We start from the raw sequence: 576,716 nt of genomic DNA, 5'->3' as shown, positions 1-576,716 counted from the left end.
GTCACAATATTTTTCTAGCCTTGTTTCTGTGGCAATTTCTCTAAAACATAAAATGTAAATCAATATTACCAGAATTATTGAAATTCTGGTATCATACCAGTAAATTATATATATATTAATTTGTTTGGAATTGTGCTGTGCTTGTCTATTCTATTCAGTTTTATTTATACAGCGCCAAATCACAGCAACAGTCTCAAGGCGCTTTATACTGATATAGAACCTAGTGCAGGGGTCAGCAACCTTTAGCACCCAAAGAGCCATTTGGACGCGATTTCCACGCAAAAGAAAACACTGGGAGCCGCAAATACTTTTTGACATCTAAAATGAAGATAACACTGTATATATTGTTTTTTTTTGGGGGGTTTGTTTGTTTTTTTACCTTTATGCTTTGTGTGAACAACTAAGGTGCGTTGCTTAAAACCATGAAGTGCTACAGAGAAAATTACATTTTATTTATGTAATTAATACATTTTGAACTCTTAAAGAAATATAACAAAAGCAAAGACACCCAGCGGAACTAAAATGACCCAGCAAACAAAAACTTTTGGAGCCTTGATCTGACTTTTAAAAAAATAATTGGAAAAAAAGCACTGTGCTGCTGAAAAATGAAAAATAGATATTTGCAAAATTCTGCCTAAATATGTATTTTACCTGGTTAATGTGTGTGGCGGGGCCTGGTCTGCAGCGCCGCTGCAGGGAAGGAGGACGCCGCCTTAACGTCTGTGCTATCTATGCTGTTGTGTTGGCGTGTGTCGGGCTGTGAGCTGAAAAGCTACAACAGGTGTTGTGCCAAAAAGTGATTGTCTGCCAGAAAGTGATTGCCGTCCGCGGGAGCGGTTAAAGGTGCAGCGCCCGGATTACTTGCGTTGACAGCTACTTCCGTGCAACTGATATAACGTGGGAAAAACCCAAACACATTTATGCCTTTGTTATGTCATCTATAGAACTTTAACGTGTCTTGTAACCGAACTATGACGCTTATCAGAAGGTTGCTTTCAGTGTGTAGCGCAGTCACGAATGACTACACGCATCACGATGGAATAATTAATGCCTACAGGCTTAGTATGTCTACTCTCGTTGTTCATATTTGTTATAAGACTGTCGAATAGTAGTTAAAACAATAAAGACCTATTGTGCCAGTATCACCATGACTCTTTCTTGTTTGTTCAGAATAACGGCTGAGAACATGGCATTTTAGCGCTACCAAAAAATGATTGTGACCTAACTCGTGACAGAAACAATATTTCGGCTTCAAACTTGTTGGGTATCATACAGAAGGGCTATATGTGACATATTATATCCCAAACAGTCCATTAGAACTGCTGAATAACTTTTAAAATAACATTAATACCGATAATATGCCGTTTTCAAGCTGCCAAAAAGTGATTGTGGCCTATAACTTGTCACTGAAACAGTATTTCTGCTTCAAACTTGTTGGGTATCATCAAAAAGGGTTAAACGTGACACACAGGAGCCCAAACATTCCCTCAGAACTGCTGAATAACTTTTAAAAGAACATTATTACCGATAACATGTCATTTTCAACCTGCCAGAAAGTGAATGCCGCCTATATCTTATCACTGAAACAATGTTTCTGCTTCAAAATTGTTGGATATCATCCAGGAGGGTTACATGTGACATATTATATCCCAAACACTCTCCAAGAACTGCTGAATATCAGAATCAGAATCAGAATACTTTATTAATCCCGAAGGAAATTGGGGTTACAGCAGGCAGCACGCTAATGGCGCATGCGCACTTACAAAGGAACCTTCTGACCAACTTTACACAAACATCACATTTGGGAGACATGTCAGAAAGGTAGGCTGATAGGAAAAAAACAACGAAAATACATAACATGAGATAAGAGGAGGAGAAAAAAAAACTCCACTCAGACTGAGCTCCTAGTGGGAGAACAGTTTGATAACAGAAAAAACACCTCAGCACAAAAAGCACATGACTATCAATACACCATAGAAACACAAGACAAGCAACAGGGGCGGGTAAAGGGTAAGAGAGAGCCGGTGTAGACAGTGCATCCGGTCCTGCAGCATGTCTGCGCTGGTCCAGTCGACTGCCATCTTCCCCGGTAGGGCACAAGTATCGAAGGCGTTTGGAAAGGGAGGGGGGATGAGTGTGTGCATATCAGTGCGTGTGTGTGTGTGTGTGTGTGTGTGTGTGTGTGTGTGTGTGTGTGTGTGTGTCCAGAGTTCAGCTGAGACAGTGTCGCCCCGCCAGGCTAAGTAAACAGTCTTCCAGCCAACCCAGGTGGCCTTGCATGGAATGGGGGGAACAGTCTAAACACAGTCGTCATCAGGGTGTTTTGTTCAGCTCCAGCCTTGAGGCGGCAGCTGGCGTCTGGGTGTCAGCAGTGGCGGTCCTAGCCAGTTTGGCGCCCTGGGCGAACACCCCCTCTGGCGCCCCCCCCCCCCCTCCACACACACACACACACACACACACACACACACACACACACACACACACACACACACACAAAACATATTAAGGATTGTACATTAACATAAAATTGTTGTACACACACACATATGAAGAGAGAGAGAGTATGCATAGTATGCAAACGGCTACCAAACAGCTATCATAATTCGTCATACAATGAGAACAGTACGAATCAACAACTGACAATGACTAATTATTAATATTAAAATCTGTAACATAATGTACTGTTTGGAGTTTAGTCTGTTACTGTTGCTATTTTTACCATTTCTTCTGTAACTCACATAATTTCCTTAGGGATTAATAAAGTATTCTGATTCTGATTGTTTCAGGATGACCTGCCAGTATCCAATGACACATCTGCTTACCTGCATCTTTTGCTCGTTTCTCCTCCTCTTCTTTTCTCTTTTTCTAAACTGAGGCTTTGAACTTTTCTTGTCCGTCTTCCATTGGTTTTAATTTTGCACTCCAGTATGAACACCCATCTCAACCCAAGGATCACCACAACATGATCTAACACACCTACACCTTAGTTCACAGATTCACTTTGTCTAGGGTGCATTTCTGAGATTTCACACAACCCAGGATTCAAATCATGAATACATAATGGATTTGGATTTACAACATTATAAATGAAATGTGCTCTATTTGGAAGCAGCAAGCCCCCCTTTGATGGCTTGTGTGTGAGACTTTAAATCATCAAACTGTAAATTTTAAATTGTTATTGATCCCTTTACCCCTGGTCCTAAAGTGTATATTTATTTTCTTACTCTTCTTACATATATTTTTTGTTTGCTTGCACTGCTGTAACTGGAGCCTTGTCGTCCGTCTCTCTATATCAGGGTCCCCAATCCCAGTCCACGAGGGCCGGTGTCCCTGCAGGTTTTAGATCTCACCCTGGGTCAACACACCTGAATCACATGATTAGTTCATTACCAGGCCTCTGGAGAACTGAAGACACGTTGAGAAGGTAATTTATCCATTTAAATCAGCTGTGATGGATCAAGGACACATCTAAACCATGCAGGGACACCGGCCCTCGTGGACTGGGATTGGGGACCCCTGCTCTATATACTGGACTGTATGTAGCGGAGATGACAATAAAGTTTACTTTGACTTCAGCAGCAGGCACCGAGGGCTCTCGCGCTCACTTTTCGTGTATAGAATTTCGAAAAAACATCGGTGCAAATTATAAGTCTGTATCATGATGTCTGGTGTTTTCGTGTTTGTTGGTTTCTTTTTATTTTGTGTTACTTTGCGAGTTGGTTATTAGATGCTGCTCCAGCCGGTCAGAGAATCCCCCGCCGCCCCGCCCTCTCCTCTCTGCGCCGCAAGCAGCAGGCGCACCTGGCAAACGAAGGGCGCCCTTACTCCCAGCAAATGGGCGATAGAAAACCGATCGGTGCCTATGCCATTCCCAATACGCGCTGGCTGACGTCGGGGCAGCATGAGTACAAGCATTTTTAAATTTTTTTTTTTTTTTTTGCCGATGTCCGTGATGCCGCCCCCCACCACGATGCCGCCCCGGGCAACCGCCCGTGTCGCCCGTATCTAAAACCGCTACTGGGTCTCCGCATGAAGTGATGATGGTTTTTACTTTAGTGCGAACAACTCATATGAATTTCAAAGCTGTTCTAACAGTCCAACACTGGTCTCTCAATCTCCCGTTGGAGAGCCGCGAGCTTTCTATGATGTTATCCAAACTTACGTTCCGTGATGTTGTCATTCTTTTTGCTCAAAGAGCAGGTTCTGAGAACTCACGACCGCAGTGCACTTCCCCAAGATGTGATCGAATTTGCGCTCAAAGGTGTTATTCGAGCTAGCCCCTCCAGATGTAATCCGGTTTTTCACTCAGAGGTCTTGTTCTGAATAACTTTTAAAAGAACATTAATACCGATAATATGTCATTTTCAAGCTGCCAAAAAGTGATTGCCGCCTATAACTTATCACTGAAACAATATTTCTGCTTCAAACTTATTGGGTGTAATGAACCGCTGATCTGTACCATAAGTCATCCTTGCGAGGGTTGTCGGAACTGTATGCGCAGTCGCACTAAGGACAGATGTGCTCAGAGGCATGCCCCGTAACGCGTATAGAGCAGTCTGTCGCGGCAGGAATAAGCAGTGTTGGGGAGTAACGGAATACATGTACCGCCGTTACGTATTTAAAATACAAAATATGAGTAACTGTATTCCGTTACAGTTACCGTTTAAAAAGGTGGTATTCAGAATACAGTTACTTTGTTGAAATAAATGGATTACACTGCGGTACTTTCCTGTTTCATTTTGTTGCGGGTCAGGACTGTTTGGGTTTGTTTGACAGCTACGTTCTGTTGTTCCAGGCGGCAGCGTTACGGTTGCCATGGTTACAGGGCGACGCTCTCTCTCTCTCTCTGCGACTGTGTGCTTCCTGGGTGAGAGAGCGCCTTTTCGTTGTTGTTGTTGTGCTAAGCTAACAGGCAGAATGCTACAAGCATAGCTCTAAAGAATGTAGCATCATGGGCAGTGTAGTCCGTGTTGCAGGGAGAATGCACTGCCATACACGTTATGGGTCTGTGAGCGCGAGGAGGGAGAAAAAGGGGAGTGGAAAGGTACGAGTTGTCATCGAGGAAAAACGGGAGCTGGAAGCATGTAAATATAATAATAACCACTTCAGCCAAGAGTGCCTGACGAGCCCAGTTGTAAGTAAGCTATTAAGACTCGACTGTACACCGTGTTCGTGTTTTCCTCCGAAAACAATAAGTTCCGTTGGAGCAGTCTTTCAACGCCTCTCTCTGTCTCTCGCAAGAAAAGTTGACCCACACAACAAAGTAAAGCTATTTTTCAGCTACGAGCCGACAGGGACCCAGTATTAGTCAGAGGTCCCTTTACTACAGTTCGGAGTCGCGGACCTTCAGTAACAGTAATAAACCACACAGCAATAGTACATTCACGTTGTTGTAAAAAGCATGATAATATATTAAGTAATCCAAAGTATTCAGAATACGTTACTGTCATTGAGTAACGTAACGGAATACGTTACAGAATACATTCTGGGGCATGTATTCTGTATTCTGTAATAGAATACATTTTAAAAGTAACCTTCCCAACACTGGGAATAAGTTGTACAAAGTCCATGTAAGTTACGATAATACTTTGATAAGTATGATAAGTGTGTTTCTAATGTAAGGTATGTTGCTGCGTTTGTATTGTGAGCTATCTGAAAACCTTTTTATTCTGTATTTACGTTACTTACATCCATGTGCTATTTTTTAGCTAGACATGTGTGTCATGCAAGCTAGCAGCACCCCATGAGAAACGGGCCAAAGTGTTTAAGTGTTTACCGGAGTTTTGCACCCTTGGCAAGCGGACTGAGGTATGTGATGAGAGATGATCTGTTGTTATATTTTATTTAACTGAACTGTGTAATCCCTTGATGCTGTTTGAAGTAACCCCTTTTGTTTTATTTAATCTGTGACTGTATATCTCAGAATTACTTGTTTGAACTTGCCTGAATTAACTTAAGCTCATTGTTGTTATTGCTCATTGTTATAGTTCAAAAAGTACTGTACGGGTATCAATTTTTTCTTATTTTATAGTTTTCACGGTGCTCAACGTCCAGAGAATGAGCCGTGTGTGGTGAGGAAATAAATGGCTGCACCCGTTAGAGACTCTTCTGTCGTTCTTGATGCCAAGGGCTGCTACAGTGAAAACTCATCGCTGCCTTGCAGCCATCTACACTCATCTTATTCTTTCGTCGAACTGTGAGTAAAGGAGTGTATCGCATCATCCAGAGACTGCTGGATCAGTAAAGGACTCAAAATAAGGACATTATAAATACAATGTCATGCACACCTTCATCTTGTAAGCTGTGTGAGCAAATGATCTTCAACATGGCAGTCTAAAGTAATGCAAGAAAGAAAGACCTCTTCTGTATTTAACACAGTAGCATGTAAAGTTGTGATGCTGAATATCCCACATTTCTTACATCAGAATGTCTAAGACTGAATCTGGGCTTTATGCTATCAGTTGTACTTCTGTAAAAACTTAAGTGGCAAATTGTCTGATTTGAGGGCATCATCAGTATTATTTGGGTTTTGTTGCCAGTCTGTGAGGTTAAAGGTGTAAATATCTAAGTTGAGTGTTAATAAGTTTGAAACCACCACTCAACCCATTTGAGTTCAGATATATACACTTAAAAGGGCAGGTGCAACAAGCCAAAAATAAAATTAATAATAATGTTGTCCCCTGTTGAAGAAATAGACAAATCTACAGAGGCACAAGAGGCCAGGTCCAGCTCCAGAGAGCGAAGACTAACAGAAAAGGGGCAGGAGATGCATGAACAGGAAGCCAAGAAAAATGAAAGGTCATTTAGCAAGGCATATGAGTCCTGGAAGGAGTTAGCAAGAGGAGTTAGAACAAAGCTGAAAGGTTTCTGCTCAAACGAAGACCTTGTTAGAACACAAACGGACATTAAGGCTAAAGAAGCATTAATGCATGAACTGTATGAGCCTATCCGACGTAATCATACTTCTACTCCAGATGTTGTCAAGAAAATGGATGCGTGTGTTGCCCTAACAACAGAAATTTGTGATCTCATTAGTAAATGACTAGAAGATATAGATAAGACTTTTAATGACAGGCTCGAGAAGGAGCGTGTAAGGATGATATTAAGTAAGGAGGAGTATGGATCTGTTTTTGGGAAAACTGAAACAGAAACAGTTATTTCAGAGCATTCAAAGGGCTCAGATTCATACTCTGGAGCCACATCTACGACTTCTAGCAAACGTGTGGATGCCGAAGCTGACCTTGCAGCTAAACTAGAACAGGCGAAGGCAATGCAACGAATACATGAACAGCAAGCCAAGTTGAGTAGCTTAGAACATGAGTGGAAAATCAAGGAAGCACAAATGATTGCAGAAATGACAGCAAAGCTAGAGGAAGAGAGAACTAAACTGCAACAGCTACAGGCAGAAAATGAGGTAAAAGTAGCAGCAGCCAGAGTGAGAGCTTACAACAACTACGATGGATTGGAAAGCCTTAAGTATGAAGCCGATGACAAATCACAACTTGATAGCCAAATCATTGAATCTCAGAATCCATTGAATCCACAGGCTGAATCATTTCGACCTCAGTGTGCACCACCTGAGATTTTGCAAAAGCAACAGGAGGTCAGCTTAACACAGGAGCTTGTAAGCTTGTTCGTCTCCAACCGTCTGCCTGCACCTGAACCCACAGTGTTCACTGGTAGCCCTTTAAAGTTTATAGACTGGAAGATATCCTTTATGGCATTGATTGGCCACAAACCCCTCCCCGCAGGCGAAAAAATGTTGTACTTGAAAAGTTATCTTGCAGGTGAGGCACGGAAGGCGGTCGAAGGATTCTTCTATCGAAACTCAGAAGATGCATATCAGGGTGCCTGGGAGATTCTTCAGGAGAGGTATGGAAGTTCATTTGTCGTCCAAAAGGCTTTCAGGGATAAACTGATGAAATGGCCAAAAATAGCTCCCAATGACCCAGTAGCCCTCAGAGAGTTTTCAGATTTCCTTCAAAGTTGTGCCGAGGCCATCCCTCATGTTAAAGGGCTGGCAATTCTAAATGATTGTGAAGAAAATCATAAACTTCTCAAAAAACTACCCGAATGGCTGGTACGCAGATGGGGTTGTGTTGTTGTGGATGAACTAGACAGATGTCAAGAGTATCCACCATTTGCTCATTTCACCAAATTTCTACAAAGGGAAGCTAGAATAGCCTGCAACCCCATTGCTTCTCCCTTCTTATTAACCACTAAAGTAACAGATGAAAGGCTTCCTAAGAGAACCAAGGCACTCAGCACCAATGCTCAAGCTAAGCACTCTGCAGGTAAACCAGGGACCTTAATTTCAAAGCCAAGACCACCATGCTTCGTCTGCAACGATGAAACACACGGTGTCGCCAAGTGCCCAACCTTTGCCACAAGGCTTCCTGATGAAAAGAGAGCTTTCATTCGTGAAAACCATCTTTGCTTCGGCTGTTTAAGAAAGGGTCACACTAGTAAAGAATGCAAAAGAAGGCACACATGCACTATATGTGGTCGAAATCATCCAACTTGCTTGCACATAGAGAGAATTGAGGGAGCCAGTGAAATGTTAAACAGTGATTCACCATCTGCAGGAAATGAGACAAAGGAAGTCCGCAATGTCATGTCACACACATTGACAAGATACTCCTCAGCTACGTCTAGCATTGTTCCAGTTTTTGTGTCATTGGCAGAAGACCCCCACAGTGAGATTCTCACATATGCTCTGCTCGACACACAGAGCGATTCAACTTTCATCTTGGGAGATCTGGTCTCTGCACTAAATGTGAAGACTCAGCCAGTGCAATTAAGGCTCAGTACAATGACAGCAGTAGACACAGTCATAGCTAGCAAAGTGGCTTGTGGATTGCAAGTTCGTGGGCTCCATAGTGAGTCGCATGTTCAGCTACGCCAGGCATACACAAGGGATTTCATCCCAGTCGATAAGTCTCACATTCCTACAAAGGACACCGCACTTCAGTGGCCACATCTGAGGCAACTGGCAAACAAGCTGCAGCCACTTCAAGACTGTGAAGTGGGATTGCTGATTGGCTATGATTGCCCATCAGCACTGGCCCCATTGGGTATCATACAGAAGGGCTACATGTTACATATTATATCCCAAACAGTCCATTAGAACTGCTGAATAACTTTTAAAAGAACATTAATACCGATAATAGTCATTTTCAAGCTGACAAAAAGTGATTGGCGCCTATATCCTGTCACTGAAATAATATTTCTGCTTCAAATTTTATGGACATCATTCCCAAGGGTTATATGCAACACATTTTGCTGCAAATTTAAATCAAGCCTTTATTGCACAGTGTATAAAACCTCAAATTTCAAAAATGTTGTAATTCAAAAATAATACAAAACAAGGATAATGGCCAAATGGAAACAGGTGGGAGGAGATCTGCTTAAACAAATTAGGAACACTGAGTAATAGGAAAGAGAAAACAAGCGGTAATAAAAATGTCGATCCAATACAGCACTTATTAATTGAAACGAAAACCAAAAACGAATAACAATTACATCCAATTAAAGAAGAAACCACCAGTTAAAATAAACTAACAAATAGACCAGAAACAGGGGGTATAAGCGGAAGCTCAACACCAGTAAACCATGGAACAACATATATATTAATTCTTTGCATACAGTAACTATGCTAACATGTTAGGAAACACAAAATAATTGAATAATCCTACAAACAAATTGCAATCAAAGCTGAACTCTAATGTTGTGAACAACACAGAAACGCACACAGCAACACGAACATAAATTAATGAATAAATAAACAAATAAACAACCAATAAATATTATAGGAGACAACGATACAAAACAAGAAACATTTCAAATCCCTAGAAAAATTGACAGCGTCCCTAACTTTCTGACCAGCATGCTTCACAAACAAATGGGGTTTTTTTTGCTCTTGTGGGGCTTTTTTTTTGGGGGGGGGAACAATGTTTAAAGCAATAACAATAATAATATTTATATTTATGACAAGGTGCAATAATAATTAATGTGCAATAATAACAGTGTGCAATACACATACACTTCTTTTTTTTATTACTAAGTTAATATACTGTGTTGTGTTGTTTGTGTTGCGTTGTGATGTGTCATATCGTGTCGTGTTGTATTATATGTATTGCCGACATAGGACAGTTTTCCAATCTCATTGTACTATTGTACTATGTATGACTGTGCAATGAAGAGTTATCTTATCTCTTCTTGGCACAGCTCCTGTGGTACCACCGTGGGTAAATGTTGCAGCCAGTATGAATTAGACAAAACAAGGTAACACGAGTATTTTGTTAAAAGTGTTATACAAATAAGTATGTAAATAACAATCTTGCAAAATACTCAGATCATAAAGCAGTCCACCATTCATTACAACTACAATAAGTCATATGATGTGTGGTCTGTGATATTTTTAAAATTAAATTTTGTTTCATGATTTTTTTTATCATCTTTTTAAGCTGAATAGGCTGAGGACATGTAAAACAAAAGCATTTATCCATTGAGTGTCACCATCGTGGTTCCCACAATAGTGGCATAGGTCAGTCAGGTCATCTTCAAATACAAGAAGCAAATACTTTACTTTTAACAATAATGAACTCTGTTTGCAAGACTACATAATAAGATTATAGCAAAAAAAGAACAATATTAAAAACACATTCAAGATAACAGTCTGTATTTTACCATTTAATTTATATTTGTAATGATACCTGTATTCTCAAGAAGACATATTGCAATCTGTTGTCTCTGACTTGCAATACTTGAAGCAGAGTTCTCAAACTCTACTGGAACATCTTTTAAGATGCACTCTGCAAACTGTGAATAAAATATATAACAATGCAGTCATTATTTGAAGTAACATTTGCTATTCAAAAAATTTGAATCATATTTATTTTTAGAAAAATCACAGTAAGTGCTTGTGTTGAACAAGAACGAGGACACAAATGGATACAATGGAGGAGACAGAGCAGAGACTAGAACCAAAAGCAAGTGGTTTTATTAAGGCAGGTAAACATGAACAAAACGCCAGCAAAGATGGAACAGGAGTAACAACTAAAGTGGGAAAATAATTATGAAAACTGTTATGAAACTATGATAAATATGAACCAATTTCGACAACTATCACAGCTCCTTCCTGAAACATCCTTGCTGCAGGAAGGAGCGCTTTCCCAGATAATTCATCCCAACAGCAGTTAGACTCTATAACTCAATCACGATGTCATAATTCACTGGACTTTGTGGACATCCATGGTTACAATTCATGCACATTGCACCTTCTATGTTTATGGACGTGCAGGTATACAGTATATGTATGTATATGTATACATATGTATATTTAGTGTGTACATATGTGTGTTCATGTATATCTATACGTATAGATATCTATTACTTTATGTGAACAGTAGTGGTAGAATGGTTATGTTAAGTTATGTTTTTGAAATGGTTTTCTAGGGATTTGAAATGTTTCTTGTTTTGTATCGTTGTCTCCTATAATATTTATTGGTTGTTTATTTGTTTATTAATTCATTAATTTATGTTCGTGTTGCTGTGTGCGTTTCTGTGTTGTTCACAACATTAGAGTTCAGCTTTGATTGCAATTTGTTTGTAGGATTATTCAATTATTTTGTGTTTCCTAACATGTTAGCATAGTTACTGTATGCAAAGAATTAATATATATGTTGTTCCATGGTTTACTGGTGTTGAGCTTCCGCTATACCCCCTGTTTCTGGTCTATTTGTTAGTTTATTTTAACTGGTGGTTTCTTCTTTAATTGGATGTAATTGTTATTCGTTTTTGGTTTTCGTTTCAATTAATAAGTGCTGTATTGGATCGACATTTTTATTACCGCTTGTTTTCTCTTTCCTATTACTCAGTGTTCCTAATTTGTTTAAGCAGATCTCCTCCCACCTGTTTCCATTTGGCCATTATCCTTGTTTTGTATTATTTTTGAATTACAACATTTTTGACGTTTTATGCACAGGTTGAAAATGACATGTTATCGGTATTAATGTTCTTTTAAAAGTTATTCAGCAGTTCTGAGGGAATGTTTGGGCTCCTGTGTGTCACATTTAACCCTTCTTGATGATACCCAACAAGTTTGAAGCCGAAATATTGTTTCTGTCACGAGTTAGGACACACACACACACACACACACACACACACACACACACACACACACACACACACACACACACACACACACACACACACACACGTTATATCAGTTGCACGGAAGTATCTGGCAACGCAAGTAATCCGGGCGCTGCAGCTTTAAGCAGCTGCGCGCGCTCCCGCGGACGGCAATCACTTTCTGGCACATCACCTGCTGCGGTGAGATAAGGAAGACAGGATAAACGCTTGCGTCGTTGTTTCACAGAACAGCATTATCAAAATGTGGCGATGGTCACATTATCCAGCAGACGTCACCGTGGAGATGGGCTCGAATGTTTCAGTGTTTCACGGAGCCTCGCCCTGTCCAACACTAGTTAAAAGTACAAACCGTGGATATATAAGTAAATAATATTCTGCGCTTGACAAACACGTAAATTCCCACACTTGCTCAATGAGCAAGACCTACCACACCTGGTGCACAGGTGTGCACCTCCCACTACACCCGCTATTGTCAGTGCTGCCAATTCTCCTGGGGATCTCGGAATTCCCAGACAATACACAATCGTCATTTGAAAAAAAAACAGGAAAGTGGGTGGAGAAGAAGCAACAGTTTCACGAAAATCCCACAAATGTGTTCATCCGCCCACACTTTTCGATCAGACAGAGGGCGGAGATTGGTTTTCACCAGCATGACTACGTCACTGGAGGTATGCGACTGCCCAATGTTGACCCCAACTCTGCCCGTGGAAACTTTTATTTCCTGTGTAGATTTAGAAAAAAAAAAAGGCAAACTTCAGTCAGTAGTTGCATATCTTTGGTACAGAGTCCCTACCCAAGTCAAAGTTGTTGCTGCAGAGGCAACACTGAGAGATGATACTTCTTCCAAGGTGATACTTGAATGTGCCATAGTTACAAGTAATGTTATTATTTTGGAGGATACTTAAAGTAAATACAGTTAAGCATATACAGTGGATATTATTCTGGTCTCGGACAGAAAAAACAATGTCAATCGGTTTATTTTTCTAAGCGCTAAATTAACTCAGGTTTGAGGGGGTATTCAAGCCTTTCCCAGCTGTGTTCAGTTAACTGTCGGGTTCACGCTCAAATCCACACCACTGATCAGTTTAAAATCACTAACCTGGTGTGAGGAAACCGAAGAACCCGGAGAAAGCATGCAAACTCAAAGCAATGACCTCATTCTGAAATGTGTGAATGTGAGCTTGAATTGTTGTCTGTGACTCTGCAGCCCACCACATCTCTTAAGTGGCATGCTTTAGCTAATCGACACCCTTGAATTGGGGAGGGGGGTGATTTATGGATATTTCACAGTCATTAATTACCCACATGGGAAGCACAGTTGTGCATCAAGAACATCCTGAGCTCTCATTTGGTGGGTCCTCTCGGGGTTCCTCCCACAGCCCATAGACATGCAGTTAGTGGGGTCAGGGTTTGCTGGTGATTCTAAATTGGTTGTCGGTTTCTCTGTGTTAGCGCTACATAAGCAGAGTGAATCAAAGACCATCTATACTGAGAGGTGACAAGTTTTAGATTTAATAGAATATATTTACCATTTGTATACTTCAGGTAATGTAATGCTATAGACTTTTCCCCCCCAAGTGTCTATAAATGATTCTTTCCCAATTAACTGGCTGTAGCTCAGGTGGCAGAGCAGGTCAGCCACTAATCAGAAGGCCGGTGGTTCGATCCCAGGCTGCACGCCAAATATCCTTGGGCAAGATACTAACCCCGTGTTTGCCTACTGGTGGTGGTCAGAGGGCCTGGTGGCGCCTGTGTCCGGCAGCCTCGCCTCTGTCAGTGCGCCCCAGGGCAGCTGTGGCTACAATGTAGCTTGCTATCGCCAGTGTGTGAATGTGTATGTGAATGGGTGGATGACTGAATGTAGTGTAAAGCGCTTTGGGGTCCTATGGACTAGAAAAGCGCTATACAAATGCAGGCCATAACTGTGCAGATTAATTTATTCCATTAAAGGGAACAACATGAACATTTTAAAAACACAAATTAACACCAAAGCACAGGTTTAAAAACGTTCGCTTCATATGTCAACAGTACTGTAATCAGAGTGGCGTTTGGCTTTATTTTCTCTAAAAGCATACAGTTCTGTGAGATATAAGTCATGCATGAACTAGTTTTCAGCACTACTGAGACAGGATGTTTCCAATTATAGAGATCTTGTGCAAATGCAAGTCCTACATATTTGTTTAATAGTCACACGGAAGGAAAAGGAAATCCAGGTTAGATTAGAAGTCATCCAGGTCTTTGTGTCTTTGAAACGTTCCATCATTTGTCTTTTCCCCATCATATAGCTCCAGTCTGGTTTACACTTTTGGTTTCCAGCAAGTTCATAACATTAAGTGAAGAAGAGACAAAGATTTCAGCGCACTTCTGCATCCAACACAGATAACAGTAAATACTTTATTTTATTTTCAAATTACATTATCAAAACTTTTTGTACAAAATGGATACTTAATACAACGAGGTAACAATCTCATCCTATCACATGTACTTTTAGGTTGCAAACTTCTTCTGGCGGACAGGTGCTGGCAGCTGAGACATGATGTCCAGGAGGGGGCGCTCCACTACCACCAGAGAGAGATCCTCCAATAGACTGACACACATGAGGTGCTGTGGGACAAAAGATCAGTAGAAGAGATGTCAGCAGAAAAGTGGTAACTAAGTGGCTTGGTGAAAGAAGCATCAAAATTCTGGATCCATGGCCAGGAAACGGCACAGAACCCACTGAGAACTTGCAGTGAATCCTCAAGAAGCTGGTGGACAAACAAAACCCACAAATTCTGACGAACTCCAAGCACTGGTTATGCAAGAACGTATAACCAGTATAATATCCACAGAGGCAGGTGTCTGCCACAGCCAACGAACCCAAGTGCTACAATCTACAACACACATTAGCAGAATGTGAGATACAAGTTGGAACGGCATAAACTGAGACACACAACCAAGTGGTTGTGATAGTGTACAGGAATATTTGTGCCGCCGTCTCCCTCTGGAAGATATCATCAGCTGTGGTTGTGAACAACAGTGCCAAGGTCCTGTGGGACTTGAAATTCCAGACAAACAAGGAACTGCTAGTTCTAAACTTCCAGGATCTTCTCTCCCTTGCACGAATCTAAAAATAAAGTGCTCTGCTATTGGACTGAGCTACAAACAATGAACTGAAAACCGTTGCTGTACATCCACCCTTACCTGACATAGTGCACCTTACAACACAAAAACATATTTTATTTTCCAGCATGTTTATAACTTTAGCCAATAGCAGGACTTTCTCTTTTCATTTGCTCTGGTTAACTTTGTGTCTTCCTCACTCACAGTGAAGAACAGTCACACTTTAGTGACACGTGGCTACAAGTGTGCGAGCTAGTATAACAGCTTCATGTGAAGGATTAATGGAAGCTGAAAGTTATTTTTTATTATTTGTAGTTTATTGTTTATTTGTTGCAACAACAATGACATTGCTCAAATGTCTCATTTGAAACAAGGTGGTTTCTTTGCTTTTTGACCACCGTGCAGCTCTGAATTATTTGTCTGACTGTGATGATGTGTATTTCACAAGGTGGGATTTCATCCTTGAAAATTACTACATGTGCGCTTATAAACATAGATGAGTGTGAAGCGGACGCTACTGTTTGAAGGAGTAAAATGAAAGATTGTAGTCACCATAAATATCCTACCTGGAAACTCTTACAGATCTTAAAGGCATGGCTTTGTCCAATCCTCTGTGACACAGGAAGGCTCTTTAATGTCATTTGATTCCAGAGCACTGCATTCAATTCTGGGAAGGGCTGCATGTAGATACAAAGACACAGAAATACACAGTGACAGAAAGAGATTAGTAAAGCCTCAAGATTCTCAAAAAATCTTTCTAAAAATATAGCCAGCTCTTGACAGAGGCGGTCGCACTTTCTCCCTCTCCCTTATCTTTCCTGCTTGGCTTCTCATGTCTTTTGTATAGTCTCGCTTATTCTAACCCTAAGAGAGTCTCCCAGACTTGTTCTCTAAAAACCTAAAGAAGAATTATGGATTTGATCAACTGGTCCCTTAACAGAATTGACACCCTCCTGGGCTTGGGAGAGCCTGATTGTCCTGCGGAGACGTTTGTTGCCAGATACTCGATGGTTGGTTGCGTCGTGTGTCTGGCGACACTCTCGATGGAGGACATTGAACAGCTGATTGGAGCTGGCTCGGACCTGGCTTATCGAAGAACATGAAGCGGCTATAGCTGTTCAAAATCCCACAAGGCTGGCCGACATGATAGACGATGGGCAGGGCTGTGAGTACTCAGACTGTGTTTGTTTTTAAACGCAATATGGATAAGATCTTGAAGAAGAACAATGGGAATTGAGAGACCTGTTGACCAGTGACTGACATTAGACCAACTGTAAAATTGGAAGCAGTTTGTTCGCACTAACCAAAACAACTACCATCTTCCTCTCATGCGACCCCCCCTGGCGCCAGCTGGATGCTCAAGGCAAAAGCTGGCGGGAATAACAAAAATTCTCCCAAGGACTTCTCGATTAATTGTCCTAATGGATACATACAAACTAATCCAAAGATATTAGTTAATCAGTCATACAAGGGAACATCAGTGAAGAGGAGTATAAATGCAGACCACAGAATGTTCAACAAGGTCTGAAATAACTGCTGAACTGTCCATAAATCCTTGGAGAGGGTTAAAATGTTTGCTCATGACTCGACACAGATGTTTAAACTGCAGTGGTGTCCATAGTAGGAAACCACAGAAACAGCTGCTGCTCTCCACAGAAGTCTGCAGTGCTTTGTAGTTTTGTGTGCTCAAAAACAACACTGCTGAATTAGTTATGATGTAGCATGAAGAGAGAGGCAAGCACAGTGGTGTTAGTCACATGATCAGGGCTGCCACTGGTTCTGGACTTCCTGTTATTAAAGCTTATCGAGACCATTGAATCATATTCAGCTTTCTCCTCCATCTCTATCACACTGACGCCTGGGCCAACTATTTTAACACAGCTATGGACATGCACACACATACCAGACTCTGATCAATGATGCAGAACATGTATGTGTCGTGCAGAATGATGTGATCCGGGTTTTTCGGGTTGAAGGTAATGTGGGTGATGGGCGTGTCCCGCTCCAGCCACAGGGAAAGCAGTCCTTGTGCCTGCAGTCTTCGACTCCACTGTGTGTACTCCTTCTGCACCAAGGAGAATTCAAAGATCTGCACACGACAGAGAACACATGCAGTTACAGGATCTGTTGGTTACTATGAGATCTGAGCAAAACTAAATCTTAAGCTGTTTCTGACCTGCTGGTCAGCATGCACAGAGATGAGATTGTTGGTCACTGGGTGGATGGCGATTGTAGTCGGACAGGAGTTGTACACAGGAACCATACAGTGGAGCTACAACAAAACAAAAATTACAATTTTACAAACTCCAATCTATCAAAAATGATTCAAGTTTGACACATCAATAAATCAGAACTCACCTTCATCTTGTGGAGGTTGTAGATGTGGATCTCACAGTCAGTGTTTGCTGTAGCCAGCCATTTACCATCATCACTGGCACAAAGGAGGTGCACTGGCTGTCTGGAACCTTGATATCCAACACACATACATACACACACCAGTTATGCAAGATGTTATCAAACAGTTACAACTGCACAGTATAGCTGCATGTAGCATTGGCAGGGAATGGCCTTCGTGCATTAGGATTTGTTTACATGTGACCACACTGGCAATTTGCATCATGGAGCAGAAGCAGTGAGGATCTCTGGCAAGAAGCCTGAGGAGAGTTAAGCAAGAGTTGAGTCTACTGCTACAATCTACAAAGAGGAAACAATAACTTGACAGAAAGAGCTGCATCAGGTCGGGAATGCCTACTGGTTACCATTTAAGTCCGGCTTTGATCTGTCCCTGTAAATATCGGGCTTTACAGAACCGTCCCTAGACATTTGAGGGAGAACGTTTAGTGCAATCATTTCTTTATATTTTCCTTCCAAGGGGCCAGACCTTCTTGTACCGTAATCTTATTACAAGAAGCTATGATGAATCCAAATTTGATATTTTTGATGCGTCATAAATATGTATAAAGGAGGTCAGAACAGCGAGTTTACAGGCATCTGTAAAACATGGTGGAACGTCTTGCTTGGCTTAGGATTATTTTTGAACCAGAAGTATTGTTAAAATTATTGCAATTGTAATTAAATGAACACACAATCACTGTCAGCTTTTTGATCACCATGCAATATCATCTGGACAGTGGTTTCATTTATCAGCATGACAAAGATCCCAAACAGTCTCCCAGCGCAGTAAAACTATACCTGGATAGAAAAGTGGAAAAAAAATGCACACAATGGTGTGTGTGTGTGTGTGTTGGACTCTGGACTCACTAACAGGCTCCGAGGAGCATGGAGTCTAGGAGCCAGCTTCAAGTTCCAAAAACGCATTCACTCGAATGCATTTTTGGAACTTTAGCCTTGGTGAGATCACTCAGGCCTGGGCATTAATTTGCTTCAAAATATGATGCATGTACACAATATATTGTGTTTAAGGTACTGTCTTGTCTTTCCGTTTGGTTTGGCTTCTGTGGGTTGTGCTCCTGGCTTTCCACTCACCGGTCTTATGTTTAAGGGTATGAAGATATCTGCACTCCTGTTGACTGACAGCAACAACAATAACTGAAGATTGGCAGGAGGAAGCAAAGAGTTTGGAGGAGTCAGAGGAGAAGCAGAGCTGGTGGACCGAGCGAAGCTCTTTAGGCAGCTTGGACACCTGGAGAGATGAAGACACAGAGACCATCATACTTTGTTATATTTAGTCAAAGGCATCATTTTACTCTTGTGATTATTTGAGCAGCTTTACATGTAAAAACTTTTGTTGGATGGTAAATTGACACATCCAGTGAACCTGCGGTCTACACCCCGGTAGCTTGTCAAGGGGGGTAAATGTTAGTTTTAGCCACTCTGTGGTGCATTGAGAGAAGAGCTGTGCACTGTTTGCACTCACAGTTCTTGACAAGAGGGACATCCCACACAGTACTTAAGACACATACATTGCTGAAGTTACTTTACACCTTTAGAAAAACAAAAGAAAACAAAAACTCCTGCTATGATTTAAAGTTGTGTTATTTAAGTGCAATGTCACAGGCATGCTCGTGCTAAGGTACCCACCTTGTTAATGCTGATGGTGTTGTTATACTGTATTCTGTAGAGACGAACACTGGAGACAGTGGAATATGCCAACCAGCCTCCACATGCAGACAAAGCACTACAGCAGATGTGATCCTCTCCCTGCAGGAAGCGACACACAAAGTATGGATACATCAAGCACACTAGCGCCTAAAGCTAATTCTTCAAGGGTCATTGTTAAGTGTCTTGTTCAATCTGACTGAAAGGAAACAGAAAGGCCACACTAACACACTAGGGACATCATTTCCCTGCAATTAAATTAAATGTATTTTATTAGAAGACAATGTAATTATATTTAAAGCTGGTCACATTAGAATTAGAAGGTCAAAGTCTGTTTTTTTAATTTTATTTATTTATGTATTTATTTAACACACTATAAAGACATAATACAATTTCAGTGCACCCCCAATTTTGTTGCACATGTACAATTACAATAAAGGACGTTTCTATTATTAGGATGTTTTGCTGGACTCTTACCATGTGTGCAATCATGCTGCTGTAGTTTTAGCAAATGTCCTATAAAGTTATTTTGTGAATCACAGGACGTACACAAGAAAACTTCACTGTAAAAACACTTTTCGCACATATAAGGGCGTTAAACACACAAACAAGACAGATTATATATTTTAGTGTTTATGTCAACTAAACACTGATAAGTTACCAGATTTCATGATTGTAGAGAATTGTTTTTTCCTGTACACTTTCTAAAAATGTGACATTCCTTGTGAACAGAAAGGCCTTGACGCCACAGCTCGAAAGGAAGCAGCCAACTTTTAGAGCGTTGCAGCAAACCAAATGTTGCTCTGAAAGAAACTACGGATACATCGAAAATATTAACACATACCTTCCTCTTCAGCTCGATCAGCTTCTCTGGTTTCCTCTTCACAGGTAGACGGTCACCAGGTTTTCCTGTGTGTACATAACAGAATTATTACACTTTAGCTTTTCCACCAGTACCTACTCGGCACAACTCAATTAAACTCCACTCGGTTTCTGCCACATCTATTACAACTGAGCACCACCTAATGCATGTGGGATTGTTACAGCAGTGCAGCCAAAAGTCCTGTGACGCAGTATGTGACACAAACACAGTACAGTGATGGAGGTCGTCAAGGCGATGGTACACCTGCTGTCATTATTATTATTATTATTATTATTATTATTATTATTTACTCATCAAGGATTCTCATTACTGGACTGTAATTCATGCAAAGCTGCTGTAGTATTCAAGAATAAACTGTGGAACTGGAAATAATCATTTGTTTTATTTGTCCCTTCAAGGGCAATTTTCATTGTTAGCAAATCAGTGAAGGTGCCGAGTGCACAATTAGCACGACGAACAAAGCTGAAGCAGACACAATAAGGGGATTATTCTCAATAGCAGTAGAATTTTTTTGTTTCATTGTTGATTAACTACGTAGATCAAAGAGCTCCTTACATTTTCTTATAGTTAAATGTTTCTCTATTCAAGTGTGTTGCTCACCATGTCCTTCACTTTCTCCAAGTTTCCACAGCTCTAAGCGATCAGGGAACTGGAAGAGAAGGAGTCCAGCTTTCTTTGCACAGCCAACCAGGCTCCTCTACAAGAAGACAGAAAAAAAGGTCACTGCACATTGTAACAGGAACAGTCATGGACAACATTGTTTTAATAAATGGTATTAAACATTATTAAAGTGCTTCAGAATAATTTGTTAACAGGCTAATCCATGAAATACAGATAGAATAACAGGTTAGTTCAATTTTAAAGACGCCACTTTAGCTGAATTGACTTGTTCGACGTTTTCTTCTACTCACATGTGGAAAAGCTATTTTGCGCAGTGCTGACTCTTGAGTGTTCTTCTCCACCTTATCCAGCAATGGGCGCACCACCAACTGGGTGTCCATACCTGAAGGAAAATATCGAAACTTTACATCTAAACTTTAAATCCCTGGGTTGCTTCTTTAGCCACTTTGATTTAATGCGCTGATTTGCATGATCCCAAATGTTTTTTCCTTTTGTCACCTTAACTTTTTACAAACACACATCATGAGACCAGCATGACTGAATTTGAATGTAAAACTAACGGCAGCAACAGCAACTTGACTTTTAAAAGACAGGCCCTCTCTATACCCAGCTCTATTATCCATCTGGACACTACCATAACCACAAACAGACCACTAATAGGGACATGACATTGTGTTCAATAAGACTTCTATACAAGCCACCTTCTTTGTGCAACCAGGGTTGTTGCCTGTACTGGCCATTAGAATGAGCACAGATTTGAAGCACAGAAGCGAGCCATCCTTTATTTTCCACATTTTCCAGCCTTCGTTTCTCACATGTACCAAACAGCAGAAAATAGTCTGCTCCAGATGCTTCTGGACAAGTGGAAATACTCCGTGTTATTTAGGTGAGGTTGCTGCCTTGAGAGGATGCACTGGAGGCAACACTGGTGATGCCCTCTTTGTAGAGGTAAATGCAGTTACCTACACTTTGCACATCAGGCAATCTGACATCACAGACTTTGTCCTGGGGAGGTGGCAGGTTAACAGTGTTGAATACTTGCATTCCTACATTCATCTCTAGATCAGTGATTTTCAGAGTGAGCCGGGGCCCCCTGGTGGCCACAAAGATACTACTGCAGAAGGGCCGCAGAAATAACAGAAATTCAGCTTGAAATTACTCTGTGTACAGCTACATATTCATATAAATGTATTTTTTTTTATATAAAAAGCAAATTAAAACATATAATTTGAGATGGTTAGTTTGTGATATTATTCATTACGTTGACCTGAATTTACTGCTTTTGTATTTAGGTTTGTGTCTAAGTGGCAGGTGAGTCTCACTTTGTCTTTAACACTTTGCGTATGACTGGGTAACATTCACAAGGACATAACTCTCCCTCATCTTTTGATTAGAGTGAAGATTTAAGCTTGGGTGGGCTCTATGGGAGTTTCTTGTTTTTAAGTAGGCCACAGCACTCTTGAATTTGGGAATGGGTGCTCTAGAGAGCAGGTCACAGGAAACTTCAAGGCTGCAAATACTAACTTCTATGTTTGCTTGAGGTGAGGAGGATGACATTTTATTAAGACGCTTTGTCCCTTTCCTTCTCATTCATTTATTGGGGAGCCCGTCTCCAATGATTAAACAGCATGAACCTTCATGCTGGCACACATTTAAATGTCTCTACGGCACACGAACACCTCTGACGTCTGTCCCTGTGCCTTTGGTGTACTACATATGAGCTCACGTGATTACTCCTATGTATTTTTAAAAGATAAATTTATGTGAATGCATCACTTTGTTTGAAATTACACATTAATCTCTAAATTTGAGCATAATATCATTTTTTCCTATTAAATGACCTAAAAATTACTGACTGTACCTTTAATCTAATAAGGCAGCTCTACTCCTTTGGAAGATCAAAAAAACTAGTTCAGTTACAGCTTCACCTACAAAGCTCATCTTTCGCTACCAGCCATCATGTCAATAGCAACATTAAAAGAACACTTAGAAAACATCTTTACTGACAGAATCGTGGACTCATCGCCTGTATAAACTTTGAAACATCAACAATAACCGATTACATATAGAAACTTCCAAAAGCAGATTTAACACTTACCTCCAGAAACCACTGCGGTGTCTGTGTGAGCAAGTGCACTCACATCATGGGAGTGGTTTCGAAACGTCCTGGTCCGGACCCACTCTTTATCATGCTGGTCCACGGTTGAGGAGATGAACTGGAACTGGATGACAGTGCCCTCGGATGTTCCAGCTATGACACTGCTCTCATCCTGTGAAGCATTTATAACCAGTGACTTTACAGGTGTGTGCACCCATAGCTAGCTGCAGCAGTGAGTGTATCATCTCACCTTTGAAACGGACAGAACCAGAACATCCCACTTGGTGACCAGGTAAGTTCTAACCAGAGTTCCTGTGAGTCCGTTCCAGATCTGGACCTTTCCTGCAGAATCACCACTGATGATGGTGTGGTCGGACAGATAACCAACACTCCAAACAACCACTTCTTTATTCTTTGATGCTCCCATAGCCCTGTCCACCAGCAGTCTGCGTGTAGCATGCCCTGCAGTCACAAACACAATCACATCAGTAAAGAACACACATCTCTTCTCATGCTCCATTTCAGTTTTAACTGATTGTATTTCTGCTAATTGTGCAAAGCAGCTCAAGGAGAAAATACCCGTCTCTGCATCAAAGATTGTGATCATGTCAGTCATTCCAGCAGCAATCTGTGCACTCGATGGATGCCAGCACAAAGATATGATGCGTCCTAAAGAGGTCAAATACAACTGAATCAGGCGGGTTCACAAACACAAATATTTGTTTAAGACAGTTTTGTCATCCAGTGGTTAATAACACAAATGATCTCATCTTCTCATTAGTATAGGTGCTGTCTCTGTCTCTCCAGAGCGCAGACTCCAAGTTGGAGTCAGAAAAAACTCAATACAAATTTGTACCACAAATGGTGCATCATGCAAAAGCACAGCCTGACACCATTTTAAGTTCAGTTGATCTGTTTTCAATACAACACACAGACGACAATCGCAGCTGCAGTAATATTAGCTGTTCTACTGTTCACTGTCTAACGTTTGTAGCCATTTTAAAGACAGAAATGTAGACTCTTTAAAGAAAAGACCTGTGAACTAGTTTGTCGTCTTACCTTTATGTCTGTTGAGGTTTCTTTGAAACTGGATCCTCTCCTCCAATATTGCAAATATCTTTACAGTCCCGTCCTCACAACCAACCTGACCCAGAAAACATTTCTTGTGATTAATGTATCAACAAGACTTCCTGATGAGTCTGACACAGGAAATATCTGAAGTGTAAAATAACATCCAGAAGGTTTACACTCACTGCCAGCTGTGTTCCCTGGCTGTTGCTACTGATGGTCCAGATTGGTCCTCCATATGCATCTACAGTATACTGGGGCCTCAGGTTCTCCAGGTCATACTCTATGATCTCTCCATTCAAACCAGCACTGAAAAGTCGATGGCCCACCCAACACAGAGCCTCAGTAGCTCGGCCATCCTGTCCTGGGATCACCTGAGAAAATTAAAACCAGTGTGGAGGTTAGGTTCATTTGGTCTGCAGCCGTGAATCATCTACCTTCCTTCTGCCATTACAGAAACAACAGACACAACACAAAAGCAAAGTACAAAATACACAAACCAAAAATTTATAATAATTTTAGCATCATATTATTACCCTCAAGACCACTTTTACAAAACTCCATTATGCGATTGAGGGGTTTGGAAAAATGTAGAAAAATGCAAACCCTGAGCTTTGGCACCTGACACATCTCGCACTCACAGCAGTGATCATCATGCCTGTGGCTACATTTAACCACTTTCATTGGCTTTTAGCAATAAAAAAAAAGAAAGAAATTTGGACAGTAACCAGAAGCCTTGGTCTTGAACATCCACCCATCATCCACACTTCAAACGGTGAGGTGGATGTGTCTCTTTGTGCAGTTCGAGTGTCTGGCTAGGCTCTTTAACATGGTTACTGGAGGTGAGGGGGTTCCCATGCCTGCCACTCTCCACTTGTCGTGGGAGCTTCCTGACATCTTCTCTCTCACACACTAACACACAGCAGAATTGTATTTTTGTTTATCTCCTTTTATTTTTAAGGTGCTATGTGCATTTTTAGATCTATTTGGTACAGATGCAGGAGTTGGAGACCCAGTGTCTCTGTTGGCTTCATCCTTGACTCCTTCAATAATGAGGGAAATTACTGCACAAAAAAACAACACTATGGTTTAAGAGTGTGACAAAAAGTGATACAGAGCAGTGAAGGGTTCCCTACAATTAATCTTCCAGCCATTATCAAAACTACACTATACTGCTGAAGTAATCACTTATCTGCCTTCACGCGCATTTGAATTTGATGGACGTCTCATTCTTAATCCATAGGGTTCGATATGATGCCAGCCCACCCTTTGCAGCTGTGACAGCATCATCCTCCCTGGGAAGGCTTTCCACAGGTTAGGAGTGTGTTTATGGAAATGTTTCATCATTCTTCCATAAACACATTTATGCGTCCAGACACTAATGTTGGATGAGGAGGTCTGGCTCAGTCTCCGCTCCAATTCAAATTCAAATTCAAATTTTATTTGTCACGTACACAGTCATACACAGTACGATATGTAGTGAAATGCTTGGACAACTGCTCGTGACCTAAAGAGAACAAAAAGGAAAAGGCTATGAATAAGATAGGAAATAAATATGAAAAATTAAAAAGGGTAAATTTAACTAGGAAGGAATAAAATATAAATTAAGGTTAAAAATGAAATAACTGTACAACACAAATTAGAATGAAGGGTAAATTTAACTGGGAAGAATAAGATAAATATATAAATTAAAGTTGAAAATAAAATAACTGTACAACAAAATACACAATATAGAACTATATAAGAATGTATGAAGAAATCTAAATCTAAATAAATATATACACAATAACAGCAGCTGTACAAGTATTAACCGGAAATGAAGAATATAGTGACCAGTGTTGTGCAAAACCAAAGTCCAGAAAGTCCAGTGTGTGTGTAAGAACCATATGTGTGGGTCAGTACTGTGTGGTGGTGTGATTGAGAGACCGTATCGCCTGCGGGAAGAAGCTCCTCCTCAGTCTCTCTGTGTTGGTCTTCAGGGAGCGGAATCGCTTTCCTGACCTCAACAGAGAGAACAGTCTGTTGTTGGGATGGCTGAGGTCCTTCACGATCTTCCTGGCCTTGGTCCGGCACCGCCTGCTGTAGATTGAGTGCAGGTCAGGGAGCTCGGAGCGGATGGTGCGCTCAGCTGACCGCACAACCCTCTGTAGAGCTCGTCTGTCCTGCATGGTGCTGTTCCCGAACCAGGTTAAGATGTTTCCCGCCAGGATGCTCTCTATGGTGCACGAGTAAAAGTTCCTGAGCACCTTGGAGGGCAGTTGGAAGTCTCTCAAGCGTCTGAGGTGGTAGAGACGCTGTCGGGCCTTTTTCACCCCCATCCCAAAGATGTTCTGTTGGGTTGAGATTAGGACTCTGTGCAGGTCAGTCAAGTTCTTCCACGCCAAACTGTTCATGTCTATATGGACTTTGTTTTGTGCACTGGTGTGCAGTCATGTTGGAACAGGAAGGGACCATCCCCAAACTGTTCCCACAAAGTTGGGAGCATGAAATTGCCAAAAATGTGTGAGCATGCTGAAGGGTTTAGGGTTTCTTTCACTGGAACTATGGGACCAAGCCCAACCCCTGAAAAACAACCCCACACCACCAAACGTAACACTTGGCACAACACAATCATACAAGTACTCTTCTCCTAGCAACCTCCAAACCCAGACTCATCCATTGGATTGCCAGATGGAAAAACGCTCCATTACTCAAGAAAACATGTTTCCACTACTCTAGGAACCAGTGGTGGCGTGCTTACACCACCTGTATGTGACGCTTGGTGATGTAAGGGTTGGATGCAGTTGCTTGGTCGTGGAAACACATTCTATGAATCTCTCTATGCATTGTTCTGGAGGCCATATGAAGTTTAGAGGTCTGTAACAAATGAACCTGCAGAAAGTTGGAGACTTCTGCAGACTATGCACCTCAGCACCTGATCTCACTCTGTGATTTTACACATCGTACCATTTTATGGCTGAGTTCCTGTTTACAGTACTACTAACAGTGGACTGTGGAATGGTTAGTAGAGAGGTAATTTCACAACTGAGCTTGTTGCACTGGTGGCATCTTCTCACAGTACAATGCTGGAGTTCACTGAGCTTTTTAAATTGATCCATTCTTTCACAAATGATTGTAGAAGCAGTCTGCATACCTAGCTGCTTGATTTTATATACTTGTAGCCAACTCGGGTGTTCCAATGGATGATTTGGATGTGTGAATGAATACTTAGTGCATTTAAACCATGCAGTAATGTCATCTATCTGATGGCATTACCTTTTCTTGGAAGAAATTGTCATTGAAGTTGAAGATTTCTACTGCGCCATCAGCCCGGGCCACAGCCAGCCGCTCAGTTTGACTGTTGAACGCCATGGTCCGGATAGCACTCGGCATGTAGTCGAAGAAGCGGACTCGGTGTACTTTAAACTCGCCCATTATTGACTAGAAAACAGGAAAAAAGGTAGTCTCATTTCAGTGACAGCTGGGCAAAAGAAGCAAAACAATACTCATAAAACAACCTTTAATGGCATTTTGAAGTTCATTGAAGGTTTTTCTTAGTAAGAAATTGACAATTCCAAAAAGCCCAAATTATTTTTTGAAAACACTTACTGCCGATCTGAAAATGTACCTAGAATACATAAAGACGTTTCTTACAATTTGCAGTTTTATCATATAAAACGCTTCGTCCTTTTCCACGAGCAGTCACCTCTGCCTGCCAGTATATCACAAAGTTTGACAAGATTAAGACCTTGTATCAAAGCAATAAAATGAAAAGTTCGCCATCTCCAGTTCATAAAATATACAGAAATGAGCAGTCTTTTCACTGTAATGGAGATTAAAAAAAAAATCATCCAAAAGTTCAGGAAAAAAACCCAGATAGATACAAATGATAAAATTTTTTGTACATGATTAAGTGAAATAACTATTTGATGCCTTGAAGCCCAGTCAAAATTCTGGCTCCCACAGACTGGCTATGCCCCCTTGTGGCACATCTCAACATGAGTTTTGTCTCATCTATGGTGATGGCACACCATAGATGAGACAAAACAGCTGTCAGATGAGCTCTGATGAGATACAAGAGCATCAGAAAGGAGCTTTGTGAGAGGGTGACAACTTCCGGTGAATCGGGATCCTGCTATGTGGAGTTGTTTACAATACATCTGCTCCCTACACCATCTTGCTGCGGACCCTAACTCGGGGAATGTTGAATGCCCAGTCCAGATACCTCGAACTCCGGAGTTAGCGCGTTCAAGAAAAAGCGAGGGAGGAAAAACAGGCTTTTGCATCAACACCACATATGAGTGGACGGAGTGAGGCCTAGGGTCTTTTCCGGAGCACTTCAGAGTTTGTATGGGCAGTGTGTGTGTGTGTGTGTGTGTGTGTACGGCGTCCATTTCTGTGTCTCCATGTTGGGTGAGTGTTTATATATGCGTGCATGAGGGTGGGAATGTATGTTTGTGTCTGTGTGTGCTTGTTTGTCTGTGTGTCAAAACGCGTCTTAGACTCCCTCTTTCTCTTATAACATCTCAGCCCCCCAGGTGTGGGGGAGCCTGAGGTGTTCTACTTTGTTCGTTACAACGGGCTGACATGTGGATAAACATAACCAGTTAATGTGAACTGTAACACCGGTCTGCCACCTGAGGTACATAATGAGTAAACGAGTTAAAAATCTCTCACACGCTGCGCTGAATATATTAATCAAACAAATATCACAAAATTCACACATCTAGGTTAAAAAAAAAGTGCTCGCTCTGTGTGCTAATATAACTGCGACAACCTACTCGTTAGCAAAGTGTAACACCTTACAGCTCATTACAAACACGTCGTGTAATTCAGTTGCATTAATTATTAATGTAAAACATAAGTTACCAACTGCGCCTCTTCGCTGTCGCCAGACTATCTTGAACACCAACTGAGACACGCCAGGACCCACGTTGTTACCCTTTGAACCGGTAGTGGATTCATGGACATACGTCATCACGTCGACAGTACGGACAACGGCTTGGATAAAATGTAGTGGATAGTAGTTGCATATGGATTTATTGGAATGGTTCATTCAACTGCTCCAAGTATCAGGGAGTTGGTAATTGGTGCATGGATTCTTTGTGGAATGGGAATCTCCCATCGTGTGCTGTAGATTACATCCCGGAGTCTTGTTACTTCAGTTCAGTAGGTGGCGGTAATACACCTGGTTGTTGATGTCAAGCGCCGAAGAAGACGACGAAGAAGAAACGCTCCCAGTGGGCGGGAAATACTGTCGGAATACGAACTGAGTGAAGAGTGCTGGTTTGTTACTGCAGCTGAAGCGCTACATCGGTAGCAAATTAGTTAGTGTTATTGCCAATCGTTATTGACGGGAGGATGGTTCAAATAATGATCAGGTAAAACTGATGAGCGAACTTTATCTTTCCATTACTTAGTGCCAAATATATGTTTATGGGGGAAATACTCAAGGCAAGTTCACGCTAATGATCGGAACAACTATAGTGTCATTAGCCACATTTTAAGAGGAGAGTAGAATTGATACTTAAATTTAAAGCGGGATTTATGGTCCAGCAACACTTCTGACAAAGACTAGACCATTGAAAGGCTTAATGTTTGGTTTGTTAAAAGTAAGAAAAGGCTCATTTCATATTTATATCCTGTTCATAGCCTGTACATAGCTTGTACTCACTACAGCCTGTACATACTTATAGTTATAGAATATTCACAACATACTTCATACCGTGTACATTATAACATACCATAATATACCCATTTCTGTAATATACTTACATATCTATACTATTGCTAATATATATTGTAATATATCTATATCACTAAAGCACTTCTGGATGGATGCAAACTGCATTTCGTTGCCCTGTACCTGTCACATGTGCAATGACAATAAAGTTGAATTCTATTCTATTCTATTCTATTCTTAAAAACTCAGGACCTGGGTATTCAAGCTCTAGTAAATCCTCCTGTGGTTTTGCCATGATGCTGACAGAGAGGGAGAGAAATGTTAGACATCCCTGTGTAGGCTTGGACAGGTGCATTCATCAGAGGATGAGATGGGTTTTTTTTTTCATTTTAACAAATTTAGGTTTTTTGAAATTTATATCATTATACAGTATTGCTATCACATTATACATGCGGAGATAAAATACTTGTTTTAGCTCAATAAGTTTGTAGGAGAATGAGGGAAGTCAAGGTTTAAGTCTAAAGTTGAATCTGTTTCGTACATGTGAGTGGTGTGTGCCTGAGCTAACAGTGTGAATATTTATATTTTTTCTTTTTAGAATATATTGACACTTGAATGTTTGTTTTTTTACAATTAAGTTTTTAGGGGTACCTTTTTATTATAGAAAATTATAACTGTAAAATGTATTGAAATCTTTCACCACAAGGTGGCAGGATTTTATCAGAAAGTTTTGCTTAATTGTCCAGCATTGCCATTATTAAACGCAACTTTGAAAGGATGTTGTATTGCTCTTGAAATATAACTTTTAATCTGATGTTTTTTTATGTTAATTAAAAACATATGCTCTTTTATCTACCGAATTAAACAGGCTGAGTATGACTGCTTTATAGGCTGTTGATATGCATCTGCTCTTGTAGAGGCAGCCCGGATGGCAGCAGTCCCCCCGAGTGGCTGGTGGTGGAATTACAGGGGGAGATGGTGTCTAGACACAACTCTGGTCTGGCAGGAAATGTGATGGGAGATCTACTGTATACCAAAGAGGTACACAACATGCTGAAAAACACAGTATAGCCCCCCAAAAAAGATCATTTATGTATTTACTAAAATCCAGCATCATTTCCCTCAAAAATAATAGCAGTGTTTATAAATCAATTAAAATTAAGTTTATACGAGAATAGCACAATCTCACACAGAAGAAAGTACTTTAGGTAGTAATAAAGCAAGTTTATTTATGAAATGGGACAGTATTGGTACAAAATACAGACTGACATGAAAAGCTCTGTTTTCTGAATTTTTTCATTTTCAGTTTTGTTTTGAGTTGTCATTGTGTCACCCAAATGCAAGTTTTGGATAATACAAAGATTAATTAAAGAAATGCAAATAGTTTACAGGCTTCCAAACTTAGCTAACAATGTTAACAGAATGTGAAGAAACAGCTGCTATGTTATGTCGAAAACATCTGTGTACTTTGATTAATTTAATTCAGTTTCAAAATGCAGTCACATCAGTGCAAAAATGGCTGGTGAGAGAAAATGAGATGCTTAGGAATTTTCCATTCCCAGCATAAACACCATGGTCATACCAGCCACACAGACTCGTGAAGTCAGCATACTTGATGATAATATCAACATGTACAACTGAAGTAACAACAATGTTCGCTTCCACTTGTCTCAGTTGGGCTGTGCCTGTGGCTGCACAAGACTGCCATCAACTTGGCACTTAAGCGTCTGTTTGATACCCCTTTTTAGGGCTAAGACAGCAGACTTCCAAAAATGAACCCATGAGTCATATTGTGTCAATAAATAACCAAATCATCAGATCAAAGAAAAAGTGGTACTTAAGTTGTTCTTGTAAATGGTCATCGTGTTGGGGGAAAGCTGAGAATCCACTGCCACTGTATTATTATTTTGTTTCCCATCCACCAGGGGGTGCCAGTGCTGATTGTAGGACATCACATTATCTACGGGAAGCAGGTCAAACTGGAGAAACCCTTTGCTGTTCTCACCAAGCACTCGGGCCATTCACAGGGCAGTCACAGCAGTAACAACGATGAAATAACACAGGAAGCAATGGAAACAGACCAACAAGGCTCTGCTTCCACATCTTATTCTGTGTCCGCACTCATTAAAACAAAACTGATTTTTAAGATCCGCCCCAAACCTATCATCACTAATGTACCCAAGAAGGTGTAGCAGGACTACATTTCATTGCTGGGACAGAGTCCCTGTCTGACTTGTCTTATTCTAAGAAGTATTTATACTGTGATGGTTTCTGATCTGAATGTTGTTGAAGGCAGCTTTTGGAAAGCAAAATAAGACATCAATGGGTTTGTCACTACCTGACTTTCTGTCCAAATTTAAAGAAAAACTGCAAATGAAAATTGTCATTTCCTTTTAATCATAGGAAAGACTGTATATGCTGGGCGGACTGATGGACAGGTGAAGCGTGTCTGAAGGCAAAAATTATATTTGTCATATATAATAACTGATGCACTCAACCTCAACCTTCGTGCCTCGCAGCAAGAAGGTTTTCTCTTCCTCCCACAGGATGAAGGCCTGCAGTTAGTGGGTCTTATCCTGTCTGTATTTCCTTTCCTGGGTGTCCCGTGCCTGTTGCGCCTGTGGTAGCTGGGATAGGCTCTAAACCTGTGACCCTGATAAGGACAAGTGAAAGAGATGTTTGTAACAGCAGTTTTTGTGTGCAGTCATGAATATATATTATAAAGAAATACTGGTGCAGACAAAGTTTTTTAGGGGCTTTGAACCAGAAATTAGACATACTTTCACTTACACTTTCTGTTTTACTTTTATTTTTGGTAAAATAGATTTAATTAAAATGGATTCATCGAGATAAAAATCAGATGATGCTAATTGTTTTGTAGTTTTAGTTCACCTTAACACTCTGGAGGGGAAGGGCACTGCAAATCAATACACATTTATTCGGAGTAACACATTTTGATCATTCCAGAGATTTGGGAACTCTGCCAGTGCACACTGAATTTGTTCTAGCATCACATAGTAGCCCAGAGTCTGAGAGCATTTTGAATTGGACTTTAAAAAAATAAAAAAATAAGCACTCACACACTCTCTCACAGATGCAGTGGATTTGGGTTCAGTATCTTCCCCAAAGATACATGCACACTGTGAGTCACTGAGCTATCTTCTCATCCCTTCTGTGTTTCTTTACTGTCTTTGGATTGATGCAGCAGTTGTATTATAATAAACTGAAGTGTAGATGATGAAATTGAATGATGTTAAAACTGAATAAATGTGATGTTTGAAACAAATACAGTTAAAAATAAAGGTTTATGGGCAGTTTAAGAATATGTACATGAATAAATTCAATATGTAATACTGTAATTGTCTAATGTGTTTTTGTTTTATCTGAATATTCCGTTCAGTTTGATTTATATAGCATCACAACAACAGTTGCCTCAAGGTGCTTTACATTATAAGGTAAAGGCCCTACAATAATAGAGAGAAATCCCATCAAACAACCCTCTTGGAGCAAGCATTTGGTGACAGTGTGAAGGAAAAACTCCCTTTTAACAGGAAGAAAGCTCTGGCAGAACAGATTTTAAGGAGGGTTCGCCATCTCCCACAGTCAGTTGGAGGTGATGGGAGAAAGACAGGATAAAAGACACTGTGGAAGACATGCATAGCTTGAAATGAATCGCAGGTTATGATGGAGGAGGCCTTCAGACAGGTGGGAACCCTGGCATGAGTCAGGGAGAGGTTGAACAGCCTGATGAGGATCCTTGCCAGCTGGCAAGCCTTTGACCACAGCCCTGGGGTGACAGGGCTAATATAAGAGAGGCTATAGTGGCATTGCTTTGGATTGTAGGCAGACTAGAGGTAAGTCAGCAGGGGGCTGAGCATTAACTGCAGTGTTGAATCTGTTAAAGACTGGCTCTCCTCACCACCCTCAGCTCTTCTGCTGTTGGATGGCAGGAATCCAGTGATTGTCTTCTTGCCACTCCACATCTCTCATGTTGTTCTGCTGGAGTATCCACTCCAGCTTTCTCTTGTAATTAGTAAATTGTACTTCCACTGTATATATCAGAAATTTTTAAAGCTTTTATTTTACAAGAAGTGCAGAGAGCAGTGGGAAAAGCAGGGCTGCAACTTTGAAATCATTTGCGTGGAATCCAAGACTGTCCTTCACGTGACTCCTTCAGAAAGCTTCACGAGGAGGAACAGGACATAGACGTTATTTCACTTTGGGAAATTCACATTATAGCAGCAAGGAAAAGCGAATTAAAGATATAGCAGAAAAAATAAATGAATAAGAAAAAATTCTGTACAAAAAAGCAAAAAAATAAAACCTATAAAATGTATAATATTTACAAATATTTATAAAGAGTCAATGCACTCAAATTGAGAATTTTTTGTTTCATATGCATATAAAGTGCAGTAGGATTGATGCTATAAAGAACTGTATAATGTTTTGATCCAGCCTAGGAAGGATGAACTTAATTAAAATTTGTGTAGAATCGCTTATCAGAATTTCCACTTTATGTAATTTGTCTGGTTACATTTTCACTATTTTTGCTTTATCTAGTTGGCAAGGGATTTTGCAGATTTAATGCCATGTTTAGAGTTCTCCAAACACAGTCTTGGCACCAGAAATTATGTCTTCCTATCAATTCTTTAATTCAATTCCAGTTTTAGTTTTCTCAGGTGGGAAGGCTGTAGTAGAGCAGGTCATGTACTAATGGGGAGGTGGCTCTGTCCCTGGCTGCTCCAAGCTATCTTTGGGCAACATGCTGTGTTCACTTAGTCTGTCTGTCTTGTATGTCTCTGTATATCTTTGTTTAATGTGTTTTTTTGCTTTTTCTGTGTCTGTACTGTATGTTAATGAACCAAATAGCAGCGTGAAAGGCAAAAATATTGCTGATTGCAGAAAAAGATAAGAAAAGACACAAAAAAGACTGAAGAGTGACGACACTAAAGAACGATTCCAAAGTGACTTATTAAAAATGAATTTTATGTTTTCAAGTGAACAAAAAATACAGTAAAAAAAACAGTCAGAAAATGATTTTAAACAGGGGGGAAATCCATGTAGTCCTTTAAATGAGACATTTTCTGTATCATATGAATAGGATTTTTGTGTTCTAAATAGAAAGCAGTTTAATGACTTTCAGCATCCTGTTGATGCCCAGAGATGGAAACAGCAGAAGATCAAGAAACAAGAGCTACAAAATGTCAGAGTTGTAATGTTCCTTTAAATGTATGTGACCTTTTCACCTTTCAAGTTGAAGCTTTTACATCTCAAAATAAAGCAATATGAATATAACTTAAATATTTTAAAGTGTCCATTATGCAGATGTTTCTCACACGAAACATACAGATACAGGTTTTTGGAACATATCCTAGAAAAAAACTTTGGTGTTTAGTCTTTTTGTTGGTGTGAACAGACAAAATCAAAATCTAGTGTAAAATGTGTAAATGACCCACATCAACATAACTGTATCCAGCAGAAAAACACACAGATATAATATATAATTCATTATATAAAAAAGACTTCTGAATTAAACTACAACACACCGAGAACTGTAAAATAACGATTCTAACAATGACACTGCTCAGCCACAACAAAATGCAGCCCTACCTTCAGAGATGTTTGGATTCTCTTTTCTGGTAAATCATAGTGGATGATAATGCTGTTCATGATTCATGAGAAACACGCAAAGTCTAGAAAACTTCCACACCTATCCTGTATACTTCCAAATGCAATCAGTGTCTCAGTAGGAACAGATTTCAGGTCTGGTTTTGATACAGTACACACTTTAGCATGTATGCAGAAGGGAGGTTCATAGTACTGTCTGAAATCACTATATAACTTCCAAACATCATTAAACTTTAATACAGTTGTGTCAACATACTGTTGTCTGATAAGATGGTCACTGTTTTTAGATTTTGACAAGAAGACTTTGATACCCCAGTAGAACAAATGACAATTGCACCTCGACCACATACTTTGAATCATTAAAGGTATTAATATGGATTTTTTTCTCCTCATAGTTGCTGCAAAATCAGTTGTTTCAAAAATTTATCACAACAATGTTTAAGACAGTTGTTTATATTGGCATGCCTACGCATTACTAGAAAAACGCCCATTTTAGGGTTATCCCCAGGAATTTCAGAATTGTAGTGCCATGCTGTAGTGGCAGTTTGCGGCAGTGTAAAATCTGTAGGCCTATTGCTTTAGTCAATTTGCCAGCTTGCTAACTAGCACAAAAGATATTAATGTCTTGAATGCCCCCTTCCCGATTTCCTATGTTTTTGTCTGTTTGTCACACTCAAATGTTTCAGATAATTAAACAAATCTAAATATTAGACAAAGATAACACACGTAAACACAAAATGTAGTTTCTAAATGATGGCATTTATTATTAAGGGGGGGGGGAATCCAAAAATAATCCAAACATAAATCGACCTGTGTGAAAAAGGGATTGGACCCCCCTGTTATAACATAAATTAACCGTGGCATATCACATCTTTGGATGTGATATCCATGTTGAATTTCTGTGGCCACATCCAGGCCTGATTGCTGCCACATCTGTTCTCAATTAAGAAATCACTTAAATAGGACCTGCCTGACAAAGTGGAGTAGACCAAAAGATCCTCAAAAGCCAGAGTTGATGCCACGGTCCAAGGAAATTCAGGAGCAAATCAGACACATCTCTCAGTCTCGAAAAGGTTATAAAGCATTTCTAAAGCTGTGGGACTCCAGCCAACAATAAGAGCCATTATCCACAAATGGCGAAAGGACGGAACAGTTTTGAACCTTCCAAGGAGTGACCGGCCGACCTAAATTACCCTAAGAGCACATTGATGACTCATCCAGGAGGTCACAAAAGACCCCAGAACAACACCTAAAGAACTGCAGGCCTCACTTGCCTCAGTTAAGGTCAGTGTCACAACTCCACCATAAGAAAGACGGAAAAAAATGGCCTGCATGGCAGAGTTTTAATATGAAAAGCACCGCGGAGCAAAAGGAACATCAAGTCTCAATTTTACCAGAAAACATCTTGATGATCCTCAAGATTTTTGGGAAAATACTCTGTGGACTGATGAGACAAAAGTTAAACTTTTTGGAAGGTGTGTGTCCCGTTACATCTGACATAAAAGTAACACAGCATTTCAGAAAAGGAACATCATACCAAGAGTAAAATTTGGTGGTGGTAGTGTGATGGTCTGGGGCTGTTTTGCTGCCTCAGGACCTGAAGACTTGCTGTGGTACACAGAGAATTCTGCGGTCTATCAAAACATCCTGAAGGAGAATGTCCGGCCACCTGTTCATGACCTCAAAGTAAAGTGCACTTGGGTTCTGCAGCAGGACGATGACCCAAAACGCACCAGCCAGTCCACTTATGAACGGCTGAATTTAAGAAACTACATTTTGTGTTTACTTGTGTTATGTTTGTCTAATATTTAAATTTGTTTGATAATCCTAAATATTTAAGTGTGACAAACATGCAAAAAAACAGGAAATCTGGAACGGGAAAATACTTTTTCATATCACTGTATGTATGCATCTTAACTAAATACATTTAGGGTCTTCACATGGGGAGATATGCTAGCTGGCCTAATAACAGTATAACAGTTTTAATAATGTAACAGCTTTCCATGACTGTTTGAAGCTATATTAGTAATGTTTCTTGCAATTCCTCATTTGTCTAAATCTCTTCTTGCTGTTACTCAAGTTCAAAGCAAATATTAATTTGAGAATAATTTTTCCCTGCACTGATAAACTAAATCTTGTGGTTCACCCACCTGCCAAATCTCAAGAGCCCTACAGGTACCGGTCAAAGCTAAGAGTGAACCATACTTTTTGAATCTACTCTTGGCTACATACAGTAACTGAAAGAGAGTTAAACAAATCAGTGTGAAAAAGCATCTTTAGTGGAATGCTATGTGGCAATGCTAATCAACGAGGTAAACACAGCAGATCTTTTTCAAGCACTAACACAACACATTATGGTGGTGTTTGGTGATGAATTTAGCAATATGTATCATCTTAGGATCAACATGTTTCAAATTATTACAAAAGGTGGCAGCTGGTGCACAATCATGGTAAAACCTTACAAACATTATTTTTGTGACCTTTACAATTTACTGTTTGTAATCTGAGACAATGATCTAAATGGCTTGGAAAGAAAGTGACTGGACTTCTTAATTACTTGAAGACGTTTCACATCTTATCTGAGAAGCTTCTTCAGTTCTAAAACTAACTTGATCTCGTGCCTCACAACACGCCGCAAGGTGCGAAAAAAGGTCACTATCAGCAGAGGCTTCGGTTGAAACCATTGTGAGGCCTTGCCTTTCCCTATTATCTGACCCACTGAGATCACCTGATGCAAGAGCTAAGTGGAGGGTGAGGCGCCTGGGAAGGGAACACAGAACTGCATAGTAAGTGGCAGACAGTTGGTGTCGTAAGCCATCCCCTCTTTACAAAGATGGTCATTCATCTATGCCCACTGTGAATGACCAGTGGACCTGAAGAAGCTTCTCAGATCAGAGGTTAAAAGTCTTAAAGAAACTTAAAGAAGTCCAGATGATTTCTTTCCAAGCTCCTCACCTGGATCACCTGGATGACTGAGAACCTACACAGACAATTTGAGACAATGTTACTTTACTGAAATTCACACACTACACTAGTAGATACATAGTATAATGTATATACTATTAAAGTATAAATAGTAAAAATGGAAGTAGCGAAATTAAGACACAGAATATTTATGTAATTTTTTTTCATGCACCAACTGTACAGATCTTAGGATGTTACAGAGTATGGATGTATTTTTATGTATAACTCACACACTAGTGTATTTTCTGTTTATTTCTTAAAGACTCTCTTCCTACTTCCTACCTCTCTATATTTTTAAATTCATGCTGACTGGCCAGGACAAATTCATCTCTTCCTCTCTTCCATGTTAAACACATCTTCAGTTGAATTTGTTGGCAGTTTCATATTTTTTAAAATTTGCTTTGTCTCTGTCTGGACTCTACACCTACTGAGCCTCCCTAATCTTTTCCAAAGCAGGTGCTCTGACTAATCTAAGTAAACATCTTAAATATAAAAGTTTCACATGTATTTTTTTAAAAAAAAGTAAAACACTGTATGACACTTTTCATTACAAAAAGCAACCTGTACCCATCAATTACCTGATGTTTTTCGTAGCAAGTATATGGATATTTTAAAACATTATGACCTATTCTGCTTGGTTAAGGTTTTCACTGTGAAGCACCATAAAAATGGGATAAATGGAAGAACTGTATGGATCTATAAGTCCCCACAACTAGAGTCATGCTTCTCAAATTTAAGAATCACAGTGTTGTAGCACCAGCAATGAAGATGTGTTTTCCTTGTTCAATGTTTTTGTTCCAGCAAGGTGAGTAGAGACCTTGCTTGAATCAAACTGCAGTGAAACTCAGACGAGCAATATTTCCAGTTTAGGCCTCTTCATATGGCAGATGATACTGTTCTTCCCTCTTATTACACCGTTTGGCTACAATTGCCAAATACAGTACCACAAGAATAAGCCAGTAGCAGGCGTAGAGTATCGTCCCTGCTATCAATAAGGCTTTCTCAGTCTCACTGAATGGCTCCTGTGTTTCACAGTAAACTGTATATGCCACACCTCCAAGCAGCACCATAGCCCAAACTGTAACTGGCACCGCTCCAATGAAGTTGACCACAATCTTCCTGCGGCCTGATGTGCCCCATCCAGCCTTGTTTATGGTAAGCAAGGCAAATATTTTGGCAGGAAGAAGGCTGGACATGTAGAGAAGTGAGTAAAGTGACATGAAGATCATGACCAGACTGCCACGCAAAAAACAGGCGTAGGTCGCCTTCACCATCCCAACCAACTGGACTGTCAATAAGAAGAGCAGGATATTCCACAGCCGTCCACGATAGAAGAGATGGATGACTGTAGCAACCAAGAAGAACGGGAAGAAGCCAGTGACCATGGATTCATAAGTCATCCAGAGGCTGTGTTTATGGAACCACAAGGCATTGTAGAGCCATTCACGAAAGTAAGACTTGCTCCATCGAGTCTGCTGGTTGAGCCAACGCAGATACTGGGTTGGTGTCTCAGTCTGACACTGTGATCGAGCTGTGAATTTTGTCTTGTACCCAAAGCTAAGCACCCGATTGGTGAGGTGGCGGTCATCTCCAAAGCTGCACTTGGAGCCTAAAAAGGTCTGATGGTACCATGGCTCCAAGAAGTGCTGTAGCAAGGAGTTCCTGTACATCCCGAGAGGGCCACTGATACACTGGACACAGCCAAAGTAGGACTGGCACGCACGCTCAATGTTGAAGGCCATCCAGTAGCGCACACTGCTTAAGAAGGAGATCCATGAGTCGTACTTGTTGAGTATCTGGAAGATAGGAAAGTGCATAAGAATATATTAAGATTGAAAGAAAGGAAAATCACAGTCAGGTTTCATTGTATCTTAACAGTTACTGAAAGCTGAGATTTTTCCATCAACTTTTCCTTTTTTTTTCAGGTTTAGAGAATATTGTCTTGAAACTCTCCAAGGAGCCTTCACCTTTTTTTTGTCCCAGATATAAATAGAATAAAATAGACACATTTTCAGGACCTAGATGACATTTCAAATGTAGTTTTATACATTTTTGCATTGTAGTTTTTTTCTGTGAGGATTTTACATTTGAGTATTTCAAATGTGCAAAAATATGCATGGTTAGCCCACTTTTCTGAGTTAGATACAGCTCATTTCTGTATCTAACTCATTAAATTGCTAATTAATCTATCTACCTCATTAAACTCCTTTACTTTAATTAATGTAAAACTTTATGTTATTCAAGGTTGTGGCTGTAGCTGGGCTGGTTATGCTCCCTGCTCTGTTTCTCATGTCTCTCTTTGGCTGTCAGCAATATATGAGGTTAACCCGCTATAGGTAGGCTGCATGTCTGTTCACTTGATTCTGTCAGCTTAAATAATTAGCGTTATGACAGCTGATAATTCACCTAAATGTAGCTCACTGAACTGTCTACTTGTAAAATTGCCTGATTTGAGCAGCAGCTAGTGTGGGACTTTTGTTCAGAGTTGTCCTATGGACTTGGGCTGCCATAGGAGGTGCAGACCTGCCATTGCCTTTACGGAGAGATTGTTGAGCAATGGATTGTGGGTGGAACTGGCATTACAGTGTCCTTAGTGTCCTTATTTGAGGCCTGACTGAGCACTTGGTTTTTGGGCTGAGTGTCCATAGCTGTCAAGTTCAGCTTTGTGAATACTAATTATCTTGTTCAATCCTCTTCGTTGCTGGAATTGGCTACAGGAAGATGAGCTAGTAACAGTGTGGATTCCCCTTTGGCATTTCCTTTATTGTACAGCACTTTGGATGTGAAGCTGATGTTACGTGCTTTTCTTTTTATCTCCTTTCGTTATGTCCCCCAGCTCTGGTAAGTCTATTCCAGCCTCTCTTGCTTTTTATTTATTGATTGATTGACTGATTTTTGAGCACACCATGAGACCAATTTGCATTTCAAGTAGAGCCTTCAAGCTTCACAATATAGCCATGGTCTTCCGACAACAAGGGAAAGCATCGTCTCATGATGCAAATGTTGTTATAACTTCAGTCTGGATACGACCACTTGCTAGGCTAGCTATAATTTCAGTTTTTCGTTGAAGTGCCCAGAACGGTTCTTTGTGAATGACGGCCACTGTTGTGTTAATAGCCATGCCAAGGACAAAGAAAATGGATTGTCTGTCTTTGAATGATTTAACAAGGCCTTGTCTTGCAGTGAAAGCCATCCGGCAGTTAGTTGTAGGGCTGCTTGCCAAATCACAATATCTCCTATTTTTACACGTGTTCAATGTAAAAGGATAACTGTATGACTGAGAAGGATTTAGAGCTGTCTATGACATTTCCAATTGTTGTGATATTTTAAAGTACACTAGAAGGCAAAGTGACAATCGGTGACAAAGGGAAGCCCTGTCCAACAACACCCACCGCTATGGAGCCGCTACTCCTCCACATTGAAAGGAGCCAGTTGAGGTGGTTTGGGCATAAGCGAGCATATTAGCAATCTGAAGTTTGCCCTGTACTTTGATGCAAAAATGAACTGCATACTCACAGACACAGCGTAATAAAGAAGATAAAAGCCATTTTGATGCATAAAGGGTTCAGTATTCTGTGACTCTGATATTTAGATATTGAGTTTAATCAATAACAAGAGAGGAAATTCAAGTTGACTTTCTCATTACACTTTTCCTCTGCAGTGCTGTTTTACCTGCACGTCTCCACCAACCCCTCCCACCATTGGATCTTCCTCAAGGATCTTGAGCATTTCTATGGTACATGCTGGGTCTAAAACTGTGTCTGAATCACACACCTGGAGAAATAAAAGACGACATAAAAAACAAAAGGTGAGGCCTAGTGGGGGTTAAACACGGGCTCAGACAATTACAACCAGCAGTCTAAGACCCCAGGTGTTGCCAAACACAGGCTGGTATTGATTGTAAAATCCAAGAGAAAAATGAGAGGCTGCTGACAAACATCCCAGCTGGTTCTCTGTAATTTCAATGCACCTGGGTCAGCTGTGGACTCGACCTTTACCCTCAGCAAGGACAAAGGCGTGCAACAGTTGGCCATGAAGAAGGAACTCAATATCCAGCATTAACCCACAGGTCTGGATGCAGACCCGGAAAGTCTTTCCATAAGCAGTTAAATAACAACAACAACAGTTTCAACAGTCTTGCTTGACTATTACTTGTGTAAAGTAGTTAGGATTTCATTCTTGTTTTACATTACATTGCAAGTCCTTCACGGATGGTGAAGATTTTCATTCTTCTAATAAACAGATGGTTTATTTTTACTATGAAAAAAATCACAAGTAATGTTACTGTCATGTTAAATACAAAAGAGGTCATTTTTGGGTGTGCAGGATTTTATACTGCTGACAACGCATTTCACAGTGTTGATGTAAGAAAAGTCATGCGTTATAATTGGTGGGGGAATCCGGCTGTGGGTAAACAGGAAAGAAGGGGGCTATAAAACATAGTTTGTAACCTGGTCTGGTCCTATTTTTAAAATAACGTAGTTTTATTTGACAGAAGGATCAATTTAAATCAGGGTTTGTGAAGTTTTTAAAAAAGCACTGGACCGAATCTGCTGTCGGGCTCTGAGCAAAAGCCTACTGTGCAATTAGGAGGTGGCCAACGTGCTGAAATCACAGAGGACCCAAAGAAAAAGAGAGTTCTATTCCAAGGATCTGGTATGGAAACTCGTGTTCCACTAACACAAGGCCTATTAAGGTAGATGAAAACTCTCTTAGGAAGATGCAAGAGTCCGATTATTAAAATATGTGATTGACATCTTGTTCCTCTGAGCGACCACCTTTTCCTGTATGAAACCAGGCTGAAATTCTGACTGTGGTATCCTTGGGTTCTGGACTGCAGGTCAGAATTACACTGTCAGCACTAGTAGGCTTTGAAATAAAAAGAAATCTTGTGTACTCTATTTCACTGTGAGTGTGGTTTTTCTAATGGCCACATAGAACTTATGTACTTCTTGCTCTAAGGCAGTATTTTGCCCAGTTTTTAACATTAGTGTGTTAGCATTAGCATGTAGTTCAGAAGAAACAGCTAGCACAGGTAGACATAAGTGCAGGTTTTAAATGGCATCTGTTATCAAACATGGTTCTCTGGCATTCAAAAATGGATGTATTGGAGAGCAACTTGGGTTTAGTATCTGGCATACAGGCTGGACAGCCAGGGATTGAACTGCCAGTCTTCTGATTAGTAGATGGCCTGCTCTAACTCCTGAGCTACAGCCATCCCGTTTTACATTACCGTGGTTAGTAGCTAAGTGGTCAGAATGACTATACAAACTATGCAGATCATAACAAGTGGTCAGGATGAATATTCAGATTATACATCAGGTCAGCCTAAATTGTTCAAATGAATTCTTTGCCATTGCAAATGTACATATATGTGATGGTGTCTGTGTAGCCCTTACCTGCACGTAGTCCACACTGTCCCCCAGCGCTTTGAAGGCAGTGTACATCACCTCCCTTTTACCTCCCCACTCCTGCATAATGCAAGAATAGCGGCAACGTCTGACCATCCTTGACACCTGTGCCATCTCTTCCATGTGCGCTGTGCTTTCCCCCCCACCTCCACTACCGTCCCTGTGATAGTTCCCCTTCCACACCATGCTGCCAGCCTGGTCCGCTCCTCCCATCACTTCATGGAAAATGTCCATCATGTAGCGATCCTCGGGTCTATTTCCATCCACAACCAGCACCACCTTCAAGCCTGGAAAAGAGATTCGGCAGATGCTGTGGAGACACTTCCTTAGGTAGTCTGGGTCCTCTTGGTAAGCTGCGATGCAGAGGGCCACGGTACGCCGGAGGTGTTGAGGTCGGGCAGGACTCCTCATCCGCCGATGCTCCAAGAATGCAAAGAGGCTCTGGAGAAAGAGGTGGAGGGAGAGGAAGGCACCATATAGGCCAAAGGACAGGTGGTGCTGCTCAGTGTGGATAAACTGGTAGCCTTCACAATGAAGAAGGGAAAAAAAATCAGTAAATACGATCATACATTTTAATTATCATATACTTTTTGTGTTTGTGATTGAAATGAACCTGTAACATAGGCCAACAGAATGGTGAAGAGGACCACCGCAGCAAAAAGGGTGGTGACCACAATGTTCAGCGCATTCCTGTAGCAAGAGGGCATCTGAAGATGGAGCAGGAAGTGAGGCAGAGGGGTCCACAACAGATGTCAACATGAGAACAAGGGAGTGAGTGGAGATGGGTTTAGGAAAAGAGGGAACAATTTGTGGAGGGAAGAAGAGGTCAAGAAGAGAGAAAAAAAACTCACGTGTGTAATCTTAATTTGTTGTCATATGGAAGTAATGAAACAAGACATGCTTTGAAAAAGCACAAACTTTATTCTGAGAGTCACTTAGACTCAACATGAATTTATACAATTGCCATTTTCTTTGTGTGTTTTTCAAAATAGTTGAGCACCTTGAGGCAACTGCTGTTGTGATTTGGCGCCATATAAATAAAATGCAACTGAACTGAGCTACAAACATCTCAGAAACAGCAAAAGCTACTAAAACAACTAAATCCCCCATTCTGCCATTAGAACCTCTGGTGCTCCTTTCTTCCACATCTCCAGGTTAGGGCTAGGGTTAACTTACTGCACAGGAGAGACTGGTTTATTCTTTACATTATTACATTCAGCTCTGTTGGACAAGCAGATTTATACACTTTTTTGAATGGATTCACAGATTTACATCATGGCATCATGCATTCTGCCCGCAGACTACATCAGGAGAATCTGTTTTATCGGCGCTCCTGACCGAAAGGAAAATTTTGCAAATAGAGGTGTTGGATCACATGACATCACAAAACATTTATATTCTTAATCACTGTTTTCATGAGTCATTTAGTCATTTACACAACAATTTAGTGTTTCTAGTAGCTCTAATTTGTCTGAAATATCTCCTCTCTCCTTTTCACTTTGGCATTTCTTTCCCCTTGTGCTCAGTGTGCTTACAGCAGTCTGAATCGTGAAATAAATCAACATATGAAAAATATACAAAAAAGACTAAACAGATTCAAACTACAAATTAAATCAATTGAAGTCAATTAGATAGAAATGATATAAACCATTGCAGCACAGTACCTTTAATACCTATGACATGCTCTAATTGCTGTAATAAAATATCGTCAACAGTGTCGAATGCTACACTGAAGTCTAATAGGACAAGCACAGAGATGAGTCCACTGTCAGAGGGCTTAAGAAGATCATTTGTAACCTTCACTAAAGCTGTTTCTGTGCTGTGATGAGCTCTGAAACCTGACTGAAACTCTTCAAATAAATGATCCCTCTGCAGATGATAAGCTGGAAGTTTTAAAACTACTCTTTCAATAATTAAATGAAGGTTGGAGATTAGCTAAGACGGCTGGGTCAGGTGATGCTTTTATATTGAATCCTTAAACTTAATTACAGCACTTTTAGAAAGACATTTACTCTGATAAAATGTTTCCCCATTGCTGTATAATCCATTATTGTAAATGTAAAGTTATTAGTAAATGGTCAGATGAAAGATGGTTTTTGGGGAATACTGTTAAATGTTCAGTTTCTATGTCATATGTCAGAACAAGATCTAAGTGGGATTAAAGTGGTGTGTGGACGCGTTCACATTTTGTGAGAAGCCAACTGAGTCGAGTCTAGTTGAATCTATCATTTTCAGTATTTACACAAATGTTGAAATCACCCGCAACAATTATTTTATCTGAACTAAGCACTAAATGTGATAAAAAGCCCAAGAAACCAGATAGAAACTCTTAATAAGGATCAGGCAAACGATATATAACAACAAATAAAACAGCTTTTTGAGTTTTCCAATTAGAGTGGACAAGGTTAAGAGTCAGGCTATCAAATGAGTTAAAACTCTGTGTCTATGGTTAATAAGCTGGAATGGGACATTGTTGTTATTCTGCACCCTCAGACTGTGCTTCAAGGATTCTGACAGTTAGTTTATCATGAGGACGTTGATTTATTTCAACATATTCAGCCTGCTGTAACCAGGTTTCTGTAAGGCAGAGTAAATCAATATGTTAGCCAATTATTAAATGGTTTACTAACAGGGACTCAGGGGAGAGAGACTAATTGTTTAATAATCCACATTTAACAGTTTTACTCTTTGATGTAGTTGTGGATATTATATTGTTCTTTCTGTTTATTTTTTAATATTTAAATACTACTGTTACTGCCCATCACCCCTCCCAGGATATGGGCTGCCAAAGGTAGCCCTCCAGAGATTTCTGTCCTGCTTTTCTGTTCGGAGGGGGAGGTGTCAGGCATGATGGAAAGAGAGAAACTGCAGAGAGCCATGTAAGACCGCAGCTCTGCTTCCTCGTCCCAACTCTGGATAGTCACGTTTTAGAGGGGGTTAATAAATTTGTCCAGATTTCTAGAAATGACAGCTGCTCCATCCAAAGTGGGATGGATGCCGTCTCTTCTAATAAGACCAGATTTTCCCCAGAAAGTTTCCTAATTATCTATAAAGCCCATTTCATTTTTTGGACACTGCTCAGACAACCAGGAATTTAAGGAGAACATGCGGCTAAACATGTCACTCTTGGTTTGGTTTAACCACAAAGATGTCTGAAAGACTTCTCAAAGCTAGCTACTTAGAAGCTGAATCCAAAAAGCAATACACCATCGCAGACACATTAATATGACCTGCCTGCAAAGTCATTGCAAATGAGATGCTCAGCCCTGACCCAGTTAAAGAAACAGCCAAAGTTCTTCTATCAGATATGAGAGAGGGACTTTCAACTGATGAGGTGATGAGTCCGCTTTTGAATGAACTGAAAACATGCTAACCATAACTTTCTTTTAAATAGCAGTTTAATTATTTACATTTAGCTATGTGCTGCTTTCAGCTAACCATTAAATCGATTTATCACTGACGTATTAGTAATCAGTGTTGGGTGTTAAAAAGTAATATCACATATTGCATTAGTTCTTAATTCTAGTAATTTGTTGTTTGATGTAGTTACTTTTCAAATAAAGAAAAACAACAAAAGAAATATCTTACGTGCATTTGCAATTTCTTTGTCTTCCTATGACTCCTTGGCATGAAGCTTGGCAGCATGACATCCTCAATACCACATCACAGCCACAACAATTTATCATAGCAACACTAACAAAGCTATATAGAGAAATCCCCAGAATGTCAGTCACACACACTCTCTCTCACACTCACACACACCTTTTGACTAGTTGTTTCTGTACACATTAGCACATCCTTTTTTCTTTTTTTTACAAAAACCAAATATGCAAGAATGATGATGGCTGAATGATTCAAATGCTAAATGCAATGCTTAAAAAAATGCAAATGCTAAAATGACAGAAAATCTATTCAAGTTCTGGTGATGCAGATGCACAACAAAATGTGTTTCAACTGTAAAAACTGCCAATAGACTACAATTGCAATATTACGAGTATTTTACAACCTACTGACTCAACCAATGTCTACAATAAAAGCAGGTGGTATCCACAGCACTGGTCTTTAACGCTTTCACACATAGTGGTCACTACAGTGGACAGCTATTCAAAGGCTGTTTTCTTGTATTTGTGTCAGTGTTGATGGTATACTTGCACATAAACCACTACATTGGACACTGATGTGTCACTCAATACCAAATTCATAAGTCAAAACATATGTTGTCCACCTAAGTGGACTTGTGCCTCAGACAAATGAATGACTGTCAAAGTAATCGCTTACTAAAGTAATCCAAGCCAGTCATGGTTATGGTAGCTGACAGTAACACAGAACTGCTATTGTGTTGTACTTATGAGAAGTCGTGCTCATTGTAAAAAATAATCATGTGATCATTAAATGCCTCAGAGACTTCATCAATAACCAACGCCTCGTGGTGGCGCTGTGTGGCAGACAGGATGAGGACCAAAACACAGGACTCAAAAAAAAGGAGTGAACTAAAGGAGGCAGCTTTGTTGCTGAAATAACGATATTTAAACATAGAAGCTCTGATAACCAAAAACTCAAAAACAAGGAACCAGAAGTAAACAACTAGGGGGAACAACGAGGAATAAACTGGGGTACCAAGGATCACACAGGAAAACACACAGCACATGGGACGACACGACAATAAGCAAAGGAACACAGAGGACTTAAATACACAGAGGATAACAGGAGGGAACACAGCCGGACGTAAACAGACACAATGTGTCAGGGAGGAAGCAAAGCTGAATACACTGAACACGCAACAAGGGACTATCAAAATAAAGCAGGAAACACACACAACTCAGATTCAAGACACCCAAGCTTAACACAGTGTCTAGGGAGACACGAGTAAACACAGGAGAAGATAAACACTGAGTGAGGGAGAACTAAGAACATTATGAACCTAAGAATCACAATAATTATTAAAAAACAAACAGCATCATGACTACAAAACACTGGGTGTGAATTTGTTGTGCCTAAAATACTCTGAAATGTTCGTCTTAGACATCTGTCTCAAGTCAATTAAAGCTTGCTAATGTGCTACTGTTACAGCTACCATCATATAACATAGCACACCAAATAAGGTTGTAGCAAAGAACGATTTATTTCCTATTTGTAATAGGAAGAACATTTTCATTCTTGCATGAACGTTCCACAGTCTTAGGCATTTTAGATTTACTTAAGTTCTTACTGTATGCACTGAGACTCTCTAATAATGGCAGGCATTGTGCAAAAAGGACCAACACATTAGGGAGGTCCAACACAGCAGTGATGCTGTGGAAAATCAAACAGTACAAGGTTTTTCATTGGAGACACCAGAAGCTTCAAATGGGTACTCTTTGGCTATTTTTTCAGATAGTTGCTGTCTTCTTCCACACAGGGAAAATGTTGCATATGCTAGGAGCTAACACAAGGACACAATAACAATGTTATGTTCAGACTGATTCACATTGATTTTTTTAGTTTTCAGTGTAATTTTAAAGCAGAGTAAGCTGAGCAATTCAAGCTAAGTGCCGGGCAGAAATCTCTACCATACACTGTAAACATTCAACACACATGCCTGAACACTATCCTACAATGTAACTATTGATTAATACGGTTTTTCTAACTTTTCATTCCGTTTTTGTCTCTATTCAACCTTCATTTAGTTAATCTTTAGAACTGCATACCAAATCTGAAGAGGTATCCAAAACTGAAGCCTAAGCATAGTCTATTTAATGAGCTTTTGTAAGATAAACCCACATTTTAATGTAGTTATGTTACAGAAATAAGAAATGACTGATTTTGCTATCCTGAGGGCAAGTGAAAAACATTTTAAAGACCTTACCTTCCTGAACCAGTGCCCCCTCTGTATTTTCCAGTTTTCAGTCCGTCAAGCCAGGACATCCAGCCCTCTCCTCTCCTTTGCACACAACTTTCCTTGTTCTCTCCCCCTCCTTCCTCCAGCTCACACTACATCTTTATTCCAGCTTGCTTGCTTAATTCACATCCAAAAATACACCAGGCTGCTTTGACCACCACACTCCAACCAGCGTGCCTGTAAGTCACCCTCCTCCTTCTCCTTCGATCTTCCAGGAGTTTCCCAGGGGATGAGGTCCCCAACCTGAGATGTGATCAGAGGTGCTCAGCCAGCAGCTGACGTTGGTGCAGTCTCTGTCGGTGTTAAGCAGCAGTTATTCTGCCGCCTGTGTGTTGCTCTCCATCCTATGGACATGGTCAGAGCAAAGTGAAGATGCCTGAGATTCAAAGCAAAAGGTTCCGTCTCTGCCTTAGTTTTGACGTCTTCTTTGTCGGGGGATTTCTCTAGCTTCTCTTCTCTCTTCTGCAGTCTCTGCTCAATTTTGCACCTACTGTTTTCAGCAGAGCTGAAAGCGTCCTCCTTTATCACTCTGTCCAAGCTGGTCGACTGAGAGCCCAACACTGCTGAGCGGCTCCTTCACCACCTGCTCCCCTCCCCTCCCTGGGCATCCTAACCAGCACCCGATCTCTCTGCAATGCAGCCAGCAGTCTTTAACAAGTCTGGGTGCTCCTTTCACTTCTCTACCTTACTCAAGGCAGCCCTTATGGGCTTATTCATCTTCCCTCCCTCTCTTTTCCTCTCCTCTTTGAGGCTGAGTTGCTGACACGCTTATACCTGGACAAACTGCAGCATGCACTGGAGAATCGATAGATGGCTGGCAAAGCACAGCGATCTAAACACAGCCATGTAAACACATTTCACTATCCATGCCAGGTAACATAATATACTAAACTTGTACACTTTATCTTTCTCTATGACACATAGTGAGATGTAGTAGTTATTGTAATAGAAGTCGCATGACTTTAGCCAGGGGCGCGTAAGGGGAGAAAAGTGATGACGAGGGGCCCTAGAAAACAGTAAAATAGTCAATTAGTCTTTTCTTTTAAAAGAAAATTATTAACCTATCACCATAAAATAATGTCTGACTCACAAGGATACTTGTGAACTTGATTATTTTATAGCATTAGTTTTGTTTTGCTATTGGCAACAAAAAATAAAATCCAATCAGCCTCTGACCCCGCCTCCCCCTCCTTCTTACACGATTTGGTTTGGTCCAGGTGCACGCGCTCCGGACTGACGCTGAGCGGTAAGATTGGAGGATAGCTCTGTGCAAAGTTACAAGTTAGATTCAAAGAACAAAAGAGAGACAGGTGGAGATTAAACTCATAGAGAAGTCCACATGAAGGAAACTGCTTTACTTTCCATACACTAAATCATAGGTGTCAAACTCTGGCCCGTGGGCCAAATTTGGCCCGCAGCCTAATTACATTTGGCCCGCGAAGCCATACCAAATTACTATTAGAGCTGGCCTACTGGTGTTATACAGCTAATATATATATTGTTTAGTATTAAGCTTTGCTTGTTCCATATTCAGTTTTTCAGCAAAACGTGTTTGAGTCTATAAGAAAAGATTCATTCTTATATCTGGAGGAATAAATATATTTCAATAAATATTAACCTTAGCCTGCGACTTTGTTTCAGTTTTGAATTTTGGCCCACTGTGTATTTGAGTTTGACACCCCTGCACTAAATCATTTATGTGACAACGTGGTGCGGGGCCAAACAGACAAACACAGGCTCAGGCTTAGCTGTCCCACTCCCGTCTCCCCATACCCACACTCCTGACACTGAACCAGCCCCACTGTGTCTAATTGTGTCTAATTTGAGGAGGTTCATTGGGAAATTAATTCTATTCCACAAACTATTCATTGTGTAATAACAATCCATTATTACAAAAGTATAATCCACATAAACAGAGAAGTGTGTATTTTGCTCTACATATATTTTGCACACTGCCTGTGACTGTTGCAGGTGATGAGATCTTTCAGGAAGCAAAATCAGATTAAAACCTGTTTGAGTTCCACAAGGTCTCAGGACAGAGATATGTTTTATTGTCACCTAGCGTAAAATATTACACCTCGGGAGTGAGAATGTGTTGTTTTAGTTGGCTATACTAACATATAACATAACCCCGCACACTGTCTCGCCCATCCCACTGCTGTCAAAGCGTTTGCTCATAGGGGGTCATATGATTGTTGGGGTTTTCTGTTTTCTTTCTATCATTGTAGAGTCTTTACCTTACAATATAAAGCACCTTGAGACAACTGTTGTTGTGATTTGGCGCCATTTTAAAAAATTGATTTGAATTATTTTATTACCATGTAATTGTAGCATATTTCAATCAGAATTTGGATTCTTCCTCTCTTGCAAATTTCTTCTTTGACAATCTCAATGTAATTTTTTTTGTTTAGGATAATTGCCTCCCATACTTTAGAAAGGCCCGTGGTAGTGAAGTGGAGAGAAGTGCAAATGTGTGATGTGTGATAATGTGCAGAAGTTCAGGGCAGTACTGTGGCATGAGGTTTTCTTTGGGCTTAAAGTTTTATAGTTTTTGTGGTATACAATATGAATATTATTTAACATCTTCATGCGTGCTCAATCATAAGGAAATCCCAAAAAGTAGATTCTGTTCATCTGGTTGTAGCGTTTGTAGTGGGTGGTGGTGTTTAGAGCTGCCTACCAAGGGGTTGAGGATCGAAGCCAAAAACTTTGAGCTGTTATAGGTGACCGAGTTGATCATACAGACAAAGGGTCTTTTCACGTTCTTACAATACCAACTCTGTGTAAATTGTACTCATGGCCATTGATCAATGGTTGTTAATCAGTGGTCATGACAATTTGCATATTAATGATCAATGAACTGACCTCACAGTCCATTGTTCATTAAAGGGTGCTAGTTTCACTCACTGTGCAAATGTACTGTTTATAAGGTTGGGGAAACCTGCAGTCAGCGGAGACTGAAGAAGTCACTTGGACGAGTGACGAAACATTTCTCCCACTGAAAACGCTACATACAGATGAACCGAATCAACCTTTTTGGGATTATTATTCAACATTAATATATATTAAAGTCAGTATTATTACAGTATTTAATTCACATAAATCTAAAGTTAAAATATTTTTCATATTTCAAATCACAAATCACAGAAAATATGCTTAAAAATTTATTGTGGAATAGGGTGGTACACTAGGTCACAGTCCTTGGTATGCATGGATGTAGGATTTTCTGCTCTTTGTGGTCAACCACATTTCTGAAGACTTAATCCACATTACACGGAGGCATAAATTGTAGTGCAAAGAGCCCACGGAAATTAGTTCTATGGTAGGACGACAATCTTCTTCTCCAGCTTCTGCTCAGGGAAGATGAACCTCCTCATTATGTCGTCAAGCTCCTCCAGAGCCAGGTGGGCATGAAGCACGGATACCTCATCCAGGTCAGAGTTAACCACCCATTTGAGAGCTCGGTACAGGTCCAACAAAACATCACTGAGAACCTGGAGGAGACAGACACTAATGAAACTTTGGAAAAGGTGACACTAAAGTGACACAAATGTGGGGGTGCTGAGTTTGCTACCAAGTACATTTCATACAATATGACTCAAAACACTCCTTATCCTCCCATACACTTAAAAAAAAAAAAAAAAAAAAAAGCATAATAGTAATTGGTTACTTAATAAAAAGTCTGCTTAACTGAACTACATTCATTTTTTATTTGTACTTCAACTATTGTTCATTCATATTTACCGAGCTTTAGCATGTTTATTTTAGTTGCCTTTTTTGCTTTTTTCTATTAGACATTATTTAAAGTATCGTCAAATTCAAAGCCAAGGAAAACTTTATTTGTTGGTCTCAACATTGACCAAAATATATTGTTTCCAGTTATATTACCAATTGATAATTGCCCTGAATCCAGACCCTTATACTGTAAGGCAACTGCTGCCTTGGAAAGTTGCTTAAAGTAGTTTAATCAGCACAACCCATTTTTACATAAAGTGGGAACCAGTTTACATAAAATCTGGAATTTTAGATAGATATAGTTATTGTTATAATTTGGTTTAGGGTCTGATTAAATAAAGTAGGAACACAGCATTTAGTATTTCTAATTTACCTTGAAAACTATGATTAAAAAAAAATAATGTTCCAGATTTCAAATGGATTCTGTCGTTGGGGGAGGTGAGGGGGGTTAAACAGTCCTTCTGGTTTCTTCCCAGTCTTGTCTTCCAATAATGTCACTGTGTGTCATTAGTGCTGTGCAGCTGGTGTCACCATTCTCCAGCTGTTCCAGTAATTATACAACCTGGACTAAGTCAAACAGCTAGCCACTTCACTGGGGTCATGACAGGTGATTAAAAGCTATATAACACCTGAGCCAGCTTTTTACATACAATTAGCAGCAGCTACTACAGCTTTAAAACCACCAGCCTATTATTATTAGCTCTATTTCATGGCTTTGATCAGTTTGGCCATAGACAGAGGAACTGTAAGGATGTACTGTGCTGATTGGGTCTTATGGGTTGCTAGGTGGGGGTGGGGGGTTCTGTGTAAGAAACAGACCCCAGGACTCTTTGGTGTGCTTTTGTTGTTTCATCCTGAGATATTTCTAGTTAGTTCTCTGACTGTTTCCCTGCTTTCACGGTTTTCCCTGGACTTAGTTGCTAACCAGCTTGCTGGTCTAGTGAATCACCTGTGTAGCTGACTCAGTCTATTCTCCACATAGTTCTCATTCACCATGCATACACCTACAAAACCTAACATTAAGGCTAATAGACGGATTTTTCCATTTCAGTTCAGGTAGACAACAATGAAGAACCACTTACAGCTAAAAAGACAGAGCGAAAGTGGCTAAAGAAATAAGTTTTACGTCATGGTCCCTCAGTCCTCTCTGTGCGACTTCACTGGATTTTATTTTTATCTCTCCTCTGCCTGGTGCACTCCAAATGTACCTCCTCCTCTTCCCCACCTCTTTTCCTTGACCTCGATAAAAACGTCATTGATGAAAACGGCATCGAGGTCAAGCAAAAGTGGGTAGGAAATTTGAAAAGGACTTAGGAAACGAAAAGAGCGTGCCGAGAATAAAAACGACCTTACATTAGTCTCTCATTAACAACATGATGTCCGGATGTTGAAATGACAATATGCAGGATGTGGAGAAAATGGACTACAAAACATGGAAAAGTGTTTGCCCCCTTCCTGATCTCCTATTTTTTGGCATGTTTGTCACACTTAAATGTAAATATTAGAAAAAGCTAACAGCCTGACCTCAAACTGAAGCGTATTTGCACATTTGCAAGTGTTTCACTTTTAGGAGAAAAATATTTAAATGAGTCACGTAAATGTTAATTAAAAAGTTTAAGGCACACAATTTACTGCAAATTGCACGCAGTCAAACATGGAAAAAACAAAAGAAAACAAAAAAACGTGTCTTGTGCCTGTTGTCTGTAAAAACAGCCCAGCACTGTCAGAAACACCCCTTATGGAACTGTGTTAATGTCACAATAATAGAACATTCAATAAAACATTTATTCACAATAGCACCTTACGCGGGTCCCCAGTAATACACCTACCAAATATGAAGTAACATCTCATCTTAAGGTCTTCTGGCATTAGGTTTAGAAAACTGAATCCAGTGCTTCCGAAGACATTTTTAAAAATACCCAGTGAGCTGTGAGAGTGTACCTGTGTGCTTTTGTCCCCAAGACCACGGAGCAGCGACGCAATAACGTGGACAGCAGCTCTCCTCACCTCTGCCTCCTTCTCCGTCTTTATCAGTGACGTCAGACAGGAGCTAATCTGCACAAAAACAGCATGCAAGATGTTCTTTTTAGCACTTTTCCAGCGTTTTGCTGCACCTGTCCCAACTTTTTTTTAGTCATGCTGTTGTCATCAAATATGAATTGAGTTATTTTTCATGAAAGAGTCAAATGTAAAATATTGCATTCCTTGTCCAATGTATCTGTTCCTATTTTACACAAGTGTCCCAATTTATGGGGAATTATATTTGTACAAAGTGTATCCACGACAGATAATAACAGTTAATAATGCTTTAAACTAACAAGCACAGATAACACAACTGTAGATAACTGTGGAAGCATGGAGTCTCACATTTCAGAAACACAGAAAATTATTTTCCCAATTGGACTTAGTGCAGTTTGATTTATTTTAAATACCTACCATCTTTATCTTGCACAGAGCTGCTGTAACTTTTGATTTGATTTTTGATTTTATTGATTAGCATTCAAATTCAAATCTCAGTGAAAACAGTGAAAAAACAAACAAACAGTGAAAACAGAACAAAAATCTACCATAAAGAAAGAAAGCATGAGACAAGGCTAATCAAAAGGTATTGGCTGAAGCATTTGCTTATTACGCCAACCCTTTTCACAAAATATCTTTTTGTATGCAGCTCCTGTACACAGGGCTTGAAGAAAATAATAAAACAAAGCAAAAACCAAACAAACAAACAAACAAACCAACAAACAAACAAACAAACAAACAAAAAAAAACAAAGAAAAAAAAACTTTCCACCTTAGATAAGTAACTACATCAAAGCAAAAGAATCAAGAGGTTATTTTTTTTCTCCTTTTTGCTCTTTTCATTCTTGATTTATATATTTTTCTATTACTCTATTTTTAAACATGTTTTTAAACAAGGAAAATGAACTACACCTTTTTAAATCACTGTCATAACTATTCCACAGGTTAACTACTCTAACAGAAACACATCTCTGCTTTATATTTGTCCTTATCTTGTTTTTTTTAAAGAAATCTGTTCCCCTTAAGTCATATTGACTCTTTCTGACTTTGAACAGCTTCTGGGGCAAAGCAAGTTATTTTGTGCTTTATACATTATCTGTGCCATTTTATATTCAACTAAATCATAAAATTTCAGGGTATTCAGATTAATAAACAAAATGTTAGTTGGTTCTATATAGTTTGATTGGTTTATAATTCTTATAGCTCTTTTTTGTAACTTGAAAATATGAAGAGTGTTCATTTTATATGCATTACCCCATATCTCCAGACAGTAAGTCATATATGGAAGCAACAGAGTACAATAAAGTGTGTATAATGATTTTTTGTTCAGGACATGCTTTGTTTTATAGAGAATAGCAATGGTTTTTGACATTTTTGTTTTCACGTGGTTTACTCTCAAACTACTCTCAAAATATTACCTACCAAACCAAAATAATCACGAATACATCTGGTTGGTTATTGCAGCCTTGCAGCCTGGTTGAAAGAACTGGTGTATTTTCAGTATTTTTGTGAGTTTTGCAGTTTTCATTTCAGTATCTATGTAATATTACAGACATGAAGTCTGTTAATTTAACAACATTGAAAAATTACAAAGAGTTAGTCACTATAGAGCTGAGCTGTGCATCTCAGGACAAACATTCAGTATATTTAGAGTGAGATCTGTTTGTGTGCTGCAGACATATACAGAGGTGGCTCATTCATGCCAGCTGGCTGCAGCATGGAACCAACATGTCAGCCAGTTTACAGAGTGAAGTTAAACCAAAGTTCTTGAAAACCCACTTGTTCAACTCAATTATTTTACTAATTATCTTTTCACTGTTTCTATTGTAAATTATTGTCCTGTGTTTACATTGTTCCATCGGTTGTCCTGTATGAGGCATGAGTTATATAATGCTGTAAAATGTTTATTTGTAAAATCTTGTTGGTTTTATTTTTGTCAGTTGAAGCTGTACAGCTGTTTGTTTGATTTGGTGACTGGACTGAGAGTTCTCTCTCTTTTCTACTCTCCAGGAGCACTCAAAGCACCCATTCATACAAGAATCATGCTTTTCTATCTAACATTCACAGACGTTCATACTCGATGGATGCAGCAGAGAGCAACATGGGGTTTAGCCCAAGAATATCTGGCACGCACACTGGAGCAGCCTGGGATCGATCCACCAAACTTCTGATCAGTAGACAACCCGCTCTACCTCCTGAGCAACAGGAGTCAGATGAAGCCTCTAGAATTTCATGCCATTTAATTTATACTCTAACAATAACCTGTTTTTTGCTTAATGGGTTCTTAGAAATGTTAATGTGTTTATTTTCTATTGTCTATTGGTTAACCCTACCTCTTGAGCTAGTGACCCCAGGGAATAGTCCAGTCTCTGACAGATTTCCCCCAAGTTGGACAGACTGCTAGCCCGGATGCTTTGGTCAGGGTCTCTGGATTCTCGCAGGAAGATGCCCACCAGAGGACGGCCAAGGTGGGGAGCTAGTTCTCCTAAAGGAGAAACATCAAGCAGACAGGTTAGATCTAAGGCTCCATAAAACTGACCATTTATCAGAGGATGTCATGTCTGTGGTTCTCTAGGTGATTGTAGTCATCTTCTGTGGAAAATACAATATATGGACAAAAGTACTGGGATGACCTCTTAATATTTGATTCCAGGTATTTCCAGATGTATAAAAATTAAGCACTTAGTCATGCGGTCTGCCTTTAAAAACATTTGTTAAAGAGTGGGCTAATTGTAAAGGAATTCAGGCATGGTACTGTAATAGGATGCCACCACTGAAACAGTCAATTTGTACATTTTTTTCCTTCTAGATATTCCACGATTTACTGTAATCAGTATTACAGCAAAGTGAAAGCATTTCAGAACCACTCAATCACAAAGTGGGAGCCCAAGTAAAGTAACTGAACAGGGTCAAAGGGGTTTCTGGTTACGTCACAAGTTATGATGTAGAGTTCAGAGCCAGTTAGATTTGTCTTATCCAGAAACAGACACCTTGCACCTTAATGATGTTAGCTTGTTCTACAATAGCCTTTTTTCAGCTCAGCTGCTCTCACTTTATTTCCATCTTTCACTAGCCGGTCACAACTTGCTTTAACAGACTCCATGAAAGAGAAATGCTGTTTTAGAGTCCATACTTGTATCAGTGTGTGTCTCAACTACACACATTAATATTCAACATTGGTAAAGCTGGCAAAACTGATGCACTCCAACAAATACATCTGCACGTCCTCTTCCTGTACATCCTGATAAACATCATGTTTTGAGAACAGCAGCTGGTTCAGAGCTCTTCCCTTTCAGTACATGTCCTATCACTGGTTACTATGAGAGTTCACAGGACTGTGCAAGGCCATTAAGCCAGTCACAGTTAGCAAACCAAACATTCATTTATTAAACATTTGCTCAACCAGGCGAGTCAATTAAGAGAACTTTCTTACTTAAAAACGATGGCCTGGCAAAAGCCAAATCTTGGCCAGTCTTGTGGGAGCATTTTAGCCAAACAGAGGAGCTCTCTGGGTGCCTGTGCAACAAACTGAATCTCGATCCAATCTCTCAGCAAGGATATAAACCATCTAATTGTCCCAGAGAAGTGGTACGATGGCAATCTGGCACAGTAAAACAGAGTGGGGTGGGGGGGGTTCTGTCAGGAAAGATTTTTATACACAGGGTTCCTTCTGATGGGGATCTGCAAAGAAAACAAGCGTGCACTGTGGTTTTTGTGTGGCTGTGATGACTACAACAAAGTAGTCACTTTTTTACCCGTTTCTTAAGGTCATGATATTCAGATATTGTTTATCTGCTGTGGATGGCTTTTAGACGTGACACTTCTTTTACCCTTCACTTGTCAAGTTTCCTCCGTTTTTTAAGGACACACAGCACACCATGCAGACGTGCCATGTTTTACCAACGTGTCAGGTGGCTAGCTCTTTGGTCAGCACTTTTTGGTGTGAAAATGTCATTTCCTGTTTTGTACAGCTTTTTGAGTATGTTGATTATGACTAAATCGAATATTACATCTAGGGCTGCAACGATTCATCGAGAAATTCTATTATAAAAAATTCTTGTCAGAAATTATTTTCTTCGATGTTTCATTTAAGGCAGGGGTGGGCAACTCCAGGTCTCAAGGGCCGGTGTCCTGCAGGTTTTAGATATCACCCTGGGTCAACACACCTGATCGTTGTGTTAAACGATGTAAATGCAAGAGTGTCACCCACATTTGCAACTAAAAACAGACCTGTGATACAAAAATATTCAGAAGCAATTATTAGAAACCTGATAACACAACAGCAGCAGTGATAATGATGCTGGTGTAGTTTAACGTGGAGCCAGAGTCTGTTTACACACTGTGAAGAGCAAAGAGGCAGAGCCGTTACCGACACACTGAGCTCAGGCAGCAGCGCTGCTCCCGTAACCACCTTTCAAACCTTTACTGGGAAAAAGCTAGCACGAGCTCCATCCACACCGTTTGTTTTACACAGTGAAAAATCTGCAGTAAGCCTCCAGATGTTTTAAAATATGCTGATGAACTGTTAACTTAATCTGAGAGCATGTTTAAATTATACAGCTTATTGAAGGCTGATGGCAGCTGTCCTATTCTGCATAACAGGGGCGAGTCTAAAGGGGGGCATGGGTGTACTAGACCATGTTTCAAGGATTTCACAAGATTATTAAGATTAAAAGTGAAATAATATAAAATATTGTATTCATTAAATTGCATTAAAAATGTGAACTAAAATAAAATAAAAGCTACTTTTACAAGCCAATAAAGACGTACATGACAAGTGAATTATTGTTAATATTAATTACCATCGGTCTTCAGCAACACAAAAACTTGCCTATTATTAATGTCAAAGAGGTCGAGTACAGGTACATTTTATGCCTTAAGATATATACACCATATAAACCATTTCATTCTAATTTTAAATAAGATTTTTCATAGTCTGGAGGCTGCAGATGGCTCAGGTCTCCTGGGTCTCTGTCTGCCTCTGGCTCCTAGACACAGTTAGTGTGGCTTCTTCTTCCATCATTACCAAGTATAATTGGTGTGACACACACACACACACACACACACACACACACACACACACACACACACACACACACAAGATTGTGGTCAGCTGCTGCGTTCTTGTATGCGTTTTCTTATAGGTGCAGCAGTTAGAGACTAGAGATGGCACAATACCACTTTTTTATGTCCGATACCGATATCATAAATTTGGATATCTGCTGATACCGATATGAATCCAATATAGTGTATTTTTAATCAATAAAGCAGTTTTTCTAATATCTTGCTGCATTGTGTATAAGTTCATAGTGAAGTTTTAAAAAACAAAACACTAAAGCTATTCTGTTATACCTGTATTCAAAAAATACACTGCACCCAAAATGTTTCATAGTTCAGCAACACTGATCAAGCTAATAAACTTAAACCTGCACCATCCTCCCTATTCTGGTATTTTAAAGAGTACTTAGCAGAAATATTAAACAACCTAACTAAACTGGGTGTAAGATTCAGATAATTTATTAAAAGCTAGACATTTTAAATGAGAATAAGAAAGAAAAGTATGTCTTTGTGCCCCCTTTTCCCTGTTTATGCCCTATCGGCCCCCCTGGCTAAACTTTGCTAGATCCGCCCCTGCACAGTGACCGGCGTCAGCTACGTAGAAAAAGATCCTCGAGTAGAAAGTAATAATAAATAAATTCTAACAACAGATTATCAAGTTTAAACGTGCTGCTGTTGTTCAGCCGCTGGTTTCCTCTTTCTGGCGCAAACTGGGCCAAAAAACAAACAAGAGACACGGACTCGCGACAGAAAAGCCAATCAGCTGATCATTGATCGGTTTCATGATTGAAGTAGCAACAGGAGAGGGAGGGTGAGAGAAGAGGCAGTCGCTCCATATATCGGTTGTTAAGCTTAACGCAGGAATGCTTTACAAACATTCAGAGATGAACTGACACACTTGCTTTACTTCTCTTTGGGATCACTTCCTCGGAGATGAAATGCCGGGCTGGTAGCGAGGCTACAAATGCTCAACCAGACCGCCGAGAGATCTGGCAAGCCACAGCCGCTCTATCACGTGATGCACACTGCTCCGACGTGCTACGGTTATGAGCCGAGTTACGCCATGTCGCAAGTCTTCTGAGGTGCTTTTGTGATATTTAATGGATCGGATTACATTTTTTATTTCTCTCCGATATCCGATCCAGTAATTTAGGTCAGTATCAGACCGGTACCGATACGTAATATCCGATCGGTCCATCTCTATTAGAGACACATTGTGTTTTTCCACTTGTGCTCTGTCTTGCTATTCTTGTCTTTTGACCTATTTTCTTTTTTATATATACAGAAATAAGATGAGTTTATAGAGAGTCTATAGAGCTCATCAGAGAAAAAAGCAATGTTGTCACAACAGTGCGTTCAGATCCTGATTCAACACACAAGAGCACACAGCACTGACAGACATGAAACAGAAGCAACAACAACAAAGTAACATCACAGCATAACTGTTAAGTTGAATCTGATGATGCTCACCCATGGCCCTGCTTGTCCTCATCAGGACCTCTCCCACTTTAAGGCGGGTTTCCACGGAGCGCTCTTTGTTGGAGGAAAGGAGGGAGGGTCCATGTTGGAAGTCTTTTAGGAGCCGTTCCAGTATTTTGTCAGGGTAGGAATCAGCCAATGCAGCCAGACCTAAAGACGGTTTATAACAAGTCCATCAATCATCAGCAGCATCTGAATACTTCATCAACATTGGGATGAATCACTAGATTACCTTGAATGGCTGACAGGTAGACAAATGAGTCTACATGCTCCAGGCTTTCTAAGAAGAGCTGGAGAAAAATAGACCATCAGCATGATTTATAACCACATGGTCTACTGTGTAAAAAACACACACAACATCAAAACACATACAAACAGCAGAGCCAAGAAGAATACACACCACTCCATACATCAATCAAACAAACAACTTTTTTTTTTTTTTAAACTGTAGTTTCAGTTAAAATAAGGAGAAAGGACAGTACACATGAAAAGTGACCTCTAGAAAACTCAACTGTGTGACAAGGCAGAAAAATCAATAAAGGGGGGTTTTGCTGAAGGATGGTTGAAGGGGATGGGCTTCTGATCAAATAGAATAATACATTAGTTGGTATCTTCTCTTACCATCTTAACAAGCCCCAAGAGCTCAAAGCTCTTTTGAGCTGTCTCAAAGAGCTTCAGCTCCCTCATTTATTATAGAAGTCTCAAGAGACAAAGATATTGCCAGTGCTCACATTTTTTTTTTTGAAACAATAACACACTGTGACAGATTTTATTGTATGTGTGCCAAAAAAAAAATACACCAGATGAACATGGAAAAGAAAAAAAATCCATCTAAAACTTGACACAGACTTGAGCGCTGTTCACAAAAGCCTAAACAGAAATGGGCTCAATGGAAGAGTAGATGTCAAGAAGCCATTATTAACCATAGAGAGGGAAACTGGGAGGAAAAGCTATGGTACGCTAAATTACTCAAGAACTGGGCTGAGAATCAGTGACAACTGGTTTTTTGGAGTAAAAGCTACGTTAGCTGCTCCCCTGCATGATTTGGCAAAGCTTCAAGCTGGATGCCCTTCCTGACATCAAAGCAGTGACCTTTCACTTGCCAAGTGAAAGTGTTAACTAGTACACCATGGGGGGCATAACAGGTCTTATGGAGTGATATAATCTCTCCAGTGTGTCCTGGGTCTGCCCCAGGGCCTCCTCCTGGTGGGACATGCCCAGAACACCTCACCCAGGAGGCATCCTTGTCAGATGCCAGAACCACCTCAACTGGCTTCTTTCAATGTGGAGGAGCAGCGGCTCTACTCTGAGCCCCTCCCGGATGGCTGAACTTCTCACCCTCTCTCTAAAAGAGAGACCAGCCACCCTTCAGAAGAAGCTCATTTCTGCCGATTGTATCCACAATCTCGTACTTTCGGTCACTACCCACAGCTCGTGACCAGTTTAAACAACTTTTAATAAATTGCTGGACGCAGTTTGTGGGGATGAACAAAAGTATTTTACCAGCATAATATAATCTGCAGTATGATCATTGCTTTAACAATGTAACAGATAGCTTTAAGATGGCCTTAAGATCCTCCTAGCAAAATATATACAGAAATGAGGGGTAGCTGAAGACCTTTGTACAGTGCTGCAAATGGTAATGATACTGGTTCTTATATAATGATTTTCTATTTAATGTCTAAATGTTTTTTCTATTTAACACTGACATACTGTCACACTAAGATGAACACACTGGGAGCAACTAACGCTTCAGTATCTCACCCGCTCTACACAGGCCACACCAACTCCTGTATATTATATGTGTGGATAATCATTTAATTTATTTTGAAATAAAGTACTTGAATCAAATTTCTCTACCTAAAAATTTAATTTATAATTTTAATTTATACAGGACTTGCAAATGTGAAGAACATAACATCTACTCAACTTGACAAACAAAAAGAAAAGAAAAGCCTAAGTTAAAAAAAAAAGAAAAAGAACAGAACAAAAAAAATGAAAACACCAAAAAAGCCAAAACATATTTAAAACAAAAAAACAAACAAACAGAGCAGCTACCAGGTAACTTACCGTCAGGATTTTCTCCTGCGCCTGGATGGCCTCTGGCTTTCTATGTTGCACCATTTGTGTCAGTACCCTCAGGGCGTACGCTCTTGTTGGCACGTCTGGGTCACATGCCTCTATCAGCCAGTCAGAGATGGGCTTGGAAGGAGGGCAAGAGTCACTGGAGCCAGAGATCTGTCCTTCACATCCTGGACTTATTCCTGACCCTCCAGAAGATGCTGTAAGTCTTTCATGGCTTTGGGCAGGTTTATGTGAGTCGTTTGCTTCACCTTTCACTACATTTTTTACAGCTGTTTTATGGTTTCTGGGGGGCGGTGCGTCAGTGACAGAGATAGCCTCACTGCTGCTGTCAGGGCGGTACGCCCCGTGAGTGGCAATGACCGCTCTCAGGTTGGACGCTAGCTCCTGAATAATCACGTCAGGATGCTGCTGAGAGAGTATCTCCAGAGGTGGCAGCAGCTTTGACATCGACAAGTAGTCCTCCACACTGAACTGTAAAGTCAAATGTAAGGGTTTCTTGAGAGTTTCTGTTATGCATTTACTGTTATAAAGTGTGTTAAAGTTCTAAAACTTTGTTTTTAATGTTGCTTTAATGTTCTTCAAAAAACAGATTTCAAATTGTTTGCACATGTACACAGAAGTACATAATAGCTAAAGCTGGAATTATACTACCTGATTAGATCTCCATATAACAGGCATATGTACATCCTCAGAGTCTCAAAACGTTCCTTAAATAAAAATTCTAAATGTTTTTTTTAAAAAGCTATCTAGTGTTATGTGAGGCATGATAGCAGATAAGCAGCAAGAAATAGAGGGATGCATTTTGTAAAACAAAGTCAACATATGAACATCACAGGTTTAGAATGACTTAAAATTACTGGCGACCACCGGTGCTACCTCTCAGCCTCTTAGAAGACACACCTATGGTATCAATTCAAAATTCTTTATCTCCTTTTTCTCAAGTTATTGCATTCATTAGATTTTCAGGAAAAAGTGACCTCTGAGAGGTTGAGGTCACTGAGATTTAGACTCATCTGAGATATTTAGTAGATATGCCCAGATTAACAATTTGAAGCTCCTACATCACCTTTTATGGTTGGAGGTAATTAAAAACCTTTCTTAAAACCCCCCAAAATAACAAACAACTACCAACTGTAGCCGTCTATAAAAACACATAGAAAATGACCTTTGAAATTTAACTGAAGCTGCTGTCTTGAGCAAAATTAATGCTCAAGACCTGCAGATACTCTGTTATTGTACAAATATAATGTATAATCAAAGCTACAAAAAATGAAACTACAGAACATTATGAACTGAACGTGAAAGAGCCACATGCAGCAGAATGGAGTTATCAGTCACTTGTGCATACCTGAGGCTCAGACAACAGCGCAGACACCAGACCCATCCCCATTCTCAGTGTCTGGCTCTCTGCTGCACTGCCAGCATTCAGCCCAGCGGTCAGATCCAGGCCCGCACAGGCCCTCTGGAGCAGAGACATCATAAAGTCCACAACCTATAACAAACCCAGACAGGGGTCAGTTGCTCAGTGATGAAACATCAGGGAGGCAAATGTAGAAAGACTAAAAACAACAAAAGCAATTTGAAAAACTGAAGTGACAAAATTCATTTGAAAAGGGTGAAGTGCTAAGATATTAGCAAGCATAGGTGTATATGATTGTAACAAATACTATCATAAATAGCATACTAATGAAGTACTAGAATTTATACCCAAAGCTGAAAAATTTAGATGGATTATTTTTAAATTTTTTCCTTTTCTTTGAAACTTCTAAGAAGTTTATGCTTCACTGTTGGGAAATAAAGTTATAGTATTTTTTAGCCTTTCACTTAGTACAAATGAGCAGAAATGAGTGTCTGTGTGTTGCACCTGTGCAGTGTGTGGATGCATCTTGATAACCAAGCTTCTCAGCATTGACCAGTAATTTAGCCCTCTATCTTCTCATCCAAGCACGGCCTCCAAAAACTAACATGGTAAGTGTGGTGAGGTCCAAAAATGTGAACTCCAGAAACTGATGGGTAATAAATGTGTCCTTTCATCTGATTTCAGGTTTTGTGTCTACAACTTTGAGGACTGCACATATTAATATTGCTTTCGGTTCGATTGCACGAAGAACGATGCATTAAAGTCCCAACTGCTCCAAAACCAGTAACAGCCCTCCACTTGTGCCGTCAACTGACAGTGACAGTGCAAAACTGAAGTCATCTGCTTTAGGAAAAATGACACTGAAGACATCCATTCTGTTCCTTCTGTCTAGGAGAAACTAAATTACATATATCGAATCAATTCAAATCCAATCTGGTAATGGCTTGCTGTATAAATGTTGTGTTTGGTCCAGAAGGTCCAGACCAGAAGCTTTATTTGAGAATTCAAGGTGACATTTAACCAGCATGGCTACCACAACATGCTGCAGCACAGCTTTGATCTTACTGGGAAAATCATTAATTTTTCAGCAGGAAAACGACCCCAAGGTGAGTAAGGTCTGTCTGAGCAAGAAGCAAAGTGATGGAGTGCTGCATAAGATCTCATTATCTCCACTCACAAATCTTGTATAGAGCGAAATTAGTAAAAACAAAGGTTTACACGTGTAAAAAAAGATTCACAAGGATAAACTAAGATTTTAAAATGTGTACGGTGATTAGTGTTTACATTTTGAGTACTCACACACGCATGCTTGGATTGATACACTAATACTGAGCAATAAAAAAAAAAGTTAATAGTGACAGATTATACAGGTGACAGAGATGGAGTAAAATATTGGTAGTGGTAAATGTATGTTTTCTAGTAGAGGGGTGATCAGTCGTTCTGCTTATTTAGAAAAACAGGAATTCACAGGAAGTTGAATTCCCCGTTTCCTACTAGTACTTGAACAAACATTATATTACTGAAACATTGAGGAGCCTCAAACCCCATCTACACATGTGACCTGTGTGTATCGTGCACACATATTTAAGAATCCTTAAATGAGCAAAAAGAATGTCAGAAATGTATTTATTTTTTAAAGACATCTGCATGCACAAGAAGAGTTTTGAGAGCAGAAATAATCTGATTTTTGACATTGACCTTAAAAATGTGTGTGTAAATTATCAACGTTAACATTTTCACATAAGCAATTGTAAAATACTGCTACATGTGTTTAACTTGCCCTCTTTTAGTGTATGGACTGGTACACTCATTTCTGCTCAAAATATATACACAATCATTGTCATACTTTACACCTCTGGATCACATCAGATCTGTGTACCTTTTAAGACTAATTTCATGCGTTTCTGTATGTCTCCACTCACCTGTGTTGTTTTTCTCAGGAGATGAGCGTGCTGCAGGGACTCAACCATCGTAGCCAGTACATGAAGCAAAGCCAGTCTTTGGGCTTGTTTCTCAGCTCGACCCATTAGCTGCTGCTCCACTTCCAGCAGCGTCATGGCCGACATGTCAACCTCTTCTTCATCCTTTGTTTCTTCATCTGCAACGGCCCAGCTGGTGAGCTCCTACAGAAGGAGCAAAGTTATCTGAGGTTGCTTTCTGTCACAGAGCAAACACTGTAATATAATCTAGACATAAAACACTCCAATTCCCAATCATAACTACATAAAATGATCAATTTCTACTGAGGCTGATGAAAGCTCACATAAGCACTATTTATGTGGTTCAGTTCTTTTAAAACTGATCCATATTTAAATGAAAATGGCCAAAAAAATAATATAAATAAAGCAAATTAAAACATTTTGTTCTGATTTTCACTGCAATATTTGGTTGTTCAACTAATTAGATTCATTATTCTTTCAGGAAATCAGGAATCAGGAAATTGGAGGACATGTAAGAGTTGACTTGGATCGTTGACTGGTCCATCTTGGTGGGGTCCTAGGAGTGGGGGCTTTGAGGTCAAGGTCAGAGGTCACCTTGAAGTCGAGGTCACTTAATTTCAAGCTCAAAGATTTTTAGCAGATGCACCTACGGTATGAATTTCAAAATCCTATGTTGCCTTGTTATCAAGTTATTGCATTCACAAACTTGGGTTTCCACCTGGCAGGGTGATGATAATATTTCATCAGTCATTTAAGACTGAGAGGTAATGATTGAATGCTGGAAGTAACCCTCACTTTTGACCATCATAGGTCAGCAGTCTATCCTCGTGCATCCCTGTTTACCTGCAGCAGGTCAAGGAAAAAGTCTCCTGGCAGATCACAGTCTTTGAGCTCAGCCAGCAGGTGCATCAGACACTCCACTCTCCACTGGTCCCCTGACAGTCTCTCATACATCTCATCATCTTCATCACTGGGAAACAGCATCAGAAAGAACATATTTAATATACTACTCTGCTTAAGCATTATGTTTTTTTGGACGCCCCATTAATGTTTGGTTAAATACAACCAGTCATAAGTGATCACACACATACATCCCTCATTATTCTAACTTGCCCCATTTTTAAATCATCTCCCTTATGAGATGATATGCGATTTTCAAATACAGAGGCAAACTATGTTTCTTAATGCTTAATTCTTCATATTGACAACTTATGTAAGCATATAGGGAACAATATAATGAGATTCTAAATATTATATTACTTTGGACCTCTGACCTCTTCTGCAAGGCCAAATACTGCCTGTGTTTGCATTGAAAGAATAAGCTGCCTAGTTAGTTAGAAATATACTATAGTATAAAATTATATAACAAGCTCAAGTGGTTCATGTACAGTTATTTACCAATTAATACCAAATGTTCATTATCTATTTGTGCACGATGTTTGAAAGCAAAATAAAACAATATTCCCTTAAAACTAAACACTGCCTGTCAGCTTTGTGCTGTTCGACTGCTTCTTGTTGTTTGTATACTGTCGACACCTTGTGGATCAGACGAAAACCAAATTCAGATTTTTGCATGTCATTAAAGATGTATTAATAAACACTTAACTTGTAAAACTTGAACATTTTACTTGTAATGTAACATTTTTACATTGCTGTGCTTTTATTTTTTACTTTAAATTAAGGTTTTTAATACTTAGGATCTGTCATCTGTATGTTTAACATCATTACCTGCAGCTCTCTCTGCAGCTGAGCCTGGCCCCTCCTTCACTGCCAGCAGTGAAGTGGAAGTTTGCTGCCACCTGGTTCTTCCCTCTCTGGAGGCCTGAAAGCTGCCTCAGCATTGACAAGGCTGCAGACATCTCAGCGTGGGTCAAGTACCACAGCAAGATCTCCTGACAGGGGGCGCTGTGGAGCACAGAGCGCACACAGGTAATTACTGTGTTCTACATCCAGTATCAGTTTAACTTTTCCAACAAAATTAGTGACTAAAAATGTTTGTTGAGCAGCATTTTAATTGTGATTACACTAAGACCAAAACTGAATCCTTCAACCCTTTCTTCCAAAATGGTCAACTCAGGTTTAGAAAAAAAAGTGTTGGTCAAAGTATCCAACCAATTAGCAGTGATCCACACGGCAAAGGGTAATATTATTGTAGCCACATCCATTACACACTCGAAGGCAGCGGTCCCCAACCCCCGGGCCACGGAGTCGTTTGGTACCGGGCCGCGAGCGTTGAGGCTCAGGTGTGAAATGCATGCTTTTCAGGGTTTTATCGTTTTTTTAGCGTTATTTTATTATCGGGTTTATGGTTAACTCGGTTTTCCTGGGTCTTTTCACATGTGTTATGCATAAAACTTATTTTTTTTCGGCACCGCAAAAAAGATTGGGGACCGCTGCTCTAAGGCATGAATGCATTTAAATACACAAACTGATGAAAAAAGAAGCTGAAGAATGAAACGAAGTTAAATCGCAGCTAAAAACAGAAAATGTTTACCGGAGGTGAGAAACATTCTTCTTGGTAAAACAGAAGAGTGTGAAGATAACAGGAAGAACTTCTTCTAGAGCTCTGAGAAGAGAAGCTGAGGGAGTGTTTTCAACCATGCAGACCTGGCAGCAACAGGAGACACAAGACAAGCATCAAGTAAACAGCACGACCAGGATTCACCCTGTGAAAGAATTCTGTTTATCAAAGCCACAAGCTGCAGGTACAGGCATGAAATCAGCTGATGGTTCTTTTTTAATGACATTTCATTCAAATCAATTTATTCAAGTTCTGCAGTTTTCACTAGATACTGTTACAAAAGTTAATCTGTGGTCTTCGTAAATGGTAAATACGCTGGTTCTTATAATCACACTTTTCTACTCTGAGCACTCACAGCGCTTTACAACTTGCCTCATTCACCCACTCGCACAAGCACTTTTTTCTATGCTACTTCAACGCCACTGAGAAGACATGTCTGACTCAACTGCAACAACAATTCAATGAAACTCAAACGCAGGTTACTCAAAGACCACAGTTCAGCTGGATTAAAGCAGAAGAATAGGAAGAGGCAATACAATAATGCAGCATGAGTAGGCTGGCTAAAAAAAATGGAATACACTGGACCTAGTTATTAGGAAGATGCTGGATGGCACATTCAGAGATCATCTTGATGGCCCTATTCTACTCCACCAACATCCTCAATGCCGGACACATCCTTCCCAAAGAGCTCTGTTAGATGAAAGAAATTCACTCCTCTTACATTCCTGCTTTTACATGTCTGTAAAGACCTTGCGTCCTCACCTTGTATACATCTTCCACACACTGTGTCAGTTCTGACTCTTCCACAGCAGTTTGGGAATCACACTCACCTGGAAAAATGCACATAAACTGATTTATCATCCATATACTGCTCATCCATCCATCCACCTTTATTTATAAAGCACTTTTAAACCACAGCTGATGCAAAGTGCTGACAACACAGCCTGGACATCTTCCTACATGAATTACACAAAGTAAATCCTCATCCTCAGTCAAACTCACCTTTTGATACTGGCTTTAGTTGTTAGCATATATCGTAGTCATGTGCATTACTTAACAAATGTATAAGACTACCAACCCAATGTGAGCTTTATGCCACAGGTGGCCTAAGTTAATAGTGTTGGAATTTTTGGTATTAACAAATGTTGGATGTTTCTATAATGGTTAATCCACCAGTGTGTTCTTTAAGCAAATCAAAACTTTCATGATAAAATACAACTATTGTTTACTGTGTACCAAGACAGCACTTTTTTTTTTTTTAAGATGCCAAATTACAGTTTATTACATATATAAAATTCCAGAAGGGAAGTCTTGATGCATGCTCAATCATCCAGGGAAGTAAATCCCAAAAGGCTGATTCTGTTCATCTGGACGTAGCGTTTTCAATGGGAGAAACATTCAGTAACTTGGATGAGCGACTAAACGTTTCTCCCACTAAAAACACTACGTCCAGATGAACAGAATCAACCTTTTAAGGCTCCAGGAGAGAATTTGCAGAACCTTTCAGAGAAGTATGTTGGGTATTAACCCCCCCCCCCCCCCCCCCAATATATATATATATATATATATATATATATATATATATATATATATATATATATATATATATATATATATACAGAGGTGGGACCAAGTCATTGTTTTGCAAGTCTCAAGTAAGTCTCAAGTCTTTATCCTCAAGTCTCAAGTCAAGTCTCAAGTAATGTCAGGCAAGTCAGAGTCGAGTCTCAAGTCACTGGTGTAAAAGTCCGAGTCAAGTCACAAGTCTGAAACTTTGAATTTCAAGTCCTTTCGAGTCTTTAAAAAAAAAACAACGAAAAAATAATGTTGCAGTTATGCTAAATGTAAATATTAGACCATGTAATTTTTAAATCTGTGTTTTTCTCAACACATGACAAAATAGTGAACTTAGAAAATATACACAAATTGTGAAATTGCACCTCTTTAAAATGCAGCTCAATTAAACCTAGCTCCAAGAATAATTTTCACCGACAGTTCTGAGATAAGCTGCATGTTATTCTTGGATGCGGTTGTAGGACCAGCTTTAAAATCGCATGACAAAAATATCATACACATAAAAAAAAACTGTATCACCAACGTAGCCTGGAAAACATTTGCTAGTTAGATGAAGTCAGCTATCTCATTGTAGCATATTTATATGCATATTTATAATCATACGGTTCTTGGAGTGAGTGCATACACTCATGAAGTTTAGTAACTTCAGGTCACTGCAACAAGCCCAGGTACAGTTTACCGACGGATGGGTGCAGGACCTTGAAATGCACCGTGTAGAACGAAAGACCATCGTACGTATCATAAGTTTACCAGTCTCACAAATCGTCGTCATAAATACACATTCATTAACTGTTTATTAATAGGACCTTTGAGCTCAACGGTAATTAATTAGTAGTGGAAATAATTTCTGGTAGCATCACAGAAATGTAGCAGTGACAATAATACTGTATGCTGTAATCGTACTGGGCAATTAGTGATACAAAAAACCTGTTTTATCCTGTGAATAAAAGTATATGTTTTTGTCAATGTACCACAATAACAGAAGCGAAACGCAATATTGTGTCAGGATAATTTACTATTTATGCACAATAAACAAAGGAGCATAGCGCGACAATTTCTGTTCAGCGCCAGACTTGCTTGTAACCTATATCACTAATTATGTTATGAAAATGACGTATTAACTACTAAAAGACACTGACCTTCGTGTAAATGCTTGGAGCAGACTAACCTGTGAGCTGGAGGGTTCTGGGACGTTATATTTGATCTTTGAATGGCTGCAAACCAGGCCATCCGTCGCGTCTTACTTCGGAAACATGGCTCGAACAATTTCTCTTCAACGACGTAATCCGATAACAACCGATCTCTTTACCCGTCGGCTTCCCGTGGCTGTCATGCGACCGGCTATTGCAGTTAATAATACAACAGCTTCTTGACATTTTTGTGTTTCTTTTTATCGCTGTGTGACTGATTTTAATTGAAAGCCTGCGTGCGCTACTACCGCTTGCCACGAGTTCCCAGAATCCTTTGCGGTTCTACCCGTGAATGACGTCACATTTTCAATCTCTATATAATATGCATGTTAAATTTTATATTTGGGGTAAAATATCAAGTCTTTTCAAGTAAACCGGTTCAAGTCCAATTCAAGTCCCAAGTCATTGGTGTAAAAGTCCAAGTCAAGTCACAAGTCTTAGAACATTTTTTCAAGTCAAGTCTAAAGTCATAAAATTAATGACTCGAGTCTGACTCGAGTCCAAGTCATGTGACTCGAGTCCACACCTCTGTATATATATATATATATATATATATATATATATATATATATATATATATATATATATATATATATATATATATATATATATATTTTTTTTTTTATCTTGTCATATTATGACGTAGAGATGAAGATGGTTGTGTTACTGACTGGGGATAGTGGTGCAATGGTGCAGTGCAGCAAGCAGAGGGCTGAGAAGGTACTTTTCGGCAAAGCTAGATCTTTCTTGCACCATAAAGATCACCGCCCTGGTGGCCACAAGCTGGAATTGACGGGATGTCAGCTTGTCTTTGAAGTGCAGGAGTTCAAGGATCTGGAAAACAACACAAACAGCAAGCAAGCTGATTTATTTAAACAAGAAATGTAAAGAGTATATAAACTAGACAGAAAAATGAATAAAGAAAACTGGTTAAAGCAAGAAGGAGTCCATAAGGACAGCGTTAGTTTTAGCTTATGGTTAGGATAAAGGTAAGGATCAGTCAAATACTGATTAAGGTTGTGTAACACAGGTGACTGTCATTGTGATGTACTCTCCACAAACACAGGGGATGACCTGAGGGCAGATGTGTCTGAAGTAGGCGTCAGCTGAGGCAGACTGCTGAGGGCAGGCAATGAGGATCTTTGCCACAGCATCGCATTTCCTCCAGTCTGACTCACCCCCTGAAACAGGACAGAAACAGTGCGTCTATTTGGTTGGAACCACAGACATATATTGGCACAATTGGCATCACCCACTGGTCTGTGGACTTTGTACTTGTTTCTAGAGCTCACATTATCTTCTGGCAGCATTTTATATGATTCAGATTTCATAGATGAATTAGTGATCACAAGCTGGTGATACACCAACCACAACATTTCCACTTCTTCATGATGTGCTAATTCTTTTCAAAATACTGTACATGCTGGCTGCAATTACACTTCTCACCTGTGCCACCCTCCAGAATTGCTCTGATAACAGCCTGCACACCACTGGGCTGCATCAGTCGCTCAGACAGCAGCTGACCACACAGACGCCTCAGCCAAGCTGGAGCCCTGCAGCTGCAACCACTGGAGCTCTGAATTGGACCAGACTGAAAGGAAGGAGACATCTAAAGTGAGACCTCTGAAGTAAAATCTTTATTATTATGTGAAAAACAAACAGGCTTACAAAGATTGAATAAGATTAAAAAACATGACCTACACAGCAGCCCAAATGAATTGATCCAATGAGGAAATCAGAACAATAAGCCTTGATGAAGTTTGTCTAAACTTTGGGGTGATTTCAAGCAAACAAATCACCATCCAGCAGCACAAATTTATATTTGTCAAATAAAAACCATGCCGTCATTATCACCTGTTTGGCTCCTCCTTGGAGAATAAGGAGCTCTTTGATGACAATCGGCTGGTACACTTTTCCAAGGAGGGTCTTGAGGGTCTCCTTACATGTTTGACATTCCTCAGCACTGAGCAGCTGCATTAAAAAAAAAAAAACATTCAAGAAGAACGAAAGAAAATTAAAACAGTATCTTCCAAAGAGACTGCTGGGTCTCAAAAATTAAAAACAAAAACCCATCTCCCACCCTGCCTACCCCACTATTAAGTCAGTTACGTCATTATTCCCTGACATTTCAATTTGTGCAAAAATAATCCTGACAGTGAGAACAATAATTACCTTTTCATCCTTGTGGTGTGGCATGTATCCCAGCTGGCATATTGCTGCAATAATGTCTCCCAGATATCGGGTGAACACGAGTGTGGCAAGAGACGATAACTCTGCCAGCTCCAACAGGACCTTAGTGGTGGTAAGAAGGCGGCGTGCCATTCCAGACACCGGGCCCACATGGACTAGTTTTTCCACCATGGCTCCAAAAGCTGACCTCCGTCCTAGTGGGACACCCACTCCAGGGGCCAAGTATGGGCAGAGCCCCAGACAAACCACAAACTGCAGAGCAGCTCCGATTGTCTTCTGCTGGGTGATGCTGAGGATGTCAGGGGCTAAAGGTGGGGCCATCTCAGGGGTACGACTTTTTGGTGCCAAGCAAGATTGATCCTGTTGGAAACGCTCCAGTTCATCAGAAAGGTGACGTGATAACGTGAGTAGCAGCAGGAGGCATTCCTGGACAAAAGCCCATGTGGCATCATCTGTATCCACACAGAACCAATCTGCTGTTGCCTTAACCTCCTCCCTTAGCCTCTTCACAACCTCAAAGTTGCTCTCCCTTTGAAGTTGCTCCAGGAGATGGGCCCAGTTGGCCCGCAGAGCTGCCAGAAGGACCTCCTGATGTGACAGTTGAGCCTCATGTGCAGATACCTCTGCAGACACACAGAACATCACACTACACAAAACTTCTATACAACACTATAAACCTTTTTTAATGAGAGAAAAATATTCAATTCAATTCAATTCCGTTTTATTAATACAGTACCAAATCACAACATCAGTCATCTCAAGTCGCTTTATATTGTAAGGTAGATCCTACAACAATATATAATAATTGGGCTTGTTTTCTCTAAACATCATAATATACACATTAAAAGTGTCCTCAAGTACATCTGTCATCCTTTTTTACTTTTAGGGGTACGATGTTTTGAAGCGTTTAGCTTCCAGAATCATAATCATAATTATATAAGCAGGTATTGGAGAATAAATTAAAAATTATAAATCAACTTGGGGGTTTTTTCGTTTTTGTTTTGTTTTTTTGTTTGTTTTTTGACAAATCACCAGCTGTAGCCAGAAACAAACACACACATCCACACATGTGCAATAACACTAAGTGCAATAATCTTTTCTGGCATCGTTGTATTTTTACTCAGTTGTATATAGCATTCGTATTCTATTTTTATCTTATTGTATATTTTTATTCTATTTTATTCTACTGTATATAGTATATTATTTTATTCTATTCTGTACAGCTGTGTACTGTATTTATTCTTATTGTATTCTAATTTTTGCGTCATAACTTTTGCACTGTCCACTTCCTGCTGTGACAAAACAAATTTCCCACGTGTGGGACTAATAAAGGTTATCTTATCTTAAACCAAAGACGTTCTCTACCGACTGTGAGACCAAAGGCAAAAGTTAAGACAGCTAAAATATTTGCTTTATATTATTCAATGTACTTAACCGATGTGCTTCCGGAATACATGCGTTTATTTAGATTAACGCTGTAAAACAGTCCACTTACCTTTAAGAGGTCTGGTGAGGATGTTTATCGCACATATAATCGCGGAAGTCATTTGACTTTCATACAGATTACAAATTTTACATTCCAAGTCTGGGTACGACTTCAGCGTTTGATTTAAAGTAAGACAGAATAAGTTGATCGTCGGATATAGACGGCTAAGGCTATTAAAAACATTTCCAACGGGCGCCGAAATAAGACGTCAGCACGCTCCTTTCATGGAATAGTTGGGTTGCGGTCACGTGGTTCTGATGACGTGCGGAGGCAGCGCGATTTTTGAGTGGAGGGCGGAAGTAAACATGGAGGACACTGTGGAGAGTCAGGAGAGCAGCTATTGTGCAACTTTAGACCCCGTTTCTCGGGAGAGATATAAACAGATAGTTAAAAAATATATCGGACGTGATCCGTATTCTTTGAAAATGTCCGAATACACCACAGAAGTAAAGGATTTGCCTACTATCGAGGCTGTGGATATCACCAACTACTTGGTCCTCCAGACTTCTTACTACACTAGGCAGCAAATGAAAGCTTTCAAGAGTCTGGAGGCGTACAATTTTTTTGTCAGCGGGTGGGTCCACAACCTTGGAACAAAACGTCTCCGTGATGGATACAGTTTGGTGTTTGCAAGGGTGAGTGTTTGTTCTTATATTGCTTTATCTTAAACACGCTAACAGTTAGCGGTAGCGGCTTTAACGTCAACAAACATGCCACATCCTTAGGACTTCGTTAGAGTGACAGTTGTTTGTTTCAAGGTAAACCATTCTCAGCGGTCTAACGAGACACCTCTGAAGACTTGGGTAATTGCAAAGGAGGATGGAGAAGTGATTGCAGCTCATTGCAATTGTATGGCAGGGTTAGTAGCCTGTTCTCCACTGTCACTAGGCTCAAATCCGGGCTCTCAGCCGTCTGTTGCATATCCAAAATCGCCTCTGCACATCGATGCTGTTCTGCCTTAAGCTTCATTCTTTTCTCTCGTTTGAGAACTGATTCCGATCTGGGTTTTCGTTCGTAGCCGAGATTGACCGTCGGAGCCCAGTCCTCCGACTCTTCGTCATCCAAAGCACTTGGGCAGCCTATAGTCCCAATCAAGTCAATATTAGACTACTAACTTAAAAGCACTAAGTAAACGAGAATTTAACGACAACCTAATGCTAATAAGTTCGTTTGCAAACATAACATTACCTCTGACGAAGTGGTCGCTGCAGACACGGGCATTGGCAGACTCTGCTCCTCCCGACTGTAAACGTAAATTTAAAATCCATTTTTTCCTACGTTTTTCGGTTAGAATTTTCCATTTTTCTCCTCTTCGTTGGGCTATTTTTGGTACCCTAAAATACCGTTTATTAGTTTCTCTGGTCGACCTACTGGAGCATCCGTAAACACAACAGGACATAGGCATTTTGCGTACTGTCTGTCTGTGATTTTGCGCTTATCTTTTTCACTTCCGACCGCCAGTCAAATTTCGCGCTTTACGTCGACGTCAAGTCTACGTCAAATGAAACCTAGCTATCCGGTTGTTCAGTGATGACGCGACGAATCCTACTTCCGGGTCTAAAGTACTCTGCGTTTAATATGGCTTTTGTGTTGTTAACATGTTTAATGTTTTGTATTTTCTTCTATTTGATCTCAAAAAGCTCCTAAAACAGTCAGTGATCCCTGTTGACCTCCCTCGGCTTTTATTACCACTAATCATTTATTTAAGCTCAGTTTTTAAAACCCTAGGATGTAACTACAGCCCAGCCCATGCAGCAGTATATGAATGACTAACCTCGTATTGTGGATGGATTATCTCAGTTGTTCTCCTGGCTGAAGTTTGGTCCTTTTACAGCATCCTGCCATGCGATTACATTTGTTTCTGACCACCGAGAACACTCATGTTAACTTTTATCGAGTGGAAAAAAGGTTAGCTTGTTTATATTATGCTAACATAGCTGTGTCGCTAGCGGTCACGTAGCACATCATTATATACCAGCTAGCCCAACTTCAGTAACCCTACAAACGTCACTGCTGTTTAGTTTTCTGTCTTCATTTATGCTGGAAGTGATAACAGAGCTGTACGTTTTAATTTGTTTCCAAAACCCCGCAGTCAGGACATGCTATATTGTATTTAGATAGAAGCTAGCGAGCTAACTCCCTGCTAACTTCTAACTCCGTTAAATGTCATAAATTCGGTTTTCATGGATGCCTGGATGTTAAACTCAATTGTTACATCTGGTAGAGCAGAACGCTGATCATTTTATTAAAGATGAAAGACTTTAGACAGTTTTTCAACTCTCAGTAATGCCATAGTGATCGTTTGATATATGGACCTGCAGCGGAGTTTAGACCCAGACACGGCTAGTGACGTCAGACTGAACAACCGGATTGGCTGGCAAGTAGTGATGGGTCGGTCGCGAACGAAATGGCTCTTAGATCCGATTCTTTGAAGTGAACGATGCGATCCGACTCCTTATTGGTAGTCGGGGTTTTTGTTTTTGTTTTTTCCCTTCTCCTGCCCTCTCTTTCACTTTTTTTTTGCTTCACGCTGCAAGTCACCCTTGTGTTTGCGCTGAGAAGAGATGGCAAACAGAGCCTTGCATTTGCACCCCTCCCCCCAGCGCTGAGCTGAGGGGGCAGGGCCGTAGTTACACTCATATCAGCACACAACAAGAGCAGGAGGGAGAGGGAAAGAAAGAGAGCCAGGAGCAACAAGAGACAACACCATCACATTGGAAAGGTACAGTAAAGAAAATGAGTGACACCAAGAAAAGAAGCAAAGTCTGGAACCATTTCAATCTTATTGACAAAACAAAGGCAGAGTGTAGAGTCTACAAGAAAAGGATATCATATAGAGCCGGCTCCACAAACAACATGCACAGGCACCTAAGAACCATCAGTGCAATGGGAAGATAAAACGAAGTCAGTTGAGTGTGATATTAATATTTCTAAATGCCAACGTCCCCCTTAATTTAATAAATAATTTCCCCCAGGGATCAATAAAGTATTCTGATTCTGATTCTGATTCTGATTAATTAAAGATCTGAGCGTTCTTTTTTTTTTTCATATTTTATTGTGTTGTGGTTTGCAGTGTTTTGTGTTGCTTCACTTTATATTTGTTTAAAAGGAAAAAGCTGAAAATTGAAGTAGTTAAAAGTTGAAATGTAAATAGTTGGTTTTTGTATTTTATTTATTACATTTTGTGGAGTGAATAAATAAAAGTATATTTACAGTGGCCCCTAGAGACAAAGCACGTACAAACTCCAAAACACAACGGAAGTGCTCCAGGATGCTAGGGGCCGTGTTGAGATAGATAGATAATCTAAGTGCTTTGTAGTTTTGGACGCATTTCGTCTCTAGGGACCCCCATAAATATTTATTTATTTATATATATACACACACATACATGCATAAAGAAAACCACGTTTCTTTATATTACTAATTCCTTTTGTGCATAATTGTATATTGTTGTTGATAGTTAAAGCAACAAAACAACCTGAAGAGCCGGTTGGGAGCTGAAAGAGCTGACTCTTTAGTGAGTCAAGCCGAAAGAGCCAGTTCTCTAAAAAGATCCGGAAATCCCATCACTACTGGCAAGTGCCGGAGGGTCGTTCCCAACAGTGGGTTCAGACTTCGGGGTGTCACGTGATGCACGGGACTTAAAACAGTTCCGGTAGTGCTTACCGCTGCTTTAAATGGAGACAGTCAATTTTGGGAAATTATTAATCTATAAATGCATTAATTTATCTTATTTACATAACAAATGCAATTACATGTTGACATATATTTGTATTTTTACAGTAGAATATATGAGGGTTAGTCTGAACAGTTACTAAGACCCACTAGCTAAAAACAATTTTGGCTGTTCACCAAAAGCCAAACCCCCCAAAGAAGCCATACTAATTAAAATAACATGGCTACAAAAATCTATTAACAAAATAATGAAGATTGTTATTTCAAGATTTTGAACATCTAAAGTAGAGCTGGGCGATATGAGATTTTTTCATATCACGATATGTTTTTTTCATTTCAGGCGATAACGATATCTATCACGATATAAGCCAAATAACTATATTTGTAAGATTTAAATGTGCCGTTGCTCACAAGTAAAATGTGAAATAATCAGCAGCTTGTTTTTATTTAAATATTTATTTCCCATAATAAGTTCAACAGGGTAGATGTACTTAAGGAACATGAGACTTTTTCAGATAAATAAAGGCAAATATTGCAAACTACACAAAAGGCAGCCGCTAAAGCGTTTAAGTTTCAAAATAGAACAAACGAAACAGACTAAATTGTCAATTCCACTTAGAAACAAAATATTAATTCTAAAAATAAATCTTAGTTTGTTTTACAGAAGAACAGACAAAACTGACTAACTTTTTTCAATATCAAATAAACTGAGAACTAAAAGGAAATTCTCAATCTCTCCTTGTTGTATAGCTGAGCTTTTCAAACAGTTTTAACAGTTACTTTAGTCTGACAAAAGCCGAATGACGAATTAGCGCTTCCAGTCAGACACTGAGGCTACGTCCACACGTACACGGGTATTTTTGAAAACTGAGATTTTCCGTTTTCGTTTTAAAAAATAATCCCGTCCACACATAAAGGCAGAAATGAAGGAAAACGCTGCTATGAACATGCCAAAGCAGCAGGTGGCGCTAGATTCCTAACCGTGCCGAAATGTTGGCCAATCAGAAGTCTAGAAGCCTCGGTGGGAAAAAGTAAACAAAGCTGGGGCATAGAAGCAGAACCGAGTCGTATGTGTGGACGGACAGTAACTGTGTGTATATGTGAGCATTTAAACACTGCAGAGAGTAGAATTAACAGTATTGTAGAAATTCATTTCACAGAAACAATAACGTGGCGCACAGTGTGACGCATGCACCAGTTTATTGTATTTCCAGACTTGCTTTCGGCACATTTACAGTGCACGCTACTCTGTTTTTTGTCAGACTTGAAATAGCCGAAATACCTTCACCCTACGGAACTTCTATGGCTCTTCCGTTCGACAATCTCTCCGGCATTGGAACCATCATGTTTTCTCTTCGGTCACGCTCGGTTGATTTTTCTAGTCGGCACACTCATTTCCTCCATTACGCGCTGGCTCCATTACCCGCTGGCTGCTTCCCAAACAAATACACATGTGCGGCTAGGCACTTGTGCTGTACGTAACAAGTCACGCGACGTGACGCTGCGGCTGTGATTGGTTCGGCTCTGCGCTACTTAATTTGGATTGGCTGACCTTTTTTTTTTTTTTTTGAGGACAAGAGCAGCGAGGTCTATCGGGATAGCTTAATTTCTCTATCGAGTAAAAGTTATATCGCGATACATATCGTTATCGTTCTATCGCCCAGCTCTAATCTAAAGTTAACAGTACCATGTGCAGTACTTGTATAAGTTATTAAGATAGAGGAAAAGCAGAAGGGAAGAGACTGAGAAGAGCAAGCAAGTGTGAGAGAGAAGACTTGGCTTGAAATGAGGAAGAGCTTACACCTGCCAGTCAGCATACCAATTAGGCAGGAGGGGGACAGTGTCCCAGAGACAGAACATGTAGACACTCAGTGGCAGAGGCGTGGACTCGAGTCACATTCGAGTCATTAATTTTATGACTTTAGACTTGACTTGAAAAAATGTTCTAAGACTTGTGACTTGACTTGGACTTTTACACCAATGACCTGGGACTTGAATTGGACTTGAACCGGTTTACTTGAAAAGACTTGATATTTCACCCCAAATATAAAATTTAACATGCATATTATATAGAGATTGAAAATGTGACGTCATTCAGGGGTAGAACCGCAAAGGATTCTGGGAACTCGTGGCAAGAGGTACTAGCGCACGCAGGCTTTCAATTGAAATCAGTTACACAGCGATAAAAAGAAACAAAAAATGCCAAGAAGCTGTTGTATTATTAACTGCAATAGCCGGTCGCATGACAGCCACGGAAAGCCGACGGGTAAAGAGATCGGTTGTTATCGGATTACGTCGTGGAAGAGAAATTGTTCGAGCCATGTTTCCGAAGTAACAAAGAGGCGACTGGATTGCAGCCATTCAAAGATCAAATATAACGTCCCAGAACCCTCCAGCTCACAGGTTAGTCTGCTCCAAGCATTTACACGAAGGTCAGTCTGCTGTTGTAGTTAATGCGTCATTTTCATAACATAATTGGTGATATAGGTTACAAGCAAGTCTGGCGCTGAACAGAAATTGTCACGCTATGCTCCTTTGTTTATTGTGCATAAATAGTGAATTGTCCTGACACAATATTGTGTTTCGCTTCTGTTATTATGGTACATTGACAAAAACATATACTTTTATTCACAGGATAAAACAGGTTTTTTGTATCACTAATTGTCCAGTACGATTACAGCATACAGTATTATTGTCACTGCTACATTTCTGTGATTCTACCAGAAATTATTTCCACTGCTAATTAATTACCGTTGAGCTCAAAGGTCCTATTAATAAACGGTTAACGAATGTGTATTTATGAAGACACTTTATGAGACTGGTAAACTTATGATACGTACGATGGTCTTTCGTTCTACACGGTGCGTTTCAAGGTCCTGCACCCATCCGTCGGTAAACTGTACCTGGGCTTGTTGCAGTGACCTGAAGTTACTAAACTTCATGAGTGTATGCACTCACTCCAAGAAGCGTATAATTATAAATATGCATATAAATATGCTACGATGAGATAGCTGACTTCATCTAACTAGCAAATGTTGTCCAGGCTACGTTGGTGATGCAGTTTTTTTTAATGTGTATGATATTTTTGTCTTGCGATTTTTAAGCCGGCCCTATAAGCGCATCCAAGAACAACATGCAGCTTATCTCAGAACTGTCGGTGAAAATTATTCTTGGAGCTAGGTTTAATTGAGCTGCATTTTAAAGAGGTGCAATTTCACAATTTGTGTATATTTTCTAAGTTCACTATTTTGTCATGTGTTGAGAAAAACACAGATTTAAAAATCACATGGTCTAATATTTACATTTAGCATAACTGCAACATGCTTTTCTCTTTTTTTTTTAAAGACTCAAAAGGACTTGAAATTCAAAGTTTCAGACTTGTGACTTTACTTGGACTTTTACACCAGTGACTTGAGACTCGACTCTGACTTGCCTGACATTACTTGAGACTTGACTTGAGGATAAAGACTTGAGACTTGCAAAACAATGACTTGGTCCCACCTCTGCTCAGTGGGTTCTCTTGAAACAATCCACCCCCCCTATCGTCTTCTATCCATTCTGCATAATTTAACAGATCTTGCATCAGAGATATTATCGATTAAGCCCAATTGGAGTCTGGCTTTTAGTAAATATTTTTTAATCAACATTATGTTCTTAAATAATTTTTTAATTATTCCTTGCCCCTTATTAAAAGTAAATTCTTTTGTGCACACTCTTTTGCTTCAAAAAAAAAAAAAAAAAAAAAAAGTATGATTATAAGTCTTTATTGTAAAAAGCCTTCTGCTTGGATATCAATACCTGATATTTTTTGGCAAACTTTCAGAACAGTCATACATGCATCTATATGCTTAAATTGTTAAACACCAGCTTAGGAGGAAATAAGTGGCATTGTTTAAGTTTAAAGCAATTTATTAAGTATTTTGGCAACTGGGCAAAGAGTCATTGACAGACCTGAGAATAGAGAAGAGCAGACAAGTTAATCAACCAGTTATCATTCACACCACTCAAATGAAAAGCCAAGAGTAACTGAACTCACCAAGAGTTAATAGGCAGCTTTGGCTGGAGTTTGAAGATTGCATGTCAAGAAAGTGTGTAGCTGGTGTATGGGAGTAGCGGCATAGGTAAGCCAACAGACTCTGTGGGGGTGTAGCGGGTTTGGGCAAACACTGCTCTTCCTCTTTGGTAGCGTGAACGAGAGCCAGTAGTGTAGACTGGTTCCAGACCAGACACGTCACTAAAAACAGGCTTGTTTTCCTCACCGCTGGTATCAGTGTAAACACGGTCCCCCCCTGTATAGCCACTAGTGAACCAGTCATCCCCAACCATCGTGTTACTCCCGTAACTACGAGGACCAGCACTGGAGTCTGTGGCGATGTGGGCATAGCCGTCGTTTGCCTCATAATTTGCACTGTCTTGGGAATGGTCATAAAAAAATGCTCCCTCCTGCATGGGGTATGTGCCCATATCGTCATATTCCATATCAAATCCATAATCTGAGGAGAAACAAGGCAAGAGCCAGAATGTATTCAAGGCCACTTAATTTTGTTCAGCTTTCTCAATTTTGTTAGTGTTATCATACCATATTCTACAGGAACACAGATGATGCTTCCAATCAGCAGACATGAAATCCACAAAACCCTAGAAACAGTCATTTCAGAACATAAGGTTTAAGCCAATATTTAGCTGTTTTAGTACCCATTTATCTTGATGCATCAGACAGGCCCTTTAAAATTTAGCTTTAGACTTAAACATAATTACTCACCTCATTCTGCTGCAGTTTGAGTTCTGACCTGCCCCTGAGAGCCTGCACTAACAAAAATGGAGAAACCCTGGTCAACCATAATATATCAATAATCCCAGCCCAAAATAAGCCACAAACTCATAGCTTCTACCAACCCTTAACTTGTGCCAAGAACTTCTCCTTAGTTGATGCAGCCTACAGAAGCTGCTTTTATATGATCCTCAGTGCAGCAGGAGCTGATTGCTTAGTGATAGCAGCTGCCTTTGAAGTTAATCGCAAACAGCCGGCTTCTCAGTTCCCTCACTTCGCCTTTACCCTTATAATTGACGATCCATTTATTTACACTGATACATGGACCAGAGAACCACCTTAGCTCTGTATTGCAAAACAGAATTTGAGGTTTAAGGAAGTTTGTATTGAAAAACAGTTCATCACTCAAAGCTTTTTAACACAGTCCTCTTTAGGGACATCTGGTGGCCAGAAATATGAAGAGCAGCTTGAATCTAAAACGTACAATGAACTGCTTCATTATGACTGCCCACTCTACAGAGCTATGGTGCTTTGAATATGTTTTTTGGGGGGTGAAAAAATTATCTTATGTCTATTTTAATAATAAATAATTCAGACAAATAAACCTTCCTTGTTTAAACATGTGCCATGGTTTGTTTTCTTTTTGCTTGTGACGTCTTGATGTTTGTTTTTTTTTAACTAAAACTAAAATACACTATATATAACAATGTACAACACAATCTTATAATAGGTTAATAGGTTAACATTAAGACTGCCATAGCAGAAGATCTAGGAAAGAGATATGTAAATGAGAGGGAGACACTATGGATGGCATCGACTGTTAATCCTCGGTTTAAGGACCTGCCCTTCCTGTCTGAAGCAGAGACCTATTCCAGACTGTTGGACACTGTGGTGACTGTGATAAAGAAGGAAGAAATGTAAGTAAATAAATGAATTTATTTGGAAAAATTCAACTGAAGTTATAAGCAAGTGAATAAAGTAAAAAGCAAAAAAAAAAAAGCATATTGATGACATTTGTCATCAAATATTAGTGAAAAACAGGGTGAATCTTGGATTTGAATTTGGGCTTTCTGACATTAATATTATTTGAATTTAATGTTTTTCAGCAGCAAAAGAATGAGGAGACTGACAAACAGGTGGAGGAAGAGAATGCCACAGAGGAGGCTGTGGAGGATGCCACCCACATATCAAAGACAGCTTTGACTCCATCCCTCGGCCACCCCTAAAGAGACAGAGGACCTCATGTGCATTGGTGGACTTGCTCGGAGCTACGTTTGCCTCTACTAGTGACAATACTGCACCAAAATCAGACCATGATGTTGCTGCAGCTGAGATCAAGAGGTATAGAGATGAGACCCCTTTGCCTCTCACAGGAAATCCTCTCAGTTGGTGGAAGGACCATGAACAGGAATACCCTCAGCTATCCAAAGTAGCAAGGAGTTTCCTATGCATTCCTGGAACAAGTGTCTCTGCAGAGAGAGTTTTCTCCTCTGCAGGAGACATAGTAAATGCACAGAGAAGTGTCCTGAGAGCTGACCATGTCGATCAGCTTGTATTCCTGCACAAAAATCTGAAAATTGAAAAATAAACACTGAGAAAACACTACACATGTAAAATCTCTGATATGAGAATGTTTGACATTTTGGTTGAGTCTCATAAGCACTTATTTAGATGAGTAAATTCCTTTTTTCAGGTTGTACTAAAAGTGTTCCATTGATGGACACTGCAGAGCTGTACTTTATTTTATTAACACTTAATTGTAATAGCACTTTACATTTTTTGTTAATGTTTACTTGGATGGATTCTTCAAGCAATTTCATTTTTGATTTATATTTGTTTATATTGAGGTCACATAAAAAGTACTTTGTTTTGATGCTCCATAGAGCAGTTTTTGGATAAGTATTTTACAATCATAGTACTTAGAAAGACTTCAGTGTTACATGTTTACTTTTTTCATGTTAAAAAATACTTGATATTTCAGTAAAGTAGTTTTTGTTTGTTTATTTGACATGACTTCTAATAAGGCAGATGTTAATTTCTCCATTCATTTTGAACTTAGAGAGTGTTTTTGTTTCAGATGTTTCATGTCAAGCATTAAACAGTTTGGACTGTTTACTGTGAGTTTTCCTAATTAAATTTAGTCCTACTAAACACAAATATCGTCTGGCTTTTAGTATTGCAATATATCGTATCGTCTACCCTGTATTATGATACATATTGTATCGCCAGATTCTTGCCAATACACATCCCTAGTAACTTCCATAATTATAGCTATATATAACCTATAGTGTATTCCTTGTGCTCCCAGGTATAAAATGGACATAAGTGCTGATGAACTGTTTTTTATTTAGGCACAGGCAGAGCGTCCTCTTTTCCTGGCTCTAATTATGACGCACACTGGTTTGCTCCCTCTCGCACAAAATCACCCAAACACAGCACAAATCCCACTAATGATTCAATTCCTTATAAACCACTGAATCTGGTACTGAGGTAGTGACGTGCTGAATTAAGCTTCGGACGTCATTGATCATGTGACTGTTCAGACTAACAAAGCCCTGGCATAGTGTTTCTGAAGCAGTGTGTTGATGTTTTTTGACAAATATGCTGGAGCTTCAGCTTCCATTACTACTTAGTACTACAACTATTAATATCTGAAGGCTGTGTCTAAATGCTGACCTTTATGGGACTACTGTTGTAGCAAAAGGATTTTTGTGTGAGCCTATTTTAGTCTGCATGTGTGAATTTTGTAAAGATTTGTGTGTGCCTATTGAAATCTCTCTCTCTCTCTCTCTCTCTCTCTCTCTCTCTCTCTCTCTCTCTCTCTCTCTGTGTGTGTGTGTGTGTGTGTGTGTGTGTGTGTGTGTGTGTGTGTGTGTGTGTGTGTGTGTGCTCTCAGAACTATACACATGTATTTAGAGCTCTTTGTGCATTTTCAGATCTATGTGTATATAATCACATTTGTAAATGTGTGAATACATCTGTTCAGTGATTTGTGCTGATGCAAGGCAGGCTTAGGCTATGGACTGTGGATTGTGCTTGCTCAAAGCAGGGGCGGATCTTCTGTAGTGGCAATAGGTGGCATGTGCCATCCTAAAATAATCTCTTCCCACCCCTAGTGAGACCCTAGTTTTGCATATGATAATGCTGTTTATTAAAAAACCCTAGGCTAGCATTAACCCTTTGTGCAAGTGTAGAAACAATTAATATGAAATACATTTTTCAATTACACAATATAAACATATTGTGTAATTGAAAAATGGTTCATCCCACTGGGTCCCCTCAAAGTCATTAGTTTTCCTCACACAATGAGAATGTATGGAGACACAGCAGATGTAGCTATGAATGGTGTAACAGGAGAAGGTGAAATACAAAGCAAGATGAAGGAGAACAAGCTGAAAAGGACAAGCAACAGAGGAAGAAGAAATTGGCATATAGCCTAAAATCCAAACCAAAGAAGAAGAACACATTAAAAAAAAAGCTCTTAGAAAAAACGGAAAAAAGTGACATATTGCCCTAACTGACAGAATACCTGAAGCAGAGTGGTACAAAAGAAGAACAAGACAATAAGGATTTTTAAAAAAAGTATCCCGATGGCAATGCAGGTGAATGATTGCATGCGTACAAGTGTGCAATCATCATCCATTTGTCTTTCGCTCTGTGAGAGACCTCATCTGGAAGAGAACAAAGAACAGGTCCTTCCTGAAAAAGAAGTGTTGTTTTGGTAATATCTGTTTATACAAGTGATTTACAAAACTCAGTAAAGAGGAAAGCCTTGTGTTTTGTCTTACTTATAGATGAAAACAGATCTAATTGTTCTACAGGAATGTCATCCATGCTGAGATGATTTGACATTCAGGAAAAATCAATGGGGTAATGATATTTGGTTCTCACATGGCTCAAGTCACATTGCTGGGATAGCTACTCCCAAAGGTAAAACCATAGGATAATAATGGATTGCATTTATACAGCGCTTTTCTAGGCACCCAAAGCACTTTACAATTCCATTATTCATTCACTCTCACATTCATACACTGGTGGAGGCAGCTACAGTTGTAGCCACAGCTGCCCTGGGGCAGACTGACAGAAGCCAGGCTGCCATATCACACCATTGGGCCCTCTGGCCAACACCAGCTGGCGGTAGGGTAAAGTGTCTTGCCCAAGGACACAACGACCAGGACAGAGAGCCCAGGGATCGAACTGGCAACCTTCCGGTTACAGATGAGCTTCCCAATCCCCTGAGTCACAGTCACCCCGAAGGAATAAAGAAGCAATCCCAAAGGCCACGGTTTTTGTTTTGTTTTTTTGTTATTAAAGAGATCATACTCATTATATACTGAGTAACATTTGTGGTTATATTTCTCTCTGGAAACACTGAACAACTCAAAGAAACAGAAACACCCATTAACTTCCTGCTTGAAAAATGTACCTTAGCTGCAGTCCATCACGTTGATTTTAGCAGAGCTAGAAACTAATGTAAATGAGTCACGAAAAGTTGATTCTGTTCATCTGGACGGATCGTTTTGTGGGAGAAATGTTCCGTCACTCATCCGAGTGACTTCTTCAGTCTCAGCTGACTGCAGGTTTCCCCAATCTTATAAACAGTACATTGCATAATGACTGAAATCAGCCCAGTGAAGGAACAATGGGCTGGGAGGTCAGTAAACGAGACACTATTTTAATAGACTGCATTGGTGTTCAGTAACAACATCTACTGGATTTTAAAAGGTCATAGCAGGCAACCTGGACAAAGAGTGTGGTGAAAGACTATAGATACGTTTATTCTGACATCTGGGACCTATACTACGAAGCAAGTTCAACATATCCAGGATATTTTTTCATTACCCTAACACTGTTGATCAGGATAACTGGTCACAGAAACATGGCTATCTACAAACTAGGTTAACCCAGAGAATACTCACATGAAAGGTGTGGTGTTGGCAGCATCTGACCAATCTAAAAGAGGTGTTTCACAGATCATATCACTTTTCTCCCACAGAAAATGATCTATATGACACCTACACCAGAGACATTATCAAATGGTAATGAAATTATCTATAAAGAACACAAAATAAAGAAAATAAAATAGTGGAGGGCAACACTGTTGTAAGAGACTTTCTATGAACAGGAGACCATCATCGATCAAGTGGTGATATAGAGCTACTCTAATGTGCAGCCAAGTGACGGCACATTGGTCATTGTGTTCAGAATATGGGGTTGTCGTGTGCTTAGCAAGCAGTAGGAATGTGTCAATAAAAAGTGACAAAACTACACTGATCTACAATAACGCCTTCAGGCTGCACGGTTGCACGTTCCAAAGATCAGGACCACAGTAACTGAAGGCCCCCTCAGCACACTTGGGTCTGATTTACATTTGGGACAGAGCGAGCAGTGTGATCTCACTTGTTTCCCCTTTTCAGATTCATACTTTTCTCTGTCTACACTGAAATTGAGAAGAAAAAATTCAAAGAAGACAAAAAGATCTGCTTCTGTTGTAATACTTCTGCCGTGATCTTCAAGAACTGTGTGCTGCAGAGTATAGACTGAATACAGTGTGTGCACACTGTGTGCACACGGTGTGGGATCAACATTATTTTCTTAAGTAACCTGTGACGGCTCATGTGCTTTGGATTTTGTAAAGGTTAATCAGTTTACCTCAACCTCAATTGTAACTTTTTGTTCCATGGCTCTGGTTCTTTTTTCTAGTGTAATGGTTTTACAAAAACAATTATGTTTGTTTATTTAGTGAAAATATTTTTTAGTAAGAATGACTTTTATTTCTGTCATCATTCTTTCAAGTATAGTTTTTTCTTTTTAATTGATTACTGCTTTTAATTTCTGGAAATATAAAATGTCATCAGTGACCACTGTGTCATTGCTACAATTAGACAATTCTCAAAACCAAGCCTGGAATTCTTGTAAAATGAAACATAAAACATTTTCCTGTATAGGGATTTGTAAATGTTGTACATGTTTTTGGCTGGGATAAGCTTTATCTTATTCCAAACGTGAAAAATTTATGGGAATTTTTCTATGAAGGTTTCATTAAAATCATTGATAAACATGCTCCATTAAAAAAATAGAGATTTTAAGGTCGTAAAAATACCTGGTTCACACAAGAACTTTTAAAGTTACTTCATGAGTGTAATGTGGTGTGAGCCAAAACCAGAAAAACAGATCCTAGCTCAGATTGGAAATGCTTTATAGAGCTCTGCAATAAATGCATTGTGACAATAATAAATGCAAAGGCTGCATATTTTATCTCAGAAAATGTGAACACTTCCTTGAAATTTTGGAAAACACTTCAGTTACTAAATGGATAAGATACTGGTTCAGATCCCCCCTCACATACATAATCAAAGATAATGAGAAATTTGACAAAAAGAATGAAATACATAGTATTTTTAATAAGTATTTTATTAATTCCTAAAATGTTATTAAAACTCTAAATGCTACCTTGTGAAATGCATCTGGTCTGATTTGAAGCTGTGAGAAGGATGGAACAAAACTGTGTTGGTGATGAAAGGTTTAGAGACTGTAAGAGGACACAATTTGGTGGAAAGACAATGTGGAAACAACTTAAGATGGTAGAATAAAAGGGAAACATGGGGACATCTCCACAAATGAGAAGCTACTTGTTTCCAATTAACTACACAGGCAGCTGTTACCACTGAGCAATCAGTCCCCTCTGCAGCAAAGATCATATAAAATCAGCTCTTGTTGTTTCTAGTCAGTATGTGGAAGCTCCTGTTGCAATAAGGTACAGTGCTGGTATTGAGTTTGCATTGTAGTTTATTTATTGGTCTATTATGCATCTTATTATTTTTTTGTGATCCTGTAACAGACTCTTGGGGAGGTTGAAACACCTTACTCTACAGCAAAATGAGGTAAGTGATGCTATAAAACAACTAAAAAAAGAGTGCCGTAATCCAGCGGTGTCTGCATTAAAGTCAGAAATTTTAAAAACTGTTCATGTGCAGTGATGCTTCATAGGAAGGGTGCATTATGGGTGTGGATTGGATGTGTACATATCATGAATTTTATTATTATTATTATTATTATTATTAATAATAATAATAATAATAATAATAATAATAATAATAATAATAATAATAATAATAATAATAATAATAATAATAATAATAATAATAATAATAATAATAATAATAATAATAATAATAATAATAATAATAATAATATTTTTTTTTTAAACATGGTCTGCAGGTGGTTGTGGCTATTATGTCTCACTGGAAGCATCACTTGTGCACCTGTGGAGAAAGGCAAGAGGTTTACTAAACTTAAATGATTGACCAGTTAAAGTTAATGGGAGCTTAAATGTATTGGCAAGTCTTAGCTTCCATTAATTTCTCTTCTAGGGCTGGGACTGAACAGAGCTGAGACGCCACAAACACTTCCTTGGTATACATTCAGGGGAAAGGGGAGTGACTCTGACAAAGCACCAGAACACACTAGTAGTGGCTATGGAGTACAGAGCAGTCCTCCATATACCCTGTATGATGCTCCAGCAGCTGGTTCGTTGGGATATACAGTGGGTCAGTATGGAGCTCCAGCAGTTGGCTTTGCAGTAGGTCAGTATGGGTCTCCGGGAGGAGGTTCGGACAGATATGCAGCGGGTCAGTATCAGACAGGACCTACACAGTTTAACACTCAATCTGGCATCAACAATGGTGAAAACGAGCCAGTTTTCAGTGACGTGTATGGTCTGGAGCCAGTCTACTCCTTAAGTTCCCGTTCACGCTACCACAAAGGAAGAGCGGCTTTCGCCCAAACCCGCTACACCGCCACAGAATCTCTTGGTTTGTCTGTGCCGCTATTCCCATATACCAGCTACATGTTTGCTCCTCACATTGTCTACTGAAGAGCTGGGACTAGCTCTCTTGAATTGGGTTTCTTAAGCTAGTGATGGTTGATGGACTTGTCTTTACCTTGCAGGTGTTAATGTTGTGTCTCTGCTGCTTATGACTCAAAATTTGTCAATAAATGACTTTGGTTTGACTTGTTTAAATCAATTCTGATGCCTTTTGCCATGTTTCCTGAGGCAATATTCCAGAAACTGGCAGTCTTGTCACTACATTATTATTATTATTATTATATCTATATCTCTTTAAAAACCTTAACTGTGAAAATGATCAAATGTCAAAATTTGAGCCATGCAATTTAAACACGGACAAAATGGTCTTTACTGTCACCTTGAAGGCGTTCTTATATATAGCTTACTGTGGACACAATTGCAGGGCACAGAGGTAAGGTTAAAGGATGTTTTAATAGTCTGACTCAAGCCTTGGGAATTACAGGCAGCTTTATGATGCTTGTGCAGCAGTACCAACTCCTTGGGGCTAAGGCAGCGGTGGGCAATTCCAGGCCCCGAGGGTCCTGCAGGTTTTAGATCTCACCTTGGGTCAACACACCAGAATCCCATGATTAGTTCGTTACCAGGCCTCTGGAGAACTGAAGACATGTTGAGGAGCTAATTTATCCATTTAAATCAGCTGTGTTGGTTCAAAGACACATCTAAAACGGGCAGGGACACCGGCTCTCGAGGCCTGGCGATGCCCATCCGTGGGCTAAGGGCACTACAGGAAGGTCATCTAGCTCATCTTGCAGCTGTTTGTCAAATGCAACTACTAATCTAGTTAAGAGTGGACTTCTGTAAACCAGTCCACCTCCAAGTGATAACAAGGAAAAAGCAAAAAAAAACAAAAACCCTTATAGCTCTTTCTGAGTCTCACCTGAACTCAAAACATTCATTACAATGTTGTTCGGTAAAGTTGGGCAGCTATTAGGTCTGTTGGATGCAAATTATGTGACATTACAGCCAAGGCTCAGCCATAAAGCCCCGAAACTTAACTGCTGAGAGCAAAAAGCGAGAAAAAAAAAAGCGGTAAATGTAAAACTTTTATTTTTCAATGCCATTTTTTTTTTAATGCTAAAATTGAGTGTCGCTGTTCTGGAATTATAAATACACATTTACAGATTCCTTTGAAAATTCAGAAATGTCTGTACAGATTTACCGATTTATTCAAAACATTTAAAAATTGATTACACACACACACACAAATCTGCACACAAATCAAAATACACACTGAAGGAAACGGTTTCCAGGGCCTAATCCGTGGATCGACTTCCTCCGAGGCGTGGACGTCTATCAGCAGAGAATGTATCTTCACCTATCAGCAGAGAATGTCCCTTAGTCTGTAACACAGTCAAATATATTCTCAAGCAACATTCAAGCATGCCATTCAGCGTGTTAGTACGAGCTCGGGAGCAGCTTGGGAGAACAAGAAAACAGACTGCTTCAGGTTGTCTTCCCAAATTGACTCAACTTTATTCTCAAGTACAACAGTTTATATAGAGGGTAAAATTCATGAGACAGCAGATTTATCAGTTTAAACCAGTACAGACCAAGATAAGGGAGCGTCTTCCTGCCCTTGGGTGAAGAAGCATCCTTTGTGTAGTGTATCAGTTCAGCTACAATTATGATTATCTCAGCGACATATTTTCAAGGCACGAAATAAAGAGTTCTTTCATTAGTGAAATCTGAAACAAACCATTTGGCCTTCAACAGGCGTCTAAAAGATTAAGAAACTAATGTAGCTGAGGGAGTGATCTCTGTGGTATTTCAACCTTGTACCAGCCTGTGATTCTCACACATCAATTCTTGGGTCAAAGAGAAAAATAACTAAAACAAAGGGGCCTTATTGAATGACAGAGTTTTCCTGTATAATGTCACTATAAAACAATATCCAGTAAATGCTCCCATGGTACTAAAATACCTAACACACACATGCACAAAATGTTTTGCCACAATGATAGTCTTATACAACTGCTAGAAATAGAACTAATTGAACTTGCTGAAGCCTGTACAGGGAGTGCAGAATTATTAGGCAAATGAGTATTTTGTCCACATCATCCTCTTCATGCATGTTGTCTTACTCCAAGCTGTATAGACTCGAAAGCCTACTACCAATTAAGCATATTAGGTGATGTGCATCTCTGTAATGAGAAGGGGTGTGGTCTAATGACATCAACACCCTATATCAGGTGTGCATAATTATTAGGCAACGTCCTTTCCTTTGGCAAAATGGGTCAAAAGAAGGACTTGACAGGCTCAGAAAAGTCAAAAATAGTGAGATATCTTGCAGAGGGATGCAGCAGTCTCAAAACTGCAAAGCTTCTGAAGCGTGATCATCGAACAATCAAGCGTTTCATTCAAAATAGTCAACAGGGTCGCAAGAAGCGTGTGGAAAAACCAAGGTGCAAAATAACTGCCCATGAACTGAGAAAAGTCAAGCGTGCAGCTGCCAAGATGCCACTTGCCACCAGTTTGGCCATATTTCAGAGCTGCAACATCACTGGAGTGCAGTCCTACTGCCAGTTTCTGGAAGACACCTTCTTCAAGCAGTGGTACAGGAAGAAGTCTGCATCCTTCAAGAAAAACATGATTTTCATGCAGGACAATGCTCCATCACACACGTCCAAGTACTCCACAGCGTGGCTGGCAAGAAAGGGTATAAAAGAAGAAAAACTAATGACATGGCCTCCTTGTTCACCTGATCTGAACCCCATTGAGAACCTGTGGTCCATCATCAAATGTGAGATTTACAAGGAGGGAAAACAGTACACCTCTCTGAACTGGGAATGTACAGGTTTTTTTTGTTTGTTTGTTTGTTTTTTTTAATGAAAATGATTAGTCTATCACAATGAGATAATGCTTGCTTCACATGGTACTTATAAACGTGTTGATTTCCTAGCATTTTATTTTTGGCAACAAAGAATAAATTAAATTAAGTCTGACTCTGCTCCCCCCTCCTTATTTCATGATTTGGTTTAGTCCAAGTGGTGCTGATGCTGAGATTAAAGTAAGGATGGCACCTTAAAAGTAAAGTCTGGGTTTCAAAAAAGAAAAGGGAGACAGTAGAAATTAAACTCATAGCAAGCTCCACATGAAAGAAACAGTTTGACATTTACTAGTATCAGTTAGCTTACTTCATTTCTAACAGAAAATGTGTTCTGTTAATATAGCCAAAAAGCAATTGGTGCAGACAGACCCTTTCTACATATGTATGCGAAATCAATTCTCTGACAGTCCACTGCCAGGCCAAACAGATCAAACCCCTGGCTCAGGCTTAGTTATAGGTGAGCTCTTTTATGTCAAACACTGTGTCTAATTGCAGGAGGGCCTTTGGGAATTTAGATTAAAACCTTTTTGAGTTTAACTAGGTCTAAGGACAGAGACATATTTTAGTTGGCTATACTTTGTTTGAAAATTAATATACAAAGAATTATTAAAATTATAAAATTATATTTCCTAAATAATACTAAATATTATATTTACACATTTAAGGAGTAAAAAAACCCCAACTTTCACTTTTTTATTTTGGTACAAGGTACCAATCAGTGTAAACGAAATGAATGAGTAAATAAATAACATTACCATTAAAAAATAAAATGTAAAGAAAATGGCACATGTCTCAACAATCTTGATCAAAATCTAAGCAAAATATATATCCATGTTTGCAATGTGCTATAGTGTTAGTGCTGGAATGGTTTCCAAAATTAAACGGTGGGGCCCAAGGTGATATTTGTTTTCACGGGTCCCCAAATCCCTGCAGGCACCCGTGCTGGTCTGTATCAGAAAGGTGACACAACCTCTCACCGATGCTGCCTGCATCTGCAGCTTCAACCAAGTACAAATCTCCAGTTTTGTAACTCATGTTCACGATTTCAATTCTGTCCAACCAGCAAACCGACACAACCTAACCTATAGCCATGCCCACAGAACAGGCCACGCCCCCGAGTGTCAGTTTTCGTTTGACAGTGAGTAAAGTTTGTTGGGAGTCGTTGAGTTGTCAGTGATTTTAACCTTTTTGCTTAATTTCGCCTGTTTTTTCGGATTTTACTATAACGATGGAATAACAAATTAGAATGGTGGTGAATTCAGTCCACTGGTTTCGTAAATGTCTGCGGTTGCACGATAATCCTGCGCTGCAGGAGGCCCTGAATGGAGCGGACGCAGTGCGCTGTGTTTATATTCTAGACCCCTTTTTTGCTGGAGCTGCTAACGTGGGAATCAACCGATGGAGGTTTGTGACTTTATATTGTGACAGTTTGGGGTTATTAAAGGCTAACTTAACCCAGTGAAATACAGGAAGAGCATTTACTAGGTCAATATTTACACGATCCATTACTCTTGGGCCTCGGCTCCACGTCATTTAGCTAATGCTAGCATAGAATGCAACCCGATTAATGCTAAGCGCCATTGAAGAAATACACAACTTTAACTTATCGTCGCATATCAGCCAAGTATGTCCACTTAAAAGGCGAAGTGTTTAACGTAAATTAAATACTGTACATTCTTGTTCGGCTTACACTCAAAATTACATTTAAAAAACATTGGAGCTAATTCTTGATGGTGTCTGAAAGGCTTCTGCTAACCAAGTTAACTTACAACAGTTTGGTACAGAAACTATGGAGACAACGATGTCCATTTAACATGAGTAAAAGAAAGGTTCGCATGAAATGGCAAAGCCCGTTAATCACGCAAGCGGAGAGAGGTGCACTATGGGAGTTGATGTCAATTTCGATTTGCTTAGTGAGTAGCTATGCGAAAATTATTACAAAATAATTCATTGTCACGCCTGCCAAGGAAACATAGAGGTTGCTATAGTAAATTAATTGATAATGACACTCCAACACGACATAGCTGGAATAACTGCATAAACGTCAACACTCCACCACGTTTCAGAAGAGAACGCTGTACTTTGTTTACTACAGGTATACTACAGGCAATATATAAACACATTTATCCAAAATTCCTCAAATGTCAGTGCTTCTCAAGCGCAACGGTTTGATACGTTATGTTAAAATTTATACCACTATAAAGTGTATTTTAAAATTCTATATATTTAATAATATTAAGGTTGTTGCATATTCATCAATTTAATTTTTTCTAGTTATAATATACTAGTGGCTTGGATATGGGTATTTGGTAATACAAAGTACTGTGTTCACTCAATAGTAGTGCTGGAGCTATGGATTATGTTTATCTGTCTATTGTATCACTTATTACTATTACTTGGTTACTTGAGTATTTGGTAAATATTAAAAGGTAAAAGACAAAAAAACCCCACAGGTCTTTTAAAAAGAACTGCTCATTGGATTGGAATATAGAATTTATAAGGTTTTTAAGTTTAACTGCATAAATTTCTTATATGCAAAAAGTAAAACAATCTCAGGTACAGTCAAAGGTCAGTCAAATAAAATAAGGTACACACGCAATCTAGATCAAGGTATAAATTAAATTTGGCTTTATTAGGCTTTCTTACATTAATAGAAGGCAAAGTCATTCTGACGGTATTATATCACCTGGATGAGCTAGATTTTGTGTCTGTTTATATGCATGTGGTTTTTGTGTGTGTGTGTGTCTGTGTTTAAGTCAGTTAGTGTATATTTTGTGTCTGTAAGCCTTTAAAGGAGTATGTTGTGGCTGCAATAAACAAAAGCAACAAAATCAGCATTTAGAAGTTTGCCTTTTGTGTTGATGCAAAAATTTGTGCTGCTGAAAACAGCAAGTTATAATGCTGTACATGTTAATATGTAATTATTAAGAATTATCAATACTTACGGCAACTAATTTCCCAGTGTACTAAAAAAAAGTTTAGAGGAAAAAAAATTGAATAACCGACTTGTCTAAAACTAAGAAACACTCAGATATTATGTTAAATTTGAGAACTGTTTAATGAACAGTGTCAAAACCAACAATAAAGATATTTGAACCCATTAATCCAATTCTTCAGTAATGAATCATGCAGCACCTCGCATCGTTTAGAGCAGGTCCCCTACTGATCGGCGGGTTAGTGGTTCAATCCTAGGCTCCTCCAGTCTGCATGCCAAGTATCCTTGGGCAAGATACTAACCCCAAGTTGCTCTCCGATGCATCCATCGGAATCTGAATGTGTATGAATGAAGTTAGGAAGTACTAAGTATAGAAAGAAAGTGCTTTTGTGAATGGGTGTGATTGGGTGAATGGGGCATGTTGTAGAAAAGTAGTTTGAAAAGAATCAGTCCATTAACCATTTACCATCCCACACACTGCGAATGCAACATTAACCCCCGGCCTCCCAACCGGAAAATCTTCTACCCGGCACGCTGTGCTGAGCATGTCTGTTTATATACTACCAGATAGGGAAAAATATGGCAGCAGGAGTTTCAGATAAGTGAGAGAATGACACTTGCTGTCGTTTGGATTTCACTGGGAGGATGTTGAACAAAATGTGATAATTACCAAAACATGCCTTAAAGACCATTGCTGCAAAAAGTAGCAGTAACACTAATTTATCCAACAAGCTGAAAAGTCATCCACTGCAAAATGAAGCCTGTTTTAAACGCGGCATATCAGCGTCTCCCCGCACAGCAAAGAAAACGTTAAATAAACCAGCTCTGATATCTGCCACTGTTGTTTCTGAACGTTTCTGTAATTTGAGGTCAGCACATTTTTATTTTATGGTTTTTACATGTTATAAGCACAAGAGTACCTTTTTAAGGTCATTTAATTTTTATCTTGTGTATTTTTGCTTGATGTAGTTTTTCTTTTTGTTGTTGTTATATTTTGTTTGGTAAAGGTTTAGTGTTGACCACTGAAAGAGACTATCTGTGGCAGTATTGTCATTTGTGAAAAACATCTGTGTGCAAATATTGAATGGTCGATTTGAATGAGTATACCAGTGCAATTTTAGGCACTATATGATTGGAAAAAAACTTTTTTTAGGATGCTATTGAAACGTATCGCAATATGTATCATTATATAGCCCACAAAAAATTGCAAAATTAGATTTTCCTCATATCACCCAGCCCTAACTCCAAACAGACAAGAAGACAAACACTTAAAATAAACTGATCTTAATTATGATATTTAAAAAAAATCTCTTACTATAAAAGATGTTCACGTTTTAATATAATATGACAAATTAACATCCAAAAAACTAAAAAGCTGCGACTGAAATGTGTGGCACGTTGTGCTGTGGATTATGAATGATCCACACTGTTCAAAGCTGATTGACAGCTACTTTAACAAAAGTTAAAACCTAAAATAATTTAACAATTGGGGGAAACCTCGAGCCTTTCCCTGCCCAGCCAATAGTAAGTAATCTCTCCGCTGTGTCCTGGGTCTACATCAGGACATCCTCTCAGTAGGACATTATCAGCTGCAACTCCTTAGCTGGCTCATTTCAATGTGGAGGAGTAGCGCCTCTACTCTCAGCCCCTCCCATGTGACTAAACCCCCAGCCTATCGTCCACCTTGAACTTAAATGTCTCTAGGGCCAGATATCAGTACGTCCCACTGCAGCGGCGCATGGTCTAAGCACAGGGTGAACGGGCGTCTCAGGAGGTAATAAAAAAAGGGAGTCTACCACTCACTGGATTACCAGACACTTTCTCTCCACTGTACTGTATCTGACCTCTCTCAGACAGTCTCCGGCTGATGTAGTAAATGGGGCAACCAAGACCCCTTACCTGCTGGGACAAAACGGTCGGAGTAGCCTACTACGCACAGTTTCTGTTGCCTAAACAGATAAGCAGCTACAGCTGTGGTTTGTATATTTTAGGCTTACTGTAGATTTCCTTGCTGTAAAACAAACACTGCTGGATTGAAGCTGCAGCATCACATGATGATGACTGAGCATTAAAGATTTTAAGTAAAGCATTGACCCAAAAAAATTGCTCAGGGTTTTTTGTCATGTTATTTAATTTCAAATTCAAATTGAATGAATAGTTGCAGCCCGACTGAATAAGCTGCATTCCTCACTCTGAAAAAGAGACTGGAAATCTTTCTTTTATGTTTAAGAAAAACATTGCTTTCTTGACTTTGTAAATAAAGACCACAATCACAAGAGACAACCTTCACTCTCTACCTGCACAATGAGCCTCGGCCACCTTTTTTACTGGTTCATCGCTGTTCTTTCCTTGGACCACTTTTCATAGATACGAACCATAGGTGCTGATCACTGCAAACTGGAAACACCCCACAAGGGAGTTTATGTTCATGTTTATGTCTGTGCAGGTTTCTCTTGGAAGCTCTGGAGGACCTGGACAGCAGTCTCAAGAAGCTCAATTCCAGGCTTTTTGTAGTCAGAGGCCAGCCTACAGATGTGTTCCCCAGGCTTTTCAAGGTCTGTATTCCTGTCAGTTGCTTCTCCTCTGTTATTCCTCATCTGCAAAGAATGTTCAGATAGTACAGATGCAGAATTTGCATGTGGGATATATTTATTTTTACATTTTTCTCACTGAAATTGCTGTTCTAATATTTTTCTGCATCTAAAACTAGATTAAAGATCTAGAACTGAACAAGTTCACATTCATACGTCTATCATTTGCATACAAAAACCAAACCTTTTATCTATGTTTTCAATGCTTTTAGCTAATGCATTACAATCAATTTAGCTCTCTGTTAACCATTTATCTAGTTATAAGGTAACATTTTATGCTACCTTATAACAAACCAATTCTCTGGCCCATTGTTTCTTTTAGGCCTGCCATGTGTTTCGCTGCTATCATCTGCTACCATCAGTGTGAACAGGAAACACAACAGATGAAGTGGCTGTCAAATACATTTCATTTTCTTTACTTCTTATTTCTGTTCAAACTGACCCATTTGGAACAATCCAGTTTGGCATTGTAAACCGAAGCTTGAATGCACAACTTGAATACAACAGTTTGACTTGGTGGTCTGGGTTATAAGTAGGCACATGATAGATCTATACAAGACTTACAAACTGTTAAAGCCAAAGATTTAATTAGTTCTTTGATCATTGTTACTATTTAACATCCTTTTTTCGAATTCTTTTATTCTTTGCTGCAGGAGTGGAACGTGACCAGGCTGACCTTTGAATATGACCCAGAGCCTTACGGGAAAGAGAGGGATGGCGCAATCATTAAGTTGGCCCAAGAATTTGGAGTGGAGACCATTGTCAGAAACTCTCATACCCTCTACAACCTAGATAGGTTTGTGTTTTCCACACAATTAGTCGATTTCTAGTGGTATTCCCACCACAAACGCAGGTATTATGCAACTCCATTTAGTCTCTTCCTTCCTGTATCAGCAGTCCATTCTTGTATAACGACATGAGCTCTTTATTGACAAGTGTTTGAGAAGTAATTTTAAAAAGTAATTCTTTTACCTTAACAAAAGGTAATGAATAAGTCTTCATAGTCTGCTGCAACCAGTATTTGATAGCAAGCTTATGGACTTAGGTATCATTTTCCTTTTGTGTGTTTGTTGTTTTAACTTGTTAATCCAATTCTCAGTTACGTATAGTCAAGCCCATTTGGAAAATGACAATTTTGACCTCATACAACAACAACAGTGGCTTTAAAATTAAGCAGTTGTGAATTAAAGTGTCGACCTGCACCTTTAATACTGAAACTGATGACTGGGTTTCCTGCCTTGAGGTGATGTCCTAGATTTAGCTTCTGCTGTCTTTGGTTGATACTTGAATACCTTCCTCAGTTTTGTATTCAGGAAGTGAATCACATGCTCAGTCAAACTGAACTCAAGTGACTGACTAATCCTATAACAAATATGTGAAATTAATCAGCTAGCTGATTAAACACAGATGCTCTTGCAAACTTACATCTTAAGAACAGTTCATTAATAGTTTTGTTTATTAACTGTTGTAACATTACTCAGTGTTTTCCTGGGTTAATATCACCGTGTGGTTCACCTGGAAAATAATTTCCTGATGGCTTTTTGGTACCAACATCTGGCAACTCACTTAATACAGTCTGTCCCTAATCATTAAAAAATGTGGTAATGTCAGTGTTACATCAGGGCGCACCAATTGACCATTGCTTTTAATCACTTGTTCAAAGGCTGAGCATAGTGTTGTCACGCCGTGTGGAGCCCCTTTACATATTGCCGGCACACTGTATTTCCCAGACTTCTCTCCCAGAGAGGCCACTGGTAAACTGATACAGATATGTTGCTGTGTGTTACTCAAATTTTCTTCCTTTTCTGTTTTGCTACAGGATAATAGAGATGAACAACAACAGTCCTCCTCTGACGTTTAAGCGTTTTCAGACTATTGTGAGCAGACTGGAGTTGCCTAGGAGACCTCTGCCTCCCATCACTCAGCAACAAATGGACAAATGTCACACCAAAATAGAAGACAACCATGACCAGCTATACAGTATCCCTTCTTTAGAAGAATTAGGTACGCATAATTTATCTTTTCACGTAAAGTTTTTCTATAACATTTATGTTTTTAATCTGATTTTAAGAAAAATAATTAATGGTTTGCAAACTACACAACTCTACTTTCCTTATTTATTGAATCTAAAGTTAACACATTGATCTGTATTTAAACTTATTTTGATGTGCCCAGGTTTCAGGACAGATGGTTTACCTCTGGCTGTGTGGCATGGAGGAGAGTCTCAGGCATTGGACAGACTCGGTAAACATCTGGACAAAAAGGTAAAGCTAAAGTCAAAGTGCTTTAATTGGTCTAATCCAGAATCCAGGAGTTTATTTTGAATGCTAAGTTGCATTGGCTGATTTTTTTGTTTGTTTGTTTGTTTACTTTTGTCCTCCTTGTTCTTAAACTTTCAGTAAATGCCCACAGAATAGGGATAAATTAGTAATTTGACAGTGTTGCCTCCTTGCTCTGCTATCCATACCTACTTACCTGGTAATCTCCGGATGTAATGCAAGTTTTTCCGTGTACGATGGTTAAAATGGTTTTATCGTAACAATCGAGTATACAAGATGGCTGCTGTGTTTGCTTCGGATTATTCCTCACCCCTGTTGCTTGTCACGTGCTCCATAATGTTGTGCTGTGGACATTTATGTGCTTTCTGTGTAGAGGAGTGTTGTTGTTTTCTGTTCTCATGCTGTCCTCCCAGGAGCCCAGCATGAGTAGAGGTCTCTTTTTTCCCCTCTTGGACTTTCCCATTGTAGTGTACATTTCAGTGTTTTTCCATAATACTACCGATCTTCGACCTGTCTCCCCATGTGATGTCTGTGTTGTGTATGTAAGGTCGGGGGGGGGTCCATTTCACTGCAGGGAAACTTGCATGTGACAAATAAAGTTTTCTTGAATCTTGTATAAGTTGCCATGGCAACATTAAGCCTGTTTGCATGTAGATCACTGAGTTTTTTTTCTTCTCACACACACTGCGAATGCATCAAACATTTTTAAGTTCATTTGTTTAACTTTTGTCTCATGAATTCTTGCTTGATGTAGTTTTTTTTGTTGCTATGATCTTTTGTTTATTAAAGGTCTAGTGTTGACCACAGAAAGAGACTTACTGTGGCAGTATTGTCATTTATGAGAAACTTGTGTGTGCAACTGATGGTTTTTGTATTCAAAGTAGAAAAAAAACATTGAATGGTTGATTTGAATGAGTATGCCAGTGCAATTTCAGCCACTATATGGTTGAAAATAACATTTGTTTTTGTAGTTTATTTAAACATATGGTGATATATATCGTATATTGTGATATAGCCAAATAATATCATGATTGTGACTCCATAAGGCTTTCATTGATATACTTTTTTTTCCGTTGTAATTTTGCATTTGTGAATCACTCCCTACTTTGACTCCTGAAAGCCTTAGCGTCTTTAAGGTGCTCTGTTTGTTTCAAGTCATTCTGTTTACCTGTAGCAATTAATTTAGAGTTACTACACATATTTCTGTAAGCATTACACAGCTAGTCTTGTCTTGCTTCTTTTCAGTTTTTACCCCTCACACGTAAAAGGCTGATGAGATATTTGCGTGACCCCACTTGGGTTAGAGAGAATATATCATAAAATATAAAATACTTTTTGGCATAGTGGTTGGACAGTCATAATTTAAGTGTTGTGGACAGCATGGATAGCTAAGTTTGTAAATGTGATAACTCAAAAATGAGGCGCTGTAGGAGCTTCAAATTCATATCATAGGTGTATCTGCTAGGAGGCTGAGGGGTCACACTGGTGGGGTCAAGCTTTTTTTTTTTTTTTTTTCTTCACATGATACAGCCTCAGCTTGAAGATGATGATTCCTGATTGTGTCTGTCTCTTTAGGTGTGGGTAACCAGCTTGGAGCACTCCCGTGTTAAAACCTGCTCTCTATATGCCAGTCCTACCGGTCTCAGCCCCTACCTGCGTTTCGGGTGTCTGTCCTGCAGAGTTTTGTACTACAACCTGAGAGAGCTCTACATGAAGGTACTGTCACAGATAAAATGACTCAAAACAACCGAAGGGTGGTTTAAAATGTCTTCAATTAATATTCATCTAAAAAAGGCCTTAAAATGTTACATTGACCTAAATTTGTATTGGATAGTTATTGCATGTTTCTCTTGACTACATCAGAACTTCCAGCAGACAGTGATTCAGTTTATTTTTTAAGGTATTTATTAGTTTAAAAAAAATTTAATAATTTTTTTTAAATTACTTTTGCCAAGGAGTTCCCCTGTTTAAGAAGAGGCACCGAGGGGTGTGCTCCTACAGCAGGGGGATTACACTCTCTCAGCCTCTGGGAAAGTCTATGCAAGGGTATTGGAGTGGAGAGTCCATCTGTTTGTAGAGTCTTGGATTCTGGAGGAATAATCTGGGTTTTGTCCTCCTTGCGGACCTCTGGACCAGCTCTAAATCCTTTCGAAGATATTCGAGGGTGCCTGGGAGTTTGTCCAACCAGTTAAAGAAATGATTTGTTGACATGGAAAAGACATTCGACTGAGTCCTTTGACGTATCCAGTGGGTGGTGCTTCGCAAGTATGGGATCTCTGGCCCATTGTTACTGTCCATTCGTTCCCTGTAAACAAGAGCTTTATTCCTATTGATGGTAGTAGCTTTTCACTACTGATATACAGCAGTGACAGTGGAGTGTCATTCAGACTGGAGAGGTGTAGTCTGATGGTAACAAAGAGAGGGAAGGTAGTCAGAACTGAGGGGATTGAACTACCACAAGGCAACATTGCAGACATTGAGGACAGCTACAAGTACATGGGAATCCCGCAGGCAAATGGGAACCACGAAGAGGTTGCTAGGAAACGCGCAACCACTAAATACCTGTAGAGAATCAGGCAAGTCCTAAGGAGTCCGCTGAATGGGAAGAACAAGAGCTGGGTTATCAACACCTACACCATGCCCGTGATCAAGTAATCAAGGAGGAGATGGAAGCCAGTGGCGTCAAGACAAGGAAGCTACTCACCATGCACGGAGGGTTTCACCCCTAATCCAGCACCTTGAAACTGTACACCAAGCGGAAGGAAGGAGGCCAGACACTAGTAAGTGTTAGTACCACGATCAAGGATGACACAACGAACATCCATAAGTACATGAGGAAGATGTCCATGTCCAACCGCATGCTCAATGAATACTTGAGGAAGCAGAAACCCAAAAAAGAGGAGCAAGAGGAAGAATCATCATGGAAGAACAGGCCCCTGCACGGTATGTACCACCGGCAGATAGGATTTCTGGATGTCAGCCACTTCCTCTATCAGTGGCTGGACAAAGCTGGATTGATAGACAGCACGGAGGCACTAATCATGGCAGCACAGGAACAAGCATTGAGCACAAGATCCATAGAGGCTGGGGTCTATCACACCAGGCAAGACCCCATGACAAAATAATAGTGGCTAACTAACCGGACATAGTGCTGATAGACAAGTAGATGTAGTGATTCCGAATGACCGCAACATCAGGAAAAAGGAAAACGAGAAGTGCCAACTGCTCAGAGAAGAGCTCAAGAAGATGTGGAGGGTGAAGGTAACAGTGGTCCCAGTGGTAGTTGGAGCACTTGGTGTGGTGACTCCCAAACTAGCTTGCACTTCAATAACCCCTCATTAATGGGGTTTTAACACAGTGTTAACTGAAGATGAATTACTTTCTCATCCCAGTTTTTCCCCTGTCTGTTTTTCCATCAGGTCCGCAAACGCTGTACTCCTCCTCTGTCCCTGTTCGGCCAGCTCTTATGGAGGGAATTCTTTTACACTGCAGCCACCAACAACCCAAACTTTGACCGTATGGATGGAAACCCCATCTGTGTCCAGGTGAACCTTTGCAGGGAGTGGATGTATAAATAAGCATTACTGTAGGTAAAAGAGTTATTAGCACCTGTCTCTAGATAAAGTGCCACAAACTGACATTTTATAATACGCCCCCCCCCAGAAAAAAAAAAAAAAGATAAACAGCTGCATTATCAATTTTGGAACTAGGTGAGAGAGACTGAAAAGTTGATTTCTCAGCTTATAAGTACAGGTAACATGTTTATCAGCCTAAATATATGTCTAAACACAGTTACTTACTATGTAACATGTTTGTTTCCAGATCCCATGGGACCAGAACCCAGAAGCACTGGCCAAGTGGGCTGAGGGTCGAACTGGTTTCCCCTGGATCGACGCCATTATGACCCAGTTGAGACAAGAGGGCTGGATCCACCACCTGGCGCGGCACGCTGTGGCCTGCTTTCTCACCAGGGGAGACTTGTGGATCAGCTGGGAGAGCGGCATGAAAGTAGGACTGTCTGTTTTTTCATTCAATCTGAAACCTGTTGTCTCCCAGGTGATGAACAGGTAAATTGACCTTATAAGACACGGTAACAGTGCTCCTTGCAATCTGGTTCTGTGTTCCTGCAGGTGTTTGAGGAAATGCTGCTGGATGCAGACTGGAGTGTGAATGCTGGTAGCTGGATGTGGTTGTCCTGTAGTGCTTTCTTTCAGCAGTTCTTCCACTGCTACTGTCCTGTTGGCTTCGGAAGGAGAACTGACCCGACGGGAGACTACATCAGGTATCTCGTACCATCACATTCTGAACACATCATTACCTCTGAGGGGAGGTAGCATGTAATCAATTCTGTTTGCTTGTTAGCCTGTTTTGTGACAGTCTAGCATCCAAAGTTTTCAAGATATCATTTCCAAATTTTGTGTTATAGTATATACCAATAACAGCTCAAAACATTGTGCACATGAGGACCAAATTGCTTTCTTTTTTTGTCCCTTGACGTCAGGGGCTTTTGAGCATGTAGATAACTGATGTCGTAATGCACTCATGTGAAAAGGATTAAAAATGTCTGTAAATTCTGGAATGGATGATTAAGCTCTGCTATAGGCTGACTTAAAGTGATTTGAAGTGAAACACATGCCATATTAAAGTTCAGATTATATTCTTTTGAAATCTCTGCAGGCATTACATCCCCATTCTTAAGGACTACCCGAACCGGTATATCTATGAGCCATGGAACGCCCCTGAGTCACTACAGAAAGCAGCCAACTGTGTGGTGGGAGTGGATTACCCCAAACCCATGATCAACCATGCAGAGAGTAGTAGGCTTAACATTGAGAGGATGAAACAAGTTTACCAGCAGCTTTCCCACTACAGAGGACTCAGTAAGTCATCATACCAAAGGGCAAAGTGTGCCACTCCCTTCATGTTGAGATTGGTTTGGATTAGGGCAGTGCAATATGAGTAGAATCTCACTGGTCCTGGTATAAGAATTTGTTTCCCTGGATTACGACATATATCACATCACAGTGCATTTTCTGTACATATATTACATAGTTAATGTAATCATTACATCAAAAGCACTATTTCTGTTTTACATTTAAATAAATCAAAAATGAAATGAACTTGGGGGCCTATGTGGCGTTATCCCATAGTGATACATGCTACATGACCCTATGGAGTCACGCAATTACTTCCCTGAAGCCTCTGCCTTTCATTACTGCTCCTGTATGTTTGTCAGGAATCTAGCTTGTGTACAAACACTGACTGCAGAGTGTCCAGTCTCGGTTGAAGTGCACCATTAAGCTAATACAGGGATGTGTTGGGTGTACAGACCATTCCACTCTAAAAACTGCACAATAATGCAACACAACAAAAATCTCCGTTATGAAAACTCAAAATGGCATTATAACAGTTGCTCTCCTACTGCTATAAGAAGAATAGCACCTCAAGATTTTTTAACTGTGGGCCTAACCCCGCTGCAGGATATTTTTTCTTGAAAATTCCATCAGTAATTCATTCTAGGAATGTGCAATTCAAATAAGAGAGAGGCTTCTGTGGATTGACTTCTATTGGACATAATTTGTTTTTGCATTCATGCACCTCACAGATGGTAACAGTAGCAGCATGACATGACAGTCTGTCTGTCGATAACCTGAACAGACTGATAAAAAAAACAGACACCCCAAGTCAAAATATACAGACACCCCAGGCCCGATTTAACAATCCAAGAAGGCGTCAGTTAAACAGAAGAATCTGTACTGATGCTGTTGTGTGCTTGTGACTTGCTAATAAGCCATATGCAGAGCTGAATCCGATTGAGATGCTGTGGCATGACCTTAAAAAGGTGGTTCATGCTCGAAAAACCTCTAGTGTGGCTGAATTAAAACAATTCTCTAAAGATGAGTGGACCAAAATCTCTCCACAGTGCTGTGAATGACTACCAGTTTATCACAAACGCTTGATTGCAGTTGCTGCTGTTAAGTGTGGTGCAACTAGTTATTAGGTTTAGGGGGCAATCAGTTTTTCACACAGGGCCATTTAAGTTTGGATTTTTTCCCCTTAATAATAAACACCTTTGTGCATGGAGGGAGTGTCATGTCATTATCTACCAATGACAGTGCTACCACAGTATATCTCGGCATAACAAATAATTGGGACAACATAAGAAGATTTTTCACTTTATCATTAGACAGGACATTAAATCAACATTGCACTTATAAAGTATGTATGTGTGTATGTTAGGTCTGCTAGCATCTGTACCAACAATCCAGGAAGAAGCAGAGCCACCGATGACTGATGAGTCCCAGACCAGCAGTGGCCCAGGTCGGAAGAAACAAAGAACCAAGATTCATTTTCTCCCTAAAAAGAATGTTCACAAATAAACTGTACGCAATTTGCTCATTATTGTTTTCTGTTTTCTTAGATTCTCCTCAAAGAGTTCCTGCAAACACAGAGGAAGATGTCTGCTATGAAGCTCCTGATTCTTCGACAGTCTGTCCATCCTCCACATCAGCCCCACATCCAGACCAGGAGTACCAGGCTCCTTGCATCTCCTCAGGTTGCCACACTGATCCCAGTCATCCTCCTTCCCTTTCCTCAATACAGAGACACAGCCCACCGTTAAAGTCCAAACCGTGCTCCCCTTCATCTTCTTGTTCATCTCAGTCATCCTCATTGGGAACAAAGAGAAAAGGCCTTAGCCGCAAGGTGCGACGTGGCCAAAGGCAGCGAGGACGACAGTACTGCACTCTAACAGCTCGCGAGGAGGCTACAGGACAAGAGGAGACGATGGAGGAGGACATGGAGCAGGAGGAGGAAAGAATGGAGGAGGAAGAGGAGACTTGTGCAGAAACTGCAGGACAACTAGAGTGATAAAAGGTGAAACATTTGGTGTCTGCGTTTGTATTCAATACATAGAAACAAATATTTACAAAATGTGGATTTTGTTGCTAGTGACTGACATGCAAGCTCAGCAAAGTCACCAAAAGAAATGAGAACAATACTGAAAAGTTGAAGTTAAGATATCTGCTAAAAAAAATCCCGTGCTCCTGTACCATGTCACACATTCTAATATGGCATTGCAGCACCTTTAGCTTTTATGTTGTATGCTATTGCATCACTTCAATAAGCTTGTGCATTGTCACATTTCTGGAGGGGAGTCAAGAACCGGTTGTCCCATTCCTTGAAATTGTTAGTCTGCTTGTTTGTCGATCTCACGTATCAATTCTAGTTGCACTTGCACTACAATCAGGTGATTTCAGTTTGTGTGTTGGAGGAGGATATTACCAGAGCAGTGAATATGGATATAACATTCAATTTTTACTGAGCACAGGGTAAGTTCAACCTGATCCAGGACAGAAACTGCTTCAGAATATCACGTTGCATAACGTACCAGACCTAATAGAAAGCAATATCCCTGTGTGCTCTGGTGAAATGGCCTGATGAGGTTCGGGCCAGTCACTCAAACACAACCTTAAGGTAGAAGGTCATTATTATATTCCATATGCCCTGTCATCGGGTTATAGTGAGCTGCCTGGAGCAGCTCCATCAGTGGGATGTGTCCCAAACTCCTGGCTTCCAACACCTTCAACACTCCTGCCCCTACGTTCATGTTGCTCTCAGTGGGTGGGGCACAGTGTCCTTAGCTGCCAGGGCAAAACAGCAAACGTGACACTACATACAATATATTGTTTAGCTTGTGTTTGGGGCCTCTGAAGCAGCCGGTCATGATGGAGATGGACCCTAGAGCCTCCTCCTCTGGGCTGGGCCTGGGACTGACTGACTGCCCGCCACTGGTTGTGGCAGTCCCACTGGCCCTATGTGTATGCGTAGTGCTCTCTCGGCTGGGGGTTCCTCTGCCAGCGTCACCACTGGGTCCAAGCCAGCTGGGCATTGGCAGTGGACCCATTCAGTGCCTGGTAGAAGTCCCTCCACGAACTGCTCCAACACAATCAAGTGAAACGTGTAGTTATTTATTATATACACGAGTAGTCAACTGACCTCATTTTTTTGGGGCATATAATGACTTGAAGCTCAAAATAATCAAAATATTTGGTAATACAAATGCAAAACGGAAACACTTAGGCATCATCCTGAGAAGTTTTACTTACTGTACAAACATTAACATAAGGTATCAATGCGACGCACTAACTTAACTGTCAAAAACTGGCCCGTTCAGAGTGGACGTTACAGCTCCAGGGTGCTGGCATTTTGAATGCTGACGCACTGCAATAGTGCTGTCATGGAGGGGAACCTTAGATTTGATTTCAGGAGATGACCTGACCTCTCCTTTTATTTTTATCCTGGACTTTTTGTCTTTTATTACATGGATTATTTACCTAATAAATCCTAATAGTTCAGTACATGTATATTCTTTATGTATGAGCTGCTCAACTTGAGCCTGACTTTTCTTGTATTGTGTGTAAAATAACTGAGTCTCTTTCTCACAAAGAGGGTTACAGATTATTAATTCTCTTTAGATTCTGCGTATCGAAATGCTCTTACCTTTACTACGCGGCGTGAATTCTATTGCTGATTATTATTTTATTACTTTTTATAATTGTGTTTGTTTTACAATTTTAAAATCTTTCCTGCTGTTTTTTCTTCAGGTGGAATGTAAAAGAAGAATGAGTGAAGAAATAAATCCCGCACACCGGGACACGTAAAGACACACAAAGAACAATCTTCTGGATATGTGGATAAATACAAACAGAAGCATGTATATAACACTAGTGAAAGATGTACAAAAGCATTTAGATCCTACTTCAGTCAAGAGAAATGCTAAAAAGCTGTCTAGATGAGCATTTTAATCATATCATTAAAAGTAACTTGACTGCATGTGGACGTTCATTTCCCTCAGAAATTCTTAAGTATGAGTAAACGTTTATAGAATTCCACCTCTGAAGCACACGGTGAATAAGAAGCAATGTCAACTTCTTCACACTGAAGCCATACAACACACAGTGGCACTTGTTCTTCCCTTAGCACTCAATGTGTCTGTCATATTTCTGCACTAGACAATCTCTAAGGTGAAATGACGATTTTACATACAGTGACTTGTTACTATGCTTTACGAGGTTTAACGAGTGATGATCTGAATTGCAAACTAAATGAAGATGAACAAGTAAAGCTAAGTATGCCGGAAACCATCTGTGGCGGAGGTGTGGTCCCGGGCGCGTCTGCAGGGGAGGAGTGGTTCTCACCGGCATCTCCAGCACCGCCCCGTTGACGCGCCCGGGACCACACCTCCGCCACACCATCTTGTGCTCTTTGATAGAAGAAATTCAACGTCACTTCTTCAAGTTCAACCTGACATAGGCCGGCCATCTTGAGAGTTCACAATTATATTTTGTACAGGGATGGTTAGCAGTAGACAACTGTGCACTTGTCGTAGCATGGGGAACCGTTCCAGTTAAGAACTGGTACCACACTGCACAGTCTTCATCTTTAACTACAGCTGCAGGTATCAGCCCACCAAAAGCTTCAGGCAAGTTTTACTGGGTTATACACTAGGTTCAGATTTTGCAGCATCCCAATATTCCCTTTAAAGGAAAGACCAAGGGTAGATTGGCTTTATTTTGTGCACTGTGTAAAGTTGTATCTTCAACTTTTTGCCATCTTTTCTTACCAAAGACTGAGCATTAGCCCATGTAACATGGATTTTCTTGTCAAAGAAACAGACTAGACTTAACTTGCTCTCGACCAAGTTAAGTCTAGTTGTTAAAGCTCAAACACCTTCAGAACTGAAGTTGCTGTAACACATACAGCCAAATTCAAAAAAGTTTCGGGGGCTTTTTTGTTTTTGTAAATAGTTTTGATGAAGAAAAGCACCAAGACTTCTTTTTTTTTTCTACTCAAAAAAATACACAGACGTGAAATGGTTTTATGCTCATGTTGAGCATTAAATCAGCTGGGTTTTTCTTCTTCTTCTCTTTTTTTCTTCTTCTCAGTCTGAATCTTGCATGTGGCTTCAGTGTGAAGACAGTTTTAGGAGGCACTTGTTTACACAGTTGCTCCAAGCTCCAACTGTTTGTAAATACTGTAAATCCCCAATTTTGAATATATCTGATATTTTTTGTTACTAACTATGGTAACTAGGGAATTGGCTAATATTTGATTGTCTATGAATCCTTTGTGTATTTGGTGGTTTGTGGAAAAAATGGCAAATGGCTGACTGAATATGACAGTGGATCCTGTAGATATGGTGCAGGGGGATGGCAGGCATGAAAGAGAGTCATTTTCCTCTGTGGCAACTTAAGATCCTGCTTGTGTCACCTGAATATAGCAGAAACAAGTGTTGTGCTTTTCTCCTCACATTTATCTGTTTGTATATAAAATTAAATATCATAACCTGTCTATTTTGCTAGAAATAGTATGGAGGGGTTTTCATAAAGGCTCATGGCTGCCCAGAGTGTCCACTAGAGGGCAACACCAGATCCAGCAGTGAGTGTACTACAGTGATTCCACAGCTTGTTTTTTCTCTTCGCCTGCAGGAATAATAATGATAATAATAATAATAACGATAATAATAATAAAGTTAAACTGACTATCATTCCCTTGTTTCCTTCAACCAACAATTTTAAAAAGAAAGTGTTTTACTTTTTGAATAGATTGGATTAGCTTAATCGCTTTCTTTCACCAGCAAAGTTCAAAGATCTTCAGGATCATGGCTCAACAGCTATGAATAAGTAAAGTGACACACATCGGTACACCCTGAAATAATTTTGCACTTGATATATTATCTGCTGATTATTAGTAATTTAAAAAAAATTCTAGGTGACAACTTTAACTTTAGCATAAAATATTTTTATGAATAATTAGTCACTTTGCCAAAACAAATTGCAGGAAATTGTATTTTTTTAAGTCAGCTACCATAGACATCTCCAACTTATATTGATAGACAGAAATAAAAGAGTACTTCAATAAAAGATGTACTTTTCCTTTGTGTCAAACAAATCTCCGTAAATGTAATTAGTAAATATAATTATGAAGTCTATAACTTGTAATTTATATGCACATGTTTGTGTAAAACAAAAAAGGTAAATTTGACAACCATGCATAAGTCAAATTTACCTGCAGGAGAAAAAAACAAGTGGAAACTACGCTGGCCAGAAAAGTTCAGTTCCAACTTTTCCTAGAAGCAACATGCTGGTGTGCTCCTTCACATTCTACTTGCTGACAGCATAATGTGTTGCCTGAGTCCAGCATGAAATACTTGGTTATTTATTTGTTTTGTATTCTAAACATAATGTTTATTTTCATTAAAACTGATGAAAAGTTGTGACTGGAATGCGTGTGGGTTTTTCTTTGTTTGTTTTTAATAATGTGCTCTCAGCTTGGTCCATAAAATGATTCCTTGCTACAGAGAAATGCCTTTTCCAAGTCCAAAAAACACGTGTGGACTGGTTGGGTAAAATCGCATGCACCCAAAATATCCTTGAGAGGATAAAAAGCTGGTCCAGATTGAGGAGTGTTCCTCTGCTGTGTCTGTAGAAAGCTCTGTATGAATAAACTTCAACTCAGTTTACTTACCCATTTGAAATCAGCAGCATCCCACCACCACTGTAAACAGTGTTCAGAATAACGCTTCCCCCTTTGTATGAATCACTGCCAGAGCCACAATCTGCTTGGCCTGCCGTACCTGTCAAGCGCGTCTGGAGTCCCACAGGCTAGCTAAGCCCGATAAGTCTCCTATTTCAGCCTAATGTCTTCTTTCACCTCTGGTGTCCACCATATGGTTCTGGGATTACTGCCACCACAAAAGTTGTGTGAAGAACCTTGTAGCTGCAGATGAACGTGGAGCCGAACATGGTCCACTTGTACTCAATGTCCCCAGCCCCCCTTAAAATGCAGTCTGCCGGAAGTGGGAGTTGAAGATTTCGCGGAGTGGGCCTCTGACATATGTTCTCAAGCTATGCATTGAGCTGAGCCCGACTATATCTAATTGGTATCTCCCGACATTGTACCAAAGGCCAGTTTTGGAAGCTGAGCATTGGAGCACCACGACCTCTGCCTCTGACTGCCACTCGATCTACAAAGCATTGAACCCTTTGGTTGCTTGGCTGGTCTCAGAGTTAGGCAACCGTTTCTCAAAATGTTCTTGATCTCGTAAAGCCATCCTGAAATCCAAAGTTGCATTACATTCAGGCAGGAAAGAAAAATTCGGACAGCTTATAGATGTAGCTTGGATCACAGTTAGTAGCATTAGCTCATAGCTTAGCACTCTACATTCTTTCAAAATATCAGCTACAAAATGTGGAGTCCAAAATAAGTGATGTCTCAGTGGCTGCAAAGTCTTTTTCACCTCTGGTGCCTGTCCATTGCTTTGTAAGGTATTTAAACTCATACTCATTTAGCTTGATCTGCTGCTGCTTACCAATCATCGTCTTAACCTGGCTCCAGCAACTCTCTCCCATAGCTTTAAAGAATGGCTCATCTCCTTAAACCCCCAAATCAGTTCCGATACACTTCTCGATTTCTCTGTTCCTCACGTGTTCTCTTATTCTCCAAGATTGTGTTAAACACAGGACATAAAGTCCACTGCCTGTTCTCCTGGGCATGTCCGTACCTCTACAGGTATGTCATCTGAACCAACTGCCTTTACACACTTATTTTTTTACAACTGTCATTGTTTCCTCCCTAATAATCCTCTGCGCTTGCTGCTTCGCTAAAGGTACTCCATCTGTCCTCATTTTCTACATTCATGAGCTCTTCAAAGTAATCCTTCCATCAATACTCTGCACTTGTTAGCACATTTCTCTTTTTCATTTTCCCTCTTTTTCTTTGGTAACTTCTTACTTTCAGTACTTTCCTATACTTCCTCATTTCCACCACCACTGCGCATCAAGGTCAAGGTCAAGGTCAAGGTCAGATTTATTTATATAGCACATTTCCAACAGCCGATGCTGCACAAAGTGCTTAACAATAACAATACAATTAAAAACTACAGTGTAATACAATAATAACAATAGAAACAATAAAATAGAAGAATTGAAACAATACTAACTAATTCAGATAAATCCAAAATGCTTGGGTCATAATGTGTTAAAAGCCAGAGTGTAAAAGTGTGTCTTTAGTAAAGATTTAAATTGCTCAAGAGTTTGAGCAGATCTAATATTAAAGGGGAGACTATTCCAAAGTCTGGGACCTGCCACAGAGAAGGATCTATCACCACGAGATTTGAGGTTAGTCCGTGGAATGGACAACAATAGTTTTGAACTAGATCTCGTGGGTTTTCCTGGAGCATAGGCAGAGAGGAGCTCTGACAAGTAGGGGGGGGCTCGGGCGTTGAGTGACTTAAAAACAAAAAGTAAGAGTTTAAATTGGATCCTGTAGGGGACAGGGAGCCAGTGTAAAGAGGCTAAAATTGGGGTTATATGCTCTCTCCGTTTGGTACCGGTTAGCAGGCGAGCAGCAGCATTTTGAACCATCTGAAGGCGATGGATGGTGGCATGATCTAGGCCATAATACAATGAATTGCAGTAGTCCAATCTGCAAGTAAGAAAAAGGTGGATGATACGCTCGAAGACGTCAGCCGGAAGGTATGGCTTTATCCTGGCTAGCTGTCTTAGCTGAAAAAAACAGGACTGAACTACTGCACTCACCTGCTTATTCAATTTAAAAGAACCATCAATGTAAACTCCGAGGTTTTTTACATGTGTTTTACAATACGAGGAGAGGGTACCCAACGTGCTGTCGATATGATTGAAATTGCCAAAAATGACAACCTCAGTTTTGTTTTCGTTTAGCTGTAAAAAATTTAATGATAACCACTGTTTAACGTCGTCAAGGCAGCGTAATAAGAGCTGCGGTTGATCTGATCCTGATTTTAAAGGTAGATAAATCTGTAGATCATCCGCAAAGCAATGAAATGAAATGCTGTACCGCGAGAAGATGGAGCCCAATGGCAGCAAATAGAGTGCGAAGAGGGCGGGACCCAAAATAGAGCCTTGAGGAACGCCGTATTTAAGAGGAGCTAATTTGGAGTTGTGGGGGCCCATATTGACATAAAAGAACCTTTCTGTCAAGTAGGAGCGAAACCACTGAAGGGCAGATCCTTTTAGGCCAGCATGCGATTCTAGCCGTGATAACAGGATGTCGTGGTCAACCGTGTCAAAAGCTGCTGACAAGTCCAACAGTAAAAGGGCAGCAGGGCTGCCAGAATCCATAATTAAGAATATCGTTAAAAATCCTTAAAAGTGCTGTCTCAGTGCTATGTAATGATTTAAAACCAGATTGAAATTTTTCTGAGATCATATTAGAATCGAGGTGTGCCTGCAACTGTAGATAGACCACTTTCTCCAAAACTTTAGATAGAAAAGGAAGCTTTGAGATGGGCCTGTAATTAGACAGAACAGTTGGGTCCAGGTTTTGTTTTTTAAGAAGAGGCTGAACTACAGCTTGTTTGAAGCATAGTGGGACGCAGCCTGTAGTAAGGGACGTATTAATCAATTTCAAAATAAAAGGGCCAACAATATTAAAAGTGTTTTTGAGCAGACTCGGGGGAAGAGAATCAGAGGGGCAGTGTGATGATCTTAGGCCACTAACTATCGCGGTCAGGTCCTTAAGGGAGACGGGATCAAACTGCTCTAAGACAGCTGAACACACAGGTGGAGGGCTTTGAACTGAGACAACAGACAACGAAACAAGGGCCCTAATCGATAAGATCTTGTTATTGAAAAATGCTAAAAAATCATCGCACATACTTGGTGAAGAAGTAACTCCAGGATTATCACATAAACTAAAAAAGCGATTAAGAATGTTAAAAAGTACCTGAGGCCTATGACCGTTTGCTGATACTAAGTTTGAGACAAATTGTGTTTTTGCAGTTTTTACAGCTTCTTGATAAGCAGAGAGACAAGTCCTTAAAATCTGTAAGGAAACATACAATCTGTCCTTTTTCCATCTCCTTTCAGCGCGTCTGTAGTCGCGTCTGAGGGAGCGGGTGTAATCGTTCAACCACGGTTCTGATGAATTCTTAGCGCACACAGTTCTGAATGGTGCAATAGAGTCCAAGATATAAGTGCAAGTAGAATGAAGAATAGCCGAAAGGTCCTCAACATTTTTACAATTGGAGTTCAATATTCCAGAGTCCATAAAGGCAGCAGAAAAAGCAGGTGCTGTTAGTACATTAAGCGCTCGCTTTTTGCGCAGTGGGGCGTTCGACTTGTCCATCGAGCAGCGCAGTGTTAGAGTGAACAACACAGGAAGATGATCGGAAATGCGTAATTCGGATATATCCGTGATGCACACTTCCAACCCGTGGGAAAGCACCAAGTCCAGTGTGTGACCTTTTTCGTGCGTGGGACCAGAAACCCACTGGGTCAAGTTAAAGGAATCAATAATATTTAAAAAGTCCTTGACCAAAAATTTCGAGTCACAACAGACATGAATATTAAAATCGCCAAGGATCAAAAAGCTGTCGTATTTAAGAGCGATTCCAGCCATAAAATCAGAAAACTCTTTGATAAAATCCTTATTAAACTTGGGAGGGCGATATATAAGGGCACACAGCAGAGGCGCAGCAGGATTAAGGTGTAACTCAAATAGCTGGAGTTCAAAACTAGAAAATGAGTCATGCTGTAATATTTGATGGCAATGAAATCGAGGATTGAACACAGTGGCTAGGCCTCCCCCCCTGCCAGAGGACCGAGGGAGGCTGAAGAATGAGAAATTGGGAGGGACCAGTTCCGAAAACGCTACAGACTCACCGGGTTGGAGCCATGTTTCCGTCAGAAATAGAAAGTCCAACTGTTGTGACTTTATGAAGTCGTTTAGTACAAACGTCTTGTTTGCTAATGATCTTACATTTAGCAAGGCCATTTGGAATGTGTAGATCCTAGCATCGGACGCTCCAGCTCGGTTAAGTGTGCGAAGATTTCTGTGGTCCACACCGCATCCACGGGTCCGAGGCCGCTTAGGAAAATAAAAAGCTGAGGACGGGGGATCAAGTGACGTGGAAGTTCCAGGGACAACAGGCAGGATCCATCTCGAGATGCACTCTGCTGGTCCAGTAGTTCCGCGAGAAGCGCGGAGAACAGCTCGGAGTTTGATGAGTGTACCAGCCCGCTTTCCTCGTTTCCTCGGACGCTTTTTCCAGGACGTTGTGAAGGTGTGTTGACACAAGTAGGCCGGGATACAGGGCTCTAGGAGTGGTGGAGGAGGCCCATAAGCATTTCCTACCACCGATTGTTTAAGAGCGAGGTCATATGAAGCTTTGATTTCAAGGAGTAACTGGCGATTATACACACGCAGAGCGAGAGCATTTTGAGATAGAAAGGAGAAGGATAAGGCTAGCCAAAGCCAAAGCAAAGTTAGCAGGGTTAGCGGACGTGTCGCCGTGCATACTGCTGGCGCCATCTTGCCCAGTCATGACAAGGACAAATGCACACACAGTGGAGCCCGTTCTCACTCCTGACGCGTAATATACCGACGATTTGTCACGTCCCAAAGTGTTCCATGGGAACGCGAAAGGTGTCCTTCTGCGTTCATATGCTACGCGCTGGATTGTGGATTAATCTTAACCACCACCTTAATCATGTTAGATAGTACGGAGCCCCGCAGGGGACATGGGAGAAAAGAAATTAAGACGGACTTTTGCAAGATCTCGCAAATGTTTTGCGAAATCTCGCAAAACAAAATCGGGATCTCACAAAACAAACTCAGGATCTCACAAAACTTTTGCTTATATATATATATATAAGCAAAAGTTTTGCTCCTGTGACTGACCAGCATGTCATGGAGTGGGTGGGAGGTGTTATCCAACATTGTCTTTATCTTGGACAGCATCCGCCTCTCCGACACCACCTTGAGGGAGTCCAGCTCCATCCCCACAACATTGCTGGCCTTACGGATCAGTTTATTAAGTCTGTTGGCATCTGCGACCCTCAGCCTGCTCCCCCAGCATGCAACAGCATAGAGGATCGCACTGGCCACAACAGACTCATAGAAAATCCTCAGCATTTTCTGGCAGATGTTGAAGGACCTCAGTCGCCTCAAAAAATAGAGACGACTCTGGCCCTTCCTGTAAAGTGCTGTGGTGTTTTTAGCCCAGTCCAGTTTATTGTCAATGTGTACTCCAAGGTATTTATAGTCCTCCACAATGTCAACACTGACCCCCTGAATTGAAACAGGGGTCAAGTGTTTCCTGGTCTTCCTGAAGTCCACGATCAGTTCCTTGGTCTTTGCCACGTTGAGCTGCAGATGATTCTGCTCACACCACGTGACAAAGGAGTCGACCACAGCCCGGTACTCTGTCTCATCATCCCTGCTGATGCATCCAACCACCGCAGAGTCATCAGAAAACTTCTGAAGATGGCAGGTCTCTGTGCAGTGGCTGAAGTCTGTGGTGTAGAGGGTGAAGAGGAAGGGGGAGAGGACAGTCCCCTGTGGTGCCCCTGTGTTGCTAATTACCTTGTCAGACACACACTGTGGGAGATGTACATATTGTGGTCTTCCTGTCAGGTAATCAACAATCCAGGACACCAGAGAAGCATCCACCTGCATCGCTGCTAACTTATCACCCAGGAGGGTCGGCCTGATGGTGTTGAGAGCACTAGAAAAGTCAAAAAACATGACCCTCAGTGCTCGCCGGCTGTTCTCTTCATAGAACAGTTGAATCCACCTCCAATGTTTCCAGCCTTGCTTTTCTTTCAACTGGTCTTCTGCACACACAGTATATCTACCTTGCGTCTACATTTAGAGTCCCTACTCTCACATCCACAATCTCACACCCCTTCTCTCTTGCTGCCTCCTAACATGCTTTTCCCTCTTCTTTTCCTTTGCTTCAGCCAACAGTACATGATTGGGCAAAATGGTAAATAAAACTTATTTGTCTAAGGATTAACATTCATCTGTCAGTTTTTTTGGATCAGTATATGGGGTTGATGTGGATTATGGTAAAATCACCAAAAAGTAGTTATGGAGATGACTTTCCAAGTGTTTTATAATGAAATTAATGATCTGTATACTGTTATTTACATGCTCCCTCCTCTGGCCTTGGTTTTAGTCACTGACTACTGTGAATCATGTGAAAAGGCTTGTTCGTGATGTTCACTGAATAACTAACTGATTTGTGGACTGTTGTTTTATTTATTTATTTATTTTTAAAATCTGTGTGTTTCACTAACTGGTTCTCAGTTTACTGGCTGATCTTTTCTTCAGCTGTGTTGTAGGCCGACTGTCTGGTTTGCTCACTGGGCTATTTCCTTTGTTTGAATTTTCATATTACTGTCTAATCTTATTTTACTGGGTCACAAGCACATATGCATGCCCACAACATCACAATGTTTATTAGCCTCAAATCAGAAAGCACCACAGGCAGATCAGTTGATGATGTCATGCTTTTCCCTGATTGGCTGGTACAGAACTCCCCCTCCTCCCTGCATCTCTGTTCTTTTCCTCCTCCTCTTTCAGCCCTCATTCACTCCATCACTACCCAACACCACCCACTTCTCTTTCTCCTTCTGTCTCCTCTCGTCTCCATTTCCACATCATCAGGAAGATAACTGTGGTGATGATGATGATGATGATTATGGTAGTCTGACGCTGTGGATGCCGAATGATAACGCAAGAAAGGACTGAAAGAGATGTGCCCTGAGGCTGAGCTCAGCGCTGATCGATGCTGAGAAGACAAAAGGAAAATAACGGAAAGAGAGGGAGGTAGAGGTGGTTGGAGGGTGGGGTGGGGGTGGGGGGGTGGGGGGTCTGTCTGAGCAGCAGTGCGAACATTGGCTTAATAAAAGAGAAGAGGAGGGGGAGGGAGGGAGAAAGGAAGCTGTCATTTGTCAAGGGGGGATCCGTCTATGCTGTCATGGACAAATATCGACCAAAGAGACCAACTACCTTGGCCCTGTTCCCACAGCTGCCACAAGCCGGCACCCAGGTAGGAGGCCTGTTTTTAAAAGGAGCTGTGGGGTGCTGTGGAAAGTGTGTGTCATGGTTGGATTGTGTATTTGGAATGAGACATCTGAGCATCCAGCTGAATAACCGTATTTCTGTGCATTTCCGGGGAGGATCCAGTCCTGAGGATGAGACAGCAGTGGCTTGTTGTGTATCTGTGTATATTTTGTGTTTATGCGTGTGCTGGCACATAGTCAAATGCTGTAGATTCCTGTTTATTGATTGTTATTGTTTTTTTCACAAATTCTCCACACATGCTTTTATTTAGAGAGGCGGTCCTGATAAATCAGTCTGTATCATGGCAGCTGAACGGTTAGGGGTTGGGTTAGCTGGGGGATTTGCTCAAGGACACTTGGAAAAGCAGTTTTTTTGTTGTTGTTTTTTACCATCCTATTAAATATATACTTAATATAGGTATACTGCACTGCCTTGCCAACCTCGAATACCTTAACTAACTTCTGGACATTTGATTAAAATTACACCAGAATAATCTAGTCTATAGGATGGTAGCTAACACCCCTTCAGTGTTATCCCTTCTTTCTGTCATTGCATCTTCCTTAGCTTTGTTGAGTTACTTATGAGTCAACACATTCATATAGGTTATTTAAATTATACATATTTAATGTCATGTACAATCAAGTAAATTTACAGGGGCTGCTTTCTCACTCTCCTTCTGTTTTTCTGAGCAAACTCTTTACAGTAGTGACCTGAGATTTTACACAATTCCTTTTGAAAAACATACCTTTACCTTCTCAGGTAAATCTGAAATGGTCTGGTGGAAAGTATTTAATAAATTGGTATAAAGTAATTCTTATGTGCTTATGTTGCCTTTAAATTGCATGCTTTCAGAAGTTATTAAACTATAGATAAGTATATTTTGCTTGTAAACACTAACTTTCAGACAGCTTGTCTATTTGTAAGGTTTCAAATTGTAAAATAAAACAGTTAAAAGCTAAATCAAGCTAAAACCACCTAACATTTAACTAGTATGGTTTTTGTGTGTTCAACTAATACATTTTTACATTTTACATTATTTTTTCTCTCCTGTGGGCTCACCACCCACAGAATGTGCCATAAGTGTCCAGTGCCAGTGAGTATGTCAGCAGTCAAAAATGGAGGTCCTGACTACTAAAACTAGCTCTTGGTACATGAAACATCAGCTCTTTGGTGGAAAAGAAGCCCCAGCTAGTGCCTGACGTTGAGGAGATGGACTAGATAAAATAGGATTTACCTCAATGCATGGCATAAGCTCTGGAACCAGTCTTGCTGAGAGGAACTGAACTCTGTTGCAATCTGGAGTTACGCTCAGTGAATGGTGGTATGAAGGGGTAGGACAGGCAAGACAAGTTCTAGAAATTCTGTATATAAAAACTGTAAAAAGAATTAGTGAAAAGGGCAGCCCTGGTGGAGTCCAACAGCCATCTGAAAGAAGTTCAACATGCTGCCAGCATTAGGACCAAACCTCTCGTTATGATTATACAGGGACTGAATTGCCTCGTCCAGTGCTCCACGACCAGGATGAAAACTGCATTGTTCATCCTGAATCTAAGGTTCAACTAAAAAAAAGGACCCTCCTCTATAGTACCCTTGCCTAGAGTGCTGTGACAAAGTGTTTGCCCCCCTTCCCGATTTCCAATTTTTGTGTGTGTTTGTCACACTCAAATGTTTTGGAGCATTAAACAAATTTAAATATTAGACAAAGATAACACAAGCAAACAAAAAATGCAGTTTCTAAATGAAGGTCTTCGCTATTAAGGGGAAAAAAAATCCAAACCTATATGTGTGAAAAATGTTTTGGAAGGTGTGTGTCCCATTACATCTGCCATACAAATAACATAGCATTTCAGAAAAGGAACATGATACCAACAGTAAAATATGGTGGTAGTGTGATGGTCTGGGGCTGTTTTGCTGCCTCATGACCTGGAAGACCTGCTGTGGTAAATGGAACCAGGAATTCTGCTGTCTGCCAAAACATCCTGAAGAAGAATGTCCGGCCATCTGTTCTTGGCCTCAAGCTGAAGTGCACTTGGGTCCTGCAGCAGGACAATGATCCAAAACACACCAGAAAGTCAAACTCTGAATGGCTTAAGACAAACAAAATGAAGACTTTGGAGTTGCCTAGCCAAAGTTCTGACCTGAATCCGATTGAGATGCTGTGGGATGACCTTAAATAGGCAAGTTCATACTCGAAAACCCTCCGGTGTGGCTGAATTACAACAATTCTGCAAAGACACATGGGTTAAAATTCCTCCACAGTCCGGTAAAAGACTGATTGCTAGTTTTTGCAAATGCTTGATTGCAGTTGTTGCCACTAAGGGTTGTCCAACCAGTTATTACGTTTAGGGGGCAATCCCTTTTTCACACAAAGCCATGTAGGTTTGGATTTTTTTACCCCTTAATCACAAACACCTTCATTTTAAAAATACATTTTGTGTTTACTTGTGTCATTTTTGTCTAATATTTAAAATTTCTTTCATGATCTGAAACATTTAAATGTGACAAACATACAAAAAAAATGGGAAATCAGGAAAAGGGGCAAACATTGTTTTCACACCACTATAAAATTTCCCAGTGAACCACAAAGAACCACCATCCCAGTCTGCCAGTCCAGAGGCACTTCCCCAGACCTCCACACAATGTTGCAGAGATGTGTCAGCCAGGACAGCCCTACAATATCCAGGAACTCCAAGAACGCTCTGCGAATCTCATCTACTCTAGGGGCCCTGCAGCTGAGCAGTTGTCTAAGTAAATGAGTGACCTAACAGCTAGTGGTAGAACAGTCATTCCTCTCACCCCCAGAGTTTGCCTCTATCACAGAAGATGTGACTGAGGGATTTAAGAGATCTGGGAAGCTGTTCCTTCCACTGCCTGACTATAGTCTCAGTTGAGGTCAGCAGAGTCCCACTACGGCTGTGTGCAGTGTGAGTGGAGCACTGCTTCCTCCTCCAGTCACCTGATGGTTTGCCAGAATTGCTTTGAGGCTGACCAAAACTATTTTTCCATGGTCTCACTGAACTCCTCCCACAACCAGTTTTTGCATCAGCCACTGACAGAGCCACAGTTTGCTTGGCCTGCAAAATGTAGAAATATTTGATGGTGCAGTTTCTACATGTTATGATTTTCCAGACCTTTGCTTCAAGAAATTTTCTCTAACTGGATCCCGTTATATTTTTTCTATATCTCTGCTGTAGATCGATGCTATTGATCAAAAACAAAACATAAACATTTGAGCTGCCAAATACACATTCTCCTTTCCATTACTGCATGTTTGCACATAGCTGTAGAAAAGAACGTCCATACATGTTTGCATACATGATTCTATGTTTGTTCATCTGCAGTATTCTGCAGGTTATCAAATCATGACAGAGGAGGGGATGTCTGGGTGGACGCCCTTAGTCAGAAGTGTCTCTCTGCTCTTTGCAGATGATGTGGTTCTGTTTGCGTCATCAGGAGGTGACATGATGACAAAGACAGAAAATGTTATGGATTAACATTGTTAATGTTAGGGTCATTTGTGTCACTTTGTGTCACTTAGTGGTTATTGAGTGTCTGTGGTTGTCTTTTAATATCCATGGTCATTTTTTTCTATTTTGGGAGTTATTTTCAGTGTCTGTCATTATCTTACATGATTGTGGTTGTTTTGTATCTCTTTTTGTTTGGTACCTCACTGACAGGGTAGTGTATTTCAATGCTATACATGAAAATAACATTATATAATGTATATTGTAGTCTGGTACAATGCCCTTAAAGTATATTCTTCACTAGACTTTGTATTTGTTATTGATAAAGGGTTTCCAGTGTAGGTTTGTAAGCTCCTCAGTCTGAAACAGCAAAATCTTTGAAACAGCAAAATCTTGAGTCTCTAAAGCCGTTTTGTGCTGTTTTGTTATTAATGTGCTGAGAACATTCTCTGAGTATATTCTGCACAACAAATGCACAAGAATAAAAAACACCTCTTGTCCCAACTATATTAAATATGAATGATATAGATTCTCTATGGACAGAATATATTACATGTGCAAATGTCAGGGTTCTGGGTCTTTGTCCCAGCCTTTTCAGTTTATTTAGAATTTAATTCTTTCTTTATATTGTAATGATTTAAGTTTCATACAATTTACACTTGAGGTTAGTCCTTTTCATCTCTCTGAGTTTATTGTACTTTCTGGTTGTCTATTAGGCACCCTTTGTGCCTTTGCCCTCGTCCTCTGTGTTTCTTAGTCATGTCGCTGTGTTTTGTCGCCTGAGTCTGTCTTGTTCACATGTCTGTTTCTTCCCTGTGTTTTCGTTTGTTTCTCAATGTGTTTCCTGTCTTATTTTTGACAGTTTCTCGTCCTGTGTTCAGTGTGTTTGGTTTTGCCTCCCCTGTCATGTCATGTCTAATTTATTTCTGCTGTGTTCTCATGCGTTTCCACTTCCCTTGTCACCTTTCAGTATATATATTGTCTCCGTCTTATTCAGCCCTTTGTCAGAAAATCTGTTAATCCTCTTTCTCATCTTCATGTTTCCAAGTCATCGAGGTCTCACTTTTTTCCCCTCTTATGTTGAACCCCCCTACTTTTTTGTTCAGTTTGAAAATTTAGTAGTTGTATCTTGTACTGCCAGGATTTTGTACCTGGGTTTAAATTGAGTCACGGTCATTTTCATAGACATATAGAGGTGCTCATTGTTGATCCTTGAACATTATTTAGTTTTGATTTTGTTCATTGGGCCTCACAGTTGTGTGTGGACCCAAACAATGTCAAGATCAGACCTAAGAAATCTGTCCCAGGGACCATTTGAGGCCAGGAAGTGGAAGAATCTGTTCTTTCAGGGCCACGTCTGCTTGGAGATAAACCAAATGCATCTGGAAAGGCCCAGCACTTACTCATGCATTTTTGCTTTCCACTTTTTTTTTTTTTAAAAAGAGTTTTTAAACAATTTTTTCCTTATTTTATTCTCACTTTCTCCATCTTACCTGTCTTTTTCTCAGCTTTCTCTGGTGGAGTCATCTGTATCTCTCCCTTTTTTCTACATGTATCACTATCTTTCTTTTACTTTTCTACCATTTTTTCATGTGTAACTTGCCTATCATCTGTCTGCATTGATTGGCTTAGTGGTGTCTTGAGGGCTTGCTTAACTCACATCCAGTTGGTCTGTGCATTCCCTTATCCACTAAACCCCTACCATAAAGACTACAAAAGCACCACCAGTTAAAATAGATGCGCCTCGTCAGGTTTTAAATCATAACCTTCACTTTTTGGCTCTAGATCCAAGTCCATATGTGACATTTGCCCAGACCCAGACCACAGTCTGCCTGTTGGTGACCTCTGATCCAGGGACTCCACTGTGTTATTTGCAGTGCGTACTGCCTGGAATGCACAGACTTGATTAGCTCAGTGATGTCTTGTGGGATTGCTTAACTCACGTCCACTTAGACCATTCATTGACGACCAGTTAAAATTGAAGCTTCACGTCAGCTTTTAAATAATAACCTTCTGTTTTGGCTGTGGCTCCAGCTCCATATGGGTCTGAATACAGGTCCACCTGTTGGTGACCTCTGGTGTATATTATAAAAAATAAAGACAAGTTAGGAGTGTGGATCAGAGGTTACCCTGATTACCCTCTCAAGGTGACCTGGCATTGCTCTGTCCTCTGGACCAGATCCGAAGCACCTTTGAGTGTGAGGTCATTTAGAGGGCTGGTCAGTGAGGGATTGGCATACCTTTTCGTGATGATGCCACACACTTCCTCATCAGTCCTCCTACCTCTTCCTGGCATTGCTGTCATTAGAGACTTTGGGCCTAGTTATGTACCTAATGTGATAGAAATAAGATTTCACACTTTTTGTGTTAGTAATCCAGTCATTTGTTGTTGTTGGTGTTAGATTTGTATTGTTGATTGTCATTTATACTTAGAAATATTTACTTATATATGCTTAGAGTTTTGTAATTAGTTGTAGATTGGTAGAGGTTTTGATCCTTGATAGTCTGCAAACTTTGTGTGTATTAGACAGCACTTTGGGAGCATGAGAGGTCATACCGTGTCTTATTGTTTTATGGTAGGATTAACGTAGTTACGTCTGTTCTAGTCTAAGTGCTCTTTGTTTAGATGAACTGCAGGACTTCCTCACCGTGTTATCTAGGATGAACCATCTAGGGTGAGGGGGAGGCTACCCTCTTCCTGACCAAGGATGTTTGACCCTTTGATCAGCAGTACACACACACACACACACACACACACACACAGGCAAGGTACTCTTTGTGTGTATGTAGACGTCATATGTTAATGAACTTATGCATATTCATGTAACCTCAATAAAAGAACAGTGGTATGGGAGAACGGACGAGAGCAACTGGGGTCAAGCGAAGGAACGGTGCCTGTCCGGTTCTCTCCCGTGCACGAGAAACATGAAGAAGCTTGCCTACTTGTGTCTTGCTTTGCAGTGTAATTATATTGCCTTCAACGTTCCAGCGGATGGGTTCAAGCTACAAACCTATCAGTTGGTCTTATTCTTATTGCTGCTCTGTTTCATACTTTCTTTTCAGGACTCCATCAACAACAATTCTTTAGGCAAGGCCAGCTGGAAAGACTCCCACTCTTCCTCCCCACATATCACAGGTACGAAAACTCAACACAGGTTCAAAATACAAACTTATAGTAGTTCTTAAGATCCCTCAGATTATTACAGTATAATGCAAAATAGTGTATTTGATGATTTAGAACAGAGCAGGATAAATCACACAGTGCTCTCATATACAAATCTTAAACCGTAACTAATATAGAGTTCGTGGGGCAGATAGCTTTTTACAACTAGTGGGTGACTGCAATATTTTACTTTCATTTGGCTATTTCTAGGTTTAGGGCAGGGCATAGGTCAGCAAACTTTATTTTATTTCTTTTTTTTCTAATTCGCTATCTAATTCGAACCCAGGAAGCAGACTGTGGGTGGTTTGTCTTTTTACAGTTAATACAGAGAATTCCAGAGATTGAGCAGCTGGCCGTTAGCATGTGATTAATCAACCACTGATGTCTGTGAAAATCTAGTTGGAGGAGGCCTGTGAAAGGCTGAGGGGCTGCTTCGAGACCACAGACTGGGATGTACTCTGCAGTCCACATGGGGAAGACACTGATGGTCTGACGCAGCGCATCACAGATTACATCAGTTTCTGTGTGGAGAGCACAGTACCCTCCAAGAAAATATGGGGGGTTTCCAACAATAAACCATAGGTGACCCCTGAGCTACAAGCCTTGCTAAATGAGAAGAAGATGCCTTTTAGCTCAGGGGACAAAGACAATCTCGAGCGAATCCAAAAGGAACTAAAATGCAAATTAGGCAGGACAAGAACAGCTACAGGAGGAAACTGGAACAGCAACTGGAGCAAAACAACAATAGGGAGATCTGGACAGGGCTGAAGAAAGTTTTAGGTCATAGAAATAATGGGGGTACTACACAGGACAATGGCAGTAAGGAGTGAACAGATTATTATTTCAACAGGTTATCAAAGAAGCTTTGAAAGAAAAGTGACTGGCATTCTCAAAAGAGTGACCTTTATCCTTTAGATGGAGATGTAAAGTTGAGTCTTGTCCTGTCGAGGTAGCGCTTCAACATTGTCATCCCTTATATAGCAGGTTTATCAGAGACAGATGCCAATGCTGACATTTTGGACAGAGGAGACAGATGGTTTGAAAGAGGAGTGAAAGAAGCCATCTATGTCCAGTGTGAACAGCCATCTTTGAACAGAGGAGGTGGTTTATGAAACCAACTATCAGCCACCTACAATGCAGCTTTGAGATCCCTTCCCAGGCACCTGATCGCCGACTAACATTTTGAGTTAGGTGATCTCAATGGGTGTGGTAAGGTCTCACAATGGTTTCACCTGAAACCTCTGCATATAATGACTAACACCCTTTTTCTCACCTTGGCTCATGCAAAGAGGCTCATGATCAACAGTAGGTCAGCGACCCTGCTAAGGGACAGATCCCACTAGGGTTTTAATACCTGGGCTGAAGAAGCTTCTAGGATGAGAGATGAACCATCTTCAAGAAAATTAAAGAAGTCCAGTTGCTTTTCTTTCCAAGCTCCTTAGATTACCATGACCTGGATGAGTGAGAACCTACAAAGACATATTCATCAGGTTTGATTCAGACCATAGCCCTCCCCCACATCACCCTAGGCTGCCAGACACTATCCCCAGATTTGATAAACTGTAAATTTAAAGCTTGCATGTAATCATGTGTTTAAATCAAATATTGGGTCTGTACATGTGACACTGTTTTTCATATGGTGAAACATGTTGCTAAACAAACTAAGGCAGACTAACTGTGTTATTTAAAGACTGCAAGAAAATACATTGCAGGTTAGTGCAGGATAAACGGGTTAGTCTGTCATGGATTTGAAGTAAACAACAGTGTGTGACTGGTGCACAGTGGCTGTGGTGCTCGTGGTCTGCTAGATCAAGATTAGCAGAGATGAATATGACTCTTAGCTAATGATGCTTAGATCTAGAAAAAAGACAGCATCAACAGTGTACTGTCAGTGCAGAGGATAGAAATCAGCCAGGACAACTCGTGGAACACCTGCTTAGATCTTGTTGAATTCAGTTGTGCAAATCTACAAAGAGCAGGGAACCTCAGAGTGCCAGTCGCCCAAATCAACTGATCACAGCCTGCACACAAAGATCTATTGGAGCTCTCAATAGCAGCTATTGTGACTTCACCTGTGATTTCCCCCCCCCACTGAGTCACTACAACTGATTTTAGGGCTCCCCCACCTGCTAGATCACACTTTAACCCCTGACTGTACACATTTTCCTGTTTAGAGGCAAAGTCAAGCTAAGTACAATTAGAATTAAAAATTGGACTAAATTATATATTCTTATATACTAATTTTATTTTATTATTACAATATGTACAAAGCTTTGCACTAAATATAGAAGTCTAAAAGCTTTAAAAAATAGTAAAAGTAGAAAACTGATAGTTAAGGTAACATTTTGTGTAAGGTCAGACTCAAGCTGCAGATCAAGCATACCAGTAAGCAACTAATGGCATAATAAGTCTGTTCATGCACTGTTAAAGTCTCTGTTTTCCTGAGTTCTTTTTTTTCTTGTTTTTCTTTGGAATCCGCGGCTGTCATCCTTTTGTCTAATGTAACAGTGGAATTATTTGTGTGGCAAGCAATGATGACGTAACAGAACAACAACTCCTTCAGTCAGGAAAACATCATGTGTGTTTTTTTCTTCTGCTGTTGCTGTAACAGGATTAACAGCTTACCATAGGCTACTTTGAATATCCCTCTGTATACCGTATATCTGATTGCCTAATACATAATCTGCTGCTTTTGTTGTTTGTGTGTATGTATTAAGGGGATCTCGCTCCACTAGATGTCCAACCAAAAGCTGAGGACAAAGTCCAGCACAGCACTCAGCGCCGGCCAGCACCCAAACCTCCAACAGCCAATGTATCCAACAGCAGAGCCAATGGTCAGGCTGCTGCCACTGGCTCAGACACACGAGCTCGACCACGGGAACAATCAATGCCTGGAGCTATGCATACACAGTCTTCCCGCACACTAAGGAACCAGAGGAGAGCAGGAAGTGGAGGAGGAAGAGGGGGAGGAAAAGGAGCAACAGTGATGAGAGACAGGGGCCTGGGCGACCTCAGAGGAAAAGATGGAGTGATAGATAGAAGAGGAGGACGACCGTGTGAAGAGTCAAAAGCAAAAGACAAGAATGGACATCAGAGGCCAAGGGAAGAAAACGGACTGAAAGGCCGAGCAGCTGATGGGAGAGGAAAAGGAGGCACTAAAGGAGGCAACAGAGGAAGCGCCTTAAAGTCGAATAAAACTCTGTCTAATAAGGAAGTCTATCTGCCTGCTATGGTGGTGCCGCGCACACCCATAGTACAGAGAAACCTGGAGACAACACACCAAGGTATTGAACCAAGGTTCACACCAATTTTTTTTAATAATCATTTCCTGTTTGGCAGTTTTAGCAAACAGGATCATGGTTTCGTCTGTGAAACACATTATGCTCTCTGCAGGCTCCTCTTTTTATTAATTTTTACATTGATTTTATTTTATTATTGACCTTAATGTCTGCGTGGATATTGGACAGGGGGTGAAGACCAGGTTGGTAAAAGGAGAAGAAGTTGGAGGAACAGAAAAAGAAAAGTGACAGAAAGAAAGAAAGAAAGAGAGAAACATGCCTGGAAATGAGAGTGAGAAAATCTCTTAACGGACCATCACTATCAGGAGGAATGTTATTATTAGCATTGAAAACTAAAGTCAGAGAGACGTCTGTGTTGAGATAGATATCTTTTTTAAATTTCTTTAAGTCATTACATTTGAAATGAGCTACTTATATTTCTGAAATCAATTAAAAAATATTAAGTAATTAAAAATACATTACTAGAGTCGACTAATGAAGGATTTCTGTGCCTGATATTGCTTTTGAGCCAAAGCTATTAAAAGAAAATCAGAGATCCAGGGTTACGCTTGATTTAAAATCTTGCATTAAATATATGTTATAGTCATGGTATACCCTTAAACCCTACAAATGCACCTTTTAATAAAGTTAAGTATAGTTGTGATGCAATCTATAGTACAGCATAGGCTCTACTGAGGTCCAGCGCAGTACTAGAAATGTAGTTTCCTAGAAATTTCTCCTTTTTTTTCCCTCTCTATTTTTGTTTCTTATGTAGCCCCCAATGGTCACCCCTATGAAAAAATTCTGAAAAAACTCACCCTGCATAAAAAACTACTTTAGAGCACAGAAAATATTTGCAGGTTTAATAACTGTTGCAGTGAACAGGAAGCCTATAGTTGTGTTGTGCGAGGCGGCACCAGAATGCTAATATCAACCTGATAGCCTACATTTCAAAAGCTTCCTAGAAATTTCTAAAGGCAAATAGTCCACACAATTTTATTTACATTGGTTGGTTCACCTGTATTAATTAGACTGAACCCCCACTTTACTAATTAGAATTGTTTTAGTATTAGCAGTTGCCAGGCAAATGTTCCATTTATAGCTACAGGTAGAGATATAAATGGGCTATCTATAAATAATTCCCCGTGTTTGTGCAGTGCACTACAATATTTGATGTTTGAAAATTATTCCCCTGGGCTTTGATAAATACCCAAGTATACTGTGGGACTATTGTAAATTCTATTACCTAAACCTGCAAACGTATTCTGGAACCTTTGTTAACCAATTGTTAGAATTCCCTTGATATCAGCTATAAAGAATATTGCAAAATAAAACGATCTTAGAGTATAACCATATGTGTGAAGTTCATCTGTGTTATCTAAAATTTTACAAACTGGAAACATTTGACAGTGATGCTCCGTGTTTTGTATTCTTAGACCAGAACCATGACAGGACCCAGGACAACCCCTCTGTCCTCTCCCGGTCCAGCAGTGAGGGAGGGTCCAACAGGATGTCCCTTAGCTCAGACACAGAAGGACCCCCATCAGGGCCTCTGCATCCCTCTCTGACCTACCGAACTAACCCTGACATCAGTGAAGAAGAGGGGGAGGGAGTTCCAACTCCATGCCTAAACTTACAGAATGATCTAACGTGCTGTCCCACAGGTAACAGCAAAACGGACTGTACCACTGAAACAGGGGTAGACCCCAAGAAAGAAAAGGATGACAATATCATGGCCTCTGTGGCTAATCAGACTGTACCAATCCGTGAAACTTTAACAGGGTTAAATTATGACTCTGTTAAATATACTCTGGTGGTGGATGAACATGCTCAACTGGAGCTGGTGAACCTCAAGTACTGCTTGAATGGTTACAACGAGCACAATGATGACAGTGATGCAGAAACGGTCTATCAGTCAGCCAATGAGGATGAAGACCCACAGTATGTGGAGGAGAAGAAGAAAAATGAGGAAGCAAAAAAGAAAGGTAAATACTTCTGCTAATTTTTAACATGCCCCTTGCACATTTCTGTTTTTAGAAAAGAAATAAGCATATTTTATGGCTACAAAGTGTAGTAAGGTATATCTAAGGCCTACAATCTCACATAACATTATATATATATATGAGTAATAGCAACTCCCATTTCTTCCGGGATTAAAACACTTTTTCCCTTTTAAAAAAATATAGGGAGGAAAACAGGAAGACCAATTTGCCACCATACGGTAGCTGGTGATCTGGCAGAAAGTAAAGGTCTGAGCTTAAATACTGCCGCTGCTGCTGATGACCTGGTTGCAGCAGATGGTGATCTTGGGGCTCGAGTTGCTGGTTGAGTCTGGTTGAGTCTCTCTCTATCAATTTGTCTGAGGATGAAAACCAGAACTTAAACATTGCTCGTACCTCAGGGGTACAATAAGTCTCCCAGACTTGGGAGATGAACTGACGCCCCTTGTCAGCCACGACTTGTACTGTGATCCTGGGTAACGTGAAAACATGGGCAACAAGCAGTTTGGCCATCTCAGGTGGACAGTTCAGAGGGCAAGGAATTGAAAGGATGACTGTCTTACTGTTTGAGGCAGGTAAACTGATGAGTTTAATGTGTGACGATGGCACAGTCATAGGGTCTGTGCGGGGGCAGACATAGAGCCTTGTCTTTGCTAAACATTTCTTGTAGGTCACGGTATTCCTCCAGCGGATCTGATAGATTAAGAGGAGGTGTGTGTACTGAACCTGGGCTGGTGGGTCCACAGGGTTTTGGAAAGTCTAGAAAACTATTTCTGAAGATTTTGCTTAAGAGCGTTAAGATTGTGTTGATGAATAAAGATGGTCATATCAAATACGGACTTGAAAGCTTGTTATAATTATACAAACTCTCTTTTACCTTTTGCACACACTTCAGTAAATCACTGCACCTATGTCCGATTTTAATAGCAAAGACTTTTGAGCAGAGATAAGTATCTTCTGAATATCAACAAACATTGAAAGCATGCCATGCTCTTATTGAATTACAGAAACAAGTAGATAACTTAGTACAAAACCTTGTGTAACACCACTGACCAGATTAAATTATGACAATTTAAAAAGAGAGAATACTGGCGAAGTTGAAATCAAACCTACACCACCTGCTCGTTCCTCTCTGCTCTCAGTATAACCTGTCTTTTCTACTGCTCCAAGAGAGGAGGGAAGTGGCGGAAAAAAGAAGAAATGAGGAAGACGTGAAGAAGAGGAGGGAGGAGGAGGTGAAGAGGAGCAGGGAAGTCATGCCAAGATCCTGCAAGCTGTCCAAGGTAACATCATCCACAACGTCAGAGGAAGAAGAGTCGAATGGTGGAAGAGCTTGTGCTCCCATAAGCAGAAAGTTCCTCAACCTGTTTGCCAAGAACGACAGCCAGAACAGTGCCACAGGTGTGTATTTCCAAACTTTTTTTCACACACATCAATACGTGCCATTGCCAAAAGATTTGCTGTGTTTCCCAGAATAGTAAGAAGGAGACTCCAGAAGACAAGTAGTTACTTTAGGGGAAGGTCTTTAACCCATCAGAAAGACTGGAGCAGCAAGAGCAATGATATGCTGCAGTATTGCTGCAGTATTGACAAGTATTTTGGTTTAATTTAAGCCTTCCAATACTACATTATTAGAAAATGATGCAGGGCAGCCATAATTTTACATAAAAAATGAAGCTTTTCTAAATAAATGTCAGTGGATGCTTTTTTTTTGTTTGTTTGTTTTATTTTGATTTGTTGCTTTTCTTTTCTTTCCTTGTTTCCCATTAGATGTTGAGGATGGCAAATATACAAACTTTAAGTAGCTGATTGTGAGTATAATGCCAGTGATGTGTTGTTCAGGTGCTGGCTCGTTTGGTGTGTTCTCCTGTGTTCTGGATGGAGTGGAGAGGCAACAGAGTCACAGAGCTGTCTACAGGTCAGCACACATGAACTTACACAAATTAACTGTGCCATGTGCAAAGAGTCACATGAATCTGAAATCCTGTACTTTTTCTCTCTATGGTTTTAGGTTTGTTCCTCGTCATGCAGATGAGCTGGACCTTGAAGCAGATGACCCTATCTTAATGTTGAACCAGTCTAAGGACCTGTGGTGTCAGGGTTACAACATGAGGACTGGGGCTATAGGCATTTTTCCCGCCTTCTATGCTGTCAGGGTGCCCAAAGAAATTGAGCAAGGTGCGTTGCAGCACACTGGATTGTGTAAAGAGAATTTCATCAGCTGCAACGATGATTAAAAGCATGTTTTCTTCTTTCTTCTTGCAGTTCAAAAAGATGGTTGGATTGAGAAGTTCCTGGTGCAATATCTGGGTTCCGTTCCGGTTCCCATCTACACAGGCAAAGATGTGCTGTGTGCTGCAATGCAGAAGGTACAAAAAGTAACTGTTAAATTAAAGCTCACAGCTGAAGTATGGACTAAACAAATTCATTAACATAAATTATCAAAATCCCCCAAGAATCAGATAAAATATTTTTTTTAAATAAAAAACAAATGAGATAAAGGCAGCTCTTCACACTGATATAGAAAAGGGAAGTTTTAAGCCTAATCTTAAAAGTAGAGATAGTGTCTGTCTCCCAAATCCAAACTGGGAGCTGTTTCGCCAAAGGAGGGGACTGAAAACCGAAGGCTTTGCCTCCAGTTCTACTTTTAAATACCCAAGAAACCACAAGTAGGGCTGCAGTCTGAGAGCAAAGTGGGTGATGCAGTACTATGAGGTCTTTCCGATAAGATGGGGCCTGATTATTAAAGACCTTGTATGTGATGAGAAAGATTTTAAATTCAATTCTGGATTTGGAATGGAAGAAAGCAGTCCTACATATTTGTTTAATATGTGCTTTGAAGGACATATCCTGGTCAAAAATGACTCCAAGGTTCCTCACAGTGTTACTGGAGGCCAAGGTAATGTTATCCAGAGTAAGAATCTGGTTAGACACCATATTTCTAAGATTTTTAGAGCTGAGTACAATAATATACAATAATAACTTCAGTTTTATCTGAATTTAGAACCAATGTCAAATTATGACTTTTTAAGTAACAGTTTAACGACTGGCAGCTTGAAGGCCTGTGGTACATAGACGATTAATAGAGATGGGTTAATCCTATTTAAGATTGAAGCATTAATTAATGGCAGAACTTGCGCATTTGAAAGTAATACAAGGGAGTCAAATACTTCTGATTTGAGGCTTTTTTTAAAGGAGTTACAGTGGTATTGTTGTAAGTTAAATGTTATTAGGAAATGATCCAACAAAAGAGAGTTTTCAGGAAACACTGTTAAATGTAAATGTTAAATGATCCATTTCAACTAACATCATCCTGCTGTAACCAGGTTTCTGTAAGTCAGAGTAAATCAGTGTGTTGATCAGTTATTAATTCATGAAGTAACAGGGACCTGTTAAAGAGACCTAATGTTTAATAATCCATTTTTGACTGCTTTACTCTATGGTGCAGTTGTGGATACTATATTGTTCTTTCGTTGTTTTATTATGTTTAAATTGTTTTTTACTCACTTTTTGGTTGGTTTTTTAGTGGTTTGGGAGACACAGTTTCTAAGGGAACGGGGCCTCGAGTGAATAAAAGGAGGAAAAAAACTGCGGATAGGCGTGTAAGACTGTAACTTTGCTTCCTGGTTCCAACTCAGGACAGTCATGATTTTTTTTTTTTTTGGGGGGGGGGTTAATACATTACTAGAAATGAGAGCTGCTCCGTACAACTTTGGATGGAGCAGCTCTCCTAACAAGACCAGGTTTTGCCCAGAGAGCTCATATGTGGTGTTGGTATGTGCTGTTCTAAATTTCATTTAAAACTTGGGAGGGGCATGGTGTCAACAACCAGATAGCAGCTTGTGTCAGCACGGCCCCTCCCGAGAACCCTCAATGTCTACATAAAATTGAGAGGTGAGGTTGAATAAACAGAGTGCCAAGGGCCTATACGTATGTGTCGTGACAATGTAAATAATTTGAGTGTCTAAGTTGTGGAATAAAATTGAGGCACAGGTGGCCAGGAGGGGACGGAGGAGGAATGCCTCCCCTGCACCTCAGTGACGCACCTGTACCTCAAGGCCCTGCATGTGTGGTGGTGTGATGGAGCGGAAGGGGGGAGGCAACTGGGCATGGGAATGAAAGGATTGGCTAGGGGCAGCTCCCCCGCTGACCTCCATGGGCACGCCCGTCCCCCTGAATCCACCAAGGGCAGGGGCCCTGGGTCCATTCACACCGGGGCTCACAGCAGCAGCACCTCCAAGCCCCACAGAGCATTGGGCAGCATTATGTGCATTTTCCATAGAATTATGTCTTCATTACTGACTTTCATTCAATATATTGAAAGTTTAGTCCAGTTTCAGTCAGTGTATTCACAGTACTGTGCAAAAGTTTTCGGAAGGTGTGAAAAAATGCTGTAAACAAAAAATGCTTTCAGAAATATAAATGATTGTTTACTGGCCCCATTCTGCAGCAGGACAATGACCCCAAACATACAGCCAAAGTCATTAAGAACTAGCTTCAGCGTAACAAAGAACAAGAAGTACTGGGAGTGATGGTATGGCCCCCACAGAGCCCTAATCTCAACATCATCGAGTGTTGTACATGAAGAGACAGGAAGATGTGAGGATGCCTACATCCACAGAAGATCTGTGGTTAGTTCCCCGAGATGTTTGGGACAACCTACCATCCAAGTTCCTTCAAAAACTGATGCTATTTTAAAGGCAAAGGGTGGTCACACCAAATATTGATGTGATTAAGATTTCTCTTTTGTTCATTTGCTGCATTTTGTTGATTGATGAAAATAAATGGTTAACACTTCCATTTTTGAAAGCATTCTTTGTTTACAGCATTTTTTTCTCACCTGCCTAAAACCTTTGCACAGTACTGTATACTGTTTGATACTTTTTATTTGTTTATCACAGTTTCTCTTTCTTTCTTTTTTTGTACAGAAAATAAAAGTTAAATTGAATGGGGTTGCATATAATTCTATTGTGCTTTTGGCATAATGACAATAAAGATTTTGATTCTGAAAAAAGCTTTTGAAGAGATGGTTAAAGAACATTTTCCCGATGCCACTTTCATACTTGATTCATGCGGGATTAGTCCTGTTAGACTCAAAGCAAATCTCGCCTGGCATGATTACTAACTAACTGTGTGTTTGTGTTACAGGTAGCATACAACAGGCGGTCAGCGGGTCAGCCTCCATCAGCCTGTGCGCTGGAAGTCAGTGTGAAAGGGGTGAAGATGAGTGTCCAGGATCGGTGCCACTCCGCTCACAGGGTACAGCACTATTCTCTCTCTTCACACTTTTCTTTACTCACAGAATGAAAATGGAACTCTGATTTATAGAAGGAATTTTTAAAATGTATGTATTTTACAATAAAGTAGTATTTGTTTGAACAGAGAGCACATTTGAATATTAGACTACTGTTAAAATGGTGCTAAAACCATTAAAACAAATAGTGTTTAATATGTACAATAAACAATAATAATAAACAATAATATACCAATGTTAAATCTCGCGACACCGTACGTGACTTAATCTCGCCTGCTTTGGATCGTGGTTTAAGGAAGGCATCCATCTCAGTCAAGTCGAGCAGCCGCCTCTACTTTTTTTCCAACATGCTCTTGAACACCCTTGAACGGCTAAAGAATTGGTGCAGCGTTTCATGATGAGAAGGAAATCCGCATTATTTCTCCAGAATCCAAGGTTTGACTAACGGACCTCTCATTCAATAAATTTCAGGTTTTTTTATTAGCAAATCACAACAGTATTCATTAAAAGTTCCTTTACATTTTAAGGTAAAAATCCTACAATAATAAAGAGACAACCCCAACAATCAGACAGCCCCTTATAAACAAGCACTTGGCAACAGTGGGAAGAAACCTCCAGCAGATCCAGGCTCAGGGAAGGGAGCCATCTGCCATGACCTGTTGGGGTCGAGGGGAGGAAGACAGGAAAGCTTAGACCTTCCTAAAGAGGTGGTGTAATCCTATAGTTGGAATAGACGCGTCAGTCCCCCGTCTTGATGATGGGAATTATGAACCCAGTCTTCCAATCCAGAGGCACAACCCCACATCTTGAATGAACATTGCAGAGGCTTGTCAAGCAAAACATCTCTACAGCATCCAGGGTTTTTAGGAACTCAGGGTGAATCTCATCCACTCCTCTGGCCTCTACCAGACTCCTCTACATGCCTTTCGTAAAATAAGAGTCTGGGAACAAGGATTAAGAAGATCCTCAAAGTATTTCTTCTTATACATTTTCTATTCAGCAGCTTTAATTTAGCATTTTCTATTCACGTTTCCCATTTTGCTTTATATGTATTTCCATTTTCCATCCTAATATTTGGTCTCTACGGAGCCCCTCTGATGACATGGTCCAAAAAATAAATAAATTGTGGCCACAAAATACTACTTCGTGGGCACGAAATGGGTATAACGTGCCCACGAAATACTTATTTGTGGCCACGAAATACTATTTTGAGGGCACGAAATACTATTTTGAGGGCACGAAATAGGTATAACGTGCTCACGAAATGCTAATTTGTGGGCACGAAACACTTGACCGATAACCGTGATCCTTCCCAGACCCTTGCAGTTGGTTGACAATAAAATCTATCCCGGCATCCAGGTCGTACTTACATCTGTAAAGCAACTGGGCTCTCAATAATAATATTTGCTACATAACTTTTGCACTGTCCACTTCCTGCTGTGACAAAACAAATTTCCCACGTGTGGGACTAATAAAGGTTATCTTATCTTATCTTTTCTTATCTTATCTTATCTTAATATCCTGTTTAAATGTCTCTCCGTAATAATGGTTCCTTGCATTGCCAGGCTTTTCAAAATGCATTTGTAGCTCATTCCCAGCCTAAAATAAAAGTCAATCATACTGTCTCTGTCCATGGTGTATAGGTTTAGCCTACTCTTATGCTTATGTGTCTACGCAGCTGTCCAGGAATTGTATCAATATGGTGTGCGCACGTTATCTATTTCATTGCCACAAATGCGTAATTCGTGGGCACGTTATACTATTTCAAGGGCACGAAGTAGTATTTTGTGGCCACGATTTATTTAGTTTTTGGACCATGTCATCAGAGGGGCTCCGTAGGTCTCATATCTCTACTTGAATAAATAATTAAAACAAGGATGGATTTTCCTCCTGGGATTTTTTGTTCACCATTTCACATATGCCATTTTAATTTTTAAAATTCCCATCTTTATTTATTTATTTATTTATTATTAATTTTTATTGAAAATATTTTTTTCTGTTGTTTTAGTCTTCAGAAAAGAAACTGTTTTCATCCACATTTATATGCTGTTTCTGTTTTCTGTGTGTGGTTTGTGGCTTAGCATAGGAGGGGTGGAGCAGTGAGTTCAGGGTGTGGTGTGTCAGAGGTTGACCCACACAGCTGTTCTCCATTACAGGGTCATTCCTTCCCTATTTCAGGAGGATGCTGAAATATTTCCTATTTCAGGAAAAGGCAGTTAAAAAGCTGCGCGAACAAAGTTTGTCAAAAACCCTTATCAATAAAACACCTCTCAACGTGCAACACCCTGTGGGTGGGTCCTTATTGTGGTCACACTGTGATACTATGTCAATTGAATACATTGAGATGGGTTTAATTTCTAAATACAACAAACCCAATATTAAATATTGCATTTTCTTGTGTACTTACAACCTAACATAACCTAACATATTCACATGGTTCATGATTTAAAGCTTGTCATCTTCTAATCAGAGGCCTCCAGCCCATTTGTCAAAGTGTCATTAGGCAAGCTACAAATCCTCAAATTGCTCAGAATGAAGGCACAGATAGAAGCAATGTATTAATGGCTGAATGTGGTTGCATTCTTAGTTAGAAAAGTCCTGCATAAGTTCAAATTTAAGAAGTTATATTCACTATCCATCCATCTTCTTCCGCTTTATCCGGGCCGGGTCACGGTGCCCCCGGGTCACCCTCAGGCGTTCCCAGGCCAGCCAAGAGATATAATCTCTCCAGCGTGTCCGGGGTCTGCCCCAGGGCCTCCTCCCAGTGGGACCTGCCAGGAACACCTCGCCCAGGAGGCATCCTTGTCAGATGCCCGAACCACCTCAGCTGGCTCCTTTCGATGTGGAGGAGCAGCGGCTCTACTCTGAGCCCCTCCCAGATGGCTGAACTTCTCACCCTATCCCTAAGGGAGAGGCCAAGCTCATTTTTGCCGCTTGTATCCGCGATCTCGTTCTTTCGGTCACTACCCACAGCTCGTGACCATAGTTGAGGGTAGGGACGTAGATCGACCGGTAAATTGAGAGCTTCGCTTTTACGCTCTGCTCTCTCTTCAGCACGACGGACCCGCTCCCTTCTCGCTTCACTCGCGAACAAGACCCTGAGATACTTGAACTCCTCCACTTGGGGCAGGAACTCATCCCCGACCCGGAGTGGGCAAACAACTGTCAGTGGCATCATAGCCCCTCTAGGTAGAAGATAATCAACTCTTAGTGATGTACTCATAAAGTTATCTTAAATATAATTGTTGACTGCTACCCGGTGACTTTGCTATGGGACTTTAGTTCCAATAGATCTACTGGTAGTTGATTTCTCCAGTTGTAAGTTACCATTTAACAACATTTTCTAATGTTATTCACTGTAATGAATTAATTTAAATTCTAGCTTAACAAAAGTTTCTAACTATGATGTTAATTTAGAGTAATATTCCAGAATTACATGTTTACATGGCTCTTTGTCTTTGTTGTTATCAGGGGGACCAGTGCTTCCATTTCTTCCAGTTGAAAAATATTTCATTCTGTGGTTGTCATCCAAAATACAGCAGGTGAGTCAAATGCTTTAGATGGCTTGTATTACAATTCCCTCACCTCGTGAGAGATTAGTTAACTTTTATGAACATGAATCTTTCCTGTGTGCTGCTTGCTCTGTTGTTTTTCATCCTGCAACAGGCTCAATTGAACCTTTGGAAATAATTGTTTTATTTGCACTGCAGGTACTTTGGCTTCATCACCAAGCACCCTGACCAGCAGCGCTTTGCTTGTCATGTCCTGATGTCACAAACAACTTTACATCCTTTAGCAGAATCTGTCGGGTAAGTCCTACTCTACTGTGTTCTGCTCTGCATTTAATTCAATTATATTTAAGATTCAATGCATATGACTGTCCTATCTATGGACATGCTGCAGAGGGATTATTACTTCTGTAGACACTAGTTTATAGTGTGTTACGATTTCTATCAGGGTTTCAAACTCTGACAGATGAAAGCTCTGAGAAAGTAGTGTCTTTTTAATTGTTTTATGGGGGGAAAAACACATCACCGAGGTTAAGTACAATTCACTATGGTCACTATGGTGTCCAGTAAGTAACAAGGCTGATGTTGGGAGGCTTTTATTAGCTACAGTTTTGTTTTCATCCTTAACAAAACAACATGGAGATATAACCTGTTTCCAAAAAAGATGTTAGGCTGTGTAAAAGATAAATAAGAAAAAATATAATTACATTTTTTTATTAAAAGAACAGTGGAATATTTTCCAATGTTACATTACAACCTTATCAACAACAAAAGTGCTGGAAGCCCAGGAGGCCAGTTGTAGTTTTAAAAGCTAAATGTTTTCATGCTAGATGTGAGATTTTAAATACCCAATTAATACCTATACAGCAGCATTTCTGGATTCCTTTTATGTCTCGTTATTTCTTTGCCATGTAGAGTTTTAACTTGCGTTAGTGGCTGATGGGAATGGTCTTCACTGGCACGATTTTCATGAATTGGCCTGCGAAATGATTTCTACAACAGAACTGTGTTAAATGCAGAAAGCTGCGGGCCTTGACTACTTGGTTAGGTTCAGGAAATAAAAACATTAGACAATAAAAGGTTTATAAAAGGATCGTGTTTTGGGTTCAAATATAACAGCTGCCATGTCATTCAAAGAGCTTTTTTCTCGATGAGTTCCCTTTGAGGATTCTCAGCAGCACATTCACACACATAAACACTCTTCTGTTGAAATATATTAGGTTTAAAGCTGATTTTAAAACAATTTTTGTTTATGTACACAAAATAAGTACAATAGGGTCACATTTTGCCATAACACTGGCTGGACCATTAGAACAAGTCAGTCTGGCTTGTAGCTTGTAAATCAACCATTTCCAGTGACCTGGTCTGCTTGGTTATGGAATCTTTTGTGCTATTTTTCCCAACAGGAGGGCATTCCAGCAGTATTACAAGGAGCACGTCGGCTACTCCTGTCCCACTGAAGACATCTTCATTGAATAATGCCTCCTGTCCATCCATTCTATGAATTTAATATTCACTATGTGCATGTAAGCCTGGTCTTATATACCACCAACTGGATTACCAATATATCTTCTTTGCATGGTGGGTTATTTCTTTTCTAAGCTGCATCCACTAATACAGCAAGCTTCTCCTTCTTTGGCCATATCACAATATGAATAATTCTATGGATTGATAGGGACACGTGGGATTTTTCACGCCACAGAAAGTTACCAATAGTTAAACAGAGATATTGAATATTAATGCATTTTATTTGCAAAAATTATCTTAATTAACTATGCATGGATATTGCATATATACAGACTACCTTCAGAGCTACTCTAGCCCACAAAGCCAAATCTCAGCAACTACAAATGTTGCTAGAAAAAATCTGAATCATCTTTCTGATATTAGCAATTACCATACAAACAATCTGGCACCATAGAAACATGTCAATATCTGTCAATGATTGTAAGCAATCTAATGAGACAATGTTTAAATAACAGTGTTAGTCATTGAATCACATAACATTATAGGAGCTCAAATAAAACACATGAGTAAAAGCTCATAAGATTTAAAGTAGTGGTCCTAAAAACTAGCTGGAAGTGCAGCTTCTGATTTTATTTGATTAAACAACCTTTGAAGTACATATTTAAATGTTCAGAGATACATATATTTAACTTTAGCTCATAAGTCCTGGGCAACAAAGCTTTAAGCAGAATAAAAATTTAATTATATAACTTAAATATTTGTTAGATTGTTTAAGAGCCTTAAAACTTAAGAGCCAGGTCGCTGTGGTTCAGGTAGGAGAGCAGGTGTCGACCAATTTGGTTGGTAGATTGAGCCCTGGCTCCTCCAGTCCACATGTCAAAGTATCCGTGGACGAGACACTCAACCCCAAGTTGCCCCTGATGCATCTAGAAGCACTAGATAAAAGTGGTGTGAATGTGTGATTGGGTGAAAAAGACTTGTGGTAGAAAGTCCTTTGAGTGCTCATATTGAGTAGAAAAGAGCTATATAAGTACCAGTCCATTTAACATTTAAGTGCTGTTTGCATAGGTAATCATGTATGACTTTTTAGGGTTAGTATGGAGTTCAATGAAAACAAAAATTTTAAATAAATTCTTCCTGAATTTGCAAAGAGTGCGCAAAAGAAAATAATCACTTTGATGATTGAGCAAACAACCACAAATAACATCACCCGAAAGAGACTTCAAATAGTCACAAAACAACTACCAAGAGATGCAAGACGCAGGTGAGAGAACGTTTAAGTGTATTTAGGGGCTCATAGTCTCAGGATGAATCTATGGTCACCAGCCATTAGGATTCATGATCATTTGTTTAAACTCACATGGCAGTCTGTCCAGTATTTGTATAGTCTATGAAACTGATGGGTGACACTACATAGTTCAACAAATGGAAAAACAAAAAAAATCTGGTTCTTCTAGTTAAACAAATCTAGAGATGTTACTGCTTTTCTCTTTTAGAGTGAGGGAAAAATTATCTGATGCCCTGCTGAATTTGTAAAGTTTACTCACTTATAAAGAAATGAACACTCTCAAATGTTTATGGTAGTTTCATTTTAATGGAGAAAGAATGACACACAAAAATCCAGAATAAAAACATAAAAGTTCGAAATGTATTTGGACGCCATTGAGTGAAATATGTATTGGATTTCCAAGCCGTTTTCTAGTTACCTGAAATGATGGATATTGGGAATGTCATTACTCCAGAGTTGAGTGCATTCTTATAGTAAAGTCAGAAACACAAGGAAAAACTTTTTTTGTCTAAGGACGGTTGAGCCATTCATGTATCGTTACCAATACAATACAGTACTTTTTTTGCACTTTACAACCCGACTGCTGCAACACTGGCTGCACGGATTAAAGATTTTACAGTTTTTCTAATGTTTGATGTTCACTGCCATCATCTTGGACTGTTAACTTGGGGTTAATTCCACAAATTCAGCTTCTGCATGTATAAAGGCTAATTTACACTGCCTGTAGCCCTGCTCTCAAAAACTGACATAGATGTAACTCTGTATGTGTGGCTGGTTTTAAGAAAGAAATGCTTAAAGTTCAAGTTTTTAGAATATGTGTAGCGCCATCTTGTATCAGTTACAGAACATTACATCATCGGGTTGGTTGGAGTCAACAGACATTGCATTAGTTTATGTTAGCTAACTAGTAACACAACCAATAACCCAGGGAAAAATAAGGACTGTAAAATTTTTGTGCTGCTTTTCCTCACCAGGCCTGAACTGTGCAGTCAGCTGTTAAAACAGTTTCTCACAAGGTGTGATCAGCACTATTTTATGTAATAATATTCTCTTTTCCCAAGCATATCCAAACTGGGTTTTTTTTGTCACACCACAAACATAACTATGTTTTTTACCAAAACACGATTGAAAATCTTAACGTCCATCAGCATGTCCATAGGAAAAAATTTTTTAAATCTCCACTAGTGCTGTCAGCGTTAATCTCATTAAAATGACGTTAATGCCATAACCGCATTAACGCGGAAAATCTCCGTTAGCGAGTAAGCGCGGGTCGCCCCGTGCGTGGGGCTGCACGGCATCAACGCATTAGCACGGTTAGTTCGTTAACGCATTAGCGCTGTGCAACCCCACACACAAGGCGATCCGCGCTTACTGGCTAACGGCAATTTGCCACATTAGTGCGGTTATGGTGTTAACGTCATTCTAACGAGGTTAACGCTGACAGCACTAATCTCCAAATTACGCTCCCCCTCACTAACGTTTGGGCTTCACTTTTCTCCAGTTCAGTTCAGTTCATTTTTATTTCAAACATATACATTCACCAACATTTCATAAAATCTTTCCATGCAGTTGTTTGAAAAGGCAGAAGTATATACTTATTTAGCCCGACCCCTCAGGTTTACATCCTCATCATCTAAATTTGAACAACAAAAACGTATACAACGCCTTCAACTTAGAACGTAACATCACAAAAAAATATTTTCTCATGTTCAACTAAAACTATATTTAGATTTGTTAATTTGCAGAAAAAAATAAACGTCACTTTGACTGCTGTCTTGGGTTAATTGCATTTTCTTCATTCTTATACTTATTTAAAATTTCTTTTTTGAGTTTTATTTTAAACTGGTTTATATCACATTCTTCACTTCTAATATTTGTCCATCACACACATTGACACATTTTTCCTGCAGTTCATGGGATTCCCAATCGTGCTTTGGTAAGAAACGTAGTTGTGCTTGTGGTGTGATTCGCATGTAGTAATCTGTTATGCTGTAAACTGTCTGGATGTGCTTGGAAAAAAGAGAGACTCTTTTATTGCATAAAATAGTGCCGATCGCATCAGCTGATTGCGCGATTCTGTACAGCCAGAGGAGGAAAAATCTGAGTTTCTTACTCCAGCTTGTCCGTCCAGTGAATCATCTGTCGCCTGACTCAAAAACAGACTCTCCTCCACACTGTCCTCATTCAAAAAGTGCTTTGCAAACCCGAACATTACGCCTTACAGTTCTATTTTCCTGTTTTAGTGTAGCTAGCCAAACATCGAAGAGCCAGGTACTACTAAAGAGACAGACAGTGAAAGTGGACAGTATATGCTTATATAGCAGAAAAGTGATCCCCTCAAACTGATTTTTAGCTTTAGTGCTTTTAGTGCATTTATTATCCCCTCAGTTATTGGTTGTGTTACTAGTTAGTTAACATAAACTAATGTAATGTCTATTGACTCCAACCAACCGACGATGTCTTGTTCTGTAATGGCACAAATAGCACTAAAAATGTTCTTTAAATGTTAACGTTGAGCACTATTTCTTCAATAAATAACTGCAGATACACAGACAGAGTTACATCTATGTCAGTTTTTTGAGTTCTGGGCTCGATGGTGTAAATTAGCCTTTATACATGTAGTGTTTCATGTCCACTTTAAACTAAAATGCACTTTTAGTACTTTGTAGACAGTGTTGGTCAAGTTACTTGAAAAAAGTAATCAGTAACTAATTACTGATTACTTCCCCAAAAAAGTAATACCGTTACTTTACTGATTACTTATTTTCAAAAGTAATTAATTACTTAGTTACTTAGTTACTTTTTAAAAACACGATTTACAACCTGAATAGGTGATAAAGTGATAGATCTTCAGCCCAATTCTACTTTTTCTGCATAATCCATCATACAAAATGTAATAAAATGGAAAAGTCTTTTTTTAAAACTTGTTTTATTAGTTTTAAGCTTTTAACTTTATGCATCAAGCAAAAATTTAATTATATGCAACATTCACTGACTGGAAGAAATTTGTTTAACATTTAAACCTATTTTCTGCACATTCCAGCACATAAAATAAAATATTTTTTGTGTTTACACTCAGTCTTTCAAATAGATGCAAGTAAAACACAGCAGAACATAAATAAAATCAAAGACTAGCGGTCCTTTTGCTCTATTTTCACCTGTAAAGCAGGAGTGGGGTAGGCGGAGGTTTACCCTGGTGCAGGTGTGCCGCAGCGGTCAGTTGAAGAATCCGCGAGTTTCTCTGTGAATTTCCCATTATGTCGTTGCGCACTAGGAGCTTGTTTAGGGGGGGGGTTTCGGTGTAAAAAGAAGTTTTCTTCCCACGCACAACGGACACTAATGTTTTTGTCACTTTTTATGGAATCAAACTCAAAGTAAGGTCAGTGCTTCCACGCTTTAAACGCTGCACGCTCATACTCTCTCCCACAATCGATATATGATCCATTGTTGATCTGCACACAGCTGTTGCCACGAACGTCGCACTCGCTTACGTCACTGTTGTGAGACACTCTCGCAAAAAAAATCACGGTTTTAGTAACGCAGTAACGCAGCGTTCCTACGGGAAAGTAGCGGTAATCTAATTACTGTTTTTGCAATAGTAATCCCTTACTTTACTCGGTACTTGAAAAAAGTAATCAGATTACAGTAACACCCATCTCTGTTGGTAGATAACTCCTTATTGGCAAGCACAGCAGTAAGATGTTTCTTGTAGTTGGTCACCATTTTTTCACACATCTCAGCAGGGATTTTGCGCCCACTCGTCTTTACAGAAATTCTCCAAATCCTTTAATTTTCTTGGCTGCCTGTTGGCAACTTCAAGCTTCAGTGCTGATTCTCTCTACAGATCTGATTTATAGGATAGAGGTCTACAGACTGGCCACTCCATGATCATAATGTTCTCCTTTTTTAGCTGCTCTGTTGTTTACTTGTTTGTATTTAGATAATTTTCATGCTTTAAGACCCATGTACAACCGCTCTTCAGTGTTCTAACTCAGGGAAGAAGGTTCTCATCCAAGATCTTACAGTACAGCTCTGTCCACTGGCCCACTCAATGTGAAATTGTTTTGGTGGGCATGATTAATGTATAAACAATGCAGGTTGAGACCAGGAGTATCTCCAGTGTACTGAATGATTGATTTATTGTGGTTTGTGTGCCATGTGGGCACTCAGAAATCTGTGGGACCCAGAATTCTTACTGGGTTGTAGGGGATCAAATATTTTTTTCGCTCAGGGACATGCAAATCAATTTAGGACAGTTTTTTTTCCTGGATTTTTGGTTGACATCATGTTGCTCTCCATTTGAATGAAACTGACATAGAAATTCAAAACTGTTCTTTTCTTTGTAAGTGAGAAAATGTACATGTTCAGTAGGGATTCAATTAAATATTTGTATGCCACTGAACACTTAGACCACACTTTGAGCTCCAGGAACATAGTCATTCATTTTTAAACAAACTGAATAGTTAGTAAAACAAGAAACTAGTGCATGAATGCTCTTTCTCATTATTAACATTTGATGTAACTGAGTGATACAGGCACTTGAGTTCAAATGATAACGCTTTATTTTACAAGTTTTATATTTTCCAGCTAACGTGGTAAAAACAAAAGACTATAAATTACAAGGATATTTTTTAAACCCCTCATAAAGCCCCTTTTAAACACTTTCTACTTTCCCCCATTCTTTCTTATTTTCTCTGTAGTCATTCACAACTTAAAGTAGGATTTAAAAAATAGCTGATCTATTCTACCTGCTGCAGTGATGTGCAATGATGATCATCTCAGTGACGTAACTACATTCTTCTGATCAAACGAAATTCTTTTGACAATCTTTGATTCAAGTTTATTTTAAAGGTTCCCCCTGCAGTTTCCAAGACAGTATTTTAAAGGACAATAAAAACAAAAAACATTTCTAAAACTCTAAACTGTGTATTTTCTGAACCCCAGACATGACAGTCTACTGTTGATGATCTTTGGAGTTCTTGTAAAGATGTCTCATTCGTCTTTTTTGCTGCTTTCCTTTTTCTTCCAAATGTGGCTCAACTTCAACTCTTCATGCAGCTTTCTTTGACTGCGCACTGATGTACTTGATGCAGACTAATGGGAAGGACCGCATTATTTTAAGCTGAGACATTTTCTGTATTGCTTAAAGCATACATACTCAACCCTTGCTAACAGTTGGAGCTTTAAGTTATCAAAAAGGAGGTAGAAAGTGGCACATGTGGTTTCACAAATGAAAGCCACATGTGCTGGTCACGCTAGGTGGTTGGGTGGTGTGGACACCCAAGTTTATGAATGTGATAACTTGAGCACAAGGTGACGTAGGATTTTGAAATTCATGCCATAGGAGCACGTACTAAAAATCCCAGATGAGTTAGAATCTCAGTGAATCTTCAGTCAGAAGTAAAGTTTTCTGAAAATCCTGTGAATGCAACAACTTAAGAACAAGGGTGATGGAGGATTTTCACAAACCACTAAATATCTTGGACAAGAATGAATCTCAGTGACCTTGACCTCAAGGTGAAGGCCAGAGGTCAACTTTTCTGAAAATCTTTCTGATAATCTTTCAATAATGCAAGAAGGAATTCACCCAGGATTTTGAAATTGATACGATAGGTGCATCTTCTAAAACTCTCGGGCGAATTTGAATCTTGGTGACCTAGACCTTAAGGTCAGAAGTCATTTTTTCTGAAAATTCAAACTTATGCAATAGGGGGCTCTACTAGGAGGCTGAGGTGGTAGCAGTGGCAGCTGCCAGCATTTTCTGTTCTAGGTGATGTTTCACTTTCTTACTGAGGTAAATCACCATGATACTCGCTGACCTTATATCACTTTTGCAATGGTGACTAAGCCTATTTATAAATTATGTTTTAATACTAATCCTTACTCTCTGACCCCTAAACTATGTTTATGTTTTGTAAGTGCAAGTTTTTAAGCTGTAGTTCATCGTTAATTGTTAATCTTGTGGTTTTGCACACAGAACAAAAAACAAAGTAAATGACATTTTGTTGCAGATTAAAATTACATGCAGCAATATTTAATATTTTTTCCAAATCACCAAACACGAACATGCCTGTGGCAATGTGACTCGCAGTTTTGATTCTTCGAGCTGTAGACCCTGTTTAAGGATTTGAGAGAAAACATTAAATCTAAAACCAGAATTCAAAGGTAGTCTACTTACAAATTTCATATGAGGTCAGCAAGTACAGTGTAGGTGTCCTGTTTTAGGATCAGATATCAATGCCAGTAAAACAATAAAATTCTTTGTTACAGTGAGAAAAAAAATCAAGGAATAAGTTTTCATCTAAAAGTTATTTTTTATTACCGATGCTCATTAAGGAAACAATGACAGTTTGTGCTAGTACAAATCTTCCTCTTTTTAATGCACAGAGGTCCGAGTGACCTTGCAGGCATGGTAATGCTATGTTCTGTAGAGCTGATTGGTCAGTAGGCAGTGATTTTATACCTCTCGATCACCAATCAGGATTTTAACCTACAGGTTAGATTCACAGCATAAGTTACCGTGGCGATTTACCCCAGTAAGAAATGCACCGCCTTCATGGTGCAAAACACCCAGGGTGAAACCTGAAGTTCCCTGGATACGCTGAAATCCTGCTTCCTAGTTTAGGCCTCTGGTCATATAAAATGTAGACAGCTGTTCTGCTACCCAGATGTGGCAAAAATCTACTTACTGCAGTTATAAGTTCAGGAATTTGAATCTTTGGTCTTCTATTAAATGTATATGGAATAAAACGATTTGAGCAGATTAAGCCAGTGGAAATAAAGGTGGAAAAGTTTTACACTATATCAGAGCAACAGTGCCTTTTTTTCTATTTTATTTTCTGGTGTAATGATGATGGCTTTCCTCTTTGTCACAGAATCGAAATAGAAACAACAGCCAGTTACAGACAAGCAGTCTTGTAGCTGTACAGGACTTTAGAAGAGGGACGGAGAGGGTGGAGCTCTTATTAAGGAAGGCATATAACTGTGTGGACGATCCCTGACCAAAAACAGATATTAAAAGCAAAAATTCTGGGGACTGAAAATAGGCATCTTTCTGCTATTATAGGTGGTGTGTTTTGCCCAAATATTAGGAAAAGACAATCAGTGCTTCATCTTGGACTCCTCATGCTGTCACTCTTCTTGTGCACTTCTGCAACTTGTCCGTGAGATTCACTAGTAGGAGCATTGCAGCTGCTGTCCTAACACAGTAATCTCAGTGATCTTTATGGTCCTCTTTGCATAAAACCTGAATTTTTCAGGACAACCAAAACAAAGTGGCCTGCATCAAACACACTGTGTCACACCATTCTTGGCTTACATGTTTGTTTCAAGAATTACATTTGCATTACACACAATATATAAGACAGCAAACTTTGTTTGTTGGTTAAGTCAAATATGTACGACTGTGGCTGTCATCTTAGTTGCATCATGGTGAGAGGCTGTACCAGAAAGTGCCCTATGTATTCCACTTCTGTGATTCTAACGCCATGGAGATCAAGTGCACATAACTCAATATAGATATATCCTGTATAGATGTTTGTATAGAAGTTATTATTGTATGCTGCTGGTTTGACAAAAATCTGGGTGTGACACTGCATAATATCAGTGTTGTAAAACAAAGTCAAGATGATGCTGGTGGTGGTTCTTGTCAATAAATCATGTTTACAACTTAATTTCAAAGCAAGACATGTTTTTTTCATAAAATATAAAATGTGTTCAATTCCTAGAAATATTTATTGCACGGAGTTTGTGTGCTACGTTCAGACCTGATACTTTTGATATGTATGTTGCAAGAATACAGTTGAATTATTCAGTTATGACATACACTTTTTTTCTGGTTTCCCAGATAGAAAGATAACATTGAATGATGTTTAGTTTTCATCTGAATCATCATTGTGGTCCAGATTGAAATCTCAGTGCTAAATAAATGTTGAATCAGTGTTAAAATACCGATCAAACCGACAGTGCAAAAGTAATGACACTGAAATAACACAGATTCAAAGTTGTCCTGTTATAATTGATTAATGATCTATTTACAGTTGACCAGGTGACAACAATGATGCTCAAATGTCATGGAATTATAGTTGACCAGAAAATTAAAGCTATTATCAGATGGACTGTTCCATCGCACCCCTCTCAACGTGGTACATCCCATCTCTCCACCATTGAAACATCATGGATTTATGGTTGACCGGGAGACATTACTACACCCCAGATATATCCTCTGTAATACATCAGGTAAGCATTCACTTATTTTCTTCTGTTTGAATTGCACCAAATATATTTTTAACCAACTATATTTCATATATGTTGTCGAACACTCAGCACAGTGATACATATTGTAGATGTGTAATTTAGGCATATTATGTTAGCTAGGGTGAGTTAGAGAAAGGCAGAACTATATATTAAGTAGAAAAACTTAAATCTGAACAAAGTATGCTCTTTCCTTATTTTTTCATATTAGTTTTTTATTTTGTTTTCGTTTTTCGGATAGTTCTGAGTTCTCCTTTACCTACAGGCAGTTGACAGTTAGGACCCAGACCAGGTGGAGGCAGGACATCATTCAGTGTGTTTGATGAATTCACCAGAAATTATTAAATTATTAAACTATTAAATGACAGCTGGGATAGCCCCACCCCGCAACCCTGAAAAGGATAAGCGGGAGCGGCTGGATGGATGGTGAAGTTGTCTGTTGTTTATATGTTAGAGCCTAGTGTTTAATAGTAGAGTTAAAAATGTTTTCATCAACATCCTTATATCAATTAAAACGACATTAGACAAGAAAATTACATTATTTTGAAATATTGTAAGTATTTTGTTTTGTTTAACATCACTTGAAATGCCACTTATGTCCACTTGATCTTTAGTAGTGGCGTCCACATTGCTTCAATATTAACTGAAGGTGCAAAAAAGATCGTATTCGTATTGTGTCTTTATTTTGAACATGTTCAATTAATACAACAACAACAACAGAGAAAAAAAGAGACAAATAAAGCAAAACAAAAGGGAAAAAAAGGAATAGTAATTATAAATAACTTACATGTTCAAAAAGGAGTAGGACGCAGCATAAGCTTATTTAATCCCACCCCCTTTCCACTATTTAGTAACTAATAGTCAACCATTTTATCTTCCTATTCATCAAAATTTCTGGGCCATGTGCAATTCCTGAGCTGGGGCTAACACCTCATAGGAATCAGGCCTTGCTTAGGCACTTATGATGAACTGATATACTGTTTCTAAGATAATTTGGTTGCAGTGGTACCAGTTATTTCCTTGGGGAAACACTTAGTGCATGTAATAAGTGTCCCCGTGTGATCGTATTTATTTGGGGTTTGTTTGTTTGTTTGTTTGTTTGTTTGTTTGTTTGTTTGTTTGTTTGTTTGTTTGTTTGTTTGTTTGTTTGTTTGTTTGTATGTATGTTTGTTTGTTTGTTTGTTTGTTTGTCAAAGAAACGCCCCTGTAAGTTTCCTGCTGGTGAGAGCTACCAGCCACAGTTTGCTTTTTACAGTTCTGTAACAGCTTCATGGGTGGGACACATTGTCCAAGAGTGATACTATCTTCTGTCTCCTACCACCTGCACTGGCTTGAGGGGGCATCCTAGGACAGAACTGGCCTTCCTGATGAGCTTATCCAACTGCTTCCTCTCAGCTGTAGATAAGCTGCTGTTCCAACCAGTGACAGTAGAAAACAGACAACACCATTTTTGAGTGAGTTAAAAAAAATAGGTCTTCAGGAGCGCCCCTACACTGCAGAAGATCCAAGTCTCCTCAGCAGATAAAGTCTGCTCTGACTGTTTCTGTAAAGAGCATCAGTGCTGTGACTCCAGTCCAATTTATTGTTCAGGTGAACACCCAGGTACTTATGTAGTGATCAGAAATACACAATAAACGTTGAGGCCTTGAGCCAACTCAGCCAAATTATATCTGATTTATTTATTTAAAGGGTTTAAAACAAAATTAGACCATCTGACTCCTTAATTACAATAATTAGAATACATTGTTTACATCCCTGCATTTAATTGCAGTTTTTCCAGTTTCTGTAAAAAGCACTAATATACAGCACTTTTTGTACATTTTTATTAATTATCCTACTCTGTTACACAGAGGGGTTTTGAATCTGAGTATGCTATTTAAAGTGTAAATATGCCCTCTACAGTCTTATTTATTTTCTGTTTGTTTTTTATTTCATCTTTCTTCTTTGCATGCTCTATCTGCCGGTCACTTTGCTACCTGGATTTCCCCAGTGAGGGACAATAAAGGATATTTCTATTCTTTTTTTGATTGTTCTTCCAGAAGCACATTCATGAGGTCAGACACTGATGCTGGACAACAAGGCCTGGCTCACAGTCTCTGCTCTAATTCATCCCAAGGTGTTCTATCGAGTGCAGGCCAGTCAAGTTCTTCCACACCAAACTTGCTTGTCCATGCCCTTATGGACATTGCTTTCTACAGTGGTGCACAGTTAAGGTGGAATGGGACGTGGCCGTCATCAAACTATTCCCACAAAGTTGGGAGCATTTGTCCAAAATGTCTTGGTATGCTGTAGTAATAAGAGTTTCTTTCACTGGAGCTAAGTGGTCATGCCCAGCTTGTCAATATGCAGAACCATCACCCCAATAGTCTTTCTGTTTAAAAGGTACAGTCTCTGATCCTATGAATATTACCAGTTAGGCAGTGCAGAGCTTGGATGGAGGTGATAGGTGATGGGAATCGTACCAACCAAACACACCTGTTGTAGCAGCTCTCCTCTCAGTGCCCTTGGAATATGACTAGGTTTAATTAAGAGGACTGGAGAGCAGTCCCAGAGGATCTGTTGTTTTTAAATTTGGAGTAACCTGTAAGAGCTATTTATAAGATGTAAACTAATAGTCAGATTTTGACCTTTCCTGTTTAGAATGGGAACATATAGACTTTTTGAATACAGGATGTCTTTGTAAAGAAATTTTGGAGTAAAGAAAAACCTAATTCAAATAATAAAAGCAAAACAATCAAATCACCTTAATTGTATTTATCTAATAAACCTACTCTGTACTAATTTTGATTTTATTTCTGATCTTTGAGGGGAGTAAGATTAAAGAGAGACTGGGCACGCCTTGGCCAAAAACACAATCTTTCATTCATGCTCATAATGACCCAACAAGAAAGCAGTATCCCCTGGAAATTCAACTCCTCTGGAACGCTTTTACCTTCTCCACAGATGTAATGAGAGGTACACCAGGGCAGCTTGAAACTCTTCCAATTCCGGCCTTTTCAACAAAAACTCCTGAAGAACAACCCCTGGACTGTACAGCAGTAGAGATGTGTTCTCTGAAGTGACGCTTCTCCATCTGCCAATCCCGTGCAATTCATGGTTCAGGGGTGGCTGTAGCTCAGGAGGTTGGTGGTTTGATCACTGGCTGTTCCAATCAACATAGCAAATATCACAATATACACTTTCCCATTCAATTTTATTTATACACTGCAAGTTCACAGCAAAGTCAAGGTGCTTCATATACTAAGGTAAACAACCTACAGAATTAGAGAGAACCCCAACAACAGCACTTGGAGTAAGAGACCTCCAGCAAAACCAGGTTCAAGAAGTGGGAGTCATCTGCCTCGACAGGTTGGAGGGTGACGGGAAAGAGCAACAAGAAAAGTAAAAGTATGTCGTTTTGTATCTTTCAAAGTTGCAAGGCCTTGTTGCTTAACAAGCTCACAGAATTTTATTCTGTATACAGTTTTGTGTTTACAGTAAGTTTGTAGATGTATTTTTTTCCACATTGCTCTTGTGATAAACAGCCTCATACAAACATATACAGAAATGGAACGGTATTCATATAATGCTTTCTGCTTTTCTAGTCTTATTGACTAAAAAGCATGCTACAAGACAGGTTTGTATTATATATTTACTATTTTTGGATGCAGATGTGTGTGTATTGATGTTTGGAACTCATCTGGTTCCTTGTTTTTTGCATTCTGCACAGTTTGAGCCACAAACAGATTCATCTATAAATTATAGTGCAGTAGTGATTGGTGAGAGCAGAATTCTGTATGTTTTCTAATGCATGTTAGACACATCCTTTAATGCTTTCTTTAATATTATTTGCATTATTTACAATCGTAAAAGTTAGAAGGACGTCTTCTTCTTCAGTCCTGACACACTGTCGATTTTCAACAGGCGTTCCTTTAAGACGGCAGGCAACAGGTCACTAAGTTGTCAGAGATCAGTTTTCAGATGAATCTGTCTCTTCAGTGGAGCCGTCACTCTCCACCTCCATCCTCCTCCTGTGGTGGATGTTCCTCCTGGGTGATGCCTTCTTCTGCACTTCTTTTAGCCCCCCCACAGCACTACTGCTACTGTTACTGCTAGGACTCACTACGATTTGAGCAATCCTGGACAGCAAGAGAACAAAAGATTACAATTAGAAGAAGAAAAGAGCAAAATGGGAAAAAAGCAAAGTGAAAGTATGTAGAGATTGTACTGGAGCGCTATTACATTTGAACACGAGAGTAGCAGCAGAGTAACCGTTTTCATGCCAGTGAACAGAAGTCTAACAATATCAGAATCAGCAGCTTGGACATTAATTCGATTTTGACCTTTGAAACCCACAAATTTACATATAAAAGATAAACCAGGAACTTTGAGCAATCCTGGACAGCAAGAGAACATCACGGCTGTGATTTTTCAAAAATTGATAAGTGTTAGCCATTATTGGCATAAATGTATAAAAAATTATAAATTATATTATTCAAGGGAGTTCATTTTTCTTGTTTTATAGCCTTGTGCTGCTGAGGGGTTTAATTTCAGATTACTTCGATGCTCTTTGCTATCAATCCAATCTACCTTACTACAATCTATACTAACTGTCTAGGGGTTGAAAAGCAGCTCTGAAAACTCTTGTAGCATCTGCTTCTAAAATGTAGAATTCAGTTCGCTTAATCCTTAATAAGAGTAAAACAGAAACAACACAGGTCAGCTGAAAATAGTACAAATCTATTTTTTTCTGTTGTAAGCCTCCAGCAGATCTGAGGAATCCCTCACTTGTCATATAACACATTAACACCTGGTTACAGCTGCCTAATATATGGAGTAATGTTCCTGTTGTTGATATGTTTATTACTATGTGCATAGATGTGCAGTCTCACAGTTTGTCAAGTTCCTGGTCCATCTCTGGGTCAATGAGCAGCTCTGCCTTACTGGGTAACACTCCTGCAGAATCAGGGAAACGAAAAGGTTCAAAATTCAAACATTTGAAAGCAACACTAATGTAATACAAACCAAATGCACATTTTTTGACTGATGTAATGCTTATGCACTGTGTGTCAATAAGACCCAGTGTCTCATTGACACACAGTGGTGGTTGAACCCACCAATAGTTTGGTTGATGGCCTCTTGTTTAGCCAGACTCATAAGGAAGCTGTAGTAAGAAATTCTGTCAGTCTGGTTCAGGATTTCCCTCATACATGACCTGGGCGGATGACTGCACACACACACACACACACACACACACACACACACACACACACACACACACACACACACACAAATAATGACAAATCAGTACTACAACTGGTACTGAAATTGTTGTGTGGTGAGGTGGGAATATTTTTGCAAATATTTAGTGTATACGCACAAAAACGCAGTGATTTATCAACATTTTTGCACCACAATTTTTTCGTACTTCACAAACAAATTTAGTGTACAGACAAAATACAGCCTTACTGTCTTAGTGAATTTAAACACGTGTCGTTAAAATTAATACTTTTTTTTTAAATTCATCATTATTATTGCTTTTTGGTCATTATTTATTAGTTTATATATTTTTTTATTTACAGATTACAATTAAAATTTAAAAAATGAAGCACCTAAATACTGGCCTAGACACACTAGATGCAATGTGAAAATCCTAAGTTACTTCCTTAAGTCATCACATTCACAAGATTTTAAGTGAATTCTGACATTGACCTTGAAGTCTAATGGTAGGAATTTGAAAATATTACATCAGCTACATCACCTTTGAGAGTTATCGCCTTCACAAGATGTCTACAGGAAACTAAAAGAATATAGTGGTGAGTGAGAACTGAAGTGTTTACCTATGTTTGGACCTGTCGCACAGGGCGTCTATACACTGAGCCAAAGTGGAAGGCTCCACCCCATCTTGTGGCCGCTCTTCTTTGTTGTTCTCCTCTGTAGACACAGATGGGATCTGCTCGATGGAGGTGGATGTGGGGACGATGACAGTGTTGGGACTCTTACCTGCTAGCAGATCTTGGTAGATTACCAGCACACAGTCCAGGAACTCTACGAACACAATGGATGAATTTAATGGACGTTTCCTTTAACTTAAAAACAAATCACATTATTAACATTATTACATACATTTTATTCATTTTGTATTTATTGTTATTACTATATTTTTATTAATATTGGTTTGTTTATTCCCTCGGGTGAAATAACTGAGAGAATGGGTTCGTAAAACCTATTTTCTCAGTTATTTTATCCTTTATTATCCAATTTAATCAAATCTTTACATTCTTATCTGTTACCCAAGTTAAATATTCTCTTTTTCTAGGATACTTATTTTTTCAGTTAGTGGTGAATTCTTTACCCCCCTCAGTTTATTACACAGTCATTATGAATAATTCCTTTTATTTCGTTAACTCATATTACCATTCGGTTCCCTGGATTAACATTAATCTACTCCCTTTAGTAATTTTTTCAGTCTGTTTCCTAGATTTCCTATTTCATTAACTAGATTCTCTTCATTTAATAATCAGTGCACATGAATTATTACCATTTTCCCTTATTTTCTCTATATAATCCTTTGGGTTTGTATTCTGTTCCTTCAGTTTATTGATCCTTTCCCTCCCTAAGTTCATTAATTTGCTCTCTTTAATTATTCTTTTCATCACTTGGTTTATTACCTTGGTAGTAAAACTGCAGCTGGAAAGCATAAAGAAAATCAGAGAAAGACATCAGACAATCGATGGTGTCGTCCATCACAGCAATTCTAGAGGAGGAGAGAACAGCAATCATTACCCAGAAACTTTCAGCCTGTTAAGATCTGTTGTGTTCAAAATGTGCTACATTGAAAATGTGCTCAAATGAATTACATAGGATTATATATTGTGCAAAGCACTCAGGTTTCATCTTGATGTGAAATAATCAAGATGAAACCTTGGGAAGTTACTCTTTTGCTGACCTGGCGGCACTCTGAACTAACACCACTGGAAAATCTGGACACAGTAACTGCAGCAGGGACCTGTATTCCAGCATGGAGAGCAAGTCTGCAACACAAGACACAAAACATTTGTTGGCTACAAATTACACAATGACTAACCACCAGTTTTAAATAGAAAACTCATGACAGCACAAAACTGTAACACATAAAACTGTCAGTGACAACTAAAACAATAATGTAACACTTATGACATAAACATAGTTTTATATCAATTTTTTTATTAATTACAAATACACTGACATCAAAAACTTTGTCTCTTTGATCTGCAAGGATTTGTAAATTCACTGATTTTGAAAAAGCATGTTGTTTGAGGTCACTGCAACCACATCAAGAAGAAACATACAGCATCACCCAGATTTAACTCCTCCTGTGTCTATTTAATGTCTATGTCTACATTTACCAGCTTCCTAAGTATACCATAATAAGCTTTAGATCTAGTCAATGTGTCCTGCTGGGATGTTTCAAGAGTACAGGGCTATTTGGTCCTTGTACAACTGTATTCACACTTATTTCTAGTGGGTAATGGAATCTCCCAAGGCTGCTTTGACTGATTTTGTCCATGATTTTTATGGACAGAGTTTTAAGGTCAACAGGTCCAACCAAAGGTTGTAGTGTGTCAAGGTTGGTAGCTTCATAATCTCATGTCCACTTTTTACAAGTGATGCTCACTCAGTTGTCTTCATTAAGGCTCAGGTGGTAGAGCAGATCATCTAATAACCGGAAGGTTGGTGGTTCAAGCCCAGTCTGCCCTAGTCTGCATGCAAGATGTTAGTCCAATGTTGTTCTCTGGTGTGAATGCATGTGAATGTTAGACAAAAAGAACTTAGAAACAGCAACTTAGAAACAGTATCTCAGGAGAGTGACAGATGGGTAGGTCTGTCATCAGCAGTAGCACTGTACCTCACAGCAATAACATCTTGAGAGTGAATCCAGGCTGGGATATTTCTGTCTGTAGTTTCCATGTTCTTTACTATGACTACATGGTTCTCCCCAGAGGTACTCCAGCTTCATTTCACAGTCCAAAGACATTATTGTGTTCTCACCTCCACTTTTGCCGATCTGTCTGTAGCATTTCCAGAATACTCGAATGAAGGATGCTCTGTTATGTGGAGTGGCCTGGATGTAGTTAAACTCTCTGAAGAGGACGTGGTTACTGTTCTTTACACTGCTGAAACTACAGAAACATTACAAACCCAGATATATTATATATTTCTCTCACACACACACATACACACAAATTTACTCAATTGCTCTCTGCGATTAATGAAGTCTCTCTGACTCTGATATGTCTTTATAAATAACTTTCTGTCAGGACATGGAAGGCAAGCAGTGCTTGCATTGTTAAAGCTCCCCGCCTGTCTATTAGCGTGTGCATCCATCCTTTACATTACTGCCACCTTGTGACCACACGGAGCTAGAATTGCTGCATCTCTCTCTGGTTTGAGGGCGTGTCCATCTCCCGTAACACTGACTTGAGCTGGGCAAGCTGAGAGGTCAGCAGCTTTTTTCTGGTTGTTTTGCGCATGTGCACTGTGGATAAACTGCTAGTCTTCAACGGTAAACTGATGGGAGACCAGTGTGCGAAACAAGCTGCTGCTGGCTCAGCTTTCACTGCTCTGACACCAGTAATGAACTGTGCTTTGTCTGGAAACACAGCCACCATTACCCTGTGAAATAGATTCAGTCAGATTCATCATAACAGATGAGTTTCTTCTTGGTAACCACCTTGGCCAACATGTGTAATGTAGTGATTATGGTGTGAGAAAAAGTTGTTATTAACTTCTTTTGTACTGTGACAATACTCAAGATGGGATAGTAGCTCTGACCATGTCTGCTCTTTTCAGATTTTCAGATTAGCATTTCCCGAATGTAGATTTTTTTCATTAATATGTTTAATTCCTCAATAGACATATGCACAAGCTTTTTAATTCAACTGTTTTTTATTATTATTAATGTATTTTAATACACTTAAAAAAACCATGATGAAGGACTGTGAAACTGAGCTCTAAACAACAATTTCTTTTTCAGAGATTAGATTTTTCAGAGATATGTGATGCTCACACAACAGCCACACATATGATGACTATGATGAATATGATACTGTACATTAGGGCTGCAGCTATTGATGATTTCAGTAATTGAGTAATGTATTGATTATTCCATCTATTAATCAAGTAATGAGATAAGATAACTTATTCCACTCTCCATGTTCCAGATGCTTGATCCACAGATTCATCATTTTCACAGACTTTTCCTGTCTGTCTGTCACTGTGTAATGCAGGATTAAAGACCTGGGGAGGGGGGGTCTCCATCTCCAGCTCGTGCAAATGCATGTAGGTATCAGTATGATCTTCAGACAACAATGAAGTAGTATTGATACGTATAACCTATGCATTTGCACGAGCTGGAGATGATAATCCTTTTAAACCGTATGACACACTGGCAAACAGTGACAACCATTTCTTGAACATGACGATGTATCACCAAGTACACGGAGAGTAGAATTCGTAAACAAATCTAACTAGTTAACGTAAAAACCTGTTAACCTAAAGCACCGGAGCTGCAGTCTCACTGTTTCAACAACTGTGTGGAACCTACTATTCAGCGAAGTAGCGGATCACTCCGAACTGGTTGTATTCCTCTTTGTGTTCTAGCAGCTGGATCACAGCATCATTCAGGTAGAACAGCACATTGCTGTCCGCTGGAACACAGACACACACAGAGATTATAAAGTTAGCCTAGGAGCTAACTGACAAAGCTAACAACACACGACCTACCGAGATACTGATCAGCGGGAACCGTGGGGTTCAAACGGTTCATTCTGCTCTTCCTATAGAAACCCACTGAAACAAGACTTAATAAATACGCAGCTATAATCGGTGAACAGTGCAGCTATTTACTGTACGTACACTGTGTTCTTATTACTCTGAATTTTGTTAGCTAGCTGTCCTAACATGGTGAGCTGGTGGACTTCCATGGAAACCGCCGGATGTTGTGAGTTACATTAATCAGAGCCCCTCGAACATTACTACTGACAAAGATTCCGCTTTGAAAGTAAACGTTTTACAGAATTTAAGAGCTTTAAAAACTGAGAAAAAATTGGAACTTGTATTTTGAAATTCTCACGTGTACAGATTTTTTCAACACACTTGTGTTTTTAATTTACAGTTACAGAAAAATATTCACAAATGTGTAGAATGATATTTTCACAAATAGAATAGAATAGATCTTTATTGTCACTGTTACAAGAACAATGAAACACAGTTTGCATCTCTCCGTTGGAGACATTCAGATTCTTTTAGGATGGACACAGGGAATGTGTTGTAATACACAATGATAATAATAATAATAGTATGTACAGATCAACATAAGAACACACACACACACACACACACACACACACACACACACACACACACACACACACACACACACATATATATGAGTGATCAGTGTGGAGTATAAGGTGCAATGTGATCAGTGGTATTCCGCATTGAGTAAGGGATAGGAATGCTGGTTACTACTATAATAAATACGGTTCATAAATACGCTGTAAATGTCCATGGATTTTAACAGCACGGTTAACCTTCAATCAGGGTGGGGGTAGGGCATGTTTGACAGCCTTGACATTGACATTGATTCTGTTTTTCTTTGACCTGATCGACCTGTAGCGTTTACCAGAAAGAAGGAGGGAAAAAAGTGAGTGTCCAGGGTGCAAGGGGTCCTTGATGATGATACTGGCTTTCCGCTGAAGTCTGCTGGTATAAATGTCTCTGAGGGGGGTTAGTGAAGTTCCAATTGTCCGCTCTGCCGCCCTCACCACCCGTTGCAGTTTTCTCTTGTCCTCCACAGTACAGCAGTTGAACCAGAGTGTGCAGCAGATAGATCAGAAGACTCGTGATGGTGGAGCGGTAGAAGTTAATTAGAAGTCTTTGGAGTAATTGCACCTGAGAAAGTACGGCCTTTGTTGTGCTTTTCCTACCTACTGTGAAATGTTTGTGGACCAGGTAAGGTCAGCCGAGATATGGACCCCGAGGAACTTGAAGCTGCATCAATGTAGAGGGCGAAGTGCTCAGATCGCCTTGTTCTCCTAAAGTCGATTACCATCTCCTTGGTCTTGGCTGTGTTCAGATGTAGGTTGTTGTTGTCACACCATCGCTTCAGATGCTGAATTCTGTAGGCTGAATAATTAATGTTCTCAATCAGTCCTATGTAGCTGGTGTCATCAGCAAATACACTGTGAGCTGCAAACTTCTCATTTAAATTTTACTGAATTTTTTTTTACTGCTTACAACTACAACTCTGTGATTATAACCTCTTATATCAGTGAATACAAGCACTTGACTACACCCTCTCAAGTCAGATTCACATATTCTGCAATTTTGCAACACTTCTTGGGAGAAAGGCATTTCAAAACTTGCACTTGTAGCTGAAGGGGGATAAAAAACAGAGGTGTTGGTGGTAGTGGAGGGAAGATACGAGGAGGGCTGGGACGGAGGTAACGACAGTAGAGGTCAGCCAATCAGAAGGCCTCTGTCCTCTTTTCACCATGTTGGATTCGCAACTACAAAGCACAGAGCCTGGTTTCTTTCAAAACGTTGTTTAGTACATTAGCACTGTGGTTGATCAGGAAATTAACACAGACACAGCAGTCCCCCATTCCTCATTAGGAGCAGCAGCAAAAACCAGAGCGAATGATCATTTTAGCTAACGGTACTAGCTAACTAGCTACCCAGTGTACACTGATCAGTAATACACTCTTATAACTGTTCTAATCCTTGTTAACAGACCTGAATGTTGCAGCTGCATAAAACACTGTTGATGACAACTGTGATCTGTTATCTTTGTACCAGAATAAAGAGGGAACCCAGAGTATGAGCAAGTCCAGTGTCTCAGTGCCATCCTTTCTGCAAAGGCTTATGAAGTCACATCCACCATAGACTCTCAGGACCACAACAGCTACACCAGCAGTATCTTCTCTCTCAGTTTATCCCACTGTTGGCAGTAAAAGAGGACTTATTTAATCTCTGAGCCCTCACTCTGAACCACAGCACTTTCTGCAGGGACATCACACTTTAAATCACACTAAACTAGTCTTCCTCAGTACTTTCATGCTGACTTATCCATGTTTATTATGCTAATAGGAGACCAAGTTCATACCAACACTTACAAGTTTACAAGTTCATAATAAATCCCTGAACTCAACAGATAAAGCTGCCTCTGCTGTCCTTTTTTTGTTCTTTTGATTGATTGGTCATTTTGTTTTGGTTAGTCTGTCCAACCGTAAAGGCTGTTATGAATGATTGAGAATGAGTCTTGTTAAAGAACCCAGATTGCAGGTCATACATAGCGCTGATTCCCAGCTACGCTGTTTGCAGTGCGTGCCCACTGGTAAATTTATTGCAATTTCTCTCAAACTGGGTGTGACGGTTTGCAGTGTAGTGCTATTTGCCTGCTCCTTTGGGTTGATAGGTCTCATGTGCAGCTGGGATATTAGTAGAATTTATTTCTTTGGCATTTCATTCGACACCTTAGTGCTTAGTTACATAAATGTTTAAAGTATCTTTAGTTATTTTGATTCAGAAACAACACAGAATTATAAGTCAAATGTCTCCTATGTGTGTTGTCCGTTATCTGTGACTGTACTATCCAAGTACAGTCTATCCAAGTCCTCTCTATACTTAAATGTTTCATAAACATTCTTTAACCTCCTAAGACCCGAACTCTTCCACAGCATGCATTTTTAATTTCTCTTTGATATTTGAGCATATTGGGGCCCAATGAATGTAAAAAGAAAGAATTACCAGATTTTTTTTTTTACCTTATTTTTGGTTTTATGAAAAATAAGAGTCACATATGAGGATATTTGTTTAAAAATTTGATAGAACAGTAGCAGAATAATGTCCTTGTAAGTGGATATCAGGCCCTTGTAGAGCAAAATTGAATATTTTGGTCTAAATAACCCAAAATGTGATGTCCACATATGTGGACACCAGGTCCTAGGAGGTTAAGATACTAAAATTCAAATCAAATTAGAGAGGCTGGGATTTGGTGACTTCGTATAACCAACAACAATATTAGAGCACTTTTCAGCCCAAATTGATTTTGGGCAATCAGTTTTGTCTTATCAAGCAGCTCATACCTGGAATACAATACCCTCGGAAAGAAAGACTATATAACATTCTTTATTTCTTTTTCTAAATTTGTAAAACAGTGATTATTGGATAATCAAACATGACATAATGCCCTTGAAAATCCTTGATTCTAATGTTTTTTGGTTTGGTTTTTTTTTTTGGGGGGGGGGGGGTGTAAGTGATTATAGGGTTTGATCTTTAATAATGGTATATGGACATTTGTTTTTGTCACACGTTTTATGTTCACACGCTTCTAAATGTTTGGTTTGTTGCTTTATTTAATATGCCATTAACCTGCCAGGGATTGCAGATGAAGTCTGTGGGTAAATCTGGCATATTTACATGATGAGCTTAAGTGCTCATGTTAATTAATAAGTATTTTCCCTTTTAAATAAACACAAACATTTACAAATTGTATTGATAATCACAGCCATCATTAAAAAAATAAACTGTGAATGGCCCTTGGTGTGCTATGTCCAGCTGATATTGAAATGTGTGTACTCATGTAATTAAAACATATGAACAAATGAAATGAAATTATCTCTACTCTTTACCTAGGCAGAGGGCAGTAGGAATGACAGAAATAACAGGACTATGTGTCTATTGTATATTTTGCGTTATTTTACATTTTCGTCACAAAAACTCACCAAGGTTGATTCCTGGTGAGTGCAGGCCACTAGTGTCTGCTGTCAAGTGCCCACATCTGTCTTACTGTGGAGGGAACTATAAAACCTTGTGTAACATTTTGATAGAGATCAATAAGTCACCTAAGCTCACTGCTGTCTGTTGACAGCAATACTCTGGTGAGTTTTCTGTAAGTGATATTTTTACTGCTGTTAGTTGCTGGTCTACATTACTGCATTACTTCTTTGAAGTATAAAAAATATAAATTGTATAAGTATAAATTTTCATCTGGTGTGAGAATTTAATCAAACTGTTTATCAGAGTGAAAATGCAATACTTTTTGGACAGTAGCGGGCATAATGTTAGCTTAATTGTCAGCTGTTATTGTTGTCAACAACAGCAACAACCCACAATGAACGGGTCCAGACCGGTGTCTTGCCAAGGTAGGGATCCCGACAGTTACCCCTGTGTCGGGAGCATGCGCTGGACTGTCCAAATCACGGACAAACAGTATCCGTCATTCTTGATTTTTAGTTCGCAAACACTTCTTATAATGACTTATTACTACTGAAATTTTGGAGGTTTTAGCTCTTTATACAATCAAGTTACAGAAGGATACATATTACCAGGCAAAATGTCGTCGGTTTGTTGAAATAATCCAGTCCGATAATACCTGAGAACAATAAATGTATAATTTCTGTTGTAACCCACAAACTGAACGGTAAATTAACGACATTCATCTTTTACTTTCTCACTAAACTAAAACGTCACGACTTCCACGTGTGGTTAGTTGAAATGGAGGCGAAGTCAACTGGATCCGCTTTCCCCTGCCCAGCGCGTACTCCACATGCAGGGGAACCTAATTCCTTCAGAGATACCTACCTTTACCTACCTTGACACGACACAATCATTTTATGGTGGCCATCAAATTCTGCACTGAGCTTTGGAGAGACTTTTATATATCCTTTATTTACCCGGATACAATGTGTCGTTGACATTAAAAATGTGATTTTCGAAAGAGATCAGTCAATGGATCAAGCCAAGAGGGTAGCAGAAATTGTAACAAACATAACACCACAGTTCTACAAACTTACTTAAAGTGACCAAAAAGGACTGCAGAGGACAATGTGGGTACAAATACGCAGAGTTATAAAGATACTTCAACAACAGGTTATTTCTTTCTTCTATATATAACCCAATCATAAATCATGTTCACTACTGTCTATTTACTAATATGAGTAAAAATATTCGAAATACAAAATACACATAAAAACATCGGAAATCGGTTTTTGGCATAACATCGCTCATCACTAAAGTTTAAAGGGCGTACACGAAACAAACAAGTAGTGTTTACATAGACAATCGTAGTTTTGAGATAGACTTAATTTCAGAGTAGCCAATGAAATCTCTTCTGAGAAAGCAATGCACGCGTTGTTCCAATCAGCTAAGGAATTTCACACATTGAAGGCGGAGCATATTTCAAACGCAACCAATCTCTCTCCACATCTGTCTCCGTCTAGTGAAAAACAAAGAAGCCCATTAGATGAATAAGTAGTCACATAAGTAAAATTTCACTGTATAAAGGTAGCATTTTGTTTGTGTGCTGCTTCTTCACTGTCCATGACAGGTTGCTTATGCAGTCGGACTAAATATTAAAAGTGATTCAGCACTGGAGTGACGTCGTCGGGGTGGTGTCCCGCTCTCCGCTCCGCCTCCGTCTGTCCGACTCTGGAGAAATTTGAAAAAGCTGAAAGAAGTTGGACGTATTTAGCGAAATCGGAAGTGGGCGTTCATTTGTGTTTAAAATAAGAGTTCAACACACGCATATTCCACAGACAGACAAACAAATATTTTCATATCCCAGCCCAGAAATACTTTTTCGAAGTTTTTCTTTTAACGAATACGCAATTTCTGTAAATTATATTTATAATTTGAATTAGATAAGAAACAGCGCAACTGTCTGTTTTATTCTGTACCGGAAATAGTGTTGAATCTCCTTCGAGGCAGGGAAGCACTTGTATAAAACTCGGCTGGACCCCGCTTCAGTGATCTTTATCATCCTCATCGAATTGGGGAAGCAGCATCGTATTTTTTAAAAGACGCAAACAGGTATTATGTTGAAGATTTTAAATATTATTATTATTTTAAGCAACTACAAATCAGGTTTGAATCGGAGCTAGTTGTGATGTAATGTGTGTAGCTGCGAACTGCGCTGTTAGGCCTGGTTATGTTGGCGGGGATGGAAGGTTAGCTTGTAGCCTTCTTTCTAACCAGCTAACAGCTATTACCAACCGACAATAAATTAACGGCGAGGTTTGACTTTGAAAATAACTTATGCATAATACAATTTTGCACGACATGTTTAACAATGTTTATTTGTCATTAGCGATAGCCGTCTGTGTTGATGCGGGTTGGACCTGAATGAGCGGTTAACGGGGTAACGTAGCAACTGTCACTGTTGTTGCTAAGTTAGCTAGTTAATGGCCCTCGGTAACTAACGTTAGCAACTAACGACCGCTAGTTATGTTATGCTGGCCACTCCCAGTCAAACCGGGAAAGCAAACAATCGGTGATGTGGTTAATTGACGGCACGGTTGATAACCAAAGTGATAATGACTGGTTGGGTGTATTTAAAGGGGAGTCTAGTTGATAAAGGTTAGCTGTGCTCATTTGGTTGTATTTAAGTTTGCATTCTGTAATACTGAGAGCTAGAGGTGTAGTGCTGCTTTTTTTTTTTTTTGAGTAGGAGAGCTTATTGATCACACGTATTGAGTTGTAATTTGTTTCTAAGGCTATTTCACTAAAGTCACAAATTTACATTACTCTGACCTGAGAAAAGCAATCAAATGTGAGACTGAATTTAAGAACTTCATCAGTTTTTACATGCTGTTTACAGCTGTTTCCTTCGTGGATGTCTTCTTTTTCCATTCTTTCCTGTTGGGTAGTTGTCAATTCTTTCTCTAACTCATCTCTCTCCCTGACCTGTTCTGTGTTTTGGATCTCTACCTATCATAGCGTTAAGCTCGTTTTCCATTAGTACCAACTTGGATCGACTCTCCACGGTTTTTAGGGTTTTCCATTAGGTCATAGTACCTGCTCGGCTGCAGTTCCAAGTGATTTGAGCAGGTACTAAAATGTGATGTCAGACTGCATGCCACTGATTGGCCGAGTCATGAGAGCGTCTCATTCACGAAAATCAAAACTGCAGTCTTTGAAACCCGACAACAAGGGAAATGGCTACAAAAAAACAATGCCATGGTCCCAGAGTCCGATGAAAAGCTACAGACTGAGCAGCAGGTATGTTCTTGCCTTGAACTCCATCTTTGTTGTAGTGTTCGTGTCGCATATTAATTACATCACTGGACACTCTGCAGCATGGCTATGACGACAACCACAGATATTCGATGGTACTTGATTGCAAACCAGTTGATCTGAGTCGATCCGAGTAGGTACTAAAGGTAAAGGAGTTTCAAAGCCAGATTTATAGATTTATCCAACAGCCTAATTGATTCATCCAGAGGACACCTGCTTTATATCAAGCGCTTCAACTGTTTAAACCTAGAATCTCTTACACCTGACTTGTACGATGTGCATAACACAAAACGTTATTTACTCTCAGATCCTGACACATCCCTGTATTGAATTTAGAAGGTAACTGTGTCACATGCTCAAGTGTGCCATTGCCCTTGTTTTTTCTTGTATGCCAATGTGTGGTATATTAAAGTCAGCATGAATATTGCAACTCCATTAAAGTGGTTTGTGGTTTTCATCAGCCAGATTGTGCTACAGTAAAGCTCTCTTTCAGCATTAAAAAGCTACTGTCAGGATATAAGAAAGTGGTGCAAAGTGGTTTGGACTGAAAAGTGTGGAAACGGTAGATATTTTATTTGGTTGGCCTTGTTGCATATGTATTTATATGAATTTCCCTTTAACAGGACACATTTTTCAGAGAACAGTTATTAAATAGATCCTACAAACATGATTAATTAGGATTTTTGCATTCAGTTCCATTGTAAATGTAATAGTGATATTTTGGTGGTGGAATTTGTGATGGTTTGAATCAGAGGAGGAAATGTTGTCAGAGAGTGCCCAAGTGTCACCAGTGGATGCCTCAAAGCTAGCAAAGGTTTTAGTCATATACTCACATTGTTAAAACTTTGGCTATATACTGTACAGAATATGATTTTATGTCATGGCAAAGGCTGTGAATTTGGAGAGGGAGTAGTCAGAACTGAAGCGACTGTACTACCAGAAGGAAATGGCTACAGCATTAGAGACATTGAGGGCAGCTACAATGACCTCTGAATCCCACAGCCAAATAGGAATTGTGAAGAGGCTGCTAGGAAAGCCACAATCACTAAATACCTGCGGAGAGTAAAGCAAGTCCTAAGGAGTCAGCTGAATGGGAAGAACAAGATCTAGGCAATCAACACCTACGCTCTGCCAGTGATTAGACACCCTGCTGGGATAATAAGCTGGTCAAAGGAGGAGATGGATGCCACTGACATCAAGACAATGAAGCTCATTACACTGCATGGAGGGTTTCACCCCAAATTCAGTAGCCTGAAGGCCTTTTCACATAGGCTCTGAAACCCATTAATTTCTATTGCATGTGTCGCACGATAACGGTTTCCTGCTGAATTAAGCAAAGTACAGCGTAATCTTGCCAGCAAGGAGTTCTTGCACAGCATCTGTACTGTGACGTGCCTTTGCATCACCAATACAAATGAAGCCAACAACCACTTGATGAACAAAAACATTCAGTGCATATCAGAGTTCAGTGAACTTTTTGACAGAACTTTATGTGTGTATGTAGAGACCTCCAGAGCCTTTGAATAAGCCATTCCTTTCAACAGTTTTGGGGACCTCGGGAGAAAAGCAGTGTTGCGGAAACGACTGTGTCGAGTATGACCTGGAAGTCGTGATGTTAAACTGGGACATGCTCTTTAGGGTTGTTGAGAATGACCGAGCTAAGGTTCTGTGGGACTTCCAAATACAGACAAACTGATGTTGGCTAACCAACCGGACATAATATTTGTGGATAAACCAAGGAAGGCAACTGTAATTGATGTTGCTATACTAAGTGAAAGCAACAAAGGATCATGAGAAGCTTGAAAAAAGTACCACAGGCTGAGAGAAGAGCTTGAGAAGATGTGAAGGCAGCAGTGCTCCCATTGGTAATCACCGCAGTGACCCCAAGCTGGACAAGTGTCTCCAGCAGATCCCAGAAACAACACCCAAGATCTCTGTCCAGAGGAGCGCAGTCCTAGGAACAGCAATGATGCTACGCGGGACCCTCAAGATTCCAGGATTTGGGTAGAGGACCCGAGCTTGAAAGGGGACATGAAATGCTACACATATTAAGCCTAACTTGCATCATAGAGCCCTGCTCTCAAAAACGGACAAATCTAACACTGTCTGTGTCTGGATTTAAGAAATAAGTGCTTAAAGTTTTAAAAACATTTTAGCGCCATCTTCTCTCAGTGTAGAACATTACGTCACCAGGTTGGTTGTTTGGTGTAGGCTTGCATTAGTTAGTTATTAGTTCTGTCATTAGTTGGATAACAGAGTGGAAAGCAAGGAGACTAAAACTAAAAATCTATCTAATGGGATCACTTTTGTGCTGCCCCTGGATATAACAATGTTAAAACAAAAGATATACTGTCCACTTCCACTGTCTGGCTGTCTTGGCTTTCCAAACTCAGCTTTTCAAAAATTTTACATTGGTTCAAGTGTGATCAGTGATCCGTCCAAGTCAGTTTGCAACTGTTGGCACAAAGGTGAGATGCGCCCTCCAGTTTATAGTGCTCCCAGAGTATTTTAATTTATTCAAAATATTCATATCTGGTGTCCCTGTTTTGGCATATCGCCACACAAAGTGTGTGTGTGTGTGTGTGTGTGTGTGTGTGTGTGTGTGTGTGTGTGTGTGTGTGTGTGTGTGTGTGTGTGTGTGTGTGTGTGTGTGTGTGTGTGTGTGTGTGTGTGTGTGTGTGTGTGTGTGTGTGAGAAACCCTAGTATTTACCTGGATAAGCCCAAATCCTGCTTGGTAGTCCAGGGTTAAGGCCTTAAGAAACCAATGAGTGATGCCATGGTAGCTAAGCCAAGTTAACAAAAAGTCAGAGCTCTGTTGAGCCATCATTCTTTTAACCATAGCTAGCGATGACTTCATGAATTTCTTAACAGCAGGGACGTTGTAAGTTAACTTTGAGAATCCTTTAATGGAAAATGTCAATAACTAATAAAAGCATTTTGAACCATTTATCGTATTCTTCAATAATGGATCATGCAGCTTAACTGTGCATGCATCATGCATTATCAACATTATAATCTAGAGAGAGCCCATCTACCCTTCAGAAAGCTAATTTCCAACCTTTTTATCTAAAAAATTCTTGAAAGTGTTGTTGCAAAACTGCTAACTGATCACTTGCAGAGGAATGGTTTATTTGAAGAGTTTCAGTCAGGTTTCAGAGCTCATCACACTACAGAAATCATATTAGTGAAGGTTCCAAATTATTTTCTTTTTGCATCTGACAGTGGGCTCATCTCTGTGCTTGTCCTGCTAGACCTCAGTGCAGCATTTCATACGGTTGACTGTTATTTTATTACAGTAATTAGAGCATGCTATAGGTATTAAAGATACTGCACTGTAGTGGTTTGAATCACATCTACCTAATGGACTCCAATTTGTTCATGTAAATGGTGAGTCCTCTTCGCACACTTAGGTTATTGAAGGAGTTCCACAAGATTCTGTGTTAGGACTAATTAAACTTAAATTATGCATGCTTCCCCTTAGCATTAGATGGCATAGCATACATTTTCCATCATTTGGTACTATATAAATAAAATTGCATTGAAATTAAATTGAATCTCTGGGCGTTTCCCAGTGGAGTTTGGTGCTTCATCTAGCCAAAGAAATAGCCACATTATGTACATTCACTTCTTAACCCAAAACCAAGTGCCTCAACTGATCTGGACCATGATAATGGTGTCTGTTTGGGCGTGACCTCAATTGCTAAATTAATTATCAATGGGCAAATGTACTGTAAGTCTCTTTTTCCCAACTTTAGTTCCTATCAAATGACAGTTACCATTAGCTGCCATTAGCATAGAACACTACGCTGTACTTGCTCCTCCTCCTCCTTTTCTTTTTCTTTCTCAGAATCCTGCTACATCTATTTCTGTTGACTGTACAGTGGGAAGATGAGGCGATCGAACTGTAGAACATTATCCACTCTAGATACATTAGCAGATGGTCATAATAAATTTTTAACCAGTTGCTTAAAGCCTCACTTTCCCACTATGTACCACATTGTTTCTGAACCACTGTTTGCTTTTTCTGTCATATGGACTTCATCTAAGATGTTTGGTTGAGTCATTTGTTTAGTTTTTGCTTTTTAGAGGTTGCTAAAATAGGCCCTGCCCCACCCCACCTCGTTTTTTTAAATATATTTATTTTTTAATAAAGGTATTAAATTGTAATTTGAGGCTGACTGACTTGTCAGAGATGCCCAGGCTTGTTTTGTGTATGTGCAAAGGAATGTAAACAGATGGCATTGGTAGAGTATAGCTTGCTATGATATTTTTGTCACATAAAAAAATTTATACCAGGATTATTGGTATAGGAAGAGATCTGGCTGATGTAATGGAGAGAGGGAAGATGGATGAATTGTGTGTGTGCAGGAGACCAGGTTGAATACAAGCAAGGCCAGATGCATTGGAGGTGGATTCATTGAATTTCTAAACTTCTAGCTTTCTTCTGGGTTTGACTCCCCCCTCCCCCCCACCACATAGCTGACTTTTTTTTTTTTAAATTAAGCATTGCCACAATCAACTGGTCAGTGATGTGCTTTACCTTCGTAATGCTCTAAGCTTGTAAATTTGAGTTAAAACTGAGGGGTTTCTTCCAATGTATACATTGTATAAAAACTTCAGCAAGAATTTGAGCTCTCACTTGAGAAAAATCTAAAAGAAATTAGTTTAGATTTTAGAAAAAGAGTTCATGCTCACAAAGCAGAACATGTATCTACAAGGTTATCACAGCATTTCCAAGTGTGAACAACTGGAGTGTGAAGTATTATCAAGAAATTCAAAGAGCCAGCCAAGAGTCTTCAGATGATGGCACAAGTAAACCGCTTTAGGCTTCCAGTGTGCACAAGAAACTCTTATACGTATTATTATAACTGGTGCACTTTGGTGTTGGTTTGATGTTGATGGTGTAAAAGTCCCACTTATCATAACTGCTGGTTAGCTTACAAAGTTAGAGGCTTCCCAGATTAATTAGGATATCTGGATAACAAGGACTTTAATTTTTTTTTTCTTGGACATGCCGTGTAAATGATATGTGTGTGTGTCCCACACCTCAGCAGTGTACCTTTGGGGAAGCTGAGTCCCCAGGCAGCCACCATGGGGGACGAGAGCGAGTGGATGAAGCTCCCCATTGACCAGAAATGTGAACACAAGGTGAGCCTCTCATTTATGCTTGTCCTCTGTGAATGTATTTATTTTTTTCCTTCAAAAATATTTGTAAATGTTTCTACACAGCTCTTTTACTTGATATTTGATTTTTAATAAAAGTTATTTCACAATTTGTCTTGATCCATGTAAGGAAATTATAAAAAGTTTACTGTTCATCTGGAATTGGCGTTTTCAGCGGAAGAAACGTTTTGTCACTCAAGATGAAACACATTTGCTCAGTGCTGAGAGTGGTCCTGTTGCTGAGGTTGGAGTCATCCTGTAATCTCTTATGAACTACCTCCACTCTGCTGAAACTTCTGTCCACAGTTGCTCTGCTTCTACATCTGCAATGTTGTTTCTAATTCAGGTTTGGTTGACACACGCAGCTTAGAGGAGCTGTTTGGGGTACTGCAGCTGTACGCCCCAGTACTTTAGAAGTGTGTGTGTGTGTGTGTGTGTGTGTGTGTGTGTGTTGTTTTTTTTTTTTTTTTTTTAAGTGGGTTTTTTGTGTATTAATAGCTACTATAGCCTGTTTTACAATAGTACCTACTTGAATGGACTCCGTATGGTTCAACAGTTTTCTCATTAGGTTATTGTTCCTGGTACAAGGTACTTATTTTAGTACCTGCTTGCCCGAGGTTCCAAGTGATCCAAGCGGGTACTAAAATCTGACGTCGTCAGACTGGATGCCACCGATTGGCTGGTCAGTAGCGTCACACGATGAGTCATGAGATCATCTTGTTCATGAAAATCAAAACGCTCACTTTGGTAACCCAGCAACAGGGAAATGACTACACAAAAACCCCCCAAACAATAATATGGTCCTTGAGTCTAACGAAAAGTCACAGACCAAGCAGCAGCTATATTCTTGCCTCGTAGTCCACCTTTGTTGTAGCATTCGTGTTGCATATTAATTATGTCACAGGACGTTCCGACATGTTGCTATGTCGACAGTCACGTACTCAAGGCAGTATTATTTTGTACTGGAAAACCTGTCGAGTTGTGGCGATGTGTGGTGGTTCGATCAGAGTAGCTACAAATGTTAAAGGGGCTTTTATTTCTTTGGAAAGAACCAAAGAATTTCGTTTTCTAGTTTGTGTTCTTTAACACATTTCTGAAATGTACATTATTTTTCAGTTTTGGGTAACCTTACCTTATTTTTTTTAATTTTTTTATTTTTTTAATAACCTCTGGCAGTTCACCACTTTGTACTATTTCAAGTTATTCATTGGACTTGAACGACTTGAAATGCAATAAATAAGTATTGACTGATGTGGGGAAAAAATGATCATATAATTAAAATGGTTCACCTTGTTAGATCTGAAATCTGGACTATGCTGAGATTAAGCCTCCGTTTTATTCTGGTTGTAGCCACTGGAAGATGATACAGCTACTCAGGCAAACGAACCACTGGACATGGTTAGCATAATCAGCTGGAATATGTTTTATATAGAAGTCCCCCCCTCCTGAGCATGAGAGCCACAATTTTTCTTTTTTATTTTGTTTGGTTTTTTTTTTTTCTATACCAAACAAAAGGCTTTTAAATGAACCACACCCTGAACTCAATGTGATTAGTGCTTTTGTGTTTAACATGGGCAGGAATGCCATTGTGGTGTTGTAGACTGTACAGAGAATGTGAGCAATCCAAGTTTCTAAAGCTAAAACGAAACTGCACCCTTTTCCTTTGTTATTCTCTTTTAGCTCACAAATAAGTTTGACTGAAAAGCCAGCAATCACTGTGCCTACAGTAGATTTAATAGGCATATGGAGCATACAAGGATATACACTTTCTAATTGATGTCTGAGATTTTTCTTAAGGCAGTTCACCTGCGCAGAAACTTGAAACACTGTGTATGTCCATTTAGTTTGTTGTTTGTGAAAGCATGACTGAATAGGAATATTTGAATGGTTTTTAATCATGATTTTATACCATATCACTACATCAACACAAGCTGTACTTTCTTGCTCCCCCCCCCCCCCCCCCTTTTTTTTTTTTACAAGAGTGAATTGACAAAAACCAAGCAGTAGTAGCAAATATGGATGGAGCCACTTTGCATCACACACTGCTTAGTGAAGCCCTCTTACGAAGCCTCAAGCTAAGCATTGGCATCGCCATTCCTTCATCTCCCAGCATAATGGAATTCATGCTGAGTTACATGAAGTCTTGTGATGTATGAGACTGAAGAAGTCAGTCGAATGAGTGACAAATGTTTCTCCCACTGAAAATGCTGCATACGAATCAACTTTTTGGGATTCTGGAGAATCCTGTCTGCCTCCTTAGAATTACTATCATTTAGAATGTTTTAGCATTTAAATTGATAAGACATGTCAGACTTCAAGGATTCATGTTGTATTTTTAGTTTTAGGCTGACTGGTGATGCATGATTTATCTAATTTGGCTTTTTTTTTCTTTTTCTTTTTTTTAAATAAAACCAAAAGCAACATGTGAGATCAATGTGTGATGTTTTAAGACTATTTGATCTTGGGATTGCAAAACAAATGTTTTGTCAATATAAGTTGTCTTGAGTATCTTTTATCCTTTTGCATCATTTAGCATTATTGTCCAAACAATGTATGAAAGTTGGAAGTAAAATATGGTGACAACACTAATTCTCAGTGTGTTTGATTCAGATTTGGAAAGCCCGCCTGAATGGTTATGAAGAAGCACTGAAATTGTTCCAGAAGATAGAAGATGAAAAGAGTCCAGAATGGGGGAAGTACCTGGGACTGATTAAGAAGTTTGTCACAGACTCGAATGCAGTGGCTCAGCTCAAAGGTCTGGAGGCAGCCCTTGCCTTCATTGAGAATGCCCACTTTGCTGGAAAGTAAGTAACAGTAACAACAAGAGTTTCTCCTGCAATTTCTTTTAAAAGTCTGGAAAAACCCAAAACTGTGCCTCTAAACAAAGAACAGGCTTTCTTGGTTTTACATAGTCTGTTGTGTGTTGAGTTGCACTGCAACAACAGTGGTTTGCCTTCTGATTCAATTAATGTATAAAGGTAAACTGGACTCAAAGATGGTGCCAGTTAAATTGGTGGTGCTTAATGGTTATTAGTTTTTCCCTTGCTAACAGCAGCTTTGGACCTAGTCTGTAGAGTTTCTGTTAATCTGATGAAAATATAATTGTTCATCAGAATGCAGACTTAATTTGTTGCCAGTAGCCTGCATTTATCTTGAACTGCAGAAACAGTACAAGGTTTTTACTTTTGTTTTGCCAGAAAAATGGTGTTTGTGACCACAGAACAGAGTACATTAATGCTGAAATTCAATACAGAAATCTGCTGGGTATTATTTTTTGCTGTAAGCAATTAAACACATTATTTGAGGGTCAGATTTTTACAGCATTGATTTAAGGCATTAATATGATTTGAGGGCAACAGTCTGCACTGACAGAGCCTCGCCTCTGTCAGTGCGCCCCAGGGTGGCTGTGGCTACAATGTAGCTTGCCATCACCAGTGTGTGAATGTGTGTGTGAATGGGTGGATGACTGGATATGTAAAGCGCTTTGGGGTCCTTAGGGACTAGTAAAGCGCTATATAAATACAGGCCATTATTGTGGTGCGCTAATGACAATTAATAGTTGTTTTTAAGAAACTGTATTGCTGGTGTTGATTAGTAAAGTGTCATTGTTTGTTTGGCTAATCCCTCACATCGCTAACTGCAGTCCTATCTGTAGTGAGTGATATAGCCCTAGAAATTGTACCACATGATTTTGTGAAAATTTCTGATGATGAAAAGGTGTAAGTACATTTGTAGTCAGATGTTTATATACATTCATCATAGGCATGAATGTCAGGATAAAATGAGGCTTTTAACAATTTCATTGAACATGTACAGCATGCGTGTTTAATTATTTTTATTTTATTTAACTAGGAAGATCCTATTGAGATTAAAAAAAACTTTTTTTTTAAGGGAGACCTGGCCAGGAGAGGCAGCAGCAAGTGTGACACAGTTACAAAAATTACAAAGTTAAACAAACACACACACACACACACACACTTGCTGAAGGATGAAATTAAAAAACATTGCAATTTATAAAATAGAAAACAATGAGCAAATATTTAGATTTTTTTTTTCTCTTTTGAATAGTTATTATTGCTCATTAATATGACACATATTTATTTTTATTGGATTACTCAGTTAATTGATTGGATAATCAATAGATTAATTGATTAAAATAATCAATAGCTGCAGTACTACTCTTTTCCTTATGGTGTGTTCGGGGGACATATTTTTATGTTCCTGCTATGTCGTTATAATTTTGAGCACCTGGTGAAAAAATGTGTTTTTAAAAACAAACAAACGTAACACAAAAACGTAACCTACGTGGAAGCTGAGGGGTAGCACTGGCGGCTGCGAAGATCCTTTTTTGGTATTCAAAAGTTTGAGTCAAGTTATTAAAGAATAATGAAGGTAGCAGTAAGGCAGTGAAACTCTTTATTAAGCAGTAGTAGCACTGATGAAAGCGTGCCATTTTGTGTTTGGGCCACACACTACTCCTTATGGAGAGGTAATTATGGCCACATGCTATCATGAACTTGTATATCTATCTATGTATATGCCTATATCATTTTTTGTTTGTTTGTTTTTTTGTCTTTGTCACTCTATAGGACGACAGGTGAGGTAGTGTCTGGTGTGGTGACCAAAGTGTTCAACCAGCCAAAAGCACGGGCCAAAGAGCTGGGTATGGACATCTGTTTTATGTACATTGAGATAGAGAAGGCTGAAGTGGTTCAGGACGAGCTGCTCAAAGGACTCGACAACAAGAACCCCAAGATAGTGGTGGCATGCATCGAGACTTTAAGAAAGGCTCTCAGGTTAGTGTAACTATACTGAGAATCCTTTAATGTATAGACACAGCAAATGTAGTATGTCATGTTAATGTTGCCTGTCAGGATAAAGCTCTAGCTGCCACACAAGACCAAATAAACAAAAAGCATTGACTAAGTTTGATCAAATTGCTCATTTCTAACCACTGGAATCAAATTGCTGTAAGTCAGTCTATGTAAGTGTCAGTTCTGTAAATGACAATAATCAAATGTCATGTAATTGTCTTTTCACAGTGAATTTGGGTCTAAAATAGTAACATTGAAGCCAGTAGTGAAGATTTTACCCAAACAGTTTGAGTCTAGAGAGAAAGCTGTGAGAGATGAAGCCAAGCTGCTTGCAGTAGAGATCTACAAGTGGATCAGAGATGCTTTGAGACCTTCACTTCAGAACATTAATTCTGTACAGGTGGGGCCCATTATTACACACATTTTGCACACGTTTCATTCATTTTTGTTCATTTCAAGGCATGATAAACTGAATAAACCTGTCTTTTTTTTTTTTTTTTTTTTTTTTTCCTGCAGCTCAAAGAACTAGAGGAGGAATGGGTGAAGCTACCTTCATCTCCTCCCAAACAGACGCGCTTCCTGCGCTCCCAGCAGGACCTGAAAGCAAAGTTTCAGGAGCAACAGGCTCAAGGAGGAGAACAGTCAGACGGTAGGTTTATAGAGTAGAGAATTGCTTCTTTGACGTGTTGTTAGATAAAGAGGAGATAAGTCAGTCATAGTGTGATATTGACTTTTTCTTCCCCCCAATCAATCAGGAGATGATGGGGAGGAATTGGTGGTGGCAGTGGATCCTTATGAGCTGCTGGAGCCTGTGGAAATTCTATCAAAGATGCCCAAAGACTTCTATGAGAAAATTGTAAGTTTACGCAGCTTTCAGTTCAAAAACCTTCCCAAACATCAAAATAAGGTAATGGACATGGTCAGCAATAATACTCAGGTAGGCTGTAGCATTTAAATGATCTTCTTTTGGTCCTACAAAGCCCAAAGACAGTACCCCCCCCCACATCAATACAGCTATAACACCAGCAACCTGAATTGTACAATGAATGGATCAGTCATTCATGTTGATAATGGCAAAATTTGACCCTACCATTTGCTTTCAACTGATCCAAGCTGGAAAAGAGTAGTTGGACCTCTGGAAGAGTTCCCAATATGTTTTATACTCCACCTAGGGGGGTGTTTATATACAACATGGAAAAGAGCCACAGGAACAACTAGGGCTGTGCAATATGACCAAAATCTCATATTGCGATATAAGACATTTATTGTCCCCGACAACAATATATATCACAAAAATTTTACATTTTCTGTTAATTCTTTGAATTTCCGGTCACTTGACTTGGGTGAAGTGTTTTCAGCTGGCGTCGTGTACCTGGAGTCCAGTGTTACATAAGTTGAAACGGCCACAAATTTCTCTTAGTATTTATTACATGGCGTGATGCAGGGAAAACTCTGTTCTAAGGTTTATTTTTTAGCACCTGACTGCTCTTTTTAGCTCCTCGTCCGTAAACACTCCACATACCTTTTCATATGATTCGGTTTATTTTGAAAAATCTCAACAGGATCTTCAGCTTTATTGTGAAAGGTTTATGTGGAAAATAAACAAGCAGACAACGGAGCCACGCGATGGTTTTACCTTCGTTGTTGCTAACGACAACTCATAAAAACAGGCGCTTGTCCGTCCGTAGTGTGGTTATACTAAATATAAGAGAAAGAGAGAACTTTAAGAAATTCTACAGTGACCATCAAAACGATGAAAAAATATTGCCGTAAACAGTTTATTTTGCGACACCACGAAACAAACGATAGTGTAATGTGAAAAGATAGATGTTGTCATATCATCATCTGATATATATCGTGATATTGAACAGCCCTAGGAACAACTTGTTAAAACTGTTTTTATATGACAAGGTTACAAGCTGCAGTAGTTGAAATGGGGCATTTTCTAAAGAATATAACCAAGACAACCCAATAAGAAGAAAGACAAATATAACAACTTGCTTCTCTAACATAGAAGTGACGTAATTGACCTTCAAATGCATCCTTTGAAGGACACAGCTCATAAATTGGGACATGGTTATTGAGCTCCCCCGTCTGCCTTGGTTTTTCTGTTTTTGTGTACCAACAGGCCTGTTTTTGTTAGTTGTAATTATTAGCATATTAAAATAAATATTCAGTTCAGGTGATGGTACAATCGTGGAGTTTAAATGCTGTTTAATAACGTGTGTTTGTTCTGTCTATTGTAGGAAGCTAAGAAGTGGCAGGAACGAAAAGAGGCACTGGAGGCTGTCGAGGCTTTGACCAAGAACCCCAAACTAGAGAACGGAGACTATGGAGACCTTGTCAGAGCCCTAAAGAAGGTAAAGGTTCAAAGTACTCTTGAGTGGCTTCAAAAAGCATTTTTTCTCACAGGTTTGGGTTTCGCGATTGTCTCTTGACAAGTTTACTGTGTTCTAGGTCGTAGGGAAAGATGCTAACGTGATGCTGGTTTCAATGGCAGCTAAATGTCTGGCAGGACTGGCTACTGGACTGAGGAAGAAATTTGGAACATATGCAGGACAAGTAAGTTGAAGTGCCTTTTCTTGATCTAAATAACAGCACATTTTTGAGAAGAGAAAATGTTCTCTTTAACCTTGAAACACTAAACGTATGCTGTAGGCTGAAATGATCAGCACAGCAACTTTAGGAAATAAAACAAAAAACAAAAGTGTTTTATTTCAATTTTTTTTAAATTCCTTTTATTCATTAGGAATAAAAACAAACAAACATGATGCAAAGCTGTATAACAGATTGAGGTATCATAGTTTTCTCTAGTGTTGGATGCTGCACAGCAGTCATAAGTTTTGCACTTTTAAACTGATCTGTTTGTTTGCATCTTATATCACCTGTTTGTAAATGTCATCGAATAGGCTGGCCCAGTTTGTTACTTTCTAATGTGAGATGTGTCTTTTAAGGTGGTTCCAACCATTCTAGAGAAGTTCAAGGAAAAAAAGCCACAGGTTGTCCAATCCCTGCAGGAGGCAATTGATGCCATCTTTCTCACTGTGAGTAAATTCTTTACATCTCATTGACAACAGACTTCAGCATGTAAATCTGACTGAAAAACCTCTAGTCCTTGTTATGTGTACTTTCACTTAACAGCATAGATCAGCATGTTCAGTTTTTAGCCGTCGGCCATAAAAGGCTGTTTGGTTATTGTCACCACCCCCACTAGGCCGGTGCTGTGAACAACTAAGTTTGTGAATGCAAGAACGAGGTGACGTAGGAGCTTCAAATTGATACCGAAGTGCATCCACTAAGAATCTTGGATGAGTTTGAATCTCAGTGACCTTCTGAGGTCAAGTTTTCATAAAAACTTGCGAATTCCATAACTTGAGATCAAGACGGCATAAGATTTCGAAATTGAAAACATAAGTGTGTTGACTTATAGCTGAGAGGTAGCACTGGCAGTTGATGGTGTTCTTTATATTATATGCATTTTCCCCGTAGTTATAAACTTAGAACTTAAACTCCTGTTAATTGTAGAGAATTTCACTGACTGCAGACTTCTCCCCCCTCCAGACAACTTTCCAGAACCTGTCAGAGGAAATCCTGGCTGTGATGGACAATAAGAACCCTTCAATCAAGCAGCAGGCCTCTCTTTTTCTCGCCCGCTCCTTCAGACACTGCACACAAGCCACATTGCCCAAGAGCATCCTCAAGCCTTTCTGTGCTGCTCTCATCAAGGTGACTTAAGAACTGCAGCATTACAGTGTAATGCCTTTTAGGATGAACCTATAATTAACCCTTTCATGCATGAATTACAACCTCAATCAGGATTTCTCCAGAACCTTGAGGGTTTTTTTTTTTTTTTTTTTTTTGTTTTTCAATAAAAATCTTTTTCTGCAGTTTAATGTCAAATTGCACTCTGAAAAAAAAAAATCATGGTACGAGTAAGCAATTGGAGTGAAAAAATAAATTGTGAAATCAATTTATAGACCAAAATGTATTCTAAACTTTTGACTCAAAATAGCCACCTTTGGCAGATATAACGGCTGAACATACCCGTGGCATTCTTTCTACAATAGAAATCAAATATTCTTCAGAAAGTTCTTCCCATATCTGTTGGAGAAGTTCTCATAAATGTGTGGCACTTGCAGGTTGCTTTGCTTTGCTGTGGTAGCCATTTTGGTTCAGGGAGCCTCCCACTCTGTACAAGTCAGTGATCCTGGATCCAGCAAAACAGCCCCAGACGGTCACACTTCCTCCTCCATGTTTGACAGTTGATGCCACACACTGTGGAACCATCCTCTCGCCTACTTAGCGGCATACAAAGATCCTGCGTGATGAACCAAAGATTTCAGATTTTGATTAATCGGTCCGTAATACCTTCTTCCAGACTTCAGTAGTCCAATGATGGTGTTTCATTGCCCAGCAAAGCCTCTTTGCCTTATTCTGACATCTTAGCAATGCCTTTATTGCTGCAACTCATCCTGTCAAATCTGCAGCTCAAAGTCTTGTCTTTGAAACTCAGACTTGCTTACTACCACCACTATTAAGCTGTGCTTGAAGCTGTTGTCCTGTGAGCTGCTTATCACACAGAAACTTGTCCTCTGGTTCAGTGGTGGCTTTGGGTCTGCCAGACCTTTTCCTGTCAGAGTTTGCCCCAGTTTCTGTGTGCCCTTTGGAATCACTGACACTTTGACTTTCTTTGCAATTTGTCTGTAGGAAAGACCTGCATTTATAAGTGTTATAATGGTCTGTCTCTCTTCAATCAATTCTATTGTTAATTGCCTTTTTCTCTCAATTTTTGTAGCAGTACATTACTCCTGCAGCACAATACTGCTCCACTGATGCTCACGAGGGTATGGTACCACAGTGTGTTCCAGCACTGCTTTTATGCAGACAGAGTGGGTTGTAAGTAATCCCAAAAGTTGGAACACCTTTAGGAATTAGTAGCACCAGCTTTCAAGGCTTGATCAACCTCCATTGCTGCAGAACTGCTTTACATTGTTGACCCCCCCCCCCTTTGTTTCCTTCTCCTTTCTTTAAAAAAAAAAAAAAAAAAAAAAACGAAACAAAAAAAAAAACCTGGCAGTTCTCCACTTTTGTATCATTTCAGTCTATTCTTTGGACTTGAATGACTTGAATTGCAACATTCTTCTTTGTTAGTACTGAGTGCAATCTTGGCAGACAATATAGGCGAAACTGCACCCATAGTTTCCTGAAGTGTATTGCTGTTACAAAAATACGTGTACATGGTATTAGTATATAACAATAAAATTCGATGAATTTGTATAGTCAATGTCATCGATAATGGTGAGGATCGTTGCAGCCCTATTTGTGTATATCTGTATGAACTCGGACACCTCCTTAACAAATGTTTGCTGTAACATTCACAGATACAGTGATGTTAAGTTCTATGTTTGCATTTGTTTTATGTTCAATATATGTCACCTGTATGTAACTTAACAGACACCAAAATTTGTATCGCCTATTGAATTTTGTTCTAGTCACCACTAAATATGGAATGGAAAAATTTGAAAAAGCACTGCAGGTCTGGCCAACTAATTCTAAGTATACCTATGTTTTTCTCACAGCAAGTAAATGACTCTGCCCCAGAGGTCCGTGATGCTGCTTTTGAAGCTCTGGGGACTGCCATGAAAGTGGTGGGAGAGAAAGCTGTGAACCCTTTCCTGGCTGACTTGGATAAACTGAAATTGGATAAGGTGAGGATCAGGAAGATGTGAATTCAGATGTGAATTCGGTTCAATTTTTTGTTGTTGTCATGAACTGTTCACTTTGTTTTTGTTGCAGATTAAGGAGTGTGCTGATAATGTGGAGCTCTCAGGAGGTAGGAAGGGTGCAGGAGGAGGCGGCACAGTTGAGAAGAAATGTGCAGCTAAAGCCGTCGTCCCTGCTGAATCTGTATCCAAATCCTCTGTTCCATCGAAGAGCCAGACTTCTGCCAATAAGGTGTGCTGGGAGCAATGCATGTACAGAAAAGTCAAATTAGTCGAAGGAGAAATATTGTTGCCTTATTGTATATCAGCTTTGTTATTGATAAATAGGATGGTTGGCATCTTTACCAGTCTATAGTTCTACTTGAAACTTTATCCAGGTGTCAGCAGTGCCACCTAAGAAAGGGAAGCCAACCTCTGCAGCTGGTGCCAAATCCAAGAAGTCCTCCGACAGTAAAGAATTCACGGAGTCTGAACTTTCAGTAAGTCATTACTTGACTGCATGCTGGTCCTCTGCAACAAATGTCCGGCATATCAATACATGCTAGAACACTTGCTGTCTCCCAGTCCAGTGTGAAACTCATTGAAAAGAGAGGCAGCTATTCTAAGAAAGCTGGACAGAGCTGCAGAAAGTCTTTAAGCCATCAGCAGGGGGAAAAAATGTGTATATACTTGTACTATCCTACTACAGTGCACAGTTGACAGTGTACCTGCCCAATGAAATGTACACACAACGCAAGACTTTACATTCCCACGTACTTCATTTCTTGACAGGCTTTACAACTTAAAAACAAAGACAATGATGTGAATGCAACAGCCTACTATACTGTAAAACAACATGCTAGTAAGCACAGTTGAAAATAACAGATTTAAACAGCTGATTAAAGTAACTAAAACAATTCCATGTTTTCACTTGGGATTATATGAATATTGTCTTAAAGTTGGTTATCTTAGTTAATCAGTATCCAGTCCTCACTACTGACAAAGAGTGCCTAGCAGCATTAACTCATGTTATCATAGTAATATTTTATCCCTGTGGGATACAACATTATCAGGCTATTGCTTTGGAATTTCTTATTGTGTGCTTGTGTGTTGTTATATCAGGCTGAGGTGTGTCAGGACTTGGCTGCAGGTGTACTTCCTGCCTCCTGTCTTGAACAGCTGGACTCGGCCAACTGGAAGGACAGACTGGCCAGTATGGAGGAGTTCCAGAGGGTAAAGTCTTCCTGTTCTGTCCTCATCAGCTGTGTCATAAACAACTTCATCACAGAACAAAAGCTGATTGACTCATAATATCCAGCAGTGATTGCAAATAACTGCCATTTTTCATTAAATTTGTGTATCCTTCTAGGCTGTTGAGACGATGGATAAAGCTGCAATGCCCTGCCAGGCCTTAGTCAGGATGTTGGCCAAGAAACCAGGGTGGAAGGAGACGAACTTCCAGGTAATCATTGACAAGATGATGTTAATGAAACATCATTAACACCTGCTCAACAATTAACAACTACATTGCACAATTAACTAATGGGAGTGTCTCTTCCAGTTGACAGTGCTCCTATACAAATTTTACTGAAGGATTTGATGAGAATTAAAAAAAAAATGTCAATGAAAAGCTGCTGTAGAGGGAACCAAAGTTTTGGCACTGCACTTAAAACCATTGGCATTCTTTGAAAGCCAGTGTGTAAATGGCAAAATAAAGCACCTGTTATAGGACAGATCAGCCATGTCTGATTACTTACCCTTTTCTTGTTCAGGTGATGCAGTTGAAACTGCGGATTGTGGCTCTCATTGCTCAAAGGGGACAATTTTCCAAGACCTCAGCCTCTGTTGTTTTGGATGGCTTGGTGGACAAGGTTGGAGATGTCAAGTGTGGTGGAAATGCTAAAGAAGGACTGACTGCTATTGGAGAGGCCTGCTCACTGCCATGGACTGCAGAACAGGTAAGGATCAATTTTTCTGGATTGTTAAAGATTGAAAAGGTCTTTTTATATGTGCAGAAAATGACAGAAACATCAACAGATACTACTGTAGCAACAGCGCCTTGATACAACTGTTGTTAATAAAATTGAACTGAGAATGCACAGTATTAATGACTTATGATTTTTCTTTGTCAGGTTGTTTCTATGGCTTTTTCCCAGAAAAATCCCAAAAACCAGGCAGAGACTCTGAACTGGCTGTCTAATGCTATGAAGGAGTTTGGCTTTGCAGGGTAACTTCCTGTCCATCACACATCACTTTATTTGTAACATAATTTCCAACAGATTTTGATTTTGGGGGGGGGGGGCTTCTTTAAAACATCTTCATTTAACATTTTGCCAGGGAGGTTATGTTTTTGTTCCCAACTGCCACAGGACGAGAGGCAGGGTAAATCCTGGGGAGGTCCATTCACCATTCACACTTATATTCACATCTATAGACAATTTTAAAATCACGAACTAACCTAACCGTACTAACTACATGTCTTTGGTGCTGTTAGGAGGGGGAATACCTGGAGAAATCCCACCTATTCCTGTTAGGCAACAATAACACCAGTAAATGAATAAAAGGAAAAACAATCCTACAAAAACAGAGTGGGCCAAAGTTTTTCTACAGCAAAGACTCCTTGCCAGTTATTATAAATGCCTGATTGCAGTTCTTGCTTTTTCATATTGCAACTAGATCGCATATAGAAGATTGAGATGGGCACCATGACATCAGTTGTTTTCCTGGCCTCATGTATCTATGCCATTTTCACCCTGGAAGTTGTCCTAAAGACCTCTGTTAACATTTGACCTCCCTACTCTCCAGTATCAATGTGAAGGGTTTCATCAACAATGTGAAGACAGCTCTGGGAGCAACCAACCCCGCTGTTAGGACAGCAGCCATCACTTTGCTGGGAGTCATGTACCTCTACATGGGAGCTCCACTACGCATGTTCTTTGAAGATGAGAAGCCGGCTCTCCTTGCACAGATAGATGCAGAGTTCGAGAAGGTAGCACTTCCAGAGATTTCTCTAAATTTAACTATGTGCTCAGTTTAGCAAGTGTGACCGGTTTAATTATTGTAGTAGTATAATAACAACAACGGGAAAAATAATCACAACTAGTGTCTCTTTATCCTGTCTCCTGTTTTAGATGCAAGGTCAATCTCCACCACCCCCTATCAGGTTCACCAAAAAAGTGGCGGCAGAGGAGGAGGGTGCTGAAGTTGAGGAGCAGGATGAAGATGCTGGAGGTGGAGGACAAAATATCATGGACCTGCTGCCCCGAACAGATGTCAGGTAACCTGATTGTTTCCTTGAAATTTATTTAACCATGCATCCATGTGCGGCAGCTGGAGCATGGCTTCTCCGATGGCGACATTTTCAAATTCTTAGGTCCACACAGGGTTGTTACCCATCTTAAGAGCTTCTAGACTGTTGCTGTTTAGACATTTATCTGGCTAATTAAGCCATCAGTAGGATGTTGGGCCTTAAATCTGTAATATGTCATGTTTGCTATCCCCCTTCTTTCTTTAATGTAGCTCTTTTTCCTTCTGTCTCTAAGTGACAAGATCACGACTGACCTTGTGTCTAAAATTGGAGATAAGAACTGGAAGATCAGAAAGGAAGGTCTGGATGAGGTTGCAGCCATCATTTCAGAGGCCAAGTTCATCATGGCCAACATTGGAGAGCTGCCTCTGGCCCTGAAGGGACGTCTCAGTGACTCCAACAAGATCCTGGTGCGTAAGATGGTGCTCTTCACCTGACCTACAGATCTCGTGTGCGTGCGTGATTTGAGAGGGGAGAGGGGGGGAAATCACCTGTACTGTATTTATCTACTTAACCTATTTGGTTCTTATCTTTGGTGAGGAAAGTATGGAGATAAAAATTATCGCTTTGTGTTCAAGCATTAGTGCTCCTGCCTTCATTTAAAATCATGCATATCGATGGTCTGGTGAAAAAAAACATTCAATCATTTTTACTACTCAGATTTCTCCTTCTAACATATTGGTCAAACGTATATTTCGATTCATCTTTGATTAAGAATTGGAGTACTTAATTGGATCGTTTTTACTCACACAAGGCTGAATGTTAAGATCCTTTAACCCCTTCCCAGCTGTGACAACAAGGAGCGGCCAAGGGGCACTTTTAGGATGCTAATGTTCACATTTTGAAATGAAAAGGCAGATGGTTTGGAAGACAGGTAATAAAGGCCATCTGTGTCAACTGTCGTTGAACAGAGGGGGTAGCTTACGACACTGACTATTAGCCACCTACAATGCAGATTTGAGATCCCTTCCATGGCGCCTCAACCGCCACTCACATCTGTAAGGTGACCCCAATAGGTGAGATGATGGGGTGAGGCAAGCTCTTAGTGGTTTGATCCGAAACATCTGGTGATAATGATCCATGCCTTTATTCATGACGTGATGAGGCACATTAACACCACTAGGATTTAAATACCTGGAACTCCATTTGGATTTTGAACTGAAGGAGCCTCTTGGATGACAGGTGAAATGTCTCTGTGAAACTTAAAGAAGTCCAGTTGATTTCCTTAGATGAAATCTAATGTGTTTGTGTCTGTCTCAAAAATTAAAAACTGTAACAGTTTAGTGTGGAGCGATATTATGTGAGGTAACTATGTAGTAATACTTAAACTAAATAGGCAGTAAATGTTAATAAGGGCTTTACTTTGTGTTTTTCAGGTGCAGCAGACTCTTTCTATTCTGCAGCAACTGGCTACAGCCTTGGGACCTGGACTTAAGCAGCACGTCAAAGCTCTGGGAATTCCCATAATAACCGTTCTAGGAGACAGCAAGGTACTCAGCCCACCGATGATAGTATTCATGATCATCTTGTTGCAAACTTTTTTCTTTTTTTTTCTTTTTTTTTTAAAAACCCTCCATTCCAGAGCTTTCCTGCTTTTGAGATTTTTACATGAAAATTTCATAAAAATATGAAAGTGCCATGAAGGAAACATGTTAATGAAAACAATAGTAAGATATATAGACCTAGATTGAATTGTGCTGGCAATTATTTCTGCAGCCAAATGTGAGGGTGACTGCCATGACCACACTTCAGGCCTGGGTGGAGCAGACTGGGATGAAGGACTGGCTGGAGGGAGAAGATCTTTCTGAGGAACTGAAGAGAGAGAATCCCTTTCTGCGACAAGAGGTACACACACACACACACACACACACACACACACACACACACACACACACACACACACACACACACACCTATTCTTTTTGCTGTGTGGTCTCACAGAACATAACTTTGACTGTTCTGTTTTCTAGAGATGGATTTGAAATTTTAGTTGTTGGTGTTCCTTATTGCATGAATTGCAGCACAACGGGATGTAAGTAAGAGACTCATGTTTTGCTGGAAACCTCTCTGCATTCCCCAGGTGCTCGGCTGGTTAGCAGAGAAGTTGCCCACACAGAGGACTGTTCCAGGGGATCTGATGCTGTGCATTCCTCAGCTTTACGCCTGTCTGGAGGACAGAAATGGAGATGTGCGCAAAAAGGCTCAGGATGCCCTTCCTACCTTTATGATGCATCTTGGCTACGACAAGATGACCAAAGCGACAGGCAAACTCAAAGTACGAACCTACGGGATATTTTTGCTTCTTGACCACAAATAGTGAGTAGGGATTAATGTCATCTTACTCTCATCTCCCCTCAGCCTGCCTCTAAGGATCAGGTGGTATCCATGTTGGAAAAGGCCAGAGCAGTGATGCCAGCTAAACCTGCGGCGCCAGCCAAAACGGGGGGAGGGAAAGGATATGCAGAGCCAAATAGAGCTGCTTCAGGTATTTTTAATATTTTAGCATAGTCCCGAGTACGTGTTCAGAACATTTCGGTGGTACTCAAATTTATCTAAACAATGGATTGCATTTAATATTACAGGAATGGTTAAAAAAAAGTAAATGCCACCAATACAGCCAGTCTTTATCCTGATGATAAAGGTGAAGCTTGGCGGTTGAAGGTTGCTGTTGTTAAGACTGTATTGGACTTTTTCTCATGTGTAACTAAATAATGATGGAACCCTTTTTAGCTTTTAAATCCCCTGTTTTGTTTTAAGTGTACTTGTTCATGTTTAAGAGTGATGCCTTTTTTTTGATCTCCTCTCCTTCACAATGAACCCTCTTCAACTGGTCTAACAATAGAACTCAGGATTTCATTGGAGAGAAGTTTGTCATTTCCTGTTAGGCTTGCAGGTATGAGCTAAAATGGCCAGACCATTCTATTAATTTGAATCTGTCCTCTGCAGCCTCCAGGTCTCAACTACCAAGTGAAGACGTCGCTGATAGTAAACCAGAAGTTAAGAAAGTCCGAGGTGGAATGGCTGCTAAGAAGGTATTTATGCTTCTCACGTGTGTGTGAGTGAACATTATTCATTTTGTGTACTGCACTCAGCAGATACAAGGTGCTTTATAAATTAAGTCAGTACAGTATGGTTTGCCATGCCATGCACATTTGCGACTGGGTTTTTTTTTTTTTTTTTTTCTTTTACACTATTTTCTTATCAGTTAATTCAGGACTAAGAAGTTGTAAACACAATATGGTTTTTCTACTCACCCAGCCTCCCTCCCCACCTGAGGAACCCATCCCTCCCCCTTCTTCCAAGGACAAGGACAATAATGGTAGTAAAAAGCCTTCCAGCAAAGGGAAGGCTGCTGGTGGCAATCAACAGGTAGATGTTCAAGTGGTGTTTAGTGATGAAAGTCGGCTCAGAACTTCATTTGAACTGTCCCTGCTCTCTCCCAGTACATCAGGAGCAGAGTTTCTCACTGGGCTCTTTTTAACTCTTTTCAGCCTCTCTCTCTCTCGCCGTGGTTGTGTCAAAAATGCACTAACTTGGTTGCAAAAACAAAATTGATAGTTCACACAGGATTCAGGTTTCACTTAACTGCATGAATGTGTGTGTCAGACTTCAGCGTTGCAACCTGCCTTGCATAACGCCTCCTATATTTCTTCTTTCTGCAGTGTGTTACTTACAAGCTCTTCCTCTCTTCATTTGACATTAGAAAACATTACTATGCTCACACATCCACAGGCAGAACAATGTTTAATTCAGCTGTTCTCACTATGAATTTGCTGTTGCTTCCCTCAGGGTGCTGCTGGTAAGAAGCCTGTGTCTAAAGGTCTGAAGGATGATGAAGATAAGTCTGGGCCACTCTTCATCCTCATCGCCAATGCGAAGGAACAGAGGATCAAAGAGGAGAAGCAATTGAAGGTACCAGTAGATGGAAAAACAGCAATAGGGCATGTCTTTGTGGACTTTCTAATTGTAGGTGTGTCCTTTGGGCTGCTGGACTTTGTTTTAGACTCGTGAAGTCTAAAAACATGAAATTTAAGAACTAAGGTTATTATTTATTTATTTATTTATTTATTTATTTATAAGCTGAAATTTAAATTAAACATTAGATATTGTTCTGTGTGCAGTGCGCTAAACACCACAATGAAACCGAGAACCAACCTAACATGAAGTGACAGGAAGCTAACATACTCAACAACACATCAAAAGAATAGAAGTCCTATAAAAGAACACAAGTTTTATTGGCACAGACAAAGGCTTTGACTTTGAAATGAAACATACACAATCTGGTGATCAAAATATGCTGGTTGTACAGCTGACGTCAAAGTTTAATAGACAAAGACCAGTGTGTTGTCTCTATAGATGATGTACACGTGAATATAATTTTGGCACAAATGAAACTTCCAGAGGAGCCGTCATAGGGCAAGGGCACTCTGGGCAGGTCACCAGTCCATTGCAGGGTCCATACAAAGACAGGCAAGCACATACTCATATCCTCATGTATAGCTAATTTTTAGACGCTCCAATTTAACCAAATTGGAGAAATGGAAGAAAACCATCGCAGATAAGAAATCTCTATGCAGCATAAGATCAGGTTTGTACCCAAACTTTTATTACTTTGAGGAGAAAGTACAGGAGAGAAGAAGACTTGAGAATTAAAAGCAGCTCTAAAAATATATAGAAATACTTTTGTCTTATTAATGGGCAATAATGAATATTAGAGAGAAAAATGTCTTTCAAATTCAACTGCTCATTGGTTTCCATTTTAGACTGTTTTTCTCCCCCCCCCCCATTTGTTTCATTTTTCCAAAAAACCACCTTTATTTATGAATAACTGAGTTTGTCTGTAAGCCTTTAAAGGAGAATGTGGTGAGAAGCAATAATAACAGCATTCTGAAGTTTCTGTGCTGCTGAAAACAAGATGTTATGAAGGTGTAGCTATTAATTAATTAATATTAACAATAATTCACTGTTCGGTATAATAACCCTCAGGTCAGTGGCTCAGTTTTACTGGCCCAGTTTTACTGGTACACACCTACCCAGTAGTTATACAAGGTGGTTACAGGAACAGCGCCGCTGTGTTGGATACTACAAACACGTTTTGGTTTTGTTTTTTTCATTCTACCTGAGCTCAGTCTGTCTGTAACTGCTCGGCCTCTTTGCTCTTCGCGGTGTGTAAACAGACTCTGGCTCCATGTTAAACTACGCCAGCGTCATCATCACTGCTGCTGTTGTCTTATCAGGGTTTCTGTTTAAAACTGGGGCCTGTGTGGCCTTAATGTCACACCTTTTATTTACACAATGCTCCTAAATAAGTTTGTATTACAGCCCCGTTTTTAGTTGCAAATGTGGGTGAAACACTTGAGTTCCCATTTCCATCGTGACAGCAGCACGCTGCACAGCCGCGGTTTATTCGAAGTTTTTATAATCAGATGCTTCAAAATACTTGATGACTCATTGCAGCTCTATTTTTCATGTATGTCCAAAATCATTTGCACCTTTTTGTTCTATGTTCCCTATTAATTACCACCAGTACCACTTTAAATGCTACAGATTGTGGTTCACTTATAATACAGAAACCCATTTGCTGCACACGTATATAGCTCTTAAATGGAATAATAAAGAGCTGTTGTAACGTATTGTACTGAAAAAAAGCAGCATCAGCTCCAATTACAGTATCTTAATTACGAGATACTATAATTAAGATGCTGTGTAAACTACACACTTGTAGTTAAGAAATTGTTACTCTTTTTTGTGTGAACACAACACCTCCAGTTTAATGTATGTCAGAGAAAGGGAGATTGTAATCATTCTCATCATCATGATGCAAAATGAATGAAATGGTAGAATACATGTAGCCTCTGTAGGACTGTTGAATACCAGTTAAACCATTTTAAAGGCATTTTCATAGTGTTGCATTGTGATAAAATTAGATGTGCAAAATGTATTTTATTTTATTTTTTGGTGAAATATGACATGTCTGCTTAAGTAAAAAGAAAACGTTTTTGTTGTAGATTCTGAAGTGGAACTTCATCACCCCTCGAGATGAATATGTGGAGCAGTTGAAAACTCAAATGTCCACCTGTTTTGCAAAGTGGCTGCAAGATGAGCTGTTTCACTTCGACTTCCAAAGACATGTCAAGGCCATTGGAGTCATGATTGAGGTATTGGCTGGTCCTCTTCCTACTGCAGTGCGTTTTGTTTGCGTTTCACTAATGAAGTCTGTTTAACAGAGGTTGGAGAGTGAGAGTGAAGCCACCATCAGCTGTCTGGACCTGATTCTGAAGTGGTTCACCCTGCGGTTTTTTGATACCAACACCACAGTCCTGATGAAGGTGCTTGAGTATCTAAAATTGCTGTTTGCCATGCTGAATAGAGAGAACTACCACCTGACGGAGTATGAAGCCAACTCCTTCGTCCCCTACCTCATACTTAAGGTGAGTACATATCCGAATGGGACCTCTTCATTTATTTTCTTCCTCACTCCATCCGCTGAGCATCTTCCCTCATATTTAGGTTGGAGAATCAAAAGATGTGGTTCGCAAAGATGTTCGGGCTATCCTGGCCATGCTATGCAAGGTTTATCCAGCATCCAAGGTCTTCCCTTTCCTCATGGATGGAACCAAATCCAAAAACTCCAAACAGAGAGCTGGTAGGTTTTCTTTGGTTAGTCTTTGCTGCACCACATGACTATCAGTCCTCTTCTGTTTGTGCCAATTTTTTTTTTATAGCTATAAAACAAAAATTGCATTAGAAATGAAAGCTGTGTGGCAGGATTTTGATTTGGGGAAGGAAAATGTTCTTTTCAAGCTCTGTCAGCTCCAGCAATTCAGGAAGACATCTGTAGCGATAGGTTGGGTGTTAGGAGAAAGACGAGGGCAAACAGAAACTGGACCGAAGACTCACTATGGGAGACAGGGCCAGAGTTTACTAATTAAATGTAGTAGTGGTGTATAAACCTACAGGGAGGAAAAAGAAATGCTCAGTGCATTATGGGAAGCCTAAGCCTATTGTAACATAAGCATATAAGCTTTATCAGAAAGAAAAGTTTTAGGCCTAATCTTAAAAGTAGAGCATGTATGTCTCTTAAATCCAAACTAGGAACTGGTTCCTTAGTAAATAGCTGAAGATTTTGCCTCCCATTCTACTTCTATGAAACACAAGTAAGTCTGCAGTCCAAGTGCAAAATTGCTGTTAGGTTAATAAGGTACTATAAGGTACTGAGGAGGCCATTAGACTGGAACCGGGGGGGAATTCAAGTGAGAATGGACAACTGAAACACCAAATGGCTTAGGGAAACCACAGAAGACATTTAAGTGGGTGATTGCAGGAAGGAGAGAGAGAGAGGAATAGACAATTTATCGACTGTATGGCCTTCACATTTATGTGAAGCTGTATGTAGAGAAATGCAGGGGAAATACTGTAACACATTGTAATTGTGTTGTGTTTTTGTTTTTCTCAGAATGTCTGGAGGAGTTAGGTTGTTTGATAGAGGGCTATGGGATGAATGTATGCCAGCCTACTCCAGCTAAGTCTCTGAAAGAAATTGCTGTGCACATTGGTGACAGAGACACATCTGTACGCAATGCTGCCCTCAACACTGTGGTGGCTGTCTACAACGTCTGCGGGGATCAGGTCTACAAACTTATAGGAAATGTAAGATGAGCACTGGTCCTGGTCATGTTTTGGTAAGACTTCACATGAAATTGTACTCTGCACTCTTTGACATGCTTCTATCCCTGTGCCTCCAGTTGTCGGAGAAGGACATGAGTATGCTAGAAGAGAGAATAAAGCGATCAGCAAAGAAGGCACCCACAGCTGTGGCCAAACAGACTGCAACAGATCGGTCTCAGAAGGAGCACCCAACAAACTCCAATGCCACCTTCCTCCGCAAGCCTGCACAGGAAGACCCTAATAAGCTTAAGTATGTCCCCTCTGATTATGAGTTTGTCTCAACTAAATAAAAAAATAAAAAGGACCCTCACCAAGAGATAAGAATATTGATGAGGGGGAAAAATCATTGTGTGATTACTGCTTGGTGACAGTGCACAGCAGGCCTTTGAAACGGCTATTCTTCAAGTTTAGCGACTGGTTACAGTAGGGCAGAAATACTAGAAGTTTTCACATATAGTTTAAAGCATGATACAAATCACTTAAGGCACTGGTCTTGTAAAAATGACCCTTGTTGTAATGAGGTTGACGGTTTCTTGGTTGTGCCTGCACGAATCCCAACACATTAACAACTCGATGCTAAAACTTTACTGACTCTTCAGTGTAAAAGTAAGCTTCATGTCAGCTGATACAGTTAATTTGCCCCAGAAAAAATATTAGTAATCCAGGAGAGCAGTTTGAAACTACTATACATCTTAGAGTCATAGTGGGGAAAGACTGGACTGGAGTACCTGGAGAGAACCTACGTAGGCACAGGGAGAACATGCAGACAAAAACAGGATGCAGTCAGCTGGCAGATTCAAACCAGGAACCATCTTGCTAGTAGGTGACAATGCTGCCACTACACCTCTTTGCTGGCAGCATTTTATTTTCTGTGCCACTAAAGTGCCATTAGGTAACTGTTGTTGTGATTTGGTGCGTTATAAGTAAAATTGAATCGGTTTGATAAAGCTGTCATAGTTTGAGAGTTACTGGCTCAACATTGACCCTTTCATTATGCACAGTGAATTATTGTAGCATGTAGTTTTGTGGACCAGTGCACAAGGGAGCAGCTTCAGCTTCACAGTAAACTAAATGGAAGACCAGTATGACCAGTATAACATAACCTTCTAAGACCCGAATTCTTCCACGGCATGCATTTTTAATTTGTCTTTGATATTTGGGCATATTGGGGCCCGATGAATGTAAAAACAAAGAATTACCAGATTTAATTTTTTTATTTTATTTTTTTTACCTGATTTTTGTTTCTAAGAAAAATGAGAGCCACATATGAGGATATTTGTTTAAAATTTCGATAGAACAGTAGCAGTATAATGTCCTCGTAAGTGGATATTCAATTTTATTTATATAGCGCCAAATCACAACATAAGTCGCCTCAAGGCGCTTCATAGATACAGAGAAAAACCCAACAATCATATGACCCCCTATGAGCAAGCACTTTGGCGACAGTGGGAAGGAAAAACTCCCTTTTAACAGGAAGAAACCTCCGGCAGAACCAGGCTCAGGGAGGAGCGGCCATCTGCTGCGACCGGTTGGGGTGAGAGAAGGAAGACAGGATAAAGACATGCTGTGGAAGAGAGACAGAGGTTAATAACAGATATGATTCAGTGCAGAGAGGTCTATTAACACATAGTGAGTGAGAAAGGTGACTGGAAAGGAAAAACTTAATGCATCATGGGAATCCCCCGGTAGCCTACGTCTATTGCAGCATAACTAAGGGAGGATTCAGGGTCACCTGGTCCAGCCCTAACTATATGCTTTAGCAAAAAGGAAAGTTTTAAGCCTAATATTAAAAGTAGAGATAGTGTCTGTCTCCCGAATCCAAACTGGAAGCTGGTTCCACAGAAGAGGGGCCTGAAAACTGAAAGCTCTCCCTCCCATTCTACTTTTAAATACTCTAGGAACAACAAGTAGGCCTGCAGAGCGAGAGCGAAGTGCTCTAATAGGGTGATATGGTACTACAAGGTCATTAAGATAAGATGGGGCCTGATTATTTAAGACCTTGTATGTGAGGAGCAGGATTTTGAATTCAATTCTGGACTTAACAGGAAGCCAATGAAGGGAAGCCAATACAGGAGAAATATGCTCTCTCTTTCTAGTCCCTGTCAGGACTCTTGCTGCAGCATTTTGGATTAACTGAAGGCTTTTCAGTGAGTTTTTGGACATCCTGATAATAATGAATTACAGTCGTCCAGCCTGGAAGTAATAAATGCATGAACTAGTTTTTCAGCGTCACTCTGAGACAGGATGTTTCTAATTTTAGAGATGTTGCGCAAATGGAAGAACGCAGTCTTACATATTTGTTTAATATGTGCGTTGAAGGACATGTCCTGGTCAAAAATGACTCCAAGGTTCCTCACAGCGTTACTGGAGGCCAAGGTAATGCCATCCAGAGTAAGAATCTGGTTAGATACCATATTTATAAGATTTTCAGGGCCGAGTACAATAACCTCAGTTTTATCTGAATTAAGAAGCAGAAAGTTAGCGGCCATCCAGGTCTTTATGTCTTTAAGACATTCCTGCAGTTTAACTAATTGGTGTGTGTTATCTGGCTTCATGGACAGATAGAGCTGGGTGTCATCTGCATAGCAGTGAAAATGTATGCTATGTCTTCTAATGATGCTGCCTAAGGGAAGCATGTATAATGTAAACAGAATTGGTCCTAGCACTGAGCCCTGTGGAACTCCATAATTAACCTCAGTGTGTGAAGAGGACTCTCCATTTACATGAACAAATTGGAGTCTATTAGATATGATACAAACCACTGCAGTGCAGTACCTGTAATACCTACAGCATGTTCTAATCGCTCTAATAGGATATTATGGTCGACAGTATCGAACGCTGCAGTGTGGTCTAGCAGGACAAGCACAGAGATGAGTCCACTGTCAGAGGCCATAAGAAGATCATTTGTAACCTTCACTAAAGCTGTTTCTGTGCTGTCATGAGCTCTGAAACCTGACTGAAACTCTTCAAATAAGCCATTCCTCTGCAGATGATCTGTTAGCTGTTTGACAACTACTCTTTCAAGGATTTTTGATATGAAAGTAAGGTTAGAGATTGGCCTATAATTAGCTAAGACTGCTGGGTCTAGAGATGGCTTTTTGAGTAAAGGTTTAACTACAGCCAGCTTGAAGGCCTGTGGTACATAGCCGATTATTAGAGATAGGTTGATCATATTTAAGATTGAAGAATTAATTAATGGCAGGACGTCTTTGAGCAGTTTTGTAGGAATGGGGTCTAAAAGACACGTTGATGGTTTGGAGGAAGTAATTATTGAAGTTACTCAGAAAGATCAATTGGAGAAAAAGAGTCTAACTTAACATCAATGGTACTAAGAGTAGCTGTAGATAATATTACATCTGTGGGATGATTATTGGTAATTTTTCCTCTAATGATAAAAATTTTATTTGTGAAGAAGTTCATGAAGTCATTACTAGTTAACGTTAAAGGGATGGTTGGCTCAAAAGAGCTCTGACTTTTTGTCAGCCTGGCTACAGTGCTGAAGAGAAACCTGGGGTTGTTCTTATTTTCTTCAATCAGTGATGAATAGTAAGATGTTCTGGCTTTGCGGAGGGCTTTCTTATAAAGCAGCAAACTATTTCTCCAGGCTAAATGATGATCCTCTAAATTTGTGACACGATATCAGGCCCTTGTAGAGCAAAATTGAGTATTTTGGTCTAAATAACCCAAAATGTGATGTCCACATGTGGACGCCAGGTCCTAGGAGGTTAAGCTAAAAAAACATTCAATATGGTTTCTACAGTAGCCAAGTTAATCATCGTGTTTTATGAGGAAAGAAAAAAAAAAAAAGAATAAATAAAAATCTTAGAGGGATTTAGATTGTTGCAATATCTGCCGTAAATAGTTTGCATTATGAATTGTAACATGGCATTTCAAGGCAATCTATTCCAAATGTTTCCTGTGAGCATGTTAAACATTTGGTCCATTGTGTTTTGGTTGGGATGACTCTAATGCAGTCATACATCAGTTTGAATGTTTACTCACAACTTTGTCTGTCCCCTTCTTGTCTTGATATTCTGAGTCATTGCATGTTGGGTTCCTCTCATAAGGTTACTTGTCTAGTCTTCAACTTAGTTCAACTAAAATCACCTTTCACTGGCCGACTGCTTGCCTTTCTCTTAACCCTTCCTCTTTCTTCCTCTGTGATTTCCTCCTTTTTTCTGCCTGCCTTCCTTTCTGGAGCAGAATAATGTATCGCACGTATAGGATGTGAGTACCAACTCCTCCTCCTTCCCCTCTTTTCTGTCTGTAGCCATTGTAAGAACTCGTCTCACTGTATTCTTGTTCAGTGTGTTCAATGTAAACTTGTTATTTCTGTTCTTTCTCTCTCATTTCTCTACTTTTAGAGGGTTATTTTTGCCAAATATTGTGGTTGCTGTTTCTTCAAACAGAAGCATGAAAATGTATCTTTTCCCCTCCTCTGTATTATGGTGATCTGGATTTTTGATTTTTGACCCAGAGGTGTGAATCACTCTTGCAGCCTTCTTGCTGATGTACATCACCCACCGTAGTACACTGGTTAAGCCAATGAGCTTTGCTGACATGTTTGTCTTTTTCACTTTTGTCAGTGGATTATGGTAAAATTTCAGTGTGTGCTGTTCTTTATTTTTCACTAAAAGAAGGGCCAATGTTTAAAGAATATTGTGATGGGCGTGTTGCACCGGCACTTAACAATATGTTATTGCAGCCTAACCTAAATTTTCAGGGTCTTTGGACTGCTGTGAAAATAGATTTCACCAAATTATGGGGTTACTTCAAAGTTCATGACATGAGTTTTAGAATTTGCTGGGTACTTTCTAATTTTATAGCATGCTGTCTGCCCACCAAAGTTGCACGTTGGTGCGTTCCTAAATAAGTCGTAATGAGTTCATTAGTTGGAAATCTTTGGGTTTTTTTGTTTGGTTTTTTTTGTTGGTTTTTTGGGTTTTTTTGTGGAACTCCACCCTTAACTCAGATTTCCCACTCGGAAAATCAGAGCACACCAACATACCCTGAGTCAGTAATCCAAGATAACCGAACATAAACAGTAAAAAGCAAAACTGTAAATGTTTCATCTGTACTACCACTGCTGTATTTGTATTTATCAGGCTCTATCCATCTATAGCAAAAGCACTATACTGCATTGCTAGTGATGCCTGAATGGCTCCAACTTACTAAATCCTGTTTTTCCTCATTCTGTCTGGAATGTGCTAACTCAAGAGTGACATTACACCTTTCTGAGGTATCTGGATTCGTTCCCTCATTCTGGCCAAAACAAAAGGTTCCTTAAAATTTCAGTCTTGTTATAAAAGTACAAAGTTTTTCTTTTTACAAAATCAATGTCATAGGTCCTTTATGCAAATAGCTGAGGCTATGCTGCTGAAATACGTTACCAGCTGGATAAATCACTTTCATCAACCTGTTATTTGTTATCAATGTAATGAACAGTAGCCTTTTATCTGGTTGTCCACATGACTTTTTCCCCATCTCGCTGAAGGATACAAACTCAATGTCTTTAAAATCAGTGCTGCTCTGTTTCTGTTCAGACAGTCCCAGTGAAATTTGGTTGATCAGACAATTCTCACACATACAAGTCCTGTGTTGGAATGCAGTGATTCATAGAAATGTGACATTTGAGAGTTTCAAACTCATTTATTAATCATATTAAATTGGATAAACCCTTCTTTAGGCTGAGGATATTCACTTATATCCACATTATCTCTCAAAGCTTGAAGTTGTGTGAGGACTGGAGCTAAGCAGCACTGATGGATTATTATGCTCAACTAAATTTAGTGTCTTGTCTTCTTTTCCCACCACCTGTCTTCCAATCCCTCCCTCAATCTATCTAGCCAAGCCCGTCAGAATGCACAGCACACAGAGTCCCTGCATCCATCCATCCCCAAGGAGTTCCAGCTAGACCTGGATATGATTGAGATGGACCAGGGTAGAGTGTGTGAGCTGCCGGACCTTGTCCAACACAAGCTGGATGAGCTGCTGGAGCCCATCATGATCCCTGAACCCAAGTAAACAACCTCAGTCCTGATAATTAAGCGCACACACAAGCAACACAAACAAGAAAGAAGTGAACATTTGTTGAGGTTTAATGCTTCTTTGCAATTTTGTGTTCAAAGGATGCGTTCGGTCTCGCCACACTTTGATGAACTGCACAACAGCACGGCTTCCACCATCAACTTTGTCATCTCTCAGGTTGCGAGTGGTGACATCAACACCAGCATCCAGGCGCTGGCACAGGTAAACAAACATATTTTGCACAGAGCACATTTTCAACTGATTGGATATGAAATATTTAGTAAACTGTCAACCACCACTCGCAGTAATCATTAATGAAGCAGAAGAGTTTCTTTAAAAAACACGGTGACTTTGCACTGCTAGGAAAACATAGCACAGGTCTTTCTTTCCCCCCCTTCTTTTCAGGAATGGATATTTTCACATGATAGTCAGGATGTATTTATTTGTTTATTGACACAAGCACTACAAAGATACTCCTGTCACAACTTGATGCATAAATGTTGGTGAATAAAAGTATAATGGTATCCCTGAACCCATGCTCAGTGTTCCCAAATAGCATTTCTCTCTAAATCTGAAGGATTTTACTTTCCTCTGCAGATTGATGAGGTACTGCGACAGGAGGACAAAGCGGAAGTGATGTCGGGACACATTGATCAGTTTCTTATTGCAACCATCATGCAGCTGAGGCTCATCAACAGCACGCACATGGCTGACGATCGGGTGGATAAGAAGGATATCATAAAGTTGTATAGCTGCATCATAGGAAACATGCTGTCTGTGAGTTGTGCCTACACAGTAATCACATCTGTTAGCTTGATTTGAGAGGAGGATGCTGATGTCTTTATGGACCTCCTCTTGTTCCTTTCTACTAGCTGTTCTCTATGGAGTCCCTGGCCAGAGAGGCATCTATGGGTGTGTTGAAGGACCTGATGCATGGTCTGATAACGTTGATGCTGGACAGCAGAGTGGAGGATGTAGAAGATGGAACACAGGTCATCAGGTCTGTCAACCTGCTTGTAATCAGAGTCCTGGAGAAGTCTGACCAGACCAACATGATCAGGTCAGTAAGAAGAAACTCCTCACTGCGATAACTTCAGCTAACTTCTGTGTGTGTATCTGTATTATTATTTCATTCTTTCTTTTACGGCTTTAAGTCCAGAGAGGTCAGTTTTGTGTTACTAAGGTGGGCGGCTGAATCACCATAATAATAACCTATTCTGAACACACAACCTGGTTGGGAGCCAGTTGCATTCAGTGTTTCGGTTTACGATCAGCAGAAAGCGCCACAGTCTTCCATTTTATTTACATAAATAATTCATCATCAACATGTTTCCCTTTATCTTGCAGTTTTTCAGCAGGACCCTGCTGGAAAACCAGCTGCACAGCTGATAAATGAGCCTTTTTTAGTTTCAAAGAGACAGATTTTGGGGTATTACCCAAAGTCTGAACTGCATCGATCCACGTGCTCAGTGTCCATGGTTACCATGGTTACTGCAGAAGCTGCTGTGAATTAAACAGCTGGCACTGCGCTAACTTGCGGGTGGGATGAGTGTTTGTTTTTCATTACAACAGAATTGTCTGACTTGGTTGACTTAAGTTAACTTGTAGTTTAGGAGTATCATAGATAACGCCCACGTGAGTGTGTCCTCAGAAATCTGGACTCGTGTGGACTTTCCAACGACATAGTGGTAACTGTACACCACAATACTGAAATAGACTATTACGGAAATTACTGCTAGCATCCAGAAATCTGATGTGTTTCATAGTTTCTAACAAGTCTTTGACACTTAAACGTAACATGACCAAAACGCCAACATTAAAAAATTTTTAAAAAAGCACACACCACACAAATCAGATGTTGTTCTGATTTCATTTTTATTTTAGTAAACTCAGAAAATTCTAACAGAGAGCTGGTGCTTAGATTATCGCTGAATAAACATTTCTTTAAAAACAGATGATGTAATAATTTCTGGACAGGCTGGAGTCTTCAGTATCCACGAACAACGTGTTGGTTCAGATGCTTCTCTGCTTGTGATTTGAAATGCATTCTGGGATACCTGGCTGTCCCAAGTGGTAGGGCTGCTCAATGAATCGAATTTTAATCACGATTACGATCTGGGCTTTCAACGATCATTAAAAATGACTGAGCCGATTATTAGCCCCTCCCTTGTGCTTTACTCTCGCGCTGCTCCGTGTGGCAAATCGAGCGCACCTCTCTGCATTTCGAACACGTGTCACAACAATTAAGAGCAGCGGTCTCCAACCTTTTTTGCGCCACGGACCAGTTTATGCCCGACAATATTTTCATGGACTGGCCTTTAAGGTGTCACGGATAAATACAACAAAATAAAACTAGTACCGGTACCGAAAAAAAAAAGAAGATTTATTCATAACACACGTGAAAAGACCCAGGAAAACCGAATAAACGATAACAAAATAACACTGAAAACTGATTTAAAAACCCTGAAAACTATACATTTCACACCTGAGCCTCAACTCTCGCGGCCCGGTACCAAACGACTCACGGACCGGTACCGGTCCGAGGCCCGGGGGTTGGGGACCGCTGATTAAGAGGACCCGAGGGAAGCTCGGAAAGCTAAGCAGAAGTTATCTGGAGAGGAGAGTGACTGCCGCTGGTTGAAAAGAGAGGTAAAAAAAAACTTCAGTGGTGTGGAAACATTATGGGTCCGCAGAGTCAGACGTGGATCAAGTAGACATGGTGTGTAAACTTTGCTGCGGTGTCGTAGCTGCACCACAGAGCAACACTGCGAAGTTTACTAAACATAGATGTTTACATTTTTCATTTATTTTTTATATTGCAAACATTTGCACTGTTATCAGTATTTGCACACTATTTTATATTATTTTTTGACAATCTTTAAAGTCATTTTTCAATACATTGTTATTGTTAAATAAATATTGTCAAATAATCGAGATCTCAATTTCAGTGAAAATGATCGTGATTATCATTTTGCCATAATCGAGCAGCCCTACCAAGTGGACACTACCACCAGTTCATAGCAATCGATTATCTCGGCTCGACCTGTCTTGACTTAATTTAATATTTGCTTCTTTGGACTTCAACATGTAAAAAAAAATTTGTCTTGTTCCTGTTTCTTTCATTTAAGGAACATTTTTAAATTGCTACAACTGGTCTCCTTATTCAACGCATTTATGTCATTCATTTAGATTATTTTAGTGCTGGACTATTAACACATTCTAGCATCACTTTCTCCTGAGATTTTTTTTTATTTATTTTTTTTATTGAATTACTATTTGTTTGTTTTTAAACTACCAGTTGATATTGTGTTTACTGGCTGTTATAGTCCTTAATGTTCCTGTTTATTTAACTTGTTTTGTGTACGGGTGCTTTGTGACTGTTTTTCTGTGAAATTGACTTGACAAATAAACTTTACTTCTTTCCTTCCCGTCCCTTGGCAGTGCTCTGCTGGTGTTGCTTCAGGACACACTGGTCTCGACAGCTGGTTCCCCCATGGTCTCAGAGCTGGTCATGAAAGTAAGGGAACCTGATGTTAGTACCAAACCTGCTGTCCACTAAAAATGCTTTAAACTGGACTTCTAACTCATGTTTATTTACATTCAGTGTTTGTGGAGGGTTATCCGCTTCCTCCCAGAGACCATCAACAACATAAACCTGGACCGGATCCTGCTGGATGTCCACAACTTCATGAAAGTTTTTCCCAAAGAGAAACTTAAGCAGCTCAAGAGCGATGTCCCACACAGGACCCTCAAGACGCTGCTACACACACTCTGCAAGCTCACCGGGGCAAAGGTAACACACACAGTAGCTGAGTGGTTAATACTAGCGCTTCACAGCAAAAATAAAAGTTGCTGTTTTGAATCCCTTGGTTTGCTTGGGTTCCATTTGTGGAGTTTGCATGCTCCCTTTAGAGTGCCATCTAAATGTATGGTTCAGTGCAACTTGTTGTCTAAAGAGCTTTGAATGGACACTAAAACAAGAAAAGCTCTTATAGAAGTTATATAAGAAAACTGCAATACCTGTTTAGTAACCCATACATAGGTCCAAGTCACATTATTTTACCATTCATTCATGCTTAATGCTTTTGATAAAGTTTTGAATTGGACTCTTTTTAAATGAGTATTTAAAATGTTCATTTATTGATGACTCTTTCCTATTGCTTTGTATTAATGATGATCAGATCCTTGACCACCTGTCGATGATTGAGAATCGTAACGAGTCTGAGTTGGAGGCCCATCTGAGGCGGGTAGTCAAACACTCTGGAAACCTGGCGGGACTCAAGAGTGACCGGAGCAACGAGAAGGGGGGACTGCGTATAGTAAGTAACGCATAAAACTCGGCAATGATTCTATAAATGGAGAATGTTCCATCAGAGTTGTGAGTTTATGTTGAGCAGAATGCTGATTTACAAGTTAAATAAAATTCTACTTTTTCTTGTGTGAATATGTGTTTTATTCCTCCGGGGTTTTTTCTCTCTTCTCCTCCCCGGTGCTTTTCTTAGACGATCCAGTTTTTTACCATTTCTTCCTGCACTAAATGTGACGGCAGTGTTCAGGAAAAAGCATGATGTAGCAAATCCATTGAGTCCAGAGGGTTAAATAATTGAACTGTCAACTACTACTGAGTTACACTATCCTGATGTTTCTTTTGCAGGACGATCGGATGTCAAAGGCAAAGGTCAGTGACATTCTGTCTGAAATCTTCAAGAAGATCGGCTCCAAGGAGAACACTAAAGAGGTCAGCATCGCTCCTGTTTGAAAATCAAAGCAGCAGTGTAATTAATTTTGAAATACGTTTTATGATACTTTTGACCCTGGACAACAAAGTGAAGCATGAACACTCTCCTTTTCAGGGTTTGACAGAGTTATATGAGTACAAACAGAAGTACTCAGATGCAGACCTGGAACCGTTCCTCAAAAACACATCCCAGTTCTTCCAGAGTTACGTGGAGCGAGGCCTTCGCATGATTGAGTCTGAGAGAGAGGGGAAAACTCGAATCCAGACCACAGCAGGTACAGCTGTACCCCATGTTGTCATGGTGCTCTTTGGTTATTATCAATCAGGAATGTGTAGTAACATCTGTGTGTATGCTTCTCTGCAGTGATCCCTCAGCATGGTGTTGACTCCAGTCTGAGCAGCAACGAGGAGCTGAAGCCAGCTGTTTACTATGAAAGACTGAAGATTCTCAGACAAAGACAAGGCCTGGAAAACACTTCCAGGGTCAGTTGGTATTATTCATTTAGTAAAGTCACAATGCACTGATGAGCTACAGCTGCTTATCAAAGTAGTGTAGTGGCTATATTAATTTCTTAAAGTCCTCTCTTTTATACGAGAGAAGTACAGACGGACAAGCGCCTGTTTTTATGCGTTGTCATTAGCAACGACGATACAACAATGGCTTGTCCACTTGTTTATTTTCCACATAAACCTTTCACAATAAAGCTCAAGATCCTGTTGAGACTTTTCAAAATAAACTGAATCACGTGAAAGAGCATGCAGACTGTTTACGGATGAGAATTAAAAAAAGAGCCGCCAGGTGCTAAAAAATAAACCTTAGACTCAAACGTTAGAACAGGCTTTTCCCCGCAGCACGCCGTGTAATAAATACTCACAAAGAAAACGGCGGCCGTTACAACTTGTCTAAAAATGTATCGGTTAAAACACTCGACTCCAGCTATACAACGTGCAGCAGGAAACACTTCACGCAAGTCGAGCTGCCCGAGATTCACAGAATTTACAGAAAATGTCACATTTTTGTGATTTATATCGTTATCGGACGATAGATGTCTTAAATATGAGATTTTGGTCATATCGCACAGCCCTAATTCCAGGATGAGTGTTTGTTAGTAGTGGTATGCAGCCTAAGCTAACGTGTCTTTTCGCCCTCTGTCTCCCTCCACCAGCAACAGAGTGTTGGGGGAAGTGAGGACGAGGCTCAGCAGCGACCCACCATCTCCTCCCTGCTGTCCTCAAAGCCGTCAGTGGCATCATCCACCGATATGCTGCAAAGCAAGCTGTCACAGCTGAAAGAGTCGCGGGAGCTGTACATGCAGGAGCACAACGTTCACTCCCCGACACACACCAACACCCGCTCAGCTTCACCAGCTGCCAACCTGGATGACCTGAAGAAACGCCTAGAGAGGATAAAGAGTAAGCGGCAGTGAAGCAGGAGCACCACATCATCTCATCCATTAACCTTGTGGAGTCCTCTAGTAAGAAATGGACCATCCACCTTTTTAACTCATGCTGTCTTTATATTGATGTTCTGCTGGAGGGAAAGGGAAGGACACAGGACCCCGCCTCAGATTTGAACCTGACTCCACCCACTGTGCCTGTATGTTGTTAGAAATAAAACGCACCCTGTAGAAACCATACAGGTGTTTTCAGCTACTGTTATCAGAATGTGAGTTATTGTTCATCAGAGTGAAAAGCTGAAGCCCTTCAGCAATATGAGAGGAGGGGCACCGGTGGTGTTGTAGTTGTTAGAGAATTAGGATCATGTACTTTGTTCTGTCTTTGCCCTCTATGTACACTCTGTATTATGAAGCTTCCTCAGCCACTTGTCTGCTCGTTTTTTTTGTTTTGTATATATTGAACAGTTCAACACTTCTGTTGGCTGCAGGGGAAAATGTCAAGGACACAACAGTAGCAATATTCAGGTAGACGCCCAAAATGAGGTGCGTGACATGAGGTGAGTGCCCCCTATTGGTCATACATAGTTTCTGTGATTTCAGCTTTGCATCAGTTCAGTATGATTTTAAAGAATGTGTTCAACACACTGAATTAAATTTACCTCAGCAGGAAATCTGAGAAGATGCTCTTAAATTTTATTTGCAAAAGCCTTTAGTTTTTCCCCTTTTCTGCCTTAGTAACATGTTATATTCTGATGTGAATCCAGTTGTCAGGTTTCATTCTCCACCTCTGAATAGGAGATGTCATTACTGGGAGAGTGAAATTTGCTGGGACAGGCTGATTTACTGCTGCACTGCTCAAGAGTTTAGCTTCAGTAATGAGTCCAGGTCATATTGATTATAAATAGGAATTAATGTTATATTCAGCTGAAAGGATAACCTTCAAAAAATTAATGTACTTAAAACCATTGTTTCACATTAACGGTCATTAACTAAATTTCAACTGTATAGCTGCATGAAGTCAAAGTAATAATAATAAAGGCTTTCTGTCCTCTGGCCCATGGTTGGCATCTCTAAGTGACACTGTAAAACTCCAGCACCTACTTTAATTAACGTGTCTAAAGTTTGTTTGTTTTTTGTTTTTTTGTCAATTTCAGACTTGAAAATATTGTAAGTTGAGTTGCATTTATTCAGATTCTGATGGATTTTCTGCATCTTCTTTAACCAGATACTCAGATGATGGGCTTTCAGAAAGTATCTGGTTTGTTTTGTGGCTTTTTCTTGAGCTTTGTTATCACAGGAAGAGCAAAAGTGTAACCAAAAACATTGGCTGGTCCACACTTCGGTATAGGGTTTTAACTACTAGATGTTCTCTATTAATCTGCAGGTTATTTTCTCATTTTAGTGTATGCAATGGTTGACCCATCAGAAAACAGTGGGAATATGTTTCAAACTCTCATCAGCTTGCACTGAAGGACGGGCTGATCTCATAACGGTCTCCTTTTGTCTGGATCTCTAAAGTAGACTCCTCCAGTCCACTTATTAGTGGTTTTGTAAACTAAATGAATCAGATCCATTGTTTTAGTAACTCCATCTGTTTTTGTAGTCTTGCTTCAGAGTCTAGAAGCTACTGTTTTCCCCCTGAAATGGGTTGGAGCTGGTGTACAATTAATGGTGCAGTTTAAAAAAACAAAAAAGGCTTATTTTGTTGAAGGAAGGAAGTGACCGCTGAGAATTTTTCTTACATGTGTGCAGTTGTGTTGCGCTGTGCTGTGGGTTTACACTCAGCTGTAAATAATGTATGTAAAACTCTCCATTAACCTTCACTTAACAAACCGCAGCCATGAAGCCAGACTGCAGGGTGAACGTGGTTGCCACTGTAAAGTGCATTGTCCAAACTTGTTCAGCAGAAGGAAGCACTCTGTGTTTGTAGGCTGTAGGAGCATGGCATGAGCCTGTGATTTTTATGTTATTCTGTAAATAAAGTTTACATCAATTAAACTGCTTATTACATCTCTTATTTCCAGCCCTCGGCCAATGAAGATAACTAAGGCTGTTAAGTCATCTGTTCCGTAGTTAATATTAAATACAAAAACAGATGCTGAGTAAGTATGTAATTCCTTAGCCATGCTTGTATAATATGTTGTGGAATTTTTTTTTTTTTTTTTTTTTTCTGCCCTTAAAGGAGAAAATTTGTTGTTTTAGAACTTCTGTATTTGTAGGAGTGAAAAGACTCATCAATGGTTCTTCTGGGTTTTTCCAAAATTCATTGTTATTTGGTCTATAAAATATTAATGCCCTCCCTTTGGGAGGGGAAAATGGTTAAAGTACTATATGATATATAGTGACCACCAAATAACTGATTTTACAATGATGAGCTTCACTTCTTTTTTTGGAGACCTGAAATGTAAACACAAGCTATAAATAAAGTAGACCTGACAGTCAACACAAAGATTGAGACATTCCAGGATCTGGACACAGACACACAGCAGGACAAAACGAGTGTAATGAGGAATTAAATTCAAATTTAGCAGCACTGAAAGTGAGAGAGAGAGAGAGACCTTTGACCTTTTAATTTGCCCCTCAATAAGATGTGAAACACGATGTAAAATAATCCCAAAAGTATCCAGTGGCAGTGCTGGGAATTTTTTTTTTTTTTCCTCCTGCCTACACGGAATGGGATGACACTTTGATTTCTGTATGTAATAATTTCACACTTCTGCAGCCATATCATGTGAAAATGATCACAGATGTACACAAAAACATTTTTAAGAAGAATATGGCAGTGTTCGCATGAAACCAGTGAATTCATTTTTTTAAATGAATTATGAAGTATGTACTGATTTAGCAGTGAATGTGGGAGTTCTTGTGATTTCTAGGATGTAATGTCAAAATTTTGCAACCATAAAACTTGAAAATGATCAATGATCCACACAAAGACAGCTTGAACAACCATAGGGTTGATATCTGATGACGGTTGATAACAACTTGGTTGTTATATTCTTTGAAATGTGTAAATATAACCGTTTATCAGTTTGTATTTTGTGTGTATTATTTGTATGAGTGTGATTTTAGCACTGAATTATATGAAACCTGGCATCAACAACAAAGTGATTACAGATATACAGTATTTTTCTTATCCCAACCAAGGGAAATTAAACAACCTTGTGTCTTTGGGAGTATAAATTGCAGAATTTACGAGGTGCACCTAAAGGCACCATGAAAAGCGAACCCACAATGAGCCGTACATAGTGATGTAGGTGCGCAAATTATTGCGTAAATTTTCAAATGTGGACGGCGGTCTGCAGTTGCCAGTCAAAGCTGTTATGATGAGGTTGCACCCCGGTTTTACAGCATTATGGTAGTAATTACAATCAAACTTATGAGAAAGGAGACCCCTTGAACACAAATCAGCATGAGTACTAATAATGGGAGAAAGCATATCTGCAAAAAAAATTATTTGTAAAGAACTTGTTTTAGCGACCCCAGTCCCATTCACTAACATGGAGGAGTCAGGGTTTATGACCTATACTGCAGCCAGACACCTGGGCGCGACAGAAACGGTTTTGCTTCATTTTGGGAGAGCTGTTAGGTCGTCCATGTTTTATACAGTGATTGGTCTTATCACAACAGGTCAATAGTTTCTTCTATTTTAAAAGATCTCCTATGTATTTTGAATCAAAGTGATCCAATTTATTCACAGTCATTTTTCTGAAAACTGTATTAAATATTTTACCTCAAACTAAGTTAATCACTAAGAGAATAGCTGCTATGTTTGCAGTATGGGGTGTTAACATAATTTCTTTGTTTCCAGTATTCCTGCTGGTGAGCTACAGCAGGAATATAGCAATAAAATGTAAGGCTTAATAGAAGTTTTGCATTAGTTAAAACTTTTTGTTTATAAAGATTTGTTTATATTTCTGATTCAGGTACCTGGCAGCTGTTTACAGAAAACACATAAACCCATTCTATAAGCAGTTTTATACTTATTTTATACTAGCATTTACTAGCATTTTACTTGTAATTAATTAATTTTACGGTAATGCCACACTGTAAGTAAAACAATGTAATTTTTACATAAGTGACTGCAAAAAATTGATACCTTGAAAATAAAAAACCCTGTAAGGCGTGGTAATATTATCAGCATCAGAAAATGTATGCACTCCTCTAACAGATGGCAACATTGATGTTATTAGTTGTACAGGTTCTGTGACCATTAAACAGGTAATAAGTTCCATTTAGTTCAAAATCATATACTATTATTTTTTGTAATATGACAGTAAAAATAACACAAAGATTGCTCCCATTGGGAGCGTTCCAAAAGTTCATTTTGCTTCGGAAGATTCCTGACTGAGAGATGTGACCCGACTGTATCTGCATGGTGGTAAGAGTTGTTCAGTTCTCCAAATATTTAGGGAAAAAAGGAAGCACTTCAACGCTTCCTTTATTGCTTCCGTTAGCATAGGATACACTGAACCATCATTTATGAAAAGGGAGGAGAAAATGCCGTCCCAAAATTCATTGTGATGGACCATTTGACCATTCGTGAAACCACTGACACATTCAGTTACAGTGAACATGCAAATGTTCACTGTAACTGAATATTTCATTTCATCCATAACTTCCAATTCATTTTATAGTTTTTAACAACAGTTCTGTATGATGGAGGAAGAATCTGTTTTGAGTCAACGTTACAGGATTTTCTTTGGCTGGGACAATAAAAGGGGGCTGTTTGTAACTTTTTACACACAGTGGGGCAGGACCGAGTGCAGCTGGATCATGGGAAGAGTTCTGCTGCTGTGAGCTTTCACACAATTATGGAAAATCGTTTGGTGTTGCATTGTAATCCAGAAACTCTGTTATCATCTGAGCCATCCAAACCTCCAGAGTTCCTTTAATAGCAGATTCACAGCTCAAAGCAGATTCATTTCACATTTAAAATGTGGCTCCAAGGAAAAGACTTTGTTGGTACACTGATGTGAGCAGATCAGAGCTCCAATCCTGCCAAACATGTGAGCGAGGCTGTAAAGTAGCACTTGAGGTGCTCGACCACACACCCTGCCCTCTCTTAGCAACCACAATTGAAATCTGTAAACACCTCACAAAGCTGCTTTTCTTATATTTCTCAGACCAATTTTCAGGGTTTTTTCTAATCTCCTAATCAGATGTACCAAAGGCTTCCCAAAGACTCCAAGCAGCTGAAATTTAACATCAAAAGAATGGCATTGTGAAGAAGGTTTGATTTGTAGTGGCGCTATATTGTTTGACGTGGTGAATGTCTTCTTCAAGCACTTGAAAAGACAAATACAATCGTAGCTTGCATAGAAAAATAAACGCTCTCAAGTGTTATTGCAAAAGATTAATGGCACTACTTCAAGATGGAACAAAGGGAAGCAACACACTGAGGCCTACTGGGAAAGTCTTAGAAGGGATGATCTGGTTGATAACCAGAGCAGGAAGCAGCAAGCTATTTTTACTGCCATGTTTTTTCAACAAAACCCACACTGATGGTGTTTTACCGCCAAGTTCAGAAATTTGACAACATTTTTAGTAAGTACAAGGAATAATTCTTGGGTTCATAGAGATGTGGAGACATTAGAGACCAGATGATGAAAGTTTTGAAGGAACTTGTGCGTCAGCTTGCATTATCTTGCTGAATGAGACTGCAGTCCTCAGGGAGTACTGTTTCCAACTTCACTGGCACGACTGAAATTCTGACTATGACTGAAGTAGTGCTCACATAAACACCCGCTGATCTTATAGTGATTCCAACAATCAAGCAGTGCTCTACTATTATATGCCATTTTTTTCTTCTCTCATAGTTTGAGTTTTGTGCTTGTATCTCTAATTTTTGGGGTTTTGTCTCTAATATTGTAGAGTCTTTACCTTAACATATAAAGTGCTTTGAGGAAACTGCTGTTGTGAATTGGTACTATACAAATAAATCCTAATTGAAGTGAAGTGATTTGAAATTAATCAGTTATCCAGTTCAGGGTCATCCTGGGACTGGAGTCTATCTATGGTGTTGAGATGAAATTGTTGAGATGAAAGTAAGTGGATCAATCACGCCTAAGGGTAATTACTCTTACACTTTTCAGTCGCTATCCACAGCAGCCAATTAGTTTACTCGGCTTATTTACTTATTACACCCACAATTTCGTTGCTCTAACACTTGGGATGGATCACACACCGGCTCTTTGTCTACTGCAGCAAATTGACACTGAGTATTCGATCAACTTAGCGAACAGACAATTTAGATAATATCCAATATGCACACTTTGATTTAACAGGTGGTGCTTACCTTTATTTTAAAATGACCCGGGTCTCTGTTCGCCTTGCTGATCAAGCCCCCAGACCGCCCAATCTGTCTTCCTTAGCTTCCTATTGGAATCCCGGAGTGAGCCCCCAATTGTTAAATATCAACACTTGAACGAGTTCTTTTGATTCCTCAGAGGCATCTGATGGAAGACAAAACACTGCTCAGTAAACGATTTCATGCTTTACTCTCTTAAACAATTACTTCTAGAAGGGAGATGCGTCCTGCATGACACATTGCCGCGGATCTCAAAATGGTGGTGTACCCCTAACAGTTTTATTACAGACGCTCTCTCATTCTAGTTTGAACAACAGCATCTCAGTAACTTTCCACTAGAAGATGGTCCCCTGTTATCTACTTTTTCCCAGGCAAGCGTGAGCGAGAGTCTACAGCAGGGATAAGCAACTCCAGGCCTCGAGTGCCTGTGTCCTGCAGGTTTTAGATATCACCCTGGGTCAGCACACCTGAACCAAATGATTAGTTCATTACCAGGCCTCTGGAGAACTTCATGACATGTTGAGGAGAAAATTTAGCCATTTGAATCAGCTGCGTTGGATCAAGGACACATCTAAAACTTGCAGGACACCGGCACTCGAGGCCTGGAGTTGCCTACCTCTGGTCTACAGCATTCTACCCCCCAAGGACACATGGTCTAATGCCTTTTTTTTCCCCAGGGCCGTCAACTTAATCCTACACTATATGGTTATATGGCATTTTAGTTAATATAAAGCAAATAATTTCATTTCAACAATGGTCGTAGAGCATAAGGCAGGTGCATTCTGCCAGTCCATTAGAAGGCTTAATAACAACCATTGTTAAATAAAATACATTCATAGCTAAATTAAATGTGGTTTAGCAAAATGATGATAACTTTTTAGCCTTATTGACCACTCAAAACACTTCACACAAAATAATATAATAATAATAATATATATATTTTTAATATATATTTAAATAATCATATAAATATAAAAAATAATATTAGCAATAATTTATATACATTTTATCATTTCATTGTTGTTAACAGAAAGAAAAACAATATTTACTGAAGTTTAATTAAATGTTAATGTACCATTTGTTTTAAATAATATTTTTTATAATTATTTTATGCAGCAATGGCCGCCCCTCCCTCAGCCTGGTTCTTCCAGAGGTTTCTTGCTGTTACTGTTGCTCATACGAGGGGTCATCTGATTGTTGGGGTTTCTCTGTTTTCCTTTTATTGTTGTAGGTACAGTCTAAAGGGCCATGTGGCAACTGCTGTTGTGATTTGGCGCTATATAAATTAAACTGAATTGAACTAAAGCGAATTGAATTGGCTTGAATAACTATATATTAAAGTCTTGTAAAGTTAATATTACTAATGATTTTTCTTTTTACTTATGTGATAGACACAGAGCAGTGTCACCATTTATGTTTGTACTGGTGTTTGTGTACACATAAACACATGGAAAAAGTAACGAGCTCTTTCAGGGGGCGGATGGAAGATGTTTTTATTAATTCTAAAACAACAAAACACCTGCTTATTTGTACTTATAAATTACTATTAAGTCTGAAAGCTAGTGAAAGCCACTCTGAAAACTGGTAATTGTGCTCCTCATGATGCCTTGTTTTAGTTGGTGACCAACTTTAATTAACAAGCGTAACTTGGTGACGTGTTTTTCATCTGCCTTTAGTTAGGCTTTGCTAAGTCTAACAACTGATCACTGTTTTGACAATAGTTATTATATATTTATATCTACGTGTCTCACAATAAGGCAAATCATAATTCTAATTTGGGGAATATAAAAAGCTAAAGGCAACAAAATGTTCTGTCATATTCCCTCGGTCTGAAGCCAGGTTTTTCAATTTAGGGAATGTTTAGTGTGTTTAGTGCCATCTTGTCAGGGCCTTTCTGTGTGGTGTTTGCATTAGGGGTGGCCTATATATATCAAATATACTCCATATATCAGTTTTTCCATTTATGATGGTTAAAATGGCTTTATCTTAACCATCGAGTATAATTTGCCATGGTAATATTAATCTGTCTGCCTGTAATTTACTGAGTTTTTTTTTTCTTCTTCTACATGCTGCAAATGCAACATGAATGACACTGTTGTGGTGGACGGTCATCCATCCTTCCAGTATCATCTTCCTCTTTCCTCACTTTCTATGTGATGAATAACCACTCAAGGTAAATCATAATAACCCTGGAACATCCATACAAAACCTGATTAGACATGCTACTCTTTTCCTAATGAGCTGAAAACTATTGGACGAGTGTGTTTCTGTGTCCGTTGTGTATGTAGTTTGCTCCCTCTGTAACACCTTTGTGCCGTATTTTGCAACCTAGTTTCCAAAAAAGTTGGAATGCTGTGCAGAAAGCAAATAAAAAGAAAATGCAAAGATGTATAACTCCCATAAACACACACAAGCAAAACAGCAACTATGTGTTGCTGCATGTTGGTTTACAATCTAACTATGTGTGAACACTTAAACTATTATGAACAACTCTAATAGATTCTCTTCTCTATAGCAAGACACATAAGCCTTATCAATTTTACAAATTAGATGGCCAAGCTACCCCCAAATATGGCTCATCAAATTGTGATGGTTGAGGCAGAAAAACAGAAACATGACCATTAATTTGGAATTGTGTTTTCATTGAGCAGCCATCCAGCAACAGTGAAGCTGAAGCAAATATCACCCAGTACCACAAGAGGGACCCCTTAGTATTTTCTGATCACCTAGAAAATAATGAGCTTTGTGTACCCTTTATATTATATATTATCATCTATAGTTGCTATTTAAAAACAAACAAACACGTAAGAAAAATGCAGAAATAAAATTGCCATAGGGATAACACTGTGCAGGACACTAGCTTAACTGTTTACTGGCTTTAATCCAGCTTTGAAAATTGCTTCTGAAAAAGTAGTCTTTTTAATTTAGCCTTTGTTTTAATATTTCATGATTAAAACAAATAATTTTATTATAATAATTCTTTTACACCTCGGTAATAAAGGGGTAATAGTAGGGTAACAACGGGCAAACAAAAATGATCCTTTGTGATCCTATTTGGGGTTTTTCTGTTCTTAATAATTTCATGTGGCTAGCACCTATACCTCACAAGACATGAGAGCTCCAAATGTTTGAAAAAATAAGATGGTTTAAAAAACACAAAAGAAATTTCAACCCTTCAGTGACCTGTAATTTGGAAAATGTTCATAGTATGAAAGTGCACATTCCAAATATTGTTTTTGAAATAATACTTTTATTATACAAGGAAAATTTTATTATAACACCTGTTGGCATGCCTCGCCAAAATGTACCCACCTCAGTGTGTAATCCTGTAACAACTCCATGAAGGCTATCCTTGAGCTGTCAGTGGCATAAGTGCAATACTGCTGTCTAATCACCACAACACATTGAGTTAAACCTTCAAAAACCTTTTCCAACTGTCTGGTAAATACTTTGCGGGGTTTGGACAGCTTGTGCTGGAAGCAGCAGTGGCGAGGCTGCAGCTGAAAGCTGTGGCTGGTCAAAAACAGGAGGTGGGTATTGGATTACGCAGGTAATGAAGCTGATGGAGTCAACATATCTCCTAACTTGGAGATTTTTCATGTTTAAATGTCTTTCTAATTGTGCTTCTTGGAGAGCAAGGGAACTCAATTCAGTTCAATTCAATTTTATTTTATTTATACAGCGCCAAATCACAACAACAGGTGCCTCATGGCACTTTTTATTGTAAGGTGGACCCTAACCAACCACATCTAAGTCTTTGAAGAGCATTTACAATATATTTTACATAAATTACAGTTAATGACCCCAAATGTGTTATTTCATACCTGTGATCACTTTAATTTAAAATACGTGTATCACTTGTCAGTGCATGTGATTGTTTCTATATGACTATAATATTGATAAGTGCATGTTTGTGTCATGCCTTCCCACCCTCTTTAATCCCTGAAATAGAGTGACGATCATGAAAAACCCTCCACCCTCCTCTACTTGGCCTTATGCCCAATTAATTCCTTTCACCTCAAATTATTATTCACATCATTCACTTCACAATCAAAAGCTGTATCCCCTCTTTCTTCTATTACCTCTCTCAATTATCCCATTCTTTTTCCATAATCACAAGTGCTATTTTCCTAAGAAACAGAGAGAAAAATGGATAGAGGCCCCTCCTACATAACCAGCTCCAGTTTGACTTCATCATCTGTTCTCCACACAGTTGGAGAAGAGTTTTGTTAAATATCTTATTACAATTTGATTCACTCTGTTTAAACTCAGGATAAATGTTATATATGTTCACAAGACAACTTTTTAACTTGACAAAATATCATATATCATATCAGATATCATAACATATATTTTATAGTCTCAGTTTTCTATGGAGGCTGAACTGCACTTGTATATACTGTATATAAAGTACATAAATAATGCCAGACTGGGAGTGGGCTCCATCGGAAAAAATGTTGTCTGGAATATAAGAAGTATATGTAGTGATTCAAACTGCAGGGGAATCGGGGACCCGATCCTCAGGAGGGACCAATTTTTGACGCAGCGTGTTTTGGGGTTTGAAGGCCACTTAGAAAAAATGTGTCTCAACTGTTCTGATACTCCTAACACATACGGGATCACTAAGGGTTTTCACTTAGGCAGCAGTTAATCTATTTATAATGTTGAGGAAACCTGCAGTCAGCTGAGACTGAAGAAGTCACTTGGATGAGTAATGAAACATTTCTCCCACTGAAAACGCTACGTCCAGATGAACACAATCAACTTTTTGGGATTTACTTATGATGATTGAGCATGCATCAAGTTTATTAGAAAAGACTGGATACATTTTCATATACAGATGATACCCAGCTTTATTTATATATGAGACTAAACAATGAAAACCAATTAAACTACAGTTAAATTGCAGGCATGTCTTAACCTCCTAAGACCTGAACTCTTTCATGGCATTCATTTTTAATTTCTCTTTGCTATTTGGGCTGATTGGGACCTGATGAATGTAAAAACTGTCGAGGAGGGAAATTATTTTACTGCTATTGTTAAATAATTGTTATTGCATTAATAATATAATTTGCAGCATGGATATTGCATTCCAAGGTTTAGACAGTGTCTCTTTCAGAAAGACTGAGTTGCAGGCTGACAGGAAGTTGTATGCAGAAAGAAGCAGGAAGTTATTTTGAGCCGCAGGCTAAGACGAGGCTTTAACAATGTAACAGATAGCTTTATCATTTTATATTAAGGTTTTAGTAGAGGTTCTTGATTAAAACATTTATTTAGTAGAAGACATACACATAGTCTCAGTGAGCTTCTGGTCTGGTAAAAGGTCAGAAGTGCAACAGGTGAATTGAGAAAGAGCATGTGAGGTCAACACACACACACACACACACTTTAAATTAGATTTATTTAGAGGAAGAGGTTAGTTATGTTTGGCTGTAACTACAAAATTGTCTCGGTAAAAGAGGAACCGTTTCTTGTTGTCTCGACAAGAAAGAGGAACAATTCATTTTAAGATAAGAACGGAAAGTACCAAGCCATGAAAATAGGAGATGATTTTCTGGGTGAAAAGTCATGATGATGTTGATCTGATCTATGTATAAAATGTGTCTGTGACGTATGAAGGGGCGTCAGTAAACAAACCCTGATGCTATAAAATATCTGTTCATGCTTTGATTAAGTTGAAGACTACTGGCTGTCTGCGTACAGAGTGTCTTCCCACGCGTGTATTCATTAAAATCATCGTTTGACTTCACCCGGCCGGATCGGTGTGGTTATTCTTCGATCACCTCTTGTACCCTTCCTCAATATTGAATCTTAACATTTGGGGGCTTCGTCCGGTTATTGGGGAAGGAGAGTTGGAGGTTTGGACGGAGAAATCCGGGGTCTTAGGTGGTCTGACGGGCAGACATGAATTCCAGTGGTCTAAGTGAGTGGGCATAAGCCGGCTTATCCAAAAGGTAAGGCACTACCTGTTGAATTATTTCCAAAGTGTGCCAAATTGGACATGATAAAATTTAAGTCTACTCACTGAAGTTACTGGTGGATGTCTGTTTTGATTTTGATGAAAATCTCATGAGTTGAAGCAGTTAGAGTTCTGCTAAGAAGAAATGAAAGTAGTTAAGAGTCTGATAAGAAAAGTTTAAATAATGGGTTGAAGTCCCAAAGAAATTGAGTTAGAGTCTCAAGTAGTTGGTAGGGAATTGGTTATTGTGTTGGTTAGAGTCCAAATTTGGTCATAAGAGTGGACCTGAGCGGTCAAATTGGCCACTAGGTTGCACCTGCCTCAGTTATACACTTGTTTCGGGTGTTGATTGTTGTTTCAAAGTATTATAAATTATTCTAGAACGGCAGTTCGAGTCTGCTAGGAAGCGCAGTGCTCAGAGGTAACGCTTGCCAATGTCAAGGACGCTTAGACATTGTCCTCGAAGAGGGATAGTCAGTTGGTCACTGTGGAGTTTGGGGCACTCCAGAATAACTAGGAGTTAGAATCTCCTTACCGTTTGCAACGGTATCTGCGCTTTTTTGGACAGGAGAAGTTGGTCTTCGGGCGTGTAACTTTAACTTAACACTTCGAGGTAAGCCTTGGCTGTGAAATGCCAAAAATAGAGCTTCAGGCAAAGTTTGGGTTGGTTGACGCTTTTAAATTGAGTTAGGGATTTTAGAAATGAGGCCAGAAACAGTTAAAGTCTTGATACTGGTTAATTGGTGGGCGGTTATTTTAAATTTGTCTAAATTGGTTAGGCGCTAAAGCTGACAGATCTGACAGTAGTTGTAAATATAAGACGTCTTTGTAATAAGAGATCTCTGTGTGTCGAGTCAGTAATGCACTGACTGCCTGCTGCTATTTTTGGAGGTGTGTGTGTGAGTGAAAATGCAAATGAGTAAGCAGTGAACTGTTTAAGCCACAGTTGGTTTTACAAATACTGCTGCAAACATTGTAGAGTGTGTGTTTAAAATGCCATTTATGTTTAGCAAAGGACTATAAATAAAGTTTTGAGTTGCCGTAGTGGATGTATAGTAATTGATTGAGTTTGGATGTAGATATATAAATATATTGAGTGCACTGTATATACTTAAGACTAACACATGACTTTCAGTAGTAACTGTTCTCCAGCATTAGCTGCTGGTGGGTTTTATTTTTTCAATTTCTTGTGTGTGCGGTGAGAATTAATGGAGGTTTCAATTTTTTGTTTGTTTGTTTTTTACTTGCTTTTTTGATTATGACAAGCATGTCTAAAATACTCTTAGGAAATTGTGTTTTGAGTTATATTCTTCAACTCTAGTCACAGTTTAAGTGTGAATGCGGTGACTAGAAGGTTTTGAATGATGAATGAAGGTGTGAGAGGTATTTCTTTGGTGATGTAAAGTAGGAGGTTTTAAAGTTTGAAAGTGTTTTTAATTTAAGAGATGCATGAGTGATGTTATGAGAGTTTGAGTTTCTTTTTCTTTCAGTTTAAAACACATAAGTACATACACTTGGTACACCTGTTTACTCTTTGACTTTATTAAAACAGATGGTGTATTTGAGTTTGAATTTCAGTAATTGTATGTTGATATGGTAATTTAGTTTTATGTTAGGTGAAGGAGATGTCCATCTCTGCGTCTTGCAGGATCGAAAGTGAAAGTTGAAGGTTGTGATGTGAATGCTGTGAGTACTCGATTTGAATGATTCTGTGTGAGGTGTACAAAATACTAAATAATAATAACACTATGAAAGTTGATAGTAGAGTGAGTGCAAGGTGATGTGTGAACAGAGGAAGTCTGAGAGAGAAGTGTGTGCGTAGGCAAAATGCAGAGTGTGTGCGTGAAATAAGGGAGTATTGTTTTTTACATCAAGGTTTAGTAGAACTAAAGTAGAACGTTACAAACAAACAGATAAATAAAGTAAAATGAAGAGAGAAAATAACTGACAATTACATTAATGAATAGAAAACACACATACACAAAGTGCCATATGTGAAATTATTCTAGGAAGGAGTCAGAATTGAGATAGCTTATTATAGAGATAGTTTAACATAAGATGCAATGAAGGAAGCAGCTTACATTCCTTTAATTCCCAGAGCCAGTGTGTTCCCTCCCCTGCCCACTTGGGCCCCGTATCAGGCGAGTATGGAAGGCTGGATAGCCCATGACGGGTAAGATCCCACCTCGAAACCCTGGGACAACCTAAGGCAGGCACAGTCACGAATACTCTCGGACCTGACGGGTAAGACCGCTGGGCTAGGGTGGAGGTGGAAAGTGGCAAGTGGAGCCCTACCTTCTGGCTGAGGACAAGGAATGCTGCTATTTAAGGTAGGAAATCAGAATTTGGGTTAGTAAATTTGGGGAGGAGAAAATTGACTGTTTAAAGGCAAAATTATGAAGGAGTCTGACACACTGTAAAAGCACCATATGCAAATTCACACACACAAACAGAAAATGCATTAAACTTATAAAGACAAGACAAGACAAGCTCATGGAGTTTAATGCATAGACACTGATTAAACCTAGCTAAGAACACAAACATAGGCAATGAAGAACAGCTTGCTATTTTGTATGAATGATACAAGGGTGTGAATGTTTAATAAAATACATTTGAGTTTGTAATTGAGGAATAGAATAAGCCATATGACAAAGGGAGTTATGAAAACGAAAAAGGGATTAAAGTAGTTTTAAAAAAGAGTGACTTAGGAGTGCTCTCGTACTGAGTGATCAACACTAGTGATCACTGTTGGAAGAAATAAAATGATTTAATGAGTTGGGAATGTTTAAACATATGTTTCTGTTGTTACAGCTTCTTGAGAGATGACTCAGTATGCAAATTAGCTGGAGTGTGTGTGTGACTGTGACTTTCAGGAAGAGGAAGCATAGCAGAGACGAGAAGTGCAGATTGGGGTAGGAAATTTATAGTTTAGTGATTATATGATGTCGTAAGGGGGTTTTATGCTGAATTGAAGTATGTTATAGAGCATAAGGGGGTGATTTTTGTGTGCAAATTGAGTGGTTTTAATGAGACTTTTGGTGTATTGAGGAGGTGAAATTATGTGGTGGCAAGATTTGTGTGTTTAAGGTTGTTGTGGTGATGGGTTGATTCTGTCAGGTAGGTTGTTGTTGTTATTTTTGTTTTTAATAGAGGGAGTTTTAGGAAACATGGACATGTCTAAAATTGGGCCCATTATTTTGTAACAGTGCACTTAAAGAAAACCTGTCAGGTGATTTTGTTTTGTTTTTATGAGCTAACAATCAGCTCTATTTTTTTTTCATTTCTGTTTTAAGCAGGCCTGCAACAGTGAATAACGGCGCTGAAAGTTCTCGGGAGGAGCAAATATAAGGGGGCTTTCCAGATTACAATTGGCTGAGGAGAGCTACCTGTGGGGACTGATCAAGGTCGTAAGTCCCTGTAAAAAGGATTTTATGCGAGTCAATCCAGTCCAAAAGTATAAAGAAATATTTTCCTATGGAAAATAAAAAATGACGGAGCTCATTTTGCTGAGGGTGGAGTATCTGATCATGCGGGAGGCTCCACTATCAGCAAATACATGGTGTGACTGCATGTGAGTGAATGTGTGACTGGATGAAGGTGAGGATGAATAAATGTGGATAAACAATTTGCTTTTACCAGAAAAATTTTTGTTTTGTTGACTGGGGTTAGATTATGGGATTATAGTATATTGTTGGGAGAATGCCAAATGCTAAAGGGGAAATATTTTTTGATGTAACTCAGTTATCATTGTTTGAAGAAGCACATGACTGATAACTGTTCTGTTTTAAGTTTATTTTTATGACATAGATTGGATCATGAGTGGGGAAACTGAGCATTTTTAAGTTTTGTATAGTATCTTGACACATGAAATGTATCAAGATAAAGGGGGGTTTAGGGTTTAATAATTTAATTGTTTAATAATTTAGGATCATTTTAGGAACTTTTGGGTTTTTGATCATTTGGATATGGTAAAACTGAAACTGTTATTTTTAAGTTAAGGTTAAAGGATTAAAAGTGAACTTGTCACGGTTTGCGAGGCAAGCCGTGTGGAGTTGTAGAAAAGGACCCAAAAGGCGGCAGCTCTGGTGCAGGTGAATATTTATTTACAACGGTGGGCACAAAACAGCACTGGTGGAAAAACAAGAAACCGGAAAACTGGGTAAGCTAATAACACAAACCAGAAACGAGGATGCAGGGAGGTCCGGGGAAATACACAAGAGACGCAGGGAGACCGAGGGGAAACAATATAGACGAACCAGGAACTACAATATCAGAAGACACAACTTAAATACACCCAGAGCACGGGGAGAACACAGACATAACAGGCTGGGGGAAACATGGAATAAACACAAAGAGAGACGAGAGCTCATAAATAGACAGAGGGGCACAAGGGGGTAAGAGTCACAAAGGAAAAACACTTAGGGAACACCACAATAGGACACCTCAGAAAACCTGGCCTAAATAAGGAGCGAAAATACAAGGAACCAAGAATGCTGGGCCAACATGGCCCAGGACCATGAATCCTGTTTAGAAGATACAATGCCAGTTTTTCAAAGCTGTGAATAAATCTTAGAGGGAAAATTAGTGAGGGTTGAAGGGGTAGAACAGGTTTGATTTTTTGATCTTTAGAAGAAGTGGTTATAATGTAGGCTTACACATACAGATATTACATAGGAGGTATTTTTAGGATAAAAGGGGGAGCTTATAAATAGAAATGATTTTTATACATATTGCATTTTGTGCTTTTAAAGGAGTTGTGGCTCAAATTTGTCTCTGGAGGGTCACGAGCCTTTGGCTAGCGCTATGATTAGCCAATCTACTGTGAGGATAATATGAGTTCATGAAGGATTGCACACGCTTACAGACACAGAGTTAAGAAACACACATGACAGTATTGATTCCAGGCAAAAGGCCTTAAATTCATTTAGCTTTTAACTGAACTTAAAGAAGGACCAAAGAGGAAGGAAAGCATATATTTTGGTTAAGTCTGATAAACTAGAATTAGGAGGTATTGTTACATTAAAAGGAGCAAAATGAAATAAAAAGGCTATACCGAAACAGGTGATAACATAGGAAATGTGAGGTTTTAAAATGAAGTTAGTGTTAACACATAGGAGTTGTTTCAAGGCAGCATTTAGCTATGATGAAATGTATACAGGAGTAATTGCTTATATGCTTGAACTTAATTGATTAAAGTGGTTGTTTTCTTTTGGAGTAGATTAACTTGCAGCAGCGACAATTTGTGCACAGGATGTTGATGATCAGATAAGGGAAAATAGAGCGAGCAACTGGACGTGAAAGCAGGGCTCAAAGAGTTTAAAGTGATGAGTAACGTTGAAGAGTATACATAAATACAAGTCAATAAGTTAAGAGCATAATTAGGATCATGCTTTTAATTAAAGAGTCCCAGATAGGATAAGTTAGGGAGATGCAAGAAAAGGTGTTTTGTTTCCTTTGCAGAAGACTGATCTCGGCGACCACAGGAGGGGCGAGGATCCTGGAGATCTCGAGGTTCGAGACCACCAGAGAAGGGTCTGCGTGAGGACACAATGTATTGTGACCTCTGGTTTTCAGAGGTCAAAAGGGGGAGTGTCGAGGAGGGAAATTATTTTACTGCTATTGTTAAATAATTGTTATTGCATTAATAATATAATTTGCAGCATGGATATTGCATTCCAAGGTTTAGACAGTGTCTCTTTCAGAAAGACTGAGTTGCAGGCTGACAGGAAGTTGTATGCAGAAAGAAGCAGGAAGTTATTTTGAGCCGCAGGCTAAGACGAGGCTTTAACAATGTAACAGATAGCTTTATCATTTTATATTAAGGTTTTAGTAGAGGTTCTTGATTAAAACATTTATTTAGTAGAAGACATACACATAGTCTCAGTGAGCTTCTGGTCTGGTAAAAGGTCAGAAGTGCAACAGGTGAATTGAGAAAGAGCATGTGAGGTCAACACACACACACACACACACTTTAAATTAGATTTATTTAGAGGAAGAGGTTAGTTATGTTTGGCTGTAACTACAAAATTGTCTCGGTAAAAGAGGAACCGTTTCTTGTTGTCTCGACAAGAAAGAGGAACAATTCATTTTAAGATAAGAACGGAAAGTACCAAGCCATGAAAATAGGAGATGATTTTCTGGGTGAAAAGTCATGATGATGTTGATCTGATCTATGTATAAAATGTGTCTGTGACGTATGAAGGGGCGTCAGTAAACAAACCCTGATGCTATAAAATATCTGTTCATGCTTTGATTAAGTTGAAGACTACTGGCTGTCTGCGTACAGAGTGTCTTCCCACGCGTGTATTCATTAAAATCATCGTTTGACTTCACCCGGCCGGATCGGTGTGGTTATTCTTCGATCACCTCTTGTACCCTTCCTCAATATTGAATCTTAACAAAACAAATCTTTTTACCTGATGTAGTTTCTGAGAAGAGGATATCAGGCCATGGTAGAGCAAAATTTAGTATTGTGGTCTTGGAAACCCAAAATTTGATGTCCACATACAGTATGTGGACGCCAGGTCCTAGGGGGTTAAAGAGTTAAAAAGCTGGATGACCTCTCATTTTCTGCCTTTAAAGTCAGACAAAACTGAGGTTATCGTAAAATCAAGCCAGATACTTACTCTAGATGGCATTACTTTGCTCTCCAGTAAGACTGTCAGGAATCTTTGAGTTATTTCTGATCAGAATATGCCCTTCAATATTCAATATTAAATATTAAATGTAGGACTACTAAACTCAAAGACATTACGCTTAATCCTATAGTTAAAAACATGATTTATATCTTACATGTCACTCAAAGGTATTTAAACGTAAAATCTCCCCTCTCCGTTTTTAGCCCGATTTGGGGCAACAATTATTTTGCCCCGGGTAGGGCGGGCGGTGGTTTTAAAATGTGGGCAGACTCGGGGCTGGGACTGGTGAAGGATGCTTTCGGGGGTGATGGAAGACTTTTAAGTTTTGAACAACTAATCTCTAAATTTAATATTCCCCGAAAGCACTTTTTCAAATACCTACAGTTTAGGAGTTTTATCAGGTCTTATCATAATGATTTTACACATATTCCCCCGCTGTCCACATTAGAGAAAATCCTAACCAAAAACCCCAGTGGTAGAGGGATGATATCTGAATTATATAACTTGATGATGACATCCTCTCCTGATTCATCTGCTGCTAAGCTTGAAGCTTGGAGGTATGACTTACAGGAGGACTTGACAGTGGAACAATGGAGTAGAGCATGTAAGCTAGCCCAAACACAGACAGGGAACACACGTCTAAAATTGCTACAATTTAATTGGTTGATGAGAGTGTACATAACACCAGAAAAACTTAACAAATTTAATATGCAGATTCCTGATATCTGTAATAGATGTGAAGAAGATAAGGGCACATTGCTCCACTGTTTATGGTCATGTCCAAAAATAAAGGAGTTTTGGGAAGAGGTTGGAGCAATGATAAAGGAGATTTTGTCAATTAAACTTGTGATGGATCCCAAACTTTTCCTACTGGGATTATATCCTGTAGGGTGTAACATAGATCATTTTGAAAAAATCTTCATAAACATGGGAATACTACAAGCAAAGAGAGTGATAGCTCTAACGTGGAGGAGTCTTGGCAAACCAAGTATTTCACATTGGTTCAGAGAATTGTCTTTATGTTTACCATTAGAGAAAATTACATATACTCTAAAAGATAAACAAGAAATTTTCCAGAAAATTTGGGGGCGCTACATCCAGTATATTGGGAATAAAGATCTATCTGGTTTACTGTGTGAGACAGGGACAGCCTAGCTATTCCCGGTACAGGACCACAACCATATGCTGCAATCTGAAAATTATTCTTTAAAATCTGTCAGAGGTCTCATGGACTCAAGTGCTTTCATTGAATGTACCTTGTGTTTCGTTTATTGTGTAAATTTGTTTGTGTATGTACTTTATATATGTATATATGTAAAACTTTAATAAACATAATGTTGAAAAAAAAATGTAGGACTACTTTCTTGCATTTGCACAATATCTCTAAAATGAGAAACATCCTGTCTGAAAAACTAGTTAATTACACCAAACCCAGACTACTGCCCTTCATTGTTTTTCAGGCTGTTCTACAAGTTCCTTAAAAAGACTTCAGTTGATCCAGAATTCTGTAGTTACAGTACTGACAGGGACTAGAAAAAGAGACCATATTTCTCTCATATTAGCCCATATCTGTTTTAACTGGCTACTTGCTACCGTTTCTCTTCTCCCCATCTAACTAATGTCCTAAGAAACTCCTCTAACAGACCCAAAAATACAGGTATAAATAATGCACACAAAAATACTATATTATATTATAATATTAGTATTTTTTCTTTCATTATTTATACCTTAAAAGTTTCAAAGTAATTCATTTTAGTCAACAATATTTAAACAACGGCAGTGAAAACTCCATCTCATTTCATGTTTCCTTTCTGTTCACGTCGCCTCTTTAGTTTGAAGTTTTTCCTTTAAGTTGTGGAATCCCTGCTAAGCCACGCTGAGCTGACCGATTATTCCTCTCGAGTTCTGCCTCTGCTGCTGTACTTTGAAGTCCCACATTCATTCTTCTGTCCTTTTATTGGTGTCTCTGTCGCTCACTCACAGCTAATACCATAATGATGTAAAAACGCAGAGGAGGAGGGGATTGAAATTAGAGCCCCATCTTTCTCTCTTGTTGTGTTTAATACCTCTTATTCTGAGAGCAGTCAGGACATAAGGGAGCTCTGAATGTGGGATAAGGTCACTCCATCTGCCACTGAGCATAACAGATGAAGGGAAAAGTGGCTCAAGTGAAGGAGTGTAATCCGTGAAAGAGGGCTAATATCAATGAAGTGAGATGTGAGATGAATAATAATAAAAAGAAACGGATTCTTGAGTTTTAATTAGAATGGGCCAAGAAATTCTACACAACCCTCTTCTTTGTTTAGCTTGAAGTTTAACGTGTTGGGAAACCTCAACAAGAGAAGAGCGTGCTGAAAGCAAATGAGAGGCTGTTTACAGATAAATCCATTACCATTTCTCATTAATCAATTAACCCATTCATTGATAAAGAAAAGACTAATTAACTCTTGGTTAAAAGGCCATAAGGGGTTTGTGTCAGGCGAGCAGCTGCAGAGTGGGAGAGTGTTGAGAGGACAGAGCAAAAAAAGCACCTTAAAATATTCATTTTCTTCTATTTTAAAATGCCTCTTTTTTTCTAGGATGGATTGAGATGGCAGTAAAGACTTCTTTTTTTTTTAAAGTAGAGACCTGTATAATATTCCTGTCTGTCCTTTTATAGGACATGCTAACTTGTGCATTGCCTCAAGAATGAGCAAATGACAATATAAAAGAGTGACGGCGTAACTCCAGTTCTTCCTATTACAATTTACATTTTTTTTTTACAATATTAAAATTTTCCATTTGTGTGGGCTACCATGTTGCACTTTTGGAGCCAGAGTCTGCATAGTAGTGACTTGAGTGTTATGTACTGTATGAAGTGGGCAGGATTGGAGGACCCAGAACGCAGACTCATAGCAGAACTTAACTCAAAAAAGTTTATTGTGTTCATCTGGACGTAGCGTTTTCAGTGGGAGAAATGTTTCATCATCACCCAAGTGACTTCTTCAGTCTCAGCTGACTGCAGGTTTGCCCAATCTTATAAACAGTACATTTTCATAGTGACTGAAACCAGCCCACTGAAGGAACAATGGGCTGTGAGGTCAGTTCCTTGATCATTAATATGCAAATCGTCATGACCATTGATCAACAACCACTGATCAAAGCTCACTGATCGATGGCCATGAGTACCATTCACAGAGAGTTGGGGAAATGCTGCAATCACAGCATTGTAAGATGGCGAAAGGTGTACCCTTAGGCTCCCTCCTCTATTCAGAGACTGTCTTTCCCTTTTCATGTAAGCTGTCATTGCACAACAGAACCAACTTTTTGGGATTTACTTACCTGGATGATTGAGCATGCATCAAGATGCTGGATGTAATAATACAAAGACCAGTGTGAAAGAAAGTAAAATAACAGGCAGAACACACAGTCGGAGAATGAGAGAGATCATAGGACAGAGACGCAGACAGAAAATATGAGAGGGAATCAGGGCAAAGAAGAAACACCTGGGGAACACAGCTGGCAACAATCTAACAGATGAGACAGGTGGAAGCAAAACTGAACATACTGCACACCAGACAGCAGACTATCAAAGTAAAACAGGAAACATGGGGAACGCACAGACACTGAGACGCAAAATAATGAATCCCAGCCAGGGAACAGAGGGAGGAGAGAGTGAGGGACGCGAGGGACGCGAGGCAGAACGAGAGAACAAGGGGTGAGACACAGAGTCCTTGAAAAATCCAAAGTTACTTTAAATAAGTGCTGTCAGCGTTAATCTCTTTAAAATGACATTAATGCCATAACCACATTAACACGGCAACTCTCCATTAGCGAGTTAGCACGACGCTAACCCGTTAATGACCTAACCGCGTTAACGAGTTGACATGGCGCGCTAACTCGCTGACGGAGATCTGCGGCGTTAATGCGGTTATGGCATTAATGTCATTTTAACGAGATTAACGCTGACAGCACTAATTTAAATATCATTATTATCTGGAAATGAAATGTTGTCCATAAAGATTTTAACACTAGACTGCAGATGATTTTAAACTGAAGATCCATTACACTTAGCACTCTCTTGCCTGGTAATATGGAAACTTTAAATAAAACAACAGGTTTCAAACACAACAGCAGAAGGTTTCATAGAAGTGTAATTTGTTCTTTTCATTTAACAACAGGACCCAGAGTCCACATTATTATCAACAGATACCTTCACCCTGGGGGAAAATTGAGTAAGGGAGACCAGGGCAGGTGTGGGACTTTATTTTGATCGGCACACCATGCAGCCAATCACATGCAAAGACTGACTGGAATCAGACATTCCAAGACAGCAAGTGTAGTGGTCCACGCCATAACTGCATTTCAGTGATATTGGAGACTGCAAAGCTGAGTGCAGGATTTAAAAATTAGGAGCAGAATAAAGTGATTCCTATTTTTATTTTCAGTCACTTTCCATTGTGGGTGACAAAAGATTTCAGACTAGTCCAGGCCTTAAACCTAATGTGTGTTCTCCCTAGTAGTAGGAAATCCATTAAAAATAAGGCTCATATAAAAACACTGAATTAAAAATCGCTTTCTTGAAAAAGAGTAAAGTTACAGTTCTGTACTGAATATTACATAAACTATATGCAAAGTGTCCTTGAATGGCAGAGATGCAGAAATGTGTGCATGTAGCACAGAGGCATGGCTCAGTGTGTCTAAATGAGTCTCACAGACCTGAATGTGCGCTTGAAGCCATTTATAATTCTTAACTTGTTTAAACTGCTGATCACCACACACAAGCACATTCATAGGTTTATTTTCACAAGTTTTACAGCTTTTCCTACTGATAAAAACTGATAAAAACCTCCCTTATGGCCATTCATATTACACCAAGTAATTAGGCAATAAACCTGTTGGGGACGTGGTCGGTATCCTGGTATCCCCTTGGCTTGCTGCCTGCACGTTAAGGATTTTTCTGGTGGATGAAAGGCTTTGTTACTCGTGCCTTCAGGTCAGGGAACAGGTCCTGAGTGTCATTTGTGCAAAGACATGATGATGTGGTGCTTTGCATTTGGGTTTTGTTTTGTTTTGTTGTTATCTACATTCAGCTCTTCGTATTACTCTAATCATGTTTTTTTGTTTTTTTTGTTAAATACACTTACAAAAACTATTTCCTGTTAACTACATGCTCTGAATGCTGTGTCTTCAATTATTTCATGTAGTGTCTAACAAATGTTCTGTGGTGAATATATTTTCACTTACTGTGTGTATGATGTGAACACATTGTTTGGTTTTGAACACAGGATAACTGATAGTTTGATTTTAAGAAAAGTCTGGGGTTTTCTGAATGTACATTAAGATTTTTGTATTCGTGTTTAAGGTTTTGAGAAAATGGGTGGATGTTTCACAAATTGTTTTAGCAATACAGAAAAACTATAATTGGTCAGTAATTTTAAGCCTGTTTTTTCCCAGGAACCAACTCAACGTACATTTTATATAACAAACCTGTGTTCAAAAAAATCTTAGAAATATGGTATCTAACCAGATTCTTACTCTGGATGGCATTACATCCTTACAGTAACACTGTGAGGAACCTTGGAGTCATTTTTGACCAAGACATGTGCTTCAACGCACATATTAAACAAATATGTAAGACTGTTTTTTTTCCATGTGCACAACATCTCTAAAATTAGAAATATCCTGTCTCAGAGTGACTCTGAAAAACTAGTTCATGCATTTATTACTTCCAGGCTGGACTACTGTAATTCATTATTATCAGGATGTCCAAAAACTCCCTGAAAACCCTTCAGTTAATCCAAAATGCTGCAGCAAGAGTACTGACAGGGACTAGAAAGAGAGAGCATATTTCTCCTGTTTTGGCTTCCCTTCATTGGCTTCCTGTTAAATCCAGAATTGAATTCAAAATCCTGCTCCTCACATACAAGGTCTTAAATAATCAGGCCCCATCTTATCTTAATGACCTTGTAGTACCATATCACCCTATTAGAGCACTTCGCTCTCGCTCTGCAGGGTTACTTATTGTTCCTAGAGTATTTAAAAGTAGACTGGCAGGCATAGCCTTCAGTTTTCAGGCCCCTCTTCTGTGGAACCAGCTTCCAGTTTGGATTCGGGAGACAGACACTATCTCTACTTTCAAGATTACTTTTTGTTAAATCATATAGTTAGGGCTGGATAAGGTGACCCTGAATCCTCCCTTAGTTATGCTGCAATAGACGTAGGCTGCTGGGGGACTGGAGTTTTTCCTTTTCCTTTTCAGTCACCTTTTTCAATCACCATGTGTTAACAGACCTCTCTGCATTGAATCATATCTGTTATTAACCTCTGTCTCTCTTCCACATCATGTCTTTATCCTGTCTTCCTTCTCTCACCCCAACCAATCGCAGCAGATGGCCGCTCCTCCCTGAGCCTGTAGGTTAGCAGCACTTGCAGTTTTAAATCACTTGATGTTTGCACACACATTCATAGAAATCTTGCATTACAGTGCTTTTCCTAACACATTGCTGATTTGTTTGCAGCAAACGTGGTTCTTTCAGTCTATATTATAGACTTAATATACTTAATAACTGTTATTATTTTTTGTAAATGACAGTGTAATCTTGGCAGCATGGTGGTGCTGTGGTTAGCACTGTTGTCTCACAGCAAGAAGGTCCTCCTGAGTTTTGACTCCACCATCTGGCGGGGGCCTTTCTATGTGGAGTTTGCATGTTCTCCCACGGTACTCTGGCTCCCTCCCACAGTCAAAATACTTTTAGTTAGTGGGCTTAGGTTAATTTAAAAACTTGATTGGGTAATTTGTGCTCAGTGTCTTTCACCTGGGCCACTTCAGTTGGAGGAGGCCAGGATTGAACCTTCCAAATAGCAGTTGTTTATTTATTATTTATAACTAATTAAAATATTTGAATTATACCATAAAATCTTAGCTTCTTACATCATTTGGCATTGTATATTACTTTAATATTTGAAATGTTAAAAATATTAAATTATGCATTTTTTAACATAACTGTATTCTCAGTGTCCATTACACATTCATTTGTCAGTGCTCTATGTTTGAAAATTCAGACATTTTAAGCTCCAGTCCAGTCACATTATGTGAGCAGATCTCCGACTAGGCCGGATATGACTGGATTAGCTGTTCCCTGCCCTTTGTACACCAGGACACCAGATCAAACCACACATGCGGCTATATATGTGCCTACACAATATGAGGTTATTGTGCATATGCTAAGATGTGCATGTACATGTAGGGAGCAGAAGGGCTGAACAACAACACAGAACAAAAAGAGAGAGGTGGGAAGCTGAGTAGTCACTCAGTCAGCCCCACCTCAGTCCTTCTAGGCTTGGACAGATGGCCAGATCAAAAGGGAAACATGAAGTTAAAATCAAAGGTGGGATTAGTTCTGAGTGAAAGAGGTGGGCATGGGACATTTTAGAAAGAGCCATGGGGGCTTGAGGAGATGATTTTCAGTGCTCAGAAGAGATCTTCTGCTTTGTAACCTGTATTCAAAATACAAAAGTAATTACTTTATTGGATTTTCAACTTGTTTTCTGGAAGGTTTTACTATAATTATCACAACAATACTTTGTATTTAGATGTAAATGTAAGGTTATTTCCAAGAAAATCCAAGCCTACAAATTCAAAGGAAAATCTGTTTGTTGGAATAACCGACTGGGTGATTATTCTAACACAACACATTAACACAGTACACAAACATTATATGGCTGAGATAAAGGAGCTTGGAGTCAGTGGGGTAGTTAGGTTGAACCACTGTGTTGCCCCTCAAATGAAATACCATTTTAATACATGGCAGATCCTGAGATATGCCCAGATGATTTTACTAAATATTTCAAATGAAATGCAATTTTAATATATTTAGTAAAATCATCTGTGCCACTTCACAGAAGGGCAAAAAATTCTGCCTGTTTTGTTGGTGCTATGAACACTATTGCAATAATGAGCCAATGACAGAAAGAAACCAAGGACTTAATGAAATCTTTATTTTTTCACTTATCAAAAGTTATTAAAACATCCCCCTTTCACAAATGAAAGATTTATTTTTGATGATAAGGAAACTCTTGGTGGGATTTCTGTTTAAAAACATAAAAAACATACAAACCTGTAACTAAACTTTTAAAAAAAACAAAAAAAACCCAAAAACAACTCTTGCCATAGTTTAGTCCAAAATTAATCAGTCAATTTATTTTGTTTTTTTCCCAGGCTCCATCTGAAAAGATTAAGTTCTGTGTCATCAAATATCTCATGTGACGGTGTAATGTTTTCTCATAAAGACAAAAGACATACTAAGAAAAAAGTACGCTGTCTATGACGCTTAAAACTGGGGTGTCAGTGGAAGTCTGTAGTTTTGAAGCTGTTGATTTTCCTTTCTTTTATATAGCTAATAGTAGTGTCTGTCATTTTTACTTGAATAAGTGTTCAAATAATCCGAATTATCCAGGTGACACTGTGGATAATGATCAGAATTTTATCATCTTTTTACAGCCTGTTCATCTGCATTTATAATATAAGTTAAATACATGGAAAGAAGAAATCTCAGATGTGTTCCCTTTCTTTTCAGTAACAACAAAGTGGTTTGAAAGTTTGAAGTTTTTTTGTCATGAATGTAAAGTCTATTAAAGCGTTTATGTTGGCACCAGTTTAGTTCAGCAGGTGAGCAGGCACACATGTGCCACATGGCCAGAAGGTAGCAGCCCGAGTTTGAGTCCGACTTGCAGCCCTTTGCTGCCTCGAGATTTAACCCTCTCAGGCTCAAATTAAACTTTTTGATGTTAATGCACAACCAAGACCTGCAGTGGTACTTCTGAGTAAAGAAAACTCATAAAATATGTATGTGGGGTAATCAGGTTGTTAGTTTTTAACTGTTGCAAATCGGCAACGCCTGCCTCGAGAGGGTTAAATATAAAGCGCAAATATATACTGACCCACTGACTTTACCTAAATCTAAAGTCCTAATCTGCAGTGTCTGGTGGGGTGCCTCCAAATTTTTTTCATAGGGGTGGGGATACAGCAAAAGAGAGGGGGTGTGCCTGATTAATATAACAGGTACTGTGTATTTTCTGACACTGACAAGTTTTTTCTTAGGTCTTTCTTTTTTGAGTCCTTCATATTGTTTCTGTTGTGGTTTTGAATCCCTAACCCAGAGACATCCCTGTGTCTCTCATGGGTGTCTCTGGGTCTTGGTTAATGTTTCTGTGAAGACTCTTTGCATACTGCTGCAAATTTGTCATATAAATGCTTTATATCTGTTCTTAATGTGAGTATTTTACTGTAAATATTAACTGTTTCAGGCCTTTTGTTACAAAATTAATGTCAGAAAAAGCGTGCTTGTGTTTTCATTCAGTCTTTTAATCTTCAAAACAAATTGAATCTTAATTTCCTTTATAAATGTTATTTTTTGTATGATTTCAATAACTGTTGCTAAATATTTGAAAGTGATTTTTTTTCTATTAAGACAGAATTTCTTTGGCAAAATAGTTTTGTATTTGTTCACTGTGGAAAACCAAAAATGTAGAGCTCTTTAGATCTGTAGTAATCTGTAGATAAAAAGCAATATACATGAGCAACACAATCTCTCTGTGTGCTGATCCATGTGAGAACGCTTGTCCCTCAGCATATGCATATATTAGCCTAGCTACTGAAAAGGCAGAGTCCTTTTTCCCCTGTTATGCAAATAACACCAGCTCTTAAAATTGTATGAGTGAGAATTAAATGTGAATTAAATAATGCTTTGTTCTTTTCTTTCCATTCAAATCCCCACGCCATTGCCATGCCTGTTATGAGATTGACAAGACAAGAAGTGACATAAATACCATGGCCAGCATTCAATCCAATTATGTAGCGTGGCCCGCCTCAATACCTGCTATCCACGGAGTGCTGCATTGGCGTCCTTGTATTCAGAATGTCTAAGAAACAAGACTAGCTGCATTCATCTTCAAGCCTAGCACTGACCTTGCTCTCTTCTCCGCAGCTAGCTCTGAGTCATAGCCCTCAAGTCTATACTCAACCCCTCAGCCTAGCTTAATCCAGGCCTCTGGACAAGGACGCACCTTGTCCAGAGGCCTGGATTCACTGTGAACTACTCAAAGGGGCCAAGCCAGCTGGAGAAGTTATTAGCCATTTATAAAAATATGCACAGAGCACTAAGACAGGAACTGTTGTATATGTGGAAAATGTTTGTCTTTCTGTTCAATCAGTGGGCACATTTCGCAGGAAATCAGGTTTGGGCTGTGAGATGATTAAAACTGATGACAATTTAGTACTGCATTATCAAAGAATTTATAAAGAGCAGTTGTGAGGAGATGGGTTATAAAGACTGATTTACTTTGCAATACTGCTCCTACTTTGCTGTGAGGAAACCACAAGATTTAATTATTACTTAAAGTAATTCATTATGTGGTTCCTAGAGTACTTTTTGCCATTTGATAGGAACCGTGTAGAAGGATGGGAAAGCAGAGAGAAAGAGAGAAAGACATGCAGCCAAGGGCGGCAGGTCAGACTCAAACCCAGGGCTAGTGCTCTACCACCGTACGGCGTATGGTCACCCGTTCATTCCACTGACTAAACCAGCACCCACTTCTAGAGTATTTAAAAGTAGAATGGGGGCAGAGCCTTCAAGTCTCAGGCCACTCTTCTATGGGACCAGCTTCCAGTTTGGATTCAGGAGACAGACAGCCTCTCTAGTTAGGGCTTGACCAGGTGGCAATGAATCCTCCCTTAGTTATGCTGCAATAGGTCCAGGGTGCTGAGATTACCACTCTGCATTTAATCCTTACTTATTCCAAAAATGTGATTCTGTTCATCTGGACTTCAGTGGGAGAAATGTTTCATCACTCATCCAAGTGACTTTTTCAGCCTCAACTGACTGCAGGCTTCCCCAACCTTATAAACAGTACCTTTGCACAATGACTGAATGAATGAAAGAACAATGGGCTCTGAGGTCAGTTTCTTGATCATTAATATTCAAATTGTCATGACCTTTGATCAGCAACCACTAATCAAAGATCATTGAGTGGGTGAAACTGATAATAAGGAAGATGTTATAGTCTCTTCACAAGAAATTTATGATGCAATTAGAACATTAAAAGGCAATAAGGCTTGGGGATGGATAAGATATCTGCTGAACATTTAAAATTTGCCAGTAGAAAACTTTGTTTTACTGGTTCTTAGTACATGGAATTCTACCCGATTCAATTCTATCGCCTATGTTAGTGCCCAAGGTAAAAGAAAAAACTGGCAAAATAAACAACAGGGATAATTATTGGCCTATAACACTATCTAGTATTTTGTCAAAGGTCTTTTAAAGGACTATTTTAAACAGAATAGAACATTTTGTCTTAACCTCTGATAACCAGTTCAGTTTTAAATCTAAGCAGACGTGTATTTTTGCCTTGAAGGAGATTGGGGATTTGTATAACAGGCGCAATGCCACAATTTTTATGTGTTTTATTGACGCCTCTTAAAGCATCTAATCATGTAAATTGTGAAAAGTTATTGTATAAGTTATACAACTGAAGGGTTCCTAAATCTTTGGTAAGAATTTTGTCCTTTTGGTATGCTAGCCAAATGTTTGTTAGTGTTGATGTACCCACTCGTCATGCTATATTGTACATATATCTCATGTACACTTGTAAATATAATTTTACCTCTGACTGATCCTGCATTAAGTACAGTTACATTTTATTCAAAGTTGTGTAATTATTGGTGTTTTAGCCTTCATGTAAATTTGTGACGCCCTGCATTTTATTTTATTTTATTTTTTCTTTCTCTTCTTATTTTCAAGAAATCCCCTGACCTCCATTTAGTCTTTACATTCATAGATTTGTCAGTCTTTCCATAAATATTATGGCCACATCCATCTAATACGCTTGGGTTAAGTTTCCTTAACAATAATTTATTAATCCTTTATTTATCCAGGTAAAAAATCTCATTGAGATTAAAAATCTCATTTCCAAGAGAGACCTGGCACCATGGCAACAATAATAATAATCTCTATAAATGGATATCTGCATATGAATATGGCAAACCTGCAGACAAGAGGTAGGATCTATAGTGCTGGGATCATTCTAGTTTGCATTTATAGTCAACTTGTAGTCAGACTTCTAGTTACCAATCAAGTTTTGGCTAATGTAATGTATTTGTATTTATATAGTGTTTTTCTTGTCTTATTCACCTCTACAAATCCGTATTGAATAAAGGCTCTTTGAAGAAAGAATACGCAGAGCAGAGGGTCTCAGATTGGAGTCGAACCCAAGCCACTGCATTTTTTTCTGCAACACATGGTCACCTGAGCAGTCACATTTTTAACCATACACTGCTTTATTCTATACACCGCTATACACTACTGTCACGTGACCCAACCGACTTCAAGTGTTTTATCTAGCTCACATCTCTGACCGATTTAGAATCACTTAATCTAACATGAATGTGTTTGGGACTGTGGGAGGAAATCAGAACACCCAGAGGAAACCCACACAGGCACAGTGAGAACCAACAATGTCCACACATATAGCCCACAGCTGGTTGGCCTTCTTGCTGTGAGGCAACACAGGTAATCACCACAAAACCGCAGCATTTGAGAGTGAGAATAAGATTGCCTTTTGGCAAATGCAATCCCTTTTTTGGTTTACACAGCAGGCAACAAAAGCAATCTAGGAAAGCAATCTTGAAACCATCATCTAATGACTCTTATCAAAGTTGTTTATTTGCTTTGTTAAATTTATATTTATTTGAAAATACTGACTAAAGTAGCTATCTGGCCGGGGGCAGTGTGGAGTGCAAAGTTTGCATGTTTGGGTACTCCAGCTTTCTCCTACAGTCTAAAGACTTGGAGATAAATTATCTGAATTTCAGGAGCGGGAACATGTCTCCAAACAGCAAGTAACTAAACTCAGAATCGCTAACAGACAAAAAACTTGACAAGAAAGCACAGTGGATATCATCAAATTAACACCAAAAACAGAACCCAGAAAGCTAAAACTAAGGAGGGCTGAAATTTAAATGCTAAGCACAGAGTAAAAGCCAAACAACAAAAAACAAATGATAAAACACTAAGACATTAGAACTATGCAGAGAACCCAAAACTGGAACTCAGACCTCAGACTCAGAATCAAAACCCCCCAATAGTCCAAACACAGAAACGCTGGGGCAACGACCCAGGACCACGACACAGTGCTCTGGCTGTGAGCCTTGCAAAAGTGTCTGAAGTTTTAGCAAAATAATTTTTTTATGATTTAACAAATAAACAATACTGTATTTCTCACCACACAGAATCAAAGTAATTGACCACCACTCATCTGTAATGTATACTAAACTGTTTACTTGTGATTTCTGATGTCCAAATTATTTTTTACCAGCATGTCTTTGGCAGAGATGGGCAGTAACACGTTACTGTAATCTGATTACTTTTTTCATCCCCCTCCTCATTTCCCCAGTAGAGCTTGGCTTGTGTTTTCACCCCTTTTAATCTCAGGCATTTACAAGCACCCCTCTAAACAACCTACCAGGTGTGTTAAGCCTCCTGCTGAAGGGCTGTAGAATGTTGAGACTCCAATATGATTAGTGCAAAATGGGCTGTGAATAGAAGAATGAAAGCTTTTATAATGTGAAAGACTGTTAGCACAGTGATGTGCTGGTCTGAGCTCCCATGACCAATCTACAAATGAGCATTCAGTGAGCGTGCCCTGTGTCACAAGTGTGATGGAGACACTGAGGCAAGAATTTCTCATATTTGTCAGTAAGATGAGCTAAGTGCTTTGGTCAAGTTTTGATTTTATTGTATGAATTCAATATGCCAAGAACATTTGTACACTGTCTTCTGGTTGATAGAAATTCATGGGGCTGGACAATAGTAAGTGAGGATTTTATAGTAAGATGTTTATTTTATGTCTGTGAAGGTTCTCAGTCGTCCTTAGTCTAAGGAGCTTTTCGTGAAATCTGTTTACCTGCTCTCATTTGCTGTTTTAGCTCTTTGGCGGTTGTTGAAATAGTTTTGTGAGCTTTAGACTGAGATTCTGACCTTTATGACAAAATGCATCTATACTTAAAAATTGATTCAGTCCCTACTCCTGAGTGCCAGTGATTCTTCTCCAAAATGGTGCAGCTCAGTTGGTATTTACAATTTGTAAATCATTCCATAATCCAATTTGTCTGCTGCTCAGCCACTCCCTTAAATAATGGCTCTTGACAGGGTCATTGCAGGCAGGTGTGTGATTGCCAGCAGGTGTATGTAACAAAAATTTCAAAAAGTTCCGCCACTGCACAAAAACTAGCACACACAGACACACATGCACACACACAAACCAGGATAGCAGAGGAACGAGGTGGAGAGACAGTGTTTTCTTGTCTTCCACAGCATGTCTTTGTCCTGTCTTCATCCTTATCTTACCTTGCAATATAAAGTATCTTGATGCAACAATGTATATAAATAAAACTGAACTGAATTGTTTGCTTTAGGATTTCATTGTTGCTAGGGGTTCTGAAGAAACACTGTAGCCCTGTTGGCTTATCAAGTCACAGTGTAGTCAGATGTTGTTAACCTCATTATCAAGTAAATTTCATGACACACACACACAAAACACAACAAGACTGCTGATTTGTTTATTTGCATTTTTTTCTCTTCCAGGTGCTGTTTGTTTATTTTATGTTTTTTCGCACAGGTTCAGAGGTTGGTGACCCGTTGTGCTTTTTTTCTTATGGTATTTCTTCTTTTTTCATCCACTTTCTTTTTTCTTTCTGTCTTTTTTCAGCTCTGACATTGTTATTTTCCACATGCATCAATGTAAATAATAATAACATAAATAATACATAAATAGATAAATAAAAGAAAAACAAAAGCAAGGAGAGTTTATAGAGTGTTTCTTGGAAAAACGTGTTTGGCACAACAGTGCATTCGGATCATAAGTCTAAATGCAAAAGCTGCAAGAGGCTTTAAAAAAGGCTCAATCATGTTGATTATGTTGTTTTTTCCAAACTAAGTTAAAGAACAATTTGTACCAAAGCAGATGAGAGGATATTTTTCTCTGTCTCTTAACAATATAAACACAGCTCATTTTACTTTAATTATAGCTGTCACCAAAATGTAAATGTAATGGTGAAACAGAATTTACAACCCAACAAAAGTTGATTTATAATCACTTTATAACAATGTTCTAACTGAATATAGTCTGCTGTCGGCCATTGACGGTAACATGCCTTTGATTTGCTCTCTATAGCGCTCCTGTACTGTAAACAAACAACCATGATTGTTGGACCAGAATAGGAAACTGAGATGTTACATGAGCTCCTGGCTTGCAACTAACATACACCAGCAGACATTCAGCTCAGAAAGGTAAAATTAGCTAATATTCTCTAACAATCTAGTCCAAAAAGGTAACATTTTTAGGCTGTTTAGAGAACAAACCAACACTTTTTTCTTCTTTTTTCTTTTTTGTTACTTCACAGCAATGGCCTGCATTAACAGAACAATCTGCATTTTTCCTGGCTAATGCTTACAGGTAAAATGTGTCCCGAAACTGAATAACAGATATGCCTCTTCATCTCCTTTTTTGTGGGGACATCTTATTTATCAATTACAAGCCACTGTGTAGATGTTGGCGCAGGCGTGAGTGCATTAGTAATACCCTGACATCAAGAACACTGGACTTGAGTTGTAACCTCTACTGGCTCCAGCAGAGAAACTGGAATATAACATTTGAAAAGTTTTATTTTTAGAGGTCCTGTGATGAAATTTATGGGTGTTTGAGCACTCCCATAAAGGGTGTAAACTCTCCAATGAGGCAGAGAGATGGGCTGAGGGTTGAACTTGTCCGCGCGCACACGTTCGTGCACAAGTGTGTGCGTTTTTGTTTGTGGAATCGGTATAAAACCCTACGAGGACGAAGAGCCACCGAGCAGGTCGCTGGACTTCCCTATTTCTCCTGAAGAAATCTCTGCTGGACAACAGGAATTTTGTTGGGACAACTATGATGTTTCCCTGCGCTGCTCTGTCGCCTACTCTTTACCCGGGTTTCCTGCGTGTCCCTGCTACTCTCTCCGCGTCACTGAGCGAATCGGCGGCTCAGGGAAGAGGAACCGGCTTTCTGGTAGAAGATCACATAAGCCAACATGTCGGCTACATACATCGAACTTTCTCGTCCCTTAGTTCCGGAGACATTCTGCCGTTCAGTGCGGGGTCAAGGTCCTTTCCACGTACAACAGAACCAAGCACGGAGACATCCGGTCAACTCAGCCGCAGCAGCCCCGGATCTGTGTACGCAGCCAGCCCGGACTACCTGAAGTTCGGCGTCGGTACGATCCTGGCACCTCCTACATGGAGTCGTGAGTTTCTGATACCGATCTCTTTCTCTGCCCCTCTCTCCATAAATTTAACATATATATTTACACACACACACACACACACACACACACACACACACACACACACACACACACACACACACACACACACACACACAGCGATCTGTATTGACTTATCGGAGACTTGAAAAGTGCTGTTAGTGAATGAATTAGCATAAAAATATTGTTTATTATTATTGTCTTATGATTTTTTTTAATTTCTACAAACAATTAGCAGTGTATTTCACTACCACGTAATTAAAAGTTAAAAAAAAATGGTGAAAGTAGCGGTGACGAATTCAGGCCTTCATTCAAAAGTAAAAGCAAAGTTTTTAACTTTTAACCAATTTAATAAAAGTTAAGCAATGGACACGTGAACACCAATCGTCCAATACAGTCGTCTGATGAGGTTAGATCTGAGCTGCCCTTTCAGTGGCACTGCTATTAACAGTCATCTGTGTATATATATCTCTTATCATGTTAAAATCCTAATCTGCCTGTGGATGCGAATCTGTTTTCTGTTTCCAGTCCAGAATCTTCAGACAAAGTCGCTCTCTCTGCCTTTTTTAGACAGAAGCCTTTATCCTTACATCAGAGCCTCTGATTTCACAGGTAGGTGGACTAGGAATGTTTATGTTGTCTTTTTAAACAAAGGATTTTTGATTTTGATTTTTGCAGCTTGTAAACTACTATATAATGTGTGTGATTTGAAGATATAAGGGAGAAAACATGACTTTGACTCTTGACTCATAATCACATTTACTTTCTGATGGGCTCTAACTAAAGGATACTTGATGTCCACTTAAAGTGTTTTGATTGTTCAGTGAGAAAAGAAATGCATTCACTTTGTTACCATATTCACATGCACATCATATGGCTACAAACAGACACTAAATGAAATGAAATGCCTGGAAAATAATGGGCCTGGATTTTTTGCATTTCATGATCCTTTGGCATCGGCGCCTCCAAAGAAATTATTTAACATTAGAGATGTTGACATATAGTTTTGTAGCTAACTGATATCAGGCTGATATTTACCTATGGAAATATCACATCCATTTTCCAAGATACTGTGATGCAGAGATGAAAGATTTTAGAACACCTCAGTTATTCATGGAGAATTCTTCCCTGTAACATTTGGGAGTATAATCTTATACAACCAGTTATAGCCAACTAAAATAAGAAGGCTTTAAATTAAAATGATGGCACCAAATATTTGTGCTAATAATATGTAATTGATTTTATTCACACAGAATTGGTGTCTTTTGTTTATTCAGTTTAATTTAATGTAATGTATCCCTTCTTTCATTTATTTTGAGTAATAAAGATGGTATTAATTAAATTAAAGCGGTAGGCCAGATTCAGATGCCTCAATCATTAGAGCTGGTTCCTTTCAGTGTAGAGAAACAGTGGCTCTGATCTGACCTTCAAATGACAAAGTTCCTCACCCTTTTCTCCAAATGTGAAACTAATCTCTGATGCATGTACACACAATCATATTATTTTAATTATTACCCACAGTGTCTGGTCTTAAGTTAGGGTAGCAACATAGACTGACTAGTCTATTGACAGCTTCATCAAATCTCTCTCTACTATAACACACCAATGCAGTGGCGCTGCACTAGCACTCATTCCCCTGTTACACTCTTTGCCCAAGCTAACAAGCCAGCTTAGTTATGTGCATCCAGATACTACAATGATATCAGATGATACTGAGTGACTGATGAATTTACTTTTAATTGTTTTGCTAAAAAAGACCAACTGACACATGTAGCAAACTGGTTGCAAATTAATAAAACTGCCTCAAAGCCACATGTGTCAGTTTATTCCTTTTCAGCAGTACACTTAAAAGGAGACACCCTTTAATGCAGCCATTCACACCGACTGTGTAATTTCACTGGACAAATGTGCGGCATTTCCAATACTATTTTACTTCAGACACACTGCTAGATGATACTCTGGGTCTCCGAAATGATTTCTCTGCCTCCTCAGATGTGGTCTGAACTCTGCCAACAAAGGCTCAAACTGCCCCATGACATTTTCAACTGCTGCTGCCTTCTCATGAGAATTCCAGAACAGGATGAACGCAAAATCTCTGCTTTTTACTTTTCTTTCCTTTTTTGAAAACATCAGCACCAGGACCATCATCGGTTAATGTCGAACTTTTTTTAGGATGAATTTTCAACAGAAATGCAACATGTTTAGTGTGTAAATCCATTATAAGGCAAGTTTAGAGCTGGAAAACTTGGGAGTTTGTGTTGGGTTTTTTTTACAACACGTTAGCTGTCTAATGGTCCAAAAAGCCTTAACCTCCTAAGACCTGAACTCTTCCACTGCATGCATTTTTAATTTCTCTTTGATATTTGGGCATATATTTGTAAAAACAAAGAATTACCAGATTTTTTTTCACCTTATTTTGGTTTTTAAGACAAATAAGAGCCACATATGAGGATATTTGTTTAAAATTTTGATAGAACAGTGTCAGCATAATGTCCTCGTAAGTGGATATCAGGCCCTTGTAGAGCAAAATTGAGTATTTTGGTCTAAATAACCCAAAATGCATGCATGAACTTGAGTTACATAATGATCGGGTTGGCTGTAGCTCAGGAGGTAGAGCAGGTCATCTACTAATCGAAAGGTTGGTGGTTTGATCCCTGGCTGATCCAGTTTGCATGCTAAATATCCTTGGGCAAGATACTAACCCGAAGTTGTTCTCTGATTCTTCCATCTGGCTGTGTGAATGTTAGATAGAAAACACTTAAGCATGGGAAAAATTGCCGGTATGAATGGGTGAACGAGGCATTTTGTGCTCAAGTGCTTTGAGTGCTTAGGTAGAAAAGTGCTATATAATAAACAGTCAGTTTACCATAATACATAAAAACAGTACACCGTTACACAATTGCAGTTCTGGTACACAACATTCCTTTGTCATAAAGCCGACAAGTCTTCCAGCTAAGTTGCATTGGTTGTTAGTACCAACCATCTGAATTTCAGAGGAGCACATGGAGTGGTGATAGCACAAATACACGTGCCTTTATACCACAATACTAAAGTTGAAGTCTCATGTGTTTTTGTTTGGTTTGTTTTTCTTCTTCTTTCTCCTCATTATCTATTATTCTACTCATTATATATTATTTAGTAGACAATCATTATTTAATTTTAAAAATGCCCTTTTACAGTTTACAAAACCTAATTTTTCTGGGTAACGAGTTCTGACCCATCCAAAGGCTATGACACCAGCTGAGATTTTACATGCTCTTATTCACATAACTGCATGAGGGCACTTGATTTTTAAATGTTAGTAGTTGATTTTATTTTGTTGGTAGTTGTAATACAATGACAAAAGATGTACCCTTAGGCCCCTCCTCAATTCGGAGATGGTTTTCTCTTTTCACATCACCTCCTTGACTTGAAACAAGAAACCACTGTGAACTTGAAGGCTCGTTAAAGTCAGTGCTGTAGTTCAGACATTTGCTCTGCTGCTCTGACTGTAATGAACTGAAGTAGGTTCAGTCCAGTAGCTGAAGATGAGACATTGAAATGGTCTTTATAAGAAACAGAGAAATGTCACTGGTCTATTCAGTCACTAACTAATTACCATTACTCTGTTTTTTTTATGAGTATTATACTGTAAGAGCAACAAGCTGGACTCTTGTTCAGCTCCTGTGCAGAGGTTATTATTAAATATGTGCAAACAGCAGCATCTTTTCTCACTCTCCACATCTGTAAGCACAGTAACACCACATTTAAAAAGCCTACACTTCAACAACCCCCATTAACGGCGGATTTAACATAGTTTTAACGGAAGATGAATAACTGAGGACTGAAAATGTTTCTGTAGTATTGTTCACTCAAACTGCCTGTAAAATAAGTTCCAGGTTCTGATATCTCAGTTTGTCACTAACACAGCTTATGTATACAAAGTAAAAGAAGCTGGATTAAAATAGCAGTGCCTAATATTTATGTAGTCAAAATCTATGTTGAATTTTTCCTCTGATGAATTTTACAGCACAGATTCTGTAGTTTTATTTATAGATTTTTTTAAAGAGTTTTTTTTTTACCTGAATATTTGAAACCACGTTTGGATTATTCTTAATGAGGTATTGTTTACAACGTTACATGTGCAGTGCTCTGAGGAGCTACCCTCAGATTCAGACCTCAGCATCACCCAGTGACAACAGACAAATCTTCCTATATGTTCACTTTGTATTCTAACTTTTAAAAAGTGTAAAGACTAAAGTACCACATTGCGTGCTGTCAGTGAAAGCTGCAATTGTTTTATTGATAACATTAAAAACAAAGAGTCAAAGGGATTAATCATCCATGTAACTGTGTCACTATATAGGAGCGTAAGTAATTACTTAGTTTGGTGTTTTAAGAAAGCTGCTGATCTCAGACCTGAGACTAGTCATCTGCATGAAGAAGACTTGAAATTTTCCCCGACAGCACGTAATAAAACCCGATGGCAGGTCAAAGGTTAATTTGTATGTTGAATTTAAAAGTTTTATCTGGAATTCTCTTACTGTGTTCTTCCGGGAGTGTGTTAATTTAAGGTAAAGTAATTCGGTCATTTTGTACCAGAGTAATCAGAGAGGAAAATATAATGTATAATATATATATATATTTTAAATATATAACTTTCCACAGGACTGCATAGAACATTATTATTTAAAAGTCAAGAGCCTCTGTGCATTATGCAGTCCCGGTCAAAAGTTTAAAAACATTTGAAAAATGGCAAAAAATCATATTTTGCATGGTTGGACGTTAACAAGTTTCCAAGTTGAGCTTCGACATGCAACAAGAAGAAATTGGAGTGAGACAAAACATTTTTTTGAGCATGCAATTTATTGAAAACAACCCTTAAACTGAACTATGCTGTTTTACCACTGATGAAAAGTTTAGGACCACGTGCTCAAAAAAAGGCATGTGATCTTAAACTTTTGATCAGCTGTAAAACAGCCTGTTGCACTCCCATTTTCTTGTTGCATTTTTTTTCTTTTAGATGTCGAGACTACCCAATCATTGCCCGACTCTTAAAATCTCCTGTTTCTCTTATGTTTTGTCCATCTAGCCTCTGCCTCTGTGGTTCCTGTCCCAGGAACATTTTCATGGCCCCTAAGCCCCAGAGGGAAGCCCAGGAGGGGCATGCTGCGGCGGGCTGTGTTCTCAGACCTCCAAAGAAAAGGTTTGGAGAGAACCTTCGAGAAGCAAAAATATATTAGCAAACCAGACAGGAAGAAGCTCGCCAGTAAACTGGATCTTAAAGACACCCAGGTACACACCACATCATGGTTTTGGACCATTACTAACACTGTGATTTGACATTTATTTATTCAGTCATGGCCATGAGGAATCTTGTACAATAGTAAAAAAAAAATTTAACACTCGGTTGATTATATTTTTGGAAGACATGCAAAAGTTGTCTGTAAAGGTTCTCAGTCATCCAGGGCATTGTAGTCTAAGGAGCTTGGAAAGAAAAACATCCGGAGCATCTTCAAGAAACTTAAAGAAGTCCAGATGCTTTTCTTTCCAAGCTCCTTAGACTAGATGCCAAAGTTATTTTCTTTGGAATAGTGATAAAGGTTATGAGATGATTACAAATTTCAGTAAATGGTATTTGTGCTATTAAAACATGTTTATGTGGGAACAGTGGTTCAAGTTCTAGTTTTAGTAGTTTTTTTTAGTTATTCATTTGACACTGTATAAAATAAAAACATGCATAACAATAAATCTTATCCCAAGAAGTTGATTCTGTTCATCTGGACGTAGCGTTTTCAGTGGGAGAAACTTTCATCATTCATCCAAGTGACTTCTTCAGTCTCAGCTGACTGCAGGTTTCCCCAACCTTTTAAACACTGCATTTGCATAATGACTGAAACTAGCACCAGTGGCGAACAATGGGCTGTGAGGTCAGTTCCTTGATCAATAATATGCAAATTGTTATGACCATTGATCAATGGTATATATTGATATTTCTGAATAATGCAAAATGAAACTCATAGGATAATTATTATAATAATCACAATAATGAAAAAAATGTGTCTGTGAAGGTTCTCAGTCATCCAGGTCATCGTAGTCTAAGGAGCTTGGAGAGAAAAGCGTCTGGACTTCTTTAAGTTGCTTGAAGACGTTTCACCTCTCATCCGAGAAGCTTCTTGAGTTCTAGGGTCAAATGGTGGAGAGTCCCAGATTTAAACCCCATAAAGGTGGCTCTTCTATGTTGTGCCATGCTCTTGTGAAGTGGCTGTTTTGTTTCTTCAATGTAGAGGTCTGGGCATTCCTCGCAGTTTGTGTTTTGGAGTTTTGTCCAGAATGCCCTGACTTCTACATTGGAGAAACAAAACAGCCACTTCACAAGCGCATGGCACAACATAGAAGAGCCACCTTCATGGGGTTTAAATCTGGGACTTTCCACCATTTGACCCTAGAACTCAAGAAGCTTCTCGGATGAGAGGTGAAACGTCTTCAAACAACTTAAAGAAGTTAGACTACGATGAACTGGATGACTGAGAACCTTCATGTACATATCTTAGATATGTACATATTTTTCATTTCAGCTTGAATGCAATCAAAGCACTGCCAGGGTCATGCTCCACCCAGACTCAATGTCTGGGTGGAGCATGTTCCACACCTCTATTGCCAAGGAGTTGCAGCTGCACTGTTGTTAGTGACTATCATTGTGATAATCTGAGAATCAGGTGGTGGACAGTGGAGGTGAAGGGAGCTTTTAGGCTGAAGAAGGATTGGGCTTGGTTAGACTGTGGGTCTGTAGAGGTAGCTGCAAGCTAAGTGGAGTTCAGCTCTGGCAGTGGCTGATGCGAAAAATCAGATGTGGGAGAAGTTTCGGTAGACCATGGAAAAATACTTTTGGTCGACCTCAAAGCAATTCTGGCAAACTTTCAGACAACTCAGAAGGGGGAACTGGTGCTCTACTCACACTTAATACAACTGTCCTGGGGACGCTACTGACCTCAACTGAGGATATAGTAAAGTGGTGGAAGAAACACACTAAGGATCTCCTCAATCCCAGTGTCAAGATATGTGTAATAGAAGCAGAGTCTGTGGATGAAGGGGAATAGTGGCCTCTTACTGGGAGTGATGCCACAAATTTAGTTGATCAACTGCTCAGTAACAGGGCCCCTGGGATAGATGATGTTTGCCCAGACTTCTTTAAATCTCGGGATGTTGTGTGGCTGTCCTGGTTGACATGTCTTCCCAATGCTGTGTGCAGGTCTGAAGCGGTGGCTATGGATGGGCATACTGGGATGTTGGTCCCCCTTTTTAAAGGAAGGGTACTGGAGGGTGTGCTCAAATTACAGGGAGATCACATTCCTCAGCCTACTTAGAAAAGTATTTGTTCAAATTTTAGGAATCTTGGGGTGTTGTTCACAAGTGAGGGTAGAGTGAAGCATGAGACTAACAGATGGATTGGCTCTGCACAGGCTGTACTAATGTGTTGTGGTGCAAAGAGACCTTAGTTTAAAGGTGAAGCTGTTGATTTACCAGTCAGTTTATGCTCCTACCCTCAACTGTAATCATAAGCTCATGAACTCGGAGAGAAAGAATGAGGTTGTGGATACAAGTGTAGTTTCCTACAAAGGGTGGCTGGGCTGTCCCTTAAGAGAAGGTGAAGAGTAGAGCAGCTGCTCTTCCACATCAAAAAGGATGATTCCTTGACTCCTCCTAGGTAAGCTGTTTCAGCCATACCCTACGGAAAGGAGGTCCTGAGGCAGATCCAGGTCTCGCTGGAGAGATTGTATTTCTAGACTGGCTGTGAAACCACTTGAAGAGGTGACTGGGGTTATGGAAGTTTAGGATTCTCTGTTTAAGGTGATTGCAAACACAAACCCAGATAAGTTGTAGAAAATGGATGGATGTACAGTACATAATAAATAAAAAACCTACGGTCTCTCCTTTATTTAAATTTCTTTTAAAGTGGTGTAGGTTCTCTCCACTGTTGCCAACTATTTGCTCATAGAATATTATCTGCTCAGGGAGAGTCTGTTATCTTTCTGGCCTGTAGGAGGGTGAGGGGAAATAAATCAGAGAAAAGAGAAGTACGGAATATGGTTTGGTTCTTTTCTTTGGTTTGCTGCTACATATGAAAAAAAGTATACATTAAATACTGAAAGAGCAGGAACTTACCAGCTGGCCACCATTAGTAGTTCAAACTTGAATCACAGAGATATTTTCTACTTGATGTTAACCTATTTTTTGTGTCATGTGAAGGTGAAAATCTGGTTCCAAAACCGCAGGATGAAATGGAGAAACTCCAAGGAGAGGGAGCTGCTGTCAACGGGCGGCTGTCGGCAGCAAACCCTCCCCACCAAAACCAATCCCCACCCAGATCTCACTGATGTGGGCAGCACGTACAGCCACAGGCTGAGCAGGATTGCACCATACAACCACGAGTCGCATCTCTGTTGTCATCATCGTAACCCTTCGACTCTATCAGAGTCAGGCAAACAATCAGAACTGTCACAGTCAGACAGTGAAGAAATCACAGTTTTATAAGAGATTCAGATTAATGGAGTATTCCTAGAAGATGATGGAAGTAAATGAATTAGCTCTCCATTTTGCCCTCTATTTTTTGTACAGTGTTGTGTATATTACCTTTATAGCATATCTGCACACACTAATTAAAGTATACTGAGCACTTTTAGATTTAATATTTGTAGGGTTTTTTTTTACTTTAAATATACAAAATGTTCTTTCATTCGTATTTGTATTTGTTGCATTCTCTCACACACACAAAAGAAATAGAAAAATAAAAAAAACTCATCTAAAATGTCATGCAGGTGTCCTGTCTACCTTACCAAATTATGAACACAATGCCAACAACACAAAGAAAGTCGGAAAAACAATCCAAAGGGTTTTTAAAACAATCTGCTCTATGATTCTACTGTAGAAGCAGGTAGGTTGATTCCAAGGAGAGGGAGGGTAGCAGAAAATTACACCACAACAGCGAACAATCAATATGTGACTCCAACATTACTGGAGGGCGAGGCAAAGAGTAAGCATCTGGTTAGATACCATATTTTAAAGGTTATTAGGGCCAAGTACAGTATCCTCAGCTTTATCTGAATTTAGAAGCATGAAATTAGAGGATAGGGGATAGGTTAATTGAGGGGATAGGTTAATTGATTAATCCAAATTGTCACTAGGTGTGAATGTGCGAGTGAATGCGAGTCTGTCCCTGTGTGTTAGCCCTGCGACAGACTGGCGACCTGTCCAGGGTGTACCCCGCCTTTCGCCCTATGACAGCTGGGATAGGCTCCAGCGCCCCCCGCGACCCTGAAAAGGATAAGCGGAAGCGAATGGATGGATGAAATTAGAGGTCATCTGTTCTTTATGCCTTTAAGACATTCATGCAGTTTAATAATTAGTATGGTTATTTGGATTAATGGATGGGTAAAGTTAGGCTTATTTTGAATGGCAGTGAAAATACATGCTATATCTTCTAATGATACTCACTAAGGGAATCATGTATAACATAAATTACTCCTAGCACGTGGTTGGTGCAAGCTGGTGGACACCAGAGGTGAAGGGAGCCATCAGAGAAGCAAAAACTTGGGTGTGGGAGAAAAGTTTTTCTATGGCCTAAGTAATTGCTTTGAGACTTTCGTAAGGCCTCAAAGCAATTATGGCAAACCATCAGGTGACTCAGGAAAGTCCTGCTCTACCAACATGGTGGAGTGCTGCTGTTGCTTCAACTGAGGGCATTGTTAGGTGGTGGTAGGAGTGAAGTCGCGGAGGCACCTAAACAGCTCCTTGGTTGCAGGGCCTGTAAGTGGATGAGTTCCTGAAGCTTGGGTGTTTGCCCAACCACCCTACATGCGTTTTGTGGACTTGGAAAAGACATTTGACTGTGTCCCTCAGAGTATTCTGTGCAAGGTGCTTCGGCAGTTAGGGGAGTCTGGTTTTTTTTGGATGCGTGGTCCTAAACTGTTAATCAGCTGTACAACAGCTCGTTTCAGTTTAAGGCTACGTGTACACTAATCTGGATAAATTTGAAAAAGGCTAAAAAGGCTCCGCGTCCACACTATCATTTTCAATCGTTTCCGAACAGTTATTATCCACACCGAAACGACGGAAAACGCTTACATTCCTGTTTTGTGCATGCATGAAACGAAGGACAATTCGACCTGCGTCATTTCTGTCTGTTGTTTATTTACTTTCCGGCTCTTTGAAAGGTCATGCTAAAATGTTGAGAAAATCACCGAGTTTTTTAAATGGTCTGACAATGAGGTGGAGTTGTCGCTGCGAGTAACACAAAAGTACAAAGTTGCAAAAGCGAGTGAGAGTTAAAGAATTTGAAGAAAAGCTATCTGGAGCATGTACAAACTGATATTAATCTTGTCTAGTGCTGTCAAATCTGAGAGCAAACAAAACAAATGCAGTATAATGCCCTCCGCTGTCTTAGTTTAATTGGTCACATGACTGCATCATTTGACTAAAATGCGTCATCGTTTCCGGAAGCCTGTGGTTATGCAGTCCACACTGTGATGTGAAAATGGCATTTTCAAATGTATCCGCTTTGGAGAGCTCAGTGTGGACGGAAGGCCAAAAAGGAGAGAAAAATGATGTCTTTTCAAATATAAACGTATTAGTGTGGACATGGCCTTGCTGTTTTCAATAAATTGTATGCTCAAAAAATGTTTTCTCTCACTTCGATTTCTTCTTGTTGCATGTTGAAGCTCTCCTTGGAACCTTGTTAAAATCCAACTATGCAAAATATGATTTTTTTGCCATTTTTCCCAGTGTTCTTAAACTTTTGATCGGGACTGCACAATCTGTGGAAATGAGCTTACTCGAAGGGTAGGCTGGCCTCTCCCTTAGAGATAGAGTGAGGAGCTTGGCCATTTTGGAGGGGCTCAGAGTAGAACCACTATTCTTCCACATCGAAATGAGCCAGTAGAAGTGACACTGACAAGGATTCCTCCTGGGTACCTCCTGCCTGAGATGTTCTGAGGATGTCCCACCAGAAGGAGCCTCCAGGGCAGACCCTGGACACACTGGAGAGATATCTCTTGGCTGGTGCATGATGTAGTGACTGTTTCTTCTTCAGTCACCTTTTTCACTTACTGTGTGTTTATACACCACTTTAATTATTAATTATCTCTTGCTCTATTCCTTAGTTTACCTATTCCTTTAAAAAGCTCACGTTTAACTGTTCCCTTTTAACTGGTGCTTCTAAACTGGCTGGTGGCATAAATGTTTGTTTGTAATGTGTGACTCTGACCCTGTAACAAGCTAACAACCTCTCCAAGGTGTAACCTGCCTCTTACCCTATGACTGTAATAGTTCCAGCGACACTGTGACCATGAATTGGATATACAAAACCAAAAAAATGGATTTTTGTGAACTGAATATGCTGGACTTTACTGGACACAATATGACATCAACATGGATTTCTTTTTTCCCCCAACATTTTATATAATATACAATTAACTGATCATGAAAATCATTTAAAACTAAGAATGGTATTACTTAATGAGACACTAGACACTACAAAAGTAGCCTGGCTTTACCTATGATACAATTCAAAAGTCTGTATTTTTCAAAGGATGTTGTTTACAAAGGATGTACAGAATACATTTAAAAGCTAAGGATGGATAAAAATGTATGACCTTTGTAAATAAAATACAAGAATTTTTAATATTTAATAAAGAACCTGAAACCAGCCCTCTGTAAAACATTTCATGAACATAACGTACAAAGCAAATGTCATGTGTCACTCTGTCTCACTGGGAGGATTGACAGCAGATCCTTGAATGATGTCTCTGATTCTCTGTGTATCCACCAACAGCGCTTCATTATTAGGGTCAATCTTCAGAGCAGCAAGGAAGTCTTGGAGCCCTGAAATTCAATTGTAGGTAGATCAGTTGAGACCTGGACACCTTTTGAGTCACTGTAAAAAACACGCTCCACATATTTGACCTTACCCTTGCCCTTAGGTAGGACAAAGTTACTGTCATGCAAGTTACAACTCAAGCCTTGAGTCATGGCTAACAAGTTCTAAGTAAAGTCCGAAACAAATCACTGAGTGCAACACATCAACTTATTGACATTTTAAAGCAACAAACCTTCTGGATAGGCCTGCAGCTCGCAGAAGGCAGATCCTCGACGGACAAAAGCTCGAACTCTGGCAGCTGCATTGGCAGGGACTGGTGGAGTCAGCAGATCAAGTGCCTGCAGTAAAAAAGTGGGCAGATGTTTACTGTATGCTATTCCTCTGGAAAGTAAATAAATCTTGACCATTCATTGTCAGAGTTGGACCATCCAGAGCATCTGTCAGTCCACCTGTGCAACAAATCCAGTTGTGAAATTTTCTCGCTGCTAAAGTCAATGTTTGTGGTTTTATAACAAAGTGGAAGCCACTGGGAACAACAGCAACTTCAGCCACAAAGTGGCCGACCACGTAAATCAACCGAGCAGGGTCAGCCGATACACAGAAGTTCTGCAGAGTCTGTTTATTTACCATTAGAGCAGTGGATTGGTCTTTTATATGTTCCACTGGAGCACTCAAAGTGCTTTACACAACATGCCTCTTTCACCCATTCATAAAAGCAAATTTTTTTACTTGAGTGCTTTGTATCTAAGATTCACACATTCACACTCATACTCCAATTGTCATGGTCTGGCAGTTCTCACCGGCAGACCTGCCCGTTGTGTCCATGTTTGTGGTGTTTTTTGTTCTCCCTCCTTTTCCCCGTTTCCCCGTTATGTGTGTTTATGTTGACGTTCGTGCTCCCGGAAGTTTAGGATCCCCAATGATCATTTGATCCAAAAGTGTTCCTGCTGTGGAGGCAGCCACACCTGTCGCTCATCAGCTGCCGCCAGCTGCAGCTGATTGAGAGCGTCCTAACAGTGTGGCTGGATCGTTGAGTTTACCTCATCAGTACAGCCGTGGACTTGCTTTTGAAAAACCTCGCTCTGGAGATGGATTGCCTAGCTAACTCACTGTGTTTATCTTCACTAGGAATCGGGAGCAGAGTGTGTTTTCACAGGAGCAGAGTCACGGATTCAAATTCAAATTCAAATTTTTTATTTGTCACGTACACAGTCATACACAGTACGATATGTAGTGAAATGCTTGGACAACTGCTTGTGACCTAAAGAAAACAAAAAAGGAAAAGGCTATGAATAAGATAAGAAATAAATATGAAAAATTAAAAAGGGTAAATTTAACTTGGAAGGAATAAAATATAAATTAAGGTTAAAAATGAAATAACTGTACAACACAAATTAGAATGAAGGGTAAATTTAACTGGGAAGAATAAGATAAAATATATAAATTAAAGTTGAAAATAAAATAACTGTACAACAAAATACACAATATAGAACTATATAAGAATGTATGAAGAAATCTAAATCTAAATAAATATATACACAATAACAGCAGCTGTACAAGTATTAACCGGAAATGAAGAATATAGTGACCAGTGTTGTGCAAAACCAAAGTCCAGAAAGTCCAGTGTGTGTGTAAGAACCATATGTGTGGGTCAGTACTGTGTGGTGGTGTGATTGAGAGACTGTATCGCCTGCGGGAAGAAGCTCCTCCTCAGTCTCTCTGTGTTGGTCTTCAGGGAGCGGAATCGCTTTCCTGACCTCAACAGAGAGAACAGTCTGTTGTTGGGATGGCTGAGGTCCTTCACGATCTTCCTGGCCTTGGTCCAGCACCGCCTGCTGTAGATTGAGTGCAGGTCAGGGAGCTCGGAGCGGATGGTGCGCTCAGCTGACCGCACAACCCTCTGTAGAGCTCGTCTGTCCTGCATGGTGCTGTTCCCGAACCAGGTTAAGATGTTTCCCGCCAGGATGCTCTCTATGGTGCACGAGTAAAAGTTCCTGAGCACCTTGGAGGGCAGTTGGAAGTCTCTCAAGCGTCTGAGGTGGTAGAGACGCTGTCGGGCCTTTTTCACCACAGTGTTGATGTGACAGGACCATGACAGGTCCTGCGTGATGTGAACTCCGAGGTATTTGAAGCTGTCCACTCTCTCCACTGGGCACTCGTTGATGACGGGGGTCTGGTAGTTCCTCTCCTGCTTAGTGCTGAAGTCCACTATCAGCTCCTTTGTCTTACTGACGTTTAGAAGGAGGTTGTTCCTCTGGCACCAGTTCTCCAGATTCCTAATCTCCTTCAGGTAGGCCGTCTCGTTGTTATCAGAGATCAGGCTCACCACGACGGTGTCGTCAGCAAACTTGATGATGGTGGTGGAGCTGGTAGTGGCCACACAGTCATATGTGTACAAAGAGTACAGCAGGGGGCTCAGAACACACCCCTGGGGGGCTCCAGTGCTGAGAGTGGTGGAGGCTGAGACATGTCCGCCCATCCTTACTGCCTGTGGTCTGCCAGTTAGGAAGTTGGAGATCCACTGACACATAGATGAGCTGAGTCCCAGATGCTCCAGCTTGGTGGTGAGTGTGGAGGGAATTATGGTATTAAATGCAGAGCTGTAGTCTATGAAGAGCATTTTAACATAATTCCCCCTTCTAGTGTCCAAGTGAGTGATGTGTGGAGGAGATGAGAGATGGCATCGTCTGTGGAACGATTTGGACGGTAAGCGAACTGTAGTGGGTCCAGTGTGTCTGGTAGTGAAGAAATGATGAAGTCTCTGACCAGGCGTTCAAAGCACTTCATCACTACTGAGGTGAGGGCTACAGGGCGATAGTCATTGAGAGAAGCAGGGTGGGGTTTCTTCGGGACAGGAACAATGATGGACTCTTTGAAGCATGTGGGGATCACCGACTGAGATAAAGAGATGTTGAATATCTCAGTGAACACAGGAGCTAGCTGGTATGCGCAGTCTCTGAGGATACGACCTGGGATGCCGTCTGGTCCTGCTGCTTTCCTGGTGTTCACTCTCTTGAAGGCTCTCCTTACTTCATGCTCGGAGATGACGAGCACGTTTCCGGTGCTGGCAGTATCTTCCTGTCTGCAGCCGTTAGCGCCGCTAACACTAGCATTGTTGGAGACCTTAGCTGCAGCCTCGAAGCGAGCATAGAAAGTGTTCAGCTCGTCTGCCAGAGTCACGGCCGCGTTCGTCATACCGGTTGTTGGTGCTTTATAGTCAGTTATTGTCCTTAGTCCCCGCCACAGGCTCCTAGAGTCACTCTGTTGGAGTTGTGACTCTAGTTTCCTCCCGTAGCGCTGCTTCGCCTCTTTCACCGCCCTCCGCACGTTATATGACGCGGCTTTGTACGGGTCCATGTCCCCCGTCATGAGTCCCGTGTTGTAGGCAGCGGTGCGGGATCTCAGAGCGTCGCGGATGGTTTTATCCACCCACGGCTTCTGGTTGGGAAACGTTGTGATAGTCTTTGTCTCCACGGTATCATCCGCTAGTTTCCCGATGAATCCCACAACCGCTTCCGTAAACACGTTGACGTCATCGTCGGAGCTGTTTCTGAACATGCCCCAGTCTGCGTCATCGAGTGCGTCCTGTAACGCGGCCACCGATTGATCCATCCAGCGCGCGACCTTCCTCTGAACCGGAACTTCCTGTTTCAGCCTTTGTTTGTATTTTGGCATGAGGAAGATGGCGGCGTGATCAGATTTGCCAAACGGGGGGCGGGATTGTGCCTTGTAGCCGTCCTTGACCGTAGTGTAGCAGTGGTCCAGTGTCCTTTCACCCCTGGTGGGGCAGGTGATGTGTTGATAAAAGTTCGGCGCTGCGCGTTTGAGGTTGGCGCTATTAAAGTCCCCCGTCACAATAAGCGCAGCGTCCCGGTGTTGTGTCTGGTGCTGTGTGAGTGCCTCATGCAGCTCGCATAAGGCGGTGACCGTGTCCGCTTGTGGTGGAATATAAACGGCACTTACAATGACCGATGTAAATTCCCGAGGTAGATAAAAAGGACGACACATGATGGACAGTAGTTCCAGATTTGGTGTGCAGGAGCGTGTGAGAGGAACAACGTTCGCACTGTTGAACCAGTTGTTGTTCACCATTAAACACACGCCGCCTCCCCTTGACTTCCCCGAGTCCCGTGTCCTGTCCATGCGGTGAACCGAGAAGAACTCGGCCGGCTGGATGGCGTGGTCCGGCACCGCTGGGTTCAGCCATGTCTCGGTGAAGCAGAGGAGATTGCAGTCCCGAATGTCTCTCTGGAACTTTATCCTGGCCCTGAGGTCGTCAAGCTTGTTCTCCAGTGACTGGACGTTGGCGAGCAGGATGCTAGGCAGAGGTGTGCGGTGTGCACGAGCTCTCAGCCTGTTCCTGACGCCGGCTCGCTTCCCTCTAGGCCGCCGCCGCTTCCCTTTGTTCTCCCTCGAGATCTCACTCGGCCAGCTCGGATCCGGAGTTAAAAACTTCGAATTGTGAGTACATTGTATACCAATAGAAACAAGAGTGTCACTGTCATACCTAATGTACCCAATGGTGATGATTTTGCTGATTTAGAAACGCTGAAAACTAACTTAAAAAGCAAAGACAAAGAAAAAGTGGTCGGAGCAGTCGTGACGGCAGCCGACCTCACCGGCGCCATCTTATTTGCATGGGAGTTTGCCATTTCACTGTTCACGGACACAAGCACTGTGTGGGGATTTTGAAGAAGATCACCTTGCCGGGACTTGTATATATTTTACCTGTTGTTTTTCACTGTAAATAAATTCACTATTTTCTCTCAGAAGAGTCCCGTGTTTGGGTCCGGATCCTACCTACACCCTGACCCCATTGGATGCTTCAGAGAATACCTTGCGGTTAGTATCTTGTCCAAGGATAATTGTCATGTAGACTGAGGCAGCCAAGGTCCTTCTGAATAGTAGATGGCCTGGTTTACCCCCTAAACCACAGACACCCCTTCTCCATCTGGCAATCCGATGGATGAGTTTTGGTTTGTGTCAGCAGAACAGTACTTGTCTGACTGCAAGTGTAAAGTTTGGTGAAGGCGGGATTATGGTGTGGGGTTATTTTTCAGGTGTTGAAACTCTTAATGCTTCAGCATACTAAGACATTTTGGGCAATTTCATGCTCCCAACTTCATGAGAACAGTTTGGGGATGGTCCCCAAGTGTTCCAACATAACTGCACACCAGCACACAAACCAAGGTCCTTAAAGACATGGATGAAGATGTTTGGTGTGGAAGAACTTTATAGGCCTGCAGCGAGTCCAGATCTCAACGTACAGAACACCCTTGTAATTAATTAGTGCAGAGACTAATTCTTCCCAGGTCTACTTATCCTTGTGCTGACTCCCAATTAATGTCTGAACTCATAAATGCACTTTTGAAATAATGGTCAAAAATTTCTATAAACACACTCCTAAACATTGTGGAAAGCCTTCCCAGAAGAGTTAAAGCTGTTATATCAGCAAAGGGACCTTATCATCATATCAAACCCTATGGATTAAGACTGGGATGTTAAAACGTAAGTTCATATACATTGGTTGATGAGCGAATACTGTTCGCAATACAGGATATAATGCAGTGATCCTAGTTCAAATCTGCTCTGAGGCCATTTAATGCAACTCCCAGCTTTCTGCCTGTCTATCACAAAAAAGACTAAAAAAGGTAAAAGTAAAAATTAAAAAAGCTATAAAAGAAAAAATACCTGAGAGGAGTCTTCAATGGCCTTGTGAAAATTTCTTAACTTCAGATGGCATGCGGCCCTGTTCGAATGCAAAGCAGGGATCTTCCCCATAACCCTGATAGCCAAGCTATAGGCATTCACTGCTCCCAGGAAGTCCCCAGTGGCAAAACATTTGCTAAAAAATAAAGTTCTGTTAAACAGAGCTGATAACAAGGAAAATACAATTAATTAAACAGTGAAATTAAGCACGAAAAAAAAATTTTTTCAGTTACCCCAAAAATAACAATAGTTTGTACTTAGAAAAATAACAAAAAAGTAAACCTCCTTAGAGACACTTTGAAAGTACAGGTAAGGAAAACAGTTAGTTAACAGTCAAACTGTTAAAAAAATGTTTTGGAGCTTGTTAAACTCTGCCCCTAGAAAATATTTCAATCAATAAAAAACAAAATCAAAAAACCCAAACTAACACTAAACTAATAATAACCAGACTAAAAAAGGACATCCACCCTGGAAACTAAACTGAACTGAAATTGGAAAGAAAATCTTGAAAGTTACTAAAAATTATAAAAAAAATAATTTAAATGTTTTTTTAAACTAAACTCTGTTTGCTGACACACTTCACTCACTCTCCTTTGTCCTTTAACCAGTAAGGGTTCCTCTCCTCTTCCTTCAGGTCTTTTAGCTCACCAACATCCACATTCACTTTTCGTCGGGTTTCAGCTTGTTTTCTCAGCCACTAGTTGGTTAAAAACAAACAAACAAACAAACAAACAAACAAACAAACAAAAAAAGCATATAAAAAAGTGACAAAGGTGTGTCTTCCATCCTACTGGGTGATCTTCAGTATTTGAAATTATTCTCAATAGCAGGGCCAGCAGTAATGTTATCTGTTTTACAAACAAAAGCCAGATCTACATAAGTGATCAAATAGCAGTGACTGTAGAAAACATGTACAACCTGACAGCTCCCCCAAAATGAATCCAAAGCATCTCTATTGCCCCCTGGTGCCTGACTGCAGTATTAATCATAAACCCCATGTCTTCCATGTTAGCAGATAACACTGGGGTCAAACTGTCAAACTAAATCAAAAGTTGCTTCACCAAGTTGCTTTGCAATCACTAAGAAACCTGCGCATCTCTGCTTGGAAACTGCAGATAAAGCCTGAATTTTGAGAGGTGGTCCAGTATTTACTTTCCAACAGAGTCAAATGTTAGGGTACCACCCAGTGTTTTGGTTATTGGACTTTTTGGACCTTGTTTATCGTTATAATGTTCCACGTTTCTTAGTCTTTATTTGGTATTGTTTAGTTTTCTTGTGCTTTTTAGTTTCATCCTTTGTATTTCCATACATAGAAAAAGAAAAGTATGGAAATACAAAGGATGAGACGTATGTATAAACTGTTTCCCAGTTTAGTCAGTCTTGTCTTCATGTTTGTTTGCCTAGTTGTCTGTTTTACCAGTTGTGACTCTGTGTGCGTCTCTCACCCTCTGTCTCTCGTCCCTCGCTCTGTTATGTGTCTCAGTGTGTGTGTTTCTCGTACTTCCTGTGTAGTTTGCCTGTAAGTCCTGCATCTTTGACAGCGACTGTCTGCTCTACACTGACAGCCTGAGGTGTTCTGCAGTAAACTGCACTAACTGTCAGAAAGACGTGTGGCATCATCACCCTTTTTTGTTAAGCTAAAGGTGTTTGTAAGCTAATCAGTAATTAGTCCTTAGCTATCGTGCTAAAATGAACAGTCAGCTGTTGGGGAAAGCTGGTGTTAGTTTACTAATCCATGCATATCAAATAAAGCTTATCCTTATCCTTATCAATCAAATTAACCTGAAAAAAAACCTACTGTATGTTTGAATGTTTCAAAATATTGTATACTTCAATCCCTCATAAATATCACGTTTAACACAGTTTTAACAGAAGATGAAGTACTGAGAGGACTGAAAATGTTGCCACTGTATTCTTCACAATGACTGGCTGTAATATCACTTCCAGTTTGTAACTTCTGTTTCTTGATAACACAACTGATTTTAACTAAATAAAAGACACAAGATTAATTGGAAAAAAAAAGTGTGAAAAATATAACAAAGTCTAATATGCTGTGCTGAAACCAAATATAAACATTTGGTGTGTTAAAACAAATTGTATGTTTAATTTCTCCACTAATTAATTTTTCAGCACCAGCTGTTTATATTTATTTATATTTTTTTTTACATGTCAGCTGTCAGCAGAACTGTAGACTCACGAAATGTGAAGAAAACATTACCTGTCGGTAGAGTGAAGATCCACTTTATTTCGGTTTGAGAGATAAACTGAACTGCACATTTGACATTTGGTGATGATTCTTTTTTCTTTGTGGTAATATGATCTGCCCTCAGATTCAGACCTCAGAACCATCCAGTGATAACAGATAAATCACACTATATATGCTCATTTAATCTTGGAGTAAATTTGTCATAACTCATAAATTAACTGATCAAAAAAAGCTAAAGGTACCAAATGATGTACTGTCAGTGAAAGCTGTAGGTGTTTTACTGAGAAAGCTAAAGGCAAAAAGGGATTAATCATCTATATAACTTATAAAGAAAGACACATTAAGAATTGTAAACTGGAGTGTTTGTTTTGTTGTTTAGCAAGCTTCATACTACTAGGACCAAGCTGGCCTTAACCCAGGAAATCCAGACCAGCTTGGTCCTAATGGTTTCTGCAGCTTGTTTTTCCCCAGGGTGAATTTAGCTGCTGATAATATTGTGGACTCTCTTTGTTTATGTCATCCCCAGTCTTATGTTCAAATCACAAAAGACAACATCTAATTTGCAGATTATTCAGATATTTACAGTAACTCTGGGCCTCTGTGGAGTGTGCAGTTGATGTCGTCTCCAGTTATAAAACGAGGATAAAAAAAACTAAGGAGTGATTAATTATTCAAACATAATGACAGCAACAAAGGTGTGTAGCATGGCTAACTAGCCAACAACAAACCTTTAATGCAGTGCATTAAAAGACCCCATGTGTGAAGTGCATGGGGGCACTTTTGCAGTCACCAGCGTGTGAGTGGATGGGAGTGTGACGCAGCATCTCAGTCCTACTGGGCAGATTCTGGCTTTAAAAAATTCCACATGGTAGCCCTCACAAGTGCACAGTGGGAAGTAGTGAAGCCATGGCATCCATCTGTCATACAGTCAGTACAGCTAAGATGCAAAAATACTCCATATTATTTTTTTTCTATTTCAGTTTTTCCCCCCCAGTGGATTAATGTTATCTTTGGGGACCAAGGGAGTGTACAGTTATCCAAATACCCGAATGAACAACCACATTTTGTATTATATAAATGATCATGCAATAATTTATTTGCTACACTCTGTACATATGTATGTTAAGTGTGATTAAAATCCTAACTCTTAGACTGGAGCCACAGTCCATGTTATTGTTGTTCAAATACTCTCTTAAAGTGGTTATTTAAACTCCATACTCCATAATTCTTTTTGGTGGTGGTATTGGTTTTCACAGCATTCAGGAACTCACCTCCTCCTCCTCTGGAAGTCTGGACTCTCTGAGAGCTGTTGGAAAGATTCTTGGGGTGAATGTAACTTGAATGTTTCCACTGAGTCTTGGAGGAGGGAGTTCATGTTGGGCTTTCTTGCTCTTTGCATTACTGTTGCTTCTTTGATCTGCAAGCAGGAGTATGTTCATTAATATCAGCCTGTATAACGCCAAATCTAAGCACCAGGAAAAAACAATGTAGACTGCAAGACAAAATTGGACCATTTGTCATTCTATGAAGCTTCACTTTAAGCACTTTGCCTACCTCACATCCATGGCCAATTTATAATTACCAATTAACCTAATATACATGTTTTTGGACTATGTGGTAAAGCTGAAGTACTCAGAGGAAGGCAGACACAGGATAAGATGCAAACCCCACACAGAAAAACTCTGGGAGTCTTTCTGTGTGGAGCTGAGACTCAAACCAGGAACCTTCTTGCTATGAGGCAACAGCTCTAACCATGACACCATGCTACCTAAAAGAAGTGTAATGATGGCTTGAGGTTAACAATGTTAATTCAGAGCAAGAGGGTCCTGGGTTCAAACCCAGTTGGAGGCCCTTTCCTGCAGGCTCGCCATGTGCTTGCATAGTTTTTCCTGTCCTTGCAAAACATCCTAGGTGAATGCTGCCTATGTCACCTCAAGAGTTGCATTTCCTGCTTTTTTGTTTATTTGTGTTTTTTTTTACTCACCCAATTTCATTTTTTCTTGGTTGGGAGGTCCACATTTTTGCCTCTCTGTCTCTGTTCTTAGTTGGCGTGCTTTGGCTTTTTGATTTTGCAATTTTAGCTGGACATCCTGCTCTGCTTTTTGTTGTTGTCTGAAATGCCATGCAGCCAACTCTTGTGTGGTTTTCTCTTGTTCTGTGTCCTTTATCTTCTGGATACTGTCTCGTTCCTCTTTTTCAAGCTGAACTCAAGGAAAATATAACAAAACACTAGAGGCTCTTTTCAGGATCAAACAGGAGAATTTGGTGATTAAACAGAGTGGAAAATTACCTTTATCACTGTCTCCAGAGCATATTTGTTCTCTTCTTGTTGTTTTGCTGCCTTGTTTCTAGACTCTGAAGAAAGCTTTTTGTGGTATTTTAACAGGGCCCTCTGTCTGATCTCCATTTTTTCTTTATTATCTGAAAAACATTATGAACTTAATTTAATCGAGTAATTTCACTAAGATTAAAATCCCAAGTAAAGCCTGCTAGGGTTGGTTGGGCAACTGGGCGAATATCTATCAACAACTGAACTGAAGTAATACTAAAGCTGAAGTAACTTCATGTGCCCAACACGTTTATGAATACTGAACAGGCAGGGCACAGAAAGGGTAGAAAAATATGCAGTGATTTCCAATTTTGATAGAAGCTGTGCACAGAGCATCAGCAGAGGAACAAACAAGGAACAAACTTCTAAAACACTCCTGATGTGATTTGAAGCATTTTGAAGAGCAAAACAAAGCTCGGGATAATGCTCTCCCTCTAGTGTCTAAGGGTAAAGAAATAGCAGCTTAATATGAGCTCCAGTGACTAGTTCAGTGTCTCCCACACCTATACCTCACCTGGTATATTTGGTGATTAATTTTAGCATTTCTTATTTTTATTTTTTTTATTAATCTATAAGAACGATCATCCCGGGGATGAGATATTTACCAAAGTATCTGGCAAATAAAATATCTGAGGAGAAGAACCTTATAACCAATCAACCAGCTGGTTAACCAATGAAGTGTGTGTGGCTCTTTTTCTGGTGCAAATATAAACGGACACATATTTATCAATCAATCAATCAATCAATCAATCAATCAATCAATCAATCTTTATTTATAAAGCACTTTTCATACAGAGAAAATGTAGCACAAAGTGCTTTACATAGTTAAAAGCAGCCCACCCCACCCTCCAACTCACTCCCCACACTCTCAATACACATATATCCCCCCACCCACACACACATACACACACGCGCACACTTAAAGAGTAAAAATTGGGCTGGGCTCGCATGAGCCAAGTGAGGAAACACTATAACAGGGAGCCGTCTGCACCGGGAGCCGGTCACAGACCGCAGCCTCCAGGCTGGGCACACAGCAGGAGGGAGGCAAAGGAGCCCCCCAGCCAGGCTGAGAGGACCCCAGAGACCCAGCAGCCACGGTCAATAACAGCCCCGGTGCAGAGAGCGCCCTCCGAGGAAAAACTGGAGATATGACGCAATACAATATATATAGGGTAAAATGATAAAATAAATAAGAACAGGATACAATATAAATATAAATAGAGTAAGAAGATTAAAAAACGAATAAGAATAAAATCAAACAAATATTAGGTAAATCCTAAATTAATAATAGAATAACAGGATAGAATAAATAAGCATAAAAAATAAATAAACGCTAAGTAAAAGCTAAATTAAAAAGGTGGGTCTTGAGCCTGTTCTTAAAAACATGTACGTTCTCTGCGGCCCTGAGCTCCTCCGGCAGGCTGTTCCACAGACGAGGACCATACCACTGAAACGCTGCCTCTCCGTGAGTATGTGTCCTGACTTTAGGGACAATCAAAAGGCCAGTACCAGAGGACCTCAGGGTCCGCGAGGGTTCGTATGGTAAAAGCAGATCTGAGAGATAAGAAGGCCCAAGACCATTAAGACATTTAAAAACCAATAAAAGAACTTTAAAATCGATCCTGAAACACACGGGGAGCCAGTGCAGCGATTCTAAAACCGGTGTAATGTGGGCCCGCCCTCTGGTCTTCGTCAGCACACGAGCTGCCGAGTTTTGCAAGAGTTGTAAAGTTGAAATATTCTTCTTAGGAAGACCAGAGAGCAGGGCATTACAGTAATCAATGCGACTGGTAATAAAAGCATGCATCAACATCTCCGTGTTGGCCCGAGAGAGAATAGGGCGGACTCTGGCTATATTTTTTAGATGATAAAATCCAATTTTAGTTACATGTTTAATATGTGGGATAAAACCAAGCTCAGAGTCAAAAATAACACCCAGGTTTTTCACTTGTAGCGAAGGACATAGTGAAAATGCCTCTAATTTAGACAAGAGTTTCTCTCTCTGAGCCTCAGGACCGACAATTAAAACGTCAGTTTTGTCCTGGTTAAGTTGTAAAAAGTTTTCTGCCATCCAAGATCGTATATCTAAAATACAGTTAAAAAGGGCATCCATTTGTCTGGTGTCATCAGGAGACACGGAGATGTACAGCTGTGTGTCATCAGCGTAACTGTGAAAGTTCACTCCATGCCTCCTGATGACACCGCCGAGAGGGAGCATATACAAATTAAAAAGTACAGGGCCTAGAACCGACCCTTGAGGCACACCACATGTCATTTTATGGATCTTAGAGGAGCATGTATCCATACTCACCATAAAAGTTCTGTCAGAGAGATAGGAAGTGAACCAGCTGTGTACAGCACCAGAGAGGCCCACCATGTGTTTCAGTCTGTTTAAAAGAATAGCGTGGTCTACTGTATCAAAGGCTGCGCTTAGATCCAGTAGCACCAGGACTGAGAGCTTATGTGTGTCATGTTAAAAAGATGCTACATTCTTTTTCAATTCTAAGGTTTTACATATCAGGACATAATAGAAAATGGCACTTAGCATGTCTTAAAATGAGATAAACAATGACATGGCTTACCTAACAAAACCCCTGCAAAAATGCACAAGCACTGTTTGAAAAAATAAGCCTACCAGTTGGTATCACAGTTTTTCTTGATTTCACAGCAGAAAAACATTCTCACTACTCTTAGTGCAGCTCTCAAATCAGTAATGCATTTCCCCACCCATAATAGCTTTTGTCATTGTTTTTATGGACACTACTATTGTTTTCATGTTGTTTTCAACATTAACAGTTTGTACTTTGTCAATCATGGACTACGAAATGGAGCAGTCGTTAGCCATATCCCCTACATGGATGGCATCAAGCTGTATGCCAGGAGTGAAAAAGACATCGACTCACTGACAGATGTACAGCTAGAAGTATAGTTGGATTCTGGGAATCCCGCAAATAAATGGGAACCATGAAGAGGCCGCTAGGAAAGCCACAACTCATGGATCTTTGTTGTCTCATGAGATAACAGATGCACAAACTGGTGATGGCTAACCAACCAGACATAGACAAGCAGAGAAAGATGGCCGTAATGACAGACGTAGCTATACCAAGTGATAGCAACGTCAGATGTATAAAGGCTAATTTACACCCCACTCTCAAAAAGTGATATAGATTTAACACTGCCTGTGTAGCTAGATTTAAGAAATACGTGCTTAGAGTTTAAGTTCTTAAAAAATGTTTACTGCCATCTTGTGCTAGTACAGAACATGACATCATCAGGTTTCTTGGTTGGTTGCAGTCAATACACTCACATTAGTTTATGTTAGCTAATTTTAACAGAACCAATAACTCAAGGGAAGACAAGGGAAGGCAGTACAAAGGTGACCCCTTAGGGGGCCTTAGGGGGCCACCTTTGTACTGCCCCGAGCTGCAACAATGTTTATCTTAAGAAACCAAGAATATACTGTTCACTTTCACTCTGTCTCTTAAGCAGTAAGCGTTTCTTCATTGGACTAGCTGCACTGAGACAGAAAAATCCACCTGTTAGCCATAATTTTCGTTTTTATAAACCATTTTATGAATCAGAACAGTGTGGAGGGGAGCCTGTTTGAGTCAGGTGACAGGTGGTTCGCTGGATGGACAAGCTGGAGTCAGAAACTGTTTTTTCCTTGTGTGGCTGGATGTACAGAGAGGTGCAATCAGCTGATGTGATCAGCGCTATTTTATGCAATAAAATAGTCTCTCTATCCCAAGAACACTCAAACAGTTAACAACATATCAGGTTACTACATGTGCCTCACACTACAAACATAACTATGTTTCTTATCGAGGCATAATTGGGAATCCAATGATGTCATGCTAAACATGTTTTGATAACTTTAACTTTCAGCACTTATGTTTTAAATCCAGCTACACAGTAAGTTTTATATCCTTGTCAGTTTATGAAACCAGGGCTCCATGATGTAAATTAGCCTTAATACAGGAAGTGTTTCAAGTCAATTTTACATAATTTTACAAGCTTGTAATTGCCAGATAAAAGCCCTCAAGAGACACTGTTCACAGGAAAACATCCAGCTTACCACATCAAAAACTTCAGGACTGCTGCATGACCAACTCTGTCTCTTCTTGAACTGTCACATGTACAAATGTATTATGATACATTATCATGGGTTCAGAAGACCAGAGCCTTGTTGTTTACTGAAATGACCACAAGTTGAAGCTCTTACCCGTACTTATCATCAGATGCTTCCACACTTTGTTGGTCCTTTTTGGCAAAGTGATGACTGCACATCCATTTGCAACCCTTACTGCGATTCTGTCATCATCAACAGGCTCAAACAAGAAGGCTTCAAACAGATAAGGCGGGAAATGCACCTGTGAATGAATACATATTATACTGTAAGAATTGTTGTTAAGAGAAATGTAAGACCATCGTCTGGTTCTTGTTTAGCGATTAATTTGAATTGAATTTTGAATTTATATGTACAGATATATATTTTTTTATACATACACACACACACACACACACACACACATACACACACACACACATACACACACACACACACACATACATACATACATACATACATATATATATATATATATATATATATACACACACACATACATACAGTGGGGCAAAAAAGTATTTAGTCAGCCACCGATTGTGCAAGTTCCCCCACTTAAAATGATGACAGAGGTCAGTAATTTGCACCAGAGGTACACTTCAACTGTGAGAGACAGAATGTGAAAAAAAAATCCATGAATCCACATGGTAGGATTTGTAAAGAATTTATTCGTAAATTAGGGTGGAAAATAAGTATTTGGTCACCTCAAACAAGGAAAATCTCTGGCTCTCACAGACCTGTAACATCTTCTGTAAGAAGCTTTTCTGTCCCCCACTCGTTACCTGTATGAATGGCACCTGTTTGAACTCATCATCTGTATAAAAGACACCTGTCCACAGCCTCAAACAGTCAGACTCCAAACTCCGCCATGGCCAAGACCAAAGAGCTTTCGAAGGACACCAGGAAAAGTATTGTAGACCTGCACCAGACTGGGAAGAGTGAATCTACAATAGGCAAGCAGCTTGGTGTGAAAAAATCAACTGTGGGAGCAATCATCAGAAAATGGAAGACATACAAGACCACTGATAATCTCCCTCGATCTGGGGCTCCACGCAAGATCTCATCCCGTGGGGTCAAAATGATCATGAGAACGGTGAGCAAAGATCCCAGAACCACACGGGGGGACCTGGTGAATGACCTGCAGAGAGCTGGGACCAAAGTAACAAAGGTCACCATCAGTAACACACTACAACGGCAGGGAATCAAATCCCGCAGTGCCAGACGTGTTCCGCTGCTGAAGCCAGTGCATGTCCAGGCCCGTCTGAAGTTTGCCAGAGAGCACATGGATGATACAGCAGAGGATTGGGAGAATGTCATGTGGTCAGATGAAACCAAAGTAGAACTTTTTGGTATAAACTCAACTCGTCGTGTTTGGAGGACGAAGAATACTGAGTTGCATCCCAAGAACACCATACCTACTGTGAAGCATGGGGGTGGAAACATCATGCTATGGGGCTGTTTTTCTGCCAAGGGGACAGGACGACTGATCCGTGTTAAGGACAGAATGAATGGGGCCATGTATCATGAGATTTTGAGCCAAAACCTCCTTCCATCAGTGAGAACTTTGAAGATGAAACGAGGCTGGGTCTTCCAACATGACAATGATCCAAAACACACCGCCCGGGAGACAAAGGAGTGGCTCCGTAAGAAGCATTTGAAAGTCCTGGAGTGGCCTAGCCAGTCTCCAGACCTCAACCCCATAGAAAATCTGTGGCGGGAGTTGAAAGTCCGTGTTGCTCGGCGACAGCCCCAAAACATCACTGCTCTCGAGAAGATCTGCATGGAGGAATGGGCCAAAATACCAGATACTGTGTGTGCAAACCTGGTAAAGACCTATAGTAAACGTTTGACCTCTGTTATTGCCAACAAAGGTTATGTTACAAAGTATTGAGTTGTATTTTTGTTATTGACCAAATACTTATTTTCCACCCTGATTTACGAATAAATTCTTTACAAATCCTACCATGTGGATTCATGGATTTTTTTTTCCACATTCTGTCTCTCACAGTTGAAGTGTACCTCTGGTGCAAATTACTGACCTCTGACATCATTTTAGGTGGGGGAACTTGCACAATCGGTGGCTGACTAAATACTTTTTTGCCCCACTGTACAGGGAGTGCAGAATTATTAGGCAAGTTGTATTTTTGAGGAATAATTTTATTATTGAACAACAACCATGTTCTCAATGAACCCAAAAGACTCATTAATATCAAAGCTGAATGTTTGTGGAAGTAGTTTTTAGTTTGTTTTTAGTTTTAGCTATTTTAGGGGGATATCTGTGTGTGCAGCTGACTATTACTGTGCATAATTATTAGGCAACTTAACAAAAAACAAATATATACCCATTTCAATTATTTATTTTTACCAGTGAAACCAATATAACATCTCCACATTCACAAATATACATTTCTGACATTCAAAAACAAAACAAAAACAAATCAGCGACCAATATAGCCACCTTTCTTTGCAAGGACACTCAAAAGCCTGCCATCCATGGATTCTGTCAGTGTTTTGATCTGTTCACCATCAACATTGCGTGCAGCAGCAACCACAGCCTCCCAGACACTGTTCAGAGAGGTGTACCGTTTTCCCTCCTTGTAAATCTCACATTTGATGATGGACCACAGGTTCTCAATGGGGTTCAGATCAGGTGAACAAGGAGGCCATGTCATTAGTTTTTCTTCTTTTATACCCTTTCTTGTCAGCCACGCTGTGGAGTACTTGGACGTGTGTGATGGAGCATTGTTCTGCATGAAAATCATGTTTTTCTTGAAGGATGCAGACTTCTTCCTGTACCACTGCTTGAAGAAGGTGTCTTCCAGAAACTGGCAGTAGGACTGGGAGTTGAGCTCAACCCGAAAAGGCCCCACAAGCTCATCTTTGATCATACCAGCCCAAACCAGTACTCCACCTCCACCTTGCTGGCGTCTGAGTCGGACTGGAGCTCTCTGCCCTTTACCAATCCAGCCACGGGCCCATCCATCTGGCCCATCAAGACTCACTCTCATTTCATCAGTCCATAAAACCTTAGAAAAACCAGTCTTGAGATATTTCTTGGCCCAGTCTTGACGATTCAGCTTGTGTGTCTTGTTCAGTGGTGGTCGTCTTTCAGCCTTTCTTACCTTGGCCATGTCTCTGAGTATTGCACACCTTGTGCTTTTGGGCACTCCAGTGATGTTGCAGCTCTGAAATATGGCCAAACTGGTGGCAAGTGGCATCTTGGCAGCTGCACGCTTGACTTTTCTCACTTCATGGGCAGTTATTTTGCGCCTTGGTTTTTCCACACGCTTCTTGCGACCCTGTTGACTATTTTGAATGAAACGCTTGATTGTTGGATGATCACGCTTCAGAAGCTTTGCAATTTTGAGACTGCTGCATCCCTCTGCAAGATATCTCACTATTTTTGACTTTTCTGAGCCTGTCAAGTCCTTCTTTTGACCCATTTTGCCAAAGGAAAGGACGTTGCCTAATAATTATGCACACCTGATATAGGGTGTTGATGTCATTAGACCACACCCCTTCTCATTACAGAGATGCACATCACCTAATATGCTTAATTGGTAGTAGGCTTTCGAGCCTATACAGCTTGGAGTAAGACAACATGCATGAAGAGGATGATGTGGACAAAATACTCATTTGCCTAATAATTCTGCACTCCCTGTATATATATATATATATATAATTATTATGACGTCTTAGCAATGGCTTTTTCTTGCTGCAACTCGTCCGTCAAACCTGCAGCTTGAACTCTTCTCTTCTCAGTTGAAACTAAGACTTGTTTACTACAACCACTATTAAGCTGTGCTTGAAGCTGTTGTCCTATCACGCAAGCTGTTAACTCTCAGAAACTTGTCCTCTGGTTCAGTTGTGGCTTTGGGTCTGCCAGACCTATTCCTATCAGAGTGTGCCCCAGTTTTTAAATGCCTTTTGATGGTGAAGGAAACTGTACTCAGTGACACTTTGACTTTCTTGCAATTTCTCTATAGGAAAGACCTACATTTTTAAGTGTTATGATGGTCTGTCTCTCTTCCATTGTTATTTGCCTTTTTCTCGAGGGTATGGTACAGTGTGTTCCGACACTGCTTTTATGCAGACAGAGGGGGACGGTAGAAAAATATCCGGTTGGGAGGGGGGGCTTTAATGATGCATTTGGAAAAACTCATGCAGAAAGCTTAATATGGTCATGTCAATTTATATTTATATATTTCTTTTCCTTCTTTTCCTTTTCACGTAGATGGCAACAAAAGCATTGATAAAAGCGCTCGAAAATATATACGGCAGCTGAGTTGGCTGCTGCTCACAAACTTGATCAAACTGCCGTACATCGTTTCAATATGTCTCAATTCTGTGTGACACAGAAAAAAAATGCTATGCAGTCTAGCTTAGTCTCTGACTGAGACGAGTCCCATAGATATAGTATTTGATACACAAACAGTAAAAATACAAAACTCCTTTATTCAGAACTTTACCTTGAGGTAATCGTCCGTACAGACAATGTCTACCTTCCCGGCATTCGTTCCTTTTAGAGGCACATTAATGTAAAGCGTCGTCTCCGTCTGGGTCCAGACGTAGTCCATCACGACCAGAGGCATTTTTGGGACAACTGAGCTCACTGTTTGATTCACCTGATTTTAGAAGAGCCAGAAGGTTGTGCTTTGATTAAAAAAAATCGCTCTATTTCCTTTCATAAACGTGTCCGACGTGAAGTCCCGTCGCACCTCGCCATGTTACTATGGTAACCATAAACAAAATGCTGACTTTGAGTTTGTCGGAAAAACCTAAACTGAAATTCGTAACGCATAACCACAATGCATTAAACATTTTTATATATTCTTCTATAAAAATCCACAAAGCCGAAATCCATAACCTTTCACAGGAAGTGCACTCAACCTACGTAAGAGGATTAAAGGTGCTGACAAAAAAGTGGGGGAATCATTTCTATTTGTTTGTTGTTGTTGTATTTCCAGAATCCTGAAAAAAAATCTGTTTCTTCAACTGGATTGGACACGGAGAATTCAGGCTTTTTCCCCCTTAGAATTCTGGAAAACAAACAAACAAACAACAACAAAAACCCCAAACAAAAGACTCACACAAATTTTGTTTGCCAGTGGCCCTAATGCTCTTTCATAACAACCTCATCTTTGAGGTTAATTTAATAGAAAGTTTTTTCACTGAAGCTTAACTCTAAGATCTCCTTTCAAAGAGGAGAAGCTACCAGACCCAGACTCAGTGGTTCTCATAACTCACTTCAAATGTTGTTACTGTTAATCAGCTCCTGTCTTCTCAGATTCAGCTAAATGCTACAAAACTATTCAGATGGTGCTTGACGGTGCAAATGGATAATGACCCAATGCAACCTAAACGTTTCCCTAGGCTAACTAATAAGATAGTCTTAAATACTCAAGTTAGTCACTGAAGGCTGTCTAGAGCAGTAGCAAACAGCAAATGAAGGTGGCTGGAGTAAAGACTAGTGCCGTATGCTACAGAGCAAATTCAACATACCGAGGGTATCATTACATTATCTGGTTTCAGTTACCTTGTCACTGGTGATCAGGATCATGGGGATGATATTGTTAAAGCATGACCTTGATCACAAACTGATTGAGCTAAAACACAACATACAATTAACAACATAAAACAACAATAGTAAAATGGGTAAAATAGAGACATAAAATTATCTATATAACATATAAAACATACCTCACCAACTGACCCATGCTTAGAGGCAGAAATGAGCATTTTACAGATACTAGGTTGAGGTTTTGTGTTTGATTTGTTAAAGTCACTTTGTCTTATGGCTTGGTATGATGTAATGGGATTACATGCAATACATCTTTTCCTGTGACCTTTGGCCAAGAGTGTAAATTGTCCCTAAAGGCGTTAGCTATTGACAAAAGGCTCTCCATAACGTTCATGCTGCCTCATATGGATATTCAGAGCCAATCAGAAAATACCCATCTAAGGCTTCTTTAACACAGCTGCCAACATACTTCTGTAAGACAAATATCTTTTCTGCAGTGGAAATGTTCCTTCACAACATTGGAGTCTGAAAAGATGCTTTCCAATGCTTAGACTTAAGTGAATGCCCACTAAATACAGAGGGCTCTGGGATAGGTAGTCTATTAGCTGACATTGCTTCTGCCAAAACCTTTACAAGCTCACCTGCGCTCCAATGAGTCATGTTTAACTCTGTTTGTTGTTGTGAGGGTTGATTAGTAGCATTGTTGAACTCTGTTACCTGTACATTTGCAGGGGCAGTTGCAGGAGTGACTCTTTCTTGCTTCACTGAAATGTAACCTTCCTTGTAAACTTGTAGTTTTGCTTTTGCTGCCTTGAATCCTTTCAGATTTTCCATCTTTCAATTTCTCTTTTCAAGTCCTCAAATGACTTTCTTAATGCAGCACTTCCCTCTTGTTGTCTCTTTATCACAGCTGCTTTCTTCTTTTCTCTTTTAACATGCCTCAGTTTCCTCCTTCTCCTCTAGGAGGCATTGTGACATTGCAGCAGCATCTTGTCCTGCAGTAAAGCGTTTCTTTTCTTCTTCACGCAATTGTACTCTTTCTCTGTATTTCTCTTATTCAGTCTTAATCTGAAGCAAAGCCTTTGTGGCTTCATACTGCGCTGCAGCTTCTTGTCTTTTGGTGGAGGAGGCATTAGAGATAACTCTATTAGCTTTAAACTGGCTATGAACTGAGACACTAACAGAGCAAGAGGATGTAAATATACAGCTGGCATCAGGCCATACATTCTCCTCTTGCTTTTCTCCTTCAGTGTGAACTTTGATGTTTTGTAAAATTACTGTAGTCACTGAGGTGGATTTGTATAGCTTGGAATGCATATCATGAGAGGGTCCATCCATTGCTCTATAGTCATCATAAATATCATTAAGCTTGGCTACTTCTCTTTGTACAATGTTCATGTGACCTTCAAGAATGTCAAGTAGATCTCCTTTTAAAACAGACTGCTTTGACAGTCATAAATACTGTCAAAGCAGTGTTGAAGCCATTGTAACCTTTCTTTATGGAATTCTTTTCCGTTTTCTGTGAGCATGTGAGGCCTTTCACTTCTATGCTGCTCTACTTCCACTCTTTGCTCTAAACAGGTTTCATCCATTTGTTCTGCACTGGAAACTTCAATTTCTGTTTCATTTGTTTGTGACATTTTTGTTTTTCTTGAAATGTTATGCACTTATTTCTTAATCTCCTTTTAACTTGACTTTAGAAATGAATTATGAACTTGATTGCATTAATTCCCTTCTTGTTACCGTTTGGTGCTGTTGTTGTCAGGCTTCACACAGTTTCTTATTGTTTCTCTCTCCTTGTGTCACTTTTCCAAACAGAACTTTAACGATTGGCTTCAGGATATCTTTATGAAGAAACAACTGGTGAACCTGTGTGTCCATTATTATTTGCAGCGGGCTGGTCCTTGGTGCAGTGACACAATATTGCCACCAGGGGGCCGGGAATCATGCAGGTCCGAGTTCAACTACCACTTTCACCTGTGCTTTAATGTGAGTTGTACAAACTTGGGGTTGCCATTAAGCTCGCCATCCTCATACTTCAACATGGGTGTGCATCTCACTCAGGGGCACCAGGGGAACCAACATGCAGTACAATAGTTCCTACAATTTCCACAATGTCGTAATGACATATAAAATATGCTTAGTGCAAAACAAAATATGTTAACTAAAAGTATGACAGTAAAAAGGTGGTCTAGGGGTGGTCTAGCTTATCAGAAAGGGGCTTTTATCAGGCTAATAATGTTTACAGAATACTATAACTGTTGTGGAAGAGATCCAGAACTGAATAATAGCTAATAATTAAATGCAAAGTTGTGTATAAACACATAGTGATTGAAAAACAAGGTAAGTGGAAAAAAATATGCATTACGGGAATGACCCAGCACCCTAGACCTAATGCAGCATAACTAAAGGAGGATTAAAGTTTTTGGTGGGTTCTTAAACATTTTAAGAGAAGAGGCCTTCCCATAATGGGTCTAATAATAGCTTAAAATGCAGTGTTAATGCTGTCATTTTCAGTATCTACATGGATGTTAAAATCTCAGACAATAAATATTTTATCTGAGCAAAGCCCTGAATCAGATTAAAAATAGTCTGAAAATCAGACAGAAACTCTGTAAGGAATAGGTGGTCAACAGATAACAAGGAATAAAACTGATTTTTGAGTTTACCTGTTAGCAAGCAAGGAAAAAAATATTTAAATAGCACTTCCAGACAACTACAAAGTCCTGTACACTTAACATGACAAAAAAACCCCAAAAAAACCCCAAAACAAAAAAACCCCCCGACAATTAAATTAAAAAAATAAATAAATCTTAAATTAAAAACATTGATTAGATTAAAATAATAAAATCAGCACATTAGATTAAATCAAAGCAGTAAAATCAGGGTTAAACTGTGTCAAGGAATAAAAATTGGTTTTAAGATGTGTTTTAAAAATGGACAATGAAGGAGCCTCTCTAATGTGCAGGGGCAGGTTATTCCAGAGGTTAGGACCAGCGATAGAGAAGATCCTGTCCCCTCTGAGCTTCCTCTTGGACCTGGGTAGCTCCAAGAGCAGATTGTCACCTGACCTGAGAAACCTGGGGGTGAATAAGGATGAAGAAGCTCGGAGAGTTAAGGTGGGTCAAGACTGTTTAGTGTTTAAAAACAAACATTAGACTTTTAAAATGAACTCTAAGATATACAGGCAGCCAATGGAGTAAAGCCAGGATGGGCTTTCTTCCTTTTCTTTCTTTTGCGAGTTCTGGTTAAAAGTCGTGCAGCAGCATTTTGGACTAGCTGTAGAAGATTGAGAAGACACTGACTAACTCCAAAAATACAGAGCATTACAGCAATCCTAACGAGATTAAATAAAAGCATAGATTACTGTTTCAGAATCCAGCCTGGATAAAATTGGTCTTCCCTTTGTCAAGCGCCTTAAATGATAAAAAGTGGACTTGACAGTAGCCCTAATTTTTGTGTCCAATATAAAATCACTGTCCACTTTAGAACCCAAGTTAGTAACAACAAGTTGTAATTACTCTGCCAGGAGTCCCGAATCAATGGAGGAAGAACCATAAGGTCTTCTAGGACCAAACACGATCACCTCTGTTTTGCTTGAAGGGGTTTAATAGAGAAAGATCTTTCTGCTTCCGAGGCAGATAAATCTGACAGTTGTCGGCATAACAGTAGAAGCACATTCCATGCTCTCTAAGGTTTGCTCTCAATGGCTGTAAATACAATGAAAAACGCAGATGCCCTAGAATTGAGCCCTGCGGGACCCCAAACTGAAGAGCAGCAGAAAAGGACTCCTACCCCAAATTTTTAGTGGTAACTACCACTAAAAATTCTATCAGACAGATAAGACCTAAGCCAGTTCAATGCTGGTGATGGTGTAAATGAGACAGTAAAATGTTCTATCTCTATTCAGCTCTACGATACTCCCTCCTCACAGCCCAAGTGGTGTCATTAAACCAAGGCTAAGTTTCAGTCTTAGGCTACCCAGTTTTTAATGGTGCCACAGATTTCAGGATAGTTTGGCAGGAAGATTTAAACCAGGAGTTGAGGACCTCTGCGTCCAAGGGAGTGAGATCAGCGGGGACAGAAAGCTGGCTAAAGGCAGAGAACTGTGCGGCAGTTTAAGGGTTAATGATCTGGCAGTGGCGAATGGTAGCGCTGGTTTGAACTACAGTGTGCGAAAACATAGCATCAAATAATACAGCCATATGTTTAGAAAAAACCTTGCTGAGATTTCCACATTAGACACAGGCAGACTGTGCGACAAAACCTGGTCTAATATGTGTCCATGTTCATGTGTGGGACCAGGTACGGACTGGACCAGATTAAGAGTCAGTAAGGATGAAAAAAAGCTTTCATCATAAGTTTGTCAGGACAGCAGACATGTATATTAAAATCTCACGCAATAAGAAAGTGATCATAGTTGCACATAGTCCCAGCTAGAAATTCTGAAGTTCTTTCTGAACTCCTGAACTAGTTGGACTTCTTATTGTATTTAGGGGGGCAATAAATACCAGCAATAGGCACAGAGTTAGAGCGATCGACTTCAAAACATGTCAGCAAAGCTGGAAGATGAAGGCTGTAAAAAGCACTGTTTACATTTAAAATCTTTTTAAATGTAAAAGTACAGAATACTGAATAATAAAATACTGGAACTCATCAGTGTTCCACCAAATCTTAGTGATACACATGAAGTCCAGGTTCCAGGAGGTGAATAACTCCTTCACGATAAAAGATTTTTATCAATCTGGCGTTTACCAGACCAACCCTGACAGGAGCTGGGGCAGTTAGTTAACTTGGTGGTGTTGATTCAATCAAACTAGCATAATAATCCTGCTGTAACCAGGTTTCTGTAAGTCAAGTAAATCAATTTGTTGATCAATTATTAATTCATGTACTAACAGGGACCTAGAAGAGAGAGACCCTGTGTTAAATAATCCATATTTTACTGTTTTATACTTTGATGCAGTTGTGGATATTATGTTGTTTTTAAGTCATGTTTTTTTAAAGATGTTTTCTGATCTTTGGTTTGTTTTTTGTGGCCTGGGAGGAGGCATAGTCCTGACAGGTGGGGGGGGACCCGGGTCTAGTGACCCAGTGTTTATGTTTTGATTATCTATATTCTTTGATTTAGTGTTTCTAATAGTTTAGTCTGTTGTATTTCTAGTTATCTGGTCTGTAGTTCTTAGGGGTTTTTTTTACAGTGCCTTCCCTGTTTCTTGTGCCTTGTTTACTCAGTTATGTTTTCATGTCTGTTCTTTCCCAGTCCCTAAGTCTAGCCCGTGTCTCAGCGTGTCTTAGGTTTCCTGTTTTACTTTGATATTTCCTCGTCTTGTGTTAGTGTATTCTATTTTGCTACCTCATGTATGTGTGTAATTAGTTCTAGCTGTGTTTCCCTCCTGGTCCTCATTCCCTGGTTAACCTCTTGTAATTATTGTCTGTCACAGCACTGGGTCGCAGACCCAAGGCTTTATGTTTAAGTAATTAACTGTTAGTTCAGATTATTACCATGATTTGTGATCTTCTGTTTGTTATATTCTTAGACTTTGGATTAGGGCTTTCTGTGTTGCTTCATCATGCCTGCATTGTCCCCATTACACTGTCCACGGTTGCACAACCGGCAGCCGTTCAACAGTGCTATATTTTCTATTTTTTGTCTATATTATTTTCGTTCACCAACTCTTGTAAAGCCATAACATCTATAGAAATAACTGCTAAACAATAGTACATTTGGCCAACTATTGGGATCACTAACTTTAAATTGCAGCAACATCAACCCTCTCAGAGGGAGTATCAATTATAATATTTATATGTATATAATGAAACAAAGCAGCATATCTTAAAGCTAACCAAGTCATAGTCAATTTAATTACATTACATCACCATGTCACCAAGTTATTTTCTGTTTGACTATCAGTTAAGCAGAGAACAATAAGCAAAGTGTCAGGTTTGCCAAATGGCAGAAAAACAGGACCCAGTCACAGGACTTCCTGAACAGTGACAGTGAGTTTACTTACAGTGCAAAAAACAAGGTGCAAACAGTGCCAACAAAAGGTGATTCCTTCCGTAGTCATTGTCCCAGTGTCAGTTGTCAGTTACCAGTGCAATTATTCCTTGAGATACACGGTTTCCACAGAAACATTTACAAAAGCTGAGAGTTCCCTCCAATACTCTGCACAGAGTACAATACAAAGAGGACAACAGTTAGTTTTCTTCACCAAGAAAAGACACAGTAAGTTCACCTTTTTCACTAACTCGAGTCATTCAAAGACCCAGCTCCGACTGAACCTCAGCCACACTGTTAAATAGTGCCCCTGTGAAGAGATCATCAGACCCAGGTGAGTGTGATTAACAGCAGATGCGAGTGGCTCCAGAGTGGGAACTTTACCAAGGTCCCGATGCCTCACAAAGGTGAGAACACACACCCAACAATGGGCTAGTTAGAGCTGGGAGACATGGAAAGAGTTGTTTCTCATATTACAAGGTACGTTAGGATGGACAGATAAAGGGTCGATCATTGACAGGATCTCAAACAGACCAATGAAACAGAGGGCAGGTGTCTTGGATTCAGTTTGTAATGGGATGTTTTTTGTAGATAACTACACCTTCTGACCCGGTTGGTATGACAGGGTGGAGCTCCAAAGAACACGGCAATGACGAAGGTGGTGCTGGACTCAGGGAACAGCTTGTTCTACTTCCACGCTCAGGTTGCCTTTCAGGCTGCGGCAATGCATAGTCCATTGCAGGCAGGATGAGCTCGCCTGAGCCCTCGGTGAAGGCTGCTGCAGACTGTAGAGATGGCTCGCACAAGCTCTCATCGGAGACAGGAGGCTGAGACAACCCTGCAGAGCTCTCAATGGAAGCTGCTGTGGACTGCTGGGAAGGCTCGTATGGACTCTGAGCAGAGACAGAAAACTGAGATGGCCTGGTAGAACTCTCAGGAGAAGTAGCTGGGGGAGGCTGAGAGAGTTCAGAGCTCTCAGCTGATGAACATGGTGACAGAACAGGTGGGTGAGCAAAGGAGTGAGCTAATGGCTGAGCAGACAACAGAGCTAATGAGTGAACTAGTAACAGAACAGATGCCTGACCTGGTAACAGAGCTGTCGACTGAGCTGAAGACTAAGCTGGTAACAAAACAGGAAACTGAGCTAATAGCTGAGTTAATGACAGAGCTAGGGACTGAAGCAAAGGCTGTAGTGTATGCGGTAATGATGGTTGTAGTAATGGTGGTGATGGTTGTTGAGCTAACCTTTCTGAGCTTCTAGGACACGAGGACAGGGGCTGGACCGGCTCGCCAGAGCCTCCAGCAGAAAACAGGAACAGGTGCAGGCACCTGCCGGACACTAGCCACTCCCACCCGAGGAGTAGGTATGGGTGCAGAAGTAAGCTGTGTCGTGGCTGACCTCACCCTGGGGACCAGCACGGGTGCCGGGGCAGACTGGACATCAGCCACTCCCACCCGAGGAGTAGGTACGGGTGCTGGAGGGTGCTTTTCCTTTGCCTCTTTTCCTTTGCAGGAACACAGAGAGGCAAAGGAGAAGGCAAACAAAGACTTATCCAAAGTGGGTTTTGCATTTTTACCACCAAGATTAACAGTCTTTGAAAAAACAGTCTCTGATTTAACAATCTTTGGAGACACAGTCTCAGAGTTATTCAACTCAGGAATGACTAGGGATGGGTATCGAAAACCGGTTCTTGTTGAGAACCGGTTCCCACTGTTTCAATTCCTTGGAATTGTTTGCCATTTTCGCAACGATTCCCTTATCGATTCCAGTCGCCCTGAATGACATCACCACGTTGCGGAGCGTCATTTACCTCGCAGGAAACAAGCGGCTCAAACGCTCAAAAGTTTGGTCATACTTTACGAGAACGGATGACAACAGGGCAACTTGCAATACTTGCATAGTAGATCTTTCATTTAAGGGAGGAAACACTATGAATATGCAAAAGCATTTGCTCACAAAACACGCGATGACCTTACAGTTTTTTACAGACGCTAGGACACATTTCTCAATACTTAGGTCACGTTTGCAAAACTCCTCACACAGTGAGCACAACAGAAGTCTATGTGGGCTAAACTGAGGATCAGTTATCATTGTTTTGGCACAAAATGCATTCAATGACTACATCTCTCAAATTTCATGAATTATCTTCTCACTCAGACACAACAACTGCCAAAAACCTTTGTACGGACAGGACATTTTGCATGTGCTTACATACTGTTTTCAAAACTGTTAAACTTATGGCCAAAACAATAACACAATGCAAAACTTAAAAAGACAGCAAAATCCAACAGCAATATTTTATTGAAACATATTTTAAATCTAAAAATGCAGTTTAACCAGCCACAGCTGATTCTCATTGTAGATGAACATCTACACAGGTGTTACTCCTTCAATTTTTCAACTCCTTCAATTCTGGCAGCCAGACGATTATTTCCTAGGTGTATTGGCCTAGATGGCATAAGATGTGATGTGGATGAGAACCTGTGGCCAAATGGAGGAGACCGAGTAGATTAGCATTACTATTGTATGTGTATCAGTGGATGGTGTGTATACAAATTCTTGTATTTTGGGATTACTTAGTGCAAAAAAATAAAAAATACATAAACAAATATTACAGTTTTTTCCAGTCGCTAACAAGCGTTTGTCCAAACAGTTGTCACATTTGCAAAACTCTAAACACAATTAGCACAGCATCGGTCTGTTGTGGCCATACCATTCTTACATTTCATGTCGTGTTCACCCAATATGCAGTCAGTGAACACATTTCCACAATGCTTACATTTTCTTAACAGACAAGTTATACCTCCCAACAAAATTATGGACTGTTTTTGTAGTATTTACGAATGTTAACACACAACATCCCACAATAGCAAAAACAATATTCCAAACCGTAGATACAGTATAAAAACCTCTGCTTCTGCAATGATATCAGTACAAAAACAATATCAATATCAAAAATATATCTCAGCTGATAATAAACAAACAATTGAATAATTGACACACAGCTGATTTATGTTGGGTAAATTGGGCCAACGACAGCTTCTTCCATTCTGGCTTAGACTCAGTGGGGTTCATAAGGCAAGACCTTGAGGAGTGATGTTTTTGGAAACAAAAAAAAGACAAACACTGTAATGTCTGGTCGAGGAAGAGTAAGAGCAAGGGGCCCAGGGAGAAGAGCAGGCCCAAGGAGAGGGCAAGGTAGAGGTGTAAGAATGCGTGGTGGTGGCATTCCAAGGGCTGCAAGAACAGTAGTCAGTGATTAAATTCGTGCCACTATCATTGACCATGTAATCAACCATGGTCTTTCACTAAGAGAGGCTGGTGAAAGAGTGCAGCCCAATTTGAGGCGGTCAACAGTTGCCTCCATTATACGCATCTTTCAACAAACCAACAGGTAAGTATTGCATTTTACATGGATTGTTTCTATTCTCACTTGACATGTCAATATGGTCATACAGTAATGCATATGTTGAATTTTTTGTCTTTCTAAAGAATGCAATGTCTTCCACCCTCTGGGGGAAGAGGAAAGCTCCTCAGTAATGATCAGGAGCTTGCCATTGTAGAAATGGTTACTGCAAATAATGCAATAAAACTGCGTGAAATTCAAACTAGAATTGTGGCGGACCATGAGATATTTGACAATATCGATAGAATCAGCCTCACAACCATTACGCGGACATTGTCCAAATACAGAGTGCGGATGAAGCAGCTCTACGCTGTTCCCTTTGAGAGGAACAGTGAGAGGGTCAAGGAGCTACGACGACAATATGTCCAGGTATAGTGTATATTCAATCCAATGTCCAGTTCTATAAGCTTTGCACTTTGCAAGTAGGTAACCTACACAATACTAGGTTACAGTACAGTATGGTATACAGTAATAACATGACTTACATAAACTTTGTTTCAGAGAGTTATGGAATTGGAGGCCAACCAGGCCCCTCATAAATTCATATACATCGATGAGGCAGGATTCAATCTGGCCAAAAGGCGTCGACGTGGACGAAATGTAATTGGAAAAAGGGCCACAGTTGATGTGCCAGGACAGAGAGGGGCAAACATTACCATGTGTGCAGCAATTGCAAATGCAGGATTACTCCTTCACAGATGTCAGGTTGGACCCTATAATACAGAGCGCTTGCTTGCCTTTCTCAATGATCTCCACCAGCGCCTGGTTCCAGAGCAGGGTCAGGAGGGTGAAAACATGAGGACCTTTGTAATTACCTGGGACAATGTGGCTTTCCATCACTCGCAAGCAATAACAACATGGTTTGAAGTCCACCCAAGACTGGTAAGTCTCTTCCTTCCACCCTATTCACCTTTCCTCAACCCCATAGAGGAGTTCTTTTCTGCATGGAGGTGGAAGGTTTATGACCATCAGCCACATGACCAGATGTCCCTCCTCGAAGCCATGGATGCTGGCTCCAGGGACATCACAGTTGACGATTGCCAAGGGTGGATCCGACATACCAGGCGATTCTATCCCAGGTGCATCGACTTGGATAACATCAGATGTGATGTTGATGAAAACATGTGGCCTAACCCTGAAGATCGCAGAGATTAGATGCAAAGTTTTTGCCTTTTTTTAGCCCCCCTCCCCCCCTTTTGATCTTGGCTTTTTGCTGTTGTTTTTTTGTTCAGAATGCTCTTGTGCGTTTCATGGATATTTTGTTCACTGTAAGCAATACTGTAAAACTTTCTCTGTCCTATCATACTGTGTTTCTACTGTACCTCCTGTAGTAAACAGTAAAGAAACATAAACTTGTTTGCTTTTTACTGGAATGCTTTTGAATGTGAACATTACTGTACATGTGGACATACAGTTACCAACCAAGACATTTCTGGTGTCAAAATGGTGGATTGCATGTTTCGCATGCAAATACCTGTAAAACTGAAACATAAAAGTCTATGCAGTTTTTGTAATGTCAATAATAGCCAGTATTTTGAAACCTGGTGTACTTTGATTGACTGCATGTACCTTGTGAAGTGAAAACAAGTGTTATTCTTTGACAGACTAATTTCATTTTGAGTCAGATTTATAGTGTTTTTGTACAGTTAGTGTGTGCAGAGAAAGATGTGTTCTATTTTGAAATGAAGAGTTAGTATATATTTAACAAAATGTATTTTTGAGAAGAAAATTATCCATTTGGCCAATTGTGTTTTGTAGGTGTGAGTCTGTGTTAAGAGTTTAGAAAAAGTATCTGAAGTATGGGTAGGCGCTTGTTAGCGATTGAAAAAAACTGTAACGAATTCTGCATGATGTCTGATTCATTCCAGTAACATATATTGAAATTATAAACAGAGATGTGTCCTTGTTTTACACAAGAAAACACTGTGTAATGCTACATGTTGTTAGTGTTTTTTAGGTCATTGTTTTGTGGGTGACAAAGTGTGTTTGTCGGCTGTCAACCTTTGCTAGTGTTCTGGAAGAATGAGGTTATTTGAGACCTGAATAAAGTGTTTTGGTAGTTGTAGTGCATTTTGAATGTGAAATGAACTGCTTTGCCAAGCTGACGGTCAGTTAGGAGGATTGTGTGAAGAGTTTTGCAAAAGTGACCTAAGTATTGAGAAATGTGTCCTAGCGTCTGTAAAAAACTGTAAATGAATGTTGTGTTTTTAATTCTGCTCCGGACTCGTGAATCTCAACCCAGCAGCAGCGGTAACGTTTGCACGTCCTCTCCCGTTAATGCGGCAGGTAAATAATCAACTAACAGTGCATATTATGTTAGTGCGATCTGCCTTATTACAAAACCTGCCATTACTGTGCATTTAGGTGACCATGATGAGAGAGACAGACAGAGTCTGGCTCAGATGCTGGCAGTTCTCGCTGCAGTCTACCTTTTAGTCCAGGATAGACGAATGTCACCGAGCAGGGACTAAGTTTGTGGTAAAAGGTTTGCACCCATTTGCCACAGCAGATGCCCTCGGTTGTCGGTAAGTGAATGTGTTTAATTGTAGGCAGGGACATTTCTGGATATTCTTGTGTAATTGCTACAGAATAATTTATGTTATACTTTGTTATTGCTACAGAAGAATATTTATTTTATTATTTTACATTTACAATTTTTTCCCCCGGGGACCCTGTGACATCCCATTGAAGAGCCATAGGCTGGATCTCTTAAGGATCTCATAAGATCTCACTGCTGGGTTTGTAAGGCCATGCTTCTCCTAAATTTCTATCTTGTTCAAAGAGAAGATATAAAACAAAGTTCTAAGCTAATCTACCTTAGTGTTGTCCAAAAAAAAAAAAGAATCGATAAGAGAATCGATAAAGAATCGAATTGTTAAACAGAATCGAAAATGGAATCAGAATCGTGAAAATCTTATCAATACCCATCCCTAGGAATGACAGTACCAAAATGGACTAAACCTGAACGGACAGAACTTGAACCAACAGACTTTGCCTTTGACTTTTTTGGAGAGTGATAATGGTCTTTTATCCTTCCCTGCTCAGAGGGAGCAAAAAGGTTTTCCCAGTCCACATCATCATCCAGCAGAGAAACACCAAACCTATCTGTGCTGAGTCTATTGCTTGTTTTGTTTGTGGACTCAGCAGCAGAGTGTGAAAAACAGTCATAATCACCCACCACCAGGAGTTGCTCAGCAGAGTCCATATGGCGACGGCATGAACGCTGCTTTCTCCGGGAAGTGGAAGCAGGGTAAACAGCTGAGCCTCTGGCGCGCAGAATGGTGACACTGAGGCTGGAGCGTGAACATCCGAAGAAAGGCGGAGAATTCCCACAGCTTGGTGGGGGCTTTCGGTAGCTCCGGGGGACCACTCTGGGGGCCGCCAAGAGCCAGTCGAGTTCCTCTAGAGTGCGCCATGGCCTCAAGTGGCGCTCCTCCTCCAGCCGGGCGATGGCTGCCTCCTGCCGCTCGTACAGCCTGCGGTCTGCTGGGTCCATGTTATTGTCAGAGGGTACTGTCATGGTTTGCAAGACAAACAGAGTGAAGATTGAGAGGGATGGACTCAGGCGTAGACAATGATGCAGGAGAGAATGTTTCAAACTGAAAACGAGCCTTTATTTGTGACTGAAAAGAAACACTACAAAATGCCTGTGAAGGTTCTCAGTCATCCAGGTGATCGTAGTCTAAGGAGCTTGGAAAGAAAAGCGTCTGGACTTCTTGGACTTCCTGGACTTCAAGTTGCTTGAAGACGTTTCACCTCTCATCCGAGAAGTCCCAGATTTAAGCCCTGTGGGAGTATCCCCCCAAGAGGGACAGTGGACCCCTGATGATCCTCTACCTAATCACATGAGCCAAGGTGTGAAAACTGGTGTAGGTCACAATCAGCCAAAGTTTTGCACGAGTTCATTGTGAAACCTAGCCCCACCCCATCATGTGATTTCCTGAGGTAACACCGACTGGAAACTACACAGGCGAGATGGAGTACGAGAACCAAAACCTAAGAACTAGAGAAACAAAAACAGAAACCATCACAATAGGAATCAGATAACAACAAAGATCAATAATAATACAGAAACCAAAACACTGGGTCACCAACCCAGGACATTGACAGATGAGGACTAAGGCACGCAAGGCTGGGAGATGAGAGTAAAAAAAAAAAAAAGAAAAGAAAAAAAAGAGAGTAACTAAAGGAGAAATGTGGAACATAGGTAAGAAAACTAAAGACCAGAAATTATAAACATAACATGAGCAGAAAACAATTAAGAAAACCAAAATCACGAATGATGATACTAAGTCTGAGAATATTAACAAAATCCAAAAACATATGAACACTGTACAGACCCAGTGCCATGACACTTACCAGGTTACCTCAGGCAAGCATCAACTGTGGTTGTCTTTAAATCTAAGTTAAAGACTTAAGATATTTAAGATATTAAGATATTTTTGTAAAGTTTGTCAAAGCGGCTGACCTCTTAAACTGTGGTTGGAAGATAGGCAATTGTTGTGTTAGTTTAATGCAAACCTTCCCAAAGTGTGGGGCCCGCCCCCTAGGAGGGGCGCAAAGCCATTGCAGGGGGGGCGCGGTATGAAAAAGGGGGAAAAAAACACTTGGACACTGCTAGAACAAACGCAAAGCAGGAGATGAAGCATTGCTGAATATGTTTCCAAACCAACTTCATTCTATGCCAAAGACTAGAAAATATGGTGAAGCAAATCTTACCTTTGGCTTCACCTGCACAAGTGCCGAGGTAGGTCTCCCCTGGAGAATTGGTTTTCCCTTCGTCGGGAGCAGCGCTGGGGGACAAACAGTATCCCACATTCTTGATTTTTAGTTCATTACTTGTTGTGACATTTTGGAGATGTTAGCTCTTTATACAGTAAAGTTACAGCTGGATACAAATAATATCAGGCTGATCCTGCCACAATTTGTTCCCCCTGCCTAAATCACGGACAAACAGTATCCCACAGCTGTTTATGTTTTTAAACCCATTTTGCACAGAGAGGCATTTTTTGAAAAATGTATTGATAGCAATGTTGAATATTATTACACAGGAAAAAACACAACTACATGTAAAATAATCACACTGTGACGCCTCTGCCTTTCTAAATGGAGGGACAGTAACTGCGTGTTTATATGTAAGCGTGTAAAACCTGAAGATAGAGACAAAATACCGTCACTGTTAATCTGACTATCTGCCATTCTGCAATTCCTCTCATGTAAACAATAACTTGGCGCACAGCGTGACGTGAAAAAAGGCACATACCTCTGACGTTGCATGACGAACTCTGTATTTCTCGTCCACATGTAAACGCAAAAAACGAGTTTTAAAAAAGTCTCAGTTTTCGATGATTCGAAACGCCGTTTACATGTGGACGAAACAGCTGCGTTTTCAAAAATACCCATGTAGGTGTGGACATCTCGTAAAAGAGTTAGTAGTTTATTTCCTTACTACCTGTAATTTATTGCAGATTACGTGTATTTGCCTAATTGTTTACTAAATGTTTGAGGTGTGAAATGAATCGCAGTGGAGCAAAATATGTGTGTGTGGTTAAAGGATGTATTTGTGCGCGTCCGTGTGCGCGCAGGGGGGGAACATTTTTCTTGTAAAACAAAAGGGGGCCTTGCAAAGAAAGTTTGGGAACCACTGGTTTAATGAATAGTGTGAATGTTTGTAGCACAAATTCATAGGAACCCTTTTATTTAGTTATTAATTTTTATCGATAATTACTTGAGAGAGATTTAGGACATTGCTCTGTAGAATGGAAGATAGATCTTGCGTTTTCTGACATTAAACCTAAGACAAAGAACGTTACTTGTATAAACCCAAAACAGACTTATTTCTTCCACTGAAATCAGAATTTTATATATAGCCATTTTTTGCATTATTTCTGAAAGCTAATTGGTTCATGTTGATGACTGACTGCAGTAGCAAATAATGGCCATTTTACTTTTCACTTTTCTATGTCTCAATTTCTCTAGTAGGATCTGAGAGGATTACCAGAGTAAGTTTATCTTGTGAAGCCTTGTGAAACGTGCTGACTCATTTAATTTATTCAGTCTCTTTCTTGTAAAGATGATGCTAATATCAAGACAAACACTGGTCCCCTGCTTTCAAAATCAGCTAGGTCTGATTTTAACAGCTGGCCTTCTGTTCCTTGTCTGGAGCCATTTCACATGATAAAATAAGAGTTTCCGCTTGTCCTTGAGTGGACAAGAGCAAAGTGAGCACTATGAAAGGCCCAGAGAGCTTCCATTTGATGACTGGCAGCCTCAGGTCTTGTATCTGGGTGATACTACGGGCCACTTTAAAAGCCAGCCTTTTTTCCTGCTGCAGAATAACACAGAGAAAAGAAGAGGTGGGACATGAAGAGAGGAGGGGGGATTTAGTGAAAAAACAGGGCCAGGGGGCCTAGCTTTTGAAATAAGACTGCTGCAGATGTCTGAGCAGAAGGATTAGGCTGCAGGCTTTGGCTATATTGTCCAGCTTCACTCGTCTTCAGTTGTGGCCCCTTGTAGCTCCTAGCAGCCTCGGGGTGGTAAGCTGTTGGTCAGAGTGCCAGCTGGCCTCAACGTGTACCCCAACAATGGTCGAGCAAGTCCCACAATTCACTCATCCTCACTCTCTGTAACTCAACACATAGAGTATGTAATGCCACTCAGATAACCATCTTGGTGTTGTTGGTCAGAATGTGTGTCAGTGGGGCCACAATCGTGTGAGAACAACGGGGCTCTACACTCTATGAGGTCCATCAGTTTATTTTCCCCCCTTATCCAGTTCAAGGTCTGGAGTCTATCATAGCTGTCATAGGGCAAGAGGCGCGATACATATTATATACTTCACTTCATTTTTTATTCACTTTATGCAGTCTCTCAATTAAATTTCTCCTCAGGCCATCCTCACATGAACATCTCTTTTACTCCATGAATGCCTTTCTTTCATTAAATCATACATTTAAAAAGTAAGCTCACTCACTCATATCCTTCCTCACACAGAGCCTTCAAAGTCATTTCTACATGGGCCTCTCAGACAGAGGCCTATTTTCTAGTATAATTTCATCGATTATATTTTCTTATCAATCTCCTTGTGTTTCACCTTTTGTCTCCCTGTTTATCCCTGTTTCTCTGTCAAGGTCGTGTGTTTGTGTACTTTCTGTTTTACTTTGGCAGTCTTTAATCCCATGTTCAGTGTGCTTGTTTTTTTCTTCCCTGTTCCGTCAGGTCTAATTTGTCCCAGCTGTGTTCCCATTTGTTTCCTCTTCCCTAATCACCCGTGTGTATTGTGTCAGTTTCCCCTTGTCCCTTGCTGGTGCGTCTGCAATCCCTCCTTGTGTCTCCAAGTTTCCTAGTGTACAGGTTTTCTTATTACTTGAGTTTTAGCTTCTAAGTGAAGCAGGCTAAAAGATCTCAAGCAACACATCGTCCCACAATCTAAACATATAACTGAGACACACAAACAGCTTGTCCCCTGGTAAGAAAAGTAAATCAAAGCAGCTTTATTGCTGGACACAAGGGAAATGAACTAATGAGGATACAAAGCACGGAGCTTCACGTGCCTCCTTCACCACCGGCTGGAACAGCCCATCGCACACCTCCAGCAACAGCTTCGCAGGTTCCTCCCACACTCTCCGTGTGCTGACCTCCGGCCCCGGCTGAGCAGGTGGGTGAGCTGGTGGAGAGCCCAGCAGTTGCTCCACAGCCCTCCTCTGGGGAGCAGGGATGGGCGCAAGCCCCCACCGGGCAGAGCTGCTCCCACCCAGCTGGTCGCAACCTGGGGGCCGGCACGGGCGCCGGAACAGTCGGGATCTCCTCCAACCCAGCACCGTCAGGGAACGCCAGTGGGGGTGGCGGCGGTGTTGGCCAGGACTGGATTAGAGCCGCCAGGTGGTCATCTGCAGGTGGTCCTCAGTCTGGTCCTGCAGCTCTTCCAGGCCATGGAGCCACACTCCCGCCTGCTGCCACTGCGTGGCCGCCAGCTCATCCAACATTTGCGCCAGCTCCTACCTTTGCTGGCCCAGTCCTGGTTCTGCCTTGTCTTCCCTCCTGGGTTTCGGCACCACTGTGAATGACCACGACAGACCTGGACACATTTTGATGAGCTTTATTAATACACACGGTCAGAGAGCTGCAGCTCTCCCACTGCCAGCTCTACAGACCAACAACAACCCAAACCACAGGACCCAGTGCAATACTTAAGTCTGCAGGGCATGACTGCGGACACCCCGCCACACAGGTCTTGGTAGCCAGGGATCCATCCTCCAGGGCCTCCGCTCCAAGCTGCCACCTGACAAACACTGCACCAGAGCGCCTCCTGCAGGTTGTGGGCCTACAGGAGGATGGGCCCATGTTCCTTTTTCGGGCTGTGCCCGGCCAGGCCCCATGGACTAAAGCCCAGCCAGCAGACACTCGCCCTTGGACAAAAATACCCTTGGAAAAGGGTATTCCTTGGAAAAGCAATGAATAGGAACAGTTTACAACACAGTGCAGTCAGACAAGGATGGTTTTCTTGGCAACCATCAAACCCAGACTCATCCATCAAACTGCCAGACGCACAAGCGTCAGTCGTCACTTCAAAGAAGACATCTTCACTGCTCATTCCAGTGCCAATGTGCTTTACGCCACTGCATCCAGCACTTTGCATTCAGCCTGATGATGCAAGGTTTGGACGCAGCTGCTTGGCTGTGGAGACCCATTTCATAAAGCTTTCTACATGCTGTTCTTGAGGTAATCTGAAGGCCACATGAAGTCTGTAGTGACTGAATCTGCCAAAAGCTTTTAACCTCTGCCTTAGCATCCACTGACCCTGCTCTGTGATTTTACGTGGTCTACCACTAAATGGTTGAGTTGCTGTCATTCCCAGTTGTTTCCACTTTGTTATAATGTCAGTAAGAATGGACTGTGGAATATTTAGTACTGAGGAAATTATATGACTTTTGCACAGGTGGCATTCTATCATGCTGGAATTCCCTTAGCTCCCAAAAGCTTTTTGTAGAAGCAGTCTGCATGCCTAGGTGCTTGATTTTTTTTTTAACACTTTTTATACACCATATTGTTAATATGGCAAATGTGGTAATATCATAAATAGCTATATATTTTTTATGACCACAGGCTGTAGGCCAGCAATACAACAACGACAACTTAAATTATACTCTGCTTTATCATCTGTTTTTGTTTAAGTACAACTATTTTTTATTAAATTAATATCATTCTTTTAGACTTAAATTGACTAAAACCGCAAAATCAGTAACAAGTCTTTTCTGATGTCAATAATCAAGTGAGCAGTAGTGTAATTTTTCAATAGAGTATCCAATCAAGAAACTTAACTTACTGAAAAAGCTTCAGCTGATCCCAAATGCTGCAGCAATAGTACTGACAGGGACTAGAAACACATTTCATTGCAATGTTGACCCTGTGCTAACTTGCATATGACAAATAAAACTGAAAACTGAAAAAGAGCATATATTTCTCCCGTATTGGCTTTTCTTGATTGGATCTCTAGATTTGATTCTCCAGAATCAAATTTAAAATCCTTCTTATCACATAACATAATCATTAGTTATAATTAATCGCTGGCTCTCTTTCACAGTGTGTCTTTTGTCCTCTCTTCCTCCCCTCACCATCAGTCAGTCATGACAGAGGGCTGCCCCTCCCTGAGCCTGATTCTGCTGAAGAATTCTTCCGGTTAAAATGGAGCATTTCCTTCCCACTGTTGCTAAGTGCTTTCTGTATTATCGTAGGGTCTTTACCTTACAACATAAAATGCCTTGAATTGACTGTTGTTGTGTTTTGATGTTATAAAGGTTCCTTTTTACTTGGCATGAGAATGAAAGGAGGGCAAGGCATTTCTACACTGGTCTCACTTTTCAGGCTGCTAATTTTTTACATACAGTCTAGATTTATACAATTTTGTTTTTGTAAATCACTTCCTGGTCCTCACATTTCATCTTAATACATCACTGAAAGAAAAAGAGGGAAAGAGGGGAGGCACGTATTCTCAGAGTGAATTGTGGACAAGAATGCCATTGAATTTGGGTGTTTTTTCATGCACCAGCCTCTTTTGTGTGCAGGCTAAGGAAGTCTATTGTGTGGGCAGACACTCTGGGAAAAAGGCGAGCTTGGAGCTGTTGTCTGCTGGTGCTTCTGCAGCGCTCAGGCCCTGAAAGGATCTGAATGAATCTTTGCCATTGGAAGCAGCCGGCCCATAACCAAGAGACAATACCACCAGAAAACTTTGAAGACCAGCAACAATTAAAAATGCTTCACTATATTAATTATGCATTCATGCTTTTGTCTTCATTCTTTTTTTTTCCTTTGGGAGACCAGAATAGGGGCGCTGTAAGGTTTAACATTCAACAGGTCTGAGTCTGAGAGAGCTTACAGTGAAGAAATTACACATGCAAACTGTGCTTCAAATGCTTCAGTTGAAAATTCAGTGAGAAAGAAAATTATGTTGCAGGATGCGAATTTCAAGTGATTAAACTATGATGTTCACCTAATAAAATCAAGCTTCAGTAAAAACACAACAAAACAGGAGTGAAAAACAAAGATCAAGAAAGTTTGGTTCAGCTTCATCTTGCAGAGCATGTTGCTAGGAAACTCTGAGTTACAGCTTGGAGTTCCACTTTGCAGACTCTTTTTCTTTAGGGCCTTTCTACACTCTCCTTCTTGGTTGCCTGCAGAACACACATAAAGCAACTTTCTGAAAGCACTGAGGTGAAGTTCTACTGGCTGGCAGTCCTGTCAGGTGGCTCTGTTGTGCTCAAACATGCCAACACATAGCTCCATTTTCACCATTGGGAAGTTTTGTTTAGAAACAGCTTTGAAAAATCATTCTGTCATACTGAAAACTGAAGGACATGAAATCACAGTCACCCCCTGGTGGTCAAGATTTCTCTTTACTGGTGAATGTTGCATTTTATATACCCAAATTTCAGGTGGCACACTGGGCATCTCTGAGATATAAAAAAAATATTCAAGGATAATATTTAATCACTGAAACAAAAATTTTCTATTCAGAATACAAGTCAATAACTGTAATTTGACATCTTAATCAAAGAATTATCCAAAGGTTGGATGTATGTTACATTTTTTTCTGCCTTTCTGTAAAAGAGAACTCAATTGTATTGTAAAAGAGAATTCATGGATAGCATCAATAATTATATTTCAGTGTTAAAAATACATTTTAGATTAATGAGCTTGCATTTACTGGAGGATTACCTTTTACAAAAACAGAGTGGGTTGTCCCCATGAAAAACATATTATACCTTTTCTGCTGATGCTAAAAAGCTTATTATCCTATGAATCTTCCTTTGAGCTTTTGGTTACACAGGAGACGACACATCATGGTAATTGCTGCAACAGTAGAGTAACAGCTTTTGGTGGAGGCAGTATGATGGTGTGGGGTCGGATCTCACTCACTTGAAAAACAAGGCTTGTCATCATTGGAGGTAATCTCAGTACAGAGAGATCTTAAGATGACATTCTGCAAACCAGTGGCAATCTCGAGATACTTGGTTTGGTCTGGGACCAAACTCCTTGTAGGATCAGTTTGGGCATGCTGTTCATGCCAGTGTGACCAACACAGCCACACTTGGTTACTTGATGAAAAATTGTATGCGATTCCACAGCAGTGTGTGATAAAGCTAGTTACCAGCCATGGAGCTACCAGGCTTCCTGTCATGGTCCAAGGTTTTTCTGGGTATTTTTGCTGTCTTTTCTCACTCCTCGCCACCAGGGCACAGTCAGAGTCTCGTCCTCGCCTCAGTCCTCACCTGTGCAGCATCACTCACCTGCCATCCATCACGTGTGATTACTTTTGTCCTACTTAAGGCCTGATTCTTTGCTGGATCGTTTTGCTAACCGTGGTATTCCTCTGTTTGTTGTCAGATTGTGTGTTCATCAACCCCTGTGAATCTCCCCCTGCGCTTCTCTACCCATGTTTGCAGGTTTCAGGTTTTTCTAGTTCTTGCTCTCAGGTTTCAGGTTTTGTGTTTAGCTTTTCCAGGTGAGGTTTGTCTTGGTATTTTTCAATTCCCCGTTTGCCTCGTTTTGTAGTGTTTGTGCAGCCAATTCACTAGCTGGGCCCACATCCTCATTTTATGTTAGACAGCGTTTTAGTAGGGTTAGGTTAAAGGTGAATGGCTTGGACATGAATTGAGCTGCAGTTTGGGGAAGGCCTCGAAGGAGACTGGCGACGACTCCCAGGCCTGGCAGATCCCCATGCACTAAATAGAAGTGAAGAAGTTAAAGAATTGAAAAGGGGAGGGAGGGTGGGGCACGTAAGTGAGAATGAACAGCTTGTAGGACTGGGGGAAGCTATATAGATGAGAACCGGAAGGAGCGTGTTTGGAGGAGTGGACCCGCTCCTGAAATTCCGATACTTAAGCTCCAACAATAAAGGCTCACGTTTTGTTAAACAGCAGACACACAAAACAGTTCCGTTTTGTGTGTCTGCATTTGGGTCCGCTCTCTTTCATCTCCAGTGGTAGTGCACAATGAAATCTTCCCCCAAGGTTATATATTAATTGAGGAGTTATCTTAGCCAAAAATGAACATCAAGTTGAAGGATCACCATTTTCACACACTGGAGGTGACACAGTACACATTACAAAGGCAGGAATACGACAGATATAATTGGACTAACAGTCAGAACGAAAAGGACCCAGAAATGCACAGCTAGATGATTTTGATTATGAGATTAGTCAAATTTAAATTGGGCAAGGGTTTAGATTTTTCCAGAACCCAGCATTTATTCATCCCTCCTTATAGATAATTTACCTCAGACACTCATCATTGTCATCATAGATTGATCAGCATTTCATGGCAGCCATATACCGACCTTATTTCCAGTGATGGTTTTCTCCTAAAAACTCCACAGTAAACCATGCCATTTCCTTTGTAAAACTCACTGGCAGAGGTGCCTGGCTTTCAAAAGCTGACATTAGAAGTGCTTTCAAAGTCCTGCTAAGTCACCCTGACTTCTGGTGCTTGTTTGGAGTCAAGTAGAAGGATGCCTATTATTTTGCATTTTGGCTAACTTTTGATTGCACAAGCAGCCCTAAACTGTTTGACTCACTCTCTGAAGCCTTGTGTTGAGCTCTCTCCAATAACCATTGACTGCCCATCTGACTGGTCCATCTTCTTGATGATTTTCTGGTCACATCTCCTCCCACATCACCTCCGACTCCCAGGTTATCTACCATGAAGTCAGTTTTCAATGAACCTGGTGTCCATTTTGATATAAGAGAAAACAGAGCGCCCTTCTACATCCCTGGAGGTCTTTGGCATAACCCTTGCTACCATGCAGTTCCAAGCTTCACTGCCCATCAAAAATCTCAATCACATTAATCCTCTCCTTCAAAACATTCTCCTTGCTCCCTCTTGTTCTAAAAGACAGTTGCTCTGAACTGTAGCTTTGACAACTTCTCATCACCGACTGAATGGGATCACTTTCTTGTATGATGATCAGCTACCCCACACCAATGACGTTCATCTCTACACAGATGTTGCTCCTTCTGCTGACTTTGAGTGTTATTATTGCCGACGGTGGTTCTCTGCAGCAATTTCTCCTGGATTTTTCCAGTTCCAGTAGTTATTGCAGGCTTATTATTGGGCCATGAATGGTCAAAAAGACCATTTTCATCCACTCTGACAACTTGCTGTAGTATACATAATTAACAAACGCTGAAGCAATTCCCCTTGTATCATGCCTTTTGTGCGTCATCTCACATGGCTGTCAGTCACTCACCAGTTTTTACTCAGAGCAGAAGATATCCCAGACCATTATAATGCCATTGCTAACTCCCTGTGTTGTCTTGACTGTTAAACATTCAGAGCCTTTGCCCCTCATGCAGAGGTGCCCTGACACCAGTTCCTCTATTTTCAGCCACAACATTCGAGATCTAAACCCTAGCATTGCAGAACTCATCCACCTTTCCCAAGAAGATTTTATTGACAGACTCTTAGCGGGCAATCTGACCAGCTACTGGGCTGATTGGATTACATTTCATTCATTCCACAACATTGGTACCATGTATCATTTGCACATTGATTACTGTCCTTTAAAATCCCCACAATCAAAGCACATCTCAGCAGGATCCATTTCTTTGCCAAAATGTTCACAGGTTCCCCTCGCTTAACCTCAACATTATCTCAGCTGTCACAGTTCATCAAAGGTCTTTGACACAGGCACCCATTCAACCCCACAACATCTGCCCCTAAATCTGGATCTTTTATCCTTCTGCATTTTCACACCCAGGCAGAAGTATGGTCACTACTACCTGCCACGTTGCTACCAGAGCCTGGTTTCTGTCATGGTTCTCAAGATCTGGAGAGGTTGTGGTGTGTGTGTGTTTTTTGTCTTCGCCTCTCCCACCAGGGCGGAACTGGACCTTGATTCCCTGCCTCTGAACACACACCTGTGGCTCATTCACACTGATCCTGGCAGACTACTTAAGATGGCAAGAGAGGCTGCTTCCTCGCTGGATCGTTACATTACCTAGCGTCAGTGTAGCCTAGCCTTTGGAAGTATTCCTTGTGATCACCCAGAGTTTCCTCCTAATGTTGTTTTTCTCTGTGTACAGGCCTTCTAGATTCCCTGCCCGTCTTCCCTGCCGTCTGGATTTCTGTGGATGTGTGTGAGTGAGCGTGAGCATTTTGGAGTGGACATTCAGAGTGAGTTGTGGATTAAGTTGGAGAGGAGTGTATGTACCCCGCCTTGGACCGTCCCCTCGGGCCCCCCTCCACACCCTGGAGCCCCGTGTTATCTGTCTCACTGTATATATGTAGATATTCTCACTTGGTGCCACACTGTAAATAAACCCTCACCTTCTCTCTAAACTTCAGAGTCCTGCGAGTGAGTCCTCTGCCTAATAATCTGTGACAGATTCTTTCACATTTTCATCAAGTTCTCTCATTTTTCTGAATTTCTCGTAATCTTTTGTCTGGCCATTCCTTCCACATTCGTGCGGCAGCATCCACTTCTCGCAAAAGAATCCCTGACCGCTTAATCAAGCTCATGGGCCACTGGTCATCATAAGCCTACCAGTTATACATTTGCAAAAATCTCCAAGACCTCTGCCATGCTCAATCAGTACTACTTCTAGGGGATGTTTTGATGCACGCTCAATCACCCAGCTAAGGATATCCCAAAAAGCTGATTCTGTCCACCTGGACGTAGCGTTTTCAGTGTGTACTGAAAATTTCTTTAGTTGATGTATTAATCACATCACTTTAGTAATAGTAGTAACCCTTTCTGTACTCAGTATAGAAAGCTCACTCTTGACATCAGTTGTATGCATGTGGAATGTGATCACAAGTGGGCCCAAGTTTTATTGCAGCTTCACAGCAGACTCATTTTCCTCTTGAAGGCTGTAGACATCCTGTTGCAGAGGAGATGACAGTTGGTCGGAACCTAGACTGAAGAGATAAGGATCTGCTGTGGAATGTTCTTTGTTTGGGAGGTATAAAAGGGTTCAGGGTGATGTCTTTCCCTCAGAAAAATGGGTTAGGTGTGTGATCTAAACAATTTCAGTGTTTTCAAGCTCGCCTGTTGGTTGCAGTTTTATTCAAGAATTTCCATAACACGTGAAATGAGAAATTTTTCATCACTCATCCAAGTGTCTTTTTCAGTCAAGGATATGCACATCCTCATTATTGAAAGCATGGCCACTGATCTGTAGGTGTGAATAGACAGCAGAGTCTGTTGAGTTGTGCCATCTGCTTAGCCAGTGGATATTTGGTTTCCTCTATGTGTAAATCATGGTAATTGTCCTGGCACTTAACAGCATACACTATATTACTCTGTTTGTGTTGGCTGAACCAATCCTTGGGGATGGACCTATTTTTGGCATAGTGTTTTTTGGGGTTTAAAACCCACAGAGAAGCAGTGTTTAAAGAAAATGCGTCTCTACTGTTCCAATACTCCTGACACATACAGGTTTACTAAGGGTTTTTGCTAAGACAGCAGTTGTCCTTCTCTCCTGTATCGGTTGGAGCTTTCTTTAGGTGCGTTCCCAGCTTTGATAAATGTCCAGCTGGGATAACCACATTCACTCAGGACCTTCTCGATATGATGTTCTTGAAGATCAGTGGTCGTGACAATTTGCATATTAATGATCAAGAAACGGACCTCACAGCCCATTGTTCTTCAGTGGAGCTAGTTTCAGTCATTATTCAAATGTGCTGTTTATAAGCGTGGGGAAACCTGCAGTCAGCTGACACCAAAGAAGTCCCTTGGATGAGTGACAAAATGTTTCTCCCACTGAAAACTTTACGTCCAGATGAACAGAATCAGCTTTTTGGGTACTTCTAGAGGATGCTTCTCTCTTGTGATCTGACTGCACCTGGAGCTACTGCCAGTCCCCTTTGAGCCCTTTCCCCAAACTGCAGCATCAGTTCATGATTCTCCATTCACCATTTTCAAATCTAAATAAGGATGTGGTCCCAGCTAATAAATTTTCCTTTTATTGCTTGGGAACTTCCATTCTCAAAAGAATTACATGGTTATCTTAGGGTTAAATAATTATGCTTTTTGGGGTGGGAGATGAGTAAATGTTCAGAAGTTCAAATTTACAACAAATCTCAACTCCCCAGCAGAAAATAAACAAACAAAAAATACTGAACTTTCCAACCTTCCTGCCCCCAGTCACTTTCATTCAAACAGTTATGGTGCTGTGAAGCTATGTGAAGTTATATGTTCACTTATGGCTTTTATTTACACAAAGATTTGGTTTTTCGTATCAATTTGCTGCTGCAATTTTTCTCCTCCACAAAACAGATAAATCCCAGCAGTTATGCCAATGTTCAAAACAGGTCAGATTTCTTGTCTGTTGGCAGAGCCACATGTTTCAAATACAAGCTGGGTTATTGATTGCAAAGCTCATTGTTGCTGCAGGAGATGTTATGAGGAAAATCAGAGATTGTGTAGTTGGAGTGAATGCAGAAGTACCTCAACACGTTTCTGCCTCTTTAATAAAGTCATCTGTGACCTAGGCTAGCACAAAATAGAAAGTTTTTCCATTGTGTGTCTGATAATGTGTGTGGTGGTCCCAGCCAATACATAACATATCAGCCCTCTTCTCTCCTAAAAAGGATCTTGTTGTCAGTTAAGAGACCACTTAGCGCTCTTATAATCTCATCAGAGTGCAGATAAAAGCAGATCAGACCTGCTGTTTTCTGAAGCCTCCTTCACTGGAGAGGCTGGAGAGGAGCGTTTTGTTTGCCTGTTGGTATGCAGAGAGCAACCGAGGTGCACAAAAACGCTGGTAATAACAGTACATCTTTGTAAAGGTTCAAAGGCTGCCAAACAACCAGTCAACCCAACCAACTAACTGAGATTCAAACAATGGCAGAGAAACATCAAAGTTGAAGGCAGAGCAAAGTGGCCAGTTCCCATCACCTAAATCAATAAAGACTGGGCACAAAGTAAACACAAAGTTAACAGAGGAAGCCACATTCACATGTTACTAACTGCTTGTTTGGAGTCAGGATGAAATGTATTTAATCAAACGCTTAGTAACTGTTTCGTGTAGGGGCTTGGATGGGCTTGGCTGACTTAGGGTGGCTGTAGCTCAGGAGGTAGAGCAGGTCATTAACAAATCTTTGGTGGTTGGTGGTTCTATCCCTGGCTGCTCCAGTCTGAATTCAAAATATCCAGATTAACCAGTCTAAAAGCAGAAAGAAAAAAATTAAACACAGAGAGTGAGAACAAAACATGGGATACAGAAGAGCTGCCTCAGGAAGTGTGATAGCAATGGCACAGATTAGAGGATGGAAGGGTAATAACCCATTTAATCTTGAAATAATGATAAGAAATAAACTCACACAGAAAGTTCATATTATATGTGTAATTATATGGACATGATCTGCAACAATGCTTAGGAAGATGCATCTCAGAGTAGCATCCACATGGATGGCAGAACCCAAGGTTTCAAGCAAAACAATGACCAAACATGAGACTGACTTCCGTAAAAAAAAAAATGTGATTCATCAGACCAGACCACCTACTTCCACTGCTCTGTGGTTCAGTTCTGGTGCACAGGAAGAGGAACCCCCACACCGTCAATAACAATGTGCCAGAGGGACCAAGGCTTGGCAAGCCCCAGACCCAGGCCAAGACACACACACATCCCAGATCACCGGCCCCACACAAGTAGTAGGAAACGGGGATGTAAGAAGACCTGCCTGCTCCCCTTACTGCTTATCAAATCAAATCAAATCAAATCACTTTTATTGTCACATCACATGTGCAGGTACATTGGTACAGCACATGTGAGTGAAATTCTTGTGTGCGAGCTTCACAAGCAACAGAGTTGTGCAAAATACAATAATGTAAACAAGCAAAATACAAGAATGGCTACATCTGAAACTAATAATATCAGTGTTAAATGTGAGTGTATGAGGTATAAAAAGTGAGAGGTGAAAACTAGAGTACCATTCAAACTGAGGGGACAGATGCAACACAAACACTAAAGCCCTGTGTATTTTGACTACTATATTTCTTTATGGGACGTGTGTGTGTGTGTGTGTGTGTGTGTGTGTGTGTGTGTGTGTGTGTGTGTGTGTGTGTGTGTGTGTGTGTGTGAGAGAGAGAGAGAGAGAGAGAGAGAGAGAGAGAGAGAGATTAGTTGACCTCACAAACACTTGTGATTTTGGCCTGGCAAAATCAAAAGATCAAAATCTACAGGATGCGGCAAGTTCTAAATACATTCTCCACATTTCATTTGTTTAAATGTAAACATATGAGCTCTGGTTTAAACTTTACCTCTGCGATAAAGCATTATTTTCAATACTGTAGTTCAAGGAGGATCACTAGCTTTTAACCTGCATTCAGACTGCTACCAGCCACCGACCGACTTTTTCAAATGTAGTGTGAAACAAAGAATGACTGATCCCTCAGTTAGGAAAGGCTGGGGTAGGGGGGTTTACACAGTGAGTGGGGTTATACAGAAGGGGGGAGTATAATGACACCCAGTCTGGTTTGTGTGGCATGACCTCATTACCTCAATCCATGTATTCACTGTAATTCAACTTCTGCTGTTGTTTGTCATTTTTAAAGCAATTACAATTACAAATTCATTTAGGGAAGATTGCCTTTTCCCTTTCTGCCTCCTCAAGAAATATTTTCTAGCACCATCTTATTTTCTTCCTTTGTCATCATTACAAATGTAATGTAGAATGAAACAGTTAAGACTGTGAACGAATCCAGGTGGACAAACAGTAACTGTATTGACCTGAATTAACCCGAGGTTAGGTGGAGGGGCAGAACAGTACAATGCTTGGGTGAATTTCTACGCAACAGTAAAGCTTAAATACACATCAATAAAAACTGGATGAGCTTATCTGATGTCCTAAAAAAAAGGACTGGAGAACCTTCTCTCAAGAGATTCATTCAGTGACTGGTGCTTTTTCCCATGTAACATCATCTGTGGGTGGAACATTCCAGTAAATATGAAAAAAAAAAAAAGAAAGCTCGAACAGATGACCTGGTCTGATTCAATCCCTAGACATCCCTAGACATACCTACCTTCTACCTCACCCAGGTCTAGGTTGTGGGGCCGCAGTTTAAGCAGAGATGCCCGATGTTTAGCCTCTGCTTGATGAAACCAACTGGACCACATCACCTGCAAAAAGCAGTTTCTGTTTCAGTAGTCTCAGACTGAAGAAAAAACTTGACAGAAGACATTCCTGTTGCAGTCCAGTACCTACATGGTACACCAGTTTGACTCATCTGGGAATGCGACATAAAAAGATCTTGTATAAATCACCTTTTTTGAGTCAAGTCATCAAGTAAATGCAGAAAGAGATCTTTATAATCTAACTTTGTGCTTTCCTGTAAATTCACCGCAATACTGCAGGCTAAGGTTATTACTTACATACTTCATTTTGTTTTGCAGGACTTTTCACAATATAAAAAACAGATTGCAAATTAAAATTTCCAGTTCATTGAATGCCACTGAGCAGTCTTTACCTTTAAATAGAATCTCTCTTCTTCCTCTCCTGTATGGTCTTTCTTACATCTTTTTCCATCTCTGAATGCACTATCTTGCTCGCTTTTCTCTTCCCAGAAAATACAGCAGCTGTACATACACACTATGTGACAAAAAGTTTGTGTGTTTGCTGATATTTGTTAGGCTGGCTCACGTTGGAGGGGAAAAATCACTCCCATCAAATCCAGATTGCAGGAAAGTCACTGAAAAAGCACCCAAAAAATCCCTGAATGGTTGCTCTGCGGGGGTACAACTAATTTTATTAGCCTCCTTGGAAACATTCAGCCTAAGAAATGGAAAGAAGGTCCTGCATAAATCAAAGGTAATCCAGAGTAAATTATGCAAATATATTCAATGAGATAAAGAGGGGGTAGTGTGCTCATTTGTTGTGAGGTTAAAAAAAAACAGTCAGTGGTTGAAACTGAATTGAGAAAACTTAAATGCTTGTAGGGGCTCAGCATTTTAGGAAACAACAAAGGGGTGTTGCATCAATTTTAACTCACTGAGACAATAACAAAAGAAAATCTGGTGAGAAAAAGCATACATGACAGGTGGGGTTTGTTGAAGTTATCCCACCTCTTTCTTTTCTTTTCTTTTCTTTTTTTACACACATCCAGCAGTTTCAGTTCATTTCAAACAAAACTAACAATGCTTAGATTGTTTATGAGCTTTGTTAACTGAATAAAGTACATTTAAAAGTTCGATATAATTTATTTATTCAATATCGTTGTTATATTGCAGCTTCAATAATGATCATTAATCTTTTTTTTTAAACTTCAGGTCAGCTGAGAGAAGTAATGGATGGAGGGAATTTTATTTCAGTCATAGAAATACTAAACAAGGAGGAGGTCAGGTCTTAGACTGAAATGGCAGGAAAAAACAAAAAAAATAAGATGTATTTAATTTTATACGCTATGGGACAGATTTATTAAGCTGGCCAAATTATTGTCATGCTACAATCAGAAAATGATCTATCTGTAGTTCTACATGACTTTAGAGCTACTGGGACACACCCACCTCGGCAAAAGCAGAACTGCATTCCTTTGCCCTAAAGCCATCCTTTGAATGAACTTAACTTGCACTTGCAACGGTTGTTTACAGCTGACAGAAGGCCATGGAGTATAGAAACAACATATGAGCACACCTCCTGCCCTTACAGGTCAAATCGCACTAATCCCTCCCTTTCCAAAGCAACCCTGGTTGTCTGTGGTGGCTTCTTTAAACTATAGGGATGATTTACCTGACATCGGAAAAATACTTCAACTTTCTATTTATGATACAACATTAATGTGACAAATCATTACTACCAGAACTTTTCTGGCACTACACTGTAAATGCCCAAGTCAACTACACGGAAGAGTTACATGTGGTAGTTCATTTAAGATAGCTAGCTGATTCAGCTTTGCTTTAATGTTTAACAATTTCTTGTTCTTCATCAAAGGATAATGCCAGTTTCTGAAATTTGTTCTGGAATTGTTATTTACATCTTTCAAAGTTTAACAGAATTTATATTCTAGTTCCCAAGTATGTTATTTTCTAGTATCTAGTTCTTGATTTCTGGTTTATTTATGTTTGCTCCCATTGAGTCTAGCCTGCCTCTGTCTCATCTCTGTCTCCTGTCATTAGTGTCCCAATTTTTCTTTACCCTCAATCTCCCCAGTAATGTACCCATGTCTGTCTGGTCTATCTGAGTTCTATCTCTGCAAATGCATTTGTAGTCCTGTCCCTCTGTTTTCTCCCTGCCTGTTTCCATGTTCATCTCTCTGTGTTTTGTCCCTTTGTCCCCTCAGCCTGTCATGTTTCCATGTCTATCTATCTCGATTTCCTGTGTCAGTTTCACGTGTGGTAATCTGAGTATGAGTTTGAGAGCAGAGAGCATTGGAGAGGAGAGCGTGGGAGTAAGCCAGCGAGACTCGAGTTGGGCCTGGTAGAGTATGAAGCTTGAAATTTGAACGTTGCTAAAAGGGAGTTTTTCCTTCCCACTGTTGCCAGGTCCTTGCTCATACGGGGTTGTGTGATTGTTGGGAATCTTCTCTCTTTTATTCAACGGTCAATATAGAGGGCGTAGAGGTGAATGTTGTTGTGATTTGGCACTATATAAATAAAAATAAACAAGTTGAAATAAACAAAAAATGGGCTACACACAGTTCTGTATTTTCAGAGTGAATTGGGATTTCTTTGTCATGTTAATGTTTTGGTCTCCATTTCAGTGCAAGGTGGAAGCATAATTCAGCAGTCAGAGGGACAGCAGCCCTGAGAACTCCGCCATCACACGATCAGCCATTCCAGTCAATTACTTATCACATTGTGTAAATGATTCTGTACCACTAAGTAACCACAAAGGTGGAATATGATTCACTTTGCTCGTTCATTTACCCTTGCTTTCACAGCACAGGCCTTTGTCTTTCAGACAAAGCTGCTCAGTTCAGCAAACTTCCAGCTGGCTCTAAACACACTACGGTCCCAGCGTATTATTGTGTAAAACAAGAGAGACACGATTAAATCCTGGCCTTGCCCTTAAACCCTGTGCTCAAACCCTCCACTGCATCCTTCATGCAATGGAGCCACTGCACTACTGCGTGGTCTGAACAGAGGGTGAATAATCATCCCAGAAGGTAATAGTGGAGAGAGTCAACAGTCTGCTGAATGGCCTGGCACTCCTCCACAGTGCTGTAGTGAGCATCTTGCTCGGACAGCTTACGAGTGATGTACAAAATCAGGCAGTTGATCCTTTTACTCTCTAGAACAAAATAGCCTTCTGCTTGAAGTTTTTCCTTCCCACTGTTGCCAAGTCCTTGCTCATTTGTCTGCAAAACAGAAGAGAGAGAAAAGTGTGATGGAGGTTTGTGTCTCCTGAATCCAAAGAGGGAGCTAGTTTCACATAAGAGGGGCCTGAAAGGTAAAAGCTCTGCTTCCTATTTTACTACTTATTGTAGGAACCACTACAGGTCAAATATCCAAGGCAGCAGCCTAAGAGAGCAAAGTGCTCTATTGCGGGGATATGGTACTCTGAGCTCTGATGACGATGAATGGATTATGACACCATCCAGGTAACCAATCACAGCTTAGCATCCCTCTGGCAGGTCCAACCTAACATCAGCACCCTGGTCGGACAAACTGGATTTAACAACATGTGGGATTCCAGCAGCTGTGCTGCAAAGTAGGTTGATCTGGTGGCGATTAGTTAACTACAACACTTCTGATTTAAGAAGCCTTATTAAAAAGGAAATAAGGAAGGAACAGGTGAGGTGAGGAAAGCAGAGAAGGCGTTGCCTACTGTTGCTACTGCAGCAAACACAGAGCATGAGATAGCCAATAGCTTAGATAGAAACTCAGGTGAATCAGAGGCTCTTGGTGCTTCTAAAGTGTTTACTGTAACATGTTACTGCTGCCATCTCTGATAAACTAAGCTAGAGATTCACAAACTTCGCACACTCTGTCACACTACCATTTTCTTGATGAAACAAATTCACCTCTTATAACGAAGTTATCAAGAACATCAGGAGGACAGCGTCACAGATCTGTGACATTATAAGCATGAAACTATGCAGCTGCAGGATGGTTGCTCTCCTTTTCTTCTCTCAGATGGTCAACCAGGGCATGCACAATGGTGAGTAACCATGGTTACAGGGGAGCACTCAGAAACTCTCATGATCCCCAGTAAAAGATCTCAGGTTATAATAGCCATGCAAAATTAATTATGTACCCAAAGACTAAAACCTAAAGAAATATACTGTGAATATAGAGACATTTTAACAAGGTCAGTCCATCATTCCCTCCACATCTCACTGTCATTCGCCACATGAGCCTTGAAGTCTGTACACATCCTTACCAACGAGCTCAGCTCCATCAACTTTAGAAGCCACTGTCCACTGACAGCCTTGTCATAGTTGGATACTCAGGCTATGGTGGACTTGGGATGCAGTAGACTATGGTCCATGGTCCACCAAACTGTGGTTTGTCTGGGGGGCACTTCTGGAGGAACAGTAGGTGGAGGTCAGGTGTGTGTATTGGGACATTCATAAACATGAGAACCCTCAGGACTTGACAAATCGTCAGTACATTACGCCTCAGGAGTGAGAATGGGCTGGGCCAGCTGACCTAAGAGACCGAGAATGGGATGAAGAAGCTCAGAGAGGTAGGGCGGGGCAAGATTGTGAAAGCATTTAAAAACAAACATAAGAATTTTAAAATGAAGCCTAAAAGACACATTGTGACAACCTCTAAATGGACTTCAATACTGATTAATGGAAAACCACTGACTGTTCAGCAGATGTTAGGCTTTTTAGGGCTGCCTTTTTTAGGCTGGTTAGAGTCTAAATCACAAACTTTGTAAATATTACCCAACCTCTTTGTGACATTGTGGCACAAGCTGGCAACTGAAACTTGACAGCAACACTTATTTGGACAGTAAAGGGTGAAAATGTACTGATGTACTACAGTTCAAGACTGGACATGGAAAAGGCCAAGCTGGATACATTCAATACCTTGCAGCCCTAGTAAAAGCTATTGAAAAAAAAAAACCTAGCCACATTGTAATGTACCACCCACTAATAGTAAGCACAAATCACAGAGTGGTTACATTTCTCAGCTCATGTGCGTTCATTTTTTCCCCAGCCAGAAAACCCAGAATCTGCAGCATTTTGATAAAACCACACAACACCTATTGAACAGAAGGGATTAACATGGCAGTTGGAATGACTTCCAAAGAACATGAGCCATATGACTATGCTGAGGTGGCTGTAAAGGACATCAGATTGAGACCAGACCTGAGGACAGAGCCTTTAGAAGATCCTGATCTCACCCGATTGGGAGGGTGAGAAGGGGAACGTGGTCTCATTTGCAGTGGTACAACAATCCCCACTTGGGACATCGACTAAACCTACAGACATGAAGCTATGGGTCGACGATGGTAATTACGACAGAAACCTTACCACAACTCACTGAAGATAAGACATTATGGGAATGCAGAAACAAGCAGGAGCCAATGAAATCAATGAATGGATAAAAAAGGGGAGCTATACAGACGGATGGGCTCTTGTTCACATCATGGGAGAATAGTGGCACCAATGAAACTTTGTCAGCCTCTGATCAAGCAAGCACATGGCCCTGTGCATGTCAGTAAAAGGTTAACTCAGAGAAATATGGAAGAATTGTGATGGTACCCACAAATGGGAGACATTTTGTAGAACTACATTGCTCACTGTCTCAAGTGCAATGAGCACAACCCTTTCGTGGGAAAGTTCCCAGACGCCCCATTCAAAGACATTAGCATTGACTTCACTGTCATGGGAGCTGAACACAGAACAAAGGGATAAATATACTTACTGGTAATGGTGGACAGATTCGCTAAATGGGTGGAAGCAATTTTCTGACTGTGACTATGATAGGGAGTGCCAAGAATCATCAGGTCTGGCAAAGGGTCACATTTTAATAATAAGCACTTATCTGAGGTTGTGAGAGCTTTAGGAATAACGCACCGATTCAGGGCAGTTTATCATCTGGCATCTCAGGGTATTATAAAAAGAGCAACCAAAATGACATTGGCACGATTGGCATTAATATCCTCACTGCAGACTAAGACACATTTGACTCCACATGAACTCTTGACAGTGTGTCCAATGCCTGGACCCCAAGACTGGGAACACATCTCCTTGCTTTAGACAACTGGCAGATAGGCTGTGATGAGCACATGACTGCTCTAACCAATCTGACTCGAGATAACTCTAAACAGGTCCAGATGCCTGTAGTAAAGGTAGCTGACTGGGTGCGAGTAAAAGTTCCCAAAAGGACTTGGGCTGAGCCCAGATGGACTGGACCGTATTGAAGCCACTAGGCGCCTTCCCAGCTTTGACAGATGTCCAGCTGAGATTTTCCTGATTTGTCTATTGACAGTACAGGCTAGAATAAAAACAGGTTTTATGTCCAGTGTTGTAATTTTTGTTTTCATGGTGTTACAGTGAGGCAATGCTACTTTCACAGCATAGTTTGTCATTAATAGAATAAATAAGACTTTTGTTGTTGTGGCAGAAAGAAGACAAAAAGATAATTTTGCAACACAAATCAGTGATGCAGATTTAAAATGTACTTTAACTGAAATATAGCAAAAGTTCAAAATGTTCTGATAATGTGGGGACTTATAAAGTGTCTGCTTATTTCTATTTGTACTCTAAATTGCAAACATAAATAGCGACATTAGCTAATGTAGCTTAAACCACTAGAAGTTACTAGCTAATTTGAACTTTCTGATCCACTAGTTGGTATAGTGTGAGCTGCCTGCTAAGAAGCTGATATACTGAATTTTACTTCCAAGGATCTAGACTTTCTTTTAATTTTTTTTAAATTGAGCAAGTACCTTGAGCAATGGTTTCCAGGCTTTCTGAAGGTCTTTCAAAGTTGTTGTGGTTTATTTTACTGGCTTTTCTTCACTCAATGTCAGTCCAAGGGATCAACCAGTGTTGTATCTACACATAACAGACAACTTAGCAAAGAATCTATTTTTAACTAAACACCTGTAGGTACTAGCAGAAAGCTCCCTCAGAAAGTTCAGGCTGTGTTGAAGAATAAAGTTGCTCATACCAAATGTTGACTTCCAAGGTAATTAGTACAAACTCTGTTTTTTACCTTATATATTGTATTTTCATGTTTGGTTGCATATTATAAATAAATCACTGCACCTATTTCCCTAACAAAAACAAATAAATGGGTGGTTCAGTACTTTTGCACAACAGTTTCCAAAACATGTTTTCAACAAACTAAACTAGTTACCTCTATTTTTAGAATGATCTTAAACCAAATACTAAAGGGTGCTGGCTCCCGTCAGTCTTGTCCCAAAAGCTTATTTTTGAGAGTCTGAGCCTTGTATGTTAATTTGTGTCCATTAAAATTCAAAAATATTGTTAAATCTGTATTTCAACTCTGGTGAATAGGTTAAGTCCAAACAGCAGACCAGACATCTATGCAGTGCTAGCCAACACAGTGAGGACCACCACAGCTAAATTAAAAAATTGCAAAAATTGCACTGCAACAAGACCATCCCCTTATGAACACACACACACACACACACACACACACACACACACACACACACACACACACACACACACACACACACACACAGCATACTGTACATTTGCACACATATTATACTGTGCATAGCTATTTCATCCAGTTTGGTTGCTAATCTTGACCCAACCAGACTCACACTCCCACCACTTTGAACCAAAGTAGATACTTTTGTCATATTTTTAATTAATTTAATGAAGCCATACCTTTACAATGGTATGTCATGTAAATGGAAAGTAATTATGTGTGAGTTATTGCATATCTCAATGTCACCATGCATTGCTTACAATATCCTCTAGTGGATTCCAAGAATAATAATATGAAGCTTAGTCTAAGCCTAAGTACATACATGTGCATCTGCTTAGAAATGTGTAAAAACTTACCGTGGATCAAAGAGTAAATGGTAAATGGACTGGTTCTTTTAAAGCACTTTTATACGCTGAGCACTCAAACCACTTTAGCAAGGCCAGGTGCAAGTGAGCAGATGAAGGGGACTCCTTTTTTGTGACATACTTCTTGTAAAGACAAGAACATTAAAACAAATTCTACTTACATTTCAACTGTAAAACACACACAAGCTGTCACTCTGATGAATTAAACCTGCTAACAGTTGTCTTTGGCCACTGAGGACTGGCTTACATCCTCACCAAGTCTCAGTTATAGCATAGAGGCTAAGAGTAACCTGGTTAACAATAGAACACAAATGGATTTCCACAGTCCCTCTCTGTACGATAACTTTGAGAAAGCAAAATGTACCTGGAGTGGTATAGACTAAAGTGGTGGAACCGGGTCTGCTTTTCTGTGTAAGTATTTATTTACTCTTGTAGAGTCCAAAAATAAAAACGTGGAGCTGGAAATGAGCAGTTACTTTAACATCTCTGATCCTGGACCAGGATTTACTTGGCAATGAATCAATACCAAATTTAGTAGTATCACCCACCTCCATTTGATAAACACGGGAGCTTCTTGTTCCAGAAAATCAGATATTTCACAGAGAGGTTTGAAGTCCCTTGATCAGCCAATTAAATGCTAGACAGACCACTTATGCCTGAAGTGCACTTGTATAGGCGATAGGACAGGTCTCAGCAGGTTTGGGGGATCCCAAGAACAATCTATCCAGCTTACTCATCAACCTTATCATATAATTTTTACTAAACATAGTTTTCCCTTTTAATATTTCACTTAAATGCAAACACACAAATTCTTGAATAACTAGATCAAATGATATAATGATTAGATTAAATCGACTTATTTATGACCTTAGTTTTCTCATCTATTTACTGCTGTCATATCTTATTTCCATTTGCTGTGCCCCCTTTCCCTCTTAATATGTTTCCTTCAGTGTTTCCTAAGTTATGTATCTTCTTTAGTTCTTTATTTTCATTTTCTTCTCCCTTGTTTCATATCCTTATTACTTTCACTTCTTCTTAATCTTTCTCCCCAACCAAACCAAACTTTAAAATGTTTTTGCACTATTTTAATTCCTATTCTACCCTGACACAAATATCAATTAATAAATACAAAATTAACGGCTGAATGAAGTCGTGTAATTGCCAGTGTCTCTATTAATGGTCGTGTGGAGGAATTGAGCCAGTGAAATGTGGGCGGCGCACCGCCTCGGTGTGGCCGCTCCTCTCCAGTCAGCCAGACTGCGTGAAGAACAACGGACAGAGCGAAACGGCGTCGCACACTGGGACCTGCGAGCTGTACTACACATACGTAAATAGCCAACTCACAGCCTGCATAGTACAATATGGAGCTGTGAGGGTCGTGGACCTACTCTCTCTCGCTCTGCATAAAAAACACTACATTGTTTATTTTCCGCATTTACGAGTATTTCCACCAACATGGAGACTACAGGCTTCTGGCTGCTACTGGCTGCACACTTTATCCTTATCTGCCAACAAGGTAAGGCATGTTGTAATTAATGTTAGTGTGTTATTCACAGAAACACTTAATAGTGTTTCAAAAGTGCGGTGGCCTTTTACTTGCTGCGCCAACTTTTAGGTGATCACTAGCTTTAGGTAAGTTGAGCAGTACGCTCTCTCAAAAAACAAAACAAAAAAACTAAACGAAAAAAATCTTTTTGTAGTCTTTGTATTTTGTTAGCATTAGAAAGTTTTTTTGTCTGGTCTATATATATTTATGAACTCATTTTCCTAACTGTGGCTGAGATGCCACACACACACTTCTTTTCTTAATTACTCAGTGGGATCTCAGATTAAAATGTTCTGAGGCATAGAGTGTCACACATAAATTCTAAACTGGAGCTGTCAAGCATGAAAGGAGAGGTCTGGACACGGTCTAACTGGTTTATTAAGAGTGTCAGACGCTCTGTATTTATAAACAACAGCAATTGAAACCCAGTAACACATTACACAGTAACACATTATATATATATATATATGTATATATATATATATATATATATATATATATATATATATATATATATATGTATATATATATATATATATATATATATATATATATATATATATTCATAAAACTCATGTATATAAAATATGATGTTTATATCAGAGATGTGACTTTTAGTTTTGTAGCTGTTAGTTTCTGTGGCTATGGAGACGTTTCCAGTTTTTATTTATGTATTATTTATTGATTTATTTTTTGACTGATGCCATGGGAACGTGCAATCATCATAAATGTTTAGGTTTAACTGTTTCAGTCTACTCGCACGCAAAAACTATACTTAACTGGCAAGTTAGTTGTCAGATCTATATTCGTCTTTCCACCAGAGGAACTCAGGGAGTCTAGAAGTTCCAGGCAGGCAGTTTTAAAAGCTTGTTGTAATATCTCAACATCTATGAACTTTTGAGGTGGGATTTTACAACTGCATTTAAAATGCAGTGAGATGGTGATCTGATGGCACACTGTTGGTGCACTGTTGCCTCATAGTAAGCGTGTCCAGACCCGTGTAGGATCCTTCTGTGTTGAGTTTGCATGTTCTAATCATGCTTGTGCTCCTTTCCTTCAAGAAGTCTAATTTTTTCTACCAGAAGAAAATATGAAAACTTATTTTTTCAACATTATTTTGACAAAGGGGCAGGCTTACAACTGGAGTTGGTCCATAGGCATTGCACAGTGCTGGCCCACTGCTCCCAATGCTTAAGATGGGTTAGATGTGGCTATGCTATAAATATTAGTAAAAATTATATATTGTCTTAAAATATTAGCAAGGTCATTAAAAAGAAGTAACTCACAGCCAGTCTTTGTTTATTGATTTTCATTTGGTTTTGCTGTTAGTAGCATTTAGTAGCTCTTCTGGTACTTTAATAATTTTACATGACCATCCACTGCAGGCAATGTTGTCTTTCAAGTTATTTGCTGAACCCTAGAATCAATTCCTCCGTGTTTAGTTGCTGTTCTTTCAACACTTAAAAAAAAGACTGATAAGTTGGTCCTTCTTCTTGTCTCCCCAAAAGGAATTTGTTTCTTGCACCATCTCCTAGTTCTTCCTGGGACATGGTGCAAATTCTAAGTTGCTTAATGGTGCACTATATTTCAATATAAGTCAATATATTAGAGCCAATTTATAGCTTCTATGATTACTGTTTTCATAAAAAATGGAAAAACAAAAATGTCTTGCGTTATATTGGTACCTCTGCAAACTTTAAAATCCACAAGAATTTACAATTCTTGTGAGGGGGGTTGTTTTAGCTTTCTGAGAAGGCAGCACAGGAATGGTGGAAGAAAAGATGTACAAGGAGAAAACTCAGCACCATCTGTCCTCCCATAAGATACTTTTGAATGGGCAGTGCAAGCCCCGTGCCCTACTGTGTCTGGGCTCATAGAATCTCCTGCCCACTTATTGTCTAACAGAGAGTCTGCTGACAGATGGCGGTCACAGTCAGCCTGTCTGACACTAAGGCACATGGAGGAGGAAGCTGTGGAAATGATACTCATCACACACAGTGAAGATGCTCACTTCTGGCAAAAATAAATGCTGTTTTTAGTCTGTGCTCACATTTTGTATGAAAACAAATGCGTCAGTGCTTTTTATTTTCGTATAGACTTTTATTTACTGAGTTACTGTATCAACTTCAATGGCCAATCAGTGTAAAGTTGGTGTGTTGAAAATGCTGGTGTTTTGATTCAACTTAAGTTTAACAATCAAATATTCTATAAAAGCCTAGATTCTGTTCTTTCTTTCAGGAAAGACATAAATGATCACCACAGACTACCTCCTGTTTCTCTTTCTTCTTTAGATTAATGTTTTCCCCCCCTATTTATTTTATCCCTTGATATCTGTCCAGTGCTGCTTGGGGAGACTGGGAAGACATCCTTTGCTGCCCAACTGGTAGTCTGGAGAGAGGGATAAAAAGAGCAGATTTCCAGTTGTGACAGCGGGGATATTTGATGACCAGATTAGGTGGTATTAAGCATTAACTCGGGCATACAGAGAAGCCATCGGTTTAAATCCTCCTGAGTCTCCCCTCTTTTCTTTCCATGGGCCCTTGGCTGAATGCTGGCTGGGGTTATTTGGGGAAACAAGCAGACGGGTATTTGGTGGAGGTCAGCTGAGGAGGCCAGTTGGTCGAGCTCAGCCCAGTGAATTATGCTGTGAGAGGGGAGATTTGTTTTGAAATAGCAGGAAAGGGGGCAATGACATACAGAAGAGAGGTCTAAGGGGTAGAATGAGGTGGAACGATGGGGTGCAGAGCAACACAGAACAGAAGAGGGTAATGGGTGTTTTTCTTCTTTTTTACAGGGGATGGGAAGGTGGGGAAGTGTGATTCACGATGGCAGTGTAATTTGTCCGAGTGGTGGTGAGGACGAGAGGGCACTGTCACACTGTGAAGCTGGTGCTGAAGTGTGAAAGCACATTTTGTTAGGAGTGGGGAATAAAGTAAAGAGTAAATGCACACATTTGCCCTCCAGTACCACAAGATTGTAGGCTCACAGAGTGATAGAGCACAGGTTAAGCAGCTCTTCTTCCTTTGTTGCATTTTAACAGCCCCAGCAAAGCCCACTGTGCATTTTGGTTCTCCAGCCTCACTTTGTAGTCCGCTTTTGTGGACTATAAAATATGTCTTGGCAAAAATGCTGAGGAAAGAAACATACGTGTTTGTCTCTTTCTGCTCTTATGAAACAAATGAAATAACAAAACTGTGAAAAAATGTGAGTAAAACAATACGTCGATTTACAAACACATATTCTCTTACAACATAATATGTGTCGGTCTAGGTTTACAATCGTCCAGATCATGGTAGTCTAAGGAGCTTGAAAAGAAAGTGACTGAACTTCTTTAAGTTTCTTGAAGATGCTTCATCTCTCATTTAAGAAGCTGCTTTAGTTCTAAAACCAAATGGTGGATTCCTAGGTATTTAAACCCTAGTGGGAGTTGTCCTGTCGTGTCCTGATCATTGACCCAATATTGATCATGTGACTCATCATATTAGCCAAGGTGTGAAAAAATGGCACAATTACCAGCAGAGGTTTTGGGTGAAACCTCTGTGAGACCTTGCCTCACCCTATCATGTGACCTATTGTGATCACCTGACACAAGATATGAGTGGGGGTTAATGCGCCTGAGAAGGGATCTTAAAACTGCATTGTAGCTGGCAGACAGTTGATGTCACCCTCTCAAAAATGTTCAAAGATGGTCGTCCACAGTGGATATAGATAGCCTCTTTCAAACCATCTGTCTTCTGTCCAAAATGTGAACATTGTCACCCTTGAACGAGTGATCTTTGAGCTTTAGATGCAGATGTACAGCTGTCTTGTCCTGTCAAGGTGGCTCTTCTATGTTGTCCCATGTGGAGCCGCTGTTTCATTTCTCCAGTGTCTGAGCAGTCCTCACTGCACTGCACAGTATACAACATTTATAATATCCCAGTAAAGATTGGACGTCGGATGTGCAGGTCCATCGGTCCATGACCAATCCTGGACATGTATACAATGTGCAAACTTGGTCCACAATTTGGATCTCCAACCATGACCCAACTTGGACTTTGGGTCCTTTTTTTTTTCTTTAGATGTCATTTGGACATCTATGACAGGTGCAAGAAATTTACATGATAAATACATTTTTTTTGTTTTATTTTTTTACAAATATCAACATTTTTTGTTATCAACATGATGCATATGAATAGAGATTATTTATAAACAAACAAAGTTTATTATGCGTTAGCCTGTTGATTTACTCAGTACATGTGGGTATTTATTTATTTTTTTGTTATTTACATTTTTTCAGTTTTTCTTTGACTGGGTTATTTATTTCAATTAATCAACTTATGTTTTTGTAACCAGGTTAAAACAGATTTTCTTTTTTTAAGTTTTCTTTAAATGTGTTGAAATCCATGTTAAAATGTAAAAATAATAATGGCATTTAGTATTTAGAATTCTTTTAAAAAATTATTTTAAAAGGAGTACAATGTGTTTAATAAGTTTAAAAGAGCAGTAATAATAATTTTTTTTCGGGGCCCTCAAAGCGCTGTACAATTCCACTATTCATTCACACACTGGTGGAGGCAGCTACAGTTGTAGCCACAGCTGCCCTGGGCCAGACTGACAGAAGCAAGGCTGCCATATCGCGCCATCGGCCCCTCTGGCCAACACCAGTAGGCGGTAGGTGAAGTGTCTTGCCCAAGGACACAACGACCGAAACTGTCCGAGCTGGGGCTCGAACCGGCAACCTTCCGGTTACAAGACGAACTGCCAGCTCTTTGAGCCACAATCGCCACACAGAGAGCAGTATCCTGTTTTACTGTGAAGAGCTTAGAAAGAGGTTGTGATCGGTTGCAGGACTGGGAGAAGTTGTGATGGAAAGTATGAGAAGTTTGTAAAAGTGTTTATATATGAACTGGACTATCTGCTCGACAGTCTTTATCAGTGCACACATTTTGCAAACTGCCTGTGAGAAGCTGGGGACATTTCTGCTCAATCTGCTGCTCAAATCCACCATGCAGCTGCTTACCTTTGTTTTAGCTTAAGAGCCCGCGCCATCTTGGAGAGCTCCACTAATTACGCTGCATTCCTTCACACATAGCTGTTTCTGTACAGAAATCATGCTGCCCACCCTCTGGAAACATGGGACTACAGTGCCTATAGAAGCATAATAAAAATAAAAAATGTCTAAAATGAGTTGAAGTTTGACATTGAAACAACGTCCACAACAACCACATTTTACGGAGACCAACACTAGATGTTCAGTAGATGCTGAAAAAAAAAAAGTTGCCTGGCATTACAAAACGACAATGTAGTGGGATAGAGAGCCACATACATACACTTAACTGTTTCATCCAGAGGTGTGCTGACTCTCCACAGGCAGAGTTCTTCATGTTTTATATTTGAGAAGCAGCCCCACATGCCTCCCCTTTTGTTGATTTGTTCATTGATGACTGACTTCTCAAATTGTCCTGTTTGGAAGATATCGTTTCATCTCTCAACGAGCTGAATTTCAAATTGCAAGGACAGCACAATAATGGCAACATGTTCTCACATTCCATAAGTCCCTGAAGCTATGGGTTGCATGACATAGACACCAAAACCATGTCTTGCACTGTGTTATAGGACTGAGAACAGTATAATGTTACTGATGCGGAAGGGAAAACATCTTGTTGGGCTTATTCAGACACACTAGCTACGCCCATTCACAACTTTCATCACTATTTTTGAGTGACAGAAAATGGGTTCAAATTCCCTTTGAATTTGAAAGCGTGGAGGGGAAAAAGTAGAACTATTATAGCTGAGCAGTTACATGCTGAAGATGATGTAACAGTGGGCATATCACCATTAAAGACAAAGTCACCAGCAGAGATATTGAGCTATTAGGCAATGGCATGAGACTCTACTACCCACCAAGGGAAATCTAGATATAGTTTGTGATGTTTTCCATTCTGTCACTAGTAAACTGGAGATAATGTAACCCCATTTCCTCTTCCTGAGTATAATCACACCTCTTTGGATCACTCTACCCTCATTCAGCTAGTGTGTTACATGTCCCACCAGAGACAATAAAACACTGACTTACTACACAAAAGATGCATATAGCTCATCTCTCCTGTGTATAAACATTTAGAACACAGGAAGCTTTCATCCACATTGTGTAAAGAAAACCTCTGAAGGACTGTTTTGATGCAACAATGTGGGGATTGCTTTGTGATGACCATGGAGAGGACATTGATTGTCTGGTGGATTGTGTAACAGACTACATTAATTTCTGTACAGATAATGGTGTATCCCACCAGGACTGTACATCAGATTCTTGATATCAAGGGTGTTCCTAAGCAGAATAGGAGAGCCTTTTGAGTCAGGAAACAGAGAACAACTGAAGAGTATACAGAGATAGCTGAGGAGAGGCATTAGTGAGCCGAAAACACTTTTCCATTACTACCTACTCAGATTTACTTCCCAGGTTTGCCATGGTTCTCAGAGTTTTCCATTAGGTCATAGTACCTGGTACCAGGTACTAAAGTAGTACCTAATCTGCCTGGTTCCAAGCCCCCAAATATCACACTGGGAAAATCAAACAGCTGGTGATGGACTTTTACAGGCACAACCATCCTCCTTCTGCACCAGTGAACATTCAGGGAATGGACATTGAGATGGGGGACTCATAAGTACCTGGGTGTTCACCTGACCAGTAGATTGCATTAACAATTCAAAGGCCATCTACAGGAAAGGACAAAGCAGGCTGTATCTGCTACGGAAACCGAGGTTATTTGGAGTGCAGGGTCAGCTCCTAAAGACCTATGGGGGTGTCCAAACTCATAGGCTGCATCCTCCTGAGGCCGCATTTGTTGGCCGATTACGTCACAGTGTCGCGACGAAGGCTGTCCAAATTTGTAGACTCCTCCAAATGCGGCCGACAAGTGCTGCCTCCTTTTCCAATGTCAATCCAAGCTCACCTTTTAACATGTTACTTACAGTAATGGAGAGAACAGCAGCGGTCAGTTTGAGTCTTGGTATTGTTGTTATGTTAATAGGAGCAACTCTGGTCTTTGCTGTAAAGCACAATGCACTTTATCATCTTTGTTTAAGTGTCTTAAATACGAACAGTGACAGTAAGAATATAAACTTGTGTCAGAAAAGCCATGCAACTCTGTTTTTACAATTTGGTCAAAGTCTTTAGGAACATAACAGTGTGATATTATGATTTTCTCTATGTTGTCTAAGTTGCTATTGTAGTTATTCCACATTGGCCTTAATTCACTGGGAAGTGGATCATCCCAGCTTGTGCCTTGTTTGCATGTCTCTTGAAGCACTCTTTTGCCTGTAAGTAGAAAAGGGGAGATGAATCTCAATGGGCCGTAAAGGGATTCAGCCATAGTCTTGTAGCACGTTATTGTTGGGGCGAAAATGAAACCTGATTGTCTGCATCAATATGAGGCATCAAATACTACTCTGAGTTTGTCTGGTTTTTGGGGATGATATATCCTGCGGTGAGGAATATACCACTTTTCTCCTTCTTTTGCTTCACTGTGCACTTCCTCTGCATCACCCTTTTCTACGATTTCAATCAAACTTTATATGTTGTTCCTTGTACATTGGGTACAGTTTGGTTTGAGGCTTTGAAGCCGCACAGTGGCCATTTGCTTATTGTCTGGTAAGAAGGGTCTCTCCTTAAATGGAAGTGGCATTTCATAATGTCCTTCAGTGTTTTTGTAAATCCCTTCCTTTTAACATGTTAAGAAAGAGAATGTCATCTTGAGACACTGACCTGTTATCCTTGTTATCGTCCTTAAAGTCAGACTCAATAACCTTGATTGCATCAGCTGGAGTCACTAGTGGGAGCTCTTTAACTGCAACTCTGACACAGAGTAGACATACTAGAAGAGTCATCGTAAGACAATGCCAGGCGTGCAATTCTCCAGTCCAATGCTGTGCGAACTGCATAAGGTTCATTCTCTCCTCCTAAGATTACTTGCTTTGGAGGAGCTTAGCTTATTCCTGAGAGCAACTCTAGCCAATTAAAAGGACAACTTCACAGTCTGGTGGTTGCAGCCTATTCTGTGTTGATCTGAATTTGTGGCTGGTTTGTTGCTCATTTACCATTGTCATAGTTGAAGTTGTGCAGAGTGGAGAGCCTGAAATGATGTGATCAGGTTGCACATGATCTTGGCTTCAGAAGACATGAACTTGGCAAAGTCCTTTAAAACTGGAAACTTCCCACTTTCTTTCATAAACTGAGTAGCTTGACGATTTCACCTTGCAGCTGCCCAGTTTGGTATCATTTGAACAAGTTTTTGGTTCTCCTCACAATCGTCGAGAATATTTAAACCTTCCCCTGAATCCTGTGGAGTCATTTGTTTGGATCTTTGGCCAATTTGCCAGACTTTCTCTGAATGCTTTCTGTACATCAAATGGATGTTGTACATGCTAGGGCTGGGCCATATCATACCGTTCACGGTAATACGGGTATAATGTTTTTGGTCATATCGCCCTGCTCTAGTACATGCATTCCTGTATGCTTGACTGTCATTTCTGTAGAAGATGCCATCAAGCGTTTGTCAAGCTGGACCTCCTAGGTATTTCTTTAAGTAGTGCAGTTTATTAACAGGGGAGATGTGCAGTAAAGGAAGCTTTCCACTCGTTGAATTGTATTGGTTCACATGTTGTACATACTTGTTTTTACCATTCATCGTAAACTTTGAGAAGCCGTTTTTCCTTTCTATGGGCCTCCTCCTCCGACAGGGCAATGTAGTTGACCATTGGATCCCAGAAAACCTGGGTTGGAGCTGTGGAACTGGAACCTTGAAGTGGCTCTCACTGGGACCACATAGCTGAGTGTGGGTTGATCTCCTTCTCTGTTTGGGATAGAGCTCTTTTCAGCTTGGGTCAAGCTCCTATTGAAGCATCCCCGGTTAAAAAGATGTTCTCTCAAATGGTTGGCCACTGTCCCACAAACGTTTTGGATATTGATCTGGTTCGTTAAGTAACAGAGGTGGCTGCTAATCAGTTTCAGCTGCCCTTTTTTATCTTTTCTGACATTTTTTTTTTGTTTGTTCAAAACTAGTTTTGTATTTGGCTAGGGTCGGTGTCACCAGTGGTTGTATGAGGTGATACTGGACCCTACAGAGGTTGCACAGGCAGTCAAAGTCCATTGCCAAAAGGTTTGCTGTTTCGTCCCAACACAGTATCAAGAGCATGGAAGAGATTCCAGGAGACAGGCGCTCTAGGAGAGCTTGTCAGGGCTGTAGAAGGTCCTTAACCCATCAGCAAGACCACTGGTACCACTACACCACTTGCTCCTTTGTGCAATGAAAAAGCAGATTGTCAGAGCCCTACAAAATGAACTCCAGCAGGCCACTGGTGTGATTGTCTCTGACCAAACAATTGGAAACAGGCTTCGTGAAGGTGGTCTGAGAGCCCAGTGTCCTCTGGTTGTCCCTGTGCTTTACAGTTTTTATAAATGAGAGCAAGTTCAGCTTAAGCACATGTGACAGACCTGAAACAGTATGGAGAAAATTACATTATTAAGCATGACTGGCTTGGTGGCGGGTCAGTGATGGTCTGGGGAGGGATGCACAGACCTCTACAGGCTGACTGTCCCTGACTGCCATTAGGTATCTGGTTGGAAAGATCAGTGGGTTTTGAGTTCCTCCTGGTTCATGACAATACTCACCCTCAGTGCAGAGAGTTTGCAGGCAGTTCCTGGAGGATGAAGGAACTGATACCACTGACTGGCCCCCGTGTTTGCCTGACCTAAAGCCAGTAGAACACCTCTGTGACAGTTTGTTTCTTTGAACTCTGGCTTGATAAATTTTATTTCCAATATATTATGTGGCTTTCTTTTGTTCCTAACCTAACATTACCGAGTATATATCTAGTAACAACTATACCAGGTATTAACTAGAGATGGACCGATCCGATATTACATATCGGTATCGGTCCGATACTGACTTAAATTACTCGATCGGATATCGGAGAGAAATAAAAATGTAATTCGATCCATTAAATATCAAAAAAGCACCTCACAAAACTTGCGACATGGCATAACTTGGCCCATAACCGTAGTACGTCGGAGCAGTATGCCTCACGTGATAGAGCGGCTGTGTGTATTTGCAGACTCGCTACCAGCCCGGCATTTCATCTCCGAGGAAGTTATCCCAGAGAGAAGTAAAGCAAGTGTGTAAGTTCATCTCTGAATGTTTGTAAAGCATAGAGATTAACAACCGATATATGGAGCGACTGCCTCTCTCTCCCTCACTCTTCTGCTGCTACTTCAATCGTGAAACTGATCAATGATCAGCTGATCAGCTTTTCTGTCGCGAGTCCGTCTCTCTTGTTTGTTTATTGCCCACTTTGTGCCAGAAAGAGGAAACCAGCGGCTGAACAACAGCAGCACGTTTAAGCTTGATAATCTGTTGTTAGAATTTATTTACTTTCTACACCAGGATCCTTTTCTACGCAGCTGACGGCTGGTAACTGTGCAGGGGCGGATCTAGCAAAGTTTAGCCAGGGGGGCTGATAGGGCATAAACAGGGAAAAGGGGGCACAAAGACATACTTTTATTTCTTATTCTTATTTAAAATGTTTAGCTTTTAATAAATAATTATCCGAATCTTACACTCAAAGTTTTAATCTGATGTAAAATGTATAGAAGTCCATTACTGTATATAGAAACTATTAAGTCTAATATACCCTAGTAAGCTATAGTACTTTTTCCTTTGGGAAGGTACGATCTGTGCAGTCTGCAATTCTGTTGAAGAAAGATGTTGAATCTATTTAATTATTCTTGAAAAATAATTTATTTCTGTACATTTTTTTTCACACTTCATCAAATTAAAGTTGATTACGTCGATTAAGCATCATAAGGTGGAGGGTGGTTCCCTAATTTTTTTCTTTGCTGGAGTTTTAGAGCCCTATTAGTTAGGTTGCTTACTCTCTAAAATACCAGAATAGGGAGGATGGAGTAGGTTTAAGTTTATTAGATTGATCAGTATTGCTGAACTATGAAATATTTTGGGTGCAGTGTATTTTTTGCATACAGCTATAACAGAATAGCTTTAGTGTTTGTTTTTTTTAACTTGAGTATGAACTTATACAAAAAGCAGCAAGATATTTTAAAAAACAGCTTTATTGATTAAAAAACACACTATATTGGATTCATATCAGTATCGGCAGATATCCAAATTTATGATATCGGTATCAGACATAAAAAAGTGGTATTGTGCCATCTCTAGTATTAACCTCTCAAAGCAGCACTAATATCGCCTCTCACTCTAAGACAGCTGGGATTGGCTGCAGTCCCATCGCGAGTGGATAGGAAGGAAATGGCTTCATATTATATACAGTAAGCAGTAGGTTTCCATATAAATACACATAGAATTCTCTGTACCACTACAGCACAGTTTGGGGTAAACTCCACCCCTCCAAACTTCTTTGGAGCCACTAGAGCAAAAGTCATAGCACTAGGTAATCTCATCATGTGAAAAAAAATGCTTATTTTTGTTTGTGTTTTACAGTCATCTAAATAATTATGGTTGTTCTCCTCCAGTTCAGATAAGTAGCCATTTAGAGAGAAAAAATTAAATCCCAAATAAATGTCATCATAATAGATGTCTTTCTGAAAGTGCTTATAATATAAAGTGCCTTGAGGTAAATGATTTGGTGCTATATAAATAACTGGGAATTGAGTATTGCAAGGTCATTTAAATCATTGGAGTCCAGAATATCATTTTGCTCAAATATATGATCAAGTTGTGATAAGAAACAGATTTTGCATGAGAAATAGAGGGAGAGAAATAAAAGGATTATTAAGAAATTGCAAGTAAATAAGAAATCACCAGACAGTGCTAAAGAGGGAAAATTAAATAGAAGTATGTCAAGGTTACGAGAGGACAAATCCATAATTTCCTCTGTGTCTGCCCCCTAGCTGCTAATTTAAATTAGGTCATCTCTCAAAATAGTCATGTGTGTCCAAGGTGTTGAGAGCAAATGCCCGCCTGTTAATGAGTCAGTGATTGTGTTATTGATGATGATCACACACATCACAATGGATATATGCAAGTAAAAAACCAATTGATGTTTGGCTGCAAACTTGCAGGCAGGGTGGCTGTGGCTGCCCCCTGCAGATGATGTGGCACTGAAATCTTTAGAAGGTCAGCGGGTAGGACGCCCTGCTTAGAACACTATGGACAGAAAACTCAATCATCTTTTTTCCTGTGAGACTGAACCCATGTTTTTTCAAGTTGTGGTCTGTATGCTACAAATGGGAAACACTATTCTAATAAATACCCCATTATACAGCCACCATTTACAAGCTTATCTGTATGTGAATTCGGTAATAAAATACTTCTAGATGGAATTAAGTGCAAGATAGAACTGAGCTTTTTAGAGTAGGGGAAAAATAAATGTTATTCATGTAGTCTCGTAAATAATGGATAACTTTTGGTTAGCTGGCCATTCAGTCTTAGATAAATTTTATTCATATGTCCATTGTATATGTTAAATTTCAAATTCCTTTTTTGCAGACATACTTTTGAATGGCTCTTTACGCTAAAGCTGATTCAAACCTGTCCATTGAACCCTGATACTTTGCTCTTCACTGTAACGATATTATCACAATATCTTCTCAGTCAAATGTTGTTTTGTTGGTGTTGTGCTGCCTTTGTTGGCATATTAATATAAAAATGGGTATTTTCAGTATTATATGTGTTCTATAGACACAATGTTCATTTTCAATTTATAAATATAACACACTTATCAGTGAGTGGAAACTGCATACTGGACATCTGCGCATCAAAAGGACCCAGTCGAGGTGGTTCAGGAATCTGATTAGTATGCCTCCTGGGTGAGGTGTTCCCAGCATGTCCCGCAGGAGGGAGGCCCTGGGGCAGACCTAGGACACAGTGGAGAGATTGCATTCCATAATTTCCTCAGGTATTAATAAAGTATTCTGATTCTCTCAGCTGAAGATGGATGGATGAATGGAAATTTAATGACTGGACTTGTTGCACAGGTGGCATCCTATTATGGTGCCACACTGAGCTCCTGAAAGCCTCCCATTCTTTCACAAATGTTTGTAAAAGGAGTCTGCGTGCCTAGGTGACTGATTTTTATACACCCGTGGCTGTGGAAGTTATTGAATTCAATGATTTGGATGAGTGATTGAATACTTTCAGCAGTATAGAAATAGACTTTATTTGATCACACTGGGGAAATTCACTTGTTACAGTATCGCAAGGGACGTGGGACACAAGGTACAATTGAGATCTATTGGAAAAAAAAAAAATTTAAACGGAAAAATATTTTTAAAATAGTATACAACAAAGAAAAATACTATACGATACAATAGTAAAATATACTATATAAAGATTGTTACTATATACAATAAGATACACCAAGAGTTTTATTTTTATATATGTATATAAAGTGCAGTGGGAGTGATAAAAATATGTATGTATTTTAAACAGTATTTTTATCCTGTGTGGATATTTTACAGTCTTAAAATGAGGTTCTCATTCAACCTTGGTCTACTACTTTTGGTGGGTTACTTCAGTGTTTACTGCCCATTTTCCCTAGTTGGCAACTTGGAAATACTACATGCCTTGGATGCAGCATTAAAATCGTCAAATTCATTCATGAAGTAGTCTTTTGATTTCACTACATGCTCTAACCGACGTCCCTAGGCATACCATTTTCAATTGATTTACTCTCCAACTGAGGATTAAGTTGACAAAGTATTTAATCCAAGAAAGAGGGCTTTACATTCATCCTCACACTTCCCTTCTCGTTGTTGTTTCTTTGGGATACAGTGCTGGCATTCTGCTCCATCCATTTAAGTCCAGTGTTTAATTAAGTTGTTTTTCTGTTGAAGGAGCTTCTCTGGGGGCCTTTGACAAACTCTTTCGTCAGTGTGTGTACAATCAGATTAGAATCAAAACACCTCTACTTAGAAGACATGCTTTATAAATAAGGAAATCTGCAAAAGAAGGTAATTCAGTGCTTAGTTTTGCAGGACTTATTAGACATTAGAAAAGGCAGAATTTTGAGTAAATAAGACAACAAATATTTGCTTTATCTCAAAAGTTGGGCAGTTATTGCCTTTGAAATACTTTTTTTTTAAAACTTTTTTTAAATGTTGGGACAGTTTGTGTGTAAAACGATGTATGATGTTTACCTGGAAACACTTGTGCAAAATACTAAACCACCTATTTGCTTAATATTTATAACTAAATGCTAAAAATCTGGCCCTCTTTAACAATCTATTAAGTTGTTTCCTTTTCCTCTCCATGCTGCTACCTCTCTAGCAGACAACCAGATAAAAGATAACAGAAGCCATCATAGTGTCATTAAAGATCCTTATTAAACTTCTGCACACTCCAAAAGACCTCAGCCTGCCCAGCTGATGAAGCCAACTTTGGCCCACCTTGTACAGAGCATAAGTGTTATGTGACTAGTCCTGTTTATTGTTTTGGTAAATGGATTTGTACTTTAGTGTCCAAACCACAGTTATGCTGTCAATGAGCATTTTACTGGTGTTAATGAGCAGGTGGTGAGGTCACACCAGATGAAGTAGGCGATACTCTGGATCATCAGAGAACTTCTGGAGATGGCATTTTGTGGTGTTGTATCTGAAGTCCGAAGTATAGAGGATAAAAAGGAAGGGACAGAGGACCGTCCCCTGAGGGCCCCTGATGCTGCATATCACCACTTCAGACACACAGACCTGAAGCCTCACGTACTGTAGTCTTTTGATGAGGTAGTCCATTGTCCATGCAGTCACAGTGCTTCTAGTACTCTACAGCTGTGAAAGTGATCTTGCCAAAAAGTAATTCTATGGATTGCATCATCCACCCCAACACCAGGATGGTAAGCAAACAGCAGGGGTCCAGCAGCAAGAGAATGGAGGTTGTTGATCCCCTCCAGACTCTTCATCAAGTGGGAAAAGTAAAAACACAGGTCTAAAATGGTTAGGCTCCCTGGGGTATACAGTCTTTAGCACCAGAACGACACAGGAAGTTTTTCACTTTGGTGGGAGGAGTGTGAAAATGCAAAATCTTGTCCGAAGAGGGGGGAGTAGCACATTGGGAGTGGGGCTTGAATCAAAAGTCCCTTTTCCATTAGTACCTACTCAGGTCGACTTGCCATGGATCTACGTGACTCGACTCACATCGACTTGCTTTCCAGCCCAGTAGTACCTTGTTTGCGTGCTTGTTGTCATTGCAATGAATCTGCACGTCCTGCGATGTAATTACTATTGACACGACTGCGACACACCAGTTGGTGGCATGCAGTCTGATGATGTCACATTTTAGTACCTGTTTTGATCAATTGGAACCCTAGCTGAGCAGGTACTAAAAAGTGCCTGGTACCAGTTACTATGACCTAATGGAAAACCGTGGTGAACCGTGACGAGTCAATCCGAGTCAGTACTAATAGAAAAGGGGATAATCTCTCTTTAAAAAAGGGATTCAGTTCACGATTGCTCTATTCTGTAGTCTGTATCCATAACCAGTTTTGTCAATACTCTGACTGAGGGTTGGTTCACGCTTACGCAGAAGTGCAGTCAAGACAGAGCAGTTGGATAGGACTCCTTCTTTTGAGGTCCAGGGAAGCAGGACTGCCAGGCCTTCAGTTAATCATTCTGGGTATGTCTCATTCATTAGCAGCAGGTTAATTTGTGCAGCCAGACATTCATTGTTAGTTAGTTAGCTTCTTTAGCCAGTAAGTGGGAGTCATATCAGGGCCTGGTGCTGTCCAACTCTTCATGCTTCATTCTTTTTTGGATATCTGCAACTGTTGACGCTTGTTCAGGGAGGTTGCTATGGTTGCTCTTAGCACCACCAGATACCCAGCATTGTTATTATGGGTTACATCCTTCTCCCACATAGTCCTCCAGTATTGCTCCATCTCCAGCCTTGTTTGTTATAGTTTCCCTGCCACTGAGTGTACACCTTCGATGGTTCAATGGAGAGCAGCTGGTTTATCCTCCTGGCTTCTAGAATAGAATAGGACTTTATTGTCATTGTACATGTACAACGAAATTGTAGGTGCTCCACACCGACTGTATCTTATGTATGTGTGTATGTATGTGTGTATGTATGTGTGTATACACACAAAACAAGAGGAAAAAAATACAAAAATAAGACAAAGGCACACATTGGAGAACAAATCAGTTGCAAAGTGCTCAGAGGCAGTGCAAAGAAAGACTTGGTCCGCGAAGAGTCAGTGTGTGAGTGGCCTGAGTGATAAAGGTTACTCAGACCATGGCTTAGATTGGTGAGGCAGGATTTCTGGGCAGCAGGTCAAACAGGTGGTGAGCGGGGTACAAGGGGTCCCCTGTGATGGCACTGGTTTTCCTGAGACCTTCCTGACGAAGGTCTCCAGGGGTAGCAGAGGGCAGCAAATTATTTCTTGGGAGGTGTTAATTACCCTCTGTGCAGTCTTCCTGTTCTCATTAGTGGTCTGTCCATACCAAATACCCAGGCAGTAGGAGAGCACACTCCACTGAGAAACATTAGAAGGCCAGCAGCAGCTTCTCATTAAGGTTATTCTTCCTTAGGACACGAAGGAAGTGCAGCTGTTGCTGGTCCTTCTTTACCAGGACGTTGGTGTTGTCCGTCAAGGTGAGACCTGAAGTCCATTAGGAATTCTTTGTTTTAAGGACGTTCAGCTTCAGGTTGTTTTCTGAGCACCAGTGGGACAAGTTCTCTACCTCCGCCCTGTACGCTGTCTCATCTCCATCAGAGATGAGCCGAACCATGGTGGTGTCATCACTTTATGATGGTATTCAGTGCCTTCAACAAATGCACTGGGGCTTGGTTCCCAATAAATAACTTCGATGTTTCTATGTATGTGTGTGAACAGGTGACTGAAATGAGGCGTATTGCATAGTGCTTTGAGTACTATTTGAGTAGATTAAAAAAGTGCTATATAGTAATCAGTCGTTTACAATGGTTTGAGATCATATTCAGAGTTTGTTAGTGTTTGTGTGTATGAAATAATTAATTTTTTTCCTGTTGTTTTTTCTTTCATTGGATTTTCATAGAAATAAATAATTCATCCTGTATTTTTACCAGTAATTCATCCAATGAAAATATTACTAATACCACCCCCACCATGCTCAAATCCTCGTTGGCATCAAGAGCTGAGGGTCAGGGATTCGGGTGGAAGTAGAGGGGAGGGGGTTGTTACACATTCTGGCATGAGCACCAGTTCTCACCCCACAGCCTGTAGATGTCCTGGCTCTCCCAGGGTTTAGCTAATCCTCTTATTCAGCTTCTGGCTGGAGGCTGCGGGGCTCCCACAGACCGGAGCACAGAGTCGGCCACTCTCCGCTGAATAAACACAGTGACACAGTTGTGGTCTTTTTCTATTTCGTACAGGCGCTGAGCAAGAATTCTCCATAGAATCTATTCTACTCCTTCACTCTTTTCCAGTAAGCATGTTAACCCACCACCCCCAATCATCAAGACCTGAATTACATCTCTCCTACTCAGTCACCCTCCCATGTTCACTTCTTTGTTCTTCTAAAATCAGCTTTTCTCTCTTGATCCCCTTTTGCTCTATAACAGAAACCTTTTTTTTCTTCATTATTGATGGCTTCAGGAATATTTTCTCCAAACAGCGCAACAAACACTAGCCACATTGTGTAGTGTGACATCATTTTATGCTCCCTCCACAGAGGTTCCCAAGCGCTTTGCTTGCCGAGTTTACTTAACAAAGGAAAATATGATTTGTCAAAAAACCTGAACATCATGGACTGTAAATGTGCTAATTACCTCAAACTTAGCATAATGTCATCCATCCCAGTCACCTGTCCCAATCAATTTGGAAAATAAGGTTACTTTGTGCTTTCAGTTAGAGCAAAAGTGATACCAGACTACCATTTAAAAAATGAATTTGAGGCATGGTTGCAAAAAAAATCTTTCTCTTGCATGCTCATAGACTAAAAAGGAATCTGATGCTACTTCTGATCTATTAAACATGCTAAAATGTCTTAAAAAGAGCACAAATTCTCACAGCTTTGAGATATGTTTGTAAATTCAGAGACAACTGTCATTTTTAATTTGAGTTTACAAGCTTTGACTATTACAAAGTTAAAGCAAATATGGGAAAGTGTATAGATGTATATGTGACTTTTAAAACTTCAATTTAGTTGTTGGGTTCCTGTTAATATGCACTGCAAATAAAAGTCTTATTATTTTACAAGAAGAGTGCTAGAGAGCATAATTATTTCTTGATTAAATTCTATTCACATTAATTGTCAAACATTTTGATTATTGGTTGTTTTTTATGATTATTTTTAAACAGATGTCCCTAACATGAACTTGTACCAGGTTATTAAATGCTAGTTATTAATTGTCTATGTTACAAAAATCCAAGTTTTTAAGTTTCTGATTGCAAGCCACACAAAAGATGAAATTTGAATGATTTGTTTTGTTGTGTTTTTTTTAAAACAGGCAATTCCTTTATTATGTAGAAATTGTAACCTTGTGGATATGTTGTGACACAAAAACGGAGAATTTTTAAAAGTATATTTGAATCATTTGAGAGGTTAAAAAAATCTACAAACTCAACAAATAAAGTATGCGTAATCAAATTATCCAGACAAATTATTTGTCATTGGCCTAGGTTCCCAGCTTTGCCTTGTTGGGAATTAAGCTTAGAGTGTAACTTTGATAACCTGAAATTTAATCTAAAATGAAAACTTTAGTGCTCTTAACACTTTCGTGACAGATTGTTAGCTAGGGAGAGTGTGACGCCAGTGTGTATATATGTATGCACAGAGACATCTGCATACACAGGAACAGACTGTAATAAGCTCTTGTTGATATACTGGTTACAGAGCAAACAGGTGTTACATGTCAGAACTGCTTACTTACACTGTCTGGCTGACATTTCCAGCTTAAGAGAGACAGAGCTCACAATTTCCTGTCAGGGTTGGCCCTACTGACAGCACAGACCTCACACCCCAGACCTCGGCAGCATTTTAGCTTGTGTCTCCATCTTAACACGGCTTCTGTCTGTGACTGTGCCATGTTGGCTTGAGCACAACACCAGACTGTCATTAGACTGCCACTTTTGCCAAAGAAAATCTTTTTGTAGAGGTATAATGTACAGCAAAAGTCTGCCATTTGAAGTTTATTTCCTCTCATCCACAAATAGTAAATGCTTACATCTTTAGCAAAGATTTTTTTATTTGTCTAAAATATTTACATTGACTGGCAATTACTCACTTGCAGCACAGCCAGAAACCTCACCACCCTCCCGAATTAATATGCCACACACTATAGAGCAAGTTCATGCTCACATCTCTGCCCTATTAAGAAAAAAATGGGGGTAAAAAAGTAGCAAAATTTTATCACTAACAAAAAAATGGCACTGTGACACACACCCCAGAACACACACGCACACACTGGCGTTATGGTTGGGCAGCAGCCCTTTTATTTGTGGCAACAAAAATTTTCTGATATATCTGAGCAGTATTATCAGGTCCTGTCCTGCAAATGAGCTCCATTCAACAGTTTGAATTTAATTTGTTGGCAGTACCTCTTGTTCAGCCGTAGGACTTTAATAATATCCATGAAGTTCTCCACCACCTGAAGGTTCTGGTTAAAATGACGCTTCAACTCAAAGTAACAGTTTTCTTAAGTAGAGCAAAGACTCCTGATACGAGGTGCAGTCCATGATGGTGGAGCTTGAGTCCATTTCACAGCAGCCTGGCCTATAGAGAGAAAATACATTAATGAAAAAAAATAAGCTAAAAATGAATAATTACTCTTGCAGAATATACTTAGACTGCGTGCCCAAGTCAAATCTGTCACATCTGTGTATTTAAAAACAAACAAACAAACAAACAAACAAAAAGATCCCCATGAACTAAATAGAAGAGAAGAAGTTAAAGAATTGAAACTCGGAGGTAGGGTGAGGCACGTAAACGAGAATGAACAGCTTGCAGAACTGGGCGAACCTATATAGATGACAACCGGAAGGAGCGTGTTTGGAGGTGTGGCCCCGCTCCTGAAATTCCGATACTTAATCTCCAAATAAAATACCCACTGTTATTGTAGTTAACTTGGATATGTTAAATAATTTATGTAAATAGTTCTACTATTTATAGATAAAGAAACTGAATACTCTATGTAGAACATGTGTTGGTAACCATTTGTTTCTGTCTTGCAGCTGAAGGATATGGATACAGGAATCAGCGCAAATTTTCAGAAGACATTGACTGGTCGTACGCAGGTGAGTCAACAATCACAGGTAACAAAACGAAAATGCTGAAGCAACTTCTGTGCATTCAGAACGTTCCTGAATTAGTAGAGCAACATGGTGTCAACAGATTTGGGAGGTCTTCATTTTGTTATGTGTTTGTGTACACTGCTGTTTGGTAAGACTCTTGAGTATATATATTATTAGTGTGGGTCTTTTGAAACTGAGTGGATGCTTGGTGAAGTCTTGGGACTCGTCTGCAAACTCCAATCCACTTTTTGTGGTGGGGGAATAGGTGATACCCCGAACACGGTGGTGTTCTGGGGCATTGATATTGCTGGCCCTGGACCAACCTTTTCCTAACCCATGGCAGGTTGTGGGAGATGGGGGTGCCTACTGAGCCACAGGAGGTAGAGGATTACCCTCCTTCCGGGGGTAGTCCTCAACCTCTTGGTTTTACCTGTCCCATCCTTCCCTCCTCCACACTCCCTCATACAACACATCACTCACACACGTAGTCTTGAAGGGGTGTCGTGGATTGCGTAGGTTAGTGTGTAAGGCCATGAAAGGGCCCCCTGTGTAACGGATATTCATGAATACACGGATGCGCCTTATGCCCCCCCCCCCCCCCCCCGTCCTCCTTTTTTAATTACACACAGGGGTGCAGGAAGGGGGACATCTTCCTACACCCCTGTTTCACACACTCTGCCTCAGATCAGGGGCAACAAGCAGTTTGTGGTGGTTTAGGGCGACATCTGCTCACCAACACCATGGGGGGGGGGGGTTTGCACGTGTCTTTGTCTCTCTGTATGTCATCAGTTGGTAGGTGAGAGCGAGTGAACGAAGTGTATGAGCGTGTGTGTGTGCATGGTGGGGTCTAGGTCTGGGGCTTGCTGGGCCTTGGCTCAAGTGGGACATGGTGACCAGGTCGTGTGTACTTTTGGGAGCTGTCTACCTTCAGGCTTCTGGGGGGCATCATTGCAGTTACCCTAATTATCAAGTACATTTGTGACAAAGACACAGTGACTGCGTGTGAGAATGCCTGACTCATACACTCTCTCCCCATCTCCTTCTCACGCTGTCCTTTCTCTCACACATACTATTGGAAAATTGTTGATTTATGTGTCTGTGTTTTTTCACATTCTTCGTGCTCCAGGTCTTGTATGTTTGTTTTTTGTTTGTTGTTTTTGTTTTTTTTGGGGGGGGGGGGGGGGGTTGTTTTGTTTTATTTTGTTTTTGTCTCTTACTTGTGCAGTAGTTGGCAATACATTTTATTTGTTTTATTTGTTTAAAGTTTCTGGCAAGCCTATTCATGCTGTTATGCATTAAGCAAACACCAAAAGAGTATGGTAGGTATAGAAGCTCTAGCTAAAATAAAGAGTCTCAGTGGCATGTAAAGGAACAAAGAGCAGAAAGATAAATCTAAAAGACTTCCACACCCAGTACTGGACATCACTACCAACAATACAGACTGCATTGCCCTTTAGCTGCTGTTACATTAATCTTGAAACTTGATTTTTAGGCAAGAGGTTTCTTCCCTTTATGTGTTCTTAATGATCAAATACGGGCCTATCAGACTGCCAGTTTTTGTTTTGAAAGATTCATGTTTCCAAAAAAGAAAGGGGGGAAAAGGAAAAACTGGTGATAAACTGACTTTTCTTCTGTCACCATTAGAGCTGCACGATTAATCGTTAGAAAATCGCGATCTCGATTCATACTTATGAGCGATCTCATTTCCAAATGACAACGATTTAAAAAAAGAAAAAGAAAAAAGATGACGACGACTGTACCGCATTTTGATCCGGGACGTAATCTGCATGAAAACAAGCGCTCACTCTTCCTGCTCAACAAATGACAAGGGCGGAGCCTTATACCACGTGATACAGAAGCTGTGCCGTGTGATGCTAAAATTAGCAGGGAAAAAACAACGTTGAGCACGTCAGGGATGACGAGAAAGTGACAGGAGAAAATCCGTCCCGGTCAACCACCCAAACATCAATAACGGGAACCTTATACAGCGCTTCCCTTTACCCGTCGAACTCCCGCAGGCACAAAGAAATTACGGAGGCTATCACTTATCACCTGACCAAAGATATGGCTCCCATCAACACTGTGCAAAACAAGGGATTTAGGAAAATGATCAACACCCTAGACACACGCTACACAGTGCCGTCCCGCAACTATTTTTCTATTGTTGCACTACCTGCTCTATACACGCAGCGTCCAGCAACGGAGACGGAATTTCAAGCAGTACAACATTTTGCGGCAACAACAAAGCGTGAGACATTTGTTGTTTTTATGTTTATTTATTGTTTTTATGTTCAGTCTCAACTGTTACGAAGTTGATGTGCAGCTAATAAGTGCAATAAATATTTATACTGGAAAAGAAAATCGTGAGAGAATCGTGATCTCAATTCTAAGCCAAAAAATCGTGATTCTCATTTTATGCAAAATCGTGCAAAATCGTCATCGTCATATTTTGAGATTTTGGGTGATTGGATAGAACCACTGGATGAACCACTATATATGCAGGAGTATTTAGAACTAAGTTCCTAGGACTATGCTCTTTTAGACCTCAGATAAGACTGCAGAGATCTCAGATGACATTCCTAGAATCTACTGGAGCCAAACAAAGTTTGGGTGGGGGGGTGGATGTTACTGCCCTGAGTGTTCCAATTACCTCAGAGACCACTGTAGTTTTCATCTTCCACATCTTTTCTAGCTCCTCTTCCGGCTCTTGACCCCTCGAGTTCCTTATGTTCCTACTTATTGGTATTGTTGTCGCTTTGCTATTGCTACATCTATCTTTACAACTTATCTTTGCTTAAGCATCTTAAAACACTTGGTTTTAGAACTAAACAAGCCTCTGGGATGAGAGGTGCAGTGTCTTCATCAAAACTTCACTAACTCCAATCACTTTCTTTCCACGCTTCTTAAACTACTATGATCTGGATAAATGAGAACCTATGCAGACATACTTCCACGATGCTTCCCTTTCTTGCTCCTCTTTTTTTCTCAGGTTTCTGAATCCCTGATGGATTCACTAAGTACATAAGTACATCAGTTTGATGACATCTGATGTACTCATGGATCTTTGTATTTTTATTGTGGACAGTGGTTCTGGTAGTGGCTATATAAATGATAGACAACTGTTAGATTGATAAATGTAAGGTTTTCCTACTTGATATTCAGTTTTTGTTGAAAAAAAAGGGGTCAGTTTCAACAAAAAATCTAAATTTGTTTCAAAGAGGAGAATACAATGCTCTCACAGTTACCCCAAGATAAAAGGAGTGATATTCTGATGTTGGAGTTTTCATGAACGTGAACTGTGCTGAAAACTGCTTCTCTGACTGAGCAAACACAAATGAATTAAACAAGCATGTTCTGACTTCTCCGATCATTCTCTAAAGTGGAAATGACTTCTCCATATTTTTAAGTTGGTCTTTGTTATGAATTCAAAATGATGTCACAAATTGGGCAGATGTCTTAACAATCATTTTAGTAACATACTCTGGACTGCATACTTTTATAAACAGGATTTTAACAGTAATCTCAGGATCAATGAATATATACAGTATATTCCAAATATTTTATAAATATTTCGTATTTAATTGTATTAAAAGACAAAACACATCAATAGCATTCACTAAGAAAGTTTTAGAGACTGGCTGAGATGGCGTGTTGCTTCTTCTCTGTAGAAAGCTCTTGCTTCACGATCTTTAAGAGGTGGCGATAGTTTCAATGTAATACAAATGAAGCGTGGCTGTGGAACATCAAGCACTTAATAAGAAAAGCAAAAAACCCTCATTTTAACATTGTCATAAAGTTCAGGAAATACAAAGAAGAGAATTGTTTATATAATGGTGTTCTGTAAATACTTTGTCAATAATTCCTACACCTTTGACACATCACAAGCATCACTTTCAGTCTTCTGTCTGGCTTCCCACAGAGTTGATATCCGCAATCCTGAAACAATGACTTGGTGATGTTCCGGGGTAGGATGAGAGCCATCTTTTCAATTTCTTCCATGTACAAGTCGGCCACAATGGGAGAAATTGGGGAGCCCATGGCACACCCATGTTTCTGTGTGTAGTACTGACCCTTGTATGTAAAATATGTGTAATGAAGACAGTTCCAAAGGTAAACACACTTGGTCGATGCTGAGAGTAGTCCTGTTGCAGAGGATGAGGTCATCCTGTAATCTCTTACAAACTACCTCCAACGCTTCCGTGACTGGAATACAAATAAAGACACATGTAACATCATATAAGGCCATTGTTTCATCTGCTCCTGTAATGACATCTCGCACCTTCTCAACAAAATCCATAATGTTCTGGATGTGGTGTCCAGAGCTGCCTACCAAGGGGTTGAGAATCAAAGACAAAAGATTTTAAGATGTCATAGGTGACATAGTTGATTATACAGACAATTGGTTTTAAAGGTGTGCACTTTTTACCAATCTTCTGTAAACCATACAGACTTGGTGTAGATTCCCCTGGGTATAGCCCTGGGTATGATGTCCAGTTAGTGTTGTCTTGTTCTAACTGTTTCAGACAATCTATCACCCTCTTCCTGTAACCACTTCCTGGGTTTCATTTTAGGGGTTCATAACTATTTTTGTTACTGAGCAGTGGCAAAAGGATGTTCTAGTGAGTTCTATGCTAAGCAAAGCCATAAAGGAACAAAGTTATATTAGACACTGGTCTGAAACTGATTAACAACCTAATCTGGTCAGCTACTTCAGCAGTCCCCAACCCCCGGGCCTCGGACCGGTACTGGTCCGTGCGTCGTTTGGTACCGGGCCGCGAGAGTTGAGGCTCAGGTGTGAAATGTATGGTTTTCAGGGTTTTTATTGGTTTTCAGCGTTATTTTGTTATCGTTTTTATCATTAACTCTGTTTTCCTGGGTCTTTTCACGTGTTATGAATAAATCTTCTTTTTTTTCGGTACCGGTACTAGTTTTATTTTGTTGTATGTATCCGCGACACCTTAAAGGCCGGTCCATGAAAATATTGTCGGGCATAAACCGGTCCGTGGCGCAAAAAAGGTTGGAGACCGCTGTCCTACTTAACTGACGAGATCAATGTTACAAGTCAGTTAAACTTCAATATCACAGAAGTTTAACTGACTTGATGCTATACTATGATTAAAAAGTGTTCTTTTAATTTTTGTAAAACGTGCACGGTGCATAAACACCTTGCATCCCCACGCACGGGGCGATCCACGCTAACTTGCTAACGGAGATTTGCCACGTTAATGCGGTTATGGCATTAACGTCATTTTAACGAGATTAACGTTGACAGCACTAGTATATATGGATAAAGTACACATCATTTGCGTATGTTTAATCTATGTTTAAATGTCCCTTAGCATAATGTCCCTTGACCAGACACCTTTGGTAAGCACACAAGCTTTTAGCATAATTTTTCTGCTGACTTTAAAAGTTATTGGTTTTGGCAGGTAATCACTTTGGAAAAATGTCGGTCTGTTTTATCCTTTCCACAACCAGCTTTGATCTGTGTTGTGTATCATTGCCCTATTGAAACGCTGAACACATTTGAACTGTTTTATTTCATTTTATCCACTTTGTACCAGTTCCGCTGGCAGCAATATTCCCCCAGTTCCAACCCAATATTTACCAGTTGGTACTATTTTCCCTGTGGTTAAGTACCTTAGCTTTATAAGTAAAGGTGAGCTAATCTGAGTTGATGTACAGTAGCTAGTATCACCAAAGGTTTTACACCCTGTGGTCTATCCAGATCTTTTCATACTGCTCAGATGACACAGAACAAACCAAAAACAAGAAAACACATTGCTATTGTGTAATAACACCCTGACATAGTTTTTAGGGTCAGATTTCTGAGGGAAACAATGTGTATAGAAGTCCCTTCTTTTCCAAAAGATTCTATATCATACAATGTTTTGATGATGCTGTGATGAACACTGGGGTGGCTCAGGAGGTAGAATGGGTCAGAAGGTTGGTGGTTTGATCCCTGGCTGCTCCAGTCTGCATGCCAAATATCCTTGGGCAAGATTCGAACCTCAAGTTGCTCTCTGAAGCATCCATCAGAGTATGTGTAATGTGTAATGTGTGTGAATGTCAGATAGAAAGCACTTATGTAAAACCATACGGAAAAGTGCTTGTGTGAATGGGTGAATGAGGTGAATGAGGTATTGTGCGAAGCGTTTTGAGTGCTTCAAGAGAGTAGAAAAGCGCTATATTAGAATGAGTCCATTTGCCATTTAACACTGCTTTTGTCCAGAAATGTTACAGATGTGTATACTGTCTGTTCTATAGCAGCATGTGGCTCACGTAATATTAAAGAAAAAACATTTTAAGTCTTGAGCTCTGCTTAAGCATTTGCATTTATTTTGTTTCTCCATTCATTTATCTTTGTTTTTCCAACAGTGCGCTCACTGGTTTAACTTAACTTCTACAAAAATCAGCAGAGAAATGAGAAGTGCTTCACGTATTTAATCAACCACAAAACGTCTTTACTTATTAAGTGCAAGATTTGTTATCATATTGCAAATTTCAGAAAAAGTCATTGTAATTCATTTCCCAGATTAACTCTAATGATAAGGTACAAAGTTTACATGAATTCACAAAATGGTAAAATGTCAATTTTTTTGTATTGGAGTTTGTATTGTATTTTTTGTAGACATTTCTATATTAGATGGAGGAAAACAGGAATTTATTCTGTCATTTAAATGTTTATCTATTAGTTAATTACTTTGGTGTAGTATGAATGGACATGGAAGAGGTCTTTATTAATAGAAAAAGCTTGAAATGTCTGAAAATCTAATTAAAGGTTTAAACTCTATGCCTTCCTTCACATTTTTGAAGCTGTCCAGTGGGCAGGGCCAATTCTGGGCCCCAGGCCTTACTTTTGTGACACCCCTGAACTCGAGAGAGTCACCTACTCAACTGAAAATTATTGAAAGTAACAACTTTCACTTTTCACTATTTTTTAAAATTTATTTTGGGTTTGATTATTATTTGGTTGTCTTTCCACCAAGATCTACACCGCCCCAAAATGATTTATCTCAACACTAATTGTCTATATACACACTCCAGGAACATTAAACCAGAACAACTGGGCCAAGAAGTTTCCATCCTGCAGCAACGCCAAGCAGTCTCCCATCAACATAGAACAGAACCTGGCCCAGGTGAAACTACAGTACCAGAAGTTGAGCTTTGATGGCTGGGAGAATCTGACAACTAACAGAACAACAATCAAGAATGATGGCAAGACTGGTAATAACAGTAATGCTTTGGATTGTTTTTTTTGTTTTTTTTGTTGTTGTTGTTGTTGTTTTCTAGAACAATGAGAATTTTGATCTAGTTTGGTCAGTTCTACATATTCACATATACTTATATCTCAACTACTGTATGGAATAAAATAGACATTTTACACACATTATGATCGCCAGTGGAGGAGTCCTTTTGAGCCTAGCAACTGATTTTTTTTCCTCCTCAGACAATAAAATTGAAATCTTGGAATATATTAACAGCATTTATTAGAGCACCAGCCAATGTAATTTTTAAGTCATAGCTCCTATAAATTAAGAGATTGGCACTATAACTACTATATAATTTTTTGGTTTCTGTAAGGGTCACCTGTATGTGCAAGCTCAAAATTATATATTTATTGCTACATTATAATTAACGGGGAAATTAGATTTTTGCCAAGACAAAAAAACGTAACAGGCTTAAACTTACATGGATTAAATGGCACAAAGGGAGGCAAACAAAGAGAGATCACAGTTACCAAAACATATCAAAGGGACTTTTCTTCATGTGTTCAATAATCAGTGACTTAAAACAGGCTTAATATCATCAGTTCACAGTAAATAAGGTATTATCACAACAAAACCATAATTACATGACCGTGGCAACACGATGAAAACATGACCACTTTTGTGATCCATTCAAAGTAAGTTTCGATTCTTGAGCGTATCTTTTTAGCAAGTTAAAGAAAAGGCGACTTTTATTCAGGTCTGTTTTATGGTAGAGTGCAGGTGCTGCTAGAGTATTAAATAGAGAAGATCATCTTTTGATATTCTGTATGTTTCTAATCCATTGTTTTCAGGACATTTTCACTGTGTTGTGGTTGAGTCTTCAATGCAGTAGGCAAAGAATAAAACTGAAAAATCTGGGATATCAAAAACTTGAAGCAGATCTACAGTCATTGCCACTGCAACATCTTGTTTCTTTTCTTTTTGCCATTCTGTTGTAGGGTTGTTCGATATAATGATATATATCGGTTTCGTATTACGTTATCGTTTGTTTCGTGGTGTCGCAAAATAAACAATTTAAGGGAATATTTTTTCAGCGTTTTGATGGTCACTGTAGTGGTAATATTAATTTCTTAAAGTTCTCTCTTTCTCTTATATTTAAAATAACCACACTACGCGACTGTTTTTACACATTGTCATTAGCAACAATGATGGTAAACCCATCGTGTGGCTCCACCTTTGGCTTGTTTATTTTCCACATAAACCTTTCACAATGAAGCTGAAGATCCTGTTGAGATTTTCAAAATAAACTGAAATGATGACAAGCAGAAGGACCATTCAAAACAAATCGAGGACCTTATTTCTAAACGAGGGGCTCCCTCTGTAGCATTGACATGGTTTGGTTTTGAAAAGTCTGACACGGACCAGAAAACTGTACTATGCAAATTATGCATGAAACCGGTCCCCACCTCAGACTCAAACACGGCAAACCTCTTCTACCACCTACGCAAGAATAGTGTGAAAGAGTATGGAGAGAGTTTATGGATGAAAAGCAAAAAAAAAAGCCATCATGTGCTAAAAATAAACCTTAGACTCAAACGTTAGAACAGGCTTTTCCCTGTGTAATAAATAATCACAAAGAAAATTCTGTCCGTTACAACTTGTGTCTAAAAATGTACAGTTTCACGCATCAGTCAAAACACTCAACTCCAAGTGTACGACGCCCACCTGAAAACACTTCACGCAAGTCGAGTTGCCCAAGATTCACAGAATTTACAGAAAATGTAAAATTTTTGTCATATATATCGTTGTCATGACAATAAATGTCTTATATTGGGATATGAGATTTTGGTCATATCGCACAGCGCTATTCTGTTGTAGACTTACTAGTATGCTTTTGCCCGACCCAGTTTGGGTCACGCAAGCTGTTGTACAAATGGCATCTCTCTTTATACATTAGTCTCAATGTAGCCTTTTAATAGCAATTATAAAATAAAGAAAACTCAGTCTCACACGTGCCATTTTTTCTCACATATCTTTTCTGTTAGTGACCGTCAATGTGGATGGTGACTTCTATGTCAGTGGAGCAGGTCTCAGGTCAAAGGTCAAGGTGGGGTGCATCACTTTCCACTGGGGGTGCTGCAATGCTTCTTCAGAGGGGTCAGAACATAGTCTGAATGGTGTCAAATACCCTCTAGAGGTGAGTCAGCTTATGTGAGTAGTGTTCAGCTTGGTAATGACCTAAATGTTAAATATTACTTACAGACTCAAATTCATCTGTTATGATCAGGAGAATTTAAACTATATCTATAAGTTCAGCTCTGTCCAGAAATGAAGCATTCAGCTATGTTAAACTCTAAGATCAATCTAAATATCATTAGCTGTCTTTATTATTGTGTTTTCATCACAGTTTTGTTCTGTCTTTATTTAATGATAGATTAATTAGTATTATTTACTATTTTTTGTTTTACCTCTGCAACCTTTGTTCCATTTTTATAATTTTATTTTCATTTTATTTGCTCTACTTAATTTAGTTTTATATTATTTCTTGTATTGTTTTGTTTACTACTTGACATGATGCATCTCAAGGCATTTACTTAAATATGATAAAAAATAATGTTATAATATTATATAACATTATAACCAGAATTCTTATAAAGCAACAATAAAATATCATCCTAATTTAAAACAAAATCATTTCATATTTTTAAAAAGGACCTTTACAAAAATAAATTCAGTGTCTGAATTAAACAATCTCACTGGACTGATAGACTCAACTTGTTGGTGTTTATTTTTTTCTGTTTACTCCTGTAGATGCAAATATACTGTTATGACCCACTTCGATTTGATTCTTTGGATGAAAGCATCAAGGCTGGAGGCAGAATCACAGCACTCGCTGTTCTATTTGAGGTTTGTGGTGTGTGCATGTGTTCACTACAAGGCATATTGTTATGTGCTGAGAACAGGTTTAGAGGTTTGTATGACTTGTGTGCTTAAAGAGTAAAGCATTGAAATTCAAAAAGCTATTCAATGCATGCGTGACAATAGAAGAAGAAAGGTATTACAATAATTAAAATAAAATAAAAGTTAAGCTTGAATAAGTTACTGCAATCATTGAGGAACTTAGCATGGAGCCGCTACTCCTCTGTTGAAAAGAGCTGATTGGGGGCTTTTTAATTCACAACAGCTAAACAGATGTTCAAAGTGATACTGCCAGTGTATGTAGTATCGTGGCTTTGTCCTGTCTTCCTACCCTAACCCCATCCAGTCACAGCAGATGATCATCCTGAGCCTGGATCTGTTGTAGGTTTCTTACTGTTAAAAGTTGTGTTGAGAAGTTTTTCCTTCTCAATTCCACCAAAGCACTTGTTCATAGGGGGTCATATGACCGCTGGGGTTTTCTTTGCTTTGCACACAGAGGGTCGTTTGATTCTTTGTATTATTGTAGGGTCTTTACCTTACAATACAAAATGCTTTGAGGAAATTGTTGTTGTGATTTGCCACTATATAAATAACATTGAATTGAATAGTAATGTTCAATCATTAGACTGAAGGTTTATTTTTATTGTTGGTTTATGATCATTGCTGTGTTCTTGTCTGTGTGCTTATGTTCAGTGTCAGGGTTCATACTGAGCATAGTAAATACTTTTTCTTAACATGCAGTCTGCTTTGTGCAGTCATGTTGCCTCTGGCCATGTTGGCATGTTAGAACTGTGAAAGGTCAGGTTGGAACAAATCTAAGACGAATGCCTCATGTGAAACAGCAGGGAATATCTGTGTGTCTTTCCAGCTAAAGCTTGGGCATAAAAACTACCAGTTAACTACCAGTTTTGTTTCTTGCCAGCAACTTTGGCAGTAACTGGGTCATAAATAATCTTCTTCTCATCGTTTTCTTTTTTTTTCTCTCAAAATTCCAAAAATGTGAACGCTTTGTTGGTGAAAGCAGTGTAACCATGAAAGTTCTGGTTTTGAATATGTCCTATAGTCTTGTTTAATATTCCCTTTGTGTTCCTTTTGTTTTTCTTAACTTTATGGTAAAATAATAAATGGAGCATTTAACAGTGCAAGATCATACATATCTTTAGCAGAACCTATATCTAAAACATAAAATCCATGTCATGATGTTATGTTTATAATTTTGAGAGGAAAGGGTTGTACGTTGTTTGTTTTATTTATTCCTTCATATTTTATTACTTTGTTAACTTACAAAGTTTCAGTCATAGGAACTTATAGTTTTACAGTATACTGGCTGTCCTGTTTATTTTCTGTTTTTTTTCCCAATGGTATTAGTGTTGTTATATTTGTTAGTAAAGCTATTTTAAGATATTCATTTAGAACCTGTATGTATATGTGTGATTTATCTGAAGTAATTATGTTTTCCTTTTCACAGATAAGCACTGAAGACAACATGAACTACGCTGCTATAATAGAAGGCATCAACAGTGTGAGCAGATATGGTACAGCAGGTGGTTTTTTGTGTTTTCTCTTACCTTTTCTTGTGTTGTGTGTTTTTAAGCTGTCTTGTTTACTGTCCAGGAAAGAGTGCCAAGGTTTCACCCTTCACCCTGCAAGGTCTTCTGCCAAACTCCACTGAAAAATACTTTATCTATAATGGCTCTCTGACTACGCCACCTTGCGGCGAGATTGTTGAGTGGATCATCTTCAAGAACACAGTAGCCATTTCCGATGACCAGGTGACAAATCCAGTTCCAGTACATTTAAATTAAAATGTATACATTTTCACTTTCTATTTTGAAATCTGCTTCAAATCCTGCATGTTGTTTATTATTTTTATATTCTTGTTTTAAATGGTAACCTTCTTTATATTGATTTCTAAATGACTGCACCACTTTAGGCAATAAAATATGATGCTAGCTTTTACTGTAAACATACAGTAGAATTTAAACATATTGTAAACATAACTTTCTCAGTATAATAGAGGGGTCCTTTTGCCTTAAGTGGCTCGACAAAACCTAAAAGCCCAGTTGGAGATAATGGGTATCATGACGGAAGTTATCTGAAGTTTCTATTAGGCTAGGCTTTCACCTTCAGGGTCTGTGCATGCTCACTCTAAAAATACAGTGGCTTGCAAAAGTATTCGACCCCCTTGAACTTTCCCACATTTTGTCACATTACAGCCACAAACATGAATCAGTTTTATTGGAATTCCACGTGAAAGACCAACACAAAGTGGTGTACACGTGAGAAGTGGAACAAAAATCATGATTCCAAACATTTTTTACAAATAAATAACTGCAAAGTGGGGTGTGTGTAATTATTCAGCCCCCTGAGTCAATACTTTGTAGAACCACCTTTTGCGTTTGTGAACAGCAGTTTTCAGATCTTGCCACAGGTTCTCGATTGGATTTAGATCTGGACTTTGACTGGGCCATTCTAACACATGGATATGTTTTGTTTTAAACCGTTCCATTGTTGCCCTGGCTTTATGTTTAGGGTCGTTGTCCTGCTGGAAGGTGAACCTCTGCCCCAGTCTCAAGTCTTTTGCAGACAGGTTTTCTTCCAAGATTGCCCTGTATTTGGCTCCATCCATCTTCCCATCAACTCTGACCAGCTTCCCTGTCCCTGCTGAAGAGAAGCACCCCCAGAGCATGATGCTGCCACCACCATATTTGACAGTGGGGATGGTGTGTTCAGAGTGATGTGCAGTGTTAGTTTTCTGGCACACATAGCGTTTTGTATTTTGGGCAAAAAGTTCCATTTTGGTCTCATCTGACCAGAGCACCTTCTTCCACATGTTTGCTGTGTCCCCCACATGGCTTGTGGCAAACTGCAAACGGCACTTCTTATGGTTTTCTGTTAACAATGGCTTTCTTCTTGCCACTCTTCCATAAAGGCCAACTTTGTGCAGTGCACGACTAATAGTTGTCCTATGGACAGATTCCCCCACCTGAGCTGTAGATCTCTGCAGCTCGTCCAGAGTCACCATGGACCTCTTGGCTGCATTTCTGATCAGCGCTCTCCTTGTTCGGCCTGTGAGTTTAGGTGGACGGCCTTGTCTTGGTAGGTTTACAGTTGTGCCGTACGCCTTCCATTTCTGAACGATCGCTTGAACAGTGCTCCGTGGGATGTTCAAGGCTTGGGAAATCTTGTTGTAGCCTAAGCCTGCTTTACATTTCTCAATAACTTTATCCCTGACCTGTCTGGTGTGTTCTTTGGACTTCATGGTGTTGTTGCTCCTAATATTCTCTTAGACAACCTCTGAGGCCATCACAGAGCAGCTGTATTTGTACTGACATTAGATCACACACAGGTGCACTCTATTTAGTCATTAGCACTCATCAGGCAATGTCTATGGGCAACTGACTGCACTCAGACCAAAGGGGGCTGAATAATTACGCACACCCCACTTTGCAGTTTGTTTGTTTTTTTAATGTTTGGAATCATGTATGATTTTCGTTCCACTTCTCACGTGTACACCACTTTGTGTTGGTCTTTCACGTGGAATTCCAATAAAACTGATTCATGTTTGTGGCTGTAATGTGACAAAATGTGGGAAAGTTCAAGGGGACCGAATACTTTTGAAAGCCACTGTAGGTGTTTTGTGGTTCATGTAACTCTGTTTCCACACAGAATGAGCTTGGAGTCCTGCTGGCTATTTACATTTAAACATTAAAGGTTACCATCCATTAACCTAATAAATAAAATTAAAAGACAGGGAAACAGTTTATTGGCAGATCATAGTGGAAATAAGTTTATTGCTTGAATAGACAGTATTGTTTTGTGTTTTGTGCTCTAAAAGCTGTAATTCCAACAGTGTAAAACACACACAGTTTGCATCACACTGGACAAATCACCACATTAAACAATAAACTGAAGTTGGTGTCATAAACACTAACAACTACATGGGGAAGGGGGCAGATGGGATGGACACTCACTGAAAACTGCGACTCGATAGAGGAATCGATAGAAAAAAAACCCAAAACAATTATTCCTATGTTCGTAAGCAACCCTTTAAAGAGATATTTAGGTTTCACAACAGAGAGGGGCAAGAGAGAGAGAAAGGGCGAGACAGACAGAGCATGACTGAACCCCATACAGAAGCAGTCTTTGCTTCAAACAATTATTGGCTTACAGAAGGTTTCTGAGCTATTCAGACTTGATGAAGCACATTAGACCCACATAATTGCATGTACCTGCACAAACATGTAGATGCATACAAAAGGTTTTCAACAAAAACATTCCACCATGATCCCTGCTGAGGACCAGATGTTGTTTTCAACCTGACTCATTCACTTCAAACACAGCTACCATTAGATAGGTTTCACTCTGGTGAACTGGTGACTCGGCAACACAAAAAGACCTGGATGTCCATGGAAGACAACAGTGGTGGGTGATCACAGAATCATTTCCATGGTGAAGAGAAACCCCTTCACAACAGCCAACCAAGTGAACAACACTCTCCAGGAGGCATATCAATATCCAAGTCTACCATAAAGAGAAGAGTGCTTGAAAGTAAATACAGAGGGTTCACTGGAAGGTGCAAGCAACTCATAAACTTTAAGGCTAGATTAGATTTTACTAAAACACATCTAAAAAGCACAGAATGATGGCAAGAAAAGAGTATGGAGAGGGCATGGAACAGCTCACAATCCAAAGCATATCCAGGCAATATGATGGCTTGGCCGTGCATGGCTGCCAAAGGCACTGGGACACTAGTGTCTGACACAGGACAGAAGCAGCCGAATGAATTCGGAGTTTTTCAGAGACATACTGTCTGCTCACATCCAGCTAAATGGAGTCAAATTGATTGGGTTTCATAATACAGATGGACAATGACCCAAAACATACAGCCTAAGCAACACAGGAGTTTATTAAAGGAAAGAATTGGAATATTGTTGAATGGCCAAGTCAGTCACCTGATCTCAACCCTTTTGAGCATTTCAATTGCTGAAGACATCTCTGTGCAGAAGCCCCACGCTGGCAGCTAATATATATATATATATATATATATGTATGTGTATATGTATATGTATATATATATATATATATATATATATATATATATATATATATATATATGTATGTGTATATGTATATATATATATATATATATATATATATATATATATATATATATATATATATATATATATATATATATATATATATATATATATAAAGATTATTTGGAACTGTGAGTGATGCAAAGCTGATGTAGTAAAGTGCAAAAAAAATAATGTTGGAAATTAGATTAGCGAGTCACCTTTGAGTCTTTAGTGGGGCATGTAGTCAGATATAGTTTTGAAGTTTGAATACCTTAAAAGAATCTTTTATTGTTGCCCATTCTTTTTCAAAGACGTTCACCATCATAAAAATTTCGAGGAGTTTAATAAGAAATATTTTTAGGCTACCTTTTCCTTTGTTTATTTTATTCCCAAAGTCTTTTCTGTAAAAGAACCTGCTGAAATCACAACCCCACAGTTAGTGCAACCTCACAGTACAATCACTCCTAATTATTAGGTAACCATTCATGGCAGAGTGCTGAACTCATGTTTATAACTGTATTGATTCCTCTGTTGCAGCTGGTAATGTTCTGTGAGGTGATGACGATGCAGCAGGCTGGATATGTGATGCTGATGGACTACCTGCAGAACAACTACAGGGAGCAGCAGGAGCAATTTATGGGTCTGGTGTTCTCCTCTTATACGGGCACTGAGGAGATCTTCACACGGGGTTTGTATCCAGATTTTTGTTTCTTAGGACAGTCATTTATACCAAGGGCTCTAGTCATCTGAATGAAATCGTATTTGACTGAAAACTAGTGATGTGCGGATCGATACTGAAATATCGATTCCTCCAATACCAATCATTTATGTTCTAGAATCGATTCTCATATTAAAATATCAATATTTTAGTAATTTAGGGTAAATTTGTAGTTTATCATTAACAGGAACACAGTGGAAAGCAGCTATATCATTTGGATTGTCTACATTGGAAGGAACTACTTTCTCTTCCGCCTTTCATAGTCATGTGCGAAATACGGCTGTATAAATGTATAAATGTGTCGCAGCCCCTTGTCGTGCACACTCACAACAGTGTCTGGGCGTAAATGGAGTCATGTGCAGACGTATTTTACCTCCACAAACAGCCAAGACGCGGTTTGCGATACATGTGGCAAGACCACTAACCTCGTCAAACACCTCACTGTAAATCATATCACAGAATATGACGAGCGTATGTTGAGTCGAACTGAAGAGGAGGAGAGGGGTAGGTGCCGCTAGGGCGAGACAGATGTCTCTCGCGGAGGCCTTTAGTGCTGCAGCCAGGCAACATGCTCAAATGGCACACAACTTCAGTTTTTTATATGATAATTCTGCATTATTAAGTGATAAGAACAAGTAATCTGAGGTCCTGTAATCATTATGAAGCTATAATTTGAGATACAATAAAAGATACAGTAAAAAAAAAAAGTTTTTGTACAATGTATCGGTATCGGATCAGTATCACCGATGCCACCCTGAATTTTACTTGGTATTGGATCGGAAAGGAAATCAGTGGTATCGCACATCACTACTTGCAAATGTTTTCTCTGATTAAATACATCAGCTGAATTGTGTAGAATACATAGTGTTTGCCTTTTTAACCTAAAGACATATAAAGCTAGTATTTGCAGAATTTTAAATAATTTTAACTTTGTTATTTAAAATTGAAATCATGATATACTTTTTAGACTAAATCATATTCCATATGCATGAAGCAGGTTGAAGCATTAGTTGAGGCAGAGCTACTAACAGAGGTTGACGCCTGTAAATCTTTGGGCTGGATGTACCTGTCGTCATAAAATTATTACCTGAAATAAGTTAACACAAAAGTTGTTGGAGCATCCAAACAGACAGGTTTTCTTGTTGTTTTTGGTGACAGACCTTGTTGGAAGCTGAGATGTGGCGGTCAAACTACTGAAAACTTAAAAACCGTAAATCCTCCACTTTAGCCATGATAGAAACTTTTTTCACATGGTATTGATTAGTTTGGAACAAGTAGCAACTGAAGAACAGGGCTTAAAAATGAATTTAGTGTGGGATTCAGTTTTCCAATCAAGCTTACTAGAATTACCATTTAACTTTCTTAAATATGGGGACCTGTGGCTCCAAAAAATGAACATAGCAGCAGCCAAAATGCTAGATGATGGTAATGGGTGGCAGCAGAGTGGCCACCTCCATCTTACATGTACAGTAATCCAGTAATTGTAAACAGTAATTGACCTCGTAATCACAATTCTAGCTTACCTAAAGAACTTATTCAGATAAAATAACCCACCCATCACTTTAATCACACTCTAGATCTTGTTTTAACATATGGCATAGAAACTGAACATTTAACAGTGTTTTCCGAAAACCCTCTCTTGTCTGATCATTTCCTAAAAACATTTATGTTTACAATATTGATTACACAGCAGTGGGGAGTAGACTTCATCACAGTAGATGTCTTTCTGAAAGTGCTGTAACTGACTTTAAGAATATAATATACCTGCTGTTATCTTCTTCAATGCCCTGTACCAACACAGAGCAGAGCAGCTAGCTGAACGCTACTCAAACAGAGGTCGATTATCTTGTTAATAATTTTACCTCCTCACTTTGTATGACCCTGGATACTTTAGCTCTTGTGAAAAACAGCTGAAATCAAATCACAAGTACTTGACTCCTTGGTATAATTCTCAAACACATAGCTTAAAGCTGATAACTCGTAAGCTGGAGAGGAAATGGAGAGAAACCTTTTGGATGGTGCCAGTAGTATCCCATTAAGGAATGATGGCCATCTTCAACCAAAACGCTGACACAAATGTGACACAGGAACTGTCAGTCATTAGTCTCTGTCCCGCCTCTTCCCTTTGATACATGGCTACAATGCAAAATCAGGGTTTCCAAAAAGTTGATTCTGTTCATCTGGATGTAGCGTTTTGTGGGAGAAATGTTTCATCACTCATCCAAGTGACTTCTTCAGTCTCAGCTGACTGCAGGTTTCCCCAATCTTATAAACAGTACATTTGCATAATGACTGAAACCAGCCCACTGAAGGAACAATGGGCTGGGAGGTCAGTTCCTTAATCTTAATTATGCAAATTCTTATGACCATTGATCAACAACCACTGATCAAAGCCCACTGATCAATGGCCATGAGTACCATTCACAGAGAGTTGGGGAATGGCTGCAATCACAGCATTGTAAGATGGCAAAAGATGTACCCTTAGGCCCCCTCCTTGATTCAGAGATGGTCTTTCCCTTTTCATGTAAATAGCCTCCTTGACTCCGCGCTCAAACCAGCATTCCTCCCTGTCCAAGATGTGTACATCCTCATAATTGAAAGAGTATCCACTGGCCTGTAGGTGTGAATAGACTGCAGAGTCCTGGCCTGATGAGGTGGCTCTTCTGTGTTGTGCCATCCGCTTCGCCAGAGGTTGTTTGGTTTCCCCGATGTATAAATCCTGGCAATCCTCCAGGCACTTAACAGCGTGCACTATGTTACTCTGTTTGGGGGACCCGATCCTTGGGGTGGACCAGTTTTTGGCGCAGCGTGTTTTGGGGTTTGAAAGAGACCCGGTGTTTAGAAAAAATGCGTTTCAACTGCTCTGATACTCCTGACACATATGGGATCACTACAGGTTTTCGCTTGGGCAGCAGTTGTCCTTCTCTCCTGGATCGGCTGAAGCTTTCTTTAGGTGTCTTTCCAGCTTTGACAAAAGTCCAGCTAGGATAATCACATTTACTCAGGGCCTTCTTGATGTGCTGTTCTTCTGCCTCCCTGGCCGCTATGTCTGTGGGGATGGTATGTGCTCTGTGTTGGAGCGTCCTGATGACACCCAGTTTGTGCTCCAGTGGATGATGACAGTGAAACCTTAGATACTGATCCGTATGTGTAGGTTTACGGTACACGTCAGCTTTTAGATGTCCCTCATTACTGATGGAAATCTCACAGTCTAAGAAGGCTAACCTGCCACTTTTCATATCCTCCCTGGTGAATTTGATTTGTCGGTCCACCGAGTTAATGTGATCAGTGAATTGTGGTACGTCCTGAGATTTGATTTTTACCCAGGTGTCATCCACATACCTGAACCAATGGCTTGGTGGTGTTCCAGGGTAGGATAGCAGAGCCCTCTTTTCCACTTCTTCCATGTACAAATTGGCCACGATGGATGAAACTGGGGAGCCCATGGCACACCCATGTTTCTGCCTGTAGAACTGACCCTTGTATGTGAAGTAGGTGGAATGAAGACACAGTTCCAAAAGCAAACACACTTGGTCGATGCTGAGAGTGGTCCTGTTGCTGAGGTTGGTGTCATCCTGTAATCTCTTACGGACTACCTCCAACGCTTCCGTGACTGGGATACAAGTGAAGAGAGATGTAACGTTGTACGATACCATGGTTTCATCTGCCTCCATAATGACATCTCTCACCTTCTCAACAAAATCCAGGGTGTTCTGGATGTGGTGTTCAGAGCTGCCCACCAGCGGGTTGAGGATCGAAGCCAGAAACTTGGAGGTGTTATAGGTGACCGAGTTTACGTGAAAAGGGAAAGACCATCTCTGAATCGAGGAGGGAGCCTAGGGGTACATCTTTCGCCATCTTACAATGCTGTGATTGCAGCCATTCCCCAACTCTCTGTGAATGGTACTCATGGCCATTGATCAATGGTCTTTGATCAGTGGGTTTTGGTCAGTGGTTGTTGGTCATGGGAATTTGCATAATTAAGATTAAGGAACTGACCTCCCAGCCCATTGTTCCTTCAGTGGGCTGGTTTCAGTCATTATGCAAATGTATGTTTATAAGATTGGGGAAACCTGCAGTCAGCTGAGACTGAAGAAGTCACTTGGATGAGTGACGAAACGTTTCTCCCACAAAACGCTACATCCAGATGAACAACAACTTTTTGGAGATTTACTTTCCTGGATGACTGAGAATATATCAAGACAAAATCAGGGTTAAAAGTCTGAAAGGGAGGGAAAAAATGCCCTGAAACTGAAAAGGGGGTTTGAAACTGAAAAAAGGGAATTTGAAGCCCCCCAAAAATTGAAACTGTAAAAAAACTAAATTGCATAATTTTGTAGTAAACAAACGGCAGACACCGTTGAGCCATTACAACAGATTTTAGGGTTCCCCACCTCCTGAATCCCACTTTCCTACTCATTTTCCTGTTTAGAAGCAAATTCACACTCTACAATTGAGAAAGGAAACTAGAGGGTTTCTTTTTTCATTTTTTTATTTGAGTACATTTCAGAGCCAGTGTTTTTTCACTTTTACTTGAAAAAAGAAATTGACACTTTTGCTGGAGTATTTTTAACACTAGTATCTGTACTTCTAATTAAGTACAGAATGTCTGTACGTTTTCCACTTCTGTCTGGCTTACCTAAGCTCAAAGTGGGCTGCATGTGGCTCACAATGTAAAATGAATTTGTTGACATCCCTATATACTACTCCGAAAGCAATTCTCTTTTGCAATGTGAAGCTTATTATTGACTATGTGCACGAGACAATGCTGACTTCCTGGTTTGAGACCGGATGTGGGGTTGTGCATTTCCGGTAGCTTTACTTTGCGGTCAATCGCTACTGCGAAGATATACCCCAAAATCATGTCCAAAACTCGAAAACGGAAAGATCGCGTTAAGTTACAAAGAGGAGAAGGTGGGAACACTCACCACTGTTGTGTCATAAAAAATCTAATGATCAATTTTGACGTTTAAAGAGTTTAGCAGTCCCTCGCAATAACGCGGTTCACCTTTCACCTCGCTGTTTCGCAGATTTTTTAGTGCAAGTTTGCATGCTTATTTTTTTTACGTCACATTGTGTCCTGCGTCCTGATCGCTGCAGACGATCTCCTCCGTGACGTCTCTCCTGTACAGTACAGAATCGCTGCATCGATCGCTAGCAGTGTGACTCTGAAGTGCAGTACTGTATGTCCACGATGTCCACGAAACGTTTTGCACCGTCAAAAAATAAAATTGGCTACTTGATTTCACCCATCGCTGGTTATTTTAGAACATAACACCCGCGATAAACGAGGGACAGCTGAGAAATATAACATTTGAATCCATTTTCTCCTTTGCTCTGAGGCGCAGGGAAAAATATCTACAAGTCGATGAACATCATTTACAGATATATTGGGTAAATGCCCAAGACATCTATAGAAATGTAAATCGCCGCTTGATTCATTCATTTGCTTAACTTGTTTTGGACTGTAAACCAGGCGCGAATAAGACACCGGAAACAAAGCTCCCCACAGGAGTTTCCGCACCGGAAGTAGCATATGCTAACGTGCACACAGTCAATTACTGGGTGTTTAAATATAGGACTTTACATGACAGGTTTTTTTTTTACATTTTTAACCAGCAAATACTCAAACACTATGTGTGTATCTGTCCCAAAGTACAGATCCTGATTCATTTTGATTATAAGAAAGGGTGAGAATTTCAGGCTTTTAAAAATCTGCCTCACATTTCAGTGTGCGGAAAGAAAAAAAAAGGGGTCTGAAAGTGGGTCAAAAGACCATTTTTCCAAAAATATATTTTCAAAATTATTTGACATATGAAGCCTAAATTTCATCATTCCATTCTATCATATAGCTTAAAACTTTGGACCATAAACGTTTTAGGTAAATTGAAGATGATGAAGCAAAATATTCTAAACTTCTGTTGATTTTTAGACAAATGATCATGATGTAAAAATAGAGCTGAAGTGACCTGAATAAAATGTCAGTGACAGACAGAGAATGGGGTGACTTGGGTACCAATTGATTTTAACACTGCATGTTGTTTCTACTCAATAACTGGGATTGATCTTTGGCTTTGGGGAGAGTTTGTTCTGGTACCAGAGAAATATTTGATGTTGTTTTCAATTAATGTTCTAAAATATTCTTAAAACATTTGAGAAGCTGGTTTTGAATTGCCGTTGACTTTTGCCTCCACCAGTTAGTTTTGGAATATGCAACACTTTAGCATATTTTATTGGAGTTAGCAGAAATTAATTTATTAGTTGTTACACACACATCTGTATATATTTTGGCAACATTACAGGACAAAAACAATCTTCTCCATAATCAGTTCCATTTGTTTGTCTGTTTATCAGTCTAGCATCCACAGTTGTAAAGATATTTAAATATTGTGTGATGGTAGATATCAATAACAACTGAAGGTGATTTAATTTTGGTGAAAATTGTGTCAAGGTGATACCAAATGTGGAAAAACAGCAAAAACTTTATATTACTTTTAAAGGATTGTCTTCAAATTTTACAATATCCTAGACCTTAGAGAACTTGACTATCTAGCTTGGCTAAGCACACACTTTATTTTTTAATATGACACACTACATCTGCTAACCTCAGCATGTTGTAGTAAAAACATAAAACATTAAAGTTTTAGTAAGCTGTTAGGATGCTAGGGCTGGGCGATAGGGCCTAAAATCCATATCATGGTATAATTTGAAGTATGTGCGGTAACGATATAGATCGCGATATATTTTTTTCTTCTGTATACCGTATTTTCTGTACTTAAAATCCTTTAATTTTCTCAAAACTCGACCGTGCACCTTATAATCCGGTGCGCCTTATGTATGAATTCTGGTTGTGCTTATTGACCTCAAACAGATTTTATGTGGTACACGCTCAAAAATCTGTCAAAAATGTTTTAGTAGGACTTTGGTAAGCTACAAAGCCGCACCACTTGATGGACTGTCGGAGCATTATGGGTACCGTAGTCAGGAGCCTCGCTGAGTAACCTGGGTCCAAAACTCTGTCTGCTTCGGGTCCCAAAGTCAAACGAACACTGCAGCATCACTGAGAGTTAAAAACGGTCTAAATTCTTTCATCTTTAATAAAATGATCAGCACTGCTGCTTTACCAGGTGTAAAAATTAAGTTTAACATCCAGGCATCCATGAAAACAGAATTTATTACATTTAACAGAGTTAGAAGTTAGCAGGAAGTTAGCTCGCTCGCTTCCACCTAAACATGATATACCACGTTCTGACCAGTGTTGGTCAAGTTACTTGAAAAAAGTAATCAGTAACTAATTACTGATTACTTCCCCAAAAAAGTAACCCCGTTACTTTACTGATTACTTGTTTTCAAAAGTAATTAATTACTTAGTTACTTTTTAAAAACACGATTTACAACCTGAATAGGTGATAAAGCGATAGATCTTTCAGCCCAATTCTACTTTTTCTGCATAATCCATCATACAAAATGTAATCAAATGGAAAAGTCTATTTTTTTAACTTGTTTTATCAGTGTTAATCTTTTAACTTTATGCATCAAGTAAAAATTTAATTATATGCAACATTCTCTGACTTGAATAAATTAGTTTAACATTTAAACCTATTTTCTACACATTCCAGGGCATAAAATAAAATATTTTTTGTGTTTACACTCACTCTTTCAAATAGATGCAATTAAAACACAGCAGAAAATAAATAAAGTCAAAGACCTGTTGCTCTATTTTCACCTGTAAAGCAGGACTGTGGTAGGCGGAGGTTTACCCTGGTGCAGGTGTGCCGCGGTCAATGGAAGAATCCGCGAGTTTCTCTGTGAATTTTCCATTACGTCATAGCTAGGGATGGGTACCGGTATCCGGTGCCATGATGGCACCGGTTCTGACATAGACGGTAGTAACCAGACCGAAAAGCAGCGCACATTTCAGTGCTTTATTTCGGTGCTTTTTTTTTCCTGAGCTGTGATACACTTCTAGCCAATCATTTTACGTTTCCGAGGATAGTAGGCGGGCCCAGGTACGTACGTTCTTTTAGAGCAGAGCTACAGATTAAAAATGCCCAAGGCGAAGCGGTCAAAAGTCTGGCTGTACTTCACAGCAAAAGATGCAAACTCAGCAGCCTGCAACAAGTGCTTTAAGCTGATACTGTGATACTGTCAAAGGAGGTAACACCTCAAATCCGATGAAACACCTGGCGACGCATAGCGTTTTTTTTTTTAAAGCCGAGAAATGCGCCGTATTTGATAGCTTGCTGCGAGACCTCACACCAAGCGCATCTACTGCGGGTGGGTTGCCTGTTATGCAACATCCCCCAAAAACACGAAGAGTAGAGTCCTGGCCCGTAGCCCTGCCAGTGTAGCAGAAATGATGAGGATGATGCAGCAGCAGCCGTTCTTCTCTGCGTGAGTAGCTTAATGTTGTTCGTGTGTAATTTACGTTGAGTAGGCTAACCACGTTATTACATTAATGCATGTAAGGTGAACTAGCAAACATCATCATAGCTACATGCGGCTGTCCTCTTGTTTGATGGCAGATACTCCCTTCACCCTGGCCAAAAAGGCTAAAAAGACCAAAGAAAAAGTGGAAAACAGTTAAACATGAGAGGTTTAGGACAAAGTTTGTGTTTTTTCCATTGTTTAAGCACTGCTTCCAGCCAAGAGTGATACCATATATGCCCCATAGCTGCAGAAAAGGCTAACATTGTTATCTTTTTACAAAAAACAGCTGAACATGAGAGGTTTTTGGACCAATTTTGTGTTCTCCATTCTTTAAGCACCGGTTTGAGCACCGTTTGAGCACTGGCACCGTTTCAAAAGTACCGATTTGGCACCGGTATCGGATAAAACCTAAACGATACCCATCCCTAGTCATAGCGCACTCGGTGCTTGCTCGGAAGTTTAGGGGTTTTTTCGCTGTAAAAAGAAGTTTTCTTCCCACGCACAACGGACACTAATGTTTTTGTCACTTTTTATGGAATCAAACTCAAAGTAAGGTCAGTACTTCCACGCTTTAAATGCTGCACGCTCATACTCTCTCCCACACTCGATATATGATCCATTGTTGATCTGCACACAGCTGTTGTCACTAACGGCGCACTCGCTTACGTCACTGTCTTGAGACATTCTCGCAAAAAATCACGGTTTTAGTAACGCAATAACGCAGCGTTCCTACGGGAAAGTAACGGTAATCTAATTACCGTTTTTGCAATAGTAATCCCTTACTTTACTCGTTACTTGAAAAAAGTAACGCGTTACTGCCCATCTCTGGTTCTGACTGAGAGATTTCTGAAAAAATTCAAACGTACAACTCTGCTGTCACTTCCAACATGAATGAAGACAGGAAACTAAACAGCAGTGACTTTTTTTAGGGTTGCTGAAGTTGGGCTAGCTGGTATATAATGATGTGCTACATGATCACTAGCGACACAGCTATGTTAGCATAACAAAAACACAGTGAAGCTGTAGGATGAACGCTAACTTTTTTCCACTCGATAAAAGTTAACGTGAGGGTTCCTGATGGTTTGGGACAAATGCAATCGCATGGCAGGATGCTATAAAGGGACCAAACTTCAGTCAGGAGAGCAACTGAGATAATCCATCCACAAAACGAGGTTAGTCATTAATATACTGCAACAACATGGGAATAGAGCAGAATTCATTCATTAATGAATCAATGGTACGGAAGTGGAGGAAGCGCAGTTTTTGGCTTTCCTCATATTCCAAAATGTGCTTCGTCTCTTCGCTATTACTGTCACCCGGCATAAACTGCAGATGATATTGCTTGCAGCCGTTGCGATGCTTTTGACCAAAACAGGCGCAGCTTGATGACACCATCAACATGCACTATCAGGGTAGAGCGGTATAGTGAAAATCTCTACCATTGGCCAAATTCATATCGTTTCTACCGAATACCGTTTATACCGAATATCGTTTATACCGCCCACCCCATAGGACGCGTCCCTTTTCTGTGAAGTCTAGAGGGCATGACGGCAACAGCGCAAACTATATATAAAGTGGGTTTCCAAACAAAAACCCCATTCTTCACTGAAAGAAAAGAACACGTTAAACTCTAGAGCAGCGGTCCCCAACCACCAGGCCACGGACCGGTCTGTGAGTCGTTTGGCACCGGACCACGAGAGTTGAGGCTCAGGTGGGAAATTGATGGTTTTCAGGGTTTTTATCATTAACTCTGTTTCCCTGGGTCTTTGTAGTTGTGTCTTCTTCTTATTATCTTATTTTGAAAGAAATATTTACGCGTTACCATGGTGGCCAGAGAGCAGACAGGAGGATGTTACTCTTAATGTTGGCGCATTTCAGGAGGACGCTGCTAATAAAGTTACACAATTACACAGTTAATTGGCATTTATTATTACATTTATAAAATACCACAGTTTTTGTCTTGGACGTATCATTTTATTTTGTTGTATTTGTTCGCTGCACCTTAAAGGCCGGTCCGTGAAAATCTTGTGTGACATTACACCGGTCCGTGGCGCAAAAAAGGTTGGGGACCGCTGCTCTAGAGTGAAACAACAAAGGTACAATGCCTAGGCAAAGCAATGGCAGAGCACTCCTAAAAAGCTTCTGCTAATCTTTAAACAGCAAAACAAACTAGGCCCCACAAATTTACTGCCATTATCTTCACCACTAGAACAGCAGGAACATATTTCCCGACACTTGGTAGCCAAAACAAAACAAAACGTATGCTGTAATGATAGAAAGGTGCTATACAAGTACAGTTTTGCTTATCTACTTAGAGAGTATACTCCATTAGATGTTACAAACTCATCGATGCTGGGTACTGGAATTTACACAAGCCTTAGAAGAAAACTGAAAATTACTGGAAGCAGCAGCAGTCATGCCAAACTATAATGTGCTGATCACTGTAGTTTGTTCAGTGAGTATGGTTTGATTGAATCGGTTTCCCTGATATAGGAATAGGGAAGGGTTTCAAAGTACCAAAAAAATTAGTTGCTGGTTTTAATTTAAATGTCTTATGAGATCCAAAAGTCCAAGAAAAAATTTATATATATATAAAATATATATAAAACAGGTCCGCGGCTCCGAACCATAGTAAAGGGACCTCTGGCTAATACGTCGGGTTCATGTCGGGCTCATAACCGAAAACTAGCTTTACTTTGTTGTCTGGGTCAACTTTGCTAGTGAGAGACAGAGAGACGTTGAAAGACTGCTCCAGCGGAACTTATTGTTTTCGGAGGAAAACACGAACACGGTGTACAGTCGAGTCTTAATAGCTTACTTACAACTGGGCTCGTCAGGCACTCTTCTTGGCTGCAGTGGTTATTATTATATTTACATGCTTCCAGCTCCCATTTCTGGTCGGTGACAACTCGTACTTTTCCTTTTTCTCCCTCCCTCGCTCACAGACACATAACAAGTATGGCAGTCCATTCTCCCTGCAGCACGGACTACACTGCCCATGAGGCTACATTCTTTAGGGCTATGCCTGTAACACTAATGCGTGTTTTGTTTGGGTTTCCACCGGTGTGGAATTATCAAAAATGGAGAGGGCATAGCCTAACATATGAAACAGGAAAAGACCGGCGTGCAATCCATTTATTTCAACAAAGTAACTGTATTCTGAATACCACCTTTTTAAACGGTAACTGTAACAGAATACAGTTACTCATATTTTGTATTTTAAATACGTAACAGCGGTACATGTATTCCGATACTCCCCAACACTGTTTATAGACATGTCAGCATAGAACAATTAATGTTGGTTTAGTCAACATAGCATAGTTTTTTTTTCTGGTCTTTTTTTTGTTATTGTTGTTGATTTTCAGGTCACTTTGGAGTGATTCATTGGTGCGTCCGCTGTTTTATTTATTACTCTTTATGTCTTATCATTTCTCTTTCTGCACTCAGCAGTATGTTTGATCTGCCTTCAGTCCTGCCCTTTAACTACAAAAACACATAAACACACATACACAACCCAACCAGTCAGTCAGTCAATCAGTCAAACCACGACCACACTGAGGTTTGCCACATGGAAACACATGGTCTGTTTTCCCTGACAGTTGGTTTCAGGGAAAACAGACTAAAATTGGAGGGAGAGGGGGAGGGAGAGAGGGAGGGAGGGAGAGAGAGAGAGAGAGAGAGAGAGAGGTTTGTGCATTCTTTACCAAAGTTCTCGTGGTTGGCACTGCCCTCTAGTGGTCCAAGCAAAATATTTGTATTTATCAGCTTGTATTTATCTGTTCCCTCTTCTGCTGTTCGTAGTTAATGATATCAGGATTTTCACTTTGATCCCTCAGTGAACAGAGTTCAGACTGGTTAGAGCACTGAGCCTAGCTGAGATCCAGTGGAAAAGGAAATTTGCGAATGATTGGATAGAGTTTTCTGTCTGTCACCGCCAATCCTCAGCCTGCTTTAATCTGTGTTAATCCCAGACTTCATAGTGTCAGTCATCTGCATTGTCTCTGCACTACTAATCTCACCTCTGACCCAGAATCATACTTACAAACACAGACAGGAGCCATTTCAACAGCCACAATTCACGTTACTCATCCATTGCTTACTTACCGGTAGTTAATAATTCAGTTCAATTTAATTAAATTTTATATATACAGCGCCACATCGCAACAGCAGTCACCTCAAGGCAGTAACAAATAAATCAATAAACAAATAAAGGCACATCATGATGGGCGCTAGGACAGTTTATGGCCCACCAAAGTCAATTTTAAAGGTATAACTATGGCTTCACATCTAAATTGAATTAATTCTTGATTATGCTCTTCAATTTTATATTGAAGAGCACAATTTCAGTTTTATGAAATTCAGCTTTGTAGTTTTTTGTGTAATTTTCCTAATCAGCAAACAAGCATTGAACACATTTCACCACTGAGTTGCTTCAAAAGAACAAGCTATAAAACATAATGTGATGTGATAACCTGCATTCAGGATCCGGACAATTTTAAAAGCAAAATCATAAAATGTAATATTTTCCTTTTAATTGACTCTTTCTTCTTTTTAATGTAGTCAATCATACATGATAATGTATCCAGTGTTCCCCTGTTCATCAAATTTACATAAAGGCTACTGAAATAATAAAAGTTACTATAATAGAAAATAAAGTCAAGGTAGATCTTAGTTTTGGTTAGAGTTTTGGTTCCTGTATTTGAATTTGTGTCCAAAAGTGCAGGCAAAAATGGAATATACACTGTAGAATGTGACAATCAATAATACCAAGCCAGCCACACTGTAATGAGTACATTTATTTATTTATTTATTTTATCAGGATCTGAAATGACTGAGGAAATGTAAGCTGTAAACCATCTGCAGAACTCGTGGGTTTAAAAGAGTGCATCACAGCATATTTTTAAAAAGAGAGGTTTTTATCTGTGTGTTTCAGTCTGCAGTTCAGAACCGGAGAACATCCAGGTGGCACCACACAACCTTAGCAGCCTGCTGGTGACATGGGAAAGGCCACGGGCAGTGTATGACTCCAGCATCGACAAGTACTCAGTCAACTACAGACTAGCTAGTACAGAGAATGCTGTCTCATCTGAATATCTGACTGACGGAGACCAGGATGTGGTGAGAAAGCAACCAACAGTTCATAATATAAAAAACATTTTCTCTTAAATTTTGTGATATTTGCCATCTGTCCATCCATCCATCCATCCATCCATCCATCCATCCATCTTCTTCCACTGATCAGGGGCCGGGTCATGGGGGGCCAGACAAGGCAGAGAAGCCCAGACCTCCCTCTCCCCTACCACCTCCTCCAGCTTGTCCAAGGGAACACCAAGGCATTCCCAGGCCAACCGAGAGATATAATCTCTCCAGCGTGTCCTGGGTCTGCCCCGGGGCCTCCTCCCAGTGGGGCATACCTGGAACACCTCGCCCAGGATGCGCCCAAGAGGCATTCTTGTCAGATGCCCAAACCATCTCAACTGGCTCCTTTCATTGTGGAGGAGCAGTGGGTCTACTCTTAGTCCTTCCCAGATGGCTGAACTCCTCACCCTATCTCTAAGGGAAAGGCCAGCCAACCTTTGGAGGAAGCCCATTTGTGCTGCTAGTATCCGCACTACCCACAGCTTGTGACTGTGGATCAACCAGTAAATTGAGAGCTTCGTTTTTACATTCAGCTCTATCTTCACCATAACAGACCAGTACAGCGTCCGCATCACTGCAGCCGCAGCACCAATCCATCTGTTAATCTCTCACTCCCTCATCACTTGTGAACAAGACCCCGAGATTTTAGTTTAATTCACTTGGGGTAGGAAGTTGTCCCTGACCCGAAGTGGGCAATTCACCCTTTTCCGGCTGAGGGCCATGGCCTCAGATTTGGAGGTGCTGATTCTCATTTCCACTGCTTCACACTCTACTGCAAGCTGTTCCAGTGCGAGCTGGAGGCCATCATACATTAAGGCTAACAGAACCGCATCATCTGCAAAAAGCAGAGATGAGATTCTGAGACCACCCAAGTGAAAGCCTCCCTCCACTTGGCTACTTCTAGAAATTCTCTCCATAAAAAAGGGCCTGTTGCAATGGGTCAGACATCCCATACTCCTGAAGCACCTCCCACAGAACACTCTGAAGGACATGGTTGAATGCCTTCTCCAAGTCCACAAAATATATGTAGACTGGTTGGGCAAACTCCCATGCACCCTCAAGTATCGTTGAGAGGGTAAAGAGCTGGTCCAGTGTTCCATGACCAGGACGAAAGCCGCATTGTTCCTCCTGTATCCGAGGTTCAACTAAAGGACGGACTCGCCAGCACCATGGCATAGACTTTCCCAAGGAGGCTGAGGGTGTGATCCCCTATAGTTGGAGCACACCCTTCTTAAGTATCCGTCGCATGACAGTTTGCCAGAATTTCTTCCTTTTCCATGGCCTCTCCAAACTCCTCTCACACTGGGTTTTTGCTTTAGTCACTGCCTGAGTCGCGTTCTGCTTGGCCTGTCAGTACCTATCAGCTGCCTCTGACGTCCCGAAAGCTAACCAAGCCCAATAGGACTCCTCCTTTAACCTGGTGGCTCCCTTCACTTCTGGTGTCCCAACATTTGGTTCGGCGGTTACTACCACGACAGGCAGCAACCACCTTACAGCTGCAGCTCAGTGCAGCGGCTTCAGCAGTGGAGGTGCTGAACATGGTCCATTCAGACTCGATGTCCCCAATCTCCCTTGGAACGCTGTTGAAGCTCTGCCTGAGGTGTGAGTTGAAGATCTTGCAGACTGGACCTCTGCCAGGCGTTCCCAGCTCACCCTCATTATACATTTTGGTGTGTCAGGTCTGTCCAGCATCCTCCCCCCCACCACCTGATCCAACTCACCACCAGGTGGTGATCAGCTCAGCCCCTCTCTTCACCCAAAATATTTCCACAAGTCTGGTGATACGATTACAAAATCGTTTACAAAAATGTTTGTTACAACTGTGGTTTGCACAGGCGTCCAGTAACAAAACACTGCTCAGGTTCAGATCCGGGAGCCCATTCCTTCCAGTCACGCCCCCTCCAGGTCTCACTGTCATTTCTTACATGAGCGTTGAAGTCTCCCAGTAGGACAACAGTCCCCATGTGGAGCACTCTCAAGCACCCAGGGACTCCAAGAAGGCTGGGTACTTTGAAGTAAACTGCGCATAAGCGGAGACGACAGTCAGGACCTGTCCTCTGACCTGAAGGTGCAGGGTGCAAGCCCTCTTGTCCAGAAACCCCAACGTATAGGCAACAAGCCGAGGGGATACTAGAATACCCACCCCAGTCTGCTGCCTCTCAGCAAGGGCAACTCTAGACTGAGATAGAGTCTAGGCCCTCACCAGGACCCCAAGCCATGCATTGAGGTGACCCCGACTATATCTAGCAGGTACCTCTCAACCTCATGCACTAACCCAGACACCAGAGAGGTGACATTCCATGTCCCAATCACTAGTTTTGGTAGTCAGGGTTTGGTCCGACAGGGCCTCTGCTCCTGGCCGCCACCCAAAGCACATTGTACCCGACACCTATGGCACCTTCTGTGGGTAGTGGGCCTGCAGGAGGCCATGTCCCTTTTTCGAACTGTGCCTGGCTGTGCCCCATGGATGCCATTGGGCACCCTCCCCGGGCCTGGCTCCAGTGAGGGGCCCTGGAAGGGTGAACTGTTCCCTTGGACTTATTCGATTCAATTCAGTTTTATTTATATAGCGCCAAATCACAACAACAGTCGCCTCAAGGCGCTTTATATTGTACAGTAGATCCTACAATAATACATACAGAGAAAAACCCAACAATCATATGACCCCCTATGAGCAAGCACTTTGGCGACAGTGGGAAGGAAAAACTCCCTTTTAACAGGAGGAAACCTCCGGCAGAACCAGGCTCAGGGAGGGGCGGGCATCTGCTACGACCGGTGACTTATACTCATGGGGGTCTTTTGAATTCCTCATTGTTTGGTCCCTTACCCAGGACCAATTTGCCATGGGAGACACTACCAAGGGGGACAACATAGCCCCTGGAATCCCTGGAACACACAAACCCCCTCCACCACGTTAAGGTAGCAATTCACAGAGGGGTGATATTTTCGCCAATTATATTAACCATTGACCTCTGTAAAGCCTGAATAAGCAGCTGTTGCACAAATGATAATCACCGAACCTCTAAGAACTGTGCACTGCTTACTACTACTAAAAACTGTCTTCTCAAAAAGGTGTTCACTAGGCTGCTCAATGTTTTTGGTGTGGCTTTAATGGTAAATAATTCTTAGCCATATTGTTATTTCATAGTCTAGGGAGTATGTTGAAGTCCACCTGTAGGCCAACCCAAAAGTGTCGCCCTGGATTTTATGTTAGACAATAAACTTTGTGTTGAAATAAAAGTTTTATGACACTTCCACAATATGTGCAAGATACTTGCCAAAAGTAAAATGTCTTTTTTGCCAAATGATGAATGTCTGCAACAACTTCTGTGGTGTTTAATCGCAAGGTAGCAAATTAAATAAGTCTCGGACACAGAAAATTTTCAGCATTAATATCATTAGGTGATGAGGTAAGGATGCTTACTTACACTCATTAGACACTTTGTTAGGTGCACCCGTTGAACTGCTAGATAATGCAAATATCTAGTCAACCAAATCACATTGCAAAAAATGAACATTTTCTCAAAACAGAAAATATCCAGAGAATGGCATGTGTTTGGGTGAAAATGCTGTTAATGCCAGAGGTCAGAGGAGAATGGCTAGAATGCTTTGAGCTGATAGGATGGCAACAGTAATTTAGATATCTACTGGTTATAACCAAGGTATGCTTAAGAGTACAGCACGTTGAACTGTGAAGAAGATGTGTTACAGCAGCAACAGAAGAAGGCGACAATAGTTGCTGCTGTCAGCTAAGAACAGGAACCTGAGGCTATAACTTGTAGGGGATCACCAAAGTAGGACAGCAACAGCCTGGAAGAATGATGTTTGGTCTAATAAATGTAGATTTCTGCTGCAAAATTTGGATGGCAAAAATCCCAATTTGGTAACAACATGAAAGCTCTTGATACCTGCCATGTATAAAGAGCCAACAAATCTGTGGCAGCTGCATGATGCTGTCATGTCAATATGGATCAAAATATCTAAGAAATATGTATAGGAATTTGTCTACAACAGCGGTCCCCAACCCCTGGGCCACGCACCGGTACCGGACCATGAGTCGTTTGGTACCGGGCACGAGCCTAGTTTTAGGATAGCTGTAACATTCACTTGTACACTGTACTTTGACCATGGTTTAACTCCTTGTGAGTGAAATAAAGACATGCAAATGACTGTAGAGAATGGAAGTAGGTAATCTTGGCACTGATGTGATATTCTTTCACCAGGGTGCGATACTTGATGACCTCTTGGCCAACACCAGTTATATGATCCAGGTTGTGGCGGTGTGCTCCAATGGTCTGTACGGACGTTCAAGCAACCCATTGATGGTTGTCATGCCCATTGACAACCCTGGTAAGAGCAAGCGTGCCCATCACCAGGCATAACCACAAAATCTATTAATTGTGAAATAGTAATGCTAGTGCAAATTGTGACTTTGTGACAAACCTGCAAGATAGCCAAACCTGTATATTATAAAATTAATTTGTATTGAACCTTTACAAAGTGCAAAATAATTGGTTAACACTTAGTAATGTTATTGGTCACATTACTGTTACTAAGTCATCATTTAACCATATTTTAAATATATTCCAGTCACTTAATAATTAATAATTTAAATTTAATCTAATAACGTGGATGCATTTTTTATTTCATTCAACATTTTTATTTACTATGGCATTTTATTGTTTTTTTTTTATTTTCATCATTTTCTTTTGCTATTCTCTCTTTACATTTTTCTGTTGTTTTATGGTCATAAATGGAATAAACTGCATTAGAAGATAAAAGCTTATAAATTACCACACACTAACAAGGTCACTTTTGTAACGGAAACATCTGGTTTTGGTTGAGGCTAGAGAATTTCTTTTTTCCGTCTAAAAGGGTTTTGTTTAACCTTACTTAACACAAAGACCTGAAGCTGAGGAAAAACTGCTTCAGCCCTTCAAACTAACTAAATTGTTACTGAAATATGATCATTAGGGTGCAATTAATTAACTTTTTTGGTTTCTTACACATTTTCTTTGTAAACAATTTATCCCAAATATCTGTCCTCCCCTAAATCCTGAATAAATATTTCTTGTGTTTTTCCTCATCTCCTTTTCACCCTACCCATTTTACCTTCCCTATGGTTGTACACATGTAACTGACTACATTTGATTTAACACACAAAAACATGTTTCATCTTTTCTGTGTTTTTAACTGTTTCTTTAGATTCTTAAAATATACTCTTCCTGTATTTAGAGTTAAACAATATACTTGGTTTAAAGAGTCATTTTTAGTGTTGCAAAGCTGCCATCTTTGTTTTGCTGTCATCCACATTCACATGGCATCTGTTCTGCTTCACAAACCTTTTGTTTTTGCAGCCTTTTGTTTAGTGAGGACTGGATTGGCAGTTATAGTGACTTTGTATTTCAGCTGAACTTAATAATAAATAAACCGATATGTGTTCTTACAATCAAAAAGATGAAGTATCCTATTATCCTGTATCTTATTGTAATATTCTTCAATATTCATTAGATTTACATAAGTGAATTTTTCCTAACTTGGGTTTTGGATACATGCTAACATTCTAGCAGTCATAGCTGCCTAGAAATAGTTCTGTCACAAAAAAACATAGAAATCGACATCTTAAAAACACCTTATTATGTTAGTATTAGATTACTACTATTAGATTACTACTTATATTTAAGTAGCATTACCTTATTTTCAGGTATAAAGAAGACTCTCTGAAATTAGGAAATGGAGCGATTCTGATGTGACAGCTACTTATATTTAAGTAGCATTACCTTATTTTCAATTATATTGTAGGGTCTCTACCTTGTAAAGTGCCTTAAGGCAACTGTTGCTGTGATTTGGCACTATATGAATAAAACTGAATTGATTATGGCATTTACAAGACTGTGAGGAATAACTAACAAGGCAACGTTTTACTCACCTTTAAAATTAGTCACTTTTAAAATTGAAAAAATATTTCAGACCGAGTAAAGTGTATAGCATAACTTTATTACTGGACTGGTTGCGCAGGTCCTATCATGCTACCACACTGGAATTCACTGAGCTCCTGAGAGCAAACCATACATGATTATAGTAGGAATTTTATGATCACCAAATGAAGTACGTTCAAAATACAATTCCTATACAGAAATTTGCAAAAGTGTTATTTATGATCTATAATGATGATATGTGTTCTAGGAAAAAATACTGATATGTATTTCATTTGTAAATGCCATGGTGCTAATGTTGATAAAGTTAACACACATATCATTTCCCTGAGTCTTCTCCATCAAGCCTGTTTCTTTAAACTTGTAAAACCTCACTTCATGCTTCTCAAACAAGTCTGATCTGGTCCTTGTGGTGTGTCATTTAGCTTCAAACAGGTAAGAGCCACTAGCCCACCATTTACACACCTGCCCCCTTAAATCCCCACTGTGTGCTGTCTCTAAGTTCAGTCAGCTTGTGCAGCATTAGCAGATAACTCTCCTTATGAGTTTGTTTTATTCCTCTTAGGGAACAGGTGGATCCAGTCTGAAAACAAAAGTTTGAGACAATCGGAGTTAAAGAAGTAACTTGAAAGCTTTTTGTTCAGATTCCTTTCTGTAACTTGTCTAGTTTTATAAGAATGAAACAGGAAAAACTACAAGTTGCAAATGCTTCATGTGTTTGTGTCTTTTGGGGATAATTCCTGCATGCAGGTACCCGATATGTTGTCACCATTTGTTTTTTTCATAAATTGTCATTTTATCACATGTAGTTGTCTGAATAATCCTCCTCTTTTTCATTTTCTCCATATGGTTTTTTGTATTGTCCTTTTTTCTATCCCGAGTGACACATTCCCATTCTGATTATTGGTCCTAGAATAACGAAACTAAATGAAAGGATTAATTGTCCAGGAGCTTACCTGTTCTTGTCTGAGATGTTTTCGTCTGTGTTTCCAATTTGTTATGACCTTTGTTACCTATTTCTGCTTTTTCAGCATTTTCTTTCTTTGAACATTGTTTTTAATTCTGGAAATTAAAAATAACATGAATATAAGTTGAAGGAAACTTAAAGCCATCCTGAAGAAAATTTAAGCTAGAGTTATTTTGAAATTAAGTGATTTATTCTAGTTCTTGTTTGCATTGTATATAACTAATGTTGCATTCTGTTCCCTTTCTAGAAAATGCACTGGATCCAGCTTCTTATGAATATAGTAATGAGGTAAAAACAAAAATCCTATTTTCCCCATCTCATTGTTTAATTGTAGAATTACTGTTACTTGTCAAAGTCTGTAAACCATACTTTTACCAACAGGTCAAGTATGATCTAGATCTTACCTGGGATGAAATAGGACAAACTAAGGACCACGATCTGGATTGGAGTGCAACAAACTTGCAGAGGACAACAACTTCTGAATCACCTTTTTTGCTTTTGCCTACTATTAGAATTACAACAGTAGAGTCGGGTCACAGGAAAGTTACCAAGGATCCACTTCCTCCTCTTAGAGCCACTCAATCTGGTCAAGTGTTGAGCAATTCTGAAGTGATGCAACAACATAGTACCTCCATGTGGTCACCAGAAATGACCCTGCCACCAGAAACAAAGGGAAGAGCTAACTTCAATGCCAATGCTCTGTTTAATTTAACCAAAACAACCAAAGAAAACTCACTTTATACCACCACTGCTCCTTTACACCGCACGATAAAAATAGATGGTGTTCATGGAGGCATTACCCTAAACGGAAAAGGCAAAATAAAGGGAGGTATAAGTACCACTGCTCCCACAGTCACCACTTCAAAGGCTGATTACATTAATAGAGGATTAAGTCAACAAGATTATTCTGGAAAAGTAACTACCACTACTCCTACAATTACCAGTGCAAAGACCAAAGAAGGTAATGTTTCTCAATCAGGCAACACTGCAACCAATGTCATGTCTCATATAAGTAATGTGAGCAGCACAACGTCGTCTTCTACATCCTTCATCCAAACCAAGACTGATCCACGTTTGGCACACCCAACAAACAAAGACAACACCACTGATAGAAGTCTTTCTACTAAGCCCAGAGGTATTCCAGAGATCCAGACAGAAAGCTCAACTTCCAAACCTTCCTCTTCACCTACCAAAACATCTGTCCAATTAAGCCGCATTCTCGTGCAGACCACAAAGCCACTGTCCAATGGTGAGAGCCTATTTGTGTTCCCCTCAACTTCCTCCTCCTTCACCTCCTCTCCTTTGTGTGACGCCGTGGATTCCAGCTGTGCCTCTTCCACCTGCTTGCATGATCCTACCTCCTCTTGGCCTGTATTGTCTCCCTTGGACTCACAGCTTACTGCTACATCCCTGTCACCTGTCAAAGACCCAGTTTCCCAGGCTTCAGTCTTCACGCTATCTGCCTCTACCCTGCCTTACCTCCCTCACCCCTCACACTCCCTGTCTGGTTGGGCGACTGACCCTGTCTTTCATGGTGTTGGGTTTGATGATACTGATAGCAATGATGATGTGTTGTCTGGATCTTCAAGTAATCCCTCAGTATTTAGCAGTACACCTCCACTCCAAGCACTTCTAGACCCGTCTGCTATTGTTTTCACCACCAAGCTCTCTGAATCTTCCTGGGATCAGTCTCTCTCAGCAGCATCTCTGTCTGTCATCCCCACCCTAGAACCTTCGGTTCATCTGTCTAGTAACCGCTTCCTTTTTGACCCTACCCTGGGATTATCTAGTTCTTTCTCATCTGTTTTTGACAATTCAAGATATGCCACAGGGAAAACAATAGAGACTTTTCTCAAAGAGGGCAGTGGTGACAGGTTTCCATTAGTTAGCGATGTGCATGCCCTGTGTGACTGCTCTTTGGAGCCATCAGCATCCTCCCCTTGGTTGCATTTGTTAAATGTTGAATTGTCCTCCTCAGCCTGGGACTCTATAAGTTTAGAGCTTTACTCAAGTTTGGGCTTCCTTTCAGCCACTCATGTTGACGTTGACAATTTTCTACACTCTTTATCTGTGGTGGGCTCTGATGGTCTGTCCTTAGGTCAGCCACTGTCATCCCGTAGTGCTATCTTGCCTTCATCATCTTCTTCACACTCCCAGGTTCTCCAAGCCACCCAAAGTGACCTGCCAATTTCTGTTGCAGCCACAGCATCTGCCATCATGGAATCCTGGTTCTCTGTATCATCTGTGCTAACTCCTTCACCCACAGCCTCCCCCACCACTCTCGCTTCAGAGGGACAGGTGATAGACACCAGTACCAGTGCATCTGGCTCAGGCCTGTTCCCCGACTCCCAGGAGGGCATAGATCAGGAGTGGGACATGGTTCAAACTTCAACCTCTGGGGAGAGCATGCTCCCTTACTCGATGAACGTTATTAGCAGTGCTTCCCCATCTAGCTCCTCAGAGGCTGGCCAGAACCCAGACGATCTGGATGAACACTCCTCAGCATTTTATTTTGAAAGTGAGAGTAGCAATGCATTGGGCTTCGAGGTAGGAGACACGACAACGGAAGCAGTAACCTCTGCTTCACATTGGTCGCTAGGTAGGGAGGAGGGGAGCAGCTCAGGGCAGAGTGAAAGCCTCTACGACAACGAGACATCTTCTGACTTCAGTATCTCTGAGCACACAGAAAGGGAGTTGACAGAAGAGGAGCCAGTAGCAGGTAAAACAAAACAAAAAAAAAGCTGCCAGTGCGCGGGGGACAAAAACTTCACTGCATTTGCAATTTTGCCCTGGAAACTAGGAAACACATGCTTTGTTAGAAAGAATTTTGAACATCCAAAAGACTAATCTACTTCTCTTCATTTGTAAGAGAAGAAAAAGAAAACGTCATTTATAATTTCAGTCTGTTAAATCAAAATAAAGAAAATTCACTTAACTATACAGGCCCCTTAACTATTATGAACCTTTCATTACATTCTTCACTATAATTTCAGATATATTTATCTTAATGGATTGCATCCAGCCATATATTGTTGTTTTTTCAAACTGCATATCAGGGATGTAAATAGCTCCACTTCCATGTGAAGTATTTTTCTTATTTAATATAATTCTAATGGAGCCTCTCTGATGACATGTGAGGCAGTAAGATATTCATGGCCACTAATAAAGAAGAAGATGCGAAAATGCAGGAGCCCTAAACGCTGCACTACATTTGATGACAGAATAAAACCTTTTAAAGAGGCCACACTATCATGAGATAGAGACAGAAAGTTAAAGAATATCCTGACAACAACCAAAATTATTACTGTAATTTAAAAAAAAAAAAAAAGATGACATGTGGTCTAGCTTTGGTCATCAAGGTTTAGTGATGCTCAAAAACCCTAAACACTGAAATGCCTTTTCAAATGTTGCTTGACATGGGCACCAGAGGGCAGCAGAGCTGTTTTGATTTTCAAAGTGGTTCACATATCTATATTATCTTTATATTGTCTCAGCTGTGCTATGTATAGGTTGTAAATATGAGTGAAAAGTGATTTAAAGTTGTAGTATTTACAAAGTAAATCAAGTAATAAATAACAGAGAAAGATTTTTTCCCTTCCTGACAGGCTTTGATTTTTAGTTTATTTAAATGAAATTCACATTGATCTTATTAAAATCTTGCTGCAGGTGGGTAATATCATAATTAATATCCCTGTTACTTCAAAGTTGCATAATAATAATAATAATTCTTTAAAAAACTTAAAATATCTTTTTTTTTCTTGGTTGGATTTTTCTTTTTTTTAAGATTTTCATCCATAAAGCTTTGTTCGTCAAAGTGTCCTTGAAAATACCAAAATTTTATGATTTAAAAAAAAAAAGTATTCACATGGTCTTGTTGTAGAAGGTCTTGGTGTGTTACTGCACTAATAACAACAAAGGCCAAATGTTTGCAAATGGAAAAGAAAAGTAGTGGGTCACTCCTTTTATTTTATTCTTTTAGAGGTAATTTGAGGTCAACTGATCTGTGTTGTATGATGTGTATTGAACATTGCCTTGACTTTTCTTTCAGATAAATTAAAAATAAAGCCTGCCTGGTAGCTAAATATATGTTAGGGGGAAACCTCCAACCTTTTTATTTATATTTGTTAAGAGGGGGTTTTAAGACTGTTGGTTCCTTAAGTCACATATTTGATTTGATTTGATTTTTAATTTTTTGAGTTGAGTCTTCTATTTCAATTTCCTCATTGAATTGACTAATATTTTTCATCCTCTAGTAATTAGTCCAAGGTTTAAAACCGGCATAAAAAGGTGTGCTGGATGAATTATTGGATGAATTGGTTTTACTTTTAAAGCGCACCACAAACTCGATATGAGCTGGTTAACAGGTCTGACCCACTCATTCATGACAGTACAGGGTCAGTCTGTGCAGAAAAGGTCTAGCAAACAGCTTTTCAGTCATGTGTAGTTCACACTATTGTTGTTTTTACAGGCTGTCAGAAAGGATGGTTTAGCGGCTAAATTGAATTCAATTTTATTTATACAACACCAAATTACAACAACAGTCACCTCAAGGCACTTTTATATTTTAAGGTAAATCGTACAATAATATAACAGACAAATGCAAGTGCTTTGGCAACAGTGAGAAGGAAAAACTCCCTTTTAACAGGAAGAAACCTCCCGCAGAGCCAGGCTCAGGGAGGGGCAGCCATCTGCTGCGACCAGTTGAGGTAAGGGGAGCTGCTGAGTGACCTCAGGTTCAGCCATTATAGGTTATGTACTTTGAGGAATCAGTGATGGACTTTTCATTAAAGGCTTTTGTGCCTCCCTGTGTTTCAAATGGTTTGGCAGGTGTTTTTATCGTGATGAATTTTGTATTTGTACAGCACATTAGTCAATTTTGAATGAGGGAGAGCATTGTGTTTTGAGATATAAATGTGTTTTTTTATTCTAAAATAGATATTAGAGGTATGAGAATGTCCAACGTTGTTTCATAAACACTTTGAGTAAGCCAAGAAGAGCTCAGTTACATTTTATTTGCTTCTTTTTTTTCTTGTAAGTCTTCAAATTATTAATTATTCTTCACGTTTTTGGGGTCACCATTAAATTTGTATGTGTTACCTGCCAAGATGATGAAGTACAAAGGGATAGTACTATAAGTTCTAATTATTTTTGATAATAATTTATTTTGCAACAAGTTTGGAAGTTGGTCCACAACTTGTGTTTAATTAATCAGATGTGAAATTTCCATTTGAATCATGTTTCAGTTGAGTGAAATGTTGTTTAGGTCTTCCACAGCGTACATTTCTATCCACTTTTACAGGAAAGATGCACTGTGGGTATTTTTCATATATCATTAAAAATAATTAGTGAAAGCTCACAAAAATAATACCTAACACCTGGAAACAGAAGAGCACAGTGCAAAGAAATCTGTGTAACCTACGATGCTGTATTACCATTTTGCTACGTGCTCTAATGCAGCGGTCCCCGTCCCCTGGGCCACGGACCGGTACTGGTCCATGAGTCGTTTGGTACCGGGCCGCGAGGGTTGAGGCTTGGGTGGGAAATTTACGCTTTTCAGGGTTTTCATTGGTTTTTATCCTTATTTTCTTTATCGTTTTTATCGTTAACTTGGTTTTCCTGGGTCTTTTCCCGTGTGTTATAAATAAATCTCTCTTTTTTTGGTACTGGTTTTGTTTTGTTGTATTTATCCGCGGCACCTTAAAGGCCAGTCCATGAAAATATTGTCACACGTAAACTGGTCCGTGGTGCAAAAATGGTTGGGGACCGCTGCTCTAACATATAAATAAATAAATAAATTACTTATGTATTCACTTAAGTAATTTAAGTACAATGAAAAAAGTCGATACAACCCCACAAGAGAAAGGAAAGCTTGTTTTATTATTCTTGGAGGTCTCATATTGAAGTTTTGCAAATGTGACATCAGAAAACCCTTTTGATGCTGATTTTTAATTCTTTCTTTTACATTGGACCATCTATGGTTGTTTTCCTATTTTCTTTCCTCTACTTTTAAATGTTCCATGCTTATATGCTCAAAGTTTCAAATATACTTCAGGCAAAGTTGTTCAATTGAACCAAGTGGGAGAGTAAGTACAGTTTGTTGACAAGACCTGATTGATAAAATTATGATTTGCTTGACTAAATATGTCTAAATCTGTGGGCTGTAATATATTTTGAAAATGAAAGAGCAGTTAGCAAGCAAGCAGAGGACGTTATTTTTGGATTGGCAGTCGATAGTGTTACATTTGTGGTCCTATGCTTTATCAGTGTATTCTATAAATACAATAATCTGTGTAAAGATATACAGATTTTCTGAAAATGCAGTAAAGTCTGAAGGCAGGTTATAGACTTAAATTTTAACAGGTTTACAAAAAACCCAAAGCAAAAATGGTCTGTATTTATATAGCGCTTTACTAGTCCCTAAGGACCCCAAAGCGCTTTACACAACCAGTCATTCACCCATTCACACACACATTCACACACTGGTGATGGCAGCTACATTGTAGCCACAGCTGCCCTGGGGTGCACTGACAGAGGCGAGGCTGCCGGACACTGCCGCCACCGGCAAGAGCAACAATGCTCTATTTAAGGTTTCACAACATAAATTTACTATAAATTCACTAATCAGTGTACGACCATCTTTTATATATATTTTATGGATAGGAGGTCAGAAATATGGTGGCTTTAGAGACTACATTTTGGATTCTACATGGGACCAATATTTTTATACTTTCTTTTGCATTATTTCCATTGATTCTAGATTGACTTTGACCCTGTGGTTACATTTCAGGCAAAATAAGCAAAAATTTAAATTCATTTGCTGACTGTCACAAAAAAACAAAAACAAAGGAAAAGCTGGTTAAATAGTGAAAAACATGTTTGAAATAGCCATATTCTACCTTTTGTTTCACCTAATACTTACAATTTAAATGTATAAAAATACCATGACTATAATGACTTTTTTGTAATTAAAAGTTAACTATATCCAGTTTAAACTGACACGTTTAAAATATGACCCTGACTGGGTTTGTATGCCACTGGCATATAGTGTTTGTGGCTCTGTTGACCAATTTTATTATACTTCTTGAGCCTTCATCTAAAAAGTAGGTGGGTTTTGACTTTTATTTCTGCTCTCCAGCAGCGTTTTTTTAGCTGCCAACTCTTTTGGTGTTATTTCTCTACAGATGCTAGTAACAGCAGCCACGAGTCGAGAGTTGGTTCAATCAGGGAACAAGAGAGGAAGGCTGTGGTTCCTTTGGCTGTCATCTCCACCCTCACCGTCCTCGGCCTGATTGCTCTCATCTGTGTTCTCGTCTACTGGCGGTAGGTACTGCCGGTAAATCTGCATATAATGGAAAACAGTTTATGCATGCAGGATACATAGTACAATTTTATAATCCCCCATCTATTTAAAATTTACACTTTATGTAGTGAGATTCTTTTAACACATTTACGCAGGTGGTTTAGTCCAAAGGTAAGTGAGAGTTGTGAACAATATGGTTAAAACAAAGGCTTTTTTCTGCAGCCTGTTGTGCATTTACCATGAACATGGTGATGTGCAATAGAAGACCACTTCCCACCCAAATTGTGCTCCACGTGAGAATGATCCAGACAACTTGTTATCCATAGGAGGGTCATCCATCGTGGGTAATAATATCATGCAATTATTCTTGTACGTATGGTACAAGATTAACATCAGGAAGATACGTGACATTGGAATATCATTTGAAATGATTGAAAAGTTCATTTAGCCTTTTCCTGTACCAGTTTTATGTCAAAAGTGCATTTTTGTTTACTGAAAATACTGAAAAACGCTAGCACATTTAGCATCCGACTTATTGTCTAATCCAAATCCTCCTCCAATAATTTCATGATTTTTGTCACGTTTTCTTTTTCTAAAAGGTGTTAAGAATATATTCCTAGTATCTATTAAAAACACATATGCATAATCCCCATCTCCACTGCCCGCCTTCTAACCCAACTACACGTGACATATATCTTCTGATGATCAACATCAACCAGAAGATTTTCACATTTTTCTGGGAAACCTAATCTCTTCAAACATGGGCTCAATCTTGATCATGCATCGTATTGTGTGTTTTTATTTGTGTTTTGGTGAGCAAATACACACACTTCACAAATAATACCTTCTGTTCATGCTGAATGAAGCCTTTCATCTGTTACTGCAGCTCTCTGTTGATTCACTTTGGATAACCTTCAGAGATGCCATTTTTCTTTATTTATGGAGACATATGAAATGCTCAATATGAAGCAAACTGAATGTTCTTTAAGGATAGTCGTAGTTTTTTGTTTGCATGCTTTGTTTTCTCCTCGTCACAAACCCCAAACTTTTTTTTTTGTCTTGTTTTGACAACAAATCTTGAAAATCTTTCTGACCGTGAAATACCCAGCTCCAGAAATCCAATCAAAGACACGCTGTCAAATGCAGTGTAAACATTTTTAGTTATTTTTCACAGAGTACATTTGTCAGCTGCCATGTTGAAGATAAACATATTGCTCTTGTTTGGCAATCAACTTGTTGTTGTATCCCTAAGACTGAGCAGTGCTAAACTGGTAATAATCTGTAGAGCAGGAGGATTAATCCTTAATAAAGGATGTGCTTTGGCTGCAGTGCTCTGAGCATCACTCAGAGGAGAGCGTCCTGGGAGGGCTGCAGGATCGAAAAGGACATCTGACTGATTATGTCGGATAGAAGGAATCGTATCAGCTTCTTGTAGGGCGAGCAGCAGGAGGTCAGACTGCACTAATCCTCCTGTTGTTGTGTCCTCCTTCACTAACTCACAACACGGTGCTCATTTGGCCACTGCTGCTGTGCATTTGAGATGAAGCAGGGTGAGAGGATTTCGATTGACTACAAAGTTGCAGCAAGGTGAGAGTTGTGCAGCAAATCAGGATATAGCTAAACAGTCTTTAAAGGTTTGGATATGCACAATATTAATATTTATCCTACATCCTGAGTATCTCACGGGATGTGGATGGTAGCTGTTTTCAGTTTAGAGTGTGTGATTATCTGTTAATGTGGTTGTTACTAAGCTGCAGCTCAGTTACTTAATTTAATCTGAGCTTCTCACAAGTTACTATAATCAATATAATTGCATTAAGTAGTTTCTATGGTGTTATATGTATGTCAAAAGTCATGCGGGAGAAAAAAATTATTTAATTGCACGAGTACTAATCGCTACTCGCGCAATTAAATTCGTGTAAATTCAATAATGCCCACATACAACTCAGAAGTCATGCGTTGAAATAAGCAATCAGGTATGCAAGACTGCGTTTGCGTGCGCTTCACGGTCTTACGGTTAGCTCTGTGCTCGAAGCTGAATCCTAATTGCTCCAACCAACTGACTAATTGGAGGGCGGAGCCAAAGGAAAAGTAGCCCTAATATTAAATCCTAGTGTAGCAGTGGAAATTACATTACTGCTAAAGAAATCATTAAAACTAGAGTACTCAAAGAGAAGTTCTGAAGTCTCTGAACTCCTGTTTACATTATCACACACCTTTTAAGATAAAAAAAAATCATAATGAGTTTCTAAGAAAAGGAAAAATAGTTTTTATTCTTTCATTCTTAATTAAATACATTTTCCAAAATGTGAACAAATAAGGTGTGCTGTCTTTTTACCACACAACACGACAGTAGTAAGTAGCTCATTTTCTGATCTGAATTAGTGGCCGATAAAACAGTTAAGGTTTTTACTATGATTTTGTGTAGCAACCTAAAGGGTCAAACTACACACCATCCTTGTAGCTGCTGTTTGCTATGTGGGCTAAGTTTTCATACTTTGCGGTCATGTCAGTCCACTACGTAAGAACGAGTTTTACCATGTACCATGTTGTAGATCCTTAAATCTGGTGTCTTGCCCTGGACTTGCAGACCAAAGGGAAAAAGCTATGCATCTGTCTGTTTGCACTGCTAAAATATTTGTACAAAATACTTGTACAATTGTCTTTTTTAAAATTATTTTAGTTTGATAAGTTTATATATTTATTAGTTGATATATTTATATACATAGTTTATAATTGTGTTCATAATAAAAGCAAGAAAAATATTAAAAACTAATTCTACTAGGTGGTTAGATTTGTGGTTATTAGTAAAATTATTATGATTTATAATATTAAATATTAATATAATTAGAATGAAACTTTTTGCAGTTGTGGAAGAAGTATCTATCCCAAATCCTATACTTAGATAAAAGTAGTCATACTACATTCTGTGAAAATAAACTTTTAATGAAGTGCAAATGTTCTGCATTAAAATATGTCAATCTCTATATAATTGCTTGTTTGTTTTTAACCTGTACTGTCAGGCAGGTTTAGCGACAGAATCATTGCCTGAATGCTTTGTTGTGCCACATTTGCTTTTTCCAGGACGAGCGCTGTAGACTCTGGGGTTAATCGTTTTGTTTTTATAAATTGTGTTATTATCTGTGTGGGTATTATGCCAGAGTGGACAGTGGGTGAAGGCCAGGTTGCCGAAAGGCAAGAGGAGAAGGCGGAGGAACTGAAGAAGAAAAGGGACAGAAAGAAAGAGGGGTGGGGGATAATCAACGACCAGTTGGGAGGAGCAGGGAGAGGAACCAGCCCCAACCCACCCTCAATAATGCCAGACATGCGTGTGTGCACCGCAAGAAAACTGTTGATTAATTTAACTATGCATTTTTATATTTTTGTCTTCTAGATGCTGTATGGGGTTTGGGTTTTTTTTGTTTGTTTTTTCGTCTCTTACAGGTGCAGCATTTGGCATCACATTTCTATTTGCACTCTATACTTTTATTATGTTTTTCCTGTTTTCGCCCCCTTCCATTTTTTTTTCTTCTGCTGCCTGTCAACTTAGACAAGGTCATAATATACTATATACTATATTACATATAATCTAATAAATAAAATAACACTAATAGAAAATGATAAATAAACCGATGAAAGAAACACATGAAGAAGAGGAGCCTATAGAGAATTTAGAGAGCTCGTCTTAGAAAAGCAAAATGTGTTTGGCACATTTTTGGATTCAGATCATAATGCTAATTGCAAAACCTGCCAGACAGGACTGAATTTAAAAAAAAAAAAGGTAAATGGACTGGTTTTTATATAGCACTTCTGTACATAAACACTCAAAGAGACTAGGGGTTGTTGTATCCCCTCGGATTGCTGCCAGTGCATTTAGGCTTCCGCCGCTTAATGAGGACAGGATTTGTTCCCAGGTCATTTGGGTCGGGGAGCAGGTACTGACTGTTGTTTGGCATAAAAGTCCAAGCAACAGTTTAGCCTTCTTGGAGTCCCTGAAACGGGTGCTCAAGCTGCTACACCTCATTACTCTGTTGTCCTACTGGGAGACTTTAACCCTGATATAAGCAATGATAGTAAAACCTGGAGGAGTGTGACTGGCATGCACAGCCTTCCTCATCTGAAACACAGTGGTGTTTTGTTATTGCAAATCACAATTTGTCCATAATGAACACCATGTTTGAACATAATCTGCAAAGGGTGGACCAAAATCATAGTATACATATATGGAGGAGGCATATGGAACTAATCCTTTTAGCTGCAATGCTGCCTAATGTAGTATACAAAGTATTGTAGATCAATTAAATTTGTTATTTTGGAATGTGTGAATAACCATTCAACTGCCCAATGCTGGGAACTATTGGAAGTCTACGTCAACCACTTGACTACCCTGAATTATGAACCCTCACTGATGCGACGAGACCACTCAAGGACTCTGGCTGACATTAAAAGCAAAATCATTTAAGGGATACGGGTCCTATACTCCTTTCTGCTTATAGCTCCTGTTGACCTAAACTGTGTCATTTAAAAGAAAAAGAGAAATCTTTAATCTCGTAAAGATTCCATTTATCTGGATGCAGTGTTTTCAGTAGGAGAAATACTTTATCCGAGTGAATTAACAATCATGAAGATGATTTTGTGGCTTATTGTTGCAGTGCTACTAGTTTCAGTCATTTTGCATCTGTACTGTTAGGCAAACACTAGCAGTCATCTGAGACTAAAGATTTCCTTACCTTGAGTAAGTTGTAGAACAACTATCTTAAGAAAAAAAAACTAGACTGAAGAATTAATATAGAAGTAGAATGAAGTAGAATTAATAAAGTAGAAATTATTCTGTTTGGTTTGGAAACTTGATGCAGGGCTAATCAGACTAGATTAGTGGACAGTGGGGGGCTGGTGTAAAAACCTCTGAGACCTGTTGGGAGATTGTTTTTGTTAGTCAAAGTAGTTTCTCAAAGTATTTGTCATTAATCTCCAGTGTTGGTCAAGTTACTTGAAAAAAGTAATCAGTAACTAATTACTGATTACTTCCCCCAAAAGTAAACCCGTTACTTTACTGATTACTTATTTTCAAAAGTAATTAGTTACTTAGTTACTTTTTAAAAACATGACTTAGAACCTGAATAGGTGATAAAGTGATAGATCTTTCAGCCCAATTCTACTTTTTCTGCATAATCCATCATACAAAATGTAATCAAATGGAAAAGTATCTTTTTAAAACTTGTTTTAATCTTTTAACTTTATGCATCAAGCAAAAATTAAATTATATACAAAATTCTCAGATTGGAAGAAATTAGTTTAACATTTAAACCTATTTTCTGCACATTCCAGCACATAAAATAAAATATTTTTTGTGTTTACACTCACTCTTTCAAATAGATGCAAGTAAAACACAGAAGAACATAAATAAAGTCAAAGGCTCAACGGTCCTGTTGCTCTATTTTCACCTGTAAAGCAGGAGTGGGGCAGGCGGAGGTTTACCCTGGTGCAGGTCAGAGGAAGGATTGTTATCTTTTTACAAAAAACAGCTGAACATGAGAGGTTTTTGGACCAATTTTGTGTTCTCCATTCTTTAAGCACCGGTTTGAGCACCGTTTGAGCACCGGCACCGTTTCAAAAGTACCGATTTGGCACCGGTATCGGATAAAACCTAAACGATACCCATCCCTAGTCATAGCGCACTCGGTGCTTGCTCGGAAGTTTAGGGGTTTTTTCGCTGTAAAAATAAGTTTTCTTCCCACGCAGTGAGCAGCGGACGCTAATGTTTTTGTCACTTTTTACGGAATCAAACTCAAAGTAAGGTCAGTACTTCCACTCTTTAAACGCTGCAGGCTCATACTCTCTCCCGCACTCGATATATTATCCATTGTTGATCTGCACACAGCTGTTGCCACGACCGTCGCACTCACTTACGTCACTGTCATGAGACATTCTCACAAAAAAATCACGGTTTTATTAACACAGTAACGCAGCGTGCTTATGGGAAAGTAACCGTAATCTAATCACCTTTTTTGCAATAGTAATCCCTTACTTTACTCATTACTTGAAAAAAGTAATTGGATTACGCGTTACTGCCCATCTCTGTTAATCTCAGAGATCAGCTCTGATTCAGGTTTTTTTCCCCATCTGTGAAAATCCCTGATGCCCATGTCTGTCCGAGACAGTACAGAGGTGCTGTCATCTGTTTACAAACCTATTAACATCTTATTTACTGGTGTCATGGGGAGATTATTTTGTATTTTCTAAAATCTGGGCTAATGCTAAATTACATGAAAGCAAAAAGCATTTCCTGCCTATCAGTGCAATGTTGATTGTCGTCTAAAGGAAGTGTTTGTTTTTCTGCAGGTTGTGTTTCCAGTCGGCTCACTTTTACATCCATGACAGCTGCTCAACCAGAGTCATCACAGCACCAGACACTGCTATATCTGGTAACATGCACACATCGTTTTGTGTGTATCTGTGTGACATATTACATTGACATGAAGTTAAAACCCAAAATTAACATCTTAACAACGTAACATAAGCCATTTGAGGACTTACATACTAGAAAAATTGCCTTAATTTCAAAAACAATATTATACTCTCAATTTTTCTTAAATATCCTTTCCAGAAATTTAACAAACACCCCAAGTTGTCAATAAATCTCTTCACTTTGCACGAAAAACAGGTCCTTAATTTCAAAAAATGTTTTGTTTCTAAATTTTCCAGCCAACAGTGTAAAGATGCTAATTTACCAAAATGTCATTAGTTTATGGAGCTGTCCTCATTTTGCTGTAAAGTTCTCACTTGTCTAAAATATCAGAATCAGAATCAGAATACTTTATTGATCCCTGGGGGAAATTATTTTTTGTTACAGTGCTCCATTATAAACCAACATTAAGACAAGACAGACAATACACTAACTAAGAATAGTACAATATATACATATATATACATACATACATACATAAGTCACTCATAGATAAATAGTTGGAAAAGAAACATGTGTAGTTGTAGCAGCAAACAGTGTGTTAAGTGGATGCGTTGTACAGGGAGATGGCCACAGGCAGGAAAGATTTCCTGTGTCGTTCAGTGGTGCTTTTCGGTAATCTCAGTCTCTCACTGAACGAGCTCCTGTGACTGACCAACATGTCATGGAGTGGGTGGGAGGTGTTATCCAACATTGTCTTTATCTTGGACAGCATCCGCCTCCCCGACACCACCTTGAGGGAGTCCAGCTCCATCCCCACAACATTGCTGGCCTTACGGATTAGTTTATTGAGTCTGTTGGCATCTGCTCCCCCAGCATGCAACAGCATAGAGGATCGCACTGGCCACAACAGACTCGTAGAAAATCCTGAGCATTTTCTGGCAGATGTTGAAGGACCTCAGTCGCCTCAAAAAATAGAGACGACTCTGGCCCTTCCTGTAAAGTGCTGTGGTGTTTTTAGCCCAGTCCAGTTTATTGTCAATGTGTACTCCAAGGTATTTATAGTATTTGTTTGTTCTCAATGTAACAACTTCATACATTACATTCATCCATTCATCCATCCATTTTTTCCACTTATCTGGAGCCTAAGCAAAGAAGCCCAGACCTCCCTCTCCCTAGCCACCTCCTCCAGCTCCCTGGGGGAACACCAAGGCACTCCCAGGCCAGCTGAGAGCTATGATCTCTCCAGTGTTTCCTGGGACATGCCTGGAACACCTCCCATGCCATGCCCATGCCCCCTCAACTGCCTCTACTCTGGGCCCTTTCCCAGATGGCTGAACGCTATCTTAGAGAGAAGCCAGCAACCCTTAGAGAAAGCACATTTCCGTTTCTTGTATCCGCAGTCCCATTCTTCGGTCACTACCCAAAGCTCATGACCATATGTGAGGGTAGGGAGGTAGAACGACCAGTAAATTGAGAGCTTCGCTTTTACGCTCAGGTCTCTCTTCATCACAATGAACTGGTACAGTGTCCACATCACTGCAGCCGCAGCACCAGTCTGTCTGCCAGTCCTCTGTTCCCTTCTCCCCTCACTCGTGAACAAGATGCCTGAGAAACTTAAATAGACTTGGAGGTACTGATTCTCATTCCCACTGCTTCACACTTATCTGCAAACCACACTCCAGTGCGAGCTGAAAGCCACCACCAGATGAAGCCAACAGAACCATATCATCTGTGAAAAGCAGAGACGAGATTCTGACACCACCCAAGTGGAAGCCTTCCGACACTTCGGCTTCCGAAATTCTGTCCATAAAAATTAAGAACTGAATCACAAAGGGCAACTCCCACTGGGAACGAGTCAGAAGGATCGAATAGCTCATAGCAACAGGCTACACACCCCACACTTCCAAAGCACCACCCACAGAATACTTAGAGGGACACGGTCAAATGCCTTCTCCAAATCCACAAAACACATGTAGACGGGTTGAATAAACTCTCATGCACCCTCAGGTATCCTTGCTAGGGTAAAGAGCTGGTCCAGTGTTCTACGACCAAGCCAAAAACCGCATTGTTCCTGCTGGATCCAAGGTTCGGCTAATCGATGGACTCACACACTGTGTTAGGTTTCTTGTGCACCACAGAGGTGACATTCTATGTCCCATTCGCTAGTTTTGGTAGCCAGGGATCAGTCCACCAAGGTCTCCACCCTTGGCCACCACCCAGCACACATTGCATGCGACCCCTATGGCCCTTCTTCGGGCTGTGCCCTGCCGGCCCCCATGGGCAAAGGCCAGACACCACTAGGCACTTGCCTTCGTTCACCCTCCCCAGGATTGGTTCCAGGGCGGGGCCCAGTATATCTATACTGGGGCTCCGGGATGATGGACTGTTCCCTAGGTTTCTGTGAATAGGTGTCTTTTGAATCGCTCTTTGCCTGGTCCTTCATCCAGGACCAGTTTGCCATGGGAGACCCTACCAGAGCACAAAAGCCCTCTGACAACATAGCCCCTGGCATTCCTGGGACACACAAACCCCTCAACAGATTCACGGAGGGGTTATGCATTGTATTCAAATATTTAAATACATTATCAATAACCTTGTTGTTGTTTTTTTCTAGATTTAGTTCAAAAATACTCGTCTCTTTTTTCCTGAGACTTGGTGTTTACTCCGTGATCTTAAGTTTGCACAAAGAGGGAAACTTTAACTTCTGTTTTAAACTTCCGAATTGAAAGCCAAATGTCATTGTATTTTATTACATGTACAATGTGCAGGATCTAACCCAACAGTTTTCACCATTTTTCATTTAAAGGTTCCAACATGCATGTTGCCTTTTCCAACATTCACAGGGCTCTGTTCCATGAATTCATCCTCCATAGTCATAATGTCAATGCATGTGTGTATGAGGAAGAACCTTCTGGGGAAAAAAGGACCTGTACTGTGACCTTCACTGTGGTGGTCAGTAGGCCATCAAGCCCTGAAACACAACTAATTTTAGTGCCATTGCTGAGAGTGCACCCAGTATTCACTGCCTAAAATAGGTGTGCCAAGCTTGTAGTGACATACTCATAAATAATTAAGGTAGTAATTACTGCCAAAGGTGCTTCAACAAGGTATTGACCAAAGGCTATATTCATAGCCGGATGTATTATGTTCACATTCACATTGTTTTCATCATTTACTTTTAATAAAGTTACAAGAATTTGAAATTATGTTGAATTTTGAGTTTAAAATTAATTTAATAGGTTTTGTATAAAAGCTGTAGTGCATACTTTCTGGATGCACTGCATACCTGTTTATTTAGTTAAATGTGTTATTATCACAACCAAGAAGTCCAGAAACTTTCTTTTTTGTATTACATAATGGACAAAAAATTGTTATTTGGAACATTTGTTAGTTTTTTGTTTTGTTTTGTTTTGTCTTTTGTCATTGTTGTTTTGTGGGGGTTTTGTTTCCTAGGTGAGCACAGGGCTTTTCCAGTGAAGGACTTTGTCAAGCATGTTGCTGAACTTCACCACACTCAAAGCTTCAAACGAGAGTTTGAGGTATGACAAAGATTCAATTATATAATACAATTTTACAGTGGTGCAATAGTTATAGCACAGAAAGACCGCTTTCATAGGGTGGATTCAAACCCAGGACCTTGTTGTTGAGCTCAGTTTGGATTTGATAAGCAGAAGATTGATGGAATTTTAAAAGTTTTATGTTTGAGTAGTTGTGTGAGTGGTGTTAAGCTGGTTTTATGGTCCTCTCAAATGTGTCCATCCATGTACACTACTGGGGACAGAGGGGGAAAGGGCTTTTTCACTGTACTCAGTGGCTAACTGACTGACCAACAACAATGCAAGCAAGAGTGGCCCACAGACCAGTTTTACTCTCTACTCACTACAGATCACAATGTCGTCTATAAACATCATCAGAATCCTGCCTAACCTCATCTGTCAACTTGTCCATTGGGAATGAATAAATAAATGAATACAGAAAACATTTGGGCAACCGTCATACTGACAGTTCGTGAAGTTGCTTTGAGGCACATCCTATTGTGCAACATCAAAAGTGTGATATGGGTTAACCCTAACAAATCAAAATGCTGATGGGAAAATATTTACAAACAGTTTGATGTGATTTCTCCTTCATGTTTGCAGGAGTTGTACTGTGACATAAAGCTATGTGGATCTGTAATTTGTAATTGTAATTTGCCCTTTTGCACTTCTTTGGTTTTTGTTACGGAATTGTCCTGCTTGTCTGCTGCTGATTCGCCCTCAACCTTAGAAACTGAAGCCCAGTTACGAGGTAAGCCCCTGGCATTTATTCATGTTGTTGCATACCACCAGATGTGTATCTGTCTTGTATTGCACGCTGTTTCCTTGTCATAGTATCAGTAAAGCACGTTTACTCTGTGGCAGCAGTAGAGGAAGGCATGACTGCATTATGTGAGCCGCAGGGTTATTACAAAGAGTAAAATGTGTGCATAAAGGTCATTTCTAGTTTCAAGAAATCCAACCAAAATCTGTTGGAAATCTGTTAAAATCTCAAAATCTTTTCTTTTAACCATGAACTGTTTTGGAAAACTAGTTGTATGAAGTTTTAAAATACATACACTATATTGGCAAAAGTATCCACTCGTCTGCCCTCACACGCATATGAGTGACATCCCATTATTAATCTGTAGAGTTGAATATGATATTGGCCCACCTTTTTGCAGCTAAAAAAGCTTCAGGTCTTTTTGGTAAGGCTTCCTACAAGGTTTAGCAGTATGTTTATAGTCATTTTTGACCATGCTTCCAGAAGCACATTTGTGAGGTCAAACACTGATGTTGGATGAGAAGACTCTGCTCTAATTCATCCCAAAAGTATTCTGTCTAGTTGAGGTCAGGACTATCACAGTACCACGCTGAAATTCACTGAGCTCCTGAGCGTGACCCATTCTTTCACAAATTTTTGTAGAAGCAGTCTGTATGCCTAGATGCTTTATTTTGTACACCTGTTGCCTTGGAAGTGATTCAACACCTGAATTTAATGTTTGGATGGGTGAATGAATACTTTTGGCAGTAAAGTGTATCTTAAGAGGGAATCTGATGCAATGTTTATCCTTGATGGTCTGATCCGCAGCTATTGCAACAGGCGTGTGGTAAGTGGTTTTGAGTCGAAAGGCGCTTTCTATCACAAGTTTATTTTACATTGTGTGGAATGTAAATTGAAATCTGCCAGTGTGCAATTGTACTCACTTATGATACATTTACTGAGACTTTAAGTTATCTTTGAAGACTCTAAGCTTTGCTCTGTGTGTGCATGTTTCTAGGAGGCACATATGTGCACTGTGGACATAGTGATGTCTACTGACAACGCAAATCATCCAGACAGCAAGACTGAAAACAGACACAGCAACAATTCGACCTGTAAGTACAGGTTCAGACAGTGTGATGTGCTTCATGTTCAAGATTCAGAACAGTTTCAGATTTCTAACTTTTACTAAAGGACTTATTTTCATCTCTTAATCACAAATAAGATGGATAAAAGGCATAGCATAGTTATGATTATGTTAGGTATTTTAGGATATTAATTGTTAAGATTTTGCTGAGTCTGTGTGCTCTGCTAGTGTTTATCAGATGCAAATTAATGTTTCTGTTGAGTTGAGGTTTTAAAATATTGTTTTTCAGCCGAAGTTCTTTTCATTAACAGGTACACATAAATACATGGTAAGGTATGTGTGGCCACAATACTCAACAGAGCACCACATATAGATTCTTCCATCACTGAGACTAGTCCCACAGTGCTACTGTTTATGACACACTGAACAAAACTATAAGGATTAGTAGTCACAAAATGCAGTTTTTAATTGATAGTTTCATTTATTAGAGAAAAAAATCTACTTAACCTACCTGGCTCTATGTGAAAAAAGTAGTTGTCCCTTCTTGTTAAATCTTGACTTAACTATGATCAACACGTATTTTTTTAAAACTGAGTTCAACTTCAATAGCCATGCCTAGGCCTGATTACTACCAGACATGTTGAATCAAGAAATAGCTTAAGTAGTAAAAACATTGTTTCCTTCATTCCCCTACTTACCTCCTAAAAATCAAGTGGATACTATTTTGGAAATAGATCGTTTTGGCAAAAGGCGAATCTCTGTCATATGCAAACTGATATAGAGCTTAAGGCCTATTACTTGGGAAAAAACTAAAAATAATTGGGTAAAAGACATTGGAGTGGATTTATCTGATGATGAGTGGAGATCTTGCTTGAATCATATACATACCTCCTCCCTTTGCATTCGCCATGGTTTAATTCAGTTTAAAATTCTTCATCGTCTTCATTATACAAGAGAGAGGCTTTTAAAAATTTCCCAGAAGCCAATCCTGCCTGTCCCAGGTGTGGACATAGTCCAGCAAATGAGGGTCACATGATGTGGTCTTGTCCTAACCTGGACAAATACTGGGTAAATATATTCAAAGTATTATCTCACATCAGTGCGCAAAATTTAGTGCTTGATTTCCGCATTGGCATTTTTGGCCTCAATACGAAATTAGTACATCTCAGGAAAATGCCATAGCATTTGCTACATTGCTTGCCCTTAGACTCATTCTATTCCACTGGAAGTCTGATAAGGCTCCTTCATATATACAATGGTTAAAGGAGGTGCTTTTCTTTTTACCACTGGAAAAACTTAGACACAGAGTTCTCTCATCACAACAAAAATTATCTGCGACTTGGAACCCATTTATTGACTATATAAAAACGTATTTTCCAGATGTGTGACGTACATTATCTGTTTGTTTTGTTTCTCTTTACATGAACCTCGGGTGGGGAGGGAGGGGGGTTCTTTTTTTTTCTTTTTTTAACTGTGCTTTATTTTTTTATGTATAATCGCAACGTTTTCATTTTGTTTTGTGACCATGATTTGTGTAAAGCGATTAAATTTAAAAAGTCAAAAAGAAAAAAGGAAAGCTAGAGTGCAGGCTCAAACTGGAAGTTTGTAGTGTCCAATTTCTATTCTATCATTCCAGTTTTTTTCCTTTTTAAGTTGAATATGTAGGCGAAGTATTTCATACGCAGTATTGCAGTTTTTTATGCAGCCAAAACATCAAGATTTAATTTGGAACAATAAAAAATATAACTTCTTTATCCACCAAAAAAAAAAGAATGAATACTGGTGCATTTGTTACACGTTTATATCCAGATGCTGGTCCGGAGATTTAATTCTTCTTCATTTGCTGCACTTTCAGCTGTGGCTGCTTGTTCATTCCTGAAGAGTCAAGACAGCAACTGGGTTTTCAGTTCAGAGCCACAGTAATTAGTTGATTAAGAAGCCTAAAATCAACCAATGAATTAATAAAAATCTTCTGTAGCCTTATCAACACACGGGACTAAGATAAAGCATTAAGCTACAAATTTTGGTTTTGTATATGTAAATGAGTAATCCATCCACATAAAAAGAAGAAAGAAATAAAATGCACTCAGCGCTCAGAGTATAAAAACATGTATATAAAAGATGGGCACACACCATGACATCACTCTGTTCTGTGAACCTTTTTCTCACTGTTTTAATCTTTGATTTGAGCATTTTTGTGATTGCTGTCTTTTTTATTTGGAGTCACAAGTGACCAAAATTGTTAAATAAATTTAAAATAACATGTAATTTCAAACTTCAATAAAAGGGAAAAAAAAGAAATAGCTTAAGTAGAACAGAGACAGAGTAAAAGGTTAAAAGATCCCAGAAAGCAACACATCATGCCATAATGTAAATAAACAGTTGAGAAACAAAGTCAGTGACATGAATTAGTCCAGAAAGAGTTAAAGGCTTTGGGACCCCAGCACAGTGTCTGAAACATACCACCTCTGAATGGCTCAAAACCCTAACAAGTCAGGTTTAGGCAGCAATTAGTTTTTCACATTGGACCAGGTAGTTTTGGGTATATTTTTCCCTTAATAAATAAAATCATGATTTAAAAACTGCATTTGCTGTTTGGTAGGTTCTGTATTAAAATATGTTTACGTTTAAGTGTGACAGATGAGCAAAAAAAAAAAGAAACTTGGTAGGGAGGAAATAGTTTTTAACAGCACTATATGTTTATTTTTGTCAAAAGTAAAGTACAGTAGAGGATCTAGAGTAACTGGCCCATTTCAGGACTTTCCTCCAGGATTACACCCCGAAGAGTTCAGGACCAGAATGTAATTGATAGTCATAAATTCTACACTCTATCAGTCGATGCTGAAGGAGAATGTCTCGTCATGCCCTGAAGCGTTTTAAATTTCAAAATTATATTTAATATCCAATTTATATGGAAGATGTCAAATTTGCTTACATGTCTTTATCTAATGTAAAATGAATTCATCTAATTTTTTATCTTTACTGTCTGTGTGTGTCTGTCTTTGCCTGTCAGATGATGATACCCAGGTACACCTCTCACTATTGGCCAACAAAAAAGGAAAAGCAATGGATTACATTAACGCAAGCTACGTGGATGTAAGGAAAACATTTTAATAAGCTACATACAAACTGAGGCCTTCATCCTCACTCTGAAGCTCATTTCTGTTTATTCAGCCTCTCAAACAAATAGTCTGAGGGTATTTTTATTCCCAGAGCCACTCAACACTTCCCTCTAGTCTTCCAAAACCAAGTCAAGTCTCCCTGCTGCATATTTCTAAACCTATTCACGAGAGGGGACCTGCGAAGCTCTCTATTATGCTAGTAACGGCACCAATAAAACCTTATTTCCAACATCTTGTTGTTTTGTGAAAAGCAGAAGCGACACAAAAAGACCTCTCTGCAGTCATGGCCTCTCTGGAGAGCCGGCATACAGGTTAGAGTTGGTAAAAGCACATTGAGAATCTCTACAGCTCCTACTTTTGTCTGCTTTTGGCGCATTGACGACAACTTCATGCTGTCAGTCAACTGAAGGTTATCAAACTATTAAATGGAGTGATTGAACAGCGCTCTCTCCTGAGAACACGTGACAGTCTTTCGTAGGCTGGCCTTAACTAAACAAATCACCAGAATTCTGCCATCTTGACATTTTTGTTAAAAACACACACACACACACACACATATATACACACACATACACACACACGTTTTGTTTGATTTGGCAATTTAGTCTCCAATTTGAGCACCTATACAGGAGCTTTCTTGGGCCCTTTCTCAGTAGTAAAAAAAATCTAGTAAATTTGAGTTGTGGGATTTAGATTGACTGTGAAGTGCATTTAAATGCTTCATTTTCAACAGGAGAACAAATAGGAAGCTCCAAGTGGACTTTGAGGAGAAAATATTTTTGAGCACATTTTGTTTTTAAAAATCAACTACAACAAGAAAAACTTTATCATAAAAAAGCTACAAATTCTAGTGAAACAGGTTGAACTCGTATTAGACTGAACACACCAGGAGTAAATGAAAATATGCTGGTATTCCTGAACTACCATCTCTTGTAGACGTGTTTCTAATTTTAGAGATATTGCACAAATCCTAAATATTGATTTAATATGAGCTTTGAAATATCCTGATCAAAAATGACTCCTAAGGTTTCTGAAAGTGTTACTGAAGGCCAAGGCAAGTCATCTACATATTCGTCTCCATTTTAGAAGGAGGAAATTCAAAAGACATGCCTGAGTTTAACTACATGATGTGAATCATCTGGCTTCATGGATAGATAAAGTTGGCTATCATCTGCATATTGTATGTTATTTATTCTAATAATATTGCCTATTATTTAAATGTATAATGTCAATAGAATTGGTCCTTGACAAAAAGAAGACTCAACATTTGCATGAACAACCTGGATAGATATAACTTAAACCACTGTAGTGCAATTTCTTTAAAATTTAATTAATTAAAAAGTCTGTAGTAAAATATTGTGCTAAGTGTTATCAAATGCTGCACTGAAGTCTAGCAGGAGTCTGACAGTGTGTAAGCTCACTGTCAGAGGCCATAAGAGGTCGTTAGTAACCTTTAGTAGTGCGGTTTCTCTTCTGTGATTCTGAATCCTGACTGAAATTCTTCAAATGAACCGTTCCTCTGCAGATAATCAGTTAACTGGAGGATGTTATAAGGCCTTGAGGCAATCAGATGTAAAACACAATATTCACGAGTGTTTTAAATCGTAAATTCTTTTTTGCCTATTTTTGATTTCTAATATTGTAATACGTTTTGGTTGGTTGGCCTTCACCTAAAGTTATTTATTAGTAATAATAAATCCAGATTCATAAAGGAATGGTGCAACTATACTTGAAATAGCTATCAATGTGGTGTTTAAGCATTCAGAGCAAAAACTCTAATGGACAATCTTTTTATTATCTCATTGTTTTTCACATTGCAATGTAAAAGTACATGAACACAACAAAGTCAGCAGAACAAATTTCCCATCTTGTACTTAGTACATCTTGCACATACACCTGTGACATTCTGATTTGCCAAAGATCATGTCAGCACTTTGTGTTTCTCAGGGTTTTAAGAAGCCACGGTTGTACATTGCTGCTCAGGGGCCTGTGAGGTCGAGCATTGAGGACTTCTGGAGGATGATATGGGAGCAGAACATCTGCATCATCGTCTTGATCAGCAACCTGGTGGAGAAAGGATGCGTAAGTGTCTCGTCATAGTTTCTGAAATTACATTTATATTTTTGAGTTGAAATATATATGAACATAATCTGATGACACACACAGAGTGAACTTGTGTTCACTCATGTTGGTCAGTAAAGAAAGAAATGATTCTGTAGTTTTAAAAAATATATTTTTTACACTTTTACAGTACTCTTTTATAAATATCGATCAACCAAAGAAGAATCTTTTCCATCACATTTCTTTTAGCATTATATGCATGTGTTTACTGTGTCTTAGAGAATATATGATCAGTACTGGCCACTAGAGGTGCAGGAGGAGTACGGCAGCTTTCTTGTGACTGTGAAGAGCACTAAAGTCCTCGCCTACTACACCCAGAGAACCTTCACCATCAGAAAAATCCAGGTAAAAAAGGTCAGCCTGTAGCAGTCACCCTTAAGTATCCTGTGTAATGACAGAATTTCACTTCATTTTCTTTTTTATAGCTCTAATTTGCAAAGATGATCACTTCAAGAGAAATAAAGACCCTAAAATATTAGAAAGGAGTTCCCTTAATGGGAACCAGTTGGGGTGAGGGGAAAGAGAAGAGAGTAGAGAGACTGCACTACATACAATATATTTAGATTTTCATGTTAATTGTAACTAGGCCAAGTAGGAGTGGCAAGAAATTATTTTAGGGTGGCAGTACCGCAGTAGATCCATCCATGGATGGCACAAGTTAGAATTTCACAACTCGAGTGATGTCAGTGAGTCACTGTTGGTATCTTCCTGTTACTGACTGCTTTGTTCTTGTCCACCTGCAGAGTTCTCAGAAGGGGCGGGCCAAGGAGGGGGCTAATGAGCGGACTGTGACACAGTATCATTACACCCAGTGGCCTGACACTGGCGTTCCAGACTTAGCTCTGCCGTTCCTCTGCTTCATCCGCAAGTCGTCCAGAGCCAGGACAGATGACATGGGGCCACTGATGGTTCACTGCAGGTGGGAACTGCCAGAAAGAGTTAAAAATCTCATTTTCATTGGCAGCTGAATATATATTCTTAACTCTAATATTCTCTTTGCCGCGCAGTGCTGGTGTTGGCCGCACGGGCACATACATTGTCCTGGACAGCATGCTGACGCAGATCCAAAATGAGGGCTCCGTCAACATCATGGGCTTCCTTAAACACATTCAAACTCAGAGGAAATGCCTGGTGCAGACAGAGGTCACCCTCATTCCTGTCCATACACACCCACACCTATAGCCAGTCAACACACCATCCATTTACTACCATTAATAATAATACTACTAATAATAATGACTTCTTTGTGGATGGTAAATCCTGAGTCTCTACATGGCAAGTTCAGTGTCATTGATCTGTGCACCCAGACTGGAACAACTGACATTAAATTGGAACCAAACACAGATGCAGCCCAGAAGATTAAAAAAATAAAAAACGAGAACCTCACTGGCAATACTTAGATTTTTCTTCAAGCAAACCCATGCCATGGTATGCTGAAGCATTAGCGGTGCCTTTCACTGGAACTAAGGGGTTGAGCCCAACTCCTTAAAAGTAACCCCATATCCACCAAACATTACACTTGACAGACTCATCCATCGGGCTGTCAGACGGAGAACCATGATACAACCATGATTCATCACTTTTCACTGCATTACGCCGCTTAGATGCAGCTGCTCGGCGATGGAAACCCACCCCATGAAGCTCTTTATGCACTGTTCTTGAGCTAATCTGAAGGCACATGTGGTTTGAAGGTCTGTAGCCATTAACTGCTGAAGACGTTACACACTATCCACTTCAGCATCCGCTGACCCTGCTCTGTGGCTTTAGCGGCCTACTACTTCAAGGCTGAGTTGCTGTCATGCCCAGTCTCCTCCACTTTGTGAACCGTAGTAGTGAGGACATTTCCCAACTGGACTTGTTGCACAGGTGGAATCCTGTCACGGTAGCATACTGAAATTCACTTCAGTGCCTCAGACTGGCCCATTCTTTCACAAATTTTTGTAGAAGCAGTCTAACAGAGGTGTCTGATTTGATATCCTGGTGGCCACCTGAATTCAATGGTCTGGATGAGTGAATGATTACTTTTAGTAATGTAGTGTAGCAGTATGATATAGAGGGGTTACAGTCATTTTGATCACTGTTGTATACACCCTCTACATTCATTCCCATAATGAGTGTATATAAACCCCTGACCACAACTGTAGACCTTTCTTTCAACCATATTTTGATTCTGTGTAGAATTAATAAAATAAATTGAAATGATTGCTAGAGATCTTGTTAAATATAGCACTGAACAGAATATTCTTCTCACGAATACAGTTTTAGTTTCTATCTATATTTTTCACTGGCAGGCAGAACTAGAATGCATTAACAACCTTTTTTTTCACAAAAGTTCGTCCTGATCCCGAAGTCCCAGAAATAATCAACTTTGAATTTTTGTGACTTGTTATTTTCTGACAGCCATCTTGTTTAATTCCATCTCCCATTTCTAAGGCCCACTAAGGTTATGATGGTTTGTCAGTTTCTATTTCATGGCTAGAACTGTATCAGGTATAAATTTAGGACAAATAAACAGAAAAATAGGGAAATAAATTATGCTGCTCCTGCGACAACTTTGCCTCGCTGTTCTAAGCCCCTGCTATAAGATTAGCATGTGCACATGCTGAAGCCACACTGAAAATAAGTCTGTGATGCTTTTTGGCCTCAAACAGGACAAAATCCAAAGCCTAGAGATAACCTAGATATAACACAAGGTGCTGCCCCCCACTCCCAAGAAAAGTTCAGCAACATAGAACAACAGAAGATGCCATCAGCAGTTTGTTTGCTTCAACAGGGAATAATGCCAAAACAACAAACAATCAGCAAACATTTTACAACAATTTATCTGATCCTAACAGGACAGCGAGTCTGTACTTGCTGAAAAGAGGTCAAATTTGTCCTCTCAAACCGAGTCTGCAACTGGAGGAATAAAAATTAAAGCTGTTGGGAGAAGTTTATTTTAGAGTTTAATTTTAAAATATGCTGCAAGTGTCACATTTTCACTGATTCATTTATTTAAAGCACATTTTAAGTGTATTATAGATTTATTGGTGAGATGATGTTTTATATGTGCAGCTCGTTAAACTGCACATATAAAAAACACTAAATGAGGCACAAACTATGTGTTACATCGTGACAGGAATGTCTGGGTATTAATTTGGTGATTCAGAAAATGTATGAAATGATTGTATGTCTGAGTGTCTTTACATTACTGGAATTGTGGCTACTAGAACAAAGACCACTCACCAAAAAGACCTTAATTAATCGGACTAATTTGACATTCATCTGCATCAGACTGTCAAACTCCACATCTCCTTTATTAGACAGTAAGATTTTTTTAATGTTCAAATGAATAGAGTTCAATGTTTAACATTTTAAACTTCCTACCTGGCTCAGTCTCCTGTTATGAGGCTGTTAAAAAAGTTTCAATGACAAATTTAAACGTCCTGTTTTTTTTCTTTCTGCAGGAACAGTATGTTTTTATCCACAATGCCCTGGTGGAAGCCATCTTGTCTGGTGAGACAGAGGTGGCAGTGGCTCAACTGCATACGTACGTGGACAAGCTGATGACCCCAGGGCCTGATGGAGGAACAGGGATGGACAAACAGTTCAAGGTAAGCCTTACTCTCAATATGTTTCATTGAGACAGACACAGTCTCAGGCAGTCTTCATATTATCATAAACTATTATCATACTTATTATCAGACATCTTTTAATGAAAGATGGGTTTTTTTAGTTGTTTACAGTTGTTTACAGGTTTTTGATGTTTTCCACAGATGGTTTGTTACACCAATCTGAAGCACTGTGACTATTCCACAGCTCTGCAGGACTGCAACCACAACAAGAACAGGAACTGCTCGGTGATACCCAGTGAGTCTGACACACTCGTCAGTTGCAGCTGAAAATACTGCACATACACAAAAACATCTGTCTGCACAAACATGTTCTATCTCATATTGCAGTTGAGAGGTCACGAGTGCATTTGCCGACAACAGCAGGGGAAACATCAGACTACATTAATGCATCATATATCGCAGTAAGTCATATATATATATATATATATGACTCTGTGTGTATGTGTATATAATTCATCAGTAACAGCCACCGTTTCAAGTAATGAGGTCAGTAAGTGTGGCTGACATGTTCCTCCAGGGTTACAGGCACACCAAGGAGTTCATCATTACCCAGAAACCCTTGCCTGTCACCATAAAGGACTTCTGGACAATGATATGGGACCACAACGCCCAAGTCATTTTGTCACTGCCTGGGGTGAGGAACCGTTCTTTTTAAAGACATCCCTGAAAGAATCTTGTGACTACATCCTCCTGGGGCTCTTTGTACCTGTTTGTTCCTTTAATTCAAATGTTATTTTAATATTTATTTTATATCTCAAAATATCTTTTCTGGTTTAATATTTTAATGTTTTGTGGAAAATGTATTGAGGTTTTCTTGACGTGTTAGCCCAGACTAGCGATCTGTTCAGGGTGCACCATGACCTTTTGGAGAAAGTCATGCTCTCTCTACAGTATCATGGTACATACTGTAATTACAAGCAGCCAGTTTGGAAAAAATGTAGTTGCAAGTTGGAGATATCTGTGAATTGTCACGAATGCAATGTAATGATTTCCTGTGTTGGTAGATGGAGGAAGAAGCAGAGCCATTTGTTTTCTGGCCTTATAAAGGGCAGCTGATCAGCTATGAGATGTTCACTGTCACTCAAAAGAGTGAGACTCATGTTTGTCTGTCCAACGAGGACCTGCTGGTAGTTCAGGACTACATACTGAAAGCTACAAAGGTTAGTAACATGGCAGTTTGAATTCCCTCTAAAAAATGTATCCCAGCTTTAATTTAAAACCCACGCCCATAAGAATAGTTGTCATGTGGACATGAAAACTCACTCTCATGACTGACTGTGACTGATGTTTGCTGTCTTTTCTTATCTTAATAGGATGACTACGTTCTTGAGGTGAGACACTATCGTGCTCCCAACTGGCCAAACCCAGACAGTCCCCTCATTTCCACCTTTGAACTTTTCAAACTGATGAAGGAAGAGATCCTCACAGAGGACAGCCCTACTGTGGTCCACGATAAGTAAGACCCTTGGACTACTTACAATACTGTCGTCTGGTCTGATACTTGTTTTGTAATCTTTATACTATTCACGATCCATATCTATGCATCTGTCTGTCTGTGTACCTACCTACTCAGGCCTTCTTGTCCAACCTCTGAACCTCTTGTCTGACCTCTCTGTCAGGGTGCTGGTTCAGCATTTTGAGTTTATTCTGTTTTGTGATTCTTTGTATTATTGGTTTAGGATCAAGTTTTATTCCTTGAGTTTAGTTCCTTTTATGTTTTGAGTTTTTTTGTTGTTTATTTTTCAGTTTACCTGTTTTTATTCATGTTTGTTAGCAGCCAAAATACAGTGAGGAACATAAGTATTTGAACACCCTGCAATTTTCAAAGTTCTCCCACTTAGAAATCATGGAGGGATCTGAAATTCACATTGTAGGTGCATTCCCACTTTAAAAAAAACAATTAGGAAATGGCACTGTATGATTTTTAAAGAATGTATTTGGACACCTGAGAAAAGTAGTGTTAATATTTGATACAAAAGCCTTTGTTTGCGATTACAGAGGTCAAACGTTTCCTGTAGTTCTTGACCAGGTTTGCACACAGTGCAACAGGGATTACAGCCCACTCCTCCACACAGATCTCCTCTAGATCTGCCAGGTTTTGGGGCTGTTGCTCAGCAACATGGAGTTTCAGCTCCCTCCAAAGATTTTTTATTGGATTTAGGTCTGGAGACTGGCTAGGCCAGTGGACAGGTGTCTTTAAAGAGCTCAGACAGGTGCTAATAATTTAGATTAATAAAGGCATAGTAACAGGTCTTTGAGAGCCACAATTCTTGCTGATTGCCAGGTGTTCAAATTTTTATGTGCAGCAGTGCAATACAAATAAATTCTTTAAAAATCATACAATGTAATTTCCTGAATTGTTTTTTAAATGCTGTCTCTCACAGTGGCAATGCACCTACAATGTGAATTTCAGACCCCACAATGATTTCTAAGTGGGAGAACTTCGAAAATCGCAGGGTGTTCAAATACTTATGCTCCTCACTGTAAATGGTTACACTTTTTGTTAAAAATCAATTTTTGCCTTTGATTGTCTGCATTTGGGTCCTCATAAAAAGCTGCATGGTCTGCAGCCACAGACCGTGGCACTCCCAAATGCGCTTCTACAAGAATGGTCAAACATTCCCATAAACATACAGTTGAAGCTGCAAAGGGTGGGCTGACATAATATTTACCCTAGGAATGAAGACAAGACAAATTGATATGCATGCGATGGCAGACAAGCAAATACTTTTGGCAATATAGTGTATATAGTGGAGATGGGAGTTGTGGGTGTATGTGTGGGTGTGTTTGTGTGTGTATATAGATAAGATAGATATAGATATATAAAGAGAGACGTTGGATGTCGGACTGGAGAATAATAAAAAGGCCGCTAGAAAAGCTGCAGCCACCAAATATCAGCAGAGAATAACCTAAGTCCTAAGGCGTCAGCTGAATCGGAAGAACAAGATTCGTGCAATCAACACATACGCCCTGCCAGCTTATTATCAGACATCAATAAGCTGGCAGGCCCAAGGGAGAAGATAGAAGCCATTGACATCAAGACAATCAAGCTCCTTACCATGTATGGAGGGTTTCACCTCAAATCCAGCACCCTGAGACTGTATGCTAAGCAGAAGGAAGGTGGCCAAGAACTAGTGAGTATCAGAACTACTATCCAGGATGACACAACAAAGATCCATGAGTACATCAGGAAGATGGGCACATAGTATTGCTTAGTGAATACCTCAGGCAGCAGAAACCAGAGAAAGAAGAAGAGCAAGAGCTCCCATGATGACAGACCCGCATGTACCACCGACAAACAGAAGAAGGGATATTGAAAAATCCCACCAGTAGTTAGCTAGACTGAAAGACATCACAGAGGCAGTAATCATGGCAACAAAGGAACAAGCTCTAAGCACAAGATCCATACAGGCTGGGGTCTAACACACCAGGCAAGACCCGAGGTGCAAAGATGCCCCTGAGACAATCCAGCATAACTGCAGGGTGTAAGATGCTAGCAGGCAGGGCATACATGGAACGCCATAACCAAGTGGCGGCCTAGTCCACAAGAACATGTACTGAGTATGGCCTAGAACTCCCAAGGTCAAAATGGGAGACGCTCCCCAAGGTGGCTGAGAATGGCCAGGCTAAGCTCTTGTGGGACTTCCAGATACAAACAGACAAAGTGGTAATGGCTAACCAACCGGACATAATGTAGCTATGCCAAGTAGTAGCAAAATCAGGAAAAAAGAAAACACAAGAAGTTGGAGCCACATGCCCATATAATTTTATTTATTTTGTTTTTTGTTTTTTAGTGTGGGTGGGTTTACAGCAGGACTGTTCTGTGCTCTTTCGTCTCTGACTCGCCAGTTGGATGCCGAAGCGTCAGTGGATGTCTTCCAAGTAGCCAGGCTGATGAATCTCATGAGACCTGGAACCTTCAACAACATCGTAAGTTTGTCTGTCTCACAATAATTTTATTGTAATGTAATGCTGTAAAGTGTACCTCATTAAATTTGAATATTTAAAAAATATATAATTAGCATCAAAACAACAAGGCAGCTGTTTTTATTGTAATAGGCTCTTTAAATGTTGGGTTTTTTCTGTTTGTTTAAGGGTATAATATGCCTTAATGGCTGTGGCCTTTTTCAGTAGGGAGACAACAGTGAAACGGCAAGAAGCACGACAATGAGTTTGAGGTGTTGACTTCACCTCCAAATTCTCAATCTAATCAAGCATAAGCAATTGTTTTTTTCCAGCACTTATTTTGTACTGGACAAAAAAAGTCTGATCCATGGAGATACCTTCAAGGGTCTAGTGGAGTTCATGCTGTTTTGGTGGCAAAAGGGGTACCAACATGTCAATTCATTCATCAATTGTCAATTCATGTTAATGTTATTGCCACCTTGAGGTGGCAACAATCCCTTCAAGTTTTATATTGTAAAGATCCTACAATAATGCATAAAAGATCCCAAGCGCTTCAGGGCTCGCAAAATTTCAAAATCCCTGGTAGCCCTTTGGGCAGGGACTCTTCAGTTTTTGGTAGCCCAAAATAAATTGAAGTAGCCTGAATAAAAAAGAGAGCAATTTTTTGATTGATGTTTTGTTTCCCGTTTTGTTTCCTTTACAATATTATACATTAAAGTATAATATTGTAAAGGAAACAAAACATTAATCAAAAAATTGTTGAAACACAAATTACAACATTGTATAAAAATTACAATCATCAACTCAAATACTTGGTTCTAATTGAACACAAGTTTCTATGAACTTGTAAGAACTGTGTAGGACATGAATCAGTCTGTGTCAGATCCTGAATTTGAAATTTCCACTGAAGTCACAGGTAAGAAACAAGTGGAACCAAGATCTAGGCCATTTGCTTTTTGAAGTTTGCAAAGACTGCTAAATTGTGCCAGTGGTAGTTCACTCTTTGCAACATAGTACGCTGTTTTAAACTGATTTTCAGGTTTATTTTTAGTATGTTATTTGCAATTGGTGTTTGTTCTGGGAAAGATATTGCAGACTGAGCAATAATGCATTTCTTGCATTTCTCATGGGTTCTAATGGGGGCCTTTCTTAAAATGACTGGTCCCAGTAACAAAGGCGCTTGTCGACTCAGAAATCGAGGGAAAACCAACAACACACCCGGCAGAACATTATGTTATTTACACAAGTGCACATAAGTGGTCCGCAGGTGCGCATTCGCTGTCAAAATAAAAGACACGCACCAGATAAGAAGTTGCAACGCGCGTTTGCGTCCATATAAAAAGCACTGTTTTTGTCCGCTAGAGTGGGATTTTCACGGCACATTCTGCACCACATCTCTGTGCGTTCATCATCTGTTTGAAGCCAGCTCACCTCCTGCAACCACTTTTCCGAGAATACGCGCTTCTTTTGTGGTTCGGACTCCTTCTGACATTTCTTTGGAGGTGGAGGAACATCACAGTAATTGCTTAAAGGAGCTTCTTCGACATCTTTAAGAGTTCTAAATAAATGTCTGTCCTCCTCCAGAAAATCTTATGTACGCAAACACGTGTTGCAACATCTTATCTTGTGCGCGTTTTTTATTTTGACAGCGAATGCGCACCTGCGGACCACTTATGTGCAGCCCCGGTTATATAGCTCGTCATTTTGCAGCCACAGAAATTATTTTGTCCATGAAACCATAAAGCTGCACTTTCTTTTTGCCTTATAGTCTCATTTGTCATAACTTTTCCGTTTTGTGGTAAGCTTTTCTTTGGCTGTCACTTCTTCACCCTGACCTCTCTTATTTGGCTCAGCAGAACTAAAATATATATCCTGCTGCTTTTACACACGGACTCACATAAGCTCAGCGATTCTCTGCGCGATCAACCTCTCACATGTTTAAGCTGCGGGAGATTTCACTTGTCATGTTTGCATAGTAAGCTAACGATTGATAAGACGATGTCAGAGGAATTGGTGCGCAAATTATCGTCACTCACCAATCAGTGCTGTCGCTCTCTATACACAGTTCGCACGATTGCAAAGTGAAAGCAAAAAAGAAGCGCAAATTCAAACGAAATTTCCGAAAGAATGCAAAAGCATTGACATATATTTTTCCTTCCTATGATAGCCCGACGGGCAGGGCAGAGATAGATTTTGGTAGCCCGACTGGAAAAATCGCTAGCCCCGGGATGTCGGGCTAGCGATTTTGCGAGCCCTGTGGAGCATATAAAAATAAATATACTTTTTGACCTGGAGCCATTTGTTTCAGACGAATGCCATTCTGTGCTCCCATTCACTCTTATTCACTAATTTCTCCAACCAGTTTTGGAGAGAAAGAAAATAACCTCAGTTTTTAACTTGCTCTCCTGACCTCAGTTTAAGCACCACACATACCAAAAACCCACACATATGGACAACAACTTGTCAGGATGCTCACGGTTTTTAAAACACATAAATATCACATTTGATCTGAATGTGATATGGAGAAGCCTCATTTTAAAGCCATTTTGTGAGAGGAGTGCAAAGTGCTTCTCTTACAGGCATGACAGAGAGAAAAGGGGCCATTTTCTCATGTCATGCCGCCCTCATTTTAATATCAATTGCGGATTGGTTGGCCTGTGTCATAGTCCTACTCCCTCACCCCTAAGGGGCACACCTACCAGTGGCTGTCATGTGTTTTGTCAGGAAGTCTGTCAGTGGCTTACAGTCTGCACTTTTACTTCTCTTGTACTGACAATTTTGGATGCAAGGGACATATTTCTCTCTTTTTTTTTAACATCTGACAACTTTCAGTATGTTTAAAACAAACAAACAAACCACTTTTACAGTGTCTGCCACTTTATTGGGCACACTTGTTTTCACTGTACACAAACAAGCTGTTTATCTAGAACTCTTTGTTCACATCCACAGTGTTCCACATCCTTGCAAAAAACGTTTTGCAATTGAATTGTAAATTCTAGTTGTTTTAGAAGGATTTTAAATTAGATTCTGGATTTAACAGGGTCAGTACTTTTGCTGCAGTATTTTGGATCAAGTAAGTAATAATGAGTTACAATAGTCCAGCCTACAAATGTATGAACTGGTTTTTCAGGAAAAACTTTTTTCAGCAAGGCAGCATGGTGGTTTGGTGTTTAGCACTGTTGCTTCACAGCAAGAATATCCAGAGTTCAACTACACCATTTGGCCAGAGCCTTTGTGTGGAGTTTGCACGTTCTCCTTGTGTTTGTGTGGGTTCTCTCTGGGTACTCCAGATCCTCCCACAGTCCACAGACATGCAGTTAGTGGGGTAAGATTAACTGATGATTTTAAATTGCCCATAGGTGTGAATGTGAGTGGTTGTCTCCAGGGTATCCCACCTCTCCCACTGTAGTAGCTGGGATAGGCTCCAGCACTACCTCCTGAGCCACCTCGCAAATGTACAGGTCATCTAGTAATTAGAAGGTTGATGGTTCAATTCCTGGCTACTCCAGTCTGCATGCCAAATATCCTTTCGCAAGATAACCCCAAGTTGCTTTCCAATGTATCTATTGTGTGTGTAAATGTTAGATAGAAAGCGCAGAAAAAGAAGTGGATCGGTGATTGTGGCAGGTTGTAAAAAGCACTGCGAGTGGTAAGGTAGAGTAGAAAAATATGCACAGCAGGTTAGTTAAACACACAAAACTGTACAATGAACATATAATGAGTTGTTTACCCATTTTCTAGGAGCAGTACCAGTTCTTGTACAAAGCCATGCTGAGTCTCATCGGGACACAAGAAGACGAGAAAACTCAGTCCTTTGACGCTAACGGGACCATCGTGACGGAAACCACCAGCATGGCTGAAAGCATTGAATCCCTGGTACCAACGAATAAATAAAACCAACAAAAAAATACTACACTTTTACAAATGAGCAACAGCATTTCGTCCCTTCCCTGAAACCACCAACAGAGCTGCTAGTGAATCCAGACTCTTGCTACAATCACTCGAGAAATCTTGTCATTCAAGACTCTGCCTTTTGTAGATTGAGACTGGTATGAGTTTCCTCTATACAGTTTTGTAATGTGTGCCTTTTTGCTCATCTTGGATTTCTAACTGTGATATGAGCTGTAGACTAATTGTTCAATGTTTTTAATGCTGTACTGCCCTGAGACTAACTGTCAACGCCAATCTTATATTTATTGGCGCTGAGCCAAATGTGGGGAAAAAGGGAAAAGCTGCATCTTTTGACATCAAATGCTAAGGTCAAAGGAAAGACTCTTTGTCAGACTCTTTCAATATTGATTTTGTTAATGTGTCTTTAACAGAGTACTTGCTCTGTTAAATGTAAATTCTGTTTAAATTGGTGTAGCATGCTGCAGTCAAATATAAAATAAGGGTATCGAATAGTAGATTAATGTACTGTAAATAATATTATAATAATACCCTGAATGGACCAAATTTCTATTTATGCTTTTCACCTTTGCTTTTATTTTTGAAGGGTTTAATTCTAATTGCCTAGCTGCTTTTATACTATGGATTTTGTAACAGTCATGCATGGGTACTGACCTTTTTGTTTTTTTGGTTTGTTTTTTAGCTATAAAGGAATCGCTGCTGGCTTATTAGCTAAGGGATTAAATAAGGGAAGGAACACCAAAGAGAGCCTGTGAGAGTGTTTTGTTACTGTGTGTTGAACCACAAATATACCTGCAAAGATGCAACAGACACATGAACTATTAGAGGTTTGCTCAGAAGTTAGTTAAATACACTGTTTTGCATACAAGTGATGTTGGAAATTTCCAATTTAAACATTTGGTACCAAGATGATGTATTAAGTCCATTGTAGACAGCAATTAGCAAAACTGTAGATTAGCAGAATGAGTTTCAGCTCATTAATATGCAGCCTTACAGAGAACCAACAGGAGGCAGGTCAAAGGTCACAAGGTCCAGACAAAAGGAACAAAAATGAGGAGAAACAGCCTTCTGTGAGCCTGACAGAGAAGAGATGTTACCGAATCAAGAAACACCGAAAATGGAGACATACCCAATTCCATTTCTAATGATGATTCTTGTCTGTGGATTATACAATTCCCTTAACAGAGTCATGGACTAATCCCTGGTTATTTCAGTTGATCTTTGCATGTGTTAATCCAGGCTAAGACACTGTAAGAAATGTGCCTTTTCAGGACAGAAAATAGGTCAGTGTCCAGACGTATCCACATTTTAATTTGCATTTTTGACTTTTCATGAATACAAACTTAATTGGTCTCTGCTTGGTGCCCTACTTTATATAACTGCCTTTAAATCAAGAAGGAGCAAAAACGCTCTTCTTTTTCTGAAGAGTTGAGCTCAACTAATTAAGTGATCAGAACCATGTCACAAATAAAAAGGTCACAAAAAGCAATACAGGTGCAAAAGTCTGTATTACGCAATAACTGTTTTTAATATCTTAAAGCTTTGTGCTGACAAATATCAGCCATAATTGTAAACATGTACATACTGTGTATTGATGCAAAAGAAATAGTGTGCTGCAGCCTTTATCATCATTTGGCCTCTTTTGGTGTCAAGATGATATATTAAGTCCATGCTAAGCACCAATTAGCAAAGCGGTAGATTAGCAGAATGATTTTCAGCTCACTGATATCCAGCCTTACAGGGAACCAATGGGAGGTAGATAAGTAAGTAATCAATAAAAAGATAAGTAAGGGAGAACTAGTGCGTGAAATGGACAAATCAAGAGTGTGGAAAGTTCTGAAGATAACAAGAAAACTGATTGCAGCTGTAGACCGTCATAATTCTCTTCCATTTGGGTCTGTGGGTGATATGTTCCCGTTGTGGTTGGGAAGTGAAGGACTATAGCATAATAACAATTATTATTTTGCTGGTAGTGCACTTCATTCATGATTCATTTCTATTGGAATTTAATTCAAATCTTCATTCTGAGCTTTCTCAGCAAATTCTATTGAATATAATGGTATCCCTAAAATTCATAAAAAAAATCATCCTGGCTAGTTGACATTAAATTCTCAGTGGATGGATTCTCAATTGATTTAAATGTTAGCGCATTTGCAATTAAATTACTGCACTGTTTGCACTAAGATCCAAGCATTACGAACACCAAGACCTCAAAGCTACAACACCAATGAATAAGGAAATCTTGTGGAGAAAAGGTCTTCTGCAAAATGTTGGAAGCTTAAAAATGCTCAGAATGAAGGAAAAGATTCACTTTACCCAAATACCTTGCAAACAAGAGAATTCCACCTACCTGCACGGCTTTGCTATCAACATGGCTGAATCCGATGGATTCTGTAGTGCTCTAAGCTTAAAAATAAAATTTAAAAAAGCTTAAAAAATAAAAAAGGTCAGTTATGGATATAGTAACAATCCAACGAAGAAGAAATTAAAAAAAAAAAACAGACTATTACATTTATAATTGAATTGTGACAATCCGAATCTATAAAAAATGAATAAGAAATACTTCACATAATAATTTTATTCATGCAATCATTATTTTATAAAGCAAAATATCAGAACCATCTGATTGTTTTTTACTAATCAAATCTTTGATTATTGTGAAGGTCAATCAAAAAGACAAATAAAAACCATTTGTTATTATTCAGTGTCATATTCTTGTTACTAACAGATTTAACATGAACACATGAAACTGAACCACCTTAAAAATACCACCTAAAAATACCATGTGGTACTTCTAGCTCGCACTACAGAGGACGAGCGACTCTAAATCGTAAACATTGCATATTGTGGCTCCGTGCACCTTAGGGAACATGGTAGACCATTAAAACTGATCTTATAGTATGTATCTCTCTCCCCCTCTCTCTCTTTATATGTGTGTGTGTGTGTGTGTGTGTGTGTGTGTGTGTGTGTGTGTGTGTATATATATATATATATATATATATAAACACCCAGCACGCCCCTGCGGGCGGTTTATCCTTCAAGCTCGGGTCCTCTACCAGAGGCCTGGGAGCTTGGCCCAGATAAATGCCACACAGCAGACACATCTCTACATCAACTGTTCAAAGGAGACGATTATACGATTCAGGCATTTATGGTCAAATGAAACCTCTACCAAGGAAAAGCAACAAGCAGAAGAGATTTGTTGGCGCCAACAAACACAAGGCATGGACATTAGACCAGTGGAAATCTGTGCTTTGGTCTGATGAGTCCAAATTTGAGCTCTTTGGTTCCACCAGCGGTGTCTTTGTGCAACACAGAAAAGGTGAGTGGATATTCTCTACATGCATGATTCAAACAGTGAAGCATGGAGGTGGTGTTTTGGTGTGGGGGTGCTTTGCTGGTGACACTGTTGGGGATTTATTCAAAAGTGAAGGCACACTGAACCAGCATGGCTACCACAGCATCCTACAGCAACATGCCATCCAGTTTGTGTTTAGTTGGACGATCATTTATTTAAGATAAGATAAGCTTTATTAGTCCCACACGTGGGAAATTTGTTTTGTCACAGCAGGAAGTGGACAGTGCAAAAGTTATGAGGCAAAAATTAGAATACAATAAGAATAAATACAGTACACAACTGTACAGAATAGAATAAAATACTATATACAGTAGAATAAAATAAAATAAATATACAATAAGATAAAAATAGAATACAAATACAAATACTATATACAACTGAGTAAAAATACAACGATGATAGAAAGGATTATTGCACTTAGTATTATTGCATATGTATGGATGTGTGTGCTTGATCAGTTAAAGTCTTTATTATGGAGTCTGACAGCAGTGGGGAGGAAAGACCTGCGAAATCTCTCCGTCCCACACCGTGGGTGCCGCAGTCTCCCACTGAAGGAGCTGCTCAGTGCTGTCACAGTCTGCTGCATGGGGTGGGAGATGTTGTCCATCAGGGATGACAGCTTAGCCGCCGTTCTCCTGTCACTCACCACCTCCACTGGGTCCAGAGGGCATCCTAGAACAGAGCTGGCCCTTCGGATCACCCTGTTCAGTCTCTTCCTGTCCCCAGCAGAGATGCTGCCGCCAATTTTCCAATAGCAAAGTGACCCCAAACACACCTCCAGGCTGTGTAAGGGCTGTTTGACCAAGAAGGCGAGTGATGGAGTGCTGCGCCTGATGGCCTGGCCTCCATAGTCACAGTCGTCTGAAAACGCTCCACGTCCACACTACCGTTTTCAGTCGTTTTCACAGAGTTGTGCGTCCACACTGAAACGCCTAAAACGCTCACGTTCCAGTACTGTGCATGCGTGAAACGCAAGACGATTCGGCCTGCCTCATTTCTGTCAGCCATTTATTTACTTTCCAGCTCTTTGAAACATCGTGCCAAAATGTCAAAGACAAGCACCGAGTTTTTTTAATTGGACTAACAATGAGGTGGAGTTGTTGCTGCGAGTAACACAAAAGTACAAAGTTGCAAAAGCGAGTGAGAATTAAAGAATTTGAAGAAAAGCTATCTGGCGCATGTACAAAACTGACATTAATCTTTAATAAGGCTGTCAAAATTGAGAGCAAACAAAACAACTGCTGTGTAATGCCCTCCGCTATCTTTATTTAATTGGTCACTTAACTGCATCACATGAAGTCCTGTAGTGACTTCAGTTAGCACGAGCTTGTGACTCCTTGAAGCTGGATTTGTGTGTACTACCAGTTTCAAGCAGAGATCTTTCTTGTGTAAGTTAAATGTGTTAACCACTACATAAAGTTCTCACTAGTCTTGTGACTCTAATAGGGGACAAAATCTGCTTCATGTTGCTTTCAATAACTATCGACTGTTATCAGTCAGTAAAGTGTTCGCTGAGGTCACAGGAGGGTAATTCTAGACTTCAATAGAATCACACACAAAAAGAGGAGTTGCCCTCTGGCAGCCATTAGAAAGAATGCAGGATAAAGGCACTTGGCACTGAATTTAACACCTCCACCAAGCCTGAAATGGAATGAAAGAACAGTTGTCAAGGTAACAACCACACACATGCACATACATAAAAGAAATTGCTGGATTTATCAGATGGTACTGGGAGCATTATTTGGCAATGGAAATAAGATTGCCCACACAAGAAGGTACAACAAGGTAAACAAAACAATCTACAATGCTTCAGATAACTTTTTATTGTGAATTCAAAAAATCAGGGAGCAAACAACCTTCCTGGGTAGGCATGTTAGAGTATTATTATAAACTCAGAATGAAAGCAGGTAGGTGAGCCAGAATCTGTCTGAAGAGTTTAAAGGTCGATTAATGACATGAAATGTAGACAAGATTAGAATTTACAGTCATTTGCTCTTCTTGATGTTGTAGCTCTACTCCTGCAGGGTGCTTTTGGAAATGAAGTGTAGTCCTTCCTCTTTCAGCCGGGCCAGCACTGGTTCGTAGATCTCTTTCACCATTGGAACCACCAGACCCTTTGTATTGATTTCACCTACAAAGTAAGTATAGAGAGCCGGTAACATTATATTCTCAAGTATTTATCTAATATTCAGTGAATGAGGTTGGTGACTAAATTTAGTTTGAACATAGTTTGAATGCTCTCTGTAAAGTGAAAGACCAACGAAAATGAACATTTTTGAAAAGTGAAATCACTAACCGTTAAGAACCATCCGAGCAGCAATGGCTGCTGGGTATCCAACAGTCTTGGCCATGGCTGAGAAGCCGGTGGGGTCGCCATACACCACCAGGCTGATGTGTTTGGTCTCTAGTTCTCCAGTTGGATAGCGAACCCCCACATCGTTTCTCAGAATGATCATGTCTCTTTCTCCCTTATCTGATGACAAGAGGCAATAGTTTTTTTTACACTTGGTGTCACATTTAATACTCCTGTTCTTCTAATATGGTATTAATGAGCTCACCGAATGAAAGTTTAGTTTCCAAATGTTTTGCAAGGGCAGCCAAAATGCTCTCTGCATGGGGCACTAGCTCATCGCCAAGCATCCCTAAGCTGCAGAAATAAAAAAATGGTTATTAAAATAACATAACCGTTACAAAACAATACTTAAGGCTCGAAAGATAATTACTCTGCCCTAATAACCCTACACACTGCAGCGGCAGCCCACGTGTCCTTGGCTACATCTAAAGAGATGAGCATTTGCTTTTTGTGGCTGGGTTGCTGGTGAATTGAATAAATGAACAACAAGTCTTTCAATGTGATCTGCAAGCGCCTTGCTTTTTACCCTTTAACAACACAGATGGAATGTTTCCAACAGTTCACTTTACCATCAGAGGAATTTACATTTCAATGCCAGTGTGACCCTCTTGCATTCACTGCCAGAACTGTGAGAACAATGACAGCATGAAGCCTTGGTCTGAAGAGACCCTTGGAAAAGCTAATTTAAACTGATGATTGTGCATACTACACCACTTCAGGTGTACTTGTTAGGCAGGCAGTAATAAGTGTGTAGAAGATGCATAGCCTTGCTCTTGGGGCGCTGTGTATAGGGACAACGCAAACTCAGAAGAGCAGTATCAATCACAAAAGAATATACCAGATATTTGGATGTCTGCTAAAGTAGTACAGGATTCCACCAAATGACAAAACAATTCAAATTATTTCAGGCTTCATTTCATCTTTATACTTTTGATAATCACTTTCTGACTTGATAAGGACGAGACTCTTCTGAAAGGTGCCAATTCTCACACACTGACAATATGATACAAGCTTTTACCTTCACATGGTTTCAGACTGGCCAAATATATTGAATAAGGGGAGTTTTAACATTGCATTTAGCTTCAGTGTAAACCATAGATGGTATAAACCAGTGGTCCCCAACCCCCAGGCCGGTCCGTGGCCTGTTTGGTACTGTGAGAATTTAGGCTCGGGTGTGAAATTTATGGCTGTCAGGATTTTTATTGTTAACTCGGTTTCCCTGGGTCTTTTCCCGTGTTGTAGTTATAGGTCTTATTTTGAAATAAATATTTACGCATTACCATAGCAACTAGAGAGCATTAAGGGGCAGAGAGGAGGATGTGACTCTCAGTGTTGTTGGCGCATTTCAGTAGGACGCTGCTAATAAAGTTACACAACTAGTTATTATATTTACAAAGTACCACAGTTCGTCGCTTCATTTTATTTTGTTGTATTTATCGTGACACCTTAGTGGCCGGTCCATGAAAATATTGTCTGGCATTAAACTGTGGCATAAAAAAAGGTTGGGGACCGCTGGTATAAACAATAAAAGGCGCTGTGACATCACTCACTGGTTTATGAAGTACTGTTTTAAAGCCTCCCTCATCTTCGTGTTTTGAAACCGTATGTAATGAGTGAGCGATAGATCTGCCTGTGAAACTGCTAGTTATTTGCCAGTGTGCATACACAAGATACGAGGCTCAAAATGAACAAAATTTACAAAACTATTCATTTTAACCCCAAATGACTGACTGACCCATAAATTAATCAGCGAAATGTTGTACACAGAGGCCAGGCCCAAGTGCAGTTTTCTTATTGTGTCCTACTGGACAGGCCTGTTTTTGCAAACACAGGACAGATCCTTGTTGTCATTAGACTTTTTAATTAGATTATAAGGCCACTGGACTCAGTAGTATATAGAGCCTAATCCTGGTTTGAAAAAAATATTAACATACATGGCAGCCATTCTCAGGTTCAAGAGTCTTGACGTCCCTCACATTTTTATTCTACTGTTCCCTTTCCCCCATTTCTATTAATCAGAAAGGCTTGAAAGTGAAAAGTGATTTAGTTTCTGAGATATCTGAAGACTTTTTTTAAAGGACCCATGGACACTATGAGAGAGATGGTACCAAAAGGAAATGTGTTAAAATCTTGAAAACACAATAGGAGAGAGACAGCTTAGCTTTAGTTGACTAAAAGAAGGTCTTTTTTTAACTTCAGGATGGCTTCTCACCATCTCAGAGTGTCCATCCTGAAGTCATCCTGCCCTGTGTGTTCATATACAGCTTGTTCAAAGACATTTTGGGAAACAGAAGAAGATAAATCCATCTGCTGACAGAGGAGTTCTTTCTGTAGAAAGAAGAGAAACAAGTCACTGCATCACATTAATGAATCATGAGACTTCAGGGCTACATTTTGTAGGTGGGCTGCTATTTATTTGGTTCTCTTTGAATTGTCTTTTCAGATAAAAAGTTCTGAGTGTTTTCAGAGAAAACCCTTGTTACATCAATCATCATCAACCAGCTTTTGATTTCTGATAAACACAACCCAAACACGGAGCACTAAGGCTGCTTTTTCTTGTCGAACAGATAGCAGATGACAAATATTGTCTGCTGTATACTCTCATCAATGCCAGAGTGCCCCAGCTCACTGCAGCCTTGATGCTAATAAACAGCAACTGTAATAGGCTCTACTGTCACAGTCAAGAGCTTCAAAGCAGCTTGTTACATTAAACTGAATGACAGAAAGAAGCAGGGTGCACTGTTAACTGACTATTTTCCGCCCACATCTTTGGATGCTTTTGAACACTAAAAGAGGTTCTTACCCATGAAACTGGTGATGACGTGTGCTGCAGGATGGGACTGGGATCGCTGTTGATTAGACCCAGTTTAATGAAACCACTCATGGCCTTCGAGAAACCCTGAGTAACAGGACAAGAACGGAGGTGACCAAAATATGTTAAAATAAATTGGGTTTCAGGTTTAATCAGGGGATTATGTTACACGGAAGGAAAAGGTTTTAAATATTTTGCTGAGTGCTGGATATTTGCAAAGTTACGTGGACACAGAAAAATGTATATTTTGCGCACCTCAAGATCACAGTGATACCATTGCTGTGCACTGATTGGCCACGCTGATGATTAATGTAGGACTTGTACTTCTGTAGTACAAGTTAAGTTTAAAGCTCATTTTGTACCACTGCCAAATCTGTAGTGAGATTTAATGTTCTGGGCACTTATTACTGATGTGGCTTTGTTTGGTTAGTGTTAACTGATAACTCCATCCTCGTGTCTTAATATGGTCACTCCTGTCTTCAAAAACTAACATGGTAGGTGCCAAAATGCTAACACTGAGGTGTCAAAATGGGGAGTCCAAAACTCATGCATTTCAGAGACTATTTATGCCTTTTATAATCAAAGATAATTATAATTTCAATATTAGATTATTACAGATTATAATTACAATCTAATATTGAATTTAATTATTTCTTAAGCATAATAAATTCTGTATAGCAGTTGTATTTGTATGTGCAGTTTGTCTATGTGTGTTGTACCTTAAAACGCAGAGTTCCTCTGATGAGCGTGTGTGCTGTCTGGATGCCGTATGGCTCAGCGTATTTCGTGCTGTCACGATTCGGAAATCCCTCAAGGTTGAAACCTGGAAAGAAATCCATTGGAGTGGTGGAATCCATCAGAGAGCCACCAGGTGGGACATTTATCACCTCAAAGAAAGACAAAAAAATCTTATCTTTACTGAAAGTAAATAATAATAAAAAAAACATATTAACAATTTATGGTCTTTTGAGACATCCATACCTGGTTGTCTTTGAGAAAAATAGCGGGACTGATAGTGTTGAGGAGGACACCATATGGGCTCCAGCTGAACTTGTAACGAAGAGGATTGTCTGAGCACTCAGGAGCAGGAAGACCACCACAGAATGAGCTGTAGGACTCCACCTAAAATGTATTCAATGCATAAAGAATGATCAGACAGCTACACAAAAATGCAGCTAAAGCTACTGTTGATATGCAGAAAGTACTTAAAATATCTAGTAGCTGGTATATGTTAGTGACCAAATGGAAGCCACTACTCAGTAAAATGCACAAGGGCTCATCTTGAGTTTGCCAAAAGGCACCTGAAGGACTCTGACCATTAGAGGCAAAATGTTCTGGCCTAATGAAACAAAGATTTAACTCTTTGGTCTGAATACTAAGCTTCATGTCTGTTGGAAAATGTGAATTTAATATTTTTTTGAATAAGGCTGTAACATGACAAAATATCAAATACGTAAAGCACTGTAAATACTATCTGGATGCACTAAAGTGTATTTATAATGATACCAACAAATGTAATTTTTTACAGAAATGTCTAACAAAATTGTCCAAGCAAGGAATAGTTGTTAACCGGCAACCAGGTCACTGGCAGCCAAGGATCACTGATACACATCAGGAGAGAAGGCTGGCCCGTTTGGTTTGATTCAACAGACGAGCTACTGTAGCTCAAATTGCTGAAAAACGTACTGCTGATTAGAAAGGTGTCAGAATACAAAGTACATCACAGTTTGTTGCATATGGAGATGCATGGTTTCCAACAATGGGCACCCGAGCATCAGAACTGGACAATAGTGAAACTGAATAATGAAAGACAGTGGCCTTGTCTGATGAATTGCATTTTCTTTTACATTACGTGGCTGGCCGGGTACATTGTTTACCTTGGCAACACCTGGCACTAAGATGCATATGGGAAGAAGACAAGACATGGGAGCAGTGAGATGTTTTGGGCAATGTTCTGCTGGGAAACCATGGGTCTTGCCATCCATGAGGATGTTACTTTGAAACGTACCACCTACCTAAGCATAGTTGCAGATCATGTACACCCTCTAACCAAAACAATATTCCTTAATAGCTGTAGCCTTTTTGGAGCAGGATTGGTTTAAGGAGGACAAGAACGAGTTTGACCCTAACCCTAACCCTAACTCTCAACCTAATCAAGCTTAATAATCTGTGGCATATGCTGGACAAACAAGTCCTATTTATTCATATTTTTTAATACATTATATTATTTATATATCATAACAGTTGCCTTAAGGTGCTTTATATTGTAAAGAAGCTACAATTATGCAGAGAGAACCCCAACAATCAGATGAAACCCTATTAGCAAGTACTTGGCAGCAGTAGGAAGAAAAAACTTTATATTAACTGGAAGAAACCTCCAGCAGAACTAGGCTCAAGGAGGGTCTAGCCATCTGCCATGACCAGTTGGGATTTAAGGGACAAAAGACACCCTGTGGAAAGGAGCAAGAGATTAATAATAAGTAGTGATTAAAGGCAAAGTGGTGAATAAACACAGCGAGTGAAGAATAAATAATGTTATGCCTGATCAGTGTACCAAGTAATCCCTGTGATCTAATAGTTCAGGCTTTAATCTGATCCAAATATTCAGCTTCTAGTTTTTTGCATTTTTGGTCTTTGTGATGTTAAAGAGAGAGGATATTCTTACAGAGCTATCTCAAGCAAATGGCTATCTGTAAGTGAAGAAACCCAACCTACCTGCTCTTCAGTGCGTTTTTGTAATAGGAGTTGCCAATCAAAAGCAGTGTTGGGCAAGTTACTTTGAAAAAGTAATTAATCATAGTTACTAGTTACTTCTTCAAAAAAGTAACTGAGTTACAAGATTCTAAAAGTAATTAATTATTTGAAAAGTAACTACCGCGTTACTTTAAAAAAAAAAGTTTAAGCCTCTGGGGTCCAAGGGTATAATTGGCCATTTTAAACTACTTTTGATGTTTCCTCTATATTACACCTTTAAAAACTATTTACTTTGCCTTGTTTGGTCTCATCCTTTTCAGCACAACCTCACGTGTCTGAATTTATTTACATAACAATCAGCTCTTCTGCATTCAATAATATGCCACACAAATTATTTGTGCCACTCCAAATATTTCTGTCCACTATAAAGGAGAACATCACAGCCTGACACCTGCAGGTCTGACAGCAGCAGGTGTATCACTCCTTTTTGTACCTGGAGACAGCAGGTTCATTGTTCTGACACACAACACAAAACTATCCACAACACTACACACTAACTACACAAGACAACACATTAACTACACACTCCAAAAAACACGCATATATATTGTTTATCATGACTCTGGTTTTACGTGGCCTATCAACACAATTGCTTAAAGATGTAGCGCCCAGATTACTTACAGCTACTTCTGTGCAACTGATATGAGATGCGGTAAACTGAACACAGCTTCAACCGTCTGTTTGTTGAAAAATAGTAACGGACCGCATTTTCTTGTTATTAACTGTAATGGCGTTCTAACGATAGGAACAGTAATTAGTTAGATTACTCCTTACTGAAAAAAGTAACACCATTACTTGTAACGCTGTTATTCCCATCACTGATCAAAAGAGAAGTTTAAACGGAGTATGGCGTTACGGAGATGAGTTAAAACTGCTATTTCAGTCTGTGGTTAAACTTAGGGGCTGCACTTGTCTAGTCTAAGTTAAATAAGATTAGTCTCAAAACCTGAATGAGGCAAAGTCACTGTAATATAGTTCACAAATACAAACATGAAACTGAAAATGAGTATAATAGGTCCACTTTAAAGGAGTAATAGTAGGTAGACAATTTTCAATTAGAGAATATTTTTTTCCTATGGTCTCTGAATTCAGCAGCTGTGTGATCCATAATTGGTTAGTTTATGCTTAAAGAAAATCATGCGTGGAAACAAACCTGGCAAATCAGTGCTTACAGAATAACCATTGGATTCAGCTTCCACTGTATGCTGACTGACTGAATGATTGCATGAATAAGCAGGTCTACAGCTGTTCTTAATAAAGTTAGTGACAATTGTATTTATGTATCTGTCAAAGTCTGATCAGGTTAACCACTTGATATGACAGAAGCTGGCATGAATCATTAATCTTGAGTTGTGTCTAGTTTTAAAGTGTTCAGTCTGTCAGAACAATATTGGGTTCAATTTGTTTGTTTACATTACTAGTTTCTAAGAAAAAAACAAAACAAATTCCAGTTCAAAAACTCCACATTAGCCTGTGTCTGTCTGCTTGAACTGGAACCTGTGTGAAACTCAGCATGTGTTGAACATAAAACTTTCCATGTTGAGCCATAGTGTGACTGTCCATGTGTGTTTGAACACTGTTTATATGGCACACATACAGGTGCCAGATTTTCTATCTCAGTGTTGCAATGTTCACTCACAGTGCAGCTTTCAGCTTTGGCTTTGTTGATACACTCCATGGCCAACATGTGGTCGATGCCTGGGTCCAGTCCCATCTCATTCACGATCGTGATCCCTGCTTCTTCTGCACTAATACACACAAATGCATTCAACATGTAAATATGCATTTTCACTTTTCATGACTATATTTCTTAATAATATTAGGGGGGATCTTTTCTGTTTTATTTTATTCTATTTTTGCTATGCATTTCACTTTCTTATCAAAAGAAAAATAAGAAAATGTCATTATAAAATTCAAAGTTTAAACTTTAAAGTCACAGCTTTTTATCCCATAACCTTCAAACGTTTAGCCAGTGCAATAATTATGTGACACAATAAGAAACAAGACTAACATTTGCCTATACATTTGTGCATCCCAAATCCTATGCATATGTTTTACAATAATTTATTAATACTGCTGAGGATGATGTGCACACATAGGAAAATAATAGAGAAACATTTATTGAAAGTAATCCTGAATTCCTAACAGACTTCTGTGGACTTGATCATTACCTGCTCTGCAACGCCTTCATGGCAGGACTAAGGTAGCTGGCTGTCACCATGTTCACCTTCCTCTTTATACAGTGTTTGGCGATAAGCGGATGGAACGAGTAAGGCAGCAAGCTGAGGAGAAGATGAAGGGGTTGACTTAAGTATAAGCGGACTGATATTTTAATCTAATAATGTAATGTTAAATTGTAAAACAGTCCAAAAATAACTGGGCTCCATTAAATTACTTTGGAGATGAAATGATAAAAAAATAAAAAAGAATTTGTTTTGTGGTAATACATATTGTGGTAAAGTATTCATCTGGAATAAATGAAATCATTACAACTTTACACATTACTTAATAATTGCCACCAATGTTATATCTGTCCTGCTGCTATACCTGATGACCAAGTCATGATCTCTGACCAGAGAGTCTAGGTGTCCCTCTTGGCTGCTGACATCCAGCATGACAGGGATGGTGTTGGGGTATTTGGCTGCCAGCTCCTCTGCCTGGCTCAATAGCATCGATGCTAAACGCAAACAAAGAAACAATAACCACTGTTACACATAATTTTCTGGTCTTTGTCAACTTTCTCAGTTTCAGTTTTTTTTAAGACTTTAAGTAATGTACTCTTTATTGTGCTTATAACTGTTAATGTAAGCCACTCAGCTGGACTCAGCTGGAAGTTTGTGGTGTCTTTGTAATCTAGGCCAATTTAATGCAATTATCAATGAATATTGTGGCTCAGGGTTTCATTTATATGTTAGCTCAGTTAACGTGATGCACTGTGCTACCCAAGCTACCCAGAATATATCCATCTTCTAGATATAGTCAATGGCACTCATTATTATAATAATAACACCAAGATACCTAAAGTCCTAAGTTGGACAAGAACCCCAATGGTAAGATTTACACTTTAAGGGTAGTGTTAGAAGTGTTTTATGACTTTTACTAGAGATGAAACAATATGATTTATGATAAACTGTATCTAAGTGAACTTCCTCAGGCTAAAGGAATAAGTCACAGTTAAGCTTCTTAAAGATGAAAATATTTAAAATAGCAATGAAAGTCCTCTGACTCTCAGCCAAACTGCAGAAGTAAGTCTTCTTGGGGTCCAACATGGTAACAGAAATCTAACAGGCTAACCAGCATTAAGGTTGACACCAGTATACTGATGCAATGTTTTCACTCTGTTGATCTCCAAAGCCCCAAAACAATTTAATCTCAGTAGAAGTACATACATCTATGTTAAGAGGGAAAACATGGTCAGTCAGTAACCTGCACTGCTTACAGTTACCTTTTGGCAGAGTTGAGTAAACACTGACTAACACTGTTCAAGGTTGTGATGTGTCCATTAGATGGGGTATACAAATCTCTCACTCCTCATAATACTTTCAAAGAGACCAAACTAACCCTTTATAAAAATATTAAACATTGACCGTTGGTTTCATTATTTATCTGAAAATGATAAACTTGACAATAAAGACTGACATGAATTTTAATCCCACAAAAGCCCAGAACATTTCAGTCTTAATAAAGTTTAACAGGCAAACTCACCCACAGTAACCTGGGTGCCCTGATCACGGGTCAGATACTCCACAACAGGTCCAGACACATATCCTGAACCCAACAGCAGAACTCGCTTCATGCCGGCCTTCTTCATGATCTGAGTTTTCTCCCTTAAGAACATCAGACAGGCTGGGTTATTATGGTAAAGCATGACAACATTTCAATTTCTGAGCCTCCAAGTGGGAAAGTTACATACTGAACTCCACAGATTTGAGTTCAGTACCTAAAACTAGAGATGGCACGATACCACTTTTTTATGTCCGATACCGATATCATAAATTTGGATATCTGCCGATACCGATATGAATCCGATATAGTGTGTTTTTAATCAATAAAACTGTTTTTTTAATATCTTGCTGCATTTTGTATAAGTTCATACTCAAGTTTAAATAAACAACAACACTAAAGCTATTCTGTTATACCTGTATGTAAAAAAATACACTGCACCCAAAATATTTCATAGTTCAGCAATACTGATCAATCTAATAAACTTAAACCTACTCCATCCTCCCTATTCTAGTATTTTAAAGAATACTTAGCAGAAATATTAAGCAACCTAACTAATAGGGTTGCAAACTCCCAGCAAAAAAAAAAAAATACCTACACCTCATGATGCTTAATCGACATAATCAACTTTAATTTGATGCAGTGTGAAAAAAAAATGCACAGAATTAAATTATTTTTCAAGAATAATTAAATAGATTCAACATCTTCCTTCAACAGAATTGCAGACTGCACAGATGGTACCTTCCCAAAGGAAAAAGCACTATAGCTTACTAGGGTATATTAGACTTATTAGTTACTATATACAGTAATTGACTTCTATACATTTTACATAAGATTAAAACTTTGGGTGTAAGATTCAGATAATTATTTATTAAAAGCTAGACATTTTAAATGAGAATAAGAAAGAAAAGTATGTCTTTGTGCCCCCTTTTCCCTGTTAATGCCCTATCGGCCCCCCTGGCTAAACTTTGCTAGATCCGCCCCTGCACAGTTACCAGCGTCAGCTACGTAAAAAAAGATCCTGGTGTAGAAAGTAATATTAAATAAATTCTAACAACAGCTTATCAAGGTTAAACGTGCTGCAGTTGTTCAGCCGCTGGTTTCCTCTTTCTGGCACGAAGTAGGCGATAAACAAACAAGAGAGTCACGACAGAAAAGCCGATCAGCTGATCATTAAGGAGTTTCATGATTGAAGTAGCAGCAAGAAGAGGCAGTCGCTCCAGGTATTGGTTGTTAAGCTTAACGCGGGAATGCTTTACAAACATTCACACTTGCTTTACTTCTCTCTGGGATAACTTTCTCAGAGATGAAATGCTGGTTTGGTAGCGAGGCTCCAAATACACCCAGCCGCTCTATCATGTGAGCATACTGCTCCGACTTGCTAAGGTTATAAGCCGAGTTACGCCGTGTTGCAAGTTTTGTGAGGTGCTTTTTTGATATTTAATGGATCGGATTACATTTTTATTTCTATCCAATATCCGATCCAGTAATTTACGTCAGTATCGGACCGATACCGATACGTAATATCGGATCGGTCGATCTCTACCTAAAACATGAGATTTCAAAAACTGAAGCACAGCATACCTAGGATATCAGATATGGATATTTGTTGCAAATAAAAAAGGAACACCAGAGATGCAGTTCATGAAACTCTGATTCCTTGCTCATTCATCTGTTTGCACTGATCATGTTTGCACTGATCACCACCTGCACTCATGTATATATCTATCTACTTAGCACTTTTAATTCTTATTTTTATGTCTATTTAAGCGTTATATGACAGTATGTTTGCACTAAGTACCGCAGCAATTTCCTAATGTTGTAAACCTGCTCAACATTTGGCAATAAAACCCTTTCTGATTCTGATTAATGTTTCCATCTGATCCTTAAAACTGTATGATTTGACTGGAACAACACAAATTACAGGTTTTCTGGTCGAATCATTTAAAGCAACAAATAAAAGTTTTAGATGACGAAGCTGTCAATACAATTCCGTCATATTTTGTCAGTTCCGTTGGAGCAGCCTTTCAACGCCTCTCTCTGTCTCTCGCTAGCAAAGTTGACCCAGACAACAAAGTAAAGCTAGTTTTCAGCTACGAGCACGACACAAACCCGACGTATTAGCCAGAGGTCCCTTTACTATGGTTCGGAGCCGTGGACCTGTTTTATATACGCGTGGAATAGTTTTCCATACGAGATCGCTGCAAAAAGTGCAGCCTTACGTAATGTCCACCCTACTGTTACTCATTTTATATTAAGATTTAAAAATCTAGTTGGCACTGGTATGACAAGTAGCCTTCAGTAATAGTAATAAATCACACAGCAATAGTTAGGGATGGGTACTGGTGTTCTGACATAAACGGTAGTAACCAGACCGAAAAGCAGCGCACATTTCGGTGCTTTTTTTTTCCTGAGCTGTGATACACTTCTAGCCAATCATTTTACGTTTCCGAGGATAGTAGGCGGGCCCAGGTACGTACGTTCTTTTAGAGCAGAGCTACAGATTAAAAATGCCCAAGGCGAAGCGGTCAAAAGTCTGGCTGTACTTCACAGCAAAAGATGCAAACTCAGCAGCTTGCAACAAGTGCTTTAAGCTGATACTGTGATACTGTCAAAGGAGGTAACACCTCAAATCCGATGAAATACCTGGCGATGCATAGAGGGCTTTTTTTTTAAAAGCCGAGAAATGCGCCGTATTTGATAGCTTGCTGCGAGACCTCACACTGAACGCATCTACTGCGGGTGTGGTGCCTGTTATCAGACCCGGAGTTAGCAACATCCCCCCAAAAACACGAAGAGGAGAGTCCTGGCCCCTAGCCCTGCCAGTGTAGCAGAAATGATGAGGATGCAGCAGCAGCCGTTCTTCTCTGCGTGAGTAGCTTAATGTTGTTCGTGTGTAATTTACGTTGAGTAGACTAACCACGTTATTACTTTAATGCATGTAAGGTGAACTAGCAAACATCATCATAGCTACATGCGGCTGTCTTCTTGTTTGATGGCAGATACTCCCTTCACCCTGGCTAAAAAGGCTAAAATGACCAAAGAAAAAGAGGGAAACAGCTAAACATGAGAGGTTTTTGGACAAAGTTTGTGTTTTTTCCATTGTTTAAGCACTGCTTCCAGCCAAGAGTGATACCATATATGCCCCATAGCTGCAGAAAAGGCTAACATTGTTATCTTTTTACAAAAAAACAGCTGAACATGAGAGGTTTTTGGACCAATTTTGTGTTCTCCATTCTTTAAGCACCGGTTTGAGCACCGTTTGAGCATCGGCACCGTTTCAAAAGTACCGATTTGGCACCGGTATCGGATAAAACCTAAACGATACCCATCCCTGGCAATAGTACATTCATGTTGTTGTAAAAAGCATGATAATATATTAAGTAATCTAAAGTATTCAGAATACATTACTCTCACTGAGTAACGTAACGGAATACGTTACAAAATACATTTTGGGGCATGTAATCTGTAATATATAGTGGAATACATTTTAAAAGTAACCTTCCTAACACTGTTAAAATCTTTATTTTTGAAAAAATGAATTCAGTCATTAATAGTTATGGTTAAACAAATGCTTGGCTTAACAAAATGTCCACCTACTGTTACTCATTTATATTATGATTTTAACATCTAGTTGGTATTGGTATGGTGAGTAGCCTTCAGTAATAGTAATAAATCACACAGCAATAGTACATTCATGTAGTTGTAAAGTATTCAGAATACATTACTTCTATAATCTTTGGTGGAATACATTTTAAAAGTAACCTTCCCGACACTGTCAACAGGTTAGCACCTCATACCACAGTGCAGCAAAGCAGTCTCATGAGCGCTGGGAAGGACGAGCCCAAAACAGACAGTGTAGGAGATGACAAGGTTAGTAATTGTATGGTGAAAATTATAATTTCAGTTATCTTGATTGGCAAAAGAAAAGTAAATACAAAATCTGCTTCTCACATATAGGGTATTTCCAAGATTTTTTTTTCAAAACTTCTCCAATTTCTTTCATTACAGCTGTCCTGTGCCAGATGTTCTGTTGACCCACAGTGAGAGGCATCATTTCACAAACACCAGGAAGACTGAAACTCATCGCCGGGATCAAGCAGGGCTCGTGATCTTCACCAGCAGCTCCCTCACAAGAAGGATAAACCCAGCATTTCATGAACACTGATGGAGACCTTTGCTTTGTGTAATGTTAGAAGTACTCAGATAATCCTCAGAGGGTCTGGACTTTTACATAATAGAATAGAATAGAATAGAATAGAATTCAACTTTATTGTCATTGCACATGCACATGGCAACGAAATCCAGTTTGCATCCATCCAGAAGTGCTTTAGCCATGATATAGATATATTACAATATATATTAGCAATAATATAGATATGTAAGTATATTACAGAAATAGGTCTATTATGGTATGTTATAATGTACACGGTATGAAGTATGTTAAGAATATTCTATAACTATAAGTATGTACAGGCTGTAGTGAGTACAAGCTATGTACAGGATATGAACAGGATATAAATATGTAATAAAAAACTATACAGAAATCTGAGATATACAGTTATACAGAAATGTGAACTATGCAAGTTATAAACAGTTGTAGGATTAAAAATTATCGTATGTACAGAATGATTATTTACACAGAACTATACAGTAGTGCAGTTAAGTAATAGCTATAGCTATAAGCTATAGTAATAGCTTTAAGTCCTGTAGAAAGTTAAATATGTTGTGCTCACTGGTTACTGTGGTATGAATGACTCTGAATTACTTTATGATAAATAACACTATTGCCTAAAAACAGTGAAAGAATTCCAGATCACAAGTTTTTAGTTCAAATACAAGTAACAACCTTTGACTTTAATCAGGTTTTATTTAATTGTGTCAGAGAAAACATCATGTGCTCTTCATGTAGCTGAGTACATTCAGTGTTTAAAACAGAAGTTGTGCAGGTCTGAGATCAGCAATTTTCTGAAACACCAAACTGAGGTACTGTTAATGCTGATGTACACAGTTACACGGGTGATTAATCCTTCTGACTTTTTGTCTTTAAATTTATCAATAAAACAGCTGCAGCTTTCACTGACAGCACATGTGGTACTTTAACCTTTGTACTGTTTTCTTCAGTTAATTTTGGAGTTACTACAAAGATTGAAGATATAGGATGATCTGTCTGCTGTCACTGGGTGGTGCTGAGGTCTGAATCTGAGGACGGCTCCTGTAATCACAAACAGAACAGAATGATCACAAACTGAAATATAAAGTTTATCTTTCAAATCTGAAATAGAGCTGTTCCTTCTCTGTCCTCACACACTCGGGATCTGAAGTTGTTCAGTCCTACAGTTCTGCCGACAGCTGACATATGAGCTGTTTATTTTTTATTTGTTTTAAAGACCTTATATACTAACACATTTTCTAATATCATGTTTACCTTTGAGTTGTTGATACTTTATAAATGGACATCTGCAAAGATGAGATGATGGAGCTAGGTAGCTAGCTAAGGACCTAAATTACGGATTAGTTTACAAACACATTTAACTTACCAAAAATAATGCGGTGGGGCCTCAGGTCCTCCTGTCCGGTAGTCCAATTTACTGAAGAACACCTCAGGCTGTCACTTTGAAATAGTCGGTAATGTAAACGCTGGACCTCTCAGCATCTGCCATTCCCGAACAGACACGTGCAAGTTTGTCCGTGACCACAGCCGCGTCGTCAGTGTTTTCTCCAGTCATTGGTCAGCATTATAATATATGCAAATACATGCAAAATCTTGCATTGAAACTGAAAAAAAAAATTGTAAGCGAAAACAAAAAAATTACAGTTTCAATTAATTTTTTTTCAGTTTCAATGCAAGATTTTTCAGTACATTTATTTCAGTTACAATATTTTTTTTCGGTTTCGTTTCAAGGTGGCATCGTTCTGATTCCATAGTCTTTCCCTTTTCACGTAAATGGCCTCTGTGTTGTGCCATCCGCTTTGTCAGAGGTTGGGAGAGTATTCCAGTGTGTACAGCTGATCTGGGACTGCTGCAATGATCTGGTGTCCACATCGGATGGGAGGTAAGCATGGGAGGAGGCGTTGGATTCGGGGGAGGGAGAGTGATAGTGAGGACGTATCAGTATCAGTGTACATGTTTCATGCGTGTGCATGTGTGTGTGTGTGTATCCCATGTTCATCTGAGAGAAAGTGTCACCACACCCGGTTAAGCGAAGGTCAACAGTCTCTGTAGTGTTCTGTTGCAGAGTGTAGCAACTCTGGTTAAACACTAAGCTAAACCTCTCTCAATGAATACATGAGTCTGAGTAGACGTGACTTTTTACTCAGAATCTTCATTTGACAAGCGGTGAAAACTGTGGTTGAAAAGACATAAATATTGTATCACGAAATAACTCAAAATATGACTTTACATCTTCGTGTTAGCTTGAGCAACAGTAATGATCATCAAAAGGAATGCCTTTTTTAACATGTACATATCAACCTCCATGAATCACAAATAAAATATAATTTTTAACAAATACCGCTATTTATGCCTTTTTAACACCTTCATCATGAAATATATACACTTACGGAGTTGCCTGAACGATGTTCCCAAGTGGATGGCTGTGGATAAGCCTCAGAGCAAAACCGCATGTCACTCTCCCTCTTAGAGCAACCAGGATGAGGAATTAAACAGGAAATGAAGCAATACAGGGAACCCACCAGGAAGTGAGGTTATTAGCAAGTTCACCTTCAAAATTAAATCTTCTTAACATGTTTAACTCTTTTTACTGTTCTTTTTAACTTAACTACAAACAAATTAATTATTTTAAAGCAAACATTAAAGATAAATGACGTAAATGCCTTTGAGGCATCACAGTCTCCAGTGGATCCAGGTGGCCTTGAAGGAGGTACAAAGAATTCTGACAACAATCCTGTTATCATGGGAAGAATTTGTTGTTCCAGTCAGCTTCAACCTTGGTAGGCCTTCAGCTGGTGCCAGGGGGGCCGCATGAAGTGAATGTTTGGGTTTAGTGTGAACAACTTCATCCAATTTTTACAGTTGGTCTAATGTCCATCATGGCAATGTTCCCTCTAAGCTGCGCGCGTGCGCACTGCTGGCATGGTCTCTGCGCACAGAAAAAAAATCTAACCAGAATTGAAATTAAAATTAATACTTTAACAATTCTGTTTTGCATTGTTAGTCAGTAAGTGACTGGCTGCTCCAGTATGGGATTAGAACGATGCCACCTTATCCCATAGTCCAGCCAATAATGCGATTCACATTCGTATATACGCAGCTAATCAACGTCGTTGACAGGCTATGACAGCGTCCTTATGTGCTGACACTGGTGTTTTAGCCAGCAAACCGGCTGATAAGGAGTGAAGCCACGTTAATGTCAACGCGCACAACCATTGGAGATGTGAGCAGGACAGACGGAACAATTGAAGGAAAAAGTGTGGACTTTATACCAGTTTTTAAATTGTGTTGATAGGCCACGTAAAACCAGAGTTATGATAAAAATATATGCAATGTTTGGTTTTCTTCCTGAATACTATCGTTGTTTATATTTAGTGCGGGAAGAAATGGTAAAAACAGCGTTTTATACGGAAAACACTCAAAAGCTTGTGAGCAAAAACAAAACCAAAAAACCCCACCCTTTCCTATTGGTGGAAAAATGTACCATGCCAACCAATCCAAAAAATGATATGGCAACATTAGGGGTGCAACGATATTCGTATCGATATTGAACCGTTCGATACAGTGCTTTCGGTTCGGTACGCATATGTATCGAACAATACAACATTTGTAATTTATTTTATCAACTTTCCTTCTGATGATGCTGTCTGTGTTGAGCGCTCAGTGAATCTGCGCTCGACAGTGCAGCCTAGGCGGAGTAGTCGAACGCAGATTCAGTGAGCGCAGGGCAAGCTAGCGAGACAGAAGTTAAGCTCTCCTTGCAACATGGCAAATTGAACCTCCCCCACCCTCATTCAGATCTGGTGTTTGGAATTATTTTGGTTTTCATGTGACGTATGACCCTGAAGGTAAGCGCGTCATGGACAAAAGTAAAACAGTATGTTGGATGTGCCACGCAATGCTCAATTACATGGGTGGGAGCTAGTGTGTTAGCGCAGTTAGCTCGTTAACGTGTTGGCCGTCCAGCCCCACGCATGGGGCGATCCGCGGTAGCTCGTTAACGGAGATTTGCCGTGTTGTGGTGTTAAGGTCATTTCAACGAGATTAACGCTGACAGCACTAGTGGGAACACAACGAATATGACTGCACATTTATGCTGACATCATCCTAGTGCAAAGACAAGTGGAAGCAGACAAAAACAACAAGCGCGCATGCTACAAACTTTACCCGAGTCATTTAGACAGCTGTTAGCACAGGATTCTCCTTATGGGGACCTGATATGTTTAATATGCTGCTGAGAATATAGCCCAGAAGAAGCGGATAGTATAGCTTTTATTTTGGAAAGAGCCATTTCTCTGTAATAAACTCTCTTTTCCAAAGATGAGTGATTCCTCGATCAGATATTTTTTTTTTATTACTTTGTTATTTCAGCGACATTCAATTTAAAAACTGTACTTTTGAGTTAAAATATATATTTATAATTTTAATAAATGACAAATTAAAAAGGCATGAACATTTTTTTTGTATCGAAAAAATATCGAACCGTGGCACCAAAGTATCGAACCGAACCGAATTGTGAATTTTGTGTATCGTTGCACCCCTAAGCAACATGGTATTTTGTTGTTTAGGAAGGGGGAAGTTTTAGGAGTGACGGCGGTGTTTTGAGATGTGAGAGATTTGCGACGTTTAGCGCAAATCATGTGTAGTTAGTGTGTTTTGTTGTGTAGTTAGTGTGTAGTGTAGTCAATAGTTTTGTTGTGTGTGTCAGAACAATGAGGCGACTGCTGAACGTTACAGGTGTTACAGGAGTGATACATCTCCTGTGGTCAGGCCTGCAGGTATCAGGCTGTCGTTCTCCTTTATCTCATAGTGGACAGAAATTATTTTTTGGAGGGGCACAAATAATTTGTGTGGCATCAAATTTGATGCAGAACAGCTGATTGTTTTGTAAATAGTTTGAAATGCTTATTTAAAAAAAAGCCTTGGCTGCATTTTTACGTAAACAGCTGCAAAAACTTTGTTGTTTGCATAACTCAGTTACTTTTTTGAAAAAGTAACTATATAATTAATTGCCCAACATTGGTCATTATATACTGTATTTTGCAGACGGAGTTACAGGACTCTCTCCCAGACCACAAACTCGTGATCATAATACAAGTCAGAGCTTTATATAAAAAAAAGAAAAAAAGGAAAAAAAAAGAAAGTTGTGTTTTCAAAATTCAAGTTATTTTTACTGTGTTAACATACCAGGTCATGAACAAGATTCTTTTTAAATTTTCGTTGTAAGTGGGCTAAAGCAGTTAATTAAAAGTAGCTAACATAAATGTAAACACTGTAATTTGATTATTTTAATAAACCATGTAACTTGATGCTGGCGTGACCACAGTGCTGTTGCTCACAGTGGTCCAAGAGACTGCTCAGGGAGTTTGTGTGTTCGCTCAGACACACGAAAAATTAGAGGGAACATTGATGACTGGTCACCAATTATCTCAATTCCCGTTGTTCTTCTCCAATATGTTATCCATATTGCGTTCAAAACACAGTCTGAGTACTCACAGCCCTGCCTATCATGTCGGCCAGCCTTGTGGGATTTTGAACAGCTATAGCCACTTCTTGTTCTTTGATAAGCCAGATCCGAGCCAGCTCCAATCAGCCAGAACTCTGTTATCGTGGTTCCGAATTGGTAGATGTTGTTCATTGTCCTCCATCGAGAGTGTCGCCAGACACACAACGCAATCGACCATCGAGTATCTGGCAGCAAACGTCTCCGCAGGACAATCTGGCTCTCCCAAGCCCAGCAAGGTGTCAATTCCGTTACGGGAACAGTTGATCAAATCCATAATTCTTTAGGTTTTAGAGAACAAGACTGAGAAACTCTTTGAGGGTTAGAGTTAGAAGAGACTAGACTAAAAGATAGAAGCAGCAGCCGGGAAGATAAGGGAGGGAGAGGGGAAAGATGCGTCCGCCTCCTCTGAGAGTCAAAGAGGGTAATGTGTAGAAAGGTTTGAATCAATGTCTTAGTTATTTACAATACAGTGTGTACAAAGTCAAAATGGCAGCAATAGGTAGCAAACTGTATGACTGATGAAGAATTGGACAGAATTCAGACAAGAGGAAGGCTAGCAGTGGAGAAAGTGGGTGAAACATGGGAAAAAAATAGGTAAAAATCCTGGCGGCCACCAGTGCTTCTCCTCAACCTTTGCTTAATGCAAGCCAATGATATGATCTTTCTAAATGGAGTAAGACATTTCTACAACGACAGGATGTATGTTTTCCATTGTGATTGTTTAATGAGAAGCACCGTATTATTTAGGGTTCAATAGCCCAATTAAAACCAATCAATCATAGCAATAATTCTCCAATGGGAGATCATTTGTTTAGTTAGATCTAGGTTGGTACTTTTCTTGTCAGGCAGTGCATTTTTGTTTAAATTGGAAGTAAATAATAAAAATGTCAGAAAGAAGCATTTATAGTACATTATATTATAATGCATAATACACAATACATTAACTGTTAGTAAGATTTAAAAAGCCAGGTAACCTATGAGTATGCCTCATTTAAATATTACTATGTATATTCCTTTTTATGTATTTGGGTTTTTTTTCTGTTTTGTTAAAGGAATCTCTGGCATCATAAAAGTAGTGACTTGTGATTAAACAACGTGACAATGAAAGCCATGCTCTGGAAAACCCAGAGTAGGACTTTTAATCAAATTATATATCCTTCTTAAAATATCTGCTAGATTCAGTAAAAAAAAATCAGTTTGTGATTTTGCAGGCAGGATCCCCTCAACATTACACCAGCACCACCACCAATATTATTGGATGATTGAGGCACCCAGAGTGACCTGTGGGATTAAGATCCCATCACCCCCCTCAAATCCCCCCCGGAGTCAAACCCGTGGGCTTGTTATCGCTGGCCTAATTGGAAACCGCATTGCACAAATGCTCTAGCCACAGCGGGACTGACTGTAGGTCTGCCTGGCACTTGTATTCTTAATTAAAAAAGAAAAGGCAGACATTCACTCAGGAGGATTACCCCCTAAGTTTACATATCTTAAGGAGCCAAATTCAGTCAAAAGGATTAAAAATTTGATGGCATGGCTTGTCTCGAAAAATTATACTTAGGATCAGTTAAGAAAAAAAACTCATCAGGTCTTAGAGCTGGCCTAAATATGACCAAATGGAAGGCTTTGGTGACCATGGATTCACTGAGGATGGTGAAAAGAGGATGAGATACCTCCAAGCAAGCTGTTCCTACAGCCTTCGAGAAAAAAATGCATACAGTCTGATTGTTAATGATTAATAAAAATATTCTTTGGTTAAACGTAATAAAGTCATAGATCTGTCAATAGATCCAACAAACACATTCAAATATTTGTAAATACAACTCTTGCGAACATGTAAAAAAAAGCTAAGACTGCAGAAAAATAAGCAAATCAATTACAAATAATCAACAGATCTGAGAAAATAATTATAGCAGATTTAAAACCATTCCTAAATGCTATATGCTATAAATGTGATTTCCCAGATGACGAATGCTAAATGTGCAAATGATTATATTTTCATGTTTTTGAGAAATCTCCTTTATACAGAGCCAGACTGAATTGACTTCTGTGACTTTGGTACTAGAAAAAAGCATTAGATCACAGGGCATGTTTACTTACAAGTCTAAGCTTCAAAATGTTTTACATTTGTAAGTGACTGGCTGGACCCACAGTTTGCTAATAAGCTGCCATAAGTTAACTGCAGATCTGACATGTAATAATAAGAACATGCAATATTAAATAGCTAGATTTGTTGCCTGGGCATGTAAAGTAGATGCTAACATAAACAAGTAAACCTGTCCTCAATGTTAGTCTTCAAACTTACTTAATGTAGCAGATAAGACAAAAAATATTCCAGTACTATTTTCAGACATTGCTGATGTAGAGAAAATGGAGAAAATGTACAAATCTGATGTTATTTGAACGCTGTCTTTTTCCATAGTCACAAGCAATGAACCGTTTTATGTTATTATGTTATGTTATTTGTACTCATTTACTTAAAGACACTTGAAAAAAAAAATTGTATTCTTTTAAGATAAATCATCTCTACAAAACTCCTAAGTGCAGTCAAGGTTCCCCTGTTAACAGTGGAATTCTAGCAGTTATATCCTGCCTCCAGTCTTTGTCCTAGCTTTTATTTATGCACAGAAGTAAAACTGGTATTGATTATATCTGTTATATCTGTTGATTACATTTTACATCTGATTACACCTCAAAAGAACCTGTATGTTAACACCAGACAAAACAAGACAGAAAGACTCAGCATAATGAGTGATTGGGTTTTTAGTGTAAAAGAGTAGAAAAGATATGTCTACCACTTGGTGAGTGCATATTCCAGCTTCTGGAGTTAGTTAGCGGAGATGGCCTATTTAGCATGCTAGCTAAGTAAGGTGTTAATGCAGGCACAGCAGACACCAGAAGGCAGCACATAGTAATGGTTTGTTACTATGAACAAAGATCCTCAAACTTCACAAATGACAATTCTAGGAAAGGATTACTTAAGGAATGCAACAGCAGAAACGGCACACTAGAAACCAAGTTAATAACTGAGGTTAACAAGCTCTACAATTTAGAAATTCAGAGCTGGTGAGCTATTGCACCTTTCCTGTAATCGTTAGACATTGTATCTTACTCATAGAATGTTTTAACAGGTTTGATGAACATTTAAAATAAGAATTACATTCAAACGAAGCATTTAAATGCAAATATAACAAACAAACAAACAAACTTACATATTCACAGTTCCTGTCTGAAGACTTACCTTCTTTCTCTAAGTTTTTCAATGTATTCAAACTTTGGAGTAAGTTTTCCGTTAGAGGCGATGACAGCCTTTAGGAATAAATCAGAACATCCAAACCAAACATGAATTTCACTTATTTGCAGAAAGAGTCAAATAAACATCCGTTACATACACATATCTAATCCAAATAAATAAATGTATATGTTATCAACCAAAATATTGAATTAGAAAATGAAGTAAAACACTCAACTAAAAATAGCATCATGCCTTTGTAACAAATAAAGTGAGATACTTCTCTCAACCAACATTTCACTACTTACATCTCTGACTTGTGGGCTAAATTCTTCTTCGTCCAATGGTCTGGTTGAATCTGAAGGTAGCTGGTAATGACATATAATTCACAAGGAAACACTATGTGAAACATGTCATAGCCCTCTCCCATACTTGATCAGAAAACACCACCAAATGCACTGGAAAATTGGTGGCATCAAATCAGACGTCTTACCATCTCCCAGATGTAGGGGAAGAGACGGTCACCAAAATACTCTGTGGCTTCGATTGGCAGCTGAGCAGGAAGGTTGTCAATGGAGCACATGAGAATCCCGTTTCCCTCCACGCTGCCGGGACCACAAATAAAACCAAATCAAATGTTAAAATTCAGGCATTTTACTCTTTCAAAAAAACCCAAAAAACAGTAGCACGTATACAATTTGATGGCAGTCTCAAAGAAGTTAGGAGGGGACAACAAAAGGCTGAAAAAGCAAGCAGCACTAAAAAGAAACAGCTTTGCGTCTATTTAGGTTGACTGTCAATAGATCTGTAACATGAGGAGGGTATAAAAAATGTTAATTTTAGTAGATTAACAAGTAAAGATGGGCAGTAAAGATTGTATTAAAAGCATTCATGATTCTGTTATTGGTTGCACATCTGGAAAGGCAACATTAGTGCTGAAATGTATGTAGCAATTTTAGAGAGACATATGCTCCCATCCAGAAGAAACTGTTTTCAGGGAAGGCCTTGCTTATTTCAGAAAGACAATACTTTTGAGTGGGCCCATTTCCATATGGAAGCAAAAAACCCCTGGACATACTGAAGTCAACTTTTAATTTTGGAACATTTAGAAACATAAAACAGAAACTAACAGGGCTATTTTTCTGTATCAACTTGTGTATTGCTTAATTGTAAAACCACTGAAAGGCAAAATTTGTTGATGTTTTCTTTATTTACCTGTTCACCTTTGCAGTTATATTGGGCTCTCAGACAAGTCTTTTTTTTTTTTGACAACTTTATTTATGATTTTCCAATATGACAAAAGTACAGACAAATATAACTCGAATTGCGACTACAAACACTGCCATTGTGAAACCGGTTGAGCCACGCAGTGGCAAACCAGTTGGATGCAGAAAAATGTATAATCTATGGGCACAAACAAAAAAATACTACCATGTGAAACCCAAAAAACAAAACCCACCAAAAAACAAAACAAACAAAAACAGAATAAAATCAATACATAAATAAAAGGGGGGCTGCATTGTGCGCAGTTCTTTTTGGCTTGCTACAGATAGTAGGTGGCTTTAAAGAAAGAAAGAGAAAAAACCCCAAACACAGATAAAAGCAGTAAATGACAACTTCTCCACATATTCAACAAAGGATGACCAGGTTTTGTAGTATTTACTTTGAGACCCTCTCAAACTGTATCTCAAATACTCTGTCTGCAAGCACCTCATCACCTCTCTCACCCAAGACTTCTGTTATCGGATTAGGATAACATATTAAAAACTAATTCCCAGAACCGGTTCAAATCAGAGCAGCTCCAGAACATATGGTTAATGTCGGCGGGTGATTGCTTGCACCTCGGACATCTATCATCAGAGGCATTGTATATTTTGGCTAGTTTAGCTTTGGTTAGGTACGCCCGGTAAAGAATTTTAAACTGTATTATACAATGCCGTATACAGATTGAGGATTCATGGATCTTGCTAACACTAAGATCCCATAGGTCGTCTGGGATCTGGAGGTTTAAGTCCAGCTCCCAGGCATTTATGGCTTTGGACACAGAGTCTGCCTTTATATGCTGCAATGTGCTATATATTTGAGAGATGTGACCTCTAGCAATAGATCGAAATTGCAGACAATCCTCAAGTGAATGTGTGTGTGAATGGGTGGATGATTGTGTATAGAGTAAAGCGCTTTGGGGGTACTTAGGACCAAGTAAAGCGCTATACAAATACAGACCATTTACCATTTAAGTGTACAGACATTAGGTAGACTTGGATAAGAAGTGAAGTGTTTAACTGCAAAGCTACGCGCTTGTAAGTATCTAAAGTGAGTCTTTGGGATTCCAAAATCTTTAGACAATGCTTCAAAGGATAAAAATGACCCTTTAACAAACAGATCAGAGAAGCAGATAATTCCTCTGCTGTACCAAACCTTGAACCCTGCATCGCTCAGAGCTGGTAAAAAAAAGATGATTTGACGTAATAGGAGAACGCTGAAACCAGACATTGAGAGAGTTCTTAACCACAGGATTTTTAAAATGAACATTGCGACTGACTGGTAGACCTGAACACATTATTGCAACAGGGGATATGGTGAGATTACCGTCTAGCTCCATAGTGGACCAAGGCGGCCCTCTGCCCTCCCTAAAACCCCGCATCCAGGTGGATAATTTCACAATATTGGCAGCCCAATAATAATACATAAAGTTTGGTAGGGCCAGGCCGCCTTCCGACTTAGAACACTGTAACAAGGATTTACGGATTCTTGGAACTTTTTTGTCCCAAATAAAAGATGATATGAGTCCGTCTAACTGGATGAAAAAGGTTTTAGGAAGAAAAAGGGGTATCATCTGGAAGAGGTACATGAATCGAGGCAAGACTACCATTTTAATCGTGTTGACCCGCCCAGCAAGAGATGGGTAATACTGACCAGTGTGCCAAATCCGATTTTGTTTTCTCTAATAAAGGGATAAAATTTTGTTTAAAAAGATCCTGATAAGCGTCTGTGATTTGAATACCCAAATAGGTGAATAAGGAGTGTTCCAGTCTAAACTGAAAGGCTGAGTAGTCAGCTTCCTTCGCCAGACTGTTAATAGGGAACAGTGTGCTTTTAGCCAGGTTCAATCTGTATGGAAGAAATATAGTATCATCAGAATTCAAGTATTTTTAGACATTGGATTTATAACACTGAATTTTTATCCTCCAAATTTCTCTGCAAAAATTCACCTGCAAAAATTCACCTGCAAAAAATTCACCTGCAAAAAATTCACCTGCAAAAAATCCACCTGCAAAAATTCAATTGCAAAAGTGATGAACTTGAAAGACCCAAGCCAGAGCAATCAGGATGTGGATGGGGTAAGGTACTGACATGCTACAACTTTATAGTTGTTAAATTCTGGGTACAAGTATACATACCCATCTTGTACATGTTTTTTAATATTATTATTATCCTACCCAATTACATGTTTCTTTTAATCAGAGTATGCTGTTTTAATGACTTTACAATATCACTTACATTGTGTTCCTTACATTTTCCCTAATTGTATGTTATATTAATCCTATATTTCCGTTTTAATATTTCTAATGTTTGCCTTGTTTTCTTCACTGTCTGGTCTGCCTCTGTCTCACCTGTATGGATGCATTTACATCTAAATGTCCCCAACAAAGGATGTTTTAATTCACCACTATTCCAGTGAAACACGAGTCTCCCATCTTCCTCCTACCGGTCTCGAGTTTTTGTTCACCAAAGCACACACCAACTTCATACTGACGGACAGATCACTGCCCTTTTGCCGCCTTGTCTGACCGTGTTTTGTGGCTTTGGTTCACTTCACCTCACTCTTCCCCATTCTTGTCATTAAATCAGGCCGTTCTGCAACCATGGCAGCCATTCACTCTATGGCTTTATTAATGGTGTATTTTACCCCTTCACCAAAGGCCGTTCTTGTTTACAACATTATATTTGCAGTGTTCATCTATCTATCAATATCTGCGGAGTATTTTTTTTTTTAACGAGTATCCTATTTTCCAAAGCACAGCATGTAAAGGGTAGCTCGGTTAGCTGGATGGTAGCATGTAGCGCTTAGTGAGACACGCCTCAGACGAGTTGAGCAAAGACCCCGTCTGTGTACTTTATACGTGAGCAATGGATTTAAATAAAATTAACGTTTCAAAAGACAAACTTGAAGATAAAAAACAATATACAGTGGGGCAAAAAAGTATTTAGTCAGCCACCAATTGTGCAAGTTCCCCCACTTAAAATGATGACAAAGGTCAGTAATTTGCACCAGAGGTACACTTCAACTGTGAGAGACAGAATGTGAAAAAAAAATCCATGAATCCACATGGTAGGATTTGTAAAGAATTTATTCGTAAATCAGGGTGGAAAATAAGTATTTGGTCACCTCAAACAAGGAAAATCTCTGGCTCTCACAGACCTGTAACGTCTTCTGTAAGAAGCTTTTCTGTCCCCCACTCGTTACCTGTATGAATGGCACCTGTTTGAACTCATCATCTGTATAAAAGACACCTGTCCACAGCCTCAAACAGTCAGACTCCAAACTCCGCCATGGCCAAGACCAAAGAGCTTTCGAAGGACACCAGGAAAAGTATTGTAGACCTGCACCAGACTGGGAAGAGTGAATCTACAATAGGCAAGCAGCTTGGTGTGAAAAAATCAACTGTGGGAGCAATCATCAGAAAATGGAAGACATACAAGACCACTGATAATCTCCCTCGATCTGGGGCTCCACGCAAGATCTCATCCCGTGGGGTCAAAATGATCATGAGCACGGTGAGCAAAGATCCCAGAACCACACGGGGGGACCTGGTGAATGACCTGCAGAGAGCTGGGACCAAAGTAACAAAGGTCACCATCAGTAACACACTACAACGGCAGGGAATCAAATCCCGCAGTGCCAGACGTGTTCCGCTGCTGAAGCCAGTGCATGTCCAGGCCCGTCTGAAGTTTGCCAGAGAGCACATGGATGATACAGCAGAGGATTGGGAGAATGTCATGTGGTCAGATGAAACCAAAGTAGAACTTTTTGGTATAAACTCAACTCGTCGTGTTTGGAGGAAGAAGAATACTGAGTTGCATCCCAAGAACACCATACCTACTGTGAAGCATGGGGGTGGAAACATCATGCTATGGGGCTGTTTTTCTGCCAAGGGGACAGGACGACTGATCCGTGTTAAGGACAGAATGAATGGGGCCATGTATCGTGAGATTTTGAGCCAAAACCTCCTTCCATCAGTGAGAACTTTGAAGATGAAACGAGGCTGGGTCTTCCAACATGACAATGATCCAAAACACACCGCCCGGGCAACAAAGGAGTGGCTCCGTAAGAAGCATTTGAAAGTCCTGGAGTGGCCTAGCCAGTCTCCAGACCTCAACCCCATAGAAAATCTGTGGCGGGAGTTGAAAGTCCGCGTTGCTCGGCGACAGCCCCAAAACATCACTGCTCTCGAGAAGATCTGCATGGAGGAATGGGCCAAAATACCAGCTACTGTGTGTGCAAACCTGGTAAAGACCTATAGTAAACGTTTGACCTCTGTTATTGCCAACAAAGGTTATGTTACAAAGTATTGAGTTGTATTTTTGTTATTGACCAAATACTTATTTTCCACCCTGATTTACGAATAAATTCTTTACAAATCCTACCATGTGGATTCATGGATTTTTTTTCCACATTCTGTCTCTCACAGTTGAAGTGTACCTCTGGTGCAAATTACTGACCTCTGTCATCATTTTAGGTGGGGGAACTTGCACAATCGGTGGCTGACTAAATATTTTTTTGCCCCACTGTACTTACCGGAGAATCGCCAGGGTTTGCCGCTTCCATCTTGCTGCTCCTAAATTCAAAACTGCCTCTGCAGACAGGCAGGGGAGGCGTGGAAATTGTCTTTGAGTTAGTCAAACGTTTTCCTTAGTTCGAGTAGATGATAAAATAAAATAAAAATAAATGGGATTTTAAGTAGGACTAGGCGTTCTGTAATGATCTCTATTTAGGAGAAAAACTTAATTACTCACCTTTAAACAGCTCTCTTTTAGGAGACACACTGCTGGCTAACGGTGTCATGTGATCAAACAGCATAATTTAATTGGCTGAGAGCTGCTCGACTCGATCTAGTGCTGATTGCTCTGGCTTGGATCATTCAAGCTCATCACTTTTGCAGGTGAATTTTTGCAGGGAAATTTGGAGGATAAAAGTTTAGTGTTATAAATTCAATGTCTAAAAATACTTGAATTCTGATGATACTATATTTCTTCCATAAATCTGTAACCAGACAGGCGGCCAAAGGATCCAATGAGGTCCAGAGGTGAAGGAATTGATGCCTCCGGATCTGTAATATACAGAAGGAGATCGTCTGCATTCAAGGAGCACTTATGAATAGTGTTTCCCCTAGTGATCCCCCTTATTATGGGGTCTGTTCTCAATGCTGCCGCCAGCGGCTCTATTGACAGATTGAATAGCAGGGGGCTTAAGGAGCATCCCTGGCGGGTGCCTCTATGTAAGGAAAAGTATTCTGAAATAGTGTTATTGGTGCGGACTGAAGACAGGGGTGCTGAGTACAGAGTCCTGATCCATGAAATAAAATTAGAACCGACGCCAAATTTTTTCAAAACGGAGAACAAATATTGCCAATCCACACAGTCAAAAGTCTTCTCGGCATCTAGTGAGACTATTAGTGATCAACTGAATGGTCAGAATATAGGATATTTAACAGCCGTCTGATATTGAAATATGACTGGCGGTTCACTATAAAGCCTGTTTGGTCCTCATGTATAATAGAAGGTACTACCTTCTCAATACAAAGTGCAAGAGCTTTTGTGAGGATCTTATAATCCACATTCAGTAGACTAATGGGGCGATAGGATCCACATTTTTGAGGATCCTTGTCTTTTTTGAGTATTACAGAGATTGTGGCTTGGGACAGAGTTTGTGGCAACGTGCTTGTTGCCTGAATTTCTGAAAAAACCTCAGACAGTAAAGAAACAAACTTGTCGGCAAAGCGTTTATAGAAATCACACAAGAAGCCACCTGGGCCCGGTGCCTTGCCATTTTGCAAAGAATTAACTGCCTGCAATATTTCCGCTGAGGTAATAGGTCTTTCCAGCAGCTCATGTTGGTCTGGGTTAATAGTGGGAGTATCTATGTTCCTCAAGAAGGAAACCAAGTCAGCCTCTGAATAATCAGTGCGGGAAGTAAATGGTAAATGGTAAATGGCCTGCATTTGTATAGCGCTTTTCTAGTCCCTAAGGACCCCAAAGCGCTTCACACTACATTCAGTCATTCACCCATTCACACACACATTCAACACACACTGGCGATGGCAAGCTACGTTGTAGCCACAGCTGCCCTGGGGCGCACTGACAGAGGCGAGGCTGCCGGACACTGGCGCCACCGGGCCCTCTGACCACCACCAGTAGGCAAACATGGGGTTAGTATCTTGCCCAAGGATATTTGGCATGCAGCCAGGAGGCAGCCTGGGATTGAACCACCGACCTTCTGATTAGTGGCTGACCTGCTCTGCCACCTGAGCTACAGCCACCCCAGAGATCCTGATAAAATAGCTTGAAAGCAGCATTAATTCCGTCAGGGTGTGTTACCACCTGACCGGAGTCTAACTGTATGTTGGGTATAGATTGAGCTGTGGCGGATTGACAAAGCTGATGCGAAAGATATCTACTTGCTTTTTCACCATGCTGGTACACATGATGTCTTGATCTAGGTAGGAGCTTCTCAGTTTCTTTAATTGAGAGAGTGTCAAATTCAGACTGCAGCAGTACCTTCTGCTTGTATAAATCAGCGGTTGGACAGGTAGCATATTGTGTGTCAATGTTAGCTATGAGCTCCGTCAGCTCCCGAAGCCATTCGTTTCGCTTTTTAGTCTTATAAGACGAAAAAGAAATAATTTGGCCCCGCAGATATGCTTTTAGCGACTCCCAAATTATAGATTTTGAAACATCTGGAGTGTTATTTGTTTTTTTGTTTTTTTTGTGTCCCGTTTGGATCTTTAGCCATCAGAATTGTTGTCTTAAGGCATAAGGCCATATTGGTCCATTTGATTGACCTTTATTATAATTATGAATTTATTTTATTTTCAGTTGCTACAAACGGGACAGACATGACTGGGGGATAGGACAGGGAGAAAGAATGAAAGAAAGAGAGGGAGAGAAAGAAAACCAAAGGGGAGAAGAGACGGTGAGAAGGGGGGAAGAAAGAAAAAACAAACAAACAAAAAAACAAAACACCTGGGTCACCTGTATGGAGAAAAAAAACAGAAGAGAAAGCAAACAACAAAGAGCAACATAATAAAAAAAAACAGCACCATCACAATAAACTAGCTAGCAGTAGATATCAGTAGATACTAAATAATAAACGATATTGTGCAGCACGCAAGATAGACAGCGCACAGTGTGCTTTGAGGCAGCAGCCAAGAAAGCTGTAGTCTGCGTCTGTGAATACCCGTGTGTACACCTGTGTGCATACTTGTGTGGATCAGCATGCTTGCATTCCAAAGGTTTCTCCATGTAACGATCTGCTAGGGAGTGTGGGGGGGCCACAGCCCCGTCCTCCAGGGTATGAAGCAGGTATGGAGGAGATCAAAACCCCAGACATCCAGAGGCCCCCAGAACACAAGAGACCAAGGAAGACCAACAGAGGGGCAGCCGCGCCACTGTCCCAGTAAGAGCTGAGGAGAGTCCCAGATGAGGGCTCACTCAGCAGCCGCGGAGCAGAAGCCAGGGGGAGTTGCAGTGACGCGCCCGTGAGCTCCGCCGGCAGCCAGCTGCGCCTGAGTGACTGAGCCCCAGGCCGAGAGGCCGGGGGCACCCCACCTCCGAAGTGGCCCGAGCGAGCCCCAGGCTCCAGGCCCCGATAAGCGGCCGCCAAGGAGTGAGCCGGTGTGTACCTGGACGCCCACCCCCAGACACAAAGAACCACCAATGCACCGACACCTGAGGGAGTCCGCCACTGGCAGGGGAAGTGGTGGTGGGTGGAGATAGGCCTCCAAACCTTGGAGGGCCTGAGATGTCCCCAGAGAGGTGGCGTCTGATACCCAACCTGACATATAGACACAGACATACAGGCACACACAGACACAAACATCCATTCCCACCCTCATGCTCTCATATGCACTTACTCCACACTCAACCAACGAGGAGACAGACATAAAGAGACGCTGTACACACGATCACACTCCCCAAGCGTACTCTACGAACCGGGTCTAGGTACCCTTGCCCCTGGAGGGGGGAACTGCACCCAGACCCAGGTAGTGTTACCCTTTTCCCTGCGGTGGGGCGAGGCAGACCACCCCGACTCCGCAGCAGCAGGGAGGCCCCACACCCCAGACCGCAGTCGGACAGCCAACTACTCCTGGGTTATTTGTTTCTAGAAAAAGCTCGATGTGGTGTACTATGAACTTGCAAAACTCCTCATCTGACAATAATGCTGAGTCAAATTTCCAGAACCGCTGCCTTGCTGATACATTTGGAAATGCGATATCAACCTGCACTGGTGCATGATCAGAAATTACAATTGCATTGTATTTACACATGGTGACCCTTGGGATAAGGAAATTATCCAGACGAAAATAATCAATCCTGGAATACGAATGATGCACAGGGGTGAAGAAGGAATAGTATTTTGCTAAGGGCTCAGTGATGCACAGTGGATCTGAAATACCATAGTTTTGAAGAAATGTCTACAGCATTTAAATTCTATGTTTATCGTTTATGGACGATTTAAAATCTTCAAATCTACAATTTCACACGTGCTACACCTTAAGTTTTTGCTAATGCAATCATGCTTTTAATAATTTAAAAAATATTTCAGACTGAAAACTAAATCAAATTCAATTTCAATTACATTTTATTTAGCACCAAATCACAACAACAGTTGCTTTAAGGCGCTAAAGGGAGCAGATTTCTTGCAATGCTACTAAATTATCTGCCTGGAGAAAATCAGTCTGCTGTAGAGCTGGGTGATATAAGATTTTTTCATATCACAATATGTTTTTTTGTTTTTTTTTTTTCATTTCAGGCGATAACGATATCTATCACGATATAAGCCAAATAACTATATTTGTACGATTTAAATGTGCCGTTGCTCACAAGTAAAATGTGAAATAATCAGCAGCGTGTTTTGATTTAAATATTTATTTCCCATAATAAGTTCAACAGGGTAGATGTACTTAAGGAACATGAGACTTTTTCAGATAAATAAAGGCAAATATTGCAAACTACACAAAAGGCAGCCGCTAAAGCGTTTAAGTTTCAAAATAGAACAAACGAAACAGGCTACTAAATTTTCAATTCAACTTAGAAACAAAATATTAATTCAAAAAATAAATCTTAGTTTGTTTTACAGAAGAACAGACAAAATTGACTAACTTTTGTCAATATCAAATAAACTGAGAACTAAAAGGAAATTCTCGATCTCTCCTTGTTGCATAGCTTAGCTTTTCAAACAGTTTTAACAGTTACTTTAGTCTGACAAAAGCCGAATGACGAATTAGCGCTTCCAGTCAGAGATTGAGCATGCACCGGTTTATTGTATTTCCAGACTTGCTTTTGGCACAATTTACAGTGCCAAAACACTGGCTGTTGTGAAATCCGTGGTAGCTGTTTTTTGTTGGTTCATCTTCCTTGAGAGCAGGGAGTGTGGGGGCATTTCTCCTTATTTTTATTTTCCTTATGTTGCACGCCGGTTTTCCCTGGGCTGGGGTGTAACAAACGTTAACTAGTAATGACTTCATGAACTTCTTCACAAATAAAATTTTAATCATTAAAGAAAAAATTACCAATAATCATCCCACAGATGTAATATTATCTACAGCTACTCTTAGTATCATTGATGTTAAGTTACTCTTTTTCTCCAATTGATCTTTCTGAGTTAACTTCAATAATTACTTCCTCCAAACCATCAACGTGTTTTTTTAGATCCCTTTAAACAGCTGCTGTGATTTGCGGTCTCTTATTTTGCACCTTGTTCATTGAAAAACCTTCAGAGCACTTTAACAGAACAGAACTGAATAGCCCTTTATTGTCAATGTACAAAGAAATTATTGGTGATCCAGACCAACTGTGCAGGAGTAAAATATAAATAGCCAGCAGCTGCTTGTCTTTGTCTCCCTGGGGTATTCAGAGCTCTAATAAAGACTGTTGTAACTGAAGACTGTTATTCATAAACTAGACTTTGTATTTGTATTATTTTGTTTTATGTGTTTTAATGTTGTATTTGATTTTTAACTTGTAACACTGTAATAATATGCCTTCCTCGCCAAGTCTCCCCTGATGTTAATCTCAAGGGATCCCTGATTAAATAAAAATAAATAAATATGAGGTCTTTAGGATAAAATAAGAAAGGAGTTTTTAAAAGCCAACTCAAGTAATAAATGCATGAACCAGTTTTTCTACATCACTCTGAGATAGGATGTTAGCATGTTTTATCCATGTCCAAATGCAAGTAAACAGTCCTACAGATTTGGATAATATGTGCATTGAAAGACCTATCCTGGTCAAAAATGACTCCAACATTCCTCACACAAAGGTCTAGCAGGATACGAATGGTGAGTTATGTTAATAAACAAAGCTGAACAGAAGAATATACAGAAATCATAAAAGATGCTGCTTGATGTAAAAATTGGAGTCGTTGCCTCAATTCTGAAACCCTGATCCAAACAGAAACACAGTTGATGCTGGCACAAAGGCAAATCATGAACCGTTTGCTCTATACCTGTCATGATCAATATGCTGGTCAGCGTCATAGATGCAGAAAGGCTTATCAATGGTGGTGCATTCATTCATGAACTCTATAGAGCCTCCAGTGTCAGCAGATATGTCGCAGATGGCCAGCAGCCTGCAGGAAGACAGAAAAGAAAACACTTATGAGGGTATAGCAGGCTGTGGGGTAAGGTGATCCAAACGGGTATGTCCTACAGGGAGGAGGCCCCAGCACAGACCCGGGACACGCTGAAGAGATCTATTGGCTGGCCTGGGAAAGGTTTGATGTTTCCTCAGATAAGTGGGGTGCCTCTGCCAACTATAGATAAGCAGAAAAAAATGGCTGGATGATTTGTTTTATTATTTTAGATGTTAATTTTATTGAAGATGTCATGAGAAGTCATGAATCACAATGCTTTTGTTTGTTTTTCAGATGTTATTTTGCCATATTTTAGTAATACGTGAACAGCTTTTGTAGTAACATGTTTTCATATTTATTCTCATATTTAACATCTCAAAAAGTTGATTCAGTTCATCTACACGTAGCGTTTTCAGTGGCAAAAAATGTTTCATCGCTCATCCACATGACTTCTTTGGTCTCAGCTGATTGCAGGTTTCCCCAACCTTATAAACAGTATATTTGCATAATGACTAAAACTAGCACCACTGAAGAACAATGAGGTCAGTTTCTTGATCATTAATATACAAAATGTCATGACCATTGATCAACAATTACTGATCAAAGACAAAAACATTATCATCCTTCTGGCAGACAAGGGTAGGTACACGGTTTTGCTAAACCAGAAACTATCATGAGAAAATTTTCTTGCTGGTCGGTTACAAAAATACTTGAAACAAGACCAGGAAGTGACTAAAGGAAGAGGGTGATAGATTGTCTGAAGCAGTTAGAACAAGACAATACTACTGACCGGATGTCATTTTTTAATTAATTTATTTTATTTTTATTTTTTCTTTTATTTGGTTTTTATTTATATATAATGTATTTTTATTATTTAGTTCCAATGACACAAAAGTCTTGTGTGATGTTACGTCTGTCTCATTTATGTTCCAGTCACTGAAGCAGGGGAGGCAGTTCACAAGAGATTACAGGATGACCCCAACCTCAACAATAGGACTCCTCTCAGCACCGACCAAGTGTGTTTGCTCTTGGAACTCTGACTTCATTCCACATATTTCACAATAGTTAGTACTACAGACTAAAACATGGGTGGGCCTTTGGCTCCCCAGTTTTACCCATTGTAGCCAACTTTTACATGGAAGAATTGGAAAAGAGTGCTCTGTTATCCTACCCTGGAACACCATCAAGTCATTGGTTCAGGTATCATTATCATTTCATTATCATTTTTATTTATGAACTGAACAGAAACAGAAATACAAAATAAATAGTACCAAATAACTTATCATTTATAATATTAATACCAAATAATGGTCATACTGTATTAAATGCCAGTGAACACAAATGTGTTTTAGATGTGTCATCTGTAGGGGGACATTATTCCACAGTTTAGGCACTACAAACCCAAATGCTCGATTGCCTCTGTGAACGAGCCTACACCTTGGTATGGCTAAAAGCAAAAGATCATTTGAACTAAGAGATCTAGAAGTCGGATAAGGCTTCAACAGGTAAGACAAATACCCAGTAGCCTGTCCATTTGGAGCTTAGTAGGTCAACAATAAAATTTTAAAACCAATTCTGAAGTGAACAGGGAGCCAGTGAAGAGAGAGAGAGAGAGGCAAGCACTGGTGAAATATGTTCATGTCTTTTAGTTCACATCAGAAGACGAGCTGCAGCATTCTGGACCAACTGCAGTCTTGGATGGGAGGTCTGACTAACTCCAATATATAAGAAGTTACAATAGTCCAGCTGGGATCTAATAAAAAGGTAAAGGTATGTGGATGACACCTGAGTGAAAATCAAATCTCAGGACATACCACAATTCACTGATCACATTAACTGTGGACCAACTGCTTCCTAAGCAAAAACCCTTAGCGATTTCTCATCTGTCAGGAGTATTAGAACAGCTGAGACATATTTTCTCTAAACACCACGTCAGTCAGCTGAAACTGAAGAAGTCACTTGGATGACTGACGAAACCTTTCTCCCACTGAAAACGCTACCTCCAGATGATTTTCTTTTAAGATTTCCTTACCTGGATGATTGAACATCAAGACATTTTTCTTCTTTGTTATTGAAGAATGTGATAACTGGTTTGAAATGCGTTTGTTATTGTTTTTCATTAAACGGTTTTCAAATGTAACTTCAAACCTGAGTGCTTCTTAGTGTTAGACCAGTTGGTTAGTCTAATTTTTTTTTCTTGTTTAGTCAACTAAGAAATTAGTCGCCAGGAATATCCCTAAAAGATAAACATGCAATCGCTGTTGAGATGCAGTAGCTACCACCACAGTACTTTTATTCATTCAGTAGAAAAAGATTTCCAGCCTGTATTTGTGATTTTCCTGTGCTGCGTTCTTACTTGTGAGGAAGCTTAGGTGATCCCTCGTTGTATGCAGATGAGGATTTTTGTGGTCTCATGAGCATCTGAGCGTCCAGTCGCCTGAGGAGTCGAGGAGTGTGGGGGTCCCAATAAATACCATTGATCAGACAGGTTGTATAGGGTGCTACCTATAGTCAGGAAGAAACCACGGTCCAGTCATTCACTATGTGTTGAACTACAGTGTGTCAGCCATTCAGTAGTGCTATTGAAATCTCAACTGTAATTTAAATCTACAACTACAATTCTGAAAAAGTTGGAATGGTGTGTAAAATACATATTACACATTTTCTACAACACAAAACAAAAAAATATAATACCCTGAACTGCATTAAATAATACACCAACAATAAACAGTAAGTCTCTCTCTTCTAAGTCCCTGCGAGTAAACAGTTTTATAATTGATAAATTTTTATTTATTTATTTATTTATTTATTTATTTTTGCCGCCTGTCCCATTTGGTTCTTTTGCCATCAGAATTATTGTCTGAAGGCCAAAAAAGACGCCCAACAGATTTACTTTACCTTTTTTTTTTTTTTTTTTTTTTTTCTCTAAATGACATCAGAAACAGCAGTATGCGACATTACGTGATGGCAGAGCTTCAGTTCATCCTTTGTCATTTTTTTTATTTTTTTTTTTATTTATTTTTTTTTAATAAATAGGACAGGGGGAATGAATGAGAGAGAGAGGGGGAGAGAAAGAAAGAAAACCAAAGGGGAGAAGAGACGGTGAGAAGGGGGGGGAAGAGAGACAAAAAAAAAAAAAAAAAAAAAAACTCCTGGGTCACCTGTATGGAGAAAAAAAACAAACAAACAAACAAACAAAAACAAACAGAGGAGACAGCAAACAACAAAGAGCAACATAATAATAGAGAAAACAAAGCACCATCACAATAAACTAGCTAGTCATAGATATCAGTATTTACTAAGTAATAAACGATATTGTGCAGCACGCAAGATAGACAGCGCACAGTGTGCTTTGAGGCAGCAGCCAAGAAAGCTTTAGTCCGCGTCTGTGAATACCCATGTGTGCATACCTGTGTGGATCAGCATGCTTGCATTCCAAAGGTTTCTCCATGTAATGATCTGCTAGGGAGTGTGGGGGGGCCACAGCCCCGTCCTCCAGGGTGTGAAGCGGGTATGGAGGAGATCAAAACTCCAGACATCCAGAGGCCCCCAGAACACAAGAGACCATGGAAGACCAACAGAGGGGCAGCCGCGCCACTGTCCCAGTAAGAGCTGAGGAGAGTCCCAGATGAGGGCTCGCCCAGCAGCCGCGGAGCAGAAGTCAGGGGGAGTTGCAGTGACGCGCCCGTGAGCTCCGCCGGCCCCCAGCTGCGCCTGAGTGACCGAGCCCTAGGCCGAGAGGCCGGGGGCACCCCACCTCCAAAGGGGCCCGAGCGAGCCCCAGGCCCCGACAAGCGGCCGCCAAGGAGTGAGCCGGTGTGTACCCGGACGCCCACCCCCAGACACAAAGAACCACCAACACACCGACACCTGAGGGAGTCCGCCACCGGCAGGGGAAGTGGTGGTGGGTGGAGATAGGCCTCCAAACCTTGGAGGGCCTGAGGTGTCCCCAGAGAGGTGGCGTCTGATACCCAACCTGACATATAGACACAGACATACAGGCACACACAGACACAAACATCCATTCCCACCCTCATGCTCTCATATGCACTCACTCCACACTCAACCAACGTGGAGACAGACATAAAGAGACGCTGTACACACAATCGCACTCCCCAAGCGTACTCTACAAACCGGGTCTAGGTACCCTTGCCCCTGGAGGGGGGAATTGCACCCAGACCCAGGTGGTGTTACCCTTTTCCCTGCGGTGGGGAGAGGCAGACCACCCCGACTCCGCAGCAGCAGGGAGGCCCCACACCCCAGACCGCAGTCGGACGGCCAACTCCTCCTACTAGCCCTCCCGCTCCAGCAGGCCGCAGAGAATGGGGGTGGGAGAAGACTCCAAACCTCCCTCCACCCGCTCATTGTAGTGTTGATGCATATGTGTTCTAAGGTGCAATTAAAACCCAGGAGGGCATGGAGCTACCTGCCAAGGAGCAGCAGGTAAGCGCATAGTCCCTCCTGCTAACCCTCAATGACTAAGTGTATTTAAAATTGAGAGGTGGGCAACGACGTCAGCGGTGAGGTATACACCCTGATGGTGATTTGGACTCCGTGATTGTGCCCACCCCCAAGATCCTATATGTATGTGTAATGAGAGTGTGAATAATGTGAATGTCTAAGTTGTGGGATAAAATTGAGGCAGAGGTAGCCAGAAGGGGACAGGGGGGGGGGGGGGGGGGGGGTAGCCTCCTCTGCACCCTGGTGACATACCCCCACTCCAAGGCCCTGCATGTGTGGGTGGTTGTGGAGGAGCGGGAAGAGGGAGGCAGCTGGAGATGGGGAGGGAAGGAAGGGAGGGGCAGGTAACCCCTCCCTGGGGCCAGCTCCCCCGCTGACCCCAGTAGGCACTCCCACCCTCCGCGACCCGCCAGGGAAGGGGGGCCCAGGCCCATCAGACCGGGGCCCAGTGCAGTAGCGCCCCCCGGCTCCACAGAGCCCTGGACAGTCCACCCAACCCCACCACAGAGAAAACTGCACCCACCCCACCAACCACACATCTTCCAGACTACATAAGACGGTAAACGCCCAGGCTGAGATCTTCCTCCACCTCTCCTGTATCTCCCCCTCCTGCAGAGAGTTCCTGAGAGAAGAAAGCTCCTGCAAGATGTGACCATCCCCCCCACCAGTTGAAGAGCCCCCCAGGCGGCTCGATGCACCGGCGGCACCCTGCTCCAGGGCCGGGCCCCCATGCACCCACCCGCCCACAACCCCGGCAACACACCAACCAGGACCCGAGCCCCCGAGGCCCGGCCCGGGCCCCAGCCCAGAGACGGAGCGCCCCCAGAACCTCACGCCCATCCCGGACCCACCCAGGGGCAGCCAGGTTGCCAGGTCAGTAACCCGCGTCCGTCAGCACAGACCCTCCCCTAGCCCCACTGCACGCAGCCGCGAGGAAACAGTCACCTGAGAGCCAACAGAGCCCTCAACCGGACGTGACCGCTACCCCGGGTTGAGTCCCCCAAGGAAGATGCCTCCGGGGAACCCCCCGACGCCCTAAGCCTGTCCCTACCCCCTCACCAATCACAACAGTGAAGGCGGGACCAAACTATGACCCCCCACCCCCACTAGGTGATGGAGCTGATAAAAGGGGCCCAGAGCAATTGATCTAATGTGGTGGCAGAGGCTGTGTCAAGACTAATGTAATCTAATAGATAATTTCTATATTGGTTAGAATTAAGATTATTTTTATTTTTCCAGTTCATGAGGACATGAGTATTTGACTTTAAAACATGTTGTATGACTACTTTAGGCTTGGTGTTTGATCACAACTGTTTTAATTTCATGTCACCTGTTATTTGACTGCTACCTAATGTGGAGATCAGGGAAATATTTTACTGCTACTATTCATAACCATCATTACCATTACATTAATTATCATTTCATCAAAGCATTTATTCAATAGATTACACATGTTCTTAGTTAAGATTATTACACCTATCACAGAGAGCTTCTGTCTGGTAAAAGGTCAGAAGCGTCAACGGGCGGGGTGAGGCCGAGTGCATTTTGAGGTCGAGACACACACACACACACACAAACAGTAGTTAGACTCATGTTTAGATAAGAGTTCAAATAATAGTTTGCAAAACCTTTTAACTGTAAGATTATGTCTGCCTAAGGGACAGTTTGTTCCAGGAGATAATCAGAATCAGAATGGGTTTATTGCCAGATGTTGAGGTTTACAACATTAGGAAATTGCTGCGGTGCTTCAGTGCAGACAATAAGAATTAAAGTGCTATGTAGAAAGAAAGATATGTGCATGAGATATACATGAGATATATACATGAGAATAAGAATTATGAGTGCTACGTAGAAAGATATATACATGAGTGCAGGTGGTGATCAGTGCCAAACATGAAATGATGCAGTGACACAGCGTAGGGTCATGTGTTAGTGGCGGGGACAATCATGTGGTTATTGTTCATGTGTCCAACAGCAGAGGGGAAGAAACTGTTCTTGTGGCGAGAGGTTCTGGTGCGAATGGACCGGAGCCTCCTGCCTGAGGGGAGCAGGTCAAACAGACTGTGTCCAGGGTGAGAAGGGTCAGCTGAGATCCGGGCTGCACGCCCCAGTGTCCTGGAGGTGTACAGGTCCTGCAGAGATGGGAGTCTGCAGCCAATCACCTTCTCAGCAGAGCGCACAACACGCTGCAGTCTCTGTTTGTCCCTGATAGTGGCTCCAGCGTACCACACGGTGATGGAGGAGGTGAGGATGGACTCGATGATTGCAGTGTAGAATTGCATCATCGTCCGTGTTGGCAGGTTGAATTTCTTCAGCTGCCTCAGGAAGTACATCCTCTGCTGGGCTTTCTTGATGACGGAGGTGATGGTGGGCTCCCACTTCAGGTCCTGGGTGATGGTGGTACCCAGGAAGCGGAATGAGTCCACAGAGGTGATGGGGGTGTCAGTCAGGATGATGGGGGGGAGTGGGGCTGTGTGCTTCCTGAAGTCCACAATAATCTCCACTGTCTTCTGGGCATTCAGCACCAGGTTGTTGTGGCTGCACCAAGACACCAGACGTTCAACCTCTCTCCTGTAGGCAGACTCGTCCCCGTCCGAGATGAGCCCAATGACGGTGGTGTCATCTGCGAACTTGATTAGCTTGACAGACTGGTGGGTGGAGGTGCAGCAGTTGGTGTACAGGGAGAAGAGCAGAGGAGAAAGAACACAGCCCTGAGGGGAGCCGGTGCTGATGGTCCGAGAGTCCGAGACATTCTTTCCCAGCCTCACATGCTGCTTCCTGTCCGTCAGGAAGTCAGTGATCCACCGGCAGATGGGATCAGGCACATTCATCCGGGAAAGCTTGCCTCGGAGATGGTCTGGAAGGATGGTGTTGAAGGCAGAGCTGAAGTCCACAAACAGGATCCTGGCGTAGGTTCCTGGGGAGTCCAGATGCTGCAGGATGAAGTGTAGGGCCATGTTGATGGCGTCGTCTACAGACCTGTTGGCTCTATATGCAAACTGCAGGGGGTCCAGGAGGGGGGCCGTGAGGGTCTTGAGATGGGAGAGAACTAGGCGCTCAAATGACTTCATGACCACAGATGTCAGAGCCACGGGTCTGTAGTCATTTAGTCCAGTGATCCTAGGTTTCTTGGGGACAGGGATTATGGTAGAGGACTTGAAGCAGGCAGGCACATGACATGCCTGCAGTGAGGAGTTGAAGATGCCAGAAAACACTGGGGCCAGCTCGTTTGCACAGTGTCTGAGGGTGGCAGGAGACACACCGTCTGGGCCGGGAGCTTTCCGAGCATTCAGACTCCTAAACTGCTTCCTCACATCTGTTTCATGAATATGAAGAGTTGTGGTCGGAGGAGGTGGTGTGAAATCCTCTTTTGTGTGGGGTGAGGGGGCGGGTGTTGCAGGTGAACAGTTTGAAGGTGGTGATGGCTCTAAGGAGGGGGGAGAGGTGGGGGAATGAGTGTCCAAAGTGCCTCTATTGTTGGGGTCGTTGGAGGTGTGAAGGCTGCCTGATGGCTCGTCAAAACGGCAGTAGAAGTTGTTAAGGGTGTTGGCTAAGAGCAAGTCATCAGTGGAGTGGGGGGTTTTAGGCTTATAGTTTGTAATATTCCTAAAACCTTTCCACACAGAGGCCGAGTCATTCTCTGAGATCTGCTGCTGCATCTTCTCAGAGTGCTGATGTTTGGCAATGTCCATTTCTTTAGTGAACCTGTACTTGGCCTCTCTGTAGCAGTCCCTGTCTCCGCTTCTGAACGCCTTACTCTTTTCCAGCCACAGCTTTTTGAGTTTAGGAGTAAACAAGCAAGAGTTAGAAGATTAATAGGAAGCACCTGGCCTCGAGACGGAGAAGATGTCCTTTTAAATGTGTCAAAAGTCGTCAACAGAACATTTGTGGTTTTTAAACTTGTGCATGTATTGTATCTGCTTTGACACATGAGGGGGCGTCATAAATAATACCCTGATGTTATAAAAACAACTGCTTGTGTATTATTGGGCGGAGATCAATGCTGTCTGTGTGCAATGTTCATCTCCCCACGTGTGTGTTCATTAAAATCATTGTTTGACTGACTCTCCTGGACCAATTGTTGTTTTTCGTGCTCACCCTCAATATTTGAACCCGTAACACTAACTTGAGCATTGTGCCTCACGTTAGGGAGTGTGTAGTTTAGTTTTTTTGTCCGATAACTTTGGAGAAACTTAGGCACCATTTTTACTGGCCTACTATGCCTAAAGATGTGGAATAATTTTGCTGCCACTCCAATTTTAAAGCATAGAGGAAATCTGGCTTTCCCAGTTGGAGCGCCCAGACTTCAGAATAACTTGCCACTTCAGAGTCTATACAGTCTTTCAAATTGCATATTAAAACTCACTTTTAATTCAAGTTCAGTTTGAGTACCATCAGGCTTGTTTTATCTTTGTTTGCTTTGTTTACATGTTAAATATATTGTCATTGCCTCATCATGTCTCATTTTTCTGTATTTGCTTTTCTATTGTGTTTTCTTGTTCATTAAGTAATTGTGAAGCTTTGGAAAAAGGATGGTATTAGTTATACTAAAATAAAGAAAATATTAAAAACAGCATTAATTGTGAAAGATTAAAATGGTAACTATGTGCATTTTAAAACTGACCTCACATATGCTTTTTGTTTTCTCAAATTAGTACTCCACACTATGGACTGTTCTCAGTCCAGCTATGGTTCCCCTACTGCTCTGCACACACAGCAACCTGCCACAGCTCAATATTCCATCTGCTACACGTTCAGCCTCCAAAAATTATTCATCTTTTATCTAACTATCGTCCACTAGTCACTATGGTATTGACAACTAATCGCTAATATGGATAAATATTGGATAATTACTAATAGATAAACACCTCTCATAACCAATATTATTCATTCCTCCCTGAACACTGGGATTGTTCCTGAAGCACTGAAAAAGGCTTCTGTTATTCCAACTCTCAAAAAGCCTGGTGCAGACCCCAATAACTTTGATAATCTTCGCCCTATATCAAATCTCCCCTTTATTTCAAAAATTCTTGAAAAAGTTGTCGCCGCCCAGCTTCATTTACATCTCAATGACCATAATCTCTATGAACAATTTCAATCTGGTTTCCGCCCCAATCATAGCACAGAAACTGCTCTGTTAAGAATTACCAATGACCTTCTGATGGCAGCTGATTCTGGTCTCCTATCCATTCTCATCCTTCTTGATCTTAGTGCGGCATTTGATACCATTTCTCACAATATTCTCCTGAACCGGTTAGCTTCCATCGGTATTAGTCATACCCCACTTACCTGGTTTACCGCCTATCTCTCAGACCGCACTCAGTTTATCCAACTTAAATCCCATTCTTCAACTCTCTATCCTGTTTCTGCTGGTGTGCCCCAGGGTTCAGTATTGGGGCCTCTTTTATTCATTATTTATATGCTTCCTCTTGGTTATATATTCCGAAAATATAATATAAATTTTCACTGTTATGCCGATGACACCCAGCTCTACCTTTCCTCTAAACCCAATTCATCCCTCCCACCTACCTCCCTCTCAGACTGTCTTATTGAGATTAGATCTTGGTTCTCCTCCAATTTCCTCAAACTTAACAGTAATAAAACTGAAGTTTTACTTGTTGGTACACCATCTATCTTAACCAAATCCCACAGCTTTTCCATTAACGTTGAAAATTCTCCCACCCTTCCCTCCCCTCAGGTTAAGAGTTTGGGTATCATACTTGATAATACTCTTTCATTCCAGTCTCACATTAATTACATAACACGGTCTGCTTACTTCCATTTACGTAATATTCACCGACTCCGTCCCTTCCTCACTCCCCATGCTGCTGCCATCCTTGTCCATAGTCTTATTACATCCCGTATTGATTACTGTAATTCCCTCCTATTTGGTCTCCCTAAAAAGTCCCTTCATAAACTTCAACTTCTTCAAAATTCTGCAGCTCGGGTCATAACTTACACTCCGTTAAGTGCTCATATTACCCCAGTTCTTCAGCAGCTTCACTGGTTGCCCATAGAAGCCAGGATAAATTTTAAAATCTTACTTCTTACATACAAGTGTATCCATAAATCTGCCCCTTCATATTTGTGTGACCTACTCCATATCACCACTGTTTCCCGCCCTCTCAGATCATCATCTGCTATTCATCTTACTGTTCCGTCCTCACACCTTATTACTATGGGGAACAGAGCTTTCAGTCGCTCTGCTCCTCGGCTCTGGAACTCTCTTCCTCCTGCACTAAGAAATATTGACTCCCTCTCCATATTCAAGACAAAGCTCAAAACACATCTGTTTAAACTGGCTTATTCGCTTTAATGCTGATTTTATTTGTTGTCACGCTCTGTTTTGTAATTTTAACTTTAACTTATTTTATGTATTTTATGACTATTGTTCCTTTTATTAATTGTGGGTTTTTTTGTAAGGTGACCTTGGGTTTCTGAAAGGCGCCCTCAAATAAAATGTATTATTATTATTATTAATGTCAATGTGTGTGCTGGTCAGGCTGACATTTATGATAACCGTATAATATTTTAGTGTTGTTGAAACGTGTTACAATGGAAAAATTAACTCTTGACCTCTTAACTCTGAACTCCTACAGGGGCTATGACACCAATAGAGTAAATTCACAGACTCCGCCCCCAGCACCATAGGCTTCAATCGAAGCTGAAGTGAAGCCGTTTCAAAACATTTTGCTCTACATATTTGAGTTGTTTGCTATGCTAGGCAAGTCATTTTTTCAAAGATTGTTTCAATTATTATTATTAGCTTTTACTTCTGTGGCTCTTTGGAGTTGAGACAAAGCTGTGTGAAAGGCATTAGCCATGTTGCTCGGCGATAGCATAATATTCTGTTTTAGCTAGCTGAAAGGTATTGTTTGCGGGCAAATACCACAGCCTTGAAAAAAAAGCTTGCATGTGAATTTTCAGTCAAATTTTTGGTCAAATACACCTAAAACAATGTCTAGAATGTGAAATGTTGGTATAATGGTGCTACTTGAAGCCTGAAAATGATCTCCCATAAAAAAAAAAAACCGCGCAAACAGCAGTAGCAGATGTCCTGACTGGGTTCTACGTTAGCATTTAGATCCCTCCAGAGTTTTGTGCACACGGTTTAGGTAAAAATGAAAAAGGTTGAGGCTTTACATTTAGTTCAGTATTACCTGTTGCCTGTGTCCTTGTCTTTTGGGAAAATACTTTACACAAGTAATGGCTCAAAGAGAATTCTTTTTTTTTTTACTGTGCTGCAATTGATTTGTGCCACTAATTTTTATTCAATCTCCGCACAGGATATGCTTGTGAAGATGGAATATGGGGAAGAGCAGAAGTTCGTTGAAGTTCCACAAAGTGATGAATGAAAGACATGCATATTGTATTAAAGAAATAAGTGAGAGAATGCTGTTATTTGCATTTACCAGCTCACCTATGTCAGACCTTTTGATAAACAACATTCTAATGAAAGTGAGAACATGTATACTGTTACATCTTTCAGAAAATGTTTTGAAATTGTGGTGCACAGTTCAGAATAAATGTTTTTCAAAAACCATTGCGTCTTTTTAGTAAATGTTTATTTCCAAAAGAAATTTCTAGAAGTTCAGAACAGTAAAATTCCCGCTTTTTAGAATTAATTAGAAGAAAACTCTTACGTAGTTAAACTAAAATACTCTTTGAGAGTTAATATATAAACTCTTAACACCTAGTAAGCATTAGTAAGTGTTAAATTATCAACTCCAGACAGATTTGGTGTTTAACACTAAATCAGAGTTAACGTACCAACTCTCCAAAAAGAGTTAAATTAACACTCTCTGGTGTGGACCCATATAGACACTTTAATAGTGTTGAAATCAAATCTGACAGTGTTAATTTGGACATGCCAGAGACAAACTTAACACTACAGCTGCAACTATCTTACTTAGGTTTTAATGTTGATTAATATCTAAGCATTGACTTTTTGAAAACCCAACCTTAAATATGTTGGCAATACATCGCTAAGTAGCTTATTATTTTAATGTATCTGACTGATTTCACTGGGTGACATTAATTCACGGGGCACATTCCTCATAAAGCAGATAAGACAGTTACAGACAGTTCCATCACACTGGAAAAAAGTCTTAAGCGAATCTGAGTCCAAATGGTGTGTGTCTCTATGTTAGCCAGGATGTACCCTGCCACTCGCCATGTGGCAGAGCAATAGTTCTCAAGGCCTTCTGAAGGCCAAAGTTTTTCTTTGGTTACTTTTTCACTCATTTTTTAGTCCAGTCCATGATGATTTTCAGAGGGATGGGTTTCTTGTTTGTTAAACCACTTAAAACCGACACATGATTTAAAGGCAAAAACACCTAACTCAAGAGATGAATGAATTATGGGTCTATGCATAATACAGAACCTAGCAAAGAACCAATTTTAAAATATAATATAAAAAGCTAATAACTAATAACTAGTTATTGGCTAATAGCTATTAGCCAATAACTTGCATATCTTGCCTGGTATGCATTACATTAGAAAAAGTCTTTTTGAGGAAACTGGACAAGTGGAGGACAAAAGAAGTGGCAAGCCTAAAAATAAAAAAAACAAATCTACAACAGATGAACACTATGTTTTCCATTTTTCTCCTCAACACTAGGGCTGTTCGATATAACTATATATATATCAGATGATGATATAAAAACGTCTATCGTTTCATTTTACGCTATCGTTTGTTTCGTGGTGTCGCAAAATAAACTGTTTACGGCAATATTTTTTAATCGTTTTGATGGTCACTGTAGTGGCTATATTAATTTCTTAAAGTTCTCTCTTTCTCTTATATTTTATATAACCACACTACAGACGGACAAGCGCCTGTTTTTATGCGTTGTCGTTAGCAACAACGACGGTAACACCATCGCGTGTCCGCTTGTTTATGTTTCACATAAACCTTTCACAATAAAGCTCAAGATCCTGTTGAGACTTTTCAAAATAAACTGAATCACGTGAAAGAGCAGATTATTTACAGATGAGAATTAAAAAAGAGCCGCCAGTTGCTAAAAAATAAACCTTAGACTCAAACGTTAGAACAGGCTTTTCCCCGCAGCACGCCGTGTAATAAATACTCACAAAAAAAACGGCGCCCTTTACAACTTATGTCTAAAAATGTATTGTTTCATGCATCTGTTAAAACACTCGACTCCAGCTACATGATGCGCAGCTGGAAACACTTTACGCAAGACGAGATTCACAGAATTTACAGAAAATGTTACATTTTTGTGATTTATATCGTTATCGGGATGATAGATGTCTTATATCGGGATATGAGATTTTGGTCATATCGCATAGCCCTACTCAACACCATACCTAACCAACACCTCATCGTCTCCTCAGTTCACTTAACCTACATGTCCCTGAGGACACTCTCTGCCACTTCATCTAACAACTTCTGCATCCAGTAATGCCATTTCTGCATGCATGTACATTTCCAGAATTCCATATTCTTTTCTAACCGACATCCAATCTGTGGGTCAAATGCACTAACAATATTCACACCTTCATTTTCCAGCTTCAAATTCATGATGCTGTCTGACACTATTCTTTCAAGATTACCCCTACTCCTTTCCATTTGCTCTCTACAGCAAAGTAGAACAGTCCAAATCCAGTGCTACTGACCTTGCTACCCTTCCACCTGGCCTCATGCACACACAATAACTCACTCTTCCTTCTCTCCATGTCAGTGAGCTCTCTCTCTTTACCAGTCATAGACCCTCCTTTTAAAGTCCCAACTCTCCCCTCCATAATCACATACCTTACCCCTTTCCTTTCCCTAATCTCTAATAATCTATATAAAAACATAGGGATTACCATGGTAAACACAGATCTAGAACCCTGCAAGTGGGCTTTATATTTCTACTTAAATGACACATCAATACAGCATGTGTTTTGAAATGCCAGCACAACTTGACTTATTCATGTCTTATGTGGGCAGCACGGAGGTCAGCAAGAAGGTCCTGAGTTCAATTACACCATCAGACCGGGGTCGTTCTGTGTGGAGTTTGCATGTTCTCCCCGTGTTTGCATGGGTTCCCTCCAGGTACTCCGGCTTCCTCCCACCGTCCAAAGACATGCAGTTTGTGGGGATAGGTTAACTGATTAATCCAAATTGCCCATAGGTGTGAATGCGGGAGTGAATGTGAGCGCTGTCATGTGGCTGTCTGTCTCTGTGTGTTAGCCCTGCAACAGACTGGCGACCTGTCCAGGGTGTACCTCGCCTCTCGCCCTAGGACAACTGGGATAGGCTCGAGCACCTATCCTGAAAAGGATAAGCGGAAGCGAATGGATGGATGGATGGATGGATGTTGCTGACTGAAGTAGAGGACAAGGCCCCTGAATAACAGACGGGGGTTGGAGTAATGTTGTAAGCAGGTCTTAGTGACAGACAAAAATTAAGAAACTCACGCTGGTCCTGAAGTGGGAAGTGTACAGTTCTGGATGGATCTCGTACTCAATGGGGTCATAGATGCCGTCACTCTTTCTTACAAGGTGGTGGTGTCGGCTAAGGACGGTGGCATACACTTTGGTCATATCTGGCAAGAAAACATACAGTTTGCTCTAGTTAAATTACATAATATAACTTAATGATAGTGATAAAAACGAACAAACACAATTGCATAATAAAAGGTTGTAGGAATACAGTTAGCTTTAGCCATAAATTAGTATATATCTAATCTTAATGTCACATTAATGACTCTAGTAATATTTTGACTTAATCTTTAATGATAATACAGTGAACTGACTTTGAATCCTAATAATTAGAGAGGTTTACTGTGGTGCAGGGCTCTAGACTAACTTTTTGCCATGGGCGTACCGGTACGCCTAACTTTAAAAAGTTAGGCGTACCGGCACAAAAGTTAGGCGCACACAAATTTTATAATAATTTATAAAATATAATGTGTTTTTCTGGATACACTGTGCTTTTTCAGCATTCAAAGATTGATGACACCGTGTCAGAGCACTGGCTATGAATTTCAGAAGGATCAGGCCTTAACTTAACAGAAAAGTGAGCAATAGTTCTTTTCCTATTGCAGCTACATCCACTTCTGTCGTGCCTAGGCTGCTCACTAGGGCTGGGTATCATCACTGATTTCTATAATCCATTCGATTCCGGTTTTCAAAGTCCCGATTCGATTCAACTTAGCCTCAGACAGTCAGAAATATTATAATTCTGATCATTTATCAGTACTGACTTCATCAGAATTGTGAAAATCACAGCAGATGCCTTTGTGTGAAAGTAACTGAGAATAAAACACAGAAAAACATGAAGGAGATTTTCCTGGTCTGGCTTTTTATAGCAGATAACCTTAAAAATATTCTACAATGTTCTGCATATAAAGTTTAAATTTCTTCAGTATTGAACAACAGAAAAAACAGGCTTTCTTGTCCGAGGTCATTTAAGTGAAAAAAAGAAAAAGAAAAGAAAAAGACAGCAGCCACAGCGCTGTAAACAACGGTAGACTGGTGGGTAATAAGTGAATGAATAATACAGAAAACAGAGATTGGAGACAGGAAACTGTTCTTGAAGTACAGAGAGAGATAGAGAGAGAGCTAGCTGTGCATGAAGTGTGATTTTAATAGTCGTGGAAGCAAAACAGCAAAATTCATGACGACATTGATCAAATGTGAAGCGCAGTTTGCTGCTTCTTTTGCTGCTGGCTCTGTGAATTTTGGTTGGAGAGACAAAACCTGCAGCTCAGAATCAGCGCAAAAAGACGTAAACACAGCGCGGACCGGACACATCAGAATCGCTAAGCTCCGACAGCGTGTCCATCTACGGGCTGTCGGGTGAGAAAGCCAAGAAAGACAAAGTTGATTCTGATGCGTCGGTCCGTTCTGTGTTTACGTCTTTGTGTGCAATCCGTGTACCTGCTCTCATTTGCTGTTTGGTTGTTGTTGAAATGGTTTTGTGAGCTTTAATCTGAGAATCTGGCGTTTCTGGCAAAACACAGTTATATTTAAAAGTCGATTCAGGATTTAATGATTTGATATCGCTTTATTCAAGCTACTCACCTCCCACTTCCACCTGCACTTTCAACTGGACCACGGCCAATCAGAGAGGTCCCGCCCCTGACTATCTCTGATTGGTTTAGTCCACGATAGGGGCAAAATGTGTGTCTGTTGTTGACCACAGGGAAGGTTGCAGATTTTTTTTCTTTCTTTTTTTTTTTGCTACCCGCCAGTTGCAACCAATTTTTTTTTTTTAGTCGCACCACTGAAAAATTTGGTCGCATTTGCGACCAAATTGGTCGCACTCTAGAGCCCTGTGGTGGGATGTGGAGTTGTGTGTGGTGTGGAACAACAAAGGTAGATGGAAAGCTGCTCTCATAAAAGCAAAGGAAAACACTGCAAATAAATATCACTTGACTTGCCAACTTGCAACTAACCAGGGAACATCATTCATGTCTCACAGACTACAAGGACTGTACGAATTACTGGCATTAAATGTGTTCGGACCAACTTCTACCACCCTCAGACTGATGGGGTGGTGGAACGGCTGAATGAGACTTTAAGCTCCATGATTTGCAAGGTCATTTACGCGGATGAACACAATTAGGATTGCCAGTTAGACCCTCTTTCGTTTACAGTGAGGGAGGTGCCCCAGAGTTTCATGGGATTTTCTCCCTTTGAGTTACTGCTCAGCAGAACTACACTACTGCCCCTTGTGATGTGATAGCTCTGTTTGAAAAATCTTCACCGAGCATAACACCCCAGTAGATCTCAGACCCAGCAACAACCTCAGACAACAAAATGGAAAATCACTGGAAAAAACAATGTTGTGTATGTTATATGATGAGCAGTTCTCAGACCAATACATAGGAGGGACGAAACAACCACTCCAAAGGTACGTAGCGCCACAAGAGAGATCCAGGTCTTTAGGACAAGATTCAGCTATAATTTCACTTCAATGAGGGGACACACTGTTTTCATGATGCTAATATTCACATTTTGGACAGAGAAGATGGATGGTTTCAGAGAAGAGTAAATGAGTAAATGGATATCCACTGAATAGAGGTAGTGACCTACAACACCAAACAGGTGCCACCTATAATACAGTCCTGAGATCATTTTCCAAGTGATTCACCTCTAATTCACACTTTGTCTCATGGGATCCTAATGACTCACATGATGACAGAACGGGTCAGTGACTCTCAGTATCTCAAAGTTGACAACCCCACAAAAACAGGGATAGAGATGACAGACGTTTTATTATCATCATCATCTGGTATATTTTGTCATATCCCACAGCCCTAAAATAAATTGACAGATATTTTGTTTTTTTAGGTTCATGACTTTCCAATTTATTCACAGAGGCAAAAATAAAGGAACATAGTAAAAGTTTGGTTAATAGTAAGAACTTTTTGATCAATGTAGAAATTTATAAATGTTCTTATTTTCTAAACACATTTCATTTGTAATATAATCTGTAAGCAATGTTTAATTTAAGTCCTTGTGCTTTTTGTGGTATCCATGTTTTTCCACATTCCAAATAACAAGATCAGACAGACCATTTCCCCAAAGAACTTGTGTGTTTAAAGTGCTACAACCCACCACGGTCACTCCAACAGCTGAAAATTGCATGATGCTCAAAATATTTCATACCTCCTGTTTCAGAGACGTCCTTCAACTCGTGAGGTTCAACATATTCAACAGGAAGCTCGTTGATGATGTCTTGGGCTCCCTGCAAGAGAAGAAAAAAGATGCATAAAATGAAACATTCATCACAAAATCCTCCTTAATGTATTTTTTCTGAGTGTTTGGTTGTGTCTAAGGTTTTGTACCTTGGAGACATTTCCTGTTCCAGTGAAGCAAAATGTGAGGGGTCCAATGGATTTGGGCATAAGCCCCATTGAAATTTCATACCCACAATCCCTGACTGCTTGGATGGCCTGGCTTACATTCCTATAGTTATGAGCCATACCAATGTGCTGGATATGAATCATGTGGAGAAAAGGACATCACATGTGAACTCTTTATAAGGACAAAGTTGTTTTTAACATTTTTTTGAAATGATAAAGAATGTCCACTCTTACCATAAACGGAGTGTGGTGGCCGAGAGCCAAGAAGCGCAGCCCCAATCCATGCAAAATGTTAATCATTCCTGAAGAAAAAGAAAGAGATTCATTTACTTCAAAAAGAACAATTTACTAAATAATAACACACAAAATAGTAATTTATAATGTGGTCATCATAAACGATTAAAATGACAGAAATATTTATAAGACAGAAAAACTGGTCATTAATTTAAGGTTAGAGGGTGATTTTTAGTATTCTGTGCCATTTAAGCTCCCATGACAGACTAACTATTGTATGCTGTATAAAAATACAGGCCATTCAAAATGGCTCAGTATGTATTTGTAAAAGCTTGCCTTACACCATCAAACTCTCATCTACCATAGAAAACCATCTTATGTATGCAAAATTATGTTCTTAATTGTCTTCTAGTTACATGACTTACAGCTAGTTGTATATACTTTTGGAGGGAAATCATCTACAAGAACCAGAATAAACAGCTTTTTCTATCTGATTTCTCAGATCTTTTGTCCCGATTTAGGTTCAGATAACATAATTATAAAGTCCAGCAAGGGCCAGGACAGTCTCCTAAAGATGATTCAGCTGCAGGATTGGGGTGCCATCTGTGCAGATCTTGCTCAGGAATGGCAGCAAGCAGTTGTGAGTGCATCTGCACACTCAGTGAGCTGAAAACTCTTGGAGGATGGCCTGGTGTCAAGAAGGGCAGCAAATAAGCCACTTGTCCCCCCTAAAAATATCAGGGACAGGCCGATATTCTGCAAGAAGTACAGTGAGTGGACTGCTGAGGACTCAGGTAAAGTCATTTTCTCTGATGAAGCCCCCTTCTTATTGTTTGGGGCATCTGCAAAAAGGATTGTCCAGATAAGAAAAGGCAAGCACTACCATCAGTCCTGCCTCAAGCCAACAGTAAAGCATCCTGATACCATTCGTGTGGGGTGCTGCTTTTCAACCAAGGAAGTGGGATCCCTCACAATTTTGCCAAAAAACACAGCCATGAATAAAGAATGGTGCCAAAACATCCTCCGACAGCAACTTCTTCCAACCATCCAAGAACAGTTTTGTGATGAACAATGCCCTTTCCAGCCTCTGATGGAGCACCGAAGTGACTGAAGTGATAATAACTAAGGGGCTCGGGGAACAAAACATTGACATTTTGCATCCATGGCCAGGAAACTCCCCAGACCTTAATCCAATTGAGAACTTGTGGTCAATCCTCAACAAGCAGGTTATGAAAGAATGGGTTGTGTGGGATTATAATATTATTTTATGCCATGTTAGACCCCTAATTAAAGATTGTGAATTATAGGGGGACGAGGCGGACGGGGCAAGGGTAAGTGACGGAAGTGACGGACAAGGTAAGCGACCCATGTTGTAGGTGACGTCAGACGCCGGAGATTTTGGCGGAGAAAAAGCAAATGGTAGCATAGAGTTTAACAAAGGTTTTTCAAGCTTCAGTATTACCAAATATACTAATCAATTGTCATATAACTAACAACATCTGTTTTATCATCTCTAACACCCTGGAGGACAACGGGGAGAGTTTAGACGCTCTCCAAGATTACATCGACCGCTGTTTTCAAGATTTAGTAATGAATAAGGCCCAGAGTGCATCTTCCCCGGCCAAAATTGAGACGCCGTCATCGAAGAGATGTCGCCCGGCAGACTCCCCCGGTACAACATCGCCTGCCGGCAAAGACATCGCAGACATCCTGGAGTCAATCGACAAGCGATTGTCCAGTTTCGGTGCGAGGCTGTCCCTGGTGGAGATTTTACACCGGGAATTTAAATCTCTGAGAGAATCCCTGGAATTCAGCCAGCAGCAGGTGGAAACGCTTGCCGCTGAAAATGCCACGCTACGGGAGTCGGTCAAATCTCTCACCGATAACGTGACCCAGCTAAACATTGAAAATAAAAAAATAAAAGAGTCCGTTATCGATCTACAAGCCCGTAGCATGAGAGATAATCTTGTGTTTTCTGGTATTCCAGAAACTGCCGGAGAGGACGCAGAGGCAACGGTGAAAAGCTTCATTAAAATCCACCTGAAGCTGCCGGAGGACACCGTAAAGAACATCAACTTCGATAGAGTACATCGCTTGGGGGGCGTGCGGTCGCGGACCGGGAGACCACGGCCTATTGTGGCCAAATTCGGTCAATTCAAACAGAAGGAACAGGTGAAGAGTCGCGGCAGAGAGCTGAAAGGAACGGACTTCAGCGTGAACGACCAGTTCCCCAAAGAGATCCTGGAACGACGCAAGGTCCTGTTCCCAGTTCGACGTAGCTTCATCCAGAAAGGCTCCCGTGCTGTCATCGCCGTGGACTGGCTCTACGTGGACGGACAGCTCTACCGCGACCCCGGCACCACACCGTGGTTATATTGACTGCACTCCAGATAAGAACCCGCTACACTCTTTTCTTATTCATTCACACTTTCTCTTTTAACATGGGTTTAACCTAGTAATATCAATATGATGTCATAGCAGATATAACACCGTCACCCTCCGTCATTGTTTTAATTGGAATGTTTCCGTTTCGTTTCTTTTTTGTTGTTGTTGCTCACAGTTCATGTGGTTTCTTTCTTTCTCTTGTCTTTCACTGCTGTGATCACCTACTTCCCCACTCACCTACAAACAACACCCTCTATTTCTCCATATTTTCACACCACGATCACGCAAACACATCAGCTCAACGGCAGCACATTCACAACAGCCTCACAGCACGCACAGACTTGCAGGACACATAAGCAAGCCACGCTTGTTCATATTAGTGAATATTCACACACATAGTCAGACTTATGGAGCCTCTCACCACACTTCTTTTTCTCTTTCTATTTACAAACAAGGGATGTTTCCACATTCTCTCCACCTGTCTAAACGAAACACCCAGCATACTTCATTAGACATACACACACAATTATGGGCATGCTGAGGTTTGTCACATGGAATGTAAATGGAGCTGGCTCCAGAGGAAAGAGGTTAAAGATATTTAACCAGCTTAAAAAACTACAGGCAGATGTTGTTTTATTACAAGAAACTCATAAACCTGTCACAGGTTTAAACGAACTTAAAACACCTGAGTTTCCTAACGTGTTTGCAGCCTGTTATAATTCTAGACAACGGGGAGTAGCAATTTTAATACATAAAAATGTTAATTTTACAGTACTCGATACAGTTATAGATCCAGAGGGTAGATTTCTAATTATTAAACTATCAATATTGAACAAAAAACTATGTATTGTAAGTATATACGGTCCAAATGTTGATGAACCCTCATTCTTCCACAGATTTTTTAGTGCACTCTCTGAACACCTTGATTGCACACTCATTCTTGGCGGTGACCTCAACCTTGGACTAAATGAAGACATGGATAGGCTCAACACAACAGGAACTCAGCGCAATTGGCAGTCCACAAATATAATCAAACAGTATATGAGCGACTTTGGTCTTTGCGATGCATGGCGCTCTCTTCACCCCACCAGTAAGGAATATACTTTTTTCTCGCATGTTCATCACTCTTACTCTCGTCTGGATTATTTTTTGGTCAGCAGCTCACTGCTGTGTGACATTTCAGACACTGAGATTCATCCTATAGCTGTCAGCGATCATGCTCCTGTATCTTTAACACTAATGCACAAGAATAACACTACGCCAAGAAAAAACTGGAGATTTAATATATCACTACTTAAAGATGAAGACTTTATTAAATATTTTAAAAAGGAATGGACTTCATATTTAGACTTTAATGACACTCCCGGAATATCTGCTTCTGTTCTATGGGAAGCAGGGAAAGCTGTGATGAGAGGTAAAATAATTTCTTTCTCATCACACAAAAAGAAAGAAGAAAACAAAAATATTCAGGAATTAGAAAAAAACATCAAATCACTAGAAGAAGCCTACGCGTGCGACTAAGATCAGGAAACATTGAACAAAATATGCAAAACAAAACTAGAATTAAATGAAATTATTAATAAAAAAACACAATTCCTTATACAAAGACTTCGCTTGCAGAATTTTGAACACAGTAACAAATCAGGTCGATTTCTAGCTAACCAGCTAAAAATAAATAAAGAAAAAACAACTATATGTGCTGCTAAAGATTTATCGGGGAACACAATATATGATCCTGGAAGAATAAACAACATTTTTAGGGATTTCTATGAAACTTTATACTCACCACAAATAAACCCATCTAAAAATGAAATTGATCTGTTTCTTGACAACGTAACTCTTCCAAAATTACTAGATAGTCAAGCAATGGAACTGGATTCGCCACTGACGCCAAGTGAACTCCAGGAAGCCCTGATAAGTATGCCCAATAATAAGGCTCCAGGTCCAGACGGCTTCCCTGCAGAATTCTACAAAGAATTCTGGATAATTTTGGCACCAGTATTCCACGGCATGTTGCAGGAAATCGAGGAAAATGGTAGACTACCACCAAATAAGAATTCTGCCAACATTAGTCTCCTGCTAAAACCAGGCAAAGACCCTTTATTTCCCTCAAGCTATCGTCCAATTTCTCTTTTAAATGTAGACCTTAAAATAATCTGCAAAGCTCTCTCAAAGAGATTAGAGAAAATGACCCCCCTCTTAATTCATCCTGACCAAACTGGTTTCATAAAAGGTCGGCACTCCTCAACAAACACTCGTAGATTACTTAATTTAATAGACTACTCATACGATAAAAACATCGAAACCATAATATTATCTCTAGATGCAGAAAAAGCATTTGACAGAGTTAACTGGAAATTTTTATTCGCAACTTTACACAAATTTGGTTTTGGAAACTCTTTCATAAACTGGATAAGAATATTATACAATTCCCCAACAGCTCGTATCAGAACAAATGACCAGACATCCTCCAGCTTCTATCTCCTGAGGGGCACCAGACAGGGATGCCCACTCTCCCCTTCACTTTTTGCAATTTTTATCGAACCTCTAGCAGCAGCATTTAGACAGGCTACAACAATTAAGGGCATAAAATGTAAGAACATAGAACATAAAATCAGTCTCTATGCGGATGATGTGTTGCTTTTTCTGCAAAACACACAAACCAACCTCTCTGAGGTAATTACTTTAATAAACTGGTTTTCAAGAGTTTCAGATTATTCAATTAACTGGCCAAAATCTACAGTTCTCCCCATTAACTGCTCCTTCCATAATTCTTCCTCTGCCCCACTGCAATCCGGAAATATTAAATATTTAGGTATTAATGTCTCTCCTAAGCTTTCAGACTTAACTAAATTAAACCACATCCCACTTCTAAAGAAAGTAGAAGGCGATCTGACTAGATGGAAATCTTTACCCATATCACTCATGGGAAGGGTCGCCACTATAAAAATGATGATCTTGCCAAAAATAAATTACTTATTTTTGATGATCCCTAACAAACCATCACAAGATTGGTTCAGATCTCTGGATTCATATATTTCCAAATTCCTTTGGAAAGATAAACCCCCGCGTATCAGCTTAAAAACGCTACAAAGAACAAAGGATAGAGGAGGATTAGATCTGCCTAATTTTCACCAATACTTCTTAGCCAACAGGCTTCAGTTCATCTCAGAATGGTTAAAACATACCTTCTTAGCTGAGCCCTGGCTAGATGTTGAACAGGCACTATGCAAGGATCTAGAGATTTCAGACCTACCATTTATTAGCTCAAACATCAAAAGACATGAATGCTTTAAAAGTATCAACATCAGCTTTTCTCTGACAGCATGGTGGGAGTTTCTAAAAATAACGGAGTCTTCATTAATCCCATACAAACGTACACCTATCTGGAATAACCCTGACATATTACAAAACAATAATATGATTAATTTCCCAGAATGGAGTTGTAAAGGAATTAAATACTTAGAACATATATTAGAGGGAACAGAATTTATTCCATTTGACAGACTAGTTGCACAATATGGGATCAACAAGACAAGATTTTTAGAATATCAACAAATTAAATCCATAGTAAAAAAGAAATTTAACCTCAGTCAAGTTGAATTACAAACACCACTAAGTGCGGCACATTTTCTTACTCTTAAATCCCCCAAATTATTATCTAAAATATACAGAACACTTTCTAAATTAGATGAATCAATATCCCTTCCTATTGCAAAGTGGGAAGCAGATTTATCAGTCAGCTTAGACCAAAACTTCTGGTCTCAGATTTGCTTAAAAACCTTTAAATTAATTAAAAATCCCAGTCTGCAATTAATACAATACAAAATACTACATAGAGTGCACTATACAGGTCATCGGATGTTCAAGATGGGCTTTACATCTTCCAACAACTGCTCACACTGTCAAGGCAATACACCAGACAATTACATCCACGCTCTTTGGTTCTGTCCACCAGTGCAAAAGTTTTGGCGCGAGATATGTGAAGACTTATCAAAGTGTCTGAAATGTAACATTCCAACCTCCCCCTTAATGTGTTTACTGGGCAGCTTAGATAATGTCACTTCAGAAAAGAATATAGCCCATATGATTTTCACTGCCCTATGCATAGCCAAGAAAACAGTCCTCATGAACTGGAAAAATAAAAATAATCTTAATTCTAACCAATATAGAAATTATCTATTAGATTACATTAGTCTTGATACAGCCTCTGCCACCACATCAGATCAGTTGCTCTGGACTCCTTTTATCAGCTCCATCACCTAGTGGGGGTGGGGGGTCATAATTTGGTCCCGCCTTCACTGTTGTGATTGGTGTGGGGGTAGGGACAGGCTTAGGGCGTCGGGGGGTTCCCTGGAGGCATCTTCCTTGGGGGGCTCAACCCGGGGTAGCGGTCATGTCCGGTTGGGGGCTCTGTTGGCTCTCAGGTGACTGTTTCCTCGCGGCTGCGTGCAGCGGGGCTAGGGGAGGGTCTGTGCTGACGGACGTGGGTTACTGACCTGGTAGCCTGGCTGGCCCTGGGTGGGTCCGGGATGGGCGTGAGGTTCTGGGGGCGCTCCGTCTCTGGGCTGGGGCCCGGGCCGGGCCTCGGGGGCTTGGATCCTGGTTGGTGTGTTGCCGGGGTTGTGGGCGGGTGGGTGCATGGGGGCCCGCCCCTGGAGCGGGGTGCCGCCGGTGCGTCGAACCACCTGGGGGGCTCTTCAACTGGTGGGGGAGATGGTCACATCTTGCAGGAGCTTTCCTCTCTTCAGGAACTCTCTCTGCAGGAGGGGGAGATACAGGAGAGGTGGAGGAAGATCTCAGCCTGGGCGTTTACTGTCTTATGTAGTCTGGAAGATGAGTGGATGGTGGGGTGGGTGCAGTTTTCTCTGTGGTGGGGTTGGGTGGACTGTCCCGGGCTCTGTGGGGCCGGGAGGCGCTGCTGCACTGGGCCCCGGTCTGGATGGGCCTGGGCCCCCTTTCCCTGGCGGGTCGCGGAGTGTGGGAGTGCCTACTGGGGTCAGCGGGGGAGCTGGCCCCAGTGAGGGGTTACCTGCCCCTCCCTTCCTTCCCTCCCCATCTCCAGCTGCCTCTCTCTTCCCGCTCCACCACAACCACCCACACATGCAGGGCCTTGGAGTAGGGGTATGTCACCAGGGTGCAGAGGAGGCTACCACCCCCCCCCCCCCCCCTCTGTCCCCTTCTGGCTGCCTCTGCCTCAATTTTATCCCACAACTTAGACATTCACATTATTCACACTCTCATTACACATACATATAGGATCTTGGGGGTGGGCACAATCACGGAGTCCAAATTACCATCAGGGTGTACACCTCACCCCTGGCGTCGTTGCCCACCTCTCAATTTTAAATACACTTAGACATTGAGGGCTATCAGGAGGGACTATGCGCTTACCTGCTGCTCCTTGGCAGGTAGCTCCATGCCCTCCTGGGTTTTAATTGCACCTTAGAACACACATGCATCAACACTACAATGAGCGGGTGGAGGGAGGTTTGGAGTCTTCTCCCACCCCCGTTCTCTGCGGCCTGCTGGAGCGGGAGGGCTAGGTGGAGTTCGCCGTCCGACTGCGGTCTGGAGTGTGGGGCCTCCCTGCTGCTACGGAGTCGGGGTGGTCTGCCTCTCCCCACCGCAGGGAAAAGGGTAACACCACCTGGGTCTGGGTGCAGTTCCCCCCTCCAGGAGCAAGGGTACCTAGACCCGGTTTGTAGAGTACGCTTGGGGAGTGTGATCGTGTGTACAGCGTCTCTTTATGTCTGTCTCCACGTTGGTTGAGTGTGGAGTGAGTGCATATGAGAGCATGAGGGGGGGAATGGATGTTTGTGTCTGTGTGTGCCTGTATGTCTGTGTCTATATGTCAGGTTGGGTATCAGACGCCACCTCTCTGGGGACACCTCAGGCCCTCCAAGGTTTGGAGGCCTATCTCCACCTACCACCACTTCCCCTGCCGGTGGCGGACTCCCTCAGGTGTCGGTGCGTTGGTGGTTCTTTGTGTCTGGGGGTGGGCGTCCAGGTACACACCGGCTCACTCCTTGGCGGCCGCTTATCGGGGCCTGGAGCCTGGGGCTCGCTCGGGCCCCTTCGGGGGTGGGGTGCCCCCGGCCTCTCGGCCTGGGGCTCGGTCACTCAGGCACAGCTGGCGGCCGGCGGAGCTCACGGGCGCGTCACTGCAACTCCCCCTGGCTTCTGCTCCGCGGCTGCTGAGTGAACCCTCATCTGGGACTCTCCTCAGCACTTACTGGAACAGTGGCGCGGCTGCCCCTCTGTTGGTCTTCCATGGTTTCTTGTGTTCTGGGGGCCTCTGGATGTCTGGAGTTTTGATCTCCTCCATACCTGCTTCACACCCTGGAGGACGGGGCTGTGGCCCCCCCACACTCCCTAGCAGATCGTTACATGGAGAAACCTTTGGAATACAAGCGCGCTGATCCACACAGGTATGCACACGGGTGTTCACTGCTCGTAGACCCAAATTACACCTTTCTTGGCTGCTACTTCGAAGCACATCTGTCCTGCGTGCTGCACAACAACATTGAATATTTAGTATTTACTGCTGTTTACACTTAGCTAGATTAATGCGATGGTGTTGTGTTTAGTATGTTGCTTTGTTTTTTGTTTTTTTTGTCTTTTTTTGCTTGTTTTCTATTCTTCTCTCAACAGGTGATCCAGGAGATTTTTTATTTTTTTTCTCCCCCCCTTTCTCACTGTCCCTCTCCCCTTCTGTTTTTCCTTTCCTTCCTCTTTCTTTCTCCCTTTCCTATCTCTCACTCATGTCTGTCCCGTCTGTAACATCTGAAAATAAAATATAATAAATAATAAAAACAAAGATCGACCAAATGGACCAATACGGCAATGCCACGATGATCCATTTGGCAAAGTAAATCCATTGGGTATCCTTGTTGGTCTTCAGACAACAATTCTGATGGCTAAAGAACCAAATGGGACAGGCGAAAAAAAAAAAAAAAAAAAAAAAAAAAGATTGTGAATTATTATGTAGTTTTAGTTTGCATTATTCTCCTGAATTAGAAGAAGGTGATAACTATTGCATTTGTTAAACTGATTTGCATTACATTAGACTGCTGATTTATTGTGAATGAATGATATTGTTTTATGATGCATTATACTGCTGAGTTATAAGAAATACTGTTCGCAGAAAGTCATCGCCTTATTTGTCTGATTAGAAGAACAGAACATACTGGAGTTTTCTGCCCCATCTCAGCAGGAGCAGATAAACAGGGAGCCAAGGTCGTAGCTTAGGCGCTGTGTGAGAGAAAGAATGTGAATGTTTAGGCTTTTATGATTAGGTGGGGGCCACTAGAGGCTATAAGAGTTTGACCAATGCTCCACCATTTTGAGATCTGATGCTGTCTGCGTACAGTGTCCATCTCCCACGCGTGTGATCATTAAAATCATCGTTTGACTCAACCCGGCCGGACCAGTGTTGTTATTGTGGTTTTTCCTCTTGTATCCATCCCCAATATTTGAATCCGTAACAGTTTGGGGGCTCCTCCTGTGGTATTGGGGTGGAAGTTGGAGGTTTGGACGGTCCGAGGTTGTCGAACGGACAGACACAAGCCAGTGGTCTGACGTGAGTGGGCATAAGCCGGCTTATACAAAGGTAAGGCACTACCTGTTGAATCTATTTCCAAAGTGTGCCAAATTGGACATGATAAAATTAAAGTCTACTCACTGAAATTACTGGTAGATGTCTGTTTTGATTTTGATGAAAAAAATCTCATGAGTTAATGCAGTTAGAAGCTGCTAAGAAATTGAGTTAGAGGCTCAAGTGTTTAATGCAGTTAGAGGCTGCTAAGTGTTTAATGCAGTTAGAGGCTGCTAAGAAATTAATACAGTTAGAGGCTGCTAAGAAGTTAATGCAGTTAGAGGCTGCTAAGAAATTGAGTTAGAGGCTCAAGTAGTTTGGTAGGGAATTGGTCATTTTGTGAGGTAGAGGCTCAATTGGTTATATGGTGGACCTGAGTTGGTCATGTTGTGAGTTAGAGGCTCCATTGATCACTAGGTTGCACCTGCCTCAGTCACACTCTTGTTTCGAGGAGTTGACTGCTGTTTCAAAGTGTTATAAATTATTATAGGACGGCAGTTAGAGGCTGCTAAGAAGCGCATAGCCCGGAGGTTACGCTCCCTCCTGGCCGTGGACGCGCGACTTTGACCTGTCGGCGAACAGGGTTAGTTCAGTTTGGCTTAACTGTGGGGTACAGGGCATCCTGGAATAAGCTAGGAGTTAGAGGCTCCTTACCGTGTTAAACGGTATCTGCGCTTTTTTGGACACTGTTAAATTGAGTTAGGGAGTTTAGAAATGAGGCCAGATACAGTTAGAGGCTGATACTGGTTAATTGATCACAAAAAAGTTGGACTTTCTTCGGTTGGACCCGTTAACTTAAATTTGTCAAAATTGTGTAGGCGCTAAAGCTGTCGGGCCTGACAGTGATTGTAAATATAAGACGTCTTTGTAATATAAAATAGAGTTGTGTGTGAGACGAGACTGTGTGTGACGACAGCGCACTGCAGCGCTGCGAGCTATTTTTAGACTGTGAACATGCAAATGAGGTGGCTGCTGTGAAGCGCACAGAGGACTTTTGCTTGCTGTTTAGCGTGTTTTTGAGTTTTATAATTATGATTTGCAAATACTGTTAAAGACCTGTAAATAAGACGCTGATTTTGCTGATTATAATATTACAAATAAGGTTTTGAATGACTAGGGTGAATGTTTGATGTTTGGCTGGGTTTTGATATAGAAAAGATAAATCGTGCATGATTTAGACCGGCACTTCAGTCGGCAGGGTAAGATTGAGTGATAAATACAGCTGTGATTTGTTTCAGTTTTGTGGTGTGAAGCAGGATTTATAAGATTTTTAAGTGACTCTTGGTTCAGTTCAATAATATAGGCAGTTACATTTGATTTATGGTTACGATTATTACTGGTTTTATACATTCATATTAATGGAGGATTGTGACTGAGAGTGTGGAGAGAGGACGTGAAGACGGCTTTGCAGCTGCTGGAGTGAGTAGCTGTGTGTGTGACAGGAACTCTGCATGCCCATAGAAGGCAACTGCCTGACTGTGTGAAGTATACACCCAGAGAGAGAGAGAGAGTTAAATCTAGGTAGATGAAGCGAATGGATGTTTTCAGAAAAGAAATACTAAGTGAATGTTTTAGTTTGTTAATACAGTTGGATTTCTCTCAACCTGGAAACCTGAGTACAGCGGCAAAAGGATAAACAGAATTGGGACGACAGACAGGCCAAGCTTTGTCTCAAAATTACAGCTTGACCTCACTTTGTTCCCAACCTGAAAAGAAGCTTAAAGGACATCTTCTCCTCCAGTTATCGGTTACCATCACTGGAAATTTTCAGGCAAGTTTTTGACTGAATTGTTATTGGCGCCATGTGCCCCTGAAATCTCACAAGCAGGCTCTGACTCCTGGCTGAAGACATGGAATGCTGTTATTTAAGGTGGGAAATCAAGATTTGGGAAACAAAATAAAAACACGCAAACAACCAGAGAAATGCCTCGTTTGAGAAAAAAGTTAAATTAACCCACCTACAAACGCACACACACGCAATGAAGAAACAGCTTACATTCATGAACACGTGAAGATTTTCTAGCAAGGTTAAAGCAGCGAAACTTAACATACACCGGTTGTTAAATGATAAAGTTTATCCACTACTAACAAATAAACTCTCTGGGTTGCAGGACAACAACTTAACTTCAAAAAAAGACACTGGTCTGACCAACCAGTGATGACACGTCAAATTTAGTGGTTAAAAGAGTCAAATTGTGACATGTTTTCTGCTGATTGATTAATACAAATGATTACTGAATGAAAGAAAATTCCTTTTTGGGCTTTTAAACATGATCTTAAGAATTTTAACATGTATCTGTGTTGTCCTGTCAGCTTGGTGGGTTATGAGTTGATTATATAGTGAGAAAAAACAAAAAAAGGGGGAGAGAAGGCTGACACAGGGCCTGGTCCCGTTGTTTCTCCCCTCTCTGAATAACACAGCCAACACAACATCATTTTCCTGTTCGTCCGTTTTTGTTTTGTTTTTTCTCTTTATGCTTGATTACAGGCTGCTTTGTCGGCCCGGAAAGCCGAGGCTGACCTGGACTCCTGCTCTCCCCTCTACCATCTTTGCTCACTCCTCTACCATCTTTGATGTGACCCTGACCAAATGCTACAGCAGCTGGACCCACAACAACAACCTGAAAATGTCAACACTGCTGCAGGAAAACGATCTCATGCAGCGGAGACGAAGAGCGTTAAATCCAAGGCCCGTTTCACTACACGGGGGAGATTTCCAGACAGCTTCAGCTGACAGAGCTGTGACGAGACGCCCATTAAGCCCGGATGAAAAGTGAGGCCGAGCAAAAGAATGCTGACCTTAACAACTCTGCATTAAAACTGTGCAGGACAGTGACGGACCAACACTGATGATCGGGCAGCAAAAAGGGCGTGCCAGAGACAGGAGGAGTAACTGAGGTCAGGAGGCACCTCAGAATGGACAAAAGCACAAGAAGAAAATAAGCTGAAGGCACAGGTGTCGGGGCTCGGCCAGGAGCTGACCTCTGAGAAGAGCCGAACAGCAGAGCTGCAGAAGGCCGTGGAGCAAAGCAAGGAAAACATCAATAAACTTCAATCTGACGTGTACGGAAAAGACTCTGAGGTTTCTGCCCTCAGTATGAGCTCAAGGCATCAGAGCAGAAACTGAGCATGGCTCAGGAGGAGCTGGCTGATAATCGAACCCATCAGTTAGGCTTGGAGTCCCAGATACAGGACTTGAAATCAGGCCGGAGCTCGCTGGAGCAGGAGGTCGCCAAACCTGACGAAAAAGCTCCAACAGCAGGAGCAAGCCCTGAAGGAGCTACAGAAGCAAAAGGGTCAAGTTAAGGAGGAGCGGAACAAGGAGAAGATGCAGGACACTGGAGAAAAGGACTGCCTCAATTGGGGCCAGAACCAGTATGGAAAGAACTTTGAGCAGCAGCACCAATGGACGCAAATGGACTGAAATGGAGGAGGGCAGGACCCCAGGGCACGCTTCAGGCCGTGGTTTACCCAGAACAGGAAAGTGATGAACACAAACACACACAAACACACACATCTACATGCACTGACTCAGAATGAAGAGAAACACAGATATGAACACATATGCACTTGTTGATTGAGTGAGAACTGACACACACACACGCACACAAATCGAAATGCTGATTCAATTCACTGAGAAGTGATCCACACATGCACACACATGCACACGCTGATGCAATGAAGAATGCTTTACTAACAAATGCTGCACACAAACATCCAAATACAGAATCTGTTACAACAACAAGAAGCCATTGATTGTTTATTGGTTAAATGCAGTTCATGTCACCCAGAGGGCACCTGTGTAGATTTGGGGGACAAGGTCTAAGGCAGTTTGGTTATGAAAACAATGTTTGTGTGTGATGTCTGTTTATGGCTTAAGGCCTCCACTGAATTGTTTACTGTGCTTCACATAGCCTGATAAGGAGCAGTGGTACAAAGTGAAAATGATGAATTAACGGTGTGAGCCTTATTTCGGAGCGCCACATTTTTGTGTTTGAGATTTAATTGAAGGAGGAACACACTGAAAAAGAAAAAAAAGAAAAAAAAGGGGCCAGCCCTTGGATTTACGTAAGCATCTTGCGTGTATTTAACACAATTGTCTCAGGCTTTAAAGATCTGTACGAAATCCAACAACTCAATTTGTTCTCATTGAGATGACACGATACAATCCAATAAGAGTGGTTAGTTGCTGAACTCACGGAATTCACAACACCGCATAAGATTTCAAACTACAGGAAAATCACTGGAGTTATAAGAGGCAGACAACGACACACACACCCCATGCATGCTATTGCTATTTATTGTGGATTAACCTGTCAAGGGCAAGAACAAAAGAATTCTGCCTCAAATACAGGAAATCATAGCTTTCCTGTATTTCCTACATTGTTGGCATGCTGGTTAGTGCTGTTGCTTGACAGTAAGAAGCTCCTGGGTGCAGGTCCACAGTCTGGCTAGTTTGCAGTGGTTTCTCTTTGGGTATTCTGGTTTCCTGCCACAGTAAAAAGTCATGCAGTTATTAGAGCTAGGCTAATTGATGATTCTAAATTATCCATGAATGTAAGTGCAAACGGCTGTTTGTTTCTATCTGATAAACTGGTCAGCTGTCCGGGGTGTACCCTGCCTGGTAACCTGTCACTTCAGGGTTATTTCTCAGCCCTGTTGCAACCAGGATAAAGATAGGAGGATGGTAGTTGCAATATGAAGACAACATGTAGTATTTAAGTGACCAAGTAGTATTTGGATAAAAGTTACTGAATAGTGTTGAAATAAACTGACAGAATTGAAGGATTAAAATATTCCAGGAGCTCAATTTACTCCATCTGACCATGTTTCAATTGCGTTTTATGAACACAAAATGCACAGGTTTACTGAATATGAAAAGGTTGTGTTGATTTAACTCAGTTGTTTAAGTTTCTGCCAAAGCAAAACATTTGTGTGCAACCAGTGTCCACTATTGAATTAAGTAAATCCAACATGTTTTTTGTCAGTGCAAAAAGGAGTTACGATACCTGTATTCCTACACAATATTGTCCCGGGAGGGAGAAAAACTTTCTGGTGAAGTTTTGGTTGATTTTTGGGTTTTGCTTGACACTAGGTTGATTTTATCAGTGAGATTTGGATTGTTTTCTTTCTCTAAGAGAGAGAAAGATGGTTTTATGCTTGGACATGTTTGCAATGGGCCCCAGTATTTGATATTATATGAGTATTTTATTGGTTACGTTTGTTTTTGCTTTTGTTACAGTGCACTGAAATAAGAAAATCTGAGAGGTGTGATCCACCGGTGGTGATATTTTGGTATTTTGTGAGTTCCTGATTTAACAAATCAGCTCTTTAATCCAGGCCTGAGAGATTGAACTTTAAAGCGCTATAAAATATTCTTACTGAAAACAGTCGCAAAGTATTTTTCTCCATGATTATAATGGGCTTGGGAGAAATTCACTTATATGGGACATTGATCACATGAGAAGTCCTGAGCCTAAAAGGATTGCAGCGAGTCAATCCAGTCCAAAAAACAAGGAACTGTTTTCCTTTAAAATGATGACGTCATCGTGCTGGTGATGGATGCTCGAATAGGTTGCGCATGAGACTCCATTATCAGCAATATCTGGTATGAATGTGTGTGGATGTATGCATGTAACTGGACTGTGATGGACTGACGACTAAAAGTTTTAACTGACTTGATACTGAGACAAAAACGGTACCGAATTTAGGATCAGTGAATGTCCACAAACAATTCACCCAGCCTGTAAAAGAAGGGTGGATGTTTTGTCTTGCTTTGTTTTGTTTTTGCAAGAACAGAAGGATGACAGAGACTAAGGGAGGCTGTAGTTTCACATGAGTGTGAACTGCAGACTTAACCCTTTGGTTGCTAATTTTGAGTTACTGATGTTTGCATTAAGAAAATTGTGTTTTAGTAGCTGTGTTTCGATTAATGTATCACATTATATTGTTGGGAATGTTAAATGCTAAAGTAAAGAAAAGGTTTGATTTCACTCATGACTGAACATGTTATTATTAACCATAGCAGGCTACTGTAAAGAGTCAATTAACTTTTATAGAGGGGGGGGGAAAAAAGCCAAAAAACCCTCTATTGAGGTCTATGAATAACAGGGGAATGATAGACTTGTCACACTCAAAATGGAGATATGTAATGATAAACACTGGTCCCCGTCTTTTAGGTGCTTTCTTGAAATAGTCAGCAATTTAAAAGTAGGATAGAACCGACAGGGGCATGTGCTGAGAGGTGGTGCTGCACAAGAACAAGAGCAAAATAAAGAAAAATATTGTGTTTAGCTTTGATAAATTCAAATTAAAATGTACCATTACACTCAGAGGATCAATATGAAATTCGATATATGCTAATTTTGTATGAAGTACATGACTGATAACTGTTCTGTCCTGAGCTTTTGTTTTTACAGCACCCACTTGACCACACCAACAGTTTCTCGCCACCAACAGGGGTATTTGCAAAGAATATGGAGGAGTATCATCAAAACTGGGAAAGGTAAGCCCCGAAGGGGGTGATAACACCATAACTTTCACTTATGGTTAAATTCTCAAAACTTGACCCCAAACTTGAAAATTCTTCAAACATTTAGAGACAGAGTGGATAAACATAATGTCACAAACCACATAAGGATGGGGCATTTGAATCGATAAGATGGTGAATTAACACGCCGTAAAATGTTGATCATGTTGATTATATTTATTCCAGTGTGCAGAGCAAGGTTATTATTATTAACGAAAACAAATGAAATAACGAAAACTAGAAGTGAAAAAACATTTTCGTTAACGGAAATATAATAAAAACAAAAAAGGAAAACTAACGAAAACTGTAATGAGTGTTCACAAAACTAACTAAAATTAACTGAATTTATAGCAAAATGTGTTTAGTTTCATTGATGTGTGCGTGTCATACAATAGTCAAGGGTGAAAATGAAGTTTAGTTTCCAGATTTTTTCTTGCTGTCTCATTATGCCAGCAGGTGGCAGTACGTTAGTCGAGTCGTCTGTGTTGCTGCTCCGTCCACGCGCAGAATCATGTCAGGAAAAGTCGGGAGAAAGCGCCAGAGTCCAATTTGGGATTACTTTGAATATGACTGTGTTTTGGATAAAGCAAGTGTCTTGTAGTGGACAGAGACAAATTATGAGGGACATTTATAAAACAAAAAAAATCCCACAAACCTTAAAGTGCACTTGAAAAGCTCACACAAGAAGGCTAACCTAGCTTACCTTGAAAAGGTAAGGGAGCGCACTCAAACCTCATCCCCAGAAAACAGAAGCTAACCCCAGGCAAGGCAGCGTGATGCATCCCGAGACAACAGGACGGGGACATCTACATAACTGTGTGAGTCAATTGCCTTCAAAAAGTTTATCAATTCACTTGAACCAAAATTACGAACACCCGGTGCTGTAAGAGTTAATAGTCTCAATACCCGAGGATAAGCAGAAGAGCATGACTGATATGATGAAACTGGGATTTTGTTACACTTAATTATCGCAAACACAACCAAAACTAAACTGAAACTAATCAAAACTAGACTAAACTGAAACTAAGGATTTTCAAAAAATAAAAACTAAACTAAACTAGCAAACAATTGGTAAAAACTAATTACAATGGATATAAAATTGAAAATCTGGAGTCAAAACTAAATAAAAATAAAAACTAATGAAAATTGCAGAACTATTAAAACCCTGGTCGAGACTAAGATGGCGTTGGACATCTTCAGGGCGGAAAAGGGTTGGTGTGACCAAGGTGTGGTTTGGCTTGTCGCATGTATATTTCAAGATGATATGGCTCTGGATGGACCAGTTACCAGGGCATGGAAGGAGGACAGACTCATTAAATGAGGAGAAGGAATTTTCTGGGATTGGAAATCCTCTGGGTGAGTGGTTGACTAAAAGCATGCATAAAATAAAAGCTATTTTTTGTTATTGATTGGTAATAGATTGATAATTGGCCACATTTACAGCTGTATTGACTTGTTGTGGACGCAGTCTACTTCATGTTTAAGCACTCTAATTAACAGATTGAAAATAGAGACATTAAAGGAAGAATATCCAGCGCCACCCTGTCAGACGCCAGTGACGGTGGGGCTCAGTGATGAATCAGGTGAGCTGGATTCATGGCTGAATCAAAACAAAGATTTCCCTGCTGTGGTCAGTGAGGGAAAAACAGGGGGAAATAAAATTGAAAGAGGTATTTATAAACGTTTATGTGTGAAGTTTATAAACGGGATAAAAAGGGGGTGTTTTACTGTTATTTTAGCATCAGCAGTATTGTTACATCAGAATCATATAACAAGCATTGCATTAATCATTTATTGAAGCTATTGACATTACATTAACATTTGTATTACAGTGATTGTTATAACCTCAGGTTAATCTTCTATTTACAGGTGTCAGGATAATCATATGATCTTTCATTGCAGGTGTAATCATGATCATTTTTATACATATTCAGTTTGTTGCTCATTATAGAGTTGTGCTCAAGTTAATAAGGGTTAAAAGCTACAGTCAGCGCGATGTTTGGCTGATCTATGGACTGGGGTGACTTCGAGCATAGAAGGCTGCACGCGCTTACATAACACTGATATCATGTTTTTCTTGGTGATCTTTTATTCAGTTATATCTTTTGCTAAGTTTTAAGTAGTGGCAGTTAATTAAACGACATTCATTTAATATTACATACCTGATTCAGAGCATTACACACAGATCAACTTAACAATCTGCAAGACCTTGTAGCTGCAATGTTGTGTCTCCATAAGGGACAGTTGGCTCCAGGAGATAAGTGGGAGTCAGTGCCTGTCCTCGAGAAGGAGAGAATATTCCTTTGCTGTGTCAAAAGTAGTCAACAAGTTCATATTCAAGTGAAGTTCATATTAATACAGGTTTTGTTTCTTGGCAATTCTAAGGACGCAGGCTCTGGGCAGAGCCAGGAGTTGAACAGATCTAAAATGACAATTAAATTGGTTTCATTCCCTGGCACAGGCTGACAGGACTGGAGCAACGACACTGGATAGGAGAAGGTCTCATACTTTCTAAGATATGAGGTCACTAACCTTTTCTTTTAATTTTCTAGCTCCGTTGATTTGACACATGGGAATGTGTCAAAAAAAAGGGGGGGGGGGAGTTGAGTTTTAACATCAAAAAAGGGTTATATGAACATTTTTATGACTTCATTGGTGTTTTAATAACTTAGGTATGGTAAAACTTACGCTAATAGTGACCCAGAAGGTTTCCGGACTTTTTTAGAGAATCAGTGAGAAGCATAAATCATTATTTCCATGTTTAAGCGTTAATCATTGAAATGAACTGAATAGCGTTTAGATGATAAAATGCCTGTGTTCATGAGAAGCTGAGTACCACACTGGAGAGGAAACTGTGGGACAGTAGGCGGAAGCAAACACATGATTTTTGGGGGGGCAAATGTTAGGATTAAAAATGGCTAATTTGTTTTTGATGTCTTTTGTTAAAATGAGTGGTTTTAATAATTTTCAGACACACCTTGCAAATGTGCTTATAATGAGTTGGCACTCGGTCTTTTGAAGGTCATAAGCTTCGTTTGGCGTGATGGTCCAGACTGATAAAGTGTAGGAAATGACTTGAGTGCAGAGGGCTAAATGCAAACACGCTTACACACACATAGGATATGATTAGAATAAGTCCCTGGGACATTCTGAATATTCTAAACCAATTCTGAATCACCAGGAGGTCAGTAGATAACAACATTAGATTATTAGGGCTAGGAAGAGAGGTGTTTTGGTTTTCTGTCTCTTACAGAGAAAGGAACAGACACCAGACGAGGTCACAGATATACGAGGATCCTTCACAGCAGAGACAGACACAGTGACTGCCGAGACACCAACTGGGTTCAAGTGCCATGGCGTTTGGCTCCGATTAGTCACCTCAAAAGGATGGATCCCATAAACACAGCAATAACCATGAAGGGGTTGGCGGAAATCCAGGAACACCAGACCAACGAGGTTCGAGAGGCTCTTGGGCAAAAGGGGGACACGTTCCTGTACCTTTTTCTGGGGGATACACAGGACACACAGGACCCGAGGATTCACAGATCGTTGTTTGAAATCGGGGCAGAATAATCCCCTGATCTGTGCAACGACTGAAGGGTTGTCTAACCCCTGAGGTTGAAGAAAGAAGAGCAGAGGATCACCCAACTGGACGACACTGGTGGCTGCAGCAATAAAATAAAGGCTAAAAGCTCCTTGGACAGGGGTTCTAGTCTGAGTACGTCTGAAGGGTATAAGGTAGTAGAGCAGGGCGATATGGCCAAAAATATTTATCACAATATATATTTGAAAATTTGCGATAACGATATAACTGACGATATAATTGATGCGAGACAAAATACAACTCCACAACATTACTAGCGCAAAAAGACAACCTTCCATTTATTTTCACTTAAACAAGAAGCTGGTTTTTATGTACATTAAAGCTTTATAAAAATGTAACAGTGCAAATGCAAATTCCTTGCTGAAAGTTTAACCAAAAGGCATTTCCAGTAGAAATGGGCTGACATATCCTGAGCATAACCATGTTTAATATCCACTGAAGTTAAAAAGAGGTGCTTTGCAACATTAAACTGCAGTGTGCAGTACGTATTTTTCGGACCATAAGGTGCACGGGATTATAAGGCACATTAAGCGAAACAAAGCAGTCAGATAAATCAAACTTTATTAAACTCATTCTTCTTGCTTCCTCCACTTCTGTACCATTGATTCATTAATGTTGAATTCTCTGGCAGCTGCTCTATTCCCATGTTGTTGCAGTATATTAATGACTGACCTCGTATTGTGGATGGATTATCTCAGTTGTTCTCCTGACTGAAGTTTGGTCCGTTTACAGCATCCTGCCATGCGATTACATTTGTCTCTAACTATCAGAACCTTAACGTTAACTTTTGTAAGTGGAAAAGTGTTAGTGTTCGTCCTCCAGCTTCACTGTTTATGTTATGCTAACATAGCTGCGTCGCTAGCGATCACGTAGCACATCATTATATACCAGCTAGCCCAACTTCAGTAACCCTACAAACGTCACTGCTGTTTAGTTTCCTCTCTTCATTTATGTTGGAAGTGATAGCAGAGCTGTACGTTTGAATTTTTTCAGAAATCTCTCAGTCAGAACATGCTATATCATGTTTAGGTAACTAGCGAAGCTAACTTCTGCTAGCTTCCTGCTAACTTCTAACGCCGTTAAATGTAATAAATTCTGTTTTCATAGATGCTTGGAAGTTAAACTTCATAGTTACACCTGGTAAAGCAGCAATGCTGATCGTTTTATTAAAGATGAAAGAATTTAGACAGTTTTTAACTCTCAGTGATGCTGCAGTGTTCGTTTGACCTGAAGCATACGGAGTTTAGGACCCAGATTACTCCCAGATTTAAGAGCATCTTAGTCCGACAAATACGACAATAACGACGGCCGCTTGCATGTTCTGCAAAGAAATGTGCTTTGTCGTGTATTTGACGGACAAACACCAAACCAGTTCCACATTACTGAAGTTGCACCATTTTTACAAACCAATTCTGGTTCATCTGTTTCACTCAACAATCGGCCATGTGCGTATGAAAACAAAGGCACTGCGCATGCGCGTTTTACTCATATTCTATCGCGATATTTCATTTTCCTATCGTTGCCTAACATTATACCGGTATTACCATGAACGGTATAATATGGCCCAGCCCTATAAGGTAGCACCAAAATAAAGCTGTGGGAGAACTGGGCAGTGTCATCTGTACCTGCTATTGTTGTAGTAATAGTTTTTCTTGAATCTGAACTGCGCAAACACAGAGGTCATCTCACATATGGTTCGCCCAACAGGGGGACAGAGGGCCTCAGGGGGAAGAAGAAATGAACCCAGCTACACTGGATTACAGGGTGTAGGTGAGCTCTTTATTCTAAAGAGCTCAACAGGGGGAGTGTGGGATTATAATATTATTTTATGCCATGTTAGACCCCTAATTAAAGATTGTGAATTATTATGTAGTTTTAGTTTGCATTATTCTCCTGAATTAGAAGAAGGTGATAACTATTACATTTGTTAAACTGATTTGCATTACATTAGACTGCTGATTTATTGTGAATGAATGATATTGTTTTATGATGCATTATACTGCTGAGTTATAAGAAATACTGTTCGCAGAAAGTCATCGCCTTATTTGTCTGATTAGAAGAGAACAGAACATACTGTAGTTTTCTGCCCCATCTCAGCAGGAGCAGATAAACAGGGAGCCAAGGTCGTAGCTTAGGCGCTGTGTGAGAGAAAGAATGTGAATGTTTAGGCTTTTATGATTAGGTGGGGGCCACTAGAGGCTATAAGAGTTTGACCAATGCTCCACCATTTTGAGATCTGATGCTGTCTGCGTACAGTGTCCATCTCCCACACGTTTGATCATTAAAATCATCGTTTGACTCAACCCGGCCGGACCAGTGTTGTTATTGTGGTTTTTCCTCTTGTATCCACCCCCAATATTTGAATCCGTAACAGTTGCCATCAATCAGGATTTGGCCCAGAAGCTTGAAAATGAAGGGCCAACACTGCAAATATTGACTCTTTGCATAAACTTAATGTAATTGTCAATAAAAGCCTTTGAAACGTAAACAGTGCTTGTAATTCCTACTTCAATACGTCACAGAACAACTGACAAAAAGATCTACGGCAGCAAACTTTGTGAAAAGCAATATTTGTGTCATTCTCAAACCGTTTGGCCACAACTTTACTGTCTACTTGCCTATCACTCCCACTTATTTCAGCTTGTGTCAGGGATGAAAATAATGACACAGTCTACATTACATTTATTTTTATTCCATAAAAGGATGAGAGCATGATGGTAAAGTGCAAACTGCACCCAGGACAGAACAAACTGCATTAAGCTTCTAACACAACTTCAGTTCTTTGCCAGTGCCTGCACAACAATTAGGGGAAATACCTCCAACATGCACAAACATTTGACCACACAGCATACAATTCAACTGCACAAATGTAATATCTTCGCTAAATTCTTATCAATTCCCATTCCTACTCCCTGGTATAACTCTCAAACTTAAAAAATAGAACCCGTATGTTGGGGAGGAAATGCCATCTCAATTTAGAAGATCTTTATTTGGCCTGTAAAAATAGTTTCCCCTCTGTAAATCTAGGGTGTCTTGTTATTCATCACTGACTACAGTGATGAATAAAAACAACCATAGGTTTCTCTTAGGCACTGTAGCTAGGCTAACTAAAAGTCAGCATTTTGTTAAGCCAAGCATTTGTTTAACCATAACTATTAATGACTGAATTCATTTTTTCAAAAATAAAGATTTTAACAGTGTTAGGAAGGTTGTTTTTAAAATGTATTCCACTACATATTACAGATTACATGCCCCAAAATGTATTTTGTAACGTATTCCGTTACGTTACTCAGTGAGAGTAACGTATTCTGAATACTTTATCAAATCAAATCAAATCACTTTTATTGTCACATCACATGTGCAGGCACACTGGCACAGCACATGCGAGTGAAATTCTTGTGTGCGAGCCCCACAAGCAACAGAGATGTGCAAACACAACAACACAAACGAGCAAAATACAAGAATGGCCAACCTGAAACTAATAAATATATGTACAATATATAATAGTGTATGCATTTCTGGATGTGTATACTAAATATTTCCTACGTGTGTGTGTGTGTGTGTGTGTGTGTGTGTGTGTGTGTGTGTGTGTGTGTGTGTGTATACACATTTTTACAAATTAAATAGTAAAAATAAATAAATAAAAAAAATAAAATAAAATAATAATAATAATAATAATAATAATAATAATAAAAAATATATAAATATACAGAGTTGAATATGTGCAAAACAAGTGGCATTTATATACAGTGTGGAGTGCATAATGTTGATTTAGATTACTTAATATATTATCATGCTTTTTACAACTACATGAATGTACTTTTGCTGTGTGATTTATTACTATTACTGAAGGCTACTTGTCATACCAGTACCAACTAGATTTTTAAATCTTAATATAAAATGAGTAATAATAATAATAATAATTCAAGATGGCGCCGAGTATGGCAGCCTCGTCGCGAGCTCCCCCAAGCAACGGCTTTCTTCTGTGTTTAATTTTACTTTTCCTTTATTTTTTCACGAGCAGCACTTGTCTCCTTGTGTACGACCGACAAACCTTACTGGACATAAAAGACGGTCTTTCTAATAACTTTCCGGAGTTCAAGTTTTGCAACACGGACGCTCCGTTTGCAGACCCCCCATTCATCTCACCTGAGACGCCTTTGTTCTCTGGCCCTGGAGGCCGCAAACGCCGACGCAGAGGGAGAAGATCTGGCGTTCTGGTTCGACTGAGACGGCGCACTTACAGACCACCGTTACCCAGTTTATTACTGGCTAATATGCAGTCTCTGGAGAACAAGCTGTGCGAGCTTCGGGCACGGATCTCATTCCAGCGAGAGATGCGGGACTGCTGCGTGATATGCCTCACAGAAACCTGGCTATCGGACAAAGTACCGGACTCCGCAATACAACTGCCGGGGTTCTCTGTGCACCGCGCGGACAGGTCACAGGATCTTACTGGGAAAAGCAGAGGCGGTGGTGTGTGTTTCATGATCAACAACAGCTGGTGTGATTATGCGAACGTGCACCCGGTCAAATCCTTCTGCTCACCGGACCTGGAGTACCTGATGATTAAGTGCCGGCCATTCTGGCTACCGAGGGAATTTACAGCAGTGATTATTACGGCTGTTTACATTCCCCCACAAGCCGACACTGACCGTGCACTCAGGGAACTGTACAGCGCGATCAGCAGCGAGGAAACCGCACACCCAGAGGCAGCGTTTATCACAGCCGGAGACTTTAATAAGGGAGACCTGAAGAAAGTCTCACCAAAACTCCATCAACACATCCTTTTCAACACACGTGGAAACCGGCTACTCGACCACTGTTACACCTCTTTCCGGGATGCGTACAAAGCCCTCCCCCGCGCCCCATTCGGCCAATCAGATCACTGCTCCATCCTGCTCCTGCCCGCCTACAGGCAGAAGCTGAAACAGGAAGCTCCAACCCGGAGGGCGGTGCACTGTTGGACGGACCAATCGGAGTCTGCGCTGCGGGACTGTTTTGATCACGCGGACTGGGAAATGTTTCACGTGGCCGCCAGAGACATTGATGAATACACAGACTCAGTCTGTGGATTTATCAGGAAATGCGTGGAAGATGTCGTCCCATCCAGAACAGTCAAATCCTTCCCAAATCAAAAACCCTGGATTAACGGAGATGTTCGCGTGGCACTGGCGGCACGGAACACCGCCTTTGCCTCCGCGAACACATCGGACTACAAACACGCACATTACCAACTCCGGAAGACGATCAAAGCAGCCAAACGTGAGTACAGGGACAGGGTGGAGCAACAGTTTGACAACCCTCGGAGTATGTGGCAGGGACTAAACACGATCACAGACTTTAGAGGGAAAACCAGCACACCGCAGACCACGGCCTCTCTGTGTGAGGATCTAAACGTATTCTACGCTAGATTCGACACAGCGAACACCATGAGACCGGACAGTGTGCGCACCGCGGATGACGTCAGTGCGCACACTGTGTCTGAGGAGGATGTGCGGAAGTGCTTCAGGAAGGTGAACGCACGCAAAGCTACTGGTCCGGACGGGATTCCCGGCCGCGTCCTCAGGTCATGCGCGGCTCAGCTGGCTGGAGTGTTCACACACATCTTCAACCTTTCCCTCTCTCTGTCTGTAGTCCCAGCCTGCTTCAAAATGGCCACCATCGTCCCTGTACCCAAATCCTCCACCATCTCCTCATTGAACGACTGGCGACCTGTAGCCCTGACCCCCATCGTAAGCAAATGCTTCGAGAAGCTGGCCAGGGACTTCATCTGCTCTGCACTACCCGACTCACTGGACCCTCTACAGTTTGCATACCGCCACAACAGGTCCACTGATGATGCCATAGCCCTGACACTACACACTGCCCTGTCACACCTGGAGAAGAGAGACACGTATGTGAGGATGCTGTTTGTAGATTACAGCTCAGCATTCAATACCATCGTTCCCTCGAAGCTGGACAGGAAACTGCAGGATCTAGGACTGAGCAGCTCCCTCTGCAGCTGGATCCTTAGCTTCCTGTCTGACAGACGCCAGGTGGTCAGACTGGGCAGCATCACCTCATCCCCCATCACACTGAACACTGGTGCTCCACAGGGGTGTGTACTGAGCCCTCTCCTGTACTCACTCTACACCTACGACTGCACAGCCACTAACAGCTCCAACATCATTGTGAAGTTTGCGGACGACACTACAGTGGTGGGTCTTATCACCAACAGTGATGAGACAGCTTACAGGGAGGAGGTCAGCGCCCTGACCCACTGGTGTCAAGACAACCATCTCACCCTCAACGTCGCAAAGACAAAGGAGTTGATAGTGGACTTCCGGAGGTGCAGAGAAGTACACACCCCCATCACCATCAACGGCGCTGCTGTGGAGAGAGTGAGCAGCTTCCGGTTCCTTGGAGTACATCTGGCTGAGGATCTTACGTGGTCAGTACACACAAACAAAACAGTGAAGAAGGCGCAGCAGCGCCTCTTCTTTCTCAGGAGACTGAAAAGATTCGGCATGAGCCCCCGCATCCTCAGGACCTTCTATCACTGTGCCATTGAGAGCATCCTCACTGGATGCATCACCACCTGGTATGGCAACAGCACCGCCTACAACTGCAAAGCTCTCCAGCGAGTAGTGCGGTGCTCTGAACGGATAATTGGAGGTGAGCTTCCCTCCCTCCAAGACATCTACAGGAAGCGGTGCCTGAGGAAAGCGGGGAGGATCATCAAGGACTCCAGTCACCCCAGCCATAAACTGTTCAGACTACTTCCATCAGGAAGGAGGTTCTGCAGCATCCGGTCCCGTACCAGCAGACTGAGAGACAGCTTTTTCCATCAGGCCATCAGACTGCTGAACACGTCATAGACACCTCAGCTTCACTACTGGAACTTTAACATTATGCACTCCACACTGTATATAAATGCCACTTGTTTTGCACATATTCAACTCTGTATATTTTATATATTTTATTATTATTATTATTATTATTAATTTATTTATTTTTTTAATTTTTTTTTTAACTATTTAATTTGTAAAAATGTGCATACACACACACACCACACACACACACACACGTAGGAAAATATTTAGTATACACATCCAGAAATGCATACACTATTATATATTGTACATATATTTATTAGTTTCAGGTTGGCCATTCTTGTATTTTGCTCGTTTGTGTTGTTGTGTTTGCACATCTCTGTTGCTTGTGGGGCTCGCACACAAGAATTTCACTCGCATGTGCTGTGCCAGTGTGCCTGCACATGTGATGTGACAATAAAAGTGATTTGATTTGATTTGATTTGAGTAACAGTAGGGTGGACATTACGTAAGGCTGCACTTTTTGCAGCGTTCTCGTATAGAAAACTATTCCTTGCGTATATAAAACTGGTCCACGGCTCCGAACCGTAGTAAAGGGACCTCTGGCTAATACACTCAACAAAAATATAAACGCAACACCTTTGTTACTGCTCCCATTCCCCATGGGATGGACGTAGAGACCTAAAATTCATTCCAGATACACAATATAACCATCCCTCCCAAACAGTGATCACAAATCAGTCCAAATGTGTGGTAGTGGGCACATCTGCTATATTGAGATAATCCATCCCACCTCACAGGTGTACCACATCAGGATGCTGATCTGACATCATGAGTAGTGCACAGGTGTACCTCAGACTGCCCACAACAAAAGGCCACCCTGGAATGTGCAGTTTTGTCTCACAGCAAAATGCCACAGATGCCACAAGCAATGAGGGAGCGTGCAATTGGCATGCTGACAGCAGGAATGTCAACCAGATCTGTCGCCCGTGCATTGAATGTTCATTTCTCAACCATAAGCCGTCTCCACAGGCGTTTCAGAGAATATGGCAGCACATCCAACCGGCCTCACAACCGCAGACCTCGTGTAACCACACCAGCCCAGGACCTCCACATCCAGCAGGTTCACCTCCAAGATCGTCTGAGACCAGCCACCCAGACAGCTGCTGGAACAATTGGTTTGCACAACCAAACAATTTCTGCACAAACTGTCAGAAACTGTCTCAGGGACGCTCAACTGCATGCCCGTCGTCCTCATCGGGGTCTTGACCTGACTCCAGCTCGTCGCCGTAACAGACTTGTGTGGGCAAATGCTCACATTCGATGGCGTCTGGCACGTTGGAGAGGTGTGCGCTTCACGGATGAATCATGGTTCACATTGTTCAGGGCAGATGGCAGCTGAGAATGTCCCAGTTCTTGCATGGCCAGCATACTCACCGGACATGTCACCCATTGAGCATGTTCGGGATGTGCTTGACCGGCGTATACGACAGCGTGTACCAGTTTCCACGAATATCCAACAACCTCGCACAGCAAACCAAAACAAAACACTCAAACAAAATACACAATTTCCATTACAAGTGACATTACCCTCTACAATTTTTACAAATAAATTAAAAACTGCCTAAATAGGCTTTTAGGTGATTTTTAAAATTATGAATAGAAGCCAATTCTCTAATTGCATAAGGCAACTTATTCCACTGAAAAGATGCTCTAAATATAACAGTTTTTCAAAAAGTTACTTTTAACTCGAGGAATTACTAAATTGTGGTTAGTTGAGAATCGTGTAGCATGATTATGTATTTCATCTGGATACTGCAACTGAGCATAAAAAAAAGTGTGGTGTGTTTACCAGTATTGCTTTCTTTAAAAATACAAGTAAGCCATAGTATAATTTAACTTGTACAGAAAGCCAAGAAAGTTTATCGTGCATTTTATCAATACTTGTATAATATGAACACCTTAACACTAATCTGGCCGCCCTATTTTGGACTAACTGAAGTCTGTTCAGATCTGTCTTATTAGTTGCTGACCAAATGATTGAGCAGTACTCTAGATGAGATAATACTAGTGGATTAATGACATCTTTCATAATTGAAGAAGTGATATAAAAAGAGCATTTCCTAGCTATAGCTATGCCCTGTCCCATTTTCTTAATAACAGAGTTGATGTGCTGAGACCATGAAAGGTGGTGGTTTATGGTAACACCAAGTAATTTAATCTGGGTGACCTGTTCTAATACCGATCCAGCTATGGAAAGATTTAGTTGTGGGCTGTTGACTAAGCGTACTCTACTTCCTATTAACATGGATTTGGATTTAGACACGTTTAAAATCATGTTGTTTTTACTTATCCAATCAAACACGTTCAGCAAATCTAGTTGTAATACGCTTGTCAATTCAGAGTGGCTACTGGCTGAATAAAACATGGTGGAATCATCAGCATACATTACAAGATGAGATTTATCCAGGACATACGGCAAATCATTTGTAAAGACTGAGTAGAGAAGTGGACCGAGGCAGCTGCCTTGGGGTAGACCACAGTTCATTTTACAGCCCTCCGAGAAATAACCATTATAATAAACCTTTTGCCGTCTTCCAGACAAATAACAAAAGATCATGATTTATCAAATCAAATGCAGCACTAAAATCCAAAAATACCACCCTGGCCAAATTCCCATTATCTAGATATTTATACCAGTTATCTGTCATGTGAATGAGAGCTGAACTGGTGGAATAACCAGGTTTGTAGGCATGTTGAAACTGAGTGAGTAACTGATTTTCTGTTAGGTAATGTTGAATTTGTTCATAGACAATCCTCTCCATAATTCTACTTAGAACGGGGAGTAGACTAATAGGTCTGCTATTGACACCATTAAAAACGTCATTCTTGTTTTTAGGAATGGGAATTATTTTCGATTCTTTCCACTGCAATGGAAATAAGCTGCATGCCAAAGATCTATTAAATATGTGACATATAGGAAGGGACACAAACTTGGCTGCAACTTTGAGCAGTTTATTGTCTACGTTATCAGAGCCGGAGGATGTATCGTCAGGAAGTGATATCAATAAGCACTCTACCATCTCCACATTCACTGCCTCAAACTTAAATTGGCATTGCTTATTATTCATGATAACATCCTGTATAAGACGACGTGATAAGGTGGGATCGCCTCTGCTCATTGTAGATTTTAAATTTGTTATTTTATTGCTGTAATAATTCGCAAAATAATTGGCTATGTCCTTAGCTTTACTTATAAACGTATACCCATGTAGATGTGAAACATCACCGGAGCAAGATCTCTACCCATTATATTATTTAAAACTTTCCACACCTTTTTTCTGTCCTTATTGGCCTCCTTGAGCTTAAGTTGATAATATTCTTTCTTGCGCCTATTCAATTTAGTTACTTGATTTCTTAACTCGCGATATCTTTCCCACTCTTGTGGACTGACAGACTTATGTGCTTTTGCTTTTGCCATATCCCTTTCTGACATTGCAACCTTAAGTTCATTATCTAACCAAGGTGCGTAGTTCTTTTTAACAGTAAATCTTTTTAAGGGGGCATGTTTGTCAGCCAGGTAGCAAAAGTTTTCAATAAACATAGATAATGCCATATCAGGGTCACTCTCGAGGCAGATGTCAGTCCAGTGAATTTCTTTTACGTCATTAATATACTTATCTGCACTGAAATTTTTGTATGATCTATGAAAAATAATCTTTTGTGCAGTTTTCAGTGGTTTCATTTTCTTGGTCAAACCTACAAGATTATGGTCACTATAACCAACTGGAATAGAAACAATATTAGAGCAATGCTCAGGAACATTTGTATATATATGATCAATACATGATGATGACCTATGACCTCCTGCGTTGACCGTGACCCGGGTGGGAATGGTGATCATCTGAGACAGGCAACAAGCCGACGCTGATGAACTTATCTTTTTCCTTAAAGGACAAGAAGGAGCTGACCAATTGATATTAAAGTCTCCTAATAAGAACATGTCTTTGTTTTCCTCAGTTACTCTTTCCAGCATTTCACAGATTCGTTTTACATACAACATATTACTACTTGGGGGTCTATAGCAGCAACCTGCTAATACAGGCCTGCCATAGAGCGGGTGTAACTGAACCCACACAATTTCCAGGTCGTTAAACATTAAGTCTATACGTAGTTTGCTTGCCATATTATCATTAATGTATAGGGCTACGCCCCCTCCAAATCTGTTTCTGTCCTTCCTATACAACTTATAACCGTTTATTTCAAATTCATTATTCTCTAAGGCAGCATCTAAATCTGTCTCGGAAAAAGCCAGCACACTTAGCGTATTTGTTGACAACAGTGCATGAATTTCTTGAATCTTATATTTAAGGCTACAAATATTAACATGAGCCACTTCAAAATCTTTACCGGAGAATCCGGGAATAAGTATAGGATCCGACATTTGCAGACCGATCGATCTCAACAGCTACAAATGGCAACATTGCTGAAATCTAAATATTAATTCCGGCGTTCTGTGGCCTCGGTTTAACAATTAATTTGTCATATTTCAGGACGGCAATATCACCTCTGTCTCTGGCCGCTCTCAGCTGTGGTAACAGTTCTTTCCTCTTCTTCCTGATGGACTCTGAGAAATCTTCGTTGATGTAAAGATTGGTACCTTTCAATTTTTTGGCAGATGAGAAAATTAATTGTTTATCTTTAAATCTTTGTAGTCTGACCACAATCGGCCTGGCTCGTCCATTTTCCTTGTATGGACCGACTCTGTGAGCGCGTTCAATTTGAATGCTGTCACTATCCAGGCCCAGCTTGTTCTTCAGCATATGTCGGACTTTCTCCTCTGATCCATCCCACGTTTCTGCTTTTTCATCTGTTAATCCATCCACCACAATGTTGTTCCTTCTCGATTGATTTTCTAAATAATCCATCTTGGTTGTTAATTCTCTGTGTTCCTCGCGTATGCTGCTGACCGCCGATTCAAACTCTTTTAGTTTGCTTTTAATGCACCTCTCTTCAGTTTGCAGCTCGGTGACAACCCCATCCGTGAATTGCAGGCTGGATTTAACATCCTGTACATCCCTTAGAATGCTGTCCAACCTTTTGTTAGTTCCATCCATGATTAATTGGACAAATGTCTTAAAGTTATCTTGCTGTTGATGAATCAGATCTTTGTGTAAAATTCCCGTTGCTGTTCCAGCATAGCGTTCAGCGTGCTAACACTGACATAGCTGTCATCCTCTGCCAGTAGCGCCTTGACGGCCTTCGGGGGCATATCGACCAAATCGTTTTGCCCCCCCCCACCCCACCCGTGAAGATCGCTTCGTGTACAATGGAGTTCACAAAAACGTATACGTGAATCAAAGAATGTGAATCAAATTATACGTGATACGGTGCGACATTCTTTCTTTCTTTCCACGCTCCAAGTTGTGTTCAGGTATCTACAAGTACGGCTGCCATCAGAATTCATTAAGCTGTACAATTTAAACATGATATCAGGTATCAATCATCGTACTATCAAGTTAACGGTTCATCTGCATGTTTCAATAATAAAACTTTTTGAGGCTTACTGCAGCGGTGGATGGAACAGCTACAAAGTTTGTTCTTATTCACGTTAGAATTTGTTGATCAGGTCCTTTGATGAAGGATTCCCACTAGCATTTTTCTCAGTGAATGATTTAATGGTGCTGTTTATGCTATAAACACGTTTTCTTTCACGCAACCTGAGCTCACCATCTTGGTACTGGATGAATGAGGTAAGCTGTATAAAGCGCTTTGAGTGCTCATGAGAACAGAAAAGCACTCTACAAGAACCAGTCCATTTACTGTTTGTCATAAAGAACACCCTTAAACCCTTTAAGCCTTTTGTTTTCTGACTTCGCTGGGCCAGGAGGAGCTCTTCTTGATCCAACTAATTGTGGGTATTTATGTATGGGGTCAATAGTGTAGTGTCGAGCACATTTTCCAAACATGCAAAAGATCTTTGGTTTAAGACCAGGAGGCATAAATTCCTAGAAGGGCTGCATCAGGAAGGGGATCCGGCATAAAAATGTGCTGAATCAAGCACACGGATCCATGTCTAAAAATAAGGGAGCACACGAAAGAAGAGTATGGCTGGACAGAGGGATTTCTTATGAGTCCTACTTTCATTATTTTTTTATGTCAGTAATGACATAAAATTCTGTAACAGTTTATACTGAATAACAGATTTTGATCTTGCAAGTCCGAGTTAACAGTGTCAACAGTGGTCAGACTGATCAAATGATAAAGGCCATGTTTTTACGAATGATTCACTTCTGTCCATGATCTGACCTGATCTTCACTGATCCCAAAGTTTGCTACAGTGCAACTCTTTCTACACAGTCGGGGAAATAATTAACAAGATTAGGAATCCCAGCAGCCTTTCTTACCTGCGACACCAGCCCACTGGCCAAATGCTACAATCCGGTAACCATTAGCATCAACCATCTTCTCATAATCAATGAGCCTGATCTCCTGCACAGACAAAAGAAACTTTGTTAGTGTTTTTGAAGAGTGTGAATTTAAATGGAAAATGAAATCCAGCCTTCGGCAGAGTATGCTGTATTTCTTTATTTACTGTACATCAAAATCATTAGTTGAGTAGCAACTAAGGATGGGTATCGAAAACCGGTTCTTGTTGAGAACCGGTTCCCACTGTTTCAATTCCTTGGAATTGTTTGCCATTTTCGCAAACAATTCCCTTATCGATTCCAGTTGCCCCGAATGACGTCACCACGTTGCAGAGCATCATTTACCTGGCAGGAAACATGGCGGCTCAAACGCTAAAAAGTTTGGTTATACTTTATGAGAACGGATGACAACAGGGCAACTTGCAATACTTGCAAAGTAGATATTTCATTTAAGGGAGGAAACACTACGAATATGCAAAAGCATTTGCTCACAAAACACGCGATAACCTTAAATGAATGTCGTGTTTTTAATTCCGCTACGGACTCGTGAATCTCAATCCAGCAGCAGCGGTAACGTTTGCACATCCTCTCCCGTTAATGCAGCAGGTAAATAATCAACTAACAGTGCATATTATGTTAGCGCAATCTGCCTTATTACAAAACCTGCCATTACTGTGCATTTAGGTGACCATGATGAGAGAGACAGACAGAGTCTAGCTGGCTCAGATGCTGGCAGTTGTCACTGCAGTCTACCAGTAGCGTCTCCTTTCAGGCCAGGATAGACGAATGTCACCGAGCAGTGACCAAGTTTGTGGTAAAAGGCTTGCACCCATTTGCCACAGCAGATGCCCCCGATTTTCGGTAAGTGAATGTGTTTAATTGTAGGCAGGGACATTACTGGATATTCTTGTGTAATTGCTACAGAATAATTTATGTTATACTTTGTTATTGCTACAGAAGAATGTTTATTTTACATTTACAATTTTTTTCCTGGGGACCCTGTGACACCCCATTGTAAAGCCGTAGGCTGTGGATCTCTTAAGATCTCACTGCTGGGTTTGTAAGGCCATGTTACTCCTAAATTTCTATCTTGTTCAAAGAGAAGATATAAAACAAAGTTCTAAGCTAATCGACCTTAGTGTTCTCCTTTTTTAAAAAGAATCGATAAGAGAATCGATAAAGAATCGAATCGTTAAACAGAATCGAAAATAGAATCGGAATCGTGAAAATCTTATCAATACCTATCCCTAGTAGCAACAGCTAGAAATCTGAATCAGTTTTCATTATTTGTTGAGAAGTTTGGACACATAGTCATTTATGGGTTTTCTTTATTTATGTCTTTATTATTTATTTTGCATTTTAGTGTATTTTGTTTTTAGATTTTTCAAAGTGAATACCAATCATTTTAAACTCCCCAACACCTGTGGGAAAAACTCCTATGCTCCGATCCCCATCAAAAGTAATTTCTCTCTCAGATATATAGTAGACTCCTTTCATCTGTTTATTCCTCACCATCCAATGTTAAATCTGCATGGGAGAGAGAGCTGGGAATTAGCCTGAACAAGTGTTGGAATGTAAACCTCGATTCACACCCACCTCTCTTTATACAATTTCAGGATTCACCTATCTAAAGCTGTCTATCAATTTTTTATACTTAAAATCAATAGCTTCAATAAATGTCAAGTTTTACGTTACCTTTCTCATATATCGATTAGTCAATTGGAGTTCTTACCATTTATCTTATTATTGTTTTCTTTATTAATAAATTCACCTTATTATTGGCAACACAACACCTACTCTTCTTCTGGAAAACAGTGCCCTGTACCACACTCAGTGGCTCCGTGAAGCAATGTCTTTATTTAATCCAATTTTATAATCCTTGATCAGTCTCCTGATAGTGATCCCAATTTCTTGTCCTCCCACCTTTCCAAATCTAATAAGTCAGAACCAATGGATCTTTTATTGTCATTGTTTGGACTTGTGACTAAGATTGTTTCACCCTGTCAAACCGCGTTAAATCTAATTTAACTTAATACAATTAAATGAAACAAATAGTAACTCAATCCTACATTGATTAGGACACTCCAAAACTTTGATTTTGTATTCTTTGATCCATTCAGAGGTAGACTTGCTGGTGTGTTTTGGATCATTGACCTGCTGCATAGCCCAAGTGTCCTTGAGTTTCAGGGCACAAACTGACAGCCAAACATTCTCCTTCAGGAAACAATCTCCTTTTTCAGTAAAGAGCCGAATTCATGGTTCCATCAATTATTCCTTTTGTATAGTTTCACTGGTTCTTCTATACTTATACTAAATAATTTTCATTACTTTATATACCACTTCATTTAAATATGACAACTTAATCTATAATAATACAGAGTAACAGATTTTATTTATATTCTATATTAACGAATCAAATCATGCAAATCCATGTCCCCCTTTAAGCAGTGATTACATTGTGCAACATGGATGGTTGTAGACATCATAAGGGTGAAGTCAACCATTTGGCTACATGTGCAATTTTTGCATTCTAATGGTAAGTCTCTACAGAAGTGTCTGCCCATAAAAAAAAAACAAAAAACAGGAAGATGAGCAGAAATCAGCACAGACTGTCATGCTCACTGTCTGATGACAATGTAGCTTGCCATCACCAGTGTGTGAATGTGTGTGTGAATGGGTGGATGACTGGATATGTAAAGCGCTTTGGGGTCCTTAGGGACTAGTAAAGCGCTATATAAATACAGGCCATTTACAATGATGTTTAGACCCAAGGAGAACCCAGGAGATATAAAGAATAATCAAGGTTTTATTTCAGTCTTACCCTCACATACTGTGAGATGCGACTCTCTACTGAGAGAGGACCGCTGCTGTCAGGCTACAGCAAGTTCATGAAAAACTTAACAGACGTAAAGCTTGTAAACTATGACAGCTTTGGTTTTAACTTGATCTTAATCCAGTTTTGGTGTTAATGTGTCAAAAAATGAAAACAGTCATTGCTGGAAGCAGTTAACAAGCTTGTTTTCATTAACATTTAAACTGTCTGTGTCACAGTTCTGGGGCGATTCGACCCAGCATTTTGAGTTTATTATGTTTTGGTTTATTTTTTGAATGATGGGTTCTTTATGTTTCTCTGGTGCTTTGTTGATTATTATTATAATCTCTGTTTCAGTTATTCTTGTTAAGAGATTAGTTCTTATGTTTGGTTTTTCTCTGAATTATGATTTGCTTGGGTTTTGAGTAGTGATTCATGTTTCCTGTTTTATTGTGAAAGTCTTTGTCTTATGTTAGTGTGTGCAGCTTTGTTCCCCCTGTCTCATCAGCCCTGATCTCTCCCAGTTGTGTCTCCCTCCTGTTGTCCATTCCCTCATCATTACCCTGTGTAAGCCCTGTGTTTTCCCGTGCTCGGTGTCGCGTCGTACCCTCAGATCCTGCCTGTGTGTTCCAGTTAGTGTTTTCATGTTTGGTTTCTTTTTTGTTGGTGCCAGCAATAAAGCTGTGGTTTTCAGTTATATCTCCGTCTCAGAGTCATGCACTTGGATCCACATCTCCACCAGCCCGCACACAGAGCCCTGACAGTCTGAGCAGGTGATTGAAAGGACTGAAATTAAAGGTGTTGGCTTTTTATCCCAAAAATTGATCACATCACGTGTGTGTGTGTGTGTGTGTGTGTGTGTGTGTGTGTGTGTGTGAGTGAGTGAGTGAGTGAGTGAGTGAGTGAGTGAGAGAGAGAGAGAGAGAGAGAGGAGAACCTGCAGGTCTCTACTGCTGTTGGGATTGAATCACAACAAAAATAAAACACATGCTGGAAAATGGAAAATGTGTGTCAGGCGAGTCTTGGTTTCAGGTTTCAACACTCATGCCTGTCATTGACCTTGTGAAGAGTGATCATAGAATTGCTTCACTTTGTCTACAGTGCTTGAACTGAAACTTGAGAAGAGTTCAGCTACTCAAGCAGCAACATCTCAATTAATCGATTTAGGTTATTAAAATATTCACAGAGAGCAACATAACTGCTTGTGGAATTTTGCTCCCAAAACAAAACAGCCAATCACTGCAATGAATAATCAGTCTGTTGTACATGAATAAAGTTTGTAACCAGCAGCTAGTTTGGTGATCAGAGCACAGTTAGCTTGCATTACATTTTTTGTTGTTGCTTATAATAGTCCTTTTAACAAAGACAACCCCAAATGACAGGTGCAACCACTGTCAAGTGTTGAAGCAACACGTACATCTAAATCCTGCCTTAAACCCTCACGCTGTTGAGTTCTTGAACCTAGGATCTTCTTGCTGTAAGGAAAAAGTGCTGACCACCACACTGCCCACCTTTGTCTTTGACTAAGCATATTACTTAAAAAAAGAAAAACTCATACCGTTTAAAAAAAGTTATTTCAAGGCTAGCAAAAGAAGAGAAAAGACACCAAAGAATGCTTGGGAGGAACTTCTTGTACCTCAGATAAATACAGACTTTCCCTGCATCATTTACAGTTGTATACTGGAAACAGGGCTGGGCAATATGAGGAAAACATAATATCACAATGTTTTTGGCTATATCACAATCTATATCACAATATGTTTAAATAGCCTCCAAAAACAAATGTTATTTTCAATCATATAGTGCCTAAAATTGCACTGGTATACTCATTCAAATCGACCACTCAATATTTTTTTCTACTTTGAATAAAAAAAATCATGTTTTAACCATCAGTTGCACACAGAGGTTTTTTTTTTTTTTTTTACAGATGACAATACTGTCACAGTAAGTCTCTCTGTGGTCAACACTAGACCTTTAACAAACAAAAGATCATAGCAACAAAAATTTACAGCAAGCAAGAATTCATGAGACAAAACAAAACAGTTAAATTAAAAAGGTTCTCTTTTGTGCTTCTAACCTATAAGGTTAATATAAAAAATGTGATCACCTCAAATTACAGAAACATAAGCCTAGACAGTGACTAAAACAGAGTGACCAAGAACAGTCGCAGGTGTCACAGCTGGTTCATTTAACGTTTTCTTTGGTGTGTGGGGAGACGCTGACATGCAGAGTTTAAAACAGGCTTCATTTTGCAGTGGATGACTTTTCAGCTGGTGGAATACATTTGTGGTGCTGCTACCTTTTGCGGCAATATTTTTAGAGGATGTTTTGCAAATTACCACATTTTGTTCGACACTGTTGTGAAATCTAAACGACAGAGAGTCTCATTATCTCACTCATCTAAAACTCCTGCTGTCGCCATGTTTTTCCCCACCTGGTAGTATATAAACACTAGGGGTGCAACGATACTCGTATCGATATTGAACCGTTCGATACAGTGCTTTCGGTTCGGTACGCATATGCATCGAACAATACAACATTTTTTAATTTATTTTATCAACTTTCCTTCTGACGATGCTGTCTGTGTTGAGCGCTCAGTGAATCTGCGCTCGACAGTGCAGCCTAGGCGGAGTAGTCGAACGCAGATTCAGTGAGCGCAGGGCAAGCTAGCGAGACAGAAGTTAAGCTCTCCTTGCAACATGGCAAATTGAACCTCCCCCACCCTCATTCAGATCTGGCGTTTGGAACTATTTTGGTTTTCATGTGACGTATGACCCTGAAGGTAAGCGCTAAAGTAAAACAGTATGTCGGATGTGCCACGCAATGCTCAATTACATAAGTGCACATAAGTGGTCCGCAGGTGCGCATTCGCTGTCAAAATAAAAAACATGCACAAGATAAGAAGTTGCAACGCGTGTTTGCGTACATAAGATTTTCTGGAGGAGGACAGACATTTGTTTAGAACTCTTAAAGATGTCGAAGAAGCTCCTTTAAACAATTACTGTGATGTTCCTCCACCTCCAAAGAAATGTCAGAAGGAGTCCGAACCACAAAAGAAGCACGTATTCTCGGAAAAGTGGTTGCAGGAGGTGAGCTGGCTTCAAACAAATGATGAACGAACAGATGTGGTGCGGAATGTGCCGTGAAAATTTAATAAATGACAAATTAAAAAGGTATGAAAATTTTTTTTGTATCGAAAAAAATATCGAACCGTGACACCAAAGTACCGAACCGTGAATTTTGTGTATCGTTGCACCCCTAATAAACACACATGCTCAGTGCAGTGTGTCAGGTAGAAAACTTTCCGGTTAGGAGGGGGGATTAATGATGTAATTCGCTGAGAAAAAAAACTCAGCGAATTAAATGCAGACAGCTTAATATTGCCATGGCAATTTATACTTGATGGTTACGATAAAGCCATTTTAACCATCATATTTGGAAAAACTCGTGATACCATCAAGTATATTCGATATATCGCCCACCCCTAACTGGAAACATAAATAAACTGACTGAAAAGCAGGACCACTGCAGGGTATTTTAGGGCTTACCTTTTTCAGTACGTCATCCAAGAGCCCCATGTTGGCTTCCTGAGCTTTAATGGTGTGTGAGAAAAAAGCGTACGTCTTCTTGGGAATGATCTTCTCCTCCGGCGGCCTCTTCACTCCAATTATCAGTGATGCATCTGAAATGTTCTCCTGAATGATAGCCCCTGCCTTCATATAGTACTGAAAGAAAGTACGGTCTAAATGTTATGGCTTACAAAATGTTTTTAATGTGTCTTCAAGTTTGTCTGTATTTTTAGTCCCATAAGCTATACATTTTATAGGTACAATATGTTTTTAGAGGAAGCAAAGATGCCTAAAAGTCACCAAATGTAAAATCGCTAAATACTATCCAAAAAAATTGATTCTGTTAATCTGGACGTAGCATTTTTAGTGGAAGAAACATTTCATCACTCCCCCGAGTGACTTCTTCAGTCTTAGCTGACTGCAGGTTTCCCAATCCTTATAAACAGTACATTTGCACAATGACTGAAACTAGAACCACTGACAATTAATGAGCTGTGAGGTCAGCTTGATCATTACTATGCAAATTGTCATGACCACTGATCAACAACCACTGCTCAAAAACCATTAATCTATGGTCACTGCCATGAGTACAATTCACAGAGAGTTGGGGAATGGCTGCAATAACAGCATTGTGGCCTTAGGCCCCCTCCTTGATTCAGAGATGGTCTTTCCTTTTTCATGTAAATGGCTTCCTTGACTCCGCGCTCAAACCAGCGTTCCTCCCAGTCCAGGATGTGTACATCCTCATCATTGAAAGAGTGTCCACTGGCCTGTAGGTGTAAACAGACTGCGGTCTGATGAGTTAGCTCTTCGCTGTTGTGCCATCCGCTTTGCTAGAGGTTGTTTGGTTTCCCCGATGTATAAATCCTGGCAATCCTCCTGGCACTTAACAGAGTACACTATATTACTCTGTCTGTGTCAGGGGACCCGATACTTGGGATGGACGAATTTTTGCCGCAGCGTGTTTTGGGGTTTGAAAGTCACAGAAACGTGGCATTTAGAGAAAACATGTCACAGCTGTTCCGATACTCCTGACACATAAAGGATCACTACGGGTTTTTCGCTTAGGCAGCAGTTGTCCTTCTCTCCTGGATCGGCTGGAGCTTTCTTTTGGCGCCTTCCCAGCTTTGACAAATGTCCAGCTGGGATAACCACATTTACTCAGGGCCTTCTTGATGTGCTGTTCTTCTGCTTCCCTGGCCGCTGTGTCTGTGGGGATGGTGTTCACTCTGTGTTGTAGCTTCCTGATGATGCCCAGTTTGTGCTCCAGTGGATGATGAGAGTCAAACCTTAAATACTTAAAAGCTTTTTGGTTTACGGTACACATCAACTTTTAAATGTCCCTCATTACTGATGGAAATCTTACAGTCTAAGAAGGCTAACCTGCCACTTTTCATATCCTCCCTGGTGAATTTGATGTGTTGGTCCACTGAGTTAATGTGATCCGTGAATTGTGGTACGTCCTGAGATTTGATTTTCACCCAGGTGTGATCCACATACCTGAACCAATGACTTGGTGGCGTTTCAGGGTAGGATAACAGAGCACTCTGTTCCATTTCTTCCATGTACAAGTTGGCCACAATAGTTAAAACTAGGGAGCCCATGGCACACTCATGTTTCTGCCTGTAGTAGTGATCCTTGAATGTGAAATATGTGGAATGAAGACACAGTTCCAAGAGCAAACGTACTTGGTCGGTGAACATCAAATGAAACCATCTGCCTGCATAATGACAGCTCTCATCTTCTCAACAAAATCAAAAGTGTTCTGCATGGTGTTCAGAGCTGCTTACCAACAGCTTGAGGATCAAAGCCAGAAACTTTGAGATGTTATAGGTGACCGAGTTGATTATACAGACAATGGGTCTTAAAGGTAAACCCTCTTTATATTATTGATATTATTATTGATATTAATGATCAAGAACCTCACCTCAAAGGTCATTGATCGTCAGTGGTGCTAATTTCAGTCATTATGCAAAGGTACTGTTTATAACGTTGGGGAAACCTGCATTCAGCTGAGACTCAAGGAGTCACTTGGATGAGTAACGAAACGTTTCTCCCACTGAAGACGTTATGTTCAGATGAACAGAATCAACTTTTTGGGATTTCCTTACTTGTATGATCGAGCATGCGTCAAGATATTAAATACTACCTTCATAGATCTGAAAATCAAAACAACACCACCTGAAGAAGTGAAAATTAAACAAAGTATTCCTTCTCTCACCTTCTCGTGAATAGCTCTGCGGTTGGATGGCTGTACCAGGACTTTTACGCCAGCATTTGTGAGTTCTTTGACATGTCGTGGTGCCAGTGGCGCCCTCCTCTCCCAGGGATTGACATCCTCGCGACGTATAGCCATGATGGCCCTGTGGTGCTCATAGCGCCGCTGGGCCCTGAGACTGGTGCACATTCCCTTACCTTGATGATGGAGGATTCGGAACATGACTTCACCTCCTCCTGCCTGAATTAAAAGAAGAGAAACAGAAATAGAAAGGGCAACCTGTGACGAGGCTAGGGAGAGTGTGGCTGAAAGGTCAAAAAATTTGCTGCTGGGAGAGAAGTGACATGAGCTCACAAGGAAGCTGTTCTTCCAGACCAGGAATCATATTAACATGTTATAACATTTAAATTATTTTTAACAACTACAATACTTTATTATTATTGATAATACTCACTTCAGTTTTATTTATATAACACCAAATACCTCAAAGTGATTATTGTTACTTTATCATTATTATGATAAGGTAAAGACCCTACAATAATACAGACAAAAACCCCAGCAATCAAATAATTCTCTGAGCAAGTACTCTTGTTCTATGGCCTCACCAAACTCCTTCCACACCCGAGCTTTTGTTTCAGCTGCCAGGCATTCCCATCAAACACTTTCTATATGTATGGGTGCATCCTCCCTTACAATCTGATCTACCTGACCTGACCTGCAATCTGGGGTGTTTTGGTGCCACATGTACTTATGGACCGTTGTGTTTGAACTAGAGATGTGTGTGACTAGTCGTTCATATGACTAATCGTCACTATTGTCACTAGTTGGAACTGAGGATGGCACGATGCCACCTTTTTATTTTAGATACCGATATTTTAAATTTGGATATCTGAAAAACAAAGGAAGTGCAATATCAGCATGAAATGGTGTTTATATTCAACAAACAATTGTAGAATGGACCCTTGTAGGCTTAAAGGCATCATTTAACATCAGTTGTTTTTCTTGTTTTTCTGTTTTGAGTATAATTTTAGGTTGTTGCCTAAGTCATTGTTGAAGTCTCCCAGTAGGACAAGGGTGTCAGCAGGTGGAGCACCCTCAAACGCCCCACCAAGTGACTCCAAGAATGCTGGGTATTTTAAACTGTTCTTTGGCACATAAACTCAAATGACAGTCAGTGTTCCGTTTGGGTAAGTGGAGCAACCCTCTCATGCACAATGAGAACCTCAGTGTACTGGTAGCAAATTGATGGGATACAAGAATACCCACCCATGGATATTCTGGGGTTGCCTCTCACCGAGGGCAGACTGAAACACTGCCCATTACAATAGTTCCAAAGCCCAAGCCACGGGTCGAGGTGAGCCCGACTATATCTAGCCAGTATCTCTCAATCTCATGCACTAGTACAGGGCCCTGTCTCAATATGCGTACTTGTGCGTATTCGTGATACGTCATCAGTCGGAGACCAAGTACTGTTCCAATTCAAAGTACGCATCAAGCCGAGAACGCAAAAAAGTCCCGGATGTGTTCTCGCTCCGCCCGTTTTATCGAGCATGCATCGGTGGGGACTTGTGTGGACTTGGTACAACTAAATATCCCAGAATGCATTTCGTCCAAAACTCAAACGCAGCAATGGCGGACGAGCGGGGTTGAAAACTTTTAAATATTACTCTTTCTGCGTCACAAAATAAACTTTTAAAGTTATTTTCAAGCGAGAATGTAGCTGTGTAAACTTCAAATATTTGCTCGATTTATCAAGATATCATATATTTCCAAACGCGCTCCGACGTTTTCGGAGACGTCTGTGACCTGCCAGCTCCAAAGAAAACAGCGAGGTCGAGGATCATTAGAGCCGGCGAGAACAGCGGACTCCCGGCACATTGTTTTCAACCCCCCCGCGGTCTTTTCGCTACTCAGGTTAAACAAACCCCAAACCCCAGCAGCTGTCTATTGTACTAAAATAAAAATAAAGGCGTTCTAACATCTCACCTGCTTGTTTTTATTAAGACATACATGTACACTATTTTTATTAATAGAGATTTCGCTACTGAGGTTAAACATGATATATAAGTAACTTAGATCACTTCTAAATGTTAATGTTTGGTTTATTTCAGTGTTTTATTTGTTCCTGAGTAAATCGGTTTGTCTGTGATTAAAGTTAAGCTTCATAACATATTACTCACAGTTAAATTAAGAGGGGACAGCAGTAAAAACTCCGGACCTGTGACATCATCATGTACGCTGGTGTTCCAGTTGTACAAATCACGAGTCCGTGCTCGCGTTCTCGGCAAGTCCGTACTCCCGTGCGGTCCAGGCAAGTCCGGTCTCGCCGAGAATGCGAGTACATACTTCCGTACTTAGAATTGAGAAAGGGCCCAGATTCCTTCCCCCACCAGCGAGATAATGTTCCGATACCCAGCCTCGATAGCCAGGGACTGGACCCCCAGTTTCCAACGATGATGGCAGCTACTTAGTTTTAATATTTCTCTTTCTGAGTCACAAAATAAACTTTTAAGATATTTTCAGGCAAGAAGGTAGCTGTGTAAACTTCAAATATCTGCTCGATTTATCAAGACATCACATATTTACAAAAGTGCTCTGACGTTTTCTAGGGCTGCTCGATTATGGCAAAAATGATAATCACCATTATTTTCAATGAAATTGAGATCACGATTATTTCACGATATTTATTTAACAATAACAATGCATTGAATAATTGCTTTAAAGATTGTCAAAAAATAATATAAAACAATGTGCAAATTCTGATAACCGTCCAAATGTTTGCAATATAAAAAATAAATAAAAAGATGTAAACATTAATGTTTAGTGAACTTCAAACTACTGCATAATATTTATGCATACAAATAACCAAACATCAAGGCAAGCTGTGTAGCCACACAATGCACAATTGCATCAAACTGACATTGAGGTATGTCAACTAAAGTTGCTGCCTGAACAAAAATAAAATTAAACACTGAAAGTAGTACCTTTTATAAGAAATAAATAAAAACTAGTAGGCCCGAGTCCCATACAATCTCAAAATGGCTCAACAAAACATGGTTCCTGCAACCTTTCAAAGGTTTTTAGCCAAAAACACCAGCCTATTGACATGATCAGGCTTCAGGGATGCACGCAGGCAGTTGACAACATTTCCACCAGTGCTAAAGACCCTTTCTGATGAGGCACTTGTGGCTGGGATGCAAAGATATTTCTTTGCCAGGATGGAGAGTCGTGGGAAGAGGTTCTGTGATAGCTTCCACCACCCCAGTGGGTCTTCCTCTGTGTCCAGGGTCCCTGCCTGGAGGTAGGCCTGAAGCTCAAAAGCTATGGCCTGGTCCAGTTGAAGAACATGTTCTGCACCTGGAGCTGTGCTGTGAGGGGCCTTAAAGAAGCTGCTTAGGCCCTTTTTCCTCTTCTTTTGGTTTTATGCACCATTATCAGCAACCTCCGTGTTACCAACGGGTGTCCCCATCACTATAGCCTCCTTTAATGGGACAAATATAAAATGACAGCAACACAGAATGAGGAACCAGTTTTATCTGTCTCGGGTTTGGCATTCTAAAATACAATCCTTAAATAATTACTATAAATAATGATAGATAGATGGATAGATAGATGGATAGATATATGTTTAGTATCTTTATAAATACCATGATGGACTTCATTTCCATTGTCAGTCTGGCTTTTATTGTCTCTTGGCTGACCTCGCTTACATACAGTGGGGCAAAAAAGTATTTAATCAGCCACCGATTGTGCAAGTTCCCCCACTTAAAATGATGACAGAGGTCAGTAATTTGCACCAGAGGTACACTTCAACTGTGAGAGACAGAATGTGAAAAAAAATCCATGAATTCACATGGTAGGATTTGTAAAGAATTTATTCGTAAATTAGGGTGGAAAATAAGTATTTGGTCACCTCAAACAAGGAAAATCTCTGGCTCTCACAGACCTGTAATGTCTTCTGTAAGAAGCTTTTCTGTCCCCTACCTGTATGAATGGCACCTGTTTGAACTCATCATCTGTATAAAAGACACCTGTCCACAGCCTCAAACAGTCAGACTCCAAACTCCGCCATGGCCAAGACCAAAGAGCTTTCGAAGGACACCAGGAAAAGTATTGTAGACCTGCACCAGACTGGGAAGAGTGAATCTACAATAGGCAAGCAGCTTGGTGTGAAAAAATCAACTGTGGGAGCAATCATCAGAAAATGGAAGACATACAAGACCACTGATAATCTCCCTCGATCTGGGGCTCCACGCAAGATCTCATCCCGTGGGGTCAAAATGATCATGAGAACGGTGAGCAAAGATCCCAGAACCACACGGGGGGACCTGGTGAATGACCTGCAGAGAGCTGGGACCAAAGTAACAAAGGTCACCATCAGTAACACACTACAACGGCAGGGAATCAAATCCCGCAGTGCCAGACGTGTTCCGCTGCTGAAGCCAGTGCATGTCCAGGCCCGTCTGAAGTTTGCCAGAGAGCACATGGATGATACAGCAGAGGATTGGGAGAATGTCATGTGGTCAGATGAAACCAAAGTAGAACTTTTTGGTATAAACTCAACTCGTCGTGTTTGGAGGAAGAAGAATACTGAGTTGCATCCCAAGAACACCATACCTACTGTGAAGCATGGGGGTGGAAACATCATGCTATGGGGCTGTTTTTCTGCCAAGGGGACAGGACGACTGATCCGTGTTAAGGACAGAATGAATGGGGCCATGTATCGTGAGATTTTGAGCCAAAACCTCCTTCCATCAGTGAGAACTTTGAAGATGAAACGAGGCTGGGTCTTCCAACATGACAATGATCCAAAACACACCGCCCGGGCAACAAAGGAGTGGCTCCGTAAGAAGCATTTGAAAGTCCTGGAGTGGCCTAGCCAGTCTCCAGACCTCAACCCCATAGAAAATCTGTGGCGGGAGTTGAAAGTCCGTGTTGCTCGGCGACAGCCCCAAAACATCACTGCTCTCGAGAAGATCTGCATGGAGGAATGGGCCAAAATACCAGCTACTGTGTGTGCAAACCTGGTAAAGACCTATAGTAAACGTTTGACCTCTGTTATTGCCAACAAAGGTTATGTTACAAAGTATTGAGTTGTATTTTTGTTATTGACCAAATACTTATTTTCCACCCTGATTTACGAATAAATTCTTTACAAATCCTACCATGTGGATTCATGGATTTCTTTTTTCACATTCTGTCTCTCACAGTTGAAGCGTACCTCTGGTGCAAATTACTGACCTCTGTCATCATTTTAGGTGGGGGAACTTGCACAATCGGTGGCTGACTAAATACTTTTTTGCCCCACTGTATCTCAGTTTGAACCTTGGGTCCAGGACAGTGGCCATGTCAAGCAACTCTTGTGTTGGTGAGTCACCATACTTTTCATTTAGGTACTCCAGTATTCTCCTCTTGATGCATTTTGAGAGGTCTGTGTCATCATCTTGCTCAGCCAAGACTGAGTTGTTAAATAGGTGGAGTGTTGGTTTTATTAAAGACACACTCACATATTTCTCTTCAGAAAGTGCATCAGTGAATTCAACCAGAGGTCCCAAGGTCTTGTTGATGGCCTCAAGGACATCAATGTCCTGCCATGAGGGGATGAGGTGCCTGGTTCCTTTGTCTTGGGAGAGGACATGGGCAATGACCTTCTGCTGCTCAAGGACTCTGGAAACCATGGCCTGCCTAGATCCCCATCTGGTTGGACATTCAGTCTTTAAGGAGTGGTCTGGCAGTTTGAGGTCTATCTGTGCCTTTTTCAGCTCTCTCTTTTTTTTCCAACTGAATGAAAAGGTGCTGACCACTTTTTTGCAGACCCCCACTGCACGCTCAATCCTGTGATCTTTCATGGCTCTTTCTATAAGAACATAAAAAATATAAACAAGCATTATCAGGATGATGACTGTCATTTCCTTGAGTGTGAATGAATAAGAAAAAGTGATGGTAGCTTATTTATGTGTTTGTATAATTCATAGAAAATGTGTTTGACTGTGAGAATGAATAAAAGTATCTCTGAATTTAAATTGTTTTTCATTTATTATATTCATTCGAAGCATTATGTTGTATACTTATTGAAAGAAAATCACATTATGCATCATATTCAGTAGGAATTAGGCCTACTCACCTATGGCCAAATGTAATCTGTGCCCAAAGCACTGGAGCCTCATCCAGCCATTCAGTTCTGCAGCCAGTATGACATTTGCAGCGTTGTCTGTGGTTATACAGACGAGTTTACTCTCCTCCAGATCCCACGTAGCCAGTGCTTGTTTCAGACCTGCAGCTATGTTCTGTCCTGTGTGGTCTTCTGGGAAAAAGGATGTCTGGAGACATTTCGTTTTCATGTTGAAATCCATGACAATGAAATGTACCGTGAGGCTCAAATACGGCTCCATGGTGCGGCTTGACCACAAGTCCGTTGTGGTGGCAAAATATTGGGCTGTAGGCACTTCCTTTGCGACACCATCATGACACTCGTCATATAAAGCGGGAATCGCCACTCGACTAAAATAGTGACGAGATGGCAAGTTATACCATTTGTCCAAAGTGTTGATTAGTTTCTTAAAGCCGGGGGTGTCCACTGTGTTAATTGAGCATTGGTCTTTGGCGAGGAAAAACGTTACCGTGTTTGTTATCTCCTTGTGTCTCTGGGAGCTGGTGGGATATTTAGTCGCGTTGTACATGGTAGCGTGAATGGAGGTCTGTGAGGATGAAGCATGTGTTGTTGAGGGTTTTTCTCTATGCTCCTTCATTGTTTGATCGTATGTCACTTTGTGAGCGGTCTTCAAATGATTGAATAAATTTGTAGTGTTGCCCTGTGGTGCAGCTACAACACCGTAGCAAAGTTTACACACTATATCGACTTGATCCACATCGGACTCCGCGAACCCATAATGTTTCCACACCACTGAAGTAGTTTTACCTCGCTTTTCAACCAACGGCATTCTTTCTTTAGCAGCCATTATCCTCTCCAAATAACGTCTGCTTAGCTCTCCTCAGATACTCTTAATTGATGTGACACGTGTTCGAAACGCAGAGAGGTGCGCTCGATTTGCCACCTCGCAAGAGTAAAGCACGAGGGAGGTGCTAATAATCGGCTCAGTCATTTTTAATGATCGTTGAAAGCTCAGATCGTAATCGTGATTAAAATTCGATTAATTGAGCAGCCCTAACGTTTTCTGATTAAACAGAAATGTGAGATGGTCGAGAATTTGTCCTGTTATATTTGAGGGAGCAAGGAGCAGACGGCTGAGTTTATTAAACTCCACCGAGACAATCTACAAATTTCATTAAAAGTTTAATAAACTATTATTTTGTCTTTATTTTTAGTTAGCACATACCTTAAACACTTCAAGTTGTAAGCTAATGATAGTTAAATAAGAGCAGACGCATGCTGGTGCAATAGGCTGTATGTTTTACATCCAATGGATGCATGATCTGATTGGTTGACTAATCACAAAAATAATCGGTGACTAGTCGACTATCAAAATAATCATTTGTGGCAGCCCTACATCCATGTACATACTGGAAATGACAGCTTCAACACGGCATTTAACCTTTCATTAGTCAACTGGCTTGATTCAAAATGCAAAAGAACCCACCCATTATTTTAGACACACTCTAGATCTTGTTCTGACATTTGGCATAGAAACTGATCATTTAACATTATTTCCTGAAAACCCTCTTTTGTCAATCCATTTCCTACTAACATTTACATTTACAATAATGGATTACACCTAGAGCTGGGCGATAGAACGATAACGATATGTATCGCGATATAACTTTTACTCGATAGAGAAATTAAGCTATCGCGATAGACCTCGCCGCTCTTGTCCTCTTAAAAAAAAAAAAAAAAAAAAAAGAAAAAAAAAAAAAGGTCAGCCAATCCAAATCAAGTAGCGCAGAGCCGAACCAATCACAGCCACAGCGTCACGTCGCGTGACTTGTTACGTACAGCACAAGTGCCAAGCCGCACATGTGTTTGTTTGGGAAGCAGCCAGCGGGTAATGGAGGAAATGAGTGTGCCGACTAGAAAAATCAACCGAGCGTGACCGAAGAGAAAACAGATGATGGTTCCAACGCCCGAGAGATTGTCGAACGGAAGAGCCATAGAAGTTCCGTAGTGTGAAGGTATTTCGGCTATTTCAAGTCTGACAAAAAACAGAGTAGCGTGCACTGTAAATGTGCCGAAAGCAAGTCTGGAAATACAATGAACTGGTGCATGCGTCACACTGTGCGCCACGTTATTGTTTCGGTGAAATGAATTTCTACAATACTGTTACTGTTAATTCTACTCTCTGCAGTGTTTAAATGCTTACATATACACACAGTTACTGTCCCTCCACACATACAACTCGGTTCTGCTTCTATGCCCCAGCTTTGTTTACTTTTTCCCACCGAGGCTTCTAGACTTCTGATTGGCCAACATTTCTGCACGGTTAGGAATCTAGCGCCACCTGCTGCTTTGACATGTTCATAGCAGCGTTTTCCTTCATTTCTGCCTTTATGTGTGGACGGGATTATTTTTTAAAACGAAAACGGAAAATCTCCGTTTTCAAAAATACCCGTGTAAGTGTGGACGTAGCCTCAGTGTCTGACTGGAAGCGCTAATTCGTCATTCGGCTTTTGTCAGACTAAAGTAACTGTTAAAACTGTTTGAAAAGCTCAGCTATACAACAAGGAGAGATTGAGAATTTCCTTTTAGTTCTCAGTTTATTTTATATTGACAAAAGTTAGTCAATTTTGTCTGTTCTTCTGTAAAACAAACTAAGATTTATTTTTAGAATTAATATTTTGTTTCTAAGTGGAATTGACAATTTAGTCTGTTTCGTTTGTTCTATTTTGAAACTTAAACGCTTTAGCAGCTGCCTTTTGTGTAGTTTGCAATATTTGCCTTTATTTATCTGAAAAAGTCTCATGTTCCTTAAGTACATCTACCCTGTTGAACTTATTATGGGAAATAAATATTTAAATAAAAACAAGCTGCTGATTATTTCACATTTTACTTGTGAGCAACGGCACATTTAAATCTTACAAATATAGTTATTTGGCTTATATCGTGATAGATATCGTTATCGCCTGAAATGAAAAAAACATATCGTGATATGAAAAAATCTCATATCGCCCAGCTCTAATTACACCACAATGGAATAGATTACATCACAGCAGATGTCTTTCTGAATGCGCTGTAACCAAGTTTAAGGATATAATTAATCCACTGATATCTTCTTCAATGCCTTCAATGCGGAAAAAATTGTAGAGCAGCTACCTGAAGCTACTCCCACAGAGGTTGATTATCTTGTTATTATTTTTACTTCTTCACTGCATTCAACTCTAGATATTGTAGCTCCTCTAAAAAAGAAACCCTCACATCAGAAGTACTTGACTCCCTGGTGTAACTCACAAACACGCACCTTAAACCAGAGTACTCCTAAGCATGAGAGGAAATGGCGTCTCACCAGTAGGGCTGCAGCTAAAAATGATTTTGGTAGTTGACTAGTCTGCTAGTTTTTTTGTGATTAGTCAGTTAGTCAATGATTATTTAAATAACTCTTATCTCCTCTGGGAAAATATCCTGTTCTAGTTTCCAGTACCTCACCTGCTTAAGTCTGCCCACCTTAATATCACCCTGTTGTCTTGTCCCACGAAAAATTAAAATAATGACCTAGAAAATCAATTTGAAAAAAATTTATTTTTAACAATATTCAATAAGACTGTCAGAATAAAAATGAAATAAATACAAATATTAAGTAATACAAATTAAAATACTAGTAGTATTTAAACATAAAAAAATAATGTGTACATGGGAAACTTTAAAAAAAAAATTTCCGTGTACAACCATATCTTTTTTTTTTTACCACTCAGTGGAACAAACCACATTTAATATTGTTACCAGACTGCGTTTTGTTATCTCTTGTAACTCTCCATTGAATCTTGGGCTTCAGTGCCTTATTGTTGTGAGGACTCTACATTAAGGCAAAAGGTTGGTAAACAATTAAAATGAATATACTTCACAACACTTTAAAACGATTAAAATGCATGTTTTGTCCTGTACTATTATTCTGTATTATTTTTGATGTAACTGCCATTTCCCATGGGCTAAACAACACCTCAGTGCATTTGCCAGACACTTTAGAAATGCTCCGGAAAACGTAAGAATAACAAAATTGGATGCTTCTGTTAAGTGAGCCTTAATTACCACGGCATATGAAGTACATTGCACTACTTTGTGATCGATAAGCTTGTTGAACACCACACAACACCAAACAATCATTGTCAAAAATCTAACAACACAGACACAGCAGTAAAATCAGTAAACGTATAAGTGGACCTCAGCGTTGATTTTAGCTAGCAGTGTGGCTTTAATCGACAGTCTGTTACCACATGAGTCATTTCTGTTCAAAACGCTTAACATTTCAAGCGCTCGATAATGGGCTAGACGTGCTGCAGCTACCCGAACCCACCTTACTGACTGCTTTCTCTACACCACAACGGTTCCAGGCGATGAAATTTGGCGACTATTCACCGAAAACAGTGGAGGTGAGAAGACGTTCAACTTTAAGCAGACACTACTTCGCACGCGCACAGGCTGAACCAAGCTACTTCCGGTCACTATTTCAAAATAAAAGTAAAAAGTAAAACCTCACGTAAGATGACAACATTCTACCGTACGTACCTACATGCAATGTGATACGTAATATAATCTAACGTAATGAAACCAGCAGAGGTAGAGGTCCTACAGGGTATGACCGTTAGTGTTACGAATGCGTACGTGCGTAAGATATGTAAGCTAACATGGGTAAAAATTACAAATATTATTTTTGTGCAGATTTTGAGGACTCACAAATGCGTGCATCCACAAATACGAAGCAATTTAATAACATGTAAACCTATTTTATGAATGCGTTCATTAAAACCTGGATAAATAGTGATTATTTACACACAACTTATTAAGTTCAGTTTAAAAGTTCTCTTAAAAACTCTTCTTTGCATGAAAACTTCTAAAACTTCACGTAACATCCATCTCGCTCTCTTAAAAAAACCTTAAATGAGTGTGCACCAATCGCCTGATACGCACAAGTCACGTCTCACGCCCACGTGGGGTTTGGAAGCACTGCCAGCTTCGCACAAATCCACAAATATAAGCCGCGTTCAATTCCCAGTGTAAAACTGGGACATCTGGCCTTTCACTGTTCTTCTGCATTTTTTTTTTTAATGAAGCGTTCCTTTTTTTTTAAATATAAACAGAACAGCTTGTCGCCCATCTACCAGAAAACATAGTTTTAACAATTAGGCATTACACAGTAGCCTATGAAGGTTTATATATGTTTTAAATAATTTGCTGCTACATCCTGAAGTATTCAGGATTAGTCATTAAGCTAATTGTGGCTCTAACTCGGGAGGTTGAGCAGTTCAACTACTAATCAGGATTCAGTGCCTGCTCCAGTTTACCTGTCTCTAGTATCTAGATACTAACCCCAAGTTATCTCTGATACGTCCATCCAAGTATGTGTTTGAATATTAGATAGAAAGTACTTATGTAGAAAAAAGTTCTGCGTATAAATGGGTGAATGAGGCAGTTTGTTCGAATTGCTTTTAGTGCTCGGAGTAGAAAAGTGGAGTAGAAAAGTGCTATATAAGAACCAGTCAATTTATTATCAGAGAATGCCTGATTTTTCACAACAGGCCTCTGTGTAGCATCTATATTTTTTTTATATATTTTATTTATTGTTTACTCTATTTAATTTGTAAAATATGTGTACACACACACACACACACACACACACACGTAGAAAAACATTTAGTATTCACATCCAGAAATGCATATACTATTATATATTGTACATATATTTATTAGTTTCAGATGTAGCCATTCTTGTATTTTGCTTGTTTACATTATTGTATTTTGCACAACTCTGTTGCTTGTGAAGCTCGCACACAAGAATTTCACTCACATGTACTGTACCAATGTACCTGCACATGTGATGTGACAATAAAAGTGATTTGATTTGATTTGATTTTGATTTGATAATTGCTAATACTATTAATTTTCTAGTAGAGGGGTTATGGGCTGTTTGGTTTGTTTAGAACTGTCAGTTGTTTTGTTTCTTTTTTTAAAAATTGAGGAGTACAGAGAAGAGTTTTACACAGGGACATGGACGCAGGTTACATTTGTGGATCTGTGCAAAGCTGGCAGTGTGAAATTTACCTCAAAACCCCATGTGGGCATGAGATGTGATCTGTACTCGTGAGGCATCAGGCACTTGCTGCACACGCATTTAAGGTTTTAGTGAGCAAGAGATATGTTACCAGCGGTGGACGGCGGTGGATCTAGAGAAATTTTCTTAGAGTGACATGAGGGTGGCACGGATATCAAATGGAGTTGCCAAATCAAAGGCATTTCTTAATACAGATGCAGGGTTTACATTCTGTAATATACATAATCCATGGTTAAAATACATCAAATGCAGTAAGTACACACGTTTCACAGCTAAAGACATTTTTATTTCAAAAAGTTCATAATTAGACCAGGGCTTTTATGATTGTGTTGGGTTTTTGTTACCTCTCTTGTGAAGCACTTTATGACATCTGTCTATGTAATGTGCTATATAAATAAACTTTTACTTAAACATAGCACAACCTCATGTGTCTAAATTTAGACTTATTTTTTCATTGACGTACTGTATTAACATAGTTGATCTAAAATCACACAAAAAACATCCCAGTAGGGAAAAACCACAAACATGTTTAGTGAATAATTTTCATAATTTGAAATGCAAATATACATTTAACAAACTTTACAAATTTTGTAAACAATAAAGTTATACACAACTATTTACCTAAAAATGCAGCCAATGCCTCTGGCATTTTTTGTATAACCATTTAAAACTAATGAACTACTAAAACTAAAATTACAGAACAATTAGGTTTGACAATAAGATGCCGCAAAAATTATTTGTGCCACTCCAAAAAAAAGTTTGTTCGCCACAAGACAGAGGAGAAATTCCCTGGCCTAAACCCTGCTTCCCTGACAACAGGAGGTAAATGGACTGGTTCTTATATAGCGCTTCTCTACTCTGAGCACTCAAAGCACTTTATACAACTAATTCATTCACCCAACTCATTTAAGTTGTTAGTGCTCACTATCTAACATTCATACACATTTACACTCCTGGATGCATCAGAGAGCAACATGTGGTTAGCATCTTGCCCAAGGATATTTGGCATGCAGACTGGAGCAGTCTGCCAGCCTGGGATCGAACCACCAACCTCCTGGTTAGTAGCTGACCTGCACTACCACCTGAGCTACAGCCAGCCAACCAAGGACAGAGATACAGGTGTATCCCACTTGGAGACAGTGATTGCATTACAATCTGCCTTTTGTGACATTTTAGCAGCAACTGTGACATTCACTAGTAATCTCATTATTCTGGAGAAACCAAAACAAACGACCACACTACACACTAACAATACACTCCAAACAAACTAAACATCACAAATCTCTCTCGTCTCAAACTCACTGTTGATCTCTCCGCAATCACTGCCAAAATTTTCCCTGCATCCTAAACAAACAAATGTCAGGTGTTGCCATATAATTTTTTTTGATTGGTCGACATTTTTCTACCAATAGGAAATGGGAGGCACTGTTTTTCTTGGTTTATTTTTGCGCTGTCCTTGAAAATGCCATTTTAAATGCTTTTTCCCCACAATAAATGTAACGACAGTATTCATAAAAAATTATCACATATGTTTTTTTGATCATAACTCTGATTTTAATGGCATATCAATAAAAACTGAAAACTGGTATATAGAGTTTGAAGTCCGAACTTTCAACACAAGTTGGCTGCAGCTTGTTGCTGTGTCAGCTTACATTGGTCATGTCGACCCCAGAGAGTTAATAACACTCACCTTTATTCCATTTCCAGACTGTGTTGAAATCTAAAACACAGATGAGCTCGGCACAATCATAGTGGGTTGCTACTGACAACAAAAAATAAAGCTGTTCCACGCTATGAGATGAACCATTTTTTAATAGGTGAGAGGGGTTAACACAATGCAATATATTCACTTTTAGAATTTACATTCAGTGTTAATTGTAGCTCAAAGTGTTAATACTAGCTTATAAACAACGATGTCATTTGCAAAACTAGGGTGGGACTAGGGGTGGCAAGAAATTATTTTAGGGTGGCACATGCTACCCCATACCACCACTGTAGATCCGCCCCCGGATGTCACCTGTAGTTTTAGACATGTATACATAAATCAGTTGTATCGTAAACAATCGGAACACCTTGTTTTCTGGTTGTTGAGCAGCCAGTCTACTCTCCTCTACCCTCTATGGGGTTTTTTGTCTTGTTTTTCAGCGAGACATACCACGTCGACATGACTGGACTGGTAATCTGCCATAACCGGCATTTGCACGGAGGACCGACAAGTCCTCGAAGGGCAGCTGCGCACGTACAAGCACTGTCAGCAAGCCTATTCGTTCGTTCCAAAAGTATTGCAAGCTCTTTCCAAATATCAATAGTGGATTAATCAATCAATGTTTATCCTCTACGATCTGTGTGTAGTACTACTGAATGGTTCAACATTAATAATTATATATATATATATATATATATATATATATATATATATATTTTTTTTTTTTTTTGGAAATGAAAAACATTACCTCAAACATACACTATAAAAAATGTCTGAACTTTTTTTTGTTGACTAACAGGTTAAACTTCTTTTTTTTTAGCCCATGACACATTTAAATAACAGAAGCTAACCCAAAGAATGCTTTAGAGACAGACACATTTATAGTCCAGGTCTCCAAAATACCGGGTTTCAAAATACATGATATATATAAAGTGCCTTCACATCTTTCTGGGCCTACAAAATCTACTACGTATATGGCTTCATGATGCTGGTCCGGGATTGTATGGATATTTTTGTGGAGACTGAATATCAGTTTTTTGTATTGCTTTCTAGTGGGTGAGTGATGGTGTTCACTGTGATTGAGCAACGTCCATTTAGTAAGTGGGTTTCAGCTGGGTGGCTGTGCTGCCCTTTGCGTTTAAAGTTGCCTCGAGCTTGGTACACCACTGAAGACTAGGTAGGTAAAGTTAGGGTTTTATTGTTTTTAGCATTTTAGGCTGGGAGTTGCACATAGTAAACCAGTGGCACCAAACTTGGTAGGAGGTTTGAGACCATTCATTATTATGGTCTTGTAGCTGAGGCAGGTAGGCTGTTTTAAAGTTGGCATTGTGTGTACACCATGTGTGCATATGTCACTGTTGATGGATGCTAATGAGATCGTTGTGTGGTGAGTGTTTTGTGTGGTGACCTTTAGTGTTGTGGGGAATATGGCTACTTTTGTTGGATCACTTGTGAGTGTTGTTGGCCAGGTGATGGCAATGTTTTTTTGTATGTAATTTGTATAGTATATTTTTTTTCTCTCATTTCTTTTCTAAATGTACTTGTATATTGTTCACATGTTGAAATAAATTACCAATCAATCAATCAATCAATCAATCAATAACACTGAGGGGTGCTGAGCCACCCTTGATGTGATCGTTGTGTGGCCATAGCTCTCAGTTTGTGGTTGGTCACTAGCATGCTTGCTTTACTGAACTTTGGAGTTTAAAGTAACTTGTTGTGGTATACCCATATGGAAAAGAAATAGTAAAAACTTATATGTGATTACTCATGAAAGTGGCCACTTTCTCATTACTTTCATGTATTGTTTTAGGAAGTATCCAAAACATACAAGTTTCATTATATAATTTTTCAAGGGATCTTATATCTGTTTTCACTCTTGTATGCTTTTCATACAAGTTTCACGCAAGACAGATACAAACTTTATAAGATTTATATATATCTTTTCCATATGGGTAGGGCCACTTGTATGTGACCATTTGTGTGGTGGAGACAACAGATCACTCGGTTGTGATTATTTGTTGGTACTTTTGGTTTTGCGTTGTAGCAGATCAAGTAATCATTTTGGGTTTGACTGTGGTGCTCCTTTGTGTTGGTCACATGTTACTTTTTGTGTGTTTTCAGTGTGGCAACTTCAAATCCTCATGCAGGGGCATCCATGCCTAAGGATGCCAACTATAATGTGAACACTGCTTTTGCTAGTTTTTTTTTCTTTCAGGTTGGTTGTTTGTTTGGTTTTTTTTTTTTTTGGGGGGGGGGGGTCAAGTACCTGAAGGCTTCAGAGGGGCTTTTAATTTGTTTAGGGGTCCTAGAGGTACCGGTTGGAGGGAGGAAGTGTTACGTCCCTCTGCAGCCTTTAATCTGGCTCAGTGTGTTCAGCTGGTGCTAATTGGCCACACCTAATCAGGTGTTGATCAAAGCATACCTGAGGCAGGCTTTCAGACGCCTCACTAGCCGTGCCTGGGTGGCACCAGCCATTTTAGCCAGCCTGTGATGCCATTGTAAGATTAAAACCTCTTCCTATTTACACTCTGGTATTCGTCTCCTTTTTTATGTTGCGGCCTTGAGCTGGGTCGTAACAGTTGTATTTACTAATTATTGTGAAAATCAGAGGGGTTTAGTAGTTATTAAAATGTGTTCAACATATTTGCAAATTGAAGATGATTTGTCTCATAAATTATGACTCACTGCTCTCCCCTAGATAAACTGCCTTTATACGGTAAAAGTATTGATATTGGCAATACTGGCCCTGTATTTACTTGGTATCCGATCGATACCAAAATCAGTTTCAATTCAATTCAATTTTATTTATATAGCGCCAAATCACAACAACAGTTGCCTCAAGGCACTTTGTATTGTACAGTATAGCCTATAATAATAGATACAGAGAAAAACCCAACAATCATATGACCCCCTATGAGCAAGCACTTAGGCAACAGTGGGAAGGAAAAACTCCCTTTTAACAGAACCAGGCTCAGGTAGGGGCGGGGCCATCTGCTGCGACCGGTTGGGGTGAGAGAAGGAAGACAGGATAAAGACATGCTGTGGAAGAGAGACAGAGGTTAATAACAGATATGATTCAATGCAGAGAGGTCTATTAATACATAGTGAGTGAGAAAGGTGACTGGAAAGGAAAAACTCAATGCATCATGGGAATCCCCCGGCAGCCTAAGTCTATTGCAGAAAAAATAAGGGAGGATTCAGGGTCACCTGGTCCAGCCCTAACTATATGCTTTAGCAAAAAGGAAAGTTTTAAGCCTAATCTTAAAAGTAGAGATAGTGTCAGACTGGACAAATATTTGTTCAGTGTGCTGTTGGTAGTTTCCAAAAAGGCCATAACCCATCGTTGGCTTAATGAGGATACTCCTACTATAAATGAGTGGATTGACGTGATATATGCTAATTTTGTTATGGAAAGAATAACTTTTAGGCTAAAGTTGCAGGCGGACTCATTTGACGAATACTGGTCGAAATGGTTGAACTATGTACAAAATGGGAAGGCCGATTTTGTATAATCTCGTTGTATTTTTTTTTGTTTTTGTTTTGCGTGTTTGTTTGTTTGCCGATTCTTCTTTGCAATTTATGTAATTACCATGCACTTAATGCATGCATGTTATTAAAATTTAGGCTGTAATGGTTGTATTGATGTATAGCAACTTGAAATGCTCCCAAAAATGGCACTACAACATGTAAAAATATAATATAAGCTCTGGCAGACTTGGTTCTATGGTAGGTCTTAAAGGGTTAATAGGCTCTGTTTTGAGTTTTGTTCAAAAAAGAATGACTTCATATAAGGAAAAATATATATCATATATGCAGGATACCTTAAACTAGTTTTTTAATTAAGCAGCAAGGCAGAACAAAGTCGGGCTGTATCAAGACACGAGGACTAAACCCCAATTCAACCAGACCCAGAACTGATCCGGAATTAAAACTGGACTACAACAGTTCAAAATCAGGACTACTTAGGACTTAACCAAGACAGAACCAGAATCAGAACTAGATGATAGTAGCACTATCTGTGGGGAAAGAGCGAGACACCTGCCTGTCCCCTGTGCTCTGGAAGAGGGACCCTAGAACACCTCCTTAGCAGCTGCCCGAGGGCCCTGGCCGATGGTCGGTATCGTTGGCGGCACGACCAGGTGCTCAGAGTAGCTGCTGAAAAGATTGCCTCAGCAATAAGCACCAGCAAGCATCTTCAGGCTCTGAGGAAGGAAATCTCTTTTATTAAGGCTGGAGAGAAATCCCAGGTGCGCCCACATTTGACAACTGGCCTCCTCAACACAGCCTCTGATTGGCAGCTGCAGGCTTACCTGGGTAAACAACTAAAGTTCCCTCAGAAAATTGCAAAAACATCACTCCTGCCAGACATGATAATTATTTCTGAAGCCTCAAAACAGCTGATCATGCTGGAACTTACAGTGCCCTGGGAAGAGCGGATTGAAGAGGCCAATGAAAGGAAACGAGGAAAGTACCAGGAACTAGTGCAGGAGTGCAGGGGAAGGGACTGGAAGACTTTCTATGAGCCCATAGAAGTCGGTTGTAGAGGCTTTGCAGGACGATCACTCTGCAAAGTCCTAGGCCGGCTGGGCGTGGCGGGGGCAGCCAAGAAGAGGGCCATCCAGGCTGTGAGTGAAGCGGCAGAGAAAGCCACAAGGTGGCTGTGGATCAAGAGGGCTGATCCGTGGGTAGCTACTGGTACACAAGTCGGGGGCTGATCACCCCCGGCTGGGTCGCCTGGGCGAGGGTGTATGATGTTGTGAGACCTGAAACACCTGATGACCCCAGGATACATCACTGAAGATGCGTACCAGTGCATCCAGGAGATGTGTCTTTATAGCTAAAAATCATCATAGACCTGCACTACACTTATTTTTTAATTCTACTAAAGTCCACTATTTAGATTGAGAAAAGTTTATATAATTATTTAGCCTTGTTGTGCAAACAAGCCTGCAAAACTTAATAAATGTAGAATTTGAAAAATAACAAACCTAAAAAGAAACACTAGGTACGAGATACATGAGTACCTATGATACGGTGATACTTTTGGTAAACAACCATTTGACTAACATGTGTGTCTCACCTGCTCTTGTTCCCTCTCTCTTCTGTCCTCATTCTCCTCTCTCTCCCTCTCTGTTCCTCTCTCTCCCTCTGTTCCTCTCTCTCCCTCTGTTCCTCTCTCTCCCTCTGTTCCTCTCTCTCCCTCTGTTCCTCTCTCTCCCTCTGTTCCTCTCTCTCCCTCTTTGTGCTGACAATCAAGCCAAACACCAACATCATCAAATATACCGTTGAAACCAGATATTTACATACTCTTCAGATAAAAACACTTTTTTAATTGTAACATCGAATCAGAGTAAATGTTTATTTTTTTAGATTGATAAATATAAAAAACATATTTGTTAACTTTAATAGTAAAGAGAGAAACTATCTGTATTTCTTAATTGTAAATGGCACCAAATTGTATTCAAAATTCAGCCACACTTATGGAGCTCCACAATTCTTTTTCTGGTGTTTTCGTTGACATCTCTTGATGTTCCCATGTTAAATAAACAGACTCTGTGTTTTGCCTTATATGTATCCACAGCTGTGGCACCAATTTACTCACATGGACTCTACTAACCTATCAGAAGCTTCTTCAGCTCAGATTGGAATCGTCTGGAGTTTTCTTATTAATTAAGGCAAGGCAAGGCAAGGCAAGGCAAATTTATTTGTATAGCACAATTCAACAACAAGGTGATTCAAAGTGCTTTACAGAGACATTAGAAACAAAAACAAATAAAAAGCATGATTTAAAATTAATTAAAACAAGCAAACAAACAAACTAACTAAACACACACATTTCACACCTGTTCGCGCGATCTGAACCCTTATCGTAAGGGGAGCTACCAGTCCTTCTGTGGACGAGCTACTTTCTATTTTAAATTCCCTGAATTTAAAATACTCTCTAGACCCAGTCTAGACCCAGTTGGGGAGCTACCCAGAGCTCTAATCCCACACCTGTTCGCGCGATCTGAACCCTTATCGTAAGGGGAGCTACCAGTCCTTCTGTGGACGAGCTACTTTCTATTTTAAATTCCCTGAATTTAAAATACTCTCTAGACCCAGTCTAGACCCAGCTGGGGAGCTACCCAGAGCTCTAAACCCACTTAACAAACAAACAAACAAACAAACAAACAAACAAACAAACAAACAAACAAACAAACAAAACAGTATATAAAATCAAAACAGATAAAATCAGAACAGTAGATAAAATCAGTAGTTAATGTAAGTTTTGAAATTTAAGCTTAACAAACAAACAAAACAGTATATAAAACCAAAACAGATAAAATCAGAAATAGATAAGATCAGTAGTTAGTGTAAGTTTTGAAATTTAAGCTTAAAAGTGTGGATTTGGTGCTTTATTCAAATGCAGCTGAGAATAGGTGAGTCTTCAACCTGGATTTAAATAAACTGAGTGTTTCAGCTGATCTGAGGCTTTCTGGGAGTTTGTTCCAGATATAAGGAGCATAAAAGCTGAATGCAGCTTCTCCGTGTCTGGTTCTGACTCTGGGAACTGATAAAAGACCGGATCCAGATGACCTGAGGGATCTGGAAGGTTCATACTGGGTCAGCAGGTCACTGATGTATTTTGGTCCTAAACCATTCAGAGCTTTATAGGCCAGCATCAGAACTTTAAAGTCTATCCTCTGACGGACAGGTAGCCAGTGTAAAGACCTCAGAGCTGGACTGATGTGGTCCACTTTTTTGGTCTTAGTGAGGACTCGAGCAGCAGAGTTCTGAATGAGCTGTAGTTGTCTGACTGATTTTTTAGGTAGACCTGTAAAGATGCTGTTACAGTAATCAAGCCTACTAAAAATGAATGCATGGACTAGTTTTTCCAGGTCCTGTTGAGACATCAGATCTTTTATCCTTGAAATATTCTTGAGGTGATAGAAAGCTGACTTTGTTATTGTCTTAATGTGTTTTTCTAAGTTTAGGTCTGCATCCATCACTACACCCAAATTTCTCGCCTGGTTTGTGGTTTTTAGATGTATAGATTGAAGTTCTCTGGTGACCTGTAATCGTTTTTCTTTGGCGCCAAAGACTATTACTTCAGTTTTGTTTTTGTTTAGCTGAAGAAAATTGTGACACAACCAGTCATTGATTTCCTCAATGCATTTACCAAGAGCCTGTACAGGGCCTCGGTCTCCTGGTGACATTGTGATATATATTTGTGTGTCATCTGCATAGCTGTGGTAGTTTATTTTGTTGTTTTTCATAATCTGTGCCAGTGGGAGCATGTAAATGTTAAACAGAGGGGGTCCCAAGATGGAACCTTGGGGAACTCCACATGTGATACTTGTCTGCTCAGATGTGAAGTTACCTATTGATACAAAGTATTTCCTGTTTTCTACGTATGTTTTGAACCAGTTTAGTACAGTTCCTGAAAGACCTGTCCCGTTCTCCAGTCGTTTGAGTAATATGTTGTGGTCAACTGTATCAAATGCTGCACTGAGATCCAGTAAAACTAGGACTGACATTTTTCCACTGTCTGTATTCAGACATATGTCATTAAACACTTTTGTCAGAGCGGTTTCAGTGCTGTGGTTCTGTCTAAAACCTGACTGGAAGGCATCGTAGCAGTTATTCTGTGTTAAGAAGTAATTGAGCTGTTGAGAAACTGCTTTTTCAATGATCTTACTTAAAAATGGGAGATTTGAGATCGGCCTGTAGTTGTTCATTTGTGTCTTGTCAAGATTGTCCTTTTTCAGTATAGGTTTGATTACAGCAGTTTTTAGTGGTTCTGGAAACACACCTGACATTAAGGAAAAGTTGACGATCTGTAACAGGTCTGACTCTAAAGTCTTGGAGACCTTTTTGAAAAAACTTGTTGGCAGGACATCTAAACAGCAGGAGGAGGAGTTCAGTTGACCTAAGATGTCCTCCAGGTCTTTGCTGTTAATAGGGTGAAACTGTTTGATGGTGTTTAAACAGCTTTTCGGTGGACACAGTACATATCCTGGATCTGCTGTTGATGTTCCAACTGCTTGTCTAATCTTTTGGATTTTGTCTGTGAAGAATTTGGCAAAGTCATTACAGGCCATGGTTGAATGAAGTTCAGCTGCCACTGGCACAGGAGGGTTTGTTAGCCTGTCAACTGTAGAAAATAAGACCCGAGCATTATGGCTGTTTTTAGTGATGATGTCAGAGAAGTAGGACCTTCTTGCACTCCTCAGTTGTAAATTATAATTGTGAAGTTTCTCTTTATAGATGTCATAATGAACCTGGAGGTTTGTTTTTCTCCATCTCCGCTCAGCTTTCCTACACTCTCTTTTTTCATTTTTCACTAGTGTGGAGTTTCTCCATGGAGACTTTTTCCTTCCAGAGATAACCTTCACCTTAATGGGGGCAATAGTGTCCATTACATTTAACATTTTTGCATTAAAGCTATTGACGAGCTCATTGACTGAACCTTTGGACAGGTCAGGTGTTAATGGGAAGACCTGGTTAAAGATCTCACTACTGTCTTCAGTTATACACCGTTTTGTGATCACTGCTGTTGATATATTTGTGTGGGCTGAGATTTTACTTTCAAAGAAAACACAGTAATGATCAGATAAGCCCACATCAGACACAGTAATGTTTGAAATGCTCAGGCTCTTGGAGATCAGTAGGTCGAGAGTGTGTCCTCTATTATGTGTGGCCTCTGTTACATGCTGAGTCAGCCCAAAGTTGCCCAGAGTGTTACTCAGGTCTTTAGTCCCTTTGTCCTGAGGGTTGTCCACATGGATGTTAAAATCCCCAACAATAATTACACAGTCGAAATCAACACAGATCACAGACAGCAGTTCACTGAGGTCATTAAAAAAGTCTGTGCAGTATTTGGGAGGCCTGTAAACATTAAGAAACACAACTTTGGATGGGGCCTTCAGCTGTAAAGCCACATATTCAAAAGACTGAAAACTTCCAGGAGATAGCTGCTTACATTGAAATGATTCATTAAATAAGACAGCAACCCCTCCTCCTCTCCTGCTCACCCTGGCCTCACTGATAAAACTGTAGTTAGGAGGGGTCGTCTCGATGAGAACAGCTCCACTGTTATTTTGGTCCAACCAAGTTTCAGTTAAAAACATAAAATCAAGGCTGTGCTCAGTGATTAAATCATTAATTAAAAATGTTTTCCCAGATAAAGATCTAACGTTTAATAAAGCCAACTTAAGTGTTTTAGAGGCATTACTTGTCCCCTCGTGTTTGGGAGCAGTCTGTGGCACACAAGGTATGTTTACTATGTTTAAAGATCTTTTAGAGTGCAGCTCTCTGTGTTTTGACCAGGCCACATGTCTCCTGTCACCTAAAAGTACAGAAATTTTAAAACCTTCTAGTAAACAGGGTCCCAGCTTCTCCTGGGAAAAGTCACCACTGCCATAATCCTCGCAGCCCGGACCCTCCACACATCACACATCAGACTGCGGAGACAAAGCATGAAGGTAGTAAGGAGGAACTAAGGGGGGCGAGGCTGGGCAATGTGACTTCGATTGCTCTGTTGAGGGTGGGGCTCGGTGGCGAACCTTTGGCTGCTTTGGTGGGGGGTTTATGGGGGACAAAGAGGGATTGGGCCGGGGGGTAGATCTGAGCCCAGCATTGACCCGCTCCATCATCTCTTCAGTGAATTTCAGGTGTGGGGAGGAGGGAGAAAGGGAGGGGGAGGAGGGTGATGGGGGTGATGGCCTGTCAGGGGTTTGGGAGACTGGGGAAGATCCTGGTCCTGGTCGTTGGTGTTGTTGAGAGAGTTGGAGGCAAATAGGGACCCCTCTTCTTGCCTCTTCTTGCCTCAGATGTCTCTCCTTTCTGAGGCTCTTCCCGGGTGGGGGCAGATGGAGCTCCTCCTCAAGGTTTCTGCTGGGCTTTGTCTGTTCTTGGAGTACTGTTTGTTCTTTATGAGATAACTCCTCGTTTATCTCAGCCTTGGCTCCAAGCACAGATGGATGACGTATGGAATAAAACAAGTTGGAGGTGAACAGTTTCACCCCTGACTTGTTAAAATTAAATCCATTTGCTTTAAACAGATGCCTGCGTTCCCAAAAAATATTAAAGTTGTTGATAAAATGCACTGAGTGGTCAGCACATGCTGATATAAGCCATTTATTCAGTGTAAACAGCCTGCTGAATCTCTCGTCTCCTCCTCTGACCGGCGGTACAGGTCCACTGATGAATACAGCTGCATTCAGAGAGTTTACAGTGTTTAATAATCCAATAAAGTCCCGTTTCAGAACCTCCGATTGTTGTTTGGACACATCGTTTGACCCTGTATGCAGGACAATGTTTGTCACAGTTGGATATTCATCTGCAATTTGAAGAATTCTCTCCTTCAGGATGTTGACCATATCGTTAGGAAAGCAGAGGACTTTAGTGTTCTTACCGCACATGCTTTGTACATCCTTTACAGCAGAGTCACCCACAATCAGCGTTTCAGGCCTAGCCTTTAGCTTTCCCCGTGGATTTTCAGGCCTTACTTCGCTACTTTTAGATGGATGGTTGTCCGATATAGATCCAGGGTCCTTTGATAGTGGAGCAAATCTGTTCTGCAGTTTCACATTCAGTTGTTTTGAAGGTTTGTTGTTAACCTTCCTATTCACGGTTGTCCAGTCCTGTTTCCTCTCGTATACAGGGGTAGAAGAGCTTCTCTGTCTCGTAGGAAGTGAAGGCCAGTCGGTTTCAGAGATTTCAGCTCGCTGTGCCCTGCCTGTGGTACGTCCTCCCCCTTCCAGGAGACATGATTTATGTCTTGGTTTTGCACCAAGACAGTCCAAGGGGGGATTATCGCTTGAGGATTTATAATAGTGCACAAAGTCTACTTTCTTGGTCATGTTATCTGTGCTCCTTAGCTGTGTGCTAGCTTGCTCATCGCTATTGTTTTGAGTCAAAGGCAAGGTTGTTTCATTTCCACACAGTCCATTTACCTCCACGTTTACTTCTAAGCGATGAATTTTTGTCTCCAGTGCTGCAATCTTCTGCAGGAGGCTGTGGTAGTCATCTGTGGAGAGGGAAGGCATCTTGTTGCTAGTTAGCCTAGCGGTTAGCACCTTTCTAGGCTATCGAGGCTGCTCGGTGCCCAGACGCTGTAATCAGGCTTCAGCTGTGTCTAGGCCACAGACACACAGAGCGCTGAGGATAAGGTAACTATAAAAATGTTGCTGTTTCTGTTAAGAACACTTTAGTCCTAATGATCTATAAGTGTCCAGAAGCTATCGCAGGTAAGCTCATATGGAAAAAGGGAAAAAATCAGCATAAAAATCGGTAAAAATCAATAAAAGAAGCAAAGCATTTAGAGAGCAAAGAGATGAAGCGTCCACACTCAGAAGTGGGAGACATGTCACTGCAGACATGTCAGTGCAATTAACAATAAACTTAGTGTATATGTACTCCTAAATCTGATGAAAGTGATAAAAAAAAATAGACAGCTCGCTCTCTTTATTCTGACATTTAACGAATTCAAAAGATATTTCAATATTTATTTATCCAAAACAAAACAAGTTTACTCTAAATTGATGTTGTACAGTAAAAAAAATGTTCTTGTGTTTTCCATAAAGTGTATGTAAATATCTGGTTTAAACTGTGAATATACTGCTGTGTGTTGAAATTCCTCTTGTTTTGCATAGAAATATACTGAACAACACACAAAACATAATATATAAAAGAACATCTACCAGAGTTTTTTCTTTGAACGAAGCCCCTTATGTCCATTCTTGTATATCAGTGCATTACTGAAACCGATTTATTTAGCCGTGGAGGGTAACAACTGAAAATATGAAATAAACAGACGTAAGCTAAGACTCTCTAAAGAAACAGCATTGTTGTTGTTCGGCTTTTCATTTCGCCATTTGTTGATTCACTCGAAGAGCAAGTAACGTAATATGGGTCAAGTGATCAGTTTGACATCAATCTTTTGTGATACACCGTCATATTTACATTATTTCTACAGTACGAATGATTTGCTTTGGTACCTGGTCGAACTTCTAGTGATGGGTCGTTCGCGAACGAAATGGCTCTTAGGTCCATATGACAGAGAATATGCATGTTCTTTTTGTTTTCATATTTTAATTTACATTTAATTGTGTTGTGGTTTGCAGTGTTTTGTGTTGTTTCCCTTTAAATTTGTAAAAGGAAAAAGCTGAAAATTTAAATAGTTAAAAGTTGAAATGTGAATAGTTGATTTTTGTATTATATGATTTATTTATTACATTTTATGTGGAGTGAATAAATAAAAGTATATTTATGGACAAAGCACATACAAACTTCAAATCACGTACGAACTCTGAAGCACGTACAAACTCCAAAACACGTAAAAACACGTACAAACTCCAAAACGCGTACAAACTCCGAAGCACGTAAAAACTCAAAACACGTACAAAAGACAACAGAAGTGCTCCAGGATGCTGGGCGCAGTGTTGAGCTTTTGTTACCTAGTGGCTACACAAGCCAGCAAGTACCAACAACCTGAAGAGCCGGTTCGGAGCTGAAAGAGCCGGCTCTTTTTAGTGAGCCGAACCGAAAGAGCCGGATCTCTAAAAAGAGCCGGAAATCCCATCACTACGAACTTCAGTTCTCCTCTGTCTACCTGGCTGCGCTTCTCCAACAGCGCACTCGCAGGCAGCCCCGCCCCCTCGCTCAGTCGCTTAGTGCCTGAGCTCGGATCATACCAATATTAGGTGGGATTTGCGCACAGTCGTAAATTCCCACAGCGCACTATGTGCTTTGAATATTGTGTGTAGTTTTTGTTTTATACAGTTGTCAGCCAGGCATCTAACTATGAAAAAATTACACTCCAAAAGACCCCGGGCTTCTGAAAAAATAACCCGGGCTTAAGCCCAGTAAGCCTCCCCCCGCTCCGCCACTGGTCTGCAACTGTGTTGGTTACTGGAGCATCTTGTTAGATACCATATTTCTGAGATTTTTAGGGCCACGTACAATATATTTATTTCTAATAGAGATCATCCAGATCTGTATATCTTTTTTTCTATATTTTCTATTTATATTTTACCACCGGAGTGGGTATGATGACCCGCACCCGAACACTCCGGGTCAGGGATGAGTTCCTGGCCCAAGTGGAGGAGTTCAAGTATCTCGGGGTTCTTGTTCACGAGTGATGGGAGAAGGGAGCTGGAGATTGACAGACGGATTGGTGCTGCGGCCACAGTGATGCGGACGCTGCACCGGTCCGTCGTGGTGAATGAAAAGCGTAAAAGTTGAGTGTAAAAAAAGTTAAGCTCTCAATTTACCGGTCGATCTACATCCCTATCCTCACCTATGGTCACAAGCTGTGGGTAGTGACGGAAAGAACGAGATCGCGGATACAAGCGGCAGGAAATGAGCTTCCTCCGAATGGTGGCTGGTCTCTCCCTTAGAGATAGGGTGAGAAGTTCAGCCATCCGGGAAGGACTCAGAGTAGAGCCGCTGCTCCTCCACATTGAAAGGAGCCAGTTGAGGTGGTTCGGGCATCTGACAAGGATGCCTCCTGGGTGAGGTGTTCCGGGCAGGTCCCACAGGGAGGAGGCCCCAGGGCAGAACCAGGACACACTGGAGAGATTATATCTCTCGGCTGGCCTGGGAACGCCTTGGTGTTCCCTCGGACAAGCTAAAGGAGGTGGCTGGGGAGAGGGAAGTCTGGGCTTCTCTGCTTAGGCTGATGCCCCTGCGACCCGGCCCCGGATTAAGCGGAAGAAGATTGATGGATTTTTTATTTCCTATATTGTTTCTTTTTGCTTTTTTGTGATGAGAGATAAAATAATTTCATTCTCATCACATAAAAAGAAAAGAGAAATCAAATGTATTCAGGAGTTGGAAGAAATCATCAAATCATTAGAAAAAGCGTATGTGTCCTCCCTGGAACAGGAAATGCTGAACAAAATTTATAAAACAAAACTAGAGTTAAATGAGATTATTTAAAAAAAAAAAACTAAAGTCTTAGTACAAAGACTGCACTTGCAAAATCTTTAACATGGTAACGAACCCAGTCGATTTCTAGATAAGTTAAAAAAATAAAGAAAAAAGTCGTAACTGGGAACACAGTATATGACCCTGAAAGAATAAACAACACTTTCAGGGACTTCTCTTTCACATACGCCATAGATAAACCACTTCAATTTGATGTCTTATATGAATGTTATTTATTTTAACTATGATAATAATAACAACTGTACTGCATTAAAACATTCACAGCAGGTGGGCTATCCAATCTTTAAATGATGACGTTACTATGTTACTACGTTACTACTCTGCATTTATACCATCATGTGGTGGCCTTGCTGGATCTGCTATCCACCCGCCGTGTGATCCTCCAGGATCCCCCCACCCAAGGGAAATACACCGCTCTCAAGGCACTGCTGCAGTGCTACTCCCACTCCAATGCAGAGCAGGCCGAGAAACTCCTCTTTCTCTTCGGTCTGGGTGATGGTACCGCTCTTGAGCTCATGGAGAGCATGCTGTCCTTGCTAGGAACGGATGACAGCAGAGCTGGCCTCACCAACTCCCTGCTGCTGGCCACAAACGATTACCGCTCACTCGCAGAAGAAGTGGATTGCATTCTCCTGGCTACTAGGAGCTTCAGCATCCTGGCAACAGTTCCTGACTCACTGACGGCATCTCCTGCACCCCCACCGATTCTCCGGGGGGGGGGGGTGCACCATCTCCTCGATGGTGGCTGGGCCAGAGGTTGGTCTGTGCCTCACCTCTGGTGCCAGTACCCACATCTCAATTTTAAATCGCATGCAGACATTGAGGGTTGTTTGGAGGGGCTCGGGTGGTCTGTGTGTGCCTGTTTGCCTATGTGTCAGGTCTGGTTTTAGGCTCCACCTCTGTCAGAACATCTCAGTTCTGTGGGGGCCTATTTCCACCCACCACACTTTCTGCCAGTGGCTGGTGCCCCCACCTGCCAGTGCATTGGTGGTTCTTTGTGAGCGAGGCTGGGTGCTCGGGTGTGTAGTAGCTCACTCTCAGCAGCTGCTTGGTGGGGCCTCTCTGGCTCTGTTGGGCCTCCGCTGGGGGTTTGGGGCCCTCAGGTCTCTGTTCTTGGGACCCTGTCTGCTCCGGTAGATCCTGCTCACTGCTGAGGCCCCCCTGTGGCTTCTACACCGTGGCCACAGAGGAACCCTCATCCAGGGCTCTCCTCAGCTCTTTTCTAGGCAGGTGTCATGATTGCCCCTATGGTGGTCCTCCTGGGGCTCTCATGCTCTGGGGGGCCTCTGACTGTGCGGAGTCCAGGTCTCCTCCATGACTGAGTCATGTCTTGGGTGGCAGGGCAGTAGCAGTGTACAAAGGTGTACGAACAGGTATTTCAAATGCACACTATCTTGGTTGGCTGGTGCCTTTAAACATGTATCATTAATACTGTGTGCTGCTCAGTAACATTTAATATTTATTATTTACTGCTACTTGATGTTTTTTGCTTGTTCTTTTTTCAGTGGGTGGTGAAGAAGATTTTCAGTGTTTTTTCTCTCTCTCCTATCTCTCTTCTCTATTTTCTCTTAACTTTCCCAACTTCTTTTTTTCCATGCCCCAGTCTTGTCTGTTCTGATTCTAATGACTGAAATAAAAAAAAAATCTAATAAAAATCTAAAAAAAATATGACTATCATGTGGACCAGTATAGCAAAAGCCGTAATGGTCTAGAGCTTTATGTCTTAAAGACATTCCTGCAGTTTAACTGGTGTGTGTTATCTGGCTTCATGGATCGATGAAGTTGGGTGTCATCTGCATAGCAGTGGAAATGTATGCTATGCCTTCTGATAATACTGCCTAAGGGTAGCATCTCATGATCCAGTGTGTTTTGGCATTCTGGTGTATTCACTCTCACTCTAAATCTCACATGCCTGCACTCCTGATCGCCACAACGTACCTCCGCTCTGGACGAGGAAAGAAAAAGGTTGGACATTCTATTCTACTAGTTCCATCACTCAGTCACTGACATGGAGATCCACCCCTCCCTTTAGTCTTGCTTCTTCCTGTAGACCTCCTATACTTACCATAGCAATCTTACTCACCTTCAACCTAAGCTCTGTGAATAACACGTCTTCTCCTGCTGTTCAAGTGCCTCCTGTTCCTGCAAAGTTCTCTCTCCATCATGCTTTTCAATTAATTTTTTTTTCAATTCAATTTTATTTATATAGCACCAAATCACAACAACAGTTGCTTCAAGGTGCTTTATATTGTACAGTAGATCATACAATAATAGATTCCGAGAAAACCCAACAATCATGCTTTGACCTTAGCGATTCCTGTATTAAATAAAGTTTTGTCTAAAATTGAATAGCTGTCAAGGTTACGGGTGCAGGACTCAAATGCAAGACTCACTCTGGTTGAAAGTCAAAAAGGTAGTTTATTTACACAAGTGAAATATATACATATATAGAATGCTGGCGGGAAAATGGGGTCCAGGGCAGCCAGGAAAAGGTCCAGGGTAGGGAAGGTCCAAACTCCTCTTCACACAGCCAGTGAATCACTATTATCCGCAATCCAATCCAGTCCAAGCTCACTCACACTCACGCTCATCCACTCAGTATCCACAAGCAAGGGAAAGAGGCCAGGGTCCAGGGAAGTCATTCCACAAGGAGAGAAGCTGACGTTAACAAGGAGCACTAGGAAAACACGAGGAAATCACTAGGCGAGCTGTGTTACACTGATGGAGGCTTGCACAATGATCCAGCAAAGAGTCAGACTCCGCTGAGGCCTTAAGTACTGCAGGAGTACTCATCGGCGATGGATGGCAGGTGAGTAGAGCTGCACAGGTGAGTACTGAGGCGGGGACCAAAGCCAGAGTCCGCCCTGGCGATGAGGAGCGAAGGAAAAACAACAACAAACAACACTGAAGAAACCTGGGACCATGACAAAAGCTGTATATTGATTCTACTTTTGTGTCCAACATTTGCACACTAACCACTGACCTTGACAGTATAATGTAAACATGGTCCAAGCATAAAACTTTGTGGAACTCCATAATTAACCTTAGTTTGTGCAAATGAAAGAATTGGCCAATAATTACCCGAGACAAATGGATCCAATGATGGCTGTTAAATACAGGGAGTGCAGAATTATTAGGCAAGTTGTATTTTTGAGGAATAATTTTATTACTGAACAACAACCATGTTCTCAATGAACCCAAAAAACTCATTAATATCAAAGCTGAATGTTTTTGGAAGTAGTTTTTAGTTTGTTTTTAGTTTGAGCTATTTTAGGGGGATATCTGTGTGTGCAGGTGACTATTACTGTGCATAATTATTAGGCAACTTAACAAAAAACAAATATATACCCATTTCAATCATTTATTTTTTACCAGTGAAACCAATATAACATCTCCACATTCACAAATATACATTTCTGACATTCAAAAACAAAACAAAAACAAATCAGCGACCAATATAGCCACCTTTCTTTGCAAGGACACTCAAAAGCCTGCCATCCATGGATTCTGTCAGTGTTTTGATCTGTTCACCATGAACATTGCGTGCAGCAGCAACCACAGCCTCCCAGACACTGTTCAGAGAGGTGTACTGTTTTCCCTCCTTGTAAATCTCACATTTGATGATGGACCACAGGTTCTCAATGGGGTTCAGATCAGGTGAACAAGGTGGCCATGTCATTAGTTTTTCTTCTTTTATACCCTTTCTTGCCAGCCACGCTGTGGAGTACTTGGACGCGTGTGATGGAGCATTGTCCTGCATGAAAATCATGTTTTTCTTGAAGGATGCAGACTTCTTCCTGTACCACTGCTTGAAGAAGGTGTCTTCCAGAAACTGGCAGTAGGACTGGGAGTTGAGCTTGACTCCATCCTCAACCCAAAAAGGCCCCACAAGCTCATCTTTGATGATACCAGCTCAAACCAGTACTCCACCTCCACCTTGCTGGCATCTGAGTCGGACTGGAGCTCTCTGCCCTTTACCAGTCCAGCCACGGGCCCATCCATCTGGCCCATCAAGACTCACTCTCATTTCATCAGTCCATAAAACCTTAGAAAAACCAGTCTTGAGAGATTTCTTGGCCCAGTCTTGACGTTTCAGCTTGTGTGTCTTGTTCAGTGGTGGTCGTCTTTCAGCCTTTCTTACCTTGGCCATGTCTCTGAGTATTGCACACCTTGTGCTTTTGGGCACTCCAGTGATGTTGCAGCTCTGAAATATGGCCAAACTGGTGGCAAGTGGCATCTTGGCAGCTGCACGCTTGACTTTTCTCACTTCATGGGCAGTTATTTTGCGCCTTGGTTTTTCCACACGCTTCTTGCGACCCTGTTGACTATTTTGAATGAAACGCTTGATTGTTGGATGATCACGCTTCAGAAGCTTTGCAATTTTGAGACTGCTGCATCCCTCTGCAAGATATCTCACTATTTTTGACTTTTCTGAGCCTGTCAAGTCCTTCTTTTGACCCATTTTGCCAAAGGAAAGGACGTTGCCTAATAATTATGCACACCTGATATAGAGTGTTGATGTCATTAGACCACACCCCTTCTCATTACAGAGATGCACATCACCTAATATGCTTAATTGGTAGTAGGCTTTCGAGCCTATACAGCTTGGAGTAAGACAACATGCATGAAGAGGATGATGTGGACAAAATACTCATTTGCCTAATAATTCTGCACTCCCTGTAATGGTTTAAGTACTGCTAGCCTAGTCCCAGCCAAGTCCTGTGGCATGTAGCCGATTAATAGAGATAGTTTGATCATATATAAAAGTGAAGCATTAATTATGGTAGGATTTCTTTGAGAAGTCTTGAGGTGGGGTGTAAAAGACACTTTGATGGTTTGGAGGAAGTAATTACTGAAATTAACTCAAAAAGATCAATGAGCACACACAGTTGATTTTCATTTATTATGCTTTTTCGTTTAGCAGCAGGACAAAAAATTACTTTGACAAGAAACCCTTCTTCATATAACGTAGTCTTCAGTTCAGCTATTCTCTTTAGAATATAACACACTTTAAAATAAATATCATAAAATACTATTTTATTATTATTATTTTTACAATTCTCCTGAGATTGAAATCAAGTTTAGAAACAAACTAAAGAAAGGAAGGTTTCAACTTGTTCTCAGGACTCAGGACCAGAGATGCAGAGGTAAATAAGAAATGTATTGTATTTACTTATTTATTTTTGTTGTGGGTGGTGGGGGTTCTTTCATAGGACGTTAGAGCTGTGTGTCCTAGCAGATTAGGTTTTGTACACACAAATATTTAAATGCAAATCTTTAAAAAAAATGTATGGAACCACTGAGAACCCAGATTTCGAAAGTTTTTGTGACTGACAGAGAAAAAAAATGCTGTAATAATGAAGTAAAATGCAACAAGGTACAATGGCTAAATTTAGTAAGTAAGGAAAAAATGAAAGCATCAGACATGATATAGAAACTGTACCCTTGCTTACATTAATTCATGAAACAGAAATTTCATATTTTAGCTACATTATATCCTTTTCTGTGGGTTTTCTTCAAGACATTATCTTGTTGCATTCTGTTTTTTCTTTTCTTTTTTTTTTCTGTTTTTTTTTTTACAAGGATCTCTTATTAGGAATAGGAAACACCAGCCATGCTATCACTCCACTTCATATAATCATATAAATGTTTTAGATATAAAAATCTGGGCTTTTCTGTAGAATATGTTGTTAAAATTGGGGAATAATTTTGATATAAACCAGGTTAGCTTTCAGTTTTCAGCTTTGATTCAGTGGGATCCACATTCAGCTGACATGAACAGCAACAGAATTACAGTCATTTTTAACTACATTTTTTCTTCATCCGTTTTATCAATATTAATAACACTGTAATCACCCATTTATTTGCTTAAATCTGTAGAGTTGGTTAAATAAAGTATTTTATTAATACGGAAAATGTCCGAAATACTTCCTTACTGCACAGGAAAACTGGGTGCACACATCTACAGATGGTATAGTAGGAAGTTATCTTAAAATAACAATTTCACGACAAAAACTCCCAAGAAACTTTTGAGAAGATTCTTTCATTTGTGTCTCTATCAGAGGAATCAGCTGCTCTCTAAGGGAAGGTAGCACTTTGTGAAAGTTTACATACCTTTAAGGGTAGAATTTACAGCTTTAAAGTTGGTTAATTGGTTGATTGCAATGCCCATTTTTAAAAGATGTTCGTTGGTCTGTTTTTTCATTGCAGAATTGGACCCCAGAATGCTCTTTGATAGACCCTCTGTTTTTAAGGCATGTTCAATTGAGGAAAAAATACCTCTAGGATAGGTATTTATGAGTGACCCTTATAAGTTGCTGTGGGTGGGTAAACTAAACTCTGGAAATAATTACAAACTATGTCCCTCTATTGTTCTTGCTGTTTTGGCCTCCTAGAGCCTTTCACAAAGAGTGTTCTTAATAATTTATATTGTTTTGGTGCACCTCATCTCACAATGAAAAGAACCTGCAAGTCGATCCTAGAAGTACGTTCCTGGAAACAGGCTGGTTGAAGCATGAATATCCAGCGTGAATTTGAAACAGCAGCTTTTTGGGAGGGCTAACTATCTTGCAAAATCAAACACGGCTTCAGCCAATATTAAATATGCAGAAAATCTTAAGGAAGATTTTGTTCCTTGGAACATTCCCAGAGTTCAGGTACTAAGGCTGTGAGCAAAACGATGTTATTACTGATATAAATACCCACCAAATCTATAAAAATGTAATTAAAGTCACAAATTTAAGCAACTACAAACTCTGAAACCTGCTGGAGTACAGAGAAGAACAGTTTTGGACAATCGCCTTTTGTCATGAAATCAGTGTCACATTTGGATCACATGATTATGAGCGAGAAAACAGCATTCATGGTGACAAATGTCTGATATGCTATGAATAAAGGGAGTGAAAAATAAGCTAATAAGTTAACCTTTACAGATTTGGACACTGAAATAGTCTCTAAATTCTTTCTTTCTTAAACTATGAATTTTGATTGTTACGTTTTATTTTTTGGTGGATGTGTTTTTAATGAAACACTAGTCAAATGTGTTTGGACGAACAATGTGAATTTATGGAAGAAACATGTTTAAATACGATGCCTTACTGTATTATTTTGTTTGCAATTGGTCTGCCCCCCCCCCCCCCCCCCCCAAAAAAAAAAACCCCCCAACAAAAACCAACAAAAACAAAAACAAAAGCTACTGGTTTCATCAAAAGCGGTGCCTGAAACAATTAGGCAACGCAATTTTTTTAGGCAATGCAGGAGTAAAAAGTGCACCTGTTTGAGACTATTTCCTGTGGTGGAAATACACCAAACACATACTTGGTTCCTTGGTATTTATACTTTGAGGGAATTAGCTGACATTAAGAAAAATATAGATGTAACTAGATTTACTTTTTACTATTAAATCTTATTGAACATGAGTCTGCACTGTTTCACTGCTGTCACTTGTCTAGTCTAGTAATCTCACATCCTGAGTTCTGGCTGAAAAATAATACTGATGACTAATGATGGAATAATTATCCATCATTATAACAAAACAAGTGACTAGTAATTCGAGGATATGAAAGTTAAGTTTCCCCTCAGAGTAACCTCAGACCAGCAAGCTAAGAGAGACATGGAGCATGTCAGGACCAGGTATCAAGGGGCCACTATGGGGCTTTAAAGGGGTTAGGAGTCCCCCACACACACTTTCTTTCTTTCTTCCTTGACGTTCAAGTTCATAGTCATGGTTTGTGTTGGAGTGTTCAAGGAGAGAGTTTTCCTTTTTTGTTTTTCCTGGATCACAAATGAAAACGCAAATAACATTTTTGTGACTGGATGTTTAAAAAATGACTCTGTCAGGTATGCTAAGTGTAAAAGGGGTATTTAGGGAAATTTAATCATGTGTGACAAAATCCTATTTAAATTCAAAGATTTTGTGCAAAAATGTACTTCCTGTCTGTTGTTGTGGTCGTAGACACAACAACAGGTCATAGAAGGGATTGTTTACTGATCAGTAGGTAAGTGGCTCAATCCTTGGCTCCTCCAGTAATTTAATCAAAGTATCCTTGACCAAGAAACTGAACTCCTCATGTTGCTCCTGATGCATCCATTGGAGTGTGACTGTGTGTAAATGTTAAACAAAGTGCTGCATGAATGTGTGTGTAATTTGGTGAATGAGACTTGTAGCAGAAAGCATTTTGAGTGCTCAACCAGCTCAGGCGCACTCTCACTACTGGTAATGCGCTATTTCCTTGAGTTAAGTGAGCAAGACAGAATAAACATTTTCCGCTCTTCCATCACACGGGCACAGATTTTGTACCAGGAAGCTGTCAGGTTAAAGACAATTTAAATAGATCTGCATACACAAATTCAGCTCTTTTACATTTTACACGTACTAACAACATGCATCAGTGTGTTGTTTCACCTGGCATTACTGCCTACTTCTCTTCAGTTAACCAAAGTTCAACCCAGCACATAAGTAAACAACATGATTGGCTATCATGTGTGCCAATCAAAAGAATTCTGTTGTTAAAGATTTAATGGGACACTAACAAATGTTATAATTAAAAGTTGTTGGGTTTTTTCCATGGCTATCCCTCCTCAGACTGCAAAAACAATTATAGATAATATTGATTATTTTGTGAATATGTCACAGTGATGCCATCAGAAGGATGGATAATCTCATTTTAGACTTTTGCCTTATTATTTATTTATTTAGTCATTGATTTATTTAGCCTCTTTGTTGGGATATTTAACGAAGAATTTGCGAGCAGAAGTGAGTCCAGATTCAGGAATAGTTGGAATGATTTTTGGATGGACAGCATTGTGCGTTGCAACATATCTTCACAAATACACATCAAATTGAAATAAGAAAAACTGAGAGAAATCATCTTGATGTAATCTAAAAATGATTAGAAACTTATGCAGATCCAGGAAATCCTCTGGATAACATAACTCAGTTTAGGCATGTTGTGGGTGGAGGTATGCAGACGCATTGATCTTTTAAGTCACTGGGTTTTGTGAAAAAGTTGTGCTATTTAGCAATTTTACGCAAAATGAAACTGCTCTTAATCACATGACACTAGGCCAACTGTTACAGGGGAATCTGTAGCCATTATATGCCAGGATATGATTGTAATAGAAAAATACTACATAAATTAAATTTGAATGTGATCCAGTTGTTGTTGTTTTTAGCCTTCAGTTAAAGATGGCAAAGTCTTCTTGTTAAATTTGTTAGAACACCTGTAACTTTGAATAAAATCATGTCTGAAATGCCTGGCTTTAGTTTTACAACTTTATCATCTGTTGTTATGATTTCTCTGGTGGGGGTGGGGGAGGGGGATTTTGGAAGACATCTATGATGATTTCTACAAATCATAAGTAACTCCTCCCCATATCACATCATTAAATCATGTAGAATTACAAGAAACAACACACAGGACATGATGTCAGTTAAAAACTTTGATCATAGTCAGAAACACATAAAGAACATAGTCATAGTCACAGTTTTAAGGATTCAGGGAGCTTCATTGCTGCTTGTGAGAGAAATCATATGATTGAGTTATATTTTTTTTTAAATAATAATTTAAGGTTACAAAAGAACCCTCAAATTATTTAACTTCTTCAGTAAATGAGCCAATTAGTTAATATTGGTAAGGAAATTATTTAAAGACATTTACTCTTAAGCATCTGTAATTTGAGAACAGAAGGAGCAAAAACCATGATAAAAATGTATTTTAGTTACTTTCCAGTCTCACTTACTGATAAACTGGTGCATTAATTTGGATGAAAAAAGTGCACAAATTCTAAACACATGCATATGGCTGATTTATGAAAAACCTTCCCCTTACCACCTACAGGGCTTCTTAAGTCTAAGGACCAAAGTGTAGCTTATTTTACATGTAGCTTGGCTGAAATGTAATTGTTGACTATGCATTTTGGTGTGCTGGGGCTTCAGAGTCAGTGTTCAGGTTTTTACATCTGTGGGGGAGACTGTGCGCCGGCTGGGTCATGTAGCTTTCTGACGTGTTTCTTCAGGTCAAAGTTCCTGCAGAAGCCCTTGCCACAGGTTGGGCAGGTGAAGGGTTTCTTATCGTTGTGGGTGTGCATGTGGAAGGTGAGGTTGTACACCTGATGAAATGCCTTGCTGCAGATGGAGCACTTGAACTGCTTCTCGCCACTGTGTGTCAGCTTGTGGTTTTTGTAGTTTCCTGTGTTGAGGCAAAAGGGTGAAACTTAACAAGACATCAAGACATGGAATCTCCTTACAATTCCAAAGAATTTCCAAGAGTATATTTGCTCAGTGGTATCAGCATCACATAATCTGACTGTGAGGAAGTGAAATGGGACCAAAACAAAAAAAAACAAAACACAAAAAACAAGCAATTATACTTTACAGTACAAAAGTTATTAAATTGGTAATTGATGGTTAAAATGGTTTTACTTTTTAAACTAATTAACATTACATTTAGGTTAAAATGAAATAATAATTAATAATGTTCATATATTGATTCATAATTTGTTTTTAATGATCCTCTACAGAAATTGGATCAATGGTTATGGTAAAAATTGCAACTTATTACATAAACTAATTGCATAAGTAAAAATAAATTATAACATACTGATGTAAATCAGTCACTCGTACACATATTTTAAGAATTTGTGCACTTTGTTCAATTATTAGTAAATATTATTATTGATGTTATTATTAGTATTTCAATTTTTATCACCGGCAGAAGGGAATAACTACTAACATTTTATCAATTATCAGGATACCTTTTATCAGTGATGAATACATTACTGTATGAGTCCATAGCATGTGGGAAAAAAGCCCAGCAAATATTTTTCCTTATAATATTTATTTTTAATTTATTTATTTATGTTGCTTATTTTGTTTTGTTTTGTTGTTCTGAGAATTAGAAATCATGCCACATATATGTGTTTTTCGTTTGTGAAAAATACAGTTTTACTCACATTAACAACTAAAATAAGGATCACATGTTCACATTTGAGAAGCAAAATCCATCCAGTATTTGGCATTATTGCTGAAACCCTACTGAATTCTGTGATATTTAAAATAACCAAAAAAGAAACATATGTTTTCCTCCTGTTAATATGAACCAGAGGAGTGTTTTCAGAGCAATTCATCACCACAATCACCGGCATTACCTTAATATTAAATAAAACCTGAAATAAAATACAAGTATTACCGCATTTCTAACAACATAAAAAAAGGAAAATGTACACTTAAAAAATGACTTTTTGCTCTCAGTGAACACAAAACAACACTGAAAATAATAAAATACTGAACTGTAAAAAAAAATCAAAGGTTTCTTTATTTAAAGAATTAATCACTGGCTGGTATAAACTAAATGTATACAAATTAAGTAAATTTTATTTGACCATATTCCATTTAACATTTTACACAGTACCTATGTAACAACATTTTATTTAAATGAAAATCTAATTTACATGTACTCAAATTACTTAAAGCATTTAGTCGTAAAAGTTTTCTGTGTGTTTCATGAGGCGATGTATTGGATGTATTAGAGCTGATGTATTAGTAGATGTAAAGCAGTAGCAATACAGCAGTTTGAAGGGAATACATCAGTACAGCACAGTAAAACTGTAAGCATGTAGACAAATATAATGTCACAACTAAGAATGTGCGTTTCTATAGAAGATTTTTCACCACTTCATAACAGCTCAGGATGAATCCAGGGAGCGATTCCTCTTCAGATTTAACTGTTTGTTTTAGCCGTCATAGCAGACTAACCTTTTCTAAAATTACAAGTCCGGCTAATTTCAAGAAAGTAAACTTTGGTAATTGTTATGAATACATAAATACAACACAATCATCAACTACCACTCTAATGGGCTTTGGGCGACTGCTATGTGTCTGGCAGAGATGCCCCACATGGTTTGAAGGTTTGAAATAGCACCAAATATTTGGCCTTACAACATGTAACAGCTCTGCTACAGGCAGTTACAATGAAACATTTATGTTTCCATAACATATTTTAACAAAACAAACAAACAAAAAAGAAGAAAACAAAATAGTGCTGCTGGACAAGCATCTGTATTATTTTTGTGTCTGTTAAACTCGCATGTCTTGAATATGCTGAATTATGTTCGATTTACATTAATATATAATAATTATATATAATAAACAGTGTGGAGTCTGTAGCGAACTGTCTTCACGGGAACTTTAAACGGATTTAGCCTCAGACCCGCTGTATTTGTCCATCGCACCCACTTCTGTTACATATCATCACCTTTTGTTTTTGTTGTTTTTTCCCTCTTTATGCCAATGAATTTATCGTGTTTTCGCTCTGTGTTGTTTGACCTGTAAGTTCAGTCCAGCTGTATAGTGAGGATGTGGCTCTTCTCTCGGGATCTTTTGCTTTTTAGGATTTAACACCGCTCTAAAATGTAACGGATTCTTGGAATAAAATTTCTAATCAAGATGTTTTGGTTGATATATTAAATCTAATCCTTGAAAAAGGAGAAAAAACAAATAAGAAAATACTGATCCATTTTCTTTTTTTTTACCGTCTCACCTTTTTGGTGAAATCCCTTCCCACAGAACTCGCACACGAATGGTTTGTATCCTGCATGGATGCGTGTGTGCGTGTTGAGGGTTGAACTCCTGTTAAAGGCTTTTCCGCACTGGTTACACTTGTGAGGCTTTTCCTGTAAAAAAAATTACAGGGGGGAAATAAGTAACTCAGTGGAAAATGTGCCATAAATAAAAAATAGCACCAAAAAATACAAAATAATCTTGCAGAGATGCACAAGGACCTTATACTTTCACAGATAATGTATATAATGTGTAGAATCAAATTCATTAATATAACAGCGCATAAAGATGAATACTTTTTATGCTTAATTTATATTTTAAGCGAAACAAACATAATTAGCGCGTAATTAATTTCCTCTGTGAAAGTGACACCTCACAGGGGTAAATAAAACAGAAATCGATTTTTGAGTCTAAACCTGCAATCCGAACGCCACGCTGAAGCCACGCCCACCAAACGCATATTAAATCATATCAATCATCATGACTGAAAACAATCGAACTGGTAGTTACTTAAATAAATTAATGATCGTACTTCAGTGTGATTAAATGTCTGCGTACGATTCAGAGGTGAAACATATTAAAGAAAAATAAATCAATAAACAGAATAATAAAGAGTGACCGACTTTATCGCGACCTTTGGTTGACATTTAAACGGTAAATAAAACAGAGAATATAACATTTTAAAACTTACAGAGATCAGCGAAATGATAATCAAACATAACATTTAAAACCATCATTAAAAAACAAAACAAAAAACGTTAAAAAAAAAAACCCCGAGATGAATGACTGAACTCATCCTACCTGAGTGTGGATGATTTTGTGCCGGCACAGCGTGCTGGCCTGTCGGAATCCCTTCCCGCAAACTTTGCACACGAATGGTCGAGCGCCTGTGTGTACGGGCATGTGGCGGGTCAGGTTGTAGTGCGCGTTAAAGACCTGAACAGGAGGGGGGGGAAACCCGAGACAAAACAAATAAATAAACAAAAAGCAACACCTTGTCAACAAGAAAAATATAATCATTATTATTTTAATAATAATAATAAAATAATAAAATGTCAGCCGACTACATTGCTCAGTTAAAGGTTAATTATGTGGAAAAGAAGAAGAAGAATGGGTGCCTGTAATTATTAGATTAAGTCTAATTATGTGTAATCTGTTGGGGGGTAATTTATTGGACTTGGAATACACGGAATGGGTTCATTGTAACACAATAACAAATCTCTAAAGATGCGCAGCATGAGCCAAAATTTAAATTCCTAAACAACCCACCAAGTAGGCATTACGGTAATTTGGTCCTTTTAAAATGAGTTTTAGAGAAATTATAAATGTTAAATTCGATAAATTCCATCTGTTATTTCAAATAACCACAGCAAACCTCCGTTTTTTCCTTTATTTATGTACTCTGCGCTTCCATTCCGGGACTCCGTTTATTAATTTTGCGAACTAAATGCCGGGTCTGCACACTCTAAAAATTCTATTCGACATATGTATGCATTTTTATTTTAATGCATACATATGTCGAATACTTTTTTAGTCAGAGTTATTTTTTTTAAGGTTGTTTAGATCGTATAGAGTGACCGAGTGTATCGGACACTATATTATTTATCTAACCCTAAACACATCCATTAAACAAAACTTAACCTTATGTAAAAGGATCGAGTATTTGTAAGTTAAACACTAATAACTAATCAAATCCAACATTTAACTTACACTAGATTACTTGTTTAAAATATCTTCAAAACCTCCGAATTTTTTCATAAAAAAAAAAGAGGCTGAGAGATAACTAACATCAATTCTGAAAATAAATCCATTTTCAGTTTCCTTCTGTGGATAAAGAGTAAATAAATTCAATAATCCGCGCTGACGCTCACCTTACCGCAGACCTCACAGGTAAAAACTTTGGGCTTGCTACCGGGACAGGAGCCGCTGAGCCTGGCGCTTGCCGCTGCAGCTGTCGCGGAGCCCTTGAAAATCTTGTCACTCAGGATCTGGTCCCTCTGCTTTATGTAGTGAATCTGGTTCGGAGATAGATCCTTGAAGGCCTGCACGCCGGAACCCGCGTACCGCTCCGCGGCCTGTTGCATGCCGGTCTTGCTCTTCTCTGCCATGAAGGCTTTATGTCGGGCAGTGAACAGGTACGAGGCCATAGGGTGCAGGTTCACCAGGCCAGCCGGCGGTGGACACGCTCCGGAATCCCCGCTGCAATTCAGGTAGCAAACAGTGCCCATCGTGGGAAAAGAGGACTGGTTTACCACCCTGGGTCTGAAGAGTTTGTACTGCCCGGTGGTTTGGCTGACAGCAGTGTCTTCTTGTTGATTTTTATAGTTTAGCCCAAACCCCAAAAATTCTGCGGGAGCCGGGAGAGAAGACGCGTCTAAGTGGCCCGGATCCAGCCCTGTGATACTGAGCCGGTGTCCCGGCTCATAGCCGAGCGGTACCAGCGGGATCATGCAATGCAGCGAGGACGGATATGCTTCGGGTTTCCCCACTGGAGCGGACTGAAACCAGTTGGGGAGCGGTATTGACTTGGGCTCGGGTGTCCTGGCCATAATCCGGTCGATGGAGAAAGCGAGAGGCTTGCTGCTGCCGCCGGAGGTGAGCATTTCTGAGCCCGCAGGTTGGCTCCCTGAAGCCGTGGGGGAGCCAAGGATCCCTGCTGGGCGGCGGAGAGGACCGTCCATCACCTCCGCATCAACCGGGTTGCGACAACAACAACTAAAGCTGCTGGAAAGAAGATGAGATCGGCGCTGCTCCTCACCGGCACGCAGAAAAGGACATCATCCGCCAGGGATCCCCCAACCCCACCCCCACCAAAACACAGGCCCTGCTTTCCTGGTTGTTGACAACAATCAGGGCGCCCGAGGCTCGTTCGATATCGATGGGGCAAGAGCCGAGACCTTGCCGATCGTTACCGTCCAAGAAGGAGAGTGGAAAAGTAGATAATTTGCTCAATTCTCCTCTGTCGATTCTCTGCGTTTGTCGCCGCTGGAAGAGGAGGAGGAAAGTGTTCTTTACTTGGCAGGACTCCTGCTCAACTGAAAGGTACTTGGTGAATCCTAGGTCCCCTTGTGGTTTTACGTGACATCTTTTTTTTTAAATCGTGATGAGCCAGACGCGCAGCGGCTGCAGGGTCAGGAACTGTCAGTGTTTTAGATCAGATTTGGACACGTCTTTGGCTCTCAAAACCCAGCCCTTTTACGCACGGTTCAAAGAAGACAGGGACATGTCATATAGTTGAATTCAAAACAGAAAACAGATCGAGATATTGAGCAGAAAATGGATTTGATGTCATTGATGTCAGTCTGGATGGGTTTAGAAATCAACAACTTTAACTCAAAGCGCCCTTTTTTTTCTTTTACGCACCAGATTTTTAAATCTTAAAAAGCGGTTTGGAAAAAAGCGACTACTCGAGACAAAGAGATGGACAGAAATCTGCAGTGAAAATGCTCACTCTCCCCTATCGAGTCTTATCCTTTTTTCCAGTCACACGAATACAAGCAACTCTTTTATCCACAAAGCACAGAGCCGGTGGGCTGAAGCGCAAATTCCACAAGATGAATGAATGAAACCAATGGCGCACGAACCCACAACAATAGCTCCATCCTGTCAGTGATGGAGGCAGAGAGTGAATGGGCAGGTTCGGAGTGGACTGAGCTGAATTTGTCCTTCAAGGGTTTGAACAAAAGATGAAGAGAAATAAAAGTGACCGTCGAGGGCCCAGGGAGCGACAGCAGAAATTAGAGTGAACACAGTCACATCAGAAAAGAAAAGGTTAACAAGGTATTTGTGTTGGTTGACTATTAGTATAGTACACGCATTTCTTTTTCTTCTTCAGTGTCTCTCAGTTGGCTTAATGTAATAATGTTTTGTTTTGAAGTCAAACTGTTTTAAATAATGAGGGAATTAGATGGAAGTTGAATGTTTGTGTGTTCTTGGACGATGGTTTTTAATGAGTCAGGGGTCACAGAGGCTCAACAAATCAAGTATTCGTTTACACGTAATAAAAGTGTGATAAAATAAATTATGCGCCCATTATTAAAGCAAGAGACATTGCAGTGTTAACGTGAGGCCACGTCTCTCCTCACTTATCTACTAAAGCCTTACAGCACCAGTTTTAATCTGTCCAGCCGAGTTTCGTTGCTTTTATGCCATAGAAGTATTAGACAACTTATCATTTTTAATTGAAGTTATAATAATAATAGTAGTAGTAGTACTATAAGCGTATAATGTTGGGTGTGCGTCACCCCCCCCCCCCCCCACACACACACACACTAAATATTCTAAAAATATTTACACACACACACACACACACACACACACACACACAGTTATACTTACATTAATTACTAAGATCTTCATATCTGAGCGTCAGGCCACGTCTCTTGTTATATACTGAAAGATCACAGCGGCAGTTTTACTCTATTTAGCCAAGTTTTCCTTTTTGCTTCTTTTTGCTAGAAACACCGCAAGACTTATTAATTATATTATAAGTCACGTTCTGAGAGTTATCATTTTTATTCCTATTTTTATTATCGTTTTCATTAAGCAACACGTTAAATCACTTCAAAATATTGTGATGTCTGTCAGCTAATTACGTCTAAATAATTAGCCATACTATTAATAGCAATATTAATAACAATTATTATAAATTGTTGTTGTTTCATTGATTTTTTTGCCCATAAAGGCTTCTTATGCCAGAGCCTCTAATAAACCACTGTCGTGTTAGCGCCGCATAGACGCTGCTTCTGTGTAAACTGACTTTTCACCACTTCATATTTTGAACTGAACTAATAAACAATACTTTTATAAATAATTATGAGTGTCATCATAAGGAGTAGGTTATTCTGCCAACCTACCCTGGATTTTCGCGGTGTTATTTTTTTCCCCTGTTAATTCAGTTCTTACATTTTGTTCATGAAATATTAATTTCTCTTAACTTTATTTCATACTGCGCAAATAAATGTATTTTTTAAAATAATAACTTTAGAACTTTAGAAGTAGAACTCCAAACCTGTTCTACTTGTTTTATTTTATTCTCCTCAAACAGTTACAGGAGAAAGTATTTGTCTTTACCAATTTCTGAACAGAATGCCAATAAAATGAAAGTCAAAGTCTTGCTGATTTAATGGTACTTCTTTTGATTAATCGGTGACAGATTTATTTTGAAAATATTTTACGATTTTTTTTTAAATTTAATACAGTTCAAATGAGAACATAATATAAACAAAACCATGAATTTTGCTAAGAATTATCACGATATTAGTGACCTGGAGAATGTGTGTCCTATCGTCTGCTTGTCTTATTGATTTTTATGTGAGCGATAAATGTTTTGTGAGTTTTTAGTTGTTAGGCATTACTGAGGATTTTATTACAAAAAAGAAATTAATCCTTAGATTTTTTTAAAAAACCCTTTCTGGTCTGTCTGGAAATGACTCAGATCTCCACCATGCTTGTTGCGTTAGTTACCTATTGAATAAAGATGCTACATATCCAACACTGTTTCTCAGATTTTAGATGATTTTCCCTGAAACTGAAAACAAACATTAAATTACACAAACACACACATACCTAACCATAACCTAATTGCAGCCCTGACACTAAAACCACATTTTGAGTCTCAAAAACGCCTTCAAACTTGTGGGGACCGGGATTTTGGTCCCCACGAGGGCTGTTTGTCCCCACAAGTATAGTAAATACCAATTTTTCGTCCCCACGAAGATGTTAATACAACTGTTAGAATTTAGCTGAATGGTTCTTCCCATAATATAAGTAAAGAGAAATGAAAATCCAACATTACTTTAAGAACTGAAGATCAGTCAAAATTGCTGCAACTTTGAATGTGTCCCCAAGTGCAGTTGCAAAAACCATCAAGCGCTACAACGAAACTGGCTCATATGAGGACCGCCCCAGGAAAGGAAGGCCAAGAGTCACCTCTGCTGCTGAGGATAAATTCACCAGACTCAGAAATCGCAAGTCAACAGCACCTCAGATTAGAGCCCGGATAAATGCCACACAGAGTTCCAGGAGCAGACTCATCTCTACATCAACTGTTCAGAGGAGACTGCACGAATCAGGCCTTTATGGTCAAATAGCTGCTAAGAAACCACTACTAAGGAAAAGCAACAAGCAGAAGAGATTTGTTTGGGCCATTAGACCAGTGGAAATCTGTGCTTTGGTCTGATGAGTCCAAATTTGAGATCTTTGGTTCCACCCGCCGTGTCTTTGCAAGAAAGGGTGCACGGATGGTCTTTATATGCATGGTCCCACTGTGAAGCGTGGACTTTCTAAAAGTACCATGGGAGGAAGAGCCTTCAGCTGTCAGGCTCCTTTCCTGTGTTCAAAGTTGGTACCATAAAATTTTTATGCAAATTGGAGATAGTCAAGCAGAAAATATTAAAAAAATTATTAGTTTTCTCAGTATTATATTTAACTGTCTTTGTTAGTTTTGGTACATTTAGAAGTAGACTCATGTGGTTAGAGATTTTCAGTTTCGTGCTACCCTTTTCTTCCCTTGTATCTTGTTGAATCACATTAGTTTCTGTGTTATTTTGCTAGTTGTTTTCTTTTTGCGTCTTGTAGTTTTACTTTCTTTGTTTCATCATCTGTGATTAGTTTTAGCTGTTCATGTTTCTGAGGCGTTTCCACTCCCAGTGTGTGTGTGTGTGTGTGTGTCCACAGTTATCCATGGGTTTCTGTAGATGGATTATTTTAGCTTTCCATCGTCTTATTCTACTCATGACTTACTTTAGTCATTTACATTCCAAGTGGTAAACTAAAGTTCAGAGGACATATGACCTTGTAATTAATCAACAGGGCAAAGCTTGTAATAGACACACTGGTTCATTGTGTGGATGTTACACTTTGCCTCTTTTATGTGCGAAATGCACACATGCAGAAGTTGCACACCAGGAGGGGGAGATAATATATTTGAGCAAAAATGTTGCTGACCAGGAAAGGTATGAAGTACATTCCAGGCTCCTTCTTAGGTAAGATTAAGCTAGATGGCAAATGAATTTACATGTAAATGTATTAGTAATGTCTCTCTAAATGCTTGTTTTCATTTTGGCTTGAAATAAAACATTGCCCACTGATGGAACTCAGCTTACTCTAACTTCTGCATGCACGTCCATTTCACACTCACGTGAGACAAAGCATGACATCCACAGCTTGTCTTTTACATGCTTTGCTGTGATGTTGGGTTAAATTTAAAAACATTAAAAATAAAGATGAGCTGATTTGAAAAGGCTGGTAACAAAAATGATTTGCCTTTGAAGAATGAAAATATAACTCAATTTATTTCCCCAAGTGAAATACACCCTTCCCTCCTATAACAAATGTATCCAAAAGGCTTTAAACAACAGCCTAACTGGTGTTCCCCTGTCATCATCACAGTAAGTGATGCTAAACAAACCAGAATTCCACATGGATTTTAGCTGTTGCAGCCAAACACTCCAAGCTATTAATTGATTTATACTCAGTTTATCAGTCGTTAAGGCTACCATCAAGCGAGTAATAAGATGCCTTTTCAAAACAGAAGGTAACATTTGCCAGATATATACTGTCAGAATGTTTTGTCAGACTTCACCTTTACCAAGAACCAAAGGTTTTCAGTTTGTGTACAAGCTCTGCATTCAGTGCTGTGTGAAGATGTGTCTGGTTCCTCTTGAACGTCTCCAAAAATTTCACAAGATGAGCTATTCCATATTCCACACTCCACATTTGGAAGTCAACAGATGCATCAGGGGAGGCTGGGGCTCTCTGGCTGTCATGGAGTATTTGTTCCCTTTCACTTGTGGCTTTCATGACTCGTAGTTTGTCTGCATAGTCCAGAAATTTCACTATCACAACCCCAGGTGGCAGGAGACCATATCTCAACTTTAGCTCCACTACCAATTCTGCATGCTGATATAATCACCAAGTCCTCATGGAGCCACTTTTTGAAGAAAGTACACCAATCAGCACCTTGCCCTTCCTCCCAGAGAGAGAGCCCAACCAAATATTTGAACAGCAACTCCAGTTTTCCAAGTCATCCATTTTACATTGTAGTATATTTTATGGCAGTAGTTTAGTTTCTCAAAAACATTGATTTCACTTTTCTTAGTTCTGGTCATTTTGGTCACTATACCCAATAAGCACAAAGTGAACAAAATCATTGAAAATCTTGCAAATTTATTACAATTAAAAAACAAAACCTTTGTCATCTTGGCTGTGTGCTTAGGGTACGTTGGGTTCTTATTTCTCCACAAAGCAATACTGGAGCTCTGTCAAAGTCACCATTGGGATCCAACAGGTTCTTGGTCACCTCTCCGGCTTTCTACCCCAATCAGTCAGATCGGCCAGGTAGCCAGCTCTGGGAAGAATTCCTGGTTCTTCTTTTTCCATTTATGGATGATGGAGGCCACTGTATTCATTGGGACCTTCAATGTTCCAGAAAGTTTTTCTCTACCCCTTCCCAGAACAATTCAGTCTCAGAGGTCTACAGACTTGGACTTCATGCAACTTTATATCCTGTCAGATATGAAAATTATGCACTTTCGACTTTGCACTGCAGAGTTCCCACATGACACACCTCACTTCTGTTTAAAACTCAAAATTGTTTCTCATTTACCCCTTTATTCTTTAATATTTTGTGTTCCATAACGAGTCATATGAATTGTTATCTGGAAAATCCTTCAATTTTCCATTAATTTTTTTTATCCCTTATATAATCCTTCAAAATCAATAGGACAAAAAAAGCCACATTCCCCAAAAAATGCTGTATTTCTCCAATTTAAATAACTCTTTTAAAACTACTTCAGTCTGAACAATAAATATTAAATGTTAATTACGTTTTTGCATTTTAACCCTTTAAAGACCAGTATGCTTAAAAAGCTACACTACAACAAAATGATTTTGATAAAATACATTTAAGGAGTACATGATTATCCATGCAGTTTTATTTTTTCAACAGTGTCAAATTTATTTATTTTTTTACAAAAACTGACACTCAAGGACCTAGCAGAAAAATGCCACCTTCCCACAAAGATTTTCCACTTTAAATATATCAAATATTAATTATAGCTTTTGGATTTGAACCCTTTAAAGAAGAGGGACTCCAGCTGAGGTGGGGCAGAGGCTGCAAATGGACAGGCTGTGGTTTTTGCATGTAAGGTTCACACATGGTGCTGCCAGCTCTTCTCTTTCCATCTGTGCAAAAGTCACACTGCCCTTACATTTGCTGACGAGAGGGGATTGCAGTGGCACGCTGCAGACTTGAATTGATTAGATTTTTTTGACCTGTAAACATTGTCCAAAATGAGCGTCCCTATGCAAGCCTGCCCTCCATGTGTGTCAACATAAGCTGCTGAGTGTTTCCCATGCAGGTTTGTCATGGCCACAGTTTGAGTGTCATCCATCAGCAATAGTGCACAAATTGTGTCATGGTGTGTAGGTTCTGGGATCCAACCTCTGGCTGCTGGGATGTAGCAGTCTTTCTGTCTTTAACTATTTTAAGCCAATTTAAAGAACTGACAAAACAATTATAAAAGAAAATAAAAATCCATATATTCTGGCAAATATTAGCTATATTCACTCAGTACAGCCGAAATAGCATGAAAATAAAAAAAAGGAATTAAACAAATCGTCCCCAGGAGTCTAAGGTTATTCACAGTTACAGGTTTTACATGTTATCTTACATTTTACGTGTCAATTCAGTCTATTTTTATATATATATTTTGATATTTCATGCATTTAAAAATAACTGGAAAATTTAGCAAAACTTAACAGAAATATACCAGCTTTATTACTTAAGAACTTACAAAACAAACAAGATGGAAACCAGGAACAATTAATCAAATACACAAATCATTGAGGGAAAAAAATGTAAGGCAGGACAAAACAACTAGGACTCAACTGCACACAAGAAAATTTGGGAGGCAACAGCTGGGCAAAACAAGACAGGTGAACAGAATAACTAACGAGAAAAGGGGAAGCAAAACTTCACACAACACGCACAAGACAAGGAACTATCAAAATAAGATTAAGACGTGAACTTCACACAGTGACAGAGATAAACATGGAGACATGACTAACACTATCATACTGAAAGGACTACACCGTGTTCCAAATTATTATGCAAATAATATGTTTCTCTGATTTTCCTAAATAGTCGATTCAAATGGCAGTCGGCATAATATTCGAGTCATCAACCGTTAGAGTATAAGTCAAATGTTACTGAACAAACCTCCCAATGAAAACAGTATGTTTTCAAAAATAAAAAACTTAAAATGCACTGTTCCAAATTATTACGAACACAGAGTGTCAAAACATTTTATAGGTTATAGAGAATTGAAAATGGCCATTTGTCGAATTTGCAGCATTAGTAGATCAATTTTAGTGAAATCAAAAGCCATTTCAATCAAAAGCATCTTAACAGGTCAAGTTACATATTAACATAGGAACCCTTTATTGATAGCAGTTTCACAATTCTTGCATCCATGGAACTTGTGAGTTTTTGGAAAGTTTCTGCTTGAATGTCTTTGCAGGATGTCAGAATATCCTCCCAGAGCTGCTGTCTGGATGTGAACTGCCTCCCACCCTCATATTTTTTTGTTTGAGGATGCTCCAAAGGTTCTTAAGAGCATTGAAGTCAGGGAAGAATGGGGAACACACCATGAGTTCCTCTCCTTTTATGCTGATAGCAGCCAATGATGCACAGGTATTCCTTGCAGCATGACATTTGACACTGTCTTGCATGTAGGTGATTTTGTTGCAGAAGGCACAGTTCTTCTCTTTCTACCATGGAAGAAAGTGGTCAGTCAGAAACTCCACATACTTTGCAGAGGTCCTTTTGACACCTTCAGGGACCCTAAAGGAGCCGACCAGCTCTCTCTCTGTGATTCCGGCTCAAAAAATGACTCCACCCCCTCTTTGCTGACGATGCAGCTTTGTTGGGACATGGTGGCTGTCCACCAACCATCCACCACTGCATCCATCTTGACCATCCAGGGTTGCACGGCACTCATCAGTTAACAAGAATGTTTGAAAATTAGTCTTCATGTAGTTCTGGGCCCACTGCAGCTGTTTCTGCTTGTGAGCATTAGTTAGGGGTGGTTTATGCACAACTGCAAGTCTCTGGAGGATCCTACACCTTGATGTTTGCAGGGCTCCAGAGGCACCAGCAGATTCAAATATGTGTTTGCTGCTTTGTAATGGCCTTTTAGCAGCTGCTCTTAATCTGAAGTATTTGTCTGGCAGAAACCTTCCTCATTGTGCCTTTATCTGCATGAACCCGTGTGTGCTCTGACTCAGCCACAAATCTCTTAACATTATGGTGATCATGCTTAAATTTTTGTGAAATATCTAAGGTTTTCATTATGTGTCCAAGGCATTCAACTATTTCATGCAACAGCAGAGAGATCCTTTTTCTTACTCATATTGCTTGAAAATGGTGGTCTGCTTAATAATGTGGAACATCCTTCTTTAGTAGTTTTTCCTTTAATTGAGCTCACCTGTCAAACTCATGATCACAGGTCTCCGAGATTAATTCAGTGATCCACAAATCCCTGAGACACAATTCCATCCATGAGTTTAATTGAAAAACAACCTATTTAATCTTTATGACACTTAAACACAATGTGCATAATAACTTGGAACTCGGTGTAGATACAGAGATGAAGAGCTATGATATAAGTTAGGTCTCAACATCCAAAAGAGCAAATCATGAGCTCACAGTAAAAACTCGAAATATCTTAAAATTCAAACCGCTGGGTAAAAGACCCAGGACTAGGACTGACACAAACATGATCAGAGGGTTAAATTAACTGGCAGATTATTGCAAACATTTGATCTGAAGAATACACTGAAATCAGTATGTAGCAGAGCTTCTGACATGAACTTTAAACATTGAAGCTTGGCTCTTGAAGGATGACTACAAATCACATTTTAAATTGCACAACATAATTTATAAGCATTTAAGCATGGAAATTATTATGTATGATATTGTTTTGTTTTTTAAACAGGAATTGGCTCACTGGTGTGGCAAGGACAATGGAAAGCTACGTTAAATATACAGTTGGAATTTGCTAAAATTCACAGCTGCCCACATGCACAACCCAAATGCCTTTTGGAGAAAGGTTTATGGCCAGACGAAACAAATAGAGCTATTTGGCCACAATGATATGAACGATAACAGGTATACTTGGAGGAGTAACTGTGAGGCTTTCAAAATTAAATATACTGTATCAACTGTCAAGCATGCTCTGGGGCTAAAGAGTATGATGGCATTGAAGCATGCCATTATTCTGGGGCTATTCTGCAGCCAGTGGTACTGGTACAATGGCACTGGTGCACAAAGCGGATGGAACAAGAAGGACTACCTCAAAATGCTGCAAGATCACCTGGTGGTTGAAACTTGGACACAATTGACCTTCCCAATGATGAAATGACCCCATTTGATCATTTTAGTCTTAAGTAGCTTGATCACTTGAGAGTTAATGTTCAATTGTCATTTCAGTGGTCCACTGAAACCCTACTGATGAAAACTGGGCTGTGAAATCAGTTTCTTGACCATTAATATACAAATTGCCATAACCATTGATCAACATCCACTGATCAGTTTCAGTCATTATCTAAATGTACTGTTTATAAGGTTGGGGAAAGCTGCATTCAGCTGAGACTGAAGAAGTCACTTAGATGAGTGATGAAATCTTCAACTACAAACGCTACGTCCAGATGAACAGAAACAACTTTTGGGGTTTTCCTTACCTGGATGATGCATCAAGACATCAGTAACTTAAATTTGCTGATGTGAAACCTAAGCAAAGACGAGCTACATGTGCCTTTGTCAGCATCTACATGTAGCCACACCCCTAAAAATGCATTACTTCAGTACCAGTTGAATGTGTCCATTCACTTACCATGAAGGGAGAAATGAGCTATTAGCTTAGCAATTTTTACATGTAAGTAGAATCATTATAGGATGTACTGTATAATGCAGCAAATGGCTGAAGGGAATAAATAACTAGCAAACATTTTGTTTTAATCTGGGGTACAGGGCATTTCCAACGTTAGGCTACAGCTGTGAGCAAAGACATAATAGAAAGCGCCTCCAATTGCTAAGCTTTACTATATAAAGTTGCACCAGAGCATGGCTGTATGTCCATAAATCAAACCGCAGAGAATCTGGGAAACACTGATAGTCACATCTAATGCATTAGTGCGCTCTGTCTATCATTCACACACATTCATACTCTGATGACCAAAATCGGAGAGCACCTTGGGGTTGAGTATCTTGCCCAAGGATACTTTGGCATGTAGGCTAGAGCAGCGGTCCCCAACCTTTTTTGCGCCACGGACCGGTTTATGCCCAACAATATTTTCACGGAACGGCCTTTAAGGTGTCGCGGATAAATACAACAAAATAAAACTAGTACCGGTACAGAAAAAAAGACGATTTATTCATAACACACGTGAAAAGACCCAGGAAAACCGATAAAAGGATAAAAACGATAACAAAAATAACGCTGAAAACCGATAAAAACCCTGAAAACTATACATTTCACACCTGAGCCTCAACTCTCGCGGCCCGGTACCAAACGACTCACGGACCGGTACCGGTCCGAGGCCCGGGGGTTGGGGACCGCTGGGCTAGAGTAGCCAGGGATGGAACCACCATACTTCCAATTGGGTGACTGTACCTCCTTGCCTACAGTCACCCCTATAATGAAGTAAGACTACTCACCTCCTTTACTACGACTGGTTATTGTGTTGTTAGCTCTATCATGAGGTGGACTGGAAAACACTCATAGCATCTCATATTGCATATTTGTGTGAATGTGTGTAAACTCTATATTACATATAAACACTATATAGTACAGCTACCTGCAGTGAACTATACCTACCAGGATGGTTCATCAGTAGTGGCTAAAAAGCTCCATAGTTTCAAAGTTGGCTATGTAGTGGAAACGGGGGAATCAGTAACCAATTTTTAGCTATAAGGAAATGATAAGCTCTCATTAGGTATTTTTTGTGTTTAGCCCTCCCCTCCATATGCCAAATTTGCAAATTACTAATATAGAAAGTTTGGTACGTTATCAACTGGTGTGACTCAAAAGGATTAAAAATTTTGAGATACTTTCCCTCAAACCACCATTGAAAACTCCAGCTGTCCTTGAGTCTATTTGTACATCTAATTTTTGACCCATTTGACCCCTTTTGTACCTTATTACATTTCAGAAAAAAATACTGCATCTCACTACATTTACTTTAGATTTATGTCTTTTTATTTACTGATTTCAAGAATTCTAACATATGTGCACATGTTGTGCATCACTATGTTATAGAAATAAATTGTATATAATTGTAAATCAGACAAGAACTGAAACAGTGGAGAAAATACCATGGAGATGTACAACCAAAACTTAGAGGTTTCTGAATGCCAAGAGCGTCAACAGTTGTTGATGAGCTGTTAGCAAAACAACTACAGCAGAATAGAGCATCTCTCTGGCCAATGCAATCTAGCACTAATTGATAACTTGTCTTTGTTGAAACACCACAGCAATATTTCAGCCACAGTACAAGAAAAAAAAAATCTGTTAACTATTCTTTCAGCTTTGTGTGAACTACTTAGTGAAGCGTAGTAGTGTGTCACAGACTGCAATTGAATGTCCATTACAAAGGGTGATAATCAAGCAGTAACCGGTTGTGTGCAGATGTGTGTTTAGTCATCCTCTACATCACTGTCTCTCGTGCTGATGCCCCGTAGGCCATCACCTGCCTTGACAGCCACAGTAGCCTCCTCCATCGTCAGCCTGTTGTAGATGGTTTCATAGCTTTTGATGTTCAGTGTGCTGTCCTGGACTCCCTGCAACCTGAAGTCATGATAGGTCTTCTGTTGAGGTGAGAAGAAGATAAAAAGAGAAGGAATAGAAAAAAAATTCAGAAACCATCTCTGGAATGTATTAAGCAGGATAAGGTGTGTGCCATTCACTGTTCGAAAGGACAAAAACAGGAAGACTGAGGCCCAAGGACGTGCAGTCTTTTATGTGCCATACCAGGGCGACAGACGATAGCATGCAAGGAATAATGTTTGCACCTTACATGAGGGCTATTATAATTCATTGTCTCATTGCTTTCAAGTTAAACTCTGTATATTAGCAACCAATGAAAAGACAAAGAGAGCTGGAAGCAACAACAGCCCACAGTTGAGCATTTTTTTTTCCTTCACGTCTCCCCGCCTCTTCACACTGCTACTTACAAGGACACGTCAATGTCTTTATTATTTCTTCCTTTCCCTTTTTGTCAGATCTGACTCTTTTTGCACAAATAAGCCAGATTCTAAGATGTTCCTTTAATTGAATGGAGCCAGTCTCGGGTGATTCACTCCATTTTTTTTTTAAAAGAAAAGATGGCTTAAAATGTGGTAGCTGAACGCAATAGGTCATTTTGAATGACAAACAATCCCTTTTGGAAAAATGGACTTCTTTGTCTATCAAATGGTTAGGCTTGGTCTCTCTTACATACTTCACGTTTATTTACCTTAACAATGTTGATGAGTGTTTTCAGCTGATACATGTGCAGCTGCAGGTCCAGTCTGTCAGTGAGCCAAACACATATCGCCCTCATGGAGTCAGTGTACCATTGCTATAAGAAACAGAAACAAACCAAACAGGACAAAGATAATTATGAGAAGAGAAAACAATAGCTAGGGATAAGTCGAAGGCCCAAACTATCAGCTCTAAATATTTATCAGTTTGGCTGCTTCAACACCGGACAATGACAAAAGTAGATTTTAAATCAATCAATCAGGATGTTTTTGAAATGCAGAAATGCTTTGTTTCAAGGGGGCTAAAATAAGCATTGATTTGAGTATTTAGAAATTACAGCCATTTTTCTACAAAGTGCTGATCGTCAGAGATTCAAAAGTAATTGAAAAATTTTAAATAAATTGGATCAAAATCGTTTGCTTTCTATGAGTGCATGAAGTCCAGACCTGATGAACAACACAAGTTTTTGTATTTAACAACCAAAACACATACTATATTAGGTTGAGATCAGATGACTGTTATTGCCTGACTTGATAGGGTGACTCCATTTCACCCTATCACTAGTATCCTGCTCTGTCACACTAGTCCTCTTCATATCATTCACTACAACCATCAATCTTCTGTGTGGTTTTCTTCTTCTCCATCTCCTGCTTGGCAGCTCCATATTTAGCATCCTTTGTTCAATATATCCATCATCCCTTTTCTGCAAATGTCCAAACCATCTCAGCCTTACCTTTCGAATTTTGCTCAACCTCAGGCCGTTCCTCTGATGTATTCATTTCTAATCCCTTCTATGCTGACCACTTCCAAGGAAAACCTTGACATTTTCAGCTCTACCACCTCCAGCTCTGTCTCCTAGCTTTTTGTTAGTGTCACCACCATTTTCAAACCACAGATCATAGCAGGTCTCACTACCATCTTGTAAGTCTCCACCTGTTCCACCCTGCCTGGAATCTCCTGTTCATCTCTTGTGTACTGCCCCTTGCTTTGGAAGGTTGACCTCAAATGTTTAAACTCACCTGCCTTCACTCTTTGCATGTTCACCTGTCCAACTATCTCCTTTTTATTCATACACATGTATTCTGCCTTGCTCCTACTGATTTTTATTCCTCTTCTCTCCAGAGAATACCTCCATCTCAGGCACCTCCAGGCTCTCTCTCACCTGCTTTCTATTGAATCGGAATTAGAAATGATTATTCATGCCTTTGTTTCTTCACAATTGAACTATTGTAATTCCTTGTATTTTTTGTAGGTCAATGTACAAACACGCACAGGACTTTATAAAACATGCAACATTTTACAAAGTCACTGCAAACGTACATGACTTTGCAGCATTAAAATGAATAAACCATGTGAAGATCTGTGTACTGGATTTTGTAGTATGTATAAAGTGACCTTTGACTGGTAGAGCACATTCCTGGAGAAAGCTTTTTCAAGTCTGTTTTTGAAGTCAATAAGGCCAAGAAAATACTCTGAGGAGCATCTTTAAACATTTTTCTTTTCAGTTGCAGCCAAACCCCTGAAAAGATACTAATAAAAACTATACTATGTTAATTTAGCTACAGATACTCTGAACAAGAACAGTTTATGGTTTTCATACCTGTGTGTTCACCTTCAGATTCGTTTACGTGTTAGCCGTTTGCTTGTTGACAGATCTAAAATGCCTTGCTTTAATTCAGCTAGCAACACCACAATGTAAGGTCAAAGGACATGTGCTAACAAAAGTGCAAAACTCAAAGAGGGTAAAACATTTATTTATTCAAAGGCACCAATTTACTGGTGAAGTCCTGAATACGAGGACAGAGTTCAGGGCTCTGCTTTGAACTTCAAAGAGTTGGAAAAAAATCAGGTTCCTTCTTTGTAATGTTCATTAAATGATCTTCCTTCACACCTTCCACCAACAAGCCACAGCTGCAGGAAAATCAAACACACCTTTTCTCACCTAAAGAGCAATCCTCACTTACAGAAACATTCAAAATGCTGCTGGTAAAATGCACACACTGGGTGGCTTTATTCAGTTACCAGTCTTACAAGAATACTTGCGGAAATTGCTCTGACACAGTAATGACCCGTATATTCAGATCTGCTCTGAGAGATCACCGCTGACTTAATTCTATACAATGGCAAGGACTGTAATTACCTTCCCATTTAAGAGAGAAAAACAGTCCAAAGGTTTTTCACACACTTGACAAAAGCCAAAACACATCCATGATTACGCAGCTGTCATGCAAATATTTGATTCATTCTATTGTGAAAGCAATCTGTAACCTCCTACATCCTGGCTCCCAATTATACCAAAGTAATAAGTTTTTCACTCAGTCTAAGTAGCTTAGCCTCGAGGAAATGCAACAAAATACAAACTTAAAAATTAGGGTTTAAGTTCAGTCACCGTTCCTGATTTGATTATTTTTCTGCCCAGGCTGCATTAAAGCATTTTCTCTCTTTAAAAGTCTTATCTTTTCATCTGGAAAGTAATCAAATGGTGAAAAATTATATGCTTTTAAAAGAAAATTAACTTCTTATTTAATCAAGAATTTTACATTGCAAAAATGAGCTTGCCAAATTGTGCTGCAGTGGAGTAGAAAAGCACTGTACGAGAACCAATCGATTTACCACAAGAAGATGGGAGACCTAAATAGTTATTTTTAAAATAATTTATCTTTAAATAATTTTTAAAAATAACTGTAAGCTGATCAAATGAGAACTAAATTTTGCACTGCTGTATACATTACTGTTGGACTAGATGATGACGGTTCTTCTTGGGGAGCAGCATTGGTGCTGGTGACACCAACAGACTGAATGAAGGCTGGCTGGCTGGCTCTGCGATTGGCTGCAAATTTAAAACTTGTGAAGGTTTTGAAACAACTAATAATCAGGAGTCGGGCTCGGCACTTTAGTTCCAGTGAAATGAACTCTTAAGGATTCAACATACCAAGAACTTTTTGACAATTTCATGTTTCCAACTTTGTGGGAACAGTTTGGATGGCCTCCATCTGTTCTAACATGACTGCGCACCAGTTCACAAAACAATGTTGTAAAGACCATGGATGAGTGAGTTTAACATGCGAAAACTTGACTGGCCTGAACACCACTTTTGGACAATACCTTTGAGATAAATTAGAGCACAGTCAGGCCTTTTTGTGCAATATCACTTTCTGACCTTACAAGCGGTTCTGGAAGAATGGTCATGTCGGTAGCAAGCTAGGCAAAGATGCTCAGACCTCCGAACCTCCAACCCCCAGCTCCAGCTCTTCCAAGGGGGTACCCAAGGCATTACTGAGGTAACTGAGATTTCTCCAGTAGGTCGAGGGCCTGCCTAGGGTTCTCCTCCATCCCTGAGCCACTTCATCGATAACATGTCATGGATGTCTCAACCACCTTAACTGGCAGCTCAAGCAAATGATTTTTTTGGTCTCACCATTGAGAGGGCCAAAAGTTAGATAAAAAGCTTACACACTTTGCTACAGGTTTGTTGCTAGCTAGTTAGCGATGCTACACACCTGTGTTACACTCCTAGTCTATATGTTTGAATGATTCAGCCCTCCTTAGTTTTTGTTATCATATTTAGGACAGATGAAATCAGCTGCACGCTTACACTGAGGCCCAGAGTTACTGCAAATATCAGAATTATCTAGAAATTAAATGTTGTCATTTTTAGATTTTAACATAAGACTCACACTCATGGGAAATAATACACTATTAGCAAAACACAGAATGAAAGAATTACAGATTAAAGTTTTCAGTTGAAAATACAATTGAAGACCTTTTATCTTTAATCAGGTTTTATTTAATGCTGTCAGAGAAAATGTCGTGCCCTCTTCATGCAGCTTACTACATTCAGTTCAGTTTTACTTAGACAGCACCTAATTACAACAATAGTTGCCTTGTAATTTGGCGAGATGAGCAGCTTTCCTAAACACCAAACTGAGTTACTTTTTTATGCTTCTTTATACTTACATGGATGTCTGTCTTTTGTGCGACCACATTGCACAATAAGGTAATTTAGTCTTTATACTTTTTCATCATTGAATTTTGGATCAATTTAAAATTTACTCTAATATTGAATACGTATGCAGCATTAAGAGTGGGAATATAGGATGATTTCTCTGTTGTCACAAGGTGTGAATCCAAGTGTGCAAGTCCTGTAATCACAAAGAGAAATAAATAATCACAAACTGTCAACTCTAAAGTTTATCCCTTGAAGCTGAAACCTTGTTTTGATGCACCTCGGAATCTTCCCTTACCATTCTTCAGTTTAATTGTTCTATTGATGTGCTGACATCAGCATAACAGTAGAACAATACAATATATTAATTATACAATATAATATTTTACCTTTGACTCGCTGCTACTTTTTTAAAATTGAGATCGACAAAGATGATGTCGCAGGTTTCCAGTCAGTTTCAGTCGTGCTACTGCAGGAACACAAACATAACATAGGAGGCATGATCAGCGGTGTTCTGATCAGCTGCCTCAGTACTGGACAACATACATTAATGCTTCATATTATTTCTGCCAAAGGAAGTAAGCTGTGCAGAGTACTGCACATGTAACTTGGTGAACTCAAATTAGAACCTCAATAAGAATAATTCAGATCGCGTTTTAACCAGAGTACTTAAAACAAACTGTGTATCAAATGCATAGATAAATGCAAAGAGTCAGTGCTAAAAATTTAATGGAAAAATGAAACAAATTTGGACTTAACATGCCAAATGCTACCATTTGGCATTAGCACATAAATGCTAGATTTGGTTATTTCAATCGTATGGGCTCAAATTGTGGTCATAAATATTTTGTAGTTGTAAATCAAATGCGTTGTTGTGAGAGTTGTGAGTTTTGTAACCTTGTAAACCAAAATACCTGAAAATTTTATGTTTGTGCATCTATAGATGAGAATTTGTGTGTAAAAAAGATTTGTTTGTAAAAAATTATTTAGACAAGACACCTTTTTTTTGTTAAGGTCTGGTTACAGATACAAAGCAAAAACTACGTGTGAAACTCTGCGCTAAAGTTCCCTGGCTGTGTGTGAGTTTGAACTCACAAGTATGAATTTTGACCCAATTTTTCTTCCTTTCAGCTAATTGGTCAATGTCATGTCAATCACAAATTTAACAATCCAATCAGAGAACACATGGGTTTGGCTGTCGGAGGGGTGCTTTACTGAGCATACATTTTTCTGATATTTTGGTTTACAACGTTACAAAACTCAGTTCACAACTACGCATTCTGATTTACAAATACAAAATATTTATGGCCACAATTTGAGCCCATGCAATCCTGTTTCTTTTATTTTGTAGACATCTGCTGTTTTTGACCGGATATCAGCAAGAACTGATATTACAGGCTGAACGCTGAATGCAGTGAGAAGATCTTAAATTCTCTCAGTAATTCATCTTCTGTTGAACCTGCATTAATTAAATCCACCATTAATAACGGGTTGCTGAAGTCCACACTTAAAAAACAAATCTGGTGTCACTGTTCTTACAGATGTGGAGAGAGAAACATGCAACTGTTTGCACAAATTCAATAACTGAACACGGCTTTCCCCAACAGCCGACAATGGTCTCAGCTAATTAGCTGTAGCACATTAATTAATGATTAGTTCCCAAACACACATTTAACTTACCAGAAAAGTGCAACGGTGCCTGAGGTTCTTCTGTTGATTAGTCCAGTTTACTGCAAAACATTTTTCGCTGTCAGTTTGAAACAGCCCAGTCCTGGTTTTGGAAAATAAACTGTGGGCCTCCTCTCAGAATCACTGCTGTATCTGCGCTTCCCAAACAGAGGCAAGTTTTTCCGTGACTGCTGCTGCCATCCAAGCTGCGATGAACGACTGTACCCCGATTTTACAGCATCGAGTTAATAATTAGAATCAAACTTCTGACAAATGAGACCCCATGGACACAAATTAGCATGAGGAGATGAATTTTTCATTCATAATTCTCCCTGTAGATATTAATAGTTAACTATGGTACATACTGCTCAAGCCTTTTAATTCAGCGGAGTTTTTGTTACTAATATACAATATAATATATAAAAAGACCCATGTTTCTGAGCTCGTGAACATCAGATTTTTTTCATAGATTTGTGGTACAAACGTGTGATTTATAGAATATGATGCTGAACAAAATTGATTAATTGAATTACTTTTACTTTATGCACAATTTTCCAAAAATACAGTTTTATATGTGCTGACTGCCTTTCTGTAAAAGTCACCGCGTGCTGCTGGTGACTGCTAACATGTTAACACACATCTGCACACCACTGATGTATGGCTGCTTTGCCTCACAGCTAAATGCATTTGCAATAATTTGCAATTCCTGTTGGCTTATTCTCTGCAGCTCAGACTATTTACGCTGTTTTTTCCTCTATTATTCTGGACTAATTAAATTTAAAAAAATGTTGCAAGCATGTGTTTTTTTTAACCTAAATTGTAGCACATCATTCTTCAGTTTAGTTTGCATCAACTCATTTATGTGCGTCTGCTTGTGTCCTTATGCCGTCTCTGACAGCTCCTATGTGATTCCTAAAATTTGCTGTCATACTTTTTACACATTCTCTATCCTGCTATTATTTTCTCTTCCTCCTTTTCCTTCACAATCTTTTTTAAATGCTGCAGTTCACATAGTATCCTAATCAGCCTTGTACTCATTATTAACAAATGCTTGAGGATTTTCAAATTACTGCATGACACCCTCTGATTTTCTGCTCCTCCTCCATTCAAGGAAACGTATATTTGAGTGTCTGGGAGGCGAGTTTCTAGAGTGAGTAATCAGCTGCCTGCTGGTTTCCTTGCAAACCGCATTAACCATCATGGAAATTGAGAATGAAGAAGGTCCTTAATTGAGATGATTAGAGGATAAGAGTGAAAACAGATGGAGGGAATAAGCACAGGAAGGATAGGGGAACGAGTAGGTATGCATTGGTCTTGTAAAAATTATGTGAAGAAATGGGTGTATGCTTCTCTGGTGCCAAAAAGATTTGAACATTTGAGATATATTCACACTTTTGCACAATAAATGTTCCTCGGTTATAAAGTTGTAAACTCCTGTATATAAAATGCCGGAGATGTTTTATTTCTGGGTCTATTTTTTGTTTCAATTGTTGAGTTCTGCTTTTTTCCTTAACAAATATATGTTATGTTTTCTCACATAAGAATTAAATGATCTAATATTTTGTTTTCTTTCTGAACTGAAACTAATATCAGAAATAAGGGGAAAAGAAAGAATCTCAAACATCTTATCTTGTTTTGAAGGATAAATCTGAGGTTGAATTAAGCCTGTTTTGAGATAAATTTTTAACTGTATCCAGGTTTGTCCTTGGTTTGTCAGTTGTTCCCTCCTAAAGTCGAGAACAGAGAACTGTGTGTGTGTGTGTGTGTGTGTGTGTGTGTGTGTGTGTGTGTGTGTGTGTGTGTGTGTGATGCACACAGATGCTCCCTGATGAGCACTTGTACACAAAAACACAGATGTTTGCATGCACAAGCAAAAGGGAAAAAAACTGTTAAGTGTGTTTACAGTTCATGTTGATTCCCCATCTTTTCATTTTGGTGTTCTTTGCTTTCATAGCCTTTTTCTTCCTCTTCTTTAAATCCATCAGTGTTGACAAAGCTTTTGTTTAAAAGGTGTGGCAAATGTAAATAAATTTGCCTTTGACTCACAAAGCTCTATATAAACAAGGAAACCGCATACCCATATTGCTGCTGGCAGGAGGTCTGATGCTGCTGTCGAACAAAGGATTTGGTTCTTTGTTTACACACAAAATGCATGTGCGCACATATGTGTGTGTGTGTGTATGTGAGATACATGTTGAAGGGCTGAGTGGAGAAACCTCAAGGCCCCGCTGTCACCTCCTTCTTGGCGCATGACTGGGTGCTTCTGAGCTCTATTAGACTTACTCTCCTCGACCTCCCTTTTTCAAACACGAACGCGCACACACACACACACACAAAATTCAGTCCAGTGCAGATCGAGCCTCAGTCACAACACTCTGAACTCTCGGAGGAGGCGGTGGGTGGCAGAAATCCATCGCTCAGCTTCGTGCCGCTAATGTGTATGAAGGTCTGAACCGCCATGTCTGAGTTGCCGCGTTAACTAATGATGGCGAGCTGAGGCGTGTTTGACAACTTTCTGCTAAAATATTCTTAAAAATCTAAATCCAAGTGGGGGCGGTAGGTTATGAAAACGGACAGCGTGGGATAGAGGGATGATTAGGCGGATGGATAGCTGGGTATGTGAAAGTGTTTTTGGCTCCAGCAGAGCAAGCCAAAAGCTCTTGATGTTTTCTAAGTGATAAACAGGTCAACAGAAGCAGTCAGTGTTTTCGGAACTAAGCAACCTGCTGCTGCTTCGAAAGAGGAGAATCAGTGTGTGCAAACACCTGACTGTGAGCTCTGCTTGTAGAGATTTTATAAGCATTTACTGTATATATAAGATTCCTATGAACAGATCAGATACTATTCAAAATTATTTTTGGTTTTTGGTTTGCATGTCTTTATGTGTGCATATTAAATCCATTTTTTGTCTGTAATTAAACATTTTACACAACAACATAAAGCACAGAAAATATCAACCACAAACTGACTTGAAAGATGAGCATAAAATGTTTTGAGAACCCCAGAATTAGTGGTCAAATTGGATTCACAGCAGTTACAAGTATTTCTAATGAGTACGTTCCTGTTTAGTCACAGTCAGGTTAGTGAGGCATTATTTAAAACAAACAAACAAAAACTGCTTTCCATTTTTTTCTCTACAAAGATGCATTTACATTTAGAAAACCAGAAGTAACATTTATTACATTGCCTCACAAGGCTCGGTACTGGGGCCTGTTTTGTTTACGTTTGTGTGTGTGTGTGTGTGTGTGTGTGTGTGTGTGTGTGTGTGTGTGTGTGTGTGTGTGTGTGTGTGTGTATATATGCATATGCATGCTTGTATACATACATACACTTTTTCTTCCTTTTTTGGAACTAGCCAAATTTACATCTTTACATTGAGGATACATTAATGCAAATGTTTTTTGCTTTTTGAAAGTTGCAGCTCCTGCCACTGGTAAAATGAAATACATCACATGTTAATTTTATATCACCAGGGGAAAAATTGTTATTATAATAAACGTGTCATAAATGGTACAAATAGTCAAAGAGTATCGGAGAACAAATATCAAAATATAAACGTTTTTTTCTGAAAGCTAAGGGTTTAATTCTAAGCCTGTACGTTGCTGCAGACTTGTGTGCGTCTTTATCAAACAAACTGAAATGATTAGTTTATGCTGCCTGTTACTGAGCTTGAGGAATCTAGTTTTACTTACTGTGTACCTGCAAACCACAATGACATGTACACAAAGCTGCCTCATTTTTCTGGGACTTCTGTTTGGATGCTGACAGAACTTGGAACGAATAAGATGTTTTCTCGGTGGTACTGGTGATTAAGCGAGCACTTCTGTGTGCCACCGGTGGTAGAGCAGAGTATCAACTGTTTGCAGGTTTTGAAGTTCAATTCTGAATTATTGACCACAACACTGATTTTGAAGAAGGTTTAACCATCAGAGCACAACACAGCTCCTGAAAGCAGCTTTACGTCCAATGGTGTGAGTGTGAACATCACACCCACAGGAACAACAACAGACCGAAACAAACTGGAACCATTTCCCAGTATTCATGTTAATGAAAGAAATTAATCAGGTAAGTGGCGCCATATAGAAACACGTGGTGGCCCAAGGGGGCCCCGGGTGCAGATTAAAATTCTGTCTTTTTTGTACATTTCATACAACCAATTATGGAGTGTGTTAGGAGACTCTTCACTTACAAATAGAACTGGAAATACATCCTGCTGCCATTTTCATAAAATATTTTCCCTCTGGCTCTCCATCTCGGAGCTTTGTCAACAATAAAAAGAGGAAAAAAAAGTAGAAACAGTTCTACATTTTTTAACCAGTGGAAATGTTACATCAAAAATTTCTACACTCAAGAGCATAAGGTTTTATTTCCAAAAGTACTGACTTGAAAAATGTATTATTCAGCCTTCTGCAATTTGCCATGGAAAAAAAGTACTCCACCTATATAAAAAATTGTCTAGCTCTACAACTGTAGGTGCATAAAGGAATTAAAAAACTGATTCTATAAACAAAGTCTGAGAGTAAATTCAAATCAGCAATTTAGTGACAGCTGAACAGAGAATAAAAGCATTTTCTGCTGATAGAAAGATGGATACTTTATTGATCCCACAAGTGAAATTGTTGAAAGAAATAAAAAATAGATTTTTTTAAGATACAAATTCATCACTCTTGACCCTGTTTTTCTTTAGGAATGTACAGAAAGTTAAGAGACAGGCAAAACAGCAGAGGTAAAGCATGTGCTTAAAGAACAGAGACATGAAGCAGAAACATGTGTGCAAAGAGCTGAATGGCACACAAAGCCTTTAAAACCTTAAAACATGACAAAGTGCTTGCCCAAAGGGAATGGGCTCAATTTTGGAGAATATTATTGGATATTGACCTTACAATGTAAAGTTTGTAGATATTGCTTTCACTATGATTTTGTGCTATATATGCAATTTAAACAAATTTGTAAATGTCAAGTTGGCTTGGAGTGGTGTTTATTATTGCTGATTTGCTTGAAGCGTTAGCATTCTTGCTGAAACAACTGTTGGCTGTGAAATAGTGAAGAGAATGTTAGACCTAACTTACTATGTCCCCAAGACAGAAAGCTACATTTATAGTTTAAATGTTTTTACATAATTTTTACATCACATGCAAATAGATCTATGACTGTTGCATCATTTAGCATACTCTTTCAGAAGAGCATTTTGATTTTAAATGAAGAAAAAGTAAGAGGATTTGTCTGATCCTGGTAAAAAGAAAAAGAAAAAGAAAGAAAAACTAACAAAAAACCACAACAATAAAACTAATTTTTAAAAGAATTTCTTTACATGTACTTACGTGACCAATTTGCTATTTTAGGCTTTTGCACACAGAATTACAGATTAACAAAGAAAGTTATGTATAACAATAACGTAGGAATATGAGCATAATTTCAGCAAACTGGAAACAGTACTTGCACTTACATCAAATACGGTCTCAATGTAGAGCTCATCACTGACACCACGGTGCAGAATGTCCTGGTTCTGTCGTACAAAACTAGTGTAAGTGTCAGCCAGATCCATCCTTGGTTTCTGCAGGACACAGGACAAAGGCAGGCCTGAGGGCAACTCATGGATGGTAGAGCATGAAAATACAATGTCAAACAATGTTACAAAAAGTATTTTTAGCACAAAGTTGTAACGAGACATAACTGGCATTAAATGTGAATAACTCAAAAAATAATGGTAGATTGCAATCTGCAGATACTCGGCTGGTTGTGCATGATGAGGTCTTCACACATTCTGAAATGTAGAGTGTTTAATGCAGCGAGGTGGAACACACATCCAAACACTATTGTCAGCGTGAAAACAAATAGCAATGCAAGCTAATACTCTTAGTGAATAAACCTTGATGCACTGATCTTTTGATTGTTTGGTCACTTTGGATCCACAGTGCATCCACTTCAATTGTTCCACATTTTGTCACCTTACAGTCTTTTTCTTGTAATGGATTAAATTCTTTTTTTTCCGACCACAACATTCTTCACACAATACCCATTTCCACTGATCATCTGTCAGATGTTTTTACAACTTTACTGGAATTCCACCAGTAGTAAATTCAGTTGACTGGACATGACTTGGATAGGCACTTATATATCATATAGGACACCGGGCAATGTAAAGTCTCATAGCTAACAGTGCATGTCAGAGGACAAACCAAGCCATGGAGACCAAGTTACTGTCTGTAGACCATTTTCCAACAAGTCAACAACTCTACACACACAGCCAAGATAATAAAGGAGTGGGTTCTGGACCACTCTGTGAATGTTCTTGAGTGGCCCCGACAGAGCACAGACTTGAACCCGACTGAACACTTTCCCTTAATTAACTTAATAAATAGCACTACTACATGCATCCCACTGTTCTCCTGGATACTCTGACTACTAATGGCTAATACAGCTTACTGACGTTCCAGGAATAATACATTTAGATTGTCAGGTTTTCAGTAATACAAATCTGTGCTGCTGTTGACATTAGCCAAGAAGTCTTTCTCTCACATTTAAAACTTCTATACGTCTGTGCCTTTCCAAATGATCGGCTGACACAGTGGACAAACGCAGATGTTCTGGAAACTCTTGCTTGTACTCTTTATTCTGAAGTGAATAAAAAGTGTATGATTTACTAAAATAATTTTCTCTGCAACAATTACAAGCAAAGCCTAACAATTGTTTTCACTCAGGAACTGTTACCTGCTGCTTCAATCATAAAAAGGAAAAAAAAATCCTGCCCTGGACATGCTGTCCAGAGATATTACACCTGTAATGCCAATAGTAATTGCCTCGACATCTTTCACAGCCATGTTTTCTAAGCTGACGTGTATTAGGCCCAAGAGGAGACTTGTCATTCTGTTTTCTGTGCTGCACAAGAAAACTAGAAACCTTCTGGATTTCACTTAAAGTCAACAGGCAGGTTGGATATGGACTCAATATTTATAATTGTAATATTTCATCAAAGACAGCATAAAAGTCATCAAATCATATCACAAAGTTTCAAGAGCCTCAATATGGACAAAGTCCAGACAAGGTCACACTGTTCTCTCAAATAATTTTAAAATATGCAAAGTTGTGAGGGCCTCCAAGGTTATGCCTGACATTACAATTTAGTGATTTGTCTGCATCGGTCCATGCAAATGAAGCATACATCCCTGTTTTTAAACACACGCGCCCACACAGACACCCGAGCAGCAAAGCTAAAATAATTAACTTATTCGTCAAATAGTTGCCTGACAGTAAATTAATTGGCAACTACTTAAATGACAAATTAATTGTTCAAGTGATTTTCCAAAGAGAGAAAAAAAATCAAGCAGTCATTAGATTATTGTAGCTTCTCAACTTTGACGGTAACTCTTAGAAGAAGATAATGTGACCTATCTGGTAAGTTGAATGTCTTCTGGTAAAAACTGTCTCAGCAGTTGTTTCAAAGGTCTATCAGAGAATGACAGACTGGGGTCAGTCAGAGACGATTAGCTGTAATTCAGACAGACTACTGAAGAAGAAAACCTGCAGACACAAGAGGTTAAAGTGGGGTCACATGGCTGCAGGGGGACTGTTGTGTGTGATGAAAAGAAGAGAATGGAGTGTTATAATCATCCTGAAGAAGTTACCCAAGCCCACTGAC

At 39.9% G+C, this 576,716-nt stretch overlaps 18 protein-coding genes and 2 long non-coding RNA genes across 45 annotated transcripts in view; 10 read left to right on the top strand and 10 right to left on the bottom strand.

The window, feature by feature from the left end:
• Window positions 1-14,075: 14,075 nt before the first annotated feature.
• utp4 (UTP4 small subunit processome component) lies at window positions 14,076-28,972 on the bottom strand. The gene is made up of 17 exons (XM_026174865.2): window positions 28,836-28,972; window positions 27,243-27,407; window positions 24,173-24,361; window positions 23,979-24,063; window positions 23,499-23,588; window positions 23,170-23,381; window positions 22,920-23,091; window positions 21,112-21,203; window positions 20,801-20,897; window positions 20,162-20,226; window positions 19,300-19,419; window positions 18,745-18,901; window positions 17,617-17,723; window positions 17,435-17,530; window positions 17,162-17,347; window positions 15,825-15,935; window positions 14,076-14,760 (listed from the first exon to the last, which is right to left on the bottom strand). Exons 2-17 carry the CDS (start codon window positions 27,399-27,401, stop codon window positions 14,644-14,646), a joined length of 2,055 nt encoding a protein of 684 aa, XP_026030650.2. The 5' UTR covers window positions 27,402-27,407; window positions 28,836-28,972; the 3' UTR covers window positions 14,076-14,643.
• Window positions 28,973-29,179: 207 nt separating this feature from the next.
• On the top strand, window positions 29,180-33,008 carry chtf8 (CTF8, chromosome transmission fidelity factor 8 homolog (S. cerevisiae)). The gene is made up of 3 exons (XM_026174866.2): window positions 29,180-29,347; window positions 30,567-30,690; window positions 31,575-33,008. The coding sequence occupies exons 1-3, from the start codon at window positions 29,328-29,330 to the stop codon at window positions 31,839-31,841; spliced, it is 411 nt and encodes a 136-aa protein (XP_026030651.1). The 5' UTR covers window positions 29,180-29,327; the 3' UTR covers window positions 31,842-33,008.
• A 1,606-nt stretch (window positions 33,009-34,614) lies between these two features.
• On the bottom strand, window positions 34,615-44,526 carry has3 (hyaluronan synthase 3). The gene is made up of 4 exons (XM_026174869.2): window positions 44,266-44,526; window positions 43,641-44,176; window positions 41,914-42,015; window positions 34,615-40,037 (listed from the first exon to the last, which is right to left on the bottom strand). The coding sequence occupies exons 1-4, from the start codon at window positions 44,357-44,359 to the stop codon at window positions 39,108-39,110; spliced, it is 1,662 nt and encodes a 553-aa protein (XP_026030654.1). The 5' UTR covers window positions 44,360-44,526; the 3' UTR covers window positions 34,615-39,107.
• Window positions 44,527-52,681: 8,155 nt separating this feature from the next.
• Window positions 52,682-77,599, bottom strand: tango6 (transport and golgi organization 6 homolog (Drosophila)). Of its 2 annotated transcripts, none has more exons than XM_080303734.1 (18): window positions 77,356-77,599; window positions 74,664-75,304; window positions 74,346-74,462; window positions 73,938-74,082; window positions 73,566-73,672; window positions 73,163-73,325; window positions 70,489-70,556; window positions 69,700-69,812; window positions 68,934-69,110; window positions 68,049-68,175; window positions 67,188-67,388; window positions 65,254-65,397; window positions 63,891-64,376; window positions 62,053-62,110; window positions 61,812-61,970; window positions 57,617-57,768; window positions 55,207-55,320; window positions 52,682-53,024 (listed from the first exon to the last, which is right to left on the bottom strand). In XM_080303734.1, the coding sequence occupies exons 1-18, from the start codon at window positions 77,570-77,572 to the stop codon at window positions 52,848-52,850; spliced, it is 3,366 nt and encodes a 1,121-aa protein (XP_080159860.1). In that variant the 5' UTR covers window positions 77,573-77,599; the 3' UTR covers window positions 52,682-52,847. The 2 variants fall into 2 exon arrangements, with proteins under 2 accessions (XP_080159860.1, XP_026030655.2); XM_026174870.2 differs by lacking the exon at window positions 77,356-77,599 and adding an exon at window positions 76,177-76,363.
• A 6,131-nt stretch (window positions 77,600-83,730) lies between these two features.
• On the bottom strand, window positions 83,731-84,824 carry LOC145429748 (uncharacterized). 3 transcript variants are annotated; one of them, XM_080303737.1, is made up of 5 exons: window positions 84,739-84,824; window positions 84,605-84,646; window positions 84,422-84,480; window positions 83,879-84,335; window positions 83,731-83,793 (listed from the first exon to the last, which is right to left on the bottom strand). In XM_080303737.1, exons 2-4 carry the CDS (start codon window positions 84,607-84,609, stop codon window positions 83,923-83,925), a joined length of 477 nt encoding a protein of 158 aa, XP_080159863.1. In that variant the 5' UTR covers window positions 84,610-84,646; window positions 84,739-84,824; the 3' UTR covers window positions 83,731-83,793; window positions 83,879-83,922. The 3 variants fall into 3 exon arrangements, with proteins under 3 accessions (XP_080159863.1, XP_080159862.1, XP_080159861.1); XM_080303736.1 differs by having other exon boundaries at window positions 84,605-84,651; window positions 84,739-84,787; XM_080303735.1 differs by having other exon boundaries at window positions 84,605-84,767.
• A 6,500-nt stretch (window positions 84,825-91,324) lies between these two features.
• LOC145429747 (uncharacterized) lies at window positions 91,325-92,636 on the top strand. Its single transcript, XM_080303733.1, has 4 exons — window positions 91,325-91,370; window positions 91,455-91,497; window positions 91,835-91,890; window positions 91,987-92,636. The coding sequence occupies exons 2-4, from the start codon at window positions 91,493-91,495 to the stop codon at window positions 92,487-92,489; spliced, it is 564 nt and encodes a 187-aa protein (XP_080159859.1). The 5' UTR covers window positions 91,325-91,370; window positions 91,455-91,492; the 3' UTR covers window positions 92,490-92,636.
• Window positions 92,637-96,400: 3,764 nt separating this feature from the next.
• Window positions 96,401-111,950, top strand: cry2 (cryptochrome circadian regulator 2). Of its 2 annotated transcripts, XR_013910035.1 has the most exons (14): window positions 96,401-96,714; window positions 100,692-100,800; window positions 101,490-101,632; window positions 102,656-102,840; window positions 103,012-103,100; window positions 104,691-104,831; window positions 106,535-106,660; window positions 106,938-107,123; window positions 107,246-107,397; window positions 107,793-107,995; window positions 109,356-109,436; window positions 109,537-109,671; window positions 109,779-109,991; window positions 111,722-111,950. XR_013910035.1 is itself a non-coding variant. In XM_026174871.2 (13 exons), exons 1-12 carry the CDS (start codon window positions 96,557-96,559, stop codon window positions 109,983-109,985), a joined length of 2,022 nt encoding a protein of 673 aa, XP_026030656.2. In that variant the 5' UTR covers window positions 96,401-96,556; the 3' UTR covers window positions 109,986-109,991; window positions 111,722-111,950. The 2 variants fall into 2 exon arrangements, 1 of the variants encoding a protein (XP_026030656.2); XM_026174871.2 differs by having other exon boundaries at window positions 109,537-109,991.
• Window positions 111,951-121,522: 9,572 nt separating this feature from the next.
• mapk8ip1a (mitogen-activated protein kinase 8 interacting protein 1a) lies at window positions 121,523-153,105 on the top strand. 2 transcript variants are annotated; one of them, XM_026174872.2, is made up of 12 exons: window positions 121,523-121,995; window positions 128,537-128,609; window positions 131,354-131,920; window positions 133,351-133,899; window positions 135,085-135,315; window positions 135,757-135,832; window positions 135,926-136,092; window positions 136,180-136,283; window positions 139,063-139,173; window positions 142,640-142,710; window positions 142,879-142,977; window positions 144,084-153,105. In XM_026174872.2, the coding sequence occupies exons 1-12, from the start codon at window positions 121,924-121,926 to the stop codon at window positions 144,154-144,156; spliced, it is 2,193 nt and encodes a 730-aa protein (XP_026030657.2). In that variant the 5' UTR covers window positions 121,523-121,923; the 3' UTR covers window positions 144,157-153,105. The 2 variants fall into 2 exon arrangements, with proteins under 2 accessions (XP_026030657.2, XP_080159858.1); XM_080303732.1 differs by lacking the exon at window positions 121,523-121,995 and having other exon boundaries at window positions 127,900-128,609.
• Window positions 153,106-156,859: 3,754 nt separating this feature from the next.
• cstpp1 (centriolar satellite-associated tubulin polyglutamylase complex regulator 1) lies at window positions 156,860-163,658 on the bottom strand. Of its 3 annotated transcripts, none has more exons than XM_026174875.2 (10): window positions 163,430-163,649; window positions 163,251-163,353; window positions 161,696-161,826; window positions 160,614-160,698; window positions 160,336-160,421; window positions 159,668-159,712; window positions 159,505-159,598; window positions 158,782-158,891; window positions 158,557-158,620; window positions 156,860-157,803 (listed from the first exon to the last, which is right to left on the bottom strand). In XM_026174875.2, the coding sequence occupies exons 1-10, from the start codon at window positions 163,470-163,472 to the stop codon at window positions 157,635-157,637; spliced, it is 930 nt and encodes a 309-aa protein (XP_026030660.1). In that variant the 5' UTR covers window positions 163,473-163,649; the 3' UTR covers window positions 156,860-157,634. The 3 variants fall into 3 exon arrangements, with proteins under 3 accessions (XP_026030660.1, XP_026030659.1, XP_026030658.1); XM_026174874.2 differs by having other exon boundaries at window positions 159,505-159,712; window positions 163,430-163,495; window positions 163,562-163,636; XM_026174873.2 differs by having other exon boundaries at window positions 159,505-159,712; window positions 163,430-163,658.
• A 5,585-nt stretch (window positions 163,659-169,243) lies between these two features.
• On the top strand, window positions 169,244-210,592 carry ckap5 (cytoskeleton associated protein 5). Of its 6 annotated transcripts, none has more exons than XM_026174877.2 (45): window positions 169,244-169,519; window positions 175,775-175,871; window positions 178,497-178,690; window positions 180,476-180,682; window positions 180,929-181,100; window positions 181,217-181,349; window positions 181,456-181,556; window positions 182,947-183,060; window positions 183,158-183,262; window positions 183,655-183,744; window positions 184,262-184,426; window positions 186,280-186,408; window positions 186,497-186,655; window positions 186,801-186,902; window positions 187,525-187,635; window positions 187,772-187,864; window positions 188,175-188,360; window positions 188,535-188,629; window positions 189,208-189,391; window positions 189,534-189,679; window positions 189,945-190,119; window positions 191,086-191,199; window positions 191,426-191,554; window positions 191,790-191,984; window positions 192,068-192,194; window positions 192,656-192,741; window positions 192,968-193,078; window positions 193,499-193,621; window positions 195,718-195,867; window positions 195,937-196,140; window positions 196,220-196,355; window positions 197,166-197,359; window positions 197,455-197,627; window positions 201,581-201,604; window positions 203,224-203,397; window positions 203,506-203,626; window positions 204,002-204,181; window positions 204,277-204,464; window positions 206,846-206,921; window positions 207,009-207,197; window positions 207,586-207,723; window positions 208,059-208,142; window positions 208,258-208,417; window positions 208,507-208,625; window positions 209,309-210,592. In XM_026174877.2, exons 2-45 carry the CDS (start codon window positions 175,815-175,817, stop codon window positions 209,567-209,569), a joined length of 6,174 nt encoding a protein of 2,057 aa, XP_026030662.2. In that variant the 5' UTR covers window positions 169,244-169,519; window positions 175,775-175,814; the 3' UTR covers window positions 209,570-210,592. The 6 variants fall into 6 exon arrangements, with proteins under 6 accessions (XP_026030662.2, XP_026030663.2, XP_080159854.1 ...); XM_026174878.2 differs by having other exon boundaries at window positions 169,390-169,519; window positions 175,778-175,871; XM_080303728.1 differs by lacking the exon at window positions 169,244-169,519 and having other exon boundaries at window positions 175,606-175,871.
• Window positions 210,593-220,859: 10,267 nt separating this feature from the next.
• LOC145430121 (uncharacterized) lies at window positions 220,860-228,140 on the top strand. The gene is made up of 2 exons (XR_013910532.1): window positions 220,860-226,007; window positions 226,039-228,140. It is a non-coding gene; the product is annotated as an uncharacterized LOC145430121 (long non-coding RNA).
• Window positions 228,141-244,045: 15,905 nt separating this feature from the next.
• LOC113027416 (homeobox protein DBX1-B-like) lies at window positions 244,046-253,572 on the top strand. 4 transcript variants are annotated; one of them, XM_080304522.1, is made up of 5 exons: window positions 244,046-244,761; window positions 245,308-245,391; window positions 249,851-250,053; window positions 250,549-250,688; window positions 253,009-253,572. In XM_080304522.1, exons 1-5 carry the CDS (start codon window positions 244,407-244,409, stop codon window positions 253,010-253,012), a joined length of 786 nt encoding a protein of 261 aa, XP_080160648.1. In that variant the 5' UTR covers window positions 244,046-244,406; the 3' UTR covers window positions 253,013-253,572. The 4 variants fall into 4 exon arrangements, with proteins under 4 accessions (XP_080160648.1, XP_026032813.2, XP_080160649.1 ...); XM_080304523.1 differs by having other exon boundaries at window positions 244,223-244,761; window positions 245,350-245,391; XM_026177028.2 differs by lacking the exon at window positions 250,549-250,688 and having other exon boundaries at window positions 244,204-244,761.
• A 2,562-nt stretch (window positions 253,573-256,134) lies between these two features.
• On the bottom strand, window positions 256,135-275,754 carry dnaaf4 (dynein axonemal assembly factor 4). 2 transcript variants are annotated; one of them, XM_026177029.2, is made up of 9 exons: window positions 275,473-275,754; window positions 271,100-271,247; window positions 266,839-266,969; window positions 266,533-266,749; window positions 265,820-265,965; window positions 262,930-263,039; window positions 262,325-262,478; window positions 256,866-256,971; window positions 256,135-256,638 (listed from the first exon to the last, which is right to left on the bottom strand). In XM_026177029.2, exons 1-9 carry the CDS (start codon window positions 275,593-275,595, stop codon window positions 256,514-256,516), a joined length of 1,260 nt encoding a protein of 419 aa, XP_026032814.2. In that variant the 5' UTR covers window positions 275,596-275,754; the 3' UTR covers window positions 256,135-256,513. The 2 variants fall into 2 exon arrangements, with proteins under 2 accessions (XP_026032814.2, XP_026032815.2); XM_026177030.2 differs by lacking the exons at window positions 266,533-266,749; window positions 266,839-266,969 and having other exon boundaries at window positions 275,473-275,731.
• Window positions 275,755-283,296: 7,542 nt separating this feature from the next.
• LOC145430120 (uncharacterized) lies at window positions 283,297-296,196 on the top strand. Of its 2 annotated transcripts, none has more exons than XR_013910531.1 (2): window positions 283,297-283,528; window positions 295,997-296,196. It is a non-coding gene; the product is annotated as an uncharacterized LOC145430120 (long non-coding RNA). The 2 variants fall into 2 exon arrangements; XR_013910530.1 differs by lacking the exon at window positions 283,297-283,528 and adding an exon at window positions 291,168-291,360.
• LOC145430119 (uncharacterized) lies at window positions 285,601-287,284 on the top strand. Its single transcript, XM_080304520.1, has 2 exons — window positions 285,601-286,301; window positions 286,434-287,284. Exons 1-2 carry the CDS (start codon window positions 286,020-286,022, stop codon window positions 287,085-287,087), a joined length of 936 nt encoding a protein of 311 aa, XP_080160646.1. The 5' UTR covers window positions 285,601-286,019; the 3' UTR covers window positions 287,088-287,284.
• Window positions 296,197-314,628: 18,432 nt separating the features above from the next.
• On the top strand, window positions 314,629-408,033 carry ptprz1a (protein tyrosine phosphatase receptor type Z1a). Of its 6 annotated transcripts, none has more exons than XM_080303725.1 (31): window positions 314,629-314,890; window positions 335,081-335,143; window positions 342,188-342,367; window positions 344,397-344,548; window positions 345,163-345,258; window positions 346,739-346,805; window positions 346,885-347,042; window positions 350,892-351,042; window positions 364,436-364,620; window positions 368,865-368,991; window positions 371,792-371,832; window positions 371,926-372,793; window positions 373,745-374,263; window positions 378,726-378,864; window positions 385,187-385,269; window positions 388,707-388,792; window positions 389,520-389,540; window positions 390,550-390,646; window positions 393,632-393,714; window positions 395,688-395,822; window positions 396,081-396,206; window positions 396,605-396,780; window positions 396,869-397,004; window positions 399,308-399,454; window positions 399,617-399,710; window positions 399,803-399,876; window positions 399,993-400,109; window positions 400,480-400,635; window positions 400,789-400,931; window positions 403,270-403,405; window positions 407,123-408,033. In XM_080303725.1, the coding sequence occupies exons 1-31, from the start codon at window positions 314,830-314,832 to the stop codon at window positions 407,273-407,275; spliced, it is 4,770 nt and encodes a 1,589-aa protein (XP_080159851.1). In that variant the 5' UTR covers window positions 314,629-314,829; the 3' UTR covers window positions 407,276-408,033. The 6 variants fall into 6 exon arrangements, 5 of the variants coding, with proteins under 5 accessions (XP_080159851.1, XP_026030670.2, XP_026030671.2 ...); XM_026174885.2 differs by having other exon boundaries at window positions 396,081-396,215; XM_026174886.2 differs by lacking the exon at window positions 373,745-374,263 and having other exon boundaries at window positions 396,081-396,215.
• Window positions 408,034-412,456: 4,423 nt separating this feature from the next.
• On the bottom strand, window positions 412,457-518,126 carry aass (aminoadipate-semialdehyde synthase). 2 transcript variants are annotated; one of them, XM_026174889.2, is made up of 24 exons: window positions 517,995-518,126; window positions 507,529-507,765; window positions 505,287-505,463; window positions 498,906-498,990; window positions 465,569-465,636; window positions 465,317-465,463; window positions 465,138-465,216; window positions 461,940-462,067; window positions 449,413-449,561; window positions 446,931-447,053; window positions 435,696-435,807; window positions 435,511-435,570; window positions 435,212-435,279; window positions 422,273-422,394; window positions 421,115-421,244; window positions 420,739-420,849; window positions 420,207-420,315; window positions 416,795-416,935; window positions 416,533-416,700; window positions 415,805-415,900; window positions 415,214-415,329; window positions 413,207-413,295; window positions 412,945-413,121; window positions 412,457-412,779 (listed from the first exon to the last, which is right to left on the bottom strand). In XM_026174889.2, the coding sequence occupies exons 2-24, from the start codon at window positions 507,745-507,747 to the stop codon at window positions 412,661-412,663; spliced, it is 2,793 nt and encodes a 930-aa protein (XP_026030674.1). In that variant the 5' UTR covers window positions 507,748-507,765; window positions 517,995-518,126; the 3' UTR covers window positions 412,457-412,660. The 2 variants fall into 2 exon arrangements, with proteins under 2 accessions (XP_026030674.1, XP_026030673.1); XM_026174888.2 differs by having other exon boundaries at window positions 517,986-518,122.
• On the bottom strand, window positions 510,802-514,158 carry LOC145429744 (E3 SUMO-protein ligase ZBED1-like). The gene is made up of 3 exons (XM_080303727.1): window positions 513,650-514,158; window positions 513,033-513,382; window positions 510,802-511,006 (listed from the first exon to the last, which is right to left on the bottom strand). Exons 1-3 carry the CDS (start codon window positions 513,915-513,917, stop codon window positions 510,947-510,949), a joined length of 678 nt encoding a protein of 225 aa, XP_080159853.1. The 5' UTR covers window positions 513,918-514,158; the 3' UTR covers window positions 510,802-510,946.
• A 26,682-nt stretch (window positions 518,127-544,808) lies between the features above and the next one.
• fezf1 (FEZ family zinc finger 1) lies at window positions 544,809-550,753 on the bottom strand. The gene is made up of 4 exons (XM_026174890.2): window positions 549,811-550,753; window positions 548,741-548,875; window positions 547,920-548,052; window positions 544,809-545,570 (listed from the first exon to the last, which is right to left on the bottom strand). Exons 1-4 carry the CDS (start codon window positions 550,618-550,620, stop codon window positions 545,335-545,337), a joined length of 1,314 nt encoding a protein of 437 aa, XP_026030675.1. The 5' UTR covers window positions 550,621-550,753; the 3' UTR covers window positions 544,809-545,334.
• A 6,944-nt stretch (window positions 550,754-557,697) lies between these two features.
• The window catches only part of cadps2 (Ca++-dependent secretion activator 2), a 191,182-nt gene continuing 172,163 nt past the window's right edge, over window positions 557,698-576,716 (bottom strand). For 2 of the 3 annotated variants that reach the window (XM_026174892.2, XM_026174893.2), the window contains exons 25-27: window positions 574,524-574,631; window positions 563,456-563,560; window positions 557,698-562,808 (exon numbers count right to left, since the gene is read on the bottom strand). In XM_026174892.2, coding sequence (XP_026030677.2) covers window positions 562,638-562,808; window positions 563,456-563,560; window positions 574,524-574,631 — 384 coding nt within the window. In that variant the 3' untranslated portion in view covers window positions 557,698-562,637. Of the gene's footprint in view, window positions 562,809-563,455; window positions 563,561-573,645; window positions 574,110-574,523; window positions 574,632-576,716 lie in introns of those variants that run through there. The other variant, XM_026174894.2, reaches the window with a different exon arrangement.

This window comes from Astatotilapia calliptera, chromosome 7 (genome assembly GCF_964374335.1).
Source record: "Astatotilapia calliptera chromosome 7, fAstCal68.1, whole genome shotgun sequence".
Taxonomy (NCBI): domain Eukaryota; kingdom Metazoa; phylum Chordata; class Actinopteri; order Cichliformes; family Cichlidae; genus Astatotilapia; species Astatotilapia calliptera.
This window is presented reverse-complemented; position numbering and strand designations above follow the sequence as displayed.

Excerpts from the sequence above, each read along its gene's own strand:
- utp4 (XM_026174865.2), bottom strand. The coding sequence starts at position 27,401 with ATGGGCGAGTTTAAAGTACACCGAGTCCGCTTCTTCGACTACATGCCG. Across the intron at positions 17,724-18,744 it reads TACCCTTAAACATAAGACCG|GTTCCAGACAGCCAGTGCAC; the intron begins GTGAGTGGAAAG and ends TTGGATATCAAG. Across the intron at positions 17,531-17,616 it reads ACAACCTCCACAAGATGAAG|CTCCACTGTATGGTTCCTGT; the intron begins GTGAGTTCTGAT and ends GTTTTGTTGTAG.
- chtf8 (XM_026174866.2), top strand. The coding sequence starts at position 29,328 with ATGGTTCAAATAATGATCAG. Across the intron at positions 29,348-30,566 it reads ATGGTTCAAATAATGATCAG|AGGCAGCCCGGATGGCAGCA; the intron begins GTAAAACTGATG and ends CTGCTCTTGTAG. Across the intron at positions 30,691-31,574 it reads ATCTACTGTATACCAAAGAG|GGGGTGCCAGTGCTGATTGT; the intron begins GTACACAACATG and ends CCCATCCACCAG.
- has3 (XM_026174869.2), bottom strand. The coding sequence starts at position 44,359 with ATGCCCTCTTGCTACAGGAATGCGCTGAACATTGTGGTCACCACCCTT. Across the intron at positions 42,016-43,640 it reads ACAGTGTGGACTACGTGCAG|GTGTGTGATTCAGACACAGT; the intron begins GTAAGGGCTACA and ends TTATTTCTCCAG. Across the intron at positions 40,038-41,913 it reads GGGTTGGTGGAGACGTGCAG|ATACTCAACAAGTACGACTC; the intron begins GTAAAACAGCAC and ends CCTATCTTCCAG.
- tango6 (XM_080303734.1), bottom strand. The coding sequence starts at position 77,572 with ATGCCTATGTCCTGTTGTGTTTACGGATGCTCCAGTAGGTCGACCAGA. Across the intron at positions 70,557-73,162 it reads CCATTGCACCACTATCCCCA|GTGAGTGTGATTCCCAAACT; the intron begins GTCAGTAACACA and ends GCATTTTTCCAG. Across the intron at positions 67,389-68,048 it reads TTTTCCTTGACCTGCTGCAG|GAGCTCACCAGCTGGGCCGT; the intron begins GTAAACAGGGAT and ends CTCCTTCTGTAG.
- LOC145429748 (XM_080303737.1), bottom strand. Across the intron at positions 84,336-84,421 it reads CTGTGTTCCTGTAGAATATG|ATTATGGATTTGATATGGAA; the intron begins GTATGATAACAC and ends GTTTCTCCTCAG.
- LOC145429747 (XM_080303733.1), top strand. Across the intron at positions 91,891-91,986 it reads TTGTGCACCTGTGGAGAAAG|GGCTGGGACTGAACAGAGCT; the intron begins GCAAGAGGTTTA and ends TTTCTCTTCTAG.
- cry2 (XM_026174871.2), top strand. The coding sequence starts at position 96,557 with ATGGTGGTGAATTCAGTCCACTGGTTTCGTAAATGTCTGCGGTTGCAC. Across the intron at positions 101,633-102,655 it reads ACCCTCTACAACCTAGATAG|GATAATAGAGATGAACAACA; the intron begins GTTTGTGTTTTC and ends GTTTTGCTACAG. Across the intron at positions 107,124-107,245 it reads GCTGGGAGAGCGGCATGAAA|GTGTTTGAGGAAATGCTGCT; the intron begins GTAGGACTGTCT and ends GTGTTCCTGCAG.
- mapk8ip1a (XM_080303732.1), top strand. The coding sequence starts at position 128,285 with ATGCATATTCATGTAACCTCAATAAAAGAACAGTGGTATGGGAGAACG. Across the intron at positions 136,093-136,179 it reads GCCCAAAGAAATTGAGCAAG|TTCAAAAAGATGGTTGGATT; the intron begins GTGCGTTGCAGC and ends TTCTTCTTGCAG. Across the intron at positions 142,978-144,083 it reads CCTTTAGCAGAATCTGTCGG|GAGGGCATTCCAGCAGTATT; the intron begins GTAAGTCCTACT and ends TTTTCCCAACAG.
- cstpp1 (XM_026174873.2), bottom strand. The coding sequence starts at position 163,472 with ATGAACCGTTTGAACCCCACGGTTCCCGCTGATCAGTATCTCG. Across the intron at positions 160,699-161,695 it reads ACAGATCGGCAAAAGTGGAG|ACTTGCTCTCCATGCTGGAA; the intron begins GTGAGAACACAA and ends CTTGTGTTGCAG. Across the intron at positions 157,804-158,556 it reads GACCAGGAACTTGACAAACT|GATTGCTCAAATCGTAGTGA; the intron begins GTGAGACTGCAC and ends CTTGCTGTCCAG.
- ckap5 (XM_080303728.1), top strand. The coding sequence starts at position 175,746 with ATGATATGTGTGTGTGTCCCACACCTCAGCAGTGTACCTTTGGGGAAG. Across the intron at positions 186,656-186,800 it reads GCCAGACTTCTGCCAATAAG|GTGTCAGCAGTGCCACCTAA; the intron begins GTGTGCTGGGAG and ends AACTTTATCCAG. Across the intron at positions 204,182-204,276 it reads TCATAGGAAACATGCTGTCT|CTGTTCTCTATGGAGTCCCT; the intron begins GTGAGTTGTGCC and ends CCTTTCTACTAG.
- LOC113027416 (XM_026177028.2), top strand. The coding sequence starts at position 244,407 with ATGATGTTTCCCTGCGCTGCTCTGTCGCCTACTCTTTACCCGGGTTTC. Across the intron at positions 245,392-249,850 it reads CAGAGCCTCTGATTTCACAG|CCTCTGCCTCTGTGGTTCCT; the intron begins GTAGGTGGACTA and ends TTGTCCATCTAG. Across the intron at positions 250,054-253,008 it reads TGGATCTTAAAGACACCCAG|GTGAAAATCTGGTTCCAAAA; the intron begins GTACACACCACA and ends TGTCATGTGAAG.
- dnaaf4 (XM_026177029.2), bottom strand. The coding sequence starts at position 275,595 with ATGCCTCTGGTCGTGATGGACTACGTCTGGACCCAGACGGAGACGACG. Across the intron at positions 266,970-271,099 it reads GCATCTGATGATAAGTACGG|ATAATAAAGAAAAAATGGAG; the intron begins GTAAGAGCTTCA and ends AATGTTTTTCAG. Across the intron at positions 262,479-262,929 it reads TGGTTAAAGGACAAAGGAGA|CAAATGTTTTGCCACTGGGG; the intron begins GTGAGTGAAGTG and ends TTTATTTTTTAG.
- LOC145430119 (XM_080304520.1), top strand. The coding sequence starts at position 286,020 with ATGCAATGTCTTCCACCCTCTGGGGGAAGAGGAAAGCTCCTCAGTAAT. Across the intron at positions 286,302-286,433 it reads TACGACGACAATATGTCCAG|AGAGTTATGGAATTGGAGGC; the intron begins GTATAGTGTATA and ends ACTTTGTTTCAG.
- ptprz1a (XM_026174882.2), top strand. The coding sequence starts at position 314,830 with ATGGAGACTACAGGCTTCTGGCTGCTACTGGCTGCACACTTTATCCTT. Across the intron at positions 390,647-393,631 it reads ACACAGCAACAATTCGACCT|ATGATGATACCCAGGTACAC; the intron begins GTAAGTACAGGT and ends TTTGCCTGTCAG. Across the intron at positions 399,455-399,616 it reads GGATGGACAAACAGTTCAAG|ATGGTTTGTTACACCAATCT; the intron begins GTAAGCCTTACT and ends TGTTTTCCACAG.
- aass (XM_026174889.2), bottom strand. The coding sequence starts at position 507,747 with ATGTTCCGAATCCTCCATCATCAAGGTAAGGGAATGTGCACCAGTCTC. Across the intron at positions 415,901-416,532 it reads GAGGAACTCTGCGTTTTAAG|GGTTTCTCGAAGGCCATGAG; the intron begins GTACAACACACA and ends CCTGTTACTCAG. Across the intron at positions 415,330-415,804 it reads CGTCATCACCAGTTTCATGG|AAAGAACTCCTCTGTCAGCA; the intron begins GTAAGAACCTCT and ends TTCTTTCTACAG.
- LOC145429744 (XM_080303727.1), bottom strand. The coding sequence starts at position 513,917 with ATGGAGCCGTATTTGAGCCTCACGGTACATTTCATTGTCATGGATTTC. Across the intron at positions 513,383-513,649 it reads CAGATTACATTTGGCCATAG|AAAGAGCCATGAAAGATCAC; the intron begins GTGAGTAGGCCT and ends ATGTTCTTATAG. Across the intron at positions 511,007-513,032 it reads CACTTTCTGAAGAGAAATAT|GAGGCTATAGTGATGGGGAC; the intron begins GTGAGTGTGTCT and ends GTCCCATTAAAG.
- fezf1 (XM_026174890.2), bottom strand. The coding sequence starts at position 550,620 with ATGGACGGTCCTCTCCGCCGCCCAGCAGGGATCCTTGGCTCCCCCACG. Across the intron at positions 548,053-548,740 it reads ACAAAATCATCCACACTCAG|GAAAAGCCTCACAAGTGTAA; the intron begins GTAGGATGAGTT and ends TTTTTTTTACAG. Across the intron at positions 545,571-547,919 it reads GAAGGGATTTCACCAAAAAG|GAAACTACAAAAACCACAAG; the intron begins GTGAGACGGTAA and ends GCCTCAACACAG.